General features: G+C 33.7%; 16 protein-coding genes across 22 annotated transcripts; 12 read left to right on the top strand and 4 right to left on the bottom strand.

The window, feature by feature from the left end:
* Nucleotides 1–17,126: 17,126 nt before the first annotated feature.
* LOC125072804 lies at nt 17,127–20,314 on the bottom strand. The gene is made up of 3 exons (XM_047683498.1): nt 20,256–20,314; nt 20,033–20,181; nt 17,127–17,421 (listed from the first exon to the last, which is right to left on the bottom strand). Exons 1-3 carry the CDS (start codon nt 20,257–20,259, stop codon nt 17,149–17,151), a joined length of 426 nt encoding a protein of 141 aa, XP_047539454.1. The 5' UTR covers nt 20,260–20,314; the 3' UTR covers nt 17,127–17,148.
* A 19,238-nt stretch (nt 20,315–39,552) lies between these two features.
* LOC125072575 lies at nt 39,553–41,436 on the top strand. Its single transcript, XM_047683206.1, has one exon. The coding sequence runs from the start codon at nt 39,553–39,555 to the stop codon at nt 41,434–41,436; it is 1,884 nt and encodes a 627-aa protein (XP_047539162.1).
* A 2,112-nt stretch (nt 41,437–43,548) lies between these two features.
* Nucleotides 43,549–47,087, top strand: LOC125072574. Its single transcript, XM_047683205.1, has 2 exons — nt 43,549–43,991; nt 47,019–47,087. The coding sequence occupies exons 1-2, from the start codon at nt 43,638–43,640 to the stop codon at nt 47,085–47,087; spliced, it is 423 nt and encodes a 140-aa protein (XP_047539161.1). The 5' UTR covers nt 43,549–43,637.
* A 239,777-nt stretch (nt 47,088–286,864) lies between these two features.
* LOC125072573 (Down syndrome cell adhesion molecule-like protein Dscam2) lies at nt 286,865–308,499 on the top strand. The gene is made up of 30 exons (XM_047683204.1): nt 286,865–286,871; nt 287,848–287,945; nt 289,399–289,490; nt 290,200–290,351; nt 291,244–291,334; nt 291,712–292,090; nt 292,182–292,317; nt 292,683–292,802; nt 293,362–293,538; nt 294,434–294,578; nt 295,107–295,255; nt 296,090–296,249; nt 296,532–296,671; nt 297,919–298,068; nt 298,401–298,485; nt 298,807–298,889; nt 299,788–299,922; nt 300,476–300,628; nt 301,131–301,260; nt 301,994–302,154; nt 302,555–302,734; nt 303,569–303,766; nt 304,366–304,578; nt 304,901–305,061; nt 305,381–305,555; nt 305,711–305,828; nt 306,222–306,397; nt 306,790–306,900; nt 307,664–307,741; nt 308,471–308,499. Exons 1-30 carry the CDS (start codon nt 286,865–286,867, stop codon nt 308,497–308,499), a joined length of 4,182 nt encoding a protein of 1,393 aa, XP_047539160.1.
* Nucleotides 308,500–309,986: 1,487 nt separating this feature from the next.
* On the bottom strand, nt 309,987–511,493 carry LOC125072548. Of its 3 annotated transcripts, XM_047683164.1 has the most exons (25): nt 510,969–511,493; nt 426,981–427,042; nt 426,555–426,628; nt 339,731–339,815; nt 339,325–339,541; nt 337,772–337,888; nt 337,151–337,258; nt 334,070–334,217; nt 333,112–333,212; nt 332,116–332,202; nt 329,058–329,154; nt 328,190–328,282; nt 326,812–326,891; nt 326,182–326,293; nt 325,564–325,661; nt 318,761–318,878; nt 318,364–318,546; nt 317,594–317,697; nt 317,106–317,202; nt 316,309–316,647; nt 315,893–316,021; nt 315,328–315,459; nt 313,876–313,989; nt 313,249–313,367; nt 309,987–312,443 (listed from the first exon to the last, which is right to left on the bottom strand). In XM_047683164.1, the coding sequence occupies exons 1-25, from the start codon at nt 511,038–511,040 to the stop codon at nt 312,336–312,338; spliced, it is 2,994 nt and encodes a 997-aa protein (XP_047539120.1). In that variant the 5' UTR covers nt 511,041–511,493; the 3' UTR covers nt 309,987–312,335. The 3 variants fall into 3 exon arrangements, with proteins under 3 accessions (XP_047539120.1, XP_047539122.1, XP_047539121.1); XM_047683166.1 differs by lacking the exon at nt 318,364–318,546; XM_047683165.1 differs by lacking the exon at nt 332,116–332,202.
* LOC125072555 lies at nt 320,208–326,024 on the top strand. 4 transcript variants are annotated; one of them, XM_047683176.1, is made up of 5 exons: nt 320,209–320,384; nt 321,647–321,679; nt 322,169–322,358; nt 322,543–322,682; nt 325,860–326,024. In XM_047683176.1, exons 1-5 carry the CDS (start codon nt 320,350–320,352, stop codon nt 325,909–325,911), a joined length of 450 nt encoding a protein of 149 aa, XP_047539132.1. In that variant the 5' UTR covers nt 320,209–320,349; the 3' UTR covers nt 325,912–326,024. The 4 variants fall into 4 exon arrangements, with proteins under 4 accessions (XP_047539133.1, XP_047539132.1, XP_047539131.1 ...); XM_047683175.1 differs by lacking the exon at nt 325,860–326,024 and adding an exon at nt 323,636–324,341; XM_047683173.1 differs by lacking the exon at nt 325,860–326,024 and adding an exon at nt 323,621–324,341 and having other exon boundaries at nt 320,210–320,384.
* On the top strand, nt 346,414–353,793 carry LOC125072554 (phenoloxidase-activating enzyme-like). Its single transcript, XM_047683172.1, has 6 exons — nt 346,414–346,523; nt 350,257–350,346; nt 351,112–351,244; nt 351,771–351,970; nt 352,597–352,754; nt 353,397–353,793. The coding sequence occupies exons 1-6, from the start codon at nt 346,457–346,459 to the stop codon at nt 353,670–353,672; spliced, it is 924 nt and encodes a 307-aa protein (XP_047539128.1). The 5' UTR covers nt 346,414–346,456; the 3' UTR covers nt 353,673–353,793.
* On the top strand, nt 371,657–379,864 carry LOC125072549 (phenoloxidase-activating enzyme-like). Its single transcript, XM_047683167.1, has 8 exons — nt 371,657–371,761; nt 375,336–375,481; nt 375,592–375,785; nt 376,228–376,421; nt 377,025–377,175; nt 377,573–377,781; nt 377,893–378,050; nt 378,278–379,864. Exons 1-8 carry the CDS (start codon nt 371,698–371,700, stop codon nt 378,530–378,532), a joined length of 1,371 nt encoding a protein of 456 aa, XP_047539123.1. The 5' UTR covers nt 371,657–371,697; the 3' UTR covers nt 378,533–379,864.
* On the top strand, nt 382,034–391,158 carry LOC125072551 (phenoloxidase-activating enzyme-like). Its single transcript, XM_047683169.1, has 8 exons — nt 382,034–382,157; nt 386,856–387,016; nt 387,272–387,429; nt 387,660–387,808; nt 388,218–388,386; nt 388,911–389,116; nt 390,030–390,181; nt 390,848–391,158. Exons 1-8 carry the CDS (start codon nt 382,091–382,093, stop codon nt 391,106–391,108), a joined length of 1,323 nt encoding a protein of 440 aa, XP_047539125.1. The 5' UTR covers nt 382,034–382,090; the 3' UTR covers nt 391,109–391,158.
* LOC125072550 (phenoloxidase-activating enzyme-like) lies at nt 392,864–406,658 on the top strand. Its single transcript, XM_047683168.1, has 8 exons — nt 392,864–393,025; nt 400,643–400,803; nt 401,068–401,225; nt 402,150–402,301; nt 404,193–404,361; nt 404,822–405,027; nt 405,966–406,117; nt 406,349–406,658. Exons 1-8 carry the CDS (start codon nt 392,959–392,961, stop codon nt 406,604–406,606), a joined length of 1,323 nt encoding a protein of 440 aa, XP_047539124.1. The 5' UTR covers nt 392,864–392,958; the 3' UTR covers nt 406,607–406,658.
* On the top strand, nt 418,760–439,629 carry LOC125072553 (phenoloxidase-activating enzyme-like). Of its 2 annotated transcripts, XM_047683171.1 has the most exons (8): nt 418,760–418,878; nt 422,446–422,603; nt 423,703–423,931; nt 424,394–424,538; nt 424,783–424,979; nt 425,404–425,527; nt 430,692–430,698; nt 439,619–439,629. In XM_047683171.1, the coding sequence occupies exons 1-7, from the start codon at nt 418,809–418,811 to the stop codon at nt 430,696–430,698; spliced, it is 930 nt and encodes a 309-aa protein (XP_047539127.1). In that variant the 5' UTR covers nt 418,760–418,808; the 3' UTR covers nt 439,619–439,629. The 2 variants fall into 2 exon arrangements, with proteins under 2 accessions (XP_047539127.1, XP_047539126.1); XM_047683170.1 differs by lacking the exons at nt 430,692–430,698; nt 439,619–439,629 and having other exon boundaries at nt 425,404–425,979.
* A 2,152-nt stretch (nt 511,494–513,645) lies between the features above and the next one.
* LOC125072700 (structural maintenance of chromosomes protein 5) lies at nt 513,646–533,654 on the top strand. Its single transcript, XM_047683371.1, has 19 exons — nt 513,646–513,810; nt 513,902–514,043; nt 515,391–515,579; nt 518,632–518,852; nt 521,715–521,961; nt 522,465–522,672; nt 523,742–523,889; nt 524,263–524,404; nt 525,304–525,667; nt 525,993–526,122; nt 526,440–526,575; nt 526,979–527,185; nt 527,709–527,792; nt 528,505–528,726; nt 529,545–529,654; nt 530,140–530,257; nt 530,673–530,830; nt 530,965–531,082; nt 532,404–533,654. The coding sequence occupies exons 1-19, from the start codon at nt 513,740–513,742 to the stop codon at nt 532,539–532,541; spliced, it is 3,153 nt and encodes a 1,050-aa protein (XP_047539327.1). The 5' UTR covers nt 513,646–513,739; the 3' UTR covers nt 532,542–533,654.
* Nucleotides 533,655–539,620: 5,966 nt separating this feature from the next.
* LOC125072822 (armadillo repeat-containing protein 6 homolog) lies at nt 539,621–548,446 on the bottom strand. Its single transcript, XM_047683525.1, has 9 exons — nt 548,311–548,446; nt 547,925–548,071; nt 547,502–547,719; nt 546,851–547,007; nt 545,980–546,115; nt 545,504–545,657; nt 543,188–543,281; nt 541,575–541,724; nt 539,621–540,658 (listed from the first exon to the last, which is right to left on the bottom strand). Exons 1-9 carry the CDS (start codon nt 548,425–548,427, stop codon nt 540,443–540,445), a joined length of 1,389 nt encoding a protein of 462 aa, XP_047539481.1. The 5' UTR covers nt 548,428–548,446; the 3' UTR covers nt 539,621–540,442.
* Nucleotides 543,732–545,079, top strand: LOC125072823 (tektin-4-like). The gene has a single exon (XM_047683526.1). It carries the CDS (start codon nt 543,732–543,734, stop codon nt 544,971–544,973), a length of 1,242 nt encoding a protein of 413 aa, XP_047539482.1. The 3' UTR covers nt 544,974–545,079.
* A 488-nt stretch (nt 548,447–548,934) lies between the features above and the next one.
* LOC125072698 (charged multivesicular body protein 4c) lies at nt 548,935–553,347 on the top strand. The gene is made up of 5 exons (XM_047683368.1): nt 548,935–549,369; nt 549,746–549,923; nt 550,439–550,589; nt 551,760–551,868; nt 553,220–553,347. The coding sequence occupies exons 1-5, from the start codon at nt 549,189–549,191 to the stop codon at nt 553,261–553,263; spliced, it is 663 nt and encodes a 220-aa protein (XP_047539324.1). The 5' UTR covers nt 548,935–549,188; the 3' UTR covers nt 553,264–553,347.
* A 7,448-nt stretch (nt 553,348–560,795) lies between these two features.
* Nucleotides 560,796–568,748, bottom strand: LOC125072674 (PRKCA-binding protein). The gene is made up of 12 exons (XM_047683333.1): nt 568,636–568,748; nt 567,658–567,711; nt 567,522–567,578; nt 566,883–566,966; nt 565,472–565,583; nt 564,767–564,895; nt 564,242–564,474; nt 563,743–563,917; nt 563,020–563,213; nt 562,796–562,948; nt 561,686–561,788; nt 560,796–561,152 (listed from the first exon to the last, which is right to left on the bottom strand). The coding sequence occupies exons 1-12, from the start codon at nt 568,680–568,682 to the stop codon at nt 560,796–560,798; spliced, it is 1,698 nt and encodes a 565-aa protein (XP_047539289.1). The 5' UTR covers nt 568,683–568,748.
* Nucleotides 568,749–569,587: the final 839 nt, after the last annotated feature.

Here is a 569,587-nt window from a genome sequence, read left to right as displayed (position 1 = left end):
GGTTGGCTGTCTGGCAAATGAGCCACTTGATGGCAAGTGGTCACAACTGCCCATAGATCTTGGCACTGTCAGAAATATTAACCATTGCTTACACGATCAACGCACCACCAAAACTAAGTCCCTTGTGCCTGTAGTTACACCAGCTCACTCACTCTAACGATGATGTAACAACGCCCTAGCACCACTTTTTTTTCATACATAACATAATTTTTATTAAAGAAATTACTTACCTCGTAAAATTAAAACTGTTATTAAAAAAAATAAACAACATTGTTACAACGTCCCACCAGAGTCAAAATCTATCACAAGTAAGTTAATGAACGTGGTGTTAATGTTCAATAATCTATTAAAGTATTTAATAAGTGCATTGTGGCAGTACTGTTTTAATTTTGGCTGTTATTCGTAGTTTTACAAAACGCATTACTGAATGAACACTGCCATGATATTTTTTAATATTTAATTATTTGGTTTAAACTAATTATAAGGTATAGATGACCCCAATGCAAGACACTCTAGCAAATATAACAAAGCGAGTCGCAGACTCGTGTAAACGATTTTGCATACCTTTAAACATTCCTTAATTTACATATATGTCAGTGAATTTGCGCAAATATGTGGCGTCGGTCTAACGCAAAAGACAACTTTTTTGTAATTAAATTTTTTCAATCGTCTAAAAAGATAGATAGTAAGATAAGATAAGATGAATCTTTTGTAATATAATTATTGAAGCAATAGTTAATATCATTTAGATGTAATTTTGCTTCTAGATAATGTTGTAGTGAAATTAAAATTTACCTTCAAAAGACTGATTGTTTATTGTTTATTTATTAATTTATTTATTATTCAAACTTGTAAATTGTTCGATTTACTAGAAATAAAATTTCGAAAATATAAATGTTAGAACATTACGAGTGACTTTCATTTACCTCTTAACAAAATTAAAGCAAAAATCTTCATTATATAACAATAATTTAATATATTTTTTTAAATATATTTTAATGCTTACGAGCAATTATGGTATTAAAGTGGAACTCAAGCAAGATAAGACAAGACAACGTCGTCGAAGCATTTGATGTCAATCTTTATACTAAGCAGATATTCACGATGGTCGGGTACTTGTTTAAAAATGAATTACTTAAAAATACAATTAAAATGAATACAATAACAAATACCAATAACAATTTTTTATATATATATATATAATGTAATTTCAGTAGTGTAAGATGACAAAATAAAATCAATTTTTTTAATAATTCTCCAACAAATTTATTTTTCAATAACCTCCAATCATCTCATTATTTCTATATCTTATCTTTATAAAAAAAAGAAGTATGTCTATACATTTGTGTCAGTCTTAAATAAAGTGCTAAACAAAATACTACTCATTAAAGTTTAACAAATTTTATTAAACAACTAATTATAACAATAATTTTATAAGGACATAACAATGTAAAATAAATAGTTTCGATTATAACCATTATATACGTATAGTAATATGATATAATTAAATATGACATCTTATGACGTAACACCGTATTGGAGGCTACGGCTTCTTATAATACATAAAGTAACATATAATGTTACCAAAAATATAGAAACATCTAAATGGATCAATTATATTCATACAACCAAAGTCTAAATACTTATAACTTCTATTTTACCCAAATGTATCAAAGCTTGAAAATCGTCAAATAAATGAGTTCATTAAAAAGTTAATGCGGCAAAGGCTTTTAAGCATCCAAAATATCTAAAAATATGGACACACCACGAAAACAAACCTTATCGTAATACATTTTAAATACGTTTTACATATTTTGATACTTATTCTAATATTTTGACACCAGGAATAAATACCGGCAAAGATTAAAATCTTACAGTATTAATAAAATTTATCGTTAATAATAATTCTTATGTAAATAAATAAATTAATTTATACATTAACAGTATTAACACGCCAAAATAAAACGAAACGTGAATGTCTCTCCCATTAGTGTAAGTATATAAAGTTATAATATAAAATTATTAATCATCTACTTCAAAAGTCAAGAAATTACTAACAAATAATGTTCCCAAATGTAGCGTTGAATTTTCATTTGAAGGATTTACTGGTTGGTACTTGAAGGTAAAAGTCTTAACATCACAAAAATAGTTCTTTACTGACATATTCTGTAACTAAAATGGTGGAAAAGAGTAACTACTGAGTTTCTTGTCGGTTCTTCTCGGTAAAATCTACTTTCTGAACCGGTGGTAGCATTAAATTTAATTCAACAATGTTACATGACGTTTCAAAAGTGCTTTTATGAGCTTACTTGAATAAAAAAATAAATTGATTTTGATATCGTGTAAAAATAATCTATAGCACATTCTAGTTAAATTCGACATAAATAAACGCTTTAAAGATTAGTAGGACGAAAATCTCGATTTTATTCGAACAAAGAAAAACATAAGTTTCAAAGACAGGTGGGTGGAAGAAGACGGCGGGACTCGACTAGGCGGGAAGGCTGAAACAACAACAACAAAAACAAAACCGCACTTTGACGCTCCTTGGAGTAATCCTTTGTCCGGAAGTGGATTTCGATATTCTGTTAAAGATGACCTTATGTTAACCAATTATAAACCAACCCATACAAAATACCAAAACAGTTCTGATATTAAAATTTTCACATGAATACTTAAATATTATTCTGACTATGTAATACCATTTTTCGTTAATATTGTAGTAATTTTAAGTGGTCACTAAACACTGAGTATTATGAGAAATATTACCTTTTATTAAACCACCAATGTTCTCTAGTCACGAGAACCAAAATATCCCTTGTACCTTTAACAGGATTAGTTATACTTCAAACTGAAACACAGATAATTCTGCGGTAGAACTACTAGTAAATGGGTGGGTGTGAATCTAAGTGAACTTGTACTAAGCCGAACCCTTAAGATCCTGCTAAATATTAAGTCATAATCCCACAAACGGAGCAACCATTTTACGTCAAACCCCTAGAATGCAACCAATAAATTTAAAGCCAATTACTATTTCAAGAAACGATTCGTTTTGTTCACGGGTATTTTAACGAGGCTTAATTCAAAGATGTACCCTTAATAACGTTTCGTTAGGTTCAAATATATATGAAGTAACAACTTACAGGAACGGCTCGTTACTCGTGATTCAAGAACGATGTCTAATAATATATTGGAGCCGACAACTGATTTGCGAAATAATCACTGTTATATATGTCACCGTGAGATTACAAACGTCGTTAGATTACAATCTATCTCGTCAGATTGTAAACTGTCGAAATATTGTGAACCGTGAAATATTATTGCAATTTAACGATTACAATCGTTCTCGTCAGATTGTATTCTAACGATTTTTGTAATCTTACGGTGACATATATTTTTCACAAATTTTAATCCACATCTGTTGAAAAATTGTAGCTTAATTGCTACGACTATGCTACGTAACTAATGCTACGCCATGTAGCAAATTCTACGCTCTATATTGTCAAAACTATTGAATCATAGAATTTCAATTGATATATAATCGTCCTTGTAGTGAAACTATCTTTCGCAAGTTATATGTCTTTAAAATTTATACTGAAAACAAGATATTATTAATCAAATAGATGTACTAATTACATTTCAGATATCACTTCATGAATGATACAAATATTTTCTTAAAGTAACACTTAAGTAATTCGTAATAATTTTAGAAATATCTAAGACCGCTAGACTATTTCTAATTTTATAATTGTAGTGTAAAACTACTTTTGAAAAGTATTTAATAATAAATAATACTATACATACCACAAGAAACAGAGAATCTTCGGAATTCCATACTATGTACAACTCAACCACCCCACCTAAACTTTATCGCTCACCTCAGGAGCCAGAAAAAGTTTTCGTATAAAATCAGTTTCAAACTAACGTTTTGTTCGTTGTGCGCATTCAACCGGGAAATTGGCTTGAAACTCGCCCTAAGATGGCTAGATAATAAAACCAGTCGGTTCTTATACGAGCGAAGAATCTCGATATGCTATAATCGCTCGTATCTTTGGTAACGGAATAGCGGTCTTGCGAATATATTGTACAGCCAAAGGTAATTGATATACATTTAGCATTCGTTTGCTAAACTATAGATATATCTTTTATCTTTACGTTTAAAATAGCTACATTTATTTTCTTCTTATTAATCTTGTGAAATTCTAACACAAAGGCATTTCAAAAAGTAAACATGTAATACTTAGAGTTCCGTACCCAAAGAGTACAACGGGACCCTATTACTAAGACTCCGCTGACCGTCTGTTCGTCCGTCCGTCTGTCCGTCTGTCAGCAACGCTGTATCTCACGAACCTCAATAGTTAGTTAGTTGATATTTTTACATTTGATGTATTTCTGTTGCTACTATAACAATAAACACTAAATACTAAACATTACATTAGCAGCCTGTAAATTTCCCACGACTGGGCTAAAGCCTCCTCTGCCTTTTGAGGAGAAGGTTTGGATCATATTCCACCATGCTGCTCCAATACGGTTTGACGGAATACACATGTGGCAGAATTTCGTTGAAATTAGACACATGCAGGTTTCCTCACGATGTTTTTCTTCACCGCCGAGCACGAGATGAATTATAAACACAAATTAAGCACATGAAAATTCAGTGGTGCCTGCCTGGGTTTGAACCCGAAATCATCGGTTAAGATGCATGCTTTCTAACCACTGGGCCATACTACTTACATAATACTCCCAAATACTAAAGATGGAATAAAATAAATATTGAAGTGGGGCTCCCACACAAAGGATATGATGGTATTGCCGTTTTTATAGACAATGGTACGGAAACATTCGTGCGCGAGTCCGACTCGCACTTGGCCGGTTTTTTTTATTATACGTTAATATAATTCTAGAAATGTATATAGATTACTGATTACTAAATTATTCGATTAACTTGAAGATTGAGAGGCTCAAAAAAGGCACGAAGCAATGAATTGTAAATAGAAATAAAACGGTTACAAAATTCAGGAGTGCTTACCTGAATTAGAACACGCAAATTTCTGTTGCGATTCACACGTTCACATGGCTCTCTCGACTTTTAATAAAAATAATATTTAAAAATCATTTTCATTTAAAACGCAACCAATGAAAGCGAATCATAAAAGTTATCCCATACATTTCATATAGAATAAGTAAAAATATTTATTTTAGTAATTCCAAGCCGAACCGAAATGGCCTAGATATTTTATATATTAACGCTAATTTATAATTCAACATGTGATACCATTCACTCGTGACATAAAATATATGTGGATAATATAAAATTTCATAACTTTTAAATTTCTAGTAACAATTACCCTTTTAGATAATACGTATTTGTCCAAGAGCGTAGGCATGTCTAACTTTCTTGGAAAACCGCCAGGAGCTATTACATTTGCATTTGGATTATCTTAAATAAGGCCTATCTGATTTAATGTTTATACGCAAACTAGTTCGAACTAGTTTTTTAAATATAAAACTTGACGTCTGATCACGCATATTATCACGCTATTCCGAAATTCACTTCGTATCTCATTAGCATACATTACATTAGCAGCCTGTAAATTTCCCACTGCTGGGCTAAGGCCTCCTCTCCCTTTGAGAAGAAGGTTTGGAGCATATTCCACCACGCTGCTCCAATGCGGGTTGGTTGAATACACATGTGGCAGAATTTCGTTAAAATTAGACACATGCAGGTTTTTTTCACGATGTTTTCCTTCACCGCCGAGCAAGAGATGAATTTTAAACACAAATTAAGCACATGAAAATTTAGTGATGCCTGCCTGGGTTTGAACCCGAAATCATCTAATTAAGATGCACGCGTTCTAACCACTGGGCTAGCTCAGCTCTTGCCTTCGAATCTCACTCGAATGATTTTAAGAATCGTCTTACGATAATACATTATTTTAATTCTTAACATTTAAATGTTATAATAATTACGCTGTATGTTATGTTTCTCATTCGAGTTCGATGGCGAGTTATGAGTTTATTAAACACATAATAACAATGTTTGATAGTTATTATCGAACAACAATGTACAAAGCGAAAGATAAAATTAATAGCAAGCAGTAATAATCCAATGCTAGGCAAAGTCTACTCGTGAGCCCCTAGACTAACGAGGCAGTCAAAAGTACACATAGAGTAGTAATACGTGTAAAAATATTCTCTTAATAAGTTGCTTAGCAGTGGTACATTAAAAGACTGTCAAAATTGCTTACTATATAAATAATACTGTAATAGTCGTTGATTTTCATGCAGGGAAGTAATAATTCAATTATTGTATTCGATGACCTATCAAACTGTAAGTAACCACTGACTTTCTTCCCGGTTCCTCTTTGTAGAATCTAAATTCCGAACCGGTGCTAACTTTGAATTGAATTGTTAAATGTTTCGAAATGGCTCGCAAGAGCCTACTTGAATAAAGCATAAGATTATTAAATAATATTTTATATAACAAGTACACGCTATACGTATATTGGTTACAAAGTTCATAAGTGTGACCCATTCTTAATATTAGGATATTTATACAAGCTATAAAATTTAATTAGGGACCCAAACCCGTCTTGTTGGTGATTACAGGAAATGACGTCATTAGCCTAACTTTGCAGCCATGTTTCGTTTTGTTTCAAACGACTTTGTAATTGCGTTAGAGGATAATATTATAATGTAGTACAATATTAAGGATTAATAAACATATTCAATAGAAAAAAAAAACTTTTAAATATATTTTTAATAATAAAGGTAAATATTAAAAAAAAACAATCACGGATAGACTTTATATTTTTTTAAATAGTTAATGTTTGTTTATTATTTATAAATTAAAATTATAGCCTTCATTTGACTCGTGTAAAAAACATAAAAATCTATTTAATTCAATGTAACACCAAAAGTTTTTGAAGAATTTCAGTTAAATCGCTTGAGTAAAACTGGTTTAAAGTCAGTTCCAAGATTTGACCCACACATACAATCATGATAAGTTTAAAGTACTTGTGAAAATATGTTAATAATAATTTTCAATTAAATACTATAACGCTAGTATTAGTAAGTGTCTCACTGCTTAACTAAGGCTTTGTCTCGTTTTTATGGAGAAAGTGTGGAGCTTATTCCACCACGCTGCTCGAATGCGGCTTAGATACATATGGCAGAATCTTATCCGCAATACGCAAGTCGTCACGATGTTTAAGCATGACAAAATGAATAAGCATGACTTAAGCACATAAAAAATCATTGGAGCTTGCCTAGGTTTGAACACGCAATAATCGGTCATGATGCAAGCGTTCTAACCATCACGGATCCCTTAGTTTTTATGTTATTGATGATAATTAAATGAATTAGAAACACAAATTGACCATATGATATAAAAATTGAAATACCATATAATATGACCATATGAAATTCAGTGGTGCTGAACGTGGGTTTGATCTCAGAATCTTCAGTCAAACTACTGGGCCATTACGATTCTTGCAACAAAAATATTTTATTATATATACCAATAAACTTAGATATATTTAAACACACAGAATACTTAATAATTGATTACATTCATAAACGCGTACTTAGGTGGCTTATAATAATAAGATTATTATGACCCCTGTTGGTCATACCAAGATAATAGGAGAAAGGAACCTTTAAAAACTTCAGGCCAGAGTTAGCTTCTTCATTTTTTGTATAATCTATTCCAATTTCACTCAAATTGATGAATGAGGAACATTATTATTCTTTTATAATTATTTAATAAATATTCATTATATTTCAATATAATATACAATGTTAATAATAGTATAAAACAAGTAAACTAGTACCTATTAATTTTTTTATAAAAATTATATTTTTATTTTCCATTATTTTAATTTTATATTTTTTATCGTCATTACAAGAGTAGGTAGAATCTATTCTACCTACTATTATATAATATTTAATTACTACTATATATATATATATATCAAATTTGATATGTTAAGTCTAAATTTACGTCGAGAATGTATTATAATTGTAAAAAATATTAGTTATGTTTTTCAAATGTTTTTTTTTAATGAAATATGTAGGCAGATTAGCAAATAATAATCCCGGTCACCTAATTATAAGTGTTTGCCAACGCTCATAAACATCGGCGCCATAGTAATACTAATCACTCCTTAAAACACCACCACCAACCTTGTGCTTGTAGTTGCAGTGGCTCACTCATTGTTCAAACTGGAACACAACATTAATACTGGTAGAATATATCATCGGTGGGTTGTACTTACTTAGACATTATTTTTGCACATAGCCCCAGTGAATGAGTACATAAATAAAAAATCTTAAAAGAAGTGGACCATTTTTACTATATACTTATAATAGACCAGCGTATTCTTGTCTGATGTTAAGCATCAGCACGCTTGCCTAGAAGATACCTGTTAACTCTAGATTTGAACCAACCAAACACCACCGTTGTACCTATCGGGATACAGACTCAGGCAAGGTATTATTAGAATTGAAAACCTTACACGATTTTTTTATTTTTACTAGCAAACTCTTTTTTTTTTTAATGTAAAAAAAAATATTTTTGGGTCATTGTGGACATGTACTGCCACAGATTCCAACACTAAAACCAACTTTGTATATAAGTTATATATATTCCTCATTGTAGAGTGAACTGTAAAGTAATTTATGAGTAATAAAGTTGTAGAACCTGAAACTTTGAATTATAGGAGAAAAAATTTGAGTAGAACAAATTCATGAATAACCTAATAAACTGTGTATTGTATTTACTACCTCGTTGGTCTAATTTCTTAGCGACGAAGACAATCCTAGGATTTTCATATTGACAACCTCTCTTTAGCAGACCGGCGTATAGAATTTGGAAGTGTGTACAATTTAATAAATATGTACAATGAAGGAAATAACGTAAAGTGAGAGTTCTGCACTTGAATTCTTTCTTCGCTCCCATTGAATTATGAGATTTATACAGTGCAGAGGTGCATATAATATATACATATAATATATACTACGTAGTTGACTAGAGTCCTTTAAAAGTGGTGGAGGTCGTCATCATCGTCTAATAAGTCAAGATCTACGATTCCGATATAGGTACTTATATATAAAATAAATTTGGAACTTATAAATTTATAAGTGATATAATTGTTGTGCATAATATTATAAGAAAAAATTGTTCGCCGTCAGAACTGCATTTAATTGTGACGTTGTGATAAACAACAAGCAAGTCATCAAAACGCAGTTTTTAAAACACCAATAGATAATTAAGCACTTAAAAAGCAAACATTTTTAAACCGAAAAACCTGCTGAAAAAGTAATTTAACGTGAATTCCGAGATGGACGTATAAAACAGTACTCTGTCACACTCGACTTGGGACAGGAAATCTCGAAATAAAAAAAATACACGTCAAAATACTAAACAAGTTACAGCGGATGAAGAGCAGCTGAAACTGAGACCGATTTTAATTCCGTCGCAAAATGAATGTACCGAAAGCATTCCACGCTCGCGTCACGCGCAGGCTCTTTGTGCTAACGACAATGAACATCGGATGCAAGAATTTTTCAACTTTTGTGAATATCTACAATCAACATGTATGAACATATTTAATATTGTACGTTTTTTGTCCTGCTTTTTGTGATATTGTGTAGATGGTAGATGCATGCTATCGGTACTCGCAATGAGTACTGATAGCATGCTTATTCATATATAAATATAAAACACGGAATCTTCGAAATTTGAAGGGGATGATCGTTTTAGGGGCGAAACTAAGAAAAGATTTTTCAAAATTCAAGGATTTTACGCAGTTCGAATTTTTTATCTTTACCTAATTATACTGTTTGATATATAAGTCACGTCCAAAGGAAACGAAAGCGTGCCACCTGCCGGACTTCTACAAGTGGCGTGCGTGAGACATTGCGTCAGCTGGTTTCGTTATCTGACTCCAGTCTAGTACAGACGCAACAAAACCATCTCGTCTTGATACCAGCCAGGTAATAAGTGTACTAGATTTCCTTGAAGCTGATTAAAACCACTCATTGTACGAATACCCACTTAGCGCCAATTAACGTCGTCTCAACAAAGTTCCTTTGTAAACTAAGGATACTCATACTGGATTATTTGATAGGACGTAAAATGAAATTAATATACAGAGTTCTAAAATCAAAATTTCGAAAATCCTTTCTTAATAAGATTCCGTTACAGAATCGAACAACTCCATAATTCTGTATTATATTATGTATATAGCGGCCTAAAAGCCAAATGGTACATACGAAGAAGACTTAGCTCTCACTTAACAAGAAATTGGTAATTAATGTATAACCGAAGAGTGCAAGTAATTCCAAGTCTGTCGTCGTTACGGGAACTAATTTCTCACTTTACCGATTTTCATCTTGTGATTTTAGCTTTGATTAGTTATACGTCTCTATAGACTGTCAAAGCTGAGATCGCTACGAAAAAAATAGTGGTCATCTTTTGGTAGGTATTTTTTTATGTAATAGGTAGGCAAACAAATGGGCCACCTGATGGTATGTGATCACCACAGCCCATAGACATTGACGAAGTAAGAACGCAGTACAGTATACCAATGTGTCACCAACCTTGGGATGTTATGTCCCTTGTGCCCGTAGTTACACCGGCTCAATCACTCTTTAAACCGGAACACAACAATACTATGTATTTTTGTTTGAAGTACACACACACTAGTAAAGTTGTATGAGGTTTAGCGAGTGTCAAGCGCAGCTGTCACGTAAACCGATATAATATAGATGTCTCGGTTGTAGTTCGACAATCTATGTAGATAAATAGATTATTTAAGGATTTTAGTTTTGATCGTGTATTAGTTAGTTAATCCGAAGTAGATGGTAAAAATGCAAGTACTGATAAAAGTCTATTTGAATGAAAATATTTTGATTTTAAATAAATAGGTGGGAATTGGGGACGACTCGTATGCCGTGATATAAAACGGCCGGCGCTGCCGTTCTTATGCATGGCTTGCGTATTGCGTTGCTATATATTATTATAATATTACTGTTTTTATTTAATTTATGATAAAGTTAAGTGGACGGTTAAATGAGCCACCTTACGTATTACATATACTATATTTAAATTAAACATTCCTTACAATGGCAATGCGCAACCAACCTTAGGAGTTAAGATGTATGCCGGTAGTTACACGGGCTCATTCGTCCACCAAACCGAAACACAATAATACTAACTATTGCCGTTTTGCCGTAGAATATCCGATGAGTGTATGGTACCCATGACTGGTTTCAACAAAGCCCAACCACCAAATAAAAAAGTATTAATACACGAAAAAGTTATACGTTTATAAATACCCACGTGACCAGAATCGACCATATAACCTCGTGCAAATAAGTTTCCCTCGCAACACACATTAATTCCTAACTTATCAAAGATGTTTCTTATCGTAATTAGTGTTCAGTCAGAGAGCAAACTCGGAATTAGTTTAGTCTCTCGCAGTGAAACTAATTATACCTTGCGATTATAGATGTCACTAACTTCGGTGTGATATTTTATTCTATGTGAGCTTGGCAGCTGGTACATGATGTAATTATTTGACATAATGTAATCCATAGAAATAAATCAGATTTTCTGTTTTGAATGTCAAAATAAGAATTTCTAAAAATGTTTTTGAACGATGTTCAATTCTTTAAACAAGCTCTTGTTTGAATCTCGAAACAGGACTGATTTTGACGGGACTTCAACTGGCTCATAGTTATCATGAGGAGTAACTTAGGCTACTTTTATTTTAAAAATATAATTATAGTTTCGCACATAAAAATTAATCCTATGAAATCTCGATCTATCTATGAAGATCTATGAAGTAACGATGGATGGCAAGTCAGTAATAAATTACATAAAAAATGAGAGAGACTGATTAAGACATTTTTAAATCATTAATTCGTATGTATATTTCTAAAACATATCTCACCGTCGTATTGCCTCCACTGGTTGAAATAAATCCAAAGAATGACTCCAAACTTTCTGAGGTTTGAAATTTTTGCTACCATTGTATGTCATGTATTTAAGACATCGATGAGATTTTTTTCTCTAAATTAATATAAAAAGATATTAAATAATATTACTATTAGGTAAAGTTTATTTTATTTAAATATTAGGGGTGTTTTAAGGGCTGACAAACAATCCCGATACTGGAAAAAATATTTAAAAAGCTATTGTATATTATATATATAGCCTATTCCAATGGAAGTAGGAAAAAGGTTAAACAAACCTTAGATTTACGTATTTCATGGGTTTTGCTAATAACTCACCTGTATTGTGAACTATTAAGAGTTTATGATTAATGTATCTTTATTTATAAAACAACACTATTACACTTAACTACTTATTTCCACTTTAATTTTACTACCAAAATTTCCATTACCATTTTGTCCCAAATCCATAGTGAATATCATAGATTAATCAAGTTTTCAACCAATGATATCGCGTCAATTTGCTGTCAAATGTTGTTCATTTGGTTTTTTTCCTGTTATGGTTGGAATCGAGTATACGTATTACAGTACAAATGTTTATTTGTAAATAGTATCATACTAAATTATGAGATATTTCGCGGTCAGGAGGGTAAAATTTAAACTAATTAAATTGGTTATATTATTTAGCGTAATTAACGCTGGGAGGCAACATAGGCTTAATTGCTTTCAAGATCAATAAGCCTTGGGAGATTTTAATTGGGTGAGGGTCTAAATGCACTACTAAGGTTTTACAATTCATTACGTTTACTTTTGAAATTACAAATAATAGTGATATATGTCAAATATTTTACTTGGTGCGAGGGCTTTATGTAAGCCCGTCTGTGTAGCCGTCAAACAGCAGTACTCAGTAATATTGTGTTCCGGTTTGAAGGGTGAGTGAGCCAATGTAACAACAGGCACAAGGGACATAACATCCTTAGTTCCCAAGGTTGGTCGCACATTGGCAATGTAAGAAATGTTTAATATTTCTTACAGCGCCATTGACTGTGGGAGATGGTGACCACTTACCATCAGGTGGCCATTTGCTCATCCGCCAAACGATATCAAAACATATATATTATGAATAAAATATATAAGTAATAAGCACTATTAAAAATAATTTTAAAAATATGATAGAGTTCCGTTCAGGACTTTAGCAAGTTGCCTCTCTAAAGGGTAAGCAAGGAGATAATGTCAGATAGTTTGCGTAATTTTTGCAATATTAGCATAACAACAGTTATGATTTTGGTACTAACAAGAACTATATTAAATGCTGTTAGAAACACTATTTTTTCATGAAATATCTAAATTATAATTCTATCGAAACGAGCATGTCTTAGTCGCAAAATAATTGGCACCAAAGCGTCACAATTTAAACGTCGGATAAAAAAAAATGATATAACGAAAATATTTTAGCTTATAATGATAACTCATTTCAATTAATAGGGTATAAAATTTATGTGTTGATTTATATCATCTTCGGATTCTATTTAAACATTTCTGAACTGATACCAAGTACGCACAGTGTGAAAGATATCTTGTTTATCGGCAGTGCGTCGGGGAACTCTCATTTCAACAAATTGCCTTACTAATATTATCTGTTGCTTGGTTCCTATCTGCAATCTTGGGTTGAATTGGTCTTCAGCTACTAATCTGTGTGATCTCAGTTACTTTAATTAGAAGTGTCTTTTACACTCTATGAAGAGTATCAACGTTTATATAATCAATTGCCTTTAAATACTGGAGTCTGTTAAATATACCTTGTTATTCAAACCTCAAAGTTATTTTATTATTTAATTTAATTATTGTCTTTTAAAATGATTTATTAATTATACCCTGTTCAAGTTAGCTTGGTCTTTTTGACAGACGGGTTAGTTATAGGAAACAGAAAATGTAACATATGTAACAGAATTCAAATTATTTTTACCTTATTTTTCTAAAAACAGTTAAAAGAGACACCAACCACTAGCCAAAAAAACCCCAACCGAAATGAAACCCATTCGTAACAATAACTTAATAATGATTTTTTTATATCGATATTTGTAGCAGTTACTGCCTGTTATTCGTGTCCCTAGCGTCCGACCGGTGTAACATTGTACAAGCGTCTATTAATTTCAGTGTTTCTATATAAATTTGAATAAAGAAAATAATATTATAATAAAAAGTTCGTCATTGCAAAGTTATGTCGATCAGAAAAATTTACATCCGTCAAAACGATCAAGCTATCCTGTACAGGGTATAAGGGATATTGTTTTTGATTACTCTTTACTATTTTCGATACATTAAACAAATGTGATATTTCTCTACGTAATGTCACACAATTATAATCAGGTTATAGTTTAAATTATGCAATATTCATTGAAATGTATATAGATAGATGAAATCATTGAAAGAAATATAAAAGTCTAACGAGCATGTATCATAGAAACGAGGGAAATAGAAATCCATTCCTTTGAAGTCGTTAAAACGGAGAAGCGACCCGATTGAATGGCATACCTACAAAAAGAATTTGGAATTCCATGACATCGTGTCTAGATATTCGAAAAGATTTCCCATATTGTTCATACCGAGGGAATTCATCATACTTCAACGGACACTGATTTTTATCTGGGACTCTGGAACTCTGTGACTCAGCGATACTGCATTTCGTATTTGGTTCTAAATACATTCTTATTTTTAACGAACGCCAATGTTTGATGATAAGTATCAAAAATTACGTATTAATTTTTAATATTACTTATAATTTGTCGCTTGCTATTAAAGTTTCAATCAAATTACAAGACGAAAAATTGTGATTGTTATGTTTGTTAGATAAAATTGAAAACATAAAAAAAAAATGTAGTACTTAATTCATCAATTTAATGTACGTAGATCGTTTAGCTTAGATAGCGTAATCCAAGTAATCCCTCGAAAAGCGGCCGAAAAGGCCGAATTCAATGAAAACTTTCGATAATTCTTTGTAATAAAAAAATTTATAAGTATGTTACATTCCCTGGCGTCGTGGGGTCTGCTGATTAAGTTACGCGCAGTGATTTAAGTGATGGAATGTGTTCAGTGAAATTATTACATTAAACAAAGTCGCTTACCGCTGTATGTCCCTATGTATGCTTAGATATTTAAAATTACACAACGGATTTTGATGCGGCTTTTTATAATAAATAGATTTAACGGCTGATGAGAAAGGTTTTTATGTATTACACTTGCGTAATATAGGAGAAAAACACTGACCATTTTAGAGGTTTCTGAAGTAATGTCGTAAATAAACACATTTTTTGCGCTCACATTGCAAAGGCTAGCTGAACTCTACGAGATATATCAAAATAATGTACTACAGTATTTTATACCATAAAAAGGTCTTCAAAAATTCAGCAATGATATATGTCTATCTCTTAGGGATAACCCACAATAACTATTTTTATTCTTTACTTTTTACGTGAAATAATGGTATATTTTCGAAGCGGTTTTAAGCAACACCAATAATCCTTATCCAATTAAGTACCTCAAATACATTGTGCATTTAATATAGATTAATATGGCCCTTTACAGTATGTAATTGAAATGAATATGTTCGAAGATACTACAGATTTAAAACGCAGGGACATAGCGGTTTGTATTGTCTAACGACTGAATAAATGTGAACGTTGTAAGACATTCTGTAGTAGGTATATTTACTATCAGCATTGCAGCCGGAAGCGGGTCGCTCGTTAACAATTAAAAAATTGATAACACTAAGTTTTGGTAATTCTGTGTGAAATTATTAATTTTAATATAATAATTTAAGTAGTTATTTTTGGAGCCTACGCTGCCGTCGTATTTAATTAATAGTATTTTAAGTTTATATATTCAGTAAAAGTATTCGATCGACAGCGAAGAATCTAGACACGCGGAAGCGTGTCAGCCAAGTTCTAGTAACAGAACTGGCGAGCAGCATTTTTTTTTTTTAGCATTAGCAGCCCGTAAATGTCCCACTGCTGGGATAAAGGCCTCCTCTCCCTTTGAGGAGAAGGTTTGGAGCATATTCCACCACGCTGCTCCAATGCGGGTTGGCGGAATACACATGTGGCAGAATTTCGTTGAAATTAGACACATGCAGGTTTCCTCACGATGGTTTCCTTCACCGCCGAGCACGAGATGAATTATAAACACAAATTAAGCACATGAAAATTCAGTGGTGCCTGCCTGGGTTTGAACCCGAAATCATCGGTTAAGATGCACGCGTTCTAACCACTGGGCCATCTCGGCTGGCGAGCAGCACCATTTGGAGCCACTTTTGACCTCTCAAGTTTCAGAAAGGACTATTTAACTTGGCACAAATTTAGATCTCACTTCTTTTGTCGTTGAAGAGAACAACCAAGGTATATATCATAATATTGGACTTGGCTCTCATTTTTACATTTATGTTTTTGATGGGATCTACTAATACCATAAGTGACATCTACCTAAAATGATGCGTTAGCATTTCTCATTCACGAGCACATTCCTCCACTCTTTGAAGGAGAAAATTTAGATGCTGCTTAAATGTGGATATAATATGTAATAAAATGTCATCTAACCCGTAGAGGCTAAATCACGATATTTTTCATTACCGAAGAACATGATATAAATTATTGAAACAAATTAAACATCATCGAATTTTATCATAAAAATACGTCATGTTCTATACTGGGACGTATTTGCTTTTAGTTTAAGGAAATAATGAAGTTTTTAAATATAAATAAATACTACACTAAAGAAAAATAAAATATATGGACAAAATAATGATACTAAAAAAAAAAAGATTTTCGATTACGTTTTAGTTTTTTGTAGTTGTTTGGAAAAAAACTGAAATTAAAACAAAGTTCCGTACACACGATGTGCTAGCCTTAATGAATGTATAAATATTTAAAGCAATCCCGCACGGTCGACCATTTGCGGCCGACAAATGGCTTTCCATGTAAATTATAATAAAAGTCCATGATACTATGTTTGATAGTAAAGTCTGAGGTATATAAATTGCCGATATGAATTTTCGAAAGGAGAATTTCTTTGTATTCGACCTTGAAAGTACAACGAGTATTAACAATTCAAATAAATACATTAACTGGTGCCTTGTACTAGATTTCCTTGCTCTGGACCAGAATAAAGGAAATTGATATCCAGTAAAAAACAATTTATTTACGTAAAATAAGCATCAACAGTGAATCTACAGACGTTTTTGTTCTGCGTTCCTCTGTGACAACAGCTATTGGTTTCTGTATTATGGTACCCCTGAATTTCATCATCGCTGGATTGGAAAAAACAAGTGTCCGTTCCACGCGAACAACATCCAATTTGAGCTAAGTTCTTATGCTTCGAACAAATATGGACTTTAGGTGGTTGTTCATCCAAATCTTTTCTAGGGCTTCGTGAATATTTTGTAGATTTATTTAGTTGAATGCAAGTGCATTTCTGAAATGAAATAGTGCAATCATTACATGCCTCATCATAATAGTCATAAAACATAACTCAAACACATATCATGAATGCGAAAATTTGTTTGTTTAGTTGTTACGCTATTATGACTAAACTACTCAAGCGATCATGAAATTTGCCAGTCATTCGTGTCAGCGGTTCGGAAAAGCACACATTCCACCATTTTTTGCGGACTAAGCCGCGTTCGGAAACTAGTATAATACAATTTTAAAATATATATATATATATATATAATGAATACAATAAACCATAATGTTGTCTTAGATTTTCGCGATTATTACACATTGAAATAAAACTAGTTTTTAACGGATTTAACGAACGAACACGAACACTGCAAAGTGCTCGAAACGTCGGGATGTTAAAATAATTAATATACGCGATTAAATCCGTTAAAAACTAGTTTTATTTCAATACAATAAACCAGTTATGAGATAATGACTTTTTGGAAAAACAGTCACCAAAATTTTGTTCTTCACAAATCAGATTACGTTTGTGTCTGAATTTTGTGCATCTTTCTACATCTGTTTCGAATATTAAATCATTTACGTTTGTGCGGACCATAATAATAAAGGCACGATAAAATTTATTACTCGATTTAAAGCAAAATTGATATCGCTTCTTGATATTCGTAGTGCTCTTCTGTAGAACTTTAGTGCACTTCGTATATCATCTGTGAAATATTGAATATTTGATTTGTTTTACTTTGATACGCTTGTCTGATGTGTTTATAGCCGATTTTTTTGTATAGTTAGGCAAACATGCAATTGCAAGTTTACCTACCTGATGGTAAACCACCAGTCACCATTAACATTGGCGCTGTAAGAAGTACCCAGGTAGGCTTGTACAAAACCAACCAAGTAAAGTCGATCTCACATAATATATTAATTTGTGAGATTTAACTATCGTATTTTGCGGTGAGTTACGAATTTGTTCTTTCAGAATAGTTCTACTGGCATAAGATTCGTAACCAGTATTCAATTTTTTGTTTAATATGAATGTATAGATGTTCGATTGATTTTAGAAACAACTAATCGGGTAATTATTTTTAATGGCATCTTCACGCCTTCCTGCGATATGTGAGAGTGACTTCGTGAATAGGGAAAATTGTGTGTAACAAGAAACCAGTGAAGCGCACGTTATTTGACCAATGAGCGCGCGCGATTAGCTGTTGCTAGAGTTAGTCGTCAGATGGTATAAACCTATTTTCTGAGGAGATGACGTAGGTAATTTTAATGTTGCTTATTACCAAAGTGATAACAGTGATACAGTATTCGTGTATGATATGTTTTTTTTTATGATATAGGTAGACGGACGAGCATATGGGCCAACTGATGGTAAGTGGTCACCACCGCCCATAGACAATGGCTCTGTAAGAAATAATCTTGGGAACTAAGATGTTATGTCCCTTGTGCCTGTAGTTACACTGGATCACTCACCCTTCAAACCGGAACACAACAATACTGAGTATTGTTGTTTGGCGGTATAATATCTGATGAGTAGGTACCTACTCAGACGTGTTTGCACAAAGCCCTACAACCCAGGAAACTCAGACTTTCAGCATTTTTGAACCGGTTTGCATAATTCTTATTTATACCCTATCGCATACCGTTTCGTAGGTATACCCTATACTACCCGTATGTGACGAAATTTAAATAAGAAGAAAGAATACAATTACAATGAAACAATACGAAGTTTATTATTTCATTTATAATTAATATATTCTTAAAATATCATTTGAAGTCAGTTTTATGTTTAATTTTTTTTTTTCAATTATAGAACGCAGATTGCACTTAAATAAATTTAAAGCATATTTTGAAATATGATGATGAATGTGCAACATATGATACAGTGATAAGTAAATACTTGTAAATGATGTCGCTAGGCTAAGGTTCGCTTTGAGCTTACGTACCACACAGATTCAATAAGGATTACTGTGTATATATGAAGCAGATTTCCATGCGATACACATATCCTCAAGATATTTTCCTTCATCACCACGAGACGAATTAATAACAAGTGAAGCACATTTGAAATAACATTGTACTTGCAAGGATTTGAATTCAAAATCATCGATTAAGATTCAGGTGTACTAACCACTGCCATCACAGCTCTTGTAATCTAGTTAGTTCGTAAACATAGTAAATAAGAGATAAGGCGAGCTATTTTCCACGAAGTCTGATGTGTAGCTACTTCAACTGAGTCCGATATTGAACATGAACGAAACTTTCAAAGCCAAAGATAAATCTTAAAGATACTTCAACATAGAGCAACATCTACCGATACTACTTTTAGTACGGTTACTTTTAAAACATGGAATAATGTTAAAATAAAAATAAAATCAAACTATTCTTTCTTTAAGTAGGCTCATAAGAGCACTTTTGAATAGTTACGTTACATTGTTGGATTAAATGTAAATCTACCACCGGTTTGGCAAGTAAATTCTACCGAGAACCATCAAGAAACTCAGTAGTTACTTTGTGCCATCATTTTAATTACAGAATATGTTGTATTAAATACCAATTATTGGACAACATCACGTTACTATACGATTTACTGATAATTTAAATGCATATTCAATTTAACCAACCCTTCTATGAAGTTTTCGGCGAAATCTCAAGAATCTTGGTCGTCTCGAAATACAAGTGCAGCCTAAACGTCTTTCTTTACGTTTCTCGGCATCGTTTTGCAATTTCAATATAATGTTACACCATTTATCGTTGCACGAGCATGATGGACCTGTGATGGATTTCGAATATCGTTAAATTATTTATTACAGTGGGAAATTAAAAATATGATAAATAAAAATTTACCCATTAGAGTTATTATGTTCTAGTTCACTTTTGAAGATGTCTTTAGATTTGAAAATTTAATAAACAAGCACCATGACCGACGAGATTATTTATATTTCATGGATTTGTTTAGAGGATCTGTCTGCGGTGTTTTCGACTTGGTAGCAAATGATGCTACAGACAAATATGTTTTTCTAATTCTATAATTATGTGTAGGTTTTTTCAATAATCATATCGAATCTACAGTGTTCATAATAATATGTCTATCGATACTTGCGTATCTAATTTCAGAAATAAAACCTATAACATTGCAAACTATCTAAGAAGTTTTTATATAAGTTGCACATGACAACAAAAACAAACCATCGTTGACGAATTAGGTTTGAATAAATACCGACTACTCATAGAGCTTGGCCAAGCCACAAGCGGTGCACAGCACAGAAAGACCAACGGATACGTTATATCAACACGATCCTGCAGGCTCTTTTCTGAAGGTTTGAAAAAAAGAATATTCCGTCAAGTCAACAGATTTACGTAAAATTTAGTTTTTAGGGATACGCCCTTCGAGTAAGAGACTTGTAGACAATACTTACATTTCGTATTTACTCTTTTTAACAAATCGTTAACATTCTAGTAAACTAAACGTTATAATATTTATATAATTGTAATTTACGTAAATGAATATAGTTTTAATATTATTATATAATAAAATCAAAATATGACGCAAAACCAATGCATATTAATCGCAAAGTCGTCCAATCTAAGTCAGGCATTCGGAAGACGACAAACTTCAACAGCAGTCAGAATTGCAATACGAACTCAAAACAAGCAATTAAACTACACCAACAACAGATTAATTATTTGTTTAAACAACAAACTTCGCGGAATTGCTTCCTTGCTATCGACTGTTGTTGTAAATACAATTTATTTATACTAGGGATTTGCAACTGTTTAGTGTAGTGATAGAGCCGTGATTATGGAATTAACATTAATCGTTGTATAAAATCGATGTAAATCAAATTGTACTTCAAGTCGTACAAACGTATATATAACAAAATATAGTTTAAATAAACTATATAACATAACATTAATAGCCCGTAAATTTCCCACTGCTGGACTAAGGCCTCCTCTCCCCTTGTATAAAAGGTATGGAGTATATTCCACCACATTGCTCCAATGCGGGTTGGTGGATACACATGTGGCAGAATTTTGTTGAAATTGGACACATGCAAATTTCATCACGTTGTTGTCCTTCATTGCCGAGCACGAGTTAAATTATAAACACAAATTAAGTACATGAAAATTCGGTGGTGCTTGCCTGGGTTTGAACCCGTAATCATCGGTTAAGATCTAGGCTCGATATATAGCTATAAAAGAACTATATATTTTTACTAAAAATGCTTTAGGTTTATCAAATATTGATTATACAAACTAGCTTTAGGAAATGAAAGCAAATATAAATTTTAAGTCGATTTTAAATGTAAATCCCAAGTGCAACTTATGTTACGGTAATTAGTTTAGATTCTCACGTATATTCAATTGTTCCTCTTATACGAACGATAAGTATCAGCATAATCTAAGAACGGTAGAGGAGACGATTGAGACAAATTTTAGTAGAAATTTTTAGCAAATCTTCCCAGAGTACTAAAAGTGACAAAAACTTTGCGACAAACTTCCGTTATTTGTGGTTTCCAGGTAAAAGTGTCATCTAGAGTTACACCCCAGGTTGGTGCACTGCTGAAAACTGAAAAAGCAAATTTGCTGAAAACTACCTACTACCGATGACTTAAGACGTGCTAGTGACTTGTTCCAACTATTATCTATTCAAGGTTAAAACTAAGATATTAATATCTTTGGTAAAAGTAGCATAAAGGTAGAAAATAAGTTAAAATACTTTTATGGATCTATTAATTCTACTTTTGAATCTGGAACAAATAAATCAACAAAACTATTTGACATTTTGAAATCAAATAAAGAGTATAAATACATAAAAACACATATACTAATAAAAGCTAAATGTGTCTTATGTTTTTGTTTACCATATTGTAAATCCGAAACTGGCATCCTTTAGGAATGTAAAGCGGTTGTAACCGGTGGTAACCGGTTCGGAAAAGGAATTCTTGAAAGAAGAGTTTTCAACATATTATGGATTCAAATCACGACATGAACATCCTACTCCTCAAAATGACCTAATTTGATTGCATTTAAAATTATGTTTACTTAACAGCAGCTACGATAGCAGCATATGATACAGATATTGCAATAGGACATTAACGGGCTGTTACTTAAGTCGTTTTGAAAATTTAATGATTATCAGTTTGCAGATTACGGAGTTTGAGATGGCTTACCATACTCGAACAAACTTTGTATAATTGTCGTAGTTACGGAACTGTTGCGGCTTGCCGCTGTAACTGTGACTGAAGCTAACCATCTATTTTCTATAAACTATACGAACACACATATCAATGAGGATAAATTCATAATGATAATAAACTTTATTCACAAGGCAAACAGTCTTCAAAGTTAAATAGTCTGGCGACAATTATTTGACTGTGAATCTTCTATGAACTACACAAATAAATTAGATAAAAAAACATTATCGAGTGTTACAAGATTTACAAGAGAACTCAATTAAATGTAGATTCTACCGAAAAGAATCGAAGATAAACTCCGAAATCACTTTTTTCTTCCAGTTGAAAGACATACCGACGCTCATTAAATAGAGCTAAAATAATATCTATCCAGCATGAAAAGACAATCAAATGGTACAACTTCTTATATATATACCATTTTGCGTTGGTAAAGAGGATACAATTCATGGCAGATTTATTAAATGCCCTCTTGTGTATATTGTGATTGTATTGCGTCACTCAGCAGTTTTTGAGGAAGCCCTTGTTTTATTTAAGCTTGATATTGGCATCACAAATCAAAATAATTAGGTTAAGTCAATTTACACTGAGTACGATTAAACGAAAAGTTTGAGCATGATTTAAGCAGTCAATATCTGTATGTTATGTAAGCAGGATAACACCTAAACAACTTAACCTACTCTAGCCAATGAGAAGTGTAATTTTGTTGGCTTCTTTGAGTCTCGCGTATACAAAGGAACGAAAACAACGCGAGGAAATGTACATGTCTCATGAAGTTCTCTTCGCGGATTATTTACCAATAAACAGAAAGCTAAATAAATAGTTACAATATGAAACTTAATTTAACAAATTCAAAAAGAAAATTTGTGTTTGAACTAAATTAGTCAATATCTGCATTTTAGATATATTTTTTATGTAATAAAGGAAATAAAAGGACAATTCGGAGTTTTTTTTTATAACTAATATAGCTTTGGCATCATATGTTTACAAAGCACATAGACTAAAATATGCAACATATAAGATATAAACTACAATATATCATATGTCTGATCTTAACCGATAATCTTAAAAAAAAATACGACACATTACATAAATACACCAACAAACAAACTCACTTTCTAATATGTATACAAAAATATTATGCTAATAAAAATGAAAATGAGTGGAGTCCCTGGCCATCTCGATTTGAGGAGAACATTTGGAACCATCACCACGCTTCTTCAGTGCTGATTGGTGGCAGATTCACATATGACTTAGGCAGGTTTTATTCAGATCCTTTACTACCAAGCACGAGATGAATTATGAACGTATTAAGCACGTGTAAAATTATTGACATTTGTCCAGGTTTGAACCTCCAGTCATTGGTTACGATACACTTAAAGATCTAGCTACTGGATCATCTATGGTCAAAGGTAAAATGTATTAATAAATTAATGACTGTTTTGACGCATGATCAAATAGTCCTACCGTATATTCTTTTTTAGCCCATACACAGATATTTCAGGAATGGGAAACCTCTCTACACAACGTCAATGCGCTGTCGTGAAAATGATTTATGATATTATGTCTCTTGTACCTGTAAATCCTCTGGCTTAATCATCCTTCAAATTGGACTACAGTAATTAGAAGTACCCGCTCAAAATTTATCTCTTAGTTACACATTTCATTTAATAATACTTGTGATACACATTTCCAAAGATGTGTCTTTTCAAAAACGCAATGCTTGTGAAGGAATTATTGATAGCATTTTAAAACTGTTGGTATTGATAATATATTCCAGGTGAAGAGCTGAAAACTCTAAATCTATAACGTATTATGTGTATATATATATAAATCGAACGCCTCAGATAGTAAAATCGATGCCCTAATTTAGGAAATATGTCAAGATCTTATATTGCTTTTCATTTTACGGCTTGTTTCAAAATGGTTCCAATCTAGCTAGATCCAGTACAAGTACGATGGTGGCTCTCCACCCGCTCATTAGGTATTCTCTTACACAACGGGATTACAAATCTGAGAACCTATAAGAAGTAACAATTAAAGTTGTTTACTGGATTATGAAGTACAAAATCAAAATCTATTTTATTTCAGTAGGCTTTTATAAGCAATTTTAAATCGTAATTTTTCACTCGTCACTGATTTTATCAAAGTGATCAATGTTGCTGTGAATACAAGTATTTATTGTGACCAAGCAGATCACGAGGTTCTGGGTAAAAATATTGAGTTCGGCCACTAAAAAGAATTAAATTCTTATTTCAAGTCATCCTCAGCATTAGCCTGGAATAGGTATGTTGGCTATGGTATATTATTTGTCTTGGAAAATTATTTGCGCGTTATTATTAGGGAATCCAAGGCAGATAAAAGTCTATAAATTAGTTTAAAAGTCGGTGAGGAAGACATCATCACATGACATTTCATGATCAGAGATTCGATCAATCAAACGGTTAGGTATTTTTGTATGTACAAAAAACCATGGAGTTTAAATATGAAATATGAATAAACGTACAAACGGAATACGTTCGTCAATTAATTGTGAAAAGCTTTGAAATTAATTCCTTTTGACATGAAGTGAATTTCGTATAACTTCATTAATAAAGTTATTAGATCATTAAAGAGTAAAAGAGTCAAAAAAGACTTATACGCCATATAAATAAATAAACTGATACACATTGATTTTTACCCAAGAATTTCTTTAGTCATTGTAGTTTTATCTTTTTTACTTGGTGGTAACTCTGATAAAACTAACAAATGCATAGTTTGTTTAAGTTACATTCAGTAAATTTACCAAAGCTGAGCTAAGGTGAAGAGATTAGGTTCGAGGAGAAATTTGGGAACTAACATCACCACGCAACTCTTATGGAGATTGGTGCACACACATGAGACAGAATTTCATCCGACACGTGCAAATGTATCTTCAAGCACGCGATGGATTACAAAATTCAACGGTTTTACTTGGTGGTAGGGCTTTGTGCAAACCCGTCTGGGTAGGGCCAAACAGCAGTACTTAGTATTCTTGTGTTCTGGTTTGAAGGGTGAGTGAGCCAATGTAACTACAGGCACAGGGGACATAACATCTTAGAGGTTGGATGTAAGGAATGGTTAATATTTCTTACAGTGCCATTGTCTATTTGCTCGTCCGCCTCGGTAGGCGGACAAGCTTTTTATATTTATATGATATCGATATATCATATAAAAAGCTTGTTCAGATTGTGCCCACAGTCTTCTATTAAATATCAAAATATTCAACCACCATATTAAATCCATGTCATACAAATTATTATTTGGATAACTTGCCATTAATCTAAATAAGTGGAATCATGTAATCTCAGGTGAGCATATAATATAGACGGTGACTCATTACGCTCATTGGACGCGCCATCTGGGAAATTTGTAACGAACTAAAATAACATGAGTCAGTGCACGTAATACATCGCCTGTAATGTATGTTCGAAGTCAAACTCGACTTGAGATCGTAGGTAGAATAAATTAATAGGTGAGACATTGAAAACAGCTGGCCGAAAAGCTAGGAATTTTGGAGAAGGTACATTTTGGTTATGCCCAAGGCGTTTAAGGTGAATCTTGGCAACGATATAAGAGGCTAATTAATTTATAAGAAAAGCCCTTACTGTTTTGCTATTAGATATCAATTCTCGAAACAATTATATGTATAATTCACAGAATTAGCAAATCTCCGTGACACATTCATGGATATAAGACGTAACTAAACCAAACTTAACCAACGACTACGTACGTAAACCGCTTGGAATTACTTCGTAACCAGTGGTAAGTTTAGTTACCATAATAACTACATTAACTTATTTTAACTTCCTCTGTATGTTACAAGCTAATTATTAGAGCTGCAAATTCTGAATATCTTTTGTCATGCCAAAAAAAGTCGTATAATTTTCGACTTAAATATTTTTTTCAAATTCTCAATAGTAAGCAGGAGTTGACATATACGGGAGTTCCCTTTATTTGCACCTGATCTCTATCCTGTTTTTTCGATTGACCTTATGTCGGATCAGGAGGATGATTAAATAGACTTCTTCACTAGTGCTTAGAAACAATTAGCTAGTTAAATAATAATCCATTTACTTAGGGTGAAGTGGTCTTAGAAGATTGCGATTCATCCGCGTCGCGTCCGCTAAAAGTTACTTTTAATTGTATCTAAAAAAAGGTTTAAATGCTTTTATAACACAGAAATATATAACTGGGATTCTCGATGTTTTATGATATAAGATTTTTAGAATATCATAATACGATTAAAGAAACTTAGCACGATAAAAAAAATAGCTTGAGCGATAAAAATCTGTTGATTTTTCTAAAAACTTCAGATCAGATTTGAAGGATATGATCACTTTCGAACTAAATTTTCTGTTAATTTGGAATAAGAAGAATTTATTAAAAATACATATTTTACCGTGCTCAATGTTTTATTAATCAATTTTACTAGCTTACTAAGATAACAAAGAAAACTTTTAATAAGCGCTCAAATTGACCTTTTTTGGGTAGTCTGGAGAGGATACGCCAGTCAATTGGCCGCGATTCCCTGTCGAGGTGGACCTCGCCTTATCAAATTCCAATGTTAAAAAACTGATATACCCCAGTGAATATAATATGTACATCTTAACCAAAAATCGTAGGTTTTAAGAGTAGGTAGAATTATAAGATTCATACGATGTGAGGTTTTTTCCAGTTGTAGCAAATTGAACTAAATCTAGTTTAGGATTCAGGGTCATAAAATAATTTATTGTATCATACTATTGTGTTGCAATGAAGATGTTTATTATTATTCTTTATAAGATGCTCTACAAAATCTAAAAATGAAGATACTTCATGCGGAAATATTTCTTTCGCAAAACCCACAAAATTGGGAATTAAATGATGCTTCCAAGTTTCTTTTTTCGTATGTTTTTAAAAAGTTACTTACCTTTGAAAGTTTATGATGTGACAAAAATTTATGGAGATAGAGTTTGGCCTACATGAATAATTGCCCAGATATTTCATAGTAGACTATATATTTATTTTTTCAGACAAATTATTGTAATTCTGTTTGATATCCTTGAAAAGAGATTTTTTTATTTATTTATATAAATTTTTAAGTTGTTAAGGGAATTTGTGTATTTTTTTTATGTTAGTATGTACAATACATATGAATACAAATACATTTAGACTTATTTTAAAAACTGCCTGTTATCTCTGCTAATCGGCACTATAATAAATAGGTACTTTGTTGTAGAACTTTGCGCAGGTTGTTGTAGGGCGTTGAGTAGGTACCACCCACTAATGACATATTCAACTGTCAAGCAACAATACTTAGTACTATAGTGTTGCAGTTTGAAGGGTCAGTGAGTCAGTCTAACTAGAGTTACAATTTATATAACATTTTAGCTCCCAAGGTTGTTGGTGCAATGGAAGTAAGGTATGTTTAATATTCCTTATAGCGCTATGGGTGGTGGTCACCACTTACCATTAAGTGGCCCATTACTATCGTAAATTTCCCACTGCTGGACTAAGACCTTCTCTCCTTTTGAGAAGGTTTAGAGCATATTCCACCACGCTGCTCCAATGCGGGTTGGTGGAATACACATGTGGCTGAATTTCATTGAAATTAGACACATGCAGGTTTCCTCACGATGTTTTCCTTCACCGCCGAACACGAGATGAATTATAAACACAAATTAAGCACATTAAAATTCAGTGGTGCCTGCCTGGGTTTGAACCCGAAATCATCGGTTAAGATGCACGCGTTCTAACCACTGGGCCATCTCGATCTCTTAAAATATAAGAGCATTTCATTTCTTTCTTTCTTTCTTTCATTTTTGCTCAACAGTGATATCCTGACCAATAAACAACAATGATAATATAATGACTCAAGAGTCAAAAGCGATGTATAATAAATAATAACATACCTCACTTGTGCGTAAACAAAGATGCACCTCATTCAACCTCATTCTAATTAGAATAAGAATTCAACACGATCTTAACTTGTAATCAAATAAGATAATCTCACATCGACCAAGTATAGGACTATTAACAAAGCATTGTAATCAACGAATCGTACTAATTTCTACACGGCACCCAATTTTCTTTTAGAAGTAAATATCCTTTTAGGTCCATAGACCTATGAAAACACAAATTGCCCTATCCAAATATCTCTCATCCTTCGTTATTGCGGCTTAATCTGCATGTAGTTGGAAGCCGGGTCTTGGCTCATCCATAATTCAAGTAATGAGGACGCCAGCTGTCGCGTCTATGAGGAAAGTTGATTCAACGCTATCCATTATATTCCCTGGAACCTTTAAAATGTTTATTTCTAAACTATTGCGATTATCATTGTTTGGGGCTCGACAATGTTGATAACATTAATGTGTTTGGTATTAAAACAAGTTCTAAATTTAAAACCACTATGAGATACTTCAGGGTAATTTAAAAATTTATAATATTCGAAGTAGCAACTTAGAACTTGTAAAACGAGGACGCACTTTGTTGAACGAAAGTTTTTTAATAAATAATTTATTCATAATATCTGTGTCGACCTTCTTTTGTTTTTTTTATTTTGTATACTATAAACTAATTTAAAGTGTAAAACATAAAATAAACAATAATTTAAAAAAGCGATCAAGTGCGAGTCGAACTCGCCCAAGAAGGGTGAGCAAGTTACAAGGTCTATGTTTACGATATATATTTTTTTGAAATGAAAGGTAAGCTACTTACTAGATCTCGTTCAAACCAATTTTTGGTGGAAGTTTGCATGGTGATGTTCGTCATATATTTTTTTTAGTTTTAGCATTCTCTTATTTTTGGAGTTACAGGGGCTGGGGGCTTACATTTTACCACTTTGGAAGTGTCTCACGTGCAAACTATTCATTTTAGAAAAAAAATGATATTAGAAACTTCAATACCATTTTAGAAAACCTATTGATTTGGGTTCTTAAATATTTCTTCAAAAATCAATTAATCAATTTGAGATTGGTATGACAGAGAAATGTCTAAGCTATATTTTTTAACAACCCATAAAAGAAAATCATCAATCATCAAACAAGAGAAGTTATCTTTGGCAGTTAAATCTGGTAATTTATGGTTAAATATTGTATATATTTAATGTCAATTGCTTATACATATATTATGTATAAATTAATTTCGTATATAATTCTACTCGTGTTCGGCGGTTAAGAAAAATTTTGAGAGGAAACCTGCATGTGTCATTTCAATGAAATTCTGGCACAAGTATCATCAACCAGCGACCTTTTTCTCAAAGGGAGAGGAGGTCTAAGCCCACGAGTGGGATATTACCAGGCTCATACTTTAATTTACACGCTATATGTGAGAATTATATAAATGAAGAGCGATTCGATGAAAGTTTGTCTTTCCGCATAATCCTCGCCTGATACTTTTTTCTGTCATTTCGATATGATATGATTCTTTTACCATTTGTACCATTTGAAAACCACGTATAAAAAATAATACAGTCATTTTTAATGTACGTATACCTTAACTTTAATCTACAGCAGCAACTTAATATCGAATAATCATTTTATATGCATATTATGCCTCTTTTTTATTTAAAATAAGTAGGCATAAATGGACTTACTCATACTAAAACACCACTATCCATAGACATTGGAACTGCCAGAAACTTTAAGATCGTCAAACCACTAGCCTAGGACACTATACTATTATGGTATGTCCTCTATACCTGTAGTATATTCGCTCACTCACTGTTATAGTATGTGTGGGACATCAAGTAAGTGGTCAACACCGCTCATAGACAATGGCGTTGTAAGAGATATTGACCATTGCTATCATGCTTGGGAACTAAGATGTTATGTCCCTTGTGCCTGTACACACTTATGTATCGCTTAGTTTAGTTACTTAGTTAAGCTGGCTCACTCATCCTTCAAACCGGAACACAACAAAACCGGAACACAACAAACTGATGTTTGTACAGTAGAATATCTAATGGGTGGATGGTACCAACACAGACGGACTTGCACAAAGCCGTACCACACATCGGTTATTTATTTTCTTCATGTATCACTATACACAATTTACAATCCAATTGTGGACAAATCAAATAAGAAAGGAAGCAAGTTCGTAAAACCTATTTCCTTTAACTTTGTAAACACCCATTACTTACTGTACGATCGTATTATAAGCAGAATAAGGATCATTTTTGAACAGCAATAGAAACAAACCACTTGAATGATAACCTAAATAATTTTTGTCGTCACATACATCATAAAAAATTTAACAAATTCTATGCTAATGTTAGTTCTTAACACAATACGATAAAGTTGATAATCGCAATGAATCTCGCTTTTGATTTGTGAGCGTGGCAAACACTCTGCTTCAATTTGTGTGAAAATTTGTCAAGTGTTGAAATAATTTCGTTTGACAGCTCCTGGACTTTTAATTGGATCTATGTTTAATTTTTGACATTCTAAGATCATCTCTTTTGGAAAAATAAAACGTTTTAAGTTGTTTTTAGATATCACACTTAGTGGCAGTCAAATCAAATTACTGGACTCTTAAATAAACTCAATCGTACAACAACTTACGAACCAAGTTCTCGCGCGATAGTTGCAATTTTAATCCTTACTTAGCTTCTTGAGCTATTGTGCTCTCTTTCTAACACAAGCTATTCACACTTAATTAGAAGGAGTATCAACATATAATATGTTGAATGTAGTTTCTTACCAACTCCTTCAGGTTTATAATTACATGACAACTATGTAATATACTTTGTAAATAATACATAGAACATAGCCATTCATCATTTCGGAGATGGTTGAAAATTTAAATCACCGACAAATAATAATAGAAAAACATTTCGTAGTAAAACGCAATATGTTTGAAAACGAAATTCATAAAATCTTTCCCGATAACGCTCGGAGCTGACAAAAACTGTTCCAGTTTTGTTCAAAACACAAAGTTTTACGCCTTTATGATCCAGTGCAAAATTGATATTTTATTTTCGTTTGACACGAAAACAAACGTAAATAAGTATTTTTTTAGTGTATTTACACATATTATTATGTTACTTTTACTATGAAATTAAGACAAGCTTTTTTATTATATAAATAGCAACAGTTACCAAACTATGCAAAACCATAGTATAGTCCAAAGGATAAAGTAAAAGCGACGTTCCTACTAGGCGACCTCTACCTAATTGGGTCATTGAACTATGATTATTACAATTAAGATGTTGGGTTGAAAATTATTTTCTACTTATTTACCTAATAGCGTTCAAACTACGACCTGATCAAATTCCTTTAAATTAATCTGAATTTAAATGGGCAAGACACATTTATCTAATTACTTAAAATGTATTAAGACCTTTGATATGACGTATTTGAAAAGCCGACGCGATCCATTTATGGTACGTTATATTTGTTTCCTACATAATAGTACAGTGCATCTCCATCATATATCAATATCAGTTCCGCGTAGGTTCCGTTGTAACATATCGAAATTTCACATCCCTTCAGCGAAATTTTCTCGGAAATCAAACTCCCATTAACCGCATCTGTCCTAAATACAATTAATTCTCGAAATCAATACCTGCTATCGACATAATTTGCGATGCATATTGTGCTTTTAGAAAAAAAAATACTTCATCGATATAAGTATTTTATTTCGTTTTCTATGTTGTATAATTCAATTGTTTTTTTTAATTTGTTCGTTTATTAAAAATTCCTGAATGTTTTGTACATTGACGGATACATATCTTAATTTTTAGTGTAAGGAGTTTCCATGCATATGTAAGCCCTTAACCACCCGACCCGATTTGGCTTGTCATCAGTGATAATCAGTGTTAGTCGTGATTAAGGTCACGCACGTCATTTTGATTTGACTTGATGTTTTTTTGTTATTGAAGTTTGCAGTATTTGTTTGTTATATTCTTTGTGTGTTACTTCACTTCTGGTTGCTAAAAGTATGATATTAATGTACCTTTTTACATAAATAAATTGTGTACTCTTCCAAATCACTGCTACTAGATCGAGTCCTGTACCCAAAGGTTGTTTGAAATAACTTCCAGACAACATTCTTTCGCTTTCTTGGTTCAGTTTCTTTTTCTTCCGAATTTTTATTTGATTTTAAATGTGGTCTACAATAAAGAGCATTGAATTCGATTCTTTGTATTTCCAATATTATACTAAATTCAAGAAATGCAACAATGAAGCACAAGCGGCGGAAGCAAATGTATAAGAAGAATAATTGTTGAATATTCTTATCAACTGAAATTTGACCAAAGTTATAAATTGTCGCCTTCATACGGATTAAAACCAACACGATAATATGAATAATCTGGTTCTAATCATTTAATAAGATTGTTCAGGACTGAACTAAATACAAATGAAAATTCAAAATAATTAATGTACAAACCATGACACTGCTTTGATTGGTGACAAGAATCTAGTGTTCAACATTTCATTTCAAATATCATAATTTAATTAATATTGATTCGATGTATCTATTCACTCCTTAGAAAACAAAGTCTCGAGTTATAAAAAATCACTTTCTCATTGACAACCCTAATGGGTTGTTTAAATTCCATTGCTGGCGGTCGATAACAATGCCAATAAAATTGCCTTTGAAACGTCAAACGATATGCTAATGCTAGGGCTGCCGGCTCTTTTATATTCGGCGCACGGCCCCGATATTTCACCGTGAGATCTGCTAAAATTCAGATAAAGGGTCGTCTTGTATGGAGATGGACTGTGAGAGGAATAGTAATGAGTGTTTTTTGTTTCGAGCTGCTTGATTTCTATCTGTTCTTGGATTGTTGGTACAGAAATACTTTAGTTTATTTTTATTGTATAATGTTTGCCGCAAACGTTTGTTTTCTCAGTAAGAGAAAGATGATTTGTACGTTTTTATTTCAATAATTTGTGTAAATAAATTATTATTAATTGTTTTAAACGAGATTAATTTTATTATTGTTTTGTTTTATTAATTTAATAAATTAAATTATATAGTTGCATAAATAATTCTAAACAAAACTGTGTTTTTATTTTGTCCTTATGTCATATAACACATTTTTAGTATAGAATTTCTGAACGTGGGTTTTAATTTAGTAATCAACTTATTACCGATTCTTGTTTACAATTAACATAATTAATACCGATATGGTTTATATTTAGTTAAATTTAATAGATAAGCTCTTTGAGTTGAGTTCGAATCGTTATGATGAGACATACACAGACAGATAAGAAGAAATTAATGTAAAGAAACAAAATTCAAAAATAGAACATTAGTTTCAATATTTTTTTAAGTAAAAGTAATTAAACAATTAAGTTTTGAATGTTCATATTAAGCACGTACTATTTAGCTAAAGGCGCGCGTCATAACAATAATAACATTGACATTCAATAACTGTAATACTATCTCAGACATAAATCCATGACATAATGACTACAATGTGCATAAAATAGATACTTATGCCAAAAAGCAATGGACATTTATCAGTTTATTCCGTGACACTTTTTACAAAATGCTTGGCAATTCGATCATTATATAAGGATTAAAAGGATAAGAACTATATATCAAAAATATTAAAAAGGATTATATTAGACAAACGATAGTTACTTGTTATGATACCTTCGGGTCTTTGTTATAATCAGACTTTATGGTTATACATTTTATTTAAAAATATGTTTACAATTATTAATTTCTACTTGTGATTTTTAAAAGTCGTTTCCACGCAATATTAGCATAGAACACCTGAATATCGGCAGATTGCGGCTTACACTTACAGCAAGCGCTCCCGGTTATTCTTCGCTTCACTGAATCTTAACTTACATTCAAACAAACGAAATTCAACTTTTACGCATCCGAATAAGGACTAATTTAACCGCACTTAAATAAAATGTTTGGACGACCACGTTCTGGCTTTTAATTCTAAATTACTGCAATACAAAGGAAAATAGCCTTTAATTTGTAAGTGTTAGAGTTGATAAATGTAATTATCAAAATTTGAAATAGCTTCATGAATAATTCGTTACAATATAGATATTATTGATGATAAATTTTCTAAAGGTGCGAATGAAATAGAGAATTAATGATATAATATAATAATGATATCAGTGAAAGAGCGATTTATTTAGTATGGTTTTAATATGGCATTGTTATTTTGGCTCATTATGAGCCGCTATGTATTTGTTATCAGTAACTAGTAAAATATTTTTCTTTTTAAGAACACTTTCTTAAACTCAACATTTAAAAAATCAGATGTTAAAGTAACTCAACATTTGGGTTTGTGTAAGATGGTTATAAAAAGTAAAATTATTTGTCAATTTTGGGAGTTCTATATTGAAAACAACATATAAAACATAAAAAAATAAACCCTTCTGTGTCTACTGGAAGGTTGTAATAAAACATTACAAATATATAACATTATTTATATAAAGGACTTCAAAAAATACGAAACAATTTATCAAAATTATAAAGTAAGCACTGAATAAAAAATGACTGCGTGGATTTTCTGCTTTTCTCGTTTAATTGCAAAAATATATAATCGTTATTACAAGTTTGATTGTAATTACGAATTATTTTAAATTTTATTAGCCTTAATAAAAATTCAAAAATCTTCTGTATGTTATGTATGTAAGGAAAATTATTAATAATTTTTTTTGATACTTTTTGATTTGCCAATGTATACGGTTCTACAACAGATTCCAGAAAGCGTTAAAAATACCTCATTCCAATTTTTTTTAATAAATTTTAATGAATATTTGTGTGCGAAAGGTTAGGTTATTTTTTTGTAAATTGTTGATTATTTACATTTGTAATACTATATGTTGTGAACTGTTTCATTTCTTTCCCCCTCTTTTGAAACTATTTGATATTCAATAATTTAGTGTATTCTTTTTTTTAAAAATTACTATACGTAAGTTTTATTTTATACTGGACAACAATACAAAAGTCAAAAGTCGAAAACGACATTCAACCGAATACGAAACAAGACAATACATTTCGTATCAAACTTCGAATGTTGCATTATTAATCTATACTCAAAAGTTGCCGAAGCACTAAGCTCTGAGCTTTGACATCGAGCTTAAATAAAGCTCTCGTATTGTTTTCGAATTTATTCCAGAAATCCAGTTCTTTGAGGAATTATTTTGAAGTTTCAATGTAATTATTTTGAATTTTTAAAAATGGTTTTTCCTTTGTTTTGAGAATATTAAAAAAGAAAATTGAAATGGACTGCTTGATATAGTCTTCAATTATTAATATTTTATATTTACATTTGTAGTGTATAATATTATTATTAAATAATTATTATATTATTATTAAAAAAATAAAGTACCTAATTCATTCGAAATTTTTGAGAGCCTCCTTGAACTGACGCTTTTTTTTTTAAATTGGGATGAACTCTTTTGAGCAATACCATATGCGAACCAATTGGCCGAGTCTCATGTCATGTAGTCTCATATCTTAGCCATAAATGGAACGCAGAGAAAAATACTGAAGTGTGTAACTGTATGTGCAAGTCTTTTTTCTAATAACATAAAAATAAAGGTGATCTACTTGTAAAAACTTTCAAATTAGATTGATGTATTTTTGTGATTGACCAGCATGGTTCCCTTTTCGCCTAGATAATCTGAACTCCTATTCAATATCCTCTTGGTAGTAGGGCTTTGTATAAGCCGATCTGGGTAGGTACCACCCACATATCAAATATTCTACCGCCAATCAGTTATGGGCAGTGGTATATATGTATATACACACAGTTACGATTTTTATCTTTAAAAATTGGTGTGGATTTATTTATCAGAATAACTTCGTAACCTTTTTAAAAACACTTGGTATAAAAAACCCTGTGCAAAGTTGAGACGATTAGATAGTTTTAAATACAGTTTAAACATATATAAGAATCACTCAACTAATTATAATATGCGAAATGTCCTCTTCAACGTTGTATAAGCAGGTATATGCAAATTACCTCGCTTTCTATTTGTCTATATGGAAATTAGATTTAACTAGTTTTGGTAACGCCAAGGTTGAAATTCGTTTATTCATTACTGTAGCTTCGTCTCTATGTATGTGTCTATATTGTATTCAATCAAACGATTATCGTCATTAATGGAATTTAATCTGACTCTCCAATGTATTGATCTAAAGTTCCTTTAATACCAAAATTTTCTTGCTTTTATCATCATGATTTATTTATATACATATTTATTATTATTTCTACAAAATGTACAGAAATGATAACGTCTTTGGTGAATATAGTTTTATAATATAATTGGTAAATTCATTTAAACTAAGATAAAAACGTACAATAGTATAAACTAATTTATATTAAAATATAACAAATAAACACTTTTTAGCTTACTTAGACCATTAGTGGCGACCATGGACCGGAAGACGCAGCGTGGGTAGGGCCCCACAAGGTGATCCGACGACCTGGTGAAGGTCGCGGGAAGCCGCTGGTTGCGGTCTGCACAAGATCGGTCTTTGTGGCGATCCTTGGGAGAGGCCTATGTCCAGCAGTGAACGTCCTTCGGCTGAGAGAGAGAGAGAGAGCCTACTTAGCGTTTAATTAACAGATTTAGCGTTGAATTATATTCAATTATAGAATTATATTATATATGTACTTTTTGGTTTGAAGACTTTATGAATAAATTAAAAAAAGTAAAATTTTAAATATGACATTGAATTTTTGAATTTGGTTTTTAAACGACGAGATGTTTTGTTATTACGGTTAGAAATAAACTAGTGTTGTTAATAATGATCTACGGTGCAGTTTACTGGAAGCTGTGCCTTCACTACACCTATACCAGTGTACCGTTGATATACATAATATATATTACATAGAGACTTACATATATACGAATGAAAAAAAAAAACTAAACATTGAAATATTATTTCTATTTACATAAGTATTATTAACATTAAGTCCTTAAATATATAGATATATTAATTAAAAAAAAAAATATTACTGTATAAATCTTAACCGCGTGGAATGGTGGCAAGATTGCTAGCAGCATTACCCCGTTGAATCGGAATTCCGATCTGTCTTGAGTATCAAAACTTACCTCACTTGGTGACACTATGTGAGGCTAACCGCAAGTTCAAACAAACAAGGAAACAAACAGAACATAGCTCGGATAAAAGGTCATTGAACCTGCTTATGACAAATGTTTGAGTAAATTAATTGGTCGATATTGTACAGAAATTATCATTACATTGATGTGATGTATTAAGTCGCTTATAAAGGGGTCATTAATGGTATTCCATTAAGCGTTACATAAGTTATATATGATCAAATGAAAGACTATTTTTATTATTACAAGCAATGTCTTGCCTATTGTGTATGTATATTTTAGTATTTATAAATATTATAAGAATCGGTGTCGTTTTTTTTTTTTTTTTTTTTTTTTTTTTTTTTTTTTTTTTTTAAAATAGTTATTATGACGAAAGGTATAATAGAGAAAAATTATGGTATTCTCGAGTAAGAAAATTATAATATAAAAGATATTAGATAATTAATACAATAAGAATTTTAATGTACAAAAAAAACGTGAAGCTCGACGGAATTTCATCAAGTATCTACACCAAAAAAATTGTACGCGTTTTAAGAATAATTTATCATTTTCTGTGAGTGTTTAACTAGGTGCACTAAGGATTTTTGTTGAAACAGAACGTTTTTGTTTACATATATACCGATATATATATGTCGGAGGAAGCTATGAGTTGGTTTGATTAATGTTTTCATGTATAACACACAATATTATTTGTTTACATTTTAATATATTTAAAAAATCTTGATTTAATTATATTTGATCTGTTACATTTAGAAGTTAAAAATCTTACCAATTTAATAAAAGTTATGAATGCTGTATTTCTTGTAACGACCAATCAGAACGAAGCATTGGGCTCGAGTGGGGTCGAGGCGCCATCTGGTTGACTGAGATTCAGACAGTTTTGACTGATTAGACATTTTATTTGATAAAAAAGGGACAGATCGAGTTGGATCTAAAAAAGTGTAAAAGGTGTCTATATGGTCAGATCGGTGCCCTGAACCCGCTGCTCGGTGTTGGTACTTGTTAAAGTGTTAATTTGTTGATTTTATTATATTTAAAATACTGTGAAAACGTGATAGTATGTTTTGCGCTTGTCCTTACTCTAATGACGCCGACTAAGCCGGTAACCATTGACGACGATGTCAACAAGAACGATGACATGATGAAAATAAACATATTGATCTAGACACGCGGTAGCGTGTCAGCCAAGTTCTAGTAACAGAACTGGCTAGCAGCACCGTGTGTAATATTACACGAACCATTTGGAGCCACTTTTGACCTCCTCATAACTCAAAAACTATTTGACATAAATGTGTCAAATTTGGCTCATATATTAAGACTCGCGAGATACATATGTGTTCCAAATTTCATAAGCGCATCTCAAATGGTTATTTAGATATTAACGTCTAAAAATCGTCATTTTTATCACTGACTGACCTATAGATCAAAACTATAACCTACTTCCAGGTGACCTAGAAAGTTCAAATTTGGCATGCAGGTAGATAATTAGGCCAATATAAAGGAAAAAATCTGAAACTGGTAATTTTTTATCATTTTATTATGATTTTTCATTTTATTGTGTCTATTAGGAACACTACTTAGTTGATTCGCCGTTCGGACGTCTTCGACTGAGGTTGTGTTGAATATTGCGATAAGATTTTACGATTTGATGAATTAAAACGACACCTGGCTTGTAAACTGGTTTTCGTTATCTCTGACGCGTAACATCTGGACTTTTTGCTTTGTATATGGACACTTGTTTTGTTTAAGGATTGGTTTTTGTTGTCGTGGAATAGATCTTTTTAGATCTTGTTTTTGTTTCAGTTTTTATAAATTAATATATATATAAATATATATATATATATATTTTTTTTTTTTTCTTTCTTTCTTTTTGTTTGATGTTTTTATTTTTCGGCGATGGACGTCGACACTGAGTTGTCGTCCGACGCCTTGGTTGGCAGAAAACGCCCTCATGGGGGCCTTGCTATTTTTAACTCTGACTCTGACACGGAGACGGAGACGAGGTTAGCTGCGAAGAACAAGCCTGCCATTCGCGGCAAAACCGCGAAAGGACGTGGTAGTGGTCTTGCTCGGGCTAAGGCTGAGCTGAAAGCCAAGGCCAACGAAGCCAGAGAGGAAGCCTTCGAGCGATCGCTGCGTAGTCGAGCGTTTCGAAAGGACGCTCCTCAGGTTGTTTTGGACTCCGAGGAATCCTCTTCCTCAGATGTACACACCGAGGATCCCACGAAGTTGGGTGCGGAGGAACTTCGAGCACAAGCTGGCCGAAGCGCAGCTCTCATTGTGGAGGTGGCCCAAAAATCCTCTAACTTAAAAGGAGGCTTTGCAAAGAGGCTGAGGGAGTCGGCGGCTGCACTGCAGGGCATTGTAGACGCCTTAGCATCTCGGACAGAAGCCGAGGAGACGCGAAAGCTCCGCGTTGATAATGGCCGCCTGCGCAAAGAGGTGGACAGCCTCAAGGCCGAGGTGAAAGCTCACCGCCGCGAGTTCGCGGAGATGCGGACCAAGGTGGCAGGGGCAAATGAGGCATCCGGCTCTGCACAGGATGCTCAGATGGAGAAATTTAAGGCCTCCATAATTTCTTCGCTCGGCGTTATGTTTAACGCCCGATTTGCAGTACTAGAGGAACGCTTGCCACCCGCAAAGATACAACGCCCTCCGTTAGCTGCGGATAAGAGGCGGGAGTCGGCGCAGCAAATTGCTGCGCCCTACGCGCAGGCAGTCCACCCGGCTCCACTGCCGAAAGTTACACCCGTGCCAAAGCGGGCGCCACGTGCTGCTCCGACAGCACCTATCGCTGGTCCTTCAAGCGACCAGACTACGTCGGAGACGATTCCACCACAGGTAGTCCAGGAGATTTCCTGGTCTACTGTGGTTAAAAAGGGAAAGAAGGGAAAGCAGGTTTCCCCCCCGGCTGTTACAACCGCCACGGTTGCGCCTACGATGCCTAAGGCACGTCATGCGGCCAAGTCCAAGCTGGCCGCTCCTCGTACAGCTGCAGTGGTTTTAACGCTGCAGCCGGAAGCGGAGCAGAAAGGCATCACGTATGCCCAGGTCTTGGAGCGCGCTGAGCAGAACGTGAAACTCGAAGACCTTGGGATCAATGGCGGGCTCAAAGTTCGACGCGCAGCGACGGGGGCTAGAGTGCTGGAGCTGCCGAGAGCACAGACAGAACAGGCGGAGAAATTAGCCGACAAGCTCCGCACTTTGTTGGATGGGGTGGCCAACGTTGTTCGCCCCATAAGAAAGGTGGACATTAAGGTGACGGGGTTAGACGACTCCGTCACTAAAGAAAAAATTATTGCCGCAGTCGCTCGCGAGGGGAGTTGCCCCGCTGAAATGTTAAGGTGTGGAGATATTTCACGCGGGCCCGGTTATATGGGTATGGTCTTTGTGTCCTGTCCGATAGCTGTGGCGAAGAAGCTGTCTGATGCCGGTCGTCTCTTGGTTGGGTGGAGCTCGGCCAGGGTGTACGTGCTGGAACAGCGCCCTCTGCGCTGCTATAAGTGCATGGGCCTTGGTCATACAAAGGCGCTCTGCCCATTCAGTGCGGAACGAGGAGGCCTTTGCTACCGGTGCGGCGTTGATGGCCACAAATCGGCTGCATGTACCGGGAAGCTGCGGTGCGCAGTGTGCTCAGACGCCGGCAAGCTCTCCGGGCACGTGATGGGGTCGAGGGAGTGTAACCCCCCCATCACGAAAGGTAAGGTGGTCCGAGATAACCAGACCACCGCCAACTTGGGACGGCGCCAGGCCGAGGAGGAAGCTGCAATGTCAGTATGAGCGTAGACTTCAGCTTCCTTCAGACGAATCTCAACCACTGCGCCGGGGCTCAGGACCTACTGCTGCAGTCCATGGTGGAGTGGGGGATCAACCTGGCTGTGGCCTGCGAGCCCTATTACGTTCCGCCCTTAACTCATTGGTTAGGGGACGTGGACGGCACCGTGGCGGTCCTCACGAGAAGCGGAATAGGTCCACCCCTTTCACTCATTGAGAGGGGCTCAGGCTACGTAGTGGTGGGGTGGGGGGAGTACGTGGTAATCGGAACATACTTCTCCCCGAACCGAAGTTTGGCTGAGTTCGAGATCTATCTCGGTTCGGTCAGAGCTGCGGTGGCCAGGCAGTCGTCGAAACAGACAATACTTCTCGGCGACCTAAACGCAAAATCGCGTGCCTGGGGCAACCCTGCCACGAATCCGCGAGGGAGGGCCGTACAGGTGTGGGCCCTACTCTCCAATCTGTCCCTCCTCAACAAGGGGCAGGTTCACACCTGCGTGCGCCAACAGGGGGGTTCTGTGGTGGACGTATCGTTCGCTACCCCTGTAGTGGCTCGCAGAGTGCAGAACTGGAGAGTAGAGGAGGAGGTGGAGACTCTATCGGATCACCGCTACATCCGATTTGAGATCTCCACCTCTCGCAGGCCGGCGGAACCCCAGAGGGTGCCGACCACGCTGCCGAGGTGGTCTCTCGGCCAGGTCGATCGAGAGCTGGTCAAGGAGGCTGCCATCGTGCAGCGGTGGGTTTCCGCAGGGAGAAGGGAGGGCGCCAACGCGGAGGAGCTGGCGGGTCGCATGAGCAGTTCCCTCAAGGAGGTCTGCGATGCGGCCATGCCTCGGACCCGGCGCAAGGTTCCGCGCCGGCATGTCTACTGGTGGTCGCTCGAAATCGCTAACCTTCGGGCGACGTGTTGCCGGGCGCGGAGGGCCTACGTCCGCTGTCGAAGACACAACGGCCTCGACGCGGAACTGGAGGGACAGTTGCTGGCCGCTTATCGTCAACTGAAAAAAGATCTGCAGTTGGCAATAAGTAAGGCCAAGGAGAGGGCCAGGGAGGAGCTTCTGGCGGGCCTCAACCGAGACCCGTGGGGGCGCCCGTACCGTGGTGTGCGTGGAAAGTTCCGCAACCAAAGCGCCCCCGTCACGGAGACGCTGCCGCCGGATCTTCTTCTGCGCCTAGTTGGGGAACTCTTCCCCCATCCAGGCGAGCACGTCCCTCCGCAGATGGCCCCTCGCTCCGTGATAGAAGACGCAGTGGCTCCACCACTGATCACGGAGCGGGAGATGGAGATGGCCCTCGGCCGCTTGAAAACCAAGAACACGGCGCCGGGTCCAGATGGGGTTCCAGGGCGTATTTTGTGCGACGCTCTGGAATACCTAGGTGCAAGGCTTCGGGAGTTGTTCGACGAATGTCTTTGCAGCGGGCAGTTTCCGAAGCCTTGGAAGGAGGGGAAGTTGGTGCTATTGCCAAAGGAAGGTCGGCCGATGAATTCCCCTTCGGCGTACAGGCCAATAGTGCTGCTGAACGAGACGGCCAAACTTTTCGAAAAGGTCCTCGCAGCCCGTCTTGTTCAGCACCTTGAGGAGGTCGGTCCGGGTCTTTCAGAGGCCCAGTATGGGTTCAGGGCAGGCCGATCAACAGTCGACGCCCTGGACGCCCTGAAGACTCGGACGACAGAAGCGGTGGCCCGGGGGCAAGTCGTCCTGGCGGTGTCACTCGATGTGACGAACGCCTTTAACAGTCTTCCATTCGAGACGATCAGGGAGGCACTTCTATACCACGGGGTGCCGACCTATCTGAGGAGACTGTTGGAAGCGTACCTCCAGGACCGGGAGGTCCTCTGGGTGGGGGTCAATGGGGAGCTAGTCCGGCATCGGGTAGGCTGCGGCGTTCCACAGGGGTCGGTTCTCGGCCCAATCCTGTGGAACGTTAGTTTCGATTGGCTCTTGAGAGCTCCCGTCCTTCCCGGGATGGGGGTGCTCTGTTACGCGGACGACACCCTCATCACGGCGACAGGGCAAGATTTTGGGGACGCAGCCCGCTTGGCTGAAGTCGGAACTGCTCTCACCGTGGACCGGATGGAAGCGCTGGGCCTGAGGGTCTCCATTTCGAAAACGGAGGCTCTCCTTTTCCACGGTCCACGAAGGGGACCCCCTCGAGGGGCAAGTATCACCGTCCAGGGGACGGTGATCAAGGTGCAGGCCCAGATGAAGTACCTGGGCCTGATCCTGGACGGACGATGGAGCTTCAGGCAGCATTTCGCTCAACTCGGGCCGAAGCTCATCAACGCCGCTGCCGCCCTGGGACGCCTCCTACCAAATGTGGGAGGGCCGGGATCGCTATGTCGGCGACTATATGCCGGTGTAGTGAGGTCAATGGCGCTGTACGGTGCCCCGATTTGGATAGACGCCCTCACCGCTGGCAATCGGGCCCTCTTGCGGAAACCGCAGAGGGTCATAGCAGTGAGAGGTATAAGAGGGTACCGTACGGTGTCATGGACTGCGGCGACACTTCTCGCGGGTGATCCACCTTGGGAACTCCAAGCAGAGGTGCTCGCAGAGGTGTACCGGTTCCGGGCGGAGGCGAGGAACGGCGGCGACCGTCCAGGGTTGGCGGAGGTCGGGCGGATCAGGGCCATAGCCCAGCAAGCCCTGATCGCCCGATGGGAGGAGGATCTGGGGTCACCCACGGCAGGCCTGGCGACAGTGGAGGCGGTTCGTCCCCACTTGAGTCGCTGGGTCAAGAGAAAGCGTGGCACGCTCACGTTCAGGATGACGCAGGTACTTTCCGGGCACGGATGCTTCGGTAAGTACCTGCACGGGATAGCGCGGCGGGAGGTGTCACCCTCCTGCCATCAGTGTGGCGCGTCAGTGGACACGGCGTACCACACCCTGACTGAGTGTGCTGCGTGGGGGCCCCAGAGGCATTCCCTGGTGGCGTCTTTGGGCGGAGACCTCTCGCTGCCGAGCGTCATCAACGCAATGCTCGGTAGCGAGGCGTGCTGGTCAGAAATGCGCTCCTTCTGCGAAAACGTTATGTCGCAGAAGGAGGCAGCGGAACGGGAGCGGGAGGTGGACGCTGCTGCAGACCCGATCCGCCGAAGAAGACCGGGGAGGAGGAAACAACGCTACGCGCACCTTCTCCCCCCGCCTCAATAGGCGCCACAGGAGCTAGGAGGGTTCTCAGTACTCCGGGAATCCCCCCTAGGAATTGGAGGCCCGCATAGGTGGGCCGACCGTCTGGGCGTCACGGTAGTATGCGAAAGCGATCCCGTGGCGCCTACCGATGAGACGGAGAGGGTACCGCTGGTTTTTTAGTGGGTATTCCGGTGTGCCGCTAACATCTTGGGCACCGGCGAGTCCCACATACCCCCCCACTTCCACGTGGGGGAAACGCGTAACGCGTTTTTCCAGCGAAAAAAAAAAAAAAAAAAAAAAAAAAAGGAACACTACTTAGTTCCTGCAATAACTGTAACTGTAATAAAAAAAATAATATAAGAACCAGCAATCAAAACTTATGACAGCCAGTTTTAATGTGGATTTTAAGGTCTTCACGTGAATATATAACAAGTTGAATACCACCCTTAAGTTTTTTAAATCCAAATATTTCCGTTTTATTACTTATGAGTATAGCCGACTTTCATATTTATTACGTGTTAATGCTAAACTAGCATTTAGCGTACATCAATGGTGGAAAATCATTATACTTAAAAAAATAATAATAATAGGCATTTCGGTACACGGCGCGCGACGCGACGCCGGAGCAGCGGGATAGGAGCGTTGCGATAAACCTTAACGCGGACGTGTCTGAGCGAGTGGCAACCGCGCTCATAAGAATTATTTCAATGCCTTCCGATGGAAGCTGCCTAGTCTATTCGACTGCATATTTTTTGTTTGAGTATACTAGTATGAGACTGTAGTAGAGTATGTATATCGTAACTGGAATGATTTAAGTTTGTACTCTAGCGCTACAAACGGTGATCCTTATTGCTTGGAAGAACAGTATCGAGCAAGCATGCTGATGTCAGCAAAGGACTGGTGATTGGGTCCAATGGAAAAATAGAGAAGGTACATTGGGGACGTCGACAACAGCAATAGCGCACGCAAAATAACAATTCAATTTAAACATAATTTAATTTGCGAACTAGAAGTCAAAACCAAGTTACAGATATTAAGTAATGTACACATATGTTCAAAGGAAACAATTCTCTATTTGCTTAGCATATTCTACTACTATACACAAATCATAAGGCCTTCGCCTTGACGGTGCTCTTTTCGACATAGGCTCCTCTATATTAAGTAAAGAGCAGGCTTACGTTGGCCTCTCTAGAGTTAAAAACTTAGATGGAGTACATCTTATCAATTTAGGTCGAAGTCAAATCAAGACACAAGAGAGCTCTATTGTAGAGTACAACCGTCTGCGCACGTTATACCACCCCTACTTGGACAAATTAAGTATAAACAGAAAACGCGTAAAAAAAATCCGGTCACTGAATGGGCAATTCACTCGAATATTTCAGAGGTACCTACAAGAAAAATAAGAACGTATAAAAAAAAAGACAATTACACCCCGTAAACATAGGAAAATAGAATAGCTTAACAAAAAACATTTGGTATTAATTTTGTTATTAATAAGTACCTACTAATAATTTATATACAAAAAGTAGTGATATCCCATCAAAAACATAAATGTAAAAATGAGAGCCAAGTTAAATATTATGATATATACCTTGGTTGTTGTCTTCAACGACAAAAGAAGTGAGATCTAAATTTGTGTCAAGTTAAATAGTCCTTTCTGAAATTTATTTATAACTACATAAAATATCATTTCTTCTTATAACTTGGGATAATATATTGTTGCCTAAGGTATGACTTGGCTAGTTCTCATATACGAAGTATATTATAGTCTTCGTAAATTCTAAGCCTGTTACAAATGAATTATAAATACAAATTAAGCACGCAAATATTCAATGGTACTTGTCTGGATATGAACTCGCAATATCTGGTTAAGATTCATGTTTTCTAGTGACTGGACCATCGCAACTCTTAATGTACGTTAATACTAACTAATCAATACTGAGATGTCCTCCATTCTTCTTAGATGTTCTGAGTTATAATTTGTTATTCTAATCACAAACTACAATTTGTGTTTATAAACATATAAAAACTAGCCAAGCCAATAAATAAATTTCAGAAAGGACTATTTAACTTGACACAAATTTAGATCTCACTTCTTTTGTCGTTGAAGACAACAACCAAGGTATATATCATAATATTTAACTTGGCTCTCATTTTTACATTTATGTTTTTGATGGGATATATTTTCTCTCGGGTTGATAAAATAAATACTCAATTGTTTTCTGTGAATGAGAAACATTTATATATTTATTTTTACAATAAGTACTTATTTATAATACTTAATGTATAATATTGTACTTAAAAAATATTTACTCATCTGTGAATTAAATAACAACTAAAATAAAACAACTCACATCACATTAACTTCCATTATATTAAAACCACTCGATACATATATTACTTATAACTTTAACAGCAAATCCGTCCTTCGACCTCAGTTTTTTTTTCCAGTTAAAATTCCCGCGCTTCCCCGTGCCAGGCAGTACCAGCTCGCCTCACCGCGCCACTAGACGGAAGTGACGGGAGTGCCACAACACGGTGTCGATAACCGAATCAATAATCATACTTCATACATGTTATTTCAATTAAAAAAAAAACGTATTTAAAAGTCAAAGCAGTACTAAATATTATTATTTCAATTAAAATTGTATAAGTATATTTAAAAAATCATGACACAACATTTAAAGATTACACTACGATACGTAAATCCAAAGATAATATGTTATGTATTTATTTTTTTGAATGTTTTAATATTTTTTTTTAATTACTAATATTAATTGATTTTTGTTTTTGTAATTATTTTTTTATATCTTCAAATAACTATTCAAGTCCTTATTACTTTCTGCTTCTGATTTTTAATATATATCAGTGTAAACTTGATTGGTTTATGTATTATTTTATTGGTTTTTCACATTACTGTTCTATTGTACTGTTTTTTTCCCGAAAATAAATAAATAAAAATAAATATTTTAACTATTAATTATATTTGAAAACTGTCTTATGACCGTGCGACGAAAACAACTAATAAGAATAAAGATTTTCATTACATAAATATTGATCACGAATAGCAATTGTATTATTTTATCAATAAGTTCGTATAGTGTTTGGTTAGTTTAGCCTTTGTCAACCAGATGCTTTGACTTATAAAACTCAAATAGAATACAAAAATTGATAATAAATAATGCATGAATTATTATTACGTCTATATTACAGACGAATATCTGTCATTGTCTAATCATTACAATGTATTAAATAATATTATGTATTTTTAATCTGGCAACATTAATATTGACAGATAATCTTCATGGCGGGAAAATTGATTCTGGGATACATTTTTCATCGAATGTTACGCTGTTGTTGTTGATGATGTTGTTATATGAATAAAACATTGTTTATAGTTATTATAAAATTGTATAATAAAAGTTATTTCTGACAAAGTTAAGACCAAGTTCTTTTAGACTGACGGACGGACAAATCAAATCCCTTTATTCAGTATAGGTGCATTGTACTTATTTATTGATTGTCTAATTAAACATTACCACAGTCTACCGTCGCAAAAATAATGCTCTAAGGCTTTCTTATTTTCAAAGTATATGGAATAACCTAAAAAAGAGTAAATTAATCAATGAGTTCAGATGGATAACAAATTATATACATTACATTTTTACATTAGACGCCTGTAAATTTTCCACTGCTGGCCTCCTCTCCCTTTGAGGAAGTTTGGAGCATATTCCACCACGCTGCTCCAATGCGGGTTGGTGGGATACACATGTGGCAGAATTTTGTTGAAATTCGACACATGCAGGTTTCCTCACAATGTTTTCCTTCACCGCCGAGAACGAAATGAATTATAAACACAAATTAAGGACATGAAAATTCAGTGGTGCCTGCCTGGGTATGAACCCGAAATCATCGGTAAATATGCACGCGTTCTAACCACTGGGCCATCTCGGCTATATATTATGTACCTCAATGATTAATTATAGAGTATTATATTATCAGCTAACATGGCCAAGTGATTAGCATGAGTAAAATTTAACCGATGATTGCGGTTTCAACCCCAAATATTTGTTAATGATCACATTCAAAATCGTGAGAAAACCTTCATATTCCATATTTCAATGTAATTCTGCCATGTGTGTATTCACCATCTTGTATTGGAGCAGCGGGATGGAATAAACTTCAAACATTCTCCTCAAACCGCAGCCCGGCAGTTGGACATGTGCTGACTTTATTTGTATTGCTGGTATATGGCAATTATTAATATTAAATAAATTTGATCGATTAATTTAAATAAAAAAAAAAACAAAATTATTCAAAAAAGTTAACGAACAACATTAATAAAAATTTAAACTAAATTAATAAATATTACAATTATTTATTAATCTTAATATAATTTTGTAAGAGACTTGTATATTATTTCATAATAACTGATTATTAGTATATAAAATGAAAATAACGTTGATTCCTTCCATTAAGCTTACTGGGATTGCAACTCAAGAATTATTCAAGCTGTTCCGCTATTCGCCGCAACATTAAATTCAAGATGGCGGCTTCTTGGCAAACGGTATGTTCTGGATTTGTAGTGCAAATGGAAAAGGTGAATAGCGTTAGATAAGAAAGATAGTTTCGTAGTGATAAATGTTTTATTTAAATGTTTATTTCAACGTTGACAGGACGATTATGAGTCGTGATAAATGTAAAAGATTATTTGATATTTTACAAAAGCTGGAGATTGACATATTTACCCGGATTAAACTTTTCATCTCATTGTTTAAATTTTAATTTCTTCCGCTTGTAAAGGTACAACAAGCCTTTAATAATAATGCAAAAAAATGTATATAACACCTCGTCTTATTACTTCAACGGGTTCCAGGAGGGCTTGTTCATTCGTGGCCAAGAGGATCGGAATTGCGATTAATGGGAAGATTCTGCAGCATTTTTTTTACTACCATTACACGCGGCTATAGCTATTTTGAATTTGATTTGTATATATTTTATTGTACATATACTTATTTCAGTTCTGAATTTATATAGCTCTAATTATATTTTTATACTAAGTGTTAAAGTCGTTTTTTTTTTTTTTATTTAATAAATTTAATATTTCTTGTAACACAATATAAAATGTCTATTTACAGGCCAATCTGTAAGAAAGCATTTTGTATTTCAACCATGAAATGTTGACAAATTTTGAATTCCCGTGGTGAGCTATTTTGAGTTCAGAAATTATAGATATAGATAGATACAATAATAAGTTTCTTTCGCTGGTTCTTCTCGAGTCTGAGGTGAACCGGCAAACCGGTGGTAGAATTTTGACAGTAATTATCTTCTATGTTGAATTAAAATATTTTAATTTGAATATAAAATTGATTATAGTAGTATTAAAGTCTAAAGTAACTTTTGACAATAATAACAAAAATTAGGTCAATGTCTACCTGATGGAACCCATCTGGTTTCGCGAAAATAGCTGCGCGTCTATGTCCTACTATTAACAAATGCATTCGCCTTTGTAATGCATTGCCAGCTACGTTGTTGGGTTGTATTCATCAAATATGGTGATAATTGCAAGCTCAAAATAGATAAAGGAAATCAGGGCCACGGATCATCGATACCCCGGTTCCCCAGAACCCTAAATTCTTATTTGAAGGTTTCCACAGAGTGAAAAAAAAGGAAATTAAATTCACAACGTACTTAATACACTAGTAGGATCTTGGGCTTAAAGATGATGAAACCAGTTTAACCATAAGCAAATAGGACGTAACATTTTATTTCTCATGGTCGTGGAATTTACTTTCACAAGAGATATCTTCAAAAGATTCCTGGGCTTCGAAATACAGATCACAGACAACTATGCGACTTTAGTATATAAATACATTAAAAATAAATGAAACTTTTGTGACCGTGAAAAATTTTGAAATTCCGTGATAAGTCAACGTATACGAAAGTCACTACAATTTGATTCTTTGATTTGGAAACGTGTCTGTTTTGAAATTGGTTTAGATATTTTAAGAACAATAAATAACGATATTTTCCTTTAAATAATTAAATTAACCGCAAATAATCTTGCATTAAATTCGTTACAAAAATAAATCCTGTACAAAAATCTTGTTCTTGTTATTAAAAACCATCACAAACATTCAATAATTAAAGAATTCATACATACCTTTACCACTGAATTTATATTTACTCTGTATAACTTAGATAAAAAATCTCCAAAAACCTTGGTCTTACCAAAACCAAGCTTTCATCTTAATTAGGTCTCCTAACATCTTAACACGTAAAAGAGCAAATGAAAACGTTACTTTTTAACTGGTATCTCTGCGTTTTGCCGGCATGTCGAGTACGTCAAAGGCTGGCACCGTTCCAAATGGCATTGGTTTTAAAAATTCAACTTGTCCAAAGCATGTAAGAGAAATTGATGGGGGCATCAATATTGCAGCATCCGGCAACTGGCAAATGATTCCATTTGCAATGATATAGACACACTTTTAGAGGAATTTATTTTATTCGTATTATGTTTTTGAGGTTTCGCTTTGTTCATATGTTTCGTTATAGTAGTTGAATTAAATAAATATGAAATAATCACCAACTTTGACTGGTTAATTTTTTTTATTGAATAAAGTTGGTAATATTCTGTAAATGTACTGATGGGGTAAGATGCCCTCTTTCTTAGTGGAAAAGGTTAGGAGCTTACTCCACCAAGGATGGATGGCTAAGCATGTGATATATTTTCATCCAACACTTGAAGGTTACCTTACAATGATTTCCTTCACGTCGAGCACGAAATTAATTACAAGCACAAATTAAGCACATGAAAATTTGGCGAAATCTTCGGCAAAGATCTAGCAGCCGTTCGATCTACTCCGCCATCTTGGTTCAATTAGAAATAATAGTTTTAACCTAAAATATACAATGTACGTATTGGTAGTAAGCTTGTAACATCGAGATCATTCCATCACATCCACATCCAGCACGTGACAGGCTCAGCAAGATAGGCGAAGTGAGGAAGCTTAAACTTATGAGTACAATTATAATAAATAAACACTACAAGAAAAATTCCCATCATCATTCGTTCAAGATATCTTATTTTTAGCGGACTTTAAAAAAATAATGAAGATAACCACCTCCTCCTCTTCATAGCTGATAACAATTCGGTTATTTATTACGTCACAACTCCGCCATTTATGTTATTTGTTTTTTTTTTGCTTCGCAGGGTACACTTTCCGATTGGTTCCTTTTAAATTTTAAGTTTGATATTTTATTTAGAACTTTATATTATATAGTAAATATAATAAATACTCACAATTAAAGTTATGGCTTAGAGCAAAACATACAATGGCAGTTATATTAAATAAAAATGACAATTCAAATATGCTTGTGTATGCCTATATTAATCAAGTATAGTTTAATTTTATTTGATATATGTATATGTCGGAGGAGCAGGATGCCGAACAGTTGGGTTCGGGGATTAATCCGACATTTGTAAGACTATGTGGGCATGCAATGGAGATATTCACAAAATAAAACGTATTTAATATCGTCTGATCACTGTATTAATTGACTCAATAATCGTTCACCACAATAATATCAAAGGATTACAATAATTCATCTCGATTAAGAGCAAATGGGCTTGCAAGCAACCATCGCATTCGAATCGCCTGTCAAAACATAACGACTCGCGTTGCCATGACACTTACAACTCCATTCGGGGTGACCCGCTCTTAAAAGTAAATTAGCCATCAAACATTATTGCCAACTACTCGATTCAATAATTATCCAAATCAACAACCAAAGTAACCACGCTCCGATATATATATATATATATATATGTGACAGAATTGTACGAATACCAAGCAGTTTGCGATGTTGTCCGATTAAGAGATGAATTTGACTGTGTTGTTACTGTGACGTATTGAATCGTACGTTTTATTTTATAACAATATGTAACCGGGTCACTCACACACACACTCTGGCTATAAAATGGTTTTTAATGACTATAACTTTAATCATTGTTCTTGACCAATTGACACAAATCAACTACATGGAAACAGTATTATTTGTCTACATTCGATCGAGACATTGGAGTAACAGCTCTTCTTATAAAAACAAATGAGTGAGCTTGCTTTAATGGAAGGAGTTAGGCTCATTCCGTATTATTCGTCGAATAATAAAGAATATTATCATTGAGTTTTTGCCTGGAAACAAAGCAAATGAAACTCGTTATGCAATTAAACAGCATTTCATAAGCAAAAAGTATGGAAATACTAGTCTCTATTGTCAAACGAATCTGCTATTCGGCACTGACAAGGATTCTTTGTGCATAGAAAAAGTAGGTCATTGTGTACAATTTTTACACTAACGAGCCGAAATTTGGTATCCATAAAAAATATATTTTTTTAATAACTATTTTCTAGCATCATCTTCAGTAAAACTTTATTGTAATAGTGATAGATTGTCCTCAATTATATATTTATTAATTTAGTATATGTTCTTACATATACGAGAACATAGAACATATATATGTTCTCGTATATGTAAGAACATGAATTTCGCGTTTGTCAAATTAATAGTCTAGATTCAAAGCCACTAAAGTCTGAATTAATTTAGTGGTAGGGCTTCGTGTACCCGTCTGGGTAGGTACCACCCACTCATCAGATTTTCAACCGCAAAACAGTAGTACTCGTTATTGTTGTGCTCCGGTTTGAAGAGTTACTGAGCTAGTGAGTATAACTACAGACATGAGGGACATAACATCTTAGTTTCTAAGGTTGATAGCGCATTGGCGATGTGAGGGGTGGTTAATATTTCTTACAACGCTATTGTGTATGAGCGACCACTTACTTATGTTATAAAAACCCAAGTGATATACTTCACTTAAAATTTCTCCGAAACGAGCTGCATTTTTTAATATAAGTTTTATGTAAATTGACTTAGTAGTTTTTCAGTTAGGTTGTAAAGAATAACGTCTTCGCGTTTATTTATATAGATTGATACTTTATTGTAGGTAAGTGGACCCTCTATTTCGTGCACGAGTCCTCGAACATCCAATTTCGCAGATTTGAGCGTATTGTATTATGCATAACAGTTAACATTTGCATTTGTCTACAAGGTTTGTTTGATTGATATTATAATTTATGAATAATATTTTATTGAAATAAATTTTCTATAAATAAATGAAAAACGAAAACACTTTAATGTCTTGCGAGAATATACAATAAACCTGACAACAACACCTGACAATTACTTTCCATTACCTAGGAATTATATCGGGCTTTTTACGAACCACTAGACCAACGAGGCAGACGAGTAGAGCTTTACTACCTAGATAATTCTTATGACGTGATTTTTTTTATCTAGAATTGTTATGAAGGCGTAAAGCTATAAAGTTTGGATGTGGAAAGTTATCTCCGAAGCTACTCATCCGAATTCTAACATTCTTTTGGCAATATGTTGAATCTTCACCAATATCTAGAAATCTTCAGAATTGACAAAAACTATATGATATAATAATACCATTAAAATAAATAGGCTTTATAACTCAAGATTATATATATATATATATATATATATATATATATATATATATATATATATATATATATATATATATATATATATATATATATATATATATAAAGCGTTTTATATCAATATAATATATACATTTAAGTGTGTTCAACTATCATAACTTTGCATTTCAAATGTTGAAAAAGAATTACTACCGAGTTTCTTGCTGATCTTTTCGTAGAATCTACATTTCGAACCGGTTGTTGCTTTACGTTTATTTATTATTATTTTTTTAGCAGCCCGGAAATGTCATTTTACATAATTGTATTAAACGTAACGTTACGTTTAATACAATTATGTAAAATGACTATTAAAAATGACGTGCATCTTAACCGATGATTTCGGGTTCAAACCCAGGCAGGCACCACTGAATTTTCATGTGCTTAATTTATGTATATAATTCATCTTCGGCAGTGAAGGAAAACATCGTGAGGAAACCTGCATGTGTCTAATTTCAACGATATTCTGCCACATGTGTATTCCACCAGCCCGCATTGGAGCAGCGTGGTGGAATATGCTCCAAGCCTTCTCCTCAAAGGGAGAGGAGGCCTTAGCCCAGCAGTGAGAAATTTACAGGCTGCTAATGTAATGTAATGAAATGTAAAAGCCTACTTGAATAATTGATTTTAATTTAACTATTATACAAGTAGGGACAAGACGTCTTTTAAATTTTGGTAGTCTATATGTACACAAAAATATGGCGATAATACTTAAAAACAACCTCATGACATAACATTATTTTTAATGAATACCTATAAATAATTTTGAACCTTTTTATTGGGTGATGATATTTATATATTTTAATAATAAAATAACTGTTAAGAACATTGACAGAGACTATTCGCCGCATATGAGTCTCGAAATTTATACAATACGATACAAATTGTAATATTATATAATTTATTTTATGTGTATACGTTTTTAAGTCCCGCTGTGTATGCCCCGTGTTGACCGTCCGTTTGGCCGCGTTTCCAATTAGCGCAGCTCTGTACGTATGACTGTCGCTCCAAAATTCATGTCCAAGTCTAATAAGCGGGCAGGGACGCTTTGTGAGCTACTTCTTTGAGGATTTTTATTCAATGAATACGCTTGGTAGATTTCTTTCAAACATAGCAGTTGAAAAAATATCCTCGTAATCTCCACGGAAGGATATGACTGTAAAGAAATTTTAAGTGTCACTTAGGTCTTTTTTCGACTTCAATTCAATGGAACGTTACAATTTTTTTGAAATATCGTAGAATATTCTAGAATTCTACATACTTTACTTACTTACTTACTTTATAATTGTACAGCTAAAGAGAAAAAAAAACTTTCTAGCGACTTTATCACACACATAGCGATCTCTTCCAGGCAATCAACGTTGTAAATGATAACTCATAGGATATATGTATATATGCGTGTGTGTGTTTCCTATATATATAAATAAATATAAACAATTCATTATTTTTATGCCATAAAATGGTGATTTTAATAATACAAGAAAGTACCAACTCACTTTCATTGTATACAACATATTTAATTACCAAAATGAAACTTTTTTATTGCTATTATAAATTATAGATTAGTTTTTATAGCTAGGCTTTGTATGAAAATCGAACTCGCTGATCAAATTAATGATTATTAAACGCATTCTACCTATCTCCCCTCCAACCTTGTTGCCGTTTTTGAGAACGCAAATATATTAAACAGGCATCCGAGTAAACATACAGGAGTAATTGGAAATGATCCATTTCAAGGTGAATGAACTTTTGCTTATGTAAGATAAACATAAAGCGAATTATTTTGTTGTAAGGCTCTCTTCGTATATATAGTATGATTCCTGAATCATTCTAACATTATGTTGATTTCAAAACAACGTAAGCGTTCAGAACACGGTTTTGTTGATTTGATAAACTTAACAAAGCACGCAAAAATTAAAAAAAAAAATCACATAGTAGATACCTTAAGCTATTGTGTACTGTCACTGAAACAATCATTAATAAAATGAAATGATTTAAATACGGACGTATTAAACTTACAAACTTCGATTAGCAGATGGTTTGTTAAATACTCAGCGTCTTTGTTTCATAATTAATTTGACAACTCATAGAAGAATACACAGCATTATTAACTAAACACATCCTTATTATAGACTAGCTGTGCCCGCGACTTCGGGCGCGTTTGTATTTAACAAAAAAGTTATTGTTGTAGCCTAAGTTACTTCTTATTACATCAGCTATCTGCCAGTGAAAGTCCTGTCAAAATCGGTCCAGTCGTTCCAGAGATTAGCCGGAACAAACGGACAAACAAAAATTGAAAAAATATGTTATTTTGTTATATGTACCGTGTATACATACATATGCATTTAGTAAAACGCGGTTATTTAAATACTACAAACAGAGAATCCAATTTTATTGTATGTATAGATTATAGAATACAGTACAAAACAGTAGGAGCCTGTAAATTTCCCACTGCTGGTCTACGGGTTTGGAGCATATTCCACCACGCTGCTCCAATTCGAGTTGGTGGATAGAATAAGAAGCCAAGCGAGAAGCCGGTAATAAATAAGTAATTTTATTAATTTATTTCTCCTATTTCGAAGATTATTTTGACTTATTTATAACATCGATTATATTTCTGAAATATAATAATATACTATAATTGTATTCTAAGTGTATACTTTTAAAGTTCATAATTTATTTTAAGGTTTAGACTGCGATCACAATTTTTATTGCGTCCTACATTTCGAGTTGCACCTGTTGTGGTCACGAGCTGACAGGGAGCGTACGATCTCTGTATAGAATATATAATATTTAAAGCGTACGATTAATAAATATTATCATAAAACAAAGAAAATATCTGAACTGAATTATTTCTTTTATTAGAAGTCTAGCTTTCACACCTGCGTGCACATAAATATACATAGAGTCGATGACTGGAAGCAACATAGTGAACAAAACAATTTCTATAAAATGTCTAGAACCTTCTTCTTGCTATATATCCTTGTATTTACTAACACAATAACGCAATAGGTATTTCAAATTGGTTTGAGGTACCTCTGGAAATTCAACGCTTGGCCGCGCCAGTTAGATAACATGATGTTCCTAAACTAGTGCCTCGCTCGAACGAGCCGTGCCTAAAAATAACAAAATAATTTAACGCTGTTTACTGAAAAACATTTCATATGAAACAGTGTGGTAATTTTGTTAAATACGTCACAGTGCTTGATGTTATCACATAAACAATAAAAGCAAAAATGCTGCTCCTAATTTCATGTCAAACTTTAAATGGGACCAATTTTGCATTGATAATCCATATTATACGAAAAGTTTTGCTTCTTGTACCGCGAAAGTGTAAAATGTTCTTCTGGCGTTTCGGTTTCGTGAGCATTGCGATCCGGATATCTTCGGGGCAAAAATGAATAGGCTAGGAAACGGGTTCGATTTTAGTGTACAGACTTACCATCATATATCAGTACTTATCATCAGATATGATAGTAGTCAAAAGTAAGTGTATAAATAAAAAAAAAAAAACAATTCGTTTCATAAGTGTTCAGAGTTATGAGGTCGGTGTTGTTGTAATTTCAAAGTTCTTATTTTTTAAATTAAAAAAATAAAATAAATATAACTAAATCTCCTCAGCTCTCCTTATCGCCTCTTCATAAATCAACTATTATTTAAGAGAATACTTTTAAGATAAAGGTTTTTGTCAACAAGGATTGTGACAATGTCGACGATGATGTGTAGATAAATTCATAAAGAATGACAGTGTTTCAAACACAGAAATTGATTGATGAAAAACGCGGAGCTTAAACCGATGAACTTAACGATATGAAAATTCTCAGGAATTCCTTATAGAATGTAGGTTAGGACTAAGGATATATTTTCTAAGACCCATCTGCTAAGGGCGTAAATAAATAATAAGTTATAGTTCCGTAATCTACAGGAAGATTGTAAAGAAATTCATCTTATCTGAAAAAGCATGAAAATCAATATTTGTGCTTCTATTAATAAGAGAAAGACGGTTTTCTAAAGATATATTTTTACAAATTAATTCCGTAAGCATGTAATATTTAGGATAAAAGTTTGTATGTAATTTTTTCTAAGTAAGAAATAGTAAGAAAGTATGATACTAAGTATTATAATGGCAGTTACTACACCATTTTTTTTCAAAACCTTTATTTAACTAATTTATAGCCCCAATATTCCTAGTATTAGGGCTATAAATTTGTATAGAAATTAGTATTTTTTGGAATTTCTCAAGGATTGTATTGTTCTATTAGCGTTACTGCATTTATCCATTATTTTTTTTATTTCAAATAGAGTTATATTTATGTCGTCCAATCCATTTAACTTGCCAGTGTAAACAGGCATTAACTCGTTTGTTACGATATCACACGAAGTATCGGACGGCCCGCATGGCGTCCGACCGATAGCGGCGCTCGCTTGGACGACCCGTTGCTAATGAGAATGAAATTGTTAGCAGTTGAAATAAATCGTCCCACGATTTTCCTAAAATATTGTCCATTTATTGCTCTAATCCAGATTTAACCAGTTACTAGTTTTACACAAAACGATTATGCTTAAATATTTCTGCCTAATTACTGCTTAAATCCAGATTGCACTGGTTGCTAATTATTTACAGGGTGAATTGCAATTACCTCGTGTAGTCTGTTTGTAGACTCCTGAATGGTAGATATGTTAATAATATTGCCAAAATGAGTTGATTTTACCTTTTTCTTTACTGTATCTGGTAATAAGGATTAAGGGATTATGTGAATAGTTACAGGAATATTAAAATCAAGCATTATCAAATTAGAGAACAAAATTATGTAAGTTCTTACAATATATTTACTATTCAGCCTTTTATATATAATAACAACACATTATACAACAAATATATATACATACTACCTAATAACTAATCATAATTATGTATATCAAAATCGAAATTAATGTACTACATTCAAGTAAACAGGTTCTTGAAGTAGTTTGCGTTCAGCCATAACTATACAAGATTACTTTAAAAGCCAAGCGATAACAGTTCCGAGAAGTATTAGAAGTAAAGGTACTTTAATTTCAATAAATTATTTTCATTTTTATGGTATAGGCAGGTGGACATGCGAATGGACCACCTGATGGTAAGTGGTCAACACTGTAAGAAATAATAACCATTCCTTACATTACCAATGCGCCATTAACCTTCGAAGTAAAATGTCATATCACTTGTTACACTGGCTCACTCACTCGGCTGCATTTGAATGAAATTGAAAACGTATGTTTTGTATTGATTGAAGTATCAAATTTATATTCAATGTTAAATTATGTTATACAACAAAATTAGGAAGTAAGTTAAGTATGTCTTCTTAATTCAGCTGGATTGTGTGTAACCTAAGTCGTTATCACTTTGCCGATACTTATATTTAGAAATTACATTCAAACTAATATTATTAAGAGGTAAGCTATTAAGCTTTAAACAATAAGTTCACACTTAATGTATTCACTTATACATAAACAGGCAAGGCGTAACAGTTTAGTTACTTATGCGCCTCTGTTTGTCAATCGATTTATTTACGCTCGGCATGGACGCTTTTATTAAAAAAAAGAGGTATAAAAAAGTTGCTCCAAAATGCAAATTAATATCTTGAGTTTGCAAAACATGTATGACTATAATTAAATCTTGCTATCAACTAAACTTATTATCATTTAGGGGTGATTTACATAGCCTGTGTTAAGGATAATTACGAGTAGGAAAATATTAAAAAAAAATATGTACGTAATAGATAGGCGGACCAGCAAATGAGCCACCTGGTGTTAAGTGATCACCACCGCCCATAAACCCTTACTTCACCACGATTTTCATGGTTTTAGTGCTTTCTGTACTCCCGTCACGGCAAACGCACTCATTATATTTTCCTTGTATAATTATATATAGGTATATGATATCATTTTCTTTATTAATAAATTGCACCTGTGCGACGTCAATTATGATCTCAAAATATTTTATTCAAGTTATCGTGACGTACTTTTGAATTGTTTTATTTATTAAGAATAACAAAATAATGCGACAGACATAAAAACCAATATATATCTATATTTTCCAGACGTTCAATTATGAAATATATAATTACATGAACAGTCTCAGTTCCGTGTGAGCATATGTACGTAATTCAGCCGAGCTGTAATGGGCTTAGCCAGCCTGAAAGCAGCTGGGACACAATTTGCATTGAAATCACTTTGTCGATAATTGCAGTTGGAAGCCAATACTTTGATTTAAACTTTGAATATTAAATTCTCTTGAAATTGCTTATAAACTATCGACAGTGGCACTCAGTTTGAATACCAAAAATAGTGCACGCTCAATATGAAACTGTGGACAAAAGGGTGGACCATAGCTGAATATGTTAGGTTCAATTCCGGACACATACCATCCATAGTGTCTCATATTTAAATATATCCATCAAAATATTTATTGTACTTAACCAAAATATACATATTATATTATACATATTATACGCTTTCTAAGTGTATATTTCAAATATAAATGATAACTCTAACTAGACGATATCGTAATAACGCGACGGACATGTTGTACCAAAATTTACTGAATTCTAAATACTTGTCAGTGTAATTTGACTTTTATTATCATGTATCGTAAAGTTCCGAATCGAATGTTTTTTTATAATCTATATAATCTTTACTAAGTTAACTAATAATATTATAGTTGTGTTAGTTTCGTACTTAATTATTTACTAGATATTTCTATGACTGAAAAACGAAAGCACGTTCGACATAAACTCGCCATTGGTAGAGCTCTATGCGAGTCGTTTGATGTACTACTTCTAAACATCTATAATCTATATTGATGTGATCCGGCTTTGATGTGTGGAGGCTGGGAATTACCCAGGGAAGCACAAGAGCGACAAATTGTAACGTATTTATTATACAGACACCTGTAATGATGCAACTTCTTCATCCAGTAAGCGACCAACACATGAAAAAGGCCCTAAAGAACAAACGTCTTGTTTGCAATAACAGTCGCATTACTAACTTTAATGTTTCGTCGCTTATAAATACAAATATGCAAAATAATATTTATTTATTTTATTTAAGGGAATCAAACAACGAAATGACACTTATGGCATAAAAATATACAATATTACATACATCAGCTAAGTTTCCACTGATACTAATTACACAATTATTAAAAGTGAAAAACGACTAACATCCATAAAATCAAATAGTTAACATTATACAATTAATGAGATCAATAAACGTATACTAGTTTTATTAGTCGGACCGGTAAACGGGTCACCTGTTGGCAACTGGTCACCACCGCTTAAAGACATTGGTCCTTTAAGAAATATTAACCATTCCTTACATCGCCAATATGCCACCAACCTTACGAACTAAGTGATTATCCCTTGTGCCTGTGATTACACTGACTCACTCACCCTTCAAACTGGAACACAAAAATTATAACCCAGTACCCAGAGGGGCTTGTACAAAACTACAACGCTAATTAAAATATAGTTATGTATGTATGTAATGTAGAGTCTTCACGATTCCAACAAAATTGTCCACTATGCCAGCCAACAAGTAGCGAAATAAAAATAATAAGCGAAACAGCAGCGAAAATATTCAATTCAAATAAATAAAATATTAACATTACCACCGTTGGTTTCACGTTTAATATATGCATGAAAAAACTTTGCGGCCTGTTAAAACAATAAACCATTAATGCAACGCAAGCGTGATGCGTCGTTACTCGAACAATACGACTACTGCGGACTGCATATGAATTTCAGTTTAGATCTGTTTACGTTGCAAAAGAGATAGTTACTTGCTAGAGTAACTCGACCGAATAAATATACTTCTAACAGATTTCGCTCAATTCTCATCGTAGTATTATGACTACACATTATATAATTCGAGCTGAATTTCCTCAAATAATAAATTTAATTTTTATTATTTTTTTACAAAATACTCGAAACCGATTGCAGTATCACCTTTTGGATCCAATCTAAATTATTGGCTCAAATACTCTACCATCTAAATCCGTTCAGCCGTTTCGGAGTTCACTTACACTTTCTATTTCTTCACTCTTTTTTGGGGCAATGTATACGTTTTTACAACAGGATCCCAGAAAACGTTCAAAATTATTCAATTATAAAATTCAAAAGAGTCGTTAAAGAGCGTTTGTGTGCTAAAGGATATTACAATGATGACTTTTTAGTTGACTGCACACCTTGGGAATGAAATGATCGCCTCCAGGCTGTTTCAAACAACTAAAATATACTTAACATTGTACCTACATGGAAAATAGTTAAAAAAAATAAAAAAAATATATCCCGCTGAGTTTCTTTCGCCGGTTCTTCTCAGGTCCGAGGTGCTAAATTTCGAACCGGTGGTAGATTTTTGACAATCAATAAGCAAGTGCAAACACTTCTTCTTCTTCTATATTGAATAAAGATTTTTGACTTTGACTTTGAGTTCACTATACTGATGTGCTATAAGGCACGGCTGTTAACCAACATATTAGTAAATTTTAAGAAACATATATAACCTTAATAGCTTTAATTGGTCCGAACCATGGTTGACACCAGGTATTAGACATTTGCTAAGACAATCATTATAGACATCTATTATTATTACTTTGTGGTAGGGCTTTGTGCAAGCCCGTCTGGGTAGGTACCACCCACTCATCAGATATTCTACCGCCAAATAACAGTACACTATATTGTTGTTCCTGTTAGAAGGGTGAGTGAGCCAATGTAATCACAGGCACAAGGGACATAACATCTTAGTTCCCAAAGTTGGTGGCGCATGGGTGATGTAAGGAATGGTTAATATTTCTTACAGCGCCTTTGTCTATGGGCGGTGGTGACCACTTACCATCAGGTGGCCCATATGCTCGTCCAATGCCATAAAAAATATATATTATTTCATCATTATTTTTTGTTTCATAACTATATAATATAAAATAGGACACTTATAGCCAAGTCCAACAATATTTTTCATAAATTTCGACGAGTCCGAATATATTAAATAAATATTACTTATTCAGCGGTGAGCACTAAACGGAGCACTTTGATATTTGTGGCAACACCCGTTGTTCGAAATTAGAGCTATACTACCCGCCTCTACGAATCGTCAAAATGTTTTATTCATTATTAATTACATTTTGCATTGAATCCTATATTTATTACTTGTCTACTATAATAAATTATTATTTCCTATTATAAGGATTAACAGTAATATTATATTAAAATATTTTAGTGAATAATTTTTGTTTCAAATATAATTGGCGTACGTTTAAATATTGAATCATCACCATTAAATCTTTTTTTTTTTTTAATTAATATTCACAATTATTGTTCTTGCGACCAAGGATTGGCTACAGCAAGACTCTTCAAACAAGGAAAAGATTTCAATAATTTGTTACATACTAATGAATGCCTTAACAATGTAATAAATACATTAGATAATATATTATTAGCTAAGCTTCTTTAAAATCGGACAAACAATTTTTTTTTTGCTGCTACCCGAATCGTATAAAAGAGCGGTAACAGATGTTTGTAGGGACATTTCCTTGTCGACAGTCCGAGAGGTCGGATCGCTGGTCACGTGAGCCCTTTAATTACTCTTTTGTTTACGTTTATTTCTATTATCGAATTGCTGTGTGTTTTTGTTAAAGTGTTGATTGACATTTTGTTTCCTTAAATAAATTGTAAGAAATAGAAATACAGAGTGTTTGTCATATTTGTTATTTTTTTTTATCTTTAACCACTTCTGATCCTTACATCAGAAGTGGGATAAAGAACACCAACGCTGCCCACTTTTTAAAGGAAACAAAATATCACCCTCCACAATCGTATTTTTGTTTGTTTTTCTTTAAAGTCGCATTTCTTTTTTTTGTTTTTTTTGTTGTTTTTGTCAAAAATGGTACGTAGTATATCGCGTAGTAGTACTCGGTTTCGTTCGCGAAGTGGCTCGCGTGACCGAAGTCGACACCGTCCTCGTTATAAGTCGCGTACTCGTACGATACTCGCGCAAACACTCCCGTTCTCGTGGTAGATCCCGTCGTTCTTCGTTTAGTTCGAGCGATAGTACTAGATCCTCTCAAAGTAAAGTTCACCATAGTTCACGATAGATCGCCATCGCGGCGCGGGCAAACACGATTGTCAGGGCATATGTCGATTAAATTAAATTCCAGTACCCCAGTTTACTGCCGTCCATACCGTCTTTCACAAGCCGAGACGCTTCGCGTTCGAGAAATAATTAAAGAACTGTTAGACAAAACACTTCGCGAGTCGCGCTCCGGTAGTTTACCAGCGAATCATCGCTAAAAAACTTCGCGAGTTCATTGAATCTGGCGATATTCTTGTCTACATTGATGATGTCCTTATTTTAAGTAAAACCGTAGATAAGGGGCTTGTTCTGCTCCGCCAAGTTTTGAGTGCATTAACGAAAGCCGGTTTCTCAATAAATTTAAAGAAGCGTTCTTTCGTAACGAATCAGATCGAATACTTAGGTCGTACAATTTGCGAAGGTCAGGTTAGGCCGAGTCACGAAAAAGTTAGGGCTCTGGTTGACACACCTGAACCGCAGAATGTCAAGCAGTTTCGTCAGTTCATGGGTTTAGCCAGCTATTTTAGACGCTACATAGCTGACTTTGCCCAGAAAACCGCTTGTATTACGTGAAATGCGCGCGAATCAAGAGTGTCAAGATGCATACGTCAACCAAGGTCGTAAGTTGCCTCGTACTTTTGAAGTAAACTCATTGGTTTTTGTTAGAAAACAGGCACAATCGACTGGGAAGCTGGATTCCTGTATGCGAGGGTCTTATCGCGTGGTAAGAGTTTTTCCGCACGGTCGCTATGAGCTTCAGCTTGTGGCTGGATCGTACGGTAAATTAACGCAAGCAGCTGCGGAATACATAATTCTGTGGCAAGGAGAGTGGACTCCCGATGTGTGCTCTGCTATGTTTAATGGTTGGGATTTGATGTGAGTTGTTGTGCTTTGTTTGTGTGCTCGGACACTGTCTTGGAGTCGCTCAGACATGTGGTCCTGGAGCAGTGTACACGCAGGGTCATGCCACGAGTTGGCCTCTGACGAGTCGTAGTGTGTGTGGCGTATGTCTACAGGGCAAACATTGTCCGTGTTTTTATTGTTGTTAGTTTGGGTTGAAACATGCTTTTATGGGTACTGACTCACACATGCAAAGTTATGTCTCATGTAAGTCCGCATAGACCTCTATCGAGTCATGAGGGTGCACTCCCCCGACGGGAACTGCCCCGGGTGATTGGTACTCATATCTGCTTGTTTTATATCCGCTGTATTTAGGCTGTGCTATTTTGTCAGTTTAGCTTACAAGTATACCAAATTGAATGATAACCTTTAGCGCTGACAAAGAATTTTCTATCTTGGAATATTTATTTATGTGAATTTGCTCTGTTGTGGTATTTCGTTCTGTGCAGATGCAGATGGTCTGATAAGGGAGCTGATACAGTCTTCCTCATCACGGCATCCTCGGGCGTTGGTTCTGTTAACCAATGCGTCCTCGGGCGTTGGTTTTGCTAACCAAGGCGTCCTCGGGCGTTGGTTTTGCTAACCAAGGCGTCCTCGGGCGTTGGTTTTGCTAATCAAGGCGTCCACGATTTCTGGGTTCTGCTATGGCGTTGACTGTGTTTACAAAGTCGTTGGTAAACGTCTACACATGTCAAGTCGCCTTGTGCGTCGAGTATTATCATTCTCGAGTCGCACTGGCGTCGACCGCTTTGGTGTCGAGTCGCCTCATGCGTTGACATATTGTTGTCAAGTCGCATTGGCGTTGACAATTTTACTGTCAAGTCGCCTTGTGCGTCGAGTATTATCATTCTCGAGTCGCACTGGCGTCGACCGCTTTGGTGTCGAGTCGCCTCATGCGTTGACATATTGTTGTCAAGTCGCACTGGCGTCGACCGCTTTGGTGTCGAGTCGCCTCATGCGTTGACATATTGTTGTCAAGTCGCATTGGCGTTGACAATTTTATTGTCAAGTCGCCAGGGACCCGTAGCATGTTTGCTAGGCGGGCAGTCGCGTTGTTTGCGACACTGTTGCAGGTGGCGAAAATGAAAACTCCAACCAGGCGAGTTCGGTCGATACTTCATCCGAACTACCCGTGGATGAAAATCTGAAGGCAGGAACATCAAATACCGAGGTTGCTGGCTGTAGCACTACGGTCGAGGGCGACCTACAGTCAGGAGAGGCCGTATTAGCTAAGCTTCTTTAAAATCGGACAAACAATTTTTTTTTTGCTGCTACCCGAATCGTATAAAAGAGCGGTAACAGATGTTTGTAGGGACATTTCCTTGTCGACAGTCCGAGAGGTCGGATCGCTGGTCACGTGAGCCCTTTAATTACTCTTTTGTTTACGTTTATTTCTATTATCGAATTGCTGTGTGTTTTTGTTAAAGTGTTGAATGACATTTTGTTTCCTTAAATAAATTGTAAGAAATAGAAATACAGAGTGTTTGTCATATTTGTTATTTTTTTTTATCTTTAACCACTTCTGATCCTTACAATATAATGAATATAGTTGATTTTCACGAAAATTTACTTAGAAAAAAGTATTTAATGTATAATCAAAGTCGTAGATTTAGCTGCGCTAGATATAACATATCGTAGACCGTAGACCGTCGTAGCGTATAGCGAACAACATTACGTAACGATCGATAATAATTATAATTTAATATCAAATTAATACATTCTTGAAGCATTACTATTTATTAGAAGTGGCTAATAATATTATTACTGGATGTGTGTCTGTTGTTTTGCAGTCCCTTTATGCAGCACCAGATCAACGAATAAACGTATTTTTTTGTGTAAAATAAGCAAGGTAATCGTCTCTAAACTAGGTTTTATAAGCCTTATCATAACATAACATTAACAGCCTGTAAATTTCCCATTGTAGGGCCTCCTCTCAGAAGGTTTGGAGCATATTCCACCACGCTGCTCTAATGCTGGTTGGTGGATACATATGTTCAGAATTTCATAAAAAGATACATTTTTTGAGTTAAATATAATTAATAAAAGTAAAATCCAATTGATATGAAATTTTCTTGATAACTAGCATTTTTTTTTAGCATTAGCAGCCCGTAAATGTTCCACTGCTGGGATAAAGGCCTTCTCTCCTTTGAGGAGAAGATTTGGAGCATATTCCACGACGCTGCTCCAATGCGGGTTGGCGGAATACACATGTGGCAGAATTTCGTTGAAATTAGACACATGCAGGTTTCCTCGCGATGTTTTCCTTCACCGCCGAGCACGAGATGAATTATAAACACAAATTAAGCACATGAAATTTCAGTGGTGCCTGCCTGGGTTTGAACCCGAAATCATCGGTTAAGATGCACGCGTTCTAACCACTGGGCTATCTCGACTCTAGTCATGATAATTAATTAAACATAATTCATAGTTTCATAATGGAAAACGCAGAATATAATCTGTAAATATTTATTTCTTCTGCATGTATATATGTCACTGAACTCCTTTTAAGCGGTTGGTCCGATTTTAATGATTTTTTTGACGGTTAAAAAACTTGTTTAACTATAAATCAAATTATTATTATAGACGTACGAAGTCAAGACAAGCAACTAGTTTACAATATGACAACATTATTGTAACAAAAGGAAAAACCTCAATTCCTTTAATGATAATGTTCTAATATTAAATTGAAAACTATTTTTGGATGGATTCAACGTTACGTTTTTTATATATTATTATTTAATAAAACACGATTCGTGGCGTAACTTTAATAGAATTTCAAGCTAGAATTGTAAAGTAAATTCGCTTTAAGGAAAACACTTAACTGGACAAACCGTCTTATTCAAATGCTAAAATATTATTCCTTTCCGCAAGTTTATGCTAAGTCTTCCCGTTTCGTTTTCCTAATGAGGTGCCATTCATTGTTAACACCGAGTTTGTAAGTCATTGTATATTGTGATGAAGTCTGTTTTACTAATATATCCTTAGCTTTAAGTCAGCAGATAGTAGTATATTTTTTATTTATATAATAAATTTAAAAATAGCTCTTTCTCTCTCTCTCTCTCTTTCTCTGTCTCTCTCTGACTCCATTGCTCTATCACGACCAAACCACTGAATCGAATTCAATGAAATTTGTTATGAAGCAAACTTGAACTCCAGGAAAGGACTTTTTGTCTAATACCTGACGTCCAAGCGCTGAAACACGAGTGGAGTCGCGCTTAAATATGCTTATAGAACCTTATAACAATCCGCTAGCGGCAAAGTCCTTGTGCCTATAAAAGATAGAGGACTTTAGATTTTGTATTAAAATTTTACTCATTGAAATACTTTTGATGTGATTTTGTCCTATATACAAAAGCATTTTGTAGACGACGTTGTTTTTGCGTTATACAAGACATTAAGTTATGCTTGATCTCTTATCGCCGCCAACATTAATAAACTTAGGACATAATATTAACGACAATTTTCTCGTAAAAGATCTTTTTAATACAGCTTATTCGATCCTTATTATTCTTTCGATAAGAGAAAAAAAAGTATATAAACCGTTTAACAAAAGATTACGTAATTAATTACAAACGATGTTTTTTTTTTATGTGTCATTATGAAAGTAGGACTTTTTACTATAACGTCACAATATATTTACAGCTATGTTATACAGATTCTCATCCCTATCATTCCTCATCATCATCATCATTTAAATATTAATCCCATCAAAAACATAAATGTAAAAATGAGAGCCAAGTTAAATATTATGATATATACCTTGGTTGTTGACTTCAACGACACAAGAAGTGAGATCTAAATTTGTGCCAAGTTAAATAGTCCTTTCTGAAATTTATTTATAACTACATAAAATATCATTTCTTCTTACAACTTGAGATAATATATTGTTGCCTAAGTTCTGACTTGGCTAGTTCTTATATGTTTCTAAACACAACTTGTAGTTTGTGTTTAGAATAACAAATTATAACTCAGAACATCTAAGAAGAATGGAGGACAGCTCAGTTTGGACCACTTGGACCTAAATTGATAAGATGTACTGCATCTAAGGTTTTAACTCTGGAGAGGCCAACGTAAGCCTGCTCTTTACTTAATATAGAGGAGCCTATGTCGAAAAGAGCACCGTCAAGGCGAAGGCCTTGTAATTTGTGTATAGTAGTAGAATATACTAAGCAAATAAAGAATTGTTTCCTTTGAACATAAATGTACATTACTTAATATCTGTAACTTGGTTTTGACTTCTAGTTCGAAAATTAATTATGTTTAAATTGAATTGTTATTTTACATGCGCTATTGCTGTTGTCGACGTCCCCAATGTACCTTCTCTATTTTTCCATTGGACCCATTCACCAGTCCTTTACTGACATCAGTATGCTTGCTCGATACTGTTCTTCCAATAAAAGGATAAGCAATAAGGATCCCCGTTTGTAGCGCTAGAGTACAAACTAAAATCATTCCAGTTACGATATACATACTCTACTACAGTCTCACGAAACCTATTTTATTGTTGTATACTAGTATACTCAAACAAAAAATATGCAGTCAAATAGACTAGGCAGCTTCCATCGGAAGGCATTGAAATAATTCTTATGAGCGCGGTTGCCACTCGCTCAGACACGTCCGCGTTAAGGTTTAATCGCTCCTATCCCGCTGCTCCGGCGTCGCGTCGCGCGCCTTGTACCGAAATGCCTATTATTATTATTTTTTTAAGTATAATTATTTTGCACCATTGATGTGCGCTAAATGCTAGTTAATAACATAATAAATACGAAAGTCGGCTATACTCATAAGTACTAAAACGGAAATATTTGGATTTAAAAAACTTAAGGGTGGTATTCAACTTGTTATATATTCACGTGAAGACCTTAAAATCCACAATAAGACCAGCTGTCATAAGTTTTGATTGCTGGTTCTTACATCATTTTTTTTATTACAGTTATTACAGGAACTAGTATATAAGTGTTCCTATAGACCCAATAAAAAGAAAAATTATAATAAAATGATAAAAAATTACCAGTTTCAGATTTTTTCCTTTATATTGGCCTAATTATCTACCTGCATGCCAAATTTGAACTTTCTAGGTCACCTGGAAGTAGGTTATAGTTTTGATCTATAGGTCAGTCAGTGATAAAGATGACGATTTTTAGTCGTTAATATCTAAATAACCGTATAAGGTGCGTTTATGAAATTTAGAACACATATGTATCTCAAGAGTCTCAACATATGAGCCAAATTTGACACATTTATGTCAAATAGTTTTTGAGTTATGAGGAGGTCAAAAGTGGCTCCAAATGGTTCGTGTAATATTACACACGGTGCTGCTCGCCAGTTCTGTTACTAGAACTTGGCTGACACGCTACCGCGTGTCTAGATCTGATAAAATCGACAATCTTCAAACACAAGAATAAACGATACGTAGCCAAATACGACTTGGTTTGGATTAATACCTGCTGCTGAATTTTATCTTAGGACATCGCGTCAAAAAGTGTTTCACCCGCACCACCTAGATATACGAAAACAGCGTGATTGTTAAGGCATTTTCTACCTCGTAGAACTACTCTGGGAACAAGCTTTTGCTGGCGATTTTTCCGAACCGATACGAGATGGGAACCTTCAACAAACAGTCTACATCTTTCTTTCTTTTTCTTTAAAAGGCTAGCAACGCACATGCAAGCTACCAGGTGTGGCACATGTCCATGAGCAGTGGTAGTCACTTAGGTGAGCTTCCTGATTATTTGCCAAATATGAGATAAAATCAAACGTAAACTAATGACACCAGCTCCGCTAAGTTCCACCATTTTCATTTCCAGCTCCGCTAAGTCATAATATCCTTCCGAGCGCAAGATTCGCTTGTACTACTTTTCTGAAGATATTTTTACTTATATATTAATTTTATATCGCTGCATTGAGTTGAGTATATTTTTAATTTGATAAAAAATAACCTCGGAGCTTTTAACAGTTCTCAGTAAATTCTACTCTCTGAATCGGTGCCGAGTTATGCATTCAATTTAATCCTTTAACATGACGATTCAAGAGTGCTTTTAAGAGCCAACTTAACTAAAGAATATTTTGATTATAATTTTGAAAGCAAATCTAATCAAAATATACGTGACTCAAGTGCTTGTTTAAGTACTCATATTTTTACAAGATCAACTATGTATGTACAATCCGTAGGCATTGTACATACATAGTACAACAACAACGCGCTAATATCAAGATTTATCAATTCTAAATGAATATATATTTTTGCGTTAGAAAGACCACTTATTTCGAATTATAGCTTATTAAGCAACACCGTAAATTATATGAAATAAACGTTTGTAATCCAAAAAGGACGCGGATGAACGCGGACTCAAAGACCAGGCTAAATATAAATCTGCAAAATAAAACTAGCAATACATTCAGTAATCACACTTTTTTAATTAAAATATTTTGTAAAATTTTCCTGTTAATTCAATGAATGTTAATTAAACAACATAACAGTATTATCGTTGATGTCGAAACACACTTTGCGAAGACATTAATTAGGCTCGAGACGGACATATTTGATCGGTTAAATCGCCTTAACTAAATTTATATATGTTTGCTCTAATTATACTAAATTATACATATAATATAATGAGAATAAATCAGCTCAAGGTTTAAGGAAATAGAATAAGGTTTTCGGCTTTGTATATGAGTGTGTGTGCAAAATTATAACGACTTTGGTTTTTGACAAATTTTTAATATATAAGGTGTTTTGATTAGGCACTATAAACCGAAAAAAAATAAATTATTTCTAATACTTAAGTTCGGGAGTCAAAATATATTTCTTTTTAAATATAAAATTATATTCACAAAAAACCATCAGACCACCAGAAGTTAACAAGGACTTAGTTAACCATAGTTAACCATAGCAACCAACTATCAAAATTACAGAAGATAAAACACACACGTACTCACACACACAAGAGTAACAGTTATTTACAAACGCACATAAGAGTTAATGTACAAAAAAATGTTCTACCTCGAAATGTTAATTGCAGTACATTCTCAACGTATCCACTTTATCGGTTCTGAGATAAATTTGTCGTTTCGAAACGTGCCAAATAAATTAAGAGGAAATATCTTTAAACAATTAAAATGTATTTGAGTGCTCACGACGTCTTGGCCTGACTCCAGCGACACTTGCGGTCAACTCGTCCATTTATATATACCACTTTTTCAGCTTTACAGAAGGGTAGATAAGTGATTCTTTTGTTTTTTGGTTTGTAATTCAAATATATATTTTTTAAATTGTTTTAGTCATTATCGTGTATTAAAGGCACTCAAAACAAGATAAGCATGTTCGTGTATAGACAATCCGTCGCCAACCATGAAATTTAAGTTCTATCCCATGTCTACAACACAGTCTCTTTCATTATGAAAGCAGGAACATACAAATACAATGTTATGTTTGTTGCTATTTTTATATTTGGGTTATCTTTTTTCTTTTCCGGTTAAAAGAATATTCCTTGCTGTCATTACGGACAAAGTTAATGTTGATAATTAAAGCAATTTGCTAGTAAGAATTTTCTTTTATTTTACTTTCTTTTAAATTCCTTTGTTCAGTTTAATATAGTCTTCAGTATACGTATGTCTTTGATTTTAAAGTTAGCTAGTGTAACGAACTATTATCCTTCTCCTATTTTACAATAATATCATCCTTACAATGCTCGTGTTCTTCCAGTGCGTGATGACTAAGGAAGCGTTTCCAGGAAGAAAGAATCGAGAGAAAGAGCCCCGATTTCGAGGCAACAACCCCCCTTTCTATTGATCTTAATACAGTAAACTTATCGATAGCGGTACGACAATATAATGACAACGATAGATAGTTGTGACTGCTAAATTTGTCGTTACGATTATTTCAATTCGAGTCGTGGAGTCGTGAGCTTTTTTACAATATATTTATTCGATAAGACAATTGCTTAACCATTCCAATTCTCTGAATCATAGCAAAATGATGAGTACGATATTTAATCATACTGTATGTGAATAATTATATTCAAATATGCAAGCCTTAATACATACGACAGACGTAGGATGACTATCTATCGTCCTCGTCCTCCTCTGATTTTGTCTGTATTTAAATTGAACATTATGTTCCTGTGATTATTCATTCAATGTAATTGTTAATTTTATTAATTTCAGGTTTAATAAATGAAGGCTGATTACTTTGTGACGCAGAAGACACGGGGATTGATTTTTGAAATATAGACTTCAATGAAGTTAGAAGACTAACTTAACAGAAATTATATGATTGCTACTTCTTGACTTAAAAATATTTATCTGTATCACGTATATATCATGCATAAGTAATAGCCCTGTTTAAATGAAATTAATGAGACAAATCAATATTGTTGTCTTTATATTTTTTATCTATACTTAAAATCCGAGCCGATAATGCCTAGTGAGCCGAGATGGCCCAGTGGTTTGATCTTAACCGATGATTGTGGGTTCAAACCCAGGCAAACACCACTGAATATTCATGTGCTTAATTTGTGTTTATAATTCATCTCGTGCTCGGCGGTGAAGGAAAACATCGCGAGGAAATCTACATGTGACTAATTTCGAAAAATAAATAAATTCTGCCACATGTGTTTCCATCAACCCGCATTGGAACGTGGTGGAATATGCTTCAAACCTTCTCCTCAAAGGGCTCCTGCCTTAGCCCAGCAGCGGGAAATTTACAGGATGTTAATGTATGTAAAAAAATAAAATAAAATCCTGTCTGCCTGCCAGCTAGATTTAAACGTTCTAATCGAGTTAAATAGCTTGTTTTATAAGAAACTAAACATGAACTACGAAGTAGAGCAGGTTCCATTAATAGCAAACAATCTGGTAAAGAAACATAACAGCAAAATAATTTTCACAGAAACATTATGCTTTTCAAAGAGCTGATTAATATAGAGGTGCTTGGTGAGGAGCTGCTTACTGTTATTGTGTGAAGTTAGAGGGCGCTGTTTTCGCACCAGTATCGTGAAGATACAGAAAAAAAGATGTAAGTATATATGATGTAGAATTCAGATAGATATAAATAGAACACTTAAATTCGGAGAGCGATAACACCAAGAGAAAAAAAGTCAGAAAATGACACAGATCTTTAAATTTTTGGAGATGTCAATTTTATTAATTTAAAAAAAAGTCTTGTAAGCTATAAGTTGTACTTATACTAAAAATCAATCCAAAAACGCATGTAGAGCCCCGAGGTTATTTATACGTTAAGTGTAATTGTTGTTAGTTATTTATAACTTTGTAAAATACAATAACAATCATTTTGTTTTATAAATGTTCATTGTTGAATATTGTTTTCACTTGAATTTAATATTTATTATATTAAACTATATCGTAAACATTTGGCGTATATTATGTTATTAATTTGCCGCAAAATAATGATGTCCAACTGACCAATTTTGGCCACGGTGTCAAATTTAAAGAAAGACTAGCCAAATACGCAGGACATATTACAGTACCCCGTCTCCCCTAGGAATTGAAGGCCTTCGTAGGCGGGTTGACCGTCAGGGCGTCACGGCAGCGTGCGAAATCAATCCTGTGGCGCCCGCTGAAAAGAAGGAGAGTTTGCCGCTGGTTTTTGAGTGATTGAGTGGTTTTTCGATCTACTAGTTTTCACTAGTGTCGTTCTGGGTACCAGCGAGTCCCACTTCACGTGGGGGAAACCCGATATACGTTTTTCCAGCGTGAAAAAGAATGGTCGTATTACAGGGCACAAGTGTGGACGCAAACACAGGTGCATTCTCATAATCCGATGGGACGGCACTCCCGACATGACTCCGAGGAAGAGTTCAGGGGCAGGATCAACGGCACCTCGCAGGACCTCATGCGTTCTGAGATATGGCAGTGTACTCTTCCAATTTCCAGACGGAGGCTACTACTGAAAATATTTCGATCGAAGAATTAAAAAAAAATTGAATTCAGGACATCATCATCAGGAATCTGCGGCTTTATGTAGCCATTACACCGTCGAGGCAGTCAAATAACTTTACAAAGTAATAACAAACAATATAATTTATATTTGATATTAAATTACAAATGTAAAAGTAATAAGTAACTTTAAGTTACGAATCAATATTTTTTCCCGAGAAAAGAAAGAAAAAATCGATAATCAAAAACTAATATTTTCATATACTGCGATTCTGGAGATTGAACGAAATTGTAATTTTATAAAACTCAATACATCCACAAGGACGTAAGTACCTCCTCCTTTCATTATACATGTTTTAATATTAATTGAATATATGTATTTTGTATCAAAAACTGAAAAATAAAAATCCATTTTGACTTTAATAGTAGACACCCAAAGTCAATTACAATCAAAGGTTACTCAGCTATATTGTGCACTATTAAGAGTGCTTGATTAATATGTCATTATTTATAATACAAGCATAGCATTAGCAGCCTGTAAATTTCCCATGCTGGGCTAAAGGCCTCCTCTCCCTTTGAGGAGAAGGTTTGGAGCATATTCCACCACGCAGCTCCAATGCGGGTTGGTGGAATACACATGTGGCAGAATTTCGTTGAAATTAGACACATGTAGGTTTCCTCACGATGTTTTCCTTCACCGCCGAGCACGAGATGAATTCTAAACACAAATTAAGCACATGAAAATTCAGTGGTGCCTGCCTGGGTTTGAACCCGATATCATGCACATGTCCCAAGATGTACGCGTTCTAACCACTGGGCCATCTCAGCTCTATAATTTTCAATTCAATACTATCCCGATTTAAGTTCTGATAACAGCTTCGTCGACGTTCCAAACGTAATTTTATTTGAAGTCCAAAACGAATATCATAGTATATTCAAGTTCCGACCAATGACGTCTCGTCGAATCGGTATCAAATGTTATTCATTTGGCTTTTGTCCTTCTGTATGGAATATACTATACACAAAAATTCAATTCAAAAATTATATCGCTATCCACATAATATTTAGAAACACTTGGACTAAAGAAGAACTATTAAAAAATATATAGTATTAAGATTTATCGCCTCAAATGGAAAGAGGACGCCTTGTCGAAAATGTTGCTAGCATTCTTGCCATCATTCGAGTGAGGTCAATTAATTTAGTAGCTACTACCTAGTCAAAAACACAACTACTAATTAATGACTAACATCTCTTATTTGTGTTACCATTTTTACATTTATTCTCCACAGATTATTGCTTGCTTGGTGCAAGCTCGTCTGGCTAGGTACCACCCACACATCAGATATTCTACCGCCAAGCAGCTGTACTCAGTATTGTTGAGTTCCGGTTTGAAGGATGAGTGAGCCAGTGTAACTACAGGCTCAAGGGATATAACATCTTAGTTCCCGAGTTTGTAAGGGATGATTAATATTTCTTACAGCGCCATTGTCTATGGGCGGTGGAGACCACTTACCATCAGGTGGCCCATTTTGCTCGTCCGCCTTCCATAAACTTCCGATACCATAAAAAACAGAGATTTAGCATATGTGCCCTTGCTTAAATAATATGCATATATTTTTTTAACTTCTCACAGATATATTTTTTAAAAAAAGGGAGGTATCGTGGGATACCCGGTAGGAACGAAGTTGCTTTCACTATATATTATATATTAAATGATAGATACAACGAAATAAAATAACAGCGTTTGAAAATACATTAAAGCTATAAATAAATATGTTATAAAAATCCCGTATGAATTAAAACAATAACATAAAAAATAAGTTTGCATTATATTATATAAAATCAAACCTTATACAATAGAAAGGAAAATAATCTTTCTGAAAAAAATAATCTTAAGCTTCACTATGTTTAGACTTAAGCTTGTTATTGAAATGGATAATTTTCCTAGCAGAAAATAATTCTTCGTTTCGTTCACAGATTTGAAGCCGTAACCTTCACTTAAGATCCACGTGTTATCATTGTATAATTTTTCTTACTAATATACATTCATATAATAGGTAGGACTTACTTACTTCCCAAATATGTAAAATTTAAAACATTCATTATTAAAATATAATGGCGCAATGGTTTATGAGGCGTCTAAGGGTGTATAAAGTCGAAGGATCGATCCCCATTGGGCTATTGTCGTCCCCACTCCTAACACAAGTGATAAGCCCACAAGAAGGGGTAAATTGAAATGTTAATAATGAGTAAAAAATATATGAGCCGAGATGGCCCAGTGGTTAGAACGCGTGCATCTTAACCGATGATTTCGGGTTCAAACCCAGGCAGGCACCACTGAAATTTCATGTGCTTAATTTGTGTTTATAATTCATCTCGTGCTCGGCGGTGAAGGAAAACATCGTGAGGAAACCTGCATGTGTCTAATTTCAACGAAATTCGGCCACATGTGTATTCCGCCAACCCTCATTGGAGCAGCGTGGTGGAATATGCTCCAAACCTTCTCCTCAAAAGGGAGAGGAGGCCTTTATCCCAGCAGTGGGACATTTACGGGCTGCTTATGTTATGTTTATGTTATGTAAAAAATATATATTTGAAGAAATATTAATTATCATTATCATTATTATATAAGAAAGTATTTAGAAAACATAACACAAGCGATATAATAATAAAACTTGGATCAAGTAAGTGGAACGAACATCAAAAGTTACGGCATCCTAAGGATTTACGATAAAGGATTATTTTATGACGTAAGTCAATCTTTGATCGTGAAAGTGAACAAAATAAACATCCTGCTACGTAGTCAAGTTTACGAAGAGGCAAATTGATTTTTTAAAAAAATAAAAAAATATATATATTTAAAATAATTGAGGATTGAATTAAACGCGTCTGAACAGATTTGGATGCTCAGTTTAATTAAATATTGAAATACATGTTTCCCACTGTCTTAACTAAAATCTTACATTCCAGGAATCCATTTACATTGTTATGTTTCCCAGTACAACGACCACCCAACGCTAGAATGCAACAATGCAATTTTTAGGTTTTTACTGTGAATATTCTTCGTGGTACTGGTTGCATAACTTCTCCCTCCCCAAGCGCGAAATTATCCGAATTAGGATTTACAGGATTCGGATTATTTCGCAAGAAAGTGAACAATTTTAATTTATACTTAAAAATAATATATCCTAAAACACATATGGGTAGAATTGTATACAGTAACACCGTGGCCAAACTTAGGCTATTAATTTTCACTACACTATTTTCGCTTTCCACACTTCACTTTCCAGATTCTGAACTTTTAACATGTAAGATAACTGTTTTAAGTCATCGAAGTGAATCTCCTTCATATCTAGCGTTTTATTCCAATTTACAGTTGAAGATTTCAGTATGGGAAGATCAGCAATCGGTATTAACGTCGTAACGATGTTCCCGTAGAATCGACGATAATAGAGTCGGATATTTTCTAGGAATACTATACAATTTTCGTCAATGTGTAATATAAGAGAGCCATGTAGAGATTTGTGGGTTACATTATCACCGCAGATTTCCTTTAGAATAATTGTATCCCTTATGTAAACTATCCAATCATTGTCCTTGATTCGTTGAACCTTAATATTTTCCACATCTACGGAAACAGCATTGCAGTTGGATATGTTAGTTCTAAATTTCATTAATTGCTCTACGCAAGTTTCCTCCGTGTATGGTATGACGTTATCTTCGGTGCATAGGAATTCCTTTTCTCCGATTTCCTCGCAGGACTGCGCGACCGATAGGTATTTCAGCCCTTTCACCATGAGGTATGGGAATTTGGGAATAATTGTGAGAGTTTTATTAATAGTATTATCAAATCTAGGTAATGAATAAAGCTTAAAATAGTTATATATATTACCGTCGGTTAATGGAATCTCTAAGATAAATGTAATCTGGTTTCCTTTCATATATGCTTTAACTACAATAACCCTTTCTAATTTAATTAAATTACTCACACTGGCTTCGTACATTAGATTTTCTGTATTACCAATAGTTCTTAAAATAGTTAACAATTCTGTAGAGTTTACTATGGATTGGTGTAGAACAGAAACTTTACTCAATGCTAATGTAGTTTCAATTTCACTTAAGGTTATATATATTGAACGAAAATTAACACTAAATATATTAAATACCATAAGAACATGAATAGAGTAAATAGAATGTACCTCTTTAGTTATTACTTTCTTAACTAAGTCTTCTATTGTTCGGAGTTTATCATCTAACATATTAACGTTTGACTGTAATGTTTCTGTGCTACTTATAAAAGAATCTAACATTTTCGAAATTACAGTTATTTTCTTATCGGTTAACAGTTCTTTATCATGCAAATGTGTAATAAGGGAATCATAGTGATTGGCATCATCATGGTCTAAATTACCAGTTATCAATTTAATTATCGATCCTAAGGGATTTAGTAAACCTCTTTTTACTCTCACAGCGGGCAATAGTTGTCCTAGCTTGTCTATCGTTATACTACGTAAATACTCTACTTGTTTCCTTAAGCCTAAAAATTCAATCGAAGACTGATTGCTCTTATCAATTAGATTACTAAACTCTACATATTTTTTCAAGTTGAAATCTAGTGTTAAATATATTCTGCCTAAATCTAATACCTTTATAACTGTCCATTTATCTTCTTGTTTATAAGCTTGTCCTATATTAATCGGAAGCAATCCCGGATTTGGTTCAATCTTTTGAACTTGAAGGCCCTGGTTTTGGACTACCAAGGTCAGTATGGTCAGACTGCACCTGTGGAGGACGTTTAACATTTTTAATAGGCACTTTAGTTTGCCTGTGTCCTACTGTAACAGGGACTATATTACGCTCTGTTTGTCCTCTAACAGTTGCTTTCTGATAGCGAGGCTTATCTTTACTTTTTCTAGTGTTAACGTCTTTTGTAAAAATAACCTGCCCTTCTTTGAAATTAACGTTACTCTCTCCGCCCTTTTTATCCCTTACCTTTTCCTTTTGTTCTAACATTTTACTAGTCAAATATTGATATAGATATTTTGTTCGTTTCGCGTGATCCTTTAATATCTGCTGTGTGTATGCTTTATCAAAATCCGCACTAAATATTTGATTGGAATCCGTGTGGCCGAATACGACTTCAAAAGGTGTTAGACCTGTGGCTGTATGAATAGAATTGTTATATGCCATAATAGAGTACGTCATAACAGATGCTGCATCTGTGCACTTTTGCTCATACCTAGCCAAACGATATATTTCTATAATTGTGGAATGAAATCGCTCTACTATACCCGTCGAATTCGGATTATTAGCAGTAGTGATGTGTAACTGAATTTTATACATAGCGGTCATTTCTTTTATCATTTCGTTATTGAATTCCGAACCAGGGTCACAGCTTATTTTCGTGGGTACTCCATACATATTTATTAATAACGTATTCGCACTGTCTAATAAAAAGATTTAATTGACGTTTATCTCCGCCAAAAAGTGGGATTAATTTTAGAATTTCAGTTGGGATGAGAACTATTTGCTCCAGATGTTCGTTAGTAGACATTTTAATGATGAATATCGCGGTATTTAGTAAAATAAAAATCACTATAATTACCTTTTACACTAATACAATGTTAAATTATATCTAAATTTATAATTAATTCGTAAAATTATATTTTAAATGAATTTTACTTAGTATTATTCACAAAAATTCATGTGAGAGATAGAATACAAATATGATACGTATAACTAAATTCCGATTTCACAGATTTTATATGAAAACCAGATAACAGTTAAAAAGAGAGAGTTCCAATCTCTAGATAACAAAACTCTACAATTTGAATAGGCATGAAATAGGTAAGGAAGGTGAAAAGGCTTACTCACCAACCAGCCAACGCCATCAGCATCGCTCCAACCACTTGACGAATTTATTTGTTCGATGGATCGCCGTCCGCGCCGGAAAATCGCGAAAATCGGTAAATTTAGATACTCGAATATTTACGCGAATGCGCTATAATTACGACGATCCTGTCCGCAGGGCCAGTCAAGTTTACGAAGAGGCAAATTGATTTTTTAAAAAAATAAAAAAATATATATATTTAAAATAATTGAGGATTGAATTAAACGCGTCTGAACAGATTTGGATGCTCAGCTTAATTAAATATTGAAATACATGTTTCCCACTGTCTTAACTAAAATCTTACATTCCAGGAATCCATTTACATTGTTATGTTTCCCAGTACAACGACCACCCAACGCTAGAATGCAACAATGCAATTTTTAGGTTTTTACTGTGAATATTCTTCGTGGTACTGGTTGCATAACTACGTAATAAATATTTAAAAAAAAAGCGTTGATGCAAAGATTTACTCTCCTTTTTAGAACAAGGCTTGAAGATTATTCCACTACTCTGGTCCATTACGGGTTGGTGAATGCACGCGTAGGAAGCATTTCACATGCAAATTATCTCACGTAGTATTCCTTCACAGTTGAGAACAAGAATATGATTAATTATAAATGTTAATTAGGAACGTGAAAATATATTACCGTTTTTGTGTTTTAAAATATAATAAAAAGAAACTCTAGGTTCAACCAGATCATATCATAATTAATGTCGATGTATAGCTGTAATTATTCCCTTGGTGAAGGATATTTGTGCAAGCCCGCTTGGGTAGGTACCACCCTTTAGGGGTACATGTCAGTCACCTCCTCGTGGTGTACCCTGGGCAACGGGGCCGGCTTGAGCTTGCTCGTCGGCCACGGCTAAGACTGGCGGGTGGGATGCCGCGGGGCTGCTCCTGGTACGTCCCTGATCGGCGTCAGGGCGGACCATGTGAGTGGCCTCGTTGGCTAGGAGGGAGTGGGAGGGCTCGCTACTCGAGCCTCCCAGGTGTTTTACACCGGCGGTTTGCGGCGGAGCCTACCATCTTATCCGCCGCAGGGCGTCAGCTTCGTTGACGCCCAGCCTCCAGTGGCGGACTCGGGGGAGTTCGCCACATTCCCGCGTGGAGGATGAGGAGGAAGGCGCGCACTAGGCGCGCTTTCCATGTATATTCAGCCGCCTTACGGCGGCTGCCGCTGGTGGGGTCGCGGTTGCATGCCCTTGGCGATCCCGTGGCCTCACCACTCGGCGGCATGGTGGAAACCCGAGGATGGTTTTAGTGGGTAGGACAGGGCATTAGCACTAGCGTGCCCTGGCACGGGGCATTAGTTCCCGGTTGAGTCCCACATACCCGTCCCGGTCCCCCGACCGGGCGGCATGCGTAAATGCATTTCCTCCTCGTTAAAAAAAAAAAAAGGTACCACCCTTTAGATATTTGATCGCCAAAAAACAATAACTGGTATCGTTGTAGCCAGTGCTCGGCCAACTTCTGGAGATATGAATATGTCCCTTGTGCCTGTAGTTACTTGGCTGATATCTACACAGATGGTTCGCACAAAACACTCCCAAGTGAAATCCTCCTTACCAATTTCAGCAATGGTGGCTATTCTCAACAGATAAGCCAACTCCAAAAAGCATATCATAGCATAGTGTGTGTGTCTTATACTCTCATATTTCTTTGGGGTGGTTAATCTGACACCATTAGAAATTTAATTTTTCGTGATTTCCGAACCAGAATAAGAGTAAATACTGCTAAGTTCAAACTTTCATTTTTTCCTCGACAGGAAAAACTCAATATTTTTTTATTCATTTTATTCATTCGGAGTTTCCATCCAAGATTGATGATCTGCGACCATAGCTAACGAAGCGTTCAAAATGTAGGTTTCAAGTATAGATATCAAAGTTTATAACACAAATAACGAGAGTGTAACAAGGTTATGCCTATGAGAATGTGTGAAACCTTCATGCGTTGATGAATTTGACAGAAATTAAACTATTTTTGGCCGGCCGAAGTTTTATCCACATGTAAGGGGAGAGTGGTATATGTTTTACGGATGAAATGTAATCTATGTGTTATTCCAAACTCTAATCTATCTCTGTGCCAATTTTTCTTTCAGATCCGTCCAGCCGTGGCGTAATTGAGTAACAATCTTCCATCCATCCCATTTCGTTTTTATAAAATTAGTAAGATTGTGTTTTGCGTCAGAAACATAAAACCTAAAAATTTTCATTTACTTACATAGTAACTAGAAAAATTTCAATACAATAATCAATTAATATATTCATTAAAAAAATCATACCATGATTATTTTATCGATAATTTCCATGACAGCTCAGTATCACATCTAATTAGATACGCATCTGCCATGCGTATCTACCAACTCACATTGGAGAAGCGATGAGGATGCTCCAAGCCTACTCCTAAAAAGAGAAGAAGCCTTACCCTAGCAGTTACCTTATCTTTTACTTTTTATGCAGTGCGATGATTCCTTTTTTATTAATCGAAGTTACTTTTACATAATTTAATAGGTGGTACAGCTTTGTGCAAGCCCGTCTGAAAACATACCACCTACATATTCACCTACAGAAAGCAATCATCAGTATTGTTGTGTTTTGGTTTAATGGGCAAGTGAGCCAGTACTGACTACAGCCACAAGTGACATAACATCATAATTTTCAAAGTTGGTGGAGCATAGGTATCTTAAGGTATGGTTAATATTTATTATGGCGTTAATGTCTATGGGCGATGGGGTGACCATCAGGTCGTCGTCGTCTAATCGTAAATTTATTTTTTGACTCACTTTACATTTCGTCCAAATGAATATGAGCAGGTTGATTATGACAGACGATTCTAAAAAAATATATATCATGTTGTATCTTGCAATTTTGATAATTTTTTTGTTATTGTCATGAACAACTACAACTTCAATTCGTTGACGCATCGTGTATACGATTAATGTTGAATGTTCGTACACTAATTGTTCTTGTTGAAGTGGCTTGCGTGACGTATTAAATATTCAAGATTAAACCATTCTTTATTCAAGAAGGTTCAGAAAACCGCATTTGTGTATGCTACATTATTGAATTAAATGTACATTCTGAACCGGTGGTAAACAGGTTCAGAATATCGATTCTATCAAAGGGAAATCAATAAGACTCAATAGTTTTTTACCAATTTACGATTCAATAATAATTATTATTATTTAATAGTTAATTATTCATGTAATATTTTCTTTTACTAAATAACAAGACTGTTTAATGATAGTTTATGTATCCTAATCTTTGTTTTCGCAGTTGGATTACTAGGTATTATTGGTGGGTTAGTCAATAAGAGTAATTATAGACGAATGTTAGATATTATGACGATATAAGGGCTATCCTTCACTAGTATCATTCGTGTGTATTGATGCAATTCAAGTTTGAATAATACTAAAGTGCGAGAGGAACATTACTGTTATTATAGATTTTATAATATTTAGGAAAATTGCATTAAATTTTGCAACCGCAAAATTCGCTGATTTTGATTGGACATTTTTACGTCAATAATATAATGAATATTATAGCATATACCGTGCTCACTATGGCTACGTCATCCGAGATTGCAAAACAAATTGTCAAGATTGTAGGTGCACGTTCAATATCGAATTTTAGTTTGATACGTTAAAGGCGCGTGCTGTCGATAAGGGACCGTCCTAATACAAGTTTAATTATATTGCTAGCAATGTTTAGCTAACCGCTGATGTTCAATGGGGAGGTAATATTATTACACTCTCGCAACAAACTTCCATTTTATAGAAAACTTGTTGTCGCCTACGACTTCGCTCGCAGTTTGGTTGTTTGTCGATAGCTGTTGAAAAAGTAGCATATCTTCTTTGGAGTTTAAGTTTGCTTCATGCCAAAATTCATCAACTTCATTGAACTCGAAATTTGATTTAGTTCAGAGTTAATTTTTCCCCTTTTTAGACCTTTTTAATAAAGAACTCGCCTGTAAAAATATTGATTTATTCTAAAAGAAATATAATACTCACTACCAAATATCTTATCAGCGTGGTTCAGGAACTTGGAGCAATCATTTAAGATTCATACGTTTAGAGAAATAATCGACTTCGAGAAAAAATATTTTCGTGTTTAGTCTCGAGGAATATACTTGAAATCAAAATATTCATTATTCGAGGCTCATACAAGAACTTTTGAATCGTAATCATACACGGTAAAAATTAACGCTACCACTATACACGTATTCTGTATGTAGAAAGACGTAAATCACCACGTGCGTGATATACTAGAATGATATGTCACATTGACTATATTTATTAATTTATAGGATACAAGTATCAAAATGGCTTGAGCAGATCACCGTAAGTCGATCGTCAACATTTCACGAGTTGATATACATAGTGAGATAGATAGTGATTTTTTACAGAATCGCACTGCTGGTATAAAAAAGAACCTTCAAGAATTTCTGTACATAAATAAATAATATTCGCTGTACATTATTGAAATAAAAGTAAATACCTAATATTATTTATAGCACTTTTAATAGTATTTTCTTGTCATTTCGTTAAGGTTATATGTTAAGGTTATAAATGTCATAGAAATACGAACGGTAAGCAAAAGTCACGTTCTACTTTTATGGGTTTCAACATAACTAATATAAAATCTTAAGTGCCTTTCACACTAATCCTGGACAAGAGGCAATCCATAATAACGCTTGAAGGGCTGATTTTACTACACTACTAATCTATAGTTTCGTCGAAAGAATATAAATTTTTAAACGTGAGATTATATTGATTTAATGTCTAACCATTTTTTCGTATTATTTAGATAACGAATACAATTGCTCATATCATAGGTATATATCCTATGTTTAAATTGTTAAATAAATAACACAAGAGCAAAACAAGCGTACATTGATATAATAATAATTACACTAATATTTTCCTAAATTAATACATTTAAGTATATTGTAATTATAAGCAATATGGTAATGGTATTATGGGCTTAAAGATAAGCAACACCAAATTTTCATGGGCTTAATTGTGTTTTTGTCTAAATATTTATCTGCGTGTGTCAAATAGAAATCTGTCAACTTCCATCGTAGGTGGCGTATTGGCAATTTCTTACAGCTCCAATCCCTGACTGACTGATGTACTCGTAATGACTACTAGTCATCAAATGACCTATTTCCCTACAAGCCTTTGATCCTCATATCCTTTTGAACGACATTGGAACTGCGCCGTGGAATAAGCTTCTCATCGATGGGACTTAGTGCAGCAGAGTGATATTTACAGTCTGATTTTTTTCATAAATATAGAAGGAAATACAACCCTTCTGAACATAGGACATCAATGCGATACCACCTAGCAAATCCTTATGCCTGTAAGAAACAATTTAAAAAGTTTATTACGATAATGACTGGTTCAATCCGGTTTCCAGCTATTTGCTAATAAAATCCTGTACCCACAAAATTCATACACCATTATTTATTATTCAAAACCTGAGAAATCTTATCCATAATATAAAGTTCGGGGTAAAAATATTCGTACTAGCATAAATTCAATATTAAATGTCTAACCTTTGCTTAAACTCGGTTTAATATTTCTGTACAATTGAACCTGGATCAAAATAAAAGTTTATGTACCGTATTGTCCGTTTTACGAAAGAGTACAAAAAATCCATGAATAAAATAAACAGGGAATTTTTTGTTGCGAATTACGACCGCTTTCATGATCCCAATGAGCTTCCTCGACGTCTTTCCTGTTTATTTCTTCGGAATAAATTGGTGTAAATTCGAATCGGAAACTATTGGTATAGAGACGAGCTTAAGTCGGAAGCGTTTTTTTTTTCTATGCGATACTTAGTTGTGAAGTAAAAATCAAGTACCGTAATCGTTTCTGCTTAAGCTGGCATTTTGTAATTAAGAGTTATTTTTTAAATAATACTAGGAATGTTTTTCAGGGACTTAATAATCCACATTAAATGAAAGCAAAATTTGGTAAGAATATAGGAGAGTGGATTAAGGTCTCATCACCAATGAGCTTACACTTAATGTCCTAGTACGTCCTGCATGCAATCCCTGATTCAGGTCAAAATATAGTTATTGGGTTCTTCTGTCCAAAACTCTCAACAGTGAAATCAAAATCGAAATATTCTTTAGAAGAAGTAAGTTTATATAAGCACTTCTGAATTGTCATGTTACAGTGTGTTATATTATATTTAAAGCTACGACCTTTTTGATGTTTTAAACACAATCTTGTATCAAGTAATATTTTTTTTAATTGAGTTTTAAATTTTTTAATAGGTCGAGTTAAAAAAGCCAGTTTATACACAATGGCCAAGATTTGCTCCAACGAAGAATAACTTACCTTTTCTATTTCAAGGATACCAGGTTCTGTGAGATTCTCACCAACTTATACTATAACAACTTGAACTGATTGGTTCTGTAACAAGCCTACTCCACATTGGTCATATTATCCTGTTAATTTGAAAAAAGTAGATTAATTTTATCTTAAATCGATTATATTCCAAATAATTTTTAAATGTTGACTCGTCTCCCGCAATCCACATGGTTGAATCGCACTTCCAACGAAATCAACGTCTTAATCGCCACAGTATTTGTCAAGCACTCGATAATCCGAATCGATTTATTTTAATTGGTGACTTGATTGAGACGTGGAAGGTTTCTCGGTATATTTGTCAAATACTGGTTCAATGTTAGACGAAAATAGTATTTATATCACAACTAATGTAATCATAAATTGCTTTGGCATTTATTGGAGATAAGTTGGTGAACTTAATGAAAAAGATGGACTTAATGGACTTGGACCCAATATGCACTCATCTGCAAAGAAAACAAACTAAAATACTGTTAACCAAGTATTGGTGTTTGGGTTACTTGTAGAGTGGTTGTATTTACCATACTAAGCCTTTTTCGAGGTTTTATTACAAGAATAATAATAAGATGAGACCATATACATTTAAGATTAAGGGGTAGTTATTGGTTTATATCCGAGATGGCCCAGTGGTAATAGCGCGTACATCTACACCGTTGATTGCGGGTTCAAACCCGGGCAAGCACCACAGAATTTTTATATGCTTAATTTGTGTTAATAATTCATTTCGTGCTCGGTGGTGAAGGAAAATATCGTGAGAAAACCTGCATGTGTCTAATTTCAAAATAATATGCATGAACACATCTCTCATCATATTTTGTTGAAACTCTGTGCACTTGATGCTAGCTAATTAAATATTTAATTTAATAGTATAATATTAACTGCCTTTTTTGTCCTAGTTGCTGGATATAAGTATACATAGATTCCGAGGTTCTGGATTCAAACCCTAGGTTTGGTACAAAAAGTTTTCAGCATCAGCCTGAAAGTGTGTACTCCCGTGACTCGGAAAGCCTTTGACCCCTGCGCCTGCCCTCTTTCCGGCCGTATCGGATATGCGGTTCCTTCGGGTTATGAGAGTGAGGGAATATGGAGTGCATCTGTGTTTTCGTACACACTCGTGTGCTATAATATGCCTTACGTGGTTGGCTAGTTCCCTTGAGATTGGTCGCTGTGAGAGAAATTGGCCAAGACGACATCAATATCATATTATTATTATTACTAATATTTAACCAATATATGTAAGTGTGGAGAAAATCAACTTCACTGCCTCTTCCAAATGCAAAACTGATAAATTTATATACGCACATAATAACGTTGTTTATTATATCAAAAAGAGTGAGTATAGTAATAACACGTAATAATACAAAACACATAGACCACAACAAATTACAATATATGTAATACAAAAACCATTTAAAAATAACTTAAGCGTCCCTAATATCTCCCAAGATAACTAAAGCACCAATTAATTGGTACAAACTTTGCCAAAAATAAGTAGAACCAAAGTATTTGAACAAATCTTGGGCAAACATTTGTCGAACGCTCCTGCGGTATTTGTTCAGTAGAATAGTTCTCACGTCTGGAATTAAGCGGTCTGTTCCATGTACGACTTTTGAGGTAGTATTTTTTAAATATTTTATCTTAGATTGAATTTTTGTATATTATTGGTATAATAAATAAACTCATGTCAAATAGAAAGACATTTTATTATTAAATTACTATATTAAATGACAGTAATATGACATAATCTTGGCAACAAAATCAATTTGATAGCAAACAGACTATCAAAATAAATGTATCGATTGCCAAATACTTGGTAGGGCTTTGTCCCGCCTGGATAATACTCAGTATTGTTGTGTTCCAGTTTGAAGAGTTAGTGAAACTTTAATTACAGACACAGGAGACATAACCTCTTAGTTTCTCAGGTTGGTAGTGCATTATGATGTATGGGATGGTTACATAATTATGTATATTATAATACTTTAGAAACTATATATATAACTACTTTTGAAATAAAAATATATTAATTTTAAGTGGTCAGCCTTCCGATCCTTCTGTAAAATAAACCACTGCATATTTCGTCAATCGCGATCCCAGGACAAATAATGATAATAATAATTCCTTCTTAATAAGATGAGCTTGCACAAAGTGCAGTCACATGTAAAAATAAAACACAAAAATTATAATTACTAAATATGTTAGTTACATTTGCTTTATTCTTTTATGGGGGATTTTGTATTTAAATTATTTTTCAAAAATAAATAAATATTTGTATACTAATAGATGTAAAGGGAACACACCGCATACCAGCTTCGGAGCGTTAGTCGCATTGTTTCACGACAGTCTCGAGATTGGTTCCGAATTAGCGTTTTCGGTCAAACTTCGTGACTTTAACTAAATTGTTGTACAAGTGCTTTACTGTGTTATTTTAAATTGTAATAAAAATAATATTTTTTTTGAATATGGAACAAAACATATGTATTGACACATTTCTAGCAAACATTACATAAAAAAAAAATAAGAAAGGTTCAAACTATTTTTTACTTTCTTTGCTGTCTTCGCTCATAGTCCTCTCACATAGAGACGTCTGATAAGTACGAGCGTCACTCAACTAATGCACACCGATAATTAAAAGTAGAAGAGGGCACCTTCGTAAAAGAATAGATCTATTTAGGCATCTTTGTTATGACACAAATTTTAATTCTAAGTAATTTTTACTTACTAAATGTATGTCCTAGATAGAGGTTTCATTTGAAACCACTATTTAGTCCATCGTAGCATAATTTTTGAAGATTTCCTATTTTAAAGTGGTCCGCTTAATCCGGTGGTAGCTTTACTTACTACGTACTAAAAGTACGACGTTTAATGATTTGTATATGAAGTCTACATTCCGTATTTAATAGTCAATTTTCTTATTTTATTGATGCATTCTAGTTTGAAGCAATGCAATCACAGGCACAAGGTACAATTTTTTCTGGCATAAGTAGGCGGACGAACATATGGGCCACCTGATGGTAAGTGGTCACCATTGACAATGGCGCTGTAAGAAATATCGACCATTCCTTACATCGCCAATGCGCCACCAACCTTGGGAACTAAGATGTTATGTCCCTTGTGCCTGTAGTTATACTGGCTCCCTCATCCTTCAAACCGGAACACAACAATCCTGAGTACTGTTGTTTACGGATAGAACATCTGATGAGTGGTTGGTAGTTACGCAGACGGGCTTGCACATCATCAAGTCAATAACATTTAAGATGGCGTGGTTGGTGACGCACTATATGGTTTTTGCTTCCAATAGTGTCAGTGTGCATAGTCGCAGGTACTGCAACCATTAAACCATGGAAGATAAAAAAATAATCGTACATTTATGTACGTGGAAACTCTATGTAAGAAACTGCTTATCACATCTTAGTAACTTTATCAAACAAACATTAAATAACTTAAGCCTTTTCAAAAATGTTGTTATTGTTAATTTTAAAAATATGTCTCTATCAAAGAGCTCTCTCTAAAGTAGAACTTATTTATAGCAAAATATGTTATCAACACATAAAGAGGGAAACGATACACTAAGCCTACACATTATTTCTACCGCATAATGTTAAGAAAACACTCGAACAAAGGAAACATTTGTCTACGTGAAGTATTTTTAAGTTTCAAATGCCGGTCTTGCTGTAAGAATATGTTGCTGGTAGGGTTTTGTACCATCCACTTACGGTTCTAGTTTGAAGGGTGAGTGAGCCAGTGTAACCACAGAATCAAGGGACAATATATTACTCCCAAGGTTGGTGGTGCATTGGCAAGGTAAGGAATGGTTGATATTTCTTACAGCGCCGTTGTCTACGTCGCCACGGTGATGACGTCTTGCAATCAAGTAACCGATATGATAGAGAAAGACAGAGTATGTATATCCTCTAGGATCGAATCGTACCCTACGAGACCCTACGAGACGATTTATGTCAGTTCACTCTACTCTAAGCCGCGTAAAAGTAAACCGTTCCAAAAATAATAAATAATGATTTTTTAAAATATAAAAACTCAAATGATATATGAATCATTGACCGGTATTGGCGATACATCGGACGCTATGACGTCAAAAGGCATGATCCTTACACGCACACACAGCACATATAAGTTTGTTTTTTGTAGAAAATCCATATATTTTTTTCGTTTTACGAAATGTTTATTTAATGGCTCTACATATAAATTATTTCAACAACCAAGAATATCAATGTTTCTCATCTGTCCCGTGGCAACCACGCTTATTTATTTTTAGAAGATTTTTATGTTTTATAAAACTGTTTGAAGTCTCAAAGTCCGTGAACTTTTTTTTTAGTACATTTACTTGTTACAAGTTTTCAATATTTTATCGTCGGATGGAACATAGATTACCTAATTCATAAATAAGTTATAATTTCAATTTGATAAAAGCTGAACAAAAAAACAACTTTAAGATTCAAATATATATATATTTTAAGATAAATCTTATAAATGTAGAATATGTAATTGAAAAACAAAAAAACCGACCAAGTGCGATTCGGAGTCACGCACGAAAGTTCCGTAACATTGACTAGGTAAAAAAAAGTAGGTAGGCACACACATTTATTGATATTGAGCAGAATTAGGCAGAAAATGGCTTTTTTTTTGTAAGGGGGCCTTAAATATTTATTTAATTTTTATTATTTATTGTTAAAGTAAAAATACCATTGAGTATTTTGTGAATATTTCAAGTCCCTACCTGTGGCCATTATTGATATCGAGCAATAAAGGGCGAAAAAATCGCGTTTGTTCTAAGGGAATCCCCCGTAAATTTTTATTTTCTTTAGGTTTTAATATTCGTGGTAATAGCGGCAACAGAAATACGTAATTTATAAAAATTTCAACTGTCGACCTATCGCGATTTTTGAGATACAGCTTGGTGACAGACAGACAGCGAAGTCTTAGTAATACAGTCCCGTTTTTACCCTTTGAATACGGAACCCTAAAAAAAGACTATAAATTTGGCTACCTAATGGTAGGTTACCGATTCCCACAGATACTGGTAATGAAAGAAGTATTTTATTACCTATGGGATCTAAGATCTTATGATATTTGTGGCTCTATTTACACTGGCCCACTCTATATACTCTCCATCTACTCTATCTTACATCAAACTCACTATATTACTACACTACACTACTACTCACCACATCTCATCTACATTACAACCACTTAAAACCTACCCGACCAGTATTTGCTGGTAAAATTGACTATTAAATGAATTCCAATTTAGTTAAATACTCAAAATATAATTTGAGTGCTTACGAAATTCATTTATAATATTTTAATATGAGTATTGTAATATACCAATACAAATATTATTTACTAAAACTAAATTCTAAGCTGGGGTTTTCAGTCGTTAAAATGTCAGTCTGTGCGGATTAATTTCTAAGGGATCATGCATACTATATACCTACTTAAGTTTATATTTTGCTTTGAAATAGCAAAATAAATAATGTCACTGTTTATTGATGGATAAACTTACGATTAGAACAAGATCATTTTAACCGAAGATAGCTAGTTCTAAAGTGGACAAACAACGTTCAATTTCGTTGTTTTTAGAATTCATTATATAACTCGCTGGTAAAGAAACCGAGCCGAAATGGCCCAGTAGTTAGAACGTGTGCATCTTAACCGATGATTTCGGGTTCAAGCCCAGGCAAGCATCACTGAATTTTCATGTGCTTAATTTGTGTTTATAATTCATCTCGTGCTCGGCGGTGAATGAAAACATCGCGAGGAAACCTGAATGTGTCTAATTTCAACGAAATTCTACCACATGTGTATTCCACCAACACGCATTGGAGCAGCGTGGTGGAATATGCTCCAAAACCTTCCCCTCAAAGGGAGATGAGACCTTAGCACAGCAGTGAGAAATTTACAGGCTGTTGATGTAAAGAAATCTGCGTGTCGAAAGGAAAGCTATAATGGTATTAAGTATTAAGAGAGCGTGGTATAATATTCAGCAAAAACTTATTCTCAAATGGAGATGAGGCCTAAATAAAGCAGTGGGACTGTGACAAACGCTTTACTTAAGTGAGTACTACTCAACTGACTTAACACAACCGAGACATTTTTAATCAAAATTTGTTTTTGTTTAAATATATATTACATACAAAAACAAATACCGTTACATTTATTTATTCAACATTAAAATGTCCTTACATTAAGTACACCTTCTTTGTGTCTTCCGTAAGATATAAAAATCCTTTTTCAGAAAAGTCGAAAAGTGCATTGTTCACAAAAAAGTACGAAATATATTTTTTGTTTTTGTTTACGTTTTAATTAAAATCATTCTACGGTTCAAGCGAAGAGAACAGCGAGAACTGTGTAATTTTTTTAAATATATTTTAATTACTTGATGGTGGATTTTTGTGCAAGCCGATCTGGATACCATGGTATCACGCACATATTATACCACCAAACAATATTACTCAGCATTGTTGTGTTTTGTTTTGAAGGGTGAGTAAGACAGTAACTGGCCCGAGGGACAAAACCTCTTAGTTTCCAAGGTTGGTGGCGCGTTAGCGATGTAGGGAACGCTCATCCGGCTAACTATTTTTAATATATGTATTGCCCAGTATTTACACGTACGTTGTAGAATTATTTGCTTTCTATAATAGTGTAACAAGCAACAATTGCGTTTGATAAAATAGATTCTTTTAATTTTTTAAAGATTTTGCAATAAAACATACATATTAATAATTATTTAAAACTTTATATTCTGAACTGAAAGAGGACATATTTTATTTCCTAACCTTTATAGCCTTTATTTATTTTTTTAAAAAACCACAAAGCTACAATAAAGATATTCTGTAAGAACCAACTCGAAATTCACATCAATCACATCTTGAAACGTCAGAAAGTAACATGCGTCATTCGCTATAAGAATTATAATTATCATTTAAAGGTCACTCATCAAAATATCATCGTAAATCAGTTTTTGACATTTCATGGGTGTGATACGAAGTGACTTCTATAAGACAATAATTTTCCAGTTATAATTACATAAGAAAAATGAAACCCTCTCGTCACTAGCGAAGGCAATGAGATAAGGCATAATACTTTTAACAAAGATATTTTGTACCGCTACTCCAAAGTCTCGTTACAATACAATGTATTCAAAATAAAGTTTATTTGTATTTAAAACTAGTTTCCGCACGCTGCTTCGAACGAGGGGGGAGGAGATATAAAGTAACATTTGTGCTTTTCCAGACCATAATCAATCTCTGTGCCAAATTCCATATAGATCTGCTTATCTCATGCTCGGTGATGAAAACATCAGATAGAATATGGCTCCTGCAAAATAGATACTTGAAATGATGTTAATTTCCTCTCACAGTGGTATGGTGTTATATATGAGGTTACAATCCTCAGAAGATTCTCCTTACATTTCAGTTTAACTACAGGCACAAGGGACGTAACATCTTCTTAAGGTCGGTGATGCAATGGTGATATGAGGAATGATTATTATCTCTTACAGTAGCAATCTCTATGGGTAGTGGTGACCACGTACTATAAAGTGGTCTATTTGCCAGTCGCGAATTATGACTAAAAAAATAACTGAAAGGACCAGGTACTGTGGGACTTTGAGACGACGTTGCAAACTCAAGATTAATGTATCCATACTTTAATCTTGTGTGTGTATTTAAACAACTACATTAGCATAGCATTAGCATTAGCAGCCTGTAAATTTTCCCACTGCTGGGTTAAAGGCCTCCTCTCCCTTTGAGGAGGAGGTTTGGAGCATATTCCACTACGCTGCTCCAATGCGGGTTGGCGGAATACACATGTGGCAGTATTTCGTTGAAATTAGACACATGCAGGTTTCCTCGTGATGTTTTCCTTCTCCGCCGAGCACGAGATGAATTATAAACACAAATTAAGCACATGAAAATTGCCTGCCTGGGTTTGAACCCGAAATCATTAATTAAGATGCACGCGTTCTAACCACTGGGCCATCTCGGCTCAAACGACTACAATAAGTTTTTAATTTTTTTATAGAAATATAAATATACTTTCGTTATTATTATTTTTTATCAATAAATTAGATAATAAAGTAGGCCATAAAGCGTGAGCCCTATCAGTTAGGCATTTAGAGGATTTAGCAGACCCAAAACGGACAATACTTGTCATAGTTTGGTTAATTTAAATTAACAATACAAATGTAATCAATTTCATTCATAAATGTAATTATAAATGATTTTTCTTTTATATAAAAAACAATAATCGGGTAAACAGGCCACAAGCGGTAAAATTGTAATCGGTAACTGGTGATACTACAGACAATGTAACACAAAACAATGTAAACATAACATATTTAAAAAAATAATAATTAAAAGCGACGTGCAAGCGTAATACGAAGGAAACATTATAACGGAGAAACACATCAATCTGCTACATTAGGCGTAACATTTCCCGAGTTTTGTAACGTACATCCTTTCCGGCACACAAATTAGTGTCCATATGAAATCGGGTACCCACCGAAATGTAAACCGCAACAAATTTTATAATACAACAATTAAAAACGAGTAATCCGTATCTTAAGGGAATAGAGCTCAAATTCGCACGGAAATAATTTTTCAAAACGCAAAAGCTCTTAGTTTTATCCCGAGGGATGTTTCTCGGTGGTCTTTCAGTGCGTTTCCGAACTCCGTGGAGGGTGGATGTGTTTTACGTTGTAAGTTTTCGAACGCGATATCGAATAAGTTTTTGAATTTAAATATTTTTCGTTTGTTTTTCTTTTATTGTGAATATTAGTGGCCTTGACATTATTTACGATGGATTTGCGTGAAACTTTTTTTCAAGTGCGTTTTGTTTAGTATTTGAGATTTGAATTGATAGGTAAGTTTCAAAGTCGTATGTTTTTATGTCAAACTTTGTATAATATTAAGATTAACTCATCTTACATATAATACACATTTTATAAACTATAATAAGTTAAATTTGACACAGATTTTAATTAAATTTAAAACAAAATCGAAATAGTGATTATTTTTATCTTAGTTCTCTTAACTATCACTGTTTGTTCTCATCTTATTTTAATAATAAAATTCTGCCTTAATTCTTAATCTATACTAATATTATAAATAAGACGCTCTATATGTCTGTCTGTTGCTTTTTTACGTCCAAACCATTAAACCGAATTTGATGAAATTCGGTGTAAAGAAAGCTTGAACTCCAAGGAAAGGCATGCTTTGCCTAACGCCTGACAACCCCCTAAATCTAACAAAGCCGCGGGCGACAACTAGTAAGAAATAAATTTGACCTACGTTTCTATGCGATTAAATAATTCAATTCAATTTCAATGTTGAACCTATTTCACGTTATCTAAATACTCAACAAGAATCGTAAATATCGCAACGATGTGGTAATTACAGGTTCAATTCGCACCCCTTTGCTATTATCATCCCCACTTTAAGTATAGGTTTTACGTTTAATTAAGCTAAATTAATATTTACCGGTATTAGTAATAGCTCAATTTTTTTTAAATACACTTTATAAACGTTATACTAAATGCCCATTAAAAAAACACATTGAAAATTCTAATTTCGTATATTACAAGAAATCGTTAAGATTTTTACTTTTAAATAAACTATTTATGTATATACATCTAGACAAATTGCAAACTGTCGAAAAATTATGAACGAAGAATTCGGTGTATTATGAGATGTTATCAACATCTTCTGTGTTAGGATAGGTTAGTGTTAACAATTTAACTAAAATGAACCGTTATATTAAAAGTATTATACGTCGTTCATAATAATTCGATATATTATAATCTGGCTACATTTATTTATTATTATAAACGATGAGTTCTGAAAATGACTATCCAATACATGCATATATTTAAAGGCTGCGTGAATATATAAGAATACCTAAGTATCACCCACTCATCAAATATTCGGACACCAAATATAAATACTTAGTATTGTTGTTTGAAGGGTGAAGGGTGAGTAAGTCAGTGTAACTACAGGCACAAGGGATATAAATATATATTTATTGAAAGAGAACTCGGATATGTTTTTTTGTAAATATAAAATTTCTCAAGTCAATAATACTAGTTTACGCAGCAACGAGGTTTGATTTACAAGTAATAATAAACAAAAAAAAAACAGGTTCTAGATCATGGATCTAATTGGATTAAAAGTTATTTACTCAAACTTTATTCAAATCTGATAGCCATTTGGAACTTATTTACGTTTGTATTAATTTTTAAGTATATATGACGTCATACAACCCACACACACATACCCACATACAAAATCTACGAATGTCAACACAATCTATTTATTCGTTTTAATGACGTAATTACAGAATTGTACTTTATAGCTAAGTCACATATCCTTCAATTCTAAAGAGTAACAAGTATCCTGTATGTTATTTTAAGATTTACGACCACTCGTAAAGTGAAAATACTTGCATAAAAGTGATCAATAGAGTTTTAAAATATTAAAAATTAATTATTTCTTTCAAAAATAATCACAAGTATTTTTAATCACTAAGACTGCTTTATACCAATTTTAATATTTTCTATAGCAATTTTTTTTCAAGTTTAAAATATGCGTGTATATAATATTATAAAATAACATGGTTATTTTTATTACTAATTTATTTCGAGAGTCTCGTGTACAAGACATTCGTAGATAATGTCGAAATATCGAGCTCCACCAAATAATAATAAAAAACATGGTAAATATCACGTTTGAAATACTGTTAGTAATGCTAGTACATAGTTTATAAACTGTTAAAAAAATCCAAGAATCCATTGCTTTTTAGCTCCACAATCCATTTAAGTGGTATAATAGAAACTGTATTAACTTAATAAAACTATAAATACATATATTCTATACGAATATCCGATCTGAGTGAAAAGGTCAAACTTACAAGCCCACATTTTCATTTATAACGTTAGGTATATAGCAATTATTATTTTGATTAATATACTATATATATATATATATATATATATATATATATAATAAACTTGTATATTGTTATTAAGCGAAATTATCTAATTCGTTTAAGTTAATTACGATTCGATTCGACTAAAGAATGATAGATAATAAATAAAGTGCATATTAAAAAAAAAAAACATTTTCTTTACTTATAATTGGTAGTCAAAATAAATTTGCCACAAGAGAAAGATGTTACTACATTTTTGGTTTTTGTTATTCCCCTGACTCACATGCCGTTCAAACTGAACCACGTGTTTTTCAAACAATAATAACAGGAAGTATAAACGAACGCCTACTATAATTATTTATGGACATTATTTGTATCATGAATCATTTCAAATCCATACAGATATTATTATGCCTTTTAACTTATTTAGCAAATTTATTTTATGTTTGTTTAAAACCTTCAGACTTTTGGACTTTTGTTTTTTTTTTTTTTATGTAAAGATATTGGGGGGACTGGCAAAAGTGATGGTAAGTTGTTACAACTGCCAGTAGACATTGGCGCTGTAAGAAAAATTGACCATTCCTTGAATCGTCAATGCACCAACAATCTTTGTAACAGAGATGTTGTTCTCCATCTCCATCCAGGCTGTAGTTACACTAGCTTACTTATAAATTTTTATAAATGAGCTCTTAAATTAATTTAAGTTAGAAAATATAAGAAAATATAAACTTATTTTGGTCATGAAATGTTGATCATTTTTCGGAAATTCGTCAAAATCTGAAAATGTTACTTCACTCAAACAATCTTGATACGAGAGAATCAGGAAAAAAAAAGGATCATTAAATAATTTTTTTGATTTTTTTTTGCATAAAATTTGAAGCAGTTCATCTAAAAAACTATAAAAAGTCATACTGTAAAATAAAATACAATTTTTTTTACATAGAGAAAATATAGAATCTAATAAAACAGAGCGTAGTTCTAACAAATAAGAGGAATACAAAGTAGCTGGTATCACAAACAATGCTGAAAATTAGAAATTTCTGCAACTGAATAAGTAGGGAGGGAAAATTGCGAGAAAAGGGTGAATTTCTAAAAATTCGTTTAAGGTGTATGCAGGTCACGTTAATGTTTTCATACGTGAAATTCTACTGGATTTTTCCGTATTCGAGTCAGTGACGCCAAGAGCATTAAATACCTATTCTTATTAGCATTTCTCTAGTTTTTTTTTTTTTTTTTTCTTGACAGAACACGTAATTAATTAACAAAAAAGCACAAGCCAGAAATGTTACATTTTTTAGCTCGGAAACTCTCCCTTAACCGATGTACATTAATTATAACTTAGATTTTTCCTTTCGCCTCACACAAAGAGGTTTGACTTAAAAAAAAAAACCTAAAAAAGTCTAATGAAATAGTTACATTTTGATTAGTAAAATAAAGACCTCAAAATGCAGCAGCAGAAAAAATATCAGAGTGATAGAATAATAAATAATAAAAGAGCCGAGATGGCCCAGTGGTTAGAACGCGTGCATCTTAACCGATGATTTCGGGTTCAAGCCCAGGCAGGCACCAATGAATTTTCATGTGCTTAATTTGTGTTTATAATGCATCTCGTGCTCGGCGGTGAAGGAAAACATCGCGAGGATACCTGCATTTGTCTAATTTCAACGAAATTCTGCCTCATGAGTATTCCATCAACCCGCATTGGAGCAGCGTGGCAGAATATGCTCCAAACCTTCTACTCAAAGGGAGAGGAGGCCTTAGCCCAGCAGTGGGAAATTTACAGGCTGCTAATGTATGAATAATAAATACAAAGGATGCAGGACATGAAAATGAGTATCTATAAATATTAAAAGGCCAAAATGTCCATAATTTAGCAAGCGTCGGGTATCCATCTGTCCTTAATTAGTAGGATAACGGCACACGCTCTAGTATCATCCACCGTCGGTTTTAGATTAAAGGCTGTAAAATCTCCAATTCAAATAGCAAGACCGAATTCAAATGAAGCTTCCCCTACCAGGGTTTTCAACTCATTGTTAAGTTCTTTGTCACGTTTTTTTAATCACTGATTGTATATGTAGATGGTAATAAGTTTGATACAACGTTTATATATGTTTCAGCGGTCTGCGGTCTGAGTACGTTAATCAGCTTCATTGTCTGATCGTCCTTTATAGGAATTTTCTAATGGGTTTTACATTTTTTATCTTTTATGAGTAAAAAATTACTATGTATAAATATTGTAAAATTTGTATTAAAGTCATAAATTGAAAAATGTTTAACATTTTTAGATTTATTTTTAAATGAAAGCCTTTATTTTTTATTTAAATATTACATGAACTTATGACATTATTGGAATATTCGAAGCTATTAAATATTCAATGGAATCTATCTATAGATTTTTCTCAACTATATTGGTTACAAAATCTCACTCTGAATTCGATTTTTTTCAAATAGTAACTCCCGTAACGACCAGAATTACATAGCGTGGTGGAATTTAAATGGGACCCTGTGCAAATCGCCGGCGTCTTGGTGCGAGATTTATTTCGGTTTTTGCATTTCCCGCTCGTTTGTATGTCTAGGCGTTCGAGAGACAATCCCGCGGTGATTGGTTGAATAAAATCAACCGGATTTGAATAAGGGTTAGTTCACGTTTTTTCTAGTATTCTCTTTTTTAAAATAACAATGCTACGATAACGAAGGCTTGTTCCAGATATTGAAAAGTGTTCTATATTCAAAATGTTAGATCGAATCGAATACGTTCGTATCACGTGACGTCATCAAAATTCGATTATCATATTATTGAAAACGCGAAACATATAATAAAATATTTATTTCTGCCAACATAAAAATGAAAATGTCGTTTTTGAAAATCATTTCTTTACAAATCTGTGGAATAATATGCCACGATAAAATATACACTAAGATATTAAAAGTACACATCAATTTAAATGGCGTATGTATTGCGTGTTACTAATAACTGACCTCAGAAATTTAATTTACATTCTTACCCTATCGATAGGCTTAAAACAGATAATTATTTAACAAATGAAATCAAAGGTCGAATCGTTCTTTAAAAGGAAAATATTTCCTCCGGTGTTTAGTACTTTGCTCGAACGCTAGTGCCGTGTCAATAAAAAGAAAGTTCCCGAACGATTGTTCTTGTTCGAAAACTCTGGAATAACTCCCCGTTTTTGTTATTCTTTTATCAGTAAAGTACGATTCTTTTGTTCGCTACCCTCGAAAACGATAATTTTTTTTTTTAATTCGTCAGATCTGGTTTCATTTTTTCAACAATAATTATGACTGGATTTTTTTCTTGTGGAATTTATTTAATGATAAAAATTTAACTGTTCTGAAGCATAGAACTATTCATTATAATTTTGTGCACAACTACTATGAAATTAATACTCCTTTAGTAGAGAATTAGAGTTAAGCCCGCCGTGTTACAGAGTGATGAATGTAGGTATTTTGGTAATTCCATTATAAATAGTTAAATATCAACAAAAATGACAACCTTCGAACGGACATCTATTTAATACTTGCATTAATCACCATGAAACAAAGAACTACCATGATCCCATGATAAGGATCTCCTTATACATGTTCAAGTTACAAGATACCAAATTAAACCGTATTCCTCGTATATGTCGTAAATATGAGAACCTCGTTATAGACCGAGAGTCAGGGACTTTAAGTGATATAAATTCTGCTTTTCATTGGCAAATACATTTTTCAGTTGGAATTGGTTTTAAATATTCAAAGTTTCGTCCATCTGTTAAACCTACTGTTTAGATTACTGACTGGTAAACATTACAATTAAAAGTTACAAACAAGGAAAATCTCGAAGGGCTTTGTGTATGCCCGTCTGTACCACACTCTCATCAGATATTCTACCACCAAACAGCAGTACTCAGTACTGCTGTGTTCCGGTTTGAAGGGTGAGTGAGCCAGTGTAAAAGGCACATCCGAACTTATTTAACTATTGATTATGATGATTTTTCTTGTGTTTTCAAAGTGGATTATCTCATAACTTAGTAGATGTAATGGTTATGTTCACTTTACCTTTCACATTACATTTTTTACATTAACAGCCTGTAAATTTCCCACTGCTGGGCTAAGGCCTCCTCTCCCTTTAAGGAGTAAGTTTGGAGCATAATCCACCACGCTGCTCCAATGCGGATGGGTGGATACATATATGGCAGAATTTCGTTGCAATTAGACACATGCAGATGTTTTCCTTCACTGCCAAACACGAGATGAATTATTAACACAAATAAAGCACATGAAAATTCAGTGGTGCTTTCCCGGGTTTGAACCCGTAATCATCGCTTAAGATGCACGCGTTCTAACCACTGGCCCATCTCGGCTCTCTATCTTTCACACTTTAATGATATTACTAATTTTCATCCCATTAGCGGTTCGTTCGTTTTAGATATAAAAAGTAGCCTATGTTCTTTTTTGGGATTAAGTAGTTTCAGATATGAGAAATAGGTTCAATTTTGGTTCACACCATATTTCATCAAATTCAGTTCAGCGGTGAAAGTGAATGTCTAACAGACAGAGTTACTTTCGCATTTATAGAAAAATGTATTTAGATTAGGATTTCAGTGCGATTATACTTGAGTTCATTTGATTCAGTTTTATATAACTCTTTGTAACTTTGCGTTTATAATTGAAAATATATACCAAAACCAAAGGTACGTTTGCACGAAACTTTCGCAATCATTCATTCCGTTCATTATTCGAAGGCTTTCATGGAACTCGACTCTTAGCTCAATAATCGTTAGATGGACCTTGGACTTTAAATCTGTAGATTGTATGCTAAATTTCTCTTATGACCATTTTATCTATTTATATTATAAGGAGATTAGAGAGAAATATTATTTAAAGACAGGGACAAACCTTTAAAGTTTAAAATAATTTGGGAAGTTAAAGTCACGTCGTTAAACTTAAAGAAGCTCATTTAGGCTTCTGTAACGTATAATATCAAGCTATATTTCTTAGTATATATAGTGTGGCAGTAGTCATAAACACCCAATAATGTAGTATGTTTATACATGTATAAAATAAGTAAAGTAAAAGGATGTCGATATCCTACTGATGGGCTAAGGCCACGTCTCCCTTTAAGGAGAAGATTTGGAGCTGATTCCACTTCGTTCCAATATAAGTTAATGTGGCATATTCATGTGGCAGAAATAAGTGGGTGAATTTTAATAACAAAAATTAAGCACATGAAAAATTCAGTGGTGGAAAACTTGCCTGGTTTTGAATCCGCTTTCATCGGTTAAGATGCACGTGTTCTAACCATTGGGAAATCTAGGCTTATACGTGTATAATATATAATATAACTCATATAATCATATGTAATTTATCACATAAATATGATTTTCCACCAGCGTCCTTTGTGGTCATTATTTTTGGTTGCTTTGAACTAAGTTCCAAGTAGTTATATGTTTTTGGGCCAATAATTATTGTTTTTATTAATCATAAGAAAAAATGAAATTTAAATTGTTACTTTTTTTAAAATACATTTTTGAAGTGGCATATTTGACCTATTTTGAAAAACGTTAAAAATGCGATAAATCAAAATTGGTTTACTTTTGCACCATGCATATAAAATTGTAGCAAATAATCACCCCTATCACATGGCTAGTCGGTATGACGTATAATTTACTAAAATAAGGATGTTTGTGTGTAGGTTCATGAACAGCGTTGTATTACACCTTTACTTGATCGAAATTACACGAAAACCCAACCTTATACCTATTCGGATATTTCGAATCCTTTGTCTCATTACTCGATCTAAAATTTCTCACATACCCTCCGAATTCTAACCTTAAATATCTCGCATTACAAAACCCTTCGGAATTGATTTAATGAAATTCAAAGTACACTATGCTTATGCTATTTAATTTGATTCTCATTTAGTTCAATTTATAGTTTAAAATAAATTTCCCGTTTTTTATTAGTTCTCATACGAAGCGTCAAGATGCTCCTTAATTAATTTGGGGCATTGCTAGTAAGAGATGGCCCAGTGGTTAGAACGCGTGCATCTTAACCGATGACTTCGGGTTGAAACTCTGGCAGGCACCACTGAAATTTCTTGTGGGCGTGAGGAAACCTGCATCATGTGTCTAATTTCAACGAAATTCTGCCACATGTATATTCCACCAACCGGATTGGAGCAACTTGGTGGAATATAAAAAATATTTTTTTATAAATAATAATTATTTATAAAGCTAAATAAAAAATATTTTTTAGGATTTAACATCCTCATACTGAAGCCATTTTGTATAAAATACTTACAACCCTTCATCTTTTACAAGATAAAAAGGGTAGTGTTTATAAAAGTAAGCAGACATATAGATGCAAACTATTTTGGTTTTTATTATTTATATATATTTCACATGACGAAATGCGAAGAGATTCGAGTTTGCTCTCGCAGAAGAAATATCTCTCTGGCCGAGACGTTTTACCAGTCACACCTAGTATACAGGGTGTGATGGCGACTTTCTGTACTTTAAGTGTTGCTTGAGGCACTTTTATCCTCAAGGCACGAAATTTACATCAAAAATTACTTTATTGTTAAATTTTGTATTAACTACTATACACACACATTAACAGAATTCAATACAATTACATTCAACAAAAAATCAAACAAAGAACATGCATATTTATTACAAGTCGTACGAAGCGTATTATTACAGTAAGATATTATATTAGTTCCTAAAAAATACAAAATTACCTTATTAATAATAAAAAGTAAAGAAAATATATTATAAGATTTAATTTATAACAATATCACTATAAAATTAAAATATATTTAAATAACAGTCTTAGAAAGTAATATTTTACTAGTTTAAGCTAGAATATATTGTAACAATTATGAAAAATATATAATCCTGATAAGGCTTTAAAAAACTATATAGTATCGTGAACACATACGGACGACAGAAGATTGACAACCTAATTTTTAGTATGTAGATAACATATCGTTTACGGTGCCTTTGTTGATAGAGAACTGCTAAATTTATCCGTTTAACTGATTATGTATATTTGTTAACCCAATTAAATTAAAATACAATGTGCCTTATACAATAACGTCAGATAAAATACATCTAATAAAAACAAATGCTGCCTTCATTCACTATAGAATGCCCTTAACTGTTTCAAAATACTGCTACGGTGAAGGTTTCGGAACTAGTTCCGTTGCTCCGATGCGTTTTTGTGTGAAAAAAAGTGCGATATAAAAACCCGCAATCATTTTATTCAACCACATTACGTAATAAAAGATAACGAAAACTTTGTAACATAAGCTCGTCCAAAGTTTAATTCGTAAAGTTGGCACGCATGTGGTCGCAGAACTTTACTAATTAGCGGAGTTGAGGCCAAATATCAGGTCGCATAAAAGCCTTACATTTGTTATATTTCCACATTATTTAAAAATATGTGTTGAAAATTTTATTTAATTTGAAAATAACTTTTAACAGACTTTGATTTTTTTTCTGATATAATGATTTATCACGAAAAATATTTGGAGGAATAAGTTTGGTAAGGTTTGGTAAGTCTAGGTATTTACCAACTATTCTGCTATTTAATGATAAACACAATATCTTATAATTCTTGTAATACTATTACATTAATCTTTGGTTAAATTATTTATCCTGAAGATCGCATCATCTTTGCCAATATTGAAAGAATTGTACCTATTATATATTCAATACAAGATTAGATATAAAACTTGAACACAGCTCTTATTGACGTCATCACTAATTCATGGGTTAATTCTACGCTATTATAGACAAGCGCAAACATTTAAAAATAATTTGTCTGTTTTCAATTTAGCACTTTTAGGGAGTAATCCCAGTAATATGCAGCGCAGTAAGAACGATTTGAATAGTTATGTTATTTTTTAAAACCAACTCGTATATCGTGACGGAAAACGGTATGCATGGGCAACCCCTTGTATATAATACTTCTGAACTCGTTTTGATATCTATTACCTTAACTCAAGTCATCCTAACGCGCTGGAAGAATATTTAGATTTTTGGTGTATGTATGTATGTGGATGGTTTAGATAATACCAGATAGGTGGTGCTGCGATCAGATACCATTCTTACCTTCTTAGATATCACAATCTATATCACTCAAACAAATTTGGAAAGGACAGCCAGTAATATAAATATAGTTTGCAAGTCCAATTGATTCCAAGATGTTTTGCAAAGTTCACTGAATGTATTTTATGTAAACGTATAATACTTTAGTGATTAATTGATAACCTCGATAAACACAAGTTCTAAAACTGAAACAGCTTAAGAAACAATTTGCTTCATAACAAACAAATCATTCGAAGAACTATCAACACCAAACGTGCGTTTGATTACAGAGTAACGGATTTATTCAACTTTGCCTAAAATTTTGATTTTTCTTTTAAATAAACTTGCTAATAGGACACCTTATGGCACTTGTTCACCAGCACCCATAGATATTAACACTGTAAGAAAAACCTTGGGAAGTTTCGCCCTTCCAACCGGAATAATTCTAAGAATTACATGGCTGAATATGTGATTAATGGCCGGTACCTAACCAGACAAACCAGCACGCAATTAAACTACTAAGAATCATTAAACGATTTAAGCTAACTCTTACTAATTACATATTATTATTCTAATAGTTTGTTGGTCCCTTTCACGCAGCGACGGACCAACGAATCGAGCTCATTTGAATAGATAATGTTTAATTTTCGGTGAGTAATATTAGAACAATGTCGACAGTACACATAAGTCTCTTTGAAAATAATAATACATTATTTTTTTAAATGTTACATGACTGATGGTAGAAAGAGATAGACAATGATTTCGGCGTTCGGCTACGATGGCTACCTTACGGAAAATTAGCCAACTACGGGGGACGTACTATAGTGTACAAGTGTGTCCAGAAACACAGGTGCACTATCTATTCCCTCGATAAGATGACAAATCCGACATGACAGGAAAAAGATCAAATGTAATTTTCAATTAACTGATCTGAAATTTTACATTACTGATGAGAGAAAGAGATAGACAATTTTTAATAGTCTTCTTCTTTGAATGTAAATAACTGATGATAGAAAGAGACGAATAACTGTGTACGCGCTGTGTAATATTAGTACACGCAACGGTAATGCTGAATATAATTAATCAAAATATATTTGTATGTTTTTTTTTTAAATAATTTCACAAATAATATTTAAACTATAATTAACTAAGTTTCATAGAATTTTCGTGACTATAATATAAAATATCGTATAAACATCCTTGCCTGGATATCACTCATTATTTATTCTAACGCTGAAAAAACATTCTGTAGTTGAGTTTTCAAGAGTTGGCCAGTTTAATTAAAAGTACAAGAAATATCACGTCTGAAATCCTGTTGTTAGTTCAGCATTGACGGTGTAAGGAATTATATTTAGCAGTGATCGATTATGAGTGGAGGTCACTACCAATAAGGTAAATTAGGCGTCTGCCTTTATAATATAAATTGAAAAAAGTCTTACGTTACCAATCTTAAATCCACCCACTCATCAGATAAGCCGCCAAACAGCAGTACTCAGTATTGTTTTGTTCCGGTTTGAAGGGCGAGTGAGCCAGTGTAACTACAGGCACAAGGGACATAACATCTTGGATCCCAAGGTTGGTGGCCCATTGGCGATGTAAGAAATGGTTAATATCTCTTACAGCGTCATTTTGTATAGGCGATGGTGACCACTTACCATCAGGTGGCCCATTTGCTTGCCCGCCTACCGATAACATAAAAAAAAAATTTCAATTTTTTTTTTTATATAGCCATTTTTATGCTTTTTACTCTGAGCGACAACTACTTTGATATAATAATATCAATACTAAAACTAATGGTTACATAAATAACGATGACCTCCGTGGTGGAGTATTGTGTACACCGGTTTTCATGAGTTCGCCACTCCGACTTGGCCGTCGATGTAAAAAAAAATCATTAGTTTTCTATGTTGTCTTGGGTCTGGGTGCTTGTGATACCGTCGTTACTTCTGATTTTCCATAACATAAGTGCTTAAGCTACTCAACATTGGGATCAGAGTAATATATGTGATGTTGTCCAATATTTATAGCTTGCAAAGTAAATAGAAAAATAAAAAGAATAATAATCATTCAAAATATAATTTATTCAAGTAGACTCATACAAACACTTTTGATTTTACAGTGTTGAATTAAATGTAAAACTATTACTGGTTCGGAAAGTAGATTCTACCAAGAATAACCGTCAAGAAACTCAGTAATTACTATTTACCAACATTTTAATTACATAGTATGACAGTAAAGTACAATTAAATATTTATATATCCTGCCTAGAAATCAATAAAGACTAAGTCCACGCTTTTTTATCTTTAATTTAATCTTTAATTAATTATATATAAATGTAAAAAAACGTATAATTATCTTCTTCGATAAAACACAATTCATCATAAAAAGTTATCTTCAAACGATGTCATGTCAAAATAATTTAATTCTTTAGGCAATTCATGTTTCATTCCGAATTCGTTGAAATTTCGTATGGAGTTAGTTTGAACCCCAAAAAAGGCCATTTTTTATATAACTTAAACCTACGACCGCTAGTATTCAATATAATTATGCATAGAGTAAGTGTGTATACGTTTGTGTTACGTGTAAAGGTGATAAAAAAATATTTTATAAAACAAAATGTATTTCTCAACGCGTAATAAGTGTCAGATACGTTACTAAACATAAAGTACGTCAAATATCCCTTACACCTCGTACAAGTGAAGGAGAATTCGCATTATGATCAAATTTCAACTCCGTTAATTAGCAAACTTCGCAACGAGGTGACATCCTGAACTTAAGGCGCTCACTTTGCAGTGCGAAAGCAATTACCGGTCAAAAGGATTCGTTTTACTAAGAACAAGTGAGAAATTTTAATGGTTGTAAGACGTGGATTCGTCAAATACTTTCTTGAATACTTTTATTATTAAAAGTATGTTTAGTTTATGTTTATATATTTGTTTTAATTTTCATTTAGACCAGTAATATAAAATGACTTAATTGATCAACAACCTGTATGGATAATATTTTTCTGACCGATTTCGAGATTAATCAAATAAAAATATATACTTTATTCAATTAGGTTTTTTTAAGCACTTTTGAAGCGACATTTAACAAACTATTTAAAGTAAAGCTACCACCAGTTCGGAATGTAAATTCTACCGAGAAGAACAACAGATTCTACAGAGCTGCAATTATCATGTGAGATTAGCCGTCTGTGCATAGCATAATATTTTACTGCCCAAGTGTGTACTTAATTATAGCAAAATGGCAAATCTGAAGTTCCCGAAGTTTTCCGAAGCATGTGGGGCTAAACACTACCAACTTCCACAATCCAAGACCTGAAACTCTTGGGCGTCACGGTTGCATCCGAAAAGACAGAAAGGGTACCGCTGGATTTTTAGTAGGTATTCTCATGTATTAGGGTGCACTGTGCATCCTGGGTTTTTTTTTTTTTTTTTTTTTTTTTTTTTTTTTATGTCATAAGGTGGCAAACGAGCAGGAGGCTCACCTGATGGAAAGTGACTACCACCGCCCATGGACATCTGCAACACCGGGGGGCTTGCAGGTGCGTTGCCGGCCTTTCAGGAAAGAGTACGCTCTTTTCTTGAAGGTTCCCAAGTCGTATCGGTTCGGAAAAACCGCCGGCGAAAGCTGGTTCCACAGAGTGGTTGTGCGAGGCAGAAAATGTCTTAAAAATCGCGCTGTTGTGGATTTTCGGACATCTAGGTGGTGCGGGTGATATTTGGAATTTTGACGAGATGTCCGAAGGTGAAATTCAGCAGCCGGGATTAATTCGAACAATTCCTCGGAACATTCCCCGTGATAAATTCTGTAGAAGATGCAGAGCGATCCAACATCTCTACGCAAAGCCAAAGGATCAAGCAGATCGGAAAGGGCTTGATCGTCGATAATTCGAGCCGCTCTACGTTGGATACGGTCAAATGGAAGGAGCTGGTACTGGGGAGCACCCGCCCAGAGGTGAGAGCAGTATTCCATGTGAGGCCGAATTTGCGCCTTGTATAGTCTTAGACGATGGGCCGACGTGAAATTCTGTCTTGCCTTGCTGAGCACACCCAGCTTTTTTGATGCCAATTTGGCTTTGCCTTCCAATTGACCGCGGAACTGAACGAGACTCGAAACATCAACGCCAAGTATTCCGATACTAGCTGTAGCGGCTAACGGAATGTTCTCGAATCGTGGAGATACGACAAATGGTGTTTTTTTAGCAGTTAACGCGCAAACTTGCGTCTTTTTGGGGTTGAAGTGAACTAGGTTTAGCCGACCCCAGTTCGAGACTTTGTTTAACGAAGACTCGATTTCAGATACAAGTTTGTTCCGGTTTTCTTCGACGTTTTCCCGAGAAATATTAGCACGGCCGGTGTATGAGGTGTCTACGGTGCTGTCGTCTGCATAGCAATGAATGTTACTGATTTGCAACAAGTCATTGATATGCAGAAGAAACAGAGTGGGTGATAGAACGCAGCCTTGTGGAACACCAGCATTGACGAATTTTAAGTCAGAGCATGCACCGTCGACAACGACCTTGATGCTCCGATCTGCCAAAAAACTGGTAATCCAATTGCATAATTTCCCGGGAAGCCCATAGGAAGGAAGCTTCGAAAGAAGCGCTTTGTGCCACACGCGATCGAAGGCCTTCGCTATGTCCAGACTGGCTGCTAATGCCTCCCCTTTGCTCTCAACTGCTTCCGCCCATCTATGAGTAAGGTAAACTAGAAGATCACCGGCTGAGCGACCCCGACGGAAACCGTACTGGCGGTCGCTAATCAGCTGGTACTCCTCTAGGTACCGCAGGAGCTGGCAGTTTATAATGGACTCCATTAGCTTGGAGAACAAGGAGGTGATGGCTATAGGCCTATAATTGGACGGGTCTGAGCGGTTGCCCTTTTTAGGGATCGGATGCACCAAAGCAGTCTTCCAGGAGTTCGGGACGACGCCGAATGCATAGGATTGCCGGAAAAGACGCGTTAAGACCGGCGCCAACTCGGGAGCACAAGTCCGTAGCACGATTGGAGGGATGCCATCGGGTCCACTCGACTTATGAATATCCAAGGAAAGAAGTGCTTTACGAACTGCACTTTGCAGGAATTTAACCTCCGGCATCGTGGTATCACACCGCGGGATTGTTGGTGGTGACTTTCCTCGGTCATCCAGAGTCGAGTTCGCTGCGAAGAGAGAGCCTAAAAGATCAGCCTTCTCCTTCGCTGTATGGGCCAATGACTCACCGTCCTTGTGCAGAGATGGTAAGGAAGGCTGACAGAAATTCCCTAAGACAGCCTTGGCGAGAGACCAGAACGCACGTGTTCCTGAAGGGAGGCGCACCAGTCTCTCGCCAATTCTGCCAATGTACTCCGTCTTCGCCTTAGCAATCACGTTTTTGAAGGACCTAGAGGCAGAGTTATATTCCTTTCTGATTGCGCTGGTATTTACATCACGAGACGCTGATGCGTTAGCCCAGTCTTGGTAGCGTTCCCATTTTCTGCGTGAAGCCGTTTTGCAGAAACGACCAAACCAGGGCTGGGACTTGCCACCGATGGGGACCGCAGAATACGGAATGAATAGTTCCATACCCTGAAGTACCACATCGGCAACAGAGTCAGCAACAACACTCGGATCATCCGGCGAGAAACAAACCTGCCCCCATGGGTAGGATGCAAAGAAGGACCGCATCCCATCCCAATCTGCTGACCTGTAGTGCCACACTCGGCGGCAGCCCACGAAACGAGGTCGTGAGTAACGCGCAACCGGCACTGTACTTCGGACGAGACAGTGGTCCGACGAGCCCAGAGGGGGTTCGACGATAACCTGGTAGCCATCCGGATGGGAAGTCAGCAGAAGGTCCAACAGGGAAGGTGTATGATCCTCCACGTCTGGTATTCGCGTTGGCGAGGGGACTAGTTGTGTCAAATCATATGCTAAAGCGAAGTCGAGAACAGATCTACCCGCATGATCGGTAGTGCGCGATCCAAGCCATTCGGCATGGTGGGCATTAAAATCGCCAAGAATAACGATCTCTGCGGATGGGATCTGCTGCAGTACGGAATCTGTAGCCATTTGGACGTGCTCAACCAGTCGGTCGGTTTCGGCATTACCGCTATGGGACCTATAAAGGCAAGCGTAGATTCGTAGATAGTCCCACATACCCCCAGTCCATATCGAGAAAACGCTTAAAGCGTTTTTCCAGTGAGATAAAAAAGGGTTTGAAGCAGTCATGTAAGCTATTCACAAGACAAACGATACGTCCAAAAGGTCTGTAAGAAATATGTACAATTGCATGCACTAACAATGCGCCACCAACTTTGGGATAATTATACATCCCTTGCGACTCTAAATTTACCAGCTTAATTGCTCTTACATCTTAAACATTTAGCTTTGCAGTAGAATAACTAACTAGAGGACGGTACCCACCCAGTCGGACTTCTTTAAGCCCTGAACAATTATTCATTATATTATTTGAAATGATAATTGTTGGTTTAAAATGAGTATTATGCTTGTCTGTCCGATGTGTATTTTTTACCTCTGTTTTTTCTTTCCCCTTAAGGTTGCCTCGAAACAGCGATCTCTGCTTGCGCATATTTCTTGAATGTGATTTATGTATGTGTTTATTGGTGTACAATATAAAACGAGGTTTGATTTCATTTAATTTGTATCCCATAGTACTTAGGAATTATGTAGCTTTCCAGTATAAAAATGTTTAGAAATGAATCATTAGTTTCGGTGATCGGTGAAAGTCCCTTTACAAACAGCAATAAAAAACACACACAGATAGTGAAAATTAATGTTAAAAAAAGTTTTTTTTAAAACATTACATTGCATTAGCAGCCTGTTAATTTCCCACTGCTGGGCTAAGGCCTCCTCTCCCTTTGATAAGAAGGTTTTGAAACATATTCCACCACGCTGCTCCAATGCGGTTTGGTGGAATACACATGTGGCAGAATTTCGTTGAAATTAGACACATGCAGGTTTCCTCACGATGGTTTCCTTCACCGCCGAGCGCGAGATGAATTATAAACACAAATAAAGCACATATATATACTGTAGTGCTTGCCTGAGTTTAAGCCCGTAATCATCGGTTAAGATGCACGCGTTCTAACCACTGGGTGATTTTAGATCGACGATGTATAATTTCAAAGTAACTGTCTTCAAATTTAAATGGGAAGCTGTGCCTACGGTTTCACATACATTTTTCTATTATACATGAAAAAAAGACAGGCAGACAAAAATAAAAGAAAAGGTGCGTGTACTTATGAAGGTGCGTGAGTTCTACGTAATTAAAAAGTGTTTAATGTAAATAATTCATTACAAATATATATATATATATTTTATTAGTATGAAAAATTTATATTTTTTATTTTCTCAACCACAATAACATTTTATGCAAATTCAAACATTCACAATTCAAGTTTGTAATAAAATTAACATTGTAAAATAAGATAAGGTGGTGTGTCTATTTCGAGTGACTCAACGCTTAATTGGCGGTTTAACAAGAAACATTTCATATCACCTTGTTTGCACTCATCATAAAAAAACACTCTAAAGTTGCTCAATATTATTTAATTGTAAACATTGTTTCTCTGAATACTTTAACGTATACTCTATTCGAACCATCACAGGAAAAAAGCTAAATAAACAAAATTTGACTGCAAAATGACGCGATATCATTGGTCGAGAGCTTGATTAATCTATGGTGTTTATTATGGATTTGGAAGTAAAATTAAAGTGAATATAAGTAGTTAGGTGTAATAATGTTGTATTATAAATAAATACTTATCATTAACTCTTAGAAGTGCACAATACAGCTGAGCTATTAGGAAATCACATGAAATATTCCTTCTTCGATTGGAATAGGCTATACGTATATTTTTTGCTTTCACGTCCTTTGTGTTCTTTCGTTTCGTTTCATTCTAACATTATGCCTTCCCTCTTCTTCTCTTATCAGATTGAATACAACAATATTTGTATATTTGACTTTCATGCCAAGTCGGAATTTAGAAATATGCTGTGCTTAGGATTTTAGTTCGAAGTAGTTATTAGTCAGCAAGTATTTTCCTAACACACAGATTAATGAATGGCCGTTTTACGAGTTATATAGTGTCGGACGATGTTTGAGTTGAATGAGTTTGTAACTTCAGGGAAGCGCTCACAAGTGCTCTTATATTCTCGAAAGTAAGCGCTAAGTTCAATTAGTTTTCTTCGAGGATATATCGGCTATTTGTTTCTTATGAACATTGATATTCAAAACGATTGATGTCAAAATCTGATAGATATTATTAAAAAAAAAAAGACCCGCTGGGTTTCTTTTGCCGGTTCTTCTCAGGTCAGGGTGTTTCCTTTTCCGAACCGGTGGTAGTGTTTAATTTTACTATCAATAAGTAAGTGTAATGCTTCTATGTTGAATAAAGGAATTTGAGTTTGAGTTTGAGCTCTAAAAGGTACCTACAAGATCATTCATATAGTATCGTATGAATATTGGTCAATAGAAAATCAAGAATTTCTAGTTTCCGATTATTAACTTCATCTTATCGTGAACCTACCTACCTCAAGACATCTTGATGTTACACCGTGTCTTAATGTTCGTGAGACGACTAACATAAAAATAAAGAGAAGGATTGCTTCGGATATACATATAATACAATCATTTAACTCTAAGTTAAATGATTGCGGAGCGCTTTTTTGGAGACATTACTTTTATTCAAAAAAGTCCCAAAAATAGTCCTTCCACATGGTTTGGCACTATATATGAATGCCTAAATTACATAATTATTTGTTCAATTTTAGGGAATTCAAATAAAACTGGAAGCAGTGTCATGGACTAATTTATATTCATTACGATCATAAAATTTGTAACTATACTGTGAAATCAAATTTAAATTAATTAACTCATTCAACTTGGTGGCAGAGTCTTATAAAAGCCACTTTGGGTAGATACCACCCTCACGCTACGTATTTCTACAAAAACCGTCAAACAGAAATACTTAGTATTACTGTATTTCAGTTTGAAAAGTGTAGTTACACTAAGAACATAACATCTATGTTCCCAAAGTTTTTGGTGCATTCACCATATTAAACAGAATTATGTGGTCGTTTTGGCCACTTATCATCACGTAACCTATACGTCAGTCCGTCTACCGATCCTAAATTAAAAAAAAAAAAAGTTAATTTCTATAATGAAAGTGGTACATTCGTAATGACGAAAATTTAGTTAACATTATAACCCATATTAAAACTGAGTTTTATCTGATATTTGGCTTAAATTTCACTAATTGGCAAAGTTTGGCGACCACATGCGTGCCAGACGAATTTAACTTCGGATCGTTGGTAACCAAACTGCTTCCTAGGGACATTTTTATATATTTTATTGCTGAATATGGGACAACTTCTGAATGACCAAAAAAAAAAAGTATTTCAGTTACTTCAGTTAAGATTAGCGTGGTCTAACCACTGGGCCATCTCAATAAAGTTATTTATTTTATTGATATGTTGTCTTATTTATTTATTTTATATATTGCCAAAATTATTTATTTCTTTCATTTATTTATGATGGTCGAATATATTCGCATATCAATAAATCAAGTCAATCCATCTCATCAAAAATTCATACCCAAAAAGGTTACATGCCCAAATGATCGTTGTTATTAGAAACATAAAAAATGATTTATTTCTTATATTTTTTTATTTTAACATTCATATCTTCCTTTCTGTTTTCAAGGCAACTAATTTAAGACGTAGCTTGGAAACATAATATCCAAAAAACAAAATATTTACCTTTATAACAGTGACATACTATTGCAGTTTTTAAATTTGGAACTTAATTTGTACTTATAATCATTTGGACTTACAACGTTTTGGATCTGCCACATGACCCTAATTAACTTATGAGATTATTATTTCAGATGATTCACGAAGCTTATATACACTAGTTACTTGTATCGTAACATGTCAACATTATAAAGGATGAATAGAAAGAAGGAAGAAAGGGCGCTTTGATATTATATTAAATGTATCAGACTTAATTAATATATCGTTAGGTAAAGAAATTTTGCCGACAAATGTTGGTCATCATTTGGTTTAATTAAATATATAGATGGCTTGGATCTGATTAGGGAAAATAGCTTTATGTAAAGAGCTGCTTTCAAGAGAGTCGTCCTGCACAGAATGATGTCACCCAGATCGATTTTAGTCACGGTGGCCAATCTCTAGGGAGTGTACACACTGCAAACTTTCAGACTCTTGGCTGTTACTGAGAAATTTTCTACTGATAATCCCAATAAGGTTTAATCGGCCCGACCTTGGGCTTGAAACCAGGACGTTAGGATCTATGGCCTTATATCTGGCCATTTGACCAACGAGACCCGAAATACCGATGTCTTCGCTAAGGTTTCTATCTAAATTCATTTCTGTCCGCATTTGCTCCGAGATTTAAAACGACGTAAGTTGTAAAAGGTTTAAAAGGGTATAAAACAGGGATGTTAATGAATATATTATAAGGGTCTCATGCGTGACAGTGCCAGTTCTTTATTATTATAGGTAGGAAAGGTAGGGAGGCTGGCGAGATAATGGACGTGATGGTACTTATCGACGACAGAATTATTTTGTAAAAGGAATATTAAAATATTACTTATAAAATATATGGGCGGACAGGGTTCTGGGACTCCTAATGGTAAGTCACCACAAACCATAAATGTTGGTACTGAAAGAACTATTAACCATGCCTTACATCATCAATGCGTCACCAAGCTTGGGAACTGGATCTTATTTTCCTCGGTAGTAGATTAAGTAATGAGTAGATAGGCTATCCAGGTGCACTTGCACAAATCCCTGCCATATATTTTTAGGATTTCTTAAGTATTATATATTTTGGAGTGAAAAAAACCGATAACTTCTTGTTTACAATGAATGGAAACCTTTATAAACTAATCCGACTAGGTGGTAAAGTTAAAGTGCGTTACTGTTAGCAATGACTCGGATTAATCCTTGCATTCTTTATTCCATTGGATTAACGGCGGTAAATCTCCTCTGAGCAATTAGCGAGGAGAAAATACTGCGCTTGAAAGTTTTTTTAATCTCGTTCAGGTCGAATTTAACAAAATGAAAGCTTTCAAATTGTACGTAAACATCATTTTGAATATTAAAAGTGATGCTGGAAATATTACAAGAGAATAAAATATAACATCTATTGTGACAGAAAAGATGTGGTTTTATATGAATTTTGATGGATCAGAGTTATTTTTTTTTATGTGTTTTATTGGACCAACAGTACTATTCTGCAAGAACTCACTTTACTTCTCACTCGTTAACTAGAAGTATCAGTTAAATATCCTACCGCTAACCGAAAGCGTCTTCTGTTTTTTTTACACGTCTTCTTCAATGAACAAATAATAATATTATTAAGGTAGATTTTCTCCATAACATACATTCTGGCTTTTTCTGGAGCGAGAAGCGACCTTACAAATAAATTTATCATGTAATTGACTATAAACACAAATGAAGCACTCGAAAATTAAATTTAGCTTACCCGGTTTTTCGTCGTCTTTTCTATTAAATGCATGATATTTGACGATCGTCTTCTGTGGTGAGTTTCGAATTCGTTCTTACGGAATAGATCTAGTGTTTTACTAAAACGTTAGTATGTGTTTAATTTTATAAATATAAAGCCTACATGAAGCTTGTAGAGAAGGATCGTATTTTATTTTTAAAAAGGAAAGGATATTTTGTTGTCTGTAACTGTGTTAAGTTTGATAGTTTAAATTAAATGGATATCATATAATGCATGTTTTTGTCGTATTTTACGCTCTCGCAAATTTAACCCAATTGGGTTAAAAGTTGTATATTTATAGTTGGAAAAAGCGTGACAGTTTTTTACGTAATATCACAAATAGGTTAAAATCGTATCGCAAAATCGTTACAAGCAATGACACATCAGACATTATCTCTTATTCGTGGAGTTTACTAGCACTTCTTATATATAAAGGCAGTCTCATCTCCATCAGTATAAACCCTTTGTTTATTATTTTTTAAGAAATTATAACATCTTAATATAAAAATGATAAAGGATAAAGGCGATTCCCCACAAGCATGGTAGTTCTTGCAGATGACGACTCAATAATAATGGCGGCGTTCAACATTCCTGCCAGTCCTCAATACAACGCTTTACAGAGACTAGCTGTCAAATCTTGTTTTCTCGTAATTTAAAAGACGGCGTTAGCGATACGCTGACATATATATGTAAATGCATGTAGATAAAAAAATACAAATTATATCAAATAATAAAATAACAGACAGAGATAAATTGTACCAATGTTATGTTATCGCTTAGCGGTCTCTGTACACTGTACGCATATAAATGATCTGTTTGACAAATAGGGAAATAGTACAGGGTATAGTAAAAGATAGAAGACGGGCCTTGATAATTTACGTCGTACCCGCAATTTCTCACTGGTAGCTGAGCTACCTCAACAATCTTTTATATTTAAAAGGCTGGGGTCAAACGTGATCCAATGGCTCAATCGGATGGCGTCCGGTGCTTATCAAATTCAATCGATGCAGGTGAAGCAGATTTCAGGACAGTAGGAGTTCCTTAGGAAGAGAACGCTCCACTGGTGGTCGAGCATGCAGCGGTGCTATGTCATGGAAGAGCCCCAAACTCTCTTATCCGCTCAAATAAACTTCGTGAGTCGAGTCCTGGTATTACGATGTATGACAGTGACGTCACTTATGAAGAAATTTTTCATATCACTTTCCGCTGCAGCATATCTTCAACTTCGATGTGGTTCAAACGATTGCTATACTCGAAGTACACAATATTTGTACTTCGCTAGTTATATATATAAAGTAAAACGAAAAATATGCACCCAATTCCTCTCCACATATTTTATGGAAAAACAAACTTAAGCCGAACTTAATGAAACCAGTTTTTATGGTGTTGTTATGATGAGATATTATTAATTATTTCTCTTGGCATGCCTCTATAAAAGGAACTTTTTAATATATCAAAAGATATCTGCTCAGGTCCAACCCACACTTACACATGTGCAGATACGGAACACAGACATTCAAGCGATCACGATTTGGAATAATTTAAATTAAGAAAATTAGCCCTGAAAACTTATTTTAACAGTAGTTTAGAAGTAAGGACTGTGGGACCGTAACAATTTTTTTGCAATAATTATTATTACAATGTTTTTGCCATTATTATTATTATTATTAATATACGGAACCAAAAATATACTCATAACACACACTAGGTTTAAGTGTAACTCAGTATGGTCATATGATGTTATACGATTATCACGGGTACGCTCTTTATAAATTGTTTGACAGATAGGCATATGGTAAATGGTCATCACCTACATCAAAGCGCATCCTACTGTGAAAACTAAGATGCTATGTCCCTAGTACCCAAATAACCTTAAATGACTCACAAAAGAGAGCCCAGTTGGCCCAGTGGTTAGAAAGCGTGCATCTTCATCAGCCAATGATTACGAATTCAAACTATTCGAAAAAGAGGGCTATTCGCGCAATCTATAACCTGGGAGCCAAGGAATCTTTGAGGTATAAATTTAAAGAAATTAAGATATTGACTGTTGCTTCTCAATATATATTCTGTAATGTTTTGTATGTACGGAAAAAATATTAATGTTTTTATGAGAAAATGTGATTCTCATAACGTTGGTACAAGGAACAAACACAATCTTGTTACTCCTGTTACTCGACTGCATAGAGTCAGTAACTCTTTTGTGGGGCAATGTATACGCTTCTACAACAGGATCCCAGAAAGCGTTCAAAATGCTTCTGTTGCGAAATTTAAAAAAATTGTTAAGGAACGCTTGTGTGCGAAAGGTTACTATACAATTAGTGAGTTTATGTTTGATAGCACACCTTGGGAATGAAACGATCGCCTCCTGGCTGTTTCTACTCATATATAATTATGTATATAATTAAAAAAAAAAAAAAAGTCCCGCTGAGTTTCTTTCGCCGGTTCTTCTCAGGTCAGGGTGTTTTCTTTTCCGAACCGGTGGTAGTGTTTAACTTGACAATCAATAAGAAAGTGTAATACTTCTATATTGAATAAAGGAATTTGAGTTTGAGTTTGAGTTTGAAACCCGGGCATGTATCACTGAATTTTCATATGCTTTATTTGTATTTATAATTAAAAAAGAAGGAAAACGTCGTGAGGAAACCTGCATGTGTCTAATTTCAACGAAATTCTACCACATGTGTATCCACCAACCCGTATTGGAGCAGCGTGATGGAATATGCTCCAAACCTTCTCCTCAAAGGGAGAAGAGGCCTTAGTCCTGCAGTGGGAAATTTACGGGCTATAATGTTTAATGTTATGTGACACACAATTATTCTTTTGTCCTGCTAAATGTTTAGTTTAGAAGTTATACAAGAATCTGCTTCTTGGTAGTTGATATACTTGTATCCATATTCATCTTACATATAGTATGCTCTGCCACATTGACTCGGTCAGTCAACTCAAAAGCTTGAAAGCTAAATTCTACGCAAATTTAACGCGATTGTGATCGTTTTTTTTTTCTACTAATTTTGTATTTTCTTTACTATTTTTTGTTAGATATACATATATACTCTTATTTTTTTTTTTTTATTATTGTTATGTATCCTCATTATGATGGTTTAGTTCATTGTTAAGCAAGTGAGACAAAATTAAACCACTAGTCCAGATTTGTACCCACCATTTAAGTTCCGCCTTATATAACTATTGGGATTATGTATATTTTAATTATATTAGTTCCTGTAAATAATAAGCAATTAAATTTATAATATATTAATTAAAAAAGGTCGCCCTCATTGTTACTCGAATATTAATATCACAAACAAAAGTCGAAAAATCAATCATACCGCGCACCCTCGCGAAATATAAGTTTTAATACGCGAACGCACACAAAACATTTTTTTTTTAATTCCAACAAAAGACTGCTCCCAAACAGTTGTGATTAATATCAGATATGCGTTTCCATACGAATGACTATTTTGTATGCAAAAACTATGCATGAATGAACTATTAATTTTTTTGAGTACGAACTCTGATGGCGTATCACGATGTCATTTGTTTAAAAGCGTCCGGGCTTCGATGTTTTGTCGCTAATCCCCGATATCATACCGAATTCGAATTTTTATTTTGATTTCGCAAAATTCGTCTGATTATTATCGATACGTTTTTAGAGTCCTTTTTATTTTTTATGTGATCGATTGATAAAATTATTTTGAAAAATAATCTTAGTAGATTATTCGCTCGTTAACAAATGATATTTTTATAACAAATTTAATAATATGCCAAAGTACTGGCAAGATGCCAAGGACTGGCAACATCGTGTATATTGCGTATTTCTGATCCGATAAATATCGGATTAAAAAGTTTTGACGGTATATTTAATAAAATTCAATATAAAGAATTAATAACGAAATAAAAATATTTAATTCTATAATAGTAAAATTAAATTACAAAAGAAAATGCTGTTACATACATTTTTATAATCCTATTCGTATACAATTTATCATTATTGAAATTTACATTTTCACGCGTATTTATTATTGAAACATAATAAAATATCGCTGAATTAAAAGAAGCATTATACGATTAAATATATATTTTATACGCAGAAAATTTATAAAACATGTCAATGATATTATTAATTTAGCAACTTATGTTTAAGAGAGGACCTATTCAAAATACTTTTCTCCAAGGTCTTGAACATATTGTTTACGAATTTACATAAACTGCTATTCAATAGTTATGAGCAATGAACCAATAATTTTGACACATTCTCACGTATATTACTGTTCAAAGGCAATTACAAGTGCTTGTAAAAGTTATTTAATTTGTTTTGACAGATACATTCAAATTTAGACTTATGAAGGTTAAGAGATGTATCCACAACAATAAGATTCTACGTCATATCTTATTCATGACAACCGACTTTCGGTATAATGCCAATAAAATTAAATACGTGTATTGTATATATTTTTTTAATAATTATTGCCAATATCACAAATCACATTTTATTTTATTTTCAGTAGGACGACCAACATTAGATACTATATTGATATATAGATCTCCAAACGTTGTATAGACTTCAAATTTATCCTGAATCTATACGTTAAGTTTGAGCAAACATTTGAATTTAAATGATTTGAATATTTTTTTCACTTATTTTGTCATTTCACACTCATATTCTGCAGTGGGTTTCGAGTTTCTTCTTACAGAATACTCCTACAGAAATATGCGTCAAATATCAAACACATCAAATATATGAATACAACAGATGATGTGTACGGCAAGTTTGAATCCAATATTGCGTTAGTCGTGACATACTGCCTGTTTTTTTGAGGGTAAGATGTCAGACTTTACTGGCAATATGAACGTTTTGGTTGGTTCCAAAGCGAGATTAGATGTACAATATTTTCGGAGATATACACTCAGGCTCGTAATATCATTGGTGTGGCTTTCAACGTCATAAATAGTTTTATAGTAATCACTACGAATATATTTCAAGGCATGTTCTTTTATCTTGTATGAATATATTAGTAATTGCTTATTGGTTAAAATTAGAACATAATAATTATTGAAAGTTTGAGCAAACATATATGAATTCACATGTTTTTAATTTTTTTTTTACTTTTCTTTAATTTTTATCTATTAATAATGTCCTACTTTGAGAGGACTTTGTACAAGTTTGGGTATCACTTACTGGTCAGATGTTCTACCGTAGAACAGCCATACTTAGTATCGTTGTTCCGGTTTGAAGCCATTGAGCCAGTTTCACTGCAGTAACAGAACAAAACGTCGAACGAATGTTTAATGTTTCATTAGTAACGAACTAATGAAACATTATAGCAGATATTACAATCTTGCCCACCGATTTGGAGTATATACCCCATATTATTAGATAGTATGAACACTGGGCGTGTCATCTTTTTATACCTACGATAACCCACTGGCTCATTATACCCTTGATACTAAAACACAAAAATAACAAGCACTGCTGTATTAAGGTAGAATATCTGATGAGTGTTTGGTACGTACCCAGACGGGTTTGCACAAACCCTTAACACCAAGTGTCGCCATTTTATCACTATCCATTTGTAGATTAGTCATCGAACGTTCATCTAGCCATCATTAGTGTCACAGATAAATAGAACGGCATCATATGGACCAGTAATCGCTTAGCACGAAATGACGGGGTTATTGATAGCCGTTCAATTAATCTTGATCAGCCGCCGCAAGCATCCGGCTTTCAGCTAACAGATTCCGTAGATTTGGGAGTTCGATAAATGACTGATTTGTTGACATACATTACATTTTTACATTAGCAGCCTGTAAATTTCCCACTGCTGGGCTAAGGCCTCCTCTCCCTTTGAGGAGAAGGTTTGGAGCATAATCCACAACGCTGCTCCAATGCGGGTTGGCGGAATACACATGGCAGAATTTCGTTGAAATCAGACACATGCAGGTTTCCTCACGATGTTTTCCTTCACCGCTGAGCACGAGATATATTATAAACACAAATAAAGCACATGAAAATTCAGTGGTGCCTGCCTGGATTTGAACCCGAAATCATCGGTTAAGATGCACGCATTATAACCACTGGGCCATCTCGGATCTTGTTGACATAATTCGGTTAAAATTACTGGACTAAATGAGCGAGAAAGAAAAAACATATTTAAGAACTTAACGTGAGCGGACTCGTTTTTCAATTAATCTTACACTTAAATGTATATATTATGTCTGCAACAATGTTGTGTTCCAACTAGTAGTGGTATGAATGATTGACAGGTACACTAGTTTTCCAACTAGTGTACCTGTCAATCATTCAATCAATCAAAATATACTTTATTCGAGTAGGCTTTCACAAGCACTTTTGAATCGTCATTTAACAAGCTATTTAAAGTAAAGCTACCACCGGCTTGGAATGTAGATTCTACCGAGAAGAACCGGCAAGAAACTCAGCAGTTACTGTTTTTCAACATCTAAAAATACAGCCATATTAGTTAAATACAATTATATATGTATGTTATGTCATGTTATGTCTCCTGTATGATGTCTGTTATGTTCCATGCAGCTTCCAAGTTGGTTCCCAGGCCCACTTAACTTATTGCTCTTGCTTGGACATCTTATCGAATAGCTTTCGCACCATTAAATATTCAGGTGAAGGAAAACATCGTGTTGAAACTTGTATCCATAGGACAATCTGCTATAAATTATGAAAATCAAATAAATCAAAATATTATTTATTCAAATAGGCATATAAAAGCAATGTTGAATCGTCATGTATTTCTCAAGGGACGTAACATCTTAGTTCCCAAGGTTTGTGGCGCATGGGTGATGTAAGGATTGGTTAATATTTCTTACAACGCGATTGTCTATGTGCGGTGGTGACCACTTACCATTAGGTAGAATCATAAAAAAAAGGCGGAAACTAGGTGTTAGTAGTTTATCCTTCCTCCTCGTATCGATACAATGATTGTCACAATTTCTTTCAAATATCTGAACTAACCCAAATTGAAAAATCTTGGTTGAATGACTTCTAAATCTTCTGACCTAAATGACAGGAGATCATAACGGAGTTGGAGGCAGTATATTAAGTTAAAAAAATATATAGTATAAAAAATAAACATGAAAAGGATACATAACATTGAAAGGAACTTGGGCTTAACAAAAAAGTTATCTTTATTTTCAAATACATAAGATTAAGAAAATGTGTTCAGCATACTCGTAAAACCTAACGAAATGCCACATCAATCCTAGGCCGTCCGTCTAATAAACCGTAAATTCATAACACCATGTAAGCGTGATCGTAAAACTTGACCCGTCATAAGTCTATCTAGTTTATGTTTTATATCTAGTTTTATGTCCTCAAGTTTGTCTTGTGATAGGAATTTATCCATTACTATATTTATGTTGGAATTTTTTTTTCTTTTTAAACATTAACAGCCTGTAAATTTCACACAGCTGGGCTAAGGCCTCCTCTCCCTTCGGGGAGAAGGTATGGAGCATATTGACACCATGCTGCTCCAATGCGGGTTGGCGGAATACACATGTGACAGAATTTCGTTGAAATTAGACACATGCAGGTTTCCTTACGATTTTTTCCTTCACCGCCGGGCACGAGATGAATTATAAACACAAATTAAGCACATGAAAATTCAGTGGTGCTTGACTGGGTTGGAAACCAAAATCATCGGTTAAGATGCACGTGTTCTAACCACTGGGCTACCTCGGCTCTCTCAGCTCTCTCGGCCATCTTGGAAATATTTAGAGACCAAAAACTTATTACTGATGGAATATAGGCTGTACATACTCCGGGATTAATTAAAGGTGGAAGTATAGTTAGCATTTATCGACAACGCAATATATTTTAATAGTAAAATTTATTAGTGTCAATAATGCAATGGTTGAATTGCCGCCTAGTGATGTAAAAAGTCGCAGGATCGATCTTGACCCTGACCAAAAAAATAAACAAGGTTGTTTATACTAGAAGCTATTTTACAGCGTTCATTTGGTCTGCATATTCGTTGTGCGTGAAATTGATACAGGCCGTGATATTTATGTAAACTGATGTATATACGCTGTACAAGCTGAATTAAGTCCATCTTTTACTCTTACTTTATTATTATATACTATTATTGAATTAAATATTTTTATTACGTTATTTTGACGACCTCCGTGGTCGAGTAGTGTGTCACCGGTTTTCATGGGTACGCCACTCCGAGGTCCCGGGTTCGATTCCCGGCCGAGTCGATGTAGAAAAAGTTCATTAGTTTTCTATGTTGTCTTGGGTCTGGGTGTTTGTGGTACCGTCGTTACTTCTGATTTCCATAACACAAGTGCTTTAGCTACTTACATTGGGATCAGAGTAATGTATGTGATGTTGTCCAATATTTATTTATATTTATTTATATTTATTATTATTATTTATATATTGAATTTTATTAAATATACAGTCAAAACTTTTTAATCCCATATTTATCATGTGCTGATCACAAACATATAAACTAGCTGAACACACATACACATACCTCCAACCCCTTGTTTTACCCCTTAGTTTCATAAAATATTATAGTTTCCATTTTGTATATACATATATAGATTATTGTTCTCGGTTTGAAAGGTAAGCGAGCCAGTATAAGTACAGGGGATGTTTAGATCTTAGTTCCCAGGGTAGATGATATCTTCTAAGGAAAGGCTAATATTTCTTACAGCGCCAATGTTTATATGAGCTGGTGAACATTGACCATCGGGTGGCCTAGTTGTCAATCTGCCTACCAATTTTAAATTTTACAAAAACCTCCAAATGTATTTTAATGTTTACTATTATATTTTTTAAATATTGTGGATTACTAGGAATGTACATAAAATTATTTAAAATTCGACTACTATATAAAAACAAATACGTCATGACTTAAGGATAAAATTAAAGACATGTTCAAATAAAGTGGCTCCTGAGGTAATGTTTTCGTGTTAGGTTGTCTATACACTGAGATAACTAAAATTCAAATCGAACAAATAAAGGGTTATCTCTTAGATTTTTTTGGTGCAGGAACCCTACCTAATCAGAAGAAGGTTTAGGAACGCATGGAATACAAACACTGACTTTCTTTGATATGTATAGATGTAGTATTATTTCGAAATGGATTAAATCTACATATTTGGACGACATCGCGCAAAATTAGACATTCCGACAAAATCACTGGATTTTCAAATAGACTGAAATAATCAACAGACTACGGCTTTTGAAGTGCTTTCATAATCATAATTTTACATGCTTTATAACAATTTAAAGTTACCTCCGGTTTCGAATGTAGATTCACTGGCAAGAAACTAAGGAGTTATTATTTTCTCCGTTCATTATATATGTTACTGTGAAAGTTCGAACTACGGTAAATCTTATGAGTTTCCAGTAAAACCTAAGATTTACCGATGATTCGAACTTTTACCATCATTCACTTGGTAAATCTTAGGTTTTACTGGAAAATCTTAAGATTTACCGCAGTTCGAGCTTTAACAGTAATATATATATAAATTTATCCTAACAATCAAGGAATACTTACTGCACATTTTTATCCTTTTCTTCAGATTTCATCAAATATCGCATTAAATCATTGTATCGTACTTCTTATTTTTTGGCAATTGTAAACGTTTAAAAATACATGCGGATTAAAGCTTACAATACAAATATTTAAATTGCGTTGGCTGTTTTCTTCTCTGCAACACCGCCTAAAGTAAGGAATACACGTTTTTAGCATTAGCAGCCTGTAAATTTTTCCACTGCTGGGCTAAAGGCCTCCTCTCCCTTTGAGGAGAAGGTTTGGAGTTGGCGGAACACATGTGGCAAAATTTCGTTGTTTTCGTTGTCACGATGTTTTCCTTCACCGCCGAGCACGAGATGAATTATTAACACAAATTAAGCACATGAAAATTCAGTGGTGCCTGCCTGGGTTTGAACCCGAAATCATCGGTTAAGATGCACGCGTTCTAACCACTGGGCTATCTCGGCTCGTCTCGAATACACAATTTAAAGAAAATCCTGGACGAAATATCGTACCTGTCTATTCATATTGTTTTTTTTTTTATTTATGTAAATATATGTATGTTTCTTATGTCATTATTTAATTACGAGTTATAGAATTAGAAATGTATCTAACACTTATGATTTCTTGATATAAGAATTGAAACATATGCTTTCATAAATAGCTACCATTATTATTATTTTATACTCATGCAGTGTTTTATCCTATATTATGTAAACCTTTTTATTTATTTTATTTGTATTTTCATTAAATACAGAATAAAGACAAAATCACCAAATGGAAACTCTTTGTTGCTTATCTGGATTTATACTGAAACCGTCAGTCAAGATTTATCTATAAAAAAATGAAGACTTATAAATATTTGTAAAATTTTAAAATTCGAACTTAATTTTATGAATTTGATAAATCATAATATATCTCGACGAGTCACGTCACAGCTCGGTGTGTCGTTACCCGTGTCACGTCTAGCTACCGTGTAATGTCACCAAAGCGACCCTCGTGTTTGAGAGCAACTCAACGTTTTAAGATTTCAGGGTTTTTTAAATCTTTTCAAGATGTTTGTTTGCTTTCCAACTTCCTCGGATTTGACGTCCCTTTGAAGGATTATCGTGGAATTACGAAACTTGGAAGTATTTGTATTTACGAAGGGCATTAGAGCTATTAAACTTTTTTACTCACTAACTTTTTATTCTTACGTTTTATTTCTTGTCGTAACAGCTTATTAATGTACGAATTGGGATATTAATTTGTTTTCTCTTAAAACAAAGATATTTCGTTGTATATTTTTCGTTAAATACGTGTTTGAAATGCTTAAGTTGAATCACTTTTTTTTCAAGATTTTTCTTTAAAAGTTATGTACTTTTTTATTTATCTATTTCTGTCTTTAATCTGTCCATATTTACGAGAGAGAAGATAATGTTTTTGGATTAAAATTTGTTTCAATAAAATCCCGGATTTCGGCTTCGGGCGAAGTTATTATTGCTTAATTCTTTTGTATACCTATTATTATTTGATATAAACAACTTATATATAAACATAAGAAAGGCTTTAACTAAACTAAAAACTGGGTTTCGTAATTAAACTAAAGTGTCTTTCACATTACATAGCAACGATGTATTATAAACAACACATATTCAGTAGAGAGCGGTGGCGGAAAGGGTGCATGACGACACAAGAGACGTCATGACGCCATGACGTTTGCCGTCATGGCATGTAAATTGATCTTGCCCTCGTACTCACTACTTATCTTATACATGTTGATATGAGTTTTATTAGTCTTTCTCCAGAATGTTTGATGTGCTGAGATAAGGCCAGATATTTTTCCAATCGTATCGGACTTACTGACGGATGACTGGCGATTCTCAGTCGGGACTTTATTATAAAATAAAATCCCAGCTATATTTTGTCGCCTATTCCATCCGTTTTTAGTTTATTTATTTAAACTACCTAGAAGATATAAACCATTTCGATCTTTATAAACATATCAACGACATAATCGTATCAGCTAAAATAACAAAAGATTTAATTCAGTATATCAACCACAAAGGCGTTATCAACCAACTATGACATCATAATCAATCATCAAAATCAATCATAATATCCATAACAACTATATCAACAATATTAACATGACAATCATGTAACTACGTACTCGTAGTTACATGATTGTCATGTTAATATCAACCATATCGAAAACATAATCATATCAACTAAACTATATCAACCATTACACCCATAGCGACAGTAGGTTAACATCAACTGAACAAGCTGTATCTACCATAGTTACAATATCAACCATATAGACAAGCACTATTCTACCTCCAAACAGCAGTACTCAGTATTGTGTCCAGTTTGAAGGGTGAGCGAGCCAGTGTAACTACAGGCACAAGGGACATAACATCTTAGTTCCCAAAGCTGGTGGCGCATTGGTGATGTAAGGAATGGTTAATATTTCTTACAGCGCCATTGTCTATGGGCGTTGTCTATCATAGAAAAAAGAAATGTATACTCATATCGTAAACATAATAATATCAACTGTAAAAGCCGTCTTAATCATAGTAACATATCAAGCATAATAAGTACTGCCAAAATCAAAAATCAAAATATACTTTATTCAAGTAGGCTTTTACAAGCACTTTTGAAGCGTCATTTAAAAAACTATTTAAAGTAAAGCTACCACAGGTTCGGAATATAGATACTACCGAGAAGAACCGATAAGAAACTCAGTAGTTACTCTCTTTACATCTAAAAATACAGTCATGTTAGTTAGCCCATACGATATCCAGACTGGTAGGTCGTATAATATCGTCGTATAAATAATTATTTAAAGTTTTGAAACGATTGTATTAAATAATCTAGTTTTGAATAAATAGCTTTGAATTCGCAATGAACGTACCAACTTCGACAATTAATAGTTTACGAACTTGTGTTGTTAGTGACTTGAAATTCTATTAGTGATTCAACAAAACTCGACGTGTTATATATTTCGCAAAATATTATAATTTATTTAACACGAATGTCTGTTTTTTTTAGTTATTAATTGTACGTTGATAGTTATGACTACTGATGTATAATTATAATCATACTAGAGGCACAAATAATCAGCCCCGTCTTAAGCACAACAAGCGCCCATTTTTTTTGCGTTGCAAAAAACGCGTTGCGCGCTTCCCCCACATGATGGAAGTGGGAGGGGTATGTGAGACTCGCCGATGTCCAGGGCGCCGATTGCGAAAAACCAGCGCCACGGGATCGCTTACGCATGCTACCGTGACGCCCTGACGGTCGGCCCGCCTATGCGGGCCTCCAACACTTAGAGGGGATTCTCGGGGTACTGAGACCCCCCTAGTCCCTGCGACGCTTATTGAGGCGGGGGGAGAAGGTGCGCGTAGCGAGAGGAGTCCCGTGCTACTCGGGATACCGGTCTTTGCGGAGGGCCGGCTTAAGCCTCCGCGGGTCTGAATATGTCCCTTATCTTTAAGACCTCATATTGTATGGACTTCGAAGTAATGAAAAGAAGGTGATAAAAAAAATAAACAACAAGTGCCAAAATGCAATTTCTGACGAAAAAAAAGGTTTCTCAAGAGACCTGCTGTGGTGCCTCAACTGGTGGTGCCTGCAAGATTTGACAATCATCAGAGAGCCTGGGCTTATTACACTCCCTTGACCCTAGCTTAAGATGGACCTGAATAAAATAATAAATTATTATTATCACATATAGATATACAAATATTATGTAATATCTATTAACTGTTTTTGTATGTATTATATATTTTATAAACATTGTTGCTTCTGTTGGATGTTCTGAATAAATAAACATTATATCGGCGTAAGTGGTTTGTCGAATTAGATGCTACAACGCGTATAGTGGGCGTCGGATAGGACTACGCGTAACGAAACTTCGGAGTAAATGTAAAAATAATGGCTTAACGCAATTCGGAAGGCGGTAAAACAACGCGTCTCTAATAACGCTGATTTAGCTTTGACGTACTGCTCCACATTACCTTACAAATACGTCTCTGGTTATTCTTACTTTTTACTGTTATTTTGAAGGAGGTTTATTAAAATTTTAAAAAATTTAAGATTTTTGAATTTGTGTTGTGAGTTGTGGTCACATAAGTTCACGCCAATGGATGTAGACCTATGAACACTGAATAATTTGAAAAATGATATTATTATTATATATGTAATATATTATCGATACCGTTAGTGCGAAAGGTACATAAAAAATGAGCAATTTGAAAAACTTTTATGTGCGCAGTTTTTTTTTTTTAATTTAAAAATTCATTTTAAATGTTATATTAATAGGTAAATGGATACATCATTAATATACCAGGAAACAATCAGTGTTTTAATGATCAAGATTTACATTATATTTTAAAATAGCGACCAATCCCGGCTGCGCACGGATGCAATTTTATCGATTTTTATTGGATCATAGTCCCTATTAGGCAACTAGTGTAAAGTGCCAATATGATACTAAGAGCGTTTTCTGAATCGAGCGAGGTTTCAGAAAATTACCTTTCCGCAAAAACCTCATACAAATTATTTGAAAACTTCAAATATATGAAGCTGATAAAGTCGCTCTCAAGTTATGGCGTGACCAAGGGTAAATATATTTATTTATATACGTTAATTAATCTGCTTGATGAGATAATACCTTCTTCTCGTTTGTCGCCTGGTCATGACAGCAAAATATGAACAATTTACATATTCTTGTAACACAGTGTGTACATATTTTGTAGAATATTATTATTATTGAACCTACTACTACTACTCTCCTACTAAAAAGTAGTAGTGCAAAAACATTTATTAAAAGTATAACCTCACGCCTTAATGGTGACAGGAGGGTTCATTATTTGCCGAACGGATCGTATTTGCAATTCAACGTAGAAATGCTAGCATTCTTGCCACCATTCCGCGCGGTCATGATTTGTACAGTAACATTAGCATTAGCAGCCCGTAAATGTCCCACTGGTGGGATAAAGGCCTCCTCTCCCTTTGTGGAGAAGGTTTGGAGCACATTCCACCACGCTGCTCCAATGGTTGGCGGAATAAACATGTGGCAGAATTTCGTTGAAATTAGACACATGCAGGTTTCCTCACGATGTTTTCCTTCACCGCCGAGCACGAGATGAATTATAAACACAAATTAAGCACATGAAATTTCAGTGGTGCCTGCCTGGGTTTGAACCCGAAATCATCGGTTAAGATGCACGCGTTCTAACCACTGGGCCATCTCGGATTTGTACAGTAACTATTATTAATTCGTATCTGTATATATGTAGTTAAGGCTTGTTGTAAATAATTCTTATGTAAATAAAGTGTTACGGTAACTATAAATAAAGGTTTTCTAATTTATTTGAAGAGAAGTCGAATGCAAACTTCATTATATAACTTGAATAATAACATAAAATAACAAGTAACATTTCTACCAATCCTTTGCCACTTCGAAGTTACTTCGTTCATTCGATCCCGGATCTGTCAAGAACGCATTCGTACAACGTGATTAACACAAAATACCTATAGGTATAAAATACGTTTTAAATTATTTTTGCTTGCTGTCGGCGCGGCTTTGCTTGCAGTTTGGGTTTGGTCGTCAGGAGTTTGGCATAAAAAATGTTCTTTCTTGCTCTACTCTACTCTTACCAATATAATTCCATCAAATTCGGTTCTGTGGTTTGAAAATTTGCAGACACACAACAGATAATATTAGTATATACATTATAAATATGTTTATAGATATATTAGAAGAGAAGTACAATGACGTATAAAAGTATTTTATTTTTAGTACAGTGACGAAAAAAGTTATATAAAAGTTAGCAGTTTTGTGTGCAAAAAATAAATACAAAAACTCATTGCCCTTAAATTCGACATTGAAATTGTACTCCTACCATTTAATAATAATAAAATACAATACATAAGCAATGTACTCATATCAGATTTTCAGAATACGAGATTAAAATACAAGTACAATCGTGTCGAAAACGTAATATTTTTATCTTTAATAATCAAATGTTTTGTTACAGAAAAACCAATCAACATGACAGCGTTCTCGCTCATTCTATTGGCGTCTCTATCACTGGATATCCGTAAGTATAAATTTCAAGATATAAAGTACTGTCGAGTGGATATTGAAATATAACAATTATTTATTATCGGGCATGAGTCCAAAATAATTGGACGTGGAATTATCTGTCGCTGATTCGGATTGAATATTCAAGGGAAATATATTTTAAAGGTACAGTTTTATGAATAAAAAAATCCGAATTTAATATAAACATTTCATTCCGTATATCAGATACAATCACAAGCGGCATTGACCGTCGAATCACGTTTATTTAAATTCATTTTCGTACCGGTACACTCAGACGAATGTTTTTCGAGTATTCTTGGATGTTCAAATACGAGAAAAGAAAATACTCAAAAATACATTTGATTTTCATGATAATCATTTTTTAATAATCTTTTATGTTTTTTTTTTAATCGATTCCGATGATTTTGAATAGTATAAACAAACAACAGTCTGTATATACAGGCCGATAGTCTCGTTAAAAAAGATTTTAAATTCTAGGTAATAATATTAAGCGTCACACTGACGTGCTCATATTTAACGGAGTGATTCAGACTTTTCGGTCGGTGACCGATTATAAGAGTAAGGGAACCTTTGTTGGCGCACACACATGTGCACTTCCGGGACTCAAATCGTCCAGGAATCAATCAATATAAAACATATTTTAAACTACAACATATAAATATATTTTTAGTTTAAATTCATACTTTGAATAATATTTCACATCGTGCAGTTGTTGAGATATTATCATTTTCATACAAAAAATACTTTGAATAAAATTCCAAGAGAATGGCAAGCCGTAATTATACCTTGTTGTGTATTGTTTTTGTGACTGTAAAAAATGAAGACAGTTGTAAGGAATACAAAAAGTACGTTTGAAGTGTTGCTGAACAATAACTTTTACCGACTTCGCTGGAACTGCAATGCGTCTTTGTAACGTTACCACCAAAACATACACCGATTTAATCTCATTGGACTTTTGTTTCACGCCATATTAAGTCACTAAATCTTATTCGATCAATGTCAACTACCTCACTGAACAATTTAGCTAGCCTAAGACTTTCCGCAGATTCTGAAGCGTTGGGCTCCAAACCAAAAGGTATTATTTAACGTCAATAAATTCTCAATAACAACTCTGTATTTGGGGGTCAGGATTTAAAATCGCTTCTTCAATTATTTGTTGTAACATAGGATTATTCGAGTGAGTGAATAAAGAATGCACCTGTTTACACACTATGAAGAACCCTTTTACGAACTATAAAGACTGTTTTCTACGCAGTTAGCCAGTCTCCGTTGTAATCACACCATCCAAAATTGGACATAAGGTTATCATATTCATCAATTGTTTGATTAAAAATAGCAGCAATACTTAGTGTAGTGAGTAGTGAGCCAGTGGAACTACATGCACGAGGGACATCACTTATTCGCTCCTAAGATTGTTGGTGTATTTGCTACATAAGGAATGGTTATTTCTGGTATATTTTATTACAGCATCGATGTTTATGGGCAGTGGTGATTACGTACCCCTAGATGGACAATTCGCTCGTCTGCCTACCTATACAACAAATAATACACACAGAAATCACAAGGTTTCATCGTCAATTAAATACATTTATCTTTTAGTTTCCGCACGCTTCGCCCACATATGATTTAAGCTGCTGTTAGATACGTTTTTCCTGGAAAAAAATCGCCCATCTATCCCAGCCATAAAATCTATGTCTGTGATAAGTTTCATTCAGATTCGTTTAGTCGTTCTGGCATAATTTAGTATCAAACATCCATCTATCGATACAAATTTTATAAATAAAAAAATATATAATATTAGTAAGATTGATAAAATTAAGTATAAAAGCAACTATTTCAATTTATTAGCTACTTCAGTTTTAATTCTGTAAACGAGCTACGAATGTTGTAAGATGGTTTCCACTTGACGAGTATCCGGTCTGAGCGCGCTTGGCTCGAATTATTTAATGCTTTGAGTCAAACTGTGATTTTTACCGGGAAAAAGTCAAGAGCAGTAAAATAAAACTCAACAGATGACTACAATTATTTAATATAATTTCATAGCTTGAATTTTTTTTTGTTTGTTTATGATATAGGTAGGTGAACGAGCCACCTGATGGTAAGTGGTCACCACCGCCCATAGATAATGAGGCTGTGAGAAATATTACTCATTCATCACATCGCCTATGTGCCACCAACCTTGGGAACTAAGATGTTATGTTCCTCGTGCCTGTTAGTGTAGCACTCTCACTCTCCCTTCAAACCGGAACACAACAATAATTCAAAGTTTGGCAGTTGAATACCTGATTAGAGGTTGGACTTACCCAGAAGGGCTTGCACGAACCCTACCATCAAGTAAGAAAAATCACAATGATACGATGATTAATAAAATATTTGTATAACAGAAGTTTAAATCATCACGGGAGTATAATGCTAACTCTCAAACTACAGGCTAATGAAAATTTTTGGATGAAAAAACCTTGTAACTATTTACTGATATGTTTGGGTTTGAACCCAGGACATCAGGGTTCTACGGACGTATTATCTAGCGACTAGACAGTCATAGAATTTTATGATGTTACCATATTGATTAAAATAAAGATGATATTTTTCGGGTATATAAATATACACGCGCTTGTTTAAACCCGTATTAGAAAGCGTGGCCACACGTGTGGAAAAACTACGAGCTCATTGATCAAAATAACAAGACAATGTTATATGTATGTATGTGTCCACGTGTATTATAATTGGTTTGCGACCCAAATGTGATAAAAAAGTTACGTCTCTCATCGTTTTAAAAATTATCTTAATGCTGTGGAGTTATTACGGTTCGTACTTTATAAAGTCCATAGAGTGTAAATGCCTGTAAACGTCTTGCTACTGACATAAATCACTTATGAAAAAAGTGCCGATGATTTTTATCCGAAATTAACAGATTTCCTCGCGATAGTCCTTCATTGTAGAACATAAATTAAGCACATGAAAATTCACGCTTGATTGAATTCAATACCAAAACTTTTGATGTTCCAACGTATTTTCTTCACAAAGACATCTTGGCTCTTGACAATATGAAATGAATCCGATAAATAATAAACAGTATAATAATAGTCAAGTAACGCAATGTCCACTCATTAAACTACTTTACGGTTAAATTAACATGACATAAATAAAATATTACTCCAAAATAATGTTTAGATTTGCATAGAGACCACAATGACGTCGTTCAATTTGGACTGCTCAAAGTTTTAATTACGCCGCAAAATTAATTTGGGATTAAGTTTGTACCAATTTAGGTATTTCCATGTTCATTACTACACTACCTGTTACATAAATGTTTCTAATTTAGGAGATGCAGTTTTGTTTACAGTGACAATTTTCACTTTGAATGTATTTACATTGTATGAATTTGTTAATAACGGACAAATTGAAATGGCTTGGATTTTCAGGTCAGAATGAACTGTAAGTAGTTATAATATCGTTTACTGACTTGTTGGTGATTGGTCATAAGACTGGAAATCGCTTAAACCTCTATTTGGACTAATTCTTTATGCTAGTCTGGAAGTGGGTTTATTCTCTCGTTCATTGGAGCACAAGTATAAGGCGTTTGGTTCTGCACCTGAACTATTTCTGGTTGTATCATTACGGCTATATCATTTTCTAGAATTATAAGAGGAAAGGAACAGAGAGTGCATCTGTATTTTCACCCACACATGTACATTGTTGTATTTATGTTTTGCGTAGATGACTAGATTGAGCCGAGATGGCCCAGTGGTTAGGTCGCGTGGATCTTAACCGATAATTTCAGATTCATAGCCAGGCAAGCACCACTGAATATCCATGTGCTTAATTTGTGTTTATAATTATGCGTCTCGTGCTCGGCGGTGAAGGAAAACATTGTGAGAAAATCTGCATGTGTCTAATGTCAACGAATTCTGCCACATGTGTATCTAACTACCCGCATTGGAGAATCGTGGTGGACTATGCTTGAAACCTTCTCCTTAAAGGGAGAGGAGGCCTTAGCCCAGCAGTCAGAAATTCACAGGCTGTTAATGTATGTAATGTGTAAGTATGTAGATTACTAGACTCTCTTGAGAAATGCCGCCGTAGTCGAAATCGATCAGAAAGACATCATCATTATTATTTGCATAGTAATACGTTTCAACTTTCATTCTATTTTCAAAGATAGAAAAAATGTGGCTCACCTGGACGTTATTAAAATTAATATCCAAATGTCATAAAAGTCGCGATTATTTTTAGGGTTCCGTAGCCAAATGGCAAAAATCGGAACCCTTATAGATTCGTCATGTGTTTGTGTCTGTCCGTCCGTATGTCACAGCCACTTTTTAACTTTGATATGAAGTGTGTTGTTATTGGCTGTTGAGTGTAAATGATGACTGTGTCATAATGTATATACATGCATCTAATATGTCTGTGTGTCTCAAATGCATTATATTATTTAATGGTTGTATTATTAATCTAATGTATATCACATAAATAATATAAGATCTCTCCTTCTTTGTTTAAACTTTGGACTTTCATCCGCGTAATATTCGTAGGTACAAACATTTGTTTCTCGTCTTAATTTATAGATAAAATATAATATCATAATAACATTAATTAACAAGATTAATTGGTGATATTTCTGTGCAAATTCATCTGGGTAGATACCACCCACTCATTAGGTATTCTACCACTAAACCGTAAAACCCAACAATGTTGTGTTCCGATTTAAAGGGTGAGCCAGTATAACTATAGGTATAAAGGACATAACAGTTATCAAGGTTGGTGGGACATTGGTGATATGAGTAACTTTTAATATTTCATCAGTGGTGACCACTGACTATTAGGTGGCCCATTTAAAAAGGTACATTATTCTATTAAATATTAGTGGTAACAGACAACGAAACACATAAACTTTTACATTTATGTCATGAATAAAATATTTCTCGAAGTTTCGACTCCATACAGTCAATATGTCCATCCTGAAGAGAGTTTGTAATTATATGAAAAAAAAAAATCTGCAGATATTTATAACTTTGCCTATTATTTAAAAAAACGTTAATATATAATGATTATAACACTATACACTTATGTTCTTGTAAGCATATAATACAATTGATTTTATTTAGTAAATAAATATAATTTTCTTTACAATGTTTTCGCTATTCAACTCATGAGGATCTGCTTTACCAACCGACAATAGTTTTACAACTTACTGTGTTTTATTACATCCTAATAACTCTTGATTTATTGTTGTATTAAATAAAGTTTGTTTTGGTTTTTATTTCGTTCATTTCGATAAAGCTTGCATGCTGGAAGTCTACGGTTTCTAGCGATTTTACAATCAAAGAGTTGTAAACCAACCTAATCGCAAGTGTGACTCTTGCTTTAAATCAGAAAAGCGTTAGCACGATGCAATTCTATTGTATGGGATATATCCTTTGTTTGATGTTTCTCTCAAATATTTCGAATTCCAATTGAAACTGTAAGCCTATAAGCCCATCCCACCAAAGAGGTTTTGAATTGCAATGAGTTTTTACTGTCATTTGTAAAAAAAAAAACACAGGATCAAAGGAGGCTGTATAGCCGAAACATTGTTATATTTTTTGAAGTCCTATTTACGTCCGAATATCATTTCCGAATGTCGAATATAATAATTTTAGAAACGTTATACAAAAATGAATCGTTTTTTCTAAAGGATAAAAGTCATTTTTATTTATTTCGAAGCTATGCATAAAGTTCCTTTGATTGTCGACGTTTTCCAAGATAATATTACTGGCGAAAAATATCTAGATAAAAAGAGGGCGCCATGGAGGTGGACTCATTAAAATTTATACGGACCAATGCGTTTGTAAGTGGAGTTGTAAACAAAGGTTGAGTTTGTAGTTCTCAATCCAGTAAAGAAGTTAACGGTTGAAGTGCAAGCAAAAACAATGTTTAATCAGTAGTACGCTTTGCAAAAATCTAAATTAAATACGAGGAACAATTTTCCATTTCATATTTTCTATTGATCGTTTCGACTTTCAAGGGGTGAAACAAGTTAAAAATTCATACGAAATTGGATTTTCTATACACGATATTTTCATCTATTTTTCTTTTGCCATTGTCCCAGAAATATAATAGGAATGAATCGATATTCTTTTGTCTGTAAATAGCGATTTTTCATTAATTGTTTTGTTGGCACAATAAGAAAGAATTTCTTGATTCACCTTCGTCTAAAAATACTGTTATAAGTATTATTTCTTTAAAAACAGCAAGACAAATTATTTTTTTACATTAACAGCCTGTAAATTTCCCACTGCTGGGCTAAGGCCTCCTCTCCCTTTGAGGAGAAGGTATTGAGCATATTCCATCACGCTGCTCCAATGCTGGTTGGTGGAATACAAATGTGGCAGAATTTCGTTGAAATTAGACACATGCAGGTTTCCTTACGATGATTTCCTTCACCGCCGAGCACGCGATAAATTATAAACACAAATTAAGCACATGAAAATTCAGTGGTGCTTACCGGAGTTTGGACCCGAAATCATCGGTTAAGATGCACGCGTTCTAACCAATGGGCCATCTCGGCTCACAAATTAAATACGATGCTATATATATTGGGAGTATGCAGTTCTATTTAAATACAAAACTGTTGCTCAGTTGTTAGATCACACATATACAACATCATCAAGTTACAATATAATCATCCTATACCAGGCGATACTAGAATGGTTATGAGGATTCCAAATATCAGGGGTATACCTTAAATATGGACCAAGGCATTCTATCAACACTGTAAGTGCGTCAATGAGAAGAGGGCGTAAGTGATGGCAAATTCAAGCAAAAAGGGTTCGACATTACAGTCAAGGCTGCGTAGCCAATTTCATCGTCTGCTCCAAAAAAAAGTAAATAATATTTTATCTCTAGGATTCTGAGAAATATCCCATCATATTCCTATCTGATTAAAGGACAGAAGAAAGATCTGTTGTCTAATATGTATGTAAAGAGTATTTAACAATATTATCACAGATAATACATACATACGTAACCGCCTTAATTGATTTAAATATATTATAAAAGTTTATATGTGTGTGTATGTGAGTGTGTGTTTTTCGATATCGCAATAAATCTTCTGTATTAAAACAGTGCGATTCATTTATCGATTTAGGTTTACCAAATAGAATAAAGACTCAATATACAAAATGTTTTTTTTTTTTTTTTTTTTCTATATTTCTCTGTCTTAAAGGCAGTATTTTATAAGTCTTTAGGCATTTGAAGGTTCAAATATTGAAAGGTATTTTTAGAAAACACGCGGCGTTGCTAATATGAAAACGGTAAAAGGTTAAAAGTAACACTAAATGATTTCTTTAAGTTTTTTTTTACTACTTTATATTAGAAAGTGCATCTCAGTGCATCTCATTATCAGGATACTGCGTAAGATTAAATAGGTAATAAAACTGCAAGGTTCTGAATAAGCAAAAATCTAATACAGCCATACTGCTCCACCATGGATTGGTCGACTTAAATTTAATAATAATAAATATTGGTAAACATCACATACATTACTCTGATCCCAATGTAAGTGGCTAAAGTAATCGTGTTATGGAAAATCAGAAATATCGATACCACAAACACCCAGACCCAAGACAACATAGAAAACTAATTAACTTTTTCTACATCGACTCGGTCAGGAATCGAACCCGGGACCTCGGAGTGGCGTACGCATGAAAACCGGTGTACACACTACTCGACCACGGAGGTTGTCAATTGCCAGTGGCCTTAAATTGTTGATATTAAAATAAACAGTGAGTGATAGTAAATTATAGTAGCTTGGACGTTCGTCTCTGAATTTAAAGCATAATAAGGTTTTAATACAAATATTCTATGTACTGAATGTATTACATTATAAAAAAAATACATTGCATTTATTCGATCGTAACAAATGAGCTATTAATTGACCTGTTTCATGTAATTACATCAAAGCCTTGAAACCGTAACAAATTTATATAAAAGGATAAAAAAAAAATACCTAACTCAAACTAGATCGCTGATAACGATAATATTAAATCATGGATTACTTCTTGTCAGCTAAATAGTGCGTTAAATTCCTTGTCTTTTGTTTTCTTTTTTTTTGTTTTTCTTTTATAATATGTAGTTATTGTGTTTGTAAACGACCATAGCATAGGCCAATAATCTTTTTTAAAATTGTATAATATATTTTAGTTTCAACTTAATTTAAACTTTATTTTACATGTTGACACCATACACTGTGAATGTTATGTACACTTGTAATCGATGTACATATCAGAAGTTGATTTTCTGTTTTTGGATGTTGTGTAAACCATCAATTAATATGTATATTGTTAGTGTACTTATTAAATAAAATAAAAAATAAAGATTTTTGTAAATAGTGTTATAGTTGAACATTTTTTTATTTCGTCGACGCGGTTCATGAATTTGAAGAAGCTTGCTCCCGAATTTGTCCAATAGCAATATAATCGTATTGCAAATATAGGTATCTAGTACACCAGTGGGCTTACTGCTTTATTCGTAAATATAATGGTCATATACATTTATCCTACGTCATCAATGCGCTCTTAACTATGGAACAAAACAGTATGAAATTCGTTTTCGTAGATTTCCGTACATGACATAAAAAATAACTGGTGAATTCAATCGGGGTAGTCTTATATTTAATCTTAATATGACAATGACTTAACTCGACCTATTGATAAATTTAAATCTCATGTCAAAAAAACATTTATAAATAAGCTACCATACAATATTATATTAATGATAAAAAAGCGTAATAAAAATCGTGGAAGAATACTACCTGCTAGTGTTTCTACTTGGTTCTTGAAATTGTGACAATCATTGTATCGATACGAGAAGGAAAGATAAACTACTAACACCTAGTTTCCGCCTTCGCAAAGCTATAATAAGATTCCACAGTTATTTTTAACTTGCCCTATTAAAAAATTTAAAGTTCATATCAAAATTAGTATAATTTTTCAGACAGAATATATTAAAATTCAATTATTCTTTACTCTGAAATTAAGGTATTTCTCGGTAGAATTTACTTTCCGAACAGTTAGCACATTCACATTTAATTCGGTATTGTAACATGACGATTCAGCAGAGCTGTTTGAACTAATTGTCTATTTTGATTTTGGGTACATATAAGAGTATACTTGAATAAAGAGTTCTATAATACTGACTTTGTTAATACTTAACGCAATAGATAGTTATAATCATCACTATAAACAAGTCGAGCACGCTTCTTACCACAGTCGGCTTACTCTTCACAACCTTTGTAAACTATTTATAAACTACCTGTACTACAAGAGTATATCAAGAATGTTTTTTTTTTAAATACAACTTTCTTTTTCTCTTTCCAAGATTTATATCTTCCTTTAAAATGTATAGCAAAATAAAACACCGATCGTTAGTAATTAAGGTTTAACGCTCAAGACTTTTTTATTCCAAAAAAGAACGCTTAACCATTTCCTGGCCTTAGGCTCGAAGTAAAAATAATCAATATCAATCCATCAAACGGTAGACGTTTCGTGAAAAAACGTTGGCGCTGAGTCAAATACCATTTGGGACATAAAACTATCTATATTTTGGGTGGAAATAAATTCATTGGTAAATGTTGAATCGCAAAACAGCTAAAGTGCGGTTTTCTTAAAGCGCTCCTCAATCATCTGAATTCGAATTCCATAAAGCACAATTATTTTAAATTCATAATTCGATACGATATAAATGCTGGTAACCAGGGAACCAGAACTCTGTATTCGTTACCTTATATAAGTCATCAAAGTATGTATATAATACACGAAAAATTAAAATGTTGAAGATCCAGCATACAGAGCTAAATTAAATTGACTTCAATTTCATCTGCTTTTATTATAAACTAGATGCTCCCGACACCGCTCGGCTATCTTACAGATGATGTCATACATGGTGTTTCCAAAACTTAACCACTCAGCACACGCAACGGATACACCTATATAATTTCTCCAAGTTTTGCAGCATTTATGATTGATACTACGCTCCTTTTGGTCATAGCATTCCTCGATAAATGCGCTTTCGAACTCTGAAAGAATTTTTCAAATCGGATTATTAGTATCTGAAATTAGCCCGTTCAACTAAAATAACAAACTTATCACCTTTATTCAAATATTATTCAAATCTCAATTGTACAGAAATAGTAAATTAAAAATAATATATTTGCAATAAACGTCACTATTATATAACTAATACACAAGAATTAGACAGAGCCTTAATAGCTATAAGGACAAGAATCGGATTCCAACAATCCAAGAATTTCTTCATACCATTATATTCATAAGTATATTACTGCCTATAAATCAAGGCTATTATGCAAAATCCATTCACATTGCAGCATAAAAGCCGTTATAAAAGCAGCATTATGGTAAACGGCATATCAATAACAAGGCTTTATATTCGATTAACGTGCAAAATGTATGGCGTTGCCGAAATATATAGCCCAATATGTCAACGTCAGACCAGAGCAAGGAATACGGCAAAGATGCGAACGAACATTTATCAGGAGGCGTTTTTGCGAATTACCTACCTTCTTAAATTGGCAATATAAATTTAAGAAGTTATATCGTTATAACGCCAGTTACATTTATTATACGTGTGACGTAACTTATTAATCTTAGGTGAAGTATTGCCTTTGGTTGTGTGAGGTACGTGTTTGCAATGTGTGAGTTTTAAAATATGTTGTATTGGTCACTGGAATAATAAATTGAAAGTTTAAAATATTTTTATTTAAATACGCTATAAAGAAAAAAATAGCTCTACACTAAATTTTAATTTCACATTTGACACAATTTATATGATATAAAAACTTGTCGATGTAATTCTATTCCCTTAATTTCACGATTTGATAGAATTTGACTCTAAAAATGGAACAAAGGAAATATACTTGAATCTGGTGAAACTGGATTACTGAGATTCCTCACCAATAACCTGCAATTGCCGTCCTCACAGTTCCGACAGGAAATTAAGGATATAGGATATTTTCAAAACGCATTCGCTTGTTGGTTCGACAGAGCTCTACTCAGGGGCAAAAAAATGATCACATCCCCCCTCGCACTCTTTACTAGAACATACGGCACCACGAAGCTATTCCAACTAGTTTTCTCCTGGGAGGAAGGGGCAGGCTTATATCAACATAAAGTTCAAAACGAATATTTCTGAAAATATCATCTAAAATTCGTTCCATTTAAAAATTGCTATGCACTTTTATAAACTTGCTACTATGAAAATTAGAAACCGTCGGTGTTTACTATCTCTCTGTCTGTTGGTCTGTCCTGACCAAATATGCTTTTCATACTTAACACCTGACGATTAACCCTTAAAATGCAAGCGAAGCCACGGCCGGAAACTTGTTTCCTGTTATCATATAGAATACTTAGTATGTATACATTTGAAAATCCGCATTAAGTTGATAATTCACAATATTATTTATTCCAGTAATCTAATAAAGTCGTCATGTAAGTATATTGGGTCGGTACTACATGTTCAAAAGAGGTTATATCACCAAATGACAACGAACTACCAAAATCTGTTAAGTTCCACGAGTGAGCCATTATAATACAGGAATAGCTGACAACGTATACTGGAAGGTATAAATAAGGCCAGTTTTTGCAGTATCTTTCTATGGTTTGACTGCCTTCTATAAATTGGTCAATTTTACAACAAGCTATTTAGACGAAATCGAAAAAAAAATTCAACATCTATCATATATTTGAACTACCTGAACGACCCCTTCGTAATTTCAGTATGACGTAACAATTTAATTAAATATGTACGCCGTTGAAACGTCAAAAAAAATATGCAAAACTAAATAAAAATAAAAACTTATTGGCAACGCATTTCTTGATATCGCAGCTATAACAAAATAAACAACCATAAGGAATCCTTTTCGTTCTAAAATAAATTATTTCCATTAAGTCCTTGCTAGAAAGATTCCCGGTACAAAATGGACGAGGGAATTCCAGATAAAAAAAATGGTGCATTTATTTATTTTATTGCATGTTTCTAGTATCCGACAAAGAGATGCTATTGTCTCACAGATTAAACAGCATATTAGATGCACCATATCATCTATTCAATGGTCTATAGAGCAAAATATATAATATAAATTGACATGACTTATTAGTATTAAAGTTTAGAAAATCACTGGTTTCACTCGAAAACTCGAATACTTTTTTTGATAAATTGTGTATTAGATCTCCTTAATTAAATAAACCACGTTTCACCATCCATGTAAGTTACTTAGTCCATTTTTTTACTTACAACTCAGCGGTAGATAAGACTGACCGTTTGAACATCGTCAAGTATTTTTCATGGTGGAAGGTCAAATATGCCTCCAGGTGTTAACTGGTCACCATCTATAGACATCGGTACTGTAGAAGCTTTTATCCATTCTTTATATCACCACCATCCATCATCCTCCTGCCCTTCTTCTTCCATTCTACTCTGTCGGACGTCATCTCACAAGTAAATTTTTTTCTAACCATATCGTCTTTCACACAATCCATCCATCGCTTCTTTGGTCGTCCCCTACCTCTAATTCTTTATATCAACAATACGGCACTAATCTTTGGAACTACGATGTTAAGTCTCTTGTGCGTTTTATTACAGTATTACACTGGCTCATTTATCCTTCAAACCAGAATACAACAATACCAAGTATTACTGTTTGGTAGAATATATAATGAGGTACCTAGACGGGCTTGCACAAAGCCTTAAAAGTTAGATTTTTGAATCGCTTGACTTCTGATGAGACCTTATAAATAATAATCATCTCGGAGTATCTTTCCATAGTCTCGAGAATCTATGTCTTGATTTAGAATTTCATTACTGAGAAGGGGTTCTGATTAAAGGCTTTTGTCTTAAGGTTCGGTGGAATGAGCGATGAAAGATTCGATTAAATTTCCCAAAATCCTATTTATCTAACTATCACGAGTCATTTCGGCTACATCGTCTTTCAAATGGGTTTGAGATCATATTAGCTAGAATTTTTCAAGAAATTGTTTCTATGTAATAAAGGGAAATGGTAGCTGAACTGAATCGCTTACTAATACTGTTAAATCATTTGATTTCTTTAGATAAACACCGAATATAGCCCTTTCAATAGCCAATCTATCTCGACGTCTTGGCTCCGTATTTAATTATAGATAAGACGCACTGATTAAAGACATTTGTAAGCTTATTAGGCTTTGTGAAATAAGCGACAAATTACCCGATGGAATTTGTCAAACGCTTCCCAAAGTATATATAATATTTACAAATGCGAATGACCTATGTATTCATATTTGTGTTTGATTAAACAACATTTTGCCTAGATTTTTGGGCTACTTAGTGGCAACAACACTAAAAACGTATACATGTATTAAACAATAATCATTAATATTATGTTTCCAGAATAATAATCAACACATAAAATTTCCAAAAAAAGGTCAAACATCGATCTAAAATAATACTTAACGAATCTGATAAAAATAGTTTTCAAATGTGAGTTTTCCTATGATTTATATGTAATAGGATTAAGATGAATTGCAATAACATCATAACAAGATAAAATTTCATATTATGTATGTGATATTTTCCTCACAGAGACAAGCATATTTGCGGCATTAAAATACACAACTTTTACTCTTTGCCCGTTCTCTTCATGCATTTTAATGAGGAATATCCACACAAACATCGTACTGCATACGCTCACTATTTTTTTTTTTTTGAATGTTTGAAAAAAACTGTTTAAAAAGCGCTTTGTGATACAAATGACAACGGTTCGAAAGTTCGTTTCTGTTTGGTATTTTGTTTAAATAGAAATGGCGTTTGCAATTTAAATGTTAAATTCGATGCAATTTAAGTATAGTGATCATGACTGTTCTGTCCCCAAAATTCTTTGCTGCGGCCAGGTGTCAGTTAGTTAGGACGATGTTGTGCGCCTATTCCTCGAAATGCTCTGTTCATTTTCTCGAGCTTTGCAGGATATAGTAAAAATATATACGCTGAACAAATTATACACTTTAGTATTATATAGTAAAATATAATACTAATATTACAAAGAAGTATTTGTTTGTTTGTTTGTAATCTCCGGAAGTAAAGATCTTATTTAAAAAAAATATATCTCGTAGAAAGCTATATTGTTCCTTAGTTCTAGGCACAAATTATATTTATATAATTTATTTATTAATAAATTATACCCGTGTGAAGCAGGGCGATTAACTAGTTTTCAATAATACACATGTTAAGAACTCTCGAAATATTGATAGAGCAAAAATATTTTTTGGAATAATTATCAAAAATTTTCTACAAATTCTCCCTAGTCCTTTTTTAATAATATATTAAGCGTCGGATTGAATATCTTGAGACTAATAGCTATGTCGAGTGAATTAAGTTCGTAATATTTTACGTTTAAATTGAGTCGATTTGGAAGATTTATTATTATATTTCTTTCTTAGAGTTAATTGTGATATGAAACAATACTTTTATCTCCGATATTTATCAACCTCGTAGTCGAGATGCGATCCTAAGGACATAGGTTCAAATCCCGTTTTAGACTAAAAAGACTAAATAACTTATAAGGTATTTCCGTCGAAAACTTCTCAATAGCAGAAAAATATAAAAGTTGTCATTACACTCTCGGCTGACTTATTTCCGGTCTCATCGGATATGCCGTTTAATCGGATTATAAAAAAAAAGAGTACAAGGTGTTAGCGCATATTTACACTACAATATTTATAGTCCGGCCAAAAAAAAGACCCACTGATTTTCTTTCGCCGGTTCTTTTCAGGTGGTAGTGTTTAATTTGACAATCAATAAGTAAGTGTAATGCTCTATATTGAATAAAGGAGTTTGAGTTTGAGCTTGAAAATAGCCAGCCAACATGGCTATTTTCAAATAAAGAGACTCTTTTCGAGTAAAGAGTAAATACCTCAAAATAAACTTTAAAAGTTAATATATATTTAAATCATTAGCAATAGTCATTATATAAATTTGGAAATTCAAATAGAACGAGAAGGCTGATTTTTGGATATGTTGTAGGAGGGTTAAAGGGGTAAAGGGTTGATTGTGTTATTTTTTTACGATAGCTCGGCTATGCGTCGTGGTATAAAAATTATGATAAGATTTTTTTATTGCTTCATTTTCGCTCTACAATTAAGTCCATTACATTTTTAAGCCACCGTGGATGGTTATTGAGCTAAGAGACCGCAAACTTCAGTATTATAATAAACGGACAGATAGACGAACAGACAGACGGACAACGAAGTGATTTTAGAATGGTTCCTAATTTTCTTCATTGGTACGGAACCATAAAAAAGATACTTCTTTATAATATAAGTTAGTGGCCAAGCAAATGGGCCAAATGTTGGTAAAAATTATATATTCACGATTCACGTCACCAACGTACCACCAACCTTGGAAGCTATCATGCTAGTCTCTTGTGTCTACTACTATTTACTAATACTCTAATATTCAAACGAAAACTAGCAAATAATTCTATTACATAATATAATCAAATAAAACTGTTTAGTACGTCGTATTTATGATTGCAATTTGAATAGTTCCACTTTTCAATTCGCTACTCGACAATTGGACACTTAAATAGTAGATAGATGAAATAAAAATTAATTGTTCAAGCGAATTGACTTAGGTAAGATCCACACTTGTTCGTACTATCGATAGGTGAAACCTTTAAATTTTATATTTCTCTTGTATTTTAAAATAAATAAAAATTCTATTGGATATATTGTTCGTAGAAGCATTCAAGAGTGAAAGTAGGACGAGGAATGTGCTCCGGTTTTCTAAGAATTATACGTAAGAATAAAATAAAATAATATCGTTTAATTATATCGAAATATACTTTATTCCAGCGAGTTACTATAAGCATAATTCCTTGCGGGTGATACTTACATTGGAATCTACATTTTGAACTAGTAGTCACTTTTAATTTATCTTGTAAACGGTTCAAAAGAGCTCGCAGGGAATACTTGAAATAAGAATATTTTGATTTTTATTAAATGCCATTTACTAAAAATTTGGTTCGTATATGTAGGTTAAATCCAATTGCGAAACAATGCGGTTAAGTGTGATTTCTAACAGATACAAGGTAAAAGCACCAACCGCTTTTGTTTTCGCTGCACACGACACCCTGGCACATTACCTCTCGGTGATAAGTGATTCGACGTCTGTCAAAGAAACTGTATCACCAAAACGTTTTCACGGAAAGTGTTTTATAGAGGAAAATTGACGGAATAAATATGCTTATAATTATATTCAGAACGCCTGTTGTTAGAGAGTTAAACAGGTTTTAATTTCGAATATAGAATTTTAAGAGCTGAGATGGTGCAGTGGTTAGAACAATCAAGGTTAGTTAGGTGGGTTCCATTCCGATCTGACTGAAATTTAATGTACCAAATTTATTGTAACGATTCATCTTATTCTCGGTGGTGATATTGGCGGTCGGTTGAAAATTGCAAATTATTAGTGGTTTGTGTGCCCGTATGTTTGAAGTTTGATTGAGCCATTCCGCTCTACCACATAATATTTACCGACACAAATCTAAATGAGTTCTTTATTTATTTAGAAAATTTTATTCACACTTACAAATGGCTGAAGTTAAATAAAACCCTATAATAAATCCAGTTTAACTGTATTCCAAACTTAAAATCTTTTATCAATAGAACTTTTCCGCGTATCTGAAAGAAAACGAAATAAACTAAACCAAACTTATCTCGTTAATATTATAATATCGGTATGAAGTAGTAGCAACATATTATTTATATAGAAACTAAAAATATATTAGTAATCTATAAATAAATAAGCGAAGAGAAAGTTCGACAAAAAAATCGCGCGAAAACCATGCAGGTGTCGAGCAATTTTTAATTAGTTTTATCTCGAAGTTTAAAAGTTTAAGACGGCTATACGTTTCTATATCTATCTCTTTCTCTGCTTTAACAAACGACCTATCGTCTGTCGCTTCATGACGTCCACTGCGAGCCGAACTCGCTAACAAGCAAACTTCTAAACCTAAATTACGAAACTTTGTCTTTTTGTGTCCGTTAAAGCTTTATTATGAACCGATTGAATGGAACGTATTCATTCGATTTTAACTATCTAATAATTTTCTTTTATTTAGGAGTAACATCTTGTTCTTGGTCTTGTGACTAACATATGAGGATGAAGATCCCGAAAATCTGGCTCTAAGTTCTGGATCAGTTAAAGTCATTTTTGGTCAGGAAATTTGAAGTAGCAATCAAGAACTAGAAAGGTTGTAGTGGCGTTAAGTTCTGAGTCAGAAGTTTAAGTCATAGCAATTTTTGGTCAAGAAATTTTAAGTAGCAGCCACGGTTAATCTCGTTGTAATACATGTGCCTCAGAAATCATGAAATTTTCTATTCGGCATTGATCATGCGCTCAAAAGGGATCCATTTGATCATTTCGGATGAAAAAGTAAAGGTTTTAATCCAACAAATGTAAAATTGTTGGAGTGAATCTCTAAAAGTTCATTTAAAATAGACGTTTAGAAGTTCTGATTTTTGTATATATCTGATTCTGATTTAGAAAGTCTGTAGACGACCACACTGAACTGAACTAAAGGGACTGCTTCAATATTGGTGAATATGTCATTACGAGGCATACACCTATTACGTCATAGCAATTCTTTGAGATTCGCTACTGAAGCAAAGATATAGTAAGAATTCATTACAAATTAAATACAGTCATACCGTACAAAACAAATGGAGGTCCATTTATAGAGAACACAAATCAGCTATAGTGTAACTACAGACATGAGGGTCATAACAAGATGGTTAGTATTTCTTACAGTACCAAAGTCTATGGACAGTAGTAACTTACTACTACCTCTGCATCAGCTGTCTCAATTTCCAGTTGACATAGCTATATTTAAAAATATTGCATCAAGCGTTACAGTCAAAGCACTCACTTAAATATGTACATATTTTATAACAGCGGTGCCGACGCACTGAAATAGTTATTTAAAATAAACATTACATTTTTTTATTTTATTATGAATTGTAGTTATTTTCTATGACTGTATCAGTCGGGAGAAATATACAAAACATACATCGCAAAAAAATCCTTTTCACATTTTAAAGTACACGGAATTTTAGACATAATATTCTTTGAAATAACTACTAAAATGGTGTGTACAATGTAATTACTATCTCCTAATACCTATTGTTTGTCCGCAGATGCTCTCCGAGTGTACAATACGAGGCATGCTTCCATTGTGGAATCCCATATGCTGGAAAATTCAATCAGCGGGTAAGCCAAATTCAACCATATTTCTCTGACTTTAAAGCTATATTTTGTTTGCAAGGACATAAAACATTGCTTGCCCATTCACAAAATACTTCCCACCTTTCCATTTGCAATCCTAAGTTCAATGCACTTAGATACATTTTACTCTATTTGCGAATGTCGTGAAATTTAACCCAATTCAACAAAAGATTTTTTTCTGCGTCTACCATTTTATATCTTGATGCATTAAAGATAGGATTCGTTTTTCCTTGACAGTGTGTAATAGTTTCGATATTATAATGAGACTGAAACAGAATAGAGTTTTCATGTAAAGGATTTTGCTTGTTTTTTAAATGAAATGTTTGCTTTACTGTCTCTTAGTATAGAAATTATACAAGCATATTAGAATCCACGAATGTCCCATTTTAACAAAGTTAAGAGAAAAATACCACATTCAAAACAAATCTACCTGTACTTACAGCACATTTATTATCCATTTTCAATACATGTTTCAACCGCATTTTATTTAGACTATAGACGCCACAAGCATTAAATTCATGTTTTTAACTACAGATGTCCTGTAATTTAATCAGATATTATAATTTGAAATGTCGAAATCATTAATGAATCAGCAACATACATAACATTAGCAGCCTGTAAATTTCTCATTGCTAGGCTAAGGCCTCCTCTCCCTTTGAGGTTTAGAGCATATTCCACCACGCTGCTCCAATGCGATGGTAATGGTGATGTGACACATGTGGCAGAATTTTGTTGAAATTAGACAAATGCAGATTTTCTCACGATGGTTTCCTTCACCGCCGAGCACGAGATGAATTATAAAAACAAATTAAGCACAATTATTTCAGTTGTGCTAGCCTGGGTTTGAACCCGATGTCATCGGTTAAGATGGACGCGTTCTAACCACTGGGCCGCCTGGGCTCAATCAATCAATCAGCGTTGTGATTTTAACGCGTCCACTCCCTGATAATGGTGCTATGTATTACCATTGCAGACTCACTCCGAGCATTTCTCGATAAAATTAAATAGTGTAATTTAAACTTGAACCTTTGCTTATGTTCAAACTTCCTATTAATTTATTACTTTATAACGTAATTGAATTTCAAGAGATTGTTTAAAAAAACAAGTTACGTAAAACGGTAGTCCTGCGCCTGCATTATTTCCAGTCGTCTGGGATTTGCCGTCCTATCGCATTATAAGTGCGAGTGAACAGTGAGTTCACTTGTGTTTGCCTAAGAATTTGTTTAGTATAATATCTGTTAAATAGTTGACTTGTTCCATCGAATGTCGCCGGTGAAAGCAACGTTGTTTTGGATGACGTCATCATGATAGTTTTCCTGAGCTGTCACTGGTCGATTTTTTTTGTACCAGACTTCAAATCATTACTTGTTATGTTTGATATGAATATAAAGCATTCAGCAAAAATATAGTAGCAATCAATTTTTGAAGAGTACCATTGTCCGTCGCTGAAAGTCATCGACGAATCTTTGCGAAATTTAAATGTGACCATTTCGGGATAAATCTCTTACGAACAAATAATAATTTTGCAAATCACACGAAAAAGCTATATACGAAAGTACAGAAGAAAAAAAAAACCAAATTTTCCTAATCCTTTTTTGGTTGTATTTTTTATTGGTTTGTTACGTCAGAACTTCGTCATTTATGAACCGATTTGGAAAATATCTGTTTTTGTTCGGGAGTAAATAATTATCGTTAGACCCCATTTAAAAAAACAAAATTTCGCTATCTATAAAATATCTTCTTCATGTGTGTGTGAATGCATATTAAGTATTAATTGTCTATACGTCTTTAAAATGTATTTCATTTATATTATACATATCTATGTTATAACAGTAGTTTTGTCTTTTCGTGCATTTTACCATTTGTTTTGTTTGAATAGTTCTCATTAGTTAATCTATTTTCAAATACAGTTTCTTTTTTCTATTACTGCATTTCTGAAGGGCATAATTGCTTGAATCTATTGGAGACTAATATAATTTGGTCGATTATGAGAACATTAACTAATTTGAAGCAAATTTCATTGTAATGAAAAAATATCGACCACTGTAAAAGTTCGGAAATTTAGCACAGCACCGAAGAATGAAAGATCCAGCGAACGGAAATTAACCGGACATTTAAAAAAAGAACAGATGATTGCAAGTCGGAATCTTGCATTGAGGATTTTATACCACGACACAATATTGAAAGATTTTCAGATTTCGTCCTGTACTTGTGCTACGGGATATTGCTTCTTGCCAAATTTCATTCAAAATCAAAATATACTTTATTCAAGTAGACTTTTACAAACTATATTAAGTGAAGCTACCACCGGTCCAGAATGTAGATTCTACCGAGAAGAACCAGCAAAAACCTTAGTAGTTACACTTTTTCAACATTTAAAAATACAGTCATGTTAGTTAAATATAATTATATATGTTTGTAATATATCCTGCCTGGAATTAAACAAGCATTAACTCCCCACTTTTTAAATTTTATTATTCTACGTTAACAGAAAGTATTCTATACATTTTGATTGCGTAGACACAGCACGGGTTAAAATTTTCACAGCCCCAAGGGACCGCTGACCTCAGTATTTGGTATTAGTTTATACCTTTAAGCTTTAACCTGAGAAAAAGAGTCTTGATGGACAAAAAACTTCTGTATATACGTCTGGCCATCAAGGACGGACAACGAAGTGTCATTATATGTTTTTTTTTATATATGGGTGTTTGAACCACAAAAACAAAATTTTTTATTCTACCATGTACACACCCACACATACACACATTCACACACACACACGCGCGCACGTAACAAGGCTCTTAAATTTGGTTCGTATCTTCCGTAAGTGGAAATGGTAAACTTAACCATCTGTAATATTATACAGAACCCCTGATACTGGAAATTACCTTAGAATATCTAACATATGATTTTTTTTTAATTTAAAGCTGTGTTATAATTTTTCTGAAGTGTATGCTGTTCCAGAGATTTTTTTCTTGTTCTCTAGCATCAACCGGATGTGTCATCTATGTCTAGATGTGTCTTCAGTAAAAAAAAATTGTACCTATTTCTCACAAAAAATTAATACACTTTTGTACCCCAACTTAAATATTTTAGGTATGTAGGTATATCTGATACTAAATTCCATAAGCGGCAAATCCGAACAGATCCTTTGTGACAACGAACATAATATAGAGGAAAGCTTTAACATGGACTTAACAACTGAAAAGCCTAGCCAAAGGGATGGACCACACTTGATGTGTGTTCAAATTATTAACCAATTATAATATTGTAAATTGTATCTCAGCACAAACGATTCGATTTGTTTTCATTGAAATTGATTTATAAAAACTGACATAAAAAAAATCAATTGTCATCAAATATTTTGTAAAATTCACTAATAGTAATTTAAATCCTAATCCTGACGACTGTAAAAGACTCAACGGATTTCTTATTTTTTTATCTTCAGCAATTTAATAGAAATTATATATAACTTATTTGTATGTATGCGAATTATAATTACAATCCTTATAGAAGTGATTATATATCATCACATTCCTTTAAATATAATTTATATAAAATAAAGTTATAAGCTTTTAGCTCGAGATGTTGTTTTTAACTTTTATTTTGTAAGACGATGTATCCATACAGTGTGATGTAACCCTTACTCTGTACGATAGTACGTAAGCCGATTGGAAAAACTTAGAAACTCCACTCTGACGGTTAATAGGATTTACTCTACAAAGATGTGATTCCTCTCAAATGCTTGTTTTTCCCAATCGTAAATGCTGAGAGAATTTATTTTTTAAATCAGTTTAAAATTCTTACAGAAAATAGACGGGCCATTTATAAAATTTATGATAAACTAGTTCTCGCCCGCGACTTTGCTCGCTTTTTAGGAGTTTGTCGTTGAAGCTTTCGTCATACAAATCCGGATATCGGTTATTAGTATTGATATAGTTATTATTTTACATTAGCGACCTGTACATTTCCCATTGCTGGACTAAGGCCTCCTCTCCTTTTGAGGAGAAGGTTTGAAGCATATTCCACCACGCTGCTCCAATCCGAGTTGATACACATGTGGCAGAATTTCGTTGAAATTAGTCACATGCAGAATTCCTCACGATGTTTTCCTTCACCGTCGAGCACGAGATGAATTATAAACACAAATTAAGCACATGAAAATTCAGTGGTGCTTGCCTGGGTTTGAACCCGCAACCATCGGTTAAAATGCACGCGCACGGACCATCTCGGCAATTTAATAATAATTATTTTAATAGATATTATTTGTGCTACTTTTTAACACAATAATATTTATGTAGCTTAAGGAAGTACTAAACCTAGTATGTTTATACGTGGTATATTTGGTAAGATAAGATAATTTTTATTCGGTGATAAGATTTTGAACAAAGACGTATGTGTTGGTACCATACACTTATCAATTATACTATAAGCAGGAATACTTAGTAACGTTCCGGGTCTTAGTGTGAGTGAGTCAGTGTTACTATAGGCGCAAGGGACATAACATAGCAGTGATGATCACAAGTGTTACTATAGGCACGAGGGACATAACAATGATGATTTATTATTTGGTGGCATATTTGCGGATTCGTCTAAAAATTTTATTAAAATTTTGCAGTTCTGGGTTAACTTCAAGTGAATAAAAAAAACAATAACAGATACAAAAAGGTGCATTTAAGACTTTTACATTTTTTTAATGTCTAAAAGAAATATGTCGCAATAACCATATTTTCATAAATTATAATTCGTCTCAGATATGTTTTACCAAAATTATCCTAGTTAAAAGATAACGATGTTCATAAAAACAATATAAGCTTAGTACTAGTAAGACTATTAAACGACTATTAAATCTAGATTCTTATGTCATCGATACCATTCATATGCACGAAGGAGTTTTATCATATTCCAAGCGCATAACCGTTATATGTGATATTAATCTGGCGTTCTTGTTTATTTACAACTATAATACAATTATCTTTAAGGAGATACCGAATACTTCTCTTCTTTAAGGCAACATCTATACATCTAATTTTGCATTCATAATATTTGTAAGGTTATACTAAAACTTTCTCCAAAACGCGGTGCATCTTCTTGTAAAATATCCAGAAACGCTTAAATACGTATCAACACATTTTCAACCAGTTTTCCAAAAATACATTTTCATGTTCCTAATTTAAAAAATGACGAACTTCCAATCTAAATTTTAATCCTTATTTCACCCCCTTAGGTGTAGAATACACAGAAATGCTTAAAAATGTATCTACTCATTTTTAATCATTATTCCAAAATTAAATGTTCATGTTTATAACTTAAAAAAAATCACGGACTTCGATACAAATTTCTTCCTTAATTTAATTTTACTCAATAAAACGATCCTATTGACCAAATTTCATGGCCCTAACTTTAATAGTTTAAGCTCGGCGATGATGAGCCGAGATGGCCCAATGGTTAGAACGCGTACTCTCAACCGATGATTGCGGATTTAAACCTAGGCAAGCGCCACTGAATTTTCATGTGCTTAATTTGTATTTATAATTCATCTCATGCTCGGCGGTGAAGGAAAACATCATGAGGAAACCTGCATGTATCTAATTTCACCGAAATTCTGCCAGATGTGTATTTCACCAACCAGCATTGAAGCAGCGTGGTGTAATATGCTTTAAACCTTCTCCTCAATTTTTATTATTTGATGAAAATAAGAATTATTAAATATTTAACAATATAAAAAAAAAACTATATTAATCATGACCTCGGGGAATAGTGGCCAGAACGCTAGCAGTGTTTTCCCGTTGACTCGCCATTCCGATCCTCTCAGCAAAAAGTGGTTCAGCCCTACTGTCACTAGTGGAGGCAATAACGCGAGGCTTATGAATATGGATTATGGTTTGCTAATTTTCATTTAATTTTCTAATCACGATCGGCCATTGCTGTCAGTTTACACTTTGACAGCTCATCAATAATATTACCGTCGTTATACGAATGTTAATGACGATAAGGGGTCAAATTATCATTGTTCCTTTAACGGATTTTTTGATGACACACATCAATTGTAGCTTTGTTATTAAATTAATTAATTGTATCAATTATCGTCTGTTTCAGATCACAAGTGGATGTTTCAGGCGATACAGGTAAATATGCATATATTTCTTGATTGATATCTTGAGATAAGTTTTAAGACGTTTATTTATTGATGTCGATCGATAGAACTAGTAGGTTTCGAGGGAGGATCTTCATTTTACATTCAGACAAAATAACTGTATTTTCTGGTACTTCAATTTTGTTCTCAATTTGGTTCTCTGATTTTTTATACACTTTGGAATCTGTGAATGAAAATTATGACAACCAGTGTTGGTCAAGTATTTTGAAAATATGCATACTTTATGTTATTTCTAAAATATTATTTTTTTTTTATTATGTAGGAGGAAGAGCTAATGGGCCACCTGATGGTAAGTGGTCACCACCGCCTTTAGACAATGGCACTGTAAGAAATATTAACCATTCCTTACATCACCAATGCGCCACCAACCCTGGGAACTAAGATGTTATGTCCTGTTTCATTCGATCATGTTTAAAAATAAGATAGTATTTAATTTAATTTATTATTGATGGATTTTTAAGGATAATTCATTTGTAATAGGATACCAAGCATTACCAATTTGCACCTCTATGCGATTTATTGTTATTCGAATTATTATATATTTAAACCGGTCTATAAATAATCCTAAAATGTCGATTATGGTGTTTACTAAAATAAAGTTATGCAGCATTTATATACGTACATAACGTAAATAAAAACAATTAAAGGTTGAACAAAGGCACCTGTCGGTTGTTTTGGTTACCCGACATAGAAAAATATACGAATTTTAATTTCATTGGTTGATAATTTGTATTATATTTACAAAAGTGTCCAAAGATTTTTAGAAGGTATGTTTTGGTGACCCGACTCTTTATTTAATAACGCTGGAAGTCTGGCACGGTTTTTGACACTTGTTAAATTTTGTGTGCATAATTTGTTACCGTGTAACGTGGACCAATGGCGAATCCCAAAATTTTTGTTTAGTAACTGCCTTATCTTCATTAAGGCACTTTATCTTCAAGTTCTCTACCGCCTGTGTAACATATTTCCTTAATAACAATATTATTTTTATCATAATTTAAACAGCTGTTTGAGTTTTATTGAATACCAAATAACCACATGAATACATTTATTTATTTATTGAAAAAGTTACACCATCAACTTATCACTAAGCACTTAAAATTAATATCTGTGGGTAACATTCAAAGTGATATGTCTTTAAAGGTGTAAACAACATTGAACATTCTCTCTTTACCTCTATATATTCGTCAAATGTTTTATTGAGTTCAAAGAATTAAGTAAATATTTTTAAAAAAATCACCCAATTCACAATAATCACAATCGTTTATTGTTACGTTTCAAATTTAACAGTTTAAAATTGTAATTAGATAAAAAAAATTAATGAGAAGGTTTCTGATTTTTATCCAACAGTTTTCGTAATCCAATTATACCTTTACCAATTAATCTGGTATCTGTTTGTATTAACGACCGTCGCGCCATCTGCATTTCATCTGTTCTTATCTAACTAGTCAGTCTCATTAATCCTTTAATAATGAACTCATTCACAAGACTCTTTTTTATCTTTAATTGTCTTATTAAAGTATACAATTCGTGTTTATACGCTTAAATTTAATTGAAGTAATAAATATAATCCAGATGTACAGAATTGTTACATATTACGTACCGTTTACAATTAACACCTGACCTACCTGAACTGTCTGGGTAATACCAGCAATATAATATATAAGCCTTGTTAGATAATAGCTAGATATCGTATTAAGCTGTTTATATAACGATTACTGTGTAGTAGGGTTACCATTATCAAGTGTTGGAGACCAGGACAAATAGAACAATTATAAAAAAATATTTTTGAATTCAGAACGATCAATATTTTTGACTCGATTAGTTATCTTTATCAAAGAATAATAAATCAAACCGATGCAAATATCAGTTGCAGATACTCTTTATTGTTCTCCAAGCACATCCAGTTGGATCAAGGTACATATCACCAACACATTACTTAATTCACTCCCAAGCATAATAAATTATTACTGTTACGTAAGACATAATATATTCCATAGATGGCGGTGTACTAATGATATAAATAATAGTACCTCCAAAAGATATTTTTGCAATGGTTACCACATAGCAACAAACAATTAAAAATCTCATTTGAAAAGCGAGCTAAAATAGTTTGGATATATTTTATTTTTCATTTTAGTTTAAAAAACTGATAAATTTTTTTTTACGCCTGTGTAATTATAACGTCGAATTGTACCTTTTATCATACATTTGTTACAGGGGTTTTGGGTAGTCCTCCTGGGTTTGAATCATCCTACCCTCTAATAGCAATTCTTCCGTGTTTCTATTTAAGCAAATTGCCATTAATAACATTATTCTTGAAAAGTCGGATAAATCCTGTACCTGACCACTCTCTATTGATTCGGTCATACAATTATAGTGTTCACGTACATACTTGTGTACATATATCTTGTACAGGTGAAGAGTTTTAAAACAATATTGCAAACAATCCGACATTAACAGGACACTCCGAAAAGTACAAAAAACATTCCTATTTCAATTGAATAAGGAGAAAAGATAAACCTAAGATTTGGGTACTTCGTGCGATTTACGTAAATAATAAATAAATATTGGACAACATCACATACATTACTCTATTCCCAACGTAAGCTAAAGCAATTGTGTTAAATTATCATGTATTTCGCGCTACTACCAGTACTACTACTACCAGTTCTTAATTAATACGTAATTAGTACGTATAATACAACACTGTTCCATTTGATTACTTATTTCCACTTTAATTTTCTTCCAAATAACTTTATTTAGATCTTGTCCTCTTTTGGTCTGAATGTAGACCAGGACTTATCCTAAGATAAGCAAACGGTTGGCTATTGTAATAACACGTAAAACGCTTTATTTTAATCATAAAATTATTTATGTTTAAAATAAAGCATGGCTATTAAAATATTTTTATAATATAAAATACATATTATATAGATGTTGCTGCCTGTCCGACAACGATTGGAGATATAACTTATTATAAGGCATTTATTTAATCCTGATAAAAGCTGGCATGGCCGAATGGTTGGACGTATATCTAAACCTTCATTTGTAATTATAATTGATCTCATGTTTTGAAGGAAAACATCGTAAGGAAAGTATGTGTTGGATAAAAAATGTACCTCGTACACGTGATGTGGTACAATAAGCTTCGAATCTCATTAAAAAGAAGGTAGATATTTGAAAAGCAGTGAGTTACTCGTATAAAAAAGTTATAATATAGGTTAGGTTATGTTTTATTTTTTATTAATCTATTATTATTATTACTTTTTTATATGTATAATAGATTAATAAATAATTGTGAATATGTAAATACCGAGTTTTTTACAGTATTATTGTAAAAATAAACTGAGTGACGTGGTCACGGAAGTGGCGTCACCTTTCAGGCGTAATAAAAGAATGGGGCATCCATCTTGGATTGTCACGGTGGTAACAAATTTGAACTATCGGTGGCATTCCTGATGAATTTCATAATATTTTAAATGTTTTATTGAATGGTCTATTATACTATGTTGAATTTTTTTATTTAAATCAGATAAATATGCAAATATATTCTTTTGTTTTACTTCTAACGCCTGAACTTGAACATACAAAGAGATAATATTGCCAATAGTAAGGGTAGAATGAAATGAACTTGGTCGCTGAATTAATTGATTTTTGATTAATGCTTTATTGGTATAAATTGGGATTTAGTTTAATAATTAATATTACTATTACTAGCTGCGCATTTTGACTTCAAATGAATGAAAGTAGAATTGAATTAATATTATAAATAAAAGTTTATATGTATGGATGCTTGTTACACAACAAAGCCAAAACGGCTAGACAGATTTGGATGAAATTGGAAATACAGATAGCTTATACTTAGATTATCTTACATCAAAACAACCCCCCCCCCCCTTCATACGCAGGCGGGGCTGCAGTCGGAAACTAGTATAGTAATAATAATTCAAATATTTTTTTTCATTCATACTCAAAGATTTTTGATACAAGTTGAATATGTATTATTATAGAAGAGGAGATTGAAAACTAGATAATGAAATCAATCAGTTATTGTTTTCAAATAATAATGTATTTTGACATACTTTTCTATTGCCTACTTGACTTTATTATTCTCTATTGATCAATTGAAAATACATTATAAGTTCGAAACTACATTCGGATATTCCTTTAAAATTAAAAAAAAAGTATTATATAATAAGACGTTTTTATTTTCCTAAACTGTTTTGACGTGTTTTGGGAGTATTATTCTCATGCCTGTTCCCGCGACTTCGTGCGCGTTTGAATTCGACAAAAAAAATTATTGTTGTAGCCTAAGCCTTTATAAATACATATGCGTATAGAAAAAAATGGGTATTTTAATATTACAAACAGAGACTCCAATTTTATTATATGTATAGAAGATTACAATTTCTAGGAATAGTGTTCTCAAGCTTTTAGTAAGTAGACACAATCATAATCGGTTAGTATAAACTGAATATAATTTACAAACAGTTTGATATACTTAATCTTCAGACAATAGTTAACGATAATAGCACACAATCTCACCCATAATTATACGATCTAATCCGAACATCTAGCCTCTTACCACGATAATCTAACAAACGTTCATAGCTAAGTCGGGAATTTATGTTGAACTGCATAAATCCGGATTTATCCGGTTCGGGCCGGATTTCGGCGGCCGAAACCGGCACACAGCCAATCAGTGAGCTTAGCCCGGTTAGGTGGATTTGCATTTTAATATCGTTACATAGGTCTGTTTTGTTAATATTAAATTGTAATTTTACGATTGTTTTAAAGTATAATTAATTAGCATTATATGAAGAGTACAAAGGCATATTTTTAATTAGATTTTTATAGTCGAGTCACATTAATAACTATATTAGCAATACTCGTGAGAGTGCACTCGATAAAATATAATTAATATAGGTACAATGAAATATAATAAATAAAAAAGGAATCTTATTGTTACACAAACAATATACACTTCCAAGAATCATGAACATCGTTTTGCGCAAACAAGGATAAGACAGTTATCACACATTAAGTAATTGTTAACATTTATTTACGTTCGATTAATGTTTATTCGTTAAAAACCTAGAGCTTCTCCTTTCGCCCTGTTTATTAATTTCGACGAATAAATTAATGATAATTCATAAATTTTCACATCAGAGAACTCATTAATTATTTAAATGAATATTTAAAATTCACGCCACCGTTATTGGTGTCACGTTTATACACTCGAATGTCACGGTGCCCATTTATTTAATGAAAAAAATTGTATAAGCTCTTGACGTTTTTATTTCAAAATGTAATAAGGTGGAAACTACATAAATAAAATAACACAAAAAACTTCGTAAGCGCGATTCAGGATCTACTGAAGTGTCCTTTAATGCCACAGGAGATTCTTTTCAATAATCAGAGAATGAATGTCGTCATAGTCCTCTCCGCTTTTATTTATTTCTGAGTTCAAATGAATTTGTTTATTATTCTCGTGGATATTATTTTAAGCAAAGTATATTTTATAGTTAAAAAAGTCAATCAAACCTAAATGGAATAGGTTTTAAAATATATAAATGCGAATAAAAATATAATTACATAAATTTAGTACACTATATACTACCTTATTATTTAACACCTTATTAAGTACGACTTTAATATATTATGTATCCGATAAAAAGCTAGGTATTTAAGTTTAGAAGTTCTCAAAAAATGTATTGAAATAAAATAACTGCTTACAAATTTCTTGTCTTCGAATTCGTATAAATTACAGTATTTAGTATAATACGTTATATTACTAAGACCATAGAAAATTTAAAAAAAACTTCAACTCAAACAGTTCAGTAGAACGAGCTACAAATTAAGTTAGTAGACTTGACCTACACATATTACTCTAACTAACGGTGACGGGGAAGTTAAAAAAACTTGTAAAATATAATCATTTAAGTTTAGTTAAGTAAAAAGCATCAATCAAGTCTTGAGCATGGATGTGGATGGATATAGGGTAGGACGTCCGACAAAGAAGTATGGAAGAAGAAGACTCAAGTAAAATTTGGATCATGGGAAGGTAGCCAAATGCACAAACATAAACAGGTCTACATTATTCTTTCACTCCAAATTTGATTAATGGTTTTAATCAAATACTAAATACTTTTTATTTAAGTAGATTGAGTCGAAAGTGGTTGGCAAAGCAAATCATATATATCTGGAAAGTATAGACGCAGCAGCAACGGTTTCAACACTACCTATTTTCAAACTTCGGCCCGCTACTACGAATATTAGCCCGACCCGGGGATAAAACCCGACCAACGCAATAAAAATATATTACTAATAGACAAAACAATAAACAAATTTATATATAGGGATTGCTGATTTTAATTCTATATTTTTCCAATACCTATAAATTAGTTACCAATTTTAATCCACACGTGAATTTTGATAAATCACAACCAACCACCAACCAACCACCAACCACCATTGAACCAACATGAGGGTTGGATCAATGGGTAATGAGATCCTTTATAATCATACGCTTGTTGATCTTCAATGGGATCAATCGACTTCTCTGTTTACATGAGCTTGCTTCCTGAAGATTTAAATTTATATAATACAGTAATTGTATGTGAATTGTTTAAAACTGTATTATATATATATATATATATATATATTGAAATTTATCCACTTGTTTGATTTTATGCAAGCCCGTCTTAGTCTGTACCACCCAATCATTACTTATTCTACTGACAAACAGCATTACTTAGCATTGTAGGGTGCTGGTTTGAAGAGTGAGTGAGTGACCACAGGTAAAACTGATATATCATCTTAGTTCTCAAGGTTGGTGACGTATTGACGATGTAAGGGATGATTCATATTACTCACGATTCCAATGTTTATGGGTGATGGGGACCACTTACCATCAGGTGGCCATTTGTCTGTCTGTTGACTTTTATAATAAGTTTATCTGAGTAAGTAAATCAATAACCACTATAAATATAAATGAAGCCTTACTGGCAATGATGATGAATGAAATATTCCCCTTTTCTTAAGGAGATTCGAAGCTTATTGCTTAATGACCCAACGAAGGATTGTGTAATATCTCCAATGAAGATTTGTATGAAATATACAGTACTAATTTCAAGTAAATGCAACTAACGTTGTGACAATTACGATTTTTTTTTGTAAGCTCAGATCCAGAAACTAATTGTATTGTATTGTTTGTGGTGCTTGGAATCAGTTAAATGCAATCAAATTGAACAGAATCTCTGCAAAGCGTGGAATATATGTTAGGCTTTGTGGCTGTGTTTGGACGAGCTATGTAGGTACGAGGAATCTAAATTTGACCTATATAAAATAAGCCTTAGATTAGGCTGCTAGCAATCACTATGCCGAACGATTAAATATGTAAATATTTAACATAACTATTATTGTATAAGTAAAGTAAAAATCAAATATACTTTGTTTTAGTAGGATTAATTCAAACTTGTCAAAATCTGCATCACCTGTCTACCAAACAGCTTTAGAATTGCACGAGTGTGTAAACTGTCAGTTTCCAGACTCTGGGCTGCTACTGAGAATTTTTCTTTAGTGCTCCAACCAAGGATTTGAACCGAGGAACTTGAAAGGATTTATAGCAAACCACTAAACTAACGACCAACAAACAAATAAGACGGTAATAAGGCATGAGATTAACAATCCAATGCGTTGGAGGCACTTAAAGTTGTTTTCAGATACAAACGTTGCCTGCAATTACACTGAATACATTACTATGGTAAATTACCTTTCTAGTTTAAACATACCAAGATATATGTACATATTCACTGATTAGTTGGCGCAATGTTTGTGAAGTTTGGAATTAGGCAAATGATGGGTTGGAATAAATTTAACTTCGAGTTTATCGTAGCATTATATAACGCCTTGTTGTCTTACTTGACAATAATTATTATCATAGGTTCGTATATTTACAGTAGAGCTATTATTTAATAACAAACTCGAAGCTTGCCGAACAGAACAACAAGTTAGTTAAATGTCAAAAAGTGGTGGGTAAAATTAAAGCAATAATTATTACATCAGCAGGATACGAAGTCAAAACTCTTTATTCAATATAAAAGCATTTCATTTGTAAAAATATACCACAGGGTCAGAAAGAAACAGTTAGCTGTCCCGAGAAGAACTGGCAAAAAAAACACTGCGGTATTTTATTTTATATATATATGTATATTTTTAACAATATCTTAACCAAAATACTTGTTGAAGACTGGGAGGAGTCACAGAAAGTCTTAGGGATTTTCTGTGATTTATCCAAAGCCTTTGATTGTGTTCAAACTCTGGTCAGGAATCTTTATCACTACTGAATTAGAGAATGTGCGTTCGACCTTTTGATTTCTTATCTTAAAAATAGAATTCAGAGTTACTTACACGTTCACGTTAAAGGTCACCTGAGATCTCAGTTGGTATGGGATCAATTCTTGGACCTTTTCTATTCCCCATATACATAAATGACTTGCATTTTCTTGTTTGGAAACAAACATGATAGAGTATTATTTGTTGATGATTTGTTGATGATTTGATAGTACACCAAATGTGCAAAATGTAAAAGCAGATGTACTTATCAATGGGAAATCGATGGATCCAGTTGAGTCAGCTGAATTTATTGGCGTTAATGTCGATGTCAAGTTGCAATGGGTCTCCCATATTAAAGGATTTACGTGTATAGTCTACCCGTAGCTCTGCGGTTTTTGCGGTCAAAAAAATTAGATTATTTACCGATTTTCGTACGGCTCGTTTTTGTATGTTTCAGTTAGTTTCACAGTATATATCTTACTGTATTATGCTTTGGGGTAAGGCAGCCGCTATCTGTACTATATTTATGTTGCAGAAAAGGGAATCTATAACCTAGGAGCTAAGGAATCATTCAGGTATAAATTTAAAGAAATCAATATATTAACAGTTGCTTCTCAATATATATTCTATGATGCTATGTATGTACGGAAAAATATTAATGATTTTATGAGAAATTATACTCATTGCATTAGTACAAGGAACAAACAGAAGCTCTGTTGTGCTTGTTACTACTGTTAAAATATTGTTAATGAACACTTGTAGGAAATATTATTATACAATTAGTGAGTTTATCATTGATAACACACCTTGTGAATGAAACGATCGCTTTGTGGCTATTTATTTTCATATTGAATACTTTTTTTAAAGTATTGAATAAAGTAATTTGATTTGATTTGCTTCAAAATAGTGCACCACACTGCAAGTCAAAATTTGTCAACATTTCGCAGGTGAGATACAAATATTTACTTACAGAACAGTGATATTCTATTTAATTAAAACAGTGAATAAAACGATATCTATTACAAAATTTTAGTCTCATGTGTATATTGATGTACACATAATGTCACGTTCCATTTAATCATGGCTTAAAATAACATAATATCTAGGATTAATTACATTTGGAAATCTACCAACAAATTAAACAATTATAATACAATTCAATAATAATAATTGATGGAACATTTTGTTTCGATGCTTTGTTACCTGGAATACAATGCCACATTGATTTTAGAATCTCAATAGAACAGATATTGAAGTGTACTAATTAATACTACAATATACATCGTTAGAATATTCAGAATTTTATAGTTAACGCACATACTATTAGTACCAGAAACAAGCTTAAGCTAGTAGTAGGTCTATTGATCGCCTTCATAGGGTTAGTAATATTTATGTGGGACCATATTAACGCCGTAAATCTTCAAAAACGTTCGATCGCTTTGTGTTTTAAATGATATTATAACACTAATGACTTTAGATAATAACTTGCTTAGGAAAAGAAATGATTGCCAACAGGGCATTTAAATTATTTATAATTTCAAATATTGTACAGCAAAATTGCTATTGAAATTTAAAAACATCCGGCTGAGCGTCTTTTATCCGTTTTCCTTGAATCTGTGGTGCGGTGCGGTGGTAGATTTTTGACAATCGATTCAGAAGTTGAACGCTTCCTTATTGAATAAAGGTTTTTGTTGAATATAGATTTATAGCTTTTTAAGAAATATTAATTTCAAATATATATATATTTAAATATATCTTTTTATATTATTTAAACTACTTGATGGTAGGGCTTTGTGCAAGCCCGTCTGGGTAGGTACCAGCCACTCATCAGGTATTCTACCGCCAAATAACTGTACTCTGTATTGTTGTGTTCCGGTTAGAAGGGTGAGTGAGCCAGTGTAATCACAGGCACAAGGGACATAACATCTTAGTTCCCAAGGTTGGTGGCGCATAGGTAATGTAAGGAATGGTTAATATTTCTTACAGCGCCATTGTCTATGGGCGGTGGTGACCACTTACCATCAGGTGGCCCATATGCTCGTCCGCTAACCAATGCCATAAAAAAAAACTACTGTTCGTCAATACAATTATTGAAAATTTGAGTATCACACATACTTATATGAATTTGCGTGTAACAAACATTTTTTTTCTACTCTAAATTCAAATTTTATATTGATAGCACTAAAGCTTGTCAACAGCTACCAATAAAAAAATAGAAAATCGGTTGACAAAAAGAGAGGAAAAATGTACGTAACTGTTTTGCCTTTAGAAGACAGTATAATTATAAAACAAAGACGCTTCCCGCTCTCCGCTTGAATCTTTTAAACTACGCAACGGATTTTAATGCAGTTTTCATCAATAAACAGTCATTCAAGAGGAAGGTTTATACGTATAAATATAAAACATGTATATTATAGTCGAGAAATGCCAACAATTACAACGGAAAAAAACGATCTTTTCGTGTTTCTTCTTCAAACTAAAAGTTGTACTCGAGTAAAGCAAGGACGGGTAGCTTGTATATAGATAGTGATTTATCGTTAAACCGATTTTTTATATTTAAAATGTGCTAGCGATTGTTCGTTTTGTAACCCATTAGCCTAACTGAGGGATTACGTATGCGGAACTATCTGGCAGTGCTCGGATTTATTACGCCGCTTATCTCAACTATATCGTGGTAATATTTATTGGTAACTAGTTTAACTGGCCTTACGTCGTATATATGTAATGTATTTAAATATCAGTATATGTAACAGGATAGATATATTTAATGGCGGATTTTATGCAAGACCGTTTGGAGATATACCACCCACTAATTTCATATTCAATCGCCAAAGAACATAAATGGTACTGTTATGTTCCAGTTAAGGGTGAGTGATGAAAATACACTGCTCAGTGTAATTTTAGGCACAAACTACATAAATTCTTAGTTCTTAAGGTTGGTGGCGCATTGGCGATATAAATAATCCTGAATATTTCTTAATGAGAATGTGGGTCAAGTTCTTTAATATATATAGGTTGTATTGAGGTTTTTATTAAATTATTTTTCATTATTTTGTCCGATTCAACAGAGTCAGCTGTTGTGGTCAAGCTGACTGAGACCCACGTCCCTATAGTTGTAAATATTATTTGATTGTAATAAATTACTCCGTGATTTAGTTACTAGATTTATGAGAAACTAATGGTGCATACAGTTGTTGGGTAACATATGTTTCTTTAATCGATTAAACATTTTGACTTTATGAGTTTCAAGGTCACAGAGTGAAAAGTTAAAAAAAAAAACATTTATATAACACAATAGTTCTTTTTTCTGTCATGGATATGGAATTGTACTCCCTAATAAACATATAAATAATTAAAAAAATATATTGTAAATATTTAATATCGCGCCATCTTTGAGACTTTTATTTAATAGATGCGTATTCCTAAACATCATAACTCCCCATATGATTTCATTCTTGTAACCTTAAAATAAGACTGTTTATCGACAATGTAAATTCGGTTTTATATAGTTTTGAATATAATCATAGTAAAATGTTGATCATTTATATTATCGTTGGACAAAAAGTAATTTTTCGATTCCATGAACATCAACAATAAATTGAGTTACGAAAACTTTTATATTGTACTTCGGATACATAAGAAATACAATATTGTTGTTGTAATATTTTTTGTTGAGCAAAACTTATTCGTTTGAAAACTAGGCTTAGTTTTTCTCTCTGATTATGCTAGTGCTTACAGCGGAAGACACAAAAGAGCTTTATGCTTGTTACGCCAACGTTTTGCTCTTTGATCTACGCATAATTGTGTAATGTATTCTTTGGTGTGAAATGGATGTTTTTTTAATTTTTGTGTCAGCATTCGATACAATGCTTGCAAAATACCATAGTTCATAGCATTTATTTACATAAGAGTTATTAACATTAAGTCTAAATCTGTATAAATCTTGACCGCATGCAATGGTGACAAGAGTGCTAGCAGTATTTTCCCGTTGAATCGCAATTCCGATCCTCTGCGCAAAAAACGAACCATGATGACACGAATATTTATACTGCAGAATTAGTATATAAATAGTGAATATTATTAATTAGGTAGTAGTTAGGTTAGTAGTAATTAAGTAGATTGAATGTCCATTCGACCACCTATTGGTTAACACCAATAACAATGTCACTGTAAAAAAATATCAACCATCTCATACGCAGCGATACTGTCTCACTCATGTTCATAGATAAAAATTGTTGCCTGACTGTATAATATTATCTTGGCTATTGGTTTATTTACTTTAATAAACTAATTGCAAATGGTATGTGGTCACTGTCGCCCATAGACATTGGCATCGTAATAAATATCACCCCTTACGTCGTCAAAGTGAGAACTAAGATGAAACAACCCTTGAACCTGTAGTCACTCATTATTCAAACCGGAAGATAGCCCATAATACAAAGTATTCTTTAAGCAAATTCATCATCATCATAATGGGCTAATGGGCTTCCCCCAAAGTACGTCAAAGCTCCTAGTATTCACATCCTTCCGCATCTATTCGAGTCCTGCTACCTTCTTCGGGTCATCGGTCAAACTAGCTATGTTCATACTTTAAGAAGAGTTGTTATCTAAGATTTTTTTACAGAAAGAGGTATACTTATTGAGTAAACACGAAAAACGATAACACCAAATTTCCAACTTTGCCAAGTCATCCTCTCTTGAAAGGGTATTCCGTTCTAGAAAAATATTCTGCAGATATTTTTAGCTTGGCCTATTGATAAATTTTAATCCCATGTCAATTACACATTGATCCACGAGTCTTGTTACGTTACTAGAAGTTATTCTATATTAAAAAGTATACTTATGGTTTATTTACAAGATCTTACGATATTACAAATAATAAATTTGATTCAGAATTTAATACGAATTAAATGCAATGTGACGTATTTATTAAAAAAAAAAGTGACGTCATATAATTTTATCTTATTTCACAAGATTATATTAAATACTAGCAAACCCAGATCTCATTGTTGTGGCTCCGTTATATGTTGAATTATAATGTATGATAATATTTATCCAAAAATCTCTAAAACACGCTGTATATAAAGGTTCAATGTTGTTTACACCTTTAAAGACATATCACTTTGAATTTTTTCCACACCTTTTGTTAATTTTAAGTGCTTAGTGATAAGTTGATGGTGTAACTTTTTGTAAGCCAAAACAGCATTTTTTTTTATAGATACATAAAACTACCACTAGTTCAGTATGTACATTCTACCCGGTAAGGCCGCTAAAGAACCCAGTAGTTTATGTTTTCTACCAATAAAATTACAAATAATAATAAATATACAAACATGAATAAAGTTACAACAAAAATAAAAAAGTCTTTGCAGCACGGTTGAGATGAAACTACTAGTTTGTTTTGGGTTGAACATTTTAAATGCAGTATTCTTGGAATTAAGTTTTACACAATTAATTATTATTTTCTTATTTGACAAAGGTTTATTAACAAAACAAAATAATGTACATTAAGACTTAATCAGAATATTAATCAAAATTGCATATATGTATATTCAATTACGATTACACGAATAATATAGACCTCGTATAATATAATGCTACCAAATTCAAGATGTTATATCTGTTTCATTAGTGTATAGCCTTCATTACACCGTACACTCCCTCATAAATATGCAAGCTTATGTAGCTCGAAGCTGAGACTGACAGCATTTGTAATGTTCGTGTGTAGGAATATGCATTATACATGGTATGTCGATAAGGGCTAGAATTGCTTGTAAGTGGTCACATTGATCATGTTAAACCTTGTATATTCTGAGAATCTATTAAACAACTTATGACTGTCTTGAAAGATACAATTTGAATATATTTTGTCTTTGTATATTGGAATTTATTGCTTATTAGTTTTACACTACATTAGATTCAATTGATAAACTCTTCTGGGCAACATCATTTAGTAGTGTTCTTCAAACTGCAGACACAAGGAAAATATCATCTTAAGTTTAGCGGCCCATTTGTCATCCCCCCCCCCAATCTAAATTATAAATAAAAAGGTATCAGATGTTGCTTTATTGCATTAGCATTTAGCATTAACAGTCTATAAATTTCCCACTGCCGGGCTAAGGTCTCCTCTCCCTTTGAGGAGAAGAATTGGAGCATATTCCACCACAAATTAGGCACATGAAAATACAGCGGTGCTTGAACCCGAAATAATCGGTTATTATTATATTTATATTTACTTTCTTGCTTTATTGCATCGACCGTTATTACTATTGTGGATACAAATCCATAATCGGACTTTTTAATGAATCTTAAATATTAGATACCGTACTACGTCTGCATGCGGCTTCGCCCGCACCTGTAGGTAACAGTTAACAGTTTAGGTAGCCTATGTTTCAAGTTAGAGTATCTCACAACCACACTTTAGAACCAGGTTTCGCTGGTGCTTTTTCCGGACCGATACGACCTTCAAATAAAGATACTTTACTGCCGTCCATAGGCGTTGGTAAACACTTTCCATCAAGTGAATCACCAAATCCAAAAAAAATCCATCCATTAGTCGTGTAATTGAAGAAAAAAATCTATCAATATGCTTTTTTTTTATGGTATCGGAAGAAAATGGGCCACCTGATGGTAAGTGGTCACCACCACCCATAGACAATGGCGCTGTAAGAAATATTAACCATTCCTTACATCACCAATGCGCCGCCAACCTTGGGAACTAAGATGTTATGTCCCTTGTGCCTGGCTGGCTCACTCACCCTTCAAACTGGAACACAACAATACTGAGTATTGCTGTTTGGCGGCAGAATATCTTATGAGTGGGTGGTACCTACCCAGACGGGACGGAAAGCCCTACCACCACGTAATGTATGTATCTATCAATCAGTCAATCTTCAATCTTTGTCTCAATCATGTAATTTAACTGACACATTACTGAACTACTTAAATTAAAGAGTTACTATCGATACAAAACCCGCTTTACTGCTAACTAAATAAAAAAGGGAAAGGATCTTTGGAAATGAAATAGTCTATAACTATCTACGGCCCCGACGATTGGTCATAGTTTTATAGCGATAGGTTCTGTACTTTCGACGTGATTTAAGCACAAAGAAAAAAACCTTATATCTATACATATAATTGGAGTGTCTGTTTGTATTATATTAAAATAAACAATTTTTACTATATGCATATGTTTGTAATACAAGGTGCATAAACCAAAATATATTTTTATTAAATTTTTGTCTGTCTGTGTGTCTGTTTGTTCCGGCTAATCTCAGGAACGGCTGACCAGATTTCGACGGGACTTTCACTGGCAGATAGCGGATGTAATAAGGAGTAACTTAGGCTACTTTTATTTTAGAATTATATATAGAATAAAAATAAAATCACGCTACAATATCCAAATAACTTAAATTCGAACGCGCACGAAGTCGCGGGCTCAGCTAGTATGTTATATATCAAGCCTATTTTCATTTTCAACTTTCCATCGATATCATCTATTTCTAGTAACAATAAAAATATTTTATATTATTTTATCTTTCGTTTTTAAATTAAAAAAAAAAAAGTGTATACTTCAAAACTTGTTTTTAAAAGCTTTTATTTTTTACAAAGAGAATATATTACACATTTAATACAATATTTCTAAAAACACACGAAACATTTTCATTTAGTATTCATAATCGACCAGTGATTGTCATGCATAAATCAAAGTTTTCATAGGTAACTCGATTGCTAATTCACGGTCCAATATATAAAATATATTATATAAAAAAGATTGTTATATCGATCTGTTGATTGGTTATTTATTGGCACACTTTACTACATATATGGATACGAAACCTATTTGTCAAAGATTGCATCTCTGTGTGTGAGGCACATGTGCTGCATCGGATATGTAAGAAATGTTTATTGATTCTTAGGGTGCCAATGTAATGCCAATTTTGTGCCAATGTTGTGCCAATGCCAATGTTTTGTTGTGTTGTGCCAGATTGGTGACAAATTAACATCGGTAGAGCCTTTTTCCAGTCTCTAAATTAAAAATATTATTAATTCTTCAAGATTTCCACCAATGACGCGTCAATTCAATGTCAAGGTTGTCTGTGTGTCTTTAATCCCCCTGTGCCTGGTATGGCCTATAATTAAATAAATAAATGTGCTCTCCATATTATGTCAATGAATGATTGATCCTGATATTGGCGTAAATAAAACGACAAAATATAATATAATAACAGTGTTAATTATTTGATATCCTAGTTTTTACTATGCTTGTATATAAATGAAAATACCTACGGAAGTGAAGATTAATCTCGTCTTCGTGAGTAAACTTTAAACGTAAGTGAAACGGAATGTTCCACTCTTTCGAGCGAACGGATAGTAGTAAAGGATCTTCAATATTACCTTTACTACCGTTAAATATAGTCTTATATTTTTACATAAAAATACGGTCTACATTAAATAAACGTTTTTTGGCCCTAATTTTCTTGAATTATATATTTAAAATATTGTTTTTCTAAGAGTGTAGCTATTAAAAAAAGAATAATTTATTCAAGTAGACAATTACAAGCACTTTGAAGACACCCTTTATAACGAGCTGAGATGGCCCAAAGATTCACATGTGTATCCAATCCAACCCGCATTGGAGCAACGGGCTCAAAACCTCAAAGGGAGAGGAGCCCTTAACCTAGCAGTCATATATTTACAGGCTGTTAATGTTATATTAATTAAATAAAAATATAAAGGTGTCTACCAAACTACGAACTTAGAATCTAGAAGTGCCAATAATAATTTTCCGAGGAATCATAATTTACATAACTTGACGGCTGGTATTAAGGCTCTTTCAGAGTCTTTAATTTTCGAATTTGATTACAAAACAAATGGTTGCAATGCATAAAGTTCAGTCCTTCATCAATCAACTGTTAGAATGAAATTTTCATTGTTTAACAATAACCAATGAAGCCTAGTATAATTTTAACCGTCACTAAACGTTGTCTATTATGTATTATGATTTGCAACGTTAATTAGGACAGATTTAATTATTCAAAACGCTTGCTTAAATTTCCATTGGAAGGTTATTGTGGAAATTATGATTTATGAGAATTCAATTTTGAAAAGCCTTTAAAAATCCCGGAAGTTTTATTATAATAAAAATGAAAGATGCCCTGGCATGATACCATATATCTGATACCTAACTTTACCTTCCTTGGTAGGGCTATGGGTAAACCCCACTTAACATGTGTATCAACCACTCTGTAACCCTCTTAGTATTGCTGTGTTCCGATGTAAAGGATGATTAAGCCGGTGTACCTAAATTTCAAGGGAAATACCATCTTAGTTCCCAAGGTTGGTGGCTCATTGACAATGCTCCTTACATTGTTAAAAGTTTCTTGTATTACTAATGTCTATAGGCATTGATATGCACTTGACATTCAGCGACCCCTTTGCCAGTCTGAAATAAAAACATTGAACAAAATATAATATTGTATATTATATTGCACAAGTGTGTGTTCAAACACAGGTACACTCTCTGTTCACTCACTCTCATGACGGCTAATCCGACGCGACCAGAAAGAGTTTAGGCGTAGGACCAGCACCAACAGATTTACATGCTTTCCGAGGCACCAGAGTTGTACACACAGAATTTTTCAACAGAAAAACCCTTTTTATCGACCCGACCTGGCGATTGAATCAATAATATGTGGCCTAAAATCTAGCCACTAGACCAACGAGGCAGTCAAATCAATTATTATTACGATAAATTTTGTATATAATCAAAAACGATTGTTATTATAAAATTATCTCAAACTATATTAAAATAACGCTACACCACTGAATCTACAAACATAATGTAATCCTTCGTGTTAATAATATTCACTTGAACATAATCTTTCTAGACTTAAACATGTAAGCTTCAGAAATTCTAAAGTAAAACAATAGAAAGCCTTAATCAATATTTTACGAACTAAGTTTATTTGTTACCAAATCTTCGTACATGTTATTCATTGTATGTAAAAGTCAATATTTTACACGTTGTTCACGACACAAGTCATGAGCGGCTTACCAAACTGCTGGAACAGGTTGGAATTGAGTTGACTTCTACATATACTTGTATATTTAATTCATTACTGGTTCAAGGAAGAGATTCATTGTCAGAAAATATATGATGTCCGATTAAATTTTGCCATTGGAGTACGTTTACTCCTTTGCAGAAACTCGCATAGCAGAAACATGGTGGAATAAACTCCAAATCTTCTTCTTGATAGAAAGTACTTATCGAGCAGTGGGACATATACAGAATACTTTACTTTTTGGATGTTAAGTTTTGTTGGTCCTAACTTACTGCGACGCACGTGTTAATCGCTTCAGACACTACTGATCTGCCCCTTGGGCCATCAATGGAATCATTCTTCTAAAATAGTAAATTCTAAGACTAGCGTATTCGAATAAAAAACAAAAACCAAATTATTTTTTCTATTTACGTTTATCAAAGCAGGTTATATATTCTTATTTTCTTTATAATACTTTACATATTACTCCAAACTTATTAGTTGTCCATTCTTTATCGCATTCATATTTTGCATACTGACGCAACTAAAAAGTGTCAAAGATTTCCTCACAAAAAATACACAAAATTAAAGGTAAAGTAATATTAAGAATCAGCTTTCAAAATGAAAACAAAAATGTTCGACAAAGATGAGATGTACCAATATAAACATTTATACTTGGACCACGCTGATACATAATTCACAGATAGCTTCTGCCTCCTAATGTATTAGAGTCGGCTGCTAAATATTTATACGAACACCCCAATCTGCTAATGAATTTTAGGTGGTAATTGTGTTCTGCCGTCAGACGTTATTTATGCCATGGAAATTGCGATTATTTGACGTTTTCTCCTTTATTTCATTAGGCACTGTCTTTATAACATTGCTATAGCTGGTCCATTGTTTCTAGATATTCTTATTTTATGGTAAAAGTGATTTTTTGTTCGATGTCTGCCTGCCTGAGGGCATCCAACACTACGTTTGCCGAGACGCGGTCTCCACTCTAGAATACGTTTTACCCAAAGGTTATCGGTTCTACAACAAATAATGATGACAAATATGGCCGGCCCACTGCCACTTCAGCTTACTAATCCGGTGGGCTATGTCGATGACTTTGGTTCTGACGGATCACCTCATTGGGTTATGCTCGGCGTTACTCTGAGGGAATTAGATGATCCGACAGAGAACCAAAGTCATAATTTTAAATATAAGATATCAATAGAAGCTAATTGTCCTCTGGTTGTAAGACGTCACAATTAAAAAAAAATCTTGATTCGTAATTTCAGATCGCATTTTTTATATAAAGGTCGTGTCGTCTAAAGTTTTTCCTTGAAATGTTACTCCTATTGGTCCCGAAATTTCACTTCAATAAACAAAGACATTTGGCGTCTTTTGAAATATGGATCCACTAAAATAATATTTGAGATACTAGAACCTTTGTTCGTGGAAACGTCTATATGCGTAATAGAATATAAAATAGAACATACCACTATAGCACTGTATTGTGGTCACACAAGTTTATCTCGGTGATCAATAATATTTGTTTCTTTGTTCTGGTATTAAGCGTGAGCGAATCAGTGTAATTACACAGTTGATGTAACATCTTTCCCCAATTTCTCAAGTCTCCTGGTTAACGTTGCCTTATATATGTACCTTCCAGTGCCAATGTCCATGAAAAAAGAAATTTACCACCAGGTTGCACAATCTGTTTACCGGTTTAAGCTGCTTTCCTTTCTTGTTTCTAATTTTCAATTTCTACACTTGTCTCTCCTACTAAAGTTACATACGCAACACAACTGTTTAGGGATTTCTTCATCGTCGATATAATTAATTTATTGAGATTTATTCCAATGAAATCAAACACGAAAATCTTTGTGCTGTAGTGTAAGATTGCGAGTTGTTGCGTATCCTGCTGATTTTACTTGGTGGTAGGGCTTTGTGCAAGCTCGTCTGAGTAGACCAACCACTAAGCAGATATTCACCGCCAAACAGCAGTACACAGTATTGTTGTTGTTGGCACAAGAGACATGACTTCTTAGATCTGAAGGTCGGTGGCGTATTGGCGATACAACGCCATTGTCTATGGGCGATAGTTACCACTAACTATAAGGTGGCCCATTTGCTCATCCGCATAACTACGCAACAAAAAAAAATCCAGATGAAACAGTAACAGGCCAGAGTTATAATAAGCCATATTATGGTAACATTATTGAACGCATTGTTTATATCAGTAAGAATTTCTCCTATCCATTCAACAACTACAAAAACGCTGATGATCTTCAAACAGATTTTCCTCACTCGTAACAAAGTACTCTCAGTTAAAACATCCTTCAAACAAAATCAACAAATCCGTTTAGCAGCTACGTTGTCATAGGTATACACACAGGTTTTTTTATATACTGGGTAGGCGAGTAAGTGGGCCATCTACTGATAAAGATCACAACCACCCAGACATTTGCAAATTACAATTAAACATAACAATTTCTTAGATTGCCATCCTTTCAATGGGGTGTTCCCATTTCCCATCATTAGTAAGTATTGCCATTTAATGGTAGAATATGTAAACGGGTCGTACCTACTCAGGCTTGTACCAAGCCCCACCGTGCACCGCGAAACTTGTAACGAATTTTTTTTGCTCTAAAAAAAATAAATTTCTTACGATAATTTCTTAATATACGCAGTATACTACAGACCCATGTAGACAAAAACGCCATGACACGTAATACATTAGCTCTGAAAATAATGGCAGTATAATTTTATTACGTTTTGTTTGCAGATCAATCCGATAAAACTTGATATTAAATAACGTTATTAAATAGAGCTAAGTAATCACAAAACATCAAGTATGTGATTAATAACTGTCTACAAAATTAATTTCTTAAATAACATAAATATTAATAGTCGACTTTTTAGTTACAACTAATGACTGTGGTTTTTTTTGCATCAGATTCGTTACATAAAAAAATGCACTGGAAACATTTTCTCTATTGTCTCGTACGTCGTTCCTATTGACCAAGGTTCCAAATTCAAAATTTCCAAAATTAAAACTTTGATGCCACTTTTGTTCGAATAGTATTGTAAATTTTGTAAATATAATATAAAACAACGAATACGTATTAATTGTGCTTTATCTCTTCAATAATATGAAATCCATGCTTTTCACGTCAATAGCGTTCTTGTCACGTATTTTAAGCGAGTATAACTGCGGAGCGCTTGTACTTATATAATAATTTATCCTTCTCCGAAACGCTCTGTTTGGCTACTTCTGGTTGGGTTTTGTATAAATATTGATTTAGGATTTTTTTTTTTCGCTTAGGCATTAGAAAAAAACCTCTGCTTATTGATTAGTATACATATTGAAGACAACATATATATTTATATGTTATATTTTAATAATGTCAACGATATTTAGATTTGGAACTTTGACTTAAAATAAAACGTCAACAATATCTAGTTTCAATTCCAATACTTATTATAATTCTATTTACAATAATCATTTAAAGCATTGGCATCTTAAATAAATAAACTAAAAATTAAAATAAATTTACCATTTATAACAACATAAAAACATGTCAACGTCTTTCGAACGAAAACTATTAAATAAGTTCCAAAAAAAGAGACGTTTTCGCGCCAATAAATAAACAATCCAATAGCATCGTGACAGCAAGATGGCGACCAATATGAGTCACATAATAATCTCGCGCCAAAATATAACGTCGCACCCTTGTCAAGTACATATGACCGGAGCCCGGCTTAACACTGACAATCTCTGTTTTATTTGGCATTTGTGACTTAAATCCATTTGTTTTCAAACAGCCCTATCTTTTTTTATTTGACTGAGGTTTAGTTATATAAAAATACATGTCATATTATTTATTTGCATACCATAAAAACTAAATGTTTATTTAAAACCTTTTTTTTTACTCATACCTAATATAAAATATACTTACTAATATATTTACTAGTAGTTGATTGTTTACATGTAGGCTAAGTTAGTATACGAAACAACAATCATCAAAGTTTTAATCAGTGAACTGTACTCGCATAGTAATAACTATGAATTTACGTATTGTTGTCAACAACAATTAAATCAATATTAACATTTATGCTGACTAAAGAAATTCAGAGGAAATCACAAACAAAAACACGCAAAGTAAATAATTTTACTTTAAATTTCATTTATAAGTAATTATTAATTTATGAGTATTTCCGAGGTAAAGGGACCAACTGAAAATCAGAGCTGTTTATTGTGCTACGACTCAGCTATGCTGAACTGACTTCCAGTTGCAACAATATTATACATGGAATTTAAATGGGCATTATTTTTTTGGTTCTCAATTTTGTGACTTTTTGGATGTTATTAATTCAGAATTTATTTACAAAGATAATATTATTGAAAATGCATAAATGGAAAATAATTTTGAAGCATTAATAATATATCTCACAAAACGTTTTCAAACAAGAAACAGTCACATTCGAAAATCTCTTGAAAAATTTTGTTACTCGAGCCGTTTAAAGAAATTCAACGTAAACAAAAACTAAAGTCCGATTTCTCTTCAAAAGTGGTAACATCAAATAATCTTCTTGCAAATTTGATCCTTACTTCCATTAGAATATGAGTCAAATTAGTCTGTAACCCTTAATCAATACCGTGAATCCCGGCTATCCATCCGACTGAATCTGCTCTTATCCCGATAGCTATTACGTCTAAGATCACCCGATCAGAATTTAAAGCATCTTTCTTTAGAATTGAATCACGCCTTCGAACAATTGGGATAGCTTCAGCAGATTCCGCTTTTCTCAGTAATAAATGTAAACATCGTTGCTTGACAAGTTAATATAAATAATTCTTTATAAATAAACTTTAATCTTGAAATCAAATATTTTACTGCTGATGGAGAATTCGTAAAAGCTGAGATGGCCCAGTGGATGGAACGCGTGAATCTTATCCGATGTTTGCGGGCTCAAAGCCAGGCAAACACCACTGTACTGCCATATACTGAATTTCTGTTTATAGTGATGAAGGAAAACGTCGTTAGGAAACCTGCTTGTGTCTAAATTCACATAAATATTGTGACATGTGTTTCACTCAAGGAGCGTGGTGGGATAAGTCGAAACCATCTTCTCGACCATTTCCGGTATTTTACTTAACCTATTTAGGTTCGAACGTGTGATAATGTGCCCACTCTCTGATAATATGGTCCTCACGCCCAATATTTTCCGTGGTGATTAATCTTACTCAATTTGAAAAATATTATTGATTTGCCTTTATATATTTTTTTTATGGCATTGGTTGGTGGACCGGCATATGGGCCACCTGATGGTAAGTGGTCACCACCGCCCATAGACAAAGGCGCTGTAAGAAGAATTAACCATTCCTTACATCACTTATGCGCCACCAACCTTATATGATTTATATACACGACTTTGTCTAAATTTGCGTTTGCAATAGTTATAATAGTTCGCGTTATTAGGGTTTGGGTATTGTTTCAGTAATTGTACAATGTTAGAAGGCGGAATGTTTATTCTAGGAGTCGTAAATTATTAGTTATTTAATTAGTTCTTTTACTGCCAAACAGAAATGCTTTATATTGTGAATTGTAAGCAAGCCAGTGTTTGTATATTGGATAGAACGTCTATGATCCTGTGTTTGATGATGTAGGAATTGCTTTGTTACTCTTAAAGCTTAAATCTACGGGCACCTTACTACCAGGTAGCCAATTTTTCACATTTAATTCTCAATTTAAAAAACAAAACAAAGCGGTGTTAAAAGAAGTTTGATGAATTTAATAATAAAATGCTTGATGGTGTTAGCTACTAAAAGGTATCTAATGTTTTTATCACTATCCATTTTAAAGAAAATATATAAACACCTTTAAAGGCTTCAGTTATACTAGAGCTAAAGCCAGTAAAACTTATTATACATAAAAAGTATTATTGTGTTCCGGTTTAAAAAGAGAGTGAGTCAGCGTTACTACGAGCACAAGGGACATAACATGTTAGTTCCAAAGATCGATGGCGCATTGGTGATGTATGAAATGGTCTTACAGCGCTAATGTCTGGGGCGTTGATGTCCACTAACCATTGTGAACCATTTCTCCGTCTGATTACAAATTTTGTATAGAAAAAAGCCCATATGCTAGCTTTCACTCCGTCAGCATGATGCTTATGCAAATGCTTAGCTTTAGCATCACAGCTGAATTTAGAAGTCTGGAGGCCCTTCGATAACAAAGGATTGTTGTTTACTAAATAAATTTAAAAATATTAGTCGCGTGTTTGAGTAATTAACACAAGTTAAATACTTTTACTTGGTTGTAGGGCTTTGTGCAAGCCCGTCTGGGTACCACCCACTCATCAGATATTTTACCTATAAGCAACAGTACTCAGTATTGTTGTATTTCAGTTTGAAGGGTGAGTGAGCCAGTGTAACTACAGGCACATGGGACATAACATCTTAGTTTCCGCGGCTGGTGGCGCATTGGCGATGTAAGGAATAGTTAACATTTCTTACAGCGCCATTGTCTATGGGCCGATGGTGACCACTTACCATCAGGTACCCCATATGCTAATTTATAATAATAGATCTTTTAGATTCAATATGTCTCCTCGTAGAAATATAGCCTATTTATGTATATTTTTCTATTCTGTACCCTCTCTTGCAACGCCAGGCAGTAACCTCTAGACGCTGATCTGGAGCTACTGTTTGCCTAAATCCGGACCTGTTTATCATCTTTTGTTAGTGATAATATAAAAAAATATATTTTAAATTATTAATCTAAGTATCTGTGATCGGTAAGTCGTTCCATTTTTGTATTATCCGTGAATTTTATTAATACAAAAACTAGGGAATATTTATACGAATTCTTAATAACACTTTTTAACCTGCATCAATGATTAAAATTTTAAAGCCTTTTCGGGGAATTATCAGAAAATTGATTTCCATATAAACAAATAACCAAGGCAGCTGAACGTAATTTTAGTTTTATTTATAATATTTATCACAAATAGGCAACATTTTTCATACGACAAAATTAAGAGCCATTAAATTTCCCACTGCTGGGCTAAGGCCTCTTCTCCCTTTGATGAAAAGGTTTTCATATTCCACCGCGCTTCTGTAATGCAGGTTGGTTATGGATACACATGAGGCAGAATTGCGTTGAAATTAGACGCATGCCAGGTTTCCTCACGGTATTTTCCTTCACCGCCGAGCATGAGATGTATTGTAATTCAGTGATGCTGACCTGGTTTTGAACCTGCAATCATCGGTTAAAACGCACGGGTTCTAAACACTGGGCCATCTCGGCTAACAAACAAACAGGCAACAGCCTACAGTTTATCGTTCTTAGAACATATAAAAGGGATTTTCCGAGAATAGCTTGTACTAATAATTTATGTTATTGATAGACATACTACACTTTTTATTAATGAGAGAACATTTGTACAAAGAAATCCTATCTGTCATCTATACGATACACAACTATTCACCCGATACGACCAGGAAACTACATGACCAAAAAACAATTCTTCTATGTCTGTTCTTCAATAGAATCCTTTTATCTAGATCCCTTTTTCTACCCATTCGAAGCCGGGACGGGTAGTTGGTTAATATAACAAAAAAAGTCGATCACAATTTCGTGCGTGAAATAATAATATCGTTCATTCATTCAAGAGCCCATAAAATAATCCAAAGTAATATTTATTCCATAATAGAACTAAGACTGGGATTGAATCTTAAGAGCATAATACTCTAAGCCCTATTGTAGTAAAATAGGTTATTTTATGGATATATAGTCGTCTGATCACTAGAATTATTGTTGTTCTTGGTTAGTTATTATCTTCTTTCTATATATTTATATAACCTTTTTTTTCATTGTGTGTCAATCAAGTGAAAACTATTAAACATATCGGTATGTGACTATGACCAATAAATGCGGAGTCTTCCAAGGAGTTCCGTAAATCTTTAAAGACTATTTTTTGAATTCCATTGATTCTTTATTTAAATATAAAACGAGTAACAAAATGTTTCTTTAATTAATAACGATTATGGTCGATCTCTATAACTGGACGAACAATGAAATCACCGAATTTTATTAGAAACCATTCGGTTGGTTTGTTTATGACCCTTTAATGGTCATAAAAAAAAGATATTTAAAAAAAAAAACAGTTCTTAAAAATACTTTGTAATTTATCGAATAACTGATAATCGGATAGGTAATGCCTGCAAATTTTATGTAGTAAAAATAATACATTATATTCTACACACTCGTACTAATTCAAAACGGTCAGTAGTTAGGAAATGCTTCTCTGGTTGGTTACCATTTATAATAATAATAAGTATTAATGACTAACAATTATTAGCATTTATAGGTCTTAAGTTTGAATACAAATTTTGGGAAATATCAACCGTAAGAACATCAATACGCTAGCAATCTTTGGAACTAATATTGTGGCCCATGAGCCAGTATAACTATTATACTGGCTCAAGGAATATTTTTAATTATGAATCAAAACAAACGCTATCCTTTGACATTTTTGCAAGCACTTTTGAATGAATTATCAAAATTAAATGTGAAGCTAACACCGGTTCGAAATTCTATAGAGAACAAATGGCAAGAGGCTTCTTAGCAGCTACGAGTATAAAATAAATACTATTCAGTTTTTATTCTTGGCTGTATGGGAGCAAATTGTTCTTTGTTTGTATTTTCAGTGAGATTGACGTAGAAAGATGAGGGAAATTACATTGAAAGAGAAATCTTAATCAAATAGTTTTTCTTCGGTTACTATGCACTTGCCTATCACTAAAATATATTTTCTGTGTACATTTAACTCTAAGATTATCAAACAAAAGCCTGATGGAGCGCACGGAACATTAAAGTGTAGTAACAAAAGCGAATACAAAATTCCTAATAGTGCGAAATGACTCGTCGTTTTGTTAGTAAATCAAAAGTGATGTTTCTTTAATTATATTATATCCATTCAATTTCGATTTCGTATTTGCTTTTGTTGCTTCACTTTAATGTTCCATGTGTTTCTGCCTTTTGTTTTATAACCTCTAACTTACCTCCCACTCATCGACAGTGAATTTTTCAAAGATATACATAAGTATGTTCAAATGCTTGAATACAGAAATAGATTGTTTGATATTTAGACAAAACATTTCACAATTTATTTGCTCAAATATTCGAGGATCCACAAAACAGTATTAGAGCAGCATATTCGTCTTCTGCAAAGGAGAGCAGACCTATTCCACTAGTAGGACGTAATTCGCTGTTAAATAAAAACTTTAACATTGTTCAAAGAATTTAATAATAAAAATTAAAGCTGACTGAAAACTGCGTTAAATGTTTTCTACAACATTTTGTCAAAACTAGCAATTACTTCGTTCCGTTCCAGTAACATTCAGATTGCCCGAGAAATATACGAGATAACGTCGCTGTCGGATTTCAGCTTCAGCAATAAATCATCTTCGCTTTGAAGAATCCAGTTCATAAGAAAAACTCTCTCTGATCAGCAACCACTGATAATATATATATTTTTATTAGAATAATAATCAATAAGTAATTCTGTTATTTATATAAAATCAAACGAAAATAATATCCAAAGATTATGTACTAATCCCGGGTAAAGATATCCTGTCCTCTTAGGGAATCTGGCCGTGCTTGGATTTTTGGAAAAGACAAAAAAGATAGCAGATATTCAATATAAATTTAACACTAACGTTTAACCGGAAAACAAATCTTTTTCGCTGATAAATCACATTTAGGAGTCTCCCCCCCCCCGCATGAAGCGGTATGTGGGTCTCACCGACGCTGAATGCTCCTGAATAACCACTCAAGATGAAAACTTTAATCACTAGACCATTTCGACATTAATAAATAAAGAACCAAAACATTTAAATTTATCGTTGTTTTATAATATGACGTCATAACGTATGACGTGTCATTAATCTAATATGACGAAGGGCTATGATTTATATTGTAAACTGAATTATACGCTTTTTGTATTTTATACTTCGATGTATAATGGGAGAATTAATGAGGCTTTGTATAAAAGTATTCGTCGAACAATAAATAATAATTAATTAATGTATTTGGAATCAAAACTATGTATTGTCATAATTTATTATTATTATTTAATAAATAAATATTTTGCCTCATACAAATTGATCTTCTGTTAGACCGGTTGTGTGAGTGTTACCATGTGTGTGTGTATATGTGTATGTGTACGTGTATGTGTGAGTGTGTTTAAATAAAAATATATGTTGAATTGAGTCTCGATTTAATCGTACTTCATTAATGATTTCCAATATAAGTTTTAAATATATCCCGCGTAGTTAAATATTCTAATAAGTATAACTAATCAAAATTGCTGTACGGAATTTTATTTTAAAATCGAAAGATTTCAACATTCCGTCAACTTTGCGAAGTCAGAGTCACTTATTAATGAAACTTTTTGACCTTCAACATTACAGATACATATAAAACAAAAAAAAATGATTTAGAAAACCAGAGACAAACTGTTATATTTTAATTTTGCTTTTTGGTAAGACTACCGCCCACTTAATACTCTACCTTTTGACGACCTCCGTGGTCGAGTAGTGTGTACATCAGTTTTCATGGGTACGCCACTCCGAGGTCCCGGTTTCGATTCCCGGCCGAGTCGACGTAGAAAAAATTCATTAGTTTTTTATGTTTTCTTGGGTCTGAGTGTTTGTGGTACCGTCTTTACTTCTGATTTTCCTTAACACAAGTGCTTTAGCTACTTGCATTGGGATCAGAGTAATGTATGTGATGTTGTCCAATATTTATTTATTTATTATTTACCATTACAAAGCACAAAGGAAAAAACATAGATCCAATGGTCTATGGGCAGTGGTCACCACTTACCATCGATCCAGATCACCTACAATTTCAATAAAATGAGTAGCAGAGCCCTTAAATTTAACAACGGCTTAAATTAAATTGTTGTCAATTGTAAGCAATATTCGGTAAAACCGTTAAAAATATAAAATCGATCGCCTATGAAAAACGAATAACTGTTGCTAACAAAATATTCAATATTGTTGTGGATAAATGTTTCCAAACTTGATTTATATTAAAGGTATGTGAACATTTTATGAAACGAAAGTCAGATACACTATTTGCAGTGCCCAAATAACTGAGGTAAATATTTGTCTCCATACCGGAGCTGTAATATGCCAACTCTGTGATGTTTGTCGCGTTAAGTACACAGTATTCGACGCTATTTCTCACCGTTAGAAAGAAATAGCTTAATATCATGTTTGTATGAGAATCATAGAGAATCATAGAGTTAAATATGTTTTACATTTCAATATTTTTATTTCGAAGCTAGTTCAAGCCAAAATAATCCACTGAGATTTAAAGAAAAAAAAAAAATGTCATAAAGAAATCTGCGTGTGTCGGTTGAAATTCTTTAACATATATTTTACCGGTCCAATTTTAAAATTGGTCCTTTATTGGATGTTGAAATTTACATTAACAAAAACTTAGCTACATACATGCGCCGAGAGGATCGCTGATAACTTAACTACCACGATTCGAAGAATGGGCACTACCACAAATGGTCATTGTCGTCACCGGCACGGAAATGCAGAATTGCAGCTTATAAATATTAAATATTTTTTTATATAATTTTCACATCATTCATTCATCAACATAGATTAGTATAAATTAGTTTTTTGTTTTATTTTTGAGCTTCCGACAGTAGTTAACATGTACCTTACATAAAATATAATAATAGTGTCGTCCTGACTGATTTCGGTCACATCAACCAATTTCCAGTCGAGCAGAGATGGCCCAGTGGTTAGCACACGTGCATCTTAACTGATGATTGCGGGTTCAAACCCAGGCAAGCATCACTGAATTTCCATATGTGCTTAATTAGTATTTATAACTCCTCTCGTGCTCGACGAAAACATCATGCGAAAACCTGCATATATCTAATTTCAATGAAATTCTGCCATATGTGTATCCAAGCCGCATTGGAGCAGCATGATGGAATATGCCCCAAACCTTCTCCACAAAGGGAGAGGAGGCCTTAGCCCAGCAGTGAAAAATTTAAAGGCTGTTAATGTTGTAACGCAAGACATATTATAGTACAGAAGTGTGTTCGTTAACACTCTACTCCCTCTCTCTCGTAATCCGATGGGACGGCAAATTCGACACGACCGGAAGAAGATCAGGCACATGACTAACGGCTTTATGTACTTGCCGAGGTACACGGGAGTGTCACACATCTCACTTCCAGACTCCGGGCTGTTACTGAGAATTTTCGGTAGAAAAACACAGTAACATTTTATCGGCCCGACTTGAGGCTTGAACCCAGGAATTTAGGCACAAAACCAACGAGGCAGTCAAATGAAAATATAATCTTGTATTTAAAGCAATTAAAAATTCTATAAGGTCGAATGCTGTGGCAGTAATAAAAATACTACCTTGAAAGAACATTTTTATTTACACCCTAGGAGTATTCTCTGTTCATGAAACAAAAATTGTTTTCGTTATTGGAAGGCTAACTTGCTCGATCGTTTATTTTTATATTCCCGTAGATATTCACTGTATAAATGTAAACTACTCTTCAAAGTTATTTTTATTGACTTAATATACAATATTGGTGCTATCTAGAAAGGTCACTACTGCCCACACACATTGGTACTTTAATAAATAATAATCATTTCATTATATCACTACGTCATCCCTAATTACAGTTCTTTAAATTATATTTAAATTTCAAAACAGCATTTTGAACGATTTTTGGGATACTGTTGTCAAGCCTTTCGATAACCCACACAAACACAAGAGAATGACTGAAGAGAATCGATGAATGAATAAAATAGAGTCCATATATTTTGATATATTGAAAATTTAATTTAATTAATTGTCAGTGACGTCATATTCGATCAAACTATGTAGTAATTTGTAAGTATTATTTATTTAACTTACTAATAAATGCTTATAAGAAACTTTGTGCAAGAGGGGGAGGGGGGAATAAATGAACTATATGATGGAAAATGAGCCTCAGTTTCATCGGTGTGGTCCATAGTTACTAAGTTTCAAGTAGTGGGCGTTGATGGGTAATGTTGGCACAATGAAAGAGTAAACAAATGAACTCGTTTATTTTTTTTTAAATCGTTTAGTTATAACTTGGAACGCGCGTCGGTATCAACATCCGACCGAGCTGGGCGGCTGCTGCTCGAGAAGTGTCGAGTGCGCCGCTCAGCAGGTGAATCATTGACTCAGTCGAGCGCCGACAGATCGCTAGCGGTCCAATGACGTTTCGATGACAGTGTTGCGACATATATGTTATAATGTTTTATAGTATTTAAATAATTATGAATGGTGACTCGGTAGCCATTAATAAATAATCGGTATTCGTAATAAGTGATGTTAGTGAGTGAGTGAGTTAGGATATATATAAAAGACAAAGTGTGATGGCATATCTGGTTTAAACGAAGTTGCTTCCGCTATATTTTTTGTATTCAAATCAGTCAGTCGTGTTTGATTAAATAACAAGTAATATTGTTTTTATTAAAAATTTAGAAACTATAACACCTAGAAATTTGAAATTTGGCAGGTAGGTTTTAGGGTAGACATCCACTAAGAAACTCCACTAAGAAACGGGTTTTACGTAACTCTACTCCTAAGGGGGTAAAACGGGGGTTGGAAGTTTGTATTTTATAAATTTCGCGAGGATAAAGCCGCAGGTTCTGCTAAAAGATAAAAGAAAGAGACAGACAGAAAAAGAAAGAGAGGCATAGGTCACGTGGAGGGAGCATTACGTTTTTTCGTAACGTGACGATTTCCACCATTTCCAACTATAAGTTCGCGTAAAAGAACTTCATTCTAGTATATGGGGAAGGACACAATTAATAAAGTCCATATAATACATATCACTGAAAATACTCCAAATATTTAACGTGACTTCATTAGCTAAATCACGTGAAATGTTATGTTTATTTTAGAAGTGTTAGATGTTTATTTGATGTCATCTTTGTAAAAAATAGTGGTTACTGGTACTTTAGCGGAACATTGCGTTTATAGTAGCGAGAGCCACATATTTAGAGGAGGCTAGATATCACAATCCGTCCGCGCTTCTATTTTAGTTTATGCTCGTGTAATTGTATCGTTTAAAACTATAAAAAAATCATGGTCGTAAATAGAGTCGATGAAATGGACCTATTGACCAACCTTTGGTAAGTAATTTTACTGCTCTGATTGCTGTAATTAATTATTACGGTATTGAAGTATCGGCTACTCTATCTAATGAGGATGCGGTATCTACTCTACTTTTGAGCTGTGGTGGCAGCCATTTTATTTTATTTTAAGAAGAAATCGGAACCTCAATTTAGCACTTTTCGCTATCTAGTATTAAATTATAAGAAGATTCATTTATAAATTAATTATAATAATATTAATAGCTCATCTAGACGCGCTTGTAGAACACTCTACCACCACAAAAATAGTTAAATAGAGTATATTTACAACTGTATCTATATTAAATGTTAATGGATCGATTATTTCTTTTCCAAAATATAGTTTGTTTTGATAATTATTCTTACTAGAACATTGTAACACTTTTTTTAAACGATTAGTTTAACGTTTCTTATGAGATGATGAGATATTGTAATATATACCAGTCATGATGAGTTTTGATCAAATAAATTAATGGTTAGATCTTAAGTCTTTTTGGTTTTGATGAAGGACTACGTGTGCATTCTTTTTTTATATAAATAATAAATTTATTGGCGTCCGTATTATAGAATTCTACGTTTAAAAAATATACATATGGCAACATAGACAAAACCAATAGCTTTTTTAGTAATAAAAAAGCATATAGGGCTATATAGCTTTGATACGCAAAAGGATAACCAATCGGCCGCTTGTTCCAATTTCAAAATAAATATTGCTCTGGAATGATTCAGAAATAAAGTTTCGATTTTAGAGTTTTTGAAATTTCGTATCCGAGTGTTAACTGGGCCTAAAATGTTACAGACCTTCATACATTTTTTTTTTTTTAAATACAAAAAAAGTATAAATAAAAATACATACAAATTTGTCAATAAAAGACGATCTTTGCAAATATAGATACAATAATATTTTATACAAAAATGTAAGTTGATATGTCTGTCTACAAGTTGAGTTAGTTCAAACTCGTTCATTTTTATATAGAAACAATTTTTCTAGTATTTATCTTCTTCTAACTCACCGCTAGATGGCGCTGCGGCGTGTCAATTTCCATACAACCGATAACAACTACAAATGCAGGACAAGAACATAAATGTACCATAACGCCCAGTTATTCTGCATGAACACACTCTAAAACCAAAATACTTGTTGGTAAAGCTCTACGTAGATCCGTCTGGGTAGGTATCAACCACTCATTAGATAACTTCCAAAAAATAATAAATAAACTATAAACAAGGGACATAAAATATTTCTTACAGCCCTAATGTATATGCGCGGTTATGTCCACCAGGTGGCCCATTTAACCGCTCGCCAACCTATACTATAAAAAATAAAAAATAGATCGCTAAGCATCAGAAGGTGATAAGCGCCATTGACTATAATTATTATAACATTTAAATATACGTGCAGCAAGGCATCGTATCAACGTAAGTCGTTTATTAATATTTTACGAATAGGATACGAAGCGAGTTCTTAGAAAACATCAATATTATTTTCAATCTATACTAATATTAGCTGTGCTCTCTATTATCATAATATTATTATGTACGACTCGGTCCGCACGTTCTACGCTAAAATACTTTTAGTTATAATAAAACATCCCTCCTTATAATAGTAAGTAATTGTTTTCAATAATCCTTCTGCCATAAATAACTTTAACATTGGGATTTCATACAAACTAATACCCCCTGTTTAACCCCAAAAGGGGGTTGATTTCTAATGATACATTATTAGTACACACTATCTATAGAGCATATATTTTTCAATTCCAAGTCTCTTATTTCAAAAACATAGGCCTTTCCCCTTAACCTTCGTTTAACCCCCTCAGGGGTGGAGTTTCATAAAATCCGTTCTTAGAGAATCAAACTCAAACTTAAATTCCTTTATTCAATATAGAAGTATTATGTTTACTTATTGATAGTCAAATTAAACACTACCACCGGTTCGGAAACACCCTGACCTGAAAAGAACCGGCGAAAGAAACTCACCGGGTCTTTTTTTTTGTCAATCTAATTAAGTACATATATTGTATATCGTTTCATTCCCAAGGTGTGTCAATCATAAACTCACTAATTGTGTAGTAGCCTTTCCTACACAAGCGTTCCTTAACAATTTTTTTTTAAATTTGACAACAGAAGCATTTTCAACGCTCGAATGAATCAACCTGCCAAATTTTAAGTTTGTAGGTGTTATCTGAGATTACATGATTAATCAGTGAGTGGTATTTCGCTTTCATATATAGAAGATTATTAAAAGGAAAAAAAATGTTTGTTTGTAATGATCTACTTCGAAAAACATTTTCAGTGGTAGCAAGCATTAGGTAAAAATTACTATTAAATTGCACTCGTGGGACGCAGGGGCGTCTCGCTAGTTAAAATTAAATTGTATTTAACTAAGATTCCTTTTATCGTGTGTTCGTACAAGCAATATCGTAAAGTGCATGTTACAAGACACAATTTAAGAGTACTAGCCTTAAACTCATTACTTAAACACTACTAGGGTAAAGCTTTGTTGTAAGAATTGATTTTATTAAAACATTGAATGCTGTTTTTGTGATATAAAGGCACTAAAAAAGGTGAGAGTCACCAGCGTGGACAATGGCACCGTGAGAAGTATTGTGTCAAATCAAAATGATGATGCCGTTTACCAGATCGATTTTGGCCACGTCGACCAACGGCTCTACGTGCTTTTCGGTATACGGATGCCATTTCCACCTCTCTGACACCGGGCTGTTACTGAGAAATGTCGATGGAAAAAATTACTAGCTTTTTTCAGCCCGACTTTGGGTCAAGCCCAGGACCTACTTTACTCCAACCAACGAGGCAGTCAAATCAAAATATAATTCATTCAAGTAGATTCTTACTATCATTTTAACTAAGGCTTACCAGATTCGACCTTTAAGCTGATACATGTATAAATACTATTTAATAAAATATTAAAAGTAATTTAAATATGTATTTGAATTTTCAATAGAATTTCCATATAAAGAAAGAATATTAACTTAATACTTTTTGTCTGTTTTATTATAAATTACACTTCATGTTGTACTTTTATGATAAATTTGTTAAATAAAGTCTTCATTACTTTTTTGTGGTGTTCGCGACCGTCGTCCACGTGAAAGACAGTTTTATTTAGCCGTTTGTGTATTTGAAGAATAACACATATTCTTATAATATTAATGAAATGTTGATCATTTTTTTGTAATAGTGTTCCGTACCCAAAGGGTGAAACCAGTCAGACAGACAGCGAAGTCTTAGTAATAGGGTCTCTATTACTAAGACTTCGCTGTCTGTCTGTCACCCTGCTGTTTCTAACGAACCGCGATAGCTAGATAGTTGAATTTCCACAAATTATATATTTCTGTTGCCGCTATAACAACAAATACTAAAAACTAAAAAATAATAAAATAACTGTGACTACTGATCAACGGGTGGCCCATTTGCCCGACCACCTATATCTTTGAATAAAAATGATTTTATGCATTTTACAGACGCACGGTTTCAACTTTTTTATTATGATATATTGATATTTCTAAAGTCAATTTGATTAACGTTTATTTTTATTTGAATATCGTGTATGTATTCAGAGAGACGTGAATTTAATTAACTTTGAATTACATTTCAAACTTTAGTTAAGGGTTCTGTTAACAATTGAAATTCTAAACGTCCAATTTTAACGATACCAAGCCGCATAGGTGAGTTTTTCAAATTAAAAATGAATGTTTCTTTTCAGTAATACCATTTTGATTTTTGATTGCTAATATACATCAATTATCTAACCTCAGTCTGTCTGTATAAGCGAAACACCACCAATGTCTGCATGACTTGAAATTTAGCTATACATCTTTATATAAAAAAGGCTTTTTGGTAATTTTAACTTCAAGATATAAATGGATTTTTAATTGTGTGAAACCAGCAATGGCTGCTGTTTATTTAATAAGAGCCAAGACGTTCCGGTGGTTAGCACATATATAATCTGACTTTCTTTGATGGTAGGATTTGCGCAAGCCTATGTTTCCTTGACCGCCGAGCACGAGACGAATTATAAACACAAATTAAGCACATGAAAATTCAATGGTGCCTGCCTGGGTTTGAACACGAAATCATCGGTTAAGATGCACGCGTTCTAACCAATGGGCCAACTCGGTTCTTATAGATTGTCTACCTGCCCCACTCCGTACTGGTAACTTTCAACTACATCTATAAATTTAATAAAAGCTTTTTCATTATTATTTAAATATCCACACAAAAAGACACACGTGCACAAACTTACGTATAATAGAGAGTATAATTTTCAAAAACAAGACAACAAAATCCTTTTTAAATTTTTATTGGCCTTCAACTGCTGGACGAAAGCCTCACAGAACGCCAACCATCCCGATCTTGGGGAGCCCGTATCCACCCTGTACTTCCACCTTTTTTAAATTGTCCGTCCATATCGCCGCTTAGATGGCCCTTTTCATTATAAAGTTTGAATACATTTTCAAACACATCTGTCAAAATATGTCAATATAAATCTTCCCGCATGTCATATAGCAATATATATATTTCGGCTGAGGCCGTAACGTTTTGTAAAATAGGTGAACATGGACGTTCGTCCTCAGGCATAATTTCACTGAAAACTACCAAAAATAATGAGAAAAGGCAATTTATTACAAAATAATTGATAGTTAAAATAATAATTATAAATTATAATAAATCACGAATTTAACATAAATTAGTAATTTAGTATCCGACAAATTTAACTACTTTGACTATTAATTTGAAAAACATTAATATCAACAAATTTAATGTTAAAGAAACTTAACCACTTTAACAAATTATTATTAATTTTACTAATTTACTAATAAGAAAACAATTTAAGCTAGAAACAATTCAGGAGTGACCAATATCACAATTAAGAGGTGTGAACGGAGCTAGTGCTATCGTTCCAAAGGTGCTCGGCCGCCTAGTACGTCGGCTTATATCAGGTCGTCCCCCACCTCGCCTGATTTGTTGAGCGATAAGCGATTGTAAACAACTTTTGTTGCACTTGCACGTGTTTGTTAACACCTGTTGTTGTTTCCGAGCCGAGATGCACGTGTTCTTAAACATCTGGTGTTATTGCTGCGCCGACACGGCCATTCTGCATGATGGTCGCCTTCGACCTGCTTACAGACAACAACAACAACAACACGGTAAACCAAGAATGGCAAATGCATGGTATTAATCGTCAAAAGCTGTCATTAGCATCTATGTAAGGAGGCCCCTGTCCTCAATTTAATTTACTTCGTAAGGAGGCCCCTGTCCTCTACTTAGTCACTTCGTAAGGAGGCCCCTGTCCTCTACTTACGTTACTCATTATAAAAGTAAGGAGGCCCCTGTCCTCTACTTAGTTACTTCGTAAGGAGGCCCCTGTCCTCAACTTACGTTACTCATTATAAAACTAAGGAGGCCCCTGTCCTCTACTTAGTTACTCATTGTAAGGAGGCCCCTGTCCTCAACTTACATGACACTTACATGACTTTTTACAAATAAATAAATTAAAAAATAAATAAATTAATTAAAAAATAAATAAATTAAATAAATAAATAAATAAATTAAGAAAATTAATTAAGTAAATAAATTAAGAAGTAAATGAATGAAAAAAAAATTCAAGGTTTATACCTTTACTAACTGTTACCCGCGGCTTTGCCCGCGTAGAATATGAATATATATTTAAAAATTAGCTTAAAATGTTACGTTAATGTAATACCTCTTTGTATACCACGTTGGTGTGTATTTCAGCCATAGGGTAGAATACCCAGAAACGCTTAAATGCGAATCAACTCATTTTTAATCAGTAGCCCAAAAATAAATTTCCTTCTAACTTCAAAATGACAGACTTCCCGTCTAACCTGTATACGAAATGCTAACATCTATTTGGCTCTTTAGGCCTTAAATATCAAGAAACGATTAAATACTTTCACTCATTAGGAAATACAAACCGCTATGTTCCTGCGTTTTAAAACTGTAATATCTTCGAAAATATTCATTTGAATTACATGCTGTAAAGGGCCATATTGATCCATATTGAATGCACAATTTATTTAAGGTACCCAATTGGATAAGGATTAATGCTATATTGCTTAAATTCGCTTCGAAAATAAGCCATTATTTCTCATAAAAAGGAAACGATAAAAAATGTTTATTGTGGGTTATCTTTAAGAGATAGACATATACCATCGCGAACTTTTTTGTAGACATTTTTAAGGTGTATAATTTTGTAGTACATTATTTTGATCTAGTAGGAGTCAGCCAGCGTTTACAATGTAAGCGCAAAAAATGTATAAATTTACGATATCACATTAGAAACTTTTAACATTATCAGTGTTACTTAACTATATTGTCTATGTATTATATACAAAAACCTTCCTCTCGAATCACTATATCTATTAATAAAAACCGCATCAAAATCCGTTGCGTAGTTTTAAAGATTTAATCATACAAAGGAACATAGGGACAGAGAAAGCGACTTTGTTTTATACTATGTAAAGATTACTGTGCAATTTGCAAACAGGGATACAACATGTTTAAGAGCTTGTAGCATAGAGTGAGCGGTTTTATTAGTCGCGTAAGTTAAAGTTACAAATTTAGTGTAAGCGTCTATAATCACTACAACATATTCATGCTTGATATTTCTTTTGGTAAGATGACCAGTCATGTCTATGTGAACAGTATCAAAGGGAATAGATTTCTTATCTATGGGAAACATTTCTACCTGTTTGGCTCCTGAAGGTCCTTTACTAGTTTTGCATATCACACAATTATCTACGAAACACCTTACAGTTGTGGACATCTCAGGAAACCAGTAATCTTCTCGAATCTTACTAAGAGTCTTTTCCCATCCAAAATGTTTAAGCGTAGTGTGGTAGGCATTAATAATACTCCATTGATATGATTTTGGCACCACTTTCTTCCACTTTCTACTTACAGGTTCTTCTTCATCGTAACTGTATTCTAAAACAGAATTGTTAATTCGGTACTTACTTATTTCCTCATTGTGTTCCAACTTTTTTATGATTTGAGCTAACTCTGCATCTCTCCTTTGCTCAATCTTCAACCATGTGTCAACATTTTGCGCCAGGGAAATGCAAACTATAAGGTTGCGGCTAAAGAAATCAGGATGTTTCATTCGGCTTCCTTGGCGATATTCTATTTTGAAATCATAATGTTGCAGAAATGACCACCATCTATGGATTCTGGGTAAAAGCTCATGTTTGCTGGAAGACGACTTTATGGAGTTGCAGTCAGTTACAATTGTAAAGAACCTACCGTACAGATATTGTCTAAAATGTTTTATTGCTCTTACTATAGCAAGAGTTTCCAACTCGTAGGAGTGGTAATGACTTTCGGGTTCAGTAGTTCGCATACTCATATAACCAATAACATGCTGTCGTCCATCCTGTATTTGGATAAGGACTGCTCCCAACCCAGTGCTGCTAGCGTTTGTGTGGAGTTCGATGGGGAGTCCATCTTGAAAAATAGTTAAAACCGGTGCCGAAGTTAATCGACGAATGATATCAAGTCTAGCACTTTCGCATTCTGCTGTCCATTGAAATTTAGCGTCCTTTTTTATTAAATTATAGAGAGGAATTAAGCGTTCGGAGAAGGACGGAATAAAGCGTCTGAAATAACCAGCCAAACCACAAAATTGACGTACCTGTTTTACGTTTATAGGAATTGGTGATTTTTCTAAAGCCTCTATCTTTCTTGGACTTGGACGAACCTTCCCCTATTTTATCAATACATCATCCATGTAAACTAAGATGTTATCTAATAGGGTCGTAATGCAGCCATTATACCACGTTGAAATACAGCTGGAGCATTCATCAAACCAAACGGCATCCTCACGTATTCGTATAAACCATCAGGTGTAATAAAAGCTGTCTTAGGTATCGATTCTTCTTTGATGGAAATTTGGTAGAAGCCTTGAGCCATATCTAGACTGATGAAATAGGCGGCATCTGACAACCTGTCAATTTGATCTGAAATTATTGGTAGTGGAAACTTTATGGGAATAGTATTTTTATTCAATTCTTGGTAGTCAGTGCACATTCGCTCCTCCCCATTCTTCTTCTTCACGAGAATCACAGGACTAGCATAATCCTGACTATTCCAGGACCTATTAATTCATTAATAATATCTTTTAATTTTTGTCTTTCAGCTGGGGCCATTCGATATGGTCTTCTTGACACTACTTTAGTTGGATCCTTCAACTGAATTTCTAGACTTCCTGTGGTAACTTGTTTTTTTGGAATACCTGTAGTAAATATCTCGCTGTATTTTGATAGTACCTTTTTTAATTCACATATTTCATTTGCATCCGTCAAATCAGTGTCCAAATCTGTAAAGGAGTCTTCAATCACATTTATATTAAGAATGGTTGACTGTCTCATTATCGTAGCACCAGCCTCAGTTATGACCACAATTAAGCCTGTACCCTTCACTATTTCTGCGCCTATCAATAGACCACAGGGTATTTCATGGTCTTCCACAATGTGAAAGGCAACTTCCACAAAAATGCCATTTATATCGCAAGTCGCATTGATCCTCTGGCAGGACAAAATTGGAATACTGTCATTGCCAATACCTTTAAGCATTAAAGGATAATCTTCTCGTTTACCTGGAACAGATTGACTGACGGAACGTCTTAGTAAGGAACGAGCTGCACCACTTAATATTAACGTCCATTGGAGTTAAAATTTCTTCTTGTTCCCTGGCTAAATTAACCTTTTCGGTTTCATCTCCAATTTTAATCTTAAAACAGACAGACTCGGTGTGGCCAATTTTATTACAGTAGCTGCACGTTGGCCTAGGGCGTTCAGTTCGGCTCAGGGATTCACTTGTAGTAGTTGTGCTAAGCAAAGGTTTCAGATCAGTAATTTTCTTATCACTTTTGTTACAATTGGCTTGTACATGTCCCATTTTACCATATTTAAAACAAAGCATGGTGTCGTCCCTATTGTTTCTTAATCTCAGTCGTTTGGCAGACTGAGAAATTCCTGCTAGAAATTCTCGATTAGCATCCATACTTAACTGCTGTTGCCACGTTAAGTTCTCTATAATACTGGCCAAAGCAGACAGAGCCTGGTTATTTCCATTTCCTTTTGTGCGGGCTGATGGACCTGAAGAGTTCCCAAGGTCCATCCCACTTCTGATTTCGGCTGAGGCCGTAACGTTTTGTAAAATAGGTGAACATGGACGTTCGTCCTCAGGCATAATTTCACTGAAAACTACCAAAAATAATGAGAAAAGGCAATTTATTACAAAATAATTGATAGTTAAAATAATAATTATAAATTATAATAAATCACGAATTTAACATAAATTAGTAATTTAGTATCCGACAAATTTAACTACTTTGACTATTAATTTGAAAAACATTAATATCAACAAATTTAATGTTAAAGAAACTTAACCACTTTAACAAATTATTATTAATTTTACTAATTTACTAATAAGAAAACAATTTAAGCTAGAAACAATTCAGGAGTGACCAATATCACAATTAAGAGGTGTGAACGGAGCTAGTGCTATCGTTCCAAAGGTGCTCGGCCGCCTAGTACGTCGGCTTATATCAGGTCGTCCCCCACCTCGCCTGATTTGTTGAGCGATAAGCGATTGTAAACAACTTTTGTTGCACTTGCACGTGTTTGTTAACACCTGTTGTTGTTTCCGAGCCGAGATGCACGTGTTCTTAAACATCTGGTGTTATTGCTGCGCCGACATATATATATATATATTTGTATTATATGCAGTATAACACAATCTACAATTGTAACTAAAATACGTTATATCGGTATACACGAGTACCCTTTATCTTCGTTCGAAGGGTAATTTATACCAGTACTTGTTTGAATTTACCAACTATCACACCGATATCGTTTTATAAACAAAATGCGATTTTTTTTTTTAATTATCTCGGTGGACTGTTTTGCATCATTTGATGGGAAGTCACCACTACCTACAGACGTAAGCGCAGTTTTCAATTTTAATAATTTCTTCAGTAACCAATGCGCCATTCACCTTGGTAACTGAAATGTTGTGGTTCCATGGGCCTGTAGTTACACTGAACACCTCACCCTTTAAACACAACACTGTCTCTTTCTATATATGATTTGATCTTTCTACGTGTGATTTTAATTAGTAAGAAAAATATATGTAATTATTGTCAAAGGTTGTTAATTTATATAATTGTGTCAGTTATTTAATACATATAAAGTCAAAGTGCACAAAGCCCCACCACCGTGTAGGGCTTTGTGACCTACTCGGTGGTAGGGCTTTGTGCAAGCCCGTCTGGCAAAGTGCCACCCACTCATAAGATATTCTACCGCCAAACAACAGTATTCAGTATTGTTGTGTTCTGGTTTGAAGAGTGAAAGAGCCAGTGTAACTACGGGCACAAGTGACGTAACATCTTAGTTCCCAAGGTTGGTGGCGCATTGGTGATGTAAGGAATGGTTAATATTTCTTACAACGCCATTGTCTGTGGACGGTGGTGACCACTTACCATCAGATGGCCCATCTGCTCGATCGCCTACCGATATCATAAAAAAAAAGTAACTTCGTTCCAACCACGTCAACTCGCGATTTTTTTAAATTTATTTATTAAAAACTTTTGAATCAGACCTAATTACAGACATTGCTAAAAGCTTAAAAAAAATAGTGAAAATTAGTTGATTTAATAATTTCGATAACGGTGTGATAGCATCCGTTTCGTCTCAAGTTGGCAAGATATCAGATATATTATGTGAGTGCGAGGTAAACAAAACTCGGAAGGTAAATATATCATTCCTATACCCTAAATATTTACTTCGAGACGTCGTATCAAGTTGAAATTATTTATGTATTCCATTTGCGTCTACGTTATTACATCCTTCGTATTAAGTTTTATATCAATTTTCATTCCCATTCGATTATTAGAAGAGTCAATCATTAAATTTTGATGAGTTTGTTTTGTAGTATATGACGTCACAAGAAATGTTATGTATCAAATTGTATTACATTTTATTTATGGAAAATTATCTTAAATTACGGCCTCAATTATGAGGTTTTCATCCAACACATGCATCTCAGATCATAAAACAAAAAGCAAATACATTTTGTATTCGTTTTGGAACTTCACTATAATGTTCCGAACGTTCCATCTTCCTTTTGAAATAGTAGACATGCATGTTTTAGCTTTTGTTTGTATTCGATACGTTCATACATTATTCATCCAATTGAGTAGTACTTTGTTCAGTTACCGTTTACATTTGCGTGTTTGTTCTTGGCCTAGTATTATCACCGTTGACTGCGTCGTTGGTCTAGTACCTAGATAGTGCCGCGGTATCCGGGCTCCTGGGTTCAAAGTCTAGGTTGGCCCAGAAAAAAAATAGATTTTCTATCGATAAATTCTCAGTAACAGCCCGGAAGTTTAAAGTATGTACACTTTAAGTGCCTCGGATAGAACGTAAAGTCACGTGCACGTTCCATCGGAATATGAGATTGCATCCGTGTTTGCCTTGACCCGTCTGTCTTGAGATATATGTACCTCACCGTTTTATTAAACGACCTATTGGTAGTATTACATACATTTTAATAGATATTTCAAATATACCAAGCATTCGTTAGTATAATTTATAATTACAACAATTAATGTACTGGTTGAAATCTTTGTTTAAATTTCATATGAATACAAGGCATATGATATAACTCATTATTATTTTGCTTGTACGTATAGCTATAGAAATAATTACTCATGTATATTTCATGCTAAATATGAAAATAATATTTCTAAGAACAAATATATATATAGAAATTAATAAATGGTTAAAATGTATACATTCTACGTAATGACGTGATCAATTATATTTAATTAAACAAGGAAGTTAAGTCTACCCTCGCATTTCGTAAAACAAGTAAATTTGTTCCCGCGACTTGTCCATAAAAGGCAGAAATTACTTCACGGAGTATTCCGTAAGCAGTTTTGACGTCAACAAATCGTCCGTACAAAGTTATGATATATGTTTTATTAGTTTTCAAACGGAACGTAACATTCGTTTCCCTAACTTTCTGACGTTGATATAATTAGGTATTAAAATGTACAAGACATTTTCTGTAGTATTAGTATTACAGAGTCATGCAAGTTTTTCTGAGCCGAGATGGCCCAGTGGCTAGAACGCGTGCATCTTAACCGATGATTTCGGGTTCAAACCCAGGCAGGCACCACTGAAATTTCATGTGCTTAATTTGTGTTTATAATTCATCTCGTGCTCGGCGGTGAAGGAAAACATCGTGAGGAAACCTGCATGTGTCTAATTTCAACGAAATTCTGCCACATGTGTATCCCGCCAACCCGCATTGGAGCAGCGTGGTGGAATATGCTCCAAACCTTCTCCTCAAAGGGAGAGGAGGCCTTTATCCCAGCAGTGGGACATTTACGGGCTGCTAATGCTAAAATGCAAGTTTTCTTCTTTCTTAATTGTTAAGAATACAGCAATTAAGGTTCAAAAGAGGTCATAATAGGTTACTAATTAATAAAGAATAATAATTACAATTTCAATTTAAATGAGTTAACACAATCCACTACATTCTTACCCGGAAAAAACTTGAACCTCCCAGTCCAGCATTATCTATAGAAACGGCAAAAAAATCAAGTTTGTTGTATCAGGTGCCTCTTTAAATATTAATTTTATTCATTTTTTTTGTATTTGTTGTAACATAAATACATGATCTGTGAATATTTCAACTGTCTACCTATCACGTTCATGTGATACAGCCTGATGACAGACGGTCAGACAGACGAGCGGACAGCGGAGTCTTAGTAATAGGGTCCAGTTTTACCTTTTGGATACGGAACTTTAAAAATGGAGAGGTTATATTTTATTCTATCCAAAAACACGAGATATTTGTAATGAGTATTGAACACAAATGCAACTCTTAACTTATTATTTAATTTAATAAAATAAGTCTTAGTTAACCCAAAAGTGTTGTTATCTTATATTATTGACATAATATTAGATAACTATTTAATTTGCTAGCATAATAATTATATAAGATAAATAAGTTATGTCGACATTTAAAGATCGGAAAAACAATTTTAAGGTAAGGCGCGAAAAAATGCTGAACCGAACAAGTGACAGAAATACTCGTCTATTTTTCCAAATTACTTATTTACACCGATTGCAGTTCTAACACTCGGACTTTAGATACGTAATAGTAGCAATTTTATAAAAGATTTAACGACCGGTTTTATTGCTTCCTCTGATGAAATGGGGGCTGGTGGCTTCGCTTTCTCATCGTGCTGCGGTTAAGGAAAACATCGTTACAAAGCTTGCTAGTGTTGGATAAAATTCTACTCCATGTGTATGTATTATTTTTATGATAGAGGTAGGAACGAGCAAATAGGCCACCTGATGGTTTGGGTCACCACCGCTCATGGACATTAATCACTGTAAGATATATTAAACATCGCCAATGCGGCAGCCTTGGGAACTAAGATGTCATGTTCCTCGTGCCTGTAGTTACACTGGTTCACTCAACATTCGAACCGCCACACGACGAAACTATTTGGTAAGTACTAAGTATTACTTTTGAGAGGTAAAATATATGATGTATGGTCGGTACCTACCTAGACGGGCTTGTAAAAAGCTCTACCAAAAAACAGATAACAGGAAAAATTAGAGTGGTGTTTTGGAAGGAGACTCAAAATTGGAGTCCCGGCAGTGAGTTACTAGAAGGTATTGTTTGGCAGAAATTGTGCAAATTGATGAATTCATTACAAATATTTACTTGTATCATTAATTCTTTTATGTAAAGATATGGGTCGTTGTCCTCAGAACTGGTTCATAGAGTCAGAAATATTAGCGAATGATAATAGAACTATCCACAAAGAAACCCACGACATATTTATCGAACGAAATGCGTCAAAATTTTATCTCGCGACAATAAAAATATATGCACGGTATATAAAGTGAACAGCAAAAGTCAACTGTCCGTTGGCGACAAAACTGTCGGTCCATCCTAATGCGAACCAACTTATAGTGAAATGGACATACGTAACTCATATGAATAGGAAAAATTTTTCAAACTCCCCAACGTTATTATGTGAAGCAACAGGCAACACGGAACTTTACTTCATTCCATTATAAAGTGAAAAATGTTTAAAATAAAACGAATGAAACATTTTACGTTGAAAATTACCATTATTCGTAATATTGTTCTGAAGTGATTTTTGGTGTTCTCTTGTATAGCTGTATTGTGTAAGAGCTTGTTAAAGTCCAACCAAATGGACAGCCATGATTTATGTTGCTAAGGGTTGAGGTACATTTACTCTGTTTGTTTTATAATTCTCAGGCGTCTCCCATACCATCATAGAAATTGCAAACGATGAAGTTCTCCTGACCTTTTTCAACGGAGGAGAGCTAAGTGTACATGACGTATTATAGAGCAAAAATGTATACGATAACAAAGGTGCACTCTGTATTTCCTCAATCTGATAATCCGCTGGTATAGCCTAAAAAAATCGCAAGTAAAACTAAGAGGATACGAGCTTAAAAAGGCACGTGAGTATAAAACTTCGAACTGCTTAGAATTTCTTGACAAAAAAAAGCGATGAGTTTTTGCTGCTCTAACTGAGATTTGACTGTAGGATTGCAGGATCTTTAATCTAGCTACAACATAAACTAGCCATTACACAAACGAGGCAATTCAATTGTAAATAGTACCACCACCACCACCACTTGTAACCACTTATTAAAGAAACTATATATATATATATATATAAAGAAAAAAACCTATTACAAATTTAATGCAATGTTTCATGATGCTAATTAATTTAGTTATTGTTATAAATATTTTTTATTGAAAGAGTTCTTATTTTTACGATTAATTTGATGGTAAATTATGGCGCAGAATTCGCAGGTCCCAACAGTGCCTACTACTACGTAAATGATGAAATGTCTAAAAGATATTTTATAATTAATTAATAAATTTACGTTGATAATAAAAACGCCATACCGTTAGCTCTTCTCAATTAAATAATAGTTAAAACTGTAGATGTTGGCAAGTATTAAAGAAACAACCTAGGAAGTGTTTTATAAACGACCCGGAGACCGCTGAGCCTTTTAAAACTTTTACCCCGACTTTAAACTTGCTTTGAGCCCTGCTCGCACTAGAGATAATATTAAAAAACACAAAACTTTTTTTATATACGAAACGATGAACCGTAATTGTTATTTACGATTTCGTTGCTACCTGCATATCAAAAAATTAAATACATTTACCAAATAAGAACATGAACAGATGTACCTGACATAAAATTGCTAAACTCAATCAAACTAAGAGAAAGTTATATCAAAAGCTAGGCCTATACACCAGTAGGCCAGCTTAATACAGGCACAGGGAAGATTTTAGTTCCCAAGGTTGGTAATATTGGTGTTATAATGGTTAATATTTGATACAGCACCAATGTCTTGGAGCGATGTTGGCCTTGTCGTTGGCCAGTCCACGTAGCTATTTTATCAAATAAAATATCCAGTTAAAATGCCAATAATTAAATATATTTTTTTAAATACAATTTTCATTCCCATTCGATTATTAGAAGAGTCAATCATTAAATTTTGATGAGTTTGTTTTGTAGTATATGACGTCACAAGAAATGTTATGTATCAAATTGTATTACATTTTATTTATGGAAAATTATCTTAAATTACGGCCTCAATTATGAGGTTTTCATCCAACACATGCATCTCAGATCATAAAACAAAAAGCAAATACATTTTGTATTCGTTTTGGAACTTCACTATAATGTTCCGAACGTTCCATCTTCCTTTTGAAATAGTAGACATGCATGTTTTAGCTTTTGTTTGTATTCGATACGTTCATACATTATTCATCCAATTGAGTAGTACTTTGTTCAGTTACCGTTTACATTTGCGTGTTTGTTCTTGGCCTAGTATTATCACCGTTGACTGCGTCGTTGGTCTAGTACCTAGATAGTGCCGCGGTATCCGGGCTCCTGGGTTCAAAGTCTAGGTTGGCCCAGAAAAAAAATAGATTTTCTATCGATAAATTCTCAGTAACAGCCCGGAAGTTTAAAGTATGTACACTTTAAGTGCCTCGGATAGAACGTAAAGTCACGTGCACGTTCCATCGGAATATGAGATTGCATCCGTGTTTGCCTTGACCCGTCTGTCTTGAGATATATGTACCTCACCGTTTTATTAAACGACCTATTGGTAGTATTACATACATTTTAATAGATATTTCAAATATACCAAGCATTCGTTAGTATAATTTATAATTACAACAATTAATGTACTGGTTGAAATCTTTGTTTAAATTTCATATGAATACAAGGCATATGATATAACTCATTATTATTTTGCTTGTACGTATAGCTATAGAAATAATTACTCATGTATATTTCATGCTAAATATGAAAATAATATTTCTAAGAACAAATATATATATAGAAATTAATAAATGGTTAAAATGTATACATTCTACGTAATGACGTGATCAATTATATTTAATTAAACAAGGAAGTTAAGTCTACCCTCGCATTTCGTAAAACAAGTAAATTTGTTCCCGCGACTTGTCCATAAAAGGCAGAAATTACTTCACGGAGTATTCCGTAAGCAGTTTTGACGTCAACAAATCGTCCGTACAAAGTTATGATATATGTTTTATTAGTTTTCAAACGGAACGTAACATTCGTTTCCCTAACTTTCTGACGTTGATATAATTAGGTATTAAAATGTACAAGACATTTTCTGTAGTATTAGTATTACAGAGTCATGCAAGTTTTTCTGAGCCGAGATGGCCCAGTGGCTAGAACGCGTGCATCTTAACCGATGATTTCGGGTTCAAACCCAGGCAGGCACCACTGAAATTTCATGTGCTTAATTTGTGTTTATAATTCATCTCGTGCTCGGCGGTGAAGGAAAACATCGTGAGGAAACCTGCATGTGTCTAATTTCAACGAAATTCTGCCACATGTGTATCCCGCCAACCCGCATTGGAGCAGCGTGGTGGAATATGCTCCAAACCTTCTCCTCAAAGGGAGAGGAGGCCTTTATCCCAGCAGTGGGACATTTACGGGCTGCTAATGCTAAAATGCAAGTTTTCTTCTTTCTTAATTGTTAAGAATACAGCAATTAAGGTTCAAAAGAGGTCATAATAGGTTACTAATTAATAAAGAATAATAATTACAATTTCAATTTAAATGAGTTAACACAATCCACTACATTCTTACCCGGAAAAAACTTGAACCTCCCAGTCCAGCATTATCTATAGAAACGGCAAAAAAATCAAGTTTGTTGTATCAGGTGCCTCTTTAAATATTAATTTTATTCATTTTTTTTGTATTTGTTGTAACATAAATACATGATCTGTGAATATTTCAACTGTCTACCTATCACGTTCATGTGATACAGCCTGATGACAGACGGTCAGACAGACGAGCGGACAGCGGAGTCTTAGTAATAGGGTCCAGTTTTACCTTTTGGATACGGAACTTTAAAAATGGAGAGGTTATATTTTATTCTATCCAAAAACACGAGATATTTGTAATGAGTATTGAACACAAATGCAACTCTTAACTTATTATTTAATTTAATAAAATAAGTCTTAGTTAACCCAAAAGTGTTGTTATCTTATATTATTGACATAATATTAGATAACTATTTAATTTGCTAGCATAATAATTATATAAGATAAATAAGTTATGTCGACATTTAAAGATCGGAAAAACAATTTTAAGGTAAGGCGCGAAAAAATGCTGAACCGAACAAGTGACAGAAATACTCGTCTATTTTTCCAAATTACTTATTTACACCGATTGCAGTTCTAACACTCGGACTTTAGATACGTAATAGTAGCAATTTTATAAAAGATTTAACGACCGGTTTTATTGCTTCCTCTGATGAAATGGGGGCTGGTGGCTTCGCTTTCTCATCGTGCTGCGGTTAAGGAAAACATCGTTACAAAGCTTGCTAGTGTTGGATAAAATTCTACTCCATGTGTATGTATTATTTTTATGATAGAGGTAGGAACGAGCAAATAGGCCACCTGATGGTTTGGGTCACCACCGCTCATGGACATTAATCACTGTAAGATATATTAAACATCGCCAATGCGGCAGCCTTGGGAACTAAGATGTCATGTTCCTCGTGCCTGTAGTTACACTGGTTCACTCAACATTCGAACCGCCACACGACGAAACTATTTGGTAAGTACTAAGTATTACTTTTGAGAGGTAAAATATATGATGTATGGTCGGTACCTACCTAGACGGGCTTGTAAAAAGCTCTACCAAAAAACAGATAACAGGAAAAATTAGAGTGGTGTTTTGGAAGGAGACTCAAAATTGGAGTCCCGGCAGTGAGTTACTAGAAGGTATTGTTTGGCAGAAATTGTGCAAATTGATGAATTCATTACAAATATTTACTTGTATCATTAATTCTTTTATGTAAAGATATGGGTCGTTGTCCTCAGAACTGGTTCATAGAGTCAGAAATATTAGCGAATGATAATAGAACTATCCACAAAGAAACCCACGACATATTTATCGAACGAAATGCGTCAAAATTTTATCTCGCGACAATAAAAATATATGCACGGTATATAAAGTGAACAGCAAAAGTCAACTGTCCGTTGGCGACAAAACTGTCGGTCCATCCTAATGCGAACCAACTTATAGTGAAATGGACATACGTAACTCATATGAATAGGAAAAATTTTTCAAACTCCCCAACGTTATTATGTGAAGCAACAGGCAACACGGAACTTTACTTCATTCCATTATAAAGTGAAAAATGTTTAAAATAAAACGAATGAAACATTTTACGTTGAAAATTACCATTATTCGTAATATTGTTCTGAAGTGATTTTTGGTGTTCTCTTGTATAGCTGTATTGTGTAAGAGCTTGTTAAAGTCCAACCAAATGGACAGCCATGATTTATGTTGCTAAGGGTTGAGGTACATTTACTCTGTTTGTTTTATAATTCTCAGGCGTCTCCCATACCATCATAGAAATTGCAAACGATGAAGTTCTCCTGACCTTTTTCAACGGAGGAGAGCTAAGTGTACATGACGTATTATAGAGCAAAAATGTATACGATAACAAAGGTGCACTCTGTATTTCCTCAATCTGATAATCCGCTGGTATAGCCTAAAAAAATCGCAAGTAAAACTAAGAGGATACGAGCTTAAAAAGGCACGTGAGTATAAAACTTCGAACTGCTTAGAATTTCTTGACAAAAAAAAGCGATGAGTTTTTGCTGCTCTAACTGAGATTTGACTGTAGGATTGCAGGATCTTTAATCTAGCTACAACATAAACTAGCCATTACACAAACGAGGCAATTCAATTGTAAATAGTACCACCACCACCACCACTTGTAACCACTTATTAAAGAAACTATATATATATATATATATAAAGAAAAAAACCTATTACAAATTTAATGCAATGTTTCATGATGCTAATTAATTTAGTTATTGTTATAAATATTTTTTATTGAAAGAGTTCTTATTTTTACGATTAATTTGATGGTAAATTATGGCGCAGAATTCGCAGGTCCCAACAGTGCCTACTACTACGTAAATGATGAAATGTCTAAAAGATATTTTATAATTAATTAATAAATTTACGTTGATAATAAAAACGCCATACCGTTAGCTCTTCTCAATTAAATAATAGTTAAAACTGTAGATGTTGGCAAGTATTAAAGAAACAACCTAGGAAGTGTTTTATAAACGACCCGGAGACCGCTGAGCCTTTTAAAACTTTTACCCCGACTTTAAACTTGCTTTGAGCCCTGCTCGCACTAGAGATAATATTAAAAAACACAAAACTTTTTTTATATACGAAACGATGAACCGTAATTGTTATTTACGATTTCGTTGCTACCTGCATATCAAAAAATTAAATACATTTACCAAATAAGAACATGAACAGATGTACCTGACATAAAATTGCTAAACTCAATCAAACTAAGAGAAAGTTATATCAAAAGCTAGGCCTATACACCAGTAGGCCAGCTTAATACAGGCACAGGGAAGATTTTAGTTCCCAAGGTTGGTAATATTGGTGTTATAATGGTTAATATTTGATACAGCACCAATGTCTTGGAGCGATGTTGGCCTTGTCGTTGGCCAGTCCACGTAGCTATTTTATCAAATAAAATATCCAGTTAAAATGCCAATAATTAAATATATTTTTTAGTAAAGTGTATTTATCAATTTGAAGTCACTGATTTGTTATATTCTTATACAAACAACAAATCAATGACAAATTTGTAATTATATATGATTGGTTAAAAAACATATCGTAAATGTGCCACTGCTGGTCAAAAATTTTTTCTCTTTTGAATAAAATTTGGTGTTAATCCATTACGCTTTCCTACTGCGGGTTGTAAAACGTAATCAATAAATCGCCTACCTAATACACTAGTGCGCAAATACCATCAAGTTCTTAACTTCAAAAACTTCGCCTAACTATGTATAGTTGCGACGCCGCTCATATCATTACGATACTTGAGACATTACAATGTTTTCACAACTTGCAATTTCACATTACTTTATAAATAACGATAATGGAAATTTAAAAATTTCTGGCTATCAGAGTCTTATAAAAATTTAGGACTTCTAAAAGTTGAATTAAATTGAAACTAAGCTGCGTCTGCACGTGACATACTTTCGGAAAAACTGTTTTCATTGTCTCAAATTCAGAAAATATAACATAGTTAAGTCTTCCCATCTATTTCTACAATATCGTCGTAATAATCTGCGAGTCATATCAGCCTACTTGTGAAATGGAGCATGGATGATGCATCTCATAAAATTAAGTCGCTGTGGTTCCACAAACTTCCGAGGAGCAGAGATTCACCTATACCGAACTTTAGTGGGTCAAACGTTTAAGTCAATAAAATACCTGGGCCTCACTCTAGACCGCCACTTGGGCTTAGAAGCAACGTAGTCTCCCACATTGAGAAGGTAGCGGGTGCCATGAACAGACTTCTCCCTAATCTCGGGTGTCCAAGCCGGTGTTGTGTAACATCCGTTCGATCACAAAACTGTCGGGTATCCGCTATAGAATTTGGCTCCAAAGTTTGCAACGGATAGTTACCAATCGCGTACTACGTGGATTTCGCGAGATATTTTACGAGGCAGCAACAGCCCTAGCGCGCATTTCGCCTTAGCACATTCTGGTGGATATGGATGGAGCAGAATCGCACCATTTCTCAGAACGATGAAGCCATGCGCCCTCCGAGTGCACTCGAGGCGTTGAAGCGGTAGGAACGGAGATATCCTACCGGCCTTGGAATCGTGGACGAGATGTAATCGAGCAATCAAATACACATGACCCGTCAAGGTAGTTTTTCTTATGTAAGATCGGACGCGAAGCGACGTCGACGTGTTACCACTGTGGCGTGGTAATGGAAATCGGCCAGCGTATTGAAGACATGTCCCATGCGGTACATAAATAAGCAGATGCTGGTCCATGAGATTGGACGAGACCTCTCCCTGATAGCAATCGTGTCGGCGCGATGCGAGCAGTCTGTGGTGTAAATAATGTTCGGAGGATACTTATTTATAATATGAAAAAATAAGTACGGTAAAACACCTTATATAGTAAGAACAAGTAGCAACTGACATTGTTCTATATAAAACAGGTTCATAAATAAATAAAACAGTTTATTTTAATAAGCAAAACATTTACTTTGTCCATTGGGAGAGCTGAATCTTATGCCAAGAAGAAAACCATAATTAAATTAGAAGAGCGAAATTACAAGCGGATATTCCACAATATACTTAACAAATATAATGTATATAGAATTGCAGATTGTCTTATCTACCATTTACCGATAATTCAAAAAGTTATCTGGTATAAATATTTTTTCATGACAAGTTTCTCATAAATAAAAGTTCCGCCATAAATAAAATCAAACATTGATAGCTTCGTAACAAAGGTTGAAGACAATATTTAGGAATGACAGCGAAAACAGATTGTGATATTTGTTCAAATCTCAGTGTTTTGTTTTATTTGTAAAAAAATATTAATTTGAATTATTTTATTACAGATTAGATGCCTAACGAACCAAATATTTATACACTATTTGTGAAATACATATCGTGTATCACAACTTAACTGCATTAAACTTTGTGCGTCCCCTGAACTCAAACTATCTCTATCTATCCATAGCAAATTTTGTATTTCGGTATAGTATTAGTAGGGAATTATCCTTTTCATTTAAAATAAATCGTATATATTTATTAAAACGCTATTGCGTAAGCCGATTTTTGTCCTAATGATTACAGGACGATATATGCACATAAAAAAATTATTATGATCTCATTTTAAAGAGCTCCAGCCGTAGATGTGCAGAAAATTAAAGAACATTATTCTTGGTTGAAATTTACTAAATAGCGATTTAACAAAGGATTAATTTTAGAGAGCGGAATAACGTAATTGGCCGGTTATAAAGCGGTATAAGAAAAAGAATGAAAACTTAAACATTCTAACTGAACTAATGATAATAAATACTAATTGATATTAAAATTTTCATTTAACAAAGGTTTCACCATTTTGTCGCCAAATGTAGATGAGTGACTTGCAGCTTACAATGAAATTCAAATCAAAATCAAGATCTGTCATAGGTTTCGAACTACCGACCCAGAGTTAAGAGGAATATATTTTATATAATAATTAGGATTATTACCGAAATAATTTTAGATTTTAATTTATAACTCTATTTGGATGTAAATTAACAATTTTTCAATACAATATAAGAGCACTGAACTTACTTATTTAAATACAACGTAAAAACCACAGGTTAAGAAAACAAAATACTCAAAAGAATGAGAAGATTTTTTTTTCTCGTTGGGTAAGCGCTCTTACGCATTTCCCCCACGTGAAGGTAGAGGTAAGAGGAGGTATGTGGGGCTCGCCGGTGCTGATGGCGCCGGAATACCCACCAGCGGTACCCACTCCGTCTTTCCAGGGTAGCATCACAGGATCGCTTGCGTAGTGTACCGTCCCTTGGACAGTGATAGACGTCCCTCGGGGGGTCCTCGACGTGGACCGTGGAATAAAAAGGCCTCCGTTTTAGATATGGAGATCCTCAAGCCCCATATTCCAATACGGTCTACCGTGAGCGACGATCCGGCTTCAGCCAAGTGGGCCGCTTCCTGAAAATTCTGCCCGCTCACCCTGATGATAGTGTCGTCTGCGTAGCACTACAATGAGGGTGTTGTCCGGGAAGGATGGGTGCTCGCAGGAGCCAGTCGAAGCCAACATTCCACAGCATTGGGACGAAAACCGACTCCTGTGAAACACCGCGCAATCCACCTAAAACTGGATCGCCGATCACCCTCCTAGAGGACCATACGGTGTCGGAGATATGCTCCCAACAGTCTCCTGAGATAAGAAGGCACCCTGTGCTATCGGAGTGCCTTCCTTATATTCTCGAAAGGAAGACTGTTGACCAAGTCCCCACGAGCCACCGCCTCTGTGGTTTGGGTCTTCAGGGCGTTCAGAGCATCCACCGTAGAGAAGCCAGCCCTGAACCCGTGCTGGATCTCTGAGAGACCCAGCCCCGCCTCTTCGAGATGTTTAACAAGACTTACAGCGAGAATCTTCTCAAAGAGCTTGGCCTCTCTTTCAGCAGCACAATTGGCCTTTATGCCGAAGAAGAGTCTAGGGGACGCCTTCCCCTTTAGCAACAGGACCAATTTACCCTCCTTCCACGATTTCGGGAACTACCTGCTAGAAAGAAACTCGTCAAACAGTTCCAGAAGCCTCCCAACTAGAAACTCCAAGGCACTGCGCAAGACCCGGCGCAGTAGTTCTGGTCCTCAGTCAGTCGAGGCCCATCTCCATCTCTTGCTCCGTGATTTATGGTGGAGCCTAAATTTCCTCTTCAAACATGGAGCAAGAAGCCATTTTCCCCACCAGGCACAAGAGAAGTTTCGGCGGCACCGTCAAGATTGAGAAGAACTGGCTCAAACAACACAAACCTTTTTTAGTTATGAAATTATCAGCCATTGAAATATACATATAATATTTTTTTTACGTAGTTAACACATAAAATTTATATTACTGCTCAATTCTCATTATTAATAAAGTACCTTTATGTAACATTTATTTGTTTAAATCCAATGTAGTCAATACTTAACATACCTAATGTGGTTTCCTGTAATTGAAGAACCACATACATTATAAAATATTATTTAAATTACATATTGGAGATCCGTAATAAATAAATATCTTGTTATATAAATTACCTTCTTGAGTGAGTTTGAAGATCACATAACGGGCATAAGTATATCATTATTATAATAATTATTAGTTATCTTATGTAATATTTTATATTTACTTTATTCGTTATATATAAAAGTGTAAATAAAATAACAAATTGCGGAATCTAGGAAAATAACACGAAATATTCTCAATTCATCTTTCCATCACTCAAGTCTGAAAGAAGGCAATGTTCCTTGTTCTAGATCGATTCGGGAGTTCAAAGTGGCTTATTTCCCTGAGGAAATTCACAAGTCGAGGTAAATTGATTTCAAAAAGTTGCAATACTTACATTAAACATTGCTCGCAAATATTTCTTGCACTTAAAAAAATTAGGTGGCAATGTCAATTTTCCAGTACGACGAAACAGTTGTCAGAATTTTATCACAACCAATTCATTAAGACAGTATATTCCACGTTTGGTAAATGCTCCCTTTTCTTTTAAGGTGCTCTAATTCAGTGGATAGATGTGTCAGATCATATAACCCGAATATCAACATAAGCTTAGTAATATTTTTGTCGGTACACTATATATAGTGTGTCCTTTTTTATACATATTTTTCAGTGTATGTTAATAAAGTTATTTCAATTTCAGTATAATTAAATAGAACATCCTGTACAAATACAGGTGATTACTCGGAACTGGTTATGAACGGTAGGAACTAAAAACAACTATGGCACATGAATAACCAACAGTTTATCTTCTGATTTTAAAAGTAACGTGATAACTAAACTATAAATATAAAATATACTTCTTGAAGAACATTTTGAACGGAATATAAAGCCTTTATTTGACTTTATTTTTTTTATTTTTCAATATCAACAACCACTTAGTTTTTAGTTTATAAATCATTTTTGGTATAATTCAGTTCGTGGAACTAAATTCCTTTACGCGGCTTACAGTAGTGTATCCTGGCAGAAATCGTCACGTGAGGAAAAAGCGATACATCTCCTCCATGCGTCCTTTTGCTCTCTTCCTCTGTGTCTCTTCCTAGTATTTCCAAGATTTTTTTACCAATAATTTTCTTGTCATTTAAATATTCTCAACCGTGATTAATTTATTTCATTGTGACATACTCTATGGCGACGTGCATATTCAGTGTTGCTTGCCCGGGTTTGAACTTGGAAAAATCGATTAAAATTCACTTCTTCTAACCAATAGGAAATCACGGCTCGTCCTAGTGTCTAACTGATAGGAATAAAATTGAAATCTTGAACTTTAACTTTCAATGGAAGTTTGCTCTGATCGATCGACTAAAATAGCTTATTTTACATGTAACATTTTTTGTAAATCTGAGTTACATCTACGTTACTCGAATCGTTATTCATTATTACCAAGGAGTTTATATTTAAAAATAAAACAATAAAGGCGTAATGTTAGGCCTTTGCATAACTTGTGCAAATGAATAAAAATTGTGGGACTATTTAAGGGGCGGATAAAGACATACTTCACCGCCATTGCTGGGTATTTTCCTCGTTCTGTAAATGTTCATGGGTGTCGGTAATCACTTAACATCAGGTGACCCGCCTGATCGTTTTCTCGCAAATGGATGAAAAATTATATATAAATATGTATAGAAAAAGATTTATCTTTAACGGTTAAAAGTTATTATTAGGTCAAAATTCGCTTTGTATCAATTAATAAAATTTATATAAATACGTTTCATTAGTATTTACCCTGCCATATAGCCTGCCATATAGAATTGGTCGGATTTCCCCAGAGTCCTAAATAAGTTTTCTATATAATTGTTTTTTTTTTCTATATTTTCGAATTTACTTTCGTTTTTACGACTTCTTATGAATGTTTGACAATTACCTCGATACGTGGAAATGTGGACTCTTAATAATTCACAACCAATTTCACGAAACTTTTTAGCTGAATCTACAACAAATGTTACAACAAATAATTGTGATTATGCTATAAAAATTAGCTTCTCGTGATCACCTAAAAGAAATATAAATGTATATCAACTAGTTATGTCCGCAGCTTTACTCACGTGGAATTCAGATTGTGGCTCTAAGAGTATTTAAATATATACGCGTATGCGGATAAATCAGCTCGACAGCTCTTTTTCTCCTAGCTTGCTTCTAGCTGAAATCTTTTTATTGAGACGAAATAAAGTAGCTTTCCTATCGTGATAAAAACCAACTAAAATTGTCTTTACAGTGTAAGATCTTCGATTACTCATAAACAAACTTTTCCTCTCTATGTTATTAGTATAGATAGTTTGTACGGATATATATAATATATATTTGCACTTACAGCTAATAGAGCTTACTACAGCTTAAACTCTTCCATTTATAAAACTGAAAAAAGACCTTAACCCCTAGACCGCGCATTTCAGCAATTGGTCGAACTTTACCCAGCGAAGTTTTGTACAAAAAAATTGGATTGGTCTAAGACTTAGTTCGTCGCTTTGAGTCCTTTCGTTTGATTTGAAAAAAGAATACCTAACTTCGTTAAAAAATAAAAAACTTCACTCAATACGAAATTTAATGGATGATAAGAAACGAGTAGTAATGTAATATGGGATTTAATCATATTAAAAAAAAAACCTATAGACTGTTCCATTAGAAGTGGGAATAAAGATAAACGAACTTTAGATTTACGTATTTCATGTGATTTTCTAATAACTCAGCTATATTTTGCACTACTCAGAGCTTATGGTTAAAATATCTTTATTTATAATACAATACTATTTTAATTTTACTTTCAATATTCCGATAACAGTTTCGTCGACGTTCAATGCGCAATTTTTTCGCAATTTCATAGTTAATATTATCAAGCGCTCGATCGAATCAACCAATGATATCGCGTCAATTTGCTGTCAAATAATGTTTCTTTGGCTCTTCCGGTTAGAATAGAGTATACTGAATTTCTGGTTGTTTTAGTGAAACCATAATTCAAATGTACTATCTTCATTTTACGAAGGCGAAGATAATAGTATTTTTGTATTAATGTCACCTCTATAAGTATTCAAATCAACGGACGTTAAGAACTTAGAGGAAGTGAGCTACTCACCTTTGCAACTGTCATTTAAAATATATTTTTTATTTAACTTTGTTATATGGATATATTTAATTTATCGAAGTCTCTATATGCTCACAATGTACAGCACAGCTGTGCGTAACAACAGAAAAATTAAATAAGGTTAAATAAATACGAAGCATACCTATTTCGTTCTTGCTAGTACACCAATTTTCTCATCTCGGTCCCTCCGATTACTCGTAATGATCCTCAGCTGATTGTACATCGTTAAGTAATCCCTTGACATTCGGCCTATTCCAACTTTTAATACATAGAAACATGGGTTTTAATATTAAGTTTTGGTATGGATAAAATCATGATTGTATCCAAAATTTCTACTGTAATATGATGATGATCTCTCGGCCACTTTCAGCCATGACGGGTCAAGAGGAACTGGTTACCTATGATTGAACAAGTGTGCGTAAAGCAAGTTATAGAAAGAAAACAAAGAAGGTGGAAAACCATCGGCTTTTGGTGCTTTCCGAGCACCGACACAAGAGTGTAACCACTTCTTATTTTCAGACTAGGCTGCGGCTGATTCTGCATGAGAAAAACGCCATTTTTTATCGATGATATTTGATTCCAGGACCTTGGTCTACTATACCCAATAGACCAATGGGTGATCTGCTATACTAAAATCACAACCGTGCTACCGTAAAATAACAATGCATTGTATCGCTCTGTGATATGAAAGGTGATTGAGCCATTGTCACTACAGAGTAGAAGGATATAATGACTTAAATTGTTCAATTCTGCCAATGGAAACTGACCTATTTAGACCTATTTTTGGGAGTTAGTTGTTAATTTTTGGTATACGATATTACATGTCGAATATAATTACATTAAATTCAAATAGTATTTGTATTTGTAATCGTTTGGTCCCTCTGGTACTACCAGTATTAGAACCAGCTGTGCTACGGGTAAACAAAAATCCTGAAGACATACCAAATGATTCAGTCGTACCTCAAAAAGATTTTTTACCAGTGTTAATATAATCCGACGAAATTTAATTTAAACTATTGTCGTCATTAGTGTGGATTGCATGTTTTTGTCCTAGACTATGATACAATCAATTCAAGTAATTTTTTACCCTCACGAGGATACTAAATCGGGACTTTGAAAGGAGAAAGATAAATAATTGAATTTTCCTCACTTTTGTATATAGGAGGCATTAATTTCCCGGTTCGATCCCGTTCTTTCAGTTCAGTAATGGCAGCTATTACTACAACGAATTGATAGTTGATGGGCCGTTTTCTCTTTAGAGATAAAAGGATCTTTGCCCATCGGACGGAGAAATTTATGCTTAGGAACACCAATTTTATCTAGAATATTTTAAAAATGGTATCCGTTGTTAAAGGTTTTTTTGATTAATTTTGTCTATCCTTTGTGCAAGTCAAGTAGAAATTGCCAACTCTGCTACCAAATAGCAATAAATGCTTATGTATTTTGGTTTGAAGGATGAAGAAACTAGTTTTATTACAGGTATAAGAGACATTTGAGTTCTCATGGCGACCTTTATCATTGGTTATGTATCTTGATGTTTCTTTTCGCTGATACCTGCTTTCCGAAACGGTGGTAGTGTTAGAATATTTACGATCCAAATGCTTCATTGTAAAGTTTTATTTAGTATTTTTTTTTTTTTTTTTTTTTATGTCATAAGGTGGCAAACGAGCAGGAGGCTCACCTGATGGAAAGTGACTACCACCGCCCATGTACATCTGCAACACCGGGGGGCTTGCAGGTGCGTTGCCGGCCTTTCAGGAAAGAGTACGCTCTTTTCTTGAAGGTTCCCAAGTCGTATCGGTTCGGAAAAACCGCCGGCGAAAGCTGGTTCCACAGAGTGGTTGTGCGAGGCAGAAAATGTCTTAAAAATCGCGCTGTTGTGGATTTTCGGACATCTAGGTGGTGCGGGTGATATTTGGAATTTTGACGAGATGTCCGAAGGTGAAATTCAGCAGCCGGGATTAATTCGAACAATTCCTCGGAACATTCCCCGTGATAAATTCTATAGAAGATGCAGAGCGATCCAACATCTCTACGCAAAGCCAAAGGATCAAGCAGATCGGAAAGGGCTTGATCGTCGATAATTCGAGCCGCTCTACGTTGGATACGGTCAAATGGAAGGAGCTGGTACTGGGGAGCACCCGCCCAGAGGTGAGAGCAGTATTCCATGTGAGGCCGAATTTGCGCCTTGTATAGTCTTAGACGATGGGCCGACGTGAAATACTGTCTTGCCTTGCTGAGCACACCAAGCTTTTTTGATGCCAATTTGGCTTTGCCTTCCAATTGACCGCGGAACTGAACGAGACTCGAAACATCAACGCCAAGTATTCCGATACTAGCTGTAGCGGCTAACGGAATGTTCTCGAATCGTGGAGATACGACAAATGGTGTTTTTTTAGCAGTTAACGCGCAAACTTGCGTCTTTTTGGGGTTGAAGTGAACTAGGTTTAGCCGACCCCAGTTCGAGACTTTGTTTAACGAAGACTCGATTTCAGATACAAGTTTGTTCCGGTTTTCTTCGACGTTTTCCCGAGAAATATTAGCACGGCCGGTGTATGAGGTGTCTACGGTGCTGTCGTCTGCATAGCAATGAATGTTACTGATTTGCAACAAGTCATTGATATGCAGAAGAAACAGAGTGGGTGATAGAACGCAGCCTTGTGGAACACCAGCATTGACGAATTTTAAGTCAGAGCATGCACCGTCGACAACGACCTTGATGCTCCGATCTGCCAAAAAACTGGTAATCCAATTGCATAATTTCCCGGGAAGCCCATAGGAAGGAAGCTTCGAAAGAAGCGCTTTGTGCCACACGCGATCGAAGGCCTTCGCTATGTCCAGACTGGCTGCTAATGCCTCCCCTTTGCTCTCAACTGCTTCCGCCCATCTATGAGTAAGGTAAACTAGAAGATCACCGGCTGAGCGACCCCGACGGAAACCGTACTGGCGGTCGCTAATCAGCTGGTACTCCTCTAGGTACCGCAGGAGCTGGCAGTTTATAATGGACTCCATTACCTTGGAGAACAAGGAGGTGATGGCTATAGGCCTATAATTGGACGGGTCTGAGCGGTTGCCCTTTTTAGGGATCGGATGCACCAAAGCAGTCTTCCAGGAGTTCGGGACGACGCCGAATGCATAGGATTGCCGGAAAAGACGCGTTAAGACCGGCGCCAACTCGGGAGCACAAGTCCGTAGCACGATTGGAGGGATGCCATCGGGTCCACTCGACTTATGAATATCCAAGGAAAGAAGTGCTTTACGAACTGCACTTTGCCGGAATTTAACCTCCGGCATCGTGGTATCACACCGCGGGATTGTTGGTGGTGACTTTCCTCGGTCATCCAGAGTCGAGTTCGCTGCGAAGAGAGAGCCTAAAAGATCAGCCTTCTCCTTCGCTGTATGGGCCAATGACTCACCGTCCTTGTGCAGAGATGGTAAGGAAGGCTGACAGAAATTCCCTAAGACAGCCTTGGCGAGAGACCAGAACGCACGTGTTCCTGAAGGGAGGCGCACCAGTCTCTCGCCAATTCTGCCAATGTACTCCGTCTTCGCCTTAGCAATCACGCTTTTGAAGGACCTAGAGGCAGAGTTATATTCCTTTCTGATTGCGCTGGTATTTACATCACGAGACGCTGATGCGTTAGCCCAGTCTTGGTAGCGTTCCCATTTTCTACGTGAAGCCGTTTTGCAGAAACGACCAAACCAGGGCTGGGACTTGCCACCGATGGGGACCGCAGAATACGGAATGAATAGTTCCATACCCTGAAGTACCACATCGGCAACAGAGTCAGCAACAACACTCGGATCATCCGGCGAGAAACAAACCTGCCTCCATGGGTAGGATGCAAAGAAGGACCGCATCCCATCCCAATCTGCTGACCTGTAGTGCCACACTCGGCGGCAGCCCACGAAACGAGGTCGTGAGTAACGCGCAACCGGCACTGTACTTCGGACGAGACAGTGGTCCGACGAGCCCAGAGGGGGTTCGACGATAACCTGGTAGCCATCCGGATGGGAAGTCAGCAGAAGGTCCAACAGGGAAGGTGTATGATCCTCCACGTCTGGTATTCGCGTTGGCGAGGGGACTAGTTGTGTCAAATCATATGCTAAAGCGAAGTCGAGAACAGATCTACCCGCATGATCGGTAGTGCGCGATCCAAGCCATTCGGCATGGTGGGCATTAAAATCGCCAAGAATAACGATCTCTGCGGATGGGATCTGCTGCAGTACGGAATCTGTAGCCATTTGGACGTGCTCAACCAGTCGGTCGGTTTCGGCATTACCGCTATGGGACCTATAAAGGCAAGCGTAGATTCGCGGATGGTCGTCACAATCTACACGCAGCCAGATAATTAATATTGCGTACATTACATAAATATCTGCGTTGAATTAACTAAACAACTGCCTTCCAATGGCTTATATAATTGGAATATCATAGTATAAATAAGGTAAGAGGGGCTTTTATGCTATATATTTTTCACATTGGGAAACATGTCGAGCGTGATATTTTATATGTATTTATAATCTTAGCAAATATGTGAGTAGACTGACATTTTGACTATAACAGTTGTATGTCGCATTATAAACAGAATTTAATTATTTTAGAGCATTCTTTTATCTTAACAACTTACTGGAGTTTTAATAAAAGTGCGATAATCTAATTTCATTCGCCATTAATAATTTTTTTTCGGATTTCGGACAATAATTTGCTATACATGTTTGTTTTTGTAATTCACGTCGTTTTGAATCTTTTTGGTGCTTATGTTAAGATGAATTTTAAGTTAGATATATTTGTCTGGTAACTATTTTTTTTAATTAAATTAAATGCTTATCTTTATACGAAGTTTTACTTATTTAAACATATTATGAAGTTCTAAACCGCTAATTAAGTGTCAAGTCGCTTAAAATAGACAACTTCACACCTAATATTTCCATCTCACTTACTCATACGAGGAAAAAAAAAGAGAAATATATTCGGCAATTGTGTCTAATTATTACGTTATTCTTATTTCATTAAAAAAATAAATTGCGAATATTTAAATTTGGAAGTTCGTCTTATAATAGCGAAACAAAATGAGAAAATTTTAACATAAAATCCTTTAAGATTAGTATCGGAGTTAAAAGTTAAAAAACTTGATTAAGAAATATTTAAAAATAGAATTAATTAATTTCCAGAAGAAATTCATAGCTATATTGCATTATAATTCAAATAAATCTTTCCATCTAATGTGAGAGTTTCTTTAATGAGGCTTTCTTCACTTCTGTTTTTGCCGACGTATTGGACATATCTAGAAGTATACTCTGCTTCCTGTTTTCTAACACATTTTTGTGTTCTGTTGCAATAAAAAAAGTGTATTCAAAACCGGTTCAAAGTCATCCCTATATATTTTCAAACTAAAAGTAACTGCGTTTTTATTCGAACGAAAAATTGGTGACGCAAACGGTTTTGTCCCAATTATTTTGCGAATGTTATATGTAATATGTAAAATTAGTATTTTAGACAAAACTTTGAAACGAAACGAACTTAATTTATTACTAATAATTGTTTAACTTGGTAGTAGAACATTACACAAGATTGGTCACACGTTCGCGATGTAAAGAATGGTTAATATTTCTTACAGCGCCAATGTGGACCTCACCATCACATGATCCAATCTACCAATTTAAAAACAAAGCGCTTACAGACCGTACCAACAGTTTTGCAAACATATTTTTGGAAGAGGACATACTCCAACAGTACTACACAGTACACTTGGCTGAAAAATAATGATGATTACTTTGATGATTATCTTAAATATATGTATATAAATTTAAAAAGATAGATAACACATTTCTAGAAAAAAAATTATTTGTATTATCATGGCATAACTTTATCTAATTTTATCGAAAAATTTTAGTATTCACTATAACCGTCTTTTCAATTCGCATCAATTATCGAATACTAGTCGACGCCCGCGGTTTGGTTCGCATTTTCGCTTTGGTCTTATAGGTATGCTACTTATAATATAATATAGACTGGCTGGGCCCGCGTCTTCGTGCACGAAACAAACAGACAGACAAACAAAAATTATAAAAAATATGTTATTTTGGTATACATACATATGGATTTAGTAAAAAGTTGTTATTTGAATATTGCAAGCAGACACTACAATTATATTTTATGTATGTATATATAATTATGTATATGTATAGATAAAACAGCAAGGAGTTAGTTTTTATAGATTTCCAAGCAGAATAAATAGAGTACCACTGAGTTTCTTGGCAGCTTTAGATTTTATTCCAGTGAAATCATCAAATGCTTGTAATAGCCTAATAAAGTAAATTTTTATTTTGATAAATTAAAATAATAGTTCTTTTAATATCCTCACCTCCATACTCCTCACACCATCTATCCTTTGTTGAAAACCAAATAAAAGAATCCCTACGAAAATATATAAAATATTATCGCGTAAAAAAACTAGCGTTTGTTTTTAAAAAATCCACGTTTCGTGGGAAAAAAAATCCTACTCCGTATTGGTATTTTTTTTTATTCTGATCTAGTTCCTATGAAATATTGTGGACAGATAAAAAATTTACTATTCATAGAATATTTAAAAGTTTTTATATACATTCGAAATTGCGTCTATTGAGCGATTCAAAGTGAACTTTAATTCATAGAAAAAGGGTTATACCAACAACAGTGTCAATATAAATATCTCTTTTGTTTTCTAAATCATTTACCTGACTGTAATAATTAAGCTTTAAAGTAGTTCTATGTACGATTGCTCTAAGAAGCAATTTTTTTGGAACGAAGTTCTTTAACGTGGCTTACAGTAGAGGGAACTGACTGAAATCGTCACATAAGTAAAAACGTTATGCTTATGACCTTTTTCTTGTCTTTTCTTCCTTGCTTTTTTTATACATTTTATTAATTCACACGGTAATTGAATCAAATAAAATCGAAATATACTTTACTCGAGTACACTTTTCCGCTTTTGAATCATCATTTAACAAACTCTATATAAAGTGAAACTACCACCTGTTCGGAATGTAGATTCTACCGAGAAGAACCCACAAACTTAGTAGTTACTCTTTTTCAACAAGCATGCACCACTGTATTTTCATGTGCTTAATTTGTGTTTATAATTCATCTCTTGCTCGGCGGTGAAGGAAACATCGTGAGGAAACCTGAATGTGTCTAATTTCAACGAAATTCTGCCACATGTGTATTCCACCAACCCTCATTGGAGCAGCGTGGTGAAATATGCTCCAAACCTTCTACTCGAAGGGAGAGGAGGCCTTTGTCCAGCAGTGGGAAATTTACAGGCTGTTAATGTAATGTAAAAAATAATAATAATAAAACATAATATACAATAACGAAATTTGGTTGACCGCGATAACTAAAAACTTTGTGATTAATTTAACCAGTTTCTCCCGAATGCGGGAGTCGAATTTTTATATTAACAGAACGCAGTTCAGAACTTTAGTTCACGAACGTGAAATATGATATCGTTATCTTCTATAGCGATCGAAAACACAAACGAAAAATAAAGTTTTGTTCGCTTAAATACATCTCTAGGTTTAGTTGAAATTCGTTGGATGAAAAATTTAAAATGTTTTTATCTATCCTAGTTTCACTTGAAAAAAATAATCACCATTACGAATATCACTTGAAATTTCAATCATTTCACACTTAAACTTCGAATATTATTCATCAAGAACACTATATGAATCCTTATCAGAATAAAGTGCCTAGTATACTTCGTGGCAGGGATTTGTGCAAGCCTGCCTGGACTTGTACCAACTATTCATCACAAAGGACACAGCAAAGGACAATACTTATCGTTATTATTGTTTTGTACCAACCTACAGGCACCAGAAGCATAGCATCTTAGTTCAAGATTAGCTACTATGCCATCTAGGCCCCAACTAATTATGGGGCAAATAGCTTAACCAAATACATTTATATCGGACATTGGAATGGCATTGAATATTTATATTAAGCTAATTTAAACAACGAATTGCGACTAAAATTATAAATTCAGAAGTGTATCACAATTTTACGTTTAATTACTCTATCATTATTATACGTTCTCGATAAGACATAGGGTACTTAGTAGCTACTCACCTCACACGTGAACAAAGCCGCGCGCGGCAACTTATTTTAAAATATATTCATATATCTATAAATAAATATCAGGGTGTAATCAAGTTGATGTCAAAGGAATAAGTAATTAAATCCAAGTTAATATGTTATTAACGGAATTCAAAAATATCTAACAATAGGTGTGCCCAAGGCTTCGCCTGCGTGGAAGTATTTTTGTGACTAAAGGGTACAAATGTGCAAACGCGGATAAAGCAGCACGAGCAAGCGCTTTTCAATTTTCATGATATTAATTTGTGTAATAAATGAATACTCGTTGAAAGAAAACACCGTAAGTGAATCTGCATGTGTCTAATTTTAATGAAATTCTGCCGAACGAATATCCACCAAGAAACATTGGAGCAGCGTAGTGGAAAAAGCTCCAAGCCATTGGACAAGTAGTAACCAGAGGGGTGGGACATTTACTTTACTTTTGCTACATACAAAAAAATAAATACGTGTGCGTCTCGGGACGCCGGACAGATGTGATAACTTTAACAAATCTAAGTTGAAGTATTTTATATTAAAATTGTTTAACTGGAGAAAAGCTTAGATTATTACTTAAATTTTATGTATATTAATTTGATAATATAAGGAAAGATTATTTATTAATAAAATCCCTTATTGATTATAGAATATATTTTAGTCTTAGTTCCAATTCTTGTATTATTTGAATTTTTTGTATGTACATTATTTGTATCATTATGAAGCAGTGACGGCCCAGTGGTTGGAACGCGTGCATCTTAACTGATTATTTCGGGTTCAAACCCAGGTAAGCACCACTGAATTTTCATGTGCTTAATTTGTGCTTATAATTCACAAACCTGCATGTGTCTAATTTCAACGAAATTCTGCCACATTTGTATTCCACCAACCCGCATTGGAACAGCGTGGTGGAATATGCTCCAAACCTTCTCCTCAGAGGGAGAGAAACCCTTAGCCCAGCAGTGGGAAATTGACAGGCTGCTAATGTAATGAAGTATCATTATTGCCCGACTACCACCGCCGTATGCGTAGAGAAAGGGAAGCCAGGCAGACTGGCACCGTAACGCGTTACTCAACGAAGCGTTTTACCGTCCCATGAAAAGTTATCACTTCAAAATTAGTAAATACTACATGTACATTACATACATTAGTAAATACTAATGTAAATAGAATATTCATCGCAGTGATAGTTAGCAGCTACATATAGTAGAAAAGCAAATCAAAATATACTTTATTCAAATAGGCTTTTGTTTCGTAATTTCACAGGTTTGTATTAAACGTTAAGCAACCACTAAATGTAGATTCTATCGGCTTTGGGCTTTGGTTACATTGCCAACATTCGAAATATAAAGTTACGTCGGTTAAATACAATCAAATATTATATATCCAGCCTGAAAGTCAACAAGTATTTATTCAGAAACATATTTTTGTCAAGTGGTGCAGGTGCGATACTTTGGTTATTTCGTTGAATTTCGGACGACTGTCACGCTCTTTGCTCAGCGTGACTTGACAGTTACGTGGAATAGGTAGTTTTTTAGCAGATTTCAAATCGGCTTTAGTTTTTTTGCTCTTGTATGTATAGCTTATCGATTTTTATTTTATTCACTTGATCGGTTATATATCACACAAGAACACGATATTCACGGTTTATTTGTCAATAGTCACACTTCCACACACACTTACTTAAATAGTTATACTAGCTGAAACTGCGGCTTTACTCCCGTAATCCATAAAAAAATACCTTTTTTTATTACATCGGTAGGCGGACGAGCAAATGGGCCACCTGATGGTAAGTAGTCACCACCGCCCATAGACAATGGAGTTGTAAGAAATATTAACCATTTCTTATATCACCAATGCGCCACCAACCTTGGGAACTAAGTTGTTATGTCCCTTGTGCCTGTAGTTACATTGGCGCACTCACCCTTCAAATCGGATCAAAACAATACCGAGTACTGCTGTTTGGTGGCAGAATATCTGATGAGTGGATGGTATATATACCTATACCACACAGACCGCCAATCCCCATTTTACCCCCTCGAGATGAGTATTAAAAAAAATAGCCTATTTCCTTCCCCGCAGCTCGAACTATCTCCATCTCTCAAATTTCATCTTAATCATTGAACGCGAAAAGTTTACAGAGTTAATTTTGCATTCATAATATGAATATAGACTATATGCACGTATAACCTTCGAAAAATTTATTTGTTTCCTCGTTTATTAGTATGTTTTAGGACATATATTTTTTTAAAATATTTACATAAATATAAGGGAAAATGAAATATTATATTCCATAGAAAAATCGTGGGACAATTATTGTGAACATATTAGTTAAGAATGTAGAGATAAGTGTAAAAAAATCATGAGAAATGTCGTCGAACACCCCCGATCGGAACGAAATTTCTTTCGCTATATATTACGCATTAAAATAACGGACACAATAATTTATTAACAGCGTTTGAAAATAATTACATGACAATAACTAAATTGAGGAAAAAATGTCTTAATAATTTTATATAGTATCGTATACCGAATACAGAGTTACATAAATAATACATCAAACGGCAAACACATTAAATTAGAACAATCTTTCTAAGTTACCTAAGTGACTATTCTCGGTAACTTTAAGTTCCGAGTATCGGTTGCCAAGGGATTAATGTATGTCGCGATGTATCATTGTTAACAATATCTACATTTAACAAATTTCAACGAACTTCACTTGTATTGCACTTAAGTCGTTTATAACGTTTATCACACAACAAAAAAATATGTAAGAAATATTAAACATTCCCTAGATGGCCAATGAGCTATACATCTAAGGTGTTATGTCCCTTGTGACTGGAGTTACTCGGGCTCACTAACCCTTCAAACCGGAACAACAATACTGAGTACTGCTGTTTGGCGGTAGAATATCTGATGTGTTAGGGGGTACTGGGTGGTACCTATACACGCGAGCTTGTACAAAGCCCTACCACCAAGTAATGATTACACTGGATCATGTATATATGTGAGTTTCCTTATTCCAATATAAGTTTTAAATGACTGAACAAATTTGGATTCCAATCGTAATTTCTTAAATCAACCCAAATAACACTGGGTATAAATAATTTACTGTATTTAAAAAAATGTGATTCCATTTACAAATGTGAAAAAATAAACTTTTCAGTCTTGCCATGGAATTCGTTTTTTTTATATATTTTTTTTGTTTTAACCGTATTCAATAATTGTATTCATGCTATTAATAAACAGCGTTACATTTAATTTTGTATAGTTATAAATTAGAACATAAGAATAAATAAAGATAAATCTTAATCCATGTTATTTACACTTTTATAACTTTTATAAATTTACACTGAAAGCCGAAATAACACTCTTAATATTTATCACTTAGAATACAGATCGTAGAGAGCCGTAGCCTCCTTCTGTGAGACCGTCGTGGTCTAGAGGAGACAAAGGAGCGGGATCTTCGTCGTCTTGGTTCGCCCATCACCCCGACATCCGGGGCTTAAAAGCTCGTCCCGAGCTGGAGGTGGAGGCCTCGCGTTTCCCATTTCAGACGGTCCTGAGGAGGAAGGCAGCCGAGACGGCCACGTAGTACCGAACGCACTAATGCACCTGCTTCTCCGATCCGAGACGAGGACGGCCATCGCAATGTTTTAGTGAGTAGGAATCCCACATAACCCGGTTTCCCCCGCACGGACCCGTATACCTTTCTGAAGATTTCCATTGCTTGAAAAAAAGGTAATACGGAAACGTTCATTAGTTTTCTATATTTTCTTGGGTCTGGGTGTTTGTGGTACCGTCGTTACTTCTGATTTTCCATAACACAAGTGCTCTAGCTACTATAGCTACTTACATTGGGATCAGAGTAGTGTATGTGATGTACAATACTAGTAGGTATTTATAAGAGCCCTACGCTTAAAAGCCGATAGAATTAAAGTGGAACTGTTATTGTGTTATTTCGTTTCATTCAATCTCATTTATGATGTATTTATTTCATTGTTTCAGGTAAAGTTTACTCAGTGATATTCATAACAGGTTTTATATCATATAATTACTATATTACTAAACAAAATTATGTGTTTGTGTTTTAGTTTTAATAAATATATTAATTATTCTGTAGATACTATATGGATATGTATATATATGTTTTTTTTTTATGTAGTTTTATATAAGTATATGCATATATTGTTATATATTGTTAATTAACTTTTAATTAATTTTTAATTACCGCCTTCATGGTTTTTTTGTTTGACCTAAAGGTTGACTTTTGTCCCATTAACTTTATGGTGGTCAATAAAGCATTTTAATAAATAAATAAATACATTTATATTAATTATGTTACCTTAATAAAACATAGTTATTTCATGTTGTAGTGTCACGCTACCTAGGCTATTATTGTTGTTGTTTTTGTATTTTTTTTATTCTGTGTAATATAATAATACACTGTAATGACTGTGAATATGGAGACACTTAAATATAAAAAAATACTACATATGCCGATATCGTATACCTCCCATTCCACAACACTATTACCTCCTACGTTATGAAAGAACAGGTTTACCTAAGTTTTTATTTTTAATAAGTCTCAAATTCACCTGATAAGCACGATATTTCTGGAGAAATTATTCCCAAGGATATAAATATTAAATATTCTAGACTAACTATAAATACCGACGGCAGCTTATCAAACTTTGGACACCGCTGGTGACTTAATAATTGCCAAAGTTTAATGCCAGCTTAGTCCCCTACGTAAATAATCCGGGCTCGCCTAATGCTACAGTTCGATTGGTTACTTTAAGCTATAATTGTGTTATATTCTGTAAAATGTACATTTTTAATGATATACTGAATTGTTTTTTTTTTATTAGGTTTTCATGGGTACGCCACTCCGAAGTCCCGGGTTCGATTCCCGGCCAAGTCAATGTAGGAAAAGTTCATTAGTTTTCTATATTGTCTTGGGTCTGTGTGTTTGTGATACCGTCGTTACTTCTGATTTTCCATAAAACAAGTGCTTTAGCTACTTACATTGGGATCAGAGTAATGTATGTGATGTTGTCCAATAATTATTTATTTATAATCACATTTTACAAATTAGAAAGAGAGAAAGATAGAGTGTTAAATTTTAATTATACACAAATAAACATTCTAAACAATTACGTCACGTATCATGAAGTCGTGTAATATTAACAGGAATCCTAGTATAACGTATAACATAATTATATCTACTAATAAAAAAGATGTTGATAAAGCCTAAATGAAAATATTATAAGGATCTGCGCTTGGCAAGTTCATCTGCTTTAAATATGGACCGTGACAGGTGAGAATTTAAGTTTATTTTTAATATATACTCGTTTATATCTTTGTGTAATCTTTTCTTTTTTTTTTATAAATAGAAATGTAAATTAATAATGAACGTTTTTTTTTTTTAATATAGTATAGCTTAAAACCCGACCGCATCCGAATATCAACCCTATGCTTAAGTAATTAAAGGAGTTTTGAGAGGAATTATTGCGTCATCAAACTTGCAACAAGCCCTAACATCCTGTTAATGATTCAGAATCTAAAACGTCACTTGACAAGATACTTTTGAGATACATTTAAAAGCGCCGACAGGCTCTTGGAGCCTTGATAGTCCAGTGGATAGAGTATGTTAATTTTAACCAATTATTTTTGGTTCCAAGCTTTTTATGATGTCATTAATTAATGACGTGTTAATTTTATGGTCATTCCAAAACATTCTGATATTAGGATACACTTCATGTGTCGAATTAAACTCTGACACATGATTGTAATCCAATGTGAGAAAGAGAGAAAAAGATGTCTTCAGACTCTTTCTTTAAGAGTTGAGTATTTACTGGTAATATATGGATGTAATAGTATATTCTTCTACTTTCTTTGTCTCATCTCAGTAGTGTTGGGTAGGAAGGTAAGTCTGGATACCACTCACGTATCAGCTGTTCTACCGCAAATCAATATTTCGTATTGTAATCCAATAAGGACAAATAATTCAATATAACTACTAGCGTGGATATCAATAGATTACATAACACTATTGATAATTAGTTGTTTATATTTATTGAAATACATTCAGTTCGTTTATTTTGTTGTTAATAGATGGCGTTAATAGTTTTATAAATCGCGCTTTTATTGTCTTGAGTAATTATTTTAAGTATATCGCCATTTAGAATAAAAATTGAGTTTCCTTAATCAATAGTTCGTTTCATTCGTGGTCTAACAAAAGTTTTATGGTTATCAATTTTGTTCTTAGTATCTACGAGAAGAATTGCTCAATTATATGCTCAGCCTTAGGCAGGCAGACTAGCAAATGGGCCATCTGAAGGTCATCTCAGCCCATGGGCACGATAAGGTGTCTTAAGCATTCGTATATAGCCAGTGTGCCACCAAACGAAATTTTCTTAATATTTCCCAAGATTGAGGGTGAGCGTTAGGGAATTTGAGAAGTGGATTATTTATACTAAATATCTGTCGCTATTTCCTTCCTAACCCATAATTTATATCACACCATTATCAATATAATTACTTGAACCTACAATAGACGTTCTTTTTGAACACATCAGATTTCATTAAGAATACACAATGCGTTACGCCTCACTAATGATCGTTACACCCATTCATCTTTTGTTCTCTACTAATGAGTTATGTGATTTTTCTACACCTGGTAGGTCGATGACCTTATTTAATGTTGCATCTACTCGCGAATTTTTGCGTCAACTAAAATGAATATTATTTGGAAGATAGTAATCGAGACAGTATAATTATTTAAGCCACTATTATGTATTTTACATTATACTGTAACACATACACACAAAAATAGTACCAGGTTGGTTGGTGGACAAGCATATGGGGTACCTGATGGTAAGTGGTCACCAGCACCCATAAGCAATGGCGCTTTAGAAATGTTAACCATTCCTTAATTCATTCCATCGCCAACACGCCACAAACCTTAACTAAGCTGTTATGTCCCTTGTGCCTGTAGTAACACTGGCTCAGGCACACTTCAAACCGGAACACAACAATAACGTTGTTTGGCGTTAAAATATCTGATGAGTGGATGGTACCTAACAAGACGGACTTGCACAAAGCCCCACTTACAAGAAAATTATAAGGCTTAAGAAATTTGAATGAATTACAAAGTTAAGTAAACTTAGCTATTACGAAGCTAGTAAATTCTTGTAAGAAACCTTAGGGAAATAAGAATACCAACTTGAGTCCAAGCTGAGATAGTTCAGGGTTTCCGATGGGACGTTCTTATGCCTTTAACACAAATACAAGGGAATTCTCTATTCCCTTACTATGCTTGTCCAATGCACGACCAATCAAGATATTGAAAATACTGTCAACTTCCAAACTCAAGGCTCCTTCCTCTAAATTCTTGACAGAAGACCCCAATAACTTTTGATTAGCCCTATAAGTTTGTCGAACGACTAACGGCAGTCAAAAACATAATCACATTATAAAGCGCTTCGGTCACGAATTCATTTATTGATTTTTCTGTTATCACAATACAAAAGGACAGCTGTTTGAAAGCATTGCTCGTATTGGGGCCGATTTCAATTTCCTGTTTATTTCCTGCCGCCTATGTTCTATCGGACATGTCGTGTGTATGTTTATGAGGATTTTTATATAAACGGATATCCACTAATGGTATATCGTGTGGCGTTGTAATCCCATAGTTAATATTGTGATGCTATTGACCACTAAAAACATACAGACCCATTTAGATAATATTTATCAAAATTACTAATTTTATATGCAAAACTTTGATGGATGGATGTCTGTCTATAGTTTTTATAGTTTATATTGAACTTGATAATTCTTTTTAATATAAATTATACAGAATTGCAATTTGTTCGTTTATATGTAGGGCTGATATCATGAACTCAAATATATCAATTAAAAAATGACTGGAAGAAAGTTACATTATCCCTGAGTGCTATAAAGTATAAATAATATTTATATCATATTCAAAAGTGAACAGTCAAAAATTAGTCCGCCATCTTGGTTATGACGCCATGTTTGATTTAGAATGACGTTACACAGTTAACCATGCATTGTCATCCAAAATGAACGTGTATTAAAAAATAAAAAACAGCTGAATCTAAATTAAGGTGCAAGAATTCACCCGGACATACTTAAACTGTAAGTTAAATGAAAAGATATAAAAATCTTTATTAGATATAGAAGTGTGAAACTTGCTTATTGATAGTCAAAAATCTACCACCGATTCGGAAATAAACATCTCGGACCTGAGAAGAACCGGCGAAAGATGTTCAACGGATTTTTTTTAAATGTCATATATTACAATTATTGTTTTTATACAATAACAATAAATATATTTCCGTTATTTGAAACGATGTCATTTTCATTATCAATAAAACACGATTCTCAACAGTATTAGGGATCTTTTGATTGTGAACTCTGATTAATACAAGCACTTAGAATCAATCCACTGAATTTACACGTGCTTAATTTGTGTTTATAATTCACCTCGTGCACGGCGGAAAACATCGTTAGGAAACCCGTATGTGTCTAATTTCAACGAAATTCTGCCACATGTGTATCCACCCGCATTAGGAACGTCGTGGAATATGCACCAAACCTTCTCCTCAAAGGTAGAGGAGGCCATAGCCCAGCAGTGGGAAATTTACATATTTACTGTGATGGACTTAGAAAATCTTTACTTCTTCTAATATACATACATATATAAAAGATCGATGTTATATTTAAAGCATATTACGCAAAAACTTCTGAATATGTTACATTAAATTTGTACTATTATACTCAGCGCGTTTCAGAGGTTTTTAGCTAAACATTATCGTACAATATAATCCCATCAAAAACATAAATGTAAAAATGAGAGCCAAGTTAAATATTATGATATATACCTTGGTTGTTGACTTCAACGACAAAAGAAGTGAGATCTAAATTTGTGCCAAGTTAAATAGTCCTTTCTGAAATTTATTTATAACTACATAAATATCATTTCTTCTTATAACTTGGGATAATATATTGTTGCCTAAGGTCTGACTTGGCTAGTTCCCATATGCGAATTATATTATAGCCTTCGTAAGTTCTAAGCCTTTACAAATGAATTATAAACACAAATTAAGCATGCAAATATTCAATGGTACTTGTCTAGATATGAACTCGCAATATCTGGTTAAGATTCATGTTTTCTAGTGACTGGACCATCGCAGCTCTTAATGTACGTTAATACTAACTAAGCAATACTGAGCTGTCCTCCATTCTATTAGATGTTCTGAATTATAATTTGTTATTCTAAACACAAACTACAAGTTGTGTTTATAAGCATATAAGAACTAGCCAAGTCAGACCTTAGGCAACAATATATTATCCCAAGTTATAAGAAGAAATGATATTTATGTAGTTATAAATAAATTTCAGAAAGGACTATTTAACTTGGCACAAATTTAGATCTCACTTCTTTTGTCGTTGAAGTCAACAACCAAGGTATATATCATAATATTTAACTTGGCTCTCATTTTTACATTTATGTTTTTGATGGGATATCACTACTTTTTGTATATAAATTATTAGTAGGTACTTATTAATAACAAAATTAATACCAAATGGTTTTTGTTAAGCTATTCTATTTTCCTACGTTTACGGGGTAAAATTGTCTTTTTTTTTATACGTTCTTATTTTTCTTGTAGGTACCTCTGAAATGTTCGAGTGAATTGCCCATTCAGTGTCCGGATTTTTTTTACGCGTTTTCTGTTTATACTTAATTTGGCCAAGTAGGGGTGGTAATACGTGCGCAGACGGTTGTACTCTACAATAGAGTTCTCTTGTGTTTTAATTTGACTTGGACCTAAATTGATAAGATGTACTCCATCTAAGGTTTTAACTCTGGAGAGGCCAACGTAAGCCTGCTCTTTACTTAATATAGAGGAGCCTATGTCGAAAAGAGCACCGTCAATGCGAAGGCCTTGTAATTTGTGTATAGTAGTAGAATATGCTAAGCAAATAGAGAATTGTTTCCTTTGAACATATATATACATTACTTAATATCTGTAACATGGTTTTGACTTCTAGTTTGCAAATTAAATTATGTTTAAATTGAATCGTTATTTTACCGACGCTATTGCTGTTGTCGACGTCCCCAATGTACCTTCTCTATTTTTCCATTGGACCCATACACCAGTCCTTTGCTGACATCAGCATGCTTGCTCGATACTGTTCTTCCAAGCAATAAGGATCCCCGTTTGTAGCGCTAGAGTACAAACTTAAATCATTCCAGTTACGATATACATAGTCTACTACAGTCACACGAAACCTATTTTATTGTTGTATACTAGTATACTCATACAAAAAATATGCAGTCGAATAGACTAGGCAGCTTCCATCGGAAGGCATTGAAATAATTCTTATGAGCGCGGTTGCCACTCGCTCAGACACGTCCGCGTTAAGGTTTAATCGCAACGCTCCTTTCCCGCTGCTCCGGCGTCGCATCGCGCGCCGTGTACCGAAATGCCTATTATTATTATTTTTTTAAGTATAATGATTTTGCACCATTGATGTGCGCTAAATGCCAGTTAATAACGTAATAAATACGAAAGTCGGCTATACTCATAAGTACTAAAACGGAAATATTTGGATTTAAAAAACTTAAGGGTGGTATTCAACTTGTTATATATTCACGTGAAGACCTTAAAATCCACATTAAGACGGGCTGTCATAAGTTTTGATTGCTGGTTCTTACATCATTTTTTTTATTACAGTTATTATAGGATTATAGGAACTAAGTATATATTAAGTGTTCCTAAGAGACCCAATAAATGAAAAATTATAATAAAATGATAAAAAATTACCAGTTTCAGATTTTTTCCTTTATATTGGCCTAATTATCTACCTGCATGCCAAATTTGAACTTTCTAGGTCACCTGGAAGTAGGATATAGTTTTGATCTATAGGTCAGTCAGTGATAAAAATGACGATTTTTAGACGTTAATATCTAAATAACCATTTGAGATGCGTTTATGAAATTTGGAACACATATGTATCTCGCGAGTCTCAATATATGAGCCAAATTTGACACATTTATGTCAAATAGTTTTTGAGTTATGAGGAGGTCAAAAGTGGCTCCAAATGGTTCGTGTAATATTACACACGGTGCTGCACGCCAGTTCTGCTATACTAGAACTTGGCTGACACGCTACCGCGTGTCTAGATTCAACGTGTAACGTGGCCACAGCTACGCGTGACTGGATCGCCTAGTATATATATATTAATTCATGGTCGTGGTTAAATGACATAGAAGTTGTTTTGCAGTGGCATCTAGCAAATGATATATGTGATTCAACTTGCATAGTAATCGATCAAACTGTTTCGGATATAAAACAATATCAATTTTTATGTATGTAGGTACCCAGACATAATACGTTCAACGAAAAACTTATTCATGACAAAAGAACGCATCTTTTTTATGATATAGGTACACAGGACAGCAAATGTGCCACCTGATGGTAAGTGGTTACCACCGTCCATACTCATTACTCGGCGGTAGGGCTTTATGCAAGACCATCTGGGTAGGTACCATCCCCTAATCAGTTATTTTACCGCCAATAGCATTACTCTTTGTTGTTGTGTTCCGGTTTGAAGGGTGAGTGAGCCAGTCACAAGGGACGTAACATCTTAGTTCCCAAAGTTAGTTGCGCATTGGCGATGTAAGGAATGGTTAATATTTTTTACAGCGTCATGGTCTATGAGCGGTGGCCCATATGCTCGTCCGCCAACCTATACCATAAACAAAAAGACACAATAGCGCTGCAAGAAATATAAACCATTTCTTACAGCACCACCAACTTTCGGAACTAAGTCGTTATACCCCTTGTACTTGTAGTTAGGCTGGCTCACACCAAATCTAATCAGATGTAGATATTTTTTATTCAAGTAGACACATAAAAGCACTTTTGAATCGTCATGTTACAGTGAATTAAATGTATATATAATACCGACTACTGCTGATTGGCGGTAGAATATCTGATGAGTACGTTATACCCAAACAGACTCGCACAAAGCCCTACCACCGATAATTTCAAAAGGACTTACTTACAAGATACAAGCATTATTTTTTTAATTCTATAGCGATAATAATCAACGCAAAGATCTTAACCAAACATTATAACGTCACTTTAAACTTATGTTAGCTTGAAGTTTGTAAAGTACGAGCAAGAGACTTTCTCATCGTTTAATATGCACACTCAGCGTACGTAAACAGAATCAACAAATATGGCGTAATTAGAGAAATTTACTTGAAACTTAGGGCCATGAAACACTGTTTATAATTTTAAAGTAGATCTTCGTATTATCATGAATACAAAGTATGATTTAATATGAGATAACACTTTAAATAATAATGTAATGCATTTACACGCTTTCAAAATTTGAAATCTCATTAAAAACCTAGACTTTAGTTCCTGTTAAATATTAAGTTAAGCTTAAGGAGAAGCTTTATTAGACCACGGTCAGGCCTGTTGTTCTATATGGATGAGAATGTTGAGAGGAATTTGTGCTGTTACGCGAATAAGTAAGGAATGAGTACATAAGAGGAAGTATGAAAGTAGCACCGGTAACCGGGAAGCTATGTGAAAACCAACGCGGAGTAATGACGACCATGTTGTGAGGAAGGTCTTGAGCATGGATGTGGATGAATATAGAGGTAGGGGGCGGCCAAAGAAACGATGGATGGAATGTGTGAAAGACAATATGGCTGGAAAGAACGTTACTAGTGAGATGACGTCAGATAGAGAAGTAAGAAGAAGACATGCTGCACCAACCCCAAATAAAATTGGGATAAGGGCAGAAGGATGACGATGATGATGACGTAAGTTCCTGTTAGAAGACATTTTATTGTACTTTTAAATAATCATTTCACGAGCCAAATTAATCACAATATTTAAAATATAACTTTTGATCAATTTAATTATTACATACTTGCGATTCAAAGTAAACTTATATTGGTAAGTCACCAAGTATTAACTCCACGCTTTTTTATCATCTATATAATCTTGTATTGATTAATATGCCTTCTTCACCAATGTATTTTTTACAAATGATTTGAATTTATGAAACGGCAAAGTTAAAAATGTCTGCGGAATGCGGAATTTTATTATAGAAACCGACCTACCTAAAACGACTATAATATTACCCTATTCACAATAGGGGTTCAAAATCATACTTATACATACATATTTAATATTTTAAGGGTCGTAGATAAATAAGATATATCCACAGTATCGTTTTCCTCAACTAAAGTAAAAGTCATGTCAAAGTTGGATTAAACATATAAAAAACAATAGAAAAAAAAAGCGTTCCATTTTCGAAATTGTATTATTTTATCGTGTATATAAACGAATTTATCACCAGACAATACCCATCCGCGAATTCTCTAGCCCCGGTGTACCTCCATTTATTTGCTCCTCGCAAATTGTCACTCTACTGCTATACCTTAACAAGGGAGTGTACACTGACGAGCAAACTAAGGGAATACAAAATGACATGGAACACACACGCACTTAAATTGATATTTACATTAACACACACTAATGTAACTGCCGTAGCTTTAATGTACACACACGCTTACTTTCAATGACTAAACGTACACACACTTCAACGTTCGACGTAGATGTTTTAGTTACCAGTTTTATAGACGTTGGTGATTGGTTTATTAGCCGCTTAAATTAGATAGTTACTTTATTCGTCGAATTTAAAAGTCAGTATCGAATTTCCTTATTAAATACCTACATAAAGTGCCCATTCCATTTTAATATTGTATCATTTATAAATAAGAAAATGGTTTTTTATAGTATTCCAAAATCGTAATTTTAAAGGAATTTATTAATGTGATCCGCCCCGACTTCGGGTCGTCATTAACAGCCTGTAAATTTCTCACTGCTGTGCTAAGACCTCCTCTCCCTTTGAGGAGAAGGTTTTGGAGCATATTCCACCACGCTGTCCAATGCGGCTTGGTGGAATACACATGTATCAGAATTTCGGCTTCGGGTGCCATTTATTAATAAAGAAAATTATATGTTTATAACATATATATAACTAATATCATATAGCACTTAGGAATGAAAACATTGTTAGTATTAGAGCATTAGTTTCAGAGATTACTCTACATAAAAACAATTTTTTCCCTCTTTATTGTTTTAGTGTAGAAGTAAAGCTACCAACGATTCGGAATGCATATCCACCACGAGAAACCTTCAAGAAATTCTGTAGTTATTTTTTCAACTATTTCAACTACAATGTTATCTTTTATCAAATACAATAATTTTATATAAATATAAATTCTGCCTCAAAGTCAACTAATAACCGATCCATGATATTTTATCTTATTATTTTTATTAAGGGAAAAGTTCGTTTAATAATAACTATTGTATTAAATACGTCATACTTAAACTTAAGATCATGAGCTCAACTCCTGCACTACTGAGCTTCACGGGCTTAAATTGTAATAATATATTATTAATCTCGTGCTCGGCATCAAAGGAACATATTGAGGAAACTTGATTGAGTTGGATGAAATTCTGCCATACATATATCCTCTAGTATCTTCTTGGTAACACAAGGCAATTACTAGCAGTGAAACCTTGATAGGCTTACTATATTATTTACTAATTGTCGCCCGCGATATAAAGGTATAAAAAGTCATTGACCCTCCCTGGAGTTCAAGTTTGCTTAACATCAAATTTCATCAAATTCGATTCAGTTGTTTGGCCGTGTAAGCGTAACAAACAGACAGTCAGAGTTACATTTATGATATTAATAAATACGTATTACGATTATAATCGGTAGATATAAATCTACCGATTGTCGGTAATGCACGACCAACTTTGGGAACTAAGATGTTATGTCCCTTTGCATGTATTTAGTGGCTGACGGTGGCTCCCCGGCTCGGCATTCAGTAAAAAAATATATTTCTAAATTCAAAACTGTCTGGAAAAAAATGTGTTTTCAACGCTAACATCGCTTTTTATAGTTGCATTCCAATTTCCAAAGAGAATAGACGTAATAGCTTTATTTCCACAATTACGACGTATACTCACAATGCCGATATGTTTGTTATATTCCCAGAGGTAACTTAGCATGGCATATATTTGCATTTTACTTCGCTGCTACAGATAAAAAATTCAAAATCACAAAGTCGTTTTATTTCATTATTTGTTTATACTTTATATGTCTCTCGGTGCAGGAAGCTCGTTACACTCACAAGGGCTCTGCAAATATAGAGCTCCGTTTTTCTTCGCATAGACTCAATTGGGACCCTTTGTTTTATCCCTGTGGGCCCTTTTGAAATGATAGTCGTATCCTTTGTTATGAATGAGCTGAATTAGGGTGACCTTTGCTGATCAATTTGTAAATTACACATACGTGACGAGATTTGGACTAATTGAAAAAAATCCTTTTCAATATTGATCAGCACTTTTTCTTGATTGCCGAATACTGAGACCTAGTAGCTTTAATTCAAGACCATTATATATATACTCTTAAGATGATCACAACGATAGCGCGATTCAGGATTTGCGTTGCTTTTTTATCGGTTTCAGTTTAATAATTAGATTAAAGTAATATTTTAATATTGAAACTGCAATATTAACCATTTTTTCATTCAATAATATTTTACTAATATCCATGTATTAGAAAAAATCGGTTATTTATACGTGATTGACTTCATTCAAAAGTGCTAAGCAGAGTCTGTTAGAATAATTTTTAGTATAGGAACGCAAGGATCTTATCCAAGTTTGCGCAATTATGTAAAGGACTAAGATTTCACAGGCTTTATTTGTGTTTATAATTAATGTCGTGTTTAGCGATGCAAGAAAACATGTTGGTCTACAGTACTAACCCATGTTATTTGTGCAGCGGGGAGGATTAAGCTCGCAATTTCTCGAGAAGGAGAGAAACCCTTTTACCCAGCATCAGAAAAGCCATAGATTTTTGCTTTTATTGTTTTTATTTTTAATTAAGTATTTAAGATAATTAAATTTCTGTATTTATTGTCAAGAAGTATCATTTAAAGTTACTAGTTATATTCGCAGTATCATATAGATTGTCTTGTATGAAACTTTGGACGAAATTTGCTTTGAAAATGTTAGTTTGGACCAAAAATTTCAACGATAAAAAGATGATTGAATGATTTGATGAGAAAAATGGCGCAGGGTTTACGATACGATGTATTAACGCTGAGTGATATCGACTGCGGATGAAGCAATCCCCTGATCCCAAACGGATACCGTGATTTACTATAAAATTTGCAAATTACCATAGTATCCCTCCTTCATAATATTACGAATAAAAGATCAAATTCATATGGAGTAGGAAATCGTTCAGAGAAAATATGATAAAATATATGTTCATGTTCATATTGTAGCTTTCGTTAGTAAAAAGTTTATATTTGTTAAACTCAACGCACGCACGCGTATCAGTACTAGAGAACGGTGGCCGAGAAGGGGCAAGACGGCATAAGAGAGCGTTATGGCGTTTCCCGTTATGGCATACGAATGGTTCCCCAAAAATCATACCAAAGTAACTAATATATCACCTCTCCAAGAAAATCGCAGCACCAGCCCTACTTTTGGAAATAGTAACAGGTAATACCATTGGTCCTACACCTAAACTCGGTCCAATCATCCGACTGGATTATTTTTCTGAATCGGGAACTGGTAAATGACATTGCCACGAGAAATATGACCCAGCTCTTAAATTCGCATGGAAACATTAGGAACTGAGATGTTATGTCCCTTGTGCCTATAGGTACTCTGTCTCACTTACCCTTCAAACTGAAGCACAACAAGACTAAGAATTGATATTTGTCGGTAATCCATTAATCCATAAATTTGCGCAATGATCTACCCCGAGCATAACTATAAAATTTAGGATTGTGATAGTTAGGGAATAGAGAGTACAGCTGAGTTTACGTAAGAACTTGAACTATAATCAATCCTGAAGCAGTTCATTGTTTTCCGAAGAAAATGAACACTATGACTAAAATCAGTAAAAAGACCATCTTCATCCTATCAAAACACAAAAAGGTTACAATAAAATGTTGTACAATATCAATAAAACTAACGAGAACTAGAAAATTAAATTTTCATTCATGTTATATCTCCGCATTATTTGCAATTGAAACACTTGAGCCTTGGAGTGTTACAAAAGAAATTTAAAAGTAACGTCCCGTCGTTATTGCGTCCACTGAGAGGAGAGCTGTTACATTTTGCGCTTAGAGAATCAGATTTTGATTTAATTTGAAATTATACTAGTATGCTTGCGACCACTTGACGCGGCCCTTATTTATTTTCGATTTCGTATCAAACATTTTTGAATCCTTAATAAGTAAATGCAAGTCAGTTTGACTACTAATTTATGTATATATATGTACTTATACGATTACTTGAAGTGAACTCAAAATTTAGAAGTTCCTTAGCCCAGCAGTGGATTATATACAAAGTATTAATTTATTTTTTTACTTAGCAAAATAAATACAAATCCAACAACATTATTATGATAATAAAAAATATTACATTAAAAGTCCTTCCATATGTATGAGGTTAGAAAGGTAGATTTTAAAATGAAGAATCTCATTGTTATCAATAAGTTATTTCAGAAAGAAATTGGCAAAATGATAAACTGAGATATTCACTCTGTGTCATATTTGACACAGAGTGAATATCTCAGTCTGCAATCTTTCTTGGAACCTAAGTTAGCTAGGCTATTCAAAACAAGTTTGATTATTCTGTTTGTACGATTGTTGCTGATGCATAACATTACAACTCAGCTTTACCAATCTGTATATTAATATATAAGTATTTTAGTTAGTAAAAAAAATATGATATAATATGCTAATTGTTTGAGGATGAACAATGAAACTTTTACTGTAACATACTTTTATTTAAAACGTAATGTTAGAAGAGGAATACACAAAGGACATACAACGACACAAAAATTAATATTTTATTGTTTGTTTTCTATAAATTAATTACTTACAACTAATTATAGTTATTATTGGAATTTGTGTGAAGAAGTTTGGCATAGTACCGTCAACATAATAGGTACCACTTGGTGATTTTTGGAATATGTCTAACTGATATATATAATGACTCCATGAAATGACTCCACTCCGCCTAAAGGTAAGTGGTAGTGGAGTTTAAACGCGAAAACGGTCTGTACAGTCAGTGAGAAAGAACTGCACTAAGCGTCCTCGCCATGCCTAACCCCAAGATATAAATACAATAAGAATATAAACTGTCTATGGAATCATCTTAATTAATACGAATCTTTACATTATTATCTAGATCTATAATTTGACAGCACGTCACAGCCCAGAAGGCATGAAGGGGGTCTATGTCGGATACATTTACAGTAATTTGTTTTTTTTTTTGGTATAGGTTGGCGGACGAGCTTATGGACCATCTGATTGTAAGTGGTCACCACCGCCCATAGACAATAGAGCTGTATGAAATATTAGCCATTCCTTACATCGCCAATACACCACTAACCCGGGGAACTAAGATATTATGTCCCTCGTGCCTGTAGTTACACTAGCTCACTCACCCTTCAAACCGGAACACAACAATACTGAGTACTGTTGTTTGGCGGTAGAATATCTGATGAGTGGATGGTACTGTCTCAGACGGGCTTGCATAAAGCCCTACCACCAAGTACAATAATTAATACATATATAGAATAATAATGAGTGGACTGTACACATCGCGATGTATACGGAGCAGAACCATAGCGAAGACCTTTAGGCTTAATCGTAGACACTTCGCTCCGCTGTCGGTAAACCTTCGCGCATCAAAGAGTTTTATCGCGATGAGTTTCGCTTGCGTGGCCACACTTCAAACGGACGCAAAACGCAATAAAACTTCGATATCGGTAACGATAACATATAAGTAGAGTCCCACAACTAGCCTAAGGCCTCCCTTATGAGGAGAAAGACTTTAACTTATGAAACGAAAGGCAATAACGACTACTATGTTATATATATATTTTTATTATTAATCTTTAATATTTTTACAACTCTGTTATATCATTTCCGACCCGTTGCTATGGTGACATCCATCTTTTCTTTTTTGTTACCACGATTGCTATCGGCATCAGTCTCTCTTGCATAAACTAGCAAATGACGTTCCGAAAAGAATGGTTCCGGTATTTAATTCCTCTTAGTGTATAATCGGATTTGTGGGCAGTTCCAGCACTACCATTTCGGCTTAGGCTTTGGCTGGGCTCGGGTCGACTCGGCTCAGCTTAGCATATAGCGTGGCGTTGCACTTATTTGACCACCATACTCTAATTCAGGTAGTTCTCAGGTCGGTGGATGCACATGTGTCAGAATTCCATTATAGTTAGACACGTGCAAGTTTCCTTTCGATTTCTTCCTTCACCGTTCAGATATGAATTATAAACACCGATTGAACACAGAAAAATTCAGCGTACTTTTACTATTACCTTATAATATCTTTAGGAGCCAAGATGGCCCGTGCATCTGCACGCGTTCTAACCACTGATTCCGCTGATTAACCGATGATTTCGGGTTCAAACCCACGCATGCACCACTGAATTTGTGTTTATAATTCATCTCGTGCTCGGCGGTGAAGGAAAACATCGTGAGGAAACCTGCATGTGTCTAATTTCAACGAAATTCTGCCACATGTGTATTCCGCCAACCCGCATTGGAGCAGCGTGGTGGAATATACTCCAAACCTTCACCTCAAAGGGAGAGGAGGCCTTTAGCCCAGCAGTAGGAAAATTTACAGGCTGCTAATGCTAAAAATGCTAATGCTAAAAATATAATATTAACAAACTCGATAAGTTACGAAGCCTTTGTACTAGGCTTTGTCTCCATCTACACGCTAGCTATATTACCGGGATACCTTCGTTTTAGCGGTAATGTGGAATTTAATTTAAATTTCTCGTAAACTAAAATATGTTATTAATCTTGCTCTAAACATTACACTGTTCTATTAAAACTAAATATAAAACTAACTGTGCCTATAGTTTCGCCTGCCTGGAATACAGATTGGTTACGTTTATCTTCTGCTTTACAAGAATTGTTATTTTAGGCTTAAATCTAAGTAACTATTCTCATATAAGTAAATATATCAAATTTGTTAGTTTGTATGTAGGAGTTAATCTCAGAAACAAATGATCCGATTATTTAAAAAAAAAACTAGCAGCAAGCTATATTATTCCTGAGGACAAATTATATTTAAAATAATTATATATTTTTTCTTCATTAATAAATCGTAAGCGTAGGTTGCATTACATGACGTGATTAAATAATTGAAATTAGTTTATTTGTTCTGAAAATAAAAGTGAACTCTGAAATTTATCACACAAAATTATATTAAACAAAAATCGTTTCTCTTTAGTATATCAAATATTTCATCAAATTCGGTGAAGTCAGAATTTTAAAAATAAACTTGTTATCCTTCCCGACCTGACACATATAACATTCGTATAAAGTTACCTATATCATTGCACACACACTACACACACACACAGACACAATCTGCAATGAATGACAAGCATCTGCTTATTGTATAAAATAAACTTACGTTCTAAATTGTGGGATTGTCATCTCATTAGTTTTGGTTGTGCAGTGATACTCGGTCATTACAAATAATTTATAAGCAAAGTACTTTGATAATTTATATAATATGTCTATATAGTCTGTCAAAGCTGAGAATGAGTCGTACTTAGTGGCCAACGCCAACTGTTGGCCATTTTGCTTTAAGACAGTTTTTTCTATAAAAATACCAAAATAATTAGGAATGTTGATAGATCTGTTAGGTAACGTCGATGTCACCAGTTTGGCCAAATCGCTTAGTTACTAAACCTAGCCATGTTGGTGATTAATAATACGTAGACTTTGATTATTTTTATGTCCAGATAGACTGTCAAAGCTGAGAATGCGTCGAAAAAAAAATAGTGGCCAACAGATGGCCAATAGGAACACGCATACTAGTAAAGTTGTATGACAATTGGCGAGTGTTAAGCGTAGCTGTCACGCACACCAAGATAATAAAGTCAGCCCGTTTATTGTCGTTCTTTTGTGGAGCAACGCCCTATCCATTTATATAAATAATCGAAGGTATAACTAAATTAATTGAAAAACATTAAACACCTTAAAAATATCATACATTTTAACTAGACAGTGTGAGGACTCTGCCTCGCAATATGACACGGCAATAAACGAATTCCCTAACCTGTTACGATAGATGACACACGCGCTGTCAACTCACGTGTCCTACGGATGTCATGTGTGTCGGAATTGCAAACATTGAATTTCATAGCTTGAAACGATTATTCGAAGTGAAACTTCTTTTAACACTATGAGACTAATATTTAGATGATGAATATTTTTATTTGTTTTGAAATTGTAACAGTCCAAGTTTTTTTCAGACCAAACAAAATTGTAAACGATTTTTTCATTGGAATGCATTAAGGTCCATGTAAAAATACAAGTTTCCATGTCTTGAATGTACGGTATTTTTTTCTAATAACCTTTTCTTTGGGGTAAATTTTTTAAAGATTCTCTATTCAAGAGTTATTGAGACAGAGTCCAATAATTTCAATTGTTACCTTTGTTAAACGTCTTGATAATGTAACGAATATGGAAAAAAAATGTCGTAATCTTATCGTTCAACTCACTATATCTCAAAAAGTACTTATAATACAGCAAAACGTTCCAAATTAAAATCATAAAAAATATAATTATCTACAATATATAGTTATTTTAAAGACGCATTTTTAAGACCATATTTATAAATGAAAGTGGTTTTTATTTTTATTTAAAAAAATCTATAATCAGGATTGATTTTGATAAACAACTCGCTCGTGGTGCTATTTTTCTTGGAACTTTAAAATGCGAGAAAGATAGGGAATATCGAGTCTCATTTATTTTATTGTTCTTACGCTGTTGGTAAAAAATAGCTTGAGAAGTACCAACATTGTACCAGTAATTTCTCCTACTATACGTGTAGAGCTACCACGGTCACTTAATGGGCATATGACTGAGAAGAACCAGCCATAAACTCAATAGTTACTTTTAATCGCATTAGTAATTGAATAAAATAGAACTTACAAAGTCATAAAGCAAAATATATCACATTGTAAAGGTCCCACTGGTAAAGGATCAGTCATTTCCATTTGAGAAGAAGCATGGATCTTTTCCTACCATCCTGCTTCAATGCAACTTGAATGCTTATCTGGCTGATTTTCATCTGATGCTTCCTTCGATATCATAATTTAAAAAAAAAAAACTAATACTTGTGTTTACTATGAGTTTAATTTTACAACAGTCACGTGTTCTAACAACTGGGTCGTCTCGAAGTTTCAAGTAAAATCTATTCTAATATTATAAATGCAAAAGTAGCTATATTTGTCTGTATGTCTGAGATAACTAGTCCCTAATAAATGTGTCGAGCATTTGTTAGTGAATTGTAGTATTACAATTAAAAAATAATTTAAAAAATAAATAAAATAATAACACTAAAATTAATTTTACTAAAAATGCATGCAATCAATTCGATTATATAAAAAATGCACACAGACACACATTTATTACACAAATGTACATCGAAACGACAGTCAGATCCTTTTACCGAGATTATATGCGACCTGCCGTATGTACTAACAATAGCAGTACCGTAGGTTACACGGGTAACCTGCGGGGCACTTAACAGATTGCAAGCCTGACCTACACGTCGATATCGACTCACTAGATGTGACCGAATCACAAAACTTAAAAGTGTTTTTTTTCTTTGTAAACTGTAAGTTAAGTAAGTGTAAGTTATAATAATAAATATACTTAATGTTTGTATGTTTAAACAATTGATGGCGTACCTTGGAGGCAAAACTGGTCTAAATGCCGTGGAGACAAATGGCTTGATACTCTTTTATGCTGTCAAGCCCCCTCTCTATTAATTTAATTACTTTAATAATAAAATAATATAATGATTTTATTAAGGAAACTCTAAGTTTATATTTGTTTATTGGTTTTATTTCATTATAAAGTATTTCAATATCCATAAAAAAAATTTCCACGCCTTTCGTGATGGCAACATTTTTAACATGACATGAGGATGGATATTCACGAAAGTGTGGCTTTTCAGATTATTGGCAAAAATAATTCATATAATGAGATTGATTATCAACAATTTTTAAATACCGGGGCCTTCGGTGCAACGAGATGTGCCACACCTTTTTTTTCTTAAAAAAACACTTTAGGGGAAAGCCCAACAAGACTATAAAGACTACATAAAGTTAACATAGTGTCGCTTTGTATAATAAATGTAATAAAAATGTTTAGCACCGTTGTGTAAAAAAATCCGTATATTCGCGATATAATTTGAATGCAAAGTACTAAGTACTATGTTGTTTAAAATTCACTTTATTTAAGCCCGTTTGGGTAGATACCATCCATTCATCAGGTACCCCACCGCCAAACAGCAGTAGTTAGTATTATTATATTCCGGCTTGAAGGGCTAATGAGTCAGTGCAACAGCCACAGCCCCATAACATCAACGTCATCAGTTCCCCAATTCGATGGTACGTTGGCGATATATAGACAATACGTAATCATTCTTACAGCCATGTCTACGGGATAGTGACCACCCACCAGGCGGCCTATTTGCCAGATCTACCTCATAAAATATTTAAATACATTACTCACTATAAGTTCGTAAATATCTGTTTTGTAAGTAAGTGTAAATTAATGCTGTCAAATCATCGTACAACATACACACGAAAAGTTACAGTCAGCTGTAATATTATAATGTTTTATTAGTGATTGTCAGATTTCGGTTATAAAGCGTTATTTAAATGGCAAATGAACGCATTATACGACCACAGCCCGTTTATAACACAGCAGATGTTTGTCCCTACTATCCTATATTGAACGCATTTAACGCTGTTATATTGCCAATTCTATCAAATTGTATTTAATTATAATTAAATTTTATTTTATTGTAAAATTAATGAATTCGATATGTATGTTTGATGTACCGGGACTGTTTTGTTACAGCGAGTATTTTAAAAAATTGTGGTTGTATTTTTGTGCACGATATGAGATTTATTTCAAGGTCGAATGTTACTGCAACGTTGTTGATATCTTACTGAAAAAATTAAACTTGTTAGCAAAATTAATAGAAAATGTTTCATGTAATAAGCCTCCTCAAAGAGAGTGACATAGGCCCTTAGACCAGTAACTTAACGTTAACTGATTAAAAAATAATTCAGCCACATCCAGCGAACGATATATTCATAAACACTCGTTTCGTATTTACGGCAGGTGTTCGTAGACCTTAAGTATGTCTTAAAAAATTCATGAGAGGAAACGCCTCTTAAAAATTTGAAACGTTTTTAAAAGCTTGTGACAATTACCGAACCGATAACCCTTATTCTTTTTTTGAATAACTACCCGCTATTCGCTACTATACATTATTTAAATTTCGAAATAATTCTATGTTTTTTAAAAAATAGAAAATATATGTCACACGTTTGAGGTGTACAATATAATAGATATTTTAACTAGGATTGGGTTATAAAATACTGCTGTGTTCTAATGGGTTATAAATTTGTTCTAAATTTAAAAAATATGTTTTTAATTATTTTAACAATCCCAGTCTTCACGGATATTTTATTTTCAGCCAACTGAAAATAAAACTAAATTATTATGGATTCAGCCTTTTTTGTGTGTTATGATATTTAAACATTATTAGTATTAACTTTTTCATTGAAATGTATATGTAAGTATTTTTTTTTATTATATAGTAGGCGGACTAGTATATCAGCCTCCTGATGGTGACTGGTCACCACCGCCCATAGACATTGACGCTTTAAGAAACATTCACCAATCCTTATGCGCCACCAACCTCCAAAACTATTGCGTGAAGTCTGTCGCAGGTAAATAACTTAATCAGCCATCCAATTAAACGCCTAGCCACTTTACTAAGCGGTGTTGTCCAATCAGCGGCCGAAATGACACTCAGCCAATCCATATTCCGTTCATAGAATAAGGTAACATGTTTTAGACCAAAGCCCGACTCTTTAACTCTATTTGATCTTCTCGAGCACGAGATCGAAAAACACAAATTAAGCACGTAGAAATTCAGTGGTGCTTGCTTGAGCTTGAACCACGCCTTAAATATGCACACGTTCTCACCACTATGTTATCTTTTTTTTTGGGCTGGTTAAAAAATATAATATTTTTTTTACGCCAAGAATTTCAAAGGTTCGAAAAGTGGAATCCATTTATCACACCTTAATGCTCCGCTAACCATGAGATTTACGATCTTGAATCTGTAATTATACTGACTCACTCACACTTATTTAAGTGTGTCCTAATTGAACACAGACATAAGTAAAACAAAAGTTTCTGATAAAGAAACCAATGAGGATAATGTATTCCAAGCCATTTTCATCCACGGCGACCGATCTGAAGGGAAACTAGGCAACTAAACCGGTATATAGCGCACAAGATATTGCACAAATTTCGGTGTACCCTCTATTCCCTCACCCTCATAATTCGATGGAAAGGCGAATCCAACATATGTGGAAATACTTCAGGCGCAAGACCAGGTTTTACGTGCTTTACGAGGCACGGACTGCTACTGAGACTTTTTCTACAAAAAGGCCCCATAATTTTTTATCGTCTTGACCAGGGATTTGATTCCAAAACCTCATGATCTGCGGTGTTATATCTATCCTCTAGTCTAGAGAGCTAATAAGACGAGCACTGAGGATATACACTATTTCAAGGTACAAATATTAAACTAGAACAAACATTTAAAATTGGTCGTGTAATATCCACTTTAATAGTCATCTCACCAAGTATTTGACATAGAAATCGGTACAAAATATACATATAGATTTATCTAATCATTGAATCATAAGATTTATTTGCAAACAAGATACGCTCAGAGTATATTTTCAATTTTCGGCTTCACTGATCCGCGTGATGTTATTTATATAGCTGAAGACAAGTCAATAAATAAATTATAACGCTAAACCACGAATATTTTGTGAACGTCCTTGTAAAAATGTTTTTTTTTTTTATAAGAAGTACATTGATCTTTTAAGGATAATGCTTAGAACATGTTAATTTAAACGGATTATTGTGAGCTTAAACCCAAATATCCCTGTTCTTGGAAAAGGTTTTTTGGAAACGTTTTTGGAAACCGACTGAGTACGAAATTACTTATAAATAAAATTAAGCACATGAAAATTTTTTGCTGCCTGCCGGTGATTCTTCGCCGAGTCTTGTGTCGGATAAAAATTGCTACATGTGTATCAAAGAATACGAAATAAATCGAAAATTCATTGAAGCAGCTTGTTTGAATAAGTTCTCAATATTCCACACAAAAAGTAGAGGAGGACTTAGTCGAGGAGTGGAACATTGACATTATTGATATTGACGTTGTCTTGCCTTAAATTGAACATTGAATTCGAAATGATATCATTAATTTAAATTAAAAAAAAAAATAATTAATTTAAAAAATAATAATAACATATTCAAATGCTTAATGAGAAGACTTAATATGGTCGTTAAGTTTTGTTATTTTTTCTTTTATAAAAACATTCTCCTGAAAATAACAAACACAACAAAAATAGAATTAGCGAAATTGGTCCAGTAATTCCGTGACCAAGAGGAATAGGCTTTATTTTTATATATATTATTACATAAAGTACGTACATTAGTAAATACTTATTAATAAATAAAAGCAAATATACACATATGGGGCTATAATATAGCCGTGAATTACACCAATGATACGCGGTAGAAGATGCATTAAAGGTCCTTATTTATTTATGTATATAACTAGCGACCCGTCCCTACTTCACACGCGTACAATAAAGATCTATACACAACTCGTAGATTAAGGAATTAATCAAAAAAGTTTTTTTTTACGGCTAGGAAAATTCAAATGCATTGCATTGATGAAAATGATATAATAAAATCAACTGATACATGATAAAAATCGTCTGTACGTTTGAGGAGAAAAGCAACTTTGTTTTACTCTATGTAGAGATATATAACGATCTTAAATAAATCATATATTAATCAACGTAATAATCCTATAGTTTAAGTCCAAGATTTTAGGTGCTATGATATAAATTAACCACTAGACCAACGAGGCAGTCAAACTGCATTACACGTTACCTCGATTCCCTCGAAACATTTTAATACAAAAATTGTTTTGTAATATTGTAAGCAGATTCGGGAAGGGCGAATCTTTGATGATGCGCAAAATTCAACGTACAAAGAGAAGTTGGAAAAAATGTTTTATATTGCTATTTAATTTACGAATTTCTTTAACTTATTTATATACAATTTTGGAAAGGAAATCATTTCGGTAAATATATTATGTTATGGAACATTTTTTTTCGGTTCAGCATCTATTGTGAGATTTTTTTACATCGCTGGGCAGCCCTTAAAAATTGCAGTATCGACGCTTCACGACATTATCAATATAAGCTGCCAAATATGTTATGCCGAGATGGCCCAGTGGCTAAAACGCGTGCATCTTAACCGATGATTTCGAGTTCAAACCCAGGCAGGCACCACTGAAATTTCATGTGCTTAATTTGTGTTTATAATTCATCTCGTACTCGGTGGTGAAGGAAAACATCGTGAGGAAACCTGCATTTGTGTAATTTCAACGAAATTCTGCCACATGTGTATTCCGCCAACCCGCATTGGAGCAGCGTGGTGGAATATGCTCCAAAACCTTCTCCTCAAAGGGAGAGGAGGCTTTTATCCTAGCAGTGGGACATTTACGGGCTGCTAATGTGTAATGCGGGTGAATGTACAAGTATTTAAAACGGGATATTTACCATGTTTTTATTTTTATTTTGAGCTCGATATTTCGACTTTATCTACGAATGTCTTGTTCACTGTGAACAAGACATTCTCGTGTTAATTTAAAATAAATTATTTGCTTTTTAATTCAGTTAATTGTAACTATTGAACCGTGAAATCTAGATTATTATTAAAGATTCTCTGATCTATTTTTTTCAGATCACTAGTTTCTTGTGCGTTGCTTCATAGTTGATTAGACTTAAGTTATTCGTATTATAAAACGCTCGGATGATTTTTAAATAGCAAACAGTGTTAGAGCTTGTTTCAAATGCGAGTTTATGTAGATTATTATAGATTTTTTTTTTACATAATTTCAGGCCATTTTTTTTTTTCAGCTTATCAAGTATCGGCATCATTTTGATACTGATTTATACCAAGTTCTACAATAAATAAACTGCAACGCAAAATTTAATTTTTTTGGTCATTGAATAAATATGAAACTTACCAACTTATTGAGTGTTAACAGATCTATATTCACGTGCTTCTACTCTGACGAAGCTGCATCATTCAAGAAAATATGTCACAAAAGTCAAAGTCAAAGTCAAAAATCTTTATTCAATAAAAGTGTTTACACTTGCATATGAATAGTCAAAAATCTACCACCGGTTCGGAATTTAACAACTCGGACCTGAGAAGAACCGGCGTAAGAAACTCAGCGGTACATTTTTTTTAAAAATGGCGGACAGCACATTTACTCACAAACATATTGTATCGTAATATAAATAAGATTTTCTCAATAGTGGAATGATGAGAAAATAATTAAACTAAGAAAATCGGATCGCGTGATAATTTTTTAAGATTACACGTCGCGATTTGCCGAAAGCAATCGTAGGTTGAAATCGTATACATAGCAAAATGTGGAAACTGGACATCACAGAATGAAATAATCTTTCTCTTTTTATATAACGTGGAAAGGTTAAACGGCAAATATGTCTCCTGATGATAAATGATCAGCACTGCAATATATGTATGAATAGAAATACATGAAATGTAACCGTTCCTTAATTCGCCAATTCGCCACGAATGTTGGAAACTAAGATGTTATGTTAGTTTATTTCAGTAAGTAAAATCTTTTAATATGATATATATACTAGCGACCCTCACGGGCTTCACACGGGTGCAATGCTGATAAAAATTAAAAGTATATATCCCTAAGAGATAGACATATACCATCGCGGACTTTTTAAGGTGTACAATACTGTAGTACATTATTTTGATCTATCTCGTAGGAAGTTCAGCCAGCGTTTGCAATGTAAGCGCAAAAATGTGTTAATTTACGACATCATTTCAGAATACTCTAAAATTATCAGTGTTTCTCGACTATATTGAGCATGTATTATACATACAAACCTTCCTCTTGAATCAATCTATCTATTAAAAAAAACCGCATCAAAATCCGTTGTGTAATTTTAAAGAACTAAGCATACATAGGGTCAGACAGCGGTAAGCGACTTTGTTTTATACTATGTAATGTAATGATATACATACATATAATATAGTAAATATTAGTAATTAATATATTTCTTACAGCGTCCATGTCCCATATAAAATGTAAAACCCCTACTTATATAAAAAATAAATAGAAAAAGAAAAGAGACTTAGAAGACATTCTACAACGCCTATCCACTCCTGATTGGTGGAGTGATTCTTCCTCATGTACTAGTATTTTCACTTTGCTCTAGTATGTTTTAATAAGCTCCTAAGCCTTCTCTATCCGTAAATACGAACTTTTACCCAGAGGTGATACATTTACTGACTGTTAAAGTTATCGATATGAACGTAAAAATAAAATCAGAAACAGATACGAGCGTGCATTTAAAAATAAATTTGTTACAAATTCGGGCTGTTCCATAGTTGGTCATGTAAGGTTCAGTGGTTACGCAAATTGCATATAGTATTTGTGCGGTCGCTAATATAACAGACGGTCAGACGGTTGTAATGAAATTATTATATATTAAAAAGTTTTTATTCTGTTTGTGCCGCAACGTTATTATACCTCGAGTATGCCCTTGCCAAATATAATTGACAAGCGGTATGCGTTTCAATGATTCTTCAATTGTTTCGTAAAAACAAATTCCATACGAATCAAGCGCCGCCAATTGTATTTTTCTTTTTTTTATCCATGAATGCATGCATGCCTTACATCGCCTATGTCCGTTGTGCCTGTAGTTACACTGGCTCACTCACGCTTCAAACCGTAACACAACAGTACTGAGTACTGTTATTTGGCTGTAGAATATCTGATGAGTGGGTGGTACCTACCCATACGGGCTTGCACCAAGCCCTACCACCAAGGACTTATCACCAAATACTTGATGGTTTGGCTTTGTGTAAAATTGCTCAGTACGTATCATCCACTCATCACATATTCCGCAGCCAAGCAGCAATTTTTAGAATTGTTTCAATGAGAAGGATGATTGTCAGTCCACAAGGTTGGAAAGAGATGGTTATAGTTTTATTACAATATACATTACATTACAACTAAAATTAAAACTATAACTAAGATTATACTGTCTGATATTATATAGATAATAATTTATACTATATTTGCGTACAGGTAACTGATTTTTTTTTATGAATATATCGATAAATTCTCAAATCAAATAACTGTTATAATTGCGTAAAACAGGTATCATTTACGTATTACTGAAACAATTTTGTTATATTCTGAAAATGAGACGGTTGAGACCTAAAATTACAATGTATTCGTATCCACTGATCAACGGAAATCACTGTTCCAAGACTCATATTTACAAAAATACCAGCAGCAATGTAGTCCCCTTAGATCAGGCGATACTCCTGTCCCAATTCATAAAAAAAAATTCCTCAACGCATAATGGACTAAAAAAATGGTAAATGCCATTTTGGCTGAGCCTTCAATAACATTAAATTCAATGAAGGGACAATCTTTCAGCGGGTAAACGTCAGCTGACAGCCCTGCCCTTAATTTTATAACGATGGAAGCGTTGACGCTCTTTTAATTTTTTGATTTATCTTTGATATTTCACGAACATATTCCCTAAGCGTTATATTACAAAAATAAAATAACATTGGCAGATAATCTATTTTACGCATTCTAAAAATGATTTCCCAATGTTTCTTCTTTTTTATGTTATAGGGGGCAAACGAGCAGGAGGCTCACCTGATGGAAAGTGATTACCACCGCCCATGGACATCTATATATCATAAGATTATAAATAGCTTTAACTCCAAGATTATAAATAAACCGGACAGGACTCTTATAAACAAAGGTTCCAATGAATTTTAGAATCAAATTCTTAAATCACCGTAGCATCGCTTACATCAAGATCATAATTGTTAATGATATATTATAATCTTACCTTCTAGCATTAGGTAGGGTAAAAGCAACAGATTTTTTGACAAACTAAATTCGTTGAGAACCAATCGTATATCCGTGATCCGTGCACTGTTACAGTCATAATTATTTTTTTCATGTCTATTTTTATTATAATTATGTGTAAGTTATGTGCCTCTCGCTCTCCTGAAATCTGTTCGAGCGATTTCGTAAAAAGGGACGAAAATGTGTAACAAGAAGGCCGGGGAAGCGCGCTACTTGATTTGACCAATGATAACTCTTGGTGCTAGAGTTGGCCGTTAGATGGCACCATGTTAGTCGATGTTAATCTTTCTTTATCAAAGTTGAAATGACAGATTTTACACATCAAAGTCAAGCTAATACTTTAAGGCTCACTGTTTTTTTTTTCTATTAGTGACATTCAGAAACAATTGATGTTACTAATTTATAAAAAAAAATATGGTAATTGAGACACTGGTGAGTATTAAATGCGATAAATTATTTTAATAGTAAAACATTAAATTTAGAATATACATTATTTAAACTATTGTTATATGCATATATTAATAAAAATAGAGATAAATAATACTTATTATTAATTTGAAAAAAACCAATAGAATAATCGTTTCGCCAACCGAATGACAGGAGTTTTGGATATTGTCACTATTTTTATCTAATTGTGAATATTTTTCTCGTGGTGTTTTGTAACTTATCGTGACTGTGTTTCCCGATATATTGTGTTTGTTTACCCGACTGGCTGCCTTTATATTGGACTTCAGCTTTAAGTTACTTGTTACTTTGACTCTTCGCATCAGGGACTACCAACTTTACTTGCACTGCAAATCGGTTATATATTAATTATTTACTGTAGAGAATGTTCTCTGAAAAAAATGTCTTACTAGAGTAAAGTACTTTCAGTTTTCATTTAGTTTGTTTGTTTGTTTATTCGTGTAAACGTGACATAACAACTCTATATTAATATTTTAAATGCAAAAGCAACGCTAACAGCCTCACTCGCGTTTTATGATTCGGTCGTCCAGTGTTAAGTATAAAAACGTAGCCAAACCTCAGTCGTTTCAATAGTTTGGCCGTGAAAGAGCAACAGACACACAGACTCAGATACTTTTGCATTTATAATATGAGGATAGATAGACTTTCAGTTGATATTTTTAACACAGTCTGGTTTTTAAATTCTTTTCTCGCTGGTCCTTTAAGAAAATAGCTATGGAATAAAACCTCCTTTGTTCCGCTTTGCTGTATTCTTTGTTTATCTTTTTCTCATATATTCGTGTAAAATATATTTGTACTGCACAGTATTGTATTAATAGATAATTAATATATAAGGATAATCCCAAGCCGAGATGGTTCCGTGGTTAGAGCATGTAATGCACTTCTTAACCAAAGAGTGCGAGTACAATACCAACAAGCACCTCTCAATTTCATGTGCTTAATTTGTTTTAGAGCCGAGATGACCCAGTGGTTAGAACGCGTGCATCTTAACAGATGTTTACGGGTTCAAACCCAGGCAAGCGTCACTAAATTTTCATGTGCTTAATTTTTGTTTATATTTCATCTCGTGCTCGGCGGTGAAGGAAAACATCGTAAGGAAACCTGCATGTGTCTAATTTCAACGAAATTCTGCCACATGTGTATCCACCAACCCGCATTGGTGCAGCGTGGTGGAATATACTCCAAACCTTCTCGTCAAAGGGAGAGGAGGCCTTAACCCAGCAGTGGGAAATTTACAGGCTTATAATTTTATGTTAATCTTTAATTTGATTTATAATAAATCTCGTGATTGGTGCAAGTGTTGAATGGAAATACCATACATGTGCACAAACTTCCAGCATTGGATGCCTATCAGTGAATACCACTTATATAGCAATGAATCTACCGTCAAACATGGTATTGTTTCCCAGTATGAAGACTGAATAATCTGCTATTACAGGCACAAGAGACAATACAGTGAACAGCTAATCCCCCAAACATGAATATAATATATGATAACTTAATAGTAGCACATATGTTTGTAACATAAATAATATACTTGATTTAATAATAGATCTTGAAGCTTTAATAGCGCAATGGTATACGGGCCGCCTAACGATGTCAGAAGTCGCAGGATCGATCCTGGCCCCTTGGGTTATTGTCGTACTCACTCCTAATACAAGTGATAAGCTTAAAAAGGGAGGTAAATATGAATACACGTATATTGATAAGTACATATCAAAAAACAATATGGCCGTCTTGAGACGCCGAAAGAATTTATAATTAAAGACATCACAATAAATCCATTTTAAAATAAATAAAAAAACAGAGTTTCTCTCTTAAATTAATATACTTGTCTAATTACTATTATTATATACAACGAAATAAAATATATATATTTTATTATTAGTTAAGGCTGAATTCGTAACTAGCGTGAAACCCAGACAAAACAACCAATCAGCTTCTAAATATCATCAATGAACTAGTATTAAATTTAAAATGTAATATTTTTCTCCAATACCGGACTAATGAACCACAAATAACACCCAATTGAACGGAAAATGTTTACGCAACAACCAATAACGGTTCCGAGAACCTCAAAAACCTCAAATCACGAACCTCTGCGGTCTCAATCGGTTATAATTCACGCGTTTATAGAGTTGTCGTTTGAATAACATTACGCAGATCACTGAAGCGATAAATTGTTTTGAATGTTCTCGTTTTGAATCTAATTCTGTTTTTTAAGATAATTAAAGTACAAAGGACTTCCAGTAATAAGATTATATGTATTCATAATTTGAAAGATAATAATCTCAGTTTGAATATTATGATAAGCCATTCGTTTATAGAATTGAAATGTTGATATTTTATATCAAGCTGTAAACTGGTTTTACCCGCGTTTATTAAAATATAAAATACAGAAGAAAGTTCAAGTATAAAATAAAATGAGATAAGTATCAACCTATATACGTATATCATCCTCTTATTCCCTCACACTGTTGCCCTTCATCGTCGAGCAGGAGATCCATCTCGTAACCCATCTTGTAATCCATTACAGGCAAAAATTAAGCACCCGGTTATCCAGTAGAGCTAGTTTAGCAACTCTTCTCTATCGCACCATTATGAAATGGAATTCTCTACCAGCACACGTATTCCTCTAGCTAGTACAGTTCATTCTTTCTGATTGTACTAGTCCAACTATAAAAAATAAATAAAAAAGTTATATATTTTGTAATGCTTTTCGAGTAACTAGTCTCTGCCCAGCTTTGTTCAAATAGGGGAACTAGTTGTTACAAAAAAGATTTTAGTATGTACGCATAAGAAGTTCTTCAAGTTCGGCGTGATTAAAAATAGTATTTAATTGCATGAAAAGAATTATTATGAAGAATGTATTTTTTTCTTTTTTTACTAAACATTTACTATTTAAATTTGAATATAATAAAGCTTTACAATAATAACCCATTTCCGCCCACGCGTTCGTATGCGATCAAAATTTAAAGTCGGTTATTTTTTTGTAAAAATATTATTTTATTATCATACTAAACGATTTCTTGCTAATAAACAATTCAGGATGATATCTATCAAAATGGCGGTACAAATGCAAAGTCCAGATTTTCCACGATACAAAGGTGCAAATTCTCTTATTGAATCGGTATTCAGCTTCCTCAGCACAAAGGGCGAGAAATATTGCTGAATACGAGACCGGGGTAAACACGTTTTGCATATCTAGTTCATGTGATCCGATTATTTGCACGTTTATACGTAAATACATGCATATAACCGATACGTGCTTATATATTGTATTTAAGCGTATAGTTACAGTAACAGACTGTAGAAGGCCCACTGCTGGTCTAAAGTCTCCTGTCCTTTTGAGGAAAAGGTATTGGAACTAATTTACCACGCTGCTCTAATGCGGATTAGTAAATACACATGTGGCAGGATTTCATGAAAGTTAGATACACATCTCACAATGTTTTCCTTCAACGCCGAGCACGAAATATGAACACAAATAAAGATGAAAATTCAGTGCTGTTTGTCTGGGTTTGCAATTATCGGTCAATAAATACAAGTTCTCATTTAATATTTGATATTTTTTAACGTATTTCTTTTTGTGTTGATTTTGGAGTTTTAAAATCGAATGTTAAGGATCTTCAGTTACTACTAACTCATTTGACATATTGTCAATTGTTGTCATGTCATGTTTGTCAATTTTTCAGTCTTCAAAACAAACTTAAACTAAAAAATAAATCAACACAATTATTTTTGCTATGTTCTACCACGGTTGGTTGGTTGGTATGGTTTTGCCACGTATTATTTAATGCTATGTTCTGTATTGAACGGTGAATATCAGTATATAAAAGGCCCAAAAAGTAGGGAGAATGTATCGAAAGTGTAGGGATTGTATTGATGTATTCTTTTCCAATGATGACGTCGATGACTCATGATCAGCTGTTCGGGATCGTGATGATTTGATAGTCAACCTAAAATTAGTTTAAAAAATATTCTAACCGAGAAACATCAGTGTGTGATCACGTATCAAGAACAAATACGAGAATGTACACGAAATTATTTTTCTCTCCGCGAAAACGTAATACAAAGATTATCTTAACTTATGACCGCAATCTTTGAAACCAAGATCACGGAATTATTATTAAGGAAGCCACCGGTATGATTCCGTCGGATTTTTCGAGTATTTTTTTGGAAATAATAGTATACTAAACAATATTTCTTTGGTATTTTGATACAATTTCAATTAATTTATAACTACACTGTATTCAATGAAATCAAACATATTTATGTATAAAATAATTATAAAATAAAATTAATAATCATCATCCTCCTGCCCTTATCCCAATTTTACTTGGGGTCGGCGCAGCGTGTCTTCTTCTTCCATACTTCTCTGTCGAACGTAAATTATATAAAATATAATTAATAATAATTCTAAAAAATCGTGTCGAAGTAGCAGCAAAGCGATTAAAACTTTACAAAAGAAAAATAATTTATATAATTTACAATGCGATAGAAGCCAAATCTTCGCGAAGACTTCGATAGCCAAACCTTCACGAGAAGCTGAAGACACTTCGCTCCTCTGTCGGTAAGCTCTCGTACATCAAAGGGTTTTATCGCGGCGAGCTTTCCTAGCGCGTCACACTGAAAAATTATGCATCAATTTATTTTAAAGTGTCTTACAAATATTCAATAAGGCGTATCTTCTAATACGATGACATGTATATACATGTTAATTCAAGTATAAGTTTATGATATAATTCATTTCGCTTTCGGTAGAGGAAATAACGTGAGAAAACCCGCATATGTCGGATCATAATTCTGCCACAAATATAATGATGCTCTCCTAATCGATTTCAGTGTCTTATATTACGAAAACCGAGCAGGGAATGTTTTGGGACAAGTGTGTGCAAAAGCCTATGTGGACTGTTATACCAAAATATAAATCTTTACGTCTTTTAGTCCCCATATGGACATCCTTTGAGCCATCTATTGAGCCGAGATGGCCAGCTCGGCTCAATAGATGGCGTTCATCTTAACCGATGGTTGCGATAGATTGCGTCAGGATAGAACGCGTTCATCTTAACCGATGGTTGCGGGTTCAAACACCACTGGCAAGCACCACTGAATTTTCATGTGCTTAATTTGTCTTTATAATTCATCTCGTCCTCGGCGTTGAAGGAAAACATCATGAGGATACCTACACGTGTCTAATTTCAACGAAATTCTGCCACAGCCATAGCCTTAGCCCAACAGGGGGAAATTTACAGGCTGTTAATGTTACGTGATGTTTATGTACATCCAATAGCCCGCAGTGGAGTATAGTGTGGATAGGTTCCAAGCTTTTACCTACTGGCGGTGATATTACTCGTACTATAATTATTTTGCTAATAAGCCTGAAATGATTGAACAAAGAAAAATCTCTCTTATTTACCAAAATACATACAGAAAATATATAAACATAAAGATATAGTAATTTTGACGAAAAGGTCGATTTCTGTCGAGGCGAATATTTTGCGTTTGCGATCCCCGTCAGAGCGATTCTTCACTCCAACGCTTTTGATATTATTTCGCTCTTAAAAACGGACAGCTAACCGAAAAATTCTTTCCGTTCTGATTATAATATTTACCTATTTTTCATGCATTTTTTTCAGCTTGATGACTTGGTTTTTTAAAGTAATATCCCGTGTTAATAAAAGTTCCATTCCTGAGCGGAAGCCTGTTCTCGAAAAATTTTACAGTTTATTCCATGTACATATATTTTTTAATAGTCTGAGTCCATACCATTCGGTCAGTTAATGGTAAGTGGTCACCATATGCTAAATTTTTTCATTTAAAAGTCGAGTAAGTTTACCAACCAACTACCGTAAACTACTATGCCATATTAACCCCATACCATATTAATATATAATTGCGTATATATTAATAATAGAATAATAAAAAATAAAAGCATTTACAGGTGAGTTTGGTTTAGTTTAATAAAAAAGGATAGCACTAACACATACTTGTTGGTAGGACTGTGTTAGTACATCTTGGTGGGTCCAACCAACTCTTTAGATATTCTACGGCCAAACAAGATTACTCAGTATTGGTATGATCCGCGGTGCCTTAGGTCAAAGTTAAGGTCAAGTAGGTACCACCCATTCATCAGATAAATATCGTTCGTACCGTGTTCCGGTCTGAAGGACGATTGAGATAGTACTACAAGAACAAAGGACACATCATCTTAGTTCCCAAAGTTGTTATCGTGTAAGCGATGTAAATAATGGTTAATAATTCTTACGGCGCCAATGTCTATCGGATAGCGACCACTTACTATCAGACGTCCCATTTCCACATCCGCCTACCTAATTTATTATTAAAAAATATATATACTGTTTTTTTTAAGTTGTTTTTGTTTTATAAAAAGTCATTGTACATCGCCATTCTCGCTGTAGTTAGTAAAAACTCTAGAACTGGTTCGAGTGTAAGCTTCTGCGCTTAATAGTCATAAAGAGGAATACATTTGGGAAAAATATTCTAGCACAGAATATATAATACTAAAATAACCAAACAATCTTATGATATACGAAGAAGGTCGATACAATTGAACATTACAATATTGCTCTACAAATCTATACAAATATTATAAATGCGAAAGAAATGTCTGCGTATCTAGTTTGTCTGTCTTGATCTTATACTGTTAACTGAACCGTATTTGATGAAATTTAGATTTAGCTTTAACTCCAATACGCTCCTTTTATATGTATATGCTAATGTAAAAGCTCGAACTTAGGTAAATCTTAAGATTTTCCAGTAAAACCTAAGATTTACCGACATGAGTTGGTAAATGTAAGTATTTATTATAAAGGGACGACTTTTTCGACCAAACATGTAAATCCTAAGGATACTTAATCCTAAGATTTACCAAGTGAATGATGGTAAAAATTCGAATCCCAAAGTTTTACGGACATTTACCATTCATAATCGGTATATCTTAGGTTTTACTACACACACATGTACTTATAAATATCCCTAACACGTAACGACCAACGCTTGCAAAAACATATATTCAGTTTAAATAACAATAAAAAAATCATGAAGCCATAAAAGATCAATACGTACATAGTTTATTTCAAAAACGTCAAAAAGGCACGGTCATATTTGAATCGTCATTTAACAAACTATTTAAAGTAAAACTGCCACAGCTAGATGATATATAAACCCTTATTGTAGCCGTGCGGAGCCGAGAAGAGTTAGCTGGTTATTAATAAATCTATTCCTACATTAATAAGCTTCAGAATACTTCTCTGCGTTATTTGTATTCATTAATCTGTATAAATAGAATCGTATTTTGTTTCGTGTATGAGCGCGAATCACGCAAACACTAGTTAAGATATGAAGAGGATTTATTAATTTTAGTACTCGTTTAATACAGTGATCATTGGAATATTTGTGAAAAAAAAATTAACATTGAAATATAATTGAATATTGATAATTTATTGTATACAAATTTTAGCAACAGTAAGGAATATTATAATGCATTTGTCTGTACGTAAGAAATCATGCCCTATATCGTGCATCCATTTCGTGGTTCTCATAATCATAAGAAAATATTGGGAACAAGATTAGATAGATATAATTTGCGAAACATGAGGTCAATGCTTGTAGACTTCCAGGCAGGAGACATAACATACGTATATAATTGTATTCAACTAACACGATTGTGTTTTAGATGTTCAAAAAGAGTAACTACTAAGATTCTTGCCGATTTTTCTCAATAGAATCTACATAACAAACCGTGATAGCTTCACTTATAGTTCGTAAAATGACAATTCAAAAATGCTTGTAAAAGCCTATTTTAATAAAGTATATTTTGATTGTCAACTAGATTATAGAGATTTCATTTAAATTCTATTGCAAAACTAACAGAGTCATAATTAATTTCAACTCTTAATATTTGACCAATTTAAGCATATAAAAGTTTCCGAGTGTTAATTTAGTCAAACGACGTACTTTAATAAGAAAAGTTTTATGAAGTTAGTAAGTAAATAGGCGTATGGAACTGGCGCTTCTAGAAAACATCTAAATATTATTTTATGTATGATATTTTTTAAACTATACTTATGTTATAAAACCTTGAATTGATTGTGAATCTATTTAGATATAATTTAATTAGACAGAAAACTTTTTTAATCAAAGCTAAATATGGCTTCAGACTCTTGATTGACTCAGAAATTACGCAGCGATTCTTTCATAAAATTATTGTGAAGATCAATTCTAAAGCAAAATATTGCGTAACTCTGGATATCATCCATAGAGAAATCTTCCAAAAAAAAATGGCAGCGTTAAGTCACACTGTGATTCACGCCACGATTTTTAAGGCAATAATTGTTAAATGTTCTTCAAATTAGCAATTTTTTTACAGATTTGGTTCTGCTATAACGTATGGTAAATGAACACCACTGCCCGTAGTCATTAGTACTGTAAGAAATAATAATCGTCTCATAGTACCAATGTACCAAAAACCTTGGGAACTAAGATGTAATGCACCTTGTACCTTTAGTTACACTAGTTCACTCACTCTTTAAACCGGAACACAACAATACTGAGCACAGTTGTTTGGCGGTTGAATATCTGATGAGGGCATGATACCTACCCAAACGGGCTTGCACAAAGCCAATCGCCAAGAGATAATATGCTTGTGGATATATTTATATATGTGTGTATGTATATTGATAAGTAAATATACACCTACAATTTTTACCAGTTGTACAACCCTTAACCGCTTTATGAATCTCATATCATTTATTCTTGGATTGTCTGGAAAAGATCGCACACAGCGTTACTTTTATACAAATATATTACGTAATCTATTTTACTATTTCGATGTAAAATAAACTCATTTCAATTCTATTCATGTCTTTTTGCCTTTTATTCGACGCTGTTCGATCCATGGTAATGATTGGCAAAGTTTTACGTCTGACCAACGCCAACCTTTGGCTTGGGAAGGGAATGCTTTTATTGGTAAATTTGAATTGAGTTACATTCCAGTTTGTTTGGGTTTCTTAGACCTATAAGAACATCATCTTTTATCCGAAAGATAAGACTGTTTCCACTCAAACATCCAAAGATTTACGTTTTCAAGCGATTTTCCAACAGCTCGGCTTTATTGTGTACCAATATTACTTCTTGATTAGCGTGTCATTATTTATAAAACAACACTATTCCATTAATCGTCTTGTATCCATATTAAGTTTTCTTCCAAATTTCTGATAACAATTTCGTCGACGTTCAAAATGCCAATGTCAAATCAAATGCCATCACATCAATGACAAATGACTTTAAAAATAACATAAGAATATTAATCATTAGCTGCCCTACTGCTGCATTACGCCTGCCTCGAGAATGTTTTGGAGCTTCTTCCACTACCCAGCACAAATCTCGATTGGTGGCTACATACATGGCAGATTTATCCAATAAATGCAAGTTTCTAACGAGGTTTTAAACTCTATCATGAAATGAGGACGTATAAGTTCATACTGATTTGTAAGTGTGACGAATCCTTTATTTCAATATGCATTTACTTTCTCATTCTCGCAATGCCTTTTGCCGCTTAACACATCGCTGATATTATTCGCGTCGTCTATTTTAATAATATCTCAACTGCCATAATTAAAATAGTTCATACTTTACGTATTATCAACGCACAAGATTGAATGACGTCATTCATTTATTTGTGACTGTATATTTGGTTTTTCAGTAATAATATTTTTATCAGTTAATTTTATCACTCATCTCAATATATGACAATAGTCATTACCATTTAAAATCCAATTAACACTATTGCACACTTAATGTGGCTATAAACCTAAATAAATAATGACGACCTCCGTGATCGAGCTGTGTGTGTATTGTTCATGTGTACGCCACTCCGAGGTCCCGGGTTCGATTCCCGGCCGAGTCGATGTAGAAAAAGTTCATTAGTTTTCTATGTTCTCTTTGGTCTGGGTGTTTGTGATACCGTCATTACTTCTCATTTCCATAACACAAATGCTTTAGCTACTTACATTGGGATCAGAGTAATGTATGTGATGTTGTCCTATATTTATTATTTATTAAATCTACCTTGCTATCCGAGATCTTTTAACTTTTATACTAAAAATTCTACAGTTAACTTACCATGTATATCCCATTTGTCACATTTGACACAATTTATATTATATAAAAACTTACTACCTACCTTATCAAGCCTACCTTAAAAATATCAATGACATCGGAACTGACCAAAGATCTAAAATTTAATCTTCATACAAAATTTCACAACCGTAATATAAGAATTAGGTTTTAGGTTATATAGGTATAGGTTTTAATTGAGTTTGCAAAACAAACTAACGAACAAATGAAATAAATCGTATAAAGCTTGTAATAATAACAATATCTGAGATATTAAAAGCAATTTATCTACGAGGTAGTTTTACACGCGAATAACCAGATCGTTTAGCGTGAAGGATTATCAAGCGGAGGGATTATAGCGAACTGAATTGTATTAAAAAATAATATCCTCCTTTAAAAATTTTATTAACCTATCCAGAGTTCGTATAACAAGTTCGTTGGAATATTGCCGTGTAATGAGATGAAGTTATTTTACGATATTGTTATTGTATTTAATATCATAAATACATGTATATTTATACTAACTATATTGATGTGTACGAACCGCAGTGTGATTCTGTAAGAATTCACTTCGTTTCTCACTCGTGAAATTTTGACAACTGACTTGTTTTTATTATATAGATCGGCGTTTTTTGAGTTTCACATCCGCCACATGTAGGTTGCCTGACGACGCTTCTTCGGATGAATTATAAACACAAATTAAACACACGAGTAATCAGCTGTGCATACCTGGGTATGAATCCGCAATCATCGGTTAAGATTCACGTGTTCCAACCACTGACCCATCTCGACTAAGAAGACATAATAGCAAACATTTTATGTACCAGTAAACTCCCATATTTACATAAAATAATAAGAACTAGGAAAATATTTCAATAATTGTAATATTAGGTTAAAAAATTGTAACAACCAAGTTTGAATTATATTCGTAAATGCTGTGTATGCTAGAAATTACATATTCATACGTATTGGTTGCTTTCTGCCAGCCTGTCTGGGTAGATACCAACCACTTATCATGTGTTCTACCGCCAAACAGCAATACTTCAATACTGAGCCAGGGTAACTACAGGCACAAGGAATACATCTTATTTCAAAAAGAAAAGTGGTGCAATGGCGTTCGAATGGTTAATATTTACGGTGCTGATGTATGTGGGCGGGGCTTAACTGCAAGAAGAGCTTGCACAAAGCCGTACCACCAAGTAAATGTGGAATGAAAGCGGTATTATTATTATGTATGTGAATAAGTATGTGCATTAACTGATTTTCTATCAAATTAATATTCATTTGTATACTTACTAACATTAAGAGCCGATATGGCCCAGTGGTTAGAATGCGTGCATCTTAACCGATGATTTCGGATTCAAACCTAGGTAGGCACCACTGAATTTTCATGTGCTTAATCTGTTTTTATAATTCATCTCGTGCTCGGCGGTGAAGGAAAACATCGTGAGGAAACCTGCATGTGTATAATTTCAACGAAATTCTGTCACATATGTATCCACCAAGTCGCATTGGACCAGCGTGGTAGAATATGCTCCAAACCTTTTCCTTAGAGGGAGAGGAGGCCTTAGCCCAGCAGTGGGAAATTTACAGGCTGCTAATGTAATAATATTTCCTGATATTAAGCATTGAGCCCGTTGAATTCTGGAATAATTCAATGTAAATATACCGCACATGTAACAGGACCGAACAGTTTTCCTTAAAAGAAAATAATATCCTCGCCCATCAGTAGTACACTTACGGACAGTTAATTACTGAAATAATTTCAAATAGTTCCGGAATCGATATAAAAAACCGTTTCACAAATAAAACGGTGCTCACCTGTCGTATAGCAAAACAAACTTTACGTACATTTATTTAGTCTATAAAATAAACGTATAAATAAATACAAAATGTTTGCGAAAGTACCGCGCTCCAGTGAGCCAAAAGCACTCCACGCGACATCGCATACTACCTTTGCGTTTATTAAAAAAATAGACGGATACGAATATCACATGGATAGTGGAGTATTCTGAACTTTATATGGTGACGTTTATAAACTTAATGAAATTTTAATCGAGATGAGTGTGACGTTATAAAAATAATATATCTACACAAATGAATGTGGAGACGTAATGCCTTATTAAATTTTACAACCTGTAGATGCAGCGCCTTTTAGAGAAGAAGTATAGATACCCACCGTGGCCACCTGATGGTAAGTGGTCACCACCGCTCATAGACATTAGCTCAATAAGAAATATTAAACATTTCTTACATCGTAAATGAGCCACCAACCTTGAGAGCTAAGATGTTATGTCCCTTGTGCCTGTAGTTACACTAGCTCACTCACCCTTCAAACCGGAATACAACAATACTGAGTACTGCTGTATGGCGGTAGAATATGAGTGGATGGTAATTACCCCTGCCACCGAGAAGTGAATTAGTTATATTCATCCCTATTAATTTAATAAATACGAAAGTAGCTCTGTTACCTCTTCTCATTTAAACCGCTGTACTAATTTAGATGAAATTTGATATGTTGATAGTTTGATAGAGTTCCGGAGAAAGATATAGCCTACTATATTTTAATTCATAAATCGAGGTTTGTGTGCTGTAAAGTTGTTTAAATTATACGTGGGTAAATCCGCGGGTTGAAGTAGACGCACTTCGCAGTTTAACGTGACAAGCGTGAATTTGATATTCTCGTTTGCAATAATTTTTAACGTTATATTATATTACTAGTTGTCGCCCGCGGCTTCGCTCGCGTTTTAGGGGTTGGTTGTCATGTGTTACGCAAAAAAAGTAGCTTATGTCCTTCCTTGGACTTCAAGTTTGCTTCGTAACAAATTTCGTCAAATTCGGTTCATTGGTTTGGCAGTGAAAGAGCAACAGACAGACAGAGTTACTTTCACATTTATAATATAATATTATATATTATATGTATATATATATTATAGTTTAACCGGATCGGAATATAGATCTACAGAAAAGAACCGGCAAGAAACTTAGCTAAACAATCTGCTATTCGGACGAAATCGGAAACTTTGTGTAATTAACTTATCTTTACTTCTCCAGTTCGTACAATAGTCGCACATTTTATCCAAATATTTGTGAATAAACATGTGCATACTATAATAACTCTTAATACCTTTGTAATAAATATGATAACACCAAACTGGAACCGTGGCATACGGTTTATAATTTATTATTGTTGCGCGGCGTGGGATGGCTGTCAATATAAAATAATAAATGTATATAGACATTTTATTGGCAATATCAGGATTATTCAAGATAAGTGGGCGTATATTCAAACGATTTTATATTTGAACATATCCACGCATTCAGTAAGTTTTTAATTAAGCAAGTCATTTAACACAGATAATTTCACAATAATCATGAATCGATCCGTTAATCAATACTAAATACACATAAATCACTGAATCTATCACAAAGGAATAAAGATAATGTTGGAAATTAGCGATTCGTCGCATACGCGGTGCGCGGGAAATCTTGATCCAAGATGGCTGCCGCGCTGCCATCAACGCGACGCTTCACTAGAGCGACGTTCATCTCCCATTGACACTCTTTTCCGAACAGTATGAATAAACAAGATGGCGCACCATGCGCCGTCATGTATAATATACCTAATGTTTATTTTGAAAGAGATTGTTATCGTAAAATAAAGCCATCTTAACTTGAAAGGGTTACATCAATGAAAGACCCAAATTAATTTCAATATTGATAAGCCGTGATTACATCGAGTCATTATTTTTAATTTGCACGTATCAAATGTAAAATCAAAGTTTTTTTACACACGATCGGATGTAAATTAGCATGTTCAATAGAGCATATTATGTTCTAAGCTTGAAATTAGTTGAGCTATACTTAAGAGCCCGATAAACAGATGTGTTAAGTACTAAACTTTCATGTGCTTATAATGCGTATCGGTCTTAAAGTCAATATAATTTGTAATAATTTAGCTTAAGGAATTCAAATTCCATATATATAAGCCACATTTCGAGTTAACGAGGATGTCGCCTAGAATCTACGACTCCTAATTCAGAATTATATTATCTATGAACTTTCCATTATTCCAATTTTTTTTTCTTATGCTAACACTTAGATTGTTGAAGTACCTGGCAAAAGAAACACCGTGGACCGACAATTTAAAAATGGTGCCAGATGGATGGATACGGGACGCCCAAAATGAAAATGTTAGGCATTCTATGAGAGGGGCTTACGTCCAGCAAAATCAAAATCAAAATATACTTTATTCAAGTAGGCTTTTACAAGCACTTTCGAATCGTCATTTAACAAACCATATTAAGTAAAGCTACCACCGGTTCGAAATGCAAATTCTATCGACAAGAACTGGCAAGAAACTCTGTAGTTACTCTTTTTCAACATTTAAAATACAAAGTTACGTCAGTTCAAATACATCCTGCCTGGAAGTCAACAAGTATTAGCTCCACGCTTTTTTATCATCTTTATAATCTTGATTTGAATAATATGCCTTCTTTACCAATGTATTTTTTACAAATCATTTGAATTTATGAATCGGCTAAGATAAAAATATCTGCGGAATTTTATATATAGATATAGAAACAGAAGCTGTGATGACCTTATGGTTAGAATGCAAGCATCTTAGACGATGATTGTGAGTTCAAACCCAGGCACTAAATTTCAATGTGCTTAATTTGTGTTTATAATTCACCTCGTGCTCGGCAGTGAAGGAAAACATCGTGAGGAAACATGCATGTGTCTAATTTCAACGAAATTCTGCCACATGTGTACTGCCACTAGCCCGCATTGGAGCAACGTGGTGGAACATGCTGCAAACCTTCTCCTCAAAACGAAACAGAGGCCTTAGCCCAGCAGTGAGAAATTTACAAGCTGTTAACGTATGTACATATGTATGTATGTATAGAACCATTTCACGGTAACATGCTGATAAAAATATAATGCCTAAACCTTTTATATTTTCAATAGTTTTGATTACGATATTATAAATGTGAAAGTGACTCTATCTGCCTTTCTCCCATTTGTAGTTGGAACAGCTTGAACTTGGAGTAGTAGTAAAAAAACCTTCATTACAATATAACACGTCGCCTTATTGCCTCCACTGGTCACAGGAGGCTGGTTCATTTTATCCTCAGAGGATTGACTTACAGAGGATTCAATGGGGAAAATACTCCTAGCATTATTGCCACTATTATACGCGGTCATGACTTGTAGGTTAACTATTATATTTGTTTATAATTAATTAATAATTTTCATGTATTTCTGAACGGAATAAAGTTATTTTATTGTTAATAATATTGATAATATATTAGTGACTTTATTGAGTCAAATGTTTATATTTTTATAAAATTGGTATTATTATTTATTTGTTATTAATAAAATATTTTTTATTGTATTGTATGTTGATTGTCCTAAGCAAATAAATTTACGGCCCACGCATTACAGTTGTTGATTTGACTCAGCATAATAATCGTATCTTACCGTCTCATCAAACAATCAAATAAATTGGCTTTACCTTAATTCGATATAGATTTATATTTCCCAGAAAAGGTTTTTATGTAATTAAATAGAACTGTATCTGAATATTCAACGTCGGGACGAATTAAATAAGGGCGTATAATAATAACTGATGCTTACAATATTGGTTCTTATGTATATATAATAAAATGCTTTTTTGTGTATACTATGAGGTAGACGGGCAAATGAGCAAATTGATGGTCAGTGGGTATCACCATCGATAGATATTTTCGTTGTTAGAAATATTATTCCATTCCTTACATAGCCAGTACGCAACCGACCTTGAGAACTAAGATGTTCTTATGTCCTTTATGCCTGTTGCACTAGCTCAATTCACCCTTTAAACTAGATTATATTAAGTACTGTGTGAATGTTTGTTATATAGATATAACGACACTCTAGGGACTGAGTGTATTTTGACTTTATAGAGAGTTGTCGTTAAATGGAGAGAAGCAAAATCTGTATCAGAAAAAGAAAAAGTTTATTTAAGACTAGTGTTAGTAATTAAAACAATACTTATTTGAACGCTATTTGCGTATAGTCGGTTTTTTTCTTCTGACGTCTTTTGCTGGACCAGTATTTTTGTTGTATTTTTTTACTTATACATAAAGGTTGGATATTGAGGCATCTTAGCATTAGCATTAGCAGCCTGTAAATTTTCCCACTGCTGGGCTAAAGGCCTCCTCTCCCTTAGAGGAGAAGGCTTGGAGCATATTCCACCACGCTGCTCCAATGCGGGTTGGCGGAATACACATGTGGCAGAATTTCGTTCAAATTAGACACATGCAGGTTTCCTCATGATGTTTTCCTTCACCGCCGAGCACGAGATGAATTATAAACACAAATTAAGCACATGAAAATTCAGTGGTGCCTGCCTGGGTTTGAACCCGAAATCATCGGTTAAGATGCACGCGTTCTAACCACTGGGCCATCTCGGCTCTTATTGAGGCATCTTATTGATGTAAAAATATTTTTTTAATAATGTTGCTGCTTCCAAATCTTGTTTATTTAGATTCAAATCCGCAATCTACAATTAAAATCAACATCGCCTTGACCATAGATTGCAAAGCCAAAAAAAATTTGCTGTTTATTAAAAGTATCATAATATTTCGTTGTTGCAAACTTTTTTCTATTTTCACCTTTCACTTGATTTATATAGATGAAAAATATAAAATTAAACGAATATTTAATTGATAAGATAAGTTTTTAGTCCTCATTAAACGCGGAATGTTAAATTTACAACTTTTCGACGAAAATTTTCGAACCCTAAAGTTGGTTCTTCGGTTAAATTATGTAAATTTTGACTTCCCCATTCCGCCACGTGGCCTTGTCTGTATCAAGCGTACGTGAAGATGTGAATGAATTATTCAAGACCTAAGGCCCTGTACACATGAGCGTTTAGAATATTCATCTTAATATTTATAGTCCGTGTAGATAAGAATGGGATTGAAAAAGACGTCGAGGCTCAGTCGAGTTTATAAAAAAGACAGTTGCTGAAAAAGGTCCTAACGCCGGTAACATCAGTTCTAAAATTTTATTTAACCTTAACATTGTAATCAAATTCGTAGGACGAGAGGGGCCGCAGATGCATTACATCGACCATATCCCGCAGCCTCTCCGATCCGTGCAGAGGACCGCCATCGCAGTGGTTTTAGTGAGTAGGAATATACATAGCACGGTTTGACTTAACGTAGCTGGCTGCGTCAAGTCAAAGACAAAAACCTGATGGAAAGTGACTAGCACCGCCCATGGACATCTGCAACTCCGGGGGGCTTGCAGATGCGTTGCCAGCCTTTCAGGAAGGAGTACGCTCTTTCTTGAAGGTTCCCAAGTCGTATTGGTTCGGAAAAATCGCCGGTGAAAGCTGGTTTGATGGTTTGTCAGTGTGTTAATCTAATGTAAGCTTTGAAAAATATCTTTAAAATTTAACGCGATAAAATCTACATGTGAACATGTCCTTATTTTCGTGCGAGTATGTTGTATTATATTTTTGGGGAAAATGCAACGATGACACTCGAGTTTTCGTTGTGTCAGCGTAAATAAAGAAAGGTTAGGGGAATATATCGTCTTGTACATCTTTTATATCACTATGTTGTATCATATTATACACATATAATAAATATACATTTACGCTACTAGCATAAATGTATATTTATTAAATATGTTTTCATTTTAATATTTCATACATAAACCTGTGATTAAAATTGGCTTTAAAATAAGTCTAGTTTGATTACTTGATACTTGATGAGTAGCGCTTTGTTCAAGCTCCCGGGTAGGTAACACCCACAAGACACAAGGGAGGTAAAAGTGATAAGGGGACAAGGGATATCTTACTTTCTATGGTCGGTTGCAAAAGTCTATGGGCGGTGGTGACCACTTCATACCAGGTGCCCCATAAGCCTGTCCGCCTACCTATTGCTAAAAAAGTTCAAACTCGGAACTCACCCCAGATTACGATTATAAAATCTCAAAAAGGAATTGTATGACTTTGACTGTTACAGATACAAAAGATTCCATTTAATTGACATTAGTTAACTTCCAATGAAATTAGTTGTATAATTAAATAAATTTTAAAATTAGTTTCATCAGATTAGTGGTTATTTAATCGAGTTATTTGAATTATTTTATCGAGTATCATCTAAACCGCAATTATTCGAATACGATTATTCGCGGTCAGATCAATGTTTTTTGTATTTATTGAAAATTAAATTGTATTTAATGTTACATATTTTAATAATTAAATTACACGAAACACATTTATTTGTTTAACGTCGCTTTACAAATGAATAAAAATCTGTTCATTTTAAAATAAGAATAAACTGCTTAAACTTTATTAATGCAACAATCGTAATAAAACTTTAAAATGTCTGACGTTTTTTACTAGAGTTCTTTATTTAAAATAAGACTTGAAATTTATATTCTAAATGGGTTCAATGTGTGATATGAAAATCAATGTTTGGAATTCTAGTTATGAATAAAAAAACGCTGTTAATACCGCGTTTCTTAAATTGATCACCTAAGTGTCTTAAATTGGGGTCAAAACTTTCCTCGGAAGTTAATTTTTCGAATGTTTGAAAAATGGCGACGGTATTGAGGTTACTGCTTGTTAAGCAAAACACATTCGATGTAGCGTTTTTAAATATTCATCCCCTAAGAGGGTGAAATTGGGGATGAAAATTTCTATGGAAGCTCATTTCTTTTGAATTTAGGAATATGGAAATTAGTATTTGGGCTTCCGTCTATACTCATAGACGTTTGTTAATCATTTTGAAACTTTCATCTCTTGTGTCAAGTATCAAGGAAGTTCATCGTTTCTAATACTAGAAATAAGAAATTTATGTTGTAGGTAAAGCATAAGTTGAAATTATTATTAACACATTATTAACATATTTTATTAACACATAAATAATTATACGTAAGCTATAACGTTTCCGATAGAATATCCCATCGAGTACACGGCGAGTATATATATAATAATGAAAACTAACTTTTAAAAAAAAAAATTAGAAAATTACGATTAGCGATGCGGTCAAGAATTTCAAAATATAAAAGCCATTTCGCGATGAAATATTTACCATCAGTTTCTGAAACGCTTATCAATCAAATAAACTTGCTTGGCTTTGTACAAGCTTGTCTGTGTAGGTAACACCCCCTCATCAGATATTACCGCCAAACAGCAGTACTCATTGTCTTTGGGTCCCGGTTTGAGTGAGCTTGTGTAACTACACGCATGAGAGACATAACATCTTAGTTGCCAAGATTGGTGGCGCATTGGCGGTGTAAGGAATCGTTAATATACAGCACCTTTGTCTATGGGTAGTGATGACAACTTATCATCAGGTGACATACTTGTTCTGTCTGAATGTGAATTCTGATTGGACGACAACAGCTAATGAAGAAATTGGTGACCAATAATCGTTTAGTAAATACTAAATACTTATCACATCTGATATATTTGACATTGAATAAAGAACTCCGCGAAAAAAAGATTCAACAGTAATTTAAGAATAAGCCACGATATTGACTCGTAGATGTGCTCTGTATTTCTTCTATAGATTTATTCCTTCAATATTAACAACGCGAGAAACTTAAAAATCTTTGCTTCTTTTGGAACTTAGGCACTATTTACTTGGTAGTAGGATAGTGGGGTATTACCGGGTTCCTATAATATGAAAGGATGGACTCAGACAAGCTTACCTATCATCAAGTCGTAATTTGACACTGAGCCTAAAGGCTGAATTACTTCGTCCGTGCTATTTACGAACCCGTGGCAGATGTTTAATAAAGATTTACGTCTTTGGCTTTTGCAAAATCAAAGTCAATGGGTTCTCAATAAGATCTCAGTGTATGAATAGGGTCTATTGATACCTCTACAAAGTTTAATAAGAATGTAAGGCGCTATGAGATATAGAAGACTAGTGATTTATTATTATAATTATACAAAAGTGTGCGCCTGTATAATATTCACAATTATTTAAAAATCGAACCTAAAACTAGTCCTTCTAGATTTTTTTTTATGGTACTTGATTTGTATATAATTATTATTAACAAAGTATTCTATGTTTTGTTTCTTTCCTCTTTCTCTCAAGAGGATATTTAGCTATCAGAGGGATATTTATAGGTTTTACGTTTAACTTATTTCGACGCTACTTTAACATGGTGGTACGGCCATCCACTCATTAGAGTTCTTACTAGACATTCTACCGCCAAACATGCCGTACTATTTTCTAACAAACCAGGTAATATTCGTTACATATCACACGTTTGTTTTTTCTTTTTGTCATATGATACTTCTAAAAACAATGATTGAAATAATTATTGCAAAATTTAAAAGATAATATTAAGCTACATGAGATCATATTGTTATAATTTTAGTTCGGGAAGATGTATGGCATCGCTAAATCCTATAAACATTTGAGAGATCTCCAAATCACACAAATAAAGTACTTGGGTATAGCAGATAGTATTGGCAGCGGTCGTTTCGAAAGCGCGTGGGCCGACAATTTTCTCTCCGACTTTGTCAGCATACCAATGTAGGCAACGGTGACCTCTTACCATCAAGTGGTCCATTTTATAATCCGCCTACGATCACATAAAAAATCAACATATATATAAACATTTTAAACACTATATATATAACTATATTGTCCTAAGTAGTATACTTTATTGAACTCTTACAAGCACTTTTATAAATATGTACATTTTTTACATTAGCAGGTCGTAAATGTCCCACTACTGGGATAAAGGTCTCCTCTCCCTTTGAGGAGAAGGTTTTTTGGAGCATATTCCACCACGCTGCTCCAATGCGGGTTGGCGGAATACAAATGTGGCTGAATTTCGTTGAAATTACACATGCAGGTTTCCTCACGATGTTTTCCTTCACCGCAGAGCACGAGATGAATTATAAACATAAATTAAGCACATGAAATTTCAGTGGTGCCTGCCTGGGTTTGAACCCGAAATCATCGGTTAAGATGCACGCGTTCTAACCACTGGGCCATCTCGGCTCAATATACATATATTATGTATATATATGTTAAGTTATGTCATATAGGCAGGCGAGTGGTAAGTGACCTTTGATGATAAATGATCACCATTGACTGACGACATTTTTAGTGTAAAAATAATCTCATCATCCTCATTACTCATATTATCTAAATTGCAAACTGTGATGTTATGTCCTTTCTGCCAGTAGTTACACTGGTCCACTCTTCCTTTAAATCGGAACACATAATAAGAATTGCTGTTTTGGCGATTGTACATATACTGAGCGAGTACCGTAAGATAAGCAGTACCACCAAGTAAAATCTAATTCTGATCTGTATCAATCAGAACTGGATACAAACTGACGTTACTCTTTTCACAAATTAAACAACTCGCACAAAACATTCAGAGTTTGAAAAAGCTCAAATAATTCAAATCGGACTTTTCGCTTAACGATTAAATGTTTTACCAGAAAAGCTTCGAACATTTCACCACAAACAAACTTTTCGTTTTACATCGATATAACCCTCAAACTTTCTAGACGTCTGACGCAACAAAAACAATTCTCCATTATACGTAATTGACCCATTTAACCCGTTCAAATCTTACCATGAATTATTACAAGGGCGTCGACAAACACACGGGCACCAAAACAGAAGGGTACACAAGGCCTGCTATTACACCGTAAGGCAAACTACAAATGTATTGGAAAAGCTACGTTAATAGATACGGAACTTAGTACAGCATTTTGCCTTTGCTATTCGGGACAAAAATGTTTTAAATATGTTTGTGATACTGAATTGCTCAATTATGGATATCGATAGTTGCGTGGAGATCAATCTGGTTGTTTCTTCGGTCGGTTTACTTATTTTTACTGAGAATCTCTAAACTTTTTTACTGCCCACACTAGAAACTAACCAATGTCCTTCAAAGTTTTGTTTTCATTGTAAACTAAACTAAAGTCGTAACGATTCATCAAGTAAGACAAAGGCAAATTCATTCAGCCTGAAATAACGTTATCTTTTCAGTGCTTCTTAAAAATAACCTGAACTGAACATTATTTATTTTTTATTTGACGTCGAATTTCGCTTTCCTATGGGCCACCGGTCATAGAACACCGCCCATAGACACTACAAGTTGAAATTATTAGAAACATTAACCATTTCAGTACCAGTAGCTGGACCCGTCCTTTAAACCGGATCACAAGAATACTAAGTATTGTTGATTGACGGAAAAATGTCGGTAGTACCTACCAAGATGTGCACACAACCTCTACTAAGAAAATATGCTAAAATTATTAATTAAATAAAAATTAAGCCATTCTATTATAATAAACTTACCTTTATTCAATAATAGTTCGGTAAAGAAGCTAGGTTCAAAAATAAAACACTTATAATCGAACCAGAAGAATAACAGAAGCCAACGCTTCATAATACTAAATTTTATCTTATAAAAGTTGCCGCTTCCAATAATTCTGCTGCAAAATAACAAAATCCTTCGTCTACAATATGAAGAATTAACTTTCAATTTGTTTTTGATGTTTTTCATATTACTTGAGTTCTGAAATCTTAAGGTCCAAACTATATATGTACTGTATAATACAATGCTGTTATCTTAACCTAGCCAATAATAGCATGGCCTGTTTTTTATAATATAGGTGAGCCCGGATGAGCAAATGGACTACCTGATGGTAAGTGGTTACCACTGCAAATAAATATTGGCGCTGTAAATCATGTCAAACATCCTAATGCGCCACTAACATCGGGAACTAAGATGTTATGTCCCTCGTGCCTGTTACACTGCCTCAAACACCACTCAAACTTGGCGGTATAATATATTATAAAAAGGATGGGTCCAGATGTGCTTGCACAAGTCGTTATCATCAAGTCATCATTTTATAATAATTGGATATTACACCAGTATTCTGAGATTTTTAATCCGGTTCTTCAAATTTTAATGATGTGTATTCCTGATACGAACCCATATGTCCACTGCTGGTTTAAAGTCATAGAACGACAACTACCCCGATCTTGGGCAGCCCGAATCCATGCCGTACCATGCCATCTGTTTTAATTTATCTGTGCATCTCACCACAAAGCATCCTACACTACTCCATCTGCAATCAAGACGCCAGGATATATGAACATCCCACCTTCAGCGAGCTAATTCTGAGGGCTATTTCGGTAACTTTAGTCCTCTGGCAAATGTCCTCATTTCGGAATATATCCGCCTGAGAAACCCCAAACATCACGTATTCCATTACTAGCTGAGTTACCTTGAATTTGAATAAATTCAAGGTGACTCAGACATCGTAGAACTGGTTCATACCAGTTCAACGATAAGTATCCATGTTTGAGCACCGTAAGTCATTACAGGCAAGACGCACTGATTAAAGACCCTGATCCTAAATGTCTGTGGAATCGACGTGCCAACTCTCTCAGAACTGGTTTTTCTCCTGCTTTAAGAAGTTCTAAGTTGATTCCGTCATCTCCAAGTGCCATGTTATCTCCAAGTTGACCGAGAGTAATTCTAATCACGCCCAAGTCGATGTCGAGAAGCTCGCCTGAAATTTGGCGTGACAGTCTGTCTCGTAGGTCCGCTCTGCGGAACTCAGAAGGTACTCCTAATGAGTATAACTCGCCGTAGAACTTTTCGACTTTCGAATCTCTGTTTTTGAGGTGACGTTTGTGCCTTGTGTGGTTCTGAGTTTTTTCAGGTTGTTTGACTTTGCAAGAACCTTTAAGCCCCTATTGAGTGATATAACATCTTTAATAATCCGGATACCAGCTCGTCTTGTGCTTTATTAGTTTTTTAAGCTTCCCGTTAAATCCGTGACAGTCAGATGGCGCCATATTCCACCTACCACTTTTATAAAAAAATAAAAAATAATATCAAATCAACGACATTTCGATGAACCTACTTTTTTAAGTACTTAGATATATTCCAAATCTTATTTTGTTACTGCATGTGATATTACGCTTCCATGTGTAGGACGCCCATATTCAATCGGTGCGAAGTTAAGGCCACTCAACACGACCTGTGTCGCTACCAGATTATTTATCGCCCTTATTTATTCGCGGCTGAATGGGCTGTGTGAAACGCCTTTGCTTTTGCCAATTTAGTATACCTATGGGTGGAAATGCTTATCTCTTTAGTGTGTATTTTTATCTTTTTAGATGAATAAATATCTCAGAGAATTAACTATATGAAAATCGATAGTAATGAGTCGAGATGGTGCAACGGATAGGTCGAGTGGATCGTAACATAAGAACGCAGGTTCAATCCATCACCATTGTTTAAAGGTATTTCATTTATGTTGTCAAAAATCATAAATTTTTAATTAGAATTTATTAAATGCTATCACACTACATGATGGTCTATCACACTAGTAGATCAGCGTTATGAAATTAGATCGATATCCTACAGAAGAACCATCTATTTATTTTTCTTTAGCTTCTAAGTTAAAATTCTTCAGAAGTCGTTGATATGCATGAGTTTAACTTTAAAAAATACAACGCTTAAATCTTTATTTTACGAAAACGTAATCTATCAAAGGAGATATGCAACCGGTCCATACACACTCAGCCTAGAATGGATATCATTCATGATATAAAATTATTTTTAATATTATAAGGTATTATTTTCCTGTACATGATGTTTAAGCTAAAACTTCGACAATTCAGATATAAAACTGAAAATGATTACAATTATATCACTAAAGTATATAATAATCAGAAGGATACCAAACTAAATATACCAACTAATAGCTTGTTGATATTAATCTGTACAAGCCTGTATAGGTACCGCCCATTCACCAGATATTCTAACGCCAAACAGCAATACTCAGTATTATAGTATTCCTTAACAGTGGTGCAAAGAATGGTTAACATTTCTTACAGCGCTATTGACTATAGGCAGTGGTGGCCACTTACCACCAAATATTTCGGACAGTTCAAATTCTTTATGCCATGTAATAAAAAAATATTTAAGCATTAATCATTCTAGTTATCCATACTTGTCTAGATATTAATTAATACGTAATAACACTTGCAATCGCATTAGCCAGCGTCCCATCAAGCCAATCAATCGCCATGATTAAACTTGCGGATGCACGGGCCAGTAACCGCTTATTGAGTAACGTTTCAATGTTACATACGTAGTAAAAGATTTTATAAGGTCACGTGAAACTTGTTAATACGGATAGGTATAGGATAATCTATGTCGCGAGATTGTAAACTATCGAATTGTTAAGCCATATTCCTTACAATTTTAAGCATTATTTTTTCGTAGATAATCTATCGAAGTGAACTTCCAAATTATAAAAATATTAACCCAACCTTACTGAAATATATAAAAACACCATTAACACACACACACATACACACAAACGAATACGTTGATTTTTTTTAATTTGTGTTATTTTCGTAGGAGGTTTATCAAACGATTATGAATAAAGACTATTATTGAATGTTTGATAGGTTTAAATGATGTTTTAACTAATATAGGATTATACCTTCGATAAGGGTTTTATTATGTATAAGATTGTTAATATACTAACTAATAAAACTTTGTAAAAGTCCGTCTAGATAAGTACCACCATTCAATCTCCATCAGGTGGTCAATTTGCTCGTCCGCCTATCTTAAAAAAAGATCCACGTAATTTAACAGGTATGCCGTGTCATCTCTGACGGTTTCTGGGGGTACTTTCAGTAATATCAAAAACCATTCAAAAGTTAATTTTATAACCAATATTAAATTAACTTCTCAATGGTTTTTGATATTGAAGTTTGCTAATCGTTTTCGTATGTCAATAAATCGTTCTGAATTCAAATAACATCCAATTCCATTAATTACCGTTTCAGCTTTAAAATTTGTGACATAAATGTTCAAGCGACACATTAACCAAGCAGTTTGACCGGTGTTAAGCGTGACCGCTGCTCCCCCGTGGGTAGCTTCTTATTATAGAATATATAACCCTTTCTTGATAAATTGACTATCTACTGTACATTATTTTCTCGTACCAGACTAAAGTTCAAACAAACAAACAAGCATAGATATCAGCTTCAGATATGATATCCATCTAAGAGACTTCGTACCAATACAATTACCAGTAAACTGCACAGCACATATTATAGTGCACAAGTGTGTGTGCGCAAGCACAAGAGCACATTCTATTCTTTCATAATCATATACTCGAATAGGATGACAAACCTGACACGGAGCACAGGTGCGGGACCAAAAACATTACCAATATTAAGACTGAATTTTCAATAGAGAAACAATATATTTTTTTAAAAAGCAGACCTGGTGTTTCTCCTTCGGCTTTGTGATCTGCAACCTCTAAAGCTTTGTGAGCTAGACCTCCTAGGCAGCTTAATATCATAGTAAAGATAATATGTCTGCATTATAATCTATGAACAACGTTGCTAGATGACCAATCACTGGGCAAATTGCGATTCGTCCCCATATAATTATATTCGCCGGTCCCTCCAACGAGGGAAAGGTAATGAGACCCCTGATTTGGAATTTCATTTAACTCCAACGGCTCTTGCAATCAAATCAACTCGGACACTTCGTTTTGATTGAAGTAATATAATTTTAGAAATTTCATCTCGTAAATTTTCACTTGGATACCTGCGTGGGTGCAATTACGAAATTGTTATAATTGGATAAATTGTACCGATTTGAGATTGCTGGTTGATCCCACTTTTCACTTCTTCGAATAAGCTTAATATTTATAGAATTCATGTTTTATTATAATATAAAACATTTATTCTCTATATTTCCTGTTCATTTATTTTATAATCTGCTATTTTTTTAATTAAATAACACAATAATAAATGTGATATGAATATTTTTTAACTAATAAATACAAATAGATTCGTAGCTCTGAGCGTGAAAACCGTTATAGATATCAATATGAGAGTTATTTTTTTTTTTTGACTTTTGAAAGAGAATTCATGATTTTTTCCATTTCACGTTAGGTGTTTTTACTTTTTACACGACACGATGCGAAGTATCATCGAGTGCTTTACGATCCAAAACTCTTAATTTAAATCTTTTTATGATGATGCAGAAATTCTGCCACATGTGTATTCCGCCAACCCGCATTGGAGCAGCGTGGTGGAATATGCTCCAAACCTTCTCCTCAAAGGTAGAGGAGGCCTTTATCCCAGCAGTGGGACATTTACGGGCTGCTAATGCTAAAAAAAAAATGATGATGCTCTTGTTAGTTCAAGAATTCAAATCGTTGTAAAGATAATGTAATGTAGATCAATTCTGTACTATAATAAATAAATTAATGTCAAAAAATGTAAAACAACATAAAAGAAAAATTTTAACAAAACAAAAAACCGACTTCAACTTAAACACAATTCCAAAACGAATTAATATCCACTAAAAAGTAAAAAAAATAATTTCGTATTCTTCTACAACTCAATAATCTACTTACTTTTTCTACTCATCAATAAATAAAACGAAAAATATTAGAAATAATAGTTACAATTATTGTTAGTTTTGGAGTCGGTGTCAAGGCAGGCAGTCTCGTGAACGAGACATTCGTAGATAATGTCGAAATATTGAGCTCCAAAAAAAAAAAAACATGGTTTATTATATAAATATATATAATATTTAAATATATATAAGTTTATAATCATATATAAATATTGGACAACATCACATACATTACTCTGATCCCAATGTAAGTAGCTAAAGCACTTGTGTTATGGAAATCAGAAGTTACGACGGTACCACAAACACCCAGACCCAAGACAACATAGAAAACTAATGATTTTTTCTACATCGACTCGGCCGGGAATCGAACCCGGGACCTCGGAGTGGCGTACCCATGAAAACCGGTGTACACACTACTCGACCACGGAGGTCGTCTAAACATCCCGTTTCAAATACTTATAGTATTAAAGATCAGTCAGGAAGAACAACTTATCCATGAACATAATTTCGTGATGATCGATCAAACAGTGTAGGAGTTACATTAATCTCGGACATAAATCCTAACATCTATTTTTATCAAGAGTAGCAGTTAAAACTTATGATAAAAGTATCAGCTACACGAGAGAGTATACTAGATGTATTATTCAAGAATAAATTCGAATCTTATCGTAGAATACGATCGTGAAATATCAGAAAGTGTTACGCGAACTATTAATAATATTACTAAATCCCTAGCCCCGACTTCGACGGGTAAAAAATATATATTTTAACATATGTATACTATTATTTTTATATTATATTAAAACAGAACACATATCATACAGTATATTTATTTTTACAATGAACATTATAATCAGTACAATAATCTTACCTTAAATTACTTTCGCCATTAAAGCCCCAAACGAACTGAGAGCTGGATCTATTCACACAGTGCTTTTAAAAGTTGAAACCCTTCTTACATTAACATTTTTTTTGTCTACCCGCCTTGGGAAAATTCCCACATTTTAATAAATATAGTCAAATCATGACCATCATGATATTAATGTACACATATTACTTATTTATAGCTTACACATATAACCTTATTGTTCAGCCAGTATGAGCCAGATTTTTTTTTAACATATTTAAAAGTCACCGTTATATCCATATACAATAAAATGTTAATTATTAATACACCTGAACCATCCTCATGATTCACTTCGTCTACCAATGAAAACCTTATGAAAATCCGTTCCGTAGACTTTGAGTCGAGATGGCCCAGTGGTTAGAACGCGTGCATCTTAACCGATGATTTCGGGTTCAAGCCCAGGCAAGCACCACTGAATTTTCATGTGCTTAATTTGTGTTTATAATTCATCTCGTGCTCGGCGGTGAAGGAAAACATTGTGAGGAAACCTGCATGTTTCTAATTTCAACGAAATTCTGCCACATGTGTATTCCACCACCCGCAAGGAGCAGCGTGGTGGAATATGCTCCAAACCATCTCCTCAGTGGGAAATTTACAGGCTGCTAATGCTAAAGACTTTGAGTTTAACAGAAAGATAAAACGCGATGGAGGGTACTTTGTTTTAGAATATAATATTCGATTCGCATCACAATAGCGAGTTATACGGAAAACGGTCGTTTAGAAACGAATTAAGACGAGCTATCCCAAAGACGATTTTTCTTTAACGTGGTGTTGTCTAGAAACTATATTTAATTTAATATAAAAAATATATATTTAGTTTTTATTTGTGGCGGCCATGTTGAATCAAATTTGTTATTTATATAAGATTATATATTTATAATATTATATTGGGTCAATTTTTATTTACTTAATTTATGAGTCTCCAACAAAAGATACACACACACACACACACAAAATACATAGTCTTAATATTGATCAATGTAAGGTTTACAAGTTGTGTGCGCTTAAATTATAGAGGACTACAGCATGTACTATGAAGCAAAAAATATTTAAATACAGTTACGATAATAAGCGAAAAAAAAATACACAACAAGAGCAAATTAGAAAATTAAATTGAAGTTTATTGAGAAACGATTTGAGTTTGGACAACCTCTAAGTATCAAGATCATTATTATTCCTAGAAAGTTTATTATATTGTAGACAATATAACCTACAGAGGCTTGGAAGAACAGCGTTATGTCCTAAGTTTGATTTAAATATAAAAATAGCAAATCTTTTGTACATATTATAATAATAAAATTGGAGTGTCTGTTTGTAATATTAAATTGACCACCCCTAAATGCATAGTTATGTATACACGGTACATACCAAAATAATATATTTAATATTTTGTGTCTGTCAGTCTGACTGTTCGTTCCGGCTAATCTCTGGAACACCTGGACCGATTTTAACGGGACTTTCACTGGCAGATATCTGGTGTAATAAGGAGTAACTTAGGCTACCAATCCAATTAGCTTAAATTCAAACGTGCACGAAGTCGCGGGCAGAGCACCCACAGTATGTAATATGCGTTATAATTTTTAATAATAATATTAAATTAACGATTTAAACTGTTTTTTTTTTTCAGGTCTGGACAGAAGAAAAAGGCTGAGAAGAGGATTGAATGATAATCAAGTTATTATAACTCAACATTTTACGGAGAGAACTGTGACACCCGGCGGAGATGTGCGTATATACTAAATTAATGACATTTTACATATAACATATCTAACATAAAGTACGTTTCTATATATGTAAATTCACTTTACGCAAATAAGGTAAAAGATTCAATTAACTATTCAAGTCGTTTTACAAGATTCAACTTAATTTAAAGATACCACCGGTTCGTAATGTAAATTCCATCGAAAAGAGCCGGTAATAAATTATATAATAACACTTTTCGCCGATCAAAATTACTTTAATTTTGTGGTATGATAATTAAATTAAATATATATATATATATATAAAAATCAGCTAAAATCCTTGTGAAAATCAAAGAAAACTATGTTTTATATAAATAACTGACGCCTTCACTCGAGTTTTAAGAAATTCGTTGTCGGTATTGTGCTTAAAAAAGTAGCACCGTAGTTTAATCTTGCTTAGTACCAAATTTCATCAAATTCAATTCAGTAGTTTGGCCGTGAAAGAGCAACGGACAGGAAGACAGACAAACAGCAGAAAAACATTTCGTATACGAAATGCTTGCTTTTTATATCTATGATATTGAACGTTGAGGAGTTCCTCAGCTTGGACTCAATCCTGGGTGTAGAATGTTTACCATAAAAATGCAACAAATCAAATCAAAATATACTTTATTCAAGTAGGATGCCATTGTCTATGGGCGTTGTCTATCATAAAAAAAAAATATATATCCTCATAGCGTAAACATACTAATATCGACTGAAAAACCCGTCTTAATCATAGTAACATATCAAGCATAATAAGTGCTGCCAAAATCAAAATATACTTTATTCAAGTAGGCTTTTACAAGCACTTTTGAATCGTCATTTAACAAACTATATTAAGTGAAGCTACCACCGGTTCGGAATGTAGATGTTCTACACAATAAAATACCTTAGACGAATCACAGGATACTCCAATCGCATTCTGTGATTTTTCCCAAGCATCGTATAAATGTTTAAGAAGTGTCATTTCCTCATAAGTTGTCGAGCTTTTGTAAAACCGAATAACTATGAAAAATAGTATTTGTACCGAAATGGACGAGAAGTTGATTTAATTACTTTTATCGATTACTTAAAGATTGACTCCCAGTATTGAAATAGGTCTGTAATTACTGGGAACGAACTAACATGTATAATTTCAACTCCGTGGTATAATTAGACATGGTTCTATTTCAGCTCGCAAGATTTGACTTTGAAAAAACAAACACTGCAAGTTAAATAACAGCTTATAATACTAAATAATTAATAAATTCTATTAATAGCTGTAATATCTGTTACTATCTGGCGAATAAAAGAGTATTCGCCTCCACTCGTTTGAAAACTTATATATTTAATACAAATTAATTTCGTTATTTGTAAAATTACTTCGTTTATTGAAATGATTCATTATTCAATTATCCGATGTAGCGGTCCGCAATGGTAAATAATTTGAAACTATGTCAAAATAAATTCTACAGATTAGCATGCAATGTGCGGCCACAGGCGACAGACCACCGCAATTCGTATGGGAACGGGATGGCATACTTATGTCCAGTAATACTGATCCCAGGTAAGTGCCAAGACATAAAAAGCCACTGCTGCTTTCGAAACTCCACCCTTATATGCCAGGCGATTCTAAAATAATTCACTTCGTATATTGCTCGTGAAATTCTGACAACCAACATACGATGATACGCTATTTTGATACGTGTATCTTCATAAGTATTACAGTCAAAATAGCATATCACATTCCGACATAATGTTCGTGTGTGTGTGTGTGTGTGTGTTCGAGTTTTTTCTTACAGAACACCTTTGTTGCTAAACGGTCGTGTTCAATGCAATTAAAAAACAATTTTAGATTATGGAAACTACATATTATTATCACAGATCCAACTAAAAGTCTTTAATAAACAAAACATATGAAAATTAATAATGTTATGTACATGTTGTGTTAAATGTATAGACACAAAACCAAATCGCTTTATTTACGTCATGTATGTCTCAGTGTGTGAAGACTATTTTTTTTGTTGCTGACTTTGTGAGATAAATAATACAAAAAAATATGGCTTTTTAATGTTAGTGAAAGGGTAATAAGATTAATAATGCTGTCTTCGTCTTTCGAATATCAGATCAATGACGATAGAACGAGACATATCAGTGTTTAACTATATACCTTAACAACATTTACGAGGCCGTATTTTCACTTCCTATAGTTTACTTGGCTATATGTGAGACTACTTGTATGAATGAATGTAATTTATACTGAAGCTCTTCCACAGATACGCATTAGGTCAATTGATGACATCTGACAACTCAGTCGTTGCACAATTGAATATAACAAGAGTCCGAGTTGAAGACGGAGGCTTATATTCTTGCACAGCGAAAGAAGGAGATCATGTAGCAACTCATGAGAACAGACTTGATGTTTATGGTTAGTACATCGACAGTAACGCTATGGGCTTGGGAAAGATTCTCGAAGAGTCTAAACTACTCGTAATTGCAAGTGCAAAGGATTGTAAACTGTTAGGTTTAACGACTAGCAACGAATAAGAATCCAAATCAGTGCATTGGTATACAGGCATTATTAAAAATTATGGTTTATAATAAACACGTCCTCCTTCTACACATTTAATAAATTTTTTCTCCTTTTTGATAAAGTCTAAAACTATTTTAAAGGGTAGCACCGTAACTGTTTAGCTGATTGACAGAAGATTCCGTTAACAAGAGGTATTTCTTCAGCTCCGTTCACGAGATGAACTAAAATTAAGCACTTGAATTTTGATACTTGACCGGTTTTAAACCCGCTATCTAACCTAACCAAACTGCTCGTTGGACTGTATCCAAGTCTGCCAGGGTAGATGCCATCAACTCATCACATATTCTACTTCCAAATAGCAACACTTTTGTGTACCGGTTTTTACGGTGAATGAGTAACAACTACATGCACATTAGTAGTAGTTCTTCTGCTTTCTTGGTTAAGCTGGGTACGGGCCTCGAGGTATTCCTCCTTGCCCGGGCTTTTCCATGAGTTTTGACCCATTTGACCCAGGGTGTAATTGACCCAGTGGTAACTACGTGCATAAAAGACGTAACATCTTAATTTCCAAAGTCGACGTCGCTTGATCATATAAGCAACAATATATCCTAAAGTGCCTGATGGCGATTATGACTAACTACGATTAGCTGGCTCATACGTCATTTATTCTATAAATTGGGCCATGACCCTCATGCTGAATTTATTTTTATTTCTCGTCGATAAAGTTTAAGGATAAGAGGTTATATTTTCAATTTCCATTTTTTCCATTTATATCTTATTGTTTTAGGACCGCCTTACATCCGATCCCTGCCTCCCGTAAAGATACAAAGTGGCGAATCTATAAATTTAAGATGTCCTTTTTATGGATATCCCATTAGGTAAGTAAATTATTCTTTCAAACCAAACAGAAATGACAATAGTACAATAACAAACATGCGTAACATAAACGCGATACTTTACTTGGTGGTTGGCAAGCCTGTCTGGGTAGGTACCACCCATTTACTAGATATTCTACCGCCAAACAACAATACTCAGTATTGTTGTGTCTCGGTTTGAAGGGAGAGTGAGCCAATTACAGACACAAGGGACGTAACATTTATGATCCAGTATTTGAGGCAGTGTCAGTAATATGGACGAAGGTATCATCATCGATCGGACATTTTTCTCAAAAAAATAAAAAAAGATATAACTTCGTATTTCACTTTAGAAAAAGCAACGAAATAATATTCTCTAGAGACCTTGATATTTTTTTCAGCAAAATTGATTGGGAACACAAAGGAAAAACAATTAATTCAAACAACCTATTCCAAAGTCGATACAAAAGGAATCAGGTCAAAAAAAGGAAATCTCGTCGAAGCGTTGTCAATATTCACGGTATCCTAACTATACCTGAAGTATCTAAAGAAGATAATGGCGCAGTGTATACGTGTATAGTTACGTCACCATCTGGTGAAATGGCGAGACGCGCATTTGAAATACAAGTGATCGAAGCACCAATTTTAGAAGATTTGCTGCTTGGTAATAATTTACAGGAAGGTCAGATTGTAAATATTTATTGCAACGTAAGGAGCGGCGATCTGCCGATACATTTTGAATGGTTAAAAGACGGAAAGAGAATCCCGAGTACTTTAAAGGTGATTTTAAATTTGCTGTTCTTGTTTGAAATACTGTAATTATTGTATTAAGAAAAATATAATATTTTTGTTTTAATGCTTTTAATTTTAGGTTGTTGAAAGAAGTTCAGAACTATTTAGCGCATTGGTAATAAAGAAAGTATCATTAGAACACTGTGGAACTTACACGTGCGTTGCGTCGAACCACGTCGCTAAAGTTAATAAGTCTACTGAGCTGTATATAAAAGGCAAGTAGCTTTTATATAGTTGCTAATAAAATACTTATTCTATGACAAAAATATCGACTTCAAATTCAAATATATTGTCAGAACTCAACCACATTTATAAGTATTTTAAATGGAAAATGAAACATAAACTCGATTCAAAGTCTTAGAACTTTGTAGAATATTTTCTTTGTACTTATCATATAAATATTTGTATATTATTTACTTTTTATTGAACTAGTTTTAACACATACTGCAGTACTGATCATATCAACTTTTTATTAAGGTTATTGGACTTAAAATGGTAAAAATCCTATTTTCTCAGAAAAAAAAAGATTAATATAAAACCTTAGTGAAACTCTTTGGTCGTTACTTTAATTTCGTTTCAGTTGCACCAAAATGGTTGGAAGAACCTTCAAATTCATCGTTACTTCTTGGAAGGAAGGGGACTGTATCATGCAGTGCAAGTGGTTATCCACAACCTCAAGTCCATTGGATGAAGAAAGATGGTAATTAATTCCTCAAATAATGCAAATATTTAAAGTCCCGTTAAAAGCAATGTTTTTATTTTTAGTATAATTTTGTCGTTAATTTTAAAAATACTTGATCTTAGTAATGTAAGTTATGTACGTTTGCTATGTATGTCATACCTAATAACCATAATACCTAACCACTACCATACCTAATAATATTACGATTTGTGGTATTTATTAAGTGCCATCTTCTTTCAAAGATCGGCATTCATTAAGACAACTTGTATCTTCGACGACCCGACTCTTAATTCCATATGTGCAATGGCAAAGGTTTTTAGCCAAGATGTTTTTCTTTGGGACTCACCCTGTGTGATGAATTGTAGTAACTCGTGTTTTCGATTTCATATTATTTGGCTGAGATATTCAAGCTTTATTTTCTTTACGTGCAATTTACTAGTATTATCATCAATGTATTTTATGGTATCAATATCTAGTTCTTTTTTTTTTATCAATCTATATGTTTGCATTTTGGCGACGTTTTTCTCCAACAAAATCTTCTAAATTAATGTAAATTAAAGAAATAAATTTTTCTTAGCTCTACTTGGTACTTGGCAACCTGTCCTTGAGCTGGCTGGAGGCGGTATTCTTAGTCTGCCCAACGGATCTCTAGTGATCGAAGAGGTTTCCTTAACAGACGAGGGTCTTTATTCCTGCAACGTTGAAAACGGAGTGGGCACGCCGCTCAGCAAAACTGTTTGGATGAGTGTCAACAGTAGGTAACTTTATATACGTATGTAATGTAATGGCTTATTCAAAACTTTTGTTCTAATAATAATAACACCGAAAAAATTGCTAAGTATACTGATTTCTCTATCGAAATTAAATCTCAATGGAAAGTAAAAATCGTAAAAACTATACCCATCATTATCTCAACTGGAGTCATTCCTCACTCACTATTCTCCAGCTTAAGGGCGTTTAGTATTCACAAACTGACTTTATATTATAACAGAAAGTAGTTGTACTCAATACATGCAGAATTGTTCGGAAATTCTTATCTAATAATTAGGTAGTCCTAACAGCTTTTCGTCTGGACAAATTTCCGCAAAAACGAAAAAAAACTCGACAAAATGAGAGCAGTGGAAAAGTAAAATAAATAAATAATAATAACAATGTTAATACGATTTGTTATATGACATTTTTTTTATTTACTCTCGAATTTTATGTGACAGGCCTTAATAATGTAAATAGCAATTATGAAAAATGTTGTTTATTTATAAATGTTTATAAGAATATCTATAAGTATAGTTACAAATTTAAAATTTAATTTAGATTTCTAAGTGACATTACTTTATATTAGATATTGACTTTAAGGCATTTATTATATCAATTAAAGAATAAAAAGAACAAAAAGTTATTACCAAGAATTCTCATGATTACCACTTAATTTTGAGCACGCTTTGTTATGCCTGTCGTTTTTATTGAAGATCAATAATGCTTGTATAATTGATCTTAGTGGGACTCTGGATCATTTTCCGTCGCCGTACCCCTGGTTCTGTTCATTTTCGGTCTGCGTATCTATATGTTAAGATAAAGGTCTTAAATATTGTGGATCAAAACGCTGCTGCACGGATCTCTTACATAATTATTCCTATTATTATTAATTCCAGAGCCTGTTCACTTCGATACCACATCGACAAATGTCACATCTCGTCTTGGACATCCTGTTACGCTGGAGTGCCGTGCTTTAGGCGACGACCCGATCAGAATTATTTGGACACACGACGGCAATACCTTGGATTCACAGAACCATAGGTTTCTTGTATAATTTATATAAATTAATAATCACTTCTAAACGTATAATATTTTTTTATTAATAATAATATAAAATTTAGCTTTATCGTAATTATAATATCGTTAAACTGTAATAAATTTATGTTAGCCTCCTGACTGACCAGAGAAGCAATTCATTAGGATGTGTAGCCAACAGTACATTGTGCACAAGTGTGTGTGCAATGCACAACAATCATAAGTCCAGTCTCTATTTCTCAATATAAAAATTCAAGCAGAATTGGCAATTCAGAAAGAGTTCAGAGCAGGGCTTAACATACTTTCTGAGGCACACAGGCACGCAGTTCTACACATTTCCAATGTCCAGACTCCGGACTGCGACTTAGAAATTTTCGTTAGATAAGCCTAATAATTTGAATCACCAGGAGTTCAACTCTCAAAATCCGTGGTCTTACATTTAATCTAGAGAAACTTATCCTAAACTAAATTCAACAAACGAGGCAGAATTCAGAATTAATAATCCTTTTTTAAAATCTTAATTAATTTCAACAGAATGAAACATTCAGAATCGAAGACATCCCTCGGAGCGACCAGCACTATTACTTTCCAGTATTCAGAAGCAGGCGACGCGGGTTTTTACCAATGTCGAGCAACCAATCCTTATGGTGCAGCGAGTTTCAACATTTTTCTTACAATTTTAGGTAAATTTCTTATTTTCCATCAATATATCAATTTTTTTTTCTTAATATATTTTATCTAATGGAATTGATAAGTCGCGTATTTTTCTAATATTCTCTCTTTTTTTAGTATAAAATTAAATTACTAATAAATACATTTATAAAAAACAGAAGTAATCATCTGTAAACGGATACATAGATTCAGATGTGGCAAATCCGTCGATCGGTACATCCAATGCAAACGATCTCACGATACTTTCCTTGACGCCGAGCGTGAGATAAATTAAATACAAATTAAGCACATGAAAATTAACTGGTGCTTGTTCATATCTTATCTTGATAGTCTTGACTAGGCGTTACTTTTAATGTACAAATCTAATTTATTACATAAGACTGTTATTATTTGATTCGATATAGATGCATAATGTTCAAACATCTATGATTAGAGGTAGACGAAGAGTGAACAGCAAAACTAATTATCATTTACAAGATAATAAAGGGCATTGGTGCGTTTTAGTTTTTTCACTTATATTCATAACCATTCAAATCTCCCATAAAATCCTAAGGAAGATCATTTTTTGACTTTCGAGTTGGTTAGGAAAAGTAGAATGATACAATTATGACACAAAACATCGAAGTGATGAATCTCTAACGTGAGACTTTTTAAGAGTAAGTATTTAATATTTGGAAGTTTGTTAGCTTCCATGAGAGAAAATTTGGAAGAAATCCGATAAAGATGAAAGATTATTCTTTCATTAATGGCTTATAGTAATCACGAAGGTCAAAGAATAGTGATTGCCCACAGGGCAGCGAATGATAATTCAATGCATCTAAAGTTAAAAAGTACCAATTGATCAGAGCCCCCGAGCCCACCGTCGGAGCTCCGTGTGGAGTCAGTGCGCGCGCGGTCAGCTGCTCTATCATGGCGTGCAAGAGGCCCTCGTGGCTCGCTTCAGTACGCGCCGACTACGCTCGCACACACAGTCTGGGACCGCGCCATCAGCATTAATGTTACCAGGTACAATATATACGGTTAAAATAATTAAAATGCGCAAAGATAAAGAAAAATTATATTTTATTGTAAAATAAGAAATTTTAATGGCATTTTTGTAAATGTTTTTTTTAATTTAATTTACAATAAATTCCAAAGATTTAATTAGTTCATATTAATAACAAAAATCAATTGATAAACCATGACAGTAAGAAAAACTGTATGTGTCACACTGCTTGGCTACGGCCTCCTTTTCCTTTGATAAGTTTGGATAAAATTAATTTCATATAAATCCATTAAATTTCATAGAAAAGACAACGATGTTCGACAAACCATCGAGATACACAACTTAAGACCGGCGACACCTTACGCTGTGCGCGTCGCGACCGCCAATGAAGTGGGCGTTAGTCGGTACACTGCACCTGTACACTTCACAACACATGAAGAAGGTAATTCACCTTAAATTGCTTAAAATTTTTAGTCACCGATACAAAAAGAGGATGATATCAGCCTGTATGACGTGGCATCGATACTCATTTGTTTTTATGATATAGGTAGGCAGACGAGCATTGGGCCACCTGATGGTAAGTGGTTACCGCCCATAGACATTGCCATGTCTGTAGTTACACTGGCTCACTCGCCCTTTGAACCGGAACACAATAATACTGAGTACTGCTGTTTGATTATAGACAATGGACTTATTTATTACCCACATTTAGCTACGGTTACTTATATTAACAAATGTCAACTTACAAACTAATTTCTGAAAATTATAATGAATGCAGTACAGTTAATTCTTAATTTTTATATGTTTTAGTATTTAGAAATAGAATAATTTCTTATAAATACTTCTTTAAGCTGTATGCAAAAGTAGTCGTGACTTATCTAGCTTAAATATCTTTAAACATAATCCCAAAAAAAATAACAAACGTCAACCTTAGGTGAGAACTGAAAAAGACAGTAGTCAGTCCATCATCTAATAATTTTACCTGAACATGCGAACAGATTCACAGCACAATTTTTTCTCCTTTTATACAACTGAATTTTAAATTGAGGCTAAAAGAACTCATCTGTAAAAATGACCATCTGTTTCCCATGTTAAAAATTGGCAAGCTGCCCATACAATATTTTTAGGGCAATATGATTTTTTAACTGAAATGGAAATTTTTAACACCTTTCACTACTATTAAACTTCAAAATAATATCTTAACATAATGTTTTTATATTACAAACAAATCTGTAAAATAACATTCGTGAAATTTCAAAAACATACGACTTTGACTCTAATAATAATGACATTTAAAAGAAACATGCATTAAAATCGCTTATCAACGCAAGTCGCTATCACCATTTCACTAATGATATCGAATTGAGATCTTACAGAATAGCACTGAATTCAATTAGTAAGTTATAACGGACATAGCATATTGAGAAGTACTAATAAAATAAATCATTTGAATTGTTTTTTATTCATAATATTTTAATTATTAGAAATAATAATTATATAATACAATTTTAGCAGAAAATAATGAATTTAGGTGATGAGCGTGTGGTACCAAGTAATGTTTTATTTGCTAAATTACTTATAACAATATTTTTCTACAACAAATTGATCTTAATTACGAATGATAAATTTAAAATTTGAACAATTAAATTGATCAATAATTATTATTAATTTAATGATGTAATTCATCAGCTCCATCAACCGCGCCATCAAGTATCCATGTGGAACAGACTGAAAACCCTGGGGAGCTATTTGTATCATGGCTTCCACCACCGAAAGACAGCCATAATGGTATCATCACTGGTTATCATATCAAAGCCGTGCCTCAGAATGTTGGATCAAGTAAGTAAATTAAGTAATACTCGAAGCTGTGTCATTAATTGAAAAATGTAACAGTTAAAGACCTACATCAGGGTACAGAGCTCCTCGTCTTTTGAGTAAAACGTTTGGAACTGGTGCTAGTTCCTTACGATGCTTTCCATAACCATCGAGCAATAGAAGAATTATACGTACAAATTTGAAACTTACAAAAACAGTCGCGTTTGCCTTGGTTTGAACAACCACAATCTTTGATCGGGATTTACGTGTTCTATTAACTAGGGCAATAGTATGTATAATAACAATATTTTTAGGTAATGTCGCTATAATTTCACTCCTTCAAACTCCAGTTTCAGAGGACAGTGACACCAGGACATTGAAAGTTACCCAACAGTCTGGAAAGCAAGAGACAACTATAAGTGGTCTCCTCAAAAATACTAGGTAGATATATCAAAACTTTTTTTATACATTATATAATTTAGTCTGTATTAATTGTTCATTTAATCACCAATATTAATTTTTTTATCTTAGTAATGAGGCAAAAGCACAAAACATTTCCGCCATTTCGGTTCAAAATTTGGTAAAATTTTTTACTCAATTTTTGGAAAGTTTCTTTAACGTCTTTACTGCACAGCCGCGATCACCATGATACTTGCATAAATCCCTCTCTTACGCGGATATAACAGTGTCCGAAATTAGTTACAGATACATCAAATTACTCTTACTTATGACTAACATTGTGTATCAAACTTTATTTTTCAGATATGCAGTATCAATATCAGCCTTTAACAGCGCTGGTTCAGGACCATTTTCTCTTCCTGTATTTCAAGATACTATGGAAGGAGGTACAAGTTTCAAAATACTTTTTGCACATAACAAAGTTTTTTTTTTATTTACTATTCTTAAGAAAAATAATGTTACAAATCAAAAACATAACATAACATGCAATGGCACAAACATATAACTATTTAGACATTTTATCATCCATCAAAATAATCTACAGCTCAGCTCAAATGTTTGACTTATAGTTCGACATAGTTCGATAAACATGAGATATACAAACTAAAATAGAAGGTTTGTTTGCCATAATCTTGTTACAATATGAAATGCCTACATGTTCTCAAACTTTGAAATAATTGCAAGTTACTATTTAATAGATCGTTTTAATTAGTTTTGCAAAGTTCTGCGTGGTACTTCTGCAACAAATTTATTGCGCCCTTTAACTTCAGTCATATTATTTGAAATAATTCCGAGGAATTAGGACCAAATTGCAAATTGCAAAAAGTATTCAGTTATTTCAATGATATTACAATCATTTTTTTATGATAATATTGTAGGGGTTACATTGCATACAGTGGCGTAGCTAGGTGGACAAGGGCCCCGGTGCATAGAAAAAGAAACGGGTCCTCACCCCCTCTTTAACTTATATTGCGCTTCAAAATTATAGATAGGAATAAAAATAGGATACAGGATACATTGAGACGAACATTAGTAGGCTAAATCCATATGTCATATCTATTCAAAGCTTAGGTTAGAGGGCCCCCTGAGCTCCGGGGCCCTGGTGCACTGCACCACCTGGCCCTACGATAGCTACGCCGCTGATTGCATATAAGTTAAGTGCGATAACGCACGATCGGAGTCAGTCGCGCAACGTAATTAATTGTGAAAAAACTTATATCAAGCAACGTCGCAGTTTCACTATATTCCTGACATGGTACCTAAAATATTTTTATTTCCTCGTAGCACCTGAACATGCCCCAGCTTCAGTAGAATGCACAGCGGTATCTTCCACTTCTCTGAGGGTTGGGTGGCAGCCAATCGCAATACACGGACAGGGAAGTTCATTGATTGGCTACACGATCCTATATGCTACTGAAGGTATTATTATTGATCAGACTTTGTAGATTGAGCCGAGATGGCCCAGTTGTTAGAACGCGTGCATCTTAACCGATGATTTCGGGTTCAAACCCAGGCAAGCACCACTGAATTTTCATGTGCTTAATTTGTGCTTATAATTCATCTCGTGCTCGGCGGTGAAGGAAAATATCGTGAGGAAACATGCATGTGTCTGATTTAAACGAAATTCTGCCACGTGTGTATTCCACCGACCTGCATTGAAGCAGCGTGTTGGAATATGCTCCAAACCTTCTCCTCAAAGGGAGAGGAGGCCTTTAGCCCAGCAGTGGGAAAATTTACAGGCTGCTAATGCTAAAAAAAAATACTTAAGTAAATTTTATATTTATGTAGAATTTCCAAAATTTACTGCGAATCACTATGATGACACGATTTGATGGTTAGTAGATATTAATTAAATGTGAATCGTGAATGGTTTAAAATTTATTATCAATTATGTATTCTCTTAGAATTCCATTTTTCAGAAAAAGAAAATGCAAGATATTTGCTAAATTAATCGGCGAATTCCTTATTTTAGAGAGTGCCTGGCAGAACCAAACGTCGCTTCATGCGGAACTGTATCTACAAAGTCTGATCAAATACACAAACTATACAATCAAAGTTGCTGGCTTTTCAAGTTACGGTGCAGGACCTTTTTCATATCCCATCGTATGCACAACCTTACAAGATGGTAAGTTGAGAATAATCATTTATTTTTTAATATCTCCCACTGAAAACAAACCGTATTATTAAAAACTTTTTCGAATAGTATGTTCTGTACCAGTTTATAAATAGTTGTACAACATAAAGCCAAGTATACATAACTGACTATATTTCATCAATTTTTTAATTGGTACGTAATATAGATGTCTTCACTCACGTGTGCGTTACTAAATATAATCTAACTTGTACTTTTAATGTATTTATTAATGTTACATTAATCATCTCACGCATATAAAGACATGTTTAAGCACGAGCGTCAAAAATCAAAATAGTCCTTATTCAAATAGATTCATAAAAGCATTTTTAAATCGTCATGATACAGTATTGAATCAAATGTAAAGCTACCACCGGTTCGGAAAGTAGATACCGAGAAGAACCAGCAAGAATCTCAGTAGTTACTCTTTTATAGTATTTAAATTACAGAGTATGTCAGTAAAGTACACGAAATTTTAATATATGTATATTACCAGTTCCAGACGCACCGGCAGATATTAAAGTTCTCATTCTGTCTCCAACATCTCTTCTTGTGAATTGGAAGAAACCAGAACATCCGAATGGAGAATTGATATACTATACAGTCTATGTGAAACCGACGTCCAGGTATAAATTGACGGATAAGTTATATATACACAGATAGATGGTATTTGATTATAGAGGCCTTTAAATATTTGCTCTAATAACTTCGTTAGTACCATGTATTAACAAAGTATGTCAGTTAAACACAATAAATCTTAAAATATGTATATTAACAGTTCCAGAATTTTACAAGTAATTCTGGTTATTAACGTAATAAACGTAATTTATTCTTGTAAATAGTATTCTCCTCGTTTTAAATGCCATTTAGTACTCTCGATGTTTATGTATTTGTTAACAATATGTATTATTTATCAGTAATAGTATTTATTTATCATTACGAGTACAAACCTCAAAGGTAAGCAGTAATAGTATGATCAGAACATCAGATCAGCGCAGAAACGTTTACTAATAAATCTTAAGCATAAAGGATTTAGGGCACAAGTATATTTAGTAACACGAATGTAAACTCTATTCCCTCTCTTAATTTGATGGGACGGTAAATCCGAAACGAATGGAAAGAGTTCTGGCACAGGACCAACGGCTTTACTTGCCCATCGAAGTGCGGGCTCCTTGCTAGTACTGAGTTATATAGTACATAATAGTTTGATAGAACAAAGAGCAAAGAACAAAGAACAATCCAATATTTTTTATCGGTCCGACTAGGGTATCCAATCAGGACTTAGGGATATACTCCTAAATTCTGCCTCGTTGAATATTAAAGATACAATAAAATAAAAGAAAACCAATTTATTGACAGTAATGGTTCACCACAAACGCTCCGAGTAGACATGTCTCGAACAACAGCGGAAGTGAAAGATCTAACAACAGGGAGGACTTATGAAGCCTGGGTTACGGCGAGCACGAGTGTTGGAGAAGGATTAGCCAGCAAACGAGTGTCACAAACGCCTTTACAACGAGGTATGGAAAATTCTAAGCAAAAATCTTCAGCGTTTTAACCATTGAAATATCTTGGCTCAAATTCAGTCAATATAATAGTATTTTAGCTAAAACTATAAAATAACAATGGAGATTACCCCCAACCCTATATAAAAAAGCACATTTTTAATTCAAGACTAGAGGTCTTAGGAGGAGATAGTTGCATAACGGAATAAAAGAACAAACCATTTCTTCATGAAGCGACTGCCATATAAACTTGGTATTGTTGCTAGGTTTTATTTTCTTTCTTGTGTATATTCTAAATCATTGTTCAAGGTAATCTCAAACCGAATTAATCTGTGTTAATATTCCATATGAACCTTATTGATATTCATCGTTCTCTATTTGGCTCAACCGCTCGTTTCTGACCTTTGTATTTCAGTGGTGGCAGGCGTTGCTTCTCTCGGCGGCACTATATCAGTAGGCGTGGGGTCATCGCTGCTGCTCGTGTGTCAGTGCGTGGGCGTGCCGCCGCCGCGCACCGTGTGGTACCACAAGCACAACATCATCACGCACCACCCGCGCTTCACCAGAAACCATGACGACAGTCTGCTCATTAATAGTAATAAATTATTTACGTTAATTATACTATTGATTACAAGATGTCTACTTATTACTGAATATGAAACTTTAAACTTAAAGATATTTTTAAGAATTAAATACGGTAAAGGCTTTTAAGATAATGCTCCGTGCAAAAGCGTCTGGGTGATACCACCCACAAATCAGATATTCTACTGCCTAACAGCGATGCTTAGTATTGTTGTGGTTTGATGGGCGAATCAGCTACAACTATAGTCATAAGAGACGTAACATCGTAGTTCCTAACTTTGGTGGCGGATTTTTGTAATAAGGAATGTTTAATATATCTTAGGGTGCCAATATCTATGAGCAATGGGGATCATTTACCAACAGATAAGCCTATTTGCCCATCCGCCTATCTTATTACAAAAAAAAGGAAATGGTATTCAATCGGTCTGTGTCTATGGTCTATGTCAATGGTCTATGTCTATGGTGCCAATTTAGATGTCAAATCTGTTAATTTTATTAGGGAAACGTCTCCAGCAAATACATTTTAGGCGTCTCTTAAAGTAAAATTAAATATCCCACTGTAGGGTAAGGCCTAATTAGGCGAGTAAACCTTCTGGTGGAATAACCCCTTTGAGGTAATTCGCTTCTCCAATGCGGTTCGGTAGTTTCACATGTGGCAGATTTTTCATTACAATAAGACACTTGTAGGTTTTAAATTAGGAGTAGGTAGGAGTTAAATTATAAACACAAATTAAGCACATGAAAATTGTCTGGATTTGACCCGCAATCTCGTAAGATGCCCGCTCTAACCACTGGATCATCTCGGCTCTCTGTGTAGTAATGTAATATTTCTATATTTTCATTCCAGATATAGATCAATCCCTCAGCGGCAACTATACGTGTCTAGCGAAGAATCTCTACGGCTCCGACTCCGTGGAGTATACAGTCATAGTGCTGCCTTTACCAGAAGCGCCGGTATTGCGCGCCACGCCTTATAAGGACTCGATCTTAGTTGAGTGGGAACAACCCTACTACTCCGGCAATAGAAGTTCTGGTCAGAAAATAAGTAAGAGCATTATAATTACTAGCTAACGAAACAACTACGTCTTGATAACTATGTCATCTAGTTTAATCTATATTTTAAATTAAATTTTCTATTGCACAAAATGTATTAAAACGTTAAAAAAAAAATTAACTGGTGAGTTATGCTCTTTCAGGCTTGCTTAAAAACTATTTGTAACAACGTATCTGTAAAATACAGTTCTTTAGTAATTTACGTTAAATTATTCGTTCCGTTTGATTCATACTTGATGGTAGGCCTTTGTGCAAGCCCTTCTGGGTAGATACTACACGCTCATCAGATATTCTACTGCCAAAAAGCAATACTTAGATTTTTTTAAAATCTGGTTTGATGGGTGAGTGACCTAAATCTACAGACATGAGAGACATAACATCTTAGTTCCCAAATTTGGTGGCGCATTGTTGTTGTAAAAAATGTTTAATATCTCTTACAGCGTTATTGTCTGTGAGCGGTGGTGATCACTTACCAGCAGGTGGATTATTTGTCGTCCACCTATCTATATCATAAATAAAAATAATAAGTCAAGTATTTTAAGTGTGACATCTGATCTTTATGAAAATAATTTACATGACATAATAATACAGCTTACAGTCTAACGTGGAAGGAAGCGAGCGGTCCGTGGCAAGAGGCCTGGTCGCCGAACAAATTGTCCAACAAGTTGTCGAACTTGTCAGGAGTTCAGAAACACGCGCTAACTGCTCTCAAATGTGGGACGAAATATTCGTTGAGAATAACTGCTACTAACCGAGTCGGGACTTCACAGCCTGCCTACATCGATGTTAGCACTTTGGGGGGACGTATGTATAACTTTTTTTTTTATGTATAACTTTTAATATGCGTAATAACGAAAAATTTAAAGTCTACCTAATGATTAACTCTACTCTATGTGAAAATTTTAATTCCCTGCTAGTATTTTAAGTGTGAGCTGTTTTCGTCTAAGATCGTAAATTACAAATACAAGCTATCATAAAAAGCTGACTTTTCATGTATGTAATTAGTTTTTATAACACATTTGCTTTTCTGTGACGTATGTTTTAGTGGCAAATTAGTTTTACCAGAACATTAAAAGCGTTTACCCATTTGGATCGTTAACGGTACTTCAATTTCCATTCCTTCCAGCACCAATACCACCTGCGACGAACGAATGGCTCTGGAGCAACTGTTCGCACTTATTCGTTCAGGGCGCAGGGTGGGATGACGCGGGCTGTGACCTGCGTACCTTTGACGTGGAGTACCGCCCGTTAGGGGCACGTGCCTGGATGAGAGCTCACGACGCACTGGTGAGCACGACGTGGACGTTATGAATGAATGGCCTCCGCATAATTACTGATTAAACTAATTAAATTAGAAAAACTGCCGATGTCTTATTAGATACTCTAAAAGATACCCTAATTCTTTTTTTAGATTCAATTGCAATAAAGGTCTTTGTAATGTCTTTATAATAAAATTATATAATCTAAAAAACAATAGTGAAAAATGCATGCACGTTTCGGCTGAAAATTTCACAAATTTCTCCACCAGAAAGTGGCAAAGTACCAAATCAAATCGTATATTTGAGAAGAGAGGAAACTGGATATATTACAATAAATTTACTTTCAGGCTTACACAGACACGTCATGGAACATACCGCTGTACCAGTCAAGTTACCGCGCAAGCTCTTTCGCCATATCTGACCTGTCGCCGGGCACATGGTACCAGGTGCGAATTACAGTGTCCAACGAGGCCGGCACCATCACTACTACTTATAATTATGCAACAAAAAATGAAGACGGGAGTAAGTTTGATATTGTTTTCAATAATAAATATCCATAATTAAGATGTTTCTAATAAACGTTCATTAAGAATAAATACTATATTGCAATGAACGCCTATGACAGCATTGTGACAATTAAAACAAATGAACTTATAAATATATGTGTCTTGGTCCAGGCGAAGTTGGTCCGCCGTCTGACCTGTTCGACTTAAATATGTTGGTCATCGTGTTCAGTTCCATCCTCCTCGCGATGTGCCTTATCTGCTGCGTCTACATTTTGGTTAAGAGACAAAGGTAATCGAACCATACCATTTTCATCCATTATACCGTTGTTATCTTACTCGACAATATATATAACGTTAGATTTATAAGATTAGAGATGTTAATAACTTATCGTAGTTTTAGTATCTATGGGTGAATATCTATCACCCAAACATACTGTAATGTACGGTTTGTCGTCACTAATATATAATGATGTCTCTAATAATTATGTGCTTTTTATGAACAAATAATTAAGTATAACTAATTGTCCTTAAAATGAGAATATCAATCATTTGAAATGAAGGGAGTGCTGACTCACATCAGTCGTTAAAACTTAAACTATGTTAACAATATAAGCCCACATTAAAATTAGTTAATAAGGTAATCATACAATGTATACAATAGAACAGCCATATTATGTCCTAGGCATGTGAATTTCACGGAGTATCGGGATTCGATTACCGTCGACAACAAGTCGGAAAGCGGCAACATGACTGTAAACACTTCGCACAGCAACCTCGCGAACGTTAAGGAGAATGCGATCAACGCACAGAATCGGATCTACAGCGCGCCCCTACACGTGCGAAACAACAGCAAACATGGTACTTATGACATTTAAGCATGTGAATGCTACAGTGGACTGAAGTCCCTTTTCCTATCGAAGTAATTTACAGCCTTACTGTCAATTAGCTAAAAGTGACTTGGGCCTTCCTTGTCCGGTTTGCTTGGCTACTTGTTTAATTAATATTATAGAAATTCTGCTTATATGAATTTCAAACTAGGTTGAGTTTTAAAATCATAATCAAAAATATGCTTTATTTAAGCTCTTCTAAGCACGAAGGTATTTGAATGTGGTTTAAATAGAGAAAAATTTCTATCCACTTGGTTATTTTACGGTAAAATATTGTATTTAATTTTGTTACCTCTAATCCAGTTTTTAGTTATATTAAGGAATATACTCGCTTTATTATTTTATTTATAATTATTTTTTCAGAATTATACGAAATAAGTCCATATGCACAGTTCGCTGTCGGATTCCGCACGTTCGGTCACGTGGAAAACCAAGATATGCCGAGTCGACACATGAAACACAGATATGACACAGGTAACTTAGATCACTTTTTTTTGACCTCTTCAAGAAAACATATTTATAATATTGTAAAAAATACCATATTTCAAAAAAAATCTTAAGCTTCTAAGGTAAAGGATTTGAGATACAGTTATTTAATATCCTATTATACTTTCTATTATATTTATTAATAATATTATATTTATTTATTTAATTTTTTATTACATATACTATATAGATATATGTATGTATATCTGATTTATTTATAAATATCTATAATCTGTTTTATATTTTATTTATTAGTATTTTTTATTTATGTATCTGCTATATTTATTGAGTTGTATTTGTTATTATTCCATTATGTAAGTTTTTACTGCACCACCATATTGCCGTCTTCCATACACATTATTCCTCTAACCCAAAGGTTGTCTGGAAGAAATGGCTTATAAGCCATAAGACCGCCTTTTGCTTGGCCAACTTCGTTTTAAAGAATATACATTTTTTTATCTTTATGTATAATTGGTGTGCAATAAATAGTAAAACAAATAAATAAATAAATAAAGGTAATTACAACGACTATAAAATAACGATAATGTTATCAAACTGCGCGCCAAAACGTAAACCCAAGTGTCTCTGACAGGAGATAGCGCGCCCTTTTTTTAAATGTATTACGCTACAAGGTATCAATGCATTATGCCGTATATATATATTGCCCAGCTGATGGCACTTATTAAATATTTACAAGTATATACTAAAATAACACTTAATCCATATTGTCACTAAGATCTCTTTTTTTCAGAAACAAGTTTTCAAGTCTGTTCAGAATCCGAAGACAGTGACAGCATATCAAAATCAACTTTAAAAAGTGTACCAAGAAGTAAGTACATAGATTTGAAATGAAATCTTTATATAAACTTTTTTTTTATTCTCTTTAATTCTCTGGCAAAGAACCCACTTTAATAGCTGTCTGACGTACTGTTAAATATTTTATATACTACTAATCAAATACAACTAGCCGGTCTCTCGCGAAACTTCGCGTTTACTCATAAGATTTTTTTAGGAATTCCAGAACCTATGACAAGTTTTGTTTGGATTTCATCGTAAACTGCAAGTCACTCATCAACATTTGGCGCCAAAATTATGAAACCTCTTTTAAATGATTTTTTTTTAATATCTCTATTTCCTCACTCTCAAAATCTATTGCCAAAACCAACGCGACGAAAAGAGTTCAGTTGTAGGACCGAAGGCTTTACATGCTTTCCAAAGCGCGTGACCACACTTCCACCTTTTAACTTCGGGCTGTCATTGAGAATTTTTTAAACTCAATAACATTTTGTCGACCCTTGCTGACCTTTGAATCCAGAACATCGGAATCTGTGGCCTTATATCAAACCACTAGTGGCTAGACAATTGAGGCAGTCAAGCCAGTGTAACTATAGGCACTGGAGGCCTAGTTTCCATGTTCCTAAGGGTGGTGGCACTTTGACCATGTAAAAGACCTGATCGTAACTACTTACCATCAGGTGGCTCATTCGCCATCTGTCTATTGTAAATAAAACAAGATGAAATAAATTAATCGATTAATATAATGTTTTAAAATTTCCAGAAGCCTGCAGGACGCCGCATCATAGGTAACTAGACAAATAAATTATTATCAAAATGTAGGAATTTAATTCCAATGACCATTTCATATTGTAAATTCGTGATGTAAATTGATCATGCTTCGTTGTAATTTGATATAAGTCGATATTAAAAATACCTTTTAAAACTTAGTTTGATTTAATTCATGTACTAAGAATTAATTTGAATTATATTTTATTGTAGGACCAAAGGTTTTTGCAAAATTTTAGCTCAATCGATTGGAACCAAAGTTTCATTAAATAAAAGCTTGTTAAAAGTATCTGTATTGTTATAGACAACTTAGATGTATGGTCTCATAATGATCTCTCTTTTTTTGGATAACTTTGACCAATGAACATTTGTTTAAAGTTCAATTTGTTAATTGTTGATTTTTAAATATTTAATCCTGTTGAAAACTTATTTTTATATTTAATATGTTGGATAATTTTAATTTATAAATCAAGATTACGCTTAATTAGTAATCCAATAGTATTTTGTTTTAGTACATTATTATATCTTATTAGTTAAATCGAAAATTGGAAATCAAAATTATATGACGAGATGACATCTCAATTTTAAAAATTATATGTGCGTCGTGATTGCGACGCTTCTATATGTAATTATAAAAAAAAAACGACAAGCTTACTTTTTTTTATTTTCAATTTTCGATTGACAAAAGGTAATAGTGCTCAAGGCCCTAATAGAAATTGCTGAACATTAATCATTATGTAAATAGTTACCTGTATATAAAAACATACTACTTAATAACTCAATATACAACAAATATTACGATAAATAAAATCACAACTGACTTCGCTTTTACGTTCTGAAACAAAACTTTCTGTTTAAATGTCTAAATGTCATTTTGACATTTGACGTTTTAAAAACTTGGTTTAGTATTGTAACAAAAAGGCCTCTCAAAGAACTCTTTTAAGCCCACTTTTTTTTATGTTTTTTAATCTGTACTTAACAAAATAGAAGATAAATGTTTTATAAAATAGTCGCTTTTATGAGGATTTAAAAATGAAGTCTTTGTAATATTAAGAAATACATCATTAATTCTAAGTCAGTTATAAATTATCGGATTTTGCAGATATTTTAATCTGCGAGAAGACTGATTATTCAACCTAATGGTTATTTTTGTTTACGGTTCTTATTTAGTAAAAATAAATGTTAGATAAATATAAATTTTGTTTCATTTAATATCTAATTTGTAATAATCTTTCAAATGGTATATTTATGAAAACATACAACCTGGAAACACAAACTTTTATTGACTCTAATATTTGAAAATACAAAAAGGCGTTCTTTATATTCAAAGGTATGGTATCCATCTCACCAATAATTATATAATAACCTTTTGCACACAAATGTTTCTTTTAAAATCATTTTAAACGAAGCAACAACGTTGTATAAAATGTACTAGTTTGATTGTTAAATGAACCAAAGCTATAATAACCTATAATAACTACATTATATATAAAATAAAACAAAAATTGGGACAATATTCGTTTAATTTTCACCAATTCATCAATTACATACGCAAACATTACCTAAACACAACTTAAAAACAGACTTTCTCGGAAAAATGCTACCATTACCATATGTTATACTGGACTATATATTATATATTTGATTGTATACATTTAAACGCAAACTATTGTTAACTCCACCAAAGCGAAGATATATAAATTCCAACGTTCAATTTTCATATTAAATATTGTATATGAGATATGTCAAAAGCTACCATTTTTTAATATAAACACACTTATAGACTACCATTTATTATCTGTGCTGCTAATCCTAAACAGACGATCAAATTAATTAAAAAAAAAAAAAACCATGCGTTAGAAAATATGAGGAACGAACGTCTAAGAGATATTACATACAGTATTATATTGTTCTATTCGCGTAAAAAAATAATAAATAATTCAGCGTTTCACATTTATCTAACTATCCCCTTATTGAAGTTTCATCTATTTTAATATAATATATGTATAAACATTCTGGCAAACATTTTTTACTTATAAACACTATTTATAGGATAAAAAAATTCAACTATTTCAAAATGGCGACATCGAAGTGCAATATAGATCAAAAAGATTTTAATTAAAAAAAAAAAAAAACTTAATTTAGAAATTATATAATTATAAAAATCATAAATAAACAAAAGGACTAAAGATTGAATAACAATTACACAATAAATCTTACGACTTAAAAGATATTGTACGCAATATTATTTTTTTTAATTAATGTTTTAAACTAAATACTTGAAATCTGTTATTTTCATACATTTATATTCATAGTCATTGTAAAAGCCTTAACTATTAATATTTATAAAGGAAAGGCTCGAAGAACACAGTTATAGGAGTCATATCAGTCAACTTTGTTGAGACGGAATTAAGGAAAAACAATCGTCTAAAATGATGGACAAGGGCTGTCTCAATAATTATATAAATCGACCTGCGATAAAAAGTTAAATACAAAAAGAAAGTTATTTTAAAAAGCATTCGTACAATTGGACAGCCCTGATTATGAAAATTCATTATTAAAAAGTTTAATAGAAAATTTGAATACAGATATGCATTATACAAGTCAGATTTTATCGTAGATATGTCCGAGTTTTATATAAAATATTGTCCGAATGTATCGCATCTATAACAATACGTCGCTTGTATCGAAGTTGCCTTAGGAAATGAAATTATTAATTTCATTTGTAAGACTGCATTTATGTTTTGAATTAGTGTTTCGTTTCGATTTCTCGATCTCAATATCGTCTATTTAAAAAAAAAAGATTTTGTATTTCGAATACACTTGGATCGGAAGCGAAATAACCACTCTTGTAAATATGAGATGACATTATTATACAATTGTGTCTTGTTACAGGTATGGTTGTAGCCTTACTTCGCTCCTCTTAAACCAGATGTATTTAATAATGGATTGTAAACATTTTAACAGTTAGCTTCGAATCAATTATTTTTAAATTATACAATTAAAAGTTGTGTACTCTTAACTTGTTTATTTATTTAGGAATAAATAAATTAAAAATATAACGTTACAGGATCGTCATAACGATAGTAAAGTGTATTAGACTTCTCACACTATTACGAATGTTTCAAGCTTTTAATTGTACAATCAAAAAATAATTGCCAGTAATAAAAATTACAAAATTTTTTTAAATTATCATAACTGGCAACATTGTCTTCAGACATTTAATATCGTTATAAGCTTATTCCATATTGTCACTTTATATTGCTACCCAAAAAATATGTTTAATTTCAAATATAAATATTCTATTTAATTAAGATTCGGCCAGAAATTTTAAAGTTACATCCAATATAAATCACACGAAAGAGATTACTGGTTTCAATACTTTTTTTATAGTAAAATCGTCGCTTGGATAACAATATTCAAGTCGTTATACAGGCTGTTCATAAAAGTCATTCAATGACTTGGGCAAAGTTTTTGCTGTGAAAAATAAGGTTACGTTTGTTCCACAACATTATATTTACGAATTTCATCAGCCACATGAAGATATTCTCATGATGCTCAAAAAAAAAAATACTACGATAAACTGACGTTTGTAACTATATGAACAACCAAAATAATTCCAAATAATACGGCATTCGAATGAAACGCACCAAGTACTACATTAAATCAAATAATTGCGTACTAACCAATCACGACACCTTCCTAAATACAATAAACAATTTACAACTTGAACTATGTTAACTAAGCAACGATATTTATATTATTAAAGCAATGCTAATAATAACAGTTTTATGAGATTACAGATCAATATAGACTTTAAATACTTTACATATGAGTCGTATTCCAGTGCATCGTTTCGATTAACGTATTTTAGGTGCAGACCGATCGTTGCAGAACTTATTCCTTCGTAACGTTGCACCACGTTTTATCTGTTCCATCAGCGAAGTGTGACACACTCTCGGGTCGGGCTACACGGAGAAACAGAAAGAAAATTATAAGTCGTACGAATTGTGAGGCATCCTATATTTTAAGCTGATGCGAAACACAAGTGTCACCGTGTTGTTCCGTGCGGAGTCTGAGTGAAGAGTGATCGAAGCGATCGAGTAGTTGCTTAGTGAGCGTTTGCCGACATACTATCTGCGTTGTAATTGTGCAGTATTTGAGCGCCCACATCAACATATAACGACGATGTAGCATATATGTATATCAATACGTACATATAACGCAGTTCAAATATTTGGCCTTCACAGAGCAACACAATATTGAGAGTAAATTGGAGTACAATCGTGAACATAATTGTATTACATAGCGTCAAAAGCAGAACACGTATGATATACATATACACTTATGATAGCAAGTATCTTGGCAGCTCGTTCGATCAGTACCACCCACGCATCAGCTACTCTCCCACCAAACATCGACACCCCACGTCGTGCCCCCGATCAAAACGTAAGTGAGCCAGCGTATATACAGGCACAAGGAAAAACCCATCACATAGAACCCAAAGTCGGCCGTGCAACGGCAGCGGAAGGAGTGGATTATATCGATTCCCTAGGAGGCGAGGGTGACCACTCACCAAAGGGTGGTCCATTCGCTGGCTCGTCACCTACAAATAATTGAAAAACTCTTAGATTATTCTATACATCCAGACAGTGTCGCACTACAGAGGAGCTAAAAAAACTTCATCATATGTGTTGGCGGGCACCGGCCCGCTCGCTCGGCGGGGCGTGTGTGTACGTGTGTGTACGTGTGTGTACGTGTGTGTGTGAGCACCTGCGCGTGCGCGTTGATGCGCTCGCGCACGCAGCTGGCGCGCGACGCGGGCGGCGGGCGGCGCTGCAGCGTGGCCGACAGCTTGTCCAGGAAGGCGGGCTGCACGGCGGCCGGCGCGCCTGCAACCACACGCTACGCGTCACGAGCCGAGTGCGGTAGCCGCCCCGCCGCCACGAGACTCGGGACGTCTGAGTTCCCGAGGTCGGGGCCGCTTTGGCATTGCTTGGAATGGTTAATATTCCTAGCAGTACCGGTGGGCAGTGGTGACCACTTGATATCGAGTGGCCCATTTGCCTTCGGCCCGTCGAGGCCCATTTATCATTTATATTTTTTAATCAAAGAATTGAAATGTCGGTGATTGTTTTAAACACGACATTTAAAAGATAATTCTGAAGTTTTAGTAAGTTAATGTCTTGCACCAAAGTTACTTAACTCCAGGCGATCCATATTAGCTCTAAGCTAAGACGACTGACTGATTAGTCGATGGTTCTAAACCATCGACTACTCAGTCCGTCGTCTAAGCACCCATCATAATAAACCATATTTAACACGAATGTATAATGAGAAATAGTCAATTATTACTTGTTATAGATAAATATTATTATTCAAATAATATTGAAACTATACCTTTTCCTTTTGGTGGTGAATCGGACGCTGTGATGGTAGAGATGGCTCGTCTCGTCGTTCGCGGAGAGAGCTGCGGGGCGAGTTTAGCGCTTAAACTCGCTATTAAACCACCATCTAACGAAAACATTGAAACGTTAAAAAGCTTCGAATAGATCGAAGCTTATTTTGATTTTACACTAATTATTATTTTATCTAAAGTCAGTCAATTATGCCATTCTGTCATAAATGACCCATGAAAAGGCCTGACCTGGTATCTAGGGATCTTAGTGAACGTAAAGCATTTTGTAATATTGTATTATAGTATTAGTATTTTGTAATATAGTATTAGTATACTTTACCCAAGGCAGGAGAAAAAAAATCAATAAATTTGACCTTGAATTAACCTTGAATTGTTCTATAAATGAATTAAATGTTTTATTTCCATTTTTATACGTCATAATACCACAGTTAATATATCTAGCTGTTGCCCGGAGTTTACTTGCGTAGAATATGAATATATTTACAAATTAACTTAAAATATTACGTTTGAGTTTGAGTTTGATACCACATTGGTGTTATTTCAGCCCTTAGGGTAGAATATCCAGAAACGCTTAAATACGTATCTACTCATTTTTAAACAGTAGCCCAAAAATAAAGTTTTATGCTTTTGACCTCAAAAATGACGATCTTCCAGACTATCATACATACATACATACATATCTACATACGAAATGTCAACCCCTATTTCCCTCCTTAGGCGTTAAATACCCAGAAATGCTTAAATACGTATCAACTCATTTTTAATCGGTATACTAAAAATAAAATTTCTAGCTTCTAACTTCAAAAATGACGAACATATTATCTATAATTTAAATAAAATTTAATCGATTTCGGCCGCAGCGCATATTATAGTGCACAAGTGTATGCACAGACACAGACACTCCCTAATCCCTCACTCTCATAATTCGATGGGACGGCAAATTCGTCACGACCGGAAACAGTTCAGACGCTGGACCAGCGACTTTACGTGCATTTCAAGGCACGGAAGTGCACACATTTGTACCTTCCAGATTCCAGTTATCTATATATGATATATATACAAGTATCTAATCTAAGTATCTAATCTAGAAGGTACAATATATCAGTTCCAGTTCCTATCTCAATAGAATGACCCAATAACTTTTTCATCATCCCGACCCAGGGATTTCAACCCAGGACCTTGTAATCTGCGGCCTTATATTATACATATGTGGGATGTAAGGTTGAAAGAAACCACTATGTATCAACAATTTGTATTGTTTGTTTCGAATTTACAAAACAGTAGACTTTTTCTCCCTCTCGCTCGCACCTACATAGTTCTCTGTCATCATTACACTATTATACTCCCGCTCTGACATTGTACCTCTCGATCACACACACACCTAACGTTCCCATATACATATAAATGTGCAATGTGTGTACGACTCGACTCACGCTCGGCGAGGTGCCGCTCGGCGCTGTGCGAGCGCGCCGACAGCCGCCGCGCCAGCGCGTAGCCCGCCACGCCCGTCGCGGGCTGCGCGTAGATGCACTTGCCAGCTGCGTACTTGTCCGATAGTTTCACACCTGAGAAAATCAAAACCAAAACATTCTTTATTCGAGTAGGTTTTTACGAGCACTTCCGAATGGTCATTTTACCGAACTATGTATATAAAAAGTAAAGCTACTAGCGGTTCAGAATGTAGATTCTACCGAGAGAAATCGGAATAAAACTGAGAAAACCTAAATATTTTAGGCGGATATCTGATAGATATTTCCTACCCACGCGGGCTTGCACAAAGCCCGCCCGGGCGGTGAAGAAAAACATCGTGAGAAAACCTACATGTTCAACCTATCTAATTTGAAAGAAATTCTGCCACGTGTGTATTCCACCAACCTGCATTGGAGCAGCGTGGTGGAATATACACCTCTCCTCAAAGGGAGAGGAGGCCTTAACTCAGCAGTGAGAAATTTACAGACTGTTAATGTATGTATGTTGATGTAATATATAGAATCTGACCTGTCTGTCCATAATGCGAGTCGTTGTTCATCCTCGGACCGAAACTTGAGAAAGTATTGGTATCTCCGTAGCTTGGAGTTGAAGGCGTCGAACCGTGAGGTGATCCTTTAGGTTCACCATAAATACCACCTAGAAATAAACACGAAATAAGTTAACGTTATAACTTACTGTATTTAATATTTTTAACTTAACTATTTCGGTCTTGGTAAACAGTTAACACTAAATTCTCAAAAAAAAAAAATGGTATTTTACAGTTTATTTTTTAAGACATAACATTACTCCTTTAAAGAAAGATTTCTAAATGGTTGAGGAATTTAAATGCATTGTTTCAATTTTAAGCGTTTAGCTTAGCGCAGATTATTTGAAGTTAACTCAAAAGACTCCACTTTATAAATCTAGATACAAAGAATTCTCACCCGTATTGGTTCCATATAAATCTGAATTCGAGCTGTTCAAACTATTCTTCCTAACGAACATTGAGTTCTCCACATACGTCATGATCCTGTTCCCAGTGGTTCCGTATATCGGGTTCAAGCTTCCCGAATTATTCAAACTTACAGTCGAAGAGAAGTTGCTCTTCGCCTGTTGGAAGGTGCTCAGCTGAGTCGGGCTCTGTGATTGGGCGTATGTTTGATTTTGAGTCGAATTTTGGTTCTGATTCTGTAACGTGCGACGGACGAGTCCAGGCGAGGCGGGCATGTGTTTCAGTTCGGTCAACTGCTTCACTGTTTCAGCTACATTTATACTTGTTTGTGCTGAAAATTAAGATTAAGTACCAAATAAGTCATCATAGCAATTTCTTATTTAAAGAAATTTCTATTCTCCTTGTATGATAGTGGCTTAGTGGTTGAAACTTGGATCGTTGATTTTCCTGTGCATTATTTGTGTTTTTAATTCATCTAGTGCCTGGCAGTGAAGGAAGCCTTCGTGTAATGTACGGAGATCTACTTCCACGTGTGCGTAACCAAACTACATTGGAACAGCGTGGGAGCATAAATTTCTAACATTCTCTTCAAAAGGATAGAATACCTTATCCCAGCAGTGGGTTATTTACAGACAATTACTTTAACTATACTCTTGTGAGAAGTGAAAACTAAAAAATCCCAAGGTATCAGAAATAAAATCTGCCGTTTATACCGTTTAACTACAATAAATTGAAACTAGATTTATCCGGATCATATAATAAATATAATATAAATAGTATTTAATTTACCTGCACTGTTGTCACCATCGGGCTGTAAGAGAAAAGCTGGTGGCGGTGGGAGATTGTCCGTGTCATTTGTATTCACGGCAGGACTTTGGACAGTACTCTGGGAAATAAAAAAAAAAAAAAAACAATTTATTTAAATTCAGAATCCGCACGGAAGAAAAAAGTTCTCACCAATATATTTGGCGCATTGGCGTCTTGTAAATATGTTACGGTTGATAGGTATTTAATATTTCTTACATCACCAAATTGTCCTCAACCCAGAGAAGTCAGTAATTATGTCCTTACATATTTTATATGAAATAGGAAGTAGGAGGAGCAAATGGGCAATGGGAAAAAATACTAGCCATTATTATTCTAACTTTTTTATATTACTATATCCTTCCTATACCCCTAGCAATTTATATGCAAAATTTTCTGATGATATCTTGAATAATTGAGACGCTAAAGCGGAGTTTAGTTTCTTATTGTAAAAGGATGACATTGATATTGACCTGATACGGAGGCCTCTGCGGCCTCGATATGGACGAAGATCTCCTAACAGGCGGCGGAGGCTTTCCCACTGAGCTCGAGGAACCGCGTCTCGACCACACGGACGCTGAAACAATTATATTAAAATTTTAGTTTAAAATGACCCAAGATTCGTTTTTTTATAGATATTATTATTTAATCATTATAAATAATTTATATATTCTAAATATAATATAAATCTTGTGCGCTCTATTCGATATCATTCTCTATGTTTAAAATAGGTAGGCATACTGGCAAATGGGAAATGGATAGTGGCCACCAATGCGTCACCAACCTTGGAAGTTACGATGTTATATCCCTTACGCCCGTAGTTACAGTAAACTTCAAACCAGAACTAAACGGTAATAAGTACTACTGTTTAAATTTGAATAAATGTTGAAGTAGTGGTACATACAAAGACTTGTGGAAGAAACTAAGTTACACAATGTAAACATTTCAACGTTGTCGCTCTGGATTTTCCAGGTGTGTTCTGGCAGTGATTGATTTTGTATATTTTTTTTAAATGTATCGTAATTAATTAATTGTATTTTTCATAGTTATTAATATTTATTTGATTGGTATTAAAAATTTGAAAACTATATTTTTATGTAATGCTTACGAATAGTTTCACTTGCTTAAAGCTATAAACACCATTTCATTACATATAGGAGATAAAGTAAAATATATTAATGTATACAATCTATATATATATTATAAATTCAAGATAAAATCTCTTCAGCCTCGTTCAGCATACCTGACATAGACACGGGCCGTTTCTTCGGCACGGCCGGCTTCTTGCCGATCGTCGCAAACGTTGGCGAGTCGACAGCTTCGTCCAACGATCGAACCGCTTCCTCCAAACTTCCAAGCGATATCGAGAAGTTTTCTCTAGCTATCGCCACCGAGTCCCTTCGCAACGTCACGATCTCCGATTCGACTGTTTTACGCAAAATAATCGCATGCAAAGCATAAACAACGACAAAAAAAATGACAAAATAATGTTTAAATAAAAAAAATATAATAGCAAAACTAAGGCACACATTGAAAACTCACAAAATAAAAAAAAAATGAATTAAGAAAACATTACCAACATCTAAATGCATTCAAATAACGACACTATTGTTCAAACGACAAGATTAATATTCGCATACCGTCAGGATGTTGGATCAAATGTTGGTGGGCATGGTCCTCGGCCGCGAAAGCCCCTTGGCTTCCATATCCACTGGACGATTCCAATGAAGATTCACTCGCACTGCTTTCTGAGCAAACCTGGAAATAATAGTTATAATTAGAACCTTATCGAAATACATTATGCATCATAACAAAAGGTTTTTTTTTAAGAAAAGAACGCCGAAATTAATGCAACTTTAATATTAAAATTTAGTCTATCTATTCTATAGAGACATATACGAATAGTCTTCCTACCGAAAACACATCTCGTAACTATTATTCTCAAAACGAACGTAATTTAATTACGCATTTTTAAGCCATGCGAATCCTACGACAAGGTAAATTAACTTTACGTAATTCCAACCAAAATGTTCCGTTCGTTTTTTTATTTTGTAACTAAATACATGAAAGATGGCAACCCTATTATTGAAAGTTTGTCTATGAGACTAGGGTAGTTTTAATGTGATAGACAACCGTTAAAGAAGACGATTACATCTGTATGGTCAGTACAAATATTTTGAATTTCGAACAGTTTGTTGTAAGTCGATGTAATTTGTGCACGCATTCATAATAACTGTTTATGTTCGAAGTCCTCTTTGACGTTGGAACAATGGACTTGTTCCATAAAGGCTGTGTGTAGCGAACCCATTTAACTTTGATAGTTTTTCTTAATTATGATTATAATTTTATGGTTTAAAAATAGATAAAACTTTTGTATTATAATACATATTGCTCTATTGGTTTACGAGCGCACACCAGTTAAATTTGATTTTATTTAATCATTTTAGAAATCATCGTCAGTTTAACGACACAAAACCTTAATAACTTATAAGTAATTCATCGTGACGATAAGAACCGTACGAAATCAGTTCGAATCGTCATTTTACACGAATGCATTTAATAACCACCCTCGATACAAAATGTAAACTCTATCGAGAAGTACTGGCAACAAACTCCATACTTACTAAAGAGTAATTCATCTTAATATATCGTTTTTATTTTTCATATTTATATTCATGTATTCTGTATGAAAATTAACGTATATACTTTTTTTTTCTTTGTAATAGGCGGATCGGCAAATAGGCCACCTGATGTTATGTGATCACCACCGGCCATATTGCTGCTTGGTGGCAGAAGAATATCTGATGGTACCTACCACCCACTCATCAGATATTCTTCTACCCAGACGAGCTTGCGCAAAGCCCATTTATCATAATATTCATATAATCTTGTACCGAATATATATATATATATATATATATATATATATATATATATATATATATATATATATATATATATATAACTTTTAACCATGATAAGACGTTCATTAATCTATAAACACATAAATAACGTCATAGAGAGCGGAACATTCAATAATAATAACTCACAGCTCATTTAGTAGAAAAATTAAATAATCAAATATCAAGACGTATCGGTTGAACAAGTGCGTCTTACTTGAATGATCTCGCGATAAAAGACGCGATTTTACAACCTGAGACGAATTCCGTTCATTCTCTCAATCAAACTTCACGTGAATAGTTATTATAATCAATTGTATAAGAAAATAATGAAAAGTGCTCTGAGATACGCTACGTATATAACGTAAGTTATTATTAATTTTAATTAAAATATTAAGTAAATATATTATTAAAATAAAAATTATCTTTAACTACTATTTATTAAAAACATTTTTTTATCTTATTACAACTTATTGTATTAAGTATTATTATTTCTAATATAATATGCTTAATCTCTATAACGCCAAAAATTGTAATGGACTTCAATAAGCGTGTTTGAAGGGTTAGTGAGAATCACAAACCCTTGAAACAAATGAGCCAGCTGTAAGAATTATTAAACACTCCTTATATCGCCAACGCAGGGCCGACCTCGGGAACTAAGATAAGGTCCCTTATATTATTATGCACTAGTTACACTGGGTCACTCACCCTGCAAACCGGAACACGATAATACTAAGTGATCCTGTTTAGCAGCATAATATATGATAAGTGGGTGGTACCCAGACGGGTAAGCGGATAGCTCCACCAAGTGACCAAGTGTATATAAGCATACAGGGCATAACATCTTCCTATTATAGGTTCTGTAGTTGGCGATGAATTAACGGCCATCTTCAAGACAGACTTGTCAACTGCGAAGGACATGGTAGTGCACAAGAGTGTGTGTGCAAAATATGACAATATCTATTCTCTCACTATTCTATTCCGATCGGAAAGATTACAAGCGCAGAACCAACGGTTTTACGTGATTTCTTAGGAATGAGAGTGTAAACACTCCAGTCTGTCTTTAACTTAAAATATAGTTTCAATATCCCGACTTACTCAATCTAGCGACTACACTAACCATGTAGTTATTTCGGTATATATTACATACAGCGCCAATATTTTTGAAGCGCTTGCCATAAAACGGCCCATTTGCTAGTCTCCGTTACATTTTAGATTTTTTCCTAAATAGAGGTCTTCCATAAAAAAACTAGACAGGTCTGAAGTATTTATTTTCTTCGGTATTGTTAGTTTTTACTATCAATAAGAAGATGAGTGTAGTTATTTTATATTTATTTGTGTGTGTTGAGTTCGAGGCAGCATATATATAAATTTAATTCTACTTTACTGACATACTCTCTAATTAAAATGGAGAAGAGGAACTACTGAGTTTCTTGCTAGTTCTTCGGCGGTAATTTTACGCTTAATTCTACACCTGTAACATGACGATTCAAAAGACGACGCTTTTATGAGTCTACTTGAATGAAGAATATTTTGATTTTGATAATTTGACTTTAAATGAGCAACTAAATCATATCAGCGAAACATTTCTCAACATTATTCACGCGTCGATATATTACGTTTCAGATTTGCGGTAAACGTTCTCATCTGTTCGGGATGGTGAGTCAAACTATTCGTTACCTATTGCATCAACACGCTTATCGCTTACGTAAAAACCCAAGATAATAATTCTATTTTATGAAATAATATAAGCAAATTTAATTATACGTCGCATGAAGAAAAAGCAACACGTAAATATTCCACTAGACAAAATCCTAATCTTCTATAAATGAGGTTTGGAGGTTTACCCACCATGCTAATACTCTGTAACAATCATCCGACACGTCGAGGTTTTTCACTTAAAAAATCCGTAGTGCTTGTTCTAATTCGAATGAGTGATCTTCAATTAAAATCCAAGTATTCTAACAATTGGGATATCTCTGCTTAAAAATAAATGATATGTTTGCTAAATTATATTCAAAGAGTCAATAATAAAGAAACATTATTTCTTTAATAGATTTCTTTCAGTGTATACAGAACTTGAGACGGAGTAAAAAAATGTTATTTTTCAAAAAGAGAATGAACGATAAACTATCCCTCAATTTGCAGTCCTCACGAAACAGAAAATGTGAAGGCTGCATACAAATCTGGCGAAGTGGTAGACCAAAGTGTACCAATAACTCTCGCCGATATCAAGAGGAAACTAAAAGAAAGCGGCATCTTCAACTGGCAGGACTCCTCGTTGACTGATCGAGAGAGAAAAGAACTGAACAAGTTATTCGAAGCTGTTGAAATTATGGTTCGTTGAAAATCGAAAAATAACTAGTTCTTGACTATATCCAGATTATAACACACACGAAACACAGGGCTGAAACCCATAGAATCCATCCTGTGGCTACGCGCACAGTTTCGTTCGAATAGATGGGATAATGGTCATCGTTGCCTGTATACCTGTGTCTAATATTAATATAAAAATGTTACAGACGACATCCCGAGCTCGTCAGCCATCGAACGTTCAGAATATATTCTATTCGCTACGTCTCGTCGAAAGAGCGCTTAAGAAACAACTTAAAGAAGGCCAGATATCAGATACGTTGGCTGGTAAATTCCACTGGGAAAAACTGTAAGTAAATTCGCGCATCATTTGTATAAACTTTGTCCTGGATACAAGAATGCATTTTAAATAAACATGGTTATTTTTATTACTATCAGTATTTAGAACGGGATATTTACCATGTTTTTTATTTTTATTTGGTGGAGCTCGATATTTCGACATTATCTACGAATGTCTTGTTCAGTCTCGTCAACAAGACATAAAAAAAAACATGGTAAATATCCCGTTCCAAATACTGATATTAATACATTAAGAAACAGAAATTACATAATTTTGTATGCACGTGTACTTTATAGTTGGCTCTGAAATATATGTTAGCATAATAATTATAAGTTAATGTTCGTCCATTGCATGAGTCTGATAATAATAATTGCTGAAAATTTTCTCTCTACTCATAAAAAAAATCGTTTGGCATACAGAAGAGGCAAAGGTACTGAAATATTTTATCTTTACCTATTTTGTTTATTGTATTTTATAAGGTAATTGTAAATTAATAATAATATATATAGTAATAAAATGCCATTTAGTTAAATAGTAATGCCACATGAACGATTGGTAGGGTTTCGTGTGAGCCCGTCTGGGTAGACATAACATTCTTAGTTCCCAAGGTTGGAGGCGCATTGGCGATATAAAGAATGGTTAATATTTCTTACAGCACCAATATCTTTGAGTGGTGACCACTTACCACCAGGTGGCACGTTAAACTGGTCCACTTCCCTATACTATAAAAACTAAATATTATTCTAATAATCAACTTCTTCTATTTGTTTTCTTGAGGGCCTAAATAGCCCTGTGAATAGGCGTGTAAATCTTTAGCAAAGATTGCAAGTTCCAATTCGGGCAAGAAACATTGAGATGAGATTCAGTCTTTTATCTTCAACATTCGTCAACGTTTATAAAAACGAAATATTTCTCACATGCGAGGGCTGATATGCTATTCGTTTTAGGTTCCCTCGACGCAGACAAGAAAAATCAACGTATTATTTAGATAAGAAAACGAATATGAGAGTTTTTCACATTAACAATAAATAGTATTAAATTAAATGTTTAAGAAGAAATAAATGGTTGTTGAATAGAATAAGGATGCTCTCTCGAGAGTTATAAACATTTGATCATCATAGCAGTGTTGCTAGTTTACAATTTCAAAATTATGAAGTACTATTTTTTTAATTATATTGTAACATTGTATAAAATAACTTTTAATGTAGGTTTCATTTAAACTGTAAAAATTTAGCAATATAAACGACCATGTTAAATATGACTATTGACTATGACTCCCGTTATATTTTTAAAAGTGCAATTTGATAGGTATTAATTTTTTTTTCTGTTACTATATATAAATGAATGTCCATTTTGTGTGTCCCCTATGAGCTTTTATTCTAGAACGGGACGTCATTAATCGAGGTCCTCCTTTCCTCCGGCGGTTTACGTGTGATAAGTGTAAGGATCCTTTCGAGCATCTGTTGTTATATATACGTGGTGCAAAATATCGCTTGCGCGATTTAGAACCGAAAATAATCAATTAGCGCCAAATACAAGTATTGGTTTGTAATACTTAATTGCATAGAATAATTATTTCTTTGCGAGCAACTTAATTTTAATAAGTGTTTCGAACTCTAACTAATTTGATAAACATAAGACGAAAAATAAAATATCTGTTCATTTATAATATCAATGTTTTGTAAAACTTTTCTTGAAATATTTAATAAATATAAGTGTTTAATAATAAAAATATAAAACTTAAGAATTTGTTTTTATTTATTGATATACCACAATAAGGTACCTCGTTCTTTTTTTATGGTATAGCTTGGAGGACGAGCATATGGGCCACCTGATGGTAAGTGGTCACCACCGCATATAAACAATGGCACTGTAATAAATACGTATATACAATACATTGCATCGCTAACGCGCCACCACTTTGGAACTGAGATGGTATGCCCTTTGTGCCTGTACTTACTCTGGCCTACTCATTTTTCAAACCGGAACACAACAACATTCAGTACTGTTGTTTGGCGGTTGAATATTTGATGAATGGGTGGTACCTAACCAGAAGGGCTTACACAAAGTCCTACCACCAAGTGAGTTGTTCTGGAACGTAACACGACAAAACAGTTATCGAAGTTTTAAAAACTAAGCCACTCGATCTGAGGCCAGATATCCACTAACGAAAAAATGGTACAATTTTTATGGGACTTCTTTTTGTCAGTATCAATAAAGTCAGTCAATAAAAAGTGCATTAGCTTAATATCTTTATATAGATAGATAATTTATAATATCCGGGTAAAAACTTAAACCGGATAAACGGATCAGGTCATGACCTCTTCTATTATAACAAATCGGGCTTAGAAATTGTTACAGAAGATCTCTAAACGGTCATATGACCTCTTTGAAGTCTCTAATCGTCTATATGACGATAACTACTGAGTTTCTGAGTGGACTGGTGGTTGCTTCACATTAAATAATAAATAAATAATAAATAAATAAATATTGGACAACATCACATACATTACTCTGATCCCAATGTAAGTAGCTAAAGCACTTGTGTTATGGAAATCAGAAGTAACGAAGGTACCACAGACACCCAGACCCAAGACAACATAGAAAACTAATGAACTTTTTCTACATCGACTCGGCCGGGAATCGAACCCGGGACCTCAGAGTGGCGTACCCATGAAAACCGGTGTACACACTACTCGACCACGGAGGTCGTCATTAAATACACGATATAAAATGACCGTGCTCGTAAAAGCATACTTGAATAAAGTATATTCTGATTTTGGTTATAAAATAATGTCTACTGCACAATTAGCCACATTACACCCAAAATAGGATTACATTTTCGTTAATATCATTGCAATATAATAAAGTAGAAAAAAATATCGTTTACCTTTTCCTGTTGAGGATATTCAGCGTTCTGTTGCTGAGCTCGGGAAGCGGCCATAGTCGCGAGCTCAGACATATTCACGTACAGGGCTTGCGGCATTTCTGTAACAAAACAAAACCATATAAAAATAATAAACATTCGAGTAGGCTTGGCGCTCGAAAGGTTCCGTAACATTATCTATAAAAACGGCAAAAAAACCCTGTTGTGCCCTTAAATATTTATTTTATTTGTTGTTATAGCGGCAACAGAAATATATCATATGTGAAAATTTCAAGTGTCTAACTATCACGGTTTTTTAGATACAACCTGGTGACTGACGGACAGACGAACGGACGAACAGCGGGGCCTTAGTAAAAGGGTCCGTTTCCTTTGGGTACGGAACTCTAAAAACCAGCGTTTAATGAATTCTTCGAGAAAGATCGAGAATATGACTCAAACATTCAACACGGAGGTCGAAAAATTTTAAACCTACGTACCTACTCTACCACAATATGATGTAATTGGTAGAATAAAAAAGTTACTGATAAAATTGGGCACCTTAAAGTAATTCTCCTATATTTTTAAACAAATTAAATAATTTGTACAATAATAGTTTTGTAAACTAGATGTCCTTAGACGTACCTTTAGCGAGATGCGGCGGCAAAGAAGAAGGCTTAGCTGGTTTGAACTCCACGTGGGCGATGTTGGAGTTCGTCTTGGCGGGCACCGACGGTCGCTCTAAGGACGAGCAGCGCTGCGTGTGGGGACAGTGACAAAATATTAACGTTGTTAGAAAAAGTCTTATCTTAAGGAGACGATTTACAGATTTCTTCGTTTTTAATAAGGCTGGCAGACGCACAACTGGGCACTCCGATGGTAAATGGATCGCATTACCCATAAATACACACACAAACCTCAGAATTCCACAGACATTATATCCCTTGTGATAATGATTTTCATAATTAATCACAGATTTGAGCACCAAATTACTTACCAATGGTAATACCTCCATTGGCTGAATTTACTACCCTAGAAGGGGTTTTTTTTTTTTACAGTTTATAACGGCATCATTACACGAACATAAATAAAATAATTCTTTACAATTGCGCTAGCGATAAAATGAGCGCGTCAAGTTTGTGGTACATGGCTTGGGGAAGACTTGTACATGTTGCGGTAGCATGCGAAAGTTATTCCCGTGTACTAGGGCTCACTAGATGAGTCCCGCATATTCCCTAAACTTCATGTGAAGGAAACGTGTATCGCAGTACTCACGGTGGGCAGCGGCGGGCGCGCCACGGCGAGCTCGAACGTGTGCGCCGACAGCGCCGCGCGCCCGTGCCCGCGCTCGGCGCCTGCAACACGCACACATTACGCTCCGGCCAGCGGACCCGGTGGTCCCGGCCGTTGGCGCCGCACATACCGTTCCTTACATCGCCGATGCACCTCGGGACCGGAGATGTTATGTCCCATGTGCCTCTAGTTACACTGGCTCGCTCACCCTTCGAACCGTAATAGAACAGTACTAAGTATTTCTGTTCGGTGGTAGAATATCTGATGAGTGGGTGGTACACCCACCCAGACGGGCCTGAACGAAGCCCTGGCCCCGAGTGAAATTATTAGCTTGGCTGACTTTCTATACTATTTTCCAAAAGAATATAAACTTTAACTATTGGTCTACCTGATTATAATAAGTAAACTATAATTTCTAATTCGTCACTTACTACCTTTTTAAACCAGATATCAGAAAGAAATGGATGATGACTTAATGGTTAGCCAAACTAGTACAACCCCTAATACTATATATACTACTAGTCCATCTATAATATTATCGCACTAATGAACTTATTATTATTTCATCATAGCTGAGTCATTTATAAAATAATTTAAATCTATAATAATATATGAGTTCAAGAATAAAACATTTAGCATTAATCTGGAGATTACTCTCGTCTAAGTTACTTCTCTACAGAAATTACTTATTTAACAGACATAACATAACAAAGTGAGAGTAGAGTACTAGAATTATTATACACTGAACTTAAAATTGTTAGGATATCATTTTGCAATCCCTTGTACCAAATAAGATTCTTCTTATTAAAATTCTAAAACATAGTATTATCCTTTATGACATTTTACAATAAAAAAAAAATAAAAAAATCGACACTATTTATTATCATACCAACGTGCATTAGTATTCAAACAACACTATTAATTAAAACGAAGTATTATTCTTTATAATTAATATTAAATAATCATCATTTAATAACAACTATATCAAACGCTAATTGAATTAATATTAACGTTAATTATTATTAATATAATGAGACTATTTTAAATATACACGTCATATCGACCTCCGTGGTCGAGTAGTGTGTACACCGGTTTTCATGGGTACGCTACTCCGAGGTCCCGGGTTCGATTCCCGACCGAGTCGACGTAGAAAAAGTTCATTAGTTTTCTATGTTGTCTTGGGTCTGGATGTTTGTGGTACCGTCGTTACTTCTGATTTTCCATAACACAAGTGCTTTACTTACATTGGGATCAGAGTAATGTATGTGATGTTGTCCAATATTTATATATATTTATATCGACAATTATGCACATTGTAATTTTGTTGGATAATAATTTGAAGTTGAACCATTAGTCTTACCCGCTGATATCGTATGCGGTCGACCACCCATTATAGCGGAGGCGGCTCTTTCGAACTGGGCCGTATCTTTTAAATCGGGCCATGTCGCCGAAGCTGAAAATATATACAACACATATAAAAAACACAGTCACACACATGATCATTAAACGAGATGAGGAACCAATATTACTAAGCTAGCTGATATATAAATAATGGCCGAGCTACGATGGTTCAGAGTTGCAATCTATTGTAAATGAGCTTTTTACAATGATTTCTAAACATTTCTTTTTTCAAATAAAATTATAACATTTAATATTTTTGTGTGTGCATTACTTTTAGTCCAAGTGAAGCTGTATTATTCAAATTCTTAAAATATTTCATTGATATTCATTCATTAACTCAATAAAAATATAACCCGATTCAAAATATACTTTATTCAAGTAGGTTTTTACAAGCACTTTTGAATCGTCATCAACAGATTATATTAAGTGAAGCTACCATCGATTCGCAATGCAGATTCTAGCCAGAAGAACCGACAAGAAACGCACTAGTTACTCTTTTTCAACATTTAAAAATACAAAGTCATGTTAGTTAAATACAATTATATATGTATGTCATGTCTCCTGCCTGGAAGTCAACAAGTATTAGCTCCACGCTTTTTTATCATCTATATAATCTTGTATCGAATGATATTGCCCTCTTTACCAATGTCTTTTTGGTTATTTTTACAATAACCAAAATATACTAGACGAGCGGTATATATCAGTTAGTTGTCTAACTTTTCTAATCGCGTATGCTGCGGAGCTGAGTCTTCCTGTCTATTCCTAACAAAAACCGTAGTATCGGCTACATCAGGACGGCCTTCGTTACAAATGTATTCTTTACTTACCAGCGTTAGTCATGCCATCGTTGGTGTCGTCAGTTGTATCCTCGTCCGCTTTAGACGGAGTCACACACTCGCTACTGACGCTCTGATTGTCTGAACCCTGAACAAACAGATACAGGAATGCTAAAAAATACATCAAATTAAATTCTCATGTCTGTTCTTCTATAATGGATACAACGAGAAACTGAGGCTATATTTATCAATTTCATGAAAACTTCGCCAGCCTTTGAATGAGGGGGGGCAGATGACTTTAGTGACGTTAACATAATGTTAACACGTGAAACAAATAATTTGGGACTTAGATAATGTCATATGATAAATTACCAGTATTTTGTATGTAGATATACTAATTCAACATACTCAATCTAAGCCAAATTTCATAAAGATTGGTTCAGACTTACGCTTTTAGTATATTATAAAATATCAAACATACATATATTATATAACTTTTTAACGATACTATTAATTAGAACGATGCATTATTCTTAATAGTTACTATAAAATAATAATATAATATAATATAATATATCACATGGGCTAATTAAATCATCGGAGTTCGGTTTTCCTGTAGCAAATAATATATAGAATTAAATACATATACTATGTAGAAAATTAAATAATATAATTTATAAAGAGTGTCAGATGTATCGCTACATAGTACGAAACAAAGTCGCTTCCCGCTGTCTGTCTGTCCCTGTGTTTTAAATCTTTAAGACTACGCAACGGTTTTTGATGCAATTTATACATATAGATATATATATATATATATATTACATGCATAATATAGTAGGGAAACACTGATAAATTATAGAGGTTTGTAATTTTATGTCGTTAATAACTTTTTTTAGTGCGTACATTGCAAACGCTGATTAAACCCTACGAGATAGATCAAAATAATCCACTACAGTTTTGTACACCTTAAAAAAAACTAGAAAAAAGTCCGCGATGGTATTTGTCTATCTCTTAGGGATAACCCACAATTGCCATTTTATCCTTTACTTTTTACAATAAATGGCTTATTTACGAAGATATTTTAAGCATTCCAGCACTAATCCTTATCCAATTAAGTACCTTAAGTACATTGTGCATTTAATATAGATCAATATGGCGCTTTACAGCATGTAATTTAAATGAATATTTTCGAAGATATTACAGATTTAAAATGCAGGGACATAGCGGTTTATATCGTCAAACACAGCTTCGTCAAAGTTGTATATAAAGCTTTGCACCCGTGCGAAGCCGGGGCAGGTCGCTAGTATATATATAATAGTTAAGCAGACTGGCAAATTAGTCAAATGATTTTTTTTTTTATTTTGTTTGGTACAGTAACAGATAACAGATTAAAACATTTAGATACATGAGATAGTACTTAACATATTTAACAATAAATCTGCTTTCCAATTACAACTGTACACAGCACTTCAGTGTGTAAGAGATGTAAACACAACTAGACGCAATCAACAAAAGGGAAAAAAATAAATAAAAATGACTTAAATTACTACAAAAGGATAAAAAAAAATACTAAAATAAATAAGATCTAACAACTTAATTCCAATTTATACAAAGACAATTTAAAAGAATTAAAGCTGCCTTTAAACAAATCACAATGACATTCCAAATTATTGTATTGCTTACACATTCTGTAAATAGGATTATTCTGTGATGCTTTATTGGTTGTAGGTGGTATGCTAAATAGCTGTGGTCGACGTACTGATTTGTTGGGAATTTTAAAAGATAGGTTTTCCATTATTGGACAGTCCAGACCACCATTAGCTACCTTGTGTAGGATACACAAATCTGTTATAATTCGACGGCCCTTAAGGCTTTTTAAATTATATTTTTGAAGTCTTTCTTCATAAGTGGGTAATTTACGTCGAAGACCCTGTTTGCCACTTAGTATTCTGAGAAATCGCCGCTGGATAGACTCAATGCGATATATATGGATATGGTATATTGGTGACCATATTATAGAGCAATATTCTTGATGGTAAGAATTTATTTTCAGAAAACCCATGGGCCGCTAGACAGATGAGATTATGCAAAAAAAGATCACCCACTAGTCGAAATTCGACCATAACACGTACGACGGGGTACGTAAAGCAGTATCAAATTAAACTTTAAATAAATGACGTCCGTTTACAGGCTCACATACATACAGTACAGACAGTGCGACTGTTCACTTTGCACATCACACTATATTGACGTACTTGTCCCAATATATGGATTGGTTTGAATTGCACAAATGTGCATACTGTTCAAGCTAATAAACAAAATGAAAATCATAGTTCTAGCTCAATGGAAAATACCCTATACATTTAAATCCCGTGCGGCATCATAAACGGTTGTGAGTTGTTTTTTTTTATGCAACTTAGGAGTTTTGATTTTTTCGCAGATTTAAAATAGGTACTGTAGACCTGACTATATCGCTTTAGTTTCAACACGATACCTCGAGGCGTTCCCCAAATAAAGGGCCTTGACAGACAGACAATAACAATAAGGGTTTCGTTCTTTCTTTTTGAGGCACGGAACCGTAAAAATGACTGAAAACAGGGGAAAAAGATACTGAATTGTTTATATAAAAAAAATTAAACCATATTAAGATTTAACTACAATAGCTAAATTATATACGAACCATGTAATGGATGGTGAATTTTTGCACTGTTATCCTTTTTCTCAAAAAGGTTTATTTCTAAGCTTCTATAACCAAATTTCATACGAATCATTCCAGTCATTTGGACGTGATTTGTATCACTCATTAATAATGTCAGTACAATCTTTAGACCTCCACGCAATAGTTAGAAAACGTGAATCTTAATAAAAATAATAATCTTAATAAAAATAAAAATTGCTGTGTTAAAATCTGGCACCAACACCAAACGCCAGTAATAACCGAACTAAATCGTCGTAATGGCCCGTCGTTGTGACGATGAAAACTACATCGTGAGGAAACTTTCATGCGTCGGATGAAAATTTGCCACTTGTGTATAAGCCTAGGTACATACATACAAAACTGACAAAAAAAGTATAAATAATAATAAAAAAAAAACAAAGCAAATATTACATTATCAACGTAGAGTGACGGCCGCTGCAGCGCGTCCTGGGAACGAAACCCAGAGTCCGAGCTGCACACGCTGGCTAGTCGTGCCGACTACAATTACGTGCATATAAAGAAAAAAAAAACAAAATAATAGGTACATAAAAAAAAAACAAAACAAAATGCTTCTTAATTTTGCTTTACAATAAAAATAATTATATATATATTTAAATATACGCGGAAATAAAAAAATAAACTTTATCTTTGGTAACAGTCCATCCGATCATATTGAGATGCTATGGAGATACGGACGCTCTTTTAATTTTAATCCCCTTGTAATTATTTTTATATTTGGTGGTAACTTTTAAAATTGTCCTCGAATTCGTACATTCATATCAAAACAATACCCCGTTATTTTGATCAGTAGCGAAAAAAATGGCCCAAATTAGAATTTACGTTATTTTTATTAATAAATATATTACATATCTCAGTGCTCTGAGACTTAAAATATGCTAGATAAAAATATTTAATTTTAAAGAAGGTATGCACAGAAGATAAGTTCTCATCTTAAGCATTTCATAAATTAAACGAAATTTATAATATAAATTAAAAATCAAGAAAATTAAAAGTTTATAAACAAGTAAATTATATCATACGAAAGACCATACGAATTGAAAATATTTTCATTGTTTTAAGTCGATTAAAAATACAGATCTATTTACAAATTATTTTATTATAGTCCATTCCACGAGTCAAACTCCTAGGGAATAAAATACTCGTACCTCATTGGTCGATACGACGCTACAGATAAACGAAGACGAATCCGATATGTAGACGATCCTTTGACATGATTTGACTAGGGAGCTCGTTACTTGGAATGGACTTTTTATCATATTTTTTCTAAAGTTTAGTATGTGTTTTCGTATTTCACGTACCAGAAAATATAAATTAGAAAATCGATAATTGTTATTGTACATATTACTTGAAATTATACATATATAGGATAACAGATAATGAACTGACCTGCGATAGTCCCCTGAGGGAGTCCGGCGCGGGCGTGGGGGTGACGCCCGACGATGCGCTCGATATGGGCGTCGAACAACTAACTGTTGATCCTGACACGCCTGAAGGAAGAAAAAGATTATATAGATAATGTTTTGTCCGTTGTAGTTAATGTCTCATCGTTTATGGGTGTATTTTCTTGATATTTGCCTCGCCTATACATATCTTGGGGAAACCACCAAAACTTAATACGAAAAGAAAGAATAGATTTTATTGATCAACTTTTAAATCTAAAGCGATTTGCGATTTGTTTTCAAAAATGGAATCAACAATCAATCATCGTATTCCATCTTCTGTTTGTTTTTTTTTTTTTTATTTACAAAATCAAATCACTTGGTTCAATTTAATTCGTTAAATATTTCAATTTTATTCGGGCTTTGAATCCGTCTGAGTACAACTCACTCACTAAACATTTAATTATCCAATTCCAGTTTAAATTAAACGTTGCGCATACGGAATGGTTAATTCGATGGTAAGTCAGTCAGTAACGATAAAAAGAACATGTTATATCTATGGGCGGTGGTGACCTCACCATGCCCTATTTTCCAGTCTGTAGATACTACTTCAGAGTTCATTATATCAATTCTTAACGTCATTCACACGCACGCCTGCGTCCATTAAAGCAACATGTTTTTTTCCTGTTTATTACAAATTTATTATTAGATAATCTCATCAAATGTAATTAACCCCTCTTAAGCGAAGGTCATCTATCGTAATGCTGTGAAGACTTAGAGCTCATTCCATCACGCGGTTCCACTGCGAATTTTTATATTCATACACAGTGTGTATTTTCCTCGAAGTTTTTCTAAACAACCGAGTACGTCTTCGAGTTAAGATTTTCGTCTGCCAATTACTGGAAAGACTCTTAACGCATGGCTATTGTTATAGCTGTCTTGCTCATGCATTCTTATAAACTTACCGTGCTGATCGGAACATTGGCTTGTTAGAGACGAGATGGAGGTAAGCGAGGATTTCCGGCTGCCCAAGCGAGACGACGCTGAGGGAGAGTGGGGGGCGGATCCTCCCTCCGCCCATCCGCTATAGCAAGACTTAATGTCGCATATAACCTGTGGTTAGATAAAATAACATTTTTAACTGATTTAACATTAAATGTATTATTTACACAACTCAATATACTGCCACAATGTACCTACCTATATGAAACTTATAGTAAATAATGATATCATCTATAATAAAGGAATGATAAATGTTTTTTTTTTTATTGCATAACTGTAAAAACAACCAAACGAATACAAATAGTATTTAAGCCGCAGTGCATTTCCGAGAAAGCTTAAATTTAAATATATAGTATTCACCTCGCAGTTTCACCCATTTTAAGACTTGAGGTGAATTCTGAATTTTAGTTTCTTGTTATAATACTGAATCACATGCAAAGTAAAGTGTCTGTTTCAGAAGAAGCTTAGAAGTTTATTCCACAACGATAGTTCAATGAGAATATGTACACATGTGGCAAATTTTCATCCAAGACATGTCACATGCCACCAAGATGTCCGAAAATCCACAACAGCGCGATTTTTAAGACATTTTCTGCCTCGCACAACCACTCTGTGAAACCAGCTTTCGCCCGCGGTTTTTCCGAACCGATACGACTTGGGAACCTTTAAGAAAAGAGCGTACTCTTTCCTGAAAGGCCGGCAACGCACCTGCAAGCCCCCCGGTGTTGCAGATGTCTATGGGCGGTGGTAATCACTTTCCATCAGGTGAGCCTCCTGCTCGTTTGCCACCGCTGACATAAATAAATAAATAAATAAAAAAAAAAACATGCAGGTTTACTTATGATATTTTCTTTCACCGCAGAACAGGAGATGAATTATAAACCTAAACTAATTAATTGTTGCTTTCCCGGGTTTGTGTCCACACTTTTTGGCTGAGTTACAAGTGTTCTAACCATTGAGCCTTCATTCGAGTAGATTTTTACAAACAATTTTGAATCGACATTTTACAGAACTGTATAAAACGAAAGCTAATACCGGTTCGGAATACAGATTCTACCGAGGTCGGTCAGATCAACTGAAAGTCAACAAATTTAAGCTCTGCATTTTTTTTAATCATCTATATAATGTTGTTTTTAATATTATTCCCTATGTATTAATATTTTTTTAACAAACGATTTCAATGTAAGGGACCGCAAATACCGAATGGTTTTGATTTTACGGAGTCGGAAACTTAGTTCGGGAAAAACATAATACATCCTATTTATAAAAATAATACTTTTTATCAGTCCCATTGTTCCCTTAATAACATTCCCACCCCCAACAATAATAATAACCTTATACCTAAGCACTTTTTTTTTTAAATATACAACATTCACGGGCTCACAGTTGCCCGTGCCTTTTTTTACATTTTATTTTTATAAATTGTGGCGTTATTTTATATTTTTACTAAACATCAGCATATACCTAATCACTACTTATTTTGACTTAAACTGGTAAATAATCTGCGCTTTGAAAAACGCCGACATCCTTTAAATATATATTGCTTTAAACTAGGTTAACGTTAAAATTAAAATATGTTTCGTGTTTATGAGTTTTGTGAAACAGTATCTACAGGATGATTTTTATTATCGGAATTGAGAACTATAGTACATATTACGCAATATATAACAATACGTAACGTATCTATAGCGTTACGTATTGTTATGACTATTGCGTAAACAAAATATGATAAAAAATCGATGACGCTTCGTGTATATTGAATAATTTCTAAAGTATTTTCCTCTCTTCGTTTCAATTACAATGATTCAACGTTAAGCCAATGACTTATAACAGCTTTCAATTATTTTACTAAATAAGGTTTGATGCAGGCCTGGCTAGGTACCGACCACTTTACAGATATTCTACTCCTAAACAGCAATACTTCGTATTGTTGGGTGTGATGCAGTGTTACCACACTTAGCGGCCAGGGTTGGTTTCTTTTAATGGTATAGTTTGCCGGACGAGCAAATGGGCCATCTGATGGTAAATCACCACCACCCATAAACAATGGCGCTATAAGAAATATTAACCATTCCTTACATCGCCAATGCGTAACCAACCTTGGAACTAAGATGTTATGTCCGTTGTGCCTGTACTTACACTTGCTCACTCACCCTTCAAACAAAAACACAACAATACTGAGTACTATTATTTTGCGGTAGAATATCTGATGGGTGCCTATCCAGACGGGCTTGCGCAAAGCCCTACCACCAAGTTAATATTTCTTACAGCGCCAAAGTGTATTGGTCGCGACCTCTTACCAGTTTTCCAAACAAAGTTTTTCGAGTCTCAAATCATTTCTTTAAGAGCTGCATTAAACTAAAAATATATCAATCACAAGAGGAAAGACAACAAATATACTAATTACATATCCCATACGATTCGCTAATACCTTTGCTATATCAAACAGAACAAACCCTCTTGAATCACAGATCAATCGCATCACACATCATTCAACTTCAAAACGACTTATCCGCTATTGCAAAATGAATACCATTTATTATTTTAGATCTCGACCAATGATGTCTTATACATTTAACGTCAGTGTTGTTTATAATCTTGATTGATATTATATACGCAAAAATAACTCTGTTTCTCTGTTACTCTTTGATGCCCAAACTACTGAACAGAATTTAATGAAATTTGGTATAAATCAAGCTCGAGCCCCAAGGTAGCACATATACTTTTGTATATCTGACACCTAACGACCAACCCTTAAAATGCAAGCAAAGTCGTGGACGAACTAGTTATATATAAAACATACATTAAAAAGGCCACAAGTGCTTATAACATGATGTTTAACAATGTTAGATCTTCTAAGAGAGCTCACACAAAGATTAAAATGAAATATATTCCACAATTCGAGCCAAAACCAACAAAAGACCACTTAAACGTCTCATGTTTAGAGCCTTAAATCAAGTTCACAAATATTCTGCTGAACAAATTGATAACGCTAGTTAAAGTACCATTAGCGCTTTCTGGTAAAAAAATAAATAAAAAAATACCTGTAAGCTGGCAGCTGGTAGACTCCTCGGTTCGGTTGTTTGTCTCGACAGCTGTTCCGTTCCTTCTTGAAGATGACCGACTTCCGCTAACATTGCTACTTCACTCTCCTGAAAAAAAGTATAAACAAATATATATTTTTTATATAAACTAAAAAATAAAAAACTTACTAAACCAATATACATAAAACTTATATCAGAAAATACAGCGCAGTTTCCCTTTAAATTTCGCTTTAATTTTTTCTAAGCTTCATGACAATTTTCTGAAGAAATTATTATTATAGAAATAAAAAAGTATATTTTAAACAAATTGAATTAAAATAAATCTAAAAAAAATAAGGTCAAGTATAAAGGATTTATTCTTAAACGATCTAAACGACATTTACTATCTGGACCTCTCAGGATATTTTTGTATGATAAGATATTTCTGATCGCAAATAATCTTATTGATAGATACCACTTTTCTGAATTGAAGAACAATGGCAGAATAACTAATCTATCTGGCTTCTAACCGTTCATTTGTCGCGTAATGCATAATCAGCTATCAACGACCAATTAAAGGCAACTCAGTTAAACTCAATTTGATTCAGAAACCGAAGAATAGGCTATATAAAACATACGTACCACCACGGGGTTGAGTAAGGATACGAAGTGACAAAAGCGGCTTCTCTCTTCAATAAGAGCGGCCTTGACCGCCTTCTCTTCCATTTCTTCCAACTGTTGTTTACGCTCTTGGACATCCTGAAGAAATCATTATAAAAGGCGTATTTTATACGAAACAAGATATTATTTATTTTCCTCGACTTACTAGCCGGAAAGATCTGACATCGGGCCTAAAGCAACTTATTACAATCAATTCACTATATGAAAAATAGGTACATAGGGATTTGACGTTCAAGATGGTAGTGTTTTTAATGCGTGACTTCTGTTCCACACATCATAAACTATCTCACCAGCCTGCATGTGTTGTACTGCCATCTACATGAGCTGGCAGTTAGTTGTGAATGATTACTACTATTTACTTATCAAGCAGTAATATATATATAAGAAAAACAGTATATGCCGTTATCATGACAAACTCATTCAAATCAGATCAAGAGTCAATTTCTTAAGAGAGTCAACAGATTAATTATTTATGAACTTACGATTCCTTTTTATAAATACAACATGCTTATTATTTTGAATTTGTAAACCTATTCGATTTCGTAATTATTGTTATATATTTACATTAATATACGAATCAAACTGCATGAACTGTTCCATAATAAATAAACTACGGAAACGAGGAAGAATCATGCATAGAATAATTAACAATCTTAATAAATTACATCGTATATATTTACATAATTTGATTTTCTATGCAATTTTATACGAACAAGCTCAGAGCGCTAATGTATGTTTGTAAATTACACCTTCAATCCACGTATTCCATCAATAACATCACATAAAGGAAAATCGATGTATTGAATATACACAAAATTCGTTTGGGAAAACTATATGAACATCTTGCCGAGGCACTCTCGAAGGTATCACTCACTAATCATAATTCTATTTTACCGATGGCCGAGATGGCCAAGTGGTTAGAACGCGTGCATCTTAAACGATCATTGCGGGTTTAAACCCAGGCAAGCACCACTGAATTTTCATGTGCTTAATTTGTGTTTATAATTCATCTCGTGCTCGGCGGTGAAGGAAAACATCGTGAGGAATGTATTCCACCAACACGCATTGGAGCAGGTTTGTGGAATATGCTCCAAACCTTCTCCTCAAAGGAAGAGGAGGCCTTAGCCCAGCAGTGGAAAATTTACAGGCTGCTAATGTAGTGTATGTAATGATGGTTGTTGCGGCCAATTCAATGGCGAGTAGGCGTGAAACTCTGTTGGTCTTTTTCAATATTATTCAGTTTATGAGTGAATCATTGTGTACAAGTCGAAAGGGATGCCAGTTATCTTTTAACTAGAAGTTATTACGATGAAATTGCCCTTGGAGCAATAAATTCGACGTAGATACATTTAGCCTTGAGCTTGTTCATTTAACTGTCATAAAAATGTCGCAAAAAAAAAAGGTTATTCGTTGAATTAGTTGTTTTAACAATATCAGAATCAGATCAATTCTTTCCTTACCACATATAATTTCTATACAGAATAACCTAATGAGTTCTAAAGGCTGACCCCTACCTGTAGACACACATCAGCTCGACGCTTAACGTCCGGCGTCGCTCTCCTCGCCTTCCTCGCGTGTCTTTGCGCATCGTGCACGCGCCGCCGCAGTTCTGCGCGCGCGCGTTTACACTCGCGAGCATGTTCGCGACTCAGAGCGCCGCCGCCGTTGCAACCGCGGCGCCATTCGTCCGCTCGCTCGGATAGAGGCGTTATTAGACGTTCCATTAATGTACTGAAACGATTGAAATAAGTAATTAAAACTTTGTTCGATATCTTATCATTCAGTTTAAAAAGATTTAAACGCGTTGATTTTATCAGAATCATTTACGATCTGACACATATGTATCCATCAATTGTTACGTCGTGGTACTACTGTCTGAGATTTCAGACTATAAAAAGCACATTTTATAAGTTAACTTACCCGATAAAAGTTTTCATCCTAGATTCTATAGCTCTGTGTCGCAAACATACTCGGGTAAGCGCTGTGCCGATTTCCTTTGTCGCTCCTGAAACAAACAGACAATTTCGTTGATTACCCTGATTTTGTAATAATTTCGAGAAAGTAGATTTGTGGTACGATAGAAACCAGCGCATAGGTCCTATCTATTCTGAAAGTGTAAACTCCTCTTGAGATCTTCTCGACGGTAAACACCAGCGAGACGAACAAAATATTAAAATCAATATAGATTTTTATTCTATATCCACAAATCTGCAATTAATTAACAGCCTATAAATGTCCCACGGCTGGACTAAGATCCCCAGGCCCACTCTTGCTTTCGAGGAGAAGGTTTAGAGCTTTTATTAGCTCCGCGTCTTCTCCTCAAAGGTAGTGGAGTAATTAACCCGGCAGAGGAATGACAACTGTAAATAACAAAAACAGGCAACTGCTGCATACTAAACATCTTCAGCCTTATTTGAACACTTATATTCTTTCTTGTCTTTTGCTATTTCTAAAAAATATTAAAATTCTACTATATTTAAACTTTATTTACATAAGAATTGACATTAAAGCCTTTACTATAAACAAATAAGAATTGAAAATATTTACTGTACAAATCACGATCGCGTGGAATGCTAGAATGCATGATTGCTAGCAATGATAAATCGCAATTCCGATCCCCTGGGCCAAATATACCAGCTCTTCTGTCACCAGTGGATGCAATAAGACTAGGTGTTAAGGTCCTAGAGTTTGATTGTTGTTTATCATAATTATCTTACCATACCTGATGCTTAATGAAGATATGTTTTAATGACTTTAACTCAAACTATAAAAATATATAATCTCTTCTAGATACAGATAAAATATGTTTATTTTAAAACCTTAACAATTACCACATTTTAACTTGACTGTCCAAAAAAGAAGTATAAGGGTTCATATCCTTTCGTGAGTTTCTTTAACCCATCATAAGTTTTGTTTTGTAGGTACACATTTGGTATCATTAGACCCTTGCGTCATCCCGAGTGAACGAGCATTTTTTTTAAATTCAATACGACAGAGATACTTTTTTTTAATTTTATATATGATTCACCGACTTGAATGCATTTATAAAGGAAAATACGACATCGATTGGTGTCATTTTGAATGACAAATTTCTTAGAACCTACTTGACGTCATATTATAGCTAACTGAGTGGACAATAGCTATTTTGTTTATTAAACCACAATTTTTGTACATTCGTCTATTTGATACTAAATTATTTAACCGCAATAATCGATCTATTTATTTACCGTAGTCAAGCTTTGCACAGTACAGCTTTATGAATTACATTTAAAAATTATACTTGGATTCCCTTACGCAAAAACTTAGCAAAAACAACAACTGCACATTAGATACAATGGGGAGCAATTGCGCAAACCCGGGCACGCTATATACGCTCACCATCCGAACCCGAACGGACGGCAATCTGATTCGATCTGAGAAAAACTCAGGCGCAGACCAAAGGTTTTACTTGCTTTTCTAAGGCATGGGGGTTTACACAAATTTTTACGTCCAGGACGCTACTGAGAGAAAAACTCAATACCATTTTACTGACTTGATCCAGGATTTAAACCTTGGATCTCGAAATATACATGCATACATAGCTATAGAAACTTCGATCGTCGGTGCCAGCGACGTCTGTTCATTGTCACTAGTACTGTGCAGATTCCTTTGTATATGACATATATGACATATATTACATTAAGTAATTTGAGGTTTTATTAAAAAAAATTACATTCGATACATTATTCTAGAATCAACATAATCTTTAATCTCTTTTTATAAAGACCTAACTCCTAAGACCTCGCTAAGGCGTTTACAGTTTAAATTAATGAATCTTCAAAAAAATATATAAAAACGACTTCAAAAAACTAAAGTTTTTTCTGTGACGTTACTCTTATTCGTCTCACGCACACTAAGACATCTTGTAAGCACGAAATTTACTTACTACCCTAAAGGACATCGATAATAAACGTGGAGTTTTCGTGAGTAAATAAATCTATACCTGTCCCGGTTGAGCACGGGTAGAATAAGGGTCTACATAAAGGACGACTTGGCAGAGCCTCCACCGACGTAATCACATCACATCATCAAAGTTTCATCACAATTGAATTTTATATGAACGCAGAAGACAAACGTTCAAAAAAATACTAATATATTAAGAAGTAATACTCGTACCTGCGTAAAAAAAAAAAACAATACATGCAAACTAAATTGACCGGTAATGAAACGTGAAGTTTTCGCGTGTCAGTCGGACAGTAACATTAATTATACATATTTGGGTTTGAACAACCTAATGTGACGTATATTTGCAGCACCAAGTTGAATCAATTGACATTTATAATTACCATTTATGATGACCCTGAACATATAAGCGTCGTGATATTTCAATAATATAACGAGAAATTGAACGTCATCGACAGACTTATTCAAGTAATAGACATGGACATGTCTTTATATATAAATAGAGGGATAAATCAGCCACCATTACATACATACATTAACAGCCTGTGTATTTCCCACTGCTGGGAATCTTCCAATTGAGGAGAAGGTTTGGAGCATATTCCACCACGCTGCTCCAATGCGGATTGGTTGATACACATGTGGCAGAATTTCGTTGAAATTAGACACATACAGGTTTCCTCACGATGTTTTCCTTCACCGTCGAGCACGAGATGAATTAAAAGCACAAATTAAGCACATGAAAATTCAGTGGTGCTTGCCTTAGTTTCAACCCGCAATGATCGGTTAAGATGCACGCGTTCTCACCACTGGGCCATCTCGGCTCAGCGGCCACCAGATAGATATATTTTTGTATTTGTATAAACCCGTCTAGGTTTCGGTTTCAAGGGTGAGTGAGCTAGTGCAGTAGAGTACTACACACAGGAAAGCAAAGTAATGGTAAATATTTCTTACATCGATAATATATACGGGCGGCGGTGACCGTTCACTATAAGGTAAGCACATTCGCAGTATAAGCCAAGATAATTCTATCAGACAACGAAAATGAGGAAAAAGGAATAGCTCCTCTAAGCAAACACTAGGGCAATATAATAATAGAGAGTAGTATTAACGCAATAATAACGAACGTCATTGCCAAAACCGATCCCAGAGGACATCAGAGTTAATTCTCTCTTCTTACACCTCAATAATATATTAGATCAAGATAAACAGGAACGCATAAAACGTGATTTTGATTGTGACAATAGCAACACGGACGAGCGCAAATACATTTCAAATAAAAAAAAAAGTAGTAACAAAAACATCTGACGCATGCATTGATTCAGATCAACCCGTTTAAAAACAATATATAAAAGTTTTTGGTTCGTTTGTCCATACATACATACATCCCTTTAGTTTATTGTTTATAATATACTAGATGTCGCCTGAGGCTTCGCTCGCTTTCAAGCTAACTTCATACTAAAATTCAATCAATTCGGTTCAATGGTTGGTGGATAAGAAAGAGCGAGACAGTCAGACAGAGTTACTTTCGCATTTATAGTATTAGTATAAATCATTGCTTGAGATATAGTCAACGTAGTCCGAAACAACACGGTGGACTCGGGAGTCCAAACGTTTGGTCGAGCGCAGCGAAAACGCTGTCAGCAAAACTATTACAGATAAACCTTATGTTTAAGGTATTATGTAGATCTTCCAAATGTATACGTGATGCATTCGTGATCAGCTTTTGATAAAAAATAATTAACATTTATGCTATTATAAATTCTAGAATTTCCGCTTTTTGAGATTGCATCCCCTTACAAATGAACACAATTTTGAATACCATGTTCGAAGGTTTTCTATTTTAATTCTCATGTCCGTAGAATTTGAGTCTCATTCTTTCCGTGGAAAATGATAGAAATGAAAAAGAATCAAAATATACCTTATTCAAGAAGATTACACGCATTTTTGAATTAACCTTTTACAGTACTATATTAGCAGCCCGTAAATGTCCCACTGCTGGGATAAAGGCCTCCTCTCCTTTGAGGAGAAGGTTTGGAGCATATTCCACCACGCTGCTCCAATGCGGGTTGGCGGAATACACATGTGGAAGAATTTCGTTGAAATTAGACACATGCAGGTTTCCTCACGATGTTTTCCTTCACCGCCGAGCACGAGATGAATTATAAACACAAATTAAGCACATCAAATTTCAGTGGTGCCTGCCTGGGTTTGAACCCGAAATCATCGGTTAAGATGCACGCGTTCTAACCACTGGGCCATCTCGACTCTACTATATTAAGTAAACATATTCTAAGCAGGATTGGTAGCATTAGCATTTAAAAAAAAAAAAAATACAAAGTAGGATTGGTAGTAACAGAATTCGAAACAAGCAGTTAACGATATTTTTTTGACCACCAAGCAAAACAGAAATATTGTACTTGTATCAGTTAAGATAGACCAACGGGGACGTCAAAATAAATCTATACTCTCTAATATTATAAAACTGATATTTGTTTGTTTGGTTGAACGCGCTAATCTCAGGAACTAGTAATCCGATTTGGAAAATTATTTCAGTAACAGGCTATAGGGTATGATTCCTTTTGAGACCTACCGTTGCGTGCGGTGCGTAAACGGTCAATTTCACAAAAATCATATATCACAGAACAGAACTGATCCCCTTTAAAATTTCTTGTAAGAAGTCTGCAACAGTATATACGTCTACCTTTTAAGGTTGGTTCACTATAACTTTTTTTATGGGAATCAAATTTGTTCTAAAACAATGCATTATTTGATGTTTTTATAAACACAATATGAATCCTTACAAAAATAAAAGCAATATTCACAATATTGCCCTTCACATCATTGATTCCAAAAACATCCTAGGCGATATTATAGCTACCTACGTAATATAAGACCCAGTACTTTTGCCTAGCGTTAAGCTCCTTAATATACTTAGATTTTACAAATATTCTACGACGCAAGCCAGTGTAACATACATCGCTAAAAGTTGTATAAAAAGGAAAATAAGTCTCGTCTCTAAATCTTACTGCTCGACCGATCTTTCCATCTCATCTGGTAAAGGTTATTGAACTTTCTTCAAAGCACACCTGTTTGCTAATCGATGAAACGATAATTTTATTGGAACCTTATTTTAATTCTTATCTTCATCGAAAATAAACCGTATTTCGATAAATTCGTAGTATTTAATGCTATTAAAAAACACGTTCTATGTGAATACATTTTTATGAGTTTTCATTATATTTGTTATAATCTAATTAAATTCTAGTAATGAGAAGAAATTATTTATTTATTTTTAATTCTTAAAACTGTAGTAGAAACGGTAAAAACTGTCTAATTTAAGATATTGCATCAATATGTTCAATAAAATGTAACAAAAATGCACGAATACTTTAAGTTTTTTATTAGTTAATTAGTTAAAAGAGGAAGCTCCCTTGGTTAAATTGCTAGGGCGAGCCATACCGGGATATTTAGTTTTTTCATAACGTAATAACTAATGGATATTACAACACTAATGACTTTTTAGTTGACTGCACACCTTGGGAATGAAATGATCGCCTCCAGGCTGTTTCAAATAACTAAAATATAATTATTATTGTACATGTAACATGGAAAAAAATATATCCCGCTGAGTTTCTTTCGACGGTTCTTCTCAGGTCCGAGGTGTTAAATTCCGAACCGGTGGTAGATTTTTGACTATCGATAAGCAAGTGTAAACACTTTTATATTGAATAAATATCTTTGACTTTGTAACACACGTTAATAAAACACAATACTATGACGTTATTATTCACAGAAACGAAGAGCAATGGCGTTTTTGTACTACATGGGTGTGTGTGCACTACATATTCCCCTTGAATGATAAGTTAAATTGGTGTTGGGACTGCGAGCGAGCTGAAGGCACCGCCCACGCACCATCGAAGACTTAATGAGCCAGTGACTACGGGCACAAGTTGGTGGCGCAAAGACGTTGTAAGGAATTATTAATATTTCTCGCAGCGCAAATGTCTATGGACGGTGGTGACTACTAACAATCTGGTGGCCCATTCGTCAGTCCACCTGCCTAATACCATAAAAAAGGGTTGACGACTACTATAAGCACTACCAATTACATTACTAAATGGCCAAACCACCGCTAGCATGATATGAACTATACTTCCTATCTAGTTAGTGCTACTAACAATCAAAATCTAGCAACAAACGATCCAATAATTCCGAAACCATTCCTGTATTAACCAACCAGTACCACAGTAACAAATCCTTAAACTATCCAACCGTGTTTTGAAATAATTATCAACTATTAAAACTAGTAGTACTTTTAAATATATAGTTCTAACTTTAAGTTTTATCAGCGGCTTTACTTTCTCGATCTCCAGCCCGTAAAATATCTATCTTTAAGAATAATCACGTCGCTCATGGAATAAGGACAAATCAACGAACTCACTTTCGCATTCGCATAAGGGATTATTTAGTTAATTAAGAATCCGATATCTTATCAAGTGTGGGTTAGATGATAAGATACCTCTATATTATAATTAGCATAAGCTCAACGTAAACGATTGAGTATCGTCGATACCTTTAGATGTTATTCTTAGAGCAATAACTTATCCGATGTTGATGTTTTTTTCACGTGATATAAAAAACATGATGGGCTTTATTTGTATGTTAGTCGAAGATAGACGTCCGTGCCGGTTGGACGAGTAGGAAATGTCACCACAAATGAGTCACCTTCTAGTTTTAACGTTTGTGTCTGCTTTCTGCGCTGCTCTCGCAGGTAAGTGAAACGTCGAGTTTGGCATCATATTCCTCTATCAATAAGCACTCGCGTTTTATAAATGTTTATTTTTGCTATCAACTTCAAGAGGTCGATCAATGCCCTCATTTTTGAATTTCCTTCGTTATTTGGTTTACGTGTTTTTGATGTAACTACTGTTGAATTTAGTCATTTGTTGTCTTTAAGTTAAGAAGCACTTGTTCAAATCCAAAAACAAATACATCATTTATTTTCTCTTCTTCCAAAAGATTCTCTTTCATGTTTAGTTGATTACTAATATTATAATAAAAAAAGACTATAATATAGTTCTGGTCATTTAATCTTTAAATTTTGAACTGTCATTTATCTCGAATGTTTCTGTGAGTAGAAAACTCGTTAGTTCATTGCTATTTTGTTCGGTAATAATTTCCATAGGAATGGCGAACGTTAAGTTTAAATCGAAATTTTAATCACTATTTGATTTTGAAACGACTCTACTGTTTTAATAAAATCTATACTAATATTATAAATGCGAAAGTAACTCTGTCTGTTACCTATTCACTCTTAAACAGCAGAACCGATTTAGATGAAATTAGGTGTAGAGATAGTTTGAATCGCGGGGAGGACATATTTTACTTTTTTTTAATTCATCCCTCTAATGGGTAAAATGGGGGTGAAGGTTTGTGTGATATAAATAAAGCACTACAAATGTCGCGAAGGTAAAGCGACAGGATGAGCTAGTTCTATTTTTATTATATAAATATATTAAATATCATAGCATAAATATGAATATCATTTCATTAAAAATATTACAAGGATTGTGCACATATGCTAATGTATGTATATATGCAAGAAACTCAGAATAACATTTGATACAATAATCATGAATGACTTTGACTATCTTTTTCTCAACCTTGACTTAAAAAAGGCATCAATTTTTCGTTTGTAAGCTGAAAATAAATTGCACTTATGAGTAGTAATTATGTTATCTATTCGTGGTGTTTAATTCGTTCCGGAAATGTTCAAAAATATTTATAGTTGTAAAATATAAAGAGAATTAGGATAAAGAACATTACAAAACTATTGACTTCTTATTGATTGCACAACTTGGGAATAATGATACTGAACCCGGATGGAAAACATTTAAAACTAAATCCACACTTAATCATCTACCTATATAATTATTTATCGAGTAATACGTCTTATTTATCAAAGTTTCCCTAACATATTATTAATCAATTTTATCCACACATCTAATAAATCAAATAGTATATTATCTTATTAAAACGTGAAAACTACATAGCACGTTATAAAAACGAGCGTTTATTTTTCTTATGAGCTGATTGGAATAAAAACAAAAAATATATGATTTAATCATCCAAGAAACATGTACCTACCTACCTACCTACATTAGAGGGACTTGCGCTAACTTGTAGTACTTTTGTCTTGATGATTTTGAAATGTAATTTTTTATTTTTTATTTTGGATGTGATATTGTATCTACTGTTGGTTGTTCTAATTAAAATAAAATAAAACATATTCTTTACAGTTTTTATTTGATTCTCGTTTCTAGTTTTTGCATAATATATGACGCATAATATAATATAAATAAAATATAACTCTGTCTGGGATTGCTCACGGATCTTTTAGATTCATCGACGATTTAAAAATATGTGTAACATCAGAAATTTTTATACCATCTTTCAGATTTAAATAAAAAAATTAGATGATTTTTGTTCGTAATGATGTATCAGCATCATACGGGTTTAATTTTCAAAAACTTAATTCTTAGAATATCTATACGGCAATAGCTTCAGATATTTTATGACAGTCAGTGAATCCCTTTTGTCTAGAAGATTAAAAAGATAAATTTGCCTGATTGACCAAATCGACTTAAGTTCGTCTTTATAGACGGGTAATATAAAAGATACAAGATCACATTGAAAACAGAAGAATAACAATGAACGAAATATTCTAGCAGGCAAACTGTAGGCTCAGTATCAAACCTACTTGCAAGTGGGATCGATTTATAGTAGGTAATCATGCTATTAATTACGGTGACTGATTTTCAGCTTCAAATTAAAATAATAGTACCTAAGTCCTTTGTGTTCTTTTGCATGAAAAATCCGGTCAAATTAAGTAGTCAGTGTATATAAAAAATTTATACCAGTAACAATATTCTTCTTAAACTACCGTGTAGTTTAACAACATATCGACAACTTACGTAGCAACAGAAACAAATCGTGTACCGTAGTTCATCTTTGTAGCTGAGTTTTAGTTGGTTTTTATTTAGTAAAATTAACATTTCGAACCGGTAATAGATTCGAAGATCCATAGATATATATATATCCATATGTACCTAGAAAAATATTTATATTAGTTTATTTAGGTGTCTAGTATGAACATCATCATCATTTAAATCAATACAAAACATAACTACTTTAAATTCACAAATCCGAACTTTAAATGATTCAAATGCATATTCAATGTCAAATTTATAATGTTTATTTTCATTATCAACCCCATTAAACTCCCCATTTAACTCTCCGTTTCATTTTCTTCAGCTTCCATTACATCATTCGTTTCTATCATCATAGTTATCCGATGTTTAATTTCAGAGTATTTAATATAATTCATTTTACTTGATTGCTATGCATGATTGAATCAACGTCTATTATTATAAATTATCGAAATCATTTACATTTTAATGCGACATATACATAAATTAAATCATAATCGTTACAGAACCAGTTCCACGCATGCTCTTAACAACAATTCTTCCTTTTTATGCCCGTGTTTATGTTGCATGTTTATTATTTATATTTATTTAATAACCAATTAAGCTTGGCATTAAATTGAAAAACATTGTATAGACGACATTCCGATATGAATCTATTATTCTAATGTTCTTGATGAACACAATTGACGTCGGTAAGGTCTTCATTAAGGTTTCAAGAGGATAACTTTGAGGATGTTTTTGAATTGCAACATGTCGTACTCGTGGTAGACGTAGATACATAAAATATTAATAATATTATCCCATCTTTACTCCACTAAGAAACGTATTTGCAACCTATAGAGCTGCTTAGCTTTTGACTGGAAAATCTTCATCTGATATCCGTTACCTTTAACAAGGATAACTAAATAATTAAATTAGATTTTATTGCTTATTGAGAGCCGAGATGGCCCAGTGGTTAGAACGCGTGCATCTTAACCGATGATTTCGGGTTCAAACCCAGGCAGGCACCACTGAAATTTCATGTGCTTAATTTGTGTTAATAATTCATCTCGTGCTCGGCGGTGAAGGAAAACATCGTGAGGAAACCTGCATGTGTCTAATTTCAACGAAATTCTGCCACATGTGTATTCCGCCAACCCGCATTGGAGCAGCGTGGTGGAATATGCTCCAAACCTTCTCCTCAAAGGGAGAGGAGGCCTTTATCCCAGCAGTGGGACATTTACGGGCTGCTAATGCTAAAATGCTAATGCTTATTGAGAAAAAGCAGAAACATTGGAAGGGCAATACAGAACACGTATTTTAGATTACAATGTAACCATAAATTAAATTTTGAAAGTTGAGACAATGCGAATTCGGTTGAAGGAAAAGAACAAGGATGGAAGCTTAAAAGCAAATGAGGAACAACTTAACGTTATGCTTTCCGAACAGACCGACGCCATTTTTCGACATACAAGAAGAAGAATCAATAAATTAAAAGCACGCCGCTTACTATAGAATAACACTTTAACCCAATAGTTTCAGACAAATGCGGTCAAAGTGAAGAACCACCCAGCCCTACATCAGAATGCTGCGGTTTAGATCTCGCTGATGACCATCGCAATATTAGTAAGTAAAAATATAGGATAATACTTTGTTATCAATAGTGATGAACATTTTATATACACGAGAAATAAATTTATAACACCGAATTACAAGTTTCTGAAATCACAAACCCAATACATATATCTATTTCGAAGCAACTATTTGATAATTTATAAAAAATGTCCCAAAATTATTTAGATTACAAATTATTAATAAATCTAAAGGTAAAAAATCATCTATACACGAAATTATACATGTTTATTATATATATATTCTCGCACAAAATACCAATCAACCGCAACATTGTATATAAAGCAGCACGAATGCGACACGACCTCAGCCAAGGAAGAAATATATTTTTGTAGTTTTCTTCAAGTTAAAGCTTTGTTGTGTAATTTGAATTAATCACTTTGGTATTTTCAATCCAAAATTAAACACAATACGTACTTTTACCATATACTCAAGTTTACAGAAGTACATTTATCCTTATACTTGTAGGAAAATATTATCACTTAAACTGGTTTTTGAACACATGTATCTATTAATTTGTACAAATATAGTATGTGCATAAAAAAAAACAAGTTTTGTCAATATAACATATATTGACAAAACTACAACTACGACAAACGGTATAATTGTGGTAAAAACTTTTTTAAAACACGCATACGACAGTCTGATAACTTTGTCGACGTAACTAAAAATGTAAACTTTGAGAAAAATTAAGAGACATTTTCACAAATTCCTGTAAAAACTGTATATAAAAAAAAATACAAATCAAAAATCTTTCAGGTGGAGACGCTGCCATCAACCAGTTCCCTTGGCTAGCCCTGATCGAACACAATGAAGGCAGACTTACGTGCACTGGTGTTCTTATCAGCTCCAGATACGTATTGACCGCCGCCCAATGCCTGTACCATGCTCCGTAAGCTTAAATAGCAGCGCTCTTTTTTTCTTGACGTTAAATTAAAAAACTCCAGACAAAGTATTTAGTACCACATGAATTTGTGGGTATTTAAACGTAGTGAGATTTTTTTTCTATAACATAACTATGAAACATTCGCATTCATGAATCATAAGCATACCTTAATACAGATTCAAGCTGTTTAAATTAAATATATGAGAATAAGATTCAGTATAAAAAACCCGCATTTGTTTTTTAATCTAGACAAAGATCATACATATGCTATAAGTACATTGATTATTATCAAGTATACAATTGTTAAGATTATAACAATGAATTATGCAAGATATTTGAAAGAAATTGCCAAGTATTCCTCCTAAGCAAAGTATAACTACCCACTTACCAGAGAAGTTTTTATGGAAGTTAGACAAAAAATCAAAAAGTAACAAATAATGGAATAAGAAAAATAATAATAACTCCAAAAATACATAAAATTTTCGAAATGTATTATTTTTTTAAAAAGGAGATTTTTTTAAATTTGTTTCAGGAAAAACGTCCGTCTTGGCGAATATAATAAAACGAATTCCGGTCCAGATTGTCTAATTGTCAACGGAAAGCAAGTTTGCAACGGTGGCGCCATCACGATACCAATCGAATCTGTTGTATCGCATCCTGAGTTCAACTTGCCAAAATACCACGGCCACGACATCGCCATCATCAAACTAGCTAAACAAGTACCTTTTAACGGTAAGCTATCTTCTAACTTCATGTAAACTACAATTTTGTAGGATATTTTTGTCAAAATGATATATTCTTTAGAAATCTACGGAAAACGATTTTTACTATAATATTTTTTAGTTTTTATTATGCAAAGACCAATCATTCGAAGACAGACATTTAACTAAATATAAATAATGTACTAAGTATATATGAATGTATGTATACATGACAAAGTCTTGTCATATTTATTAAATAGAAGGTATTTCTTATCTCTGCTAAAATAAATAGAGAGATATCTCTTTCCAAAATTTTGCTCAATTGTTTGCCTAATCTATTACTACATTTTGAATGTCCGGAAACACGCAAATACGAGATTCTGCAATGCTATGAGGTATTAGTCGAACCATCATGTATGTTAGTGAAGAATCTACAAGGTTACTAATATTACTTACTTAGTGTGGTACATCCAAGTCATAAATGAAAAAGTTAGTTATGGAAAAGATACAGTTTTAGCTTGCACAGACACCATTATTTTGTCCTTTTTATACACTTGTTGGGCTTATTTTTAGTATCTTTTGGTGTCTGGTTTATGTGTACATCTATAAAGCAGTGTATTTACTGCTGTAAAGTAACGTCTCTATCAACATTTTCAGAATTCATAAGGCCAATCTGTCTACCAACATCCGACATCACCGCTTCACCACCGAACAACTTAAGATTGATCAACGCTGGCTGGGGCAGCAAACCTTCCAGCGACCGAGAAGACGATGTTGTCAAACATTACGTTGAATTGCCATTCATCCCTCTCAAGGTAAATTGCATGAAAAAAGTAAATAATTACATAATAGGATACTAATAATAGTATTGATCAACACTGCCGATTTGTATGCCGATGCTACTCTATTTCATTCATAGTTCCTTCTTTGGTGGCGTGATCTTTGTAGTTATTTATACAAAAATATATCTTGAGACAAACGCAAGACAGAATATTTTTTGTTTGCTTTTGACCGTTTAATGTATGTGTCAAAGGTTATGTAAATTTGAACTTGTTCTGTATTACTATGAATTAGATTTTCGGAATTCATGAAATAGAACCATTTTATCTCAGAACTAGCGATACTTTTTTTGTTTCATATGACATTTTTTAGGCAAAACTTTTAATCAAAAACATTAAGTAAATTATCACTGCGCAAATAAAATATATACATAAAAATTGTCGATAGATAAAACCAAATTATCTTACCTAGCTGCTAACCAAATTATCACCAACGAATTGAAAAGTAGTCGTCGCTGTTTAAAAGTTTTCGTATTCTTATATAACAACGATCCAGTTGCTGTTCGATCGAAAAATTGAATCGGATACGCCAATATAAATTCGTTAAAATGCCCCTAAGCTACAATTCTACTTAGATTTATCGTGAAAAACTCAATATAATAACCATTTATATTCCAGAGATGCAAGGAGATTTACAAACACGAAGAAAGACCAAATCGGGTTTCAGCATCAGTCAGTGACAAGCACATTTGCGCGGGCGGCGAGCAGGGCCTGGATTCGTGTAGAGGAGACGGCGGTGGTCCATTAATGTCGGAAGAAGGCGGTCGTTACACATTAGCCGGAATCGTTAGTTTTGGACCAGTGCCGTGCGGTAGAAAAGGCGTACCAAGTGTTTACACGAAGGTCTATTCATATTTACCATGGATTAACAAAGTTATCTCAACTAAAATGTAATACTAGCAAAATAAACAAATTACGTATGAGTTTGCATGTGATAAAATATTTTTTAATTTCTTGGCTGGTTTAAACCGGTAATTTTTTTTTACAAATCGTATAATAAATATATTTAAAATTATATCTTTTGTTTTGTTGTTTTTTTATGTCAAATTACAATATAGTTGAGCTTAAATGGGAAACTCATATATTATTTAATTATTTGACCTTACAATTTGTTTGTCAAATTTCACAGAATATATTCAAATCCAAAACACTACGGGTAGAGTGTGAATACACTAACAATTGGAAAATTGAAAAAATCATTAGTAATTTCTCACAAAGTTTTAAAATATGATCATGCTTTTACAAAGATAATAAAAAAAAAAAAACTTTCCATACTGAGTGTCTTTTTACGTTGTAAGGGATCACTTATTCAAAACAATGTAGGCAAATAAAGGACGAAATTACATGATTGTAATGAATTTGTGACGAATTTAAAATGTAAAATCAATCTTACAATTGATCAATCACAATAAATTAACGCTTTTAAGATAAAATTAGTTAGATATATATATAATGTAAAAATAGGATTAGATAACTTACACATTATGAATTTTAGAGAACGTAAATAATAAAATGATCATGTCGGAGCGACATTAAAGATTCAACGAGCATCAAGATAATAAGTTTGATTGTTAAGAAAATAAGAAGAACAATTACAAATTATGTTCACATATTAAACTTTGTCCTTAAGTCCTCAATATTAAATACAAGCAATCTGCACAAATACTTTAAGTTAGGTAGTATTCGTGTGAACACAGTTGCAGTGCCCTCATTCTTCCTGATGTAACGAAGGAACGAAGAAATGGTTATTTAGGACACGGCAATTTGTGCCGTGTCCTAAATAACCATTGCCGTAAAAACTATAAAAACAAAAGAAATAATTAGCGACAATAACGTCTTGGCCAATTTTGGCGAGGGCAGCCAATCAAAAGAGAGTCTAGCCAATCACGCTAGACATATAGCCTATTCTGATCGAATAATGAATGATTGTTAATAGTTAATCCATAATGATTACCTAGCTCTCGACCAATGCGTCAATTGGATTTCAAATGTTGTCTATTTAGATTGTTCTCTCGTGGTTGGAATTGGCTGAAGGTATATTATAGTGCTCGTGTACGAGCAAACACAGGTGCACTCTTATCCGATTGGTCGGCATAACCGACCGAAGAGAGTTCAGGCGCAGAATCAACAAGTTCAAGTTCGCGCAAGTACACTTCCGGCCAAATCACAGTAACCAAATGACAAGTGAAAGTTCAATAGACGACAAGAATTGCCTTATAACCAACAACGTTACGGACTTTTAAGTTATGTTCTATCACTTTATACTACAAACTGTCTGTCCTGGTTTTTACGATACTACTTTCTTTTTATCTGCTACTAGCGACAGAAGCCTATTTATACTATATTTATGATGAATGCAATATGTTGGTCCAAGGTCCAAATTATTTACAAATATTATAAATGTAATGAACACTTTAATGATCAGAGCTAAATTGACTTTCGACAGTTTCGTCAGAATATATATACCGAATAATAAGAAAATATTTATATTGCAATAAAGGCAACTTAAATATCAGTTTGTCGCACAACATTTAAATAATATAATGACATTAATGTCACAAAATAACGAGAGTCTACTTATTAGTCTCAGTTCATATCAGTGCGTCAGTAAAAGGTACTTTTAATGCACAACACATAATTAATTTTTTTTTCGTTGTAATTTTCTTTAAATGACCGGGGAATTACTTAAATTAAATGGAATGGTACGATTCCATTGATCTGATGAGTAACAAGCGGGTTAAAACTCAGCTCAATTATGTACTTGAATGAGCTTCGTTCAGGAAAAGTCATCTAAGCTATTAGCGTTTTAATTTGTACCTGACCCACGGATCGATTAAAGGCCTGCTCTCCATTAAAGGAGGAGGTTTGGAATTTGTCTAGCCATGCTACTTTAGTGTGAATTGGTGAATACAAATTTGACAGTATTTCATCCGGCAGATGTATTATCGATATTCTCCCGCTGTTCCCTTTCATAACCGAACGTGAGATGAAGGGAAACAGCTTAAGGAAACTTAGCACATGAGACAAAGTGATACTGTAAGATAAGATAAAAAAAGCCAATGTCAACAATTTATTTAATTTATTATTATAATTAATTATCGATAGTTGATCTCGAAAACTATTCAGGATATCGATAGTACTATCCATGGTATCGTTTTGATCAATACCATCGATACTATCGATAGTATCACTAGCTCTCTGTAAGCAATACTATTGGTAGCAGCGATCGATAGTATCGATAGTTTTGGACTACCGATAGTTAAGGTTAAAAGTTTTTGCAATACTATCGACAGTATTGCTCATGGGGAGCTATCGATACTATCGATAGTATTAACACGTGACAATACTATCGCTGACACCTTAACTATCGATAGTCTATCGATAGTAGACCATTGATACGCAACACTAATTTGTACTCACTGATACATCAAATAAAGAAAAAAAAGGATCTAATACGGGTTATGTCGTTAAACAAAGAATGATGATTATATATTGTTACTAGCTGTAGCCGTGGCTTCGTCCTCTTAAATAAAAATTTCAGTTTATGACGAAAATTCTTCAATAACTTGTACACACTTTATATGCAACATAGCCTCTGCAAAAGTGAAAAAAGTAGCCTAAATCCGTCCTTGGGATTTAAGCTTGCTTCGTTAATCATTTTCATCAAATTCGATTCAGTAGTTTAACCGTGAAAACAGAACAGACGGAGATACCTTCGCATATATGATATTAGTACATGATCTACCTTTTGGGAATTACCTGAATGATTCATCAACTTTTCTCGGTTTTAATATTATTCAAATGATTTTTTCCATCAATTCTTTTGTTTTGTGATGTCACGTGACACATTTTGCTTCCTCGTGTACTATATATACTACTATTCCAATTAGTTTGTTGTGATCGATGAAATAGATAGATAGTCTTAAAAAAAATATCTTTTGGGGTGTAGCATCCCATAGTAAATTGCAAATTTTCGCCGGTTTAGGAAATCAATTTTTTAATTCGAATAAAATTAATTTATTCAATATAGAATGTGGATCGGAAAAGAAGATGTCCCGACCCGAGAAGAACGCGCGAAAGAAACTAAGCGGGATTTTTTATCAGATATTGTAATGACTTACAACATCTATTATAACAAAAAATAGCAAGTGATCGCCTCCGTGAACACATTTATAGTGTAATAAATTTTGCACAAGAGTGTTCCGTAACAATATTTTTTTATTTAACACCTTACAGTCATTTCGAACACGTTCTGGGATCCTGTTGTAAAATCATATTATTTTAACCCAACGAAGTAACTTTTAAAGGCAATATGCGGTACTTAACTTTTTTTATTAATGGCTCTTCTATAGAAGCTATTGATATTAAAACGGGTTAGTTAGTCTAAAGTATAGTAGATTGTGGAAACCATTTTTCTTTAGTATAAGTGTGTACGTATCGAGAATATTCGCGCAAAGAATTTTGCTACAAAAACAAATTCATTGCTAGTATAACGCATGTGTACTATATTTATAATTAAGAAAATTTAAAAAAAGAAACAAAACTCATAAAAAACACATACGTATAAAAAGTAAGAGTGCACTTTATTTCGAATACTAAAATATTATCCGAGAAATTAATTCAGAACAAGTAATAAATTTACAACTACACATACTAATACATATCCGTATTAAATGTAATTAGGAATGTAGTATAAGCTTGTAACATTTAAAATCGTAGAATTATAATACAAACGCTCAATTTTAATAAGTCAAAAAGAGTATCTGTTTAAAAAAAATGCTTTTTTAAAATTTTAAGGCCGATACAAAATAATTGAGATTTTCAATGCAAAAAATCGGACAACGGCCAGGAGTCTAGAAGTTGGAAGTGTGTGCGTAAGCTCCCGTGCCACTGAAAAGACGAAAAGTTGTTGCTCCTGCGCCCGAATTCTAGTCGTGTTGGATTTACCGTCCCTTTGGATTATGAGAGTGCATCTGTGTTTACACACACACACTTGTGCACTAATAATACGTCCCGCCTAGTTGGCTGGTTTCCCTTGAAGTTGGTCACAGTCACAAATATGACCCAGGAGGACATCATGATCAGATGCCAATTTACTCAAATTTAGAGTGTAGCATTACAATTGTATTACGTGTTACATTAGAATACCTCGGATTAATGAACTCTTAATAAGTTGCTTACTTAAATATAATGTTCGTATGTCTGTAGATATAAAAAAATAACAGAGCAACGAGGGTGTTTGATGAGCTGATCCAAACGGAAAAAGGCGACTTTTACTTCGATCCTCTTTGGCTTGGTAATATTATTCGCAGCTATACTCCAAAAACAAAAATACGGTATACCAATAGTGCATTATTAGTATTAATATTGTGTATTACGTAACAGTAACAAAATATCAACTAACTCAAAAAAAGTGAAACCCAAAATGGTACGAACGCAAGTCGTTTATGAGGCAACTATGTAAATTTAAAAAAAAATCGCTGTACAATATCTCGGAACCGTTTTATCATGAACCGAGATGGCGCAGTGGTTTGAACACGTGCATCTTAACCGATGATTGCGGGTTCAAGCCCAGGCAAGCACCACTAAATTTTCATGTGCTTAATTTGTATTTATAATTCATCTCGTGCTCGGCGGTGAAGGAAAACATCGTGAGGAAACCTGCATGTGTCTAATTTCAACGAATTTCTGCAACTAAGGACTAAAATTCTTCTATATAACGCTTTCGTAAGAAGCCATCTTGAATTCGCCAGCGTCATTTGGAATCCTTTTTACAGCTCTAACTCTCAACGCGTCGAAGGAGTACAACGTGCATTTACTCGACATTTGGCCTTCCAAGCCAGCGGTTTCTCACACAGGCAGCCATACAATCAGCGACTAGCTGAATACAAATTAATGTCTCTTCGCAATAGGCGGGATATTCTCGATCAATGTTTTTTGCATAAAATTATACACAACAAGGTTAAGTGCTGCGACCATTTACATCGAATATCTCTTACTGTTCCTCGCAAACATCCCCGAAGTTACTTAACAAAAATATTCCATACTCCTATCACGAAAACTCATCTTGGAAAACTGGCTCCGATAGTGCGCATATGTGTTCAACATAATGAATTGACTAAAGTTATACATGGCATTGACATCTTTCATGATAGCTTCATTACTTTTAAAAAAAAGCTCATGGATTACTTCTTGTCAGCTAAATAGTGCGTTAAATTCCTTGTTTTTGTTTTCTTTTTTTTTGTTTTTCTTTTATAATATGTAGTTATTGTGTTTGTAAACGACGATAGCATAGGCCAATAATCTTAAAATTTTAAAATTGTATAATATATTTTAGTTTCAACTTAATTTAAACTTTATTTTACATGTTGACACCATACACTGTGAATGTTATGTACACTTGTAATCGATGTACATATCAGAAGTTGATTTTCTTTTTTGGATGTTGTGTAAACCATCAATTAATATGTATATTGTTAGTGTACTTATTAAATAAAAAAAAAAAAAAAAACATATGTATTCCACCAACACGCATTGGAGCAGCGTGGTGGAATATGCTCCAAAACCTTCTCCTCAAAGGGAGAGGAGGTCATAGCCCAGCAGTGGGAAATTTACAGGCTTTTAATGTAAAAAAAAATGTTTTATCGTGACAAATAATTAATCGATCATCTTTTGATATATCGATTGACACTAGCATCACCATGATAGTTACAAATAGACGATCTATACGAAAAATCTAAATAAGCTGAAATCTAAATAATACGTAGATGGTATATTATCCTTACGTAACGGTGGATAGTTAATTGAAGTGTCTGATGCGTGTTTAAAACATAATAAATCTTATCAATTAAGGTGTTCACCTTGAGATCCGGAGATGACATTGAGGACAATGAGATATCTACTCTGCCTCGTTGGTCCAATGACTATCTTGTAAGTCCAGGGTTTGGGCTGATTAAAAAAATAGTGGATTTTGCCGTCAAGAAATTCGTATCAGTTGTCATTTTTATATTCATCAAAAAATCTCGTTAAACAAAAGCGCCTAAAATCCAACTAATATCGAAAGTATTTTTTTCCTACTTATTTTTACTTTTTGATACGGCGTATCAAACGCCTTTTTACTTTATTTAATTACTGTACTCAATTAAACCGATTTCGTAATGATCGTTAAAATTTTAAAATAATTACTGAGAATGTGTACTGAGCTAGATTATTTATAAAGATAATTTATTGATTAATGCAGCGTTTATGTAAAAGATTTAGGATATGCTAGTGACGTGAAAAGCATTCACTTTTAAAGATAAATAAAATGTTGTACTGTAAATAAAAGGTTAATAGTGAATGATTAAAGAAAACTATAAAATATATGACAAAAATCTCGTACGTTGTTTTACACAATATTACGTTAGTTTATAAATGGAAAATACGAAGTGGGTTTCTTACAATAATTAAACATAAGTAATTTAATTGATAGCAACAATTTATGCTAATTAATCATTAGTTCAAATTATTTCTTTGTTCGCTTCAAATGTAGTTCATTTCGTGTATAATTTGGTTAGCAGTTTTATTTGCATAAAAAAAAAACACTATTTAATATAATAATGTATTATCCGAATTCTAAATTCCTTCGCTTATTTTTTTGCTCCACGCGCTTAACTGTGCAAACTGGTTTTGCTCGAGTAAGCTCGAAATGATACATGAATGTTTTTTTTTTGTTTCAAGACTAAATAAATGTTAAGCACCCATTTCGCTTGTTAAGTACATATAAGACTATACACATATAATAATATGAACATACATAAACGCTTAATAATTTTTAAATGCATATACAATACAACAGATAGGATATAACACACAATATAACAGATAGGAAAACGTTAAAGTATTTAGAATATTTGAGATTCGTTTTTATTCTTTACTCTTAAAGGAGATGAATCTTTTTTGTAGTGCTTAGCCGAAAAAAACTACTAAACCAATATACCTAAAACTTATATCAGTAGAAACATTTCTTTTCAGAGAAGGTTTTATTTAGTATATAATAGGAACAAAATATATTTATATATTTGTATATTTTATTACAAAAGTAGCTGCATTGTGCATTTTCTCCCGTTTTAAATTTATAAAATTGAAAATCGTAATATAAAAATTTAATACCTAGGTGTAAATACTTGCTGGATTTAAGACCTTCATCGTCTGATTAAAAAAAGACAGTGGCAGAATAAATATTAGAACTTGTGATTACAAACTTTGGAAACAAAAATATCGATAATCAAATTAAATCAGATCAAAATATACTTTATTCAAGTAGGCTTACAAGCACTTTTGAATCGTCATTTAACAAACTATATTAAATGAAGCTACCACCGGTTCGGAATGTATTCTACCGAGAAGAACCGGCAAGAAACTCAGTAAGTTACTCTTTTTCAACATCTAAAAATACAAGTCATGTTAGTTAAATAAAAATATATACTTATGTAATATAAGCTGCCTGGAAGTCAACAAGCATTAACTCCACGCTTTTTTATCATCTATCGAATAATATGCTTTCTTTACCAATGTATTATTTACAAATGATTTGTATTTATGAAACGGCAAAGATAAAAATGTAAATCTACACTAATATTATAAACCTAAGGACGTTTATTCACGCAAATATAAGGATCTACTAGACCGATACAATTATTAAGTAAGGTTTATAGACTATGGAATACTAGGCTACATTTATCACATAGGAAAAGATGACGTTTAACGGGGGTGAAACGAATTGAGCGGCTTTGGATCGGGATAAACCTTAGTTTTTGATAAATGATAACAAAAAAAAATATTATTTATTTATTATTAACGATGATCCCGTTATTTATTTGCGGATACAAAAGTGCATGTCATTACTTATACTCCAAGGCTTATATATACGAGTACCTACTTCATATTGAAAGGGTTTTATTTGGATAATTTGACCGTTTGCTCAAATGTTGTGTATAAAATCTGACAATAATATACAAAATATATATCGTCCGTGAATTACTCGGATCATTTAACGATTTAAATTCTCTTTACAATTAAAACATAAGCAATCAAGAACATAACAATTCCGAGTACAGAACAACGCACGTTATTTTACTTTCATTAGGACAACCACCAGTAGACACAATATCACATCCAAAATAAAAATAAAAAAATTACATTTCAAAATTATCAAGGCAAAAGTCCTACTACTTACAGGTAGTCTCACCACGCATTATCATATTACACAATGTTATTATTGAAAATATGAATTTAACATAAGCATAATAATTAAAATAATACATTTTTTAAACTATTATAATAATAATTAATAATAAAACCAATAAGATAAACCGTATGATTAGAATTGAGCACAAATAAAATTCTTTATTTTTCAATTGAATTATTAAATTAATTGAAAATAAGTGTCTATAACTTCTTAATCTTAATTATAAAAAAGATTCATAAACTGTTGTTCGATACCGGTGGTCTCTGGGAGCACGGTGCGGTATTCGTGTCAGTGAAACAGCCCAGTAAATGGTTTATACGAGCACAATTACCAACAACTAGTGTATAATTAGAAATGATTCTTACAGCGAGTTATCCTATAATGACGACGGGTCACGTTGACTCATTAATACACTTTGATCCCGTTTATTTAGGATTTCGATGTGTATTTCTATCTTTTAATAAATAGAGCCAAGATGACCCAGTGGTTAGAACGCGTGCATCTTAACCGATGATTTCGGATTCAAACCCAGGCAGGCACCACTGAATTTTCATGTGCTTAATTTGTGTTTATAATTCATCTTGTGCTCGGTGGTGAAGGAAAGAATCGTGAGGAAACCAGCATGTGTCTAATTTCAACGAAATTCTGCCACATGTGTATTCCACCAAGCCGCATTGGAGCAGCGTGATGGAATATGCTCCAAACCTTCTCATGGGGAGAGGAGGCCTTTAGCCCAGCAGTGGGAAATTACAGGCTGCTAATGCATGTAATGCAAATGAACACAGAGATTAATAGTAATCTCTATGTTCAGGTACTCCTTTCTTTCTTCCATCGCGCACAGAGTCTATACACCATTCAGTCTTGGCTCTTGGACAACCACTTGCCTATTAGCCATATACAATCATGATTAGAAACAATAACGATTCTCAAATCAAAATATACCACATTTAAATCAAGTAGGCTCTTACATGCACACTTTTGAATTGTCATTTGAGAAAATTAAATAAAATTTAAAGCTGTCACGGGTACGTAAGTACGATACATCTGGATTTATTTTCCGACAATTAAATTACATAGACATTCTTAATACCATTCAACTATTATTTATCCTGGATAGAAATCAAGGAATGATGACTTTATACAATTGCATGCAGCCGTTAAAATATTATACAAGCGATATAAATATTTTATGTATAATATTGAATCAGGAAATACCTTTGGCAAACATTATTATTTATCAATGTTTTCCGATGTTTTTGTTTATGTTATAGACGACTTGATGGTAAGTGGACACCATCGCCCATAGACATTGGCGCTGTAAGAAATATTAACTTGGTGGTAGGGCTTTGTGCAAGCCCAACTGGATAGGCACCCATCAGATATTCTACCGCAAAATAATAGTACTCAGTATTGTTGTGTTTTTGTTTGAAGGTTGAGTGACCAACCATTCCGTCACATCACACCAATGCTCCGCCATGTAGTCACATTAACCCTTCAAAACGGAACGCAAAAATACTAAGTACTTCTGCTTGGCGGTAGAATATCTGATGAGCCCAGGCTCGTATCCAGATACCTACCCAGGAGAACTTGCATAAAACCCTACCACGAAGTAAGCGTCACGTGACCTCGTTAGTCAGATCCCGAGATTGTGTGTTCCAGCATAAATAGTTTTTTTTTTTATAAATCCTCTGTAACATGAGCTGTTATGTATTCTGCTCCTCTCCAACCTTATTAGGAATACAAAGCGAATCGTGTGACGCAAGTCGCTCAGACCATAGATATTTCTAAAGTTAATGGAAACACAATACAAAGCCATATTTGGATTTAAGCCCTATAAAGAATTTGTATTTGAAAATAGAATACTAAGTGACAACCACTTATATATATATATTTTTTTTTTAATTTTAACTATCAAATGTATCGAATGAGGCGAAATATGTCAGCTATCGACAATCCGGTGACATCATACATTATGATCACAACTTTTAGCAATCTTTATATTTTTTCATTACCTCACTATACTTATAAGAAAATTCGCTTTTTATACGAATGGATTATATACGAGGCGTTATTCGGAAGCTAATATTTGCTTGTTGTACACTTATCGAACGGCTACGATAAACGAATAGTAGACGTACATATGAGGATGACATACGTTTTTGAATAACAAAAAGTTATATGATATTGAGACAATTCTAATTTAAAATAATTTTATGAGAAAATTATATATATATGTATATGTACGGGTCAAAGGTCGACAAACAGTTTTTCGCGATTATCTCGTGAACGGTCATAATTATGGAATAAACTGTGGTTATTAAATTTGAACCTCTTAAAATTTCCAGTAAAAAGATTGTATCACATTTTCTAGGGAAACCAACCGTTTACAAGAAAATTTGAATTGATCATGGATTACTTTCTTAGCGACACATGGGATCATTGGGGACCTTTGGGTTTTTGTTTAGAACCACAAAAGTAAGGTTCATCCAAAAATCTACTTTTAAATTTTCCCGAAGTGCAATGTCTTTATTCACTGGACTAAGAGTTACTTTCGCATTTATAATATTAGTATTAGTATAAAAGTATAGACGTGTCAGATCATGGCATTTTCATAGCCATTCATTGATAGATAAATCATAATTTATCAAACAAAATTAATAAACGAATTATGTTTAGCATAAGTGATACCTGTATCAACATTGTTGATGTCTTCAAATTATTATTTTTCATATTTTGGGACAACAACCCGAGTTCGTAACATAATCATCCTCCTCCTCAGGCATCCATTTTGGAACTTATTTTATTGGACGTATTTATCATAGACATAACTATACTGATCGGCATTGAATACCTAATTATAAATACGTTGGTAATCGTACCTTAAAATGCATGGTCAATAAATTAGTGTCAGTTGGTTTATTTGGTGGTTTTGTTGCGTCTGTATAGGTACCACTCCCTCATCGGATACCGCCAAGCAGGAATACTTTGTATTGGTGTATTCCGGCTTAAAAGGTGAGTGTGCCAGTGTAACTATAGACACAAGGCACATAATATCTTAGATCCCTAAGTTTTTTGGAGATATAAGGAATAATTACTATTACGTACGGCGCCAATGTCTATGGATGATGGTGACCTTTAACCGTTAGGGTGGCCATCAAAAACCATTCATTACATTGCCAATGTGGGAATAACCTTGTGAACTAAGATGTTATGCCCCTTACTCTTTTATAGTTACGCTGGCTTACCCTTCAATCTGGAACACAAAAATGCTCAGTATTGTTTGTATTTTGTATTTGGCGATAAAATATATGATCCTTCACCGGCTTGCACAAAGCCTTACAGCCTACAGCCAAGTACGATGTTTTTCGGTTAGACTTCGAAAAACGATGATTTTTATACATATTATTACTAATGTACTCAGTTCTATTTATAAACAAGAGCTGCGTTGTTTTTCCGTTTCTTATTTGTATAATATTTGTTTCCTCTTCATTTAATTTTAGAACAAACTGTACGTTGACTCTTATGATAATCAATAACCAATAGGTTATTTTTCAATAGCCTATTTGACTGGTTTTTAAAATCCATTTTTTATTATTTCGTAGAGGTTAAGGAACCCAGTAAACGTTTTTTTTTTTTTTAAATTCTAGTACATATTTGTTGACAAATATCAAATTAAAAATTCCATATTTAAATAGCGCGCGAAAACGCTACTTTGACAATATGGCGCTGTAATTGGGTCGGTGACATCACTTGCCTGTATTGTACGTCACTTGACAAACGTTTAAAAAAATGCATTTTTGTTTATTGATTGTTGAAAAGATTAATTATTATTTTCAACTTTCGTTAGTAAATAACCATTTTAAAACTCATAATATATACTGATTACATTAATTGATACTTTATTTTTCGCATTGTCAAATAGCTTATTGATTTATCAGGGTTTCTCACTTTTTTACAGATGAGAACTAGTGAGTGCTGTAACGTAAAATTTCGCTTATCGATATATGTACATCGATTATCGATTTTTTGCCGTTGAATAAAAAGCAGTGACGGTGCAAGTGTTTGCGTTTATTATTATTGAACACAAAAACAATTATTATTAAAATTGCCGCTTTGTTGACATTAAATTAAATTTTGCAAGTTTTTATAGCAAATAGTTTATTATTTATTTTTACGCTAAATTATTCGCTATGAGTCGGCTGTAATTCGTATATCGAATCAAATCAAATCGAATTCCTTTATTCAATTACTTATTGATTGCCAAATTAAACACTACCACCGGTTCGGAAAAGTAAATACCCTGACCTGACCGGCGAAAGAAACTCAGCGACTCTTTTTTTTCGTCAATTTTATTATTAAAAATATTCAGTTTGAAAAGAAATAGCCAAGGCGATCGTTCCATTCCCAAGGTGTATCAACCATAAACTCACTAATTGTATTGTACCTTTCACATTGAACCATTCTTTAATTATTATTTTTTTAATTTGGCAACGACCATTTGAACGCTTTCAATATTTTTTTGTATCGTAAATCCTATGAATACAATAATCATTTAAACACAAAACATATCAATACTGGATTATCTGCTCGAAGATTAATAGGTATTAAGAGCTGAAATACTGTTAGTATTATTCTATTCCTGTTTGAAGAATAAAAAAACCACAGGTAAAAGGACCAACATCCGCAACAGCGCGATTTTGTAGGGAATTTCTATCTAATCTTGCACAACTACTCTGTGGAACCAACTTCCTGAACCGATACGACTTGGAAATCTACGAGAAAAGAGCGTACACATTTTTCAAAGGCCAAACGCACCTACAAGCCCCCTGGTGTCGCAAATGCCCATGTGTGGTGGTAATCACTTTCCATCAGATGAGCACGCTTACCACGTCTTCCATAAAAAAGGGACGTAACGTCTTTGTTTCCAAGGTTGATTGGCAATGTAAATATCTATGGGCGGTGGTGACTACCATCATGTCATACGCACGTCACCATCATCATGGCCCATACGCATGTCTGCCTACCTATTTAAACAAATTCATATACGACATTAAAATTCCAACTCCAATACAAAAAGCCTGGAGTTTTATGACAAATACATCCATGAAAAATTGCGCAATATTATATAGCGTTTCGTTACAACCATTATTAACAATATATAATACAAATATATAGCCGAAATGCAATGACTCCTATTTTTTTTTATAACTTTATATAATTTATACTATAGTAATCCACTAGCGTAATCGATATAGTTATTATAAAACTTTACGCAACGATAATTGTGCAATGGGAAAACTGTAGTAATGCGTCATGAAAATCTTTCATTTAAGAGGACTACAAGAGCTAAGTGCCCTTGAGAATCGCACGCACACACTTACAAAATCGACAAAAACGGCAAGCCCGTGTACTAAGGGTTAAGCGAGGTAACGAGATTACGCCCAAATATTCTAATAGATGGCGCCAAACCGAGCGACGTAAGATCAATCATAAATCTCATAAAAAATAGATAGGACAACAGAATTATTTTTATTTCTTTCGATGTTAGTTAACAAATGATTATAAAATAAAACTGATTCAATTAAACTTACAATATTTTTATTTATATTTTGTACACAATAAAATAGACAGTTAGTTTTAACCTTTTTTTTCTATTATTTATATTATTATACCACAATTAGTTCTTATACTAAATATTGAAACATACCAATTTTTAACATTTTATAAAAGTTTAATGATCTATTTATATAATAAAATCGTAAGTGTTCGAAATCTATAGTGTAGTGACCGTGGGGTAACATATAGCGTAGTATTTGTTCGTTTTATTAATATTGGTTCATAAAGAAAAAATATATATTCAATTTAAAAAAAAAAAAATCTAAATATTTACTAGAAAAAAATGTTGTCAATTCGATTTGGTTGAATCATTGATGAATGAAAGGTTAATCATAATAGGTTTAATCATAAATCTCATAAAAATAGATAGGATATTAGAATTATTTGTATTGCTTTTGACTGTTATTCGAAAATGATTAAAAAATAAAACTGATTTAATTAAACTTAAAATATTTTTATTTATATTTAGTACAAAAAAAAAAAAATTAGTGTTAATTTTTTTTTTAATTTTTTTATTTATTTTCACTTGTATGTATTAATGTTATTACATATGTCCTGGAATCTTGGAATAAATATTACACCCACTTTCAGCTGAAAGTTGGCACACATATTTAATCTCGATGACAATGCACGATTCATGAATTGCTGCTATATTCAATCCAATATGGCGGACGTTACAAAAAAATTTAAATTTATGAATTACGTACAAATGACACTTCTAAATATTCTAGTGCTCTGGTTCACAACAATTACATTTTTTTTGTTACGACTTTACTTTTTTTTATTATTATTAAAATTAGTTCATACATAACTTTAATTCTTATTATAAACAATCGATAAAATTAAACTCTTACGCAATATAAATAGCTTCCGTGTTATTGTTTTCGACTTTCTTTATTCTGTAAAAAATAAATATATGTTAGTAATTACATTTTTATTAATTATAAAATTATGTATTTAAAAAATATGTATCTTAATATGTCATAGTAGTTATAAAGAAAAAAAAAATGCTTCGAGTTCATGGGGATCGAATGTAGTCACTTGATCCCCATGAAAGTCAATTGATGTTTTCCTTCCTTTGACCAAATACTCTATCGTAATTATTAAGAATGGCTCGAAAAATCTGATTATATGCGAACTGATTGCACATTTTTCTAATAGATGTTTTCAATATTCATAGTTTATAAAAAAAAAAATATGTTTACTAATTAAATACTCTTACCTTTTAATATCGTTCATATGTATGTTCGGCGCTTGATTTATATAAACGTTTTTTAGTTTTCCTCACGCGTTTCACTTTATTTCCCATATTTACACAATTAAAATTTATAACAAATAATATAATAAAAAAACAAATGCCTAATTACTACTACACTATTTTAACTTAATATATTTATTTACAAGAAAGAATAAAATTTATTATAAGAAAACATGAAACAATGAATTTACAATTAAAATTACAAAAAAATATCTCGTAACGTAATGAATGATGCGGCGAAAAGATCGACACGTCTGTATAGCATCAGGCCTCGGCCGGCATTGTCTGTACACGGCGTTTACGCACACATGCGTACGTATTTTGTTCGAAAATAAGAATATCGGATTTAAAAAAAATCTATTGATTTTACTAAAAAAGTGTCACCCAGGTTAAATAGCATATTGCTTGTAGAATAATCTGACAAAAAACCAGAATTATGGAACGTATATAAGTATAGTTATTATTGATTAAAAGATCTTTTTAGAGGTAACTTTGTGATTTTTTTCTATCGTACCAAATTAATTACATCATGTTTTCAAAATAACAAATACTTAGCATGTATCCTGAAGATTATCATATCTTTTTTTCATTTGGTTTACTGCATTGGATCATATACTTTTTTGCATTATAAAACTTGCATTTAGCTCATGTAGTCCCCTTAAATTAAATCATAGACATTTTTTATGTTTTGTTACACGATTACTAAAGTATGTAATTAATATATACGTGGCCGGGGAAGTGACGTCACCGACGACGTGGCAGGAGAAAATATCGAAGCAGCAAAGGCGGCCATCTTTAGTTGACATAAGTGACAAAATTGAATAGTCAGTTGCATGTTTTATGAGTTCCTTAATGTTTTTGTCATTTTCTAGAATATATAACTTTGTTAACTAATGAGTAGTTGTGTATATTTTTTCAATATTTTGGTGAATGGTAGATTATAATATCTCGCTATCTGTCTGTCCCTGTGTATGCTTAAATCTTTTAAACTACAAAACGGATTTTGATGCGGTTTCTTTCAATAGGTGAAGTGATTCAAGAGGAAGATGTTTATGTATAATAAATGCATAATATAGTAGAGAAACACTGTCAATTTATTTTTAGCGGTTTAGATAGAGAATTTATGTAGATGTTTATCTAATATGATGTCGTAAACAAACACTTTTTGTGCGCTTACATCGCAACCCTACGAAATAGATCAAAATAATGTACTACAGTATTGTACACCTTAAAAAAGTCTAATAAAAATTCTGGGTTGGCATATGTCTATCTTTTAAAGATCTAGATGTCTATCTTTTTATCCTTTACTTTTTACGAGAAATAATAGCTTATGTAATAATGATTTTAAGCAATTCAGCATTAATCCTTATTTATGTAATTAAGTACCTTTAATAAATTGTGCATTTTTTAAAGATCAATATTGTCCTTAACAGCATGTAATTTAAATTAATATTTTCGAAGATATTACAGACTTAAAGTGCAGAGACATAGCAGTTTGTATTGTCTAATGACAAAAAATCTATGAACGTTGTATATAAAGACATTCTGTATTATATTTAGTATTAGCATTGCGCCCGTGCGAAGCCGGGGCAGGTATCGCTAGTATTTTATAATCTTAAAATAATAGTTAGTATATATTATTTATATATATGTATGAGGTACTCATGAGTTTGTAAATATTATACATTTTTTTTCCCAACAAACTACCTTGATTACTTGTTTCAATCTATCTTCGACTGTCTTAAAGAGTTAGCAATTAACCATAAGATCGCCCAATTTAAACCGTAACTATCTACGAATCCTAAGCATCTATAGACAATAATGTGTATTGAAATAGAATGATAAGCTGCTAAATCAAACAGCTGCCTTTTAATATTCAAAGAAAAGAAGGGGCGATCAATCACTTCTAGAATTTTACTAGACTTATTTATTTTGCCAATTTATTTTTAATACATAAAAAGAAAATTATTCTACACAATATCATAATAAATAGCGATTAAAGCGATTAAAGCGAGTTTTTTTATTAATTATAAACCGGTGGTAGATTTACGTTTACAATACATTCTGTAAAATTACGTTTCAAAAGCTTACTTGAATGAAATATATTTTGATTTGGATTTCTCTTGATGTAATCCAGTACTCCTTAGTGGTTACCAATGGTACGCTCTTCACAAGTGGCCTCCAACGTATCTTCGCTATTATCGGTATCAAATATAGAAGGTATTCATATGACGCAATATTGCAATTAACGCATGGTATACCCCCTATCGGGTATTTTCCTTGTGGCACGTTTGATGAAGACGACACTCTATGCCGTACCCTAAATCCTGGAAAGATTATTTATCTGCCTTCGTATATGTTAAGTAGCTACAGGGTCTTAGGCTGGGTCTTGGGGATCTTAATACCTGAATCATTTCAATGCGTCTCGTATCACCCATCAATTCCCTTCATTCTGAGAAATGAAAACATTTTCAAAGGATACTAAAAAATCCAACCTCATAAATCAAGCCTAGTGTCCACTGACATCCAAACTTTGTTTACTTATCTTTCAATACATATGTTTTCCGTGCGAAGCCGGGTCTCGTAGCTAGACTTATAAAACGTCATTTCGTATATGTCAGTCAGTCATTCCCATAAATTAACATATCGATATTATTCTAACGTGTCTAAGCTTGAATCATTGCGCGTACACATATATATATATACATATAAAAATAACATACCATAAAGCTTTGAGCATATTACTTTATATATTTATTATTTAGTAATAAGTCAGTACGCTCAAAACGGTCACGTCGATCGGACGTGTTGTAAGAATGAAACGAATTTTTAAAATCGTTACGTTTGTGACATTAACATGTATCGTCTTTGGACAAGAAGGTATGTTTTAAACTTTCAATTTATCCGGTTTGTGATGTGTTACCGGTTCTCGCATACAATATCATTTAGAAAACGACTTTTGTACCTCATAAAATGCGATCTTCGCGGCGTGATTTTCTTGCATTCGTGCATACGCGAATGCGTTCCACTTTGCGAATCTCCTTCCGTTAATCACCATAACATCTTAAACAGTGATCATATTATTTGAGTATTATTATAATTCGGTGTTAATATCAAGATAACCGTCTAGATCTACTTCGATATTTTCAAGGGAATCCAGTTTATTACGTTTCATATCGCGATGGACCTCTCTATAAATAACATGTTTTCTGTAGACGTAAACATTAAATACCCTTGAAGTATTTTCAAAAGATATACGATGTATTGTACTTTTAGATTTATATCAAAATTGTTTTATATAAATATTTATAGAAGTCTAAAAGTGTTTTTTTGCACGCTTGGTTCTTGACGCAAAAATAAATGACTAGCCACTCCGCGCGGTTTTATCCGCCTTTACGTCACTTCTCATCAACGCAACAAGTCCAATAAAAAAATTAGTTAGCTAGTTCCAACGTCAGAGTTGGTTAATGAAGTAGTATTTCTACTGTTTTAATAGTAGGAATGATACGAGTACTAGAAGAAGTAAAAGTAGCAAGAGATAGTTAACATTAACCGAATGTGTTAAATATGACTATGGGTTCAAAATTGAGATCCTTAATCATCAAAATCATCTACGAGAACGATACGTACCATATAATTTACACAAGTTCACATACAGTACAAACTTTGATTGTCTGAATAATTATTATTACTTAAATTTGTTAACGAATTTGTCAAAATTAACATTTTCGTAATATAATAAATTATAATAAATTAATCATTATAATTAAGATAAGTTGATACCATGACTCGATATTTGACTAATATGTTTTAAATACATTTATGTTTCCCAAAGGAGGAAAATCGTTTAGAAGAACGCGTTTTGTTGTTGACAATCACAAAGACCAATTATTAAATTAAATTATGATCATAGACTTATTCTAATTTTAAAATTAACATTCAGATTTAATTGACAAACATAGATTCGAAAGAACGAAACATACATTAAACACACTAGAAAGAATTAATATAATATATTACGTTTACAAATATTTTTTACGATTTAGATAGGCGGACAGGTCAATGAGCCAACTGATGGTAAGTGACCACCGCCCATAGACATTGGCCCTATTAGAAATATTAACCATTCCTTAGATCGCCAATTCACTAAAAACCACAACTTACTTGGTGGTAGGGCTTTGTGTAAGCCCGTCTGGGTAGGTACCACCTACTGATCAGATATTCCACCGCCAAACAGCAGTACTCAGTATTGTTATGTTCCGGTTTGAAGGGTGAGTGAGCCAGGGTAGTTCCCCAGGGTTGGTGGCGCATTGGTGATGTAAGGAATGGTTAATATTTCTTACAACGCCATTGTCTATGGGCGGTGGTGACCACTTACCATTAAGTGGCCCATTTGCTCGACCGCCTACCGATATCATAAAAAAAAATCTTGCAAACTGAGATGTTATGTCCCTTGTGACCGTAGTTAAAGATCACTCACCCTTCGAATTGGAACGCAACATTACTAAGAATAGCTGTTTGGTAGAATATTTGATGAGTGTACCCAGACGGGCTCGCGCAAAGCCTTACCATCAAGTGATATTATTCATCTAAAGATATCAACGTTTAATACATTCACTAACAAAAACTGTCATAGAGAATATCATTAATGTCAGTAATTACGTACATAATGTACGTGTAACGGAAGTAGTTGTAATCGTATAATTTCAATATACTTTCAAACCCTCTACGTCTATAGTAATACCTATTATAAAAAGTTTAATGTTCCTTGTTTGTATGTAGGGGGAAACGATTTTACGCAACTATAAAGCTAATAATTCCTGAGTGCTATATTTATAGCAAAAAAAAAAATTCGATGTTAATGAATTCTTGCAAAGCCGGGGGATCCCTAGTCTATGCAATAAAAAAATAATGTTTGCAAAGAGCAAATGCGTTTACTACAAAGTCTGTCTTAACGGGATGAATGCTTTAAATCGAAAATCTGTAAAACTTAAAACTTGTAAAAGTGCACGACGACATTTCATAAAAAATGACTAAAGTATACACACATATTTTAAAATAAAATTTTATGAGTACAATATAATACAGGTACGTCGTCTGTCGCATTTTCCTACCATTTAATAAACAATTCCAAGTATCTTATACATGTATAAAATTAAATACTTTCGTATATGTAAATTTGTATTCAAAACTTTTTACAATTGACATACATACCACATAAGACCATTAACGAACAACAGATCGCGCGTGACATCGGTTAGTTTTTGTCAAAAAAATAAAAATCCATTCCGAACCTTGACTAGAAAATAAATAGTTGTACAAAAACACTTAATTATATATTACTCAAACAAAACTATTTTAGTTTAGTCAAATTTATTTGAATTAAACAAAATTTAGAACAAAATATAAATATAAACACATTTAAAACCTCCAGAACTTCTAATTCTAAAATGTTTTCGCTATTACAAAAATTCATTATTTCTGAATACTATAGGGTATAAATATTTTTTAATAATGCGGTCGCTAGTCCTCAAGAAATTCAATAGATTTCGGTTCAGCATTCATTTAGTTCGTAATCTTGCGCAACTTATTCGATTGAGGAAAAAAATGTCCATCTCCGCGTGCTCAGGACAACCGTTAGGCGTATAATTTATTAGAGCTTAATTTCACATCTATACTTATTTATTTATTTATACATTAACAGGAAAGAGTTCTAAACTTTTTCTCCTGTTTTAATCCATCGATTTATTTTTCGTTGGTCGCCATTGACGATCGTCGGTGTTATCAATTAAAAAATTAGATATAGTAAAAATAAGGTATCGAAATATGCTGGTCGCATGTCGACAACTGAAGGAAAAATTATAATTTACAAAACACATACATCACCATATTCCATAATACAAGCCGTTACTGGTAACGATTTACAAAAGCAGCCCGTAAATTTCTCACTGCTGGGCTAAGGCCTCCTCTCCCTTTGAGAAGAAGGTTTTGGAGCATATTGCACCACGCTGCTCCAATGCCGGTTGGTGGAATACACATGTGGCAGGATTGCGTTGAAATTAGAAACATGCAGGTTTCCTCACGATGTTTCCTTCACCACCGAGCACGAGATGAATTATAAACACAAATTAAGCACATGAAAATTCAGTGGTGGTTGGTGCCTGCCTGGGTTTGAACCCGAAATCATCAGTTAAGATGCACGCGTTCTAACCACTAGGCCATCTCGACTCTTGGTAACGATTATTCCTACAAAAGATTCGTCTTAACGTAAGATTGTCAGGCAGACTATTAGTACAAATTGCATTTTGCAACCATATATTTTCTTGTGATTCATTACATATAGGTATTTGATTCCCTTGTCACTTAGCTATATGATCCAGATTTATAACAATAACTATACATAGAAACATGAGTATTATTATATGTACACCGTAAAGATTTAACTTTTTTCCAGATTACTGCATTACGCCGACTGGAGTCGACGGCAAGTGCGTACTACTGGCGGACTGCGATAAACTTAGAAATTTAATAAAGGGTACCACTTTGGATCGAGAGATTCTTAAGCAATGGCATTGCGGCTTTATTAGAGAGAATCCTATGGTATGTTTAAATACAGCTTTGGACAACAACAGACAACTAGTCCTTTTGCGCCATTCAAGAGAATAACACCAGAATATATAATTCCTTATGAAAATATTTTAAATCTATAGGTTTGCTGCCCAGTTAAAACATCTACCACTACCACAACAACAACAGCTGCGACAGTAACAATACCACCTGAAAAGAGATGCGTTACTTTGGAAGGGACATATGGTACTTGTGTCAGCTTAGACTCTTGCCCAAAAGTTGCCAAAAGATTAAAAGAAGCTTCAGAAGAGGACTTGGAATATGTACAGAGATCCAGGTGAAATACATATTCTTATTTTACACGATTTTATCGACGTCCAAACCTAAATCTAATGACGACATCCGACAAAAATCTCGCGTCCGACAATCGTCGGAGATAAAAAATAAAAGAAAGGAAACATTGCGGATTATATTTGACTAGTATATACTACAAAGACATTTAATATGTAAATATAAATCTGTGACTAAAATTTTCATTAATTATTCAAGACTAATTTAACTACATATAAACATATATATATCATTGTATTTAACTAACATGACCTTATTTTTAAATTTTGAAAAAGAGTACTTAACTACTGATTTTCGTGCGGGTTCTTCTCGGTAGACTCTACATACCGAACCGGTGGTAGTTTCACTTTAAATAGTTTGTTAAATGACGATTCAAAGGTGCTTGTAAAAGCCTCCTTGTTTAAAGTATATTTTGATTTGATACACAGGTGTATAGGATCAGCTATGTACAGCGTGTGTTGTGATACTCCGACCGACGGTAACCACCGGTTAACTACAAAGAAACCAGTAACAGGATTAGACAGATTTTCTACCAACAACATGTGTACACCAAAACCAGGTCTACCAGATCCTAATAAGGATTGTTGTGGGGTAGACAGTGCGAGCGGCAATAAAATTATATGTATGTAATTGTTCTTACATTATTAAGACGAAATTGCGTCAGTCGAGCGAGGCTAAGATAGGAAATAGGTATATAAATTTTAATATGACAATTCAGGTCCTTATTAAAAATCGTGACTTGAAATGCGCATAAAGATGATATTTCTTTTCAATCGCTAAATCATATTTAGCTCCAATTAATATATTTGATTATATGTATATTATTGATGATATTAGAAAAAATATAAGATGAATAAAATTCATCAATAAAGTTAGATATGAACTAAAAAAACAAGATGTGTGGGATACCCGGTTCGAATGAAGTTGCCTTAACTATATTTTATGTTCTAAACAACAGAAGCGATGAAATAAATAAACAGCGTTAGAGAATAATTAAATTAAATTACCGTGTGAATTAAAACAGTATCAAAAGAATTAAATTATATGATATGAAACCGTATACGATAGAAAGAGACAGAGAGAAAAAGAAAGAGAGGAATAAGTCGTAAAGCTTTTTCCTTACGTGACGATATCCGCCAGTTCATTCTACTGTAAGCCGCGTTAAAGTCATTCCAAACGAATGATGAAGCAAATTTATTAAAAAATGTTGAAATTATTCCCACAGATGGTGTACCAACTTCAATAGATCAGTATCCGTGGTTAGCATTGATTGAGTATACGAGAGATTATCTATGTGGAGGAACCCTTATCAGTAGTGAATATGTACTTACGGCAGCTCACTGCCTTATAACAACAGCCAAAAAATCAAGAGGAGCGTAAGTAAAAGTTTAATTACAAACAAAATATAAGTATAGTGAAAATAAGCTATTACCTTTCTATGCTCGTGCAGCATAAAAGCAGTTTAAAGTTTTATTCATTTAAAATAGGTAAGCAGACTGGTCAAAGAGGCGAATGATGGGAAATGGTCACCACTATCCATAGACAAGGACACTGTAAAAATATTAACAGTGTAAGATACATTGCCAACGCGCCACCAACCTTAGAAACGAAAATATTACGACCCTAGTGCGTGTAATTAAACCAGCTCACTCAGAATCTCACTTTAAAATCTGAGTCATTAAAGCAAGAATTACATTTATTATAATTAATGGCCAAATTCTCTGTAATCAAATCTAATTCAATACTCTGAACATTTATAATATTTTTCATCAGGAAATCCGTTCGTCTTGGTGAATACAATACGACAAACAATGGACCAGACTGCGTTGAAGTGGAAGGAGATGGTTTAGATTGTACCTCGGGAGCCATTTCAATACCAATAGCGGAGACCATCATTCACCCCCAATACAACACAGATAAGATTGTTATACAGGCAAATGATATTGCATTGATCAAGCTGGAAAAATTGGCTCCTTACGACGGTTAGAAAACGAAAAACTTATAAATTTTTCTTATATGTTGCAACTGGTTGAGGTATAATCAAGAGATAAAAAAATAATACAAATGTATTCATTTTATTGAAATTATTTTAGATTTTGTACGACCTATATGCTTGCCAACATTCGACATTACCTTGTCTACGCCAGAAAGAGATATGCGTTACTTCGTAGCTGGATGGGGAGCTGTAGACGAAACTCATACGAGGAGCGATATTAAACTTCATTCGGATTTGATCTTCGTAGATCAGACGGTACTAAATAATTAAGTCTTTAAATGACATCCTAAATATTTTTATTTTATTTAAAATCTTTGTACATTCATAATTGATTATGTAACATTTACTTATCCGGTATTCCACTGCCAAACAGCAAGACAAATAGTTTTACTGATACACGGTTGTGAATCAAAGATTGTATATAAGATTGATTATAATACTTGTCCGTATAACTTCTTAATTTGAATAAATACCGTTTACAGAGTTGTCGAGAACTATACAGCCGTAAAGGAGTTTCGCTGGTGTGGGACAAGCAGATGTGCGCAGGAGGCGAATTGAATAAGGACTCGTGCAAAGGAGATTCCGGCGGACCCCTGATGTATCAAGATGAAAAGAAATTCGAGCTCACTGGCGTCATTAGTTTTGGTATATTGCAGTGCGGCAACCAGGGCAAGCCTAGCATCTATACAAAGGTTTACGATTACATACCATGGATCAAAAGTGTAGTCGAACCTTAAGTCAATTCTTATACAAAGGCATTTCACAATGCCCTTTACTCTTCTAATGCTTGATGGTCAAATCAAGTTTTATCTGACTTCATCTCTTTACCAATAATTAAATAAAAATCATCAAAAACTATGAAGATAATGAATACATGGTTTTTGACTCAACAATTTGACATATTTACGTCTAAAGTCCGTCTACAATCATACGTCTACGTCAAAGAGTTCTAGCAAAATAACTTTATACTGCCCAAAAATGTTGTTTTTGTCTATTACTAAGTATATTTAAAGCAAATCTATGAAAAGCCCATAAACAAATTAATGCAATATGTGGATCAGTCTTTAAAAAATATTTCGCCTGACTTTTTCGTCTACTGAATTATTTTTATTACAAAGGCCATATAACTTATTGTTTCTCAAATGGCAAAAGTTATTTCGAAGTTTTACTTCGGAAGTAATGACCAAACAATAACATATATCGCAAAGTGACAAAGTATAATACATAATAAGGGTATTTGGCACAATTTAAATAATACCTCAGGAGAATGTTAACAAATTATACTTGTGACAGGCAACGTTACCTTACTTAGTTAAACATTTTTGTTTAGTTTATCCACTGAGTCCAAATATAGTTGGCATTTCTAGGTTATAAAAAATATAATATAAGGGGTACTATTTTATATTTTAGTAATATTTGTGAATGCATTAACTGAAATGCTTCTTTAAAAGCCTTTCCTCAAGATATTTACAGTATTTTTTCTATGTAAGTATTCATTTATCTGATGATCAAAAATTTAGGCTTATTTTTGGTATTACACCAGTTTTTAATTAACGACATTCTTTATTATATCGAATCATTACGATATTACTAGTTTTTGCGCGGGCTTCGCTCGCGTTTTAGGGATTGGTCGTCCTTGGGGTTCAAGCTTGGTTCGTGAGTGGTTGAGCCATGAAAAAGTAACAGACAGACATATAGACAGACAGAGTTACTTTCGCATTTATAATATTAGTATAGATTTAAAGAGCTGTACATCCCAGATTATTTTCAGCACATGCTCAAAACATTGAACCAGTTTTAACAGGATTACAAATATAATACTAATTGTTAATAAAGTCAACGCAAAAATACATAAAGTTTAATGTATTTACTATTTTTGTCTAACAATTATGGAATATCAACATGAACTTAACAAGAGAACCATTCTTCGGAACAAGAGTGGCAGCAGATTCACGAACAAGTAAATGTAAACCAGCAAGTGATCACTGTCGACTAATCTGAGCTGGATGTTTGTCAAATGTACAAAATGTTTTTTTTTTTTTTAAATACTATGTTTCATACGATCTCGACTGTTTATATTATATACTAACTATTTTTAGCCGAAATAAATTATATTTATTAAAAAAATATTTTATTTTATGAACAATAATTGGGTTCCTCTATATTAATACTATACATATCGAGGTTCAATAAAAAATTAACGAATAAAGAAATAACCGGATGATTATTTTACTACAATTTTACGTAATATCATTTTAAAGATCAGTGACACTGTCTTACAATATGATCAAACAATGTACAATTTCGATTACATTAAAATAACCTGTACAATAAAACTATACTGGAAATTCGAAATAGTAAAAACTTTTTGGTGTTCCTTTAGATTTCTCTTCTTTAACAAGACAACGGTGCAACGGGTAGACGTGATGTTATGCCTAGATATAGACCAAAGGATGAGGAGAGGCATAGCTCCTATTGTTAGTCCTCATATCATAGGAGAATGCATTGAAGCTAATCCTAAAATTAGACTTGCCATAAAACTTACCTTAAGTATAATTAATTGCACAGTATGATATGGCGAACTGAAACGCTTACAAAATGAGCGAAAAATCAGCTCACAATGTGTTATGACTCTCATGAATCGTTCACTTAGCGTTACCTGACTATCGTGCCATTTTTCGCTTAATAACCGTTTTATTCAAATATATACATTTATAAATAATTCTCACAAAGTTACAAGATCTCGTTGATCATCCAACCGTCGACACTAATTAAGAATTATAATAACTGAGACACGGGTTCCTTATTGTTAAGATAACAAGGTGTATTTTTTCGAGATTATCACATAATTATGTTGATGAGATAATTGTTGTAGAAAAAAATAATATAGCTGTTTAATCATCGCAGACACGGCAGCCGTCCTCAATATATATGGAATAGCCATTTGCTCAGGAAATTTTAGTATAACAGTGTGTTCAGCCCATGTCCAAAACACAGGAGCACAGGAGCACAGGAGGAGCGAGCAGCAGACTCACCTGATGGGAAGTGATTACCACCGTCCATGGACATCTGCAACACCGGCGGGCTTGCAGGTGCATTGCCAGCCTTTGAGGAATACACTTTTTTCTTGAGAAGCCTAAGTCGAATCGGTTCGGAAAAACCGCCGCTGGTTCCACAGAGTGATTTAAAACGTCTTAAAAATCGCACTGTTGTGGATTTTCGGACATCTAGTAGAGTCCGAAAATCAGTAAGAGTTTATTCCCACCATTTCATGCTAAAAAATCAGACACGTCAGGAAAGAGATCAGGTGCGCGACCAACGTCAACAACCATACGTTTAAATGTTGAACGAATCGTTTCATCGATTCGGGACGGAATCAGGTGGGATTTTTTTGATACATCATTTATTATAACATACCTAAGAATAATAACAATTTTCAGTATTATGGTCTGGTAACTAAATGTTAGGTTACTTAATAGCGTTAAAATCAAAGTATTCTTTATTAATGTAGGTTCAAAAGCACTTTTGAATCACCATGTTACAGTGTAGAATTAAATAAAAACCTACCATCGGTTCGGTAAGTAGATTCTATAGAGAATTATATAAAACTAAATCCCTATATTATATTAAAATTTCACAATGTATATATTTTAATGACTACAATAGTACCTGATATATATATAATACAAATATAGACTTGGAAGCTATAATAGCAACTTGGCATAAGTTAGTTAGCTTAAATGAGTTAACTAACTACGTTCAGCTTACATTTTAAAAATGACTACGTATCTGCTGTAAAATCCCACATTTATCATTTCAATTATTAATAATTATTACGGCTGTAAATGAATCATAACCAACGGACGGATAGTTTCTACAAAAAACCGCACATATGAGAATCAGAGAAGTCATTCAAAATGAAAACTATATTTCTTCTTCTTGAAAGTAATTTACCTTAGACTCCTTGAACGAATGAAGGTATCAATTTATAGCAATTCTAACGATACCCAATACAAATCCAAATTACATACATACATACAGACGAGCCCTGAAAACATTCACCTTCTTTTTTGTAAAGTCGTGTAAAGAAGAAACACCAAAACACGGGGACAGTCAGGTATGTATTGCATAAGACATACGCCCAAGCTAGCAGATAAAACAAAACAAAATATAAGTTACCCGATTAAGGCGAACAAAGCAACGTAACGTCAAGTCAGGAATCACAGGCCAGTACATATTGAACGTTCGCGAAGGCGAGTCGCGTCGTTCGTTCGGTCATGACGTTATAGTTTTATATGAAGATGACGCCTCTATCGATAGTTTTGGCTATAGTTGTTTTATATGTGTGCCGCGTACAAGGACGTAAGTTGAAATCCTGTTTGAAGGCAGATCAATTTTGGTTGTTTTTATGTGATGTTACGTTTCGGTTGGACATCGTTTATATGTTTATTATGCGTTGCAAGACTGGCACTAAGACTTGACACATGCCATAATAATGTATATATATACATATTATATATAAGGCAAATGACATGTCCGATTGAATTTCAACGCGCATTTTAAAAGACAGAAATTTGACATTTAAAGAATAATTCGTGTCGAAGCGCACTAAGTAAGGTGTTGTAACATACAAAATCAGTATTTACCCATGTTTAATTTTATTTAGTGAGCTAAGTTAAATTTAACACACCAGCATATTAAATTAAACTAAAAGCATCATCTTTATCCAATCGACAGATTTTAACTACCACATTTTCTATGAATAATTAATAACATTTTAAAAGGAATTCCTATGGGACGTAGGTGAGCATTCAGGGAGGCTTTTTCAAAATTCATCTCCTATAAGAGTTAATGGAAATTCGTCATTACTAATTTTAGAAATATGGAAATTAGTGTTTAGACTTACAATAATGACATAGGTGTCAAAAATTATTAAAGATTCATCACCCAAGAGAAACTTAGAATGAAAACTTGTAAGGAAGTTTATAATTTAATTTAATTAAACATTAAAATTTTTGAAAATTCGCTACTCAAGGAGTTAAAATGGGGACGTAAATAAGACTCGTAATTTGTCCCTTTCAATGTTTCCAATGTGGAAATCGATATTAGTCTTGCTTTTATGAATAAAAGTCTGTTGTTAAAGTCCTCTTTTATGAAATGGTTTCTTGATGGGATCAAATTTGGGATGAAAGTTTGTACAGAATATGGTTCCTCAATTTTTCATTTAGAGACATTAAAATCGGTGTTCATAGTTCTATTTATGATTAAAAGACCAAACTTACAGTGTTTCTACTTTCTGTTATCTCAATAAGTAGGTATTCGACTAGTTATTAATCAATACGGTTATATAAGTTGTTGATATCAGACAAACGTGGCGCACGTCTAAATTTCCTTATACATATAAATATTAATGTAAATCATAAATTTAAATTAAGTTCACAAGAATGAAATTTCGAATCAATGTTTTGTTTAGTCACAAGATCGCAAGGACATTCTTCGATATAGCAGGAAAATATCGTTCATCTAAAGGATAATTTTGAGTAACTGGTTTCCGAGTTCGATATAACGCACTGTATTACTGCATTCGGAACTAAATGCAATGGAGACGATAAACGCTCTCAGATCAGCAGTTCACACTTGTAACGTGTTGGTATAAAACTTCATTCTTGCTCAGGTATTCCAGAAAAAATAAAATAAATTCTAACGTAACTTAAGTGATCTATAAAGACCTATCGCTGTAAATGCCGATGTGATAAAACCCTAATAAGGAGCTTTAAAACTTTTTACAAGTTTTCAACAAAAAGTCAATGAACTATACAGATCGCACAAAATAATTTGTGCAAGCCTGTTTGGCTAAAACAACTGGCTCGTCAGATATTGTCCCGCCAAACAGTATGGAATGGTTAGTATTTCTCACAGCGCCATTGTCTATAGGCGGTGGTAGCCACTTACCATCAGGTCCACTTACCGTCCACCTACCTATATCAAATTAAAAATATATATATAATTCGGAGGTTTCCTTTTTTGGTAAGACAATTTTAGCCAAAACGTCAGGATCTCCTACTGATTTTTTATGCATATATATAAAGATTTTGTTTTCAGTAGTCACGGAATATTTGACGAATTAGAAATTTGTGATAACAGGGTAGACTTGACAGGGTAGATATTTTTAGGCAAATTTACATAACTCGCCCCCCCCCCCCCCACAGACGGAGAAACCCATAGCATTAAACAAGTATTCTTTATAAATCTTCGAGTTTAATTTCTTTTAATTACTTACCTCAAGATACCAAACAACTTCTTACCCGTCCGTACCGCATTTTCTACCACCACCATATACAATAACCAATTAGCGTAAATTGTTATTAGAGACACTTTAGACATCTATACTATCAATATCTAACAAGCTCGAGTATTTGCACGCAATTATAATTTTTTACAATTTTTAAACTCTTTGGACGCTACCCACTGAAAAGTGACGCATTATTTATAAAAATCTCCCGTGAGTTTCAAATAAATCCTAATTTTTCATCAAGGGTAGTAAAGGTTGATGTGCGACCACATACATAAATAAAATAGATTAATTTACCTTTGTGAGTGACTATTTTAAACAATATTAATTAAGGCAGCGTTAAGCAAACCTACTTGATACTTTACAATAATTCAATAAGCTCTTTATTTATCTATCAAACTTTATTACAAACTAGCTGTGCCCGCGACTTCGTGCGCGTTGTTTGAATTTAAGTTACATGGATATTGTAGCGTGATTTTATTTTTATTCTATATATAATTCTAAAATAAAAGTAGCCTAAGTTACTCCTTATTACATCCGCTATTTGCCAGTGAAATTCCCGTCGAAATCGGTTCAGCCGTTCCAGAGATTAGCCGGAACAAACAGACAGAGAGACAGACTGAGAGAAATTGTAAAAATGTTATTTTGGAATATGTACCGTCGTGTATACATACATATGCATTTAGTAATAATGGGTTATTTTAATATTACAAGCAGACACTCCAATTTTATTACATGTATAAATATTCAAGCTAAGAAGAGAATAGGGCGACACTTGATAGTTATCGCGGTTATTTATAACGATTTTTTTTTCTGTTCATCCTTGCTGACAATCTTTATCTTCTGCTTCTGTTATTTGTTGTACATTTTCTAGGTCAAAAGTAAGAGATATATAGTTCGATAAACAGACATATATTGGTCGATGTCACATCCATATATTATGATGTAAAATTATAAAGAGGTTAAATTTGTGTGTTGGTTTGTAGGGGACAATCTCCGGAACTATTAATTTGTAAATACTTTAGGGTATTAATAAAATTGATATGATATCATTTTCTTTTTCAACTAAATCCGAGAAAGGTCACTAGTTACTGATATATAAGGAAATAATATGTTTTAATGAAAAGCTTTTGAGGAAAAGGTTTGGAGCTTGTGCAGCGTGGGTTAGTGGATACATGTTGCAGATTCTCATCCACCACGTGCAGGTTTCCTGACAATGCGTTTTTTACGATATTAATTGCAAATACAAATTAAGCACATACACACATACATTTAGTGGTGCTTGCACCGAGTTTGAATTCAGAATCATCGGTTAAGATTTACACCTTGTAACCGTAAACTGAGCCATTGCGGCTTGAGTAAATTATTTACTCATTTATTAAAACGAACCACATAAAGCTAATTCCCAACGTAACTGCAATAAATAAAATGGAGACTTAAATGATTCAACTTTCATTTCAACAAAATAAATTATCGGCAGTGAGAAAAACCCAAACTTCAAAAATAAATCAAGAAAAAATATTGATACAAGTTAGCATTCAAAACTGAGATAAGCCTGGAATATATAGAAAGAATACGCGCATGATTACAAATCAAGTTTTGGTATTTTTTTAAATAATGTCGTGTTCAATGAACGACATGATCGCGGAAAAATAAAGTTTTTTTTTTAAATTATTTACTGGCCTGGTCCATAGGCTATGGTGACCACAGAACGGATAGCCCGGCAGCGAGGTACTTTTTATAAATATGAAAAAAAAAACCCTAGACAATTTTAATAATTCATCAAAAAATTCCGTACAGTACGTTTTTAAAGACAATACTTTTCGTCTATGTCGTATGTATGTACGTATTTTCGTTTATTTTAATGCAAAAACTAAATGAATGTATACTAAATATAAGTAATATTAAATATAAATCATGAATTATTTATCAAAAAAAATCCCAACACACACAAACTGAGAAGCGAAATCAAATTAAATATATCAAAGGTCGAACGGTGGAATAAAATAATTGGATGAATTTAGCGTGATACAGTGGGAATGTGGTAACACAAACTCAAACACATAAGGAAACTATGTAAATATTTTTAGCATTTAATAAATAAATATATAAATATTGGACAACATCACATACATTACTCTGATCCCAATGTAAGTAGCTAAAGCACTTGTGTTATGGAAATCAGAAGTAACGACGGTACCACAGACACCCAGACCCAAGACAACATAGAAAACTAACGAACTTTTTCTACATCGACTCGGCCGGGAAACGAACCCGGGACCTCAGAGTGGCGTACCCATGAAAACCGGTGTACACACTACTCGACCACGGAGGTCGTCAAAAGCATTAGCATTAGCAACCTGTAAATTTTCCCACTGCTGGGCTAAAGGCCTCCTCTCCCTTTGAGGAGAAGGTTTTGGAGCATATTCCACCACGCTGCTCCAAAATCGGATTGGCGGAATACACATGTGGCAGAATTTCGTTGAAATTGGACACATGCAGGTTTCCTCACGATGTTTTCCTTCGCCGCCGAGCACGAGATTAATTATAAACACAAATTAAGCACATGAAAATTCAGTGGTGCCTGTCTGGGTTTGAACCCGAAATCATCGGTTAAGATGCACGCGTTCTAACCACTGGGCCATCTCGGCATGTAAATATTTGTAACTAGGAAATATCAATCTGCACGAAATGCTTAAATACAAAGTAACACATATGTACGAATATACTGATATCATAATAGCAATTAAAAATTTCTAAAATTACAGAATCGCAATGTGTCTCGCCGACTGGGGTTAAAGGGCAGTGCATATCAATATTCGAATGCCCAGCGCTGCTGGCGATATTAAACAAAAGAGACATGGAAAAGGAGGACGTGAAACTTTTAAAAGATTCTCACTGCGGATTCTATAAACAACATATACCAAAGGTAACAAACACTCAGATACTATTTAACTTAAGGTACTTAATAGGATAAGAAATAATGCTGTATTGCTTAAAATCGCTTCGAAAATAAGCTATTATTTATATGGTTGGTGTGGGCTATCCTTACATATAAACCTTCCTCTTGAATCAAACTATCCGCATCAAAATCCGTTGTGTAATTTTAAAGATCTAAGCATATACAGGGACAGACAGCGGTAAGCGACTTTGTTTTATACTATGTAATGATTAATTATTTCAGGTATGCTGTGAAATAGTTGAGGATGAGACAGATCGTAGATGCTTTACACCAGATGCGAACATTGGAACGTGTATCAGTTTGTACTCGTGCCCGCCGTTGAAGAACTTATTAAGACCACCAATCTCGAAAGAAGATTTGGCTTTCGTACAAAACTCTAAGTAATGTAATAATTCCTAGACTCTTTGCTTATATTACACATACGAACATTTTAAACAAAACGCTCATTTCTACTCAGCCAATTGAGACGTTGCATTTACAAATAACGAAAATATTAGAATTGTAAATATGACTTTTTTTTTGTTATTTTTTATCTACGACACCTAAACAATAGCTTATTTTAAAGGCTTAATTTTTAAAGCGACGATAATTTTTAAATATTATTTCATAGGTGTGAAGGTCCGGACCAGTACAGCGTATGTTGTGGATCTCAAATCAAAACAACGATAAAACGATCTGAATGCGGGCCCTCGATAGCTCCTCCCGACCCACGTACGGAATGTTGTGGACTCGAGACATACACCGACAACCGAATTCTAGGTAAACTTAATACATATTTACAGGTCATTTGAACACTGCTGAAAAGCAATGAGGAGCTGTTTCGATAGATTCTACCCAGATATCATCGAAAAATAAAATTTCGGCAAATCGACTTTTTTCCTATTATAGGCGATATTAAAAGTTTATTCTCTGCCTAAGTCTAAACAAGCCCAAGTTTCAAGGTAAGTTTTGGATAATTTTAGGCTTTAGCTTAGTAACGCTAAGTGTGTGAAAATCACTAACCGTTGATATCAGTAGTTCAGAAATGATTGCTAGTGTTCACGGCAAAAAGGTGGTTCTGGTCATACTGTTCCAAATTTCCAAGGTTGAAGACCTCATAAATATAAATAGGTCTGATAAATCTTTCTACATTATAATATTTTCATATTTAGTAATTTGTTATCTCCAGGTGGTAATGCAACAGCAATAGACCAACATCCCTGGTTGACGATCCTCGAATACCGCGGCGTTAAAGATAATAAGATCAAATTGCTTTGCGGAGGAGCTCTGATTAGTAGCAAATATGTTTTGACGGCTGGACATTGTGTCGTCGGACCAGTATTGCGAATTGGTAAACTGTAAGTATTATAGCAATTTATATATTTTCCATTTAATTAAATCGACACTAATTCCGTCACTGTACGACCCAATCTATGTGACGTTCATGAGTTGACATCGACGTGTTTTTAGAATGCATTTATTTTTTTAATTGTTGAAAGTATATTTTTTTTATCGTTAGTAAATAATAGTTATAATTAATGTCATTAAAATTGGCAGCATTTCTGAGCACGCTGCTGAAAATTAGACAGTGCCGTTAAGGGAAACGAATGGCGAATACCTATCGTTGTCCAGACATTCTAGAACTTATTCTCAATAAGAATTTGTCTATAATTTCATTAAGAATCCATCGAAACGTCACAAATAGCGAAGATTGCAAATCTAAAAACCCCCCTTCCGTTTTATTTTTATTTCATCTTCCAGAGCTTGGCAAAAACAATCATAATAAATAAGGATTTCTTTAGAAAATTTTGAGATCACTACAACACTAATACGGATACTCAATAGAACTCATCATTTATATTATATCTGTAGTTTTTTTTAGAATAAACGTTCGTCTCGGTGAATACGACACTTCATCCGAAGGACAAGACTGTATACAACCTAATTACAGTGACGTTGATTGTACCGATCCACCAGTCATACTGCCGATTGAAAAAGTCATACCGCACAGAGATTACAATCCTGGATCGCAGCTTAAAAGAAATGATATAGCTTTACTTAGATTAAAACGTGAAGCTCCATATACTGGTAAGCACACTTTACTAGCACAGCGTTTAATATAATAATCTAATATTCAATATATAAATATAGTGTCGCACTATAAAACAATTAAAACACAGAGCCAATTTTAGTGTCTTAATGAGCGCGTGTGTACAGCTAAGCTTGACACTGACCAAACATTATGATGTTTGTTAGTACTACTACTTTACTTTTGTGGGTGTACTTAATGGCCAACTGCTGGCTACTTTTTTTTCTACACTTTCTCACTATTGACAATATCTAGACAGTACCTATCTAGACATAGAAATGGACATTGAAAATAATAATAAATTTGGAAATTTAATAGAAATTCTACTAAAATGTCAGAACTACTAGTTATTATTTGTATTCCTATAGGCTTATTCTTGAGTTAGGATATTTACCATTATGCGACGACGCACGTGGAATTACGTCGAACGCGGATCTGCTAACAGTACAACATCATATCATCTGACAATTTATCTAAAAATCTTTATATTGTAATTGCATAACTATGCATTTACTTGTCGATGTTCTAGTAACCGTTAGTTAAAATTCATCCAGATACAATAATGCATGGTCTTATTAAATCCAACTTTAATCTAAATGACCATTAGTCGGTACGTGCTAATTGCACACAACGCGACCAATGGGCGTGGCATGAAGCCAATTGTTTAATTTGGCCTGACAATAATACTAAAAAAAAATAAGGAAGGCACTCGTCGTTTTGACACAGTAGCTAGTTTTCTGAATTGTTAAGAAGCGCTTAGAGTTTAAATCGTCACTATCATCCCCTACGGATTTGCGAATGCAGCAGAGAATCCTTTCTTTTTAATAGGAAATTGATATTACCTTGAATTAATATACTCGCATATCATTTAAGCTCTGCTCTACTCATATATATTGCACTAATATTATCTAGACTTCATCCGACCTATATGTCTACCATACGACGACATCACGCAGACAACAGACACGCAAATTCTCGAAGTCGCTGGATGGGGTGCGGTCAGCGAAATCAAGAGTTACAGCAATGTGAAACTCCACGTATTTTTACCTTACAAACCTTTAAAGGTAAATTGAGTTAATACTAAAATAAATTAAATGATGCAATGGTCTTATCCCAAAAACGTAAATGTTCCACGGCTGGGCAAAAGCCTCCTCTCCTTTTCAGAAAAAGATTTGGAGCTCATTCCACAACGCTGCCTTAAAGCGGTTTGATAGATTGGGATACAATATTTTCACTCGACACATAAGGTTCGACTCACGATGTTTTCTTTCACGACCACAAAAAATAATAAATACCATTTTATTTCGCAAACATTGGTACCAGAGTATTAACCCACAAATACATAAGTGTCTATTGAATAAAATCAAAAATTTAATGAATTACTTATCAACACCCAAAGTTCACAATTTTAAAACGAAAGCTTCCTTAGAATATTCAAGATTCTGCCAGAACAGTCAGTCAAAACTTTGCTTTACATATATAAATCTATCACTGAATTTTATAAAATTGTATAAAAAGTATCAAATTTTTGAAGGGAGAAATAATAACTTCATTTAAAAACAAAAAAACATATATTCATAATTATCTATTGTATGCAAGTATTTATAATGAGATATGATATTTCAAATAGATATTATATATATAGATTGAATTTTTTTTTTATGTGATAAGTAGAATTATTGAGACAACACATTAATAACAGTTTTTTTTAATAAATCATCTATTAACAGGAATGTCAGCAAGCTTATGAAGTTCAAGGTCACAAATTGAAGTTATGGCACAAGCAAATATGTGCCGGTGGGGTTAAGGGCAAAGATTCTTGTAAAGGGGACTCGGGAGGACCCCTTATGACTCACAACAACAGAAGAATATACCATATCGTTGGAGTTGTGAGTTTCGGCCCCACACCCTGTGGCACGGAGAATGTTCCCGGGGTCTATACCAAAGTTTACGACTACCTACCCTGGATACGGAGTGAAATGAAACCTTGAATAATAGAATAGTACCTATAATTATTATAATTAAAATATAAGTCATTAAATTTTTCTATGTTTATAATTGAAGTCTTTTTTGTGTCACACATCCACTTTACTGCAAAACTAAAACGTGAAAGATCTTCGAACTTTTTACCTTGTACAGCCCATCTGTGTAGCAACCACCAACACATATATTCTTCCGATGTACAAACGACCACGGTCGAGTAGTGTCTACATCGGTTTTCATGGGTACGCCACTCCCGAAGTCCATGATACTATTCGCGGCCGAGTCGATGTAGAAAAAGTTCATTAGTTTTCTATGTTGTCTTGGGTGTTTTTGGTACCGTCGTTACTTCTGATTTCCCATTACAAGTGCTTTAGCTACTTACATTGGGATCATACAGTGATGTTGTCCAATATTTATATGTATTTTATATTTCCAATCGATCGATATATACGATATTCGTATATTTACAACTAGCTGTCTGAAGGATGAACATAGCGTGATATAAACACGATAGCAAGTTTGTTTTTAACTCGAAGGATAAAATTGATTGAAAAAATTTTTACATACGTAACAATTAATATCCAGAAAGTAGTAACTACTAATTTTTTCGTGGTTTACTACCTGTGCCAAGTTTAGATTTAATTTATTCTTGTAAAACGAAGATTCGAGAGGTCTTCCTCTAAGGCTACTTCCAATAAAGTAAATTTGAATTTAGTTTTAGTCAATGCAATCAAACAAATATTTATTATATAGTTTATGTATGTACGGAAATATAGTAATGATTTTGTTAGAAAATGTTACAAGGAACAAACAGAAACGTATTACCCCTCTTTTGTGAGGCAATGTATACGGTTTTACAACAGGATCCCAGAATGTGTTCAAAATACCAGAGTTGGCGAATAAAAAATAAAAAAAATACTGCGAAAGAACGCTTGGGTGCAAAAGGTTATTAAAGAATTAGTAAGTTCATGGTTAATAACACACCTTGGGAATAAAACGATTATCTCTTGGATACTTCCTAGTGATATTGAATACATATACGTAAACAATCACAAATTTACAAAAAAAAACTCGCTGAGTTTCTTTCGTCGGTACTCCTCCGACTTTCCGAACCGGGTGGTAGTGTTTAACTTGACAATGAAAAAAAAATGAATGGAAAGCTTCTATATTGAATAAAGGAATTTAATCCGATCTATCGAACCGTATAACATTTTCACCGTGAAAAAATAATAAGAGATAATATTCATATGTGTGTCAACTTTCTAGAGAATCGGTTAAAAGACATCGAATTCTAGCGTCAGAAACATTACTAACATTCATTTTATATACAAGATAGGAAATTAATCAAATGTATTGAAACATTATGATATCTGAAATTATCATTATTTTAAAGAAATTCACCAATTAAAAATGCTACCAATATGTGTTAGTCAATTAGCCCAGCGAAAGCAGCACAATATAATAAAGACGGGTCGAGTAACTTGAAAACATCCGCGTACGTACAAAGTTCATTATTAAAGTCGGCGACGGAACCCTTTTTGTTATTTAAAATAGTAACGAGGAATTAAGATGACACAAATGCATCAGCATGAACGATAAGAAACCAAAAATGTCTAAAACAACAAAAAAAAACAAAAAACAAAACACATCAAGACTCGACTGAGATATCGTTGAATTGCATAAAACATACGCTAGCAGATAAAACAAAACAAAATACATACTAGTTACCCGCTCGTAGCGAACAAAGCAACGTAACCGAATCTCGACAAGTCACAGGAACCACTGGCCAGTACATATTGAACGTTCGCGAAGGCGAGTCGCGTCGTTCGTTCGTTCGGTCATGTCGTTATAGTTTTATATGAAGATGACGCCTCTATCGATAGTTTCGTTTGTAGTTTTTTTACATGTGTGCCGCGTACAAGGACGTAAGTTGAAAAGTTTTGTTTTAAGTGCCATTTTTTAACGATTAAGAGTGAACATCTTACTATTATCATACGTGACATATCACGATGACTCTGAGATGTTTATGTTTAGCGGTGTCTTGATAAATGTTTATTTATCAAGTTGTAAGTCCAGTGTAATAGTATTTATCAAGACTTAAACTAGTAAAACGCCACTACACCGAATTAATTACGATAATTGATAAATAAAAAAAAAATAAGTTACCTAATAAAACATGATATGCATTTATGTATGACTTTGAAGATCTCGACACATAAACTTAAGGAAAACAAACAAATCATTCAACAGTCGAAATCTAACGTCGTTCATACTAAAAACTGGTATTTAATAAAAATATTTCCGTGCAAATTATAACAGCTTATCGTCTGGTTCTATATTTAAAATCGAAAAAAATATTTTTAAAGGCAATACGTCTAAATAAAAAATAAAAAAAAAGTCTTAATAAACACGTGATATGAGTGCAGTCATCAATTAATATAAAAACCAACTTGACTTATTGTTGAAAATTGTCACGATTCATGCGATAAGAAAAAAACAATTATTAACATTCTTATGTTATTTGAAAAACAATTATTAACATTCTTATGTTAATAATTGTTTTATAATTTAATTAAAAAAAGCATTTTTATGATCATCTTATTTATTTCCAACAAACTTAATGTTATTTATTTGTTTAGTTTTTTATTAATATTAGAATTTCCAACAAAAATTGGTGTTAAAATTATGATATATGGATTTATAAAAATTAAATCTACATTATTATAATGACGTATACCGAATATTTAGTATAGATTTCTGCCGCCAAGCAGCATTTGTCGGTATTGCTATTTTTTTGGTAGAAGTGTTCAGTGAGCCGACACAAAGGACATAACATCACAGTTTTCGAGGTTGGTGGCGCTTTGACGGTATAAGGAAGGTAATATTTATTACTATTACCGCGTCATGGCCGGTGGTTAGCACTTGCCATTGTGACAATTTGTTAGTCCACCATCCTGAATAAAAAAATAATTAAAATATATCAGCATTGATTCAGATGAACAAAATCTATAAACTTATTTAGTAGGACTCGTTTCTACGCTGATAATCAAAATTTAATTAAAATTACACACTCATCGGTAGCTAAGGTCAGCCATCAAGGAATCACCGATCGGAGTAGTTAATCCGACTTTAATCGCCGTTTCAGAAACTAGAGCTTAAACTCGCTTTCCTTTTAAACATTATTATCTCCCTTCTACGAGAAAGATGCACAAAATTATATATGTTTTCATTATCATATAATATATATAAGTATATAAATAACCACGTTTTATCTAAATGAACATCTGTTAAAGACTTATACGTCTGCTAAGGCTCACGAGTCACGATTGATAGAATTAATTTTATTTTAATAGTGTAGTATATAAATATAATATTTCAGTAATACTTGGGGTTATTTAAAGGAATAAAAAAGCTTATAAAGCCCGTAACGTTACTATTAGCGATTAATTCGTTAGTTTAGTTATTTAATTTAATTCTGTTTAGTGAAAATTCAACACTCTTCACACGAGTAGGATCATGCCTACTTGTATAAAGTATTATATATTTTGATTCTGAATGATAAACTTATAAGCTGTATAGCTGCACCTAGTTCGAAGTCTTGGAGGCATACTCCGATACAGTTGAGAAATTCTCATTAGCGACCCGGTGTATGAAGGGTTGCAGTGTATATCACAGTCAAGGAGTTTAATTAAACCTTTTACTATGCCAAGTAAAAATGCTAAGCTGTTAAATGATTGCCTGATTAAGCTGGCCGCTAGATGCATGAACCTCGGAAATAGCATAAATCGTTGGTCCTGCACTTGAACTCTGTCATATACTGTCATATTACTGTATCCTCGAATCATGAGATTAAATTACAAAAATATTTTGAGATCGAATAAAAATTGCACTTGTATATGAGCAGTTCTTGATATATATATTCTTTTTTTTGATAGACGATCAACAAATCAGTATTGTGATAGCCTATCCCTAGATTTGCTTTTATATTTTTTTTCTTTTCATTTACTCAAGCTCAATCAATCTCCAGATACAGCTCAATCTATAGTATATTTTTTTGGACATACTATTTTAATTATTTTGAGTGATACCTATACAACCGCCTTGCGCAAGACCTCTGCCGTGTTAAATGATCAAATTTGTTTTTTTTTTGTTTTTTGTGATTTTATTTCACTATTAATTATGTTAATAGAATTTATTCGCATTTAATTATTGATTTTAAAATGTTAACAACATATAATTAGCACGATAAGGTCATCAGGACGTCTGTTTGTAAACCGTGACCATTTAATATAATTCAGTAATTAGTTCAAATGTATGATATCCAAACTGCGGAGGTGTATACAAAAAGAAACGAGAGATCATTATATACAGGCTATTATTATGAGATACGACGTATAAAACATCAAATCGTAGTATAATCGAACAGTTTTAATACTTTATTGCACTGTTAAATCACGTTTTTAAAAAATAGTTATCGACTTAAAAGTACTCTATCGAGCTATTTTTGAACGGTTAACGTTGCCGCTGTTATAATTGTCACCAATAATAATTCGACATCTTATTTGTTGACAACTTTAAGTACCGATATTTTTTTAATCAAAGTCAAGAAAAAAATTAGAATAGTTATCTAATTTACTTTGTGTAAACACAGCGTTAGGCAACATTGCTGAATCGATAAACCATGTTTAATTTACTTAGGAAAATCCACCTATCTTCTATACCGAACTACTAAAAAACCCAATGCGTACTAAAATAGTTATAGGGATCACGAGGTCCGAATGGTACGTCAAGACGATAAGAAATATTAATTAATTTCTGTCAATATTAAATACAGAACGTGAGTTGAAACTGTCATTTCTTATACTTAACTTTAGTTCATATTGTTGTATACTTTGGAGTGTTACTAATCTTTTAAGATAATTCATATAGTAGGTACATACTGGAGTTAGTAGTTTGAAGCACTTTTTGGAGCCGGGAGAGAATTAGAACTTCGCGATTCAAATTCCACCTAACATTTATACTGTATCCACATAATAAATAAGAATATGTAGTAAAAAAGTGTATCCTTTTCTTATGTAATAGGTTGGCGGACAGGCCAATGGGCCACGCGATGGTAAGTGGTCACCGCCGCCCATAGATAATGGCACTGTAAGAAATATAAACCATTCCTTACATCACCAATGCTCCAGCAACCTTGGGAGCTAAGATGTTATGTCCCTTGTGCCTGTGGTTACACTGGCTCACTCACCCTTCAAACCGGAACACAACAATACTGACTATTGCTGTTTGGCGGTAGAATAACTGATGTGTGCGTGGTACCTACCCAAACGACCCTGCCACCAATTAAAACCACCACTAATAGATATTCTATATACTACTACTACTACATAAAAGGGATTCCTTCTGCTAACAAGACATAGATCGGGATACCTCGTCTGAATGGCTCATTCCTAATTACAATTATGTTGTAATATAATTCGTTATGGTGTTGTAACAGACTTAGAAATAAATACAAACAAGCAGGAAGCAAGCCTTAACTCCAAGGAAGGGCATTGACATATACATTTTACGTTTTTTTACCTGAAAACAACGCCTGGAACGCGAGCGAAGCCACGCCAATTGGTTAAATATACGTACATTTCACTTAAGTCTATTTCAAACATTGAAAAAACTGATTACGTAATCATAATGATACTTATAACTAACGACAATTGAAATAATTAAAAGTTATTAGCATTAGCAGCCTGTAAATTTTCCCACTGCTGGGCTAAAGGCCTCCTATCCCTTTGAGAAGAAGGTTTGGAGCATATTCCACCACGCTGCTCCAATGCGGATTGGCGGAATACACATGTGGCAGAATTTCGTTGAAATTAGACACATGCCGGTTTCCTCACGATGTTTTCCTTCACCGCCGAGCACAAAATGAATTATAAACACAAATTAAGCACATGAAAATTCAGTGGTGCCTGCCTGGGCTTAAACCCGAAATCATCAGTTAAGATGCACGCGTTCTAACCACTGGGCCATCTCGGCTCTCAAATTAAAAGTCATCAACTAACAAATGCTTATCAAGTGATACTAATTAAAAAGTTGTAAACTATGTGATTATATCTAATAGCTAAGCCGATTTTGATGATTTGTAATACATATTTCTTAAAAACCCTTTACAATAATGACTTTAACTGCCAAAACTAAATTAGAAAAATGATAACGAATACGTCTTATGTGACGTAACTACTGGCTTTTACATATGTAGCCTGTGATTGACAGGTTTAAAAACAAAACAAACAACATTTGACAACGAATCGACGCGATTTCATTGGTCGAGAGCTTGAATAATAAAATCTATGATATTCATTATGAATTTGGGTAATGATGACGTTTTGTATGTCGACGAAACTGTTATTGAAACTTTGGAAGTGAAATGAAGTACATACGGATGTTCAGACAGACAGACATGACGAATCTATAAGGTTTCCGTTTTTTGACATTTGGCTACGGAACCCTAAAAATTGACATGAACAAGTTTATTTGAGAAAAAAATATATAATATCTTTCATCGGCGATTTGGTTCACGAGGAATAATAAGAACCTTCACGTTTTACAAACTCTCTAAATTAGTTAAAATATATTCACCGAAGCAATTCAGCAGTAACCACCGTAAATATACCTATGTACTTGTACTTAATTAACACAAGTATATATAAAAATATATTAGCGCAAAAACTTAACTACAGAGCTCTCTGGTTCTTTCCAGTATAATCTCCATTACTTACCTTTAATACGATAAGAAATATTTTGCTTTCAACTAAAATAGTTCGAAATTATATGGAAGATAAAACTATAGAAGATAAAATGGCCCCTGAACTTCATTCATTAACACTTTCACGGTGACAATACGTAAGTAATTTAGATATTCTTCGTATCCATCGTCTAGAGTAATTCTAATTGAAATCCAGAGTGGATCGAGAGATAGAGAGGCCCAGTGGAAAACGAGGCAAGCAACATTGAATACATGCTCTGCGGTCCGAAAACACTGAGGAAACATGCACATGTCGGATGTCATTCGGTCACGTGTCCATCACAACAGCGCAGCGTAAATGTGTATCAGAATAATGAAATAAACTTCGAACCGTCCAATTAAGAGAGGAACTTGACAAAAACGCCATTTTATTTGCATTAATAATTAAAATATATTCAAATTCAATTTTAGATATCCTTAACATTCTGTTCTGTGTGACTGTACAACGATTACGACATCTTCAAAGGCGGAAATCTATTAAATCAGACGTCATTTCTTATTAACTAATTATTAGTAAAAAAATAAATTAAAAGTAAAAAACCTTTTTAAAAACAAGCGTTTCTTTACATGCAAAAAAGAAAAAAACTAAACTTTTACACTAAACCTAAAAGTTTTACTGTACTGTTAATTTAAAACGTAATTTCACATTTGACACAATTTATTCGATATAAAACCTAATTTCAATAAGAGCTTGTTTTAAAAAAGTTTTACCACTTTTTACTAATAAACTCGCATTCGTATTCTCAATAATTCCTTTCATTCGATACCCATATTATAGGCAAGCACTAAAAACTTACTCCGCCATATTGATTTACAGTGACATCAATTAATTTTTTGACTTATTCTCAGCAAGCCCTTTCATATGACACTCATATTATAGGAATCAATAAAAACAAATTATCCGCCATTTTGGATATTCCGCCACGCACGATTTAGAATGACATCACACAATTTACTATGAATTGTCATCCAAAATGATCGTGTATACAAATCGGTTAAATATCTACATCTAAATTGAGTTACAAGATTCGACCCGTACATAATTACAATGCAAGTTTAATAAAAGTAAAAACACATAGCACCCATGCAAAGCAAAAAGATATCGCGTATCAAACATACGTCTAAACAATGATTTATCAGCAATAAAAAACCCAGTGCTACGAACGCAATAGAAATAATATAAACTATACATGTATTATTAAGCATTGAGATTAGTTTTGTGGGTAGATCGAACGTTATATACCACAGTCGACTTCGATACCTAGTATTTTATCATAGCTTTTTGTTTGAATTTCGTGACCGACGCAGTTGGAAAGAATCGTGAGGAAAATTGGTTGTGGTTCTTTATATTATTTATAGCGATGCAAACGTGCACTAAGCAGTCGCTTAGAAGATATTAGCACTGATATTAAATATGCCTTACACCGTTATAGATCTATTCACTAACGAAGACAACGTTAGACTTTATTGGCGTGCATTAGGTGCGTCACTCATGTGACGCACCTGCTTACAAAATGTCTTGGTGTGCGTGACATGGTTCATGTGAAAATTAAAACAAAAAAATTATACAAATTTTTATATACATTTTTATATACATTTATCAAAATAAATCTAAAAAAAAAAACAATTTTATAATTGTAATGATAATAAAATTATATATTTATTAAATATGAGATTTAAAAAAATCCGCTGAGTATCATTCGCCGTTACTTCTTAGGTCCGAGGTGGTTTTTTTTTTGTAACTACAGACACAAGGGACATAACATTTTAGTTTTCAACGTTGATGGCGCGGTGGCGATGTAAGGAATATTTCTTACAGCGCCATTGTCTTTGGGTAATTATGTGATCAGATGGCCATTTGCTTGTCCGCCAACCTATATCATAGGAAAAAAAAGTGTTTATTTCCGAACCAATTATAGATTTATGACAGTCAATAAACAATTGCAAGCAAGCCTCTACATTTAATGAAATGTTTGACTTTATACACAATAATTTAACTCAGAGGGCACGCGTCATCGTAAATGAACAGATCTATAAGAGCTTATAGCTAAAATAACTTTACACTCAATTAGGCCCTGTGACATCACGATTAAAGTGTCTTGAGTGATTCGGAGTACTTATGCTACACAAGTCTAATTAACGAAATTTACACCAATATTACAAAGACTTATTGAGATAATTGCACAAATAAAATTAGTTTTTTGATAATAATCATATATATTATGGTAATATGTATATTATGGTATAGGAAACATTTCATTACTATCTGTTATGTAGGTAAAACGTGAAAGCGTAACAAATATACATACTCGCTTTTATATTTATAGTATTCTTATTAGAATTAATCTATACTAATATTATAAACTCGAAAGTAACTCTGATGTTACGAAGTCTTCACGATTAAATCGCTGAACTGATTCAGATTAAATTTGTTGCGGAGATAGTTAGTCCAGAGGTAGGATAGGCTCCTTTTTTTAACTCACCACTGGAAGGGATGAAATTGGAGTTGACCGTTTGTGTGCTATAGATAAAGTTTTATACACTTCGCTTGAGTAAAGTCGCAGATACAAATAGTTTTATTTATATAAATTAAATAAAGTAATACAAAAGCCAAATAAAATTTGACTACAGCATTAAAAAGTATCTCAAAAAGACACGAACGAAAAAATCTGGGGAGAGAGAAATAAAAATATATTCTCATTTGAAAATAATAAACTACAAAAACAATAATTATTTACAGAGTCACAATGCACGACGCCGACAGGCCGAAACGGGAAGTGCATAGCAATACTCGAATGCCCATCGCTGATGGCGTTAATACAGAAACCAGATAGGACCATTGAGGACCTAAAACTGTTAAGGGAATCCCACTGTGGGTTCAGTGAACAAAATTTGCCAAAGGTAAAGGAATTCCTAATTATAAACTTATTATCTATATGTATAAAATAACATGTCCTGACTGACTGATCCATCATCACCGAGGGTAAACTAAGTTAGGGCCATGAAATTTGGTGAGTAGATTCGTTTTATAGAGTAGATTAAGGCCCCATTAAGGAAGGGATTTTGGAAATTCTCCAGACTTATTAGTGACATTATTGGTACCTACTACTTGTACCTACTTGGTTAAATTAGACATAGCAATGGCTTTCATTTTATTTATTTCAGATATGCTGTGAGACTATCGTGGAAGAGGTTGATCGTACATGCTTCACTCCAGATGCAAAAATTGGAACGTGTATCAGTTTGCAATCGTGCCCAACATTGAAAAACTTTATAAACCCGCCACTCTCAACGGAAAAATTGACATTCATAAAAAACTCTAGGTATAAAACGAAAATGCATGCAAATCAATACACATGAACTTTATTTGTAAAGTATTACTTGATTAAGTAAATCACTTAATCGCTTTTTGCACAGTTGACTTGGTGGGCGTCATCCCCTCATCTCATATTCTACAGTCAAACAGTAGTACTTGAAGCACATTCCACAAAACGAACTCGCACAGAAATTTCTCTTGTGCGCTCGTTGAAGAATGAGCGTGACCTTCAGTGAAAATAATGTCTTAGAAATTTTTTTACATGCCGGATTATTATCGCTTATAGTCGCGTATATCGACCAATGAGGCGCGAATATTTTATTCCGTTAGAGTTCGACTCGTGAAATGGACACATTTTTGGTTTAAAGTGAACATATCTTCTTAGTTTCGGAATTTGTTAGCGCATTTGTGATGTTAGCAATGGTAAACATTTCTTACAGCGCAACTGGTTACAAGTTATGATGACAACTTACCATCAGGTGCCCTATTTGCCAATCCACCTAATTACAAATAAAAAAAATCATTATCCATAGTAGCAGTTCATAATAAAATGCAAAGATTTGAATCATAACACATACATATAAAAATAAAAAGCACTACTATTTCAACTATTTGATGCCCTTTGACTGATTTCGGCCACTGCTACCTTTGTTTACGATACATATTCAAGTGCTCAAGTTTGACTATAATATGTTAACCTACATTTAATCCAATGAGATAGGAAAAATAACACGAGCTCAGGAATGAGTTGAGGTGTAAGACAACGGCAATGATTTCTGAAGCACTCCCAAGCACCACACTAAGTGAGGATTTTGTGGCAGAATATAAACCAATATGTTTTTATTTCATAAATTGATCCATGGACCCTTGGGTCTATGGTTTTAGCCATGCTAGCTACTATAACTTTAATAATTAACTCGTGCATTAACAGGTGCGAAGGTCCAGATAAGTTCAGCGTGTGTTGCGGACCCGAAATCAACATAATAACGAGCCCACAAAAAAATTGCAAGCCCTCTGCAGCACCTCCCGACCCTCGCACTGAATGCTGTGGTCTCGACAGCTCGACCGGGAACAGAATTTTTGGTAAATAAAAATGATATATAGCGAGACCAGTCAAACACATATTGGAGAACTGAATATCTCTGAACCACCAGCCAGAATCATAACTTTTACATCACATATATACATTTAGAAACGTGAAAATTACAAGACTCATATAAGTAAAACGAATCGTTTTTTGATTAAAATGAAGTCTTCAACCACTTTCAGTCATCGATATTTTGTTCTGTCATCAGATAACTCAGTTATTTCTATAGATACAGACATAAAAACCATTGCAAGAGAAACAAATTAACAATGCCAATATTACGGACTAAAGTGACTGACATATTCATTGACACGTATGCTTTCCAATAAACATAAACAACTCATAAGACCCCATAGAGCTTTACCTTGATTTGAATGATAATATTAATGTAACTTCAATATTGTAACACATGTTGTAAAGCAGACGGACCTTTTGTTGATGTACAGGTAGGTAGGTAGGGCAAAGAGGTCAGTTGATGGTAAATGATCACCAACGCCAATAGACATTGGCGCCGTAAGAAATATAAACCATTCCTTACATGAGCTAATGCGCCTCCAGCCTTAGAAGGTTCAGATGTTATGTCCACAAAACAATACTAAGTTGCTGTTTGGCGGTAGTGAGACCTACTTAGACAGCTTGCACAAAACCCTGTCACCTTTAATATTTCAATGTGCTTGGGAGCGCTTAGCTTATTTTTAGAGCATGAGACATGTATCAATGTATATCTGGTAGGCTGCTTCTTTTAATGTTTTTTAAATGTAATAATCAAACATATTTCCTTAAAGATTTACACGTGACGTCTGGTTATTATAAATTATTTAATTATACGAGTATCAACAATGAACTCAAGATACAATGAACGTTTATTTCTCAGTGATTTTTTTTTTTATAATTACGAGCTCGACGCGTGCTTTTCCACGCGAACTAGAATTGCAATCCATTGCTTTACAATGCTGATTAAAATAACAATATCCACAAAGTATACAATTTGAGGTTTGAAGCAAATTAAGGCGGTAATGTGTGGAAACGATAGAGATTTTAAAGTGTCATAATTTAATAACTCTGAAACTAAAAGTCCGCTTGATTTTATTATTAAGCATTAATTTAGTAAAAAACGGCCAGTTAGGACATTAAACATGTCAAAAATATTAAATCCACCCCATAACTCACACATATATATGTACTTTTTTTATTATTCTATTATTTAAGGAATTCGGCAACTCCAAGAAATGGAATCCTCTACTAGCCCACACATTCCCCTCCTCTTATAACCTGGTTTCCTTCAAACGAGACGTAAAGAGATATCATGCGGGCCGGCGCGACATGGCCAGTTCATTCTCGTTAACGGTGCAGTCCATCTTCGCGTTTGGACTCCACTACCACTTAACATCAGGTGGAGTGGAGAGTCTGCTCCGTGTATATATAAAAAAAGGAAAAAAGTCTAACCGGTATTTTTTTCTCACAAACCTTTCACCGTTGAGTCACGGTTGAACCTTGAGACTTTTTGGCGTCATTCTTAGCGTAATACGGCCACGTCTTTTGTTTAAAATTACTTTATCAAAAAATAATAGATAATATAAAGGATGGTGTGAAAAAGTTGAACAATAATTTTATTTATACGTTAAAATGTTCTCAAGTTAATGATGTAATAGTGATATACCATGAGGTTAATACCCATCATAGTATATTTGAGCATTAGTCCTATTTTCGTTAATATTTCGACGACGCTCGGATAGATACTATTTAACTGATTCATTTTGAAGTATCCGCGTGTCTCAAACTTTATATCGATATGCCATTTATCGATATAAATAGGTGCATAAATATATAATGATATTGTTTATTTTTACACTGTATTTGATTTGCAAAGTTAATACTAATTTCCAGGTGGAAATGAGACAGCAATAGACCAATATCCCTGGTTGACGATCCTGGAATACCGCGGCATTAAAGATAATAAGATCAAATTGCTCTGCGGAGGAGCTTTAATTAGTAGCAAATATGTTTTGACGGCTGGTCACTGTGTTGCTGGACCAGTGTTGAGAGTTGGTACACCGTAAGTAGATTTATTTATCTTGTATCAGTGATGAGTCGAATACTCTTGCAGTTTTTACTTTGTTCCAGTTAGTTATTAAAATATTCTATAATTATTATCTCTAACTACTATAGACTAAAGTTCTAATTAATATTGAATGAATGTTTATGAAAAACACTACAAAAAGTCAACACTACTGTCCTGGGACATTATATTAGAACTTTTAAGAATAATTCAATGTAAATAAATAAAACTGTTCTTAAAATTCCGCGTGAAAAAACAATAACGAAAAATAATTTTAAATAGTATAATTTGAAACCGAACAAAATAGAAAGAGATGGAGAGAAAGAGAAAGCGAAGTCGCCTGAACAAAACGCTTTTCTTTACGTCGCGATTTATTCCAGTTCAAAACATCGTTTTGAAATACGAATATAATTGAAAAACTATTTATTTATTAACGTATCTCTAACTTCTTTCTCAGTGTAAACGTTCGTCTCGGTGAATACGACACTGCTAGCGACGGTACGGACTGCGTTGAAGTTGAAGGCGGCGGACTAGACTGTAATGAACCACTAATGATAATTCCAATTGAAAAAGTCATACCGCACAAAGATTACAATCCCGAATCAGCGCTTAGACGACACGACATTGCATTACTTAGGTTAAAAGATGCAGCTCCGTATACTGGTAAGAATGTTGAATCCACTTCATTAAACAGAATTATTGTTCGGACAGATAACCCAATCCCAACCGATGGGTTTCGTAACAGTTGAGTATGATTATTTTCTTGGAACATCCAAAATATATGTAAGCACCTTTAACACCTGTATGTTGGCGTTGCAAGCGAGCAGGAGGCTCTTCTGATGTAAAGTGACTACCGCATCCCATGGTTATCTGTAACACGGTTTGTTGTTGGCTCGCAGGCGTTGCTGACTTTTAAGGAATGAGTATTCGACGGTCAGGCATGCGGCTGACACTAAATAAATGGGATATGGAAAAGGGTGTGACGATATTAATATAATTGAAAGTAATTTGGATTTATAATTAAAGATATTGACAAATGTGGATACTTCAAAAGTCAAGCTAGCTTTAGCTTACTTTATGAAATGTTAGATAATTTTATAACGCTACATATTATAAAACAAAGCCAACACGCGTATGTTCGGGTGAAAGCGATCGACCAAAAATAACAAATAGATAAAGTGATTCGTGAGGATGAGTAAGGTGTATGCATAAAGATTTCGAATACATTGTCTGAAATTTAACTATAAATGTTTAAGAATCGGAAAAATCATGAAGTGCGTCGCACAAACCCATTCAGATGTAAATGTCTTATTTATACACTTATTCTACCCTTTCGAAGCCGGGATGGTACCTCATACATTGAATTGAGCTAATTCTTCACACCAAAACAATTTAGCTTTATCCAAGATTATCAGTACTTTAAATATGTTTTTTTTTTTTATAATATATCATTATTTTCTAGATTTTTTTGCTAGAGTAATTTACACGAATGAAAATGACATCGCATACCTTCAATGCGGTTTCTAAAACTTCATAGTCCTAAGAGTGTTGACCACGTACATTTATTCCAAGTATAAACAGTATGTATTAATCTCATCTAGATTTCATCCGGCCTATATGTCTACCAATCAGCGATATTATGCAGGCTACATCACCTCAGATGTTATTCGTCGCTGGATGGGGCGCTATCAGCGATATGAAGAGTTTCAGCAACGTTAAACTCCACGTAGAACTTCCATACATACCTTTAAAGGTAAGGTACATTTGATCAATACTTAAGTTTCGTTTAAATGAAATAAAGAAACATTTTATTAACATTTTCTTGGTATCTTTATTTATTAAAAATTATCTTTATTGTCTGATCTGATGAGTCTAACCAGGACCACCGGGGATCCACTCAAATAAACACAAAAAAAATCATCAAAATCGGTCGATCATCAGAATCGGTGATAATTTCAATAATATTAACTAAATTTATTAACAGGATTGTCAACCATCTTACGAAGTTACGGGACGTAAAGTGAAATTATGGAATGGCCAAATCTGTGCCGGTGGTGTTGAGGGCAAGGACTCGTGCAAGGGCGACTCGGGAGGGCCCCTGATGTTTGACACGGGGAGGATATACCAGGTCGTTGGGATTGTGAGTTTCGGTCCTACGCCGTGTGGTATGGAGAATGTTCCCGGGGTCTATACCAAAGTTTACGAGTACCTACCCTGGATACGAAGTCAAATGAAGCCTTAATTAATAGCATAGTACAACATAATTATAGTAATTAAAATTTGATATGTTTATAGTTGAAGTGTTTTTCTATGTCTCCCATTCATACACTATAAAGCCATCGTTCTTTTTTTATTTACACTACATCCACGGGCTTACAGTTGCCCGTGTCTTTTATCACTTTTTAGTTTTAACTAGGTGTGGTAGTTTACAGGTGAAAGACAGGGCCCACACTGACTGTTTTTTTTTTCTTCATTTCTTTTATTGGTATATATTAATAATTATCATTTATTTATTATTTTTTTTTTATTATTATTATTTATTTTTCTTTATATACAATCACTAATTTTTAACAGACATGGATTTTAAATATACAGTTACGCTAATCTTATGATCTAAAATATTTACCGCAATCCAGAGGGCCCTGCTAGGCGCCATCGTTCTATCGATGAGTGACATTTGAAGATAAATTAATAAAGACAAGTAATCATTTGTGTTTACAAATTAAGCATTGCTTGTCCAAGAAAATCCACATGAAAACTCTCCACGACGGAGCCCCAATCCACATTACCGGAATAATAGATAAGATCCAACTTATTTACCTCAAAACTTTATAAACTTTCTACTTTCTCTCTATGTATTATTATTTTATGCTATATTCATATAATTATCAGTAAATAAGCCATATACCAATACAATAATATATTATACTTTATTGATATACTCTGTAATTAAAATGGTGGAAAAGATAAACTCCTGTTTTGCTTGCCGGTTCTTCTCGGCTGAATATACTTTCGGAAACGGTAATAGCTTTTATTCAAAAATGTTTCTAAGTAACTACATGAATAAAGTATATTTTGATTTGACCGTGTAGTCGCTGTGATAGTAACTTTCGACACTTATTTTTCGTTTGTTCACACACCAGACCTAAGCTTCGCTAGCCTAATCAAACCTAGCGTACATTTACGATGCAAAGATTCAAATCGTGGTTGCCAAGCGTGACCGCTTTTATGACGGTAAAAACAACGAGCTGACTAAATTTACAATCCAATTATCCCATTTATACTTTAACGCGGAGTTTGTCATGACGTCTATAGATTTCTATTATCCCAGGAAGTGTTCAGTAAAATGAAAAACGTTATCGCGTTTTATCGAATAAGGATATTGTTAACAAATCCATAGTTTTATAAACGCTTTTCACATAATGACGTACATATAACTGGTATTTCTGTGAGAACTAATTCGAAACTTATTTTAGGAAACGTTCATGGTATATCATAGACTGATATGAGTTATATAACAATTAGAACAGTTGGAGGATACCGTAAGACATTGAAAAAAAAACCACGAAGTGAGTTCTTTCAGAATAGCACTGCAAACAATAATCTACCGACTCATCATCATATTTTTCAAGTGATTCTTATGAACATGACCTACTATCAAAACCGTAACATTTCATTTAAAATTATCCTTTCCTTTTTACGTATTATAATTCCACTACAGACGTGCTGTCCGTGCCACTGTTATATTATACTAGTTATTGACCTTGAAAGAGCAACAGATATACAGACATACATACAGTTACTTCCGCATTCAAATAAACTCTTCGAAAATATCTCATATTTCTTGAGCGATTAACAAATAATTCTTCAAATAAGTATTTATTTAGCCTTTTAATGGTACAAAAATAACATACAGTAAATTTTTCTCTTTATGAGTGAAATCGTCTCCATTTTGATGCTCCTAAGCTTTGACATACCTACAAATGTTGCTGATTTCAAGCAGACATTTTTCCTCGCGATATTTGCCATCAAAGACGAACACGAAAAGAATATACATTACATCATATAGCTGGACCGGATTTAAGCTCCAAATCTTCATATCTCAAGAATTAAGATAGTTTTCATGTAACAAAAGTATTCAGTGTAGAATCTGTATTACACTTGCTAACTGATCGTTAAAAATCAAAAATCCGTTCGGACATATTTACCTCGGAAGAACGGGCGGAAGAAACTCAAACAAATAGAGAACAGTCTATTCCTATCGAAGAAGGACTGAAGATAAACAAACCTTAGATAAGTATTCCATGCGATTTGCTAATAGCATTAGCACAGCATTAGCAGCCTGTAAATTTTCCCACTGCTGGGATAAACGCCTCCTCTCCCTTTGAGGAGAAAGTTTTGGAGCATATTCCACCACGCTGCTCCAATGCGGGTTGGCGGAATAAACATGTGGCAGAATTTCGTTGAAATTAGACACATGCAGTTTTCCTCACGATTTTTTCCTTCACCGCCAAGCACGAGATGAATTATAAACACAAATTAAGCACATGGAAATTCAGTGGTGCCTGCCTGGGTTTGAACCTGAAATCATCGGTTAAGATGCACGCGTTCTAACCACTGGGCCATCTTGGCTTTGCTAATAACTCAACTAATTTGTGCATTACTCTAACAGTTCTTGATTAATGTATCTTAATTTATAATACAATACCACTTAACTGCTTATATTTACTTGAACATTCCAAAGTTCCTTAACCAGCTTCGTAGTCGTTCAAAGCGACATTTTTTTGCAAATCCATAATTAATATCACATATTAATCAAGATTATGACCAATAATAACGTCATCTCCACGTTAAATGTTGTTTATTTACGTTATTTCCTTAGAAACAAATAAAACAATTGTACGTAACAAAGATGGAACTTTCGGACATGGCTTTGGCTTCTCCCGCAAAAAAAAACAATAACAAAAATAGTTTAACAATGTGTCATTCGTGTTCATTTGTTGCCGATCATTGTTTACGTAACCTAGATACGAACGAAATAAAACAATTATTGTGAAAATTAATGATGTTTTTCATAACAAGTTGTTAATTGTTTATTATTTATTACCAATAACAGGATTATTCATGATCAGTGGACATGTATTCAAACGATTATTCCCAAATTCGATAAGGGCGAATCTACTACGAAATAAAAATATTCTGTCGGAAATTAGCGATTCGTCGCATACGTGGTTCGCGGGAAAACTTAAACGTCACTGTTCATCCAAGATGGCCGCCCCGCTACACTGACATGACTCTTCACAAGAGCGCTGCCCAAATCCTATGGACGCTCTTTTCCGACAGGTATCATTAAACAAGATGGCGCAATAACACATATGACGACCCATGGGTCGTCAAAGTTTGACTCAAACAAAATACGCATCCGATGTTGATTCATAAATCTAGTTACCCATTATGTTAAATGTCACGACAATTATTACCGTTACTTTTAAGAATAATAAGCAGTAAAATTAAAAAAAAATGTTTTCCTTGTTACTGTTTTCCTTGTTACCGCACCCTCTACATGAGAGGACAATGATTATGCAACATCATGATAAGTTGAGAATTATTCCATGAAAACGGAATAAACAAATTTATTTTCACATTAATAATATTACTTAGGAATGAGATATCATCATCGATTTCACCTCACGAGCACACAGGATACACGATTTTCAAAAATTTGTATAACTATTTCATAATTTATATAACCTTCCTTATAAATCGATATGTCTAAGTGTGGAAACATAAAATATTTAAATACCAACACAAAATTCCTAAAATTAGCACCAGCACACATTCATACATACATACATACTTTATTAATATAGAATATATAATATATTAAATTGTTTACCTTGACAATCTTTCCGTCTCGTTCACCTTTAAGTCGAAATGCAAATTTAGAAACAACCGCAGTTATTTTTAAACGCAATAATCTACGCAGAGAGAGGGAGAGAGCGAGAGATCCAATTTATACGGCCCTTTATTGACTTAATTAAAACTGATAAAATTAAATAAAAATAAAAAATATTTTCAATAAAATAGCAACAGTAATATTATATCCTGTCGGGAGATTGGTTGATATTATTTGATGCACGCTCATTGGTCAAATCTAAAACCGCTTCCCCGCATTCTTGTTACACACGTCCGTCCCTGTTCTCTGTACTCACTCCCACATATTTCAGGGAAGCGAGAGGAAAGATGTTACATATCAAACCTCAGACACTAACCAAGCCTCAAGAGTGCGAATACTTATTCATGCCTAAGTTTTATTTTTATTATTGGATATTTCAATCTGATATAAATAAAAGAATAATATTCCATTACAAATCGGCACGAAACATCATGTAACATGAATTGTATATTTTCAGAATATGTTAATTGGAAATATTTAATACGAAACTCGATACATTCGTAAATTATTCGGCGCTATATTGTGCAAGTCATATCCGTAATGCAAAATTTAATATGACATCACAATATAATCTATGCCAAGCGAGACAGGACGAACCTTATCTCATCTGGGCTTACGAGTAGATGCAACACGGAAATATATTGAAATAAATACAATGCATCGTCATCGCCGAGCTTCGTGCATATTTTTAAGTAACTGTCATCTGCGTCTTCTCGGGCGATTTAAGGGTTGATAGTAAAAACGTAGCCTACTTTGGTATTCAAGCTTATCGTATCAAATTTCATCACGTTCGGTAAACTCTGTCTGGCTGTCTGTCAAAGAACTGATTCTTTGACAGACAGCCAGACAGAGTTACTTTTACGCATTTATAATATTAGTATCGATTTAGCCTAAGCCTATTCTTATAAGTAGATTTTATTTTATAAAAAACGTAAGCTATTTATTATTTAATGACGACCTCCGTGGTCGAGTAGTGTGTACACTGGTTTTCATGGGTACGCCACTCCGAGGAACCCGGGAGGGTTCGAATCGATATAGAAAAAGTTCATTAGTTTTCTATGTTGTCTTGGGTCTGGGTGTTTGTGGTACCGTCGTCACTTCTGATTTTCCATAACACAAGTGATTTAGCTACTTACATTGGGATCAGAGTAATGTATGTGATGTTGTTTAATACTTATTTAAATGTATTTATTTATTCAAAGTTCCTGTAAAAACCAATGTCGTTTCTCAGTTTTTTGTCACAAACACGATGTCCATGCCACGTTTGAGTTTTGCGGTATTTTACGTTTTTATTTAAATTCACACGTTAGGTTTTGTAGATAAAATATTGCAAATTAATTTTGAGCCCACCCAAACGATTTAGTCAATATTTACATATACATTTGCTTCTAGAGCCAGCACAAGCTTGACAAGTTTACGGGACCAAGACAGACATCTTAAAAAATAAATATTCATTTATATTTTAATTTTAAAATATTTAATTGTAATTAAAATAGACACGACCCAACAGAAATTCATGTTCTAATCGAAATGTGTTTGCCCTTGTAACAAATGGTTTCCCCAAGAGATACGATCCAAGAGCATAGAGTGACAATAACTTCCATTCCGTTGATTTGAGTTGAAGCATTTACTTGTATTCTCCTTCATGCTTTGAGCTAAAGAGCCGAGATGGCACAGTGGTTAAAATGCGTAAATCTTAACCGATGATTTTTGATGAGTTTAAACCCAGGCAAGTACCATTCAATTTTCACAAGCTTAATTTGTGTTTATAAAATTAATCTCTTGCTCGGCGACGAAGGAAAATATCGTGAGGGAACTGCATTTGTCTAATTTCAACGAAATTCTGCCACATGTGAATTCACCAACCCTCATTGGAGCAGCGTGATGGAATATACTCCTAACCCTCTCTTCAAAGGGAGAGGCGGTCTTAGCCGAGCAGTGGTAAATTTACAGGTTGTACATAACTACCTAATGGAACAGGTACCAGTACAGAACCGACTATAGATGGAATAAAGGAAAATGAAAAACTTTGACATTGAACTGCATAAAAAGACCTTTTAATTTCGGTGACGTTTTTGCCAGGTGTTAGGAATTAAAGCGAATGTGAAATTAGTTGGATGTGAAATACTCGGTGGTTCTGGTTTTAGGAGTGAGTAAGCCAGTGTTACTACAGGGACAGGGAGGTCGGTGACGTAAGTGGTCAATAATACTAATGTCTATAGGCGGTTACTTACCATCAGGTCCCACCTACCTTACCGTCTTATATTAATCGAGAATTATTTGCAGTGCATAATATAGGAGAGCTGACCACAGATCTAAAGTATGGTAATATGTACTCATTCGATTAGATTAGGCTAGTATATTTAAATATAATTAGTGAATGACTATTTATCATGAAAATCTTGTCTTGGACAGGGATTATGCATCATCGATAAAACGTCACAATAATTCAACACAAATAATAGATAAAAAAAAAAAGAAAATCCATCAATGTACAAAAATAACATGTATCCTGTTTTGCAAAGCATGAATGGTCATTCTTAAATTCAATTGATAAATAAGACAAACAAGTTCTGAGTAACAAAGTAATATATACAATAATTATAAACAAACTGAACTCGCGAGTTTACCAGCGCGATATTTATATACTACAGTGCATCAAGCTGATTGGCAAAAAAATCACAAACATTCTATAAGTTGAAGTAAAATTAAAATACGTTTTATATTCATACAAATCAAATCAAATTAAAGCATCATTTCGGAAAGCAGCTTCCAACGAGAAGAAAATGCAAGAAACGTGCATAGTTGCTCTTTTCAATAAACAGATTTACAATGCTGTTCTTTAAATTTAGTAAATGGTAAATTGATTATATTTACTTTACATTACCTAACAAATGATTGATTACCCATACAAACTTACATCCCGCTTTTCACACCCTTGAGGGGTGATTTCCGCGATTAAAACTAATCCGGAACTCTAACCATCTCCATAAAAAAAATCATCCAAATCGGTTTAACGGCTTAAGCGTGAAGTGGTAACAGATAGAGGTACAGTATGGCTTATGAAAACAACTATAGACGTCGCGTCGTAGCAATCAGCAACTTAAAACATTTGAGTGGTCTTAGTCTTAGTCTTACGTCTTAGATCGGTGATGGCCCAGCCAGTTTGAACGCATGCATTTCACTGAATTTTCATGTGCTTAATTTGTGTTTATAATTCATCTCGGCGGTAAAGGAAAACATTTTGAAGAAACCTGCATGTGTCTAATTTGAACGTAATTCTGCCACATGCATATAAAAACGAAAGCTCAGATGCTTGAAATGCTTACGCGGTTAAAGTTTCGCAAAATAATTTGTTACTGAATTTGTAACATAGCCGAGCGAAGCCGGAAAGAGCAGCTAGTTTTAAAAACTGTATTTGCGAAGTTTCAGTAACCGCCCGATGTTATATAATGTTGTAAAATATATAACACTAAAGTTATATCATTAAATAAATACTATTATTAGTAACATCCAATTGTATTGGGGAAAAACGTATTAATTAAACATTGTGATTGTATGTTTGTTTTCGCAACGTTGAATCCAACACATGTACAATGATATACAGTGAAGTGTCAATATAACATGAATCAACTCAAAAATCAAAATATACTTTATTCAAGTAGGCTCTTACAAGCACTTTTGAATCGTCATTTAACAAACTATTTTAAGTAAAGCTACCACCCGTTCGGAATGTAGATTCTACCGAGAAGAACCGGCAAGAAACTCAGGAGTTACTCTTTTTCAACATCTAAAAATACAGTCATGTTAGTTAAATACAATTATATATGTGTGTTATGTCTCCTGACTGGAAGTCAACAAGCATTAACCCCACGCTTTTTTATCATCTATATAATCTTATATCGAATAATATGCCTTCATTACCAATGTATTTTTAACAAATGATTTGAATTTATGAATCGGGAAAGTTAAAAATATCTGCGGAATTTTATTATATATATATTAATACTTATACTATTCCAACATTTAAAAAAAAAAAACAAAGATATGTTAGTTAAATACAATTATACATAATATATCCTGCCTGAAAATTAATAAGTAGAAGTTAGCTCCACGCTTTTTTTTTAATCTATATAAAGACTGATTGACATCACACACACTCTTGACTATATATCTTTAGATGGGTCTGTGGATAGTGTCATTACGTATAGCCTGTTCCAACGGCACGAGGAATAACCATAAATAATAATCAATTAAAACCTTGAATTGACCAAGAACTATTAATCTAGAACTGTTCGTAATTCATACTATTGCAGAGTTTCTTTACGTATGGGAGTATACGTATTCAGCCATTGAAACGGCGTCTAATCCAGTAACTATATATCTACATAGTAACTGACTTAGACGCCCTTTTATTTTTAATTATTTTTGTTATATTCAACTTGGTAATAGGCGTTGGTTGCCGCGATGCGAATCGGTGACGAAAATGAGATATATTTTTTTTAATTTTAAAATTATCTTGACTTGTATACCGTGTAAACCACATACACCATTTCCGAATACCCAATAACAGGATACTTGAAAATCTTAATTTGTGAAAAAATTGTGGGCAACTCTTCGTCCTTAGATAAACGACTTTAGACTTGGAGCTTCCGCGAAGCATATTATACATTACATTTATTTATTACATTAGGTCATTTATTATAGCCGCGATCATGACTATCTAATTTTATTTTGAATGATGTTTCGACAGCTTTGCGTCAGACGGGGTCACGTGCTGACTTCCAAATAAACGAATTAATCCTGAATATATGACAAAAACGTTGTTAAGCAACTTTATTTACATATATATATATATAAAGGTGTTTATCTATTTATATATTTGTATGACTCACGATTATTAGGAATCGCCATTTTTTTAAATATATTATATATAGGCGGAGGGGCAAGTTGTCCACCTGATGGTATATTGTCACCACCGCCCAAATTCATTAGCACTGCAAGGAATATTAATCATTTCTTATATCGCCAATGCGCCAATAACTTTTGGAACTAAGACAATATGTCGCTTGTGCCTGTAGTAACACTGGCTCATTCGCTCTTCAAATCGGAACACAACTATACTAAGTATTGCTGTTTAGCGTTAGAATATCTGATGTGTGTTCGTAAGTTCTCAGACGTGCTTGCACAAAGCCACATAGTAAAATCCCACCACCACCACCACATCTTCGTACATTATAATATAGAATGTGAAAATCTGCAGATAATGCGCAACCTATCTGGTAACGCGAAACCATGCGTCTAATTATAATAACAGCACTTTTGACATCCATACAAATTAATTATCACTTAAAACAGTATTATATTATACAGTATTATTTATTACTAATATTGAAATTGTATTCGATTTTAAATTTGTTTTTGCTTTTATTTCTTCACAATAATGTTCCGCACGTCCTAACTGTCTTTTGTTTTATAATAATCTGAATTGAAAACGCTGAAACAATTGGCGTTTGCGCCTAAACAATAACGAGTCACAAAAAAAAATTATTTAAATCCAAATTATTTCCCTTTATATAACTAATTTAAATCAATATCCAAAATATAGGAAATGTTAATACCTAAGAACCAATAGTTGTCAATTAACAACATAATAAATGGTTTACACTTCACAAACGAATAATATTCTATACCAGGATGTTTGCCTCGTTGGTCTCGTGGCTACACATAAGGCCAAAAATCCCGAGATTCTTCAAATCGAGGCTTCAAAGACCAGAACGGCACAATAATAACTTACGCGTTTTCAGTTGAAAAATTCTCAGTGAAAGCCCCGTCTAAAAGTGTGGGAGTTAGATTTGACTCGGAAAGCACATAAGCCCTTCTGGTCGTATCGGATTTACCGTATCATCAGATAATGAGATTGCATCTGTGTTTACGCACACACTCTTACACTATAGTATAGGATATGACGACATCGTAGTTGGCTGAACTCCTTTGGGATTGGCTGCCGTGTGCAAAGTCGATCATGACAACATCATCTTACTACCCTGTCAATATTGCAACATTAATAAATAAATAAATATAAATACCTACAATCATCCTCTTACAATTACACAATGCTGATGGTAAACTAATATTCATTTTTAATTAATTAATTACAAAGTATTAATATAAATACAATCAAACCCTCATTACTCTTTAGTATTCCACTGTTAAAGGCATTCAACTTCAATAAGAGAAAAGGACAGGTATAGTCCTTCTCTCTTAAGTCAAACCCAGGCATCTCTTTTAAATCACATCTAAAAACATACCTATATATAGGTAAGAGTAATTACTGAGTTATTTTTTTCTCAGTAGAATTTTTATTCCAAACATATAGCTTTACATTTTATTTCGTAATGTTACATGATGTGTACTTCCATGAGTCTTATTGAATAAAGGAAATTGAAATTTCTGTCGCAATATATGTATATATAACATGTTGTTACCTATTAGCATTAGCATTAGCATTAGCAGCCCGTAAATGTCCCACTGCTGGGATAAAGGCCTCATCTCCCTTTGAGGAGAAGGTTTGGAGCATATTCCACCACGCTGCTCCAATGCGGGTTGGCGGAATACACATGTGGCAGAATCTCGTTGAAATTAGACACATGCAGGTTTCCTCACGATGTTTTCCTTCACCGCCGAGCACGAGATGAATTATAAACACAAATTAAGCACATGAAAATTCAGTGGTGCCTGCCTGGGTTTGAACCCGAAATCATCGTTTAAGATGCACGCGTTCTAACCACTGGGCCATCTCGGCTCTTAGTTGTTACCTATACGAAAATTTAAATAAATTATATTTTATTGTATGTAAATATTCTTTTTATTTAACTATTCGAAAGAAATTACTATAATATAGTTTCTCCTACTACTACTACTACTCTCTACTAGTTTCATGTAGTGTAAATCGTAAAGCTTGTGTTAGATGGGACTAAAAGTGGGCGTTGACGAGTTAGACGTCCATAACATTAATATGCGGCACTTAAGCCGTTTAGCTACTGACACTTAAATCGAGATGCTTATTTATAAAGATATATTACGTTTGATTATTTCTGTACTGGGTTTTTTGGGTGTACAACGTTACTTACTGTTATATTGATTCAGAACGAACATTCAATTAAGATGATGACATCACAAGAACAGACAAGATTTTTATGATCGAATCTAAATAAATTATTTATGTAATTAATTAGAAAGTAAAACGATACACTTGAACTTTATTTTATTAAAACAAAGTGTGCCATTGGGTTCAATTGGGTCTATAAAAAAAGGTCGCAAAATGATTAAAAAAATAACACAACAGAAGACAATAAAAATCGTACATTCGCATCAATAACGATTACACGCTGAAATAAAAGCATAAAAATTAAAGTCAATCAAAACACTAGAACGATGAACTAAATGCAAGGACAATTTGTATGTGGAGTTATTATTGAATAAAGCAAAAGAATATATTCATTTATACATGTTTTTTTTATTTATTCAATAAGTTTGCTTGCGATTTTTACATTCTTAAATAAATATACAATTATATACATCCATAGATGTTAAATAATTTAAAAGCAAACACTGCATGCTAATAAAACTACATATACATTACTTGCTTACTAATTTATTGCTGGCTACAACAACTAAAGTGAAAAAAAAAAACAAAACAAAAACGTAAAATGAGCAAAAGTTATAGCACGTATGTATGTATATAACGAGATACAGTGCAATTCATAGTTCTTAATTGAACTGATATTGACCCAAGTTTTTATACATAGCGCCAACAGTGCGCCACCAATCACGAGATGTTATATACACATATTGTGCTTGTAACGAAACGGGCTCACTCACAACCGTTTTAAATTGGAACGCAACAAAACTCATTGCTGTTTGTTTGTTGATTTCTAGGCACAAATAAAAATTTTATAGTTGGTATTTCTTTGAAATAAACTGTTTGCTTAATATGGTATAAAAGTAAACGTGGCAGCTTCAAGTCAAAAACGTTTTATGAGACAACTTTTTTTTTTCTTATTTTATATCGGGACTCGACAGTCCGATTGTTCTTCCTTTTGTTTAAACATTATTTATTATTAATAGACATTAAATGTAACTCCTGGAGCATGATAGCATATTCTGATAAAGCTGATAGAATGACCAATGACACAACTTGAATGAAAAATCTAATATTTTTATTAGAATTTAAGATAGATAAATAAATAAATAAAATTTACAATAAATAAATAAATTCCTTTCTTATACTTATACGTTTCAACAAAACAACTTTTAAATTATCAAACGACAATTTTATTACGCATCATGGGGAACGTAAAATTTTTATTTTTCCTTAATTATTATTAACGTGAAGACTTTAAAGTTTGTTTGGCGTATAAAACCTGAATCAGTTGCTCGGCTGTGTGCTTACGCGTCAGACTGGTTTCTGATTTTCCTTGTGCAAATGGAATTCCTTATTAAAATAAGTGTCGTTTCTTTATACGTATTGTATCTATCGCATTACTCCGGAGCATGTAAGTTTAACATTACTTATATATTTATTATTTATATATTCTTTGATATATATAGGCATTTGGCTTCGAACAATTGAAAACGTAAGAAGGAAATTAAGACAAATCATGCAAAGGTTTTATCGAAATACATATTTATTTTCATCGAATAACAGATCAGATTAAATAATTCGAAAACATTTTTCATTTTGATGGCTTACCTAGCAGGGCTTTGTGCAAGCCCTGCTAGGTAAGTATCATCAACTCATCAGATATTCTCCGAACGAATATTAATACTTATTATTGTTATGTTCCGGTACGATATCCGTGATCAGTAAGCCAGTGTAACTCCAGGTACAAGGTACATAACATCTTAGTTGCCAAAGCTAGCGAAATGGCGATATACGGAAAGGTTAATATTTTTTTAGTGATGACTTACCACCAGGTTGCAATTTGCCCGACCATCTACATATATCATAATATACCATACAACCATATTAGTACCAAACAACTGGAGGATATTATCTCCTAGCACGTATTGCCCCTTGCCGTGGTGTGCACGGAACAATACGTGTGAGGAGACTATAACACAAGAATTAAAAAAAAAAAAAACATTAAAGAGTTATTATAGGTCAAAACGAATCTAACTGGTTTTATAAAACAAAGGTTACCATTTCTAATTAATCATATATATAATATTCAAATACAATCAAATGTTTTTTATCAAAGTCATCTCTGTAACACCAGAGTATTGTTATAAATATCATCTGGAACAGATCAACATGTCTCATTTATTAATCGGTATGTACTATGTAGTAGTACTTCTACTAGTATGTAGTACACTGTGTATTCCAAGTGCATATAATGTTTTATGTTACATAAATAGCATAATCGTACTAGATCTTGTAACATCTTCATAATTAATAACACAAATCGAGCAATAGAGTACGTAACATGACGTCAGATAACGGTGACGTCAGATATTGTAACAGTATGTAGGTAGGATTAACAAATTTATTTATAATATTTGATAAAAACCCGGCTTCCCTCGGATGAAATAAATAAAACTAAACACATACGGTTTAACATTTACTTTTTATACACATTATGATTATAAAACATTTTGTATGTAAGTGAATATTTACAATAATCATTCTTTACACAGTATTCTGAACGCACCCGTAAACGACAAACATGGCCGCCCGTTAAACTGTCATGTCATTGAATTTCGTAGATTTAAAATCGACATAATTATCTCGATTATACGAATTTTGCGGATATATGATGTCGATTAAAAATCATTATATTTTTATGACGACCTCCGTGTTCGAGTAGTGTGTACACTGGTTTTCATGTGTACGCCACTCCGAGGTCCCGGGTACGATTCTCGGCCGAGTCGATGTAGAAAAAGTTCATTAGTTTTCTATGTTGTCTTGGGTATGGGTGTTTGTGGTACCATCGTTACTTCTGATTTTCCATAACACAAGTGCTTCAGCTACTTACATTGGGATCAGAGTAATGTATGTGATGTTGTCCAATATTTATTTATTTATATATAATCGTGGATAGGTTTCGATCAGGTCTATCGAAGACGAAATAATTAATGTAGATAATATACACTTTACACTAAGATTCAAATTTCAAAACCATAAAATTAATATTTAATACATACTTTTATATGAATGAAGTTTTTATAATTTTGTTTTGTTATACAGACTTTTTTATTTAGAACTTTTTTGTAGCATTGTAAGTTACATCGGAGGTGTGAAGATCACATTAAAATATTTGACTGAATATTTTTAAAAAACAAAATTGATCGAAAAACTAGGAGAAACTTACCTACCATATTAGTTAACAGTAATATAATTTTATTAAAAATGACCAATTGCACTTTGACCCCGTTACAATTCAAGGTATACTAACTTTAACATAATGCTTTGTCTTCTTCTATCAAATATCAATTTACTCATGATAGAAAGAGATGTATATGTACGCAACATTTCACACGGTAAGCATTTTTCATATAAATCCCATCCATTTCTACGTCTCTCTCTGACTGTAATGTAATTTGAATAAATATTTATATTCTCTTATTTGGTCTTTAAAATGAACTAAGCTACATCCAACCGAAATAAATAAATTAAAGTCCTAAAAAAAATCTAAAAAGGCTTTTTTTGTAATGGCATTAACTATGATGTTAAGATGTTATGTCCCTTGTGCTTGTGATTACACTGGCTCACTCACGCTTCTAACCGAAACACAACAGTACAGAGTACTGTTATTTGGCGGTAGAATATCTGATGAGCGGGTGGTACCTACACAAAGCCCTACCACCAAGTAAGGCTTTATCTGTACTGTAAATGTTAAAATATATATTTGTTACACATGAACAGTTTATATCGTATTACCGTATTAACTATACAAAACGATTCGGAAGGAAAACGATATATTACCTCAATCAGACATTAATATCTTAAGAGCTGCGCTACTAGCGTGAAACCCACGAACGCGTGAATAATTCTAATTTACATAATATATAATTTATTTAATACCACTTTTAAATAGAGCATTTTATTATATACACGGTGTTACAAAAAAAAAGACAACTAGGATCCTATCAGAGATTGCCAGCTTTTAAGTTAAAATTGAATTAAATGTAAATAGTCACACGTTTAGTGATAATAAAGCACTATTTCCACACACGCGCACGCACACGCACACACACACATACATACATTAAAGAAAAATAATTAATTCGCAGTGACATCTCATAATAGTATTAATTTTTTTGTTTGTATTACTGAAGCAAATTATTATGTAACTTTACACATAAAAGAAATATGTAAAACGAAAACACAATAATTAATAATTAATTTTAACGTTTGCAACAAACCACATATGCGTGGTTCTTTATGTGTGCAATTTTCCTTTTGATCATATTTGATTGAATTTAATCATGTCTGTTAGGACCTGTTATAGGCCACACGATATGATTTTGAAAACTTTATATTCGATATAAAAAAGCGTCATTGACCTTTAAAACTATTCAATTTAGTAAAAATGAACAGTGACTCTTTCTTACAAAAATGTTAATAATTTTTACCATATCAAACGTTTTCCTCAAATCTTATAAGCTTTTTCATTAGTCATAGTTAAAAATCTTCAAAAATCTACCAACGGTTCAGAATAATAAGTAATTTTCAGATAGACATTGCATCAAAACGTCATGTCGTTAATTATTATGGATATGGCTTTATGTACCCTTTACTTAGACGAGTATATATACGATGTTTAAAGCCATACGGAGTAAAATATCCATTCCACATCGTAAACATTTAATATTAATTAAAAATGTAACTATCGAATTAAAAAACTAGCCTCGAGTACGGTCTCAAATATCCTTATGATAAAAACTTAGCAATTAAAAACACCAATTGAATTGCGATGGGTCTGCTTTACAGCTATACTCCATCCAGCTATATATCTAAAATTTATCAAATGTCAGATAACGAAATTGCTTGGTAAATTGAATGAGGCGCAACTGTTTTATTTTGTGTCTATGAAATGTTTATATTAAACTTTATGCTTCAGATAAGCAATGTAAGGTACCAAATGGAGACGCGGGCTCGTGTCTTCAGATCACAAAATGCCAACCCCTAAACGACTTGTACCTGAAAAAACCGAAAACAGAAAAAGAACATCTATTCATTCAACAATCTATCTGTAGCAAGGACAGCCCAAAACTAAAGGTAAATCAATACATTTATACATTTTCTTCTGGCTCGCTTTACAAATACTATTATTCCAAGCAATAAAATAAAGCCATTGACTGTGATAATTAAAAATATATGTAGTTTATCGAAATAAAACCGTATTTCCCGAGTGAGAGACGAGATCAATTTGCTTATTGTATGTAAATAATTGTTTTTAGTTATCAATACAATACAGTACGTACTTCATGATTACACAGAGATATTTTCAAATCACAATAATTATTATCACGATTTTAGTAAAAAACTAAAGTAATATGGGTGTTTCCTTACTGGGTTTTAACCCAAAAAGTTCTAATATACCAAGAATTACTTGTTATAATGGGTTTCAATGCAATAGTTAAGACATCATCAGTCAACCAAATACCAGTTTGCTCATTAAAGCTGTAGAAAAAAACCTTAATATATGGGAAAATCCTTGAGTTAATGAATAAAACGATAAATTTATCCCTATTAATATTTATTATTACTTGTTATATTAAAACTTTAAAATATAAATTATATCTATTAATTTCGATGTTAATGTTTTTAATAAAAATATATTATCATATAGATAGGTGGACATGCAACTGGGCCACCTACTGGTAAGTGGTCACCTCAGCTCATAGACATTACTGTATATAATAAATGATTAGGTGGGTGGCACCTACCGAGACGGGCTTGCACATAGCCAAACTACCAATAAAAATGATGATAATATATAATATGATGACAATGACTGTAATATGATGACAATGACTGATATTTCTTCGGTTAGGGAGACCATTTAAATGACCATACGTAGAAGTGCACAGACACAAGTGACCTCTGTTCTTCTACCGGCACGTGCACAGGAACGTCAACACTATTCGTAGAAACTAGACCCAATTTCATGAAAGACGGAAATAGACGTTTAAACGTTTTTATACCTAACACCTAACGACCAACTCCGTAACAACCACATTTTATAAATAACAAAATAAAACTTTATTTTTGTTATTGGTATCTGTCATATATTATATTATGTCATATAATAATAGAATTTATAATTATTAGTCATTTAAACATATGTATGTTATATTTAGATGTCAAATTACAGGTATGCTGCCCATCTGAGTCGGTATGGTCAAGTTTCAAACCGAACCCTGTGATATTCCCTGATTCACCTGTTTTATTTACAAATAAAGTGACACGAAAACCACCAATCAAACCAGTCTTCAGCGGGGCCGTACCTCTGACATTGGACACTGGTATCGAATATGGACCTAGGATAAAAGATTATCAGGGGACTTGCGGGGTGGATTCATCTAATGCAAATAAAATTTCCGGTGAGCTATATTTATATAGCAGTTCAAATCAGGTTATGTGTTCCAAGATATGTAAAAAAAGAATTGTACTTCATTGACACACTCTAATTAATTAAAGTGAAACTACTGAGTATGTTGCCCGTTCTTTTTGGTCACTTGATTAATGAATAATTTGATATGATTTCGATTAGATCCAATTCCGCTTTTTCGTTGAAAGGTTTATTTCAAAATCAAGAATGACAATAAAGAAAGTTCAACCTACATTTTTTTGAGGTTGAATGATATTTTCAAAACTAAACTCGACACAAAGGTAGAGGTCGAATAGGATCTTGTTAGATCCTCGATAATCCTTTCTCTTGTGTTCTTTTCTTCTCCAAAGCATAAGCATTATCCTATCTCCTTCATAATCACATATCAACAAGTCCCAAGCAGATAATTTACAATTGATAAATATATAATAGTACATTTTTTGCCTGTTTTTAGGCGGTGGTCCAACGAATATTGACGAATACCCGTGGTTGGCTTTATTGGAGTACGCAGGAGGCTCTTTGGCTTGTGGTGGAAGCCTAATCAGTTCTAAATTTGTATTAACAGCTGCGCACTGTTTAGCGGGATCGTCTGGTAAACCGTGAGTAATCATATTTTAGAAATAAAGAATACTGAGATATTTATATCTAATGCCATTGCTTATGCCGAAAGTTCGGCACATCTCCAAGACAAACCATCTGCGCCAGAATTATTATATTGTGCGTGAGCAAATGCAAGTGCACTCTGCTTTCCCTCAATCACATAGTCCGGTAGAACGGAAACCCGACTCCTTGATAACAATACTATGCCGTCAGATAAACTAAAAATATTTCATTCAATTTCAGAGTAAAGGTACGTCTCGCGGAGTACAATATAACGTCTTATCCAACCGATTATGTTGAAATAGATGGAGGCGGTACCGATTCAATTAATGTTACAATAATTCCTGTTAAATCTGTAATCAAACATCCAGATTTTAATAGAGCCTTGCGAATTAATGACATTGGAGTCATTGAGATGACGCACAGGGCTACATTTAGCGGTAAGAGAAGAAAATATTGTCTATTACAAGTATCTAGCATAATTTCGACATATTTCATGTTTCCAAATAGTATCACTCAGATCCGTAGAGCTATATTGTAAAAAACAAAATATTTATTATTAATTTAAACTAAGCAGATAAACTGGCAAATGGATCACTTTGAAACTATTGCATTGGCTAACCCGAACGCAACAATACTGTTGCTGTACAAAAAATGCTATTTCGCGGTAGAATACGTGATGAGTAGTACCAAACCAGACAGGCTTAAACATAGTCCTACCACCAAGTAGTTAAAATCAATAGCAGAGATCATTCATCGACAATATTATGCAAATTCCTATAATTTAATTATTTTTATGATTATTTAATCAAATTATTTTTAATTTACGACATTAACTTTAAAAAAAATATCATTGCTTTCCAGATTTCATAAAGACAATCTGTCTACCTCCAGCAAACTACATGAATGAGTTCAATAAGAACACAAATTTCACCGTCGCCGGCTGGGGAAACGACAATTCCATAAGGAACGAAGTAAAGCTCCAAGTGATGGTACCGTTCATGCCAACGGATCAATGTACAAGAGTCCAAGGGAATGAAATACTGGACACACAGATTTGCGCTGGCGGTATTAAGGGTAAAGATTCGTGCAGCGGCGACTCCGGCGGACCATTGATGTATGAAAAAAATCAAATTTATTACGCAGTGGGAGTTGTGAGCTATGGGAGAGAGTTGTGCGGGACGGAGGGGGTGCCGGCTGTGTACACTAACGTCTTTAAATACGTTGACTGGATATGGGGCGTTATGGATGGAAGCATCACGGCATAGTTGGATACATTTAAGCCGTTACTTAAATTTGATTATAGCTCAGTACCAAAGTTTATTATTAATTAATAATATAATGGAAAACCTGTACATATAGCTTATTTAATAGTTATGATGAGATTATTAATATTTTAGATATAAATTTATGACTAATTTTACTTTATAATTACGAATATTATTTTTAATTAAAATTATTTTATATTGTATTTAAATATAAACTATACAAAATACTGACTTCACATAGGTGTGCAATAACAAGTTTTATTTAATTAAATATCCTCAAACTAAAAGTATTTAGAAACGGATCACGTGTAAATTCGCAAAATATTTTTACAGTATATTTATAAATAACCGTAAAATCGTAACGAAATCAAAACAAATCAAATGTATTTTATTCAAGTAAACTTTAAAATAAGGCATTTATGAATCGTCAATGTTTCAACTCTAACGCCGTTTCGGAAAGCCTACAGTGAGAAGAAACGGCAAGAAACTTTATCAAATCATATCGATACCAAATTATTATTAAATTGAGTTAACAGATGACCCGAACTGGGTCAATGAACTCTCCGACAAAATCGCTTATCGTAAAAAATTCATTGATAATACATATGTGAACAAGAATACGTAAAGAGCAACATCTAACAAAAAAAAAAGAAGACAACATTTGAATGAAATTAATATAATTTAATTCTATTAATAAGTATTAATAATTAATTTAGATAAGTTTCAAATGTATAAATTCACGCTTACCCCTTGCATTAGTGGCTGCATCGGCAATTTTTTGAAAAGCATCGAGGAAAGCAGCTATTGCTACCAGCGCTGATCTGATAATAAACAAAGAAAATAATTTTATAATTATAAAATATCGAACAGAATTTTATATAACGGAATAAAACATTTACTATTCGAATACATAATATTCATTAAAAGTCAGTCATGTTTTGTTGAGCTTCATAAAATGAATGCATTTCATGGTAATCCTTTTAAAGCTTAAGCGCCGTTCGAAATAATATAGCAAAAACACATAGAGAAACATTAATTTATTTATTTTGTTTTTAATTTAAATTTTATACTCTGAAGTATATGCGACAAAAAATATTAATTATATTTATTGATTTGTACGATTTCGATGCAAATTTTATTAAAGAAAAGTTATAATTACAAGTAAATACATACTTGAGTGCAGAGTGAAGTTTGGTCGCCTTTGAAATGAATTCCTCCCACATCGGCGCGCTGTTCTGTAACAAAATCAAACAAAAAGCAAATTTTAGTAGTGTTATGTAACGGTTTGAAGGACGAGTGAGCCAGCAACAGGCACAAGGGACGTAACACCTTAGCTTCATCGCGATATAAGGATTAATTTATATTTCTTACAGCGTCGATATCAATGTTCGGTGGTTTGACCACCCACCGAAATCTACCATAAAAATAGAAGTTGAATAAAATACGCAAATCAATTAATTAGGACTATAAGTAACACGTGCACGTTTCGTTACTATTTAAATACAAAAAAAGGTGATAAAAAATAAATTAAGCAGATAAACGCCCATTGCGGTCATCGCAAAATTCGTATAAATAAATTGCAATCAATTGGTAATATCTTATAATATTTCCGGTGACTAATGGCGTACACATAACTTTAATATAACATCATCAACAATTGAATGAGGATACATCTAGCTTAAATGCTTGCGAGATGCGCTCTATTGCTGATTCAACTAACATCGAACTCTATTTAAAAGCTCTTATTGAACTTACTATGTATACTAGTTTAAGCAAGTCAAATATTGAATCAGAATTAGAACATTTTCCACTTATTACGCGTCAAAGTGACCTGATACATCCAGGATCAAGAAAAGCAGCAGACTCAACTAAAAAAAAAAAAAATTTATATTCATTTATGAATAAAAATAATTAATACAAATCATTTCATTAGACTATTCCCATTAAAATAAAAAATTGAAGAACCTAAATATGCGTGGTCGTCAATGAATGTCATTTTTTCCTAAACATGACGCAAATAAATAGCATAGTATTTAGTGTGACCCCGATAACGTCGTAACACGCACCGCTTTCAAGGCACACACCCTTATTACCTCCCAAAGGCCGTAAACTTTACAAACTATTAACAAGTTCAACTTTACACGATGCAACACAGTAACGACACGACCGATTGCATTTCGATTATCATTTACTTACTTTATCGGAAACTAGCTAAACCTGCAGCTTTACCTGCGCGAAATTTATAAAACTTTGTCTTTAAAGTAAAAAGTAACCCATGTCCTACCCCGGGACTCTAACTTATCTCCACAGGGTTCAGTAGTTGAAGGGATAACAGAATTACTTTGGCATAACACATATAAATTCTCCTATAAAAATCAATCCACCTGTAAAAATTTCCGGGACTACGGCTATAACAGTGCTCAATAAAACTGTATAAGTTACAACTCAATATTGGCAATATTCTGTAACACACCTTTAGGAAAAGTTGACAGGACACCGAAAACTCGGACAGATCCGTAAGTATTATAAAGGACAAACCCTAAAATATTACGAAGATTTTTTTGCCGTATAACAAGAACATAACAAGACAATTTTTTTAATGCAAAGCCAAAATTTTTCTTCAAAATCGAATTGTAAAACTAGTTAGATATAAATTGCTTTAAATTAAATTATTATCATAAACATTTAAGCTCCAGTATCTGGTCAACTGAAAAAAACAAAAGCCAGACAGGCCGAAAGCAAACTAATTTCGGCATCGTTACGTCGATATACTTCACATTTAACACAAAACAATGTATGGAACATTGTCGTACATTGAAAGTTGAATGCCAGTCTTAATAAAAACATAGTAGGAATATTTTTTTTCATTCATTGGCATGTGTGACGCTCGTATTTACAAGCTGCCTTAGTGTGAGACGATTAACATAAGAGTACAGACAGCAAAAAAATACAAATAAGATTATAAGATTACCTATTTACCTATTGTAGTAGCCTGGAAGGGTGCGCCTTCGTGATTGGATAGATTTATAACTTTGTTTAAATTGATTTTTTCTCTCTCGTCTGTAACTTAAAACACGTAACCGAACTAATTTCTTTTTCCTTTATAATCGTTACACCAAACTTTAAAAATATAAACGCCCGAACTCCTTCTTGAAATTTAACTCCCAAAGCGGCCATCTATACTAATTTTATAAATGCGAAAGTAACTCTGTATGTCTGTTGCTCTTTCACCAATCACTGTTTTTATGCCTAATATCTGACGAGCAACCCCTAAATAGCAAGCAAAGTCACGGCTCACAACTAATTACAAATACACAATTAAATAAAAGATATATACAAATTTTATAGACCTTTATTTGCAATTAATACACGTTTACAAGAAAAGTTTAATTTGACGTTTCAAGTAAAGGTTTATTTTTAATCCTGTAATTAAAAAAAAAACAACGAATTCTGGGTTGTTGTTCGGTTGCCAGTAATTAACACCATAAATTGCGTAGGCAAAAAGTTAGCATACATATATATTATACATACATATTATACATATATATTGGAAAATGGATTGTATAAAAGCTGAAAATAATGTGATACTTTTATTAACCTAGCTGTTACGCTATATGATATGTATATATTTATGATAAAGGTAGACAGACGAGCAAATGGACGATCTGGTGGTAAGTTATCAACACCGCCCATCATATTTAGGGAAAGTTAGACGAATATATTTTACATCTATTAATACTATAGTTGCCCATAGGCAAAGTGAAGCTCTCCGAAAAACGGTGCTGCATTCATAAATGCAGCACCGTTTTTCGGAGAGCTTCACTTTTCAAATTCTCCTGGCTAAAGTAATCATTTCCTTCGCGCTCCAGTTTCGTCTTTATTGCTTTTTTGATGGTGTAATCTATACTCATATCATAAATGCGTTAATAACTGTATGTTTGTTTGATGCTCTTTCAAGGCGAAATTGGTGATATTTGGTATGAAACAAACTATTTATAAACACCTGGCGACCAAATCCTCAAACGCAAGCGAAGCTGCGGGCGCCAACTAGTTTCTTATAATTTCTTGTAGCTGAAACCATATTTATTATAATTACAGCGGTAGGCGTCTGCACTATCATCCTTATATAACATGTGTGTAAATCTTCGTGTGACCAACAAGTTGTTTTGGACTGTGATGCTTGTATATCACCCCCATTTTATTTCTATTTTTAAACCGACTCTGATTGTACACGCGTCATTGCTTTTGTAAACTAATTAACGTTTCGAAACTTTAGCTTAAAAAATACCGAATTGAATTAAAATTAACTTGAATTTTAATTTATTTGTAACAACTTTAAGTTATATATTGGGTTTAACGTATTTTTGAGTATTTCTCTATTGTGTAGTGACTATATGATTAGGCTACAGATCCTTGAGTCTTGGATTTATATCTTGTTTCAAATTGTTAGAAAGTTATTGGATATTATGTCGTCAAATCTTTGTTCGAACTGAATTCGCACATCACATGAATAGCCTTTGCTCCTTCTCGACTCTCTCCGATTGCCATTTTCACACACTTGTGCAATATTATGTTCTGTGCTTTAGCTCATCTCTATTGGGAATGGACACCATGGCTTAAATCGGAAGCACTCAATTACATAATACAAGTTCGAATTCAATATTTGATATCGAGTAAAGAAGATTCATGTTGCTTTCTCAATCATATGGCTGTAATCTTTAAAAAGAACTGGAGAAACTGCTGGACAGCTTGTACAGTATGAAATAAAAACATCTAATTCTAAAATTGAAAACGATACGCTAATATTTTACAAAACCTTTTCATAAATATTAAGATAATCCGAGTAAATATTTTAACGATCAAAGACAATTATTATTTGTGATACACATAGGTATTCTATCATAAAGACGAAACGTGTTATATGTATATGTAGGGTTGGTAGACGAGTCTGGCCCTTGGCACGAATTACATAGCAATGAACTCATTTTGTATAGGTCAACCCCGTCCATTGCCAACGCGCTGAAGTAACCATCAACATTAGATACATTTGCTAAACAAAAATAAACTTCAACGTATACAACATAAAATACAAATTTATTTGGAATAAATCAATACACATCCCTAAGAAATAAACTGAAGTATCAATAAACGGGTCATCAATCGATGCGTGATTGAAATTTTGTAGCAGTAATTGTTTTTTATTTATTTTTTATTGCCCGCGATCTCTTTCGTTGATTTATATCACATATGTGGTAATATCTTTCAACACTGAGGACATAAATAAGTGTATACAAAACAAAAACAAAGTAATATTAATATCTAACATACAAATCATGACAGCGTGGAATGGTGGCAGGATTGCTAGCTGCATTTTCGCCGTTGAATCGCAATTTCGATCATCTGGGCGTACAATGAGCCATCGACATCAAAATATGTATATAGATATAAGATAAAAAATCAATAAAGAACAATCTTATGATAAAAAACAATATTATGTAAATCAAAATCAAAATATACTTTATTCAAGTAGGCTATTACAAGAACTTTTGAACTATTCTCTTGCACTATTCCTTCTTCGAATTAAACAGGTTACCGGTATGTACCTATAATTTATGAGTATAGTCGTAAAATAATTAATGTAAATCGTCAAATGGTAGAGATGGTACCTATCGGAACTGGCTTGGATATGTAGCCTATACCAATGGAAGGAGGAAAAAAGGATAAACAAACCTCATCCTTACGTATTTCATGCGATTTGCTAATAACTCAGCTATATTGTGCACGACTAAGAGAGTTTATGATTAATATATCTTTATTTATATTATAATATAACACTATCACACTTAACTACTTAATTCCGCTTTAATTTTACTTCCAAAATTCTAATAAAAGTTTCGTCAACGTTCAAAACGCCATTTTTTCGCCAATCCATAGTGAATACCAAGCTCCAATCGACCAATGATGTCGCGTCAATTTGCTGTCAAATATTGTTTATTGGCTTCTTCTGTTATGGTATAAATATACTATAGATACAACCAAAAATGTAATGACGATAAACAGATTTGCCTATGTATATATATATATATATATATATATATATATATATATATATATATATATATATATATATATATATATATATATATATATATATATATATATATATTTATTTAATGGATTCGAATATCAAAGTTTGTATATTTAAGACACTGTGTATTGTATACATTTGAAGATATTCATTTGACGTTAGTTTATATGCGGTTGATTTAATGGTTTGTTACGGTACAGAAACGTACATTTACTATACCTAAATGTAAAAGTTTATTTGCGGTTTGATATGGCGATTTATATATAATGAAACACAGATAGACAGACTAGCAAACTCAGAGACTAGCAAACTCAAACTCAAATTCCTTTATTCAATATAGAAGCATTAAACTTACTTATTCATAGTCAAATTAAACGCTACCACCGGATCGGAAAAGAAAATACCCTGACCTGAGAAAAACCGCCGAGAACCGTTTTTTTTTTGTCAATTTTATCATTTACATACATTGAATATGAATAGAAATAGCCATGAGGCGATCGTTTAATTCCCAAGGTGTGCTATCAATCATATTTTTTTTAAGAGCCGAGATGGCCCTGTGGTTAGAACGCGTGCATCTTAACCGATGATTTCGGGTTCAAGCCCAGGCAGGCACCACTGAATTTTCATGTGCCGAATTTGTGTTTATAATTCATCTCGTGCCCGGCGATGAAGGAAAACATCGTGAGGAAACCTGCATGTGTCTAATTTCAACGAAATTCTGCCACATGTGTATTCCGCCAACCCGCATTGGAGCAGCGTGGTGGAATATGCTCCAAACCTTCTCCTCAAAGGGAGAGGAGGCCTTTATCCCAGCAGTGGGAAAATTTACAGGCTGCTAATGCTATGCTAATGCTAAACACAAGCGTTCCTTAACATTTTTTTTATTTGGTAATAGAGGCATTTTGAACGCGTTGTGGGATCTTGTTGTAGAACCTGTTTTAGCATATGGGTCATGTTGAGTGGTCACCAACGCCGAGACATTGTCACTGTAAGTAATATCCAACATCCATTATACCTATGCCATTTTACTTCCTAAATTCCGATAGCAATTTCGCCAACTATTAAAACGCCATTCTATCTATACATACATATAATAAAATTGGAGTGTCTGTTTGTAATATTAAAATAACCGCTTTTTACTAAATGCATACGTATGTATCTATACACGGTACATATACCAAAATAACATTTTTTCAATTTTTGTTCCGGCTAACCTCTGAAACAGCTGGAATAATTTCGACGGGACCTTAACTGGCTAATAGCCGATGTAATAAGGAGTAACTTGGGGTACAAAATTAACTTTTTGTTAAATTCAAACGCGCACGAAGTCGCGGACACAGCTAGTATCATATAATATAATCATAGATTATTCGAGCTCTCGACTAATGATATGGCATCAATTCGATGTCAAATTTTTTTTTTTATTTAAACAAGCACACTTACAACATACATATTAAACATTTACAGCCAAAGCGACTATATTAAAATATCAGATATGTACGTCAATGACAAGTGCACATAACATATACAAACTACAAACAGTGTACAATTAAAAAGTCCACACATTAATTCAAAATTTTGTTTAATAAGTACACCATTTAAACGTACTGAAGAAGCTACCAGTGATTTCAATTTAACAATCATCAGTGTAGCCAAATTGCTAACTAAATTCGTTACGTGAGATTACCTCAGCGAAGTTATGAGGAAAAATTTAATTTAAAGGGAGATCGCGACGTAATGTGCCGGAAATAACCCAATTACAGAATAAGGGGAATGAAAAAATCGAACAATTCCAAAACGGTACGACGAATATTTGAAATCTGAGAAGATTTTCTTAAGCTTACGCAGAGGAGCACATATCAGTATTCCGAATGACTTGTGTAACATATTAACTCATCCTAGCTTAGCAGGGGAAGACAGGGTTTCTATAATGTTTAAGGACTAGGATATTTAAGAACAAACATGATAAAAAATGACTTGTTTCTCTATTACCTAGGGACCTAGTACGCAGAACAACTCGCCAAATTACATAATAATCGGATAAATATATTGTCGTACATTATATATCAGGGGCAAACATTAATTTAAATTTATTAAAATAGAATCTGACAATTGTTGAATTTTATGCCATCTTCCACATTCGTCAACCAAAACTTATACATGATTAAAAAAAAATTATCAATCAAATACTTATTTGTTTACATTTTCATCTATTCTAATATTACAAATGCGAAAGTAACTCTGTCTGTCTGCTGCTCTTTCACGGCCAAACCACTGAACCAACATTACAAGAACATTAACAACCTGTAAATTTCCCACTGCTGGCCTAGGACCTCTTCTCCTTTTGAGGAAAAGGTTTGGAGCATATTCCACTACACTGCTCCAATGCGGGTTGGTGGATCACCACTGAACCGAATTTGATGAAATTTGGTATAAAGCGAGCTTGAACCTCACGGAATATAGGCATTTTATATCTGACACTAAATGTCTGACTGTTATGGAAAATCAGAAGTAACGACGGTACCACAAGACCCAAGACAACATAAAAAACGAATGAACTTTTTCTACATCGACTCGGTCGGGAATCGAACCCGGGACCTCGGCGTGGCGTACCCATGAAAACCGGTGTACACACTACTAGATCACGGAGGTCGTGAACACTTGATGACCAATCACTAAAACGCGAGCGAACACGCAGGCAAACAACTAGCATAATATAATTTGATAATTTAGAACTATGATAAAGAGCATTAAAAAAGATTTTATATATGAAAAAATATCAAGTAACAATTAATAGGCTATGGATTTCCTTTAAACACAGTAATTAAGTTATTTTATAGTCAATTTGCTTTCTAATTGTATCCGTGATAGACTTCGGAGTATTAAATGTAATTATTATAATTTTTAGAGTAGCACAACTAAAGCCATTACGCAAATAATTGACATGAATAATTCTAAAAGCTTCCGTACGTTCATTGTAATACGATTCAAAATCTATTGTAGTAAATTTTTGAAGATTTAAATAGCTAATTATTCAGGAGTAAGCAATATAAGATTGTCGTTTGATCGAATTCGAAATCACAGTATTCCATTTTTAAATAGGCCCTTGTAAGCGCTGTTAAATCGTCAAGACTTTGAGCAAGCCCGTCTTGGTAGGTACGACGAACTCATCATATGTATATTCTTCCTGCAAACAGGGATACTTAGTATTGTTGTGTTTCGGTTTGAAAGGTAAGTGGGGCAGAGTAACTACAGACACAAGGGACATCATATCTGAGTTCCAAATGTTGGAACACTTTTGTCATTTGTACCCTATCATCAAACATACATACATTAACAGCCTGTAAATTTCCCACTGCTGGGCTAAGGTCTCCTCTCCCTTTAAGGAAAAGGTATGGAGCATATTCCACCACGCTGCTCCAATGCAGGTAGGAGACACATGTGGCAGAATATCGTTGAAATTAGCCACATGTAGGTTTCCTCACGATGTTTTCCTTCACCGCCGAACACGAGATGAATTCTAAACACAAATCAAGCACATGAAAACTCAGTGGTGCTTGGATACAATCATCAAATAATTGGAGCTGTAAACAAAATAATTCACATCATAATACGAGAATTCCTTAACAATTGTATTTAATCAGATTCGTGTACAGTGTCACATAAACACATATCAATTACACATGCCATCATCACTTAGGAATAATTTCATGAATCTAATTTAAAACACAACGACATGCCAATAAACTTATTAAATCCGATACAATCTTCGGACACAAGGACAGTTTCACTTTTAAAAGGAAATAATATCAGTTTTCAACTTTTTGTTCATATAACTTCAAGGGTAACTCGAACGTATGTGTACATAGGTATTTTCATAAATGTAACGCTATCCACCGCAGCGGTAGTTGTTTCGCTTAATGTTTTGTCCTTTTTTTCTGTTCCTTATTCTACTCCAACATCGAGAATTATTTCAATGATTTGTGTACGTATTATATTACTGTTATTATTTTTATGAAATGTAGGTAGTATTTAAAAAAATACGAAACATTTTCTATAATTGCAAATTTCAATCTCATGTCACAAGAATGTTCCAATATTGTTTGATATATAGAATGCAATGGAGAATGATGGTAGCCACCCAAACAGAAAACAGGGCCCATCCACAAAAGGACATATCCAAATAAACAAAATATCGATTAGCTTGAATAATTTATGAAATTCATTATAGATTTACGAAATAGTAACGTTTTGAACGTCGACTGTTATCGGAACTTGTATCGGAATTTGGGAAGTTAAATTCATTGGATATAATTAGTGTGTAGATATTTGTATGTAAGTTTATGACTGCACCGCCTATTCCGAAGGCTTTAAAAAAACTCTCTCATATTGGGTTGTCTGGAAGAAATGGCTAATTAGCCATAAGTCCGTCAATTGTACACACATATAATTGGTTATATTTTTGTTTTGAGCATTATTTGTAGATTTGTTTTTGTTTTTTTTTGTTTAATTCTAATATTTCATGGTGTACAATAAAGTATATCAACATAATATGCTAGGTACCATGTGGCAGGCAGCCCTCGTATAGTCAGTCCATTCCCCGCTTGCTTGGATGCTTATTTAAATATATATCTTTTGATTGATATAAAAGTGTAACTACATTTGCCGGCAACGCACCTGTAACCCCCCTGGTGTTGCAGATGTCCATGGGCGGTGGTAATCACTTTCCATCAGGTGAGCCTCCTGCTCGTATGCCCCCTATGTCATTAAAAAAAAAAAAATACTGAGTTTAATGCCAGTTCTCCTCGGTAGAAGCCATTCCAGATCGGTGGTAACTTTACGATGACGTTAATTAAAATGACAATACAAAAGTGTTTGTAAAATCCTATTTGAATAAATTATAAACAAAACAAAACAACTCGGCATTCTATCCAGATCAACGTGTTCCATCCAACTGATCATCTCGACAGATTTATTATTCGACGACCTCCGTGGTCGAGTGTACACCGGTTTTCATGGGTATGCCATCCGAGGTCCTGGGATCGATTCCCAGCCGAATCAATGTAGAAAAAGTTCATTAGTTTTCTATATTATTGTCTTGGGTATGGGTGTTTGTGGTGCCGTCGTTACTTCTGATTTTCCATAACACAAGTGCTTTAGCTACTTACATTGGGATCAGAGTTATGTATGTGATGTTGTCTAATATTTATTTATTTATTATTACCCTAGTTGTCGCACGCGGCTTCGCTAGTGTTTAAGGGGTTGGTAGCCAAGCGCAAGTTATAAAAAATGCCTGTGTTGCGGGTCAAGCTTGCTTCATGGCAAATTTCATCAAATTCGGTAAAATGGTTTGGCCGTGAAAGCATATCAAAAAGAGTTACTCTCGTATTCACAATATTAGAATAGATTATTAAAAGGAAACGTTAGCGTTTTAAAAACTGATCTAAATATCACAGCCACATAAAGCAAATTGAATTTAAACATCGAACACTTCAATATATATTTTTAAACAATGAATCGATACAGCCAATGATCCACCAATCCAAACATCATCAAGAGGGATCGACCCAAATCAGTATAAAACTAACCTAATAAATGCCGTTAGACCACCGGCGCCGAGTTATTTTCAACCGTTACTACGGAATTATGGCTTACCAGCAAATGAGCGCTTGTCACTGTCATTATTCACTTCAGAAAGTCGTTTAGATCTCAATTCATCTCCTCGTGCAAAAAAAAGTTATGTAATTGAATAAGTAGGGGGTCATCAATTTATCCAATATACACCATTAATGTTATTAGTGCAAGCAATGAATAAAGGCGCGATAAATATTTTATTCGAACAGATAGTTAAAGAAGAATTACTACTGAGTTACTTTCCTTGTTGGATCCTCTCGGCAGAATCGACTTTCCGAACCAATGGTAGGTTTTCATATAATTAAACACTGTAACAGGAAGATTCAAAAGCCTATTTGGTTAAAGAACATTTCGATTTTCAATGATGATCTGAGATTAAAAAACCAAAAACCGGAAGAACGCTCGGAACATTATACTTAAGCAACAAAAGCAAATACAACGCACATACAAGTGAAACGCACGTCTTTGGGTTAATTTGTGAATAATCAACCATTAAAGTGACAGCAATTTGTATTCGCTTTTGTTAAAAACTATTAAAATTACAGCACATTGTATTTACATATCCTGGCGTACAGTATCGATTTTTTTTATTAAAAAAAAAGCGATATTATTGTAGCACATGCCAGTCATTGGCTTGTATGAAAATGAATTGAAAATGAATTCCCTGTGCCTACCTAAATACCTACTATCGACATATTAAAGGTTAAGTGTAGCATTTGGCTTAAATTTCTAGACTTTTTTATTTAAAAAAAAACGCAAACATATATGTGCTGGGTCTAAGGAACATATTCGACCTATTATTGCAAGGTTAAGATTGTTGCAAATATCACATAATACTACAGGTATTTAAATGAGCCATTAAGAAGAAGCTCTGCTTTTCTCACTTCATCTATCTAACAAGTTTTACCCAACTTGTTTGTTTGTGTGTAGGGAGTAATCACCCGAACTAATTAACTAATTATTATATTGAAAAAATCACTGGTAGAAAGGCACATTATTCCTGAGTGCTGTTATATACACAAATTTCTTTATTACTAAGTTGCACCCGTGCGTGCCTCACTGATTAGGCCTCCTCTACCTTTTGTGGTTAAGAGTTTATTTCATCACGCTGCTCCAATGCGGGTTGGCGAATGCACAATTGCACATGTCAAGCGTGAAGAGGTAACAGACAGTTACTTTCGCATTTATATACGTAGGTACTGCTAAATTGTTATTCCTCATAAATATTCCTACACTCAAAAATGTTAACGGCAAGCCATAAGTTTAGCGTTAGCCTCCATACAGGAGATCCCAAATTTTAAATCCAATACGTTCTAGAATCAGAATAACTGTATGTATATGTTTAACTAAAACTAAAGATGTAGAATTTCAATGTTATTGCATTGTCGGCTTCTACTTTCAACAAACCAAATAATAAACTTAATATACAACAGTGGGCGATAGAAAGCGCACCATTCGATATTATTAAAAAACTCAAACGCCCTATCGTTAGGGAATAAGGTTTAAAATCGTTTGATGGTAATAAAATCAGCTATAGACGGAGAGGCAGACGTAGGCTGGTAGTGATGGGCGCGTGACTGAATTATCGATAAACTGGCGAACATTCTTGTTCAATACCACAGTGACATGCATTTCGTGTCCGGAATGTTTTATCGAAGTCCAGTTTACATAGACTCTGTTTATTAAGTGGGAAAGTGTTTGTTCACATGATAATACGCTTGTAAAGTACAAAGGCATATATTTGTAAATATAATTGTTATATCAACAATATTATTGTACTTCTTAATTAATACATTGAAACTCCCTTAGAGAACAGGTAGCTATACTTTTAATATAAATCAAAATGAACTTTATTTAAATAGGACTTTACAAGCACTTTTGAATCATCGTTTTACAAACTAAATTAAGTGAAGCTACCACCGGTTCGGAATGTAGATTCTACCAAGAATAACCGGCAAGAAACTCAGTAACTACTCCTATAGTTCTCTAAAATGACGATTCAAAAGTAAAAACCTATTTGAATATAGTATATTTCGATTCGATTTGATGATATATTATCAAATTAAAGATTAGGTATACGCTCGTCTAGATCGGAAGCGCTCATTCATATTTTTTATTTTTAGTTTCATATCAATGACAAAAAAAAACCTCTTACATATTCCATGCTTCAGTAACTGCTTTTACGTTACATATTGCGTCCCTCGTGTCTTTAATAACATTACGACACAGTAATGCTAAGAGAGTCCTCTTTAGAAAGGAGCCTTTAGAGAGGCAGATTTACAGATAGACCACCTTATATTTAAGGGGTCCAAACCGCCCATAGACATCGGCACTAAGAAATATTAACCGTCTTACGTCATCAATGCGCCACCAACCTAAAATAATAAGATGTTATATCCATCGTGCCTGTAGTTACATTCTCTCATCGTTTTATAATAACTGTTTGCCGTTAGAATAACTTTCAATTTTGCCCATTATTTATATTACATTTAAAAAAAAAGCTTATTATTCGACAAAAGATTTATATGACTATAAAGCGTGGAGCTAATACTCGTTGACTTTTCCGCAGGATATTTTATATATAATTATATTTAACCCAATAGGTATCCATAGAATATGTTGAAGCCCCGTTAACTTCCTATAGACTATGCCAGCACGACACGACAAAACCAATATTTGACATTGGTATGACGCGATTTAATTGGTCGATGGCTTCAATAATCTAAGATCCGTTATGGACTTTCGTAAAAATTGCGTTTTGAACTTTGGAAGTAAAATTAAAGGGGAATGGACTGACTATACGAGGGCTGCCTGCCACATGGAACCTACCATTAAAATCTGTAATAGTTAAACAGTTTCAACTTTTATATAATAAATGTAAAGTCTGACTTATCATACCTTATGTAGAAGTATAGTATAACAAGTCCAAGGGTGTATTGTGAGCGTGCGTGGTATCTTTTGGCACTTCTTCTCAAGTTCTTTCGCCGGTTCTTCACAGGTCTGCGGTGTTTATTTTTGAACTGGTGTTAAAGCTTAACGCTTCTTTATTAAATAAATGTGTTTTACTTTTTTATTTAACATGATTTTGTAATTTAAATTGACATCGACAAATGGTGAGTCTGGACGGTTCTTTTCGGCAGAATTTATATTCCGAACCGATTGATCTTCAATCTTGTTAAATGACGATTCAAAAGCATTTTGAAGAACCACTTGAATAAACTATATTTTAATTATATTGATAATAATTTACTATCATAACTAGGTGTAGACAAAAGAAAATGATGATTTACGAGAAAAAGATCTAGTTTCTTAATTGAAATTAATTTATATATATAGATCTATTAGGAAAGCATGGAGGCGTAAGACAACTGGTCCTGACTGGTCTCAACTTTTACATGGCAAATAATACATGGATATACATTTTGCTGAATTGTATCTATACTTGTATTAATTCTTCTTGCACATTAGCATATACTGATTGTATTCTTTTGAAATTACTCACACATTTATTTTAAGTGTAGAAAGATATAAAACAAAAGAATCTTTGTTGGTAGGCTGGCTTTATAAACCCGCCTGGGCAGAGACCACCAACTTATGACATATCGTCAAACAGCAACACTTAGAATTGTTGTGTTTCGGTTACCAAGGTTGTGGTCGTAATGGTGATGGTATAATATTTCTTTTAGCGCTAAAGTCTCTCGTAGGTACCACTTGCCACCAATTGGCCTATTTGCCAATCTGCTTACTAATTTAAATATATTTTTATTTATCGATAAATATAAATATATAATTAGGTAATCACTAGATGTCCTAATATAGAGCGTTAATAACGTAGGTCTGTTACGAAATTTAGTCGTGCCTTTCATCGAATCGTCTGCTCTATAGCGATATAACGAAGCAGCCGTTTTTCTTTCTACTCTGTTCATAATATTAGCATGTTTTCTCTTACGCTTCTATTTACTTTTTTTTATGGCATTGTTTGGCGGACGAGCATATGGGCCACCTGATGGTAAGTGGTCACCACCGCCCATAGACAAAGGCGCTGTAAGAAATATTAAAGCCCTACCACCAAGTACTTGGTGGTGCCAAATAACAGTACTCTGTATTGTTGTGTTCCGGTTAGAAGGGAGAGTGAGCCAGTGTAATCACAGACACAAGGGACATAACATGTTAGTTCCCAAGGTTGGTGGTGCATAGGCGATGTAAGGAAGGGTTAATATTTCTTACAGCGCCTTTGTCTATGGGCGGTGGTGACCACTTACCATCAGGTGGCCCACGTGCTCGTCCGCCAACCAATGCAATTAAAAAATATATATAATTTATCGTATTTCAAACACACGTGCTATCATTCAAGAACTCACTTCATATATCACTTGTGAAATGTTGAAAACCGACATGACAGTGACAGGTTCAGTTGACGAACTATTAAAGTGTATGTCACATATGACTTTTTGAGTTTTCGCGATTTTAACAAACATTAAAAAATACAACTGAACTGATTATCCCTTTATTGAAGTCGGTTAGAAATGGTTCGATTTCTGTACGATACATTCCTATATGTGCCTTCACCGACAAGAAAAACACAAACGTGAAAATTGAAAAACGATCACAAATTTTAACCGCTGGGCCATCTCGATTGTAATAAATTGTCTCCAATATTAATAAAACCTCGTATCGTGTATTGTTGTTACTTGTAGTCGATACGTAGGTGAAGGTCAAACTTTTTTGGTGTACACTGTAGACTGTATCTGTAATCTGAGTGTATCACTAGTATTATAATATTTATAAGACTTCCTTTATCAAAGCCTCTAATAAAACTGTGTTCTTGAAGACTTATAAGCTTTGTATGTCACTTAGAGTCTAAAATATATATCATATGGTATTTCTTACATATACGTAATATTTGTGTTATAATACTTATAAAAGTTAGAAAGAGATGTCTCCGAGCTGAAAAATGCATCTGCCCATCTCCCGCCTCTGTAAGTGGGAGTATGTGGCATATATATTAACATTATTTCTTTATTTTTTATGTAATATTATTTGATCTCCGCCGCCCATTGACATAGCCTATAAAAAATATTAACCATCACCAAAGAACTACAACTTTGGTCAAGAAAGTCAAGATACGTCTCGTGTGCCTGTACAGGAGGTCCCTCATCCTTCAAACCGGAACACAACCACAACAAGTCCTACTGATGTTAGGCGGTAGAGTATATGATGAGTGGATAGTACCTACCCAGACAGGCTTCTACGCACACAAAGTCCTACCATCGATTCAACTAGTTTCTAGAGGAACGGGAGCAGGTGTTAGGATCGGCTATTCAGTTAAGACGTGAAAGCGTAACAAACAAACATACAAACTAATAAACTCACTTTTGCAATTATAATATTAGTTACGATTCCCCGAAAACTAAGAAACTGTTCTCGATATTAGTCGTAAACCCATCTGTAGCAGTTAAAACATTTTTATAATTCCGAGTAAAACAGACGCGTCTGCCCTATTACGTAAATCATTTCACCTGGGTCTGTTGCAACTATTTATATCCCCATAAACACTGAATAGATTGAAATCAGTCGTACGCTAACCTTTAACGAATTCGACCGAGTTATGAGTTTTAACGATTTTAACTACCAATAACATTTTATGCTAAAGTAAAAAAAAAAATATAAATTTCATTATAAAGCCTTTTTATTAAAGCACATCTTTTTTGAATTACGAATATTGATTTAAAAAATCAACTTTGGAAATACGTATGATAACTTTCAATAAAATAATTAACCTCTACTAAATCTATATGAATCTATATGACTATAAAGTATAAACGTATACAGGCAAACAATAATCCATTCACATTTAGGTTGAGCTCATTTCTTCTTTTCCAAAGTCCTGTGACATATTCATTAAAGAGATTATGGACAAATTCTATATTATTGACGACCAGGTAAATCTTCTGCAGTTGCAGAGAACTTACGTTTGATTTTAACTTTATTGTCTTCCATGGGTATTCAATGATCGCAGAATTAAAAGTACTCTCAATTTTTTGTCGCGTCTTTATCAATATCAGTATATTATAAGGGGCAATATTTTATTTGTATATAGGCGGTAATCTCCTGAACTAATAATCCAATTCTAAAGTTAATTTCTATGGTAGAAAGCTAAATTATTCGCGAGTGTATAGCACTCACGAATAATGGGTATAAATTATATTTATATCATAACATTATCTTTATTAAAAAAACTGCACCTGTGCGAAGCCGGGGCAGTTCGCTAGGTATCCCAATATACCAATTTTGTCAGACAAGGTAATTGAAGGTACAAGATAACCCAGCTAACGAGCTGGAAAGCACTAAGAATAATTATATTTCGGACAATGATAACCAGTTAGCATCGACCCTTCTCAATTTCCACATAAAATATACCGATACATGATACCGATATAACTTGTTTAATAATTATTAAATTTTCCTATCATATTTGCGACCAAAGGTTTCCATATCTCATCCATCTAGGCGAGATATCATAACTGGACAAATACGTGCCCACTGTACTGTTATTGGTAAATGCAATCTGACACGACCAGAGAACAGGTGGCGAATCAACGCCTTTTGTTTCCCAGGCAGACAGACGTTCACTGTAAACTCCTACAACACAACTACAAAAATATCTTGAATGAATATCTTTTTATTAACATAACCTAAAAATCAAATCTATGATCGGTTTTTGCAGCCGTACAAACTCGTCGCTAAAGACCTCTATCCCTGTTACTAAATATGAATCATGATTTCCTAACAGTTATTAATTGTGACAAGACAAACTATAACCTATTAATTTAGGTTTAATACGGAACAAAGGGTGTTTATTAAGCCGTAATTCTAACTGGTTATAAAAAACAGTATATATTATACATCTGATCAATTTAAAAAAAATATAAGTACAACAAAGCAATACAATACAATTACGTAAAACTGCATTATTTGTTTTATAAAATAATAATTTTATTTTATATTATTTCGTATACATTTTATTCGTAATATAAAATATAGTCTAACATTGTACATGTATTTTTTATACTAATTTAGAGTTATTAAATTAATATTTCAAGTTAAGAAGCGTTACTTTAACTTAATAATTTACGTTTACGTTACGTCAATATTACTATTTGTCCGGTTGTTTCATAGCAAAACTTCATCGAATTCGATTCGGCCATGATATAGCAACAGACGGAGTTATGTTCGAATTTATTATATTAATATAGATTCAAATTGTATGAATTAGAATTACAGCGCTTTAAAAAGATGTTCTCGCTTAAGAGGATAAATTCCACTGACAAATTGTAATCGAATCGATACCAAAGCAATGTTATGTCGTTTTCTCATTTCATTTACACAACAATCCAGTTGCGGATCAGTTGAAGTTGGATCAGAATAGAATCGGGAACATACACAACCGTAACCCTTATGAATTAGTACAATTGGCCACCAGTCTGCGATAAATAACGCCAGCAGGTGACGTCACCAGTCGCCTCAAGTAAAAAGTCGACCAGTTGCAAATTACGCGTTACAAAACAATTCACACATCGACCTACTTTCATTCATGTTTAACTTGACCTTGAATCTCTTCAATGAATAATATCTTAGCTGTACCATATTGTACTTTCCATTATAAATATAATACATAATTTAAGAAGTTTTTTTTTTGAAAAAAGAATATCAATGTACTTTTTCCGTTAAAAAATTAGTAATTCAAATTTAGTACCAAAAAATTATACCCGATAACATTTTATAGGTAATATCTACACAACACCTACACATAAACATATAAAATATAATATTTCGATTCAATGAAAAATGTTACTAGCATTCACGACACTATTCCACACTATCATATTTCAATATATAGGTATATATAGTCACATTCCTCGTCAGCCAACTATCCTCCACTGCTGGACATAGGTACGTCCATCTAAGGTACGCTAAACTTCTTCACATTCTGCATTTAGTCGATTCACGCCACCTTTTTTACGTCCATCGATTCACCTACCGAACCGCGACCTACACACCATCACTCGCGAATATATTTATTTAAGTTCCAAATGTAAATGAATAAATATGAAACAATATCTGTCATCAAGATCATCAGCCAGTCACGTGGTTAGACAATAAGTTACTTTTATATGTAATAGGTAGGCGGACCGGCAACTGGGCCACCTGATGTTAAGTGGTCACCACCGCTCATAGACATTGGCGTTATAAATATTAACCTTCCCTTACTTCGCCAATGCGCCACCAACCTTTGAAACTAAGATGTAATATCCATTGTCATGTAGTTACACTGGCTCACTCACCCTTCAAACCGGAACACAACAATACCAAGTACTACTACTTGGCGGCAGAGCATCTGATGAGTGGGTACTATGTAACCAGACGGGCACAAAGCCCTACCATCAAGTAAAACTCTTATACACTTAGTAGTACCAATATGCCAATATCCAAATCTCACGTTAAAATATTGGGCCACCTTTATCTCTATCAATACCAATACATACTACAAATTAAAAAATAACTCTGTCTATCTGCCTGTTACTCCTTCACAGCCAAACTACAGAACCGAATTTTATGAAATTTTGGGATGAAGCGAGCTTGAACTCCTAAGACGGACATAGGACTTTTTATATCTAACCCTGTCGACCAACCCCTAAAATGCGGGCTAAGCCGCAGGCGACGACTAGTAATTCATATATATAAGATTTCGTGACACGTGTTCGTTTATAAAAACAAGTCATAATAAAATTATAACTCCATTATTTACATCTCATTACCTTACACTCAGCGATAGGTCAATAAATAATTTTATCGACTAGTGACGTAAATAGCTCTCTAATAATAAAATAATTCTATTATACGATAAAAATTGCTTACCAGTTACAAAAAAATTATAATAACGCCAATTATCGCCAAAGAATTTTGATGACGTCATCGAAAATTTTTTCAAACATCCGAATCTATAGAGGTATTCTGTAAGAAGGAACTCTATACTTTATATGATATTCAATATTGACTTATGGGATACATGTATCAAAAAGGCGTATCACCAAAAGTGAGTTATCAACGTTTCACGAGTGAGATACGAAGTGAGTTCTTACTTAATCGCACTGCTGTTATGGTCAAAACCACATGCCCAACAACGAAAATCCAAAACAAAAAAGAATACACATATACAAACTAATATTCGATAAGCGCCAGTTCAAGCACAAAATGAAGCACTAATATATATTACAAAGAAAATCTATATTATTAAATAAAATAAAAAAAAAATCAATGTGAAATAATAAGCATTTCGTAATTTTTTCGACTATTATAAAGCAGAAGAGTTGGTTTGTTTGTTTGATCGCGCTAATATCAGGAACAACGGGTCCAATTTGGAAAATACTTTCAGTGTTAATAAATAGGCCATCTATAGTGGACACGGTACGACTATTAGGACTACGCTGTATTAATAAAAATGTTGCAATAACAGGGAAAATTATTTACCTGTTGGTAGTTGCGTGCGCTGCATAAACGGATCGTTTCACAAAAGTATCAGAATTGTTCTCGTTCAAATGAAAAAAATAGTAATGAGTTTTAATGTATTAGATTTTAGTTGTAAAATTAATTATTACGACTTAATTATAGTTAACTACATAAGATTATAAGACCTTATTTTGTTATGTACTCTCACCTAACGTTCTGAAGTTCCACTCTTACTGATAATAGCGTACTTAAAACAGCTCCAAAAAAAAATTTGAAGAAAACTACATTTTCGTACATTTTTTTATATATTTATTCATACTTCTATTCCCTAGTTTTTAGTGATAACACTAAAGCTCGTCAAGGAGAAAAAGGTACTGAAATGTGTTGTCTTTGCCTGTTTATTTTTAGAAGATGACAAAAATATCTTTGGACGGCAATCTACTTTTTACGACTAAGCTGCATTATGATAAGCAATGAACCAAGAAATAAATATTATTCCAAAAAACCGAAGGCTAATTAAAATATATTTTACGGCTCGTTTTCGAAACTGATAACAATTAAATAATATATTGAAGAACCAAAAAAATATTTATACCTACACCGATTATTTTTCGCTTCAAACTTTAATTTCGAGGAATTCGACATTTAGTTTTTTACGTTAATCAATTAATGTTTTTTGAGGAAATAAAACCAACTCGCAATTCGATAGTCATTTACATATACATACATTTAAATTCGATAGGACAGTAATTATTTGGAGTCAATAACATCACGACTTGGTTAGCGTATCCTCTGTTTATTTGATTGACAAAACCATCCGTTCGACGATCGAGTCATCCAAATACGTAACAGATAATGATAATCGAGTATCCAATATGAATAGCCAATTAAAAATTTTAATAATGCAGGATAAAATTTCAGACTTTATATAAGGATATACTTTAACGAGAACTAATTAGTAAATATATCAACTTTTAATCGTGTTCCAATTGAAAACGATAATGAAAGCGAGAATACCAGAATTATGAAAAGGTCCCATTTGTTTAATCTTTACAACTTCATGAAAAATTCAATAATTATACCAAACTTAGTAGGAACTGTTGTGTTCCCGTTTGAAGAGTGAGCGAACCAGTGTAACTACAGGCACATTTAAGATCGGTGGCACATCGGCGATTTGAGGTATGATTAAAATTTCTTACTGCGTCAATGCCTATGAACAGGGTTACCACCATCTGCCACGTGACCTACACAGAGCCTGCCAACATTGAAGTAGGTCCACAATTGGGTTACAACCGAATGCGGGATTTTTCTTTTTAATTTGATAGAATATTATTTTCCAAAATGTCGGCTATTTTTCGTCTATTTAAAGTTAATCTTCTAAATACTCGATAGGACATAAATTAAGATACAAGGTACATTTGGCATTCGCTGAATAATTGATAACAACGTGATTCGATACAATGTCGTAACTAGCTTTTCGACTGTTAGAAGTGCACTTGTCCAAGGTCAATGCTATAAATTCAACGGCAACGCAACGTCTAATATGAAGACTGAATTTGCTTTCAATTGACTGGTCTGCTGCCTAGAGATCAAGAGGTCGAAGTAATAATTCTCGTATAGATATCAATGAACAAATTGATCATGCAGACGTATAAAAATCGTTAAAAGATAATTGTAAGAACTAGAAAGTTTTAATTTCTTTCAAATTAGGTAGTTTTTTTATAATAAGTAGGTAGACTAGCATATCGCCCCCCTAATGTACTTAACATTTACCACATTCACAATCATTGGCGCTGTAAGAATTATGAAAATCGAAAATCGCCAATACGACAACTTTTGGAACTAAGATATCCTTCGTGTCTATAGTTACACTAACCTATGAAAGGTTAGTGTAACTACAGACATGAAGGACTGGAAAACAATATGAGAAGGTGAAATAAATGAGGAGTTGATGGTATCTACCTAGGCGACTTGCACAAAACCTTACTTTTCCACTTAGTCTCGTTGTAAATACTTTTTCGTATTCAATTGGAAGACGATTAATTGTGAGAAACTCATCATATAAAATTAACCATCTGATGGTAAGTGGTCAACACTTCCCACAATAATTGACGCCGTAGGAACCATTCCTTAAAACGCCAATGCACCATCAACCATATGAACTAAGATGCTAAGATTATCCCTTATACCTGTAGTGACACTGGTTCACTCACCCTTCAAACCGGAACACTTACAATAACTCTTGAACGGGTAGTACCTACCCAGTCGGACTTGCACAAAGCCAAACCACAGAGTAATTTTTCATTAAAATTAAGAGAAAGTTAATTATTCTTACGAATACATGTATGTATATGTTAAATTATTAGAACAGGAAATTAATTAAGAAATCTGATTAGCAAATATAACAAAGTAATAAAGTACTTTCAATTTCGTACACTTTATAAGAATAAGTGAATTGATCAAGGAAGTTTCATTAATTTATGTTCAAATTTTAAGGTTGTTTATAAATCTAATTGCACTTAAGTAACTTTGTAACAATAGCTACTAATTTTCTAACTGGTTCTTCCCGGTAGGCATATTAGGAATCAATGGTGGTGAACTTTACAATGGGATCCTCTACATTACGAATCAATGATGGTGAACTTTACATTTAATATGAACCTGTAAAATAACTAATCAATTGTGCAGATAAAATAATATACACTGAATTTTAAATAACATTACTAATAGATAATAAAATTATATCTACAAATAATTGGTTATTAATTCTAAGTATAATCATTCATAAGAATTCTTCCCGTTCTCATTAGGAATGATCCTGTTCTCTCTACCTCGTCTTTAAAACAAGACAAAGACTACGTTAATCCTGTCAATGGGATATTCAGGTCATTTCCTGCAGACCTTGCGTAGTGATGGCAACCGGCCAATCCTCTATTAAGGGCCCGATTAAATTGGCGTGGACTTGTATAAATAGATCACGTGGCCTCTTTAGTTTAAATACTTAAGAATGTTTTACATGATTTCACCTTTTAATATTACTTTTAAAGATTTTTTTTTCCTTTTTTTTTTGAAATGTTCTCCACTTCTTAGATCGACTAGATATTCATCTAACAATGATCGCAGACACTGCAAGTGTTTGATTAGTCAAAGTATCCTGAGTCCACAGTACGACGTACGTCAATTTATTTATAGTAGTTTGTTTACGTTCGTATACTACACGTTAGACGGTTGGAGCGTCGTTCATCCGACTGATACGAATCTTTGTACAATTGTTGTTATTACTTGGTCTATTATTTAATAATTTATTTATTATTAATAAATATTAATTTTACAATAGTTTATAAAATATATATATTTTGATTATCATCTCTAATTCATTTATTGTCTAAGTTACATTCTTAATACTTATTATTATGATATTATCAAAATGTATTTCATACAACTATCAATGTGTTTATTTTCACATATATGTACGTTTATTATTTCGTTGATATTATAATTACTGTATGCTGAGACTAACTGTAAATAGTAGAGCATTCCTCAAGTCAATTTGGATTTTTTTTTTTATGTGATATTGTTTCTACTATTGATTAACCTACTTATATAAACAAATAAATACGTTTATTACTCAAGAAAATTATGCACACTCCTTTCACATCGATATTTTTTGTTTTTATTTCGTTTTCTTTTATTATTTATCGTATTACATTAGTTTCAATTTAATGTAAGTCTTGTTTTATTTACTATTATACATATAATTTAAAGAGCCGAGATGGCTCAGTGGTTAGAACGCGTGTATCTTAACCGATGATTTCGGGTTCAAACCACGGCACCACTGAATTTTCATGTGATTAATTTGTGTTTATAATTCATCTCGTGCTCGGCGGTGAAGGAAAACATCGTGAGGAAACCAGCATGTGTCTAATTTCAACGAGATTCTGCCACATGTGTATTCCGCCAACCCGCATTGGAGCAGCGTGGTGGAATATGCTCCAAACCTTCTCCTCAAAGGGAGAGGGGAGGCCTTTAGCCCAGCAGTGGGAAAATTTACAGGCTGCTAATGCTAAAAAAGAAACATATAATTTTACTTGAAAACTTTATTACATTTTTGTGTTTCAGAATGCAAAAAAAAATTATTTAGAGTGAGCAAATCTAAATCTGTATAACTGTACGACGAGTTAATAATTGCGATGTAAAGTTTTAGCAAACGAAACTTTTTTTTTTATAATAATTATACGTGGTACACTGTGTTGAGTTCCTATTAAATGAAATAAAAATAAATGTTTATAAAGATGATAAAAAACCGTGATAATGTATCCGTTGCTTTTCATGTACCTACTAGAATAAATAATTATGTAATTGTATTTAATTAACATAGTCGTACCTATAGCCCATTCCAACGCCAAGTTTCCGACTACGCTGTCAATAAATACTTCCTGTGACGGGATATTCATTTCTATAATAAAATTCCGAAGATATTTTTAACTTTACCGATTCGTTTTTTTTGTTAAAATACATTAATAAATATAAGATATTACTCCAAAGATTAAAGGTAGTAAAATATTGGAAAAGTAACTGCAAGTTTCTTGCCGGTTCTTCTCGGTAGAATGCACGTTCCGAACCGGCGATAGCTTAACGTTTATGTCAATACTTCTAAAGTTTGATCTATTCGCTCAAGTTGCCCGCTCCCAAGTTTAATAATCGCCGTGCTTTAACAAATATAATATAATTTATACTTTTTTACCGTCTCTACTCTTAGATAGTCTTCTCACGCACACTAAGATATCTTTGACGACCTCCGTGGTCGAGTAGTGTGTACACCGGTTTTCATGGGTACGCCACTCCGAGGTCCCGGGTTCGATTCCCGACCGAGTCGATGTAGATAAAGTTCATTAGTTTTCTATGTTGTCTTGGGTCTGGGTGTTTGTGGTACCGTCGTTACTTCTGATTTTCCATAACACAAGTGCTTTAGCTACTTACATTGGGAACAGAGTAATGTATCTGATATTGTCCAATATTTAAAAGAGAAAAAAATAATCTATGACCAAGCGTCACACATACGATACAATAATATTAAGTGGACGCCTTCGTGAGTGAACATATCAATACATGATAATGTAAATGATTCCATAATCGATTCAAATAACGAATACTTTTGGAAGGTTTTTGACATCGTCAACGTACAACAGTACACACGAGTGACTACAGATACACAATGACAAATAATACCCGCCAAAAAGTATTTAATATTCCTTGTATATAATTATCTTCTGTAGCGTTACTTCTATATTTTATATACTTTATCTTCTCTAGCATTACTTCTGTATTTTTATATACTTTTGTCCTCATGAAACTAGTACAAGCGCATAAATACGCGTTTCAAAGGCTTTGTAAATAAACATTTCCCAAGGGAATAATAGTTCTTTTGTGCATGTGCTCTGACGTACCCACTGAAATGAATTTCATGTTAGCGGTTCAAGACGATAATATTATTACGAATGAGAGATATACGCTATAGGTAAAATCATATCTAGTATCAATTCAACAGTTTATTCCAACAGAAAAAGGATCGATTGGTATCGGATTTTCGATCAAAAATTAAATTATCCATATACATAAGTAATGGATTGGTTAAAAGAAGATTAATCAAGTAGTATCTGTAGTCCATGATATAGCTGAGCTATAAGCAACCTCCTTCTTCGATTGAAATGGTATCAATTTATCTTGTCTCTTTCTTTCGAATGTCAAATCAATGATGACAGAAAGAGATGAATAATTGTTTCACTAACCCGCTAAACGTTTTAAAGTAAGGCCGTGCGTAATTACAAATATTATGTATATTAGATGAATGTAACAACAGCTGAGTATTTTTGTTCGAAATTCGATAATTAAATTATACAGCCTAGAACTAAAAATACCACAGATAAACAATTTATTTTTAGATTTCATACACTGAAATCCACAGAATTTCAATAACATTTCTATTTTTGTCGACAGATCGAGTAGATTGTGCTTTTATTATTTCCGCCTCCGAAAAATTAATACATCCTTTCTGGGTATAGATATAATCAATTACGCGAATATTTTAACTTTGATTATTAATAAATTAGCTTAATAATGCAATACAATAATATAATAATATACCTAGATGACAAAAAATTATGGAGTTAATATTCATTACATTTTAATTATTATTAATTGTATTTTGTTGTCATACATTAATTATATAGTCCTTCTTTGATTGTAATCTAAAATTATATTTTAAATGTGAAATTAAATATGACTGTTTCTCACGGCCTGTAACCACTGAACCGAATTTGATGAAATTTGCTATGAAACAAGAAAGAACATGGTGTATGCAAAAACGCGAACAAGGCCACGGGCGAATACTAGTACAATATAACCTGATCGAAAAAGAGTTGGCAACTATTGCGTTTTTTGGTCGTATCTGATTCGCCATTTCATTGTACAGTGATTTGATTTATACTATCTTGCGTATAATGAAATTGATCTTAGCGTCCTAAGGATCTAAAGGATAGGTTTTAAGGGGAAGCCAGTGTAACTACAGTGCTATATAAGGAATGGCTAATATCTCTTAAGGTGACTACTCTCGTGTTGTATACGTCTACTTTTGTAATTTGAATTTAAGATTTGGCAACAAAATTAAATTAATTCATATTATTCTATTCTATATTCTAGGTGGCCTCACATCAGTGACTATGGTAGTAATGAAAACTTCTATTATTCTTGCATTTCGAAAGTTCAATGAACAGTTTAATTATTAATAAAAATTTTAAATAATTACTATATACATCGTTGCTTAAACTATAAAACCTTGTAACTAAGAAATAGAAACATTCGAATGGAATTTTATATTATATTTTTTTCTAAGTTAAAACACAAACAACTCCTAGAGTACAACACTAAAATATGTAAGTGTGAGAAAAGAGAATACAAAAGAAAAGACGAAAAGTAGTGAATTGCTGTTAAATAGCTTTTTTTTTAATCTCTTAAACCAATCTCTTTGTAGAGTAAGCAATATTTTCGACAGATAACACATTACTAAACAAAGTATCGGTCATAGCAGCTGACTGTTGATACAGTTGTTCGTTATACATCCAGGGCAAGACTTCTCAAACATTGGGACCGTCTAGTTAAGGGAACATTGGGTTCCGCCCTTTAAAAGATAAAAACATAAATTTATGATTGTTTCAATTAATTTGACTATAATTTAATACTAAGCCGACTACGAGACAGTGACCCACTTCGGCTTCACAGAAGTCCAATTTTACTAAAAAAGAAATTGTCATGACATAAATATAATTTATACCCTATAGTACTCAGCAATAACGTAGCTTTCTACCAGATAAACGATATTTAGAATTGAATCATGGTTCCAGAGATTACCCCCCTACAAAAACAAACAAATTTTACCTCTATATAATATCAACAAAGATAAGAAATGTATATCATATATATATATATATATATATATATATATATATATATATATATATATATAAAAGTCGAACTAAACGGTTTGACAGCTCGTTTTTGGTGAGAGTCGCCAAAATTTGGAACGACCTGCCTGGGTCTATTTTTTCTGATGATTTGAACTCTGGAGCCTTTAAGTAGAGTGAACAGGTTTCTTTTGGATGGGCGTGTACCACATTCGTCTTCATCTACACTTTCCATCAGGTGATATGGAAGACAAACCCCTATTCCACTACAACGATAAAAAAAAAATATCGTGGGTATTATTTTACAAAGAAAAATTTAAAGAAACGAGTACTTAATATTTTTATACGACTCATAAAAGTTTGGGAAGTCGCGTTCTAGCGCGTACGTGCCTCGTGTTATAATCTTCTCCTTGGCCCTACCGTTTCGTTCCAGAAAATCATACAGCTTCATGAATTGTAACCGGTCTTAAGAAATTTGTATAATAAAACAACGAATACACTCTGTACCTTCTTTGTGTCCAAAGGATTTTATTTGGTGACAAATAAAAAAGAAACTAATATACCGGGTTTATGTAGAACACTTGAATAATTAAAACGCTAAGAGTAAAATAACCAAACCAATCGAATTTGATCTAAAAAAATAAACTATATTTTTATAAACTGTATTTTATTAACCAATTAATATATTGGTACTATCCACACCAACTTATAAATGACTTAGTGGTAAGAATTCGTGCAAGTCCCGCGCTGCCTAGGTACGCATAGTAAGTACCATCAGGTATTCTACCTACAAACAGCAATACTTAGTTTTGTTGTGTTCTGGTTTGAACGGCAATTGAGCAAGTCTAACCAAGCAGAGAGGCATCGTCTTAGCACCCGAGGTTGGTGGCGCATTGGCCAATGTAAGTAATGTTTTATACTTCTTACAGCGCTAATGTCTATGGGTAGTGGAGACCATTATCAATAGTAAAAGTATACCCACCCACGGAATACCAACGGAAAAAACCGATAGTCTTTATTGCACAACAATTAACAAAACATATAATATTAGAAGGTTAGAAGAGTGAATGATCCAGTGTAATCACAGGCACAAGGGACATAACATCTTAGTTCCCGAGGTTGGTGGCGCATAGGTGATGTAAGGAATGGTTAATGTTTCTTACAGCGCCTTTGTCTATGGGCGGTGGTGACCACTTACCATCAGGTGGCCCATATGCTCGTCCGCCAACAAATGCCATAAAAAATTAAAATACTTATGTTACGTTCGATGCAACAGACGGCTTTATAACTAAAGCAGAGAGAGATCTCAAGCTGACCTTCAAGCCATAACTCAAGCAAATGTTATATAATAAAAGTTAACGTGGTTATATGTATTTATGCAAGCCCGTCTGGGTACATCTGGGTAATACAAGTGTCAGATATTTTACCAAACAGCAATAGGTACTTAGTATTGTTGTATTCCAGTTTAAAGTATGTGTTAGCCTGTGTAACAAGGCACAAGGAACATAACATATTAGGACCCAAGGTTCGTGCATTTGTATTGACGATTTAAGCAATGGCTAAATATATAATAGAACATATATTTTTTATAAACTATGCACGTCAACGTTACAAATTTGAAGCGTCAATGGCGCAATGGTTTAAAGGCCGTCTAGCGAAGTCGCACTGTAAAAAAATCGCAGGATCCTGTTCCCTTGGATTAACATCTTCCTCACTCTTAACACAAGCGATAAGCTTAAAAGGAGACAAATAGGACTATCAGTAATTGGTTAATTAATTTGGAGCATTGCCAGTATTCTTTTTAAATGGCAAGAGCCTCGACCAACACCTTAAGAGGCTCTCGTTAGGCAGCTGGGTCAAGGGCCTGATGCAGAAGGCAGTACTCCTCGGCCCGGCGCGTATTATGAGGAAGTTCCTTTCTCTGGGTCCCTGACCACCGGTGGCTTGGACCCTGTTCCGCCACTGGTTGGCCTCTGTATTTTTTATTTAAATATGTATTATACATGATTGAGAATAAATAAAGATAATATAAAAATAATGAAATATTATGTCACATTGAACAATTATAGTTATCGCATTCGCTTAGCTCGATTACGTATTCGATCCGTTAAATATCTGAAACGATTGGTTATGTTTACACAAGTGCTTGGACAATGTTAATGATAATGGAAGAATTCACGATCACATCCTGCGTTACAATCGTTATTTGTATTACAACATATGACTTCTATTTACTGACACATTGAGACATGTTAAACAACTAAAATATGTTACATAAACGGGCCTTTTTTCCCCTATGGCAGTTACTCAGTTGATAGAGACGTGAGCATTGTATCTGAATAAACATTGTACTCTCAAACAATAAAATATTAACTTTAAAGGTCCTTAGCCTTAACTTTGACACATTTTTTTTAAATTATTGTTAAGTTTCATTAAAATTCATTGAGTAGTTTTTGCACGAAAGTAATAACAAACATTCATATAAACTTTGCCTTTATAATATTAGTAAGGATTAAGTAAGAGTAACCGGCCAAGTGCGAGTCGGACTCTCGCACGAGGGGCACGAAACCCCATTATCTATAAAAACGACAAAAAACCTTATGTCTTTTGTATGGCCCCTTAAATGTTTATTTTATTCTGCCTTTAGTATTTCTTGTTAGAACGGCAACAGAAATACATCATCACCTGTGAAAATTCCAACTGTCTAACTATCACGGTTCATAAGATACAGCCTGGTGACAGACTGACAGCGGAGTCTTCGTAATAGAGTCCGTTTTAATATTTGGGTACGGAACCCCTAAAAACGGACGCACCAACTATCGTCATTATTAGTAGCACTGTCACTTTACGAACTGCTACTTATAATTCCTCGAACCTAATACATTTCTAATATCCCAAAACCTTGGGATTAGCAACCTCCCAAACATACGAGATTGTCAGTCATGTGTAAAATACTATAACCGTATCAAACGGATAGGCGAGACCGGTGATTAGTTTTCTCCATGGTTAGCTGCTTGAGCCAATTCTTCGTTACCCAACATCCTACATGGCGCAACAGAACGGAACAATTTTTTATGCTAACAATGATTTTCAAGTGAAACTACATATTTGCGAGGAAGCCACTTCAGTTCGACTATGTGATGAAATTCAATTTGCCAATCGTTTTAATAAATATACTGCTTTAAATAATTAGCGTGATCGTTATGTAGAATTAATTATTCAACAAAAATAGATATTAATTCAATTTATAAACAGTAAAAATGGATTTGAAATGCGCTCAGTTCCAATATGTCAATACAACCTGTATTACAAGCAAAACCGTCGTCCGACGTTTTCTGCCGTATACGTATTACGTATTATACAATTATTATTTTTCTGAAACGCTCTTTATTTTATGGTATTAATTTAATATTTATTGTTTTAGTAGTTAGGATAAAACTGAAGAGTTTCAAAAAATATTTCAGTATTAAATAGTCCATTTATCGAGATGTCTATTGGTAATAAACCTTTACGCTATGAAAGATATCTATATGATAGCGAAATCACGTGTGACTGAATCTGTAATATAGCCCAGAGAGGTCGGGACATGCAGCTCGTTTATTAATATGACATTTTTTACATAGACCAAGACCAAGATACCCGCGCGAAGTTTATAGAACACAAACTTCCAACCCCCGATTTACGCCATACGATGGAGTTCCGTAAAATCCGTCCTTAGCGGATGTCTACACTCTATAAGGAGCCTACCTCCCAAATTTTAAGTTTGTAGGTGTTATAGTTTCTGAGATTTCGTGATGACTAAGTGAGTGGTATTTCGCTTTTATGTATTGTAAGTATAGACATATATATACATAGATTTTTCTACTTACAGTATTACGTACGTACGTCATACGTACTCACCGCAGATATTCCTAGCGTAACATAGAAGTTTCATTTACATTATTTCGTTTATAATTTCAGAATATACTACGCAAAACTTCTGCAAATTGCACGTAGGAGAATAATAAAATATAAACTCTTTGAAGGTTTATGTTTTTATGACCAAGTAAGTTAGTAAGTTAATTACTAACTTCAGATGTAATTATGAAGTCATATAATAGTCAAATTAATATCATCCAAATTTCAACAGGTCAACGATGTATGGAGAGTAACGGTATACTGATGTGAAAAACGGAGGTAACATTTTAACTCAGTTTGCTATTGTACTCTTAACACGACCGTTTCACATATTCAATAACTCTTTGAAAATAAGATATTTATAATAATTACTTACTTTACTAAAACGTTCAACGTTTACTTGGACGTGGGATATTGTGCAAGCCAAACAGCAATACCTAGTATCGTTGGGTTCTAGTTTAAAAGGTGAGTGACCCATTATAACTACAGGCACAAGGAAGATAGCATTAACATTGGCGCAATGGCTATGTAGAGAGTGGTTAAAATTTCTTAGTGATGAAAAGTGATGACCACTTACCCGTCTATATGTCGCGGCCCATTACCCGTCTGCTTATTTATTTCATAAAATGAAATTAAAAAAAAAAAACCAATCTTTTGGTAATAAGGCAACAATCTCTATATTTTGTAATACATTGCAAACTGGTTGTAAATATCAAGAAACCGCCCTTTAGTAGCACAGTTGATGCATTTACAGAAACAATGAGAGGCGTCAGTGTGGCTAGCGTAAGAGTTGATTTACATTAGGTCGGCTCGATATGTCACCGGGCGAATGTCGACCGTACGATATTCGATGATCATACCATTGTATCGTTTTAAAAAATTTAGGAAGGAAGAATAGCAAACAATCTCAACTGAGGGCGAATTCTACTTATTTCTATCCAATATATAATATTCTATTCCGATTCAACTTTGACGGAACCACAACTGGATCGTTGTGTTAGTAAAACAGAACGGCAACGAAATAATTTCGATTCGATTGCGATAAAATTATAATTTGTAAATTTCGACAAATCTATTAGAATTGTCGCCCCGATGACAAGTTACCTTTGTCTATGGACATTGACACTGCAAGTGATATAAATCTTTCCATAATACTATAACTACCCTGAGGTACCATGATATACATGTTATGTTCCACACTAGCTCTTTATACAACACTATCATTATACTTAACAACATTATACTTAACCACTTATATCCACCTTAATTTAATCCTATCTCTCTTAATCTATCTTAATTTAATTATATCCTAAAGTTCCGATAACAGCTTCGTCGACGTTCAAAACATTATTTCGCAAATCCAAGCTCTCGACCAATCATATCCGCCAATTCGATGTCAAGTATAGTTAATATGGATTTGTCCTTTTGTGGTTGGAAAAGGCTATACAAACGATTCAGTGGCGATTGGTCAGTCTCATACGAATTGTGGTCAAGCGATTGACGAACAACGCAAAAAAAATAATATAAATATAATATATGAATTAATTGATCATTATCCACGCAGTGGGACTGCACAATTTTTATTATATAAGGCTCTTCACAATGTAGATGAGATAGGTGCCATAAAATATACCCTAGCCGACAGTGAAATCGTCGCGAATGAAATGACGTAGCGAAGTTTAATCGGATCCCATAAATGTGAATGGGCGCTATTGAAATACATACGCCAATATACATACGAACATATATCGTCCCGACAAATGTATCCGACTTATTATGATTCTACACATACGATGCACCCGTTTTTGAATGACTAAATTAATAAGATTTATTAAATACTAGTAGTCGTCGCGGCTTCGTTCGCGTTTTAAAGGGTTGGTAAGACCGTTTTATGCCTTCTCGCCTAAAAAGGTTCCTTTCTAGGAAATGAAGCTCACTTCAGTGATTTGACCGTAGAAGAGCATAAGACACACAAACAGACAGAGTTACTTTTGTATTTATAATATTAAGTACAGATTACTTATATTATGTTCATAAGCAAACCAATATCTTGTTATTAATTATTAAAGTTTCTACTAAGTGGAGTACATTAATATATCTTGTAAATATAACACCATCACGTTGCCACCTCTGGTTACTGACTAGCTCTGATAATATGATATAAATCTCATAACAGAACGTTCATCCACTTCATATATTTCTTTACATGAGATTATTTTGGCACATACAGGTTTTCTCGCAAATTTTCCCTGGTCGTTGACTACGAGGTGATTTATAAACAAAATGGAAGCACTATAAAAACAGAGGTCGTTGCCCGGAATTGAACCAGAGTTTATATTATTATTAGTTTAGATATTACTTGTATATGTATAGTAAATTAAAACTATGTAATATTATATACTAAAGCACAAATCAAACCTTAGCAAACATTGAAAATAAAACATTGTCACCTTACTCTTCTCCGTATTAAATAGAAATCCTCACAGTCAGTTACATATATCGACATATATATGTGCTTGCTAAAATAATAAACCCCCCTTTTTGGTTGTTCGAGTAAAAATAAATAAAATCGCCGATACAAACGAAAGTACCAGGATATCATAAGCATGTCGCTGTTACGCTAAATCGAAACAGACACGTGTGAAAGTTTTAATAAGTGTACTCGTAGTAAATACATTTTATTATGACTAAAAATATATATTCATAACGTCCTTTGCCAAAATAGAATATAATATTATATTACGAAGTTGACCTTTTGATTTTTCCAATCAACGTTTTCTTGTATTGAACGAAATGGAATTACGTACCTTTGACCTCGCTATAGTGAAGTGTTAGTGAGTCGAATTGCATTATTACCGGCAAACCATAACGGAGCGTTGAACTGTAGGGTAACCATTTTATTTATGTACAATAATAGTCTTTATAAGGTAATTACGGTTATTTCATTTTAAGTTTGAAATTTGCTCTAGGGAGAAAATTTGTTAATAACCTTACACGGGCAAAATCGAACCTGCGACTGATATATTGATATTATATAAACCATTATGGTATTTTATGTAATGATGTTTTCCATTTATGTTATAAAATATGATCCTCGTCAATTAAAAAATATAACAACATTTTTTATATTATTCATGAATACTTAAACATTGCTAATATCTCGCAGAATAAATTTGGATGTTAGCGAAGTCAACTATATATAGCCTCGCCAATTTCCGTCAGGGTCGGATTGCAATAGTGAGCGAATAGCGTTTTTGTACTATAATTTCCACTTGCTTTTTGCAATTGGCACTTGGTTATTCTTCGCCTTGAATGACTGCTATGGCTGAAACCGTAAAGACATCACTGTGCACATTCTTTAATACCAAGCAATTTTATAAATGTCGTGTTACTAAATTTAAACCGTAGTTTATGGATACAAAAACATGAGCAAAATGCCGAGTTGTTAACTATTGACAAAATTATATGTGTACGTCTCGGGACGCCCGACAGAAGTGATAACTTAAAAAAGACGTATGTCCGAAATACGGCTAGCTCTGTGGGTTAGAGTAAGAGAAGAGGAGTCTGCGTACCACTGTCGTATGCGTAAGAGTCGACAGACTGACGCCGTAACGCATTACGTAACGAAGCAGTTTACCCTCCCATAATAATTTATCACTTCATCAAGTTTTACAGTAGTTCCATATGATGTGTAATATCTAGCATCTCACATCACCTTGGTAATAAGCAATATTAACATTATATCCTCCTGTAAAATAAGTTGATATCATATGGATGTCAAATGTAGCACCGCGAGCGCTCATCGGTCAAATCAAACAGCGTGCGCTTCCCCGGGGATATGTTACACGCTTCCGTCCCTTACACACTTCTTCCGATATGAAAGATTTTACATATAAAAAAATGTCCGTAGTGTATCATATTGTGCAGTCACCCTACCTGTACTTGACAAGCTGCCAACGGTCTGTATTGTTTTAGTTACGTCATTTGTTTATCGTAGCCTGTTTGCGACCCATTCATTTAGCAATTTGAGAGCAGGTTTTCGGTCTCTTCCGTTTAAGGATCTTGTTTTTACTTTTAGAATTTTATATCCTCCAGCTCGCTTCAATTGAGATATATTTTTAATACATAACAGGCGGGATGAACGTATATATAATACTCATTCTTTATACTGACATGACACCAACAATCATGGGATCTAAGATCGTATGACCTTTGACCTTGACGTATTATTTCACTCACACTTCAAATATTACAAAGTATTGATATTTGCCGTTGGTATAACTAATGCGTCGGTCGTTAAAATGCCAATATACGAACATTTTTAACAAAGAAGAACACATCTCAAAGGGTTCATTTACTCAACTATCTTAAATACATTTAAAGCAGTTCCCTTTTCACCGTGACAATAAAAATTGACAATCACTTTACATCGCGCTACAGAATCGAAATATTCTTTATAGAAATTTATAACGTAAGTTCAACCGAGAAAAATCGGCAAAAAGCTCGGATAGAATCTCTGGATCTGTCGCCATATATGCAGCGGCTAGATCAACGAAGCAGTCACAAAAAATATTATCAATCTATTAACCAATCCAAGCAACTTAAACGATTAAGAAATGACGTACCAATTAACATAGATTCCGATGAATTTCGATTCGATTATCATATAAGTGCATTAATAAAAGCACTTTATCAAATGTGTTCGTACGCGTTATCTTGATACAACAAGCTCTTCAAACTTCGTCCCGCAGCCGCCCTTATAACAAGACGGCTTAGAAAACGTTGTAAACAGTAGCACGTATCAGCCTCATTAAATAAATTATTCATATACCGGTATTTGTCTGGCTCAAGACTATTAAGATACGTTAACTTTATCGCACAACATTTTATTAAAACAATTTACTCTTTTATCTGGCGTGTATTTATTTTTGTCCTCGTTGTTATTTCGGTTGCCATAGAAATGGAAGTCGTCTTGTCCTAATTAGTATTTAAGTACGAATGTGAACTTGCATGTCTTAACTATTGAACTGATTATTGTGAAATTTTGCTACCTATATAGTCATATAGCCACAGATCCCGAGTTTTTGTGTTCAAATCCCAGATAGATTCCATAAAAAGTTATTGGATTTTTCTCATTATCAGCCCGGATGTTAGAACTATGCCAAACCGTGCCGCGGAAAACACGTAAATACGTTCGTCCTACAAGGGTGGGAAGCGAGACCAAGTTTCTAATTATAGACCTATATCAGTTCTGTCATCCCTTTCCAAAATATTAGAAAAACTACTAAATAACAGACTAATTAATTTTCTAGAACACAACAAAATTTTATCTGCCTCACAGTTTGGTTTTAGGTCTGGGAAAAGTACTGAAGACGCAGTCATCAAATTAACGAATTATGTTACTTCTCAGGTAGATAGAAAACAAAAGTGTTTAGGTATATTCCTTGACCTAGCCAAGGCGTTTGATACCGTCTCAATTCCCATTCTTGTGAACAAGTTGGAATGCCTCGGTATTCGTGGCAAACCGCTCCTGATATTTAAGGACTTTTTGGTTAATCGTTCACAACAAGTAAAAATTGGTGATCACGTCAGTTCTCAGGCACCTGTCATTTGTGGCGTCCCTCAGGGCAGTATTCTTGGCCCAACTCTCTTTTTGATCTATATTAATGACCTATGTGAACAAATTTTAAGAAATGGTAAAATTTTTACCTACGCGGATGATACTGCGCTTGTATTCCACGGAGAGACTTGGGACAAAGTACGGTATTATGCTCAATTAGGACTCCACAGAGTCAATCAATGGCTTAGTGTAAACCTGTTGACATTGAATCTCTCCAAAACCTCATTTATTCAGTTTTCTGTGGCCAAAACAAAACCAGATAACATTAGTCTTAAGGTTCACACATGTAACTACCCCAGTGATTCTCTTGCTTCCTGTTCATGCTTTGAGATAGCTAAATGTACGACCGTCAAATATCTAGGAGTTATTTTGGACGAAAAACTCAGCTGGCGCTCTCATATAGACATCACAACTACGCGCACCAGAAAACTTATTTGGGTTTTCAAGAAGTTGAGGCACGTTGCTGATTTAGATCTTCTGCGCACAATATATTACGCACTAGTTCAGTCAGTCATTGGATATTGTATAAAAGCTTGGGGTGGTGCTTGTAAAACCTTTATATTAGACTTGGAAAGAGCGCATAGATCTATCTTAAAAGTCATGACCTCTAGCCCATATAGATTTTCTACAACTAAGTTGTATGAAAAATGTCAACTCCTAACGGTTAGGCAACTATACGTCTATCAATTAGTTATCCAACAACATAGAATAACCCCCTATCATGCCGATGAATACAGTAAACAACGTGTCATTAAAAACGTATGTCCACCTGTTATATGTCGAACAGCTTCAGCCAAACGACAACATGATTATAAAGCAGTTTATTTGTATAACAAAATAAATAAAATAAAAAATATCCATCCCTTATGTAATCGTGAAGCTAAAGTATATATTAAAAATTGGCTACTAGGACTAGATTATGAACAAACTGAGCTGTTGTTGCTATAATATTTTGTGAAACAATTTACACATACACATACACACACACACACATACACACACACACACACACAGACACATACACATACACACACATACACACTCTACTATAGTGTACAGTAAGAAATAGTTATTTATCATTTATTTTTATTTACATAGAACGATATGACACTAAAATATGAGAGAGGACACTGATTTCTGTAATACAGGTCTTTGAGCCTAGCTCAGAAATCAGGGACTTTATTATACTTTGTAACTTTTTATGTGAATAAAGATTATTTATTATTATTATTATTATTATTATTATCTGTATTCTCATATCGGATTAGCCCTCCCATCGTATTATGAGGATGAGGGAATGGAGAGATCACCTGTTGTGCCTATAATATGTCCTGCATAGTTGGGTCCTTTAAGGTCGAAATCGGTCATGACATCATCAGAGGTATAGATAAAGACTAACGAAACAAATTGGACGTGTGAAACTCATTGCGATTAAAAGTAACTAAAACAAAGTTAAGTCCAACAAATGCATGCTTCTCGTCCGTTGTTCTTTATAAAAACCGAGAGGGAAGCACTCGATTAAAAATATACAAGTCAGTTTAAAGTATGGGGACTGTATGGAATTTGTCAAAAGGAGCTCATCCACTTAACTCCAACAACTCAATAGTATACACAATATCACCTGAAATACATTATATAATAATAGTGAAAACAAAAAGGGCGAAAAAAAACTAGTTTTGAATGTTTATTATTATAAGGAATTTATAGTTATCTAGACACGCGGTAGCGTGTCAGCCAAGTTCTAGTAACAGAACTGGCGTGCAGCACCGTGTGTAATATTACACGAACCATTTGGAGCCACTTTTGACCTCCTCATAACTCAAAAACTATTTGACATAAATGTGTCAAATTTGGCTCATATATTGAGACTCGCGAGATACATATGTGTTCTAAATTTCATAAACGCATCTCAAATGGTTATTTAGATATTAACGTCTAAAAATCGTCATTTTTATCACTGACTGACCTATAGATCAAAACTATAACCTACTTCCAGGTGACCTAGAAAGTTGAAATTTGGCATGCAGGTAGATAATTAGGCCAATATAAAGGGAAAAATCTGAAACTGGTAATTTTTTATCATTTTATTATAATTTTTCATTTTATTGGGTCTATAGGAACACTTATATACTTAGTTCCTGTAATAACTGTAATGTAATAATAAAAAAAATGATGTAAGAACCAGCAATCAAAACTTATAACAGCCGGTCTTAATGTAGATTTTAAGGTCTTCACGTGAATATATAACAAGTTGAATATCACCCTTAAGTTTTTTAAATCCAAATATGTCCGTTTTATTAATTATTAGTATAGCCGACTTTGGTATTTATTACGTTATTAACTAGCATTTAGCGCACATCAATGGTGCAAAATCTATATATATACTTTAAAAAAAATAATAATAGGCATTTCGGTACACGGCGCACGACGTGACGCCGAAGCAGCGGGATAAAAGCGTTGCGATTAAACCTTAACGCGGACGTGTCTGAGCGAGTGGCAACCGCGCTCATAAGAATTATTTCAATGCCTTCCGATGGAAGCTGCCTAGTCTATTCGACTGCATATTTTTTGTTTGAGTTTACTAGTATACAACAATAAAATAGGTTTCGTGAGACTGTAGTAGAGTATGTATATCGTAACAGGAATGATTTAAGTTTGTACTCTAGCGCTACAAACGGGGTTCCTTATTGCTTGGAAGAACAGTATCGAGCGAGCATGCTGATGTCAGCAAAAGGACTGGTGAATGGGTCCAATGGAAAAATAGAGAAAGTACATTGAGGACGTCGACAACAGCAATAGCGCACGTAAAATAACAATTCAATTTAAACATAATTTAATTTGCGAACTAGAAGCCAAACCAAGTTACAGATATTAAGTAATGTACATATATGTTCAAAGGAAACAATTCTCTATTTGCTTAGCATATTCTACTACTATACACAAATCACAAGATAGATGGAGTACATCTTATCAATTTAGGTCCAAGTCAAATCAAGACACAAGAGAGCTCTATTGTAGAGTACAACTGTCTGCGCACATTATACTACCCCTACTTGGGCAAATTAAGTATAAACAGAAAACGCGTAAAAAAGATCCGGACAGTGAATGGGCAACAATATATTACCCCAAGTTATAAGAATAAATTATATTTTATGTAGTTATAAATACATTTCAGAAAGGACTATTTAACTTGGCACAAATTTAGATCTCACTTCTTTTATCGTTGAAGACAACAACCAAGGTATATATCATAATATTTAACTTGGCTCTCATTTTTACATTTATGTTTTTGATGGGATAAATATAATTACAAACGATTCAATGGATTGGATTATGTGACAAACAGATAGACAAAGGTACATTTATTATTTGTTCGATTTTATGTATAAATATTTTACTAAATATTCTTAAGCTATATCACGAATATTCTGAAATAATACTTCTCAGACTTAACTGACTAGAAGTTTAATTTTTAACATTCATTTAAAAATTTTTAAACACGAAAAGGATTTGTTCAATTCCCTGTAAAAGGAATATTTTAAAAACAACGAACCTATTACAAATTACGTCAAATACTTTTAATAAAAAAAAAAAAATTTATAATGACAAGAATGCTAGCAGCATTTCGACATTGAATCACAAAACGTCGACTTAAAGTTTATATTACTCTATAAATATTTAAGTACAACAATATACCCAAATCAATTGATCGATGTAAATTCCAATCGTCTATTCAAAACAGTAAAACATTCCGACTATCCTATACAAATGCACACAGCCTCCTGAAACAAAACAACGCACAGACCAATGCATCAACACAAAAGGTTTGCTGTTCATTCGGCTTTCATCGTTCACGAAATGCTATACAAATTTTAGACTTTATTTCTAGGATTTAAGACTCACTTGTACTGTATTTTAAGTTTCCCCTCTGATTTTCTGATGTTTTAAAGTGTATGGAACACTCCCATATGTTTTGTTGTACTGCTTTTGGTATGTAATGGGGGGAGGTTGTTTAATATCAAGTTCAATAACCTTGAAATGAGACATATAAAAGCATTGCGAGTTGTTTGAAATTCGGGTAAAAATAATATATCAGGCTTGGATTTTATAAAACAAAACAAAAGCCATTTATAATCCGATATATCCGAACCGATACGACTTGGGAACCTTCAAGAAAAGAGCGTACTTATTCCTTAAAGGCCAGCAACGCACCTTCGGTTTGCAGGTTCTTGCAGATGTCCATGGGGGGTGGTAATCATTCACCATCAGGTGAATCTCCTGTCCGTTTGCATTTTTATAGGGGATAACAAAAAAAAAAACTCAAGGTTTGAGTTTAAGCAAAGCTCATCATAAAAAACACTACAATTGATAATACGATATATATTTCAAGACAATCGTCTTTCCATTGGACACAAACCCAATTAGTAGTATTAGTAGTTAATGTTTACTAAACAATAGACAATTATATAAAAAAAATACACATTCATATCATAAAACAAACATCTACGTATAAATCACCTTTTACTAGTGATGACATTCGCGAATAATGTCAATAGTTCAGTATCATATTAAATGACATTTGATATTATTAATAAAAAAGTGAGATTGTTTGTTTGTAACGCTTTTACGTGTTAACTTCTCAACCGATCATTCAATTCTTCATTCACGTTATCAAAAGTACAGAAATGGGCACCAGAAATCTTTATATTTATAACAAAAACATGAAAAGCATGGAGTTAATGCTTGTTGACTTCCAGGCAGGATATATAACATACATATAAAATTGTATTTAACTAACATGACTGAACTTTTAGATGTTGAAAAAAGAGTAACTACTGAGTTTCCTGCCGGTTCTTCTCGGTAGAATCTACATTCCGAACCGGTGGTAGCTTTATATCTATAGTTATCTCTATAGTTTGTTAAATGACGATTCAAAAGTACTTGTAAAAGCCTACTAGAATAAAGTATATTTTGATTTTGATTTTTGATATGTTTATATTTGAAAAACGTTTATACATCATTATTAAACACTTGTAGATTAGTTTAACACAGACCTTTATTTTGGAATAAAAAAATACTATAATTAAAAACAAGATATAACTTTCAATATTCATGAACAAGTTCGATCTCAGAATTATAAAACGTTATTCTCTACGATGTATCGATTTAAGAAATATATCTTTATTCGCTGATCATCAATGTTATCGATAGAAATCGATCGTCCCTACAGAGCATCGACTGCGTTACTTTTTACCCTGCATCCTGTCAACTAATGAGATGCAGCTTCCTCTATCTTTGTCGTCGTATCGATCGTAACTGTATTCTCTCGACATACATTAAGAATGAGACACGTGAAGGAAACCGAACGAACAATGTTTGAATGTGTACAAAGTCATCAATAATGACATTAAGATTATACGTTTTATAATAAAATAATAGGATTTGTAAAAATAATATACCATGTAGACTGAGAATGTCAATATATCAAAAACATAAATAGTATGAGATCATCAATAAAAAAAAAATCGATATGAAATACCAGAACAAAAACTTACTTTAATATTTAATTTACGGATTTAAAGCAAACAAATACTCGTATAAATATTTGTTGGTTATGTATATATATATATGGGCCAAACCTTTAGACAGTATAGTGGATTGAAATATACAGTTTACAAAAAATCCGACTCACGACACGTACCCGGTATGTACTACCAGTACAAAAGTATTGCCGACCGGCGGGCGGCGGTCAAAATATGCCATAGGTAGTCCATACATGCCGATCTCGTATGATGAGATAGCGAATTTTGATGACAAAATATCTATAGTTATACAAAAATAAAGAATCAAACCCATTATATATAATTTAAAAAAAAAAAAAACAATATAGTTAATATAAAAATAAATATATTTTTTTGCAATCAATACCAATAATGAATTATAAATCTTTGTTTATTGGTGCGCTTTATAAATCGAATTCTAGAATAACTGGATCAGGCATTACTTGTAATACGGCTCGGATGAAATTCGAATGAAACAAATCGATATCATGATTTGTCCTTAAGATATTTAAATTTAAAACAAAAAAACATTCATAGTTATGTATTCAAACAAACGCTCTTACAGATATCTTTCGAAGACACGAGCGCAAGAGATTGTTTGCAAAAAAAAAAACAAAATCATTCAGAACAATTTAACAAATAAAAAACATAATTGAATACACAACTAAAGTACTGATAGAAATGACGGTTGCTATAAAAGACGGTGCCAATCGGATTCAATAGCGATTTAATTCAACGAGGAACGGCGAGGAAAACCTCTTCGAATATATTGAAGGAAGGATGACAAACGGCTCATAAAAGCCGATATAATACATTTGAAACTATAACATAAACATTCGGAATCTTTACTACTTCCGACTTTTATTCGTAAGAAAATACGAGTAATATTATGGAATAATTTGAATAAATTTAACTTATTCTACACACTTATTATGGAACAGAATTAGAATCACAGTTGGTGGTAATTAGACCCTTTTGTTTCTATCACAAACTATAGCACAATGCGTTATGAATGATACAAATTTAATTCCCTTTTCACACTCAACGATCTGACCATAACTAATACCTTTAAATTTAATTATCACATAAAAAACCAACAAAATACAGTAAAGAAAAAAAAATCAAAGCCAAACCAAACATTATTAACAATATAAGATTTTAAATTAACATGGTTATTTTTATCACTAACAGTATTTAAAACGGGATATTTACCATGTTTTTTATTTTTATTTGGTGGTGCTCGATATTTCGACATTATCTACGAATGTCTTGTTCACGAACATATATATCTACGAATAATATAAATATATCTACGAATGTGAGTCTCATGAACATGGTAAATATCCCGTTTTAAATACTGTTAGTAATTATTAACAATGCCAAAATATGCATAATAATATAAGTTATTGCAAAAAATAACTTTTATTTTAATTAATACTTTTTTTTTGTCTGTACCAGTAATAGGTAAGTACGAATAAGACGGCGGAGTCTATAAATCTTTGTTTATTGGTGCGCTTTATAAATCGAATTTTAGGGTGACTGGATCAGATATTACTTGTCATACGATTCGAATGAAACGAATCGGTATCATGATTTGTATTTAAGATATTTAAATAAAAAGAAACATTCACAGCTTTCCAAGAGAACGTGAGATTTATCCCTAATTTTCTTTCCAAACATCCAAAAATAAATCAAAAAAATACTTTACAAGACATTGTCAAGTTTAGTGTTTTGTTTTGTGATGATTTGCTACCTCGGCACAGTAAACAGTTCTAAATGAATATATGATACAATTCCACTTAACTAAATATATCCACACGTTCTTATTACAGATTTGACGACATTCGAAACGCCTTTTATTTGCGAAATCGATAATTCGCAACTTATATCAAAGATCGTTCAAGATTCAAGATATTAAAATAAATTCTTAGGCTTTTAGAGGATTCGAGATGTTGAAGATTCGTCCAATGATATCGCGTCATTTAGACGTTAAATGTTGTTTACTGTCTTCATTGCTTGCGGTTCGAATAGGCTATAAAGATATATCAATAGCCGCATTACCTAAGCTATATTCGCTACCGATCAAATAATCGATAAATTCGCGCACCCTCATACAATTTATAAATGACCTTCAAGTCTATATAAAATCAAAATTTTTGCTTACATCGCTTCGAGAGTTTCGATGAAATAACAATAATAGACTGAATTAATGTCAAAGATCACATACAAAGATTAAACGTGAATTTAATCAAAACGAATTACATACAAGTCACAATTAATACGCGCTAATTCGATTAAAGGTCATTAACGTTGACGGCGTACGAGGGACTAGTGTTATATTTAGTTTGTGGAAGAGATATTGTAGTATTTAAAAACGAAACCTTATGGTAAGTGATCGTGCCGGTATACGACCTAGCATACTTACTAGAGATTTTTGTAATCATAATTCTACTACTATTCAATTATTAAATCACGCAAAAGCAACAATTGGACTTAAAAATATTACAACAGTTGTGAGGTGTCGCAGGACAACCTTTTGAACGAAGTTAGTTTTGCTATATATGATTTATTAAATAACAAACAAATAACCATCGTTCGAAAATAATTAAATAACAAGATACAATAAAACGATAAGAAAAAAATTGTTTAAATAATAATTCGATTTTGTGCCAAATTATTTTTATTTCTTTTTTTCTCTTTAAAGAATACTAGCAATGCCTTAAACTAATTAAGGAATTACTAATATTTCCATTTACCCCTCCTTTTAAGCTTATCACTTGTGTTAGGAGTGGGGGGACGATAGCCCAAGGGGTCAGGATCGATCCTGCGACTTTTGACATCGCTAGGCGGCCCGTAAACCATTGCGCTATTGACGCTTCTATCTTATCTTATTTAATCTTTAAGTACTTGTTTTGAATATATTTTAAATTATTAAGACAGATGACACAGCGTACGTTTGTACGTTCCAGATAGGCGTAGCGAAGATCACGACCGACGATTATAACCACCAGCGCGAGCGCACCAATTTACTTCAAACGATTCACCGAATCTCGAACTCAGCACTATTACCAATATGCCTTTCGTCAATTACATATTGAAAATGTGGTTTAATAAACAGAAAATAGATAGAAACTATGACGTAATAATTTGGATGTAACGAATGTTACACCAAATGTACATTAATAATATTACTAATATACTAGGCGATATGCTGGCTGAGTAAGGTCGAAGAGCTCTTGACGTGATACGTATACTTGTACGTATATAACTACACTTTGTAGTAACGTTTTAAATCTACCAAGAAAATGAAATAGCTGTACTAGTTTTAGTTCCGGTTTGAAGACTTTGTGTGCCAGTGTAATAACGGGCACAGGAGATAAATAGGCGATGTAAGGAATTGTTAATATTTCGTACGGTTTTTTAACTTGATGGTAGGGTTTTGTGCAAGTCAAGTGCTAACAGTACTCTGTATTGTTGTATTCCGGTTAGAAGAGCGAGTGAGCCAGTGTAATCACAGGCACAAGGGACATAACATCTTAGTTCCCGAGGTTGGTGGCGAATGGGTGATGTATGGAATGGTTAATGTTTCTTACAGCGGCTTTGTCTATTGTCGATGGTGACCACTTTCCATCAGGTGGCCCATATGGTCGTCCGCCAACTAATTCCATTTAAACAAAAATATAAGCAATTGAAACACTCGAAAAAAAAAATTACTTTAATTTACAATTGGACTAGTTAAATTGTATTGTGGTTATAATTTCCACCACGACGACGCCTTTCAATGGTAACTGTTCCGTCATTGTTGATATTATCACGAACGTCGTGAAAGTATCATCCTGTGGTTTCGCTTTGTACTCGTCATGGTGTGTAGCTCGCTGTTTGCAAATTATGAAAATATTTCACATTTAAAGTAAAAACAAGGTAGAGCTATAATAGCCGCAAGCCGAGGTGGTACGAGTAATCTGTTACTAGCATTCCTTAATTTATTTTCGTTATTTTACTTTACGATAGAATCAATATTCCGAAGCCACCAACGTTCTTCAATATTGACTTTACCTAGAAAAACCGTATCACACATCATATAAACGTAATAATCTCGGTGGTAGGGTTTTGTGCAAGCCCGATATTCTACCGCCAAACAGCAGTACTCGGTATTGTTATGTTTGAAGGTTCGGTTTGAAGGGTGAGTGAGAGCAACTTCATGCACAAGGGACATAACATCTTAGTTCCCAAGGTTGGTGGCGCATTAGTCATATAAGGAATGTTTAATATTTCCTATATCGTCATTGTGTGGGCGGTGTGACCACTGACCATCAGGTAGCCCATACGCTCGTCCACCTAATGATACCATAAAAAAAAACAATTAAATTTATTTATCCTGCATAAAAATTTCAACATAATCACAAAAAAATATTCTTTATTCGAGTAAGCTCATATCACTTTTGGATCGTGATGTAAATGTTGAATTAAATGTAAATCAACTACCGGTTCGGAAACTAGATCCTAACGAGAAGAACCGGCAAGAAACTCAAAAGTTACTCTTTTATCATACATATAATCTATTCTCTGTCAAGTCTGTTGAAAAATTGAGTCTGTAAATTTTTCAAAATAATTAGATATTTATACGTTCTCAAGATTCCTAAACATATTACTAGCTTAACAATATACTTGGGCCTTAATTTTAACATTAAATCCATCAAAGTAAGCCTTATCCATAATACAGACGGTAAAATAATCCCGAAACATACAAACTTACGATAAAGAGCACTGCTTTCTTATAAAACAAACTACACTTCCTATAACCAAAAAATTAATTCAAAATTCAATGTATCAATTAAATAATCAGTTCATTCAGAGTTCGCGTTACTTATTTCGCAAGCTCCTTAAATAGCACAAGTCGTCATTATGTATGTGTTACAGTCAAAGTAACAAATCCGGATATTATATATAATAACAAGTCATTATTTAAAATGTCTACTCAATTTGCCTTAAACATACCTAAATATATGTGTGGCAATATTATACCGTTATTTGAAAAGTAACAATTATAATGTTCATTTTAAGAATTAAAATTACATTGTCAGAGATAATAATTACACGTTAACTAACATTGGTATAAAGTTATTTAAGTTTAATTTATAAAGTGAATTAGACCGTATTTATTACTTTGGCTAACTTTGACCACCTGTTATCAATAATATCCGGATAAAGTGATTAATTTATCACACTGTCTAGTCAATTTTGCTATTATATATAATGACCAGTCATTTATTTAATCAATATGACTGTAACATATGTATTAGTAAACCACGATAGATAAAAGCTAGTCGTGACTATGAATTGAATGACTCCGAGGCCAATATGAGTAGTTTAATGTTTGCACGTTACCAATTTTAGTGTCCAGTGAAATTTTAATAATAATTCATATTCGATTAACTACTCGCTACAAATATCTGGTAGATTTTGAGAAAAGCGAATTCCAACAAACTCTTCATATTATAGTGAAGACGACCTCCTTGGTCGAGTAGTGTGTACACCGATTTTCATGAGTACGCCACTCCGAGGTTCGATACCCGGCCGAATCGATGTATAAAAAGTTCATTAGTTTTCTATGTTGTCTTGTGTCTGGGTGGTTGTGGTACGGTCGTTACTTCAAATTTTCCATAACACAAGTGCTTTAGCTACTTACATTGGGATCAGAGTAATGTATGTGATATTATCCATTTGAGAAAAAAAAAGTACACATGTAGTGTGTTTGTGTCATTATAATTTAGGTGTTTTGCTCGGTTGTATTTCTATACATTTTTAGTAAAAGTAAAAGTTTAAAACTTATAAATGCGGAACATACTGTACGCTCTATGTCATCAAAAGTATGGGATGGCAGAGTTAATTTAATTAATTATTTCAGTCTAAAGGAAGCACTCGTGTTTCTAGTGGTTTGAGACTCGGGACTAGTGGCCCCTTAAAAGGTCTCTGGTACGGCTTGCCGAGCTGTTCAAAAACTAACTTTGAGCACAAATAGTGTTTTTTGACTTTACGTACTTATATTAATATAACAAGTAAGTCAGCAAAAACAAAAAAAAACAAAATAAAAAATAAATTGAGAATATTAATCTTCTGCATGGTTATTTAAACGATTTATGAAGTACAGCTACTACCAAATTCAAATTCAACTTGTTTGAAACAAAAATATTCACAGAAATACAATTTACAAAGTTGGAAACGAAGAAAAGAACATTTCTCGAATTGTACGTAACGCATATTTATGATAAATTACCTAGTACGGAATATTTAATATGATAAATATTTACGAAGCAAATGAAAATTAGAGCTCTACAAAAACGGCCTTCATATTTAAAGCTCAATTATAGCAACATAAGGAATACTACTTAGAATTAGCGAACAGGACTGCAAAATATTTTTTCTCTCTGAAGAAGACGATGAATGTCACAACTTCTCCAGACGAAATAGAGGAACTCTATCTTGGGCTGAGGGTGTTCTCGATATCCTCACACATCTCCAATAGCATGCTGTGATAGGTCAGCGCTTTCGGTCACACAGTAACGTATAAATGCATAATCCAGCCACTAGAGTCCCACTTTTTTAGTAGTCACCCTAGCGATTGACCACGAGTCCCACATACCATTTTATAGACAATAAATCTTCCAACTTGAAAAAAATGTCATAAAACATTATAACCAAATGTGGATGACGATGATCACTATTAAAATACGAAACAACATTTTCAAAAAATATATACATTCATAGAATCGTGAATACGAAATTTATTGCAAACTGTTAATTTAATCTGGTACATTGTTAATATTATTCAGAAACTGAACACTGAACGGTTGAAGATTGCAATCTTCCACCGGAGAATCGACATCCTGAGGGTGCTCCAGTTTCGGAGCGGAACAAAAGTGATCCATCCTAGAACGTAATTGCTACGCTTTACTATTTTTAGATGCACATATTTCACGTGAAGCTAATTGCTTCCGCATTTAAGGATAATAACCATGAAATGTACGTGAAATATTATGAGATCGTAATTCTTTTCTTTCGTCAATAGTGATTGATGAGAACGAGTTATTAATTCGTTTTCTATGGCAGACTAATGTTACCATGGCAACAACCTTCATTGTTTGCTGTTGTTTTTTTTAGTCTAATCGTAATTGGTTACCATCGCCAATAGATACATGCACGGTTTTTTTTTTAATGATATCGGGAGACGAGCTAATAGGTCACCTGATGGTAAGTGGTCACTACCGCCCATAGACAATAGCGCTGTAAGAAATATTTACAATTGCTTACATCACCAATGCGCCACCAACCTCGGGAACTGAGATGTTATGTCTCTTGTGCCTGTAGTTACACTAGCTGGCTCACCCTTCAAACCGGAACACGAAAATACCGAGTACTGCTGTTTGGAGGTAGAATATCCAAAAATATCACAAAGTCCTACCACCAAGTAAAAAACTGTACGAAATATTAACAATTCCTTACATAGCCTACTCATCTCTCGTGCCCGTTATTACACTGGCTCACACAGTCTTCAAACCGGAACTAAAACTAGTACAGCTATTTCATTTTCTTGGTAGATTTAAAACGTTACCACTACAAAGTGTAGTTATATACGTACAAGTATACGTATCACGTCAAGAGCTCTTCGACCTTACTCAGCCAGCATATCGCCTATTGTTTATCGCAACATTCTATCGCACGACCTACGGTTTTAATATCTTTTTTTTTATGGCATTGGTTGGCGGACGAGCATAAGGGCAACCTGGTGGTAAGTGGTCACCACCGCCCATAGACAAAGGCGCTGTAAGAAATATTAACCATTCCTTACAACACCTATGCGCCACCAACCTTGGGAACTAAGATGTTATGTCCCTTGTGCCTGTGATTACACTGGCTCACTCACCCTTCTAACCGGAACACAACAATACAGTGTACTGTTATTTGGCGGTAGAATATCTGATGAGTGGGTGGTACCTACCCAGACGGGCTTGCACAAAGCCCTACCACCAAGTATCATGTTTTAACATTACCAAAAAGGTTCAAATTTATGAGTCACAATTAACAGAAAAATGTACCAGAATTAATCAAAGTCATGTTCTGTTGTCTTATGACTTTAACGCTAGAATTACTAATGAAAGTGGATGTGAACTGATACACCGTCGTGGTTAACGTGTGGTTGAACGATTTCTTGGATATTTAATTTCTTGCTAACATTTCTCATAAGGATTTTTAGGTAGCGACACAGAAATATTTTCAACGTGTTGTTTGAAAAACCTTTTACTTTGATTGATTGATTAATATATAACGGGAAAGTAGCCTATCTAATGGTCGCGACTGATTATAATCATTAAACATTTTTACAATTTAAAAATAATATCATTTCACTCAGATGCTATGTTACGTATCTGAAAATGATCACACTCGAAATCGGATCAGTAAATTATTCTATTATAATAAATCTATTTGACGACAATAAATGATAGAAAGGTGTACGTTGCAGTAGTATTTCTTGTATTTTATCGAAATCAATGCATTTCCTCATCAATCCTCAAAAACGGATTGTTCGTTAGGACCAATCTAGCCGAGAGTTACGAATATTTGTGGCGATGTACAAGTAAACAGATACACGGACATCTTTGTACATACATACATACATACATACATACACATACAGATACAAAAAATGTGTAAAACAGGTCCTGATCTGCAAATATGTTTTATTCGACGATTTAAAAATATCTTATCATACTCACAATCGAGTCGACGAAAATGAAATTAAACGATGTAGTAAACAATAGACAATTATGTAGGAAAGTTATAGTCAGCTAGTACGTTCAACTTCCTAGCTATATATTACTAGTTGTCGCCCACGGCTGCGCTTGCGTTTTAGGGGTTTATTGTCATGTATTAAGCAAAAGAGTGGCCTATGTCATTCCTTGGAGTTCAGGTTTCTTCATTCGAAATATCATCAAATTCAGTTCATTGATTCGGTAGTGAAAGAGCGACAGACAGACACACAGACAGACAGACAGAGCTACTTTCACATATATAATATTATACTAGTAGTCGCCCGCGGCTGCGCTCCCGTTTTAGGGGGTTGGTTATCATATGTTAGGCAAAAAAATGTCCTGTGTCCTTCCTTGGAGTTCAAGTTTGCTTCATACCAAATTTCATCAAATTCGTTTCATTGGCTTGGTAGTGAAAGAGCGATAGCCAGACATAGTTACTTTCACGTTTATAATATTAAATAATAAATAATAGTATTAGTATAGTTAAAAAATTGTACCTATATAACATGCAACTTCTTGACTTCGCACAGATAGTTAGACGGTTACCCTAAAGTACATTTTCTACTAGCACTCCTAGCTCCTCTCGTACCCACTCGTGTTCACCGCAACATGTACCTATGTACCTACTCGCGTCTTACGCACAATTGACGTTATATTACACTCGTGTGCTTAAAAAGACCGTGTTCAAAACTCCAGGTGAAAAATATAACTAATCTAAGCCGTCACATTAAAACTTTACTCTGTGTATTGTGATTTATTGTATGGAAAATTTATCATAATAGTATATATTTTTTTAATAGCATATAGTAAGCGTACTTCCAAATCAGACACGTGATAGTAACTGGTCACCACCGCCCAGAAATTGGTGCTGTATTGCGAACAACCTTGCTACTAAGATGTCACATCCGCCACCGCATCATCCGAAATCATCGGTTGAGATGCACGCGTTCTAACCACTGGGCCATCACGGCTCTTCACAAATACAACACAGCCTACAAAAAGTACTCAGTTCTATACTCCAGTAAATTCCTTCAGTGAGTTATATAAATGTATTATTATATCATACTATTACCGTAATTATATGTATCAAATTCAAATTCTCTCGACCGGTTTTGAATAAATACCTGTAACAAAAAGAACATTAAAATATAAATTACACTCGTATAATAATTTCGTTATGATAATACGACTAACATAAAATTACTTAAAAATTGTTTAATTAAACAAGTTTATTTCGATACACATACGTTCACATTATTTTTTAATTAATGGCTCGCGATACTTAACCTTGTCGATTACATTACATACAACCTACATACCGACATCAAATTCAATATTCAACAGACTTAGTTTTATTTTGTACATACAAACACCTTAAATTTTCGTACAACTTGGGTATCCTTTATCTATATACTCTATACATATAATAAAATTGGAGTGTCTGTTTGTAATATTAAAATAACCCATTTTTACTAAATGCATATGTATGTATACACGGTACATATACCAAAATAACATTTTTTACAATGTTTGTCTGTCTGTCTGTTTAAACCCTTAAACCATTGCGCTAGTGACGTTTAAATGACGATGTTTTTTATACTTGTCGATACTATTTATCCATAACAGCCAACGCTAATATTGGGAAAGAACATTTACATGTTAGCGTATATAATTCATAAAGTCATTGTAATTCAATGTCAATAGACTATCAGAGGGAGAAAAGAGCTCACGAAAAGCATTTGTACGAACTTGGAAATGTTGCTCAGAGACTCGAAAAGTCATCGTTCTTATACTTAATATCTTATTATTATTTATCTTCTTGTTAGATGCCTTTTCATCAGACTATGACTGCAGAGGAATACTAAATACACCTGTGTTAGCACATCAACTTTTGTATAACAAATGCATCTATTGACGCTCTAGTCTAATAAATATTTTTTTAAATAAACTTTAAAAAATATTTAAATCTAAAATAAATAAATATAAGATGGTATATAAATTCTTCAAAAAACGTTCAGTTAACATATTTTTCACTTAAAAACTTGTTTACCCACGACGTATAATCGCATAAAGCATCCCACATAATTTTTTGAATTTAAAACCTTGTTTCATCATAATAGGCTGTAAAACTTTAGATACGCGAGCACCATATAAATTATATATAAAATTAACATAATATACAAAAAGACGCAGAGGACGTTATTTGTATCTAATAAATACTTTTATAACTAGCTAAATAAATAATCGACAACGAATTAAGTGAGACAATGCATTTATATTGAATGGTTTTTTTTTTATGGCATTGGTTGGCGGACAAGCATATGGGCCACCTGATGGTAAGTGGTCACCACCGCCCATAGACAAAGGCGCTGCAAGAAATATTAACCATTCCTTACAACACCTATGCGCCACCAACCTTGGGAACTAAGATGTTATGTCCCTTGTGCCTGTGATTACTCTGGCTCACTCACCCTTCTAACCGGAACAAAACAATACAGTGTACTGTTATTTGGCGGTAGAATATCTGATGAGTGGGTGGTACCTACCCAGACGGGCTTGCACAAAGCCCTACCACCAAGTAAATGTGTGTTGATTACTTGATAATATTCGTTGAAAACGTCGTGATTCAGCTTGCCCACCAATAAATATCTACCACGTGTATGTATATTCACCGACCGTAATAGAGAAGCGTAGTAAAATCCCCGTCAAACTCCTTCGTCAAATCGTTATTGAGACAATTTATCTTCGTAACTCATTTCACCAAAGTTCAAACTCAAACATGGATTTAGTAGTGTAAATCTCGATAACTCGAATGTCAAAGGAAATTCTAAAAATTTCGAGTTAAGGAGTTTTCGACTTAAAAAGGCGCGTTTTCTAATTACACATATTTTTCGACTTGTAGAGTAAAATACAAATAAAAATTCGAAAATACTATGATTTACATACATTTTATTAAAACAACTTGTACATTCATATTAGTGAAGTAAATTGTACTACAAAAAATCTGTTATCTTCTTTTGATTTAAGCTATTTGCAAATTTTTTTTCAAGTGAAAACAATAAACTGAACATGATCCTCGATATCATTGCATCTTTCAACGTGAGTACGTAGTGTATTAATTGCGGCTCTGGCTATTTTATTTAATATCAATGGTTCAAAATCTGCTGGATCATTATGATCAATATTATCGTCAAATGGGGAATTCCAAGTAAGACGTCATTATATTTTAATAACTACGACTTACGAAGTCTACATTCTGAAGTTCGAGTTATAGAGTGAAAATATGTACTATCAATACCTCGCAGGTGAAATATCATTTTGTTTGAGTTACAAAGTCAAAATAATTCGAGGTACCGCGTATTTAGGGATTCAGCGGAAGGGAAAAGTGTGTTTTTTTTTCGATTTACTGAGGATTTCACCTTAACGAGGTTTGAGTTATAGAGATTCCGCTGTAATATAAAAAACACAATCGGCAATATATACAAACAGAGCAATGTAAGGTACACTATTTCCATTTCTTTATTTTCTCGATGACAGCTCCTGAGAAAACTTGATCGAGCGTCTTTTATACATTATGTATGCATTATTTTATAAAAATATGACGTTTACACACGTACAAGGTTATACCAGAATCGGAGAAACTGATAGGGATGAAGCTATGTAAACGTAACATAAACATCGATTAACGTAACAGGCTTGATATTATTTTACAAAATGTAAGAAACTAAACTACTGCCGGATACCTTTGTACAAATTTATGTTACACGTATTAATTTTTGACTGATAATTCTAACTTCTTTAAAATTTTCAAAGCTGTTGTAAAATAAGTAGGTGTATATAGGTAGGTAACTATACTCAACAACAAAACGAAATAATTATAACGACGGGTAATCTTTATTTAAATAAAAAAATAATAATAATATAATATATAATCGATATAATTGCTTATTTGATTACAACACTACAACTATCAAATAAGAACTGTCACCGAGAAAATAAAGAAATAGAAATAGAATAGTATGATACACTATTGCCTATTCAAATCAAAGTATAATTTATTAAAGTAGGCTTTTACAAGCACTTTTGAATCGCCATTTAACAAACGGTTCGAAATGTAGATTCTACCGAGAAGAACCGGCAAGAAACTCAGTAGTTACTCTTTTTCAACATCTAAAAATACAGTCATGTTAGTTAAATACAATTATATATGTAAGTTATGTCTCCTGCCTGGAAGTCAAAAACAATTTAACACTAATATCCATAATAGATAATTAACAACACTTATTTTTATCATTGAATTGGAAAAAAAGGACTGTTGTATTATAAATAAATACATATTAATAAAGTGCTATCATCAAATCGAATGGAATAAATAAAGATTGTTTATATTTATCACTTTTCGATTGGAATAGACTATACATAAAAATACATACTTGGAATTAATTAGTCCGAAAAACAAGAGGCAGAGCAGGCTATGTAGGTCGACTTATTACAAACAAACAAACAACCCGAACAGAGGGGAGACTTTAAAATAGATAGTGTAGGTAGTACAGCATATTTAGCTGTGTTTTATAAAAGGTATCAGCACGAAATTCCCGTAAATACATGAACAAATATAAAATTTTGTTCCAAAAAACTGAAAAATAAAGTTTAAGCTCGCTACATATATGTACATGTGAGCATGTTGGAGGGCTGATCAAACGAAATCGATCGAAAATTTGCTGGCACACGTAACTTCATTACGAAAACCTTGTTATGGAATATCGAAGTTAAAACTTCCTTCCTACCCCAGGATGTGGCATTTTGTACCTTAATTAATCTACTTTTGTAGAAACTGGAAAACTAGTAAATCAGAAGCCTAGTATCAAAACAACAAAATCGTTTCGAGCTATTAATTTGCTTAGAAGGTGAAATAATCGTTCTGAGGTTACCCGAATGTATCGGAAGGAGTTCTGCCATATCCTGATCTATTCTGCCTTGCAATAAGAGACTTACTGGTAATCATTACAAGCTTCCGCTTTTTAAATGTTTAAAATTAAAACTGAAACAAAAAATCAATTGTAGATACGGTACTCCAATCGCCTTCAAGTCAAAATATTCTCATCATCGCTATTGTTTAGAATGATTTCACTCATCGTCATTAATCATCATTTGTTTTGACAATACATATTCTCCAATGACGCTACACTCCATGGTACTACACCTCATCGGCTACACTCCTTGGTACAAATTCAAACACTCTTTTAAATCTTTATATACTAAAAGAATAATCTTTAGCCTTTAAAAATATTGTATAAAAAGTATGAACTATATTTTTTTCTGGATTTTTCTTTCATGCCTTGGAAATCTTCAGAAAGGTTCCCGGGCCATTTTGAAACCGGGTTCTATGGGATACCTACCCACTAAAACCTATGCGATCCTCAAAACCACTACCGTCTTCGACACGGATCAGAGAGACCGCGGGATCGTGCCGATAACGCATCCGCGGCCCGTCCCGTGCAGTGCTCCGCTCGTGGCTCGACAGAGCTCTCCTCAGGGGGTGACTGTCATCTCATCCTCCTTAACATTCCTCTAATGCGTACCTATTGCGTACGGCAGCACAGGCCCCTCCGATTCTCCACGGGGCCGTCTAAGCCAAGTATCCCGATCCAACCATTTTATCCAAGTTTAAAACAGAACTTCCGAGTATTTCTAGAAACTTTAACGTTTACGATCGCGAAAAGTCAAGAATTTTATGTCATAAAATCTCCCTCAGAGGATGCTCATTTATCCCAACTTTTGTCATCGCTAACGTAAAGAATTTAGTTCATTTTAGTTTAAGCTAGCATTTTTAGGGTTAAATTTAAATTTAAAATAGGTGTTCATACATAACACATCAATCAACGCCTTTTGCGAGTCTTACATGCAACCCATCCCATTTGTATGAATAAACGCCATTTTATCCCATACCCATTTAATGTGTTAAATGGGTATGGGATAAAATGGCAAATACAACTACAAATTTACGTAAACGCAAACGTGAAAGTTTCGGCTTAAATATCATACGAGATGCACAGATCAGAATGGAAAACCGATTTACAAACGTTTATTATCATGAATATTTAAGAACAACAACACAAATAGAAGCGGCGTATAGAGTTCAATTTATAATATATCACAATTCAATTCACATTGATTCTTCAGGTTGACCTTGTTGATATCGTCACAATGGCCTTCCTGATCATGATTTACCGCTACATCTTATATCATTGAGCAAATGAACCGTAAAAGCATTTACAAGAACGAATAAAAAATCTAATGTTGAATCAAGCGTTCACCTTTTCAATAGCAACGAGTGACGGATAAACTCTAAATAAGTAAGTGTTGCCATGTATAAATATTAGAGATTACTTAAATTCGCTTTAAAATATCACTATTTTGCTCCGAAAGTTATCGTACTGATAACCTCTATGACATTTCTACAATATTCTTTAAAAATAATACAAAATTAGGTCTAAATAACATTTCAGATTAGCTATATAAATAAAAATAATAAGAGGTAGAGACTAATTCATTAAAGTTCTATTTACAATAAAAATAGAAAAAAGTTATGAATTAATATAGAATGGTTTTATAATCTAAAAAAACGATCACATTTTTTTAAAGTTAGCTCTAAAAAGCAGAACCTTCAATTGTTAATTGTTAAAATAGTTAATTGTACACCACAAACATAAAAAAAAAACAGAAATCTTAGGACTAAACGCAACAGAAATAGAAATAATACTCAAAATAAATAAATATAAACAATTATTTTATGTGTTGTACAACGGCGGAATTTTGGGTATGTAGCCATCTCTTCCATTTTTTATCTATTAAGTAGTTTAAATTATTGATAAAGTGAATACTTTTTTACCATTTTATACGTTTCAGTTCATCAAACCTCAACGAAAAATATTAATAAAATCATAACATAAAATAAACATCAAACATTTAAACGTAACCTAGAAACACGATCAACACAGAGATATATAAACTTGTAGCCGAGATCTGGCAACGGTATAACCGCCAACCAATTTTCAACAAAGTGGTAGGTACTAGGACCAAAACGCCTCGCAATATTGGGACACAAGAAAATGCAAATCTGATGGAAAACATCATTCAAAGTATTACAATGAAAAAACCTAAAACAATATTGCAATATAAAAAAAAAATCATAACTAAACTTGGTGGTAGGGCTTTGTGCAAGCCCGTCTGGGTAGGTACCACCCACTCATCAGATATTCTACCACCAAATAACAGTACTATGTATTGTTGTGTTCCAGTTGGAAAAGTGAGTGAGCCAGTGTAATCACAGGCACAAGGGACAAAACATCTTAGTTCCCGAGGTTGGTGGCGCCTAGGTGATGTAAGGAATGGTTAATATAACTTACAGCGCCTTTGTCTATGGGCGGTGGTGACCATTTACCATCAGGTGGTCCATATGCTCGTCCGCCAACCAAAGCCATAAAAAAAAATATGCTATTATTCATACTAGCGGTTACTGGCTTCGCTTAGCGTAATTAAAATTTTGGTAATATTTAATTTAGGAATAAATTTAAAGATAGTATGTACGTCTTATTCTACGAAATTACCGACTTTCATGCAAATTTTAGTAGAATCCATACGAACCACTCAAGCGTAATTGAACCGACATATAAAAACAACAAACTTTCATAAGATATACAACGAAAGATATAAGATAATCTTATGCATATGAAAAAAAAAATCGTATCGCACGGTACAATTTTAAGAAAAGTATAATCATTAACAATACTCGTATCCGAACGAGGACACGAACAGTAATATTTATTAATTAAATTCGATCCATCGTTTTCGTGCTGGGTTGTCAACGCAACCCCCCTGGCGCTGCTAACGCAATAATAAAGCAATTCCAACTCGGCTCGAATTTTACTAAACACGACCACGATATACATGGCAGAATCCGAATTAACTAGCAACGATGTTCCTAACGCCATTAATTCCATATTTATTTATATGATACTAACACGACAAATTATGTATCCACTATTAAGATAATTGGATGTTTTGTTTTAATATCAATAACATGAGGCTGACCTTCTCTCCATTTTGACGTTTATATACAAATGATAGCGATACATTTGGCTATTTTTCATCGATATATAATTTGTCAACATACTAATAACGTATAATAAAATATGTTGCATCCCAGGACATTATATCAATTTTAAAAGCGAACATTTCTACGCTAGATATTCCAATTATTTTGCATAGAAATAACATTGGACTATAAAACCGATATACGTAACAGCCAGAATATATTCCACAGCTGAGGAAAAGTATTTTACTTCCTAGGATGGAACAGGCAGAGAACGAACATGTATTTAAGCCAGTTCCTCATATTCGCAACTAACACCAAGTATGAGATTATTGTCACAAATGAATCATTAAATTAATTGAGTCGATGGACTTAATACAATTTGGTAAATTATATTTCATCAGGAATAACAACATTTAAATTAAAATTAAAGGCAAAGTAATTCGAATCTTATTAAAAAGAAATCAAAATCAAACAAAAATAAATTTAGGTACTGTTCCAATTCCACTGCGATTTTATTAAGCCTTTAAAATTTAAATACATACTTAAGTCATACTCTCATATGTTCTCTTGTAACGGTATTTAAATGTTGTCACGAGTAAATTGTTGGATGTAGGTTGCATTAAAAATCCAACTTTGCATTTGGATTATTAATCTTATGAGAATGACGTCATGATCGCATAATTAAGGACAACAGCAATCCTGCGTTAAGTGTATATTCTTATTCTTACTAACACACTGGAATTACTCTGTTATAGTTTAAGAAACTTTTCTGTATCTTCTAGAAATCGTGTCTCAAAAATTAAGCGATAATCACTTACATCTTTAGAGCGTGGTGAGTTAATAAACATATTCATTATCATTGGTAATCATTGGGATTCGGATAAATAAATGAAAACCTATTTTTTTCTCTAGATTATATATAAATGTGATTAGTAAATATACTCCTATTAAGTATATTCTTACGAATGTATTATTTTTATTCTAATCTATGCTAGTTTTTCATAAACAAGAGTTCGGTCTAAGCGTTATTTTAATAGGTTTTCCTGTAAAAATAACATCAACGAAAAATATTATATTCTAAGTTGAAAATAATAATTAAAACTTAATATACTAAATAGGATCAGGCTCCAATATCAAATGTATAAATAAATCAAAGTTAAAAGTAGCACGAAGCTATTGACATGTACTAAAGTCTAGATGAACACAACAACACTTAAGAGCCACAAAGCCAAAAGTGTCAACAGTCTTCAACTTGGCAAGTATTTGACCCATACTGGGAAACAAGCTGTTACGTTTCTTGTTTCCATACCGCAACTCAACAATACTGCATCATCAGGCCGTCGACCCCGTCATCAAGCCAACTTTCCTAACCACCCCATCCCCTTCTCTCGACCCATTTGCAGTGCAGCGACCCATGCTTTTATTGAACTGTCTCACGTCACGGACAAGATATGCCTACGGTAGCCCAAATAAATTATATGAATTACTTTAGGACTTTTCTTGTTGTTCTATATTTATATTTTTCGCAAGAAGTTTTAATTTTATAATCTGATACACTATTATTATTTTTCTAATAAACATGTTATTACATTTTAAGTACGAATAATTGTTATCATAATGACATTAATCTCAACAAAATTAAAAATATGGCTTTCTAACTGTTGCAATGTCTATTCACCTCGTACAAGTGATCCCGATAAATATCTAGGTCAACATTTTAATAGATCCGAACACATTTCATATAAACTATAACCACATAAACACAAGGAGTTATTACGTAAATACTAATCAACATTTTTACGAACATCAAATTGTAAAGATTTTGCCAAGGCAAATAAAAAAGTTCCAAAAATATTCCCTGACCCCAAAGACATTCGTAAGGTCCACTTACGTGAAGAAAAGAGGTTACCTACTCGTTCAATAGTTGTCCGAAGTATAATAGACGTGAAACTAGGTCACATAGGAACGATAAATTGACTATCATCTAAATCGTTATCCACAGGTAAGTGGTTACACATTCACAAATGGTGACTTCTTCAAGCGGGCTTGAACGCATAATGTGAAGTAAATCATTAATTGTTTCTTTTTCAAGAGGATTATCCCTATGATCTGCAGTATCATAAGAAATACGATTAATCTGTCGTATAATAAGAAACGCAAAATGAAATATGTTTTGCTACATGAAATATATAGAAAACTAAATATGATGACTTGTTCAAATGATCATATTTGATTATCGTCGAAAAATATTGGTTGTTTAAAATTTGCGCTGATCCGGAAAGAACGTCAAAACTCACCTCAGTCTAATATTAAGTTGAGTATTATGAAAATAGTTATTTATATAAAAATCCAACACGTCGAAGCAAGATCAAGTATCTGTATATGGTGCGTCGGTCGGCCGTTAGCTTGGTATAGCGGTAATTAGTCACGCCGAGATGAGCGTAAGTATGGTTTTCATATCTCCTTAGTAAATTTTCGTTGAAATTATAGAAATAATTATAATAACAAACATATTTTTAGCGACGTTTAATATTTATATTTATGGTAAGTGAATTGTGAGTTACATTCCATATCACGATTAGCAGTTCCTGGTTAATGTTAGCATTTGCATCGTAAGTAATAATTACATTAGCAATTAATGAATACTAACGTCCTACACTAAACAGGCCTAACTACCTAAGGGCCTAGATCACCTTAAAGAGAAATTTTAAAAGTAGAAAAAACTACAGACAGTAGCTTTATAACTAGCATGATCAGATTTTTTCCTACTCAAAGCACAACATCGGATTAAGGTGGGATCACACTAAGTTATTACGTCACATCATTCATCATTAGCAGCCTGTAAATTTCCCACTGCTGAGCTAAGGCCTCCTCTCGCTTTTGAGGAGAAGGTTTGGAGCATATTCCACCACGCTGCAATGCAGGTTGCAACACATGTGACAGAATTTTGTTGAAATTAGACACATGCAAGTTTCCTCACGATGTTTTACTTCACCGCCGAGCACGAGATGAATTTTAAAAACAAATTAAGCACATGAAAATTCTGTGGTGCCTGCCTTGAACCCGAAATCATCGGTTAAGATGCACGCGTTCTAACCACGGGGCCATCTCGGCTTACGGTATTACGTCACATGAATTAGGAAAGAGGTCTTTGCATGTAAATGTTGGTAGCAACATTTTAAAGAATGCTGAAACGAATCTAAGACTTATTTTCTCATCATTTTTGGCTCAATCGGTATCCACTGCTAGACATAGGTTCCTCCCAAGATCTTCCGAATCCAGTCGTCATACAAATGTGGCTCACAATTACTATACTTACAGCTACCTTAGTGTTATTCTTCAATACTACCAGTTTGCTCATTTCAGTAGAGCACATTTAAGGTCCGTTATCATACTCGAGCACCCCGTGGGATCCAATCCGTTACTGGAGACAATGGACCCATTTGTTTATAAATAGCTGTACTCTGTTATGAGTTCTAGCAAATTTGTCTTTCTCGATTGTTTAACTGTTAAACTCCAGCTACTGTTGTAGAAACAGGATATGAAGTTACAAGTTAATAACAATTTAGACTACCTCATTGTATGTGTGTAGTATTCTATTATTTTTTTTGTTCTATGAACTTGTTTAAGACTTTTACGTTGAACTCATGGTGGAATCGAATCCATCTGGGCAGACACAACTCTCGTTATAAAAACTATTTTTTGTTTATAATTCTGTGATCCAGAGTAATTATTACAGAGACAGAAATTTCAGAATTTTCAATTCAATAGTTAGCGGAACTTCTTTAATATTTTTAGAACTACGTGTCGTACATTATCATTCCTATCCTAACTAATATTGCAATTTTGAAAGTGATTCTGTTTGTATGTTTGTTATGCTTTCGCATCTTGACTAAACAACCAAACTATCATAAAATTTTGGATTCATGTTATCAGGGGTACTGAATAGGATGTGGGGTACCTAACAACTAATCTCCCTCCGCCCGTTTTCTATGTAAATATATCACAGATATGTGATTCCGATTTAGTCAAGTCAGTGAACAAACATTGATAAAATACAGTAATTATGCAAAGATCTCGTCAAACTTTGTCTCGCTGCGTTGACCGCTTAATATAAAAGCTGCAAATAAATTTGAGCAAATGTTTGAACGATAGGCATCCATTGGCCCAAACAATGACATTTGGTTTTAATACGTTTCTTATATACGAGAATCATTACCGAGCTCATACACCATACGTTTGACTTTCATAAACATAATGGGCCGAGAAAATAAACTTTCTACTCATTTACTATTAATTGAGATTCAAAATAGGTGATATTCAGGAATGCAAAACTAAAAAATAACTTATTCTTAACCTTGTAAAGTTTTTTTTTTTATTGAACAGAAACCAGACCAAGGCAAAGGTACCACGTTACAGTTCCGTCTAGTATAATCCATTAAAAATATATACACTCACATCGACTTATTACTTACGGTAACATTACAAACTGTATACAAATCAACAGTAAAAGCACATTTTTCAACAATTGAAAAATATTTAAAAGAAAAAGAAAACTGTCGAGAAAATAATCATAAAAATAGACAAATTAAAAACAAGGATGCAGCCAACACAAGAGCGAAAGGTTTCCATCCATTCACTCTCACGTATGGCGCTTTGTCTACGACGCTAGATTTCCGTTGCGAGTGGCTCTTGATCTCGTCAAGAGTCTCAAAGTAGCACTCTTCAAAAATAAGCCATGTATATTTTTTTTTAAATGTCTGTTTGTCTGACGTCCGCGTAAAGCTGAAATGTTGCAATGCGATTTGTGTTCATGTACTTTGTGAAAATGTTCCAAATTTAATATTATAAGTACATGATTAATTATACATATTTTCGTTATTTTTAAGGAAAAATACAAATATACAAAAGGCTAAAATTATTTTTGAATAGTGAGAGACATATGACGAAGCTATAACGGAACATTGACGATGAACCTACAATTTACTTTATGATTGAATTTTAATATTTGTTATACTACATAGACTATATTATGAATATGGCATGTTTAGCTATATAATAATTAGATTATTTATTAATTTCTAATTAAATTTCGCAATAATAAGTCATAAAAGAAAACAAATATAAAACCAAGACAATAAAATTAAGTGAAAAAAAAAAAGAATTATGTTATGTATGAATGTATATATATGTTAGTATTAAAGTGGCCGGTTGCAGTTACATATATATATACATATAACATGAGCAATACATATATTTATCTCATTAAAGCGTATTAATTCAATTGTCATTAGTTCGTTCACATTTGTGTGAAGTGTTATAATTGCTCTAATGTTAAAAGTTTTTTCATTATAAACGTCATATTTGTCGATATTTTTTGGTCTCATGGATACGTTACACTAAAATCGTAAGTATTCTAGGTCGAGATCGTTCTATGGTTCGAACACGTGAATATTTATCTCAATATAAGAACGAGATTGCGTGTTAAAGCCCGGACAAGCACCACTGAAATTTCATCGCAATCATTCATGTGCTCAATTTGTGTTTAAAAGTATGTATCTGTGTACTCATCGACCTGAATTGGAGCAACATAGTAAAATTAGCTCCAATTCTTCTCCTTAAAAGGGGAGGAGGCCTGCAGTGATACACTACAGCCAGTTTTGGTTACTATTAGATACAATATAAACTATCGAAACAAAGATACCGACGCTTAGTCGGAAATTAAATAAAATGCGTATAAAAAAAGGAATTTGGAAGCTTAGATAGAACGTCGCACTTCAAAAAACTAAAACAAACAAGCCAACTTTATTATTTTAGTGTGCGTGACGTATACTTGACACTCTCCAAACGTCATACTATTTTACTAGTGTGCCTGTACTTAGTAGCCAATCTTTAGCCAATATATTTTTCGAAGCTTTCTCAACTATGACAGTCTATCTAGACACATTAATAATCAAAGGTCGGAAGACATCTCGACACACATGGGTTTGGTTCGACGATGAACCAGTCGACTGTCGGAAACCCCACGCATTGAAACATTGAGATAATAAGCACTTCGGTCGAGTAACTATGACATCTGGCGAACTAACTAGAAATTATATAATGATAAATATCAAATACTTCTTTCTGAGTATGCGCCGTGCCCACTTTGAAATGGACAAAAGAAACATCGAATTGCCACTAAAGTAAAAAGCGCTTTAATGAGAGGGTTTGACAGCTCACCCTTTACACCACTTAGGACTCGTTGAATACAGCTCTCAGACAAGTTAAGATACTTTACTTTGACGGCGACCAAACAATAGGTTCTTTACTTCATCCCTTTGTTTTAAAATACAACCGTAAGAAAGATTGTACCGGAATTTTTTGGATGAAACATTTTTTTTTTAAATATATTTATTTTTGTTTATAAAACTAGCTGTTGCCCGCGGTTTTGCTCGCATTTTAGGCGTTGGTCGTCAGGTGTTGAGTAAATAAATACCTATGTCCTGCCTTGGGGTTCAGTGGCTTGGTCGTAAAAGAGTAATATTAGTAAAACTCCCATTGATGTACAATCACATATTACCCATGTAAATGTGGTGGAATGTTTTTTGTTATAAGAGCGTACGTCACACGAAAAACCGTAACAAATGCTGAATATTGAATATATATCTACAATGAACAAACACGATCTTCCAACGTTAAAAGTTACAAGATAATGTATATTCCCAAGGAAAACTTACTATGGATGTTTACGCGTTCAGAGGTCAAGGTCAAGTTGCGTGCGATGTTTGACAGCGATTCATTTTAAACGTTTTTTTGTTTATTTAGTTTCTTCTATATACAGTTTTTTGACGTAAGCTGAAAATTACAACACTTGCATACATTATACCTATTAAAAATAACTAAAGAATGAATGGAGAAAGGTGATACGTCAGATTTTGTAAAAAAAAAAATATTTTTTAATTTTAGAACACCTTCACTTGGGATAGAAAATAAATTTTTTACAAAATTTTATATAGAAGTATAGCCCAAGCTTTTGGTTTCAGCAAACCAAATGAAAACACACTTGAAATGCATATGACTGACTTAATCAACATATCTGCTTGATGGTACGAAGTTGATGTCTTGGCAGATCATATCCAAAGCGGTCATTTGATATAAATGACGTATTGCATACGAGATATATTGCAATGGAGCACACAGCTAAACATTAGGCTTCTATTCCCATAAGTCTATCCGTTGGGACTACAATCCTACACCAGACCAAAGCTTTCATGTTCTTTCCGAGTGCAATGGAGTGTAAACTCTACAACCTTCCAAACTCTGAATTATGGAAATTTCTTGGCACGATAACGCCATTAATTATGTATTTTTTACTCTAAAAAAAATCAATTGCTTTAAAATTTTCCTTTTACTGTTATTAAGTAAACATTTACTTATACGACCTTGATATAAATATATTCAAACACTAAACATACGGACGTCATACTGAATAATGTATTAATCGCTGGAAAGAATATTGATTCGTATAAGGCCAGCCTTTTCGTATAGAAAAATAACTAATAATACACAATGAGAATGGTCAGTCTGTTTGTTTACATTTTAAAACGTTTTAAATTCAACTAATTGAGATTTAGTTGGTATCATCAGGTATTCTGCTGCTGAACAGCAATACTTAGCATTGTTGTGTTCCGGTTTAAAGAGTGAGTGACCCAGTGTAAACCAGGCACAAGGTATGTACGTAATACCTTTCCCGAGGTTGGTGGTTGGAGAACAGTTCCCGAGGTTGGTGGCGCATTAACGATGTATGTGAAGTTTAGGTTTAACTATCCATGCTGCTACGGGTTTTGGCTTAAGATTTTATGGTCGGCCGCCTGCCTGACACCAACCCTCCTTGGGAATGGTTTACCCGCCACCGTGCGGGTAGCCCTAAATGCAGGTGATATGCAGTGGGCCTTGAATACCCTTAGTCGCCTCTTACGACACCCACGGATAGAGTTGGGGAGGCCCTTTTCTAATCTGGGACCATCACGGAGACCCCCGTATTCTCCTTAGATTTAAGGGGAAGATCTATAAGACCATGGTCAGACCTGCTATTCTATATGGATCAGAGTGTTGGGCTATAAAAGGGATGACTGAGAGACAATTGCATGTGGCGGAGATGAGAATGCTGAGAGCAACGTGTGGTATAACACGATTGTGTTATTGACTCAAATGACAAGCCTCACTTAAAAAAAAAAAAAGTGTATTTGGTTGAACTCACTAATATCAGGATCTACAGATTTTCCATCGATCGTTATTTTTTTTTTTTTTTGTTTAAGTCATAGGAATATAATTTGCGTACCTTCAAACCGGAACACAACAATAATAACTACTACTTCTTGGGGACAGACCGTAGAATATATAGTACCGATGTACATGATGATGACATGATATGATGTTTGCATACATGACAAAGACGCAAACTTTATATTATACATAATGTCTTGTATATATTAACGATTGCGGCGCCATTTATATACTTACAATTAAAGCATAATGAAGTTCTCAATTGTAATATCCAGCGTGACATCAGCTCATTCTTATATAGATCCAAGATATCGTTTTGTGTTCTATATGCGTTTATACATATTTACCGAATATATGATATCTTTGTACCATAAACGAAACGACAAAAAATACTTTGTTCAATTAGGCTCTTACAACTTTGTATTGTTACGAAATGCTAAGCTACCAAGTGCATTATAGACGTTATAATTGTGTTCTAATATGTAGCGAGATGTATTTTCGTTTAACAGGCCTTTGCCCCGCAGTACGTCATGTACAGGCTGTATCTTTTATAAAAAAGTTATCTGCATGCTCGTACAACAATCTAATCGCACCAACATTCAATGCAATAATATTATCAAACAAATAATATATATTTATAAAAAAATACTACATAAAGTTACTTTGCATTTAATTTTGTTTAACTTGTTCCTGTCATGGGTAGACGGCGGACTGGCATGCAGACCACGTGATGTTGAAATAAAATAATTATCTTATTGTCAATAAGCCGCCAACCTTGGAGCTAGGGTGTTATATCCCTTGTGCCTTTAGAAAGACTGGCTCACTCACCCTTTACATCGGAAGGGAAAATAACTATTTTGCGGTGGAATATATGATGTGTTGGTAGTAGCTGCCAAGACTAAGGTCTCCTCTTCCTTTGGTTTGAAGTTTATTCGATCATACTATTCCAATGAGGGTTGTTAGATATACATGTGACAGGATTTCAATGAAACGATTACATGCAGGTTTCCTCAGGATGTTTTCCTTCACCACCACTCACGGCACTATATTGAACAATTGCAAATATTTGTTTCATATTAATATAATTTTCCAGTAAACAGATTTATTTTTTATCTATGCTACACTTCGGTAATAAAATATCGATAACCTATTTTTTTGAACAACTCAAGATATATTTTATTGTTAACTAGTTATTATTTATTATTCACAACTATATTTCAATTTATTACATCCGATCTTGTTTAATTATTTCAGTTACGTCGGTTACTAATCATATTACCTTCCGATGTATGTATTTATATATAAATAAACACATATAACATTTTATTACAAGTGAATTTATACTTAAAGAGAAAACAAAGGCGAACAAATGATCGAACTAGTGTTAAATCACCTCAGATCATAAACAGATTAAAATCTGCTTTTTTATATACAAATCGGGTAGGCATTTGACTAGATTCGACTCTACCTAATGGTAAGTGGTGGTGGAATCCAAACGAAGCGAAAGCGAAGACAGCTAGTACAGTCAGGGAGAATGAGATGAGATGAGAACTGCACTAGTCGCTCTCGCCATGCCAGCCCGTCATATGCCTCGCCTGAAGGAACTAAGGTTATAAGAGATGAGGAACACGTGTGCTGGTAGAGAATTCCATTTTTTCGCGGTGCGAAAAATAAAAGAATTTTATGTTACAGGCCGGAATTATCCATTAGGCAGTATAGACAACTGCCTAGGGGACACGCATTATAATGCCCCTAGGTAGTAAAGAATTGGAAAATAAGACTTAAAAAAATTTATTGCTAGGGAAATTATTGAATACAATTATTGCTCTTATTTGAATATTGTGATGACATGTCTTTGTAGTATAAAAAAAAATATAGTACAGCAACAGCCTGTTAACGTCCTACTGATGGGTAAAGGCCCATCCTTTTTGAGGAGAATGTTTGAGCTTACGCCACCCTGCTCCGATGCGAGTTTGTGGAGACACGTGGCAGATACTCATTCGCCACGTGCAGGTTTCTTCAGAAAATTTCCCTTCACGAGATGAATTATAAATTATGTACATATTAAGTCCATGAATTCAGTGATGCTTGCCACGGGTTCGGACTCAGAATGATCGGTTAAGATGAATTTCTTGTAACAATTTATTTTTAAAAAATATCGTAATTATTTATAAAATTGCATTTCAGTGGAAAAAATATTTTAGGACGCTAGAAAGGTCAAAATTGGTTCTGCGACGTACTTTACTTAGGGACACCGTTGAACCCGCCCTGGTTACAGTATTAAACTAAATGTAAAGCCACCACCAGTTCAAAATACAGTAAGCAAGATGAAAATGAGTAAACATTATTTTCCGCTAAATTAAATAGGTATGATAATTAAATATAATTAAATCGTTATACTCTACGTATAAAAATCAACGATTTCTAATTTTACGTTGTTTATCATATAGTCTTAAGTATCATACATCATACATATAGTCTTAAGTATCGAATAAAAAACTTTATTTATCAATATATACGAGTATATCACTTGACATCTTAATTTATTAATAGGTGGTGGGGTCAGGTTCTAGGAACCCTAGAACCTGATACCCTAGATACCCTATTTAATGTTCTGTATTCCTGAAAATATTACTTAAGAAAGCATTAGCTCACTCATCCTTCAAAATGAATAACAGTAAAAAGTTGTGACGTTTGGCAGAATAACTATTACGTTTGTCAAGTCTATTGCATAATAGTAAAAAAACGTATTTTGTCATTTAATCAACTGTAAAAAATTAAAATTGTCATACACAATTATACATTAAAATAGATATACTTCTCTCGTGATGATTTCATTTGTGTATGAAATGTTATGCTGGCGTGTCGAGTGATTTGAGAGTTTGTTTTGTTATTAGACTCCGACACTAGGCATTCTATTGTTCATTCCAATGGCAGGAGGAGTCAAGATAAACAAACCCTTGATTTACTTATACTATTCGATTTACTAATGACTCTGCATTCTTGATTAATATATATGACTTTACTATATACTTATGTCAACTATTACTATTATTAAATTTTACTTCTAAAGTTCCGATAAAAACTTCGCAAGCATTCAAAACGTAACAATCGACCAATGATGTCATGCTGATTCAAGGTCAAAGTTGTTTATTTATAAATGTAAATAAACAACTCTTCTTGCAATTGGAATGTATAGTGAGAAATGTTCGGTACTCTTTTATTTATATTTTTACGGTGAGCCACTAAATGCAAGTTAACCATATAATACATAAACGCATACAAAAAGAACAAACAAACATATGTTTTTTTTGTAAACTACACAATTTCAACGATAATAATTGTATAAATGTTTAACATTTAACTACTTACTACTTAGAATACAAGTTTGGGATTGCTAGTTCACCTAAAGCATTACTTTTGCGACTACGATTTTTTCCAGCCCCTAGCTAGCAAGAACTAGAGAAAATATTATTAAGCGCATTTGTAAACATCAAGGATTTAAATCCCTCTAATACGGCGGGATACCAGTCAACAAGAGACCGCATTCCTACAGAGGGTTGACGCCATAACTGTCAGCGAAATCTTGTTTCGTATAATAAATGAAAGCAGTGTTTTCAAGTATGGGATATGGGGATGACTACCTCGTCGTTCTAGTGGCTAAATATATGGCCTCGAATCCTGTGGCCTTGGATTCAAATTCTCAGTAACAGACCGGAGGTTGGAAGTTAGAATTGTGTACAGAGCCGGGCCTCAGAAAATATGAAAACCGTTGTTCCTGCGCCTGAACTCTTTTCGCCTATATCGGATCTGCCGTCCCATCGGTTTATGAGTGTGAGGAGAGGGTGCACCTGTGTTCCACACACACTAATACATCAAAATATGTCTTGCAGTTGGCTAATATCCCACCGTGGCCGAAATCGTTCAGGGATCACATCGTAATGTTCCCCATCATTCATAACAATATTTTATGTATTTACCTATTAATGTATAGTAAAACTACATCATCAAATCATTGCAAAGTGCCAACGTTAAAAACTTCACGCTTTCTGATCCAATTAAAAAATTAGAATAGCTGTCACGCTGTGAAACGTAAAAAAAAAGTTGTGTACATTTTATTACGTTTGTATAAATAAATTAAGGCAATCCACTGGATAAGGGAATGAATTGAAAAAAAAATGTTGTACTCCAATGCTACTTACAAAAAGATTAACATGAACATTCAACCGAGAAATTAGATTCTCATTGTGCCCAAGAATATATGATTGGAGTTAAGAAATGCTGCAATCTAAACTATAATTATACACCGCTTGTCTTTTAACTTACAAAAATAGGAGACTGAAGTGACGGTCAATTACATACATATTATATCGAAAGAACTAAGTGATAAGTAACACCCACTTGACAGACGGTAATCCTTATTATCGTTCTGTTTCGGTTTGAAAGGCTAGATAGAGAAATATCGTAACTTAGTTCCAAGTTTGGTGACGCATTGGTGATGTAAGGAATGATATTTCTACAGCGCCAGTCATCAGAAGCTAACTAAATTTCAACTAATCAGGTATAATATTTTTTTTTGTGTACATATTGCTTATGATAAGCAACTAATTACCAATTGACTTGAGCTAGATCCTTCCGTTGTTATCAATTGGTTTTAACTAAACATTGTTGAATTGACTTTCAACTAGCATTGACCTTAATTTTTTTGTCTGTTGTGTGTGGCTTGATATCTTAACTTTCTTTGTTTCATTATTCAAATATATTCAGTTCAAGTTTCTATAAATTCTTTCGTAATTCTTTAAAAAAATTTCATAATTCAAATTAATAAAATATTGATGATCTCAAGTGTTTTTATAGTATATTTTAGTATTTTATTTCGATGTTTCATTGAAATATGCCCACAAAAATATATGGCAATCATACAGAGGAATATCGACATTGTATGACCTTGAAACGTTTGCTAAATTAATAACACCTGTACAAAAAGTAATATCGAAATAACACAATTACTCCAAAGTATTTAATGTATATAATATAGTATTTAAATTGTATTTCGATCAAATAAAATTTTACTAATGAACTTTAATCAAATTATTTGTATAGTCTATTATATGTGTATGTGCGAAGATGAAAGGTTTTAATTATTTTATAAAGGCGGACGAGCAAATGAGCCACCAGTTGGACTGTAGTCAGATTCGTCCACACTTGTACTGTCAAAAAAATAAATAAACCACATCTAAATTTCTTACGTCGTCAATGCGAACGGCAGGATTTAAAATATTACGTCTCTTGTGTACAGGTACTACACCTCGGGCACCATCCTGACCGATGAAGGTCACCGTGGTCAATCTTAAAGGAGACTAAACTACAACAAATAAAGACATGTTATAGAACCGAAAAATTCAGTCGCAGTACATCTTTACGTACTTTCCGTGAGACAGGAACATTAACACTACTTCAAACCCAATAAACTTTTACTCACAACTTTTTTACTTACAACCGAATCCGGGGCCTTATAAACCAAACTACTATACCAAAAAGGGTATACTATGTAATGAAACACACACTGACCTTATGTTTGTGTAAGTCACATTCAGTGTGTGAAACATCGTTTACTGAAAAAAAAATGATAAATACAAAACGCAACATTACATAACACTTGTATCCTGTGACGTGTAACCCTAACCTCAGTACGAAAATCGATAGTCACCCTCAAATACATTGCACCCTAAACACGGGTCGTTTGACCGATTATTTTACACAATGCAGGCGTATCTTTAGGGTATCCTAGCAATTGAAACCCTACGTTCCAGTCTCCCTCCTTAAAGACAATTTGGAACTTATTACTTTATAGCTAAGAGTATGGCTTATTAAGGCTTGTTTTAGCGCATAAGTTTCGTGTACTCTACCACATCCTGGTCGTCATATGTAACTACTGTTGTACGAGAAATACTTATGTCCGGTTACTATATTCAAGAAACGATTCGTTTTTCTTACGGTTGATGATAGAATTCATCGGAGCTTCTACGAGACATAATTCAAAAACCCTACTACGTTTAAAAAAAGTGTTTCGTTTCGAAGTCGTAAGTGACGTATAGGCAGGACTTGAACTTTACTGGTAACTCGATCGGTTACAGATGTTTAATACCGATTCGTCTTTATAAAATAACCAGGCCCAAATGTCTAAGTTCGATAAAGTTATTTAAATTTTATTATACAATAAATTTAATTCATTTCTCCTTATTGGGTATAACAAATCTTAATGGGAATATCACAGTACTTATTATATTTCGTAGAATTTAGGATATTTATATTTTTGAGGAATGATTTTATAGTGTTAATATTAGATAAAACTACAGAAAGTTGAATTTAAAGCCAATGATGCTGTTAACGAATACTGAATGATATCTGTTTGGACTGCGCCGTTGCAGACATTGTTCTTAATTGTTAAGTTTGATTCAATTATTTTTATTTATATTTTATGACATAGTCACATTAGGATTTGCCATTTTTTTTTCATTGATATGTCGCTATTTAATGCAATATGTTGGAATACGCTGAGTCAATACGAAATCGAATGGTCTGTGATGTCATCGACCAAAATAGACATTATACACCTACCACACTATGGTAACTTATTTATAAAGTTCAAGTTACTGAGATCAGAGATGACATCGCATCTTTAAATATGTCTTATGGGTTCAGTATATAGCTAGGCGTTCCGAGCGATTTCATACGCTTATAACGTTTGTGCTCCGCATTCGTGGGTCGTAGCGTTATGTCTTAATCGTTCTTACTTAATGGGTTACCTAACGCAAAAGTATTCTCTAATCGGACTTGTAGACAGAATAACAAGTCGTATGATTCGTTTGAATGAACTTATGCTCGCCTATTTTATTTAAAAAATTAAGTAAATTAATTGAAATTATTGAAATTTGCATATTCCGATTTCTTTTTCTACTCCTATTTCCATTTATTTTATTGATAACACTAAGTGCCAACCCTTTAGTGCCGCATGTCGTTTAATTTTTTATTCAGTTCTTCGACGTGTCTTGCCGCGTATCAGAAACGCGCGTAAATTCGCGTCTGAATCTGTAGCGTGCGACCTGTCGCGTAGTTATCTGTGGCTATAAAGCTCGTCCAAAGTTGACAAACAAAAAATACGGTTTTCTTTATGATATATGTAGGCGGACGGGCAAATGGGCCATCCGGTGGTTTAGTAGTCATGACCGCCCACAATAACGCTGTAAGAAATATTAATCATTCCTTACATCGAAAATGCACCACCAACTTTGGGAACTACGATGGTATGTCCCTTGTGCCTGTACTTACACTGGCTCACTCACCCTTCAAACTGGAACACAACACTAATACTGTTTAGCATATATGATGAGTGAGTGGTACCTACGCAGACATGCCCGCAAAAACCCTACCACCAAATAAATATCGGTTGCCAAACAAATTATTTCGTCTTTGCTTGTTTAAATAATAGACAATTTAATAAATGTATGTAAATGAACGAATACTTTCGATTCGAATGAGATCATCGAGTGAAAGGAACATAGGCATAATTGATTTAACTAAACATCGCTCGCCATCACAAACACTCACAAAACTGTATTTATCTACACTGAAGTCAAAGCTGTTGAATTTGAATTAGAAAAAAAAACATAATCGTTGAGCACCAAAGAAATTATTATAATCCCATTATTTTACAGCAAAATTAAAGGTTTATCATACACTATTATGTTACTAGACGAAAACCCAACTTCGGCTTTTTAAATAAATAAAACTAAACAAATATAAATGTACTAACTACCGTAACCTGCACGAAATAATTATTTGGAACGCACCCGTAAACGTCAAACATGGCCGCCCGTTAAACTGTCATGTCATTGAATTTCATTGATTTAATGTCGAAATATCTCGATTTTACGAACTTTTGCTGTCGACTAATTACATTTAATAATAATTTATCAATCTATAATTGTGGATAGGTATATCGTAGACCTGCACGAAATTATTAATATAGATTGAATAATAATAACACGACAAAACACAATCGCGGAATGTCAAAAAAAGATAATTGAGATGGACTATAATGATTAGAAGATTTAAAGGCAACACGCATCAAAACTGCGTAACACTTAACGTCGAATTTTAACATTTCGCGATTGATAAACCGATACAAGAAAGTTCTTAAGGAAAAACCTTCGCTATATTTTTTGACCAATTCGTATACTCACTTTTATAAACTCTTAAATCAATTAAAATATACTGTAGATTAATTATTGTTTACGGTAGCGATCTGACAAGACGCAAGCTTTACGCTGGTTATATAAGTCATATTTTCGGTATATCAGTATTAATGTATTTATTAGGGAAACAAAAAAATTATAATTACACTTAACAGTAAAAACAAATATAAAAAACATAAAACAATTAATTTTCCACTTAAAACGAATGCAGGAAAATGACAGCTTAGATTTTTAAATAAAAACAAAAGCAGATATTTAAAATATAAAAAGCTAGTAAAACAGTTACAATTTAAAAATATGACGTAAATTAATTTTAAATTCACTAATTTTTGAGTTAAATATATCTAATTCTTTACATTGTATGTTATAATTTTTGCATGCACGTAACAGGAACCTATTCTTTGAAATATCACACTTACAAAAGGGTACAAAAAATAAAGTTAGCGATTTCGCGAGTTAAGGCGAGGACAATTAAAATGTACATTACTAAGGAGACTCTTAGAATCTACAAAGTTATGGATAAATTTATATAAAAATAATTAATCCCTTAAACTTGACACGCACGATTAACGGGATGGTACCCGAGATATCATTATTACCAATATTATCGGAAATTTATCAATAATAAGTATTTATAATTTGTTTAATTTTTTATTGTAGAAAGATAAAATTCAAGCTGTCTTGGTCTTCTAAACTATCCCTATATCCAATATCCATGAACAGTGAGCAAAACTCATAATAGGTAACAATGAATAATAGGCTTCATACAATGCCTTAATAAAAAACGAGTATGTGCATCCCAGAGCAAAAATGGGGCACAGAGTAATGAAACCGGCCGTATTCTTCCCCATTTCTTAATCTCCCATTGTACAATGTTTCTGCTTGGTTTACTTAAGACGTTAAAAATGTACGTGTTTTTCTGATATTACTACGAATTTATACTATAAAGAGAAAAAAAAAAGTCAATCAGAATCAAAACGTTAAAAAGATATAATTCATTCCCTTTTATAAATTTCCTTCGAGTGTATAGATTCTCACTTCACTGAAATAATCCTAAAAAAATGTACGTTCTTTAAATGTAATTCACGCAGGTCAACTGGCAAACGAACCACTAGATGGTTAGTGGTCACCACTGTCAATAGACATTGGTACTATAAATAATAAAAAATCCTCAAGAATGCACCACCAAACTTTTGAACTAAGATATTATAACCCTTGTGCCTGTCATTCACTCACTCAAGCTTCAAACCGGTACACAACAGTACCAAGTAATGCTGTTTGTCGATAGCATATATGAAGAGTCGGTGGTACCTACCCAGACGGGTTTAGATAAAGCCAAGTAACGTATTGAAAAAATCGCAAATAGGACCGAGAGGAAGAGAAAACCTTTCTTTTCGTAAATAGGTACATACAATAGTTATCCTTAATCATAGCATCCAAAAGTTACATGACAATATAAATAGCTTCTCGAATGTTCTACTTTCATATACAAAAATATATAACTTCCACCTTGCGCAAAGTTTACAATAGAGGTTGAACACCCTTGTTTATTTACATAACGAATACGGAACCGTACCACCGAAAACACGAACCAAACAAGCGCTAAAAATAAAATCACGAATCGAAACAGCTGTTATTGATAGATTACAGTTATTAAGTTTGATAATAATGTAATTTTATATTAATTAATTTATTTAGCCAGATATTTCTCTCGTTCTGTCACGCAGGAGACTTTGTTTCGTTAGACAGAGACGCAATGAGAGAAGATTTAGGGAAATTTTGCGAACAATGCGAATCTTTAACATAACATATCATTCTTTCAAGAAATGTTAATAAAGATTCATACGTTTCCCGTTGAAAACGCTAGACGAGTTAGAGAGGGCTATTTTTATATAAAATTGGTACATAAAAACATTTAAGACGTCTAATATACAAAATTTTCCTGATCTTTAATACATATTAGAAATCGTAAATTGGCCACAATAACCGACATAGTCCTGATAGAATAGGTAAAACTTAACCAAAGATTGTAGGTTCACAACCCGTGCCAGCAGCACTGAATCATACAGCATGTGTCAGATGATGCCACAAAATATCCACCAACTATAAGCTGCTCCATTTTTATCCTTTAAGATAAAAACAAAATACGAAGAAATTTTTCACATGCGAAGCCGGGACGAGAGCTAGTATTTTCTCAACACTGAGCAGTAATTAATAATCACCATGCAATAGTAATTTTAATAACACTCACCAGGTGTTACGCACAGGACGTCCCGATTTGAATGCATCTGTGAACATCCCGATTTAAGTAGGTACTTAGGTCCCGCAAAGTAACAAACAAATATAAATTTGGATGCAGGAGGTTTGTATATTATGCACTTTATTATTATATTTACAAACTCGCCTTAGATGACCTCTCTAGATGACTCGCTTCGCTGATCACCGAATTTTACTAGTATATTATAATATATTTGAATACTGTTTCATCTAATTTTTCCCATATACGTCATTTTTCACCGATAATGAAAATCAATAAATGAAAAATTCAAGTACGAGCGTAGTGTTCAGTACTTTGAAACTATTTATTTTATTTTGCACATGATCGAGCTAACAGTAGTGTCGGAGTTTATGTCACCGACCCGTTCTTGTACCGTTAAAAAGGGAATATGCTTCGGTCACATAGTGTTCGAGAACGCGTAATGATATTTTAAAAGTAAAACAAAAGTATTTTAAAATAAACACCACTTCCAATAAACTTCTAATGTATGTATTATTTGAAGAGTTGCCCTTAAACGTTCAAAACGTTTAAATAGATTATCTTTTTAATTTGTTCGTCCAATCCAACTTCGACCATAAATCAAATCAAATCGGTTCCCAGATGAGAAAAAGCTACACACTAACGGTTTAGTCAAGTTGTATTTGACGCAATTGCATTCCATTTTTCTTTTCTCTGGAAAAACGCATCACAGAACTGCGCCCTAGTACACTGGAATACACACTAAAAAACCAGCGGTACCGTCACCGTCAGCGCCACGGGAACGCTTTCGCAAGCTACTGTGACGATTCAATTGCATTACCTACTGAAAGTAATATAACGTATTATGTAATATAAAATCAATTATATTATTACTTCCATTGCGTTAATTAGGTTCAGTTTTATTTTTAAAATTCGTGCAAAAAAGTACAAAAATAAAATACTTTATTGATTCAATCAAATAAAAAAAGCAATAGCAATCAATACCTCAGTCGCTCTAAATCGGATCAAACCAGTTATATTTTACAGTGTAACGGGATCAAATTAACAGACAGTCAATAACATACACCTGGTGGTCACCGTCGCTCAAAGACATCTGCAATATAAGGCGACAACGCAAGGCGTTTCCCAAAGAAGCGCCATGCGTTGTCGATCTCAAATAACCGTGTATTCTAGCAACACAATGTAATTTATCCAGAACACCTATTTATTTAAATTTAGCTACCCGTCCCGGCTTTGCAAACGTGTATATTGAAGGACAAATATACAAAGATAATACCTACATGTTTTTTTTTTCAGAAACCTTGTTGCAATCGGATGAAAGGTTTTGGAACGCATTAATACTCATTTATTAAGAAATTGATGATAAACAATGTATTTAAATATTTAAAACAAATGACATCTTAAAAACAATTTTATTATAATAAATCTTTCAATTCTTACACAGTAACTGAGGAATTTTCTCATTTGACGTGTTGATAACAGGGTTTACTAACCAAACATTTTAAGTAGCTGTCAAAATGCTAATTAACAGAAGACGATTAGATATATTTAACCGGTTCGTGTTATATAGAACAGTTCGATTATGTACGTAACGACTTTATAAAAATTAAATATTCTAAATACAGACACAATTACAGTAATTATGTTATTAAATTACCGCGTTAAAACTCTTGGCATAGAATATTTGTATAATTTTAATATTATTGCTTCACTATTATATTATGACTTTATCGTTATTTTCTCGACGAGATCAATTTTATACATACATTGAGTACATGAAAATTCAGAGACGTTCGCACGGATTTAATTCAGAAATCCTTGGTTAAGTTAATTTCTCTCATATCTTATGATTTTACTATGTACTACATTATTATAATTAACATGATTACCGGCATGATAACCGGCTAACTCAGATTGAACGTAATTAACGACTTCGCTGGTTATTAGTTAAAAAATAATTGGAAATATGTTTATGGACTTATGTGCCATACTATCCTATATTAAGATATAACATTGCGAATTATAATAAATATAAATGGTTCTTATTAAAACCTTATTTATTCAATATAATAAATTTTGATCTGGATATAGCGTCGCAGGCTTATATTTTATATGGTGTTTCAAACTTTGGTAAGAAAATATCTAGTACCTTGTCATATTTAAAAATAACACATAATATATAAACATCAATACATGTCTCACTGCTCTGCAAATATCTGCCGAACCAAATCAAAAGATACTCTTTTATAAAAATATAATTATATCAAAAATGTCGCGTAATCTTTTTTTATTAAATTAGAACTGGTGTACAAAAACAAATCGTTATTGACAATAATAAACGCGTGAAATACAGCGTAATACGTTGCTTTTAGTATGATAAATAGACCGTGACACGCCAATATCGTATCCCGTAATACTTCGTTAATTTTTCCACAGTATTAAGGGCAAGACGATACCGTCTGTAATATAATCTGTTTAAATTTGAAGAATATTCCAATCGAAATAGTAATAAACCTTAGCCATAAACCATTTACATATATTTTGCACTATTTGAATAATATATCTTTATTTATAATACAATACTATTACATTTAACTATTTATATCTACTTTTATTTAACGTATAGGCTTCCGATAACATTTTCGTCGATGTTAAAAACGCTATTTTTCGCAAATTCATAATGAATATGGTTCTATCAAGCTCTCGACCAATGATATAACATCAATTCGCTGTCAAATGGTGTTTATATGGCTTTTGTCCTCTTGTGATTGGAATAGACTATAAACACTTATATTATTCTTAAGTCTTACAAAAAGAGAGAAGTTTCAATCATAATGTCTCTTAATTATATATTTTTATTGTAGTTAAAACTTATTTGAAGGCGATGAGTATCGAGGTCAAACTTGCAATGTACAATGTTACTGAAGCAAAAAGTACTACACGAAGCTTTCTACGGTTGTTGAGACATTTAAATTGTGTACGAAATGAACATATTGTTAGTTATAAAGCGCTTTAGCAATACGCTGCAATCGTTGTATCTAAATAATGATATATCTTTTGGCTTTTAGTTGTTGCCACTTAGAGCAAAGGTTATTTTATTGAGCCTTCATCACGAAAGAGATTAGGTAATTGTTGCTATCGATAATATAAAATCAATTAAATTTTGAATACAAACATATATTATGTCCAAAGTTAATATGTTTATAGTTAACTGCTTCATTATTCAGCTACCAATTGAAATTAAAAATCATGCAGGCACTTTAAAAAACCAAAACTCAATCAAATAACATAAAAATACATTTAAGTAGCGGACGAGACGGTTTAGTTATTGTTTTATATAATATCTTTATTTATAATACTACACTATTCGATTAACGTATTTACTTCTATTTTTAATATAAACTTCGCCTTAAATTGTCTTTCACGAGTTACAAGACATCGTTTAATTTATAAAGACAATCAAAACATTTGAATGAATCCTAATTAATCCCAAAAGGTTTGCCCTTTCATTCATTAATTACTTTTATATACATACGATGTTTAATGTTTATTCTAATTATGAAAATTTAGCTAAAATTTCTGTTACGCAAACCTTACTTAAAACATCCTTAAACAATATTCTGATTGGCGGTAGAATATTTGATAAGAGGGTGGTACCTACCCAGAGCGTCTTGCACAAACCCCTACCACCGAGTAAAAAAAAACTTTTGATGTCCTTTTGATCGATTTCGGTCACAGCGCCCAGTTTCGGGGGAAAATATATAATTATATATATTTTTTTATTAAAAAAATGCACAATTGTGTGCTCTAGCACAGGTGCACTCTCATAATCCAACGGTTTTCTCATAATCCACAAGGGAGTGTGAAGATCCTAAAACTTTTTATTTACTCAAGCCATTTATTTGACATCAGACTTATACTATACTAGCAGAGCGCACGGCATTGCCCGCATGCTATTCAGTTTATTACGAAAATAATATTAGAACTTGTATACAATGTCATGGGGGTAATGTTGAGGTTATCCCCAAGGGGTGAAAAAAAATTAAAACATGTTTGTCCTTGGGGTACAAGCTTGCATCGTACCGAGTTTCAACAAAATCAATTCAATGTTGTAACATGACAGACGGACAGATAGAGAAACTTTATATTTGTAATATTAGTACAGATACCTAAGATCAAACAATAAGTCTGATCTCATCCTACTCAAGTATAACTATTCATTATGTTCCTCCATAAATTCCTATTTGTATTCAATATATATGTGTCTACGTGCTGCACGTTGATACTATTGCTATTATATGTACATAATTTATTTGAAACTAAAGGCTGTATATTTTGTATTCATACACCCAGGTAAAGGTAAAGTCGAACTCATCAATGGACAAATTAAAAACTATGGTACTGTTTCTTGACCTTGACAGGAGACATGACACTGTATTTGTTGCAAAGGCCATACAACTGTAATCTATATTATACATATAAATTACTAAAATTTTAAATATATGTATTCCCAATGAACAGTTATATAAGCAATCTCAAGACAGAACAATGAATATAATAATAAAATATTATATTATAACGATTATTATTTAGTCAGTATTTAAAATATTAAATGTTGATTAATTTTTAGTAGATCTATACTCACCCAAAAATAGTATAAAAATATATGAAAGCTAGATATTTAGTTTCCTTCTAGAACCACATTATCAAATTTATAGAACTTAACTGATCATATAAAACACTAAATACCTCTGAACTAATAATTGAGCCATCAAATGCCTTCAATTAAACATATTTTAGAGTTATGTGCAAATTGATACTGGCTTGGTTGTAGAATATATAGTGGTACCTACCCAGACGAGCTTGCACAAAGTCTTATATTAAATTGCAAGAGAAGATGTTGATGCAAAAACATTGATAATTTTATTAACATGATTAAAATTAGATGATATCCTTAAGCGATCAACAGGATTAAAAAAAAAAAACAACAGATAATATATATATATATAAAACAAAAATTATCTGTATTGAATATGCATATTTTTTTCTAGTTAAATTTTGACTGTTTTGAGTTTTTGTATAGCAGTCTTCTCTCATTGACATTAAAGTTATAATTTTAATTTAAGTGTTAACACTTGCAGGCTTTACTTATTGTTTTCAATATTTCAACAACTATAAATTTTCCATACCAAAACCATAGTTATTAAATAATCAGTAACATACATATATATAATAATAATATTGAGTACTTGTTCTATTATATGAAATCAATATGTTTGTTTTTTAATTAATCAGAAGTCATTTTAATAAAAACATTTTTTAAGCATGTTATGTGCATCTAAAAATAAGTTAGTTTGGAAAATTTTGAAAGATAAAGGTTTTTTAATACTAAATAATTGCTATAATAGTTTTATTCATTCATTAATTAAGAGTATGTATTCCCATCAAGAATATTTTATTTCGATTGGCTTAATTCATGTAGTATGCATTATCTTTTATAAACGTAATAAATTGCATACACTACCGATTCGCTATATGCGTAACCGTGTTAAGTGAAAAATTACAGCAGTTTTCTTTAACTAAGCTAGAGATAAAAATACTTCGTTCAATTTGAGCGACTTTAAAGTGCGCTTAAAAAATGTGGACCGACAAGTGGCGATCTAGAAAACTGTGACGAATAATATCAATTCTATGACCTACCTTCATATCCGAAACGATTTGTTGATATAAGTTCCACAGGGGGGAACAATCCTTCTCTGTGGTCCCCTCCATTGTCTAAATAAACACAAACTGGACACAATAACACAAGAAACACGGTCAAGCACAGAAGTTCACATCGCACAATGCCCTGTACACACTATAATGATTATACGGTAACTGTTGCATTTTTGTTGTAATAACAATAATTAGCATGCACCCGTTTAAGTACTACCTACATTTCACTTTTTATCAAAGGCACTAGACAATGCTTAAAATATGGAATGTAATAAATCAATATTTATAAACAAAAATCCTCCATTGAAGCAAGACAAGGGAAGAAAAGACTTTGTTTTAATAAAACTTCACTTAAAGTAGCAGTAGTAAAATTACAATAAATAAAACCGAATCTAATTTATTCTTTTTCATTCAAAAAAAGCCATAAGAGACTCGTTTTAAAACATAAAACACGAACAATATTTTTCCTAACCCGCACTTCTGTTCAGTAACATCGGAGCGGCAAGCCGATAGACACAATCAGTTTGTTTGCAAAGAGTATTGCAGTTTGCTTGGCTCAATTTTGTAAAATGTTGCTATTCTTTATATTCTTATTCAAATGCTGCCATATACAATATTAAACCAACGACAAAAAATATATTACGAAACAATAAATTCAAATAACAAATGTAGATTTTTTATTAGTACACTTTCAACGAATGGAAATGGAAGTAATAAAAAAGGATGTGGTAAAAGCCTAAGTCCTAAGTCACTGCATAACTAAATTTTTGCATTTATTTAATTTTATAACTACCTTAAATCTACATACAGTACAAGCAGTAAACCATTAAATTTATGTTCCAATTTAGTTTCCAACGTCACAAATAACTTTACAAATAATCATTAATCATTATGTACCTATTAGTAATAATAGAGCGCATCATAAAATCATACATTTTAAATGCGTTATTTTTACAATGTTTTGCACCAAAGTGCTTATACAGTTCAACTTTAAATCCAATGTTACGTGCCAAATATTGGTAAACGGTCATCAACGCCCACATGTGTCAGCAATTCAAGGGTACAGCCAAGCCGCATCCTTGTGGCTAATACTGTTCTTAAGCCGAAGGACATTTTGTAGCTCTGACGGAACACAGAAGAGGGAGGATCATGCCAAAATTTTAATTTGAGATCAATAAATGAGCTCTGTTAATGCACGGTGCTGGATGTACTAAGTTCCATGTTATATGGATGAAGTTTTTCATCGTAGAGCGAAAGAAGAATGCCGAATGGTAACGTGGGTATTAAAACAAACATTTCCTTAGAGCCGTGAAAGAGCCGGTAGACTACCGAAGTCTCTATGAAGTTCTAACGGCTCCAACCCGTCAGTTACACTGGGATCATCGACGATTCGGACAGCAGATTCTTAGCAATTAATGCGCAAATTTTTGTCTATTTTCCTAATCAATTTCTTTTTACATTTTTCAAGAATTTTTATTTAAGGGAAAAAAAGAGATATTCGAAAAACCCTTTTTGGGTTTTATTCCTTGTTTATTGACGTGTCAAACAACATTTTTTTCACATGTTTTACGCCGCATGGTGGCCCTGGGAAAGCTCTCGTGTCAGGTGCTGTCATCTCCGCAGTTGTTCGCGGCACGCAGCAGAACTCGCTTCAACGTCGATTTGAATAAAAAATACCTAGTGTTTTCGTTAATAATAATATTTTGAATATAGGGTTTTGAAAATTTTTAAAAAATAGGCACGTCTTTGATATTAAAAAATGGTTTTTGAGCAACATTTCTTGTCGAAAATAGGGCCATAAATACAATTTGGACTTCTCAGGCCATCATTGAAAAAACCGCGATATCAGTTGCAATATTAATAATTTTTTTGCTTCCGGAATGTCACTTGGGGGTTATTGCCCTAACTGATTTATTGTAGCTTTCGTTATTTTATATTATTTCGTTTTGCCGCCCAAACTATGCTGCAACAAATCGTCCCTGCTCAAATTTTTGAAGATTGGCTGAATTGCCTCCAATATTTCCTGACGAAGAGGCGATTTATGGCTATATTCAGAAATATCACCATTTACAACCGCGCGCTGCCATGAACACCACGACTCGGCTCCTTCCGGTCAATTGTCATTTGTGGCTCACTGTCTGTGGATATTTTATGTTTGAAATTGCCGGCCTTATTGCATGCTTTATGCCTTATTGCCTTGAATAGCGAAGCCGTAATATGTGCTATTCGATATGCCCAGTAACGTTTTACAATTGCTGTCACTAATATACCTGGCGACCCTTAGGCCCAGTTGCGCGGGACCTCGAGCGTTGTGGACTGCTGCACCGCTCCACAAAATATTCATTATCTAATGTCCCTTAAATGAATGGTACTGGTATTTAAATTTATTGCCCACAGCATGTTTTATGATTTTTGAGGTAATTCATAATGGTAAAGGGTAACAAAGACAATTATTAAGTTGGATATGATAATTTAATAAAATATAAAGTATAACTAAAGATAGTGAAAGAAAAACACCGTGACTATATTACAACTACGTCAAGATTGTAGTTGCTTAAAAAATTTGAAACGAAAACTGAATAGTGGCAACACATTTTACAGTGTATTCTCTTGTTATATTATAGTTTGAGTTTGACATTTAGTTGTTATTTGCTATGTGAATCGTTATGAATTTGGAATCTGAGGTATCAGTTCAAATTACTTCATATAATTTGATATTTTTTAACATGCTATGAAGTTTTATTAAAACTTTTAAAATGTCTGCTGTTGTTAATAACAACGACGTCACACCAGGTTGTATATACAGGATATATCTTCAAAACTTTGTGTAAGTAAATATTTTGCGCGCCATTTCTAGAATTTTGATTTCATAATATTTTATGAACACAATGCTTTATTATTATTATTTTTTCTAACAGGACATATAAGGAGGTCGAATTATACCCAGGCACTTCATTAAATTTAATTATCGGTCCAAATGGAACAGGAAAATCAACCTTTCTTAATGCTATTATATTGGGACTCTGTGGAAAAACTAGCATTATTGGAAGAGCAGAAAAAGTAGGTTTATTTATCTATTTATTTTTCAAGTGCTTTATCAAGTTTATAACTTAGTCATAGATTATAGTGTAGCCTTGAAATAACTACCTAACTATTTTTCGTATTATATTAATAATTGATTGATAAATTCAAATCATTTGTTAGAAATACATTAATGAATAAAGCAAATTGGTCAAAACAATATTATATAGATGCTAATACAAGCATCTAAAGTCAACAACTTTGAGGCCAGATAAGTTATATATTATTGTAGTTAACTCACGTAACTTTGAATTTTAAATGTTGGAAAAGAGTAACTGCTAAGTTGCTTGCCCATTATTCGGTAGAATGTATATTCGGAATTGGTGGGAGCTTTACTTACTTAATATAGTTTTGTAAAATGATGATTCAAAAGTGTAGAATGGGACTGACATACCTGTGTAGGACAAAAGTCCCAAAATTAAATAAGAAAAAAAAAACTGTAAAAGCATACTTAAACAATTTATGTTTTGATTTTAATTTATTTTCATGTATTAAAATATGATCAAGGTATATATTTCAAGAAAATACAATATTTTTATGTGAAAATAAATAATCTTCCTATAGTTTGAACTTGCAATCCCAAAACTATTCTATTTAATTTTTAGTTAGTTATGTATACTTATATTAATGCAAATATTTTAAACATTCATCTAAGACAATCCTGATAACATTAAACATGTTTGTAGTTTGTCATAAATAGATGCCGAGCTCTGCCTTAGACCAGACAAATAGCTATGACCTACTATCTTGATTTCAGTTTTAGTTTTATTACATTATTATTTTTGGAACGAAAAACTGTTATGTCGCTGACACTAGATTGAAATTATCACATTAGTAAAACGCGTTATGCCTCCAATGAAAATTTTTCTTTCTTTTCTTTCTCCCTGTCTATTTGGAATATATTTGAATTATTTAAACTAATTTTTTCTTATTTTTTTAAATCACAGAAGTTTTTTTTATAACAATTTTGTCATTGTCATTTAATTATTCTCAAAAGTTAATTAATTTTATTGTGTCGGTTATTTATACATAATATATAGTTAAAGCAACTTCATTCCAACAGAGTATTCCACAAAAACATTTTCTTCTATTGCAGACATGCAAATGAACCTCTGATAGAAAGTGGCTATTACTACCCGTAGACATTGGTATTTTAATAAACATTAACAGTCTCTTACAAAGTCTAAGTATCATAGAATTTGGAACCAAATCACACAAAGCCTATCTGCTGCCTACTGTTACTGGACAAGTTTTTTCACCATTTTAATTCAGTATGACCTCTTTCGTCGTTATGAAAAATATATATTGATTTTTATATTTATGTAGGTTGCAGATTATATAAGGACTAATTGTGAGACTGCTACTATTGAACTAGAGCTATACCAGGAAAGAGGAAAGAAAAATGTCATTATTAAAAGGACTATAAATTTACAAGATATGTCAACGTGGAGCATTGACAATGTAGCCGTTAGTGAGAAACAGGTTCAGGAACTTATTGAAAAATTTAATATACAGGTATGTACATAAATAATGTAATTAATAATAATTGCTTTTTTGTTTACTAATATTATTATTTTAAAAATAGAATGGAATTGGTTTTTTTTTTAAATATGTCGAAACAAATTAATAAATACACGATAGGCCATAAAAAATGTTTTCTAAAACGAAAATAAAAGAGCAGACAATAATTTGTACATAGAAATTATCTATCTAAAAATTTTTGTTTTGTTTATTCAACATAAAAATAGTAATCCTTTGAGTAGTAACATTTAAGCAGCACCCGACTGTTGACCTTGAATATTCTATTTTCGATTATCATTACTTTTCTTGCATTTGTGATTCATAGATGTAAATTTTTGAAGTGAATATAAGATGTACGTGTAAGATGTAAATATAAAAAACAGTTTATTTAATTTTATCTTCAATAACAGTACCATGTAACCCTGAGAAAAGCGAGTTTTCTATTATGGCTTACGAATGTGTTGACTTAGAACTTTGGTATAATCAAATAATCACTTGGCGATTGGGCTTTGTGCTCGTCTGCACAGGTACCACTCATTCACCAAATATTCTACCGCCAAACAGCAATACTTAGTATTGTTGTATTTCGGTTAGAAGGGTGAGTGAGCCAGTAACTACAGGCAAAAGGGGCATAGCTTCTTAGTTCCCAAGGTTGGTGGCGCAATGGTGTGATGTAAGGAATTTTATTATTTCATATTGTGCCAATGTCTATGGGCAGGGATGACCTCTTACCACCAGGTGGTCCATTTGCCCGTCCGTCTACTAATTACGTATAAAAAAAATATCTAACTCTATTATTCAATATAGAAGCATTACGCTTATTGATAGTCAATTTAAACACTACCACCGGTTCGGAAAGGAAAATACCCCTACCTGAGAAGGACCGGCGAAAGAATCCCAGCGGGTTTTTTTATACGAGTTAATTATACACATAAAAAATTTATGACCATTAAATTCAGCAAAGATATTTAGAGCTGTTTTTTTTTTTGGTTATAACAGCACTAGCGTGGAAAATAAGTCTATAAATTTTAAAGTTACTTTGTTGGGTAAGAGCCGAGATGAGCCCAGTGGTTAGAAGGCGTGCATCTTAACCGATGATTGCGGTTTCAAACCCAGGCAAGCACCACTGAATTTTCATGTGCTTAATTTGTGTTTATAATTCATCTCGTGCTCGGCAGTGAAAATAAATATCGTGAGGAAACCTGCATGTGTCTAATTTCAATGAAATTCTGCCACATGTGTATTCACCAGCTCGCATTGGAGCAGCGTGGTGGAATATGCTCCAAACATTCTCTGCAAAGGGAGAGGACGCCTTAGCCCAGCAGTGGGAAATTTACAGGCCGTTAATGTTTGTCGAGTACCTTTATACCTACCTAATTTCAAGTTTGTATGTCAATACATTCAAATGTTATGTAATTTTTAAAGCGGTATCTACGGTCTCGTTGAAATGTTGTAGTACGGTAAATTCAACTGTCGGCTAGTTTCATTGATCTATTTTTTTCTAATCTGAGTAATAAAGACCTCGCCCGAAAGTACACACGAAAACGCCATTAACTTGATAAAATTAATTAACTAATTGCCATTTTTTATTAATGAATCTATAATGTAATACAAACATTTTATCACATTTATTTTATAGAATGACGCGTAGTTTTTAGATCTATAGTGTTATTATTATTAGTTTATCTCGTTTCGCCGATTTCATGTTTCGTTGTTAGAAAACGTTGGAAACATTTCCATAATCATGAAAGACCCGTATAATAATGTTATCACACTATATATGCTTAGCCAGGGTCGGATTTAGACGTCCCTCTGGCAATAAAGAACATCTATTATTATTTTCCAAATAAATTGAACGATTTTTTTCATTCGGGTAATTAAAGCAAATTTAATTCTTATTAATCTTTTATATCTTTGCTTTAATACTTAAAAAAAAAAAAATACCCTAGTTGTCGGTGAAATATCGAAAGGAGTAAAAACATTTGGTTATTCTAGTGCGATTCTGTAGAAATCACTTCGTATCTCACTCGTGGAATATTGACAACCGACTTACAGTGATACGCCATTTTGATACGTGTATCTTATAGTTTTAGTTATTATAGTCCATTTTGTATAGCACATTTTGACCTTTCAAGCTCGTTGTCTGCGGTGAGTTTCGAGTTTCTAGTAATAGAATAAATAGCCTAAGTGATCGATACGCCCATACTTTGCTAGTGCGTCGCCGCGCGCATCACGTGTTTATCTAGCTATTGGTCGAAAACCGACACTAATTATTATCATTAAAATGTGAGGAAAACTATTAATTTATTTATTTCGAGCGTTCTACTCTTATTTTTATTTTTTTATTGATAACACTGAGCTTGTCAATCGATGCCAAGCAAAAAATGCGTTATTTTGTTTAGATATGTTATAATATGTCAAATACTATTGATTTGCTAAGTTTAAAGGTTATCTTCATAAAATAAATTTATAGCTAACAAATGATATGTACTTATATGTATAAAAAAACCGCACACTTCATTTATCTAAGCTTAGCTAAAATGTTATCTTTTAAAAGTAATATTTACATGTCTTTTTTTAATGGTATTGAGATATTAAACGTTATTATAGTTAACTAGCTAAACCTGCGGTTTTACGTGCACGAAATTTTTAAAACATTACCTAGCACGCAAACCGTCATTCCCGATTTTAAGTCCTCGTGGGCTGAATTAAAAAAAAAAACTTATGTCCTTCCCTGTGATTCAAACGCTCTCCATACAAAATTTCATCTAAATCGGTTCAGCATTTTAAGCGTGAAGAGGTAATGGACAGTGATATTACTTACTCACTTAACATCTGGTGGCCCATATGCTCGTCCACCAACAAGACAAAAATATTGTCATTTTTGTTAGTTCCGTAATTCCTTACTGATATTATAGATGCAAAAATGAGATAGTCTGCTTACTTTCTCAACCAATCATCTCAAAAAAAAACGATTTTCACTAAAATTCGAGTTAGCGTAGTATAAATTGTTGGTGTCGATTTATTACCGTTTCCTTTTCAACAGGTGGATAACCTCTGCCAGCTTTTACCACAAGACAAAGTGCATGATTTTTCTAATCTAAATCCAAAAGAGCTCTTGAAGAGTACGCTATCAGCGGTTAAAGGAGAAGATAGCGTTAAAAAACTCGACAAATTGATCGAAACAAGCTTAGAACAAGAAAATTTGAAGAAAAGTGTAAACCAGACTGTAACGCAACTGAGTAATCTGAAGAGCGACAATGAAAGGTAAGATCACATGTTTAATTTTGCAGTCTACTAAATGAACCTGCTTTACCCCCGAGGAATGTATAAAGCACAAACGCCCAAACATCGTTTTACACCCTTACGGTTGGAGTTTCCCAAAATCCACTATGAGGATCGTTTCTGCCAAATTTTAGGTTTGTTGGTGCTATAATTTCTGATATTTCGTGATTAATCAGTGAGTGGTATTTCGCTTTTATATATATAGATTACAATCGAAAAAGTAGGATTTTTTTTTACCGTTTCTTTGATTTCAGTCTTTGTACAATTTTGTACACAATTATTTACAAATATTAACATTTTTAATATATATGTCGGAGAAGCAGGATGCCAAACAGTTGGGTTCGGGGATTGATCCGACATTTGTAAGACTATGTGGGCGTGCAATGGAGATATTCACAAAATAAAACGTATTTAATATCGTCTAACCACTGTATTCATTGATTCAATAATCGTACACCACAATAATATCAAAGGATTACAATAATGATTACAATAACATCTCGATTAAGAGCAAATGGGTTTGCAAGCAACCATCGCATTCGAGAAGCTTGTCAAAACATAACGACTCGCGTTGCCATGACACTTACAACTCCATTCGGGGTGACCCGCTCTTATAAGTAAATCAGCCATCAAACATTATTGCCAACTACTCGATTAATTAATTATCCAAATCAACAACCAAAGTAACCACGCTCCGATATATATATATTTATATATTTTTTTACGATATATCTAGGCGGACGAGCAAATGAGCCACCTGAGCCAATTGGTCACTACCACCCATAGACATGGGCTCTGTAAGAAACAACAATGAACCACCAACCTAAGATGTTATGAGTCTTGTGCCTGTAGTTACACTGGTTCACTCACCCTTCAAATAAGAAAATTATTTCGTCCGATAAGAAATTTGCCGACATTCAAAACACAATTTTTGAATCCGTAATGAATACCATTGTTTATTTTAGATCTCGAACCTAAGACGTTATGAGCCTTATTTATATTCAAGGTCAAAGTATTTCGTCTTTATTTCTTGTGATTCGAATAGCAAATGGAATTTTAGAAGTATGCTTAATGCGGAAGTCAACCATTTTTGAGGTGAAATAAGATCGTTTTCCGTGTCGCATTTTTAAATTTGGACCGATAATTATTGTTTTAATATTGATAAGTAAACTATGTAAGTACGTTTTTATAAATCAGAAGAAAAAATAAGATTTAGATTGATGTTTTTTTTTTAAATAAATTTTTGAAGTTGCATTTTTGACTTATTTAAAAAAAGAACTCGATAACTCAAAAATGGTTCACTCTTGCATTAAGCATATAGGGGTCAAAATGATCGCAAATAATCACCCCTATTATCTCCTAACGGGAAATCGTCGAATTACCAATGACCCTGTATAAAGTAACCTTTTCACTCGTATTATAAAAAAAAACATATATTAAGCGAGAATGAGTTGCTTCTCAATATATATATATACTATACTGTTATATATGTACGGAAAAAAATATTATAGCATTGGTACAAGGAACAAAGACAAACTTGTTACTCGATTGCATAGTCAATAACTCTTTTGTAGGGCAATATATACGACACTACAACAGGCATTTTGAATGCATTCAAAATGCCTTTGTAGCCAAATTAAAAAATATATATTAAAGAACGCCTGTGTGCGAAAGGTGAGTTTATGGTTGATACACCTTGGGAATGAAACGATCGCCTCCTGGCTATTTCTTTTCAAATTGAATATATGTAAATAAAAAAAAAATACAAAAACACATAATAGTCCCGCTGAGTTTCTTTCACGGTTCGGTTAAGTTCAGGGCACTTTCTTTTCCGAACCGGTGGTAGTGTTTAATCTGACAACCAATAAGTAAGTGTAATGCTTTGAATAAAGGAATTTAATTCGATTTGAACCCATGATATCACATGAAATATGAAAATCTAAGGTTTGTTTAGTACTCTACCATTCAACTTCAGTTCTACCTATTAGATAGCTTAAAATGTCACACATATTTCGCGATACTTAATTTAGGGGATACTTTTTCACTATGCAAGCCCCCGGTGTTGCAGATGCCCGTGGGCGGTGGAAATCACTTTCCATCAGCCTCCTGCCCGTTGGCCACAAAAAGAATAAAAAAAAATGATTTCACTATAGCTAAAGTAGAGTTTTGAAAGTATTTATATAATCATGCATGTGCGTATCGCAAAACATATCCGACCGGCCAATAATCTGAGGACCTTTTGGTGTCTCCGTCACACACAGCCGTTGCATAACAAATCTATCTCTCTTCTGGAGTACGTCGTCAAAAATTTAATTATAAAAGGATACTATGTGGCTTATAAACTTTTGACATCACACCTATTGCTTATTATTTATTTATATACTTTAAAAAAAAAACTCCATACTGGTACTGTCACCCACACAGAAGTCACTGGAAATCATTTAAGAGATCTTCTGGCTTCGATATTATGATGTTTATTTTCTATTTATTTTTATTTTGTTTCTTTATATGCAACCGCTGCTACGTTATTGGAATTATCATCGCCATCCCTTTCTCTTTCTCTCTATCTCTTTCTACTCAATAGGGTTTTAAATGTTATTCTTTAAATCTATTTTTTGTTAGTGTTAATTCACATATAATTAGTAATAGCAATTTTATTTCTTGCCTTTGACTTATTCTCCAACGCTGTTTACTTATTTCACTATCATTTAATATATAATATATAGTGACGTATAGTGATATGTCTATCGTTTAATATGCAACTTCGTTTCAACCGGGTGACCGGACCGGATTTTCTGTTAAAGGTTTTTTTTTTTTTTTTTATATGGAATTGTTTGTTTACAGGTTAAGGGCAAAAGTTGAGGTGATGAAAAAGAGAAACGAATTCGAAGATAAAATACAAATTTGCGAACGGAAAAAAATGTGGTTGGAAAGTAGAGAACTGAAGGAGCAGGTCAGCCACCATGAGTCTGAAAACAAAAAGGCTATTGCTGAACTTAAAAGATGCGAGAATAAATTAAAACCGATTCAGAATAGTCTGGAGAATGATAAAAGATCCATTACTGTGATGGAACAGCAGAAACTAGCAACGGTTAGTTTGTTGTTATTTTTTTTAGTTTTATCAAATGTTGTTATGATTTGGATATTTGATAAGTTAATTAGGTAATTTTTTTTCCGATATTAACTGAAAAACAATATTCGAACTAAAATATACTATAACAAGTACCAGAAGTAGCCATCAGTTCGGAATGTTGATTCTGCTGAGAAGAAACTCAGTAGTTATTTTTTTCTATTAAACTATATAAGTTAAATTTATTATATAAAAATTCTGCATGGTAATTACGAATGCTAACTGTTTTTTTTATCATCAATGTAATATTTCATCTGAGTAATATAGACGCCTTGTTAACTAATGTATTTTAACACAATTTTTAAATTTAGTCATTGGCAAAGTTTGTAGTTGAGAACTTATTATTATTACTTTTTAAAGTTTTATCAGAAAATCTACACATAGCAACAATGTCTGGTGGTACCTAGCCAGACAGCCTCGCAGAAAGCTACCACTGAGTAGGTTCAACATATATTTCCTTTCAGGTCAGAGAAATCGAAAACTTAAAGGAGTTAATCAAGAAAACAATAGAAACGCTGCAATCTGAGGAGCACGTTATAAGAGATGCCCAGTTATTGTACCAGGAAAATATTGAGAGGCAGAGTAATAAGGAACACGAACTGAGCGAAGCAAAAGCGAAACTCGAGATGTTGATTAATAATAAACAGACCTTGGAATCGAGAATGGGAATGGGTACGATATATTTATTTATTATTCTTTATTAACTGTCTGCTTAGCTCGCATCATGAAAATGTAGATCTTGGACGGACCAATATATGGGTTTTTAGCATTAGCAGCCTGTAAATTTTTCCCACTGCTGGGCTAAAGGTCTCCTCTCCCTTTGAGGAGAAGGTTTGGACCATATTCCACCACGCTGCTACAATGCGGCTTGGCGGAATACACATGTGGCACAATTTCGTTGAAATTAGACACATGCTAGTTTCCTTACGATGTTTTCCTTCACCGCCAAGCACGAGATGAATCATAAACACAAATTAAGCACATGAAAATTCAGTAGTGCCCGCCTGGGTTTGAACCCGAAATCATCGGTTAAGATGCACGCGTGCTAACCACTGGGCCATCTCGGCTCTAATAATATGGGTCTAATAATATATGGGTGTTTCATTCAATGTATCTTAAATTAGGATTTGTAAGTTGTCAATCCATTGTTCTTGGACTTGATATCTCTCCAGGAGTGTGGGATTGCCGTCCCATCGGTTTATGGGAGTGTAGGAATACTTGTGGGCTATTTTCTTAAAAGTTGAAATATATATCTATATATAATATATTCTTAAATTGTAAAGAATGAATAGTATGTTTTTTGTTGTGCTCATGCGGATAATATTTATTGATTTTTTTCTTCACTTTGATAATCAATCCAATCAAGCAGAAAGCCAAACATCAGTAATCAGTATTGTTGTCTCCCAGTATGAAGGGTGAGTGAGCAAGTGTAACTAGAAAAACAAGAGATATAACATCTTAGTTTCCAGGGTTGGTGATACATTGGTGATACAATGGCGAATGAATTTAAGAAATGGTTATTATTCTTACAGCGGCAACATCTATAGGCGATGGTGACCACTATGGGCCGCCTGCCTAACAATTTTATAAAAAAAAAAAAAAATTAAATGGAATTCGAAATTTGATTGCCAGCAATAATCAACGTTGACAGGAGTTTGAACGGAAGTCAATCTCCTACACAACAGTAATGATGTTTGTAAATTACTTAGATGATATAAAAAAATCGGAATTATCGTTTCAGAAAGTGACTTACAAGCGGAGCTGCAGCAGCTGAAACAGTCAATAGGCAAAACTACTGCCACATACGATATCGCCAAGAAGAAAAAACAACAAATCGAATATGAGTTGTTGCATACGATCGAGTCACAGATTAAATCTTGTACCAAAAGGTATTCAATATAAATAATGCAAAAATATTAAATAATGATAATTATCTATTTTATGAGAACGGAAGGCAGGTCAAATTGAACTCTTCCTTGCATTGTCTATGGGGGATGACCACTTGCCATCAGTTGAACCATTTGATGGTCGACTTCATAAAATAAATGGCAAACAAAATGTATGTCACTGCCGAATTTGCAGCTCACTTGTCTCAATATTTCGCTTAACAGACAAAGGTTTCCTGTACCCCAAATTATAAGCGTTATAAATTAGATTTATTACTTAAACTAATTTTAATTTTCAACATTCAACTAAAATCCAAGAGTTCTATTAAAAAAAAGACCTTTTATATATAGATTGGAAATTAAATAATTATTTCAGATTAAACACGCTCCGAGATGTTAACAATGAACGTTTACGCACATTGGAAAGATACCACAAGGACACATATAAGGCTGTTGAATGGTTAAGAGAAAATGGCCATTTATTTAAACATCCTGTATATGAACCGATGATGTTACTGGTGAGTTCATGAGCTCAAACGGTAAATTATATCTAACTACTAAACTCATACTAAATAGGTTTATACTTCAGACTCGACTCAACACAACTGGATATTTGTTACTTTAAAGAAAAAAAATCAAAAGATATAAATATAAATTTATATGAATATATACATTTATATATATATTTGTTTAGCTATACTTGTGGACTATGAATGTGTTCAAGTATTTAATTTTTATTGTATTATCATATTTAAGTACTTATCAGAGAAATCATGACTAGTATCACCAGTCAAGTGTACAGTCTTTGAAAAAGTGCTTCTGTTATCGGTAATCAGGACACGTTAATCAGCTCGTTCAATTTAATATAATCACTTGCATTTTTTAAGTAACGTGTTCCGAGTTTGCCCAAAATAAAATTTAAATATATAAGCACCTTCGAACTGAGACTTACATACCGGTAAAATACAGTAACGTTATCTTTGCAAATGCGAGATAACGTTTCGTTCTAGAGAAACGATATATAATAACTATATTATGCAAAGCTTAGTATGTATAAAACGTTATAATTACGTTACGATAAGTTTGTAAATTTTAATTTAAACTTTATTACGTTGCCAATTCTCATCTCGAATTCTCCAAGCGAGTTATCTATTAGACCGATCGCATCCCATCATAGTCGCGCGGATTCGCGCGCTTTTGCGAATGAATAGGTTTGACAACGTCGCGTATCTATCGTTATATTTCGTTAAATTAACGGTATTCTGCTGTCACAATTTCGTTTCGATACTCGTGAGACGTCATGCTAAAGATAGAAAACGATACGTCGCTCCGAATTCCGTTATGGATAACGTATTAATTTTACCTACGGATTACATTTAGGCATCGAACGAAGTACAAACGCAATCGCCCCCCCCAGATAAACTTCACGGAGCCGAAGTTCGCGCGGTACCTGGAGGCGACGGTGCCGATGCGCGACCTGGTGGCGTTCACGTTCGAGTGCAAGGACGACATGAACCGCTTCCTGCTGGCGACGCGGCGCGAGCTGGGCCTGCGCGCCGTCAACGCCGTGTGCAGCCGCGCCGCGCCGCCGCCCGCGCCGCGCGCGCCGCCGCCCGCGCACCTCGGCTTCCGCTGCTACCTGGCGCAGGCGCTGCGCGCGCCGCCCGCGCTGCTGCGCTACCTGTGCGCCGGCTACGGCCTGCACCGCATCCCCGTGGGCGACCGCCACACCTACGAGAACGCCCACCGCGTGCCGCCGCACATCACCTGCTTCTTCACCGGTGCGTGCCGTCGCCGTTAAATTATCGAATGTGGGGTACATTGAGCGACGTACGAAAACGTTTTTGTACGTGTCGACTTTAAAACCGTTTCATTTCTCTATAATACTTGTCGCGCGGCTTCGCTTGCGTTTTCCCTGATGGCTTTTCTTGGCTGTCCTTCCCCGGGGTTCGAGCTTGCTTCGTACCGAATTTCATCATATCGGTTCAGTGGCTTGGCCGCGAAAGAGCGAGCGAGACAAAAATAAGGAGTTACTGTCGCATTTACAATATTAGTGCATATGTAAGATAACGACGACGAGTAGTGAGTGAGTGAGTCGCCCCGCAGAGAACCACAAGTTCACGGTGCGCACGTCGGCCTACAGCCGCGAGGTGTCGAGCTCCACGTTCGAGCTGCGGCCCGCGCGCCTGCTCGCCAACACGCTCGACGTGGACCAGATCAACGCGCTCGAGGCCGAGTGAGTACCCGCGGACCGCGTGTGCCCGCGCGTGCGTGCGCGTGCGTGCGCGTGTGTATGTTAGCTCGCGTGCGTGTGCGTGGGCATGTCATGTACGAATTTATTTTGTGAATGAAATTGAATGATAGTCTGTTAAGTTACTCATTATTTTACCGAATTGATCATCAATTTATTAAATTACGTAATTACTTTTCATTACACACTGTAGTAAACCGTGTGTTATGTGTGTATATGTATACGCTAGGGATCGCTTTGGCTCGTTACAGTACTGCAGACTGTCTGGATTTTTGAATATGTCATAATTTTCTATATTACAGGCTAGTAAAACTTGAAAAGTTGAAAAAGGAGAAGGAAAGTCAGTTGAGTAACGTACAAAGTCAACTGACAACCCTTGAAGCGCAAGAGAAAGAAATCAACACGGCGAAAATCGATATCGATAATATTATTGGAAAGGTAATCTATTTTTATGTTTTGACTGAGATATCATAATTTTGTTCAAATGTATAAGGCAATGTTTTTATATGTATGTTTTAACAAATATAAATTGTTTTTATATGTTACCGCGCCGTGATGGCCCAGTTGCTTACAATACATGAATCTTAATCGGTGACTCTTGAGTTCATAACCAGGGGCAATCACCACTGAATTCATGGGCTTAATTTGCATTTATAATTCATCTCGTGTTCGGCGGTGAAGGAAAAGGAACCTGCACGTGACGGACGAAAATCTGCTACGTGTGACATTCAAATCACATCGGAGCAGCGTGGTGGAGTGTGCTCCGAACCTTCTGAAGAGGGAGAGGAGGCCTTTTCCCAGCAATGGGACTTAACGAGCTTTACTATTTTTGCAAATACAGATGGTCAATTTATCGGCGTTGATACGTCTCCAAGAAAGGAAAACGAATGACATAGCCAATGAAAGAGCTGTAAATACTGACCATGAAAGGGCGCTCTGCAAGGCGAAGCAAAAAGAAGCTGTTTTGAAACAGTGCAGACTACACGATGAGTTACTAAAAATTTTCAAGAAACTACATCAGACGGTTTTAAAAAGGAAACTCATCACGGTAATATACTATTATTTTAATGTTTTTTGTTCAGGAACGGAAATTTCGAGATTTCTTTTATATAAAAGGTAGGCGGACTGTCAAACGGACCAACTGATGGTAAGTGGTCAGCACCGCCCATAAACATTCCTTACAAATAATAACCATTATTTACATTACACTAATGGCCTAACAACCTTGGGAACTGAGTTGTTATGTCCCTTTTGCTGGTATTTACACTCACTCACCCTTCAAACGAGGACAACAATACTAAGAATTACTGTTTGGTGGTAGAATAATGTAAGTATGTGTGGGTCTATTTCAATGAATATTCAAAATTTTTTGAACTATTAAATCATTAAAAATTACGTATTATTAACATGAAAATTTTTGGAGAATTGTGTAGTGCCTCATAAAAGTCGACTTCGTTGATTCGTTGCGAGAAAGAAATAAATTTCGGTTAGCGGTCGGACGGCAACAGTACCACTCTTTTTATTAGAAGCCAGATAATAACGACATATTCAAATATGTTTTGTTTTTTCAGATAAGATTAGAAAAGACGAGAGGAAATATAAATGAGTATAAATCTAAACTCAGAAAGTCTGAAGGTGAACTTACAGAAAATAAGGTAAACTCAAACAATTACTCATTATCATACAATCATAATTTTTGTGTACATGTATTGAATAAAGGTTTCTGTCATTAACGGAAATGCACGTAGTATTTTATATAAATATATAGATATATAGATAGAAATATATAAATATATAGATAGTAAATATATTTCTGCATCTGACGCAACTCAATGACTAATCTATACTAAGATGTATGTACACTCCCATTTTTATACATCGTGACAGAATCTCTGTATCAGTTGTAATGAAATTAACATTAAGATAGCCCTAGAGGTTACTTTTTCAAGAATGACGACAAAAGAGATTCTATATTGTCGGAGTAATAACTAATAAAACAAAAAAAAAAAACAAAAATCAAAATATACTTTATTCAAGTAGGCTTTTACAAGCACTTTTGAATAGTCATTAAACAAACTATTTAAAGTAAAGCTACCACCGGTTCGGAAGGTAGATTCTACCTAGAAGAACCGGCAAGTAACAGGCAAGCCAGTAGTTACTCTTTTTCAATATCTAAAAATACAGTCATGTTAGTTAAATATAATTATATATGTATGTTATATATCCTGCTTGGAAGTCAACAAGCATTAACTCCACGCTCCACAATAAATCAGTGATTGGAAATATGATTAAAAAATTAGTTTGCTTAACATTAATGTAGATATTTTTACCCATAGTCATATTATATATGTTTAAATCGTTTTCCAGGAGCTAGTAGAGAGCAAAGAGAGGCAGATAAAGCAATTGAATTTGAAAATAAACGAGATTTTAACGAAATTAAAGAGCATTTGTAATAATAAACTGCCCAACGATCGTGACTTCCCGTATACTGAACAGTTTAAAGCCCTGCCGTCGAAATTGAGCCAGTTGCAGGAGCACCGCTCGGAGCTTGAGACGAGAATGAACGCTATCAACCCAGGAGATGCACAGGTCGCTTCATTTATAAAACTATAACACTTTTCTTGGTGTCTCATATGAGGACTTTAATCTCATATTAGATTAACGTTTAATTTAGACAGACACGTCAGCAAATAGCACACCTGGTAAGTGGTCACCTTCGCATGTAGACACTTGCAGTGCAAAAATTTAAAATAGGCATTCCTTAGACTTGTCAATCGTATGGAATAGGTAAATCTAAGGTTTGTTTATCTTTACTCTTCTCTTGCCTTGCCTCTTGGAATGTAGTACGGAAAAAGCAGTTACTGGGTTGTACACCACAAACGAGCTGCATCAAATTTACTTGCTCATTTAATTAGTTATAGTACATATGCCATTAAGTAAATTATACACGGGTATACCAGTCGTAATATGTCAAATTTTTTTTTAAATATTATTTTTCGTTTTTATGGCATAGGTAGATGGACGGTAGGTAGCAAGTGCGCTACCCGATAGCAAGTGGTCAACAACGCCCATAGACATTGACACTGTCAGAAACATTAACCATTCCTTTCATTGCTCATGGGCCACCAAGCGGGAACTAAGAAGTTATGTCCCTTGTGCCTGTAGTTACATTGGCTCACTCACCCTTCAAACCGGAACACAACAATGAGTACTGCTTTTTTTCGGTAAAATATCTGATGAGTGGGATATCCAGATGTCCTACCCAGACGGACTTGCACGAAGCCCTACCACCAATTAAACACCCTATTTAGTTATTATTATTAATAATAATAATGCTGAGGTGCAGAAATTATAGTTCCTAATGTACCGACAATATATTCTAAATACTAATTAATAACTAATTTTAGGCTATCAAAGAATATGAAGCGAAAGAAAGAGAAATAGCTAAATTAGAAAATCTAGAAACGAATTCAAATAACCAAATCATCAAGTTGCAGAACAAAATAAATCAAATGAAGTAAGTTTAAGCTGATAAGCTCCTGTACTTTAAGCTATGTTTGTTATGATGGGATTGTGACGTCACAGTGTGACGTCACAGTGTGTATATGAAAATATTTAATAATATGGAATACAGTATCATCGCTCATATTTTGATCGAGTCGAGATGGCCCAGTGGTTAGAACGCGTGCATCTTAACCGATGATTTCGGGTTCAAACCCAGGCAGGCACCACTGAAATTTCATGTGCTTAATTTGTGTTTATAATTCATCTCGTGCTCGGCGGTGAAGGAAAATATCGTGAGGAAACCTGCATGTGTCTAATTTCAACGAAATTCTGCCACATGTATATTCCGCCAACCCGCATTGGAGCAGCGTGGTGGAATATGCTCCAAACCTTCCCCTCAAAGGGAGAGGAGGTCTTTATCCCAGCATTTACGGGCTGCTAATGCTAATGCTCATATTTTCTAAATGAAATAACAATATTTTATTTATTTCATTTCAGGAGACAATGGCTGACGGATGTCGAAGAATTGGTAAATAATATTAACATCAACTTCAGGGAAATGTTTAGAAGAGTAGATTGTGCCGGCGAAGTGAAACTTGAGAAGGGCGAAAAGGAAGTGAGTGAATCGTTTAGGACTCTTATCTCAGTGGTAGATTTTGTAATGTTAACATGGCATTAACATTGGCGCTGTCAGAAATATTAACCACCCTTGAGCCTGTTGTTACACTGGCTCACTCACCCTGTAAAACGCAACCCACTGGAGCACAGAAATCTAAGTATTGACGTTTGGGGGTAGAATATCTGTTGAGTGGGTGACACCTACCTAAATGAGCGTTCACAGAACTCTACTACCAAAATTTTGACTTATTGATATTTTTATTAAACGCGAAATGTAATTTATTCCGGCCATATACAAACTATCCAAATGAAATAATAAAATTAATTGACAATATGTTACTGCCTACTTCGGACGGAGCCCACGGTCCGCGGTCTCGTCTCGGGCCCTCGCCTATCGATAGCATGTCCCACAGGACGACTTCGGCGCGTACGGCATCGGCATCTGGGTGAAGTTCCGCGAGAGGGAGGAGATGATGCAGCTGTCGCGTCACACGCAGTCGGGCGGCGAGCGCGCCCTCACCACGGCGCTCTACCTGCTGGCGCTGCAGAGCCTCGTCGCCGTGCCCTTCCGGTGAGCCCGCACCCACACCGTCTTAGGTACTCCTGCAGTCTACCGCTACGAGTTCGCCGTCTACCTTTTTTCTCATATCTATTAACCCTTTCTGTATCCTCTCAGTCGGTGTCACAAAACATTTCTTCTTGCAGATGCGTAGATGAAATCAATCAAGGTATGGACACCGTGAACGAACGCAAAATGATACAACTGCTGGTCAGAGAAACGACAGATCTACAAAACTCACAGTACTTCATGCTAACACCGAAGGTAACTATTACCTACCCTTCCGACTTCACGCCAATTGAATCACGCGCTAATAATTAAACTATTAATTAATATCTCCACGTGATAACCAACTCAGATATCAATTTTTCATTACGTTCTCTAATCATAGTGTTAAACTAGCAAGTTATTTTATTTTTAATAAAAACAGTTAAGTTATGTTTTTTAAAACATGTCTCTATGTATGCTTAGATATTTAAAATTGTTTTTTTTTTTTTAATAGATAGAATTATTCAAGAGGAAAGTTTATATAGTTTATATTTATAGAACATACATAATATATTAGAGAAACATTGATAGTTTTGATAATAAATGAGCACTTAATTATCGGTACTTCGACAAGATGCCACAGTGAGCTGTTAGCGTTTTAGGAGGCAGTGTTAGTTTAATTAAAACCTTTTCTTATTTTTGATCAAGCTATTTGCATTAGCATTAGTAGCCTGTAAATTTTCCCACTGCTGGGATAAAGGTCTCCTCTCCCTTTGAGGAGAAGGTTTGGAGCATATTCCACCACGCTGCTCCAATGCGGGTTGACGGAATACACATGTGGCAGAATTTCGTTGAAATTAGACACATGCAGGTTTCCTCACGATGTTTTCCTTCACCGCCGAGCACGAGATGAATTATAAACACAAATTAAGCACATGAAAATTCAGTGGTGCCTGCCTGGGTTTGAACCCGAAATCATCGGTTAAGATGCACGCGTTCTAACCACTGGGCCATATCGGCTCAAGTCTCGGTCAAGCTATTTGATCGAATTTAATTTTGCAGCGTTAAATTGGTACAAACATTTGAGTCATTCTGCCCAATTGATCATTCTATACTCTGTTCCAACCATAAGAGGAAAAAAGCCAAATAAATAATATTTGACAGCAAATTGACCCGATATCATTGGTTTCGATAGCTTGATTAATCTATGATATTCACTGTGGGTTTGCGAAAAAATGGCCTTTTGAACGTCGATGAAACTTGAAAGTAAAATTAAAGTGGAAATAAGTAGTTAAGTGTGATAGTAGTGCACGATATAGCTGAGTTAATAGCAAATCGCATGAAGTACGTAAATCTAATGTTTGTTGGTCTTTTTCCTACATCCATTGGAATAGGATGCTTTATATACATAAACTGCAGTAGTAAGGCCAAAATAATAAGTATTATCGTTTCCTCATATGTCTCTTGTGAATCCTACGTTCTCAATCTACCGTTTTAAATGTCCATATATTTTTGTAACTTTTTGCTTCCAATACAAAAAAATCTCTACATACGAAAATAAGAAACGAATTAATCTTTTAATTTATTATTGTTCCAGTTGCTACCAAACCTCGAGTACAACGAACACATAATGGTTCATACGATCATGAACGGGAAGGAGATCATGAATTACAAGGATTGGAATTATTCTTCGTTCCTGAAGAAAGCGCGATCTAATCGTTTACTTACGAAATAGTTTTATTTATAAAGTCGATACATATATTATAATCACACTGTTATTGTGTTATAATTCGTTTCGAGTTGTTTGATAATTGATATGTTATTGAAATATGAAGCTTTGGAATTGTTATATTTAGTTACGTTAGTTTTATATTAGGTTTTGTATTAACAATAGTCCGTCTCAGTGATAATTTAATCAAGCATTTATTATATTTTATGTAAATTGTTCGAGCAAAACCATTTCTGTGCTAATTAATGTCTATAAAATGGTTCGTCAGAATTTTTCACTACGGTTATAATACTTATAATATTAACTCTGCACATGTTATTGTTAGACAGTGTAAATGTATAAATTCCAAAGATAGAATATTTTGTTTTTAATATACAAATAAGTTTTTAGTAAATAAGTAACGGCTGTTTTGAATGAACATTATGTTACCAATATGATAATTCGTAATATTTCGTGCCATCCGTATTGTTTTATGTAAAGTACCCGACACACGATCTCGCTTCGTTCACTCGGTGTACTTTGGTCCTGTACTTAGATATAGGAGTATTTGTATTTTTGAAAAACTAATAAGCGCTACAATCGTACGTCCGTCTAGCTAGGGTACCGGATTGGAGGGGGAGGGGGGGCGCTCGGTAGTATCAAGTATGGCTTGTCAGTCGTGCTTCACATGGTGAAGTTGCGTATTTTTATAATTCACATATACTTATTGACTATTTGTATTGATGTTAAATTACATGTGTAATCTTGGACGTAACGTGTCGCAGGTACGATTCTCGTTCTGACATTTATGTATATAAATATTCGTCCCAGACTTGTCGTCCTCCGTGTGTCTATAATCATCTTTGAATTTAAAATAGTTTCGTTTAGTGTATAAATATTTTTATCGCAATCTTGTGCGATATTTGTTATTTACAAGTGACTAGTTGCGTCGCGAAAATGGGTGACGTAGGCGATGGTGACGTCAGTGGCAGTCTGTCCGGATAGGCACTGCTGTATTTTAAACGTATTTAACATATGTTCTGAAATAGTGATCGTTCAAGCTCATTAGTTAATTTAATAATGTTACGACCTTGACTTGACCTATATATATATGACCTATATATATAGGGGACCTAGTTGGGGCCCCTTGAATCCACTGGGCCCTGGGCTGAAGCCCAAATCTACCATTTGGCTTCATATGGTAGATTCGGCCCTGCCTCTGTGCGTTCCTAAGTCAATTGTAATAAAACTTTGATGAGTTGTTCTACACAGACACGAGGTCCAAAAAATACAGTCATTTTTATTTGTATGTTCGTTCAATATGAACCTTTTTAACGGGTAGATAATTTCAAGCTAATTTTAATCTGAATGGTCATTGGTCGTTTGCAACCGATATTAATAGCTCTTCGTTATATAAAGAGTAAATATTTTTAGTGTATTGGAACAAAAATAGTATAGAGAAAATAAAAAACATGTCTTATTACTGAAATTTAAATTAAACATCATAAGTAACTATTAAGGTTACCTATAAAATACATCAGTTTGCGATGTTAGCATCGAAAGAATTTCACTGTTACCCCCCTTTAGTAACCCAGTGGGGGTTAACGTACTACACTCCAAGTACAAGTTTAATACTTACGAATATTGATACTTAGAGTATTCGTATATAGATTATCCCAGTGAAAGCCTCGTATAAATATATATGGGTTGTGTGGCTTCTCATAAATTGCACTCGTATAAATATACGAGAGAAAAAAGATTTTCTCTTCTGCAGTCAAGAAAGCAGTGTTAAAGGAATGTATGGAGTGGACTTACGTTTTTAAATTTGAGTTGTTTGAGGCTTACGGAGTCACTGACGTGATCGTTGTCGTGGTCTCTCATTGGTCGCGTCGTAACTCAATTACTGAAGACTTTAGGCTATTCTGAATAATAAGATATGTTATACGACGAAGAGGGGAATGTTTGAATATCAAAACATCCATTAATTTAATTTAAAGTATTAGTATAAATGCGAAAGTAATATCTGTCTGTCTGTCTGTCTGCTCATCTGTCTATCTGTTGGTCTGACCAAACTACTATACCGAATTTTATAAATATTTTTTATGAAACAAGCTGGAACTCCAAGAAAGGCCTTTTTTGCCTAATACCTCACGACCAAACCTTAAAATGGAGCAAAGCCTAGAGCGACAACTAGTTGATAATAAATGTATGTAATGTCCAGCTAAATATTATAAAATATTACTAAAGCCGAGATGGCTAGAACGCTTGAATCGAAACCGATGGATGGAAACCAGGCAACGTTTGAATTATCACGTATCAGGTCACGAGATGAATGACCCCAGCCCAAACACGACGTCGGATTAATATAAGCCACGTGTTAATTCACCGACTCGCCTCGGACAAGTATGGTAGAATAAACTTTAAAATCTATTCTTCGAACGAAGCAGAGGCGTAAGCCTGCGGAGTATTTATTATAATCCATAATATAATACCTCTTTCATTTATATAACATACGGAAGTAATTAGGAGTCATCTTGAAGTATTTATCGTAATTGCAAAGCACTTGAATGTGTATTGGATACTTATTATCGCGGGTAGCAAGCAGGGTCGGATTTAAAGGTCTTGAGGCCCTGGAGCAACAGAGGAGGCGAGGCAGCTAATTATTATTTTACAAATTAATTTGAACGATTTCATTTCTATCAGTAAAGTTTTCAATAAACCAGTAACTTTTATAACATTAATGAATAATATTATATATTATATGTAATTATCTTGATATATTCGCATACATCTACCGGATTAGGCTATTTGACAATGCGAAAAATGAAGGGTCAATTATTGTAATCAGTATATATTATGAGCTTAAAAATGGTTATTTATTAACGAAAGTTGAAAATAATAATGAATTTATTCAAAAATTCATAAAAAAAAATATGTATTTTTTTAAACGTTTGTCACGTGACACAAAACGGTTCTGATTGGTCGGGTTTATGATAACGTCACTTGCTTGTTAACCTCGTTTGCCTACTGTATGTGGATTGCCACACATTGTGCCACAGAAAGTGACGTCATCGACCCCATTGCAGCGCCATATTGTCAAACCAACGTTTTCGCGCGCTATTTAAACTATAATTTTTAATTTGATATTTTTCAGCAAATATGTACTAGAATTAAAAAAAAAAACTTTTACTGGGTTCCTTAACCTCTACTAAATTATATAAAATGGACCTTAAAACCAGTCAAATAGCCTATTATGTGAATAACTCTCCTGTGGAAGTCCCAGGTCCTCCCCTAAATCTGGCTCTGACAGCAAGTTTAAACTGTAAGTTGATAGTAGTATGTTCATTTATGATTGTGTTGGTGCCCTGTCTTTTAGAGACGGAACAATGGTTCGGTGGCTGTGTTAATCTTACGCATACACGTCCCATAGGCTGCTTTAATTCCGGATAAATACAGGTCGGTGGAAACCAGTCACTATGAATTTGTAGTAAATGCATATTGCATTTTTTTTGTATGAAGTTGTGCAAGCTACTATTCTCCGTTCGTATTTTTGTATATAATACAATCATCTGATTACAAGTGTAGAATTTGATGTGTCTTGTGAAATGAGCCTTACAGCTGATGGCTGGGCTGATAGATGTAATTCGCGCCTTAGAATTCTCTGTGTATCTCATATTGATAATATTGAAAGGTTTGTGATAAATGGGACCGAGTCTACACGAAGTTCTCTCTGAGGCAAGTTGCCATAAATTCTAGTAGTAGCGTCTCAAACAAACAATGTAGGTACTTAAGTCATTTTAACGTTAAAAATATGTCTGTCTGTCTGTTATTTATATGTCTGTCATGAAATACCCCTCTTTAAATTAAAATAGTAATAAGCAAATCACATTTAAAACGTAACCACATAATGGTAGACGTTGATTTTTTGAAGTGAAACTCTTCTTGGTATGACGGTAAAATTTCATGGTTGAATATTATTGTAACTAATATGTAATTCTTAAGGATTCTGATGCAAGAACTGAGATAGACGAGACTAGACTGAGTTTGATTTTTTTTTAAATCAGTAGTACAATTTGAACTACTGCGTTATTCCTACAAACATGGCGTTCTGTAGAAGTATTGTTTGTTTATAATATCTTAGTTAAGATACTGATTATGATCTATGAATAGTTATTTTTATTTTTTTTTACTTTATGTCGCAGGGTTATTTATTGAGGTCGTGCTGTAATTTCTATTTAATGATAAGATTATAATTGTAAGGTATTCTGGATCGTCAAATCAATGTCAACGAAATTTAATTTTTTGTCAGTTACACTAGATAATTGATATGTTAATATATTTAACGAAGGTTGCTAACATTCCAATTTCAAAATAATCATTTAATTTTTGTAATCCAAGGTTTCAACAAAACGAGATCTTGATTGAATTGAGCATTTGACATATATACAACTATAATATCGTAACCTCAACTCGAATAATAACTTACATTTCTTGAGCGAGAGTTGGTCCCTCCTGCATGGCCGTAGTCAAGCCGGGTACGGGCTTCGAGGTGTACCTGCTGCCCGTTGTTCGTTGCTCCACATCGGCGTCGTCAATGCCTGCGTCGCGGCAGATGTCTCGCGATTTCTTTAGCGATCACCAAGAAATCAGACTCAGTAACTTGCCAGTAGATGGCGCTGAACCACACCAGGTTAAATACCGATCAACCGTTCTTCGTGCCGACTGGTGGTCCACATTTTATATTAACGTATTTAAAAAGGGAATTAACTTCCTATTGTATAACACTCCTGAGTGATAACTCTGCGGCGTTATAATCTATACGATGTTACAATTCTTCATATTATAAATACATTCAATTAATTCTGGTAAAATGTTATTTAATATTAAAGTTAAATGTTAATAACCTCTTCTTTGAAGTCGGTTAAACATTTAACAATAGGAAAAGAGGGAGTCGTCGTTTTTGTATTTCCTTAGAATAACATCGATGTCTTTTAAAGTTATGTAAAGAAACGTCATTTGGTATAAATATTTAAAATGATTACTTGATGTGACTAAAAATGTTTACGTATTACTTGTGCAAAAGCAGCAGTCAGATCTACTTGGTACATTGCCGAAAGCAGATCTCGGCTTACGGTCAACTCAAATACTGTCACCGGTTCGGGCTCTAAATTCCCGGTAGAATCTACACTACCAAGAGCTAATCCTATTTTAATAATTTATTTTAAAAGTTTGACTAAAACAATTTGCTACGAGTACACTTATATGTTCAGGAATTATATTAAGAATATAATAATAGAAATATATTATATATCTGTGTTTTTAAACTTTCAATTTGAAGCATTTAATTGAAGTAAAATCATTCAAATATTTCATATTATTATTGTTAATAATAATTGTATTTATTGATATGTATATATATATTATAGAAGCACACAACTAATTTCTTTTTATATCGTATGACGATTAAAAAAAAAAAAGAAAATTTACAAGTTTTCTAAATGTACAATTTCTGGATTTATATACAATGTTGAAAACTTTTTATGTATTTTATTATTATACTTATAAATATTATATTTTCTTGGGATTCAAAAAAATAATTATATGTATATAAAATATTGAAATAAATAGTTTATTTTGAGACGAGAGTTTTTATTTAGCATGACATAAACATTTTAACATTCCTTCTTCCAACCATCTTTATATTTGTCGTTAGCCGTTTTCATTCAAATTTTTCTTGTCTTTTCAGTAAGGCATTACAAGTCTCATCATTAATGAATATCAATTAATGTTCGTAACTCCAAGAAAATTTTAAAACGTGTAAAAACATGGCTGTAGTGAAATAAAACTGCTTTTAATTGGACGAAAAATCGACTAAATTCTGTGTTATAAGTAATAGTTACTTTTGCAATGTTCTTGATTCGAACAATTGATTTCGAGTAATATTTGATCGAGTGAATCAATCTTTTTATTTATATAGAAAATAATTATAAATTTTATGTAAAAAAAGGTCTAAAATTTCGACGTGTTTGATACTAGCGACGTGGTAGAGGTAGCCGCAAACACACTATTGCCTTCCTCTTTACAATAACCGTCACGAAGGTTGTCAAGAATTTGTCCAAAGGAATATTCAGCAATATCTAGTAATCCGAGACGAGAATTTAAATTTCCTTTTGCAGCCACTAATCAAATGTATTTATCGATTAAATATAGTGATAGGGTAAAGGACCCCAATGCTAGCTTCGTACACAATTACCAGCAGAAGGGCAATAATCTAAAACCATTCTGTTACGGTACCTGACCAGTGTGTAAATAAATAAATAAGTTCTGCAGATATATGTACACTAGAAATAAAACTAGTTTTTTCTATCTAAGACAACATTATATGTACACTATTTTGTATTTTCATCATCCGAACTTCGTACCACGATCATAAGTTTAGTTTATATAATATATAGTAGTTTGTTAATAAACGCAAAATCAATCTGTCAAATATTTTATAAAATTCATGGATGGATGGATGGAAACTCCTGTTGTATTAAAACTATCCTACATTTTAGTATTTGGTATATTGATCAAAAGTATGTACCACCATCAGAGACAGAATAATAAAATCTATTTGATTATAAAAAAATTGTGAGCTGAGATGGCCCAGTGGTTAGAACGCGTACATCTTAACCGATGATTTCGGGTTCAAACCCAGGCAGGCACCACTGAAATTTCATGTGCTTAATTTGTGTTTATAATTCATCTCATGCTCGGCGGTGAAGGAAAACATCGTGAGGAAACCTGCATGTGTCTAATTTCAAAGAAATTCTGCCACATGTGTATTCCACCAACCCGCATTGGAGCAGCGTGGTGGAATATGCTCCAAACCTTCTCCTCAAAGGGAGAGGAGGCCTTAGCCCAGCGGGAAATTTACAGGCTGCTAATGTAAAAAAAATGTATAAAAAAAAAACTTTTAATTTAGTTATAAATGTAATTTATTAATACATAAAGAATCTTATAAAAAAATAAATTAACATACTGCAGAGAAAATATTGTTTTATTTGAAATAAAAAAATAATTGTAATTTAACATTGTCTTAATATATCTTTGATAAGGTTTGTTATCTTAAACTATTAATAATTCTTTAAAAAGAACCGATTTAAAAAAAAATGTCTTTAATTTAACTCAATATCAAAGACAAACAGAATTCTGTGACCAAAAATTTTGAGAGATGGACATGAAAAAATCTAGTTTTTACTATATTTAAATTTAATATAGTATACTATAGTACTAAATAGTAAAAGTGAATATTGTTATAAGTAAACCCTTCTACAGAGTCTATTGTAAGTGCTACACAAAAACTTCTAATAAATTAGTTCCTTATCATTTCTAGATCTACTTGGTGTTAGGGCTTTGTGCAAGCCCGTCTGGGTAGGTACCACCTATTCATCAGATACTCTACCACCAAACAGCAGTACTCAGTTTTGTTTTGTTCCGGTTTGAAGGGTGAGTGAGCCAGTGTAACTACAGGCACAAGGGACGTAATATCTTGATGTAACTAATGGTTAATATTTCTGACAACGCCTTTGTCTATCGGCGGATGTGACCACTTACCATCAGGTGGCCCATTTGCTCGTCCACCTACCGATGTCATAAAAAAAAACACCGATAACTTTAACGATAAATATCAAACGAAAATAATGAATTTCATGAACTTTAGTTTATTTTGATTGGCTTTTTATAGAGTAACTTTTATTTTAAAAAAATACAACAATTTATTGAATTTTCAATAACCAAACCTTTTTGTTTGTTTACATTTCCTTGTGTGTGTACAACTTACTTTAACGAATAAACATACACATTTTGAAACGATTGTGAAATCACAATAAATATAAATTATAATACATTGTACGGTTGTTAGCACTGAATATATATTACTACAGCTATTGGTCTATCTGAACCCCCTTTCCCTTCCACTGCTCGTCAAACTTAACGTCGCACTCGAGGTCACGGAGCGCCGACTTGATATCGAAGCCGAAATCGTGACCGAACTTTTCGTACGCGTTGTTGAGTGCGGCTTCGATGCCCAGTTCTTGAAACTTCGCGTTGTGTTCACGATACCTAGCCACCATGTTGCGGACAGCCCAGCAACCGTTTTTCTGTAATTATTTTATATATTAGGAATAATAAATAATAATAAACATTGGACAACATCACATACATTACTCTGATCCAATGGGAGTAGCTAAAGCACTTGTGTTATGGAAAATCAGAAGTAACGACGGTACCACAAACACTCAGAACCAAGACAACATAGAAAAATAATGGACTTTTTCTGCAACGACTCGGCTGGGAATCGAACCCGGGACCTTGGAGTGGCGTACCCATGAAAACCGGTGTACACACTACTATGTTAAGAACAGATGTCATATGAGAAGCAGAGACAAAAGACTATCTCACTAACATTGTCTACATTAACGATCGACTTAATCGCATGACTTCTTCAACGCAAACAAACCGGATATCAGTTGGAGTATCAACGTCTTCCCATACTTTCTTAAACCCCCGAACTCCGAGCAAGTACTGATAATTACTTCATAGAAAAGCTCAGTTATTTCTTATCGACAGACAGTTTTTTATGTTAGGGTGACAACTACATCTAACCGTTCGAACGCAAAGTGCATTTTTCAAATTTTATAGTATATATCTGATATATAATGCCATCACATAAAATAAATCTTATTAAATTTCAAAAATCAAAAATTCAAAAGGCTGGTAGGAATCCACTTGAAAAAAGTAGGTATAAAGTAATCTACCGTACGTCTCTGTACAAGCCTGAGTAAGTACCTTCTTATCAGATATATACTGCCAAGCAGTAATACTTAATACTGTTATATTCCGGTTTATAGGGTGAGTGAGCCAGTTTAACAATAGGCACAAGGGTCTTACCTTAGCTCCCATGGTTGGCCCATTGACGATGTAAGTAATGGTTAAAATTTCTCGTCAATTTCTAGTGGCAATGGTTACCATATACCATCTAGCTTGATACGTCTTTACTTTTACCCCCGAACTGACCTGTACGGCAGCGACGTCTGTGTGTACATTGAGACTCTCGACTATCGCCTCTGCGGCGCCGTTCTCAATGAACATTTTCCCGTGTGACGCTTCACGAAGGCACAGAGCTGAGATACACTTCAGTATCGACGCTGTTGTTGTTGGATTATTCTAAAAAATATAATGTTTAGTTTTTTTAATCATTTATTTTAAAGAGAGTTTATTTTTCAAGGAAATGAGGGTTCATAGTGCTTACAGAACATTAAATAAATAAAACACATTACTTAATTAAATCTATTCTTAAAAATACTATCCACTAATTTGCTCAAAACCTACCCTGGTTCTGATGTAGGGTCAGCAAGGACACTAATACATGCCACCCCCCCCCCCCCCCCTACACAATAAATAATGTTTTGTTACTATATATTTTTAATTTAAATTAGCAAGACACACAAGTGAGAATGTAAGGGGTTTGAACACGTGAAAATTAACGTAAGATTGTAGCTTTAAGTCCGAAAAAATTCATTGAATTTTGTTTATAATTTTTCATGTTGCGCTCAGCGCAAAGAAAATCATCGTAAGATAATCTGCATGTGTGGAACGAAAATCTATAACGTGTCGCACTGGAGCAGCTTGTCACGAGTAGAGGTGATAGCCCAGCAGTGGGACCCACCGCCATTGGACCACAAAATACCCCACCACATTTTATCGATCTGATAATTTTGTCCACAACCAAAACGCGAGAGATCTTCATATTTTCAGATCCAATTCTGCCTTTGTTTTTAAAAAACGTGTCTTAATGTATGATAAAGTAACGATGTTTGTATGCCGTCATAATATGTATGAAATGTACGATGATATTAATTTCCTTCTCACCGATTGTGGTCGAGACAGCCATCCTTAAGAGAAACTGCGCAGACATATTTAAATTTATAAACGTGTGCCGCAACACAAGTGAGTCCTGGATTTCTATTCTAGAGCGATCAGATACGGGAACAATGAGTTTTAATACTCCGGGCTCCTAGTGAGATTTATTAACAGGAAACTCAATGACTATATCAACCTGAACTCCGGTTCTCCGGATTTGCAGTCGTTGATTCTGAGTCTGAACTTTCTCCTGTTGTATCGGCAAGTCGTCAGACATTTGATCAATATCGCCTGCACATTTGGCTCCGTTTTTTTTTACTTTACAACATCCACGGGCTCGTGCCCGTGCCTTTTTTCACATTTATTTTTTATAAATTATGGCGTTATTTTATATTTTTGCTTTTATATATTATATATTTATATATTATATTTATTTATATATTATTTCAATTTAAAATAATATATAAACAATCCATAAAAAATATATATGATAATATATAAAAATACTGTATATGGAAGTTTTTTGGAAGGGCCCTGCTCCGTGCTCGATCAGAGAGAGCACAGCCTCGGCGTCTCTGATGTCGCGTTTATGTATAGATGTCTTAAGGCTGTGCTCTAGGATGGTCTTTTCTGAAACAGCCGCCGCTCGGCCGATGAATCTGTCGATAGCGTCGCTACCATCGTCCGTGTTATAGACACAGGTGTTAGTGTGCATTTGGCTCCGTTTAAAGTGACCAAACATATGCGAATAAATCGTTTAAACTTACGTTATGTCTCTTCAGCAGCGATACAATGATAGGAACGACGCCTGATTTAACTATCTGCCGTTTCACATCGTCGTTACCAGCTAATGCTGTTATCCTGAGAATTATAAAGTTTGTTTATTATTATTTTTTAATAATGTTGACTTATGGAAATTTCTGTCTAAAATACTTAACTAACTCATTTATTAATTGAAATTATTTTAAAAAAAGGGTTTTGTTAACTTTTGAAACATGGAAAATTGAAATTTTCTTACATATTTATTTATGTCTAAATGTCATATTATAATCATATCATATTATTATATATCAATATATTTATAGCTTCCTTACCAAACCATAGATTATAATCGATAAATTGTTACTTATACCAAATTAAAAACTAAATCAGAAAGATCTTTATTGGTTTGGTATTAAAGGGTTTAGCAGTTGCTTATTTATTTGGTTTCCAAGACAATACCAGAGTTCATGGACACATAAAAAGTATTAAATCAATAATCACACATAAACTCAAAACGAAGCTAAATCATTTATATAAAACTATTTTAAGATGTCATCGATACGAAATGGTGATTATCTTTCATTCGGAGACAACAATTTCGGTTTGACAACAATCGAAAGTTGGGACAGACACAACAAACAAGTACTAAAAGGCGATATAATTGGTATAACCGATAAAAATACGTCCACTACAAAGAACTGCATTGTTAAGGTAAATCAGACTTCTTGTTATGATTTTAATGACAGTACAGACCAATTAAAACATAGAACTAAGCATATCAACTACTGGAAATCTGAACTTGAGAGAGCCATACAAGATATTGACGCAGAAATCAATATCTTGGAAGCTTCGAGACAACAATTAAAGAACGCCATTGACGTCTTGAATATTCCCGAGTACATCACTGACGAATGTTTACAAATAAGACGTAATAGGATGCAATCTGATATGGTCTACGACGAACCACATGACGAACTATTTAACGAATCCGTACTCATAGATAACATTAAGAGGTTACACAGAGATATGCTAAGAGATATCGAAAATCAACTGAAAATGAATGTTGCTGCCAAAAATATACTGGAAAGCGATTGGAGTAATAAATATTTGGCATTCAAGTACGAAAGCTATAACTCCGATTTGGAAACTAAATCGGTCAACGTGAAAGATTCAGCTGGTGCGACGAGACTATCCGAGGGACAATCCAACGTTCAATCGTGGGAACAGCACACAGTCACAGCATTGGAACAATTTAAAAACGCTATAGACAGATCCAAGAAGTTGAGAGAAACAGTCGACGCTGTTTTGATAAATTCAGCAAGGGATTTACGCTCACAAGATATAAGGGTCAACAAGGCGTTAAGTAATAGAATAGCTCGCACCGAACAAGTAAAGAAAGAATTGGAGAATCAATTGCAACTGACACTTGCGAAGATCGTGGAAACCGAGAATACATTGCAGACTTTAAACGAGGAAATGTTGAAAGTGTCACAGAGGATCCAAGTCGCACAAACGAGATTAAACGTTAAGAACCGCAGACCGAACGTAGAAAACTGTAGAGAAGGTTCCTTGATTGGATTGATCGAGGAGATAAGGGACTTAAACGACAGTATGACCTTATTGCAAAATAGATATTTGGAAACTGAGAAATTGAGAGCCGAATTGATACATGAACGATCGAGAATCGAAAACGAAATTATCGTCAAGATGAAATCGTTGCACATCGATAACGAAAGGTGTTTGTTTTCGAGATCGCACTTTCAATCAGCTGAGAAATTGTGTGGTTTTTAATCGAATAATCATAAAAAATTGCAAACGATCTGAAGTCACTGCTCTCAACTATTGTGTACATAATTTGTTGTTTCTTCGTATCGTATGCGTGCACGTACGCAAACATATGTTTATTTCATTATGTAAACGCTTTGTTTTTATTTCAATTACCTATATTAATAAATTATTTAAAAGACATTTCAATGTGTATAACATTTCCCGGATGTTTTTTTTTATTATCTATAATATATATATTTTTTTTATGGCATTGGTTGGCTGACCTTCTTATGGGCCACCTGATGGTAAGTGATCACCACCGCCCATAGACAAAGGCGCTGTAAGAAATACTAAACATTCCTTACATCACCTATGCGCCACCAACCTTGGGAACTAAGATGATATGACCACTTACCATGAGGTAACCCACTTGGTGTTCCGCTTATCTATATCATAAAAACATCAGTATTATCATGTCTGTATCATAATTACAACTATTATATACTTGGACTCGAATCTCGAAGTATCTAGTCTATTTTTAAAAGGAGGCTCACAGGCGCGCGGCGGGCGCGGCCACGGCGGCGTCGTCGTAGTTGTCGGCGAGCAGCGCCGCAAGCGCGGGCCGCGCGCGCGCGCACAGCTCGTGTCGCACCAGCAGCGCCGTCTGCGTCTGCAGCAGCTCGCCCACCAGCGGCGGCCGTTGGTGCTCTAGGGGGAAATGTCATGCAGCGGGACTTGAGACTCTCATCGCCTTCTAAATGACGATTTCGAACCTCCGCTTCGCGTGGAGAAGCCGGTGAGGACATGCATGTGTTTCTTCACGATGTTTTCGATTGATGAGATGAATTATGAACACAAATTATGCACATGAAAATGTGATAGTACTAGAGTCCGAGTTTAAGCAGTATTCATTGGTTAGTTTTCTTTTTATTGGAAAACCTCGGCTTCGGATTTTATAAGAGTGTTAAAGCGTATAAGGCATCTGTAGTAGTATTTGTGTTTTCTTAACGGGTTTTACAAAATAAATTACCTTTTAACAGATCATCTAAAGTTTCTACAAGATTTACGCCCAAGTCTCTGGCATGCTCGTGCGCTTTTCCGAACTCCACACGTATGTCATCATCGAGGGTTAATCTTCTTATTACTAGCAATGTTTCACTTAGCAACTGAAAACATTCATATATTCAACTTGTAGCTCGGTTAGGTTAGATAAAGGGGCGTAGCTACCAACGTATCTGCCGTATCCATTATACGGGGCCCCCGAGGTACGGGGGCCCCAACGTGCATAAGCAAAAATTAATAAAAACTTCCCAATTTCTTTTTATTTCACAAATGACAAAAGCCAAAAAAGCAATGTCTTAAAAGTGCCCAAAATTTTGGAAAAAGTGACCTAAATATGATGATAAGTATTTTTTTTATTTTATGCTTTTTTTTCTTTTGCGAGATATTTTTACCCTTCCCCCAAACAATTTTTTCTACGAGGTCCCGCCCCGCGCACCCGCGCGCCTATTACGCTTCTAGTTAGATATATTATAATTGTAAAAAAACGATGTTATTAATATTATGATTTGTGTACATTCTGAATTACAGTACAGCTTATTCCAATCGAAGTAGGAATAAGCTGTAAAAGGTAAACAAAGCTTAGATTTACGTATTTCATGCGATTTGCTAATAACTCGACTGTATTGTGCACTGCTAAGAGTTTATGATTAATATATCTTTATTTATAATACAACACTATTACATTTAACTACTTTAACATTACTTACGAAATTCCGATAAGTTTCGTTTCTGTTTCTTAACTCGCCACTAGATACCAAATCGTTTGACAAAAGGATAAAAAAGTACTGAACTGTTTCTCTTATTATATTCATATTATGTACATTTATATCTAGATATACCTTCTTGTTTTCACTTTTCTTCAGCAATTCTTTTAAATTAGCAGTGATGTTTTTAGCAAATATTCCTTGTCTATTCATTTCATGGCGGAGACAGCATGTACTAATCCACTGCAATGTCGCTATGAGTATATTTTCATTATCCACAGTATCTAAAATACTAAACATAGATATTTGTTTTTATATGTAAAATTATGAAAACTATAAAAGTAAGAATAATACTGTTACAGAAACCTATATGATACATTTGTTGTGTAACTTCTATAGATTTTGAGTCTTGAAATATCATTACATTTTAATCCAAAAACGTAAAGTAACAGCAAAGTATTGGTTACACAGAACTGATTTAAAATCTAATTAAATATGCAACATTTAAAAACAAACATTAATGTTAAATAATACTTGTAATTAGTACAGATATTTTTACAATAATCTATGTTTTGACATCACACATCATTTATCATATTTAATTAAAACTTTTTACAGTACCAATAAATGTGTAAAATATCAGATAAACGATAAAAAAAATATTGGCAGAGTCATTGCGAGCATAATTTTCTGTGTACTATAATTACTCAATTTAAAAATAGAACAATGACTTAGACTCTAGTAGTATATCTATATAAATTTCCTAAAACTGTAATATTATCGTACCTCTTCATTATTTCCATGCCTTTATCATTAAGTAAATCAGGCTGCATGTCCATTAAAACTGTCAAACACTTTAAAACCTTTATAAGAAACAATTCATTTTGTTTATTTTTTTCCTGCATGTAAACGCTGAATTTTGTTTCTAACAAATCATTTAAAATATTATAAGCACCTTCTTTCCCAGCTCTTATTCTATGTGCTATATCTTTTTTGCATTCTGCCTGGAAGTAAAAAAATAAATTGTAAAAGATCTTGCTTCTTCAAAATTTAAGGATTTATAGTTACCTTTGTTTTTAGATTTGTTTATTAAAATTAACTGTTTTATACTCATAACAAAAAGATTTATTTAACAATATATTTAACATTTTATATGTTGATACTAACAAAAATATTACATAGCTTTAATGTAAACAAATAAATACATACCATCAATGTATCTAATTCATTTAACATAAGATTATCATCATCTTTAGTTTGGCAAATCTCTTTAAGCTTCTCCACAGTAATACTGACGAGGTGATTGTTTCCAGAATTTAGAGCTAGGTCTTTTATAATATTCGAAAGATCTACACCCTGTAATAAAAAACAAATATAATTACAAAGTTAAATGAAAGAACTAATAAAGATTGAGGTAATATATCCTAATCCCTTAGAAATTATGGACTGATAGAACCAAAATAAAAATAGAAATGAAACAAAAGAAAAAAACTTATATAGGAATAATCTTTATTTACTTTCCATTATAATCTATTAATTTTACATTTTAATAGTTCTTATTGAAAAAAAAAAAAAAAAAAAAATTAACCAGGTACCTGTGCCTCAAACTGTGCCACCGCTTCTTTAATCGCCTCTTCAGTAGTCATATCAAATTCTTCAATATTCTCTTTAACAACTTCATCATACGTATCTTGTGTTATTACACGAACCATTTTAATTAAAATTAAGTTAGTTATCTAAACAAAATCAAATTAATTATAATCAGCCGGGCCCCGTAATTTTAAAACTTGTAATTTTATTTTTGACAATTCGACATGACAAGTGACATCTGGCATCTAAAGTCAGCTTATGAGTAATATACAAATTCGGATTCGTAGTAAAGAGTAATATAAATCAGATAAGGGAGGCCTTATCTGGTAAACAATAAAAAAAACTGTATTTACAATATAAAATGTTATTTTACTTAAATATCAATAATTTTTTAAAATTCATTGAAACTTTATTGATTAAATGAGTAATTTCATTTATCATCATCAATAAAACATTGATTGTAATTTTTTTGTACGAGTACGAGTATCCAAAAAAACTTCAAATTTTGGCAGCTATCATCTAGCTTGTGTTTGTGGTGCGTTCTGATTTCCGAATATACATTTCACTATTAAAAATATTTTTATCTATTTTATGAATTAAAATATTTCTTTTTATTTTAAAGTTATATTACTAAATAAAAACAAAATAGGAGTTATGTAAGTTATAATAAAAGTGTCTGCGCAATCGGTGTATTTTCTTTCACCCGATTCACTCCAACAAATGATTATTTGCAAAACATGACAATTGACAATTATGTATGACGCATACTTCTAAAAGAAGCTTATAGGAATAACATGCAATTTTGTTTTTTCTACGCATAATTAGTGTTACCCCCAATATTAAACAGGTGTACAAGTTCACACTTGCATGCAATTAAAGCAAAATGAGTTTTCTCGGTAAATTATTTGGTGGGAAAAAAGAAGAGAAGGGTCCAACGACTCATGAAGCTATACAAAAGTTACGTGAAACTGAGGAGTTGCTGATTAAGAAACAAGAATTTTTAGAAAGAAAGATTGAAATAGAAATACAAACAGCTAGAAAAAATGGTACCAAGAACAAAAGAGGTGAGTAAATACGTAAAGTATAAAGTAAAGTTTTACTTTGTTGTGTAAGTGTCTGTGTCACATATCGCTACATCCATTGTTGACGTCTTGACCTTGTTACTAAAGCGTTTTTAAATTCAATATGATTCTCATTTAATATAATTTGGAAATTAATATATTCTTATATTGGAGTGACACTTTATCTAATCGTTTTTTATAATAAAGTTCTAATATTATTGATGACTTATCCACAAAGAATGACAGTATCAGTAAAATAAATAAAGTAATGAGAGACAAAAAGAAATAAAAATAATTTATGTAAAATTCATTATATTGATATTTATTGATTTGAAACCTAGGCAGCAGAAATGTTATGATTACATTTTTCTTTCATCAGCGGCAATTGCTGCGTTAAAACGTAAGAAGCGGTACGAGAAGCAATTAACACAGATCGATGGTACTCTCACACAAATAGAAGCCCAGAGAGAGGCACTGGAAGGTGCAAATACCAATGCACAAGTTCTCAACACTATGAAAGAAGCGGCTAATGCCATGAAACTGGCACACAAGGATATGTTAGTAATTAATTATATTATATATACTTACTTAAGAGTTTTTAAACATCAGTTGCCGTAAATATTGCTCGTATATTTTATGTTAAACACAATAACTATAGCAATGTTGTGTGCTTTAATTAATTATTTTTATTTATCTTAAGAATTTTGTATTAACTTGCCGTGCTAAGTTTTTCTACCTACCAATATTATCAGAGAAACAATTAATCATTCTATTTAATAATAGTAGTACAAGTCATAGAAGACTAAAAGGTATCAATATTTAAGCACAGTAATAAACATTTGTAATAATTTCCTAGTAAATAAATGGTTAAATTTCATTTTAAAACTGAGAAAAAAAAAAACATTCCCTTACTTGACATGTCAGCTCTTCTTCTTTCTTACTAAGTACTTTACACAAGAGAATATTTAATTATGCTAATTTAAGCTTTTGAGTAAATTAATCTAATTGCCAGGAAAACTAGTAATAAATTGTTGTAGAATGTTATTAATCGTGATTAAAAACCATGTTACAGAGATGTAGACAAAGTCCACGATATCATGGATGATATTGCAGAACAACATGATATATCTCGGGAGATAACGGATGCTATTAGTAACAATGTCGCTTTCTCCAATGACATTGATGAGGATGAACTTGAACGTGAACTGGAAGAATTAGAACAGGTAAGAAGTCCTTCTAATATTAAAAAGGTGCTGAGATACCTAGTGGTTAGGCCATTTGCCTCGTAATCAATTATTGTAGATTTAATTGAGGCAATAACCACTGAATTTGTATGGGAGAAAAGGTCTTAGCCCAGCCACGGAGCATATACATGCTGTTACTTGCTTATAAATGTGAATGTTTATATTTTTGTTATGTAATCGCACATAAACAGTGTGATTTTATATTAAATTTGGAATAGAGACATGGTACATCCACCTAACACTTGCCCCCCCCCCCCACATGTGGGGAAGGCTACTGTTTACTATAAACTGACAAAAGTTGTTACTTAACTTTTTGGGTAACATCTCATAAATGTTATAATTGTTGGGCAAAGTCTCTATTCTGTTAAGAGTTCCCTATTCTATCAGTAGTGATTATCCTGATTTTAATCCACAGTCTTCTTCATCACGGTTCTTACATTCTCATTAGACTGCTATTTATTTACATGTTTATAACTGTACTTGGTTAAAGTATTAAGCTTTGCAGGTACTAACCAAAAATAGCATTTTGTATGTAAATAGTTCATTTCATGGTCAAGCATTGAAGGGAAGTTTTATGAGGAAACTTGAATGGCTCAGATGAAATTTTATCACGTGTATCAAGTACTTTGGAGAAAGAGGTGGTCTTAGTCTAGCAGTGAAACGTAGCATGCTATAGTATTTATAATTATACTGTTTTGATCAGTCATTTGGACTTCATATATCAAATGTTTACATGTAACACAGATTTCCTATTGTAGCATTGCCTCGTTGCTCCTGAGGCTTGCAGATAATGTCAAAACTATCCTCGGATCAATATAAGGTTATTAAGTTTGTCTAAAAAAAAGAAGGAACCCAGAGTCTGAAAATTGGTAGTGTTTCCAATCTGATGAAAACATATTGCAGCATTTAAACTCTGCGGTCATATTGGATTTACCTTTACTGTCCTACCGGACTATGAGTGTTAGGGAATAGTGGGTGCACTTGTGTTTGCAAATACATCATTATATCTGAAGCATAATTGGCTAGTCTCACATTATCATCAGATTTGAACTCCTTACTAAGACGCTATTGACAATATGCTGATCTAAAAACATCACACTAAAAATAATCCACCCATTCTTGTTGTTAAATATTAAAATATTTTTACAGGAGGAACTGGACAAGGAAATGATTGGTATCAACGTACCTTCGGACAGTCTTCCAGAGGTACCATCTACTGAACCTGTGCCCGAGAAATCTAAACCAAGCAAGTCTGACGGTGAGGACATTTATTACTTATTATATGATGAACATAAATATATTAAACGGCCATATTTCAGACAGAACATCGTAATCATCATCACCCATAATTATCAGTGCAGTATGTTTTTCATCACTACCTTGTTGATTTAGTTTAACTTATAAGGGGCCATTCATTTGTTACGTAAGACTATTTTCGCTTGGACTTTTCGCTTGTTTTTTTACCTCCTCCCTCCCTATTATACGAAAAAATAAGAATAGGCCTACCCCCTCCCCCATGTTTAATATTTATTACGTAAGAATCTAAAGGTAAAAATGAATACACGTTTGGTTTATTTTAATGTACTTGTACATGTTACAAAGAATCAATTTTTTGAAATATTTATTCGTAATTTCAAAGGTACTAATAATCTTTTACGGCCCCCCGTTGCCATGGAAATGGAAATATCGTTTTATACCTATACGCATCCGAGCGAACCTCGACAACCGAATCTTTTCAAAAAATTTTAACTTTGCGCATTTTTTTGATCTCACGTAAGAACTATCGAGACTCCTTCCCACCTCCTTGTAAGAAAATATAAGACATGGTCGCTCCTCCTCCCCCCCAAAATGGTCTTATGTAATAATGGCCTTTAACGCCACAGAATCCAAGCTAAGTGCTGTTTGTGCTCTGGATTGTACTTTGCCATTGGTCCTGCACCTTAACTTTTTTCGGTCATGTCGGATTTCCTGTACCATTGAACTTTTAGAATAGAGGAAAACACAGTGTGTGTAGATTGTACTTGTGTTTGTGGACACACTATAATAGGTTCTGCATCATTGGCTAATTCGTCAGAAATATATTAAAGCCTTGCACATGACACATGGCACAGACACCATTTGGTCATGTAAAAAAAGCAACATTCTTTTTCAATAAGCCTTAGGGTTAATCCTTAAGAAATTATTATTAGTTATAAACATTGTCCAGAGCTAAGTTTTTGCATTCGGTGTAGCTTTAAGCAAGATCCTCTGTGTTGGTACCACCCAGTCATCACATATCTATTGTCAATGATATTTACTAATGTAGTGTTCCGGTTTGAACGGGGAATGCGACCATTGCCTCAGTCCCATTGTGTAACTGACATAACATCTTAGTCTATGGTGCATTGACTATTTAATGGTTAATATTTCTTAAAGTATCAATGGCCGGTGAAGGCTTACCATCAAATGACCTATTTATCTATTATAATCTACTTATATATTATATATAAATATATATTAGAATTTAATATTTTAATCTGTTCATGTTTTTGTTTTGAAGGACGAAACTCGTAAGTTGATTTGTTGTATTGTATTACTTTATAATATATTGTAATCGGTTTTTTTTTCAGAGGATGACAAAGATTTTGCACTTCTCAAATCCTGGGCCACATAGGTTTCGACTTTATGTATTTTTTAAGCTGTCATCCGTGATATAATCTGCGTTGAATCGAAATATATTATCTGTACAATTACAATATCATTGTTTTTTTTTTTATATAACAATTTGATCGGAAGAGATTCTGGAAATTATTTTACAAGAAATGTCGACGCAAATATCTGTTTCGAAATAAAGATCTGTAATATTAAATAATATTATGCCGCGTGGCGTACAACTCTTGTTTAATTTTACGTCTATGTTTTGCTAAAATATAACGAAATTGGGTCTTTGGAAAGACAACCAAATATATATGTATTTAATATTATCTGTAATAGAACAGAAATGTCGATATAAGCTTTGTAATATATATTATTGATGCAGATTTTAGTGTTTCTTGTTTATATTTTACTTCTAATATTTCATTACATATATTCATAGCAACTAGGAATCGGCCGATTTGTATTCGACAACGCTTTTCCCGTAATATGCCTTAATCAAAGTCATGATTTTAAAAATCTTCTAAAATGACAAAAAATAATTTAAAAATTAAAAAAAAAAATGCAATAATCCATTTATATTTAGTACAGGCGTTTTTGAAGATTTATAAAATATTTGACCATTTAGTATAAATATTGATAGTTGGATTAAAGTTCGTTCCACGAAACGAGCTCCCATAGGATATTGCCTTCGTGCGCTCATTGGTCAATCCGCGTGACCTTCATTAGCCAAATCATTACTTAAGATCGTCTCACGCCAGATTCTTATTTCAAACCTAGCCGCGCGCATCGGCCAATGAGTAGCGAGTATTTTGTGCTCTAGGAACTCTTTCGTGGAATGGTCTTGTACATGAAATTGCTTGAATTGAAATTGGAATTTCATCAACAATGCCGGAGGAGTTCGTCTAGATTAACACGTGTATAATTGCTAAGTGATTTTATTGTAGTATTGTAACATTATTGTACTGTAACTATACAACATTCTTAGAAACGACGCTAGACTAATATTTGCATTAATATATGCGTACATCATATATTCGTGATGTAATTGGATAAAGTAATGAACAATTATAAAAAAAAAAAACTTGAACTATTAAAATTTGAATAAAATACTGTATAGTCGGAGAGTTTTAAGTATTTTATTTATTTGAAAATTTTATTTTTATTTTTTGGATGAATAATTTATGCCTTATGTAACGACGATTTAAAAACTTATAGCCTATTCTAATAACGGGAGACAAATAAACAACTTTAATAATATAATAAATTTATAAAAATAAATTAAATCAACAATTGTTTGTAGAGCATAATAAAAAAAAATCGATTAGAACAATTAGTACCTTTAGTCATTTCATTGGAATAGACTGCGTAACACAATAAGAGGGTGTCCATATAATGAGAAAGATAAGCAAACCAAAAAGCTAAGTATCATATTCGTGTGAAATTTTGGATAGCCGGATTATTGTGTTACCTAAACCGGCTAGAAATCACTTTTCGACTTACCAGATCTAATTGGTTGTAAGCTTGTTCGTTGAAGACTAAACGAGTCTTAAATTATTACCAATTTCATGTATAGCATAGTATGTAATATTGAAACAAAATGGATGATAGTTTTAAGAGGTTTTTTGTACAATTGTCCATTGAAGCGTGACTTATTTGAAAGTATATATAAATATTTTTTTTGTTATTGTATTAGTGTACTGCACCGAATTATAATAAACTGTTTTGTAGTCCTATTTGTTATTTTTATATGGGCTAGAAAAGGGGGCATCCCCTAGTCTAGTACCTACCTAAATGCTTCTTGTATTTATAATGTTCCAGGGTTGACAATTGTTTTGATTTTATATATAAACCAATGTTTGGTAAATGACTAGCAAGCTTCTTAGTTTGAAATAATTCAAAATGGTTTACAAAATAAATTATTATACATAAAAAAAAACTTAACTTAAATTCGAATACAGCTAGTCCACCCTAGAAGAAATGCAACTCATAACAATGTATACACTGCTTAGTGCTTCATAATTTCACGGAATTTCGATGCTTAGTGTAGAAGTTACGCTTTAGTGGGTAATAAAATGTTACAAGTTTACGAGTTACATTGATTTGTGCATATTTTTCACTAATATATTTTATTTAAATAAACGTTTCAGCTGTTCAGAGCCTTATAAGTTTTTCTTGGTTTTATTATTTGTGATTTGAAAAACTTTTTGGCTGTCAATGGCTTTGTTTTTATTTATCAGTACCTGTTTTATTTGATTAAGACTAAATTAATCAATCATTGAAATAATACTTGGCACGGTTCAGGACTGATTCAAGAATAATTGTGACATGCAATAATTGTGCATCTTGTATATAGGTTTATTTTTAAAGGGCAACTATGCGCGTTTCTTTCCTTTTCTTCTCGCTAGAGGCTGCTTCCCGAAACTGGTAGTGTTTCAATATTGACAAATCAAAAACGCTTTATTGTAAAGTTTACTCGAATAAAATACATATGAATTTATAAAAGTACATGCAATGCCACGACTGTCCATCAACGTCAAGTCATATAATTTTATTTCATTCAATGTTAAATTATATTGTTTTTATACCAAAAAAATGAAACACATCTATAAATGAACCGCCGGAAGCATTGTGTCGGTGTTTTTTTTATTTATTTTTTTATTAATGTTGGACGATGACGTCGATTACTCTAGTGGCAAAATATGAGGCAAATCAGTCAGATCCCGAGGTTCTAGGTTCAAACCCCAGGGTCTGTTAGGAATATATTAGTAAAAACTAGTAATTTCGTCTATGCCTAAATCCCACGGTCTGAATTGACAGTACGACAGAAGGTTAAGTTAGAGTCGGGTCTATGCCGCTGAACTATATAGTAACAATCAGTATACAGTGTGAATGGTAACTTAACGAGATCAAGAACTCATAGTGATAAATATACAAGGGCGATATGAAGCCATTGGGTTTTTTTATCGAAAAGATCTCGTTACCAGGCCGGAGTCTGATGTGTATACATTTCTGTGTCTTGGAAAGTACGTAAAGCCCTTGGTCCTGCGCCAAAATTCTTGCCGACCGTAACGGATTATGAAAGTGCTCCTGTTTTTTGATCGCACTCATGTGAATTATAATATGTTCTGCGTAGTCGGCTGGTCTCCCTTGAGGTTGACCGCCGTGACCTAAATAAACCGTGAGCGATAGTTTAATACCCAAAGTGTGTTATCATCATTAAAAAGTCATTAGTTTTATAATATCCTCTAACAATTAAGCGCTTTTTAACATTTAGTATTTTCGAATTTGGAATAGTATAAAAAAGTATGTAAAAACATTCAATATTTTCCAGCGTATCGATACAAATCAAAACGAATTCAACTTATGTTAATCTATACTAATAAATAGTAGCGAAAGTAACTCTTTACATCCTCACGCATAAACCGCTCAATAGATTTTAATGAAATTTTGGAATGGAGGTAGTTTGAATCCTGAGGATATAGGCTATTTTAAGTCTCCAAAACTTAGCTTAGCTAGCTGCGCATTCAAGCCGAATTGTCCTAATAGTTAGAACACGTGCTCGTAATCGAATGTCGCGGATTCAAATTACAATGTAAGCTTGTAAGGATCCGATCCCGGGTTCCTGAGTTCAAACCCCGGCGGGTCAATTAAAATTCATCGAGTTTTTCAAGAAAAGCCTGAAGGCTGGAAGTTGGTAGTGGTTCAACTCCTGTACCGTGAAAACGCGTTAAGTCACTGGTGCTGCGCCTGAACTTTCCGAAAAAATAGAGTGCACCTGTGTTAGCGCACACACATTTATTTATAATATATCCCGCGCTTTCGGTTACTCCAATCAGGAATTACATGTATTCTTATCTATTAAACGTAACAAATGATATTCTTTTAGGTACAAGCCAATGTGTTTTGAAACAACCCGGATTCTGGAAGTTGGAAGTGCCACTTCCATGCTTCGGAAAGGACGTAAAACCGTTGGTTCTGTGCTACGGCACAGCAAAGCCAACACACTACACCCAACCACACCAAGCCACAGTGCTCAGTAGAAATTTGTTAAGACTAATTTCTACTGAACACTGTGGCTTGGTGCCAAAGAGACCAATATCGTATAAACAATGATCAGATTTTATTTGTTTTATATAATATTTGAAGTCAGTAATGTTAACCTTAAGCCGTTTTAGCACAAATACATTTTTTTAAACGATTTGACAAATGGCCGAATGTGTTCTACCCAAAAATATACATAGTTTCTTTAGCACTAGGTGATAGAACTATTAAAAATTACGATAAATATTTTTATTATGACAAATTATGTTTATCCTTAACAAAGTAATCAAGATTAGCAAATATACCGACCACTAGTTCTTGATATTATTAATTTAGCGAACACTATCTACTAATCGATTTCAACACAAGTGTATCCGCGTGTTGTTTTATTGTATAATTATTATATAATTACGCAGATTGATGTACACTCAATCCACTAACAAAATGGATTTATGTTCAAAGGATAATGACGGCTATGTAAAGAAACCTAAGGCGTATTTTTGTCTGTATAGATAAGTATAGGATATCTGCCAAAGGTATACAAGTACAAAATAATTTTCATGTTTATAATGATTGGGATGCGCGGAAGAGCTCTAACCTCGCGAGTTGAATTTCGATATAGCGGCGACTTTCCCTTGCGGGCTTATTCTGAACGATCACTATCTTGATACGCGATGTATCTATAGTTTTTCTTTAAGTAATTTTGCAACTTTTACAGTTGGTTTTAAAATCTAGAACTTTTCTATAGAATATATAAACGTTATTCCCTAAAACGTTTGTCGAGATAGGTACTGTCATATCCTTAACTACTATATATTTGAATCAGTTTCGACAAAAATAATCCCTTAAAAACCATTTTTAGAATACAATTAGCGCTAAGCAAATATCAGTTGTGTTTTTTTTTTAAATTGGTAAGTGGGAGAGTAAGTAGTCCACCTGATGGTAAGTGGTCACTATCGGCCATATACATTGGCACCGCCTTAATGTAATATAATAATTGAAAAATAGTTTTTAGCGTCAAAAATAATATAAATGTATATTTATAACACCTCTTAATATATTGTGTTGCAATGGACATTACAAAAAATCTTATTTAAGCTACCTATGAGCTCTTAAAAGTAATTTTGAATTGTCATGTTACGGAATTATATTGAGTGTTTAGGTAGCACTTTCGAAACGTATATAATATAAAAGGATCTCATCAGAATAACACCTCGAGGTAATTATTAACATAAAGTAACCCTACTTTATATTTGCAGCCTATGATTTGGACAGCCCAGTCAACATTTTATCGTATTGAGTATCGTACACAATGAAGACTTATCTTTTTGTAAGTACATACATTATTTAACAGGATTATAATTGAAAAACAATTCCTTGAAATCTTGTGTTCGTAAAACCGTTTTTTTAATACTTGAAAGTTATCAAGAAACGTAATAATAATAAGTTAGATAGAAATCTGTGGAAAAACAAATAATAATAAAGTTTGTTAAATATATCGAAGTCGTTTCTAGTGAGGTTTTAACTCTATTTTGATTCTAATATTTATGTGACGAAATAAAATAATTTAAACTAAAATATATTTGAGTGTTTCAGTTTTCAATAATATTCAAAATTGTAAAGGATTTCCGTAGTGAAACATCGTTTTCCATCTATATTAATACTTCGATTACGAATATTTAAGTGATTAAATATTGTTAATCATTTAAATATTAATAAAAAAAAAAAAATTAATCATTATTATATAATCCTAAAGTTAAACTACCTCAAATATTTTTTTTCTCACTTGCTGGAAATTAATATATTTATTATACTTGAATTGTACACAAAAGGTAAAGGTTTTAAAATATTGTAAAATTAATTAATTTTAATAACTACATCTAACAGAAACTTGTACAAAGTGAAAGTTTGAGAATTTATTGAAAGGTTTTATATAAAAAATGAAATAAAAAACTGGCTGAAACGGTACAAAAAAAACACACACACACAAATGTAAAATCTTCTGCTTTTTTTAAGTAAGTTAAAAAAAGAATCAATACGAAAGGTTTTCATTGCAACCAATTCCCTAAACTCCCAATGGATTTTGACCATTCTCTTTCTTTATCTAATACTCTGTATTGTGCTGTATCTGTAACATTATATAATGTATGTACTAATTTAACATATTATGAATAATTATAATTTATTAACAAACTTAAAGAATATGCAAAGAAAATAACAATAAAAAAACTAAACTAAATGCAATAAAACTATAAAGAAACGAATTCATTAATATAATAAATAAATATCACAATTAAACTGTTATTATTATTAGTGGCGATATTGTTATATAAAATTTGATTTTATCAAAACACGTATTAAGTACCAATCCATCCAACGTCTTTCCAGATCACACTTCTCATCGCCGTACAGTTGGCAACAGCGACGTTGACATTAGACAAAATAACGGAAAAAGTACACGCTGGATTAAAAGTACTAAAAGAGAAGGCTGTCACTAAACTACACAAGTTAAAACAGGAGATCGATTTGAAGAAACTCCACCAGTTGGACGTGTTACATCTACTACCGTACGCTCATAAGCATTACGTCCACGAACACTATTCAAAGAAAACTCCACTGGTCGTGGATCCTCACCAAATAGAGAGACTAAAACATTATTTCGAACCGCACCACAAGCCCGCGCCTTTGCATCATGCGTATCATCATTTTGAGCATTTTGAACACATATAAATGTATGAGTAACTCAATTTAGTAATTAAGTATAACTCATAATTAAATTTTATCCAAAATATATTTTCAAAAAATTGAGATTAATAGTTTAATCGGTTTTAATGTGATTTTAATTTATAATTAATATCGCTATAATTTGTTTCGTTGTTTAAATAATGTTTACGGTTAATCACGAGCAAAAGGACAAGCTAAGACAATCAAATTAAAACAAAATTATCTTAGCACCGTAGGTATTATTTATAAATTACGAAAAAAAGCAATTTAAAAAGTGTTGCCTCATATAAATTATTTAAGAATTGATATTTTAATCAATTTGAATTTAGAGTTATAGAACGCCAAACATTTAATATAATTGATGTAACATTTTTGGGCGATAAAAACCATTTGAATAATCAGCCTGACTTTCCGTTTGTGATCCTTTGTATTGTGTCGCTAAATGTTGTTAAGTAATCAGAATATAATTCATTAGTACAAAATAAATGTTATATTTTTATTGTGTGTGTAAATAAAAGTCTTTTATAAAACTGTGTATACGTTTATTTTATATATTTATATTAAGGACTAGATATTATAACACCAAGTATGTTATCCACCTAATTGACATAACATACACATTTAATAATCATAAGAATTTAAAACGAGTAAATTTGTATAAAAAAATCAAACATAAAAAATATCTGAATTGTTACAAAAGCTGACTTTATTTAGCTTACATTCAACGTTAAAAGGATTAATTTAAACATAAAAAAAAATTATATCAATTAACTAATTCGAGTTTTACTGACCAATGTTTAAGTCACTCAACAATTTATCAAAAACGTCTTCTGTCTCGATTTTATTTTTAATAAATTCATCGAGGCCGTTTTGAAAATCGCCAAAATCATCCGCCTTAGTATCCGCCAACCCTAATTCTGTCAATAGCGTTAAGTTGTCATTGTCATTTTTGACGTTGCTGTCAATGTCTAAGCTACCTGTCAAATCAGGAAGCAGTTGATCGGAAGAGTCAGTGGTGTCTTTGTCCTGATTCTGTCGACGATTCGCCGCTTTATTGTCTTTCGATTCATCGTCAGATACGTCGTGATATTCTTGTATTTCTTTACCGAACTCTATTTCTTCGTCGTCATCTTGACTGTCCTATGATAAAAAGATGAACCTTTAATAAGGAATTTTGCAAACTACATACGAAATCTATCTTAGCTCTATACTTATACTCTATCAAACATAGATAATTTTTATATCTAGATATTGGTTTCGTACTACAAAAGAATTAAAACAAACCAGCCAATTTTATTATCTTAATGTGCGTGACAGCTCTCTTTGGCACTCGCCAAGCGTCATTCTACTTGACTAGTGTGCGTGTACTTAGTGGCCTACTGTTGGTCACTATTTTTTGCTTTTCACATTATATCTAAACATATAAATAATTAAAGCTATCAAAATGCATGCATGTTTACAAAGTAAATATAATTCTCAAAATAATTATAAGTTGTAAAAGTGTATAGTTTGATAAAATAGATACAATTCTTCATTCATTGATATTATCTCTCTTATTTGTGGTTCCTTATTATATTCGTCTCTATGTCTTATCAATTTACATTCTTCTTACACCTATTAAGAATACTATAGTCACGATCCTTTAATCTACACATAAAAGTTTGTATACATACTTGTATAATCTGTGCTGTAGATTTGTACTGGAAGGCGTTCTGTGAGAGATCAACTTCAACAGGGAACAAGGTAGAGTTCTCCTTCAAATGTTCAACTGTTTCACTGAAATATAATAAAATGTAATCATTTATTATTACTTTTTTTCTTCCTCCGAGTCTAGAAATTGGAAGTCTGTACGTATGCATTCTTGCGTCTCGGAGAAGCAAGAAAAGCATATATATAAAAAATCACCAACATTTGTACAAATTCTTGTCTTAAAAGTTTAATCCTACTCTACAAAATACTTAACATGTTTGTATTTGTTAATTAATATTAATTAAGTGTAATGTAAATAATAAACGAGGCTTAGTGATAGGACCAGAAATGAGGAAATCAGATGAAAGACTAAAGTTACGGATATCATATCTCGCATAGAGCATCAAAAATGGAGCTGGACAGGACACGTGTTGCGCAAGTTAAACAAGTGGAGCCAACAGGTGACTCTTTGGTATCCTAGAGAGAACACCAGAAAACCAGGGCGTCCAAAGAGTAGATGGAGTGACGATATCCGCCTAACCCTGGGACCATTTTGGACTAGAGTCGCGGAGGATCGAACTCAATGGAGAGAGCTGGAGGAGGCCTATGCCAAGAGGCACGGCGAACTGCGTGACATATTATAAATAAATAAATAAATAAATATTGTATTGTTTGGTATTTGTACTGTGGTTCGGAATAAAAGGGCTTTAATAAAAATAAAAAATAAAAATGTGTAATGGTTCTAGAATGTTCTAATTTCTATAATGTGTTAAAAAAGTGGTACAATTAAATTCAAATTAATTCCTTGAGGTCCCTTCCTTGTCCATGGTACCACCCCCGTGGTTCAACTACCACTGTTATCGTACATGTCCAAAACCATGCCTGTATCACCGGAAGTTAAATATAAACTTAAGTATGATAGAATGCGTAAGATATGGTCCATTGTTAACCTGAGATTCAGGCTCCTGAGCTTGAATCTTCTAAAATCTACACTTTTTTTATCTTAACAGTGCATGCAGTCTACTTAGACGTGAAGTCTTCTTTTAGTCTACTTAAGAATTATCGCAACAATTAAATTGATAACTATAACTAACTTGAGATAAACTGCCAATCCCTGAATGAATCTCCTCAACTGATAGGCTACGTCCTGCGTCTTTTTGTTGTCTAAAAGTTCCAGCTTAACTAGAACATCAGATCTCAATCTGGCAAACCTGGTCCTGGCTTCTTGACGGCAACGGAGGATTAATCTGGAATGAAAATAATGATTGAACATATGACGCAACAATAGAACGGAGCCAGTGAATGAATGGAACATTACCTATATTCGTAATTACCGGTTTCGACTCTATACAATGGTTCCTGTAGAGCGTTGTATCCGTATTCCTCGTCGTCCATTTCCTTGACTTTCAAGCAATATGATAGATATTCGAATTTCGTGTCTGCGTATTTGCGTATCGTTAACTTTGTATCGGGGATAGCTTTGTGCAAATATGTACCCATATCTGCTAGGATCTAGAAACATAAAAATTGGGCGTTCGTTCGGGTCTGTTTTAAATTGTACGAAATATAATACTATTGGAATGATTCGCCAAAAGACAAATATCGAAAATTGCGACTGAATACATACATATACGGCATGTATATTTGACGCTGTTTAGCGATATCAACATTTTTGATTCATCACATGAGGTTTTATACTGTTGCTTCTTCGCTATTTGTAATAAAAAAAATAATGAACAATTATCATTTAATTCATAATTTATTTTAATATAACATGTTTTTAAATATTGTTGGTAAATATTCGCAGCATCATTAATTATGAAAACAACCAAAACTATGGCGAATATGTGTCATACAAAAGCCGATTGTTTTTAAAAAAAATGATGATATTATAGCTAGCTATCATGATTACAAAAGAAAAGTCATGGATTATAAAAAAACGTAACAAAGATCAGTTGGTCAATTTTCCAGATATTTTAATACTACGTGAAACTGTTGTTAAACAAAATCTAATTCGAAACAAATATTAGAAGCGACTCACTGGTTTCAAAGTCTTCAACATTTTGATTCCATCTCTCTCGAGTAATCTGTGGTAGGAACCAAATTTGGTAAAGGCTTCTGATGCTCTAGCTTGAGGTTCCCTTACACCAATAGAGGCGAAGATATCGCCCAATGATTTGTAAGTTTGAAGAACATCAAAATATGATTTTAGCATTCTGGAAGATTTATAGAAAATAAATGTTAAATCAACAATAAAATTATTTTTTTCCTTATACAAGCGCATACTTACTAAATTTGAATACTAGCTCAAAATAAAAAATACACGGATACAATAAAAGCATTTGTTATAAAATAAGAAGAATGATAAAAAAGCAAATGAAGAAATGATATTATGGATGAGCCCTCAATCATGATTTGTAAACTAATTTAAAACTTTATATAACTATATTTATAAAAAACAACATTATTTTTTTAACAAGGTTCCAAAATTTCCTGTATAAGGTTACGTTCCTCAATAATTCGTTCCAAATTCGAATTACCTTTTGGCATGTTCCACTAATCTCTTATACGTAGTTTCTGTATCTCTCATTTCATTCAGCTTCGCTACCAACGTGTCATTACAGAGTATAGCTCTAGACAGACCTAACGCATCCGCTGTTCCCGTTGACATATTCTCGACAAGTCTATGCTTCATCTTCTTCATTATTATATCTAGGGATTTACCTTGTTTTGGATCTGCGTGGAGTTTATTATAGTTTATTGTCACGGTGTCCTGGAGGATGAGATGTTTGGTATCAGATTCATGATAAATTATTATAACATATTATACTTCCAAAAAATAAAGGTAGGCCAGTGTAATAAGATGCAAAAAGAAGATATAATCTTAAAATTTCGTAAAGTACCAATGTTGTGAGAAAAAACATATTAGGTGTCACATATATCATATTCATTTCATTTAACATTTTACGATTGTTGACACACGAATTTGTATTTTTATTTACCTTAGATTCTTACTAAATGAGAAGGGATGAGATCACCTATTTAATATTGATTTGTAATTCTACCTTAGCCGCTTGTATCATTTTGGCCACTTCGACTTTAGTCTTCCCCTTGACGCTCTGACCGTTCACGCCGACAAGTTCATCCCCACTCTGAAGCGTACCATCCTTAGCTGCAGGTGTGTTATCAAATATCTGAAAAACTCAATATATCATTCATCTATCGCTAATTATACCCATTTTAAAATACGACGCAAAATAAAAGATCACAATTAAGTTTGACGAAAATTTAAACTTACGACGCAAAACAAGAGATCAGATTTTTTTTATGTAATAGGCGGACCGGCAAATGGGCCACCTGATGTTAAGTGGTCACCACAGCCCATAGAGATTGGCGCTGTTAGAAATATTAACCATCCTTTACTTCGCCAATGCGCCACCGAACTTGGGAACTAAGATGTTATGTCCCTTGTGCCTGTAGTTACACTGGCTCACACACTCTCCAAACCGGAACACAACAATACCAAGTATTGCTGCTTTGCGGCAGAATATATGATAAGTGGGTGGTACCTACCCAGACGGGTTTGCACAAAGCTCTACCACCAAGCAAAAGCAGAAGGCTTTGTCTATCTATATAGTGAAAAGAGAGAGTGCTTGTGTTTGCGTAAATCACACTATCAACCGTAATAAGTCATTCTTGATCGCCGAAAACGAAATCGGTCACAAGGACGTTATGTCTATGTCGACTCCAAATTGATCACCGATATTTACCTGTACTATATATAAGCAAGGGCATAAAGGCGCTCCACCCCCTATACTGATACCAATGAGATTTTTCTCGTCTTTATTTAAAACCACACTTCCGGACGTCACAGTCATTCCCCTGAAACGTTACGAATCGTTTGTTTTAATGTTAAAAAGTTAATGAAAATTAGATTAATATTGTACAGAAATTAATAATATTACATTATTTAAACTTGCCTCTTCACTTGATACCAATATATAATTTTATTATATTCTTTAAATATACATACGTTTATAGAAATGATTTATATTAAGACACCTTTGATAATTTACAAAAGCTAATGTTTTCGTAGTGGTCGTAATTCAACCATAAATAATATTTAAATTTTAGAACTTCCAAGAATTTATATTACGAACATTTTTTATTCTAAGTAAGCGTTAATAGCTACTCAATAAGGTAATAAGGATTACTGAACTGTTTGGTCTTTCCCTCTTAGTACATATATATATATATTGTTTTGAATATGCTTACTCGTTTTCCTAGAATTAATACATCCAACAAAATCTACAGAACAATAGCGATTTTACAATACTAGAGGTAAATCAAACTAACAGATTAGAGAATATGTGGCGCTAGCATTAGACAATACAATACCAAAAATATTTGCAATTGCAATCGGACATCTGTCCTGAGACATATAGTGTTGAGAGGATGAAAGGGGGGAGGAGCATTGTCGATTAGAATAAAAAAAAAAAGCTTATTAAATTTTTATTTGTATAAACACAATTATATATTATATTATATTTCACAAGCTATGTAAAACACGAAGCTGCTACAAACTACAGTCGAATTTAAAGGTTACGACTTAGATTTATTCGATCAACTCCTAAATTGGAAACCATTCGAACCCGTCCATTTCTTACTTCGCTATATTTAAATTATTTTACATGACAATAATAATGAATAATCGATTTAAATAATCGATAATAATCGATAATTAATTATACGTTAAACCTCTTTGCTATCAACTTTTTTTTAACGAACGACCATAAAGAATGATACCTTTTTTAAAATAGTTTACGGGATCATTAGTTAAGGAATGCGTTCCTTTTTCTTTCAAATGTAAAATCAATGAAAACAGAAGTAAAGAAATCAGTTTTTTAAACCGCAAAATAACTTTTATAATTAAGGACGACAAAAAAGAAGGCCGAATGGTTTCCTTGCTAATATTCATAATGATGTCGGAACTAATGATGGTTAACCTCCGTCTGTTTGTATCTGTATCTGTTGTACCTTACCGAAGATGGAGCGGGTCGGGAGCGTTGAAATAAAATCACACTGAAATTCTATTATACAAAGTAGCTCTATATTATTAAAACTCAAATGATTAGCTTAACTCGTAGCTGGATATCACACGTAGAATCTTCTAGAACTTACATGAGGTTTTGATGTTGTATCATGAATCTCTCTTGACGCAAATCGTTGAAAATGCAATCAGGACTATCTTGAGTATGTGTTTGTCTAAAAATGAATAAGAGATTAAAATTTTTCATTAATATAGCTAAAACTCGATCCATTGACGTTACAACATACTTGCACTTGTTAAATGAGATATTTGCGGTCTCGTCTGTGTAGACTGTTGTTAAAAATGGTACTCATTTCCTGTATATCAGGTTTTTATTATAATAAGTTTTATTATTAAATCTCCGGCTTTCGTCACAGTAGATATGTATACTAAATATTGTGCCAATTTTAAAATCTAATCGCAAACTTTTAAACAGGAATATTTCAGCGTGAGTTCTAGCGTGATGGTCTCACACAGACAATTTATACTTTTATTTACTTTTGCTGAACTGTCAAAATATCTAACTGATCTTAACTTCTATTTAAGACTTATCAGAAAGTAAATTGGCGATTAAAGGTCGGGTTTTAAATACGATTGTGATTTCATCCAATAAAATAAATGAAGTCAAACTTGAAAGCTTGGCAACCGAAGGTCTTTAGTACTAAGTTCCAGAGGAAGTCTGATATAAAGGGTTACAAATTATTTATTAAATAAATAAAAACGTCACTTACTCGTCAGAATTTCCATCGGCTCCTGTTGTTTTCGTTTCTTCCATTGTCAATAATAGACTACACGAATTAACAAGAAAAACATTTAAAAATAAATCATTACATATTATAAATTCATTAGTAACGTTTTAAAACTTACCTGTCGTCAACCGATAACGAAAGAGTCGTTTTAAAGTTTCCATGTTTAGTTTTACTGAACAGAAATAAAAATATAAATCAACAATATATATATATATATATATATATATAATAAATCAACATGTTATCTACATCTAATTAGATCACCATCGTCTTGTATTTCCATGTTTTGTTTTTATACGTGATTATACACTACGTTTTGCTCAGCTCCGTCTTAAACATAAAAAGCGCCCGGGTACTAGCGGACGCTAGCGATCTCCCCTCGATTTAAACAAGGAACAACTAGGGCGCCTCACCTATGGTCCAAGACTTGACCATCACCGGCGAGGCGCCCTAACGCGCGGTTACCGGGTTTTTCGCGCACTGGGTTAAGACGGGCGTAGTTTTGCTACGTTTTAACGATATCCTGGGGGCCTGATGATCTGTATCACAGGTTCGCACTTGAGTGTAAGCTGTTTCTTGGTTTGAGTTGTTAAATTTATATCGATACAAGAAATAAATAAAGATTTATTATTAAGAATATTAAGTTTTATTGGATTTTATTTTAACGAAACTGTCGTCTATAAGTAAAGAAATACTTATCTATTTTTCTATTTAAGGTTACGGCTAGTTTCTACTTTAAAACTAAGTACATCAAAACAAATAAATAAATTAATATTTATGTATTTTTAAATAGTCCACAAGAGCTAACTTCAGTGTAATGCACGTTTCTCATAATCTAATTTCAATCATTACATTAATGTAACCAAGTATGTAAATTACGAATACATATTGAACAAAAATATTGGGAATAATTACATTCTGTCCTCAAACATATTGTTGGTGTAGTATTTAAGATCCTTTAAATATTGTATCCGACGACAAACGCTCCTGCACCACAAAATACACAACAAAACTAAACAATTGTAACATACGGGAAACACTGATAAGGTTTTGCGATAACAATTATGTTTTAAAGTAATTTTAAACTCTGACATACATTTTGTCCTCTTCGAAGAAGAAATCGTCGTCGTACTCCTGCATCATTTTCCTAATTTAAAACTAATATTCTTCTATAAACACAAAACAGACTTGGTTGTTGAAATTATTGATTTTTTCGTATTTACGCGACTGGCTGTCGGTAAAACAGGTCCGATCTGTCAGAAGGAAAGATGTCCTGTTTCCCCCTTCTGATTGGTCGTTGCCGGCTCATACATTTGTCTGACAATGCATTTTAAATAGTTTAGATGTGGTTTTGAAACAGATTTTTAATTTATACGAATTTTGTAATGCAACGCGGTTACTTCAAATGACGTGTAAATAAAAATACACAGATATAAAGGCATTCAACATCACACTATGAAATAAATTAATTTAAAAAGTAAACTATAAAGAACACGTTCTTTATATTATTTATAGCTGATTTTGATTTTATCATAGTGTGTTGACCTCAGATTATAAAAAAAAAAAACAAAAAGCAGATTTAGCGCACGGATCATTATATCGAAGGAATAAAAGCAAATTCAAAATTAAAAGCCAACGCAAATTCCTAATAGTGTATGGTAATTAACAATTTGTTAATGCGTCAATAATTAATAACTAAAGTGACAGCAAATTTATCGTATCAACAAAAAGGCGCGTCATTTCGGTCTACCGGGAATTTGCCTCCACTTTTGACTTTGTATTCGCTATTGTTGCTTCAATATAATGTCATGTCACGTGCTCCCCTACTGTATTCTATTCCGAGGGGTGTTGATAATCTGTACCGAGGATGTTATGGATATGTATTTTCCAATCTCTGTATTTTACCGGTTTCAAATACGGTTACGAATACAAAATTATTTCTGACTATCCGACTGTTTCGGATAATTTCAGGATATAAGATAATTTAGAAAATGTAAAAGGAAAAATTACAATATATTGATTTGACTTCATTAATACGCTATTAGGTT

The sequence above is a fragment of the Vanessa atalanta genome, chromosome 22, assembly GCF_905147765.1.
Source record: "Vanessa atalanta chromosome 22, ilVanAtal1.2, whole genome shotgun sequence".
NCBI lineage: Eukaryota > Metazoa > Arthropoda > Insecta > Lepidoptera > Nymphalidae > Vanessa > Vanessa atalanta.
This window is presented reverse-complemented; position numbering and strand designations above follow the sequence as displayed.

What these genes read in the sequence shown, in the direction of transcription:
- LOC125072804 (XM_047683498.1), bottom strand. An exon ending in GCCGAAAACTTCATAGAAGG is followed by an intron (nt 17,422 to 20,032) that starts GTTGGTTAAATT and finishes ATTTCATTTCAG; the next exon opens with AAATGCACTTGCATTCAACT.
- LOC125072575 (XM_047683206.1), top strand. Translation starts at nt 39,553, where the DNA reads ATGGACGTCGACACTGAGTTGTCGTCCGACGCCTTGGTTGGCAGAAAA.
- LOC125072574 (XM_047683205.1), top strand. Translation starts at nt 43,638, where the DNA reads ATGAAGTACCTGGGCCTGATCCTGGACGGACGATGGAGCTTCAGGCAG. An exon ending in AAGCAGAGGTGCTCGCAGAG is followed by an intron (nt 43,992 to 47,018) that starts GTGTACCGGTTC and finishes TTTTTTTTCCAG; the next exon opens with TTAAAATTCCCGCGCTTCCC.
- LOC125072573 (XM_047683204.1), top strand. An exon ending in TCCAGTAATACTGATCCCAG is followed by an intron (nt 289,491 to 290,199) that starts GTAAGTGCCAAG and finishes GCTCTTCCACAG; the next exon opens with ATACGCATTAGGTCAATTGA. An exon ending in TGTTAGCACTTTGGGGGGAC is followed by an intron (nt 304,579 to 304,900) that starts GTATGTATAACT and finishes CATTCCTTCCAG; the next exon opens with CACCAATACCACCTGCGACG.
- LOC125072555 (XM_047683173.1), top strand. Translation starts at nt 320,350, where the DNA reads ATGAAAAGTGCTCTGAGATACGCTACGTATATAAC. An exon ending in GTTCTCATCTGTTCGGGATG is followed by an intron (nt 321,680 to 322,168) that starts GTGAGTCAAACT and finishes CTCAATTTGCAG; the next exon opens with TCCTCACGAAACAGAAAATG. An exon ending in TCGAAGCTGTTGAAATTATG is followed by an intron (nt 322,359 to 322,542) that starts GTTCGTTGAAAA and finishes AAAATGTTACAG; the next exon opens with ACGACATCCCGAGCTCGTCA.
- LOC125072554 (XM_047683172.1), top strand. Translation starts at nt 346,457, where the DNA reads ATGTCACCACAAATGAGTCACCTTCTAGTTTTAACGTTTGTGTCTGCT. An exon ending in CAATGCCTGTACCATGCTCC is followed by an intron (nt 351,245 to 351,770) that starts GTAAGCTTAAAT and finishes AATTTGTTTCAG; the next exon opens with GAAAAACGTCCGTCTTGGCG. An exon ending in TAAACAAGTACCTTTTAACG is followed by an intron (nt 351,971 to 352,596) that starts GTAAGCTATCTT and finishes CAACATTTTCAG; the next exon opens with AATTCATAAGGCCAATCTGT.
- LOC125072549 (XM_047683167.1), top strand. Translation starts at nt 371,698, where the DNA reads ATGAAACGAATTTTTAAAATCGTTACGTTTGTGACATTAACATGTATC. An exon ending in GCCAAAAAATCAAGAGGAGC is followed by an intron (nt 377,176 to 377,572) that starts GTAAGTAAAAGT and finishes ATTTTTCATCAG; the next exon opens with GAAATCCGTTCGTCTTGGTG. An exon ending in AAAATTGGCTCCTTACGACG is followed by an intron (nt 377,782 to 377,892) that starts GTTAGAAAACGA and finishes AAATTATTTTAG; the next exon opens with ATTTTGTACGACCTATATGC.
- LOC125072551 (XM_047683169.1), top strand. Translation starts at nt 382,091, where the DNA reads ATGAAGATGACGCCTCTATCGATAGTTTTGGCTATAGTTGTTTTATAT. An exon ending in ACGTGAAGCTCCATATACTG is followed by an intron (nt 389,117 to 390,029) that starts GTAAGCACACTT and finishes AATATTATCTAG; the next exon opens with ACTTCATCCGACCTATATGT. An exon ending in TACCTTACAAACCTTTAAAG is followed by an intron (nt 390,182 to 390,847) that starts GTAAATTGAGTT and finishes ATCTATTAACAG; the next exon opens with GAATGTCAGCAAGCTTATGA.
- LOC125072550 (XM_047683168.1), top strand. Translation starts at nt 392,959, where the DNA reads ATGAAGATGACGCCTCTATCGATAGTTTCGTTTGTAGTTTTTTTACAT. An exon ending in GACCGGGAACAGAATTTTTG is followed by an intron (nt 402,302 to 404,192) that starts GTAAATAAAAAT and finishes ACTAATTTCCAG; the next exon opens with GTGGAAATGAGACAGCAATA. An exon ending in TTCCATACATACCTTTAAAG is followed by an intron (nt 406,118 to 406,348) that starts GTAAGGTACATT and finishes ATTTATTAACAG; the next exon opens with GATTGTCAACCATCTTACGA.
- LOC125072553 (XM_047683170.1), top strand. Translation starts at nt 418,809, where the DNA reads ATGGAATTCCTTATTAAAATAAGTGTCGTTTCTTTATACGTATTGTAT. An exon ending in ATCGCATTACTCCGGAGCAT is followed by an intron (nt 418,879 to 422,445) that starts GTAAGTTTAACA and finishes TTTATGCTTCAG; the next exon opens with ATAAGCAATGTAAGGTACCA. An exon ending in GCACAGGGCTACATTTAGCG is followed by an intron (nt 424,980 to 425,403) that starts GTAAGAGAAGAA and finishes ATTGCTTTCCAG; the next exon opens with ATTTCATAAAGACAATCTGT.
- LOC125072548 (XM_047683164.1), bottom strand. Translation starts at nt 511,040, where the DNA reads ATGGAGGGGACCACAGAGAAGGATTGTTCCCCCCTGTGGAACTTATAT. An exon ending in ACGGCCCGTGTCTATGTCAG is followed by an intron (nt 317,698 to 318,363) that starts GTATGCTGAACG and finishes TAATTGTTTCAG; the next exon opens with CGTCCGTGTGGTCGAGACGC. An exon ending in CTCGCATTATGGACAGACAG is followed by an intron (nt 315,460 to 315,892) that starts GTCAGATTCTAT and finishes TGATTTTCTCAG; the next exon opens with GTGTGAAACTATCGGACAAG.
- LOC125072700 (XM_047683371.1), top strand. Translation starts at nt 513,740, where the DNA reads ATGTCTGCTGTTGTTAATAACAACGACGTCACACCAGGTTGTATATAC. An exon ending in ATTAAATCTTGTACCAAAAG is followed by an intron (nt 523,890 to 524,262) that starts GTATTCAATATA and finishes TAATTATTTCAG; the next exon opens with ATTAAACACGCTCCGAGATG. An exon ending in CATCACCTGCTTCTTCACCG is followed by an intron (nt 525,668 to 525,992) that starts GTGCGTGCCGTC and finishes GTCGCCCCGCAG; the next exon opens with AGAACCACAAGTTCACGGTG.
- LOC125072823 (XM_047683526.1), top strand. Translation starts at nt 543,732, where the DNA reads ATGTCATCGATACGAAATGGTGATTATCTTTCATTCGGAGACAACAAT.
- LOC125072822 (XM_047683525.1), bottom strand. Translation starts at nt 548,427, where the DNA reads ATGGTTCGTGTAATAACACAAGATACGTATGATGAAGTTGTTAAAGAG. An exon ending in GCCGCGCCCGCCGCGCGCCT is followed by an intron (nt 543,282 to 545,503) that starts GTGAGCCTCCTT and finishes TATAATTCTCAG; the next exon opens with GATAACAGCATTAGCTGGTA. An exon ending in CGCTGCTGAAGAGACATAAC is followed by an intron (nt 541,725 to 543,187) that starts GTAAGTTTAAAC and finishes TATATTTTTTAG; the next exon opens with AATAATCCAACAACAACAGC.
- LOC125072698 (XM_047683368.1), top strand. Translation starts at nt 549,189, where the DNA reads ATGAGTTTTCTCGGTAAATTATTTGGTGGGAAAAAAGAAGAGAAGGGT. An exon ending in TGGTACCAAGAACAAAAGAG is followed by an intron (nt 549,370 to 549,745) that starts GTGAGTAAATAC and finishes TTCTTTCATCAG; the next exon opens with CGGCAATTGCTGCGTTAAAA. An exon ending in AACTGGAAGAATTAGAACAG is followed by an intron (nt 550,590 to 551,759) that starts GTAAGAAGTCCT and finishes ATATTTTTACAG; the next exon opens with GAGGAACTGGACAAGGAAAT.
- LOC125072674 (XM_047683333.1), bottom strand. Translation starts at nt 568,682, where the DNA reads ATGATGCAGGAGTACGACGACGATTTCTTCTTCGAAGAGGACAAAAT. An exon ending in CTTGCTTATATATAGTACAG is followed by an intron (nt 564,896 to 565,471) that starts GTAAATATCGGT and finishes TGAGTTTTTCAG; the next exon opens with ATATTTGATAACACACCTGC. An exon ending in TGTTGAAGACTTTGAAACCA is followed by an intron (nt 563,214 to 563,742) that starts GTGAGTCGCTTC and finishes TTATGTTTCTAG; the next exon opens with ATCCTAGCAGATATGGGTAC.